Here is a 558017-nt window from a genome sequence, read left to right on the forward strand (position 1 = left end):
TTTTTTGAGACAAGGTCTCGCTCTGTCACCCAGGCTGGAGGATAGCGTTGCAATCACGGCTCACTACAGCCTCAACCTCCTGGGCTCAAGCAATCCTCCTGCCTCAGCCTCTCGAGTAGCTGGGACCACCTGGCTAATTTTTCAGTTTTTATAGAGATGTGGGTCTCACCATGTTGACCAGGCTGGTTTTGAACTCCTGGGTTTAGGCAATCCTGCCACCTTGGCCTCCCAAAGTACTGGATTTACCGTGTGAGCCACCATGCTTGGCTGCCTCAACCTCTTATACCACTTCCGTTTTTTTTCCAGAGCACTAAGGCAAAAACGTTGTTCTATAGAGGGAGTGTGCTGGGAAGTTCAGGTGAGCTGTTTCTTGCTAGTTTCAAGATTTACCACCAGAGGGCAGAAAAACCCAAAGAGACGCTTGGAAGAGGCCCCGGGTCCACTTCCTGGAGACCGAATCCTGGGATGCAGACAGCTGAAGGGCGTACCCTCCCGTTGCCCAGTGAGACGGCTGACTCGGCTGACGGGAGCCAGTCTTTCTGTTTTTCAGATGCTGGTTAGAAGGCAGTGAGTAAACTGAAGGAATTCTGAACTGGGTGCTTGAAAATGTGAGTTCTAGTTCCTGCCCCTCAGTTTCCTGACTTGAGCAAGTTACTTCACATTTCTCAGCTCCCAATATCGGCAAGAATGGAGCTGATAATCCCTGCCCCAGGCCCTTAGCCCTAAATTCAGAAGGAGACCGAGTAATGTGTTCAGAATCTGGTGTTTGAGTGACCTGGGTTTAAACCCAACCCCAACTATAAACTAGTTCTATAACCTTGGTCAAGTGGATTCACTTTTTTTTTTTTTTTTTAAGACTGTCTTACTCTGTCGCCCAGGCTGGAGTACAGTGGCGTGATCTCAGCTCACTGCAACATCTGCCTCCTGGGCTCAAGTGATCCTCTCACCGTAGCCTCCCAAGTAGTTGGGACTACAGGCACATGCTACCACGCCCAGCTAATTTTTGTATTTTTGGTAGGGACAGGGTTTCACTGTTTTGCCCAGGCTGATTTCGTACCCTCAAGTGATTCTTCCCCCCTCGGCCTCCCAAAGTGCTGGGATTACAGGTATGAGCCACCACACCCAGCCTGCAGAGCTACATTTTCCCTTTTTGTTAAATGGGAATTCTAACACATCTTTTGCATATTTGTAAGTTGTAAATGAGATAATGTCTATTAAGTACTTAGCACAGTTGCTGGCACGTAATAATTGTTCAATATATGTTTATTATTCACATAGCAATTTAAGAAATTTAGCTCACTTATTAAGTGATTACTTTTTTTTTCTGTCTGTCTGTCTTTTTTTTTTTTTTTTTTTTTTTTGAGATGCAGTCTTGCTCTGTTGCCCAGGCTGGAGTGCAGTGGCGCAATCTCAGCTCACTGCAAGCTCCGCCTCCCGGGTTCATGCCATTCTCCTGCCTCAGCCTCCCGAGTAGCTGGGACTACAGGCACCCAACCATGCCTGGCTAATTTTTTGTATTTTTAGTAGAGACGGGGTTTCACCATGTTAGCCAGGATGGCAAGTGCTTACTTAAAGGGCTTACTTAATGGATTTCTGGGACTGGGGTTCTGCTGGCAATTCCTTTTGTAGCTTTTAGCAAGATTCCTTCCCTTTTCTGAGCCCCAGTTTATCCAATAGAAAAATAAGGGGTTACCATCAATCAATGAGTGGATAAATAAACTATTATATATGTGTGCATACACACACACACACACACATATATATATATATAATGGAATACTACTCGGCCATAAAAAAAGGAATGAATTAATGGCATTCACAGCAACCTGGATGGGATTGGAGACACTTAGTCTAAGCGAAGTAACTCAGCAGTGGAAAACTAAACATCATATGTTCTCACTCATAAGTGGGAGTTAAGCTATGAGGATGCAAAGGCATAAAAATGACACAATGGACGTTGGGGACTCAAGGGGAAAGGATAGGAAGGGGGTGAGGGATAAAAGACTACAAATTGGGTTCAGTGTATACTTCTCGGGCAATGGGTGCACCAAAATCTCACAAGTCGCCACTAAAGAACTTACTCATGTAACCAAATACCACCTGTTCCCTAAAAACATATGGAAATAAAAAAATTTAAAAAAAAAGAAAGAAAGAAAGAAGGAAAAAGGGCCGGGTGCGGTGGCTCACACCCGTAATCCCAGCATTTTGGGAGGCCAAGGTGGGTGGATCACGAGGTCAAGAGATCGAGACCATCCTGGCCGACATGGTGAAACCCCATCTCTACTAAAAGTACAAAAATTAGCTGCGCATGGTGGCGTGTGCCTGTAGTCCCCGCTATTTGGGAGGCTGAGGCAGGAGAATCACTTGAACCCGGGAGGCAGAGGTTGCAGTGAGCCGAGATTGCGCCATTGCATTCCAGCCTGATGACAGACCCAGACTCGTTTCAAAGAAGAAAAAGAACGGGTTAGATTAGACTGGATACTCATAGGAACCCTTCCAGCTCTGACATTCCAGGATGCTTCTCTTCCTCTCCTTTCTCCCTCCCAGTCTTCTACTTACTCATCCATTATTCATTCCTTCAACAATTATTAACTGAATATCTACTATAATCCAGATGCAGGAAATAAAACAGACCCACATCAAAACAGGTGTAATCAATGGAAGCCAGTCCTTTGGAAGCGTATTTGTTCAAAGCCTTTATCGTCTTCTCCAGCAATCAATCCTTGCAGGTTATTTTGTGTTTGGAACAGGAAAAAATGGTGCCAAGAGTTTATTTCCATGTATCTCTGTGTGACCACGTACACACAGGAGCACACACACACGTTTATATATAACATTTGCAGCAGTGTTGCCATGGGAACCATTTTTTGGTGTCGCTGGGCATAAGGGATGCCTGCAAGTGGAGAAGCTTTTATGGAACACCCCCTGCATGCACTTTTGTGTGGCATGAAATCCCGCTGGGAGAGTTGCCCCAAGAGCCTTGGTTGGCCCTTTTGATCATCGCTGCCTATTTTTCTCATTGATCTTGTCAAATATGAGTGAATTTGACCGAGGGAGCTGAATGTCAAACTTGGTGACTGGCAGAGCAAGATCCTCTGGGACATTTGCCAACACGGTGGTGTGGATAAGTCAGCTTGGGCTTTTTGTCTTGTGAAACCCTTGATTTGGGGATGTTTAAAGGTTTGGAGAAGACTTGGATGGAAAGACAAAAGCAGTCAGGGGGTATATTTTCAGAAACGACAGCTGCAGCAGCCGCTTTTGAACTTGGTAGGCAGTGCCAGAGCGGGGAGGGGGCAGAATGGCAGCAGGAGAGTGAGGAAGGGAGTCACTGTCCCCCAAGCATCTCCTCTGGACCTGGCCCCATTCTGAGTGCTTTGCATATGTTATTTCCTCTAATCCTCAAATCAGCTCTGTAAGATAGACATTGTTGTTCTTAGCAGGAAACTGGAATATGGAGAGGAAAAGGAACCCATCCAGGAAGCTGCAAAGCTCAGATTCCTGCCCAGGTTGGGCTGGACTCCAGAGCCTGGGCTTTGCCCACTATTCAGTGTCACTGGCATACACTCAGTTTGGTCATCCTCATAGCCGCCCATGGCTGGATCTGCTACAGTGACTTTGGTTTGTCTGCAGCTCGGTTTTCCTTTACTTCTAGGCCAGAAATAGGGTAAGGGGTCAGGGAATGGCAGTCCAGAGATTCAAGTCCTGACAAACCAAAGTCACTGTAGCAGATCCAGCCATGGGCGGCTATGAGGATGACCAAACTGAGTGTATGCCAGGATTACATTCACCTTAATACAGGAGCTGGCTCAAGTCTTGGTTTTGTGAGGGCTTATTGCACACAAGGCACTTTCTCACTTACTCATTACAAAGTCTTATGAGATCGATGCTATCATTATTGTTACTATAATGCAGATAAAGAGACTGAAGGCTGGGCATGGTGGCTCACGCCTGTAATCCCAGCACTTTGGGAGGCCGAGGCAGGCAGATCACGAGGTCAGGAGATCGAGACCATCCTGGCTAACACGGTGAAACCCTGTCTCTACTAAAAATACAAAAAAAATTAGCCGGGCATGGTGGCTGGCGCCTGTAGTCCCAGCTACTCGGGAGGCTGAGCAGGAGAATGGCGTGAACCCAGGAGGCAGAGCTTGCAGTGAGCCAAGATTGCACCACTTCACTCCAGCCTGGGCAACAGAACAAGACTCCGTCTCAAAAAAAAAAAAGAGAGAGACTGAAGAAGGCCAGGTATGGTGGCTCACACTTGTAATCCCAGCACTTTGGGAGGCTCAGGCGGGAGGATCACTTGAGCCCAGAAATTCAAGATCAGCCTGGGCAACATGATGAAACTCCTGTCTCTACCAACAATACAAAAATTAGCCAGGCATGGTGGCACGTGCCTATAGTTCCAGCTATTCAGGAGCCTAAGTGGGAGGATCACCTGAGCTCAGGAGGTCAAGGCTGCAGTGAGCTGTGATCAGGCCATTGCATTCCAGCCTGGGCAACAGAATGAGACCCTTTCAAAAAAAACAAAAAAAAGACTGAAGTAGAGAGAGATTAAATGTCTTGCTCAAGGTCACACAGCTAGTGAGCTGAGATTTGAACCCAAGCAAACTGGCTCAAGAGCCTGAGCTCCTAAACACTGTGCCTTTCTGGCCATGAGTTAGAGCTGGGTGTGAGTTAGAGCTGGGCATAGTTCTACGACTGAGACACATGGAATTTTCTCTCCCTAAAGATCGTCAGGAAAGATGAGGAAGACTTTGTGAACGCTGAAAATCTGATACAGGTCTCAGTTAATTTAGAAAGTTTATTTTGCCAAGGTTGAGGATGCACACCCCTGACATAGCCTCAGGAGGTCCTGATGACATGTGCCCAAGGTGGTCGGGGCAAAGCTGGGTTTCATACATTTTAGGGAGACATGAGACATCAATCAATATGTGTAAGATGCACATTGGTGATGCAGGATAAGTGGAAGTGAGGAGGGGGCTTCCAGGTCATAGGTAGATATGAGACAAATGGTTGCATTCTTTTGAGTTTCTGATTAGCCTCTCCAAAGGAGGCAACCAGATATGCATCTATCTCAGTGAGCAGAGGGGTGACTTTGAATAGAATGGGAGGTAGGTTTCCCCTAAGCAGTTCTCAGCTTGATTTTTCCCTTTAGCTTAGTGATTTTGGGGCCCCAAGATTTATTCTCCTTTCACAACTGGAAGGGAGAATAAAGGAGATCCTCTCCTCTCCTCTCCTCTCCCCTTCCCTCCCCTCCCCTCCCCTCTCCTCTCTTCTCCTTTCCTTTCCTTTCCCTTCCCCTTCCCTTCCCTTCCCCTTCCTTCCCCCCTCCCTCCCTCCTTCCTTCTTCCTTCCTTCCTTCCTTCATCTCTCTCTCTCTCTCTCTTTTTTGCTCTTTTTTTTTGAGTCCTGCTCTGTTGCCCAGGCTGGAGTGCAATGGAACTATACTTATTTCTTGACCACCTCTTATGTGTCCAGTGTTATGCTAGATCTTTCTACCTCGCACCTTTGCTGGAACACTGGAACTACTATAATCCCCTTCATAGAAATGAGAGAAATCAAGGCTTCCAGGGTGGCTTAACTAAGGTCTCAGAACTGGGATTGGAGCCAAGGTCTATTGTTTTGTAAAACCTACGCCACAGATGTAGAATAGTCCTGGGCCCTTCTTCTCCCACATTTCTCAGTTATGATGCCAAAGAGAGGGGCTCAGGTGCTCTCCTAAGAGCAGGGAAGGCCACTCCAGAAACTCTTGTACAGGAGAGAACTCCAGCCTCCCCAGGTGTTCCCCACACCTGCCAGAGTAGGGTTATACCCAATACATCAATCAGCATCCATCCCTCCACTGTTCATGGAGCACCTCTTGTGTGCCAGGAACTGTGTTGGACATACAGCAATGAAGATGAAGGTCACAGTCCCTGTCGTTGGAGCTTACTCTCTAGCAGGGAACAGTCATGATACAAGTAATTATAAGCCTGAGAAGTGAAGGGAGCTCCGGGCTGATAACAGATATGGGCGTTTTCCATGTATTTAAGGGTGTGAGGGCCCTTTCCAACCCTTTGGGTTGAGAAGTTCGAAAATGTTAACTTAGTGTTCTTGGCCAAAGCTGAAAGCCAGCCATGCTATGGCATGAAATGAAAGAGGTTCCTATTTTCTTGATGTTCAAAGAGCAAGTTTTGATAGTCTCCCCAAGCCATTTCCGGCTTCATAGAGGATATAAATAAGCTAATGTTTATTGAATACTTCCTATGTGCCAGGTACTAGGCTACATAAACTTTTTATTAATATAGTGCGATAGAATCACAAGAAAATAATGTCTCAGCACAGAAGTAGCAGGGGGAGGGGGGGCGATTAAGTCTGTCTAGCTGGGAGAAGGGAACCTAGGAAAGTTTATCTCAGATGCCACCTGAATAGGTTTTGTTTCGTTTTGCTTTTTTGAGATGGAGTCTCTATCTCCCAGGCTGAGGTGCAGTGGTGCAATCTCAGCTCACTGCAACCTCTGCCTCTTGGGTTCAAGTGATTCTCCTGCCTCAGCCTCTTAAGTCACTGGGATTACAGGCTCCCGCCACCACACCCAGCTAATTTTTTTGTATTTTTAGTGAGACGGGGTTTCACCATGTTGGCCAGGCTGGTTTAGAACTCCTGACCTTGGGTGATCCACCCACATTGGTCTCCCAAAGTGCTGGGATTATAGGCGTGAGCCACTGCACCTGGCCTTAAGCTGGGTTTTATTTATTTATTTATTTATTTATTTATTTATTTATTTTTGAGACGGAGTCTCGCCCTGTCGCCCAGGCTGGAGTGCAGTGGCTGGATCTCAGCTCACTGCAAGCTCCGCCTCCTGGGTTCACGCCATTCTCCTGCCTCAGCCTCCCAAGTAGCTGGGACTACAGGCACCCGCCACCTCGCCTGGCTAGTTTTTTTGTATTTTTTAGTAGAGACGGGGTTTCACTGTGTTAGCCAGGATGGTCTCGATCTCCTGACCTCGTGATCTGCCCGTCTTGGCCTCCCAAAGTGCTGGGATTACAGGCTTGAGCCACTGCGCCCGGCCTTAAGCTGGGTTTTAAAAGATAAATTGGAGCTTCTAGGCAAGCCAGAAGCAGGAGATATGCTAGGTGGAGGGAACAGCAAATGGAAAGACTCAGAGACATGAAAATCCATGGCTGTTCAGGGTGCATGTCAGTGAGAGAGGGCTGGGAACTGAGGCTGCAGAGATTGGCAAGAGCCAGAAGTGATGGAGCAGTAGGTGCCCAGCTGAGGGACCTGGACTCTACCCAATACCCAGATACCCTGCATGAAAGATGAGAACCAAGCATCTTCTTCATCTTCTCTATTCAAGTAGAAGAAAAGGCATGCAATGAAGGTGGAAAAAACAAGGAGAGAAAGATTGCCAAATTTGGGAAACCGAAACATGTTCATCTGCAGAATTAATTCTAAATCACTGCTATTTTCACTCTCCTGCTGGTGGGAAAAGGCATAGCATAGCAACGCTTCAGTCTCTTTCTAGGTGTCGGGAGTCTGGGCAGGCCAGGTCAGGCTGGCAGGCTGACTCCCACAGAGACCACTGGAGCCAGCCTGGTGCTTGACACCAGCTGTGGGCATCTGGAAATCCACCTTCCTCTTCTAGTCATTAGATAGGAGGTAAATCAGTGTCCAAGGTTTTCCCAAGGCAGCAAGCTTGGCAGGATATTTAAATGGCATCAGGTTCAACCAGGGCCAGGGGAAGGCTGCGCCACCCAGGGTAGAAGGATGTGGTTTCCAGATTCAAGATGAGAAGTGCGGGTGAGTGGGTGAAGCCCCTTGGCTTAGAGACTGCTGGAGGCATGTTAGGCATGTATTAGAGACCTTCACTGAGCCAGGTTTGGTGGAGGTGTATGTCGATTCAGCAACGGGGTAGCTTAGTGGATTTGGCGTATGTGAGGGTTGTGCTAATAAGGCCTGGCATTAGCAAGGTCTAAGGCTACCTCGACCCCAGGTCCAGCGGCTTCCTCCTGAACATATTGGGTGATTAGCCAGAGGAAAAAACGAAGCCCCTGCCATGGCTCACCTCCTACATGCAGGCATTATTCATACACAGAGCCTGATTAAATGAGTTAAGGCATGTCAAGAGCTTTGCCTAATACTTGGCATATAATGAGTGCTCGGTCAATGTTAGTTGTTGTTTTTATCGGACAGACACACTAGTGGTTGATTTTAGCTTGCTAGCCTACAGCACTCACAATAACCCTTGGAAGTAGAAATTAATAGTTTTTAACATTTTTTGTGTGTTTGTTGAGACAGGGTCTCACTCTGTCACCTAGGCTGGCTGGAGTGCAATGGGGTAACCAGAGCTCACTGCAGCCTTGATCTCTCAGGCTCAAGCAATCCTCCCACCTCAGTTTCCTGAGTAGCTGGGACTACAGGTGCACACCACAATGCCTGGCTAATTCTTAAAATTTTTAGTAAAGATGAGTCCAGGCTAGTCTCGAACTTCCGAGCTCAAGTGATCTTCCTACCCCGGCCTCCCAAAGTGCTGGGATTAGAGGTGTGAGCCACTGTGCCTGGCCAAAATTTGTTTTTTTGCAATTTAGTGAACTGAGGCACAGTGCCTCAAGGACACACAGATAAAAGTGGCAGAGCTGGAAAGAACTTCTACAACTAACAATAACAACAACAAAATAAACAACCTGATTAAAAAATGGGCAAAGAGGCCAGGTGCAGTGGCTCACACCTGTAATCCCAGCACTTTGGGAGGCTGAGGCGGTCAGATCACTTGAGGTCAGGAGTTTGTGACCAGCCTGGCCAACATAGTGAAACCCCCATCTCTATTAAAAATACAAAAATTAACTAGGCATGGTGGCAGATGCCTGTAATCCCAGCTACTTGGGAGGCTGAGAATTGCTTGAACTTGGGAGGCGGAGGTTGCAGTGAGCCAAGATTGCGCCACTGCACTCCATTCTGGGCAACAGAGAGAGAGAGTCTGTTCTCAAAAAAAAAAAAAAAAAAAAAGGCCGGGCGCGGTGGCTCACGCCTGTAATCCCAGCACTTTGGGAGGCCGAGGCGGGCGGATCACAAGGTCAGGAGATCGAGACCACGGTGAAACCCCGTCTCTACTAAAAATACAAAAAATTAGCCGGGCGCGGTTGTGGGCGCCTGTAGTCCCAGCTACTCGGGAGGCTGAGGCAGGAGAATGGCGTGAACCCGGGAGGCGGAGCTTGCAGTGAGCCGAGATCGCGCCACTGCACTCCAGCCTGGGCGACAGAGCGAGACTCCGTCTCAAAAAAAAAAAAAAAAAAAAAAAAAAAAAGGCAAAGAACTTGAATGGTCATTAAAAACACAAAAAAGATGCTCAACATCACCAATGATTAGGAAAAGCAAATCAAAACCACAAAGAGCCGGGCGCGGTGGCTCAAGCCTGTAATCCCAGCACTTTGGGAGGCCGAGATGGGCGGATCACGAGGTCGGGAGATCGAGACCATCCTGGCTAACACGGTGAAACCCCGTCTCTACTAAAAAAATACAAAAAACTAGCCGGGCGAGGTGGTGGGCGCCTGTAGTCCCAGCTACTCAGGAGGCTGAGGCAGGAGAATGGCGTGAACCCGGGAGGCGGAGCTTGCAGTGAGCTGAGATCCGGCCACTGCACTCCAGCCTGGGCGACAGAGCGAGACTCCGTCTCAAAAAAAAAAAAAAAAAAAAAAAACCACAAAGAGATATCACTTCACAACCATTCAGATGGCTATTATATGTTTATATATTTATATATAATAAATATTTTTATATATTTATATATATTAATTTATATATTAAATATATATATTTATATATTTATATATTTTTATATATATATAAAAATAAATTAAATGGAGTTTCTCCATTTTGGTCAGGCTGGTCTTAAACTCCCTACCTCAGATGATCCACCCGGCTCAGCCTCCCTAAGTGCTGGGATTACAGGTGTGAGCCACCATGCCCAGCCTATTATATATTAATATTATATATTATAACCATTCGGATGGCTCATGCCTGTAGTCCTAGCACTTTGGGAGGCCAAGGCGGGTAGATCACTTGAGGCCAGTAGTTTGAGACCAGCCTGGACAACATGGTGAAACCCCATCTCTACTAAAAATATAAAAATTAGCCAGGCATGGTGGCACGTGCCTATAATCCCAGTTACTCAAGAGGCTAAGGCAGGAGAATTGCTTGAACCCGACAGGCGGAGGTTGCAGTGAGCTGAGATTGCAGCATTGTACTCCAGCCTGAGGGACAAGAGCAAAACTCCGTCTCAAAAGAACAAAAAAAGTAAAAGAAAACACAAAACAAACAGAAAATAACAAGTGTTGGTGAGGATATGGAGAAATCTGAACCCTTGTGTGTTGCCGGTAGAGATGATGTAAGATGGTATAGCTGCTATGGAGAACAGTATGGTGGTTCCTCAGAAGGTTAAATATAGAATTACCATATGATCCAGCAATCCCATTTCTAGGCATATACCCCAAAGAATTGAAAGCAGGAATCCAAACAGATATATGTACACCCAAATTCATAGCAGCATTATTCGCAATAGCCAAAAGGTGGAAACAACTCAAATCTCCCCAGTGTTTGAATGGATAAACAAAATGTGGTATATCCACGCCATGGAATATTATTCAGCCCTAAAAAGAAATATATATATATATATATATAAAGATACAGGAATTAGCTGGGCATGGTGGTGGGCGCTTGTGATCCCAGCTGCTTGGGAGGCTGAGGCAGGAGAATCACTTGAACCTGGGAGGTGGATGTTGCAGTGAGCTAAGATCGCGCCATTGCACTCCAGCCTGGGCAACAAGAGTGAAACTCTGTGTCAAAAAATAAATTAATAAATAAAATAAAAGAGACAGGGTCTTGCTCTGTTGCCCAGGCTGGAGTGTAGTTGTGCTGTCAGTTCACTACAGCTTTGAACTCCTGGGATCAAGCGATCCTCCTGCCTCAGTTCCCTAAGTAGCTGGGCTTATAGGTGGGAGCCACTGTGCCCGGTGACTGTGACTTTTTTTTCTTTTCCTGGGTTGAGATACGGTCTTGCGCCGTTACCCAGGCTGAATTGCAGTGGCACAATTGCGGCTCACGGCTGGGCTCAAGTAGCTGGGACTACAGGAATGTACCCCACACACAGATAATTTTTTTTTTTTTTTAGAAGTGGGATCTTGCTATGTTGCCTAGGCTGGTCTTGAACTCCTGGGCTTAAGCCATCCTCACACCTTGGCCTCCCAAAGCATTAGGATTACAGGTGTGAGCTACAGAATACCGACCAGGTTGATCCTACTTTTTTTTTTTTGAGACAGGGTCCCGTTCTGTCACCCAGGCTGGAGTACACGGGCACAATCGTGGCTCACTGCAGCCTTGACTTTCTGGGCTCCAGTGATTCTCCTACCTCAGTCTCCCGAGTAGCTGGGACCACAGGGGCGCACCACCACTGCCTGGCTAATTTTTGTACTTTTGGTAGAGACAGGGTTTTGCCATGTTGCCCATGCTGGTCTCAAACTCCTGAGTTCAAGTGATCCACCCACCTTGGCCTCCCAAAGTGTTAGGATTACAGATGTGAGCCACTGTGCTCAGTAGGATCCTACTTCCAGATGAGAGGATAGGATCACATCGTGAGAGACACCTTAGAGAGGAGTTCAGTCCTGGCTCTGCTGTTCATTTACTTGAGAAAATCCTTTTCCAGCTCTGTGCTCTATGCCTAAACCAGGAGCCCGGGAAAGGTAGTCCTTAAGGGTGTTTCCAGCCCAACCAGACTCTGTAATATTTGTTAAAAATTGTGCTAAAACACACATAGTAACACTTACCATCTTAAACATTCTATGACAATACTTTTTGCTCTCTTTTGCATCCTAGTGAACCTGAACTATCTGAGGCCACACTGGCTGCAGGCGCTGTGGTCAACGCTAGGAATTGCTGACAGCTGTAAGAAATCACACATGCTGGCCGGGCGCGGTGGCTCAAGCCTGTAATCCCAGCACTTTGGGAGGCCGAGACGGGCGGATCACGAGGTCAGGAGATCGAGACCATCCTGGCGAACACGGTGAAACCCCGTCTCTACTAAAAAATACAAAAAACTAGCCGGGCGCGGTGGCGGGCGCCTGTAGTCCCAACTACTCGGGAGGCTGAGGCAGGAGAATGGCGTGAACCCGGGAGGCGGAGCTTGCAGTGAGCTGAGATCCGGCCACTGCACTCCAGCCTGGGCGGCAGAGCGAGACTCCATCTCAAAAAAAAAAAAAAAAAAAAAAAAAAAGAAATCACACATGCTGTGGGCAATAGGACAGCTTAGCCCCAGAAGTGAGAGTTGATGTTAAATCAAAGAGGCTGAAACTTCGCCCTGAGGGGAATAGGGAAGGAAGTAAGGGTTGCTGAGCTGCCCACTGTGCCCTAGGCCCTGTTGACAGTCTCTGCAGACAAGTTCCTTTACTTCTTGTTCTCGTCTGTTAGAGGCTGACTTATTTTCATTTGGTAAATGGTCCAGAGAAGTCAGGAAACTTACTTAGGGTGGTATAGCTTAGTCTATCAGGTTAGAATCCAGATCTGTCTTAAAGTCGTAAAAGGAACCACGACCCTCACACACCACCACATATCCCTGGGCCCTAATGCATTTGGAAGGGCCAGCTGGCTCAGCTCTATGTGGATGAGCATTTGTGGCCCATCATGAGCATATTTGCATGCACGGGGAATGGAGCTAATCATTACTTTTCCAATTGGAGTTTCTTCCTCCATGTCTATTTCAGGTGGGAGCCCCACAGTCTCTTCTTCCTTTATATTTATTTTTTAGAGACAGGGTCTTATCTTGTAGCCCAGGCTGGAATGTAGTGGCACAACCGTAGCTTACTGCAGCCTTGAACTCCTGAGCTCAACAGATCCTCCTGCCTCAGACTCCCAAATAGCTTGGATTATGGGCATGTACCACCATGTTTGGCTAATTATTTATTTTATTATTTACTTATTTTTGAGACAGGGTCTCATTCTGTTGCTCAGGCTGGAGTGCAGTGATGCCATCATAGCTCACTGCAGCCTCAAACTCCTAGGCTCAAGTGATCCTCCTGCCTCAGCCTTCCGAATAGATGGGACTACAGACACGTGGCATCACACTCAGTTAGTTCGTAAACTTTTTTTGTAGAGATAGCAACTCACTGGTTTCAAGCGATCCTACTGCCAAGCCTCCCAAAGCATTGAGATTACAGGTGTGGGCCACAGTGCCCAGCTTCCTCCCCGCCACCTCCTTTTTTTCTCCTCTTCCTCCTCCTTTTTCTTCTCGTCCTTCATCTTCTTTGTTTTCTCCTCCTCCTCTTCCTCCTTTTCCTTCTCCTCCTTCCTTTTTTTTTTTTTTTTTTTTTTTTTTGAGACGGAGTCTCGCTCTGTCACCAGGCTGGAGTGCAGTGGCACGATCTCAGCTCACTGCAAGCTCCGCCTCCCAGGTTCAAGCGATTCTCCTGCCTCAGCCTCCTGAGAAGCTGGGACTACAGGTAAGCGCCACCACACCCAGCTAATTTTTGTATTTTTAGTAGAGACGGGGTTTCACCTTGTTGGCCAGGATGGTCTCAATCTCTTGACCTCATGATCCACCCACCTAGGCCTCCCAAAGTGCTGGGATTACAGGCGTGAGTCACCACACCTAGCTGTCCTTCCTTTTTAACCCCTTTGGCCTCCCATCTCTATGCCTTAATTACCTTGGGTCTAGATCTATTCTCAGCACGCCTTGGTGGACGTTTGCGTATTTCTGTGCAAAGTATCTAATGATACTCAAGTCTCTTTGGGCTAATACAAATGCCTTCTCTTGGCATAACATGGCTTACTTTTTTTTTTTTTTTTTTTTTTTTGGAGACGGAGTCTCACTCTGTCGCCCAGGCTGGAATGCAGTGGCCGGATCTCAGCTCACTGCCGGGTTTACGCCATTCTCCTGCCTCAGCCTCCCGAGTAGCTGGGACTACAGGCGCCCGCCACCTCGCCCGGCTAGTTTTATGTATTTTTTTAGTAGAGACGGGGTTTCACCGGGTTAGCCAGGATGGTCTCGATCTCCTGACCTCGTGATCTGCCCGTCTCGGCCTCCCGAAGTGCTGGGATTACAGGCTTGAGCCACCGCGCCCCGCCAACATGGCTTACTTTTAAAGGCCAGTCCCTCCAGGAGGAAAATGAAAGGGTCAGAAAACTCCAGCTTGCCACAACATTTTGGAATTTTTTTTTTTTTTTTTTTTTTTTTTTTTTGCGGGGGGTGGTGGGCGGGTGATGAACTTTACCCTTAGGGACTGGAAAATTTAGATTACCAAGCCACTTTCTTCAAAAAGACTTTGTCGGCCGGGCGCGGTGGCTCAAGCCTGTAATCCCAGCACTTTGGGAGGCCGAGACGGGCGGATCACGAGGTCGGGAGATCGAGACCATCCTGGCTAACACGGTGAAACCCCGTCTCTACTAAAAAAATACAAAAAACTAGCCGGGCGAGGTGGTGGGCGCCTGTAGTCCCAGCTACTCGGGAGGCTGAGGCAGGAGAATGGCGTGAATCCGGGAGGCGGAGCTTGCAGTGAGCTGAGATCCGGCCACTGCACTCCAGCCTGGGCGACAGAGCGAGACTCCGTCTCAAAAAAAAAAAAAAAAAAAAAGACTTTGTCGCCAGGACACAGCAAACCAAGTCTCATGGACTTAATTAAGAACTACTGAGTAGTCCCCCTGGGGCCAATCCTCAGCTCACTGAGGGAAAGAGAGCCATGATCCCACATGGTAACAAGCAATGCACCATCACCCAGCTATGAGGAAATGTACAAGTTTACAAGCTGAGTCTTCATCTGTCATCTAGCTCTTTGGGAATGTAGGTCTTTGACAGAGGCTGCAGTGGGCTCTGGGAACAGTGGATGGCTGGTCAAAGACACAGTGTCCCTCTCATGGGCTAGCAGTGCCTGCTCTAGGATACTCTTGCTTTTCTCTCTCCCTGTGCAGTGAGACTCAGTCTGGGCTCTTGTGTTACTCAAAATTTCTCCAGGGTAACACCAAATCTTTAGGCAATTCATGATTATTCAGTCATTCAGCAAATTTCACATCCTATTTATTGAGTGCTAGATGTCAGAGATATTTTAATTAACTAAGTAATCTCCGGCCGGGCATGGTGGCTCATGCCTGTAATCCTAGCACTTTGGGAGGCCGAGGCGGGCAGATCCCCTGAGGTTGGGAGTTCGAGACCAGCCTGACCAACATGGAGAAACCCTGTCTCTACTAAAAATACAAAATTAGCTGGGTGTGGTGGCGTATGCCTGTAATCCCAGCTACTCGGGAGGCTGAGAAAGAAGGATCGCTTGAACCTGGGAGGCAGAGGTTGTGGTGAGCCAGAGATTGTGCCACTGCACTCTAGCCTGGGCAACAAGAGTGAAACTCCGTCTCAAAAAAAAAAAAAAAAAAAAAAAAAAAGGGCCAAGTAATCTCCCTGCATAAATGAAAAAAAAAATAGCTAAAACGTATCCAAGAATTACTATTAGCCAGGGACTGAGCTAAGTGTTTTGCATTTGTTTTATTTATTAATTAATTTATTGAGATGGAGTCTAGCTCTGTTGCCCAGGCTGGAGTGCAGTGGGGCAATCTTGGTTCACTGCAACCTCCGCTTCCTGGGTTCAAGTGATTCTCTTGCCTCAGCCTCCAAAGTAGCTGGGATTACTGGCGCCGCCACCACGCCCAGCTAACTTTTTTTATTTTTAGTACAGATGGGGTTTCACTGAGTTGGCCAGGCCGGTCTCAAATTCCTGACCTCGTGATCTGCCTGCCTCAGCCTCCCAAAGTGCTAGGATTACAAGCATGAGCCATTGCGCCTGGCCACTTTTATTATTTATTATTTATTATTTTTTTGAGATGGAGTTTTGCTCTTGTTGCCCAGGCTGGAGTGCAATGGTGCAATCTTGGCTCACCGCAACTGCCACCTCCCAGGTTCAAGTGATTCTCCTGCCTTAGCCTTCCCAAGTAGCTGGGATTATAGGCATGCACCAACAAGCCCGGCTAATTTTGTATTTTTAGTAGAGATGGGGTTTCTCTCTGGGTCAGGCTGGTCTCGAACTCCTGACCTCAGGTGATCCACCCACCTCAGCCTCCCAAAGTGCTGGGATTACAGGCGTGAGCCACTGCGCCTGGCCTATTTTATTTTTTATGATAACTCTAGGAGGTAGAACCTCTTTATTTTACAGATGAGAAAACCAAGGCTTGGAGAAATTAAGTGTGTTCTCCAAGATCATTCAGCTAATCAATGGTAGGGCAGAGAATCAAACTCAGGTCATTTGCTTCCAGTGGCTGCACTCGTGGAGAGTGCCCTGAGAGTTTTAAGCATCCACTGCCAAGAGGATCTAGAGGAAGGGTCCCTAGTTCAGCTTGGGGAGTGAAAAAAGGCTGCCTTGAGGAGGTGATGCTTGAGCCAAACCTTCAATCAGGAATTAGCCAATTGGCTAAGGGGAGTGAGGATGTTTTAGGGATACAGGGAGTAGCAGCAGGCTGCACATGCGCCCCAGCGCAAGGAGAATGGTTTCGTTTCCAATAGACCAAGGTGGCTGCCGCTCTGAATTTGAGGTAGTGCGGGGCAGATTGGAAGCAGAGCCCAGACTCTGAAAGACCTTCGATTTAGATTGGATCCTGAAGGTGATGGTCACAGGAAAGTTAACAAAACTAGCTTTTCTTGTTGACAGTACCTCTGGCCATAGTGGGTAGGTTGCTATGTTGAAGGCAACATGGCAAATCAGACCTAGAGTCAGATGCCTTGGGTTTGAATCCCTGTACATTTACTTAGAAGTTACGAGAATTTTCACATCTTTGAATCTCAGTTTTTAAATTTGTAGAAGCAGGGAGTGGTGGTTCACACCTGTAATTCCAGCACTTTGGGAGGCCGAAGTGGGCAGATTACTGGGGCCCAGGAGTTTGAGACCAGCCTGGATTACACGGTGAGACCCCTGCCTCTATTAAAAAAAAAAAAAAGAAAAGAAAAATTAGCCAGGCATGGTGGTGCGAACCTGTAGTCCCGACTACTCAGGAGGCTGAGGTGGGAGAATAATCTGAGCCCGGGGAAGTCGAGGCTGCACTGAACTGTGATTGTGCCACTGCACTCCAGCCTGATACCCTATCTCAAAAATAAATAAATAGGCCAGGCATGGTGGCTCACACCTGTAATCCCAGCACTGTGGGAGGCTGAGGTGGGCGGATCACTTGAGGTCAGGAGTTTGAGACCAGCCTGGCCAACATGGTGAAACCCTATTTCTACTAAAAATACAAAAAATTAGCTGGGCATGGTGATGCACACCTGTAATCCCAGCTACTCAGGAGGCTGAGGCGGGAGAATCGCTGGAACCCAGGAGGTGGAAGTTGCAGTGAGCTGGGATCGCGCCACTGCACTCCAGCCTGGGAGACGACGAGACTCCGTCTCAAAACGACTCTCTCTCTATATATGCCACTTGTTATATAGATATATTAGCTGCTGTATGCAAGTGAGGAGGTCTTGACTTGAGCAGGGCCACTCTTTTGGACGAAAGAACAGAGCTCTACCTTTTTGACTTTGTTCCCAAACGTTCTCGATTGCCTGCGGCCAGAATCTTATCAGGGACTTTTACATTATTTTGCCCAAGGTCTGTCCGTTTTAAAACAGATAATGTTCATAAAGTGCTTAGCTAAGACTGGCACACAGTAATCGTCTGATGCTTGCAGCTATTATTAAGTTAGAAAATGAAACTAAGCTCAGAAAAGAATAACAATTAGGCAATTATCAGCCTGTTATCACTCTAGTGTAAATGAGAAGTCAAATCCTTTCCTGGGAACAGGTTTTGATTGGGATAAGGATGCCTGAGATTTCAGAAAATGAAAGGAGAATCTGGGGAACTGAAGGACCACTAGGAAATTCTTCCTGGAGCCAATCATGCCTGGAGAGGAGCAAAAAATTCCATCCTAAATAATCAGGTGTTACAAATCCAGACAGTTTAAGATGCCACAGTATGAAGTAGCTGCTGTCTTTCAGTCTGGAGACGGGGGATGAGGCATCCTTTTCAATGTCAGAAACTATGGAGTCCTAGCTAGAAAGACGCCGTAGGGGGTTGTGGTATCACTCTCTTTCAGATGCTCTTTTTTTTTTTTTTTTTTTTTTTTGAGACGGAGTCTTGCTCTGTCGCCCAGGCTGGAGTGCAGTGGCCGGATCTCAGCTCACTGCAAGCTCCACCTCCCGGGTTTACGCCATTCTCCTGCCTCAGCCTCCTGAGTAGCTGGGACTACAGGCGCCCGCCACCTCGCCCGGCTAGTTTTTTGTATTTTTTAGTAGAGATGGGGTTTCACCGTGTTAGCCAGGATGGTCTCGATCTCCTGACCTCGTGATCCACCCGTCTCGGCCTCCCAAAGTGCTGGGATTACAGGCTTGAGCCACCGCGCCCGGCCTCAGATGCTCTTTTATCCCAGCAAGAGCATTTGGGGCTCCCAGGGATTGTCACAAATTAAGCATCCACTATGTGTAGAGCTTTATATGAATTAAAAACAACAACAGGCCAGGTGCAGTGGCTCACGCCTGTAATCCCAGCACTTTGGGAGGCTGAGGCAGGTGGATCACCTGAGGTTGGGAGTTTGAGACCAGCCTGGCCAACATGGAGAAACCCCGTCTCTACTAAAAATACAAAATTAGCCAGGTGTGGTGCGTGCCTGTAATCCCAGCTACTAGGGAGGCTGAGGCAGAAGAATCGCTTGAACATGGGAGGTGGAGGTTTCGGTGAGCAGAGATTGTGCCATCGCACTCCAGCCTGGGCAACAAGAGCGAAACTCCGTCTCAAAAAACAACAACAGGCCGGGCGCGGTGGCTCAAGCCTGTAATCCCAGCACTTTGGGAGGCCGAGACGGGCGGATCACAAGGTCAGAAGATTGAGACCATCCTGGCTAACATGGTGAAACCTCGTCTCTACTAAAAATACAAAAAACTAGCCGGGCGAGGTGGCGGACGCCTGTAGTCCCAGCTACTCGGGAGGCTGAGGCAGGAGAATGGCGTAAACCCGGGAGGCGGAGCTTGCAGTGAGCTGAGATCCGGCCACTGCACTCCAGCCTGGGCGACAGAGCGAGACTCCGTCTCAAAAAAAAAAAACAAAACAAACAAAACAACAACAACAACAACAACGAAAAAGGAAGGCAGTGTGTGAAGCAGGATAGCAGCAGGAGTCAGAACTAGATGCTAATCTTGGCTCTGCAAACCACACTGTCCATGCAACCTCGGGAAAGTCTTTTGTGCGTTTTGAGCCTCAATTTTCTCAGCTTTTCTGTTGTTGGATGGTATTGAGCCTCCCCAGTCTCAGTTTATTCATTTGTAAAATGGATACTACCTATTTCACAGGACTGCTTGAGATAACGAAGGGTACAGCGCTTAGTGCCATGTCTGATAACTATTATATTAAAACTTGATTGCCCCATGATGCCTGCCATTGTTTTTTCTTCTTTTCTTTTCTTTTTTTTTTTTTTTTTGAGACGGAGCCTCACTCTGTTGCCCAGGCTGGAGTGCAATGGCACTCTCTCGGCTCACTGCAACCTCCGCCTTCTGGGTTCAAGTGATTCTCCTGCCTCAGCCTCCGGAGTAGCTGGTGCCTGCCACCACGCCTGGCTAATTTTTGTATTTTTAGTAGAGACGAGGTTTCACCATGTTAGCAAGGCTGGTCTTGAACTCCTGACCACAAGTGATCCACCGGCCTAGGCCTCCCAAAGTCCTGGGATTACAGGCGTGAGCCACCGCGCCCGAACGATGCCTGCCATTCTTTCCCACTCAGTGCTACTGTGCTTAGGACAAGGCCGCTGCTAAGGAGTGGAGTGTGCGGGGTTGCGGGGAGGGATCTTGGCAGGTCTAGCTGGGAAGAAAATCCGTATCAACAAATGTCACCCAGCGTAGGACACTGGGGAGCTGATCAAAAGGCGCTCCAGTCCTGGGGAAGGCCTAGGTTTGAATCTATCCACAGACCTCAGTTAAGGCTGCTGATTAGATATGGCGGCTCAGATCATGTCCCCAGCCAACATGGGAGGCGGCAAGGTTCATCCAGATGAAGGTGGCATTTAGATTTAGGCTCTGTCCTTTCCCAATAAGATGACCTTGGGCCAGTCACGTTTCCTCTGTGTCCTCGGGAAATGGTGCTCCTCATTCACCTCTCAGAGCGTCTGAAGAGGAAGTGTCGACACAATGGGTGTGAAATGCGTGGGTTACGGGCCGGCGGGTAGCATTGGTTATGCGAAGTCCCCGCGGGGGGTCCTTATCCAACGGGTTCCATTCCGGTTAAGCGGTTCCTTACCCAGGAACCGGGGTTTCTCGCCTCGCCGCTGCCTCTCCGCCTCTGCGGGCAGGGCTCAGCGAACAGCCGACTCCGGGGCCATTACCATTGTTCTTCGAGGCTGGGCCGCAGGGAGGACTCCCGCAAGCCAGACCTCGCCTTTGGTCTCTCCCTCCGCCCCGCGCCCGCGCCGCTGTAAACCGGAGAAGCCCCTCTCGCCGATCTTTGCCGAGGAAGCGAGTTAGCCCCTGAGCGCTCCCGAACGGCGGCCGAGGACGCACCCGAGCGTCTCCGAAGAATCCCGACCCCTCGCAGTCTCCGGAAAGAGCCGAAGAGGCTTCCCACCGTCGGCCTCCCGAGTCATTCCGAAAAAGCCCGAAGTTTTCCGAGCGGCCGTCCTGCCGGACTGCTGGAGGCGGCCACAGCGCCATGTTGGATGCTCTGCTCGTTGAGTGAAGAAAATCCGCCGGCATCGCCTAAGCCCCGCTACCGAGAAGGGCGCCGCTTCCCCCGGGGAGGGGGATAAAGATCCCCCGCCGCCGGCCCATGAGGATATTGCCGTGAAAGGTCCGGTCTCTCCGCCTCCTGCCCCCGCCGGGTCCGGCCCCCCCCCTGGGGTCGCGTTGTCACGGAGACCGGCAGCCGGTGGTGCTGGCCCGCGGGGCGGCTGCTGCTGCCGGCGGCGGCGGCGGCGGAGGCGGCGGCGGCGGCGGCGTCGGGCGTGTGTGACCGGCCCCGGCCCCCTCCTCCTCCTCCTCCCAGGCTCCCCCCAGCCCCCCGCTCCCGCCGCCTCCCCGGGTCTGCCCCCATCCCGCCCCCCCGCTGCCCCCGGCCCCTGTACCCCGCCGCGCCCGGTCCCGCTCTGGGGGGGTTGGTGGCTTCGCTTTGCCATGAGTTTACCGCAGAAACCGGCTCTGAAATCAGGCACAGCGACTGCAGCAGGAACCGGACCCGGCACCGGAGCGGCGGCGGCGGCGGCAGCAGCGGTACCGCCTCCTCACCCGGCGGCGGCGGCAGCGGCGGCAGCGGCGGCGGCGGCAGCGGCGGCGGCGGCGGCGGCCCCCCCTCCTCACCCGAACATCAGGGCCCTCCAGACCCAGGCGCCCCAACAGTATCCTTTTCACCTTCCTGTCGGCCCTTCGGTTCTCGTCATCGCAGCCCAGGGGACCCTCCTGTCGGCCGCCACAGCCCAGCCTGGAAAGGGGCAGCGGCTCAAGCCCCTGCATCGGGCTTGGCCGGAGCTTTTGGGGTGCCCCGGCAGCCGCACTGCGGGGGGACCCCGAGACCCTCAGCAATACTGTGAAAGCTAGCTCCACTTGGCCATGCTTCTGCAGCCCCTTTTAGAGCTTGGGGACCCTTCTCCCCTAAGGTGCCTTCCCCCTCTTTATTGGGCAGAATTTGCTTGGTGTCTGAGACCAACCCTGCAGGGAGGGCTTTTCTCTGGTGGTTGTGAGGATTACACCCTTCTACTCACCTCCCCTCGGCTCCCCCTACAGCGGGACACGATGGGCTTCCCTAATTATTATTAGTACATAATAAACTTTATCGGTAAATTTCTTGTTTGAAACTAATCAGCTCGTTTCCGAGGTAAGTTGGATTTTCAGTCTAAGGTGAAAATGTACAGAAAGCAGTTCCTCTGGATAGTTTTTTTTAGTAATGGGAGAGTTGTGATGTGGTTTGTGGTAGATCGAGATCTAAGGAGGAAATGTGACGCCGGACGCTTCCCTGTCTTTGACCTTTTTAAAGGAAGAGGAAGTTCACTGACATTACCCATCACTCACAAAAGTCTCACTTCTTGGAAGATTTGCGTTAGGCTGAATATTTTTAATGGGCTTTGATTTACTCTTCATAGGCCTGATGATGTCTAGAGAGTTACCAGGGCTTCTGGAGGAAAGTCTAGTATTGAATGTTTCTAATTTCATGTTATTTGCTCGATTGTAGAATTTTGGACAGCTTTGATTGAAAAGACTTGGTGATGGGGTATTTTAGTCAAAAACTAACCGGTGAAGGTAAAACGTTGAATTTATGAATTCCACGGAGATTTAGAAAGGTATTGCGTACCTGAGAATAACATTTCATCATGCATCACCTCCTCCCTGCACCCACTGTATTTGTGTAAATCAATAATGATTGGATGTTAGATGTGTTGTTGTATTTGTGTCATCGTGTATTTGACTTTTAGAGATTGTAGGATGTTTGAGCAAGTAAGAAGCTAACTGCTGTGAGGTCCCCAGATTATTTCACAGTCTGTAGTTTGATTCTTGTCTGTATAGATTACTTTGAGAAGGGAAAGCAGTCTCCCTTCTAGAGTCATTTCAGGTCATTGTTTTCTGCCAAGTGTCATTTTCTCTGTTCTTTAAATCTAGTTCATGTTTTTCAATCCAGGCACCATGGTGCAGTGTAAAGATAAATTCCTTTCCAGTGTGACGTGTGTACTGATTTCATAATGTTTTTATCCTGCGTGATTGTGTTCAATTAGGAATTGTTCAGCGATGAGAAGGTGTAGTGATAACTTAGCGTTGCTTGTGGAAAACCTGGTTAGTTTTGGTCAGTGTCTCCGGGGTTGGGGAAGGTTGGCTGGTTTGCCGACTTCAAGGCAGAGTTCAGTGTTGGATCTCTTAAACCTGTCTTTGCGTACTACTTTGTGAGTTTAAATTCCTTTCTAATTTCATGTTTTGCCTTGATTGCCTATACTTGGTTAGGACTTTTAAGTTTCTGAATTGTGCCACTAAGTAAATTACTCATTACCTGCATCTTTGAGTTGTTTTGGTAATTAAACAGAAATGAAAGGAAACCCATAGTGGGTGTCCTTGATGTACAGAGTAGTAAGGACCGCAGTCCTGAATGTGACACTGCTTGGTGAATTTGGTGGCTTTTTAGGACACAAAGAGCTGTGTTTCAAGTATGCTTTTTCTCAGTGCATTTCATCGAAGAACTTATAAAAGCTCTGAGTTGGTTGCAACATTCAAGTAGTTAAAAACTGAAACTTAATTTTCTTTTGAATAAAAAGCAGCTGTTAAAGAGATAAATTTAAGTGTAATTTCCAGTGTAAATAATTTTAAACCAATTTTAGTTGAATGGAATACTTACTTTTATGTGGCTTTAAGTTTTTACTTTGCCTCATGCCATTGAAGCTAAAATTAATCTTCCTCTTGACGTGTTTCACAGCTCTTATTATTTTCTGTTTGCTTTTACACACTGAAAGGTTACAATTGCTAAAAATAGAACATTTTATTGTATGAACAGTAAATGAAGTATAGGTTATAGATTTCATCAGAACATACCAGTGGTGAAGTGTTATCAACTGGTAATGGGGTATTGATTAAAAAAGGATTGAAATAGAGCAGTTCTGCTTTTCTATCCCGAGGGAGTATGGGCATTTGTATTTGACGCAAGTGGTCACTGTTCAATAAGTTGATAACATTTAAGCATCTTGGCAGGAGTGCATAGCTGGAGTTGCACTTTTCATGGCTTGAATAGATTTCCAGACCCTCAAAGTATGTGAGTATAGTTGTGTTTGCATTGAATTAATAAGTTCAGACAGTTTTATTTATTCATTTTTTGAGACAGAGTCTCGCTGTGTCGCCCAGGCTGGAGTGCAGTGGTGTGATCTCGGCTCACTGCAACCTATGCCTGCTGGGTTCAAGGGATTCTCATGCCTCAGCCTCCTGAGTAGCTGGGATTACAGCTGTGTGCCACCACGTCCAGGAAATTTTTTGTAGGGTGTGATCAGCGTCCCAAACTGCTGGAGTTACAGGCGTGAGCCACTGCACCTGGCCAGACGGTATTTTAAATTTGTAAAAATACTAGAAAGATTTGCATGGCACTATGTCCTTCATTTATACTTAGTGTTCAAGTGACAAATCAGAAATGAGGAGAAGTGTTAACATTAACGGATTTGAATGTAAACTGAAACGCTTAAAAGTAGGAATCAGTATTGCATGGCAGGGCCCATAAGGCCATTTCAAGTAGTGGCCTTTGGCTTAAAAGCAGCAGATGTTGGGGGCCTGGCAGAGGGCAGGCCAGGATGGCAGAGGCTGGAAAAAGAAAAACTCTGATATGAAAAGTGCTAAAGGAATGGCGAAATAGGCTTAGGGTTTTCATAACATAATCCAGCATGAAGTTTATAGGTTATGAAATTAGCTCTTTAAAATATTTGCCTTGAGATACGCTCACCCTCACTTTCCCGTATGAGGTTCCAAGAGGCTCTGTGGAGAATCTTAACAGTGATTCTTAACCTTTTCTGGGTAACAAACAACTTTGACATTTTGATGAAAGCTATAGGGACCCTTTCCACAGAAAACTGTGCATACACAGAAACTGTTGCTTACATTTTTTTGGGGGGGCAGTTCTTGGCCCCCCTCTTAAAAGCCTAGCCCTTTAGATTGAAATTGCTCACCCTTCAGATAATTCAAGATAAATGAGTTTGAATTTAGGTATCCAAGTAGTTCTGACTTAAAAAGTACAACTTTGCAGTCTGTTATGAATACACAATGTTCTCTCTATATGGAAAGACTTCAGGGTGTAATTTCTCTCAGGGTTGCTGACACTTCTGGGGAGTCTAGTTACTGTTTTGGGGCAGCCAGTATAGTTAAGAAAATCAAGCGGTGGGTTCTTACTAGGAGCTAAATTTGGGAAAGACCTGCATCAGCCGGAAAATACCTCATGTTCTTAGCTAGTTTGTCATACATATATGACATATATATTAAAAACCACTATTCCTGTAATATTTTGGTATTAGAGTTTTCCTTTTTAATTTCTGTATTGATATTCAGTTTTATCTTACAGGCTGAAGCCAATAACATTTTCTGTCTTCTTTTTTGCCTGTCTACCAAAGCTAAATCTGAATAATTAATAATAGTATTTATTTATTGAGTTCCTACTATCCTGGGAGCCAGACATGCATGATTTTATTTAATTCCCAGGAGAACTTTAATAAGGTAGTCGGTATTGTCCGTATTTTATAGGTGAGGAAACTGAAGTGCAGAGAAGTAATGTTTCCAGGGTTCTCCTAGTAAGTGGTGGTCTGTGATTCAGACTGGTATGACTGACTCCAAAGCCCATGAATGCCTTTTTTACTATGCTTGGCTGTTTCTCCCCAAGCCTGTATGTGGGAATGGGAGGAAGAATACTCTCCTCTATTTGAGAGCCAGGGGAAGGTCCGTATACAGAAATGAGGTTCTGTGGAGTAATCTAGAACACAGTGATACTGTACTTTGTTTTAATTAGTTAATAGTCACATACTGCTAGACAATTAGGTTATCTTTAACTTATTGAGCCTTAAGACATAGGCCTTTGGTTCAGTGCATGTTCCTGCTTGTTCAGAAGTTAGCAAGGCCTCAAGCAGAATACCGTTATAATTAGCAATTAGAATTGTGTAGCTCATTTAGTGGCCAGCAGTCTTTCTGCTCCTAAGCCCTACCATCAAGAAAACGTCATATATTGAGTACAGATCCTCCTATAGGAGGACAGAGGGCAACAGATACAAGATGGAGATAAGGAAGAAAGTTACTCAGATGCCTGAGTTCCAGCTCAGCTGCTGCTACTTCCTGTCCTAGGTTTATGGGTTTCAGAGGGAAGTATTTTCTGTACCTGATCTTAGCTAGAAAGTCAAGAAGTGATCAAAGTGAAGTATTTTCTATCAAACCATGAGAGTTTAAACCAACTTAGGACTGATGCGTTGATTTTCCATATTGGGGTTTCTGAAAACCTTTTTGATTTTTTATTATTATTATTATTTTTGAGACAAGAGTCTTGCTCTGTCACCCAGGCCAGAGTGCAGTGGTACGATCTCAGCTGACTGCAACCTCCATCTCCCGGGTTCAAGTGATTGTCCTTCCTCAGCCTCCTGAGTAGCTGGGATTACGAGTGTGTACCACCATGCCTGGCTAATTTTTGTGTTTTTAGTAGAGACTGGGTTTCACCATGTTGACCAGGCTGGTCTTGAACTCCTGGCTTCAGGTAATCCGCCTGCCTCAGCCTCCCAAAGTGCTAGGATTACAGGCATTGAGCCACTGCACCCGGCCCTGATCCGGTGAAACCCGGTCTCTACTAAAAATACAAAAATTAGCCTGGTGTGGTGGCGCCTGCCTGTAATTTCAGCTACTTGGAAGGCCGAGGCAGGAGAATCGCTTGAACCCAGCAGGCAGAGGTTGCAGTGAGCCAAGATTGCACCACTGTGCTCCAGCCTGGGTTACAGAGTGAGACTCCGCCTCAAAAAAACAAAACAAAACAAAACAAAACGAAATCAAAGGTCTTCTAGAAAATGTTTGAAAACCACATCTTTTTTTTTTTTTTTTGAGACCGAGTCTCGCTTTGTTGCCAGGCTGGGGTATAGTGGCACGATCTTGGCTCACTGCAACCTCCGCCTCCTGGGTTCAAACAATTCCCCTACCTCAGCCTCCTGAGTAGCTGGGACTACAGGTGTGTGCCACCATGCCTGGCTAATTTTTTGTATTTTAGGAGAGACGGGGTTTCACCGTGTTAGCCAGGATGGTCTCTCTCTATCTCCTGACCTCGTGATCCGCCTGCCTCGGCCTCCCAAAGTGCTGGATTACAGGTGTGAGCCACTGCGCCCGGCCGAGAACCACGTCTTAAATCAATGGAGAGGATTCCTGTAATCCCGACACTTTGGGAGGCCGAGGTGGGCAGATCATGAGGTCAGGAGATCGAGACCATCCTGGCTAACACGGTGAAACCCCATCTCTACTAAAAATACAAAAAATTTGCAGGGCATGGTGGCAGGTGCCTGTAGTGCCAGCTACTTGGGAGGCTGAGGCAGGAGAATGGCGTGAACCTGGGAGGCGGAGCTTGCAGTGAGCCAAGATTGCGCTACTGCACTCTGGCCTGGGTGACGGTGAGACTCTGTCTCAAAAAAAAGCAACAACAACAAAATAAATAAATGGAGAGCGTTGCCACATTTTGCCATTTATATTCAGGCTTCAATAGGTGTGGCAAGTTTATGAATTCATTAATTCAGCACCCACTGTGTGCTGCTACACTAAGTGCTAGATGTAGGATTGAAGAGCTAAGGTAGAAATATTTGCCCTCAAAGAACTTTGTCCTTTTGGGTAGAGGTGTGTAAACAAAACGTCATGAGGCAAGTACAGTGATAATTCTGCTGTGAGGGTAGTCTGGGGAAGGAGGAGTTAAGACTTTCTAAAAGAAGTTGACATCTCGGCCGGGCGCGGTGGCTCAAGCCTGTAATCCCAGCACTTTGGGAGGCCGAGACGGGCGGATCACTAGGTCAGGAGATCGAGACCATCCTGGCGAACACGGTGAAACCCCGTCTCTACTAAAAAAATACAAAAAACTAGCCGGGCGAGGCTGAGGCAGGAGAATGGCGTAAACCCGGGGGGCGGAGCTTGCAGTGAGCTGAGATCTGGCCACTGCACTCCAGCCCGGGCGACAGAGCCAGGCTCCGTCTCAAAAAAAAAAAAAAAAAAAAAAGAAGTTGACATCTCAGCTAAATTAGAAGAATGAATAAGAACCCAGGTTTACATAGCTTTCTCTTCTGCCGGCCTACTTTTCCCAATTCTGTTGCTGCTGCGTAGAGTTTTAACAAATGGATTTCAGTCACGTTTCAGGCCTTTTTTTTTTTTTTCCCTGAGACGGAGTCTCGCTCTGTCGCCCAGGCTGGAGTGCAGTGGCCGGATCTCAGCTTACTGCAAGCTCTGCCTCCTGGGTTTACACCATTCTCTTGCCTCAGCCTCCCGAGTAGCTGGGACTACAGGCGCCTGCCACCTTGCCGAGCTAGTTTTTTGTATTTTTTTTTTAGTAGAGATGGGGTTTCACCGGGTTAACCAGGATGGTCTCGATCTCCTGACCTCGTGATCCGCCTGTTTTGGCCTCCTGGAGTGCTGTCATTACAGGCTTGAGCCACCGCGCCCGGCTGCTTTTTTTTTTTTTTTTTTTTTTTTTTGCTAGAGGAGATACCAGAAAAAGTGACAAACATGAGCTAAAAATTCAAAGTATTTTCTGTATCATAATCTGAGGAATTAGTGTATGAAAAGGAGCTACATATCTGATCTGATCTGTGGTTGGTCTGTTCCTGGTCTCCTTCCCACTGCATCTTATAATATCCTTGCCCTTTTGATACTAGACTTTGGCTTAGAAACAGTACTTGCTAGCCTTAAAATAGATTTACCTTGGTGTATTGAGAAGTGCACCTGATTTGGAGGCAAAAAAACCTGGATTTGAGTTTGGCTCTTTCATTGTAATAGATATCTTATCTTGGACTAACCATGCAACTGCTCCAGGCATTGGTTATCCCTTCTCTGAAATGTAGGGGCTAGACTCATTTATTCAGTGACCTTCTTGAATTATAATTGCTTATGATTGTCCTTTGAGATTTGTGTTATTCTTGCAAGTAGAGGGGAGGGATTTACAGAAACCAGTTAATGGTTTCTTTGTCTGATGGTAAGTGACATGTTTTTGTGGTGGCTTATTGATATTAGAAGATACTAACATGGGGCAGAGGCAAAGCGGTTTGCTCATATAAGCTGCTTCTGGTTTTAGGCTTGTTAATGTTAGATTCACCCAAAGAGATTGAAGCTCTCTGTAACTTTAGTGGTGAAGACTGTATAGTTAGTTGTGAGATAGTGTGAGACCATAAAATAAGGTTGCCATGGTCATTTGCTGGCTTGTTCTGGGTAATGATACAGTTAGTTCATTATGAGATACGAGGGAAAGTAAGTTCTGGAATAAACTCTTGTGGTACTGTGGTAAGACACAATCTATTTTTGCCTAAGGAATAATACTTTGAGCTAATATAATAGGAAACTAACTAGTTCCTGATTTTTAGCCACACATATGACTTTAAGCAATGGATAAACTGCAGCTGAGACTTACACAGATGAAATATTGCAGGCTCCCAAACGACTTCTGAATTCTCGAATGGCTTCCAGTTCTCTGGCTTGCTGCCAACCAAAAGGAATTTTTCAATCTCCTGTAGCTCAGCTGAAATTTGAGATAGTTAAACTATTTTAAGTGCATTTGAAATTTGTTGGTTTTTATGACTTACTTTTTTTTTTTTTTTTTAGGATTTTGCTCTGTCACCCAGGCTGGAGTGTCATCTTGGCTCACTGCAACCTCTGCTTCCTGGGTTCAAGTGATTCTCATGCCTCAGCCTCCCAAATAGCTGGGATTACAGGTGTGTACCACCACACCTAGCTAATTTTTGTAGTTTTAGTAGAGATGGATTTCGCCATGTTGGCCAGGCTGCTCTTGAACTCCTGACTTCAAGTGATCCATCTGCCTTGACCTCCCAAAGTTCTGGAATTACAGGTGTTAGCCGCTGTGCCCAGCCATGATCTTCATTAACTAGTAATTGTTTTGTACTTTTTTTTTTTGAGACAGAGTCTCTGTTGTCTAGGCTGGAGTGCAGTGGCTCAGTCTCGGCTCACTGCATCCTCTGCTCCTGGGCTCAAATGATTCTCTTCCCTTAGCTTCCTGAGTAGCTGGGATTATAGGTGCGTGCCATCATACCCATCTAATTTTTGTATTTTGGGTACAGGTGGGGTTTCACCATGTTGGCTAGGCTGTTCTCGAACTCCCGACCTCAAGTGATCTGCCCATGTCAGCCTCCCAAAGTGCTGGGATTACAGGCGTGAGCCCCGCACCCGGCCTGTTTTGTACTTTGTTGAACCCGCTGTGTGCTGCCTGACTCTTAGAAGACATTGAATTTTGTTAATAGAATGTAAACTCTATGAAGGCAGAGATTTTTGTTTGTTTTGTTCACTGTGGAATTGCTAGCATCTAGAATAGTGCTTGACAGAGAGTAGGCAGTCTGTAAATTTATTTATTTATTTTTGAGATGGAGTTTCACTCTTGTCGCCCAGGCTGGAGTGCAGTGGCACAATCTCAGCTCCCTTCAACCTCCACCTCCAGGGTTCAAGTGATTCTCCTGCTTCAGCCTCTAGAGTAGCTGGGACTACGCACCACCTCTGGCTGATTTTTGTATTTTTAGTAGAGATGAGGTTTCACCCTTTTGGTCAAGATGTTCTCAATCTCCTCATCTTGTGATCCGCTCGCCTTGGCCTCCCAAAGTGCTGGGATTACAGGTGTGAGCCACAGCGCCTGGCCTGTAAATATTTATTAAGTGAAATGTTAAGTGCGTTGGACTTTGGGAATCAATTTGAAGATTAGTTTTAGGATTAATATAGATGGCATCACAACTCACTCACGGCATTCAGAGCTGCCCTCAAATTATTTTGCACTGATGTATAATTGAATTGAAAATAATTCTATAATTTTCTTTCAGATAGAATAGCATTGACCCAGTTTACAAAGCCATCTGAAGTGTCTGAGTTGTATTTGAAGTACATATAGATACTGAGGATTAGGGTTGGTATGAAGGCCAAAGAGGAACAACATCTGTAGTTAAATATTATTGTTAAAAAGTTATGATTATAAGAACAACATATAATTAAATGAGAATTTAGGAAAAATATAGAAAAGAGAAGTAAAAAATAGTAAAAAATCACTCATAATCTTATTAGTAGAGAAAACCACTTTTTTTTTTTTTTTTGAGACGAGTCTCACTCTTGTTGCCCAGGCTGGAGTGCAGTGGCGCAATCTCGGCTCACTGCAAGCTCCACCTCCCGGGTTCACGCCATTCTCCTGCCTCAGCCTCCTGAGTAGCTGGGACTACAGGCGCCCACCACCACGCCTGGCTAATTTTGTTTTGTATTTTTAGTAGAGACGGGGTTTCACTGTATTAGCCAGGATGGTCTTGATCTCCTGACCTCGTGATCCGCCTGCCTCAGCCTCCCAAAGTGCTGGGATTACAGGTGTGAGCCACCATGCCCGGCCTTTTTTTTTTTTTTTTTTTTTGTGGGGGGACAGAGTCTTGCCCTGTTGCCCAGGCTGAAGTGCAGTGGCACAATCTTGGGTCACTGCAACCTCTGCCTCCCAGCTTCAAGCAGTTCTGCCTCAGCCTCCAGAGTAGCTGGGATTACAGGTGCGTGCCATTATATGCGGCTAATTTTTGTATTTTGGGTAGAGGTGGGGTTTCACTATGTTGGCCAGGCCGGTCTCGAACTCCTGACTTCAGGTGATCTGCCCACCTTGGCCTCCCAAGGTGCTGGGATTACAGGTGTGAGCCACCGTGCCTTGCCACTCTTTTTAAGAGACAGGGTGGTCATGTCTCACTACAGCCTTGACCTCCTGGGCTCAAGGAATCCTCCCACCTCAGCCTCCCAAGGAGTGGGGACCGGACCACAGGTGTGTGCCACCACGCCCAGCTAATTTTTTTGTAGAGATGGGGTTTTGCCATGTTACCCAGACTGGTCTCAAACTCCTGGGCTCAAGCCACTTGCTCACCTTGGCCTCCCAAAGTGCTGGGATTATAGGCATGTGTACCACTTTTAACATTTTGGTGTATTTCTTTCCTGATTTTTTTTTTTCTGTGGATTTTGATATTCGTGGACATACATTTTTGTAACAAAGTCAGATTATGTACATAGTTTTGTATCTTGCTTAATTTGCTACCTAAGTGTCTGCCATGAAAAGTACTTTTTTTGGCCAGGTATGGTGGCTCATGCTTGTAATCCCAGTACTTTGGGAGGCTGGAGCAGGATGATCACTTGAGTTTAGGAGTTTGAGACCAGCCTGGGCAACACAGTGAGACCCCATCTCTACTAAAAATTAAAAAATAGTTTGCCAGGAGTGGCAGTGCATGCCTGTAGTCCCCACTACTCAGGAGGCTGAGGCTGGAGGATTGCTTGAGCCCGGGAGGTCAAGGCTGTAGTGAGACCTGATTTTGTGCCATTGCACACCAGCCTGGGTGAAAGGGCAAGACTCCAAAAAAAATAAAAAGAGGTACCTTTTTTTTTTTTTTTTTTTAAATTGAGACAGAGTCTCACTCTGTCACCCAGGCTGAAGTGCAGTGGCACAATCTCAGCTCACTGCAAACTCTGTCTCCCGGGTCAAGCAGTTCTGCCTCAGCCTCCCGAGTAGCTGGGATTACAGGTGTCCTCCACCACGACCGGCTAATTTTTTGTATTTTTAGTAGAGACGGGGTTTCACCGTGTTGGCCAGGCTGGTCTCAAACTCCTGACCTCAAGTGATCTGCCCACCTCGGCCTCCCAAAGTGTTGGGATTACAGGCGTGAGCCACCGCGTCCACCCAAGAGATACTTCTTGAATAGTTTTATTCTATATCTACTTGGAATGTAAGTTAACTTTTTGTTTCTTTGGAATGTTTTTCTTGGGAATATTTTTTCACCTTTGGCTTTTAGCTTAGAAGTTATGACTGCACATTACAAAGGGGAGTGTTCAAACCTTTATCAATAAGTCAAACATCTTTTGAGTTGTTGTTCCTGTAATGTTTTGCGTTATTTACAAGAGTAAAACTCTGTGTAACATCACAATTTTTTTCCCATACAATTATTTACATTTCTTTATTATCCCTTTATGTTCATCTTTATATGTTCAAGTATTCTAAGTTTTTAAAAAAGTCCTAATTTTTTTTTTTTTGTGATGGAGTCTCACTCTGTTGCCCAGGCTGGATTGCAGTGTTGCTGTCTTGGCTCATTGCATCCTCCACCTCCTGGGTTCAAGCAATTCCCCTGCCTCAGGCTCCTCAGTAGCTGGGATTATAGGCACCTGGCACCACCCCTGGTTAATTTTTGTATTTTTAGTAGAGGCAGGGTTTTGCCATATTGGCCTGGCTGGTCTTGAACTCCTGACCTTGGCCTTCCAAAGTACTGGGATTATAGGCATGAGCCACCGTACCTAGCCTGTTTATGTATTGACCAGGCTGGTCTCGAACTCCTGACCTCAGGTGATCCACCCACCTCAGCTTCCCAAAGTGCTGGGATTACAGGCGTGAGCCATCGTGTCCAGCCTTTAGTTGGTTTTCAGGAAGTGTTAGTATCATAAGGAGTGATTGAAGGAAGGAGGAAAAGACCACAGGGATTCATGTGGGATAAGGGAAAGAGGATTGAAATGTGGAAACAAACAGAATTTTGGAATAAGGAGAGCGAATTAAGTGGAAATAGAAAATGAATACAGCCAGTTTTAAACCAGAATACTATTTTTACATTGAGAATGGAAAGGACCGAACCTTGAAGGGACATAAGAAAGGGTAAATGAGATGATTCCTGACCTTTTTTCTGGGTCCTAGTAATTACTATATAAGAAGTAGAACTTGGTCGGATAACTTCACCAGGTGCGGTGGCTCATGGCCTGTAATCCCAGCACTTCAGGAGCCCAAGGTGGGTGGATTGCTTGAGTTCAGGAGTTTGAGACCATCCTGGATGACATGACAAAACCCTGTCTTTAAAAAAATACAAAAATTAGCCAGGTGGAGTTGCAGGTGCCTGTAGTCCCAGCTACTTGGGAGGCTAAGGTGGAAGGATTGCTTGAGCCTAGGAGGTTGAGGCTGCAGTGAGCCATGATTGCACTGCTGCCTTCCAGCCTGGGTGACAGAGTGAGACCCTGTCTCCAAAACCCCCCCAAAACAAAAAAAAACCCTTATTTCATTTATTTATTTATTTGTTTATTTATTTATTTTTGAGACAATCTCGCTCTGTCGCCCAAGCTGGAGTACAGTGGTGCGATCTCCATCTCAGCTCACTGCAACTTTTGCATCCCAGGTTCAAGCGATTCTCATGCCTCAGCCTCCCGAGTAGCTGGGATTACAGGTGCATACCACCACATTGGGCCAATTTTTGTATTTTTAGTAGAGATGGGGTTTCACCATAATTGGCCAGGCTGGCTTCAGACTCCTTACCTTAAGTGACCTGCCTGTCTCAGCTTCCCAAAGTGCTGGGATTACAGGCATGAGCCACTGTGCCCAGCTTATTCATTTTTTTGGATGGGGTCTGGCTGTGTCTCTCAGACTGGAGTGCAGTGGCACAATTATGGCTCACTGTAGCTTTGACCTGCTGGGCTCAAGCAGTCCTCCTGCCTCAGCCTCTTGTGTACCTGGGACCACAGATACACTCCGCTATGCCTGGCTAATTTTTGAGTTTTTTTTTTAGAGATCTCAGTTTGTTCCCCAGGCTGATCTCAAACTCCTGGGCTCAAGGGATCCTCTCGCTTTGGTCTACCAAAGTGCCGGGATTACAGGTATGAGCAATTGAGCCTGGCATGGAAATATGAATTTTTAAAAGGAAAAAAAAAAGAGTTTAAGACTATAGTCGGGGTTTGGATAGGCAGAGGAGGGTGGATTATGATGAGTGGGTGATCAATATGAACAAAAGATTTGGGCTTGAAGCAAGTGTAATGTATGCTGTCTTCTAAGGATTTGGATCTGTGTGCTTGGAATGGAGGATTCTCATGGTAGAATATTCAAGATAATGGATTCAGATTCTAGAGCATTTTGAATAAGAGGAAGTTAGACTTCAGCTGTGTGAAACCATTACTTTCTTTAAAAACAGCTTTATTGAGATGTAGTCCACATGTCATACAAGTCACCCATTTAGATTGTATAATTCAGTGGTTTTGAGTATATTCAAAACTAGTTGAGAATTGTACAACTACCATCACAATTTTAGGATATTTTTGTCACTCCCCAGAGGAATCTGTTTGACTCCCCGTTTTCCCCCAATTCTCCCTGCCCTGGGCAAGTCCAAGTCTATTTTTTACTTCTATATATCTGCCTATTTTGAACTTTTTACGTAAGTGGACGAATGTTTTTTTTTTTTTTGTGATTTGTTTCTCTCAGCATAATGTTTTCAGGGTTCATCTGTGTTGTAACCATGTATTAGTACTTCATTTTTAAAATTGTTGAATAATATTCCATGTACCATGGACGTTTGGGTTTTTTCAACTTCTTGGCCTTTGGATAATTAATAGCCAAAAAGTTGGATAAAATTTCTGGCTCTGAATGATGTTGCTGTGAACATTCATGGACGTTTTTATATAGATGTTATGTTGCAATTTCTGTTGAGTATATACGTTGGGGTATAGTTGCTGGGTTATATGAGGTAACTCCATGTTTAACATCTGGAGGAACTGCCAAAATGTTTTCCAAAGTGGTTGCACCATTTTATGTTCCTGTCAACAGTGTATGAGGATTTCAGTTTTTCTGTATCCTTGCCAACACCTGTCATTATCTGTCTTTTTGATTATAGGCCATCCTACTGGGTGTAAAGTGGTATCTCATTGTGGTTTTGATCTGCATTTCCCTGATGGCTGATGGAGTTGAGCGTGTTTTTGTGTGCATTTGACCATTTGTCAGTTACGGAGAATTATCTATACAGCTCCTTTGCCCAGTTGTTAATTGGGTCATATGTCTTTTTATTGTTGAGTTGTAAAGAGTTCTTTATATATTCTGAATATAAGTTGTTTAACAGATATAGGATTTGCAAGTATTTTCTCTCATTTAGTGGATTATCTTTTCATTTTCTTGAGGTCTCTCTCTGTCACCCAGGCTGGAGTGTAATGGCACAATCAGATCTCACTGCAGCCTCGAACTCCTGAGCTCAAGGAGCCCTTCCACCTAAGCTTACCAAGTAGCTGGGACTAACTGAGTGTGTGCGCCACTACCCCCAGCTACTTTTTGTATTTTTTGTAGAGATGGGATTTCACCATGTTGCCCAGGCTGGTCTCCAACTCCTGGGCTCTAGTGATCTGCCTACCTTGGCCTTCCAAAATGCTGGAATTATAGGTGCAAGCCACCACTCCTGGCTAGTTTTTTATTTTCGGTAGAGACAGAGTCTCACTGTGTTGCCCAGTCGTGTCTCAAACTCCTGAGCTCAAGTGATTCTCCTGCCTTGGCTTCCCAAAGTGTTGGAATTACAGGCATGAGCCACCCCACCTAGCCTGCATGTTAAGGTTATATAATCCATTAAGTGCTTGAAATTTAGTGAGGTGTGCTATTTATAAAATAAGGCCTATTGGATAAATGAACTTTGACCATTTCTGTCCTTTTTTATGCCCAGAAAACAAGTGTTGCCTGCTTTTGTCATTAAGATAAATTACTATTAAGCAGCAATAGTTTTGTAAAACAAAGTATAAGCATTTGACTATTTTGCTGTCCTGTGAATAATTGAAATTGTGTGTTACAAATTCTTAGGTTTTTGGATTTTGCATAGGGTTAGTTCTGTCAGGTTAAAATTGGTTGTTGATTGATATGAGGTTATACTCTCAGGCTATTCTAATGTATATGTTATTATAAAGAAACAAAATTGGGGCGGGGCACGGTGGCTCACACCTGTAATCCCAGCACTTTGGGAGGCTGAGGTGGGCGGATTACCTGAGGTCAGGAGTTCAAGACCAGCCTGGCCAATATGGAGAAACCCTGACTCTACTAAAAAAATACAAAAATTAGCCGGTTGTGGTGGCACATGCCTGTAATCCCAGCTACTTGGGAGGCTGAGGCAGGAGAATCTCTTGAGCCCGGGAGGCAGAGGTAGGCTACGATGAGCTGAGATCATGTCACTGTTCTCCAGCCTGGGCTACAGAGCCAGACCCTGTCTCAAAAAAAACCAAACAAACAAAAAACAAAATTGGGAAATACTGCTTAATCTCTTGTCTAGCGGGATTCTTTTTGCTATTTAGGAAAAGACCACATTAAAGAAGAGGTTATTTTGTTACCTTTAGGTGTAATAAAAAGTTTGTTTTGGGTAAAGACTTTCCACAAAAAAACTCTTCAATTACTTGAAATTGGGAAGTGGGAATGAGTGGAGTTGCTGATTTTGTAAGATTATATCTGCTTTAGGTTTTAAATTATTATGCATGTCTCTAGCTTAGCTCTTACTCAATATTCAAAGGAAGTAGGTCTTAATTAGTCCATGTATAATTTTAATGGCATCAAGTACCTAATTAATATTGTTGAATCTTTGAGGCTAATGTAGTCAGCTGATACTCCCAGTATTACATTGTTGATCTTTTTCAGAAATATTAGAATTTGGAAGTGGTCCAACTTCCTGGAATAAATGCTGTTTCAAAAGCAGACTACAGAGCACTTGACCTTAGCTTTTTACCTTTTATATTGTGTGACTGAGTGAGTGTATTTAAATGTGGTACATTTTAGGTAAGGCAATGAAAGCTGAATGCGGCTCTAGAATGTCACTGATTTCATTCTTGATCTTCATTAGAAAAATCATAGTTAGGCCGGGCGCGGTGGCTCACGCCTGTAATCCCAGCACTTTGGGAGGCTGAGACGGGTGGATCACGAGGTCAGGAGATCGAGACCATCCTGGCTAACACGGTGAAACTCCGTCTCTACTAAAAAATACAAAAAAACTAGCCGGGCGCGGTGGTGGGCGCCTGTAGTCCCAGCTACTCGGGAGGCTGAGGCAAGAGAATGGCGTGAACCCGGGAGGCGGAGCTTGCAGTGAGCTGAGATCCGGCCACTGCACTCCAGCCTGGGCAACAGGGCGAGTCTCCGTCTCAAAAAAAAAAAAAAAAAAAAAAAGAAAAATCATAGTTAAAGGATCCAAATATAAGTATGCATTAGCTTATTTTTCCTTTACACATAATAGACACTTAGTAAATTTAAAAAGAAATGTCTTTGAAGGGTACCACCAAAAACCAATGATTTTTCTAAGCTGGAAAGGAGTTTGGGGATTTTTCTGGTTCAACTTTCTGCCCCCTCTCCTGCCTTTGTTCCAGAGGCTGAGGGGAGGTGAGGGAAACTTGCCTAACCATAAAGTTCATGCCATTGCAAGGTTATTTGAGGTCTTTAACAACACTGACCAGTGACCTACTAATAGATCCTGTTTCTCCTGTAATGGTCTTGGTTTGGATAGTAATTTATATGGATACCCCTACCTGGTAACCATTACATGGCTTAGACAATTAGGAATCAATCTTCCTCCCTCCCTCCCTCCCTCCCTCCCTTCCTCCCTCCCTCCCTCCCTCCCTTCCTCCCTCCCTTCCTCCCTTCCTTCCTTTTCTGTCTTTCTCTCTCTCTCTTTCTTTGTGTCTGTCTATTTATTGGAGATGGAGTCTCGCTCTGTCCCCCAGGCTGGAGTGCAATGGTACCATCTTGGCTCACTGCAACGTCTGCCTCCCAGGTTCAAGCGATTCTCCTGCCTCAGCCTACAGAGTAGCTGGCATTATAGGTGTGTGCCACTACACCCAGCTAAGTTTTGTATTTTCATTAAAGACAAGGTTTCTCCATGTTGGCCAGGCTGGTCTCGAACTCCTCAAGTGAACCTGCCTCGGCCTCCCAAAGTGCTGGGATTACAGGCATAAGCTACTGTGTCCCGCCTTTTTTTTTGTTTCCGTGGTGACTTGCTCAGTTGCCCAGGCTGGAGTGCCATGGTGTGATCTCAGCTCACTGCGACCTCCTCCTCCTGGGTTCAAACGTTTCTCCTGCCTCAGCCTCCAGAGTAACTGGGATTATAGGTACCTGCCACCACACCCGGCTAATTTGTATTTTTAGTAGAGACAAGGTTTCTCCATGTTGGCCAGGCTGATCTCGAACTCCTGACCTCTGGTGATCCGCCTGCTTTGGATTAGTTTAGATATCATTAATTTATTATAAAAGACTTGAAAATTATTTACATGATGAATGATTTTAGAACTTTAGTGGAATGGGCAGCTTCACATTGATGCCATTTCAGTAGTGATTTATTTCAGTTTACATACTTTCCAAGAGTATCACCATCTCTAAATGAATAATCCTTGTCACCTAGAGCTGCTTTGGCACCTCTAAATTCTGGAAGAACTTTATCTCCACCTTTTTTTTTTTTTTTTTTGAGACGGAGTTTTGCTCTTGTTGCCCAGGCTGGAGTACAGTGGCGTGATCTCGGCTCACCGCACCCTCTGCCTCCCGGGTTCAAGCAATTCTCCTGCCTCAGCCTCCTGAGTAGCTGGGATTACAGGCACTCGCCACCATGGCTAATTTTTGTATTTTTAGTAGAGTCGGGGTTTCACCATGTTGATTAGGAAGGTCTTGAACTCCTGACCTCAGGTGATCCACCTGCCTTGGCCTCCCAAAATGCTGGGATTACACTGGCACATGAGCCACCATGCCCGGCCTATCTCCAACTTTTACATTGACTGGTTGAATCTCTCTCTATCCTTTCGTTCAGAGCCTGATCCAGCAGCTACTGCTGTTGCTTGCCATACTTTTCTTTGAGATTTTTCTGAAAGAATTATGCTTCCTTTGGTTACGATTTCAGTGGCACTTGTTTTTCTTTTTTTTGAGATGAAATTCTGCTCTTGTTGCCCAGGCTGGAGTGCAATGGTGCGATCTTGGCTCACTGCAACTTCCGCCTCCCGGGTTCAAGCGATTCTCAAGCCTCACCCTCCTAAGTAGCTGCGATTACAAGCATGCGCCACTATGCCCTGCTAATTTTGTATTTTTAGTAGAGGTGGGGTTTTGTCATGTTGGCCAGGCTGGTCTTAAACTCCTGACCTCAGGTGATGCACCCGCCTCAGCCTCCCAAAGTGCTGGGATTATAGGCATGAGCCACCAGGCCTGGCCGGCACTTGTTTTTCAACCAATGCTCAAAGAGGAAGAAACTTATTTTTTGAGACAGAGTCTCTCTCTCTTGTCCAAGCTGGAGTGCAGTGGCGCGATCTGTGCTCACTGCAGCCTCTGCCTCCCGGGTTCAAGTGATTCTGCTGCCTCAGCCTCCTAAGTAGCTGAGATTACAGGCGTGTACTATTGCTTCCGGCTAATTTTTGTATTTTCAGTAGAGATGGGGTTTCACCATGTTGGTCAGGCTGGTCACGAACTCCCGACCTCAAGTGATCCGCCCACCTTTGCCTCCCAAAGTGTTGGGATTACAGACCTAAGAAACTTTCTAAATGCTTTTCCTGCCATGACTCCCAGCACTACAGGTCCTGCTCTGCTCTCATACTGTGCTGGAAGGAGAGACCCCGATGTCCTTTTTCTGTTTCAGGATTCTAATTGCATTTTGTTATTTCTCTTTATTCTCTTACGGTTTGTAACTATTTCTGTGACTTTCCTTATGTTTTGTGACTTTGACACTTTTGAAGATTACTGATCCATTGTTTATAGGGTATGCCTCAGTTTGGATTTGTTTGATGTTTTCTCATGAATGGGGTGAGGTTATGCATTCCTTCTCATTGTCCCATATCAGGAGATTCGTGATGTCAGTACGATGATGCTTACCTTGATTACTTGGTTAAGTTGGGGTCTTGAGAGTCTTTCTATTGTGGAGTTATTTTCTTTCCTTTTGTTGTTCATAAGTATCTTGTGGGAGATACTTGATGAGTTTGCAAACAATGTTAAAGTCTTCTCAAACTTTGGTTCTCAATTTTAGCAACTGGTGGAGCTTGTCTGCAAAATTTATTGCTTTTGTGGTTGCCTAACTGTGACTTTCTATTTCACTCTCTCCTTCTACATTTATTGATTGTAATTCTATGAGGAAGAGCTTTCTTTCCTTCATTTGTTTATTTATTATTCATATCACTATGGACTCGTGGGTATGTATTTTATTTTATGGGTTAAAATCTAGTAACTGTCATTGTTTTGTTACTCAGATTGTTCTAGCTTTGGCCATCAGGAATTCCTTTAGGTTGATTTCTGTGTTCTTTCAAGAAGCCATCATCTTTTTTTTGTTTGAGTTGGAGTTTTGCTCTTGTTGCCCAAGCTGGAGTGCAATAGCGCAATCTCGGCTCACTGCAACCTCTGCCTCCCAGGTTCAAGCGATTCTCCTGCCTTAGCCTCCTGAGTAGCTGGGATTACAGGTGTGCGTCAGTACTCCCGGCTGATTTTTTTTTTTTTAAATTTTTATTTTTAGTAGAGACGGGGTTTCTCCGTGTTGGCCAGGCTGGTCTCGAACTCCTGACCTCAGGTGACCTGCCCACCTCAGCCTCCCAAAGTGCTGGGATTACAGGCGTTGAGCCAATTCGCCTGGCCTTTTTTTTTTTTTTTCTTTTTTTTTTTTAAAATGAGACAGGGTGTTGCTGTGTTCCCCAGGCTGGAGTGAAGTGGCTTGATCACGGCTCGCTGTGACCTCAACTTCCCTGGCCCAAGAGATCTCCCACCTCAGCCTCCCGAGTACCTGGGACTATAGGCATGATGGGCGTGCACCACCATACGTGGCTAAATTTTTTTTTTTAGAGGAGTCTTGTTCTGTCGCCCAGGCTGGAGTGCAATGGCATGATCTCGGCTCACTGCAACCTCCACGTCGCGGGTTCAAGCAATTCTCCTGCCTCAGCTTCCAGAGTACCTAGGATTACAGGCACCTGCCATCATGCCTGGCTAACTTTTTGTATTTTTGTAGAGTTGGAGTTTCACCATGTTGCTCAGGGGTTTCACCATGTGAGCCACCGTGCCTGGCACGTGGATAATTTTTCAATTTTTTGTAGAGATGGTCTTACTGTGTTGCCCAGGCTGGTCTCAAACTCCCAACCTCAGTTGATCTTCCGGCCTTGGCCTCCCAAAGTGCTAGGATTACAGGCATGAGCCACCATACCTGGCTTTTTTTTTTTTTCTTTTAAATAATCTATTTTTAATGTATCAGCTGCCATTGGAGCCATAGTACCAAAGTGTGATCAGAAAATTAAGCTTTTTCTTGCATGCTATTTTTTTTTTTTTTGAGACGGAATCTCACTCTGTGTCAGACTGGAGTGCAGTGGCACGATCTTGGCTCACTGCAGCCTCCACCTCCCAGGTTCAAGTGATTCTTCTGCCTCAGCCTCCCAAGCAGCTGGGATTACAAGTGTGTACCACCACGCCTGGCTGGGTTTTTTTGTGTTTTTAGTAGAGACAGGGTTTTGCCGTGTTGGCCAGTCTTGTCTCGAACTCCTGACGTCAGGTGATCTGCCCGCCTCGGCCTCCCATAGTGCTGGGATTGCAGGCATGAGCCACTGTGCTGGCCTTTTTTTTTTTTTTTTTTTTTAAACCCTTGCTCTGTCACCCAGGCTGAAGCGAAGTGGTTTGATCATAGCTCACTGCAATCTCGAACTCCTGGACTCAAGGGATCCTCCCATTTTAGCCTCCTAAGTATCTGGGACTACAGGCACACACCACTGTGCCCAGCTAATTTTTAAAATTTTTGGAGAGATAGGGATAGGGGTCTCACTTTGTTGTCTAGTCTGATCGGAAACTCCTGGGCTTAAGCAATCCTCCTGCTTCGGCCTCCCAAAGTGGTGGGATTATAGGCCTGAGCCACTGTACTCAGCCCTTGTTTTTTTATTTTTAAGCTTTGCCAACATCTGAGTTTCCCAACAATCGTGTTCTTAATTCACGTTAATACGTTATTAGAGTTAAAAAGGATTCCTTCTTATATTGCAGATAAAAGAAGGAAGTGTGTAGAAGATTTTTTCTTTTTTTTTTTTTTGCGCCTCAAATTTGAAAGGCCTTCTATCTATAGATTGTACTAGGACCTGCAGATCCAATGTCTTTACTCCTCATAGGTAACAATTTGATTTAGTGAGAAAATATAGGTATTTCTGTTTTTGAGTTTTGTTAACAGCAAATTGTTTAGATGGGATTAAAGGCCCCAAATGTACTCTAGTTATCTTTGTGGAACCCATGGATGAACACCGAGAGAGAGAGAGAGAGAGAGTGTGAGTGTGTGTGTGTGTGTGTGTGTGTATGTATGTACGTGTGTATACTCAAACCATTGGACTCAAACTCAGATGATTCTACTGCCTCAGCTTCTTGAGTAGGTGGGATTACAAGTGTGTGCCACTGTGCCTGGTTTATGTTGTGTTTTAGTGGTGTTAAATCTTGAGTATCAGGTCAGAGTGATTGTTTTAGTTGGAGGAGCTAAGTTGAAATAAATATTTGGTCATCATAAGTTACAGTTCATAAGCACTTTAAAAATAATCGCTTTTCTTCAATTAACTATATATTGGCTTGGCGTGGTAGCTTATGCCTGTAATTCTAACACTTTCGGAGGCCAAGGTGGGTGGATTGCTTGAGCTCAGGAGTTTGAAACCTGCCTGGGCAACATGGCAAAACCTCATCTCTACCAAAAATACAAAAGTTAGCTGGGCGTGGTGGTATGCGCCTCTCGTCCCAGCCACTTGGGAGGCTGAGGTGGGTGGATCGCTTGAGTCCAAGAGGTAGAGAGGCTGCAGTGAGTGGAGATCGTACTGCTGCACTCCAGCCTGGGTGACAGAGTGAGACCTTGCCCCCCCAAAAAAAAAAAAAAAAAAAAAAAAAGCTATGTATTTATCAAATAGAGTCCAGGCACAGAAAGGAAGTTTTCTTATGCTTTCAGTGCTTTCAGTGACATTGAAGGCTTTGGTCAGTTCTTAAGGGCACCAGTGTGAAATTAGTTGACGATAAGGACAATTGTGAGAAACCTCCAGTTGGTCAAATAGCCTTTGGAAACTTACTGCTCGTTATTCTTTCTGATTTTCTTGGAATATTTTTTTTTTTTTTTTTTTTTTGAGACAGAGTCTCGCTCTGTCGCCTGGGCTGGAGTGCAGTGGCCGGATCTCAGCTCACTGCAAGCTCCGCCTCCCGGGTTTACGCCATTCTCCTGCCTCAGCCTCCCGAATAGCTGGGACTACAGGCGCCCGCCACCTCGCCCGGCTAGTTTTTTGCATTTTTTTTAGTAGAGACGGGGTTTCACCGTGTTAGCCAGGATGGTCTCGATCTCCTGACCTCGTGATCCGCCCGCCTCAGCCTCCCAGAGTGCTGGGATTACAGGCTTGAGCCACCGCGCCCGGCCTTTCTTGGAATATTTTGAGAGAAAAGTCATTATTCCCTTTTATTCCAGAATCATGTTAATGAGGTAGCTTAACTGCTATTCAGCTGAGGGCTTAACTGAGTATAAAAGGACAACTGGTAATGGTAAACTGAAGGAAAGACTAGTAGAATCTTGAGAAAGAATAAGAAAAAAGAGAAGAGAAATGTTATTGTTTTGATATTACAGATTAAGCTAACCACAGTACCTGATTCTTAGCAGGTGCACAATACTTATTTAATCAATAATTAATGGAGCAAATATTTATTAACTAACATTGTATGTCTGTGCTGTCTATTGAAGAATATACAAAAGAAACCTGAGGCTGGGTGTGATGGCTCACACTTGTAATCCCAGCACTTTGCGAGGGTAGACAGAAGGAGCACTTGAGCCTAGGAGTAGGAAGACCAACCTGGGCAACATAGGTAGATGCTGTCTCCACCAAAAAAAAAAAAAAAAAAAATTTAGCCACGTGTAGTGGTGAGTCTCAGCTGTGTGGGAAGGGCTAAAGCAGGAGGGTTGCTCTAACCCGGGAGGTTGAAGCTGCAGTGAGTCATGATCATACCACTGCACTCCAGCCTGGGTAAGAAAGAGAGCAAGATCTTCTCTTTAAAAAAAGAAAAAAAGAATATACAGTACTCTCAAATGGAGGTAGGAGATCAGAAAGTCAGTGAGGACTAGAGGAATAGGAAGTAGTATTTGGGCTGACTTGAAGTTGAGGGGAAGGACATCTACAGTTGAGGGAAATGGTATGGGCAGAGTTGTCAGTGGTTAGGAAATGGTGTATGGTGTTATTTGGGGTAGTCTGAAGACCCACTGGGCTAAAATAGAAAGCAGTGAATGTGCATCTGACAATTTTGGAGACCCTTTGGATATCTAACTGTATAATTTTTTTTTTTTTTTTTTTTTTTTGAGACGGAGTCTCGCTGTGTCTCCCAGGCTGGAGTGCAGTGGCGTGATCTCGGCTCACTGCAAGCTCCGCCTCCCGGGTTCACGCCATTCTCCCGCCTCAGCCTCCCAAGTAGCTGAGACTACAGGCGCCCGCCACCACGCCCGGCTAGTTTTTTGTATTTTTAGTAGAGACGGGGTTTCACCATGTTAGCCAGGATAGTCTCGATCTCCTGACCTCGTGATCCACCCGCCTCGTCCTCCCAAAGTGCTGGGATTACAGGCTTGAGCCACCGCGCCCGGCCCTAACTGTATAATTTATCGTTTATTTATTTTTTTTGAGACAGGGTCTTGCTTTGTTGCCTAGGCTGGAGTGCAGTGGTTTGATCATGACTCACTGCAGCCTCAACCTCCCAGACTCATGCAATACTTCTGCCTCAACCTCCCAAATAGTAGGGACGACAGGTGGTCCCAGGTTGATATTTTGTAGAGACGAGGTTTCACTATGTTGCCTAGCCTGGTCTTGAACTCCTGGGCTCAAGCGATCCTCTGGCTCCGGCCTCCCAAAGTGCTGGGATTACAGAGGTGAGCCCCTGCGCCCAGCCTAATTTTTCCAAGGTTTTCCAAGGTTTTGCTGAGGTACATCCTGTCTAGAGGGAAATGGAAAGGAAAGGGTGATCGTATCATGAAAGCTATCATAAAGGAAGAAAAATAGGGATTTGAATATCTTTGATGAAAGAAGAGTTAAAATTGACTCCAGGGTTTTGAGACTAGAAAATGATGCTGTTCAGTGATGTAGTAAGAAAGATGTAGGATTTAATTGTATACATTGTTTTGAGATAGTGGTCAGATAAATTCAGTTTAGGACATGTTGGATTTGAAATGAATGAAATGTCCAATTCATTTTACAAACAAATGGAGATAACTGAAGATGTTTGGAAATGGGGAGATGGAAGTCAGATGAGCAGAAATGGTTGGAAAAACAAATCTGTGAAAATATAAGCATAATGGAGAGAGAGGGAAGAGAAAAGCATAGATTATTAGTAGTCTATGCAGTGTCTGGTTACTTGAGGAGGATGAGGAAGCTTACAGAAAAGAGGAAGAAACTGCTGAGAGGAAAGAGGAGGATCAAGGCAGCACAACCTTTAAACTATCCAGAATAGATTCCCACTGAGTTTTGTTTATGTAATTGGAGGAAGTGACATTTAATCCTTGACAGCTAGTTTTTGATTGAAGACTCTTGAGTTTTTTTTTTGTTTTGTTTTTTTTTTTTTTTTTGAGTCGGAATCTCGCTCTGTCGCCCAGGATGGAGTGCAGTGGCAGTCTCGGCTCACTGCAACCTCTGCCTCCCAGGCTCACGCCACTTTCCTGCCTCAGCCTCCCGAGTAGCTGCAGGCACCTGCCACCATGCCCGGCCAATTCTGTGCATTTTTTTTTTTTTTTAGTAGAGATGGGGTTTTACCATGTTAACCATCATGGTCTCGATCTCCTGACCTTGTGATCTGCCTGCCTCAGCCTCCCAAAGTGCTGGGATTAGAGGCGTGAGGCACCGCGCCCAGTCTTTTTTTTTTTTTTGGAGACAGAGTTTCGCTCTTGTTGCCCAGGCCGGAGTGCAATGGCACGATCTCAGCTCACTGCAGCCTCTGCCCTCTGGGTTCAAGTGATTCTCCCATCTCAGCCTCCTGAGTAGCTGGGACTACAGGCATGCGCCACCACGCCCAGCTGATTTTTGTATTTTTAGTAGAGTTGGGGTTTCACCATGTTGGCCAGGCTAGTCTTGAATTCCTGACCTCAAGTGATCCGCCTGCCTCAGCCTCTCAAAGTGCTGGGATTACAGGCATGAGCACCTGGCTTTTTGCGTGTTTCTCCTACAAGTCTAAAATTAGTTCTTTAGGGCTTTGGTTTGGAGAGTTACGTTTAAGTTTATACTTTTGCTTATTTCCTATAATCACATTTTAGAAATAAAAAAACATTTCAAAATATTTATTTATTTTTTTGAGATGGAGTCTCATTCTTTCACCCAGGGTGGAAAGTGGCGCTGTCATAGTTCACTGCAAACTCCTGGGCTCAAGCTATTCTTCAGCATTAGCCTTCCAAGTGACTGAGATTAGAGGTGTGAGGCACCGCAACTGGCTAAAACATCAAAAAGATGGAAACCACTTGCTATCTCCCTAATAGGCTGCTATTGGGGTTCTGGGCAGTAGTTATTGTGAAATCATTAATTTGAAACTGGAGTTTTCAATAAAAGATTTTCATATGCTAATCAGGAATTAGGCAGAGCATGATAAACTCCGTTACTATCCTTAGTTGATAAATTTTAAGCAGAAGAAAAGGAACTGTTTGAGTTAGCTTGTCTTGGCCTCATTATTGTGGATTTTCTGTTTTTTTTTTTTTTTTTTTTTTTTGTGAAAGAGTCTTGCACTGTTGCCCAGGCTGGAGTGCAGTGGCGCAATCTCGGCTTACTGCAACCTCTGCCTCCTGGGTTCCAGCGATTCTCCTGCCTCAGCCTCCTGAGTAGCTGGGACTATAGGCGCATGCCACTGCCAGCTAATTTTTGTGTTTTTAGTAGAGGTGGGGTTTCACAATGTTGGCCAGGATGGTCTCGATCTCTTGACCTCATGATCCGCCCGCCTCAGCCTCCCAAAGTGCTGGGATTATAGGTGTGAACCACTGGCGCCTGGCCGATGTGTAATTTCTTAGACTTTTTGATATAGTGAAAATAGCTTGTGGACGATGTGTTTGTGGGCCTAAGGCATCTTGCCCACGTGTGGGGAACTCCTTTGTTAGCCCAGTATTTGAACCATTGGGAGCTGGTGATTTGGCAAGCTGTTTTGTATGGAGTGTTGAACAAAGCAGAGTTGGGATACTTTCTGCCTAGATTCTAAAGAGAAGCCTGTGTTCTCGTTGTGTATTCTGACTTGATCGTTCGGTAGATATTTGTTTGGTAGATGTTAGAGCACTGAAAGTGTGTCCTGGGCTAAGCACTGGGGAATTAGAAATAAGACATAACCTTTGCGTTCAAGAAACTTACAGTCCTAGCCTGGGCAACATAGCCAGGCCCTGTCTCAAAAAAAAAAAAAAAAAATTTAGGCTGACATAGTAACGCCTGTGCCACTGTAGTTACAGTTACGAGAGGCTAAAATGGGAGGATGGCTTGAGGCCAGGAGTTTGAGGCTGCTGTGAGCTATGATTGCGCCACTGTACTCCAGCTTTGGTGACCGAGTGAGACCCTATCTCTTAAAAAAAAAAAAAAAAAATTGAAGAAACTTAAAGTCCTTATTCAGGAGACAGATATGTAAGAAGGTAAAGAGAAATCAGTAAGCAGAGGGCCTGTGAGAGCTCTGAGGAGGACCACTTAGCGGGTGAGTGGGAAAAGATTGAGAGAAATGAGGGAATTCAAAGGCTTCTTGGAGAAGGGTACTCCTCTAAACTGAAACTGGAAGGATGAACAAACCATACGAAGGAGAGCAGTGGGATAAAGAGAATTCCAGCCAGGAATCAGTGCATGCAGAGACTCAAGACAGTGAAAAATGACTTACCTCTTATTGGTAGAGCAAGGATTTGAAGGGTAGTGGACAGATAATCAGAGGCCACAGGAAGGGCCTTATAAACCATGCTAAAAAGCTTGAAGATCACTCAGATGACAGTGAGAAGCTGTACTGAGAAGCTGACAGTGAGAAGCCGTCAGAGCTGTAGGCTAGGGAATGACTGGCCAATTTGTGTTTTAGAAGGACCCTTCTGGAAGCATGTTAGGAGGGAGGGTTGGGTTATATGTTTGTAGTGAGTAATTCAAATCCAAGATTGATGTGTGAATTAAGTTTTTTACTTAGGACTTTTAAATAGATTTTATATACTTTTCATAAGGATGACTTTTCAGATTACCTTTTTTTCTTCAGTTTTTCAAATAGGTATAAAAAAGCTTGTATCTAGGTAAATTCCCATGATTGTTATCCAGTCTGCATTTAATATATACATGTATGTATACATATATATATATATTTTTTTGGAAACGAGGTCTTGCTCTATTGTCTAAACTAGGGTGCAGTGGTGTGGTCATAGCTCACTGCAGCCGTGACCTCCTGGGCTTGAGAGATCTTGTTACCTAAGCCTCCTGAGTAGCTGAGACCACAGATGTGTACCACCACACTTGGCTCATTTTTTTTTTTTTTTTTTTTTGCTGGGCAGAGTGGCTCACGCCTGTAATCCCAGCACTTGGGGAGGCCAAGGCTGGTGGATCACCTGAGGTCAGGCGTTCGAGACCAGCCTGACCAATATGGTGAAACCTCACCTCTACTAAAAATACAAAAAGTTAGCCAGTCATGGTGGTGTGCACCTGTAGTCCCAACCACTTGGGAGGCTGTGACAGAAAAATTGCGTGAACCCGGAAGGCGGAGGTTGCAGTGAGCCGAGATTGCGCCACTGCACTCCAGCGTGGGCGACAGAGCAAGACAGAGATAGGGGTCCCCTTATGTTGCCCAGGCTATTCTCAAACTCTTGGGCTGAAGTAATCCTCCCACCAGGGCCTCCAAAAGTGTTAGGATTATAGGTGTGTGCCACTGTGCCTGGCCTACATATTTTATTTTAGTTTTTGAGATGGAGTTTCACTCTGTTGCCAAGGCTGGAGTGCAGTGGCGTGATCTTGGGTCACTGTAGCCCCCGCCTCCCAGGTTCAAGCGATTCTCCTGTCTCAGCCTCCCGAGTAGCTGGGATTACAGGCATCTGCCACCAAGCCTAGGTAAGTTCTGTATTTTTAGTAGAGATGGGGTGTCTCTGTGTTGGCCAGGCTGGTCTCGAACTCCTGACCTCGAGTAATCTGCCCGCCTCAGCCTCCCAAAGTTCTGGGATTACAGGTGTGAGCGACTGCGCCCCGCTGGCCTATATATTTAAAAAATATATTTCTGTTTTCAGTTTCAGCCTTTGTTTATGGTTAGTGAGTGGTTAGTAGCAGGTTTGTAGTAGATTGTTTATAAGTGAGTAAAATTGAGGCGTGTTGTTTTAATACTCAAATAATGAGACAATAGTGAAAGTACCTGCTCATCAAAAGGTAGGACATCTTTTATCATAGTGCTAAAGAGATACATAGATGGAGATATACATAGACGTATAGATACATAGCATATATCCGCATCTCCTTATTAATAGTTCAGCTAGAATTTGAAATGTTAGGTTAAATTGGCTGCCTTTGAATGAAAAAGGAACATCTATTTGTGTTCAGGGTGTAATGCTCAGATGAACCATTGGATATGAAACCAGAAAGCAGTTAGGAGGTGTTTTTCAGTTTAGTCCTTCACTGGAAACCAAAACTTTGAAAATTATATTTGGAGGGGAGGCTACTTATGACAGAATTCTTAAAGATGAACTACTTTTGACTCAGAAGTGAAACTGAGTTGAAAATATTCAAAACCAAAACAATAGATACTTTCATAGAATGTTGCAGGTTGTTTTGCCTTTCTGGCTCTCACAAAAAAGGTTAGTGATTGATATTGTATCTGCATATTTTCTATTCCTTTCTCTGTACTTTAGTTAATAGCATTTTGTGATTAAAAAAAATAATGCCCTTGACTTACTTTTTTTTGTTGTTATTGAAAGCAGTTTTTCCTGTGTCTGAGCATGTATAACATTAGTGGTTTACGTAGAGAGTTTGTTTATTGCAACCGGAGGCACATTCCTAGGCAAGAATGGTTTTTTAATGTTCAGTTATCCTATTTCCAGTAGGACATCTTCAGAAATGAGCAAATTCCGTTAAACCAATAACCCTGATTTTGGCGGATAAGCGCTTATATAATTCTGCTTTGAGAAAAGAGATTGTTCATTCTACTTTAGGAACTACTAGCTAAGTCTGGTGCTTCTTAACCCTTAACTAAGAAAAATGAGGCTTGCTGACAATGGGTAGTTTTTACTGGCCTGTGAAACCCAACAGCGTGTTCAGCAATGTAAACCACAGCAGCTGTCTTTTGCTGGCTTCACTGTTGTTTGAAGTATAATGAAACTGCTTCTTGGCTAGGCTCGGTGGCTCACGCCTATAATCCCAACACTTTGGGAGGCCAAGGTGGGAGGATCACCTGAAGTCAGGAGTTCAAGACCAGCCTGGCCAACATGGTGAAATCCAGTCTCTACTAAAAACAGAAAAATTAGTGCGGTGTGGTGGTGCATGCCTGTAATCCCAGCTACTCAGGAGGCTGAGGCAGGAGAATCACTTGAACCTGGGAGGTGGAGGTTGCCCTGAGCCGAAATTGTGCCATTCATTGCACTGCAGCCTGGATTACAAGAGCAAGACTCCGTCTCAAAAAAAAAAAAAAAAAAAAAAAAAAAAAGCTGCTTCTCACAAATGGCTACACCTGCTGCCTCATCTTCCAGCCCCTAAATAACTGTAGTATCCAGCATTATTGAATGCTGGGACTTGAGAATAAAGAGAACCAGAATCTTCTTTTTTTTTTTTTTCATGTCATAAGTTTATTGACAAACATACCTAGTATGCCATGAGTTAGAGTTTGATCCATTTCCAGAGGCTGTATCTCTTAAAATGCTCTTCATATCTGTTAAATGGACGAGCTGAAACATCCTTATGATTTAAGCAGTTGGTGTTGTACTATAAGGAAGGGTGCAGCAAATGCAGATCCAAAGTACAAGCACATCTTAACTAGTAACGCCCACTTGTTTTCCACTGAAAATGGCGAATACTTCCCAGGACCCTCCTCATAGTGGCTCCTATGGACCACAGAGGTTGTGAACTTCCGGATGCTGTGGCCCAACATAGCGCTGCTGGAAGCTCTGCGAAAAGCGCAGAGACGGGGGACCGATGAAATGGCGGCACCTCATCAAGACCTTGTTTTCACGACCTTGTTCCCCCGTGCTCGAGAACCAGAATCTTAGAATGTGAGAGTTAGAATGTATTATGGAAATCTTTAACTCACCTCCTTCTCAAATGGCCTCAGCTATTAAAAAGAAATGTTACTGTGGTAGCTGTCATAGTAGGTAGTTAAAAGAATGATAGTGCTATTCAGAATGCCATTAGAATCTTCTAGATGAGTGAAGACGTTTGTCTGTCTAGGAGTCTTTGAGATGTAGTATCTTTTAGCCGCCTTTCAAAAATAACACATTCTGAAAGTGACTGAAAGCTACTAGGGGCAGCACACATCCGGGCCTGCTATACACTTCAGGAGGACTGTGGGAAGAAGTAAAAATGAAGAGTGACCATTGTCCCTCAACATTTTCTAATCTAATTAGAAAATAGATTTGAGAAAGGAGGGAACTTTGGAGCATTTAGGAATCAATTTGTGATTATTTAAAAATTATTTTGGAGACAGCATATTTCTTTGTTTCCCAGGCTGGAGTGCAGTGGCTATTCACAGGTACAGTCATAGCTCCCTGCAGCCTCGAACTCCTGGCCTCAAGCCATCCTTCTGCCTCGGCATCTTGAGTTGCTAGGATGACAGAGTGTGTACATCGTGCTTGGCTTGAATGGATCTTTTACCTATGTATGATTTTGTAACATCATGCATTGGTTATTTGGAAGATTATAGGATTATGCATCAGTTATTTTGAAGGTAATTGTTCATTAAGTTATGTAAAATTTCCAAATGTTGATATATTTTTTATATGGCATAAAATCATGTTATTAATAGCTGATATCACTATGATCTTATAAGGAGAGTATTTTGGGAAGCTCTCTGGGTCATGGTAGTAGATACCAGCTTACTGTGACTTGTAACGGCTGGAAAGGTAATTGAAGTTGCATTAGGAAACAGTCTGGGAGTGGAAGGGAAATGGATTTTACTTTTATAAAAAAGTTTTATGTTGAAGGCCCTGTAGGGGGCATTTTATTTTTCTGGTTGCTTTTTTTTAGTGTTAGCAAGTTTGATTCCATCTAAGGAGTACGTAACCAAAGGTAGTTGGCCTTTTCAAATCTGTGAACCCAAAGATTTAAAAAAAAATTTATTTGCTTTTATTTTATTATTTTATAGAGACAGGGTCTCGCTCTGTTGCCCAGGCCGGAGTACAGTGGCATCATCTTGGCTCATTGCAGCACCGACTTTCCAGACTCAAACTATCCTTCTGCCTCAGCCTCCAGAGTAGCTGGGACTGTAGGCATGTGCCACCATGCTCAGCTAACTCTTGAATTTTTTTGTAGAGATGGGATTTCACCATGTAGCTCAGGCTGTTCTCAGACTCCTAAGTTCAAGCAATTCACCTGCCTTGGCCTCCCAAAGTCTTAGGATTATAGGCTTGAGCCACCGTGCCTGGCCCGAAGAAATGTCTGTGATGGAATGTATAGTGTACTTCTGAGCTTGCCTGCTTTTTTTAGGTGCTTGGTTCCCTGTCAGTTATAAATCTGGGAGTCTTTAGAACTTCTTCTGAGCCTTTTAATCCCTCCATTCTCCAATCTAAAGCTAGACCTCATAATTGTCTGATTAGAGTCCTGGATCAGTCTTACCTCATGGAATTGGTTTCAGTTTTTCCCTAGGCTTAGTTACTATCTTCTTTTGTTTGAATTTAAGTCTGTTTTACTAAACTAGTATCTAGAGTGAGATAGGGACTAGGATGAATCTCTTTCCAAGTGGAGTGGGTGATGTAGTTTGATCTAGGAGTTTGTTTCTTGTGGCCCTAGGTGATGTAACAGAAACTGGACTGTTGTATTATATTTTGTTAGTATTCTAAGAGATTTTTTTTAACATACATTCAAGGGTTACCTTGAAATTAGCCCTGCTTTTTTTTTATTTAATACAATTTGCTTTTATAGAATTATACTTTGAAAGTTGGTATTCAAATAAAGTCCTGATCTCATGTCATCTTTCATGATAGTAAACCTTTTGAAACATGCTAAAGGCTTAGTAATATGACGTTGGGCAAATTACAGGCTATATAGGCATTGAAATACTATATAACCATTAAAAATGTTACAGAAACATTTACTGATATAAAAAAGTGCACATTTTCTCTGTGGAAGTTAGTTAAAAATAGCATGTATATTCAAATTTTATTTAAATACATTAGGAAAAGGTGCTTGATTATACAGCAGTGTTCATGTGGTTACTGGTTGCTGGTGAGATTAGGTCATTTGATTTCTTTCTGCAATAAGTAATATTTTGTTTAACCATGTTATTGATTGATTGATTGATTGATTGATGGAGTCTCACTGTGTTGCCCAGGCTGGAGTGCAGTGGTATGATTCTGGCTCACTGCAACCTCCGCCTCCCGAGTTCAAACAATTCTCATACCTCAGCCTCCCAAGTATCTGGGATTACAGGCGTGTGCCACCATGCCCAGCTAATTTTGTATTTTTAGTAGAGATGGGATTTCACCATATTAGCCAGGCTGATCTTGAACTCCCGACCTCAGGTGATCCACCCGCCTCGACCTCCCAAAGTGCTGGGATTACAGGTCTGAGCCACCGCACCCGGCCAGTTATTTTTATAATTAGCAAATTAAAGCTACTTCTATTTTGGAAAATCAAAACAAGTTAAAATTTGACTCTCCGTGAACTCTCATTCAGCAAAGATTAAATTACATTATTTTAAGACAGTGAAGAGGAATTTAAAATGCATTTAGATTTTCAACAGAAATCAAGGGAGTTTTTGTTGTTGTTGTTAACTATTAGTTGAGTAGAAGCTAAACTCGTTAAGCGTTGTGTTCCCCATTCTGATTAATGTTGGTTTTACCATAGAATCAGTATAGTGCCGATCTCACATTTTGATGAATTAGGTTTCCTCAAATTTTTCATGATGCTATGAAAAACGGTTTAAAGTGCTTAAGTATAGGCATCTTTTTTTTTTTTTTAAACCTTATTTTAAATGACATGGCATATTATTGCAACATTTTTTATGATGCCTGCTTCATTGTTATTTTTGTTAAAGAGTTTCCATTTTAAAAGTCCTTTGCCATCTTGTCCTTACTGTCCTGGCTTTCATCTGGGACTGCAGCAGGGCTGAGCCAAAAATGGCTGCTGCAGCAGCAGGGGCGGGCATAGTATAGGACTTGGCTTCTGTGGTTCCTGTGAAGACGCAGGAAGAGAAGCTTGGGGAGAATGCCTTGACTTGGGATTCTCTTAATGGTTGTGGCCACAAGAATTGGGCTTTTCTTGTGGAAGAATTTCCATACTGTAGATTCTGCTGTTTGGAGGGAATGACACTGAGTATTGGGATTTACAGCATTAGTGGGGGACCCACCCATTCTCTGCAGTAGAAGAAATCTTAGCTGATGCTGTCATTCACTGAGCAGGATTGGCTGTTTTCAGAAAGCAGCAAGGCTTACCTGTCTGTGTCAGTTGATGACAGATACATGTCCAGAATGATGGTGATTTCTAGCTTGGTGGGTGAATGTACTTAAATGCAAATTATCTCTCAGGGATGGAGTGGGTGGCATATAGTAGAGGATTAAAAAGGTCTTCCCTTTCGTGCAGCTCGTGTGAGGATTACTGTTCCATATAAAAAATCTGCTTGGTATGTTAAGGTGAGAGATGGGGAGTGGTTTGAGTAGAGAATTAAAGTTGCTGTATGTGCTCTTTGGGCCACTCTCCAAGAGGAAATACACTGCCATTTGGATGGGGTGAGTTTGTGCCTGAGTTCCAGTCCTTTCTGCCTGTGACTAGAGATAGGCATGATGTAAAAACACCAGGATCTGCTGCTTAGCAACCAGTAAAATACCGTGTATCTAGATAGGCAGTAACACAGTACTTCATTCATTTCTCTTTCAGTGTGATGAAGAGAAAAGGCTTTTTTGCTTAAGAAACAGAAAAACCCCCATTCTCTAGGAAAGCCATATGTAATCATTGTGGAAAATACAGGAAAAAAAAAGAAGTTTACTCATAACTCTAACTCATTGATGTATTTTGATAAATTTCGTTGAAGGAATTTTTTGTTTATATATTATACATATTTTTGTACATATTTATGTACACATGGGTTGGCATATATGTGTTTATATGTATACACACATTTGCGTAGCTGCAAATCATACTGTAAATGTAACTTTATTATTTTTCCTATTTTAACATACTGATATATTAACATTTGTTTCTTTCTTTTTTCTAGAGATAGAGTCTCTGTCGCTTAGGCTGGAGTACAGTGGCATGATCATAGCTCACTCTAACCTCCAACTCCTGGGCTCAAGCTGTCCTCCTGCCTCAGCTTACTCAGTCGCTGGGATTGCAGGCATGAGCCACCTTAACTGGCCAGTATAGTCACATTTCAGTAAACATTTTGAAGGCATCTTTAATGGCTTTATAATATTAGATACATGACCGTGCCACAATTTACTGAAAACACATTCCTTACTGCTGGATTTTTGTTTTTTTTTTCTTTTTTTGACATGAGGATCTTGCTGTGTTTCCTAGGCTGACTTTGAACTCCTGACTATCCTCCCACCTCAGCCTCTCAAGTTGCAGGGATTACAGACATGCACCATTTACTCGATTTTTAAGTTAACAGTTTGCTATTGAAAGGAGTGCTGAGACCAGGCAGGGTGGCTCATGCCTGTAATAACCAGTTTGGGAGGCCAAGGTAGGCAGATTGCTTTAGGCCTAGGAGTTCAAGACCAACCTGGGCAACATAGCAAGACCTTGTATCTATGAAATTAGAAAAAAATTAGTGAGGCCTAATGGAGTGTGCCTGTAGCCGTGGCTACTTGGGATGTTGAGCTGGGAGGATTGCTTGAGCTCAGGAGTTTGAGGCTGCAGTGAGTTATGATTGTGCTATTGCACACTCCAGCTTGGGTGACAGAGTGAGACTCTTCTCTTAAAAAGAAAAGAAAAAAAGGAATGCTGGAAACCATCTTTGTGCATAATGCTTTTCAGTATTTTAGATACTTCCTTAGTAAAAGTAAAAATTACTGAGTCAACAGGTGTGAACACTAGGAAAATTGATCTATATTACCAGATACGAATTTTCACTTTACCTGCAGTGTACCCTAGTGCCTGTTACATTTTTAAAATTGTTTTTATTGATACATAATACATGTACATATTTTCAGGTTCTGCTCTTTTTATCAGCATTAAATATTGCAGTCTTTCAGTTTTTGTTTGTTAGGTGAAAATGATAGACGATTTTAGTTTGCATTTCTTTCATTACTTGTAAGGTTTATTTTTTCTCCCTTGTTTACTAGGTTTATTTATTTATTTTTTTTGAGACGGAGTCTCACTCTTTCGCCCAGGCTGGAGTGCAGTGGCTGGATGTCCGCTCACTGCAAGCTCTGCCTCCTGGGTTCACGCCATTCTCCTGCCTCAGCCTCCTGAGTAGCTGGGACTACAGGCGCCTACACCACGCCAGGCTAATTTTGTTTTTGTATTTTTAGTAGAGACGGGGTTTCACTGTGTTGGCCAGGATGGTCTCGATCTCCTGACCTCGTGATCCGCCTGCCTCAGCCTCCCAAAGTGCTGGGATTACAGGCGTGAGCCACTACGCCCGGCCATTTATTTCCTGTTTTGGAAATTATTTGTTCATATCCTAGGCTCATGTATTTTTTGAGATTTTGGTTTAGGTTCAAAATTTAGCAAAGGCTGGGCGCGGTGACTCATGCCTGTAATCCCAGCACTTTGGGAGGCCGAGGAGGGCGGATCATGAGGTCAGGAGTTTGAGACCAGCCTGGCCAACATTAGTGAAACCCCGTCTCTACTAAAAATACCAAAAATTAGTCAGGTGTGATGGCAGGCACCTGTAATCCCAGCTACTCAGGAGGCTGAGGCAGGAGAATTGCTTGAACCCGGGAGGCAGAGGTTGCTGTGTGCTGAGATTGCGCCATTGCACTCCAGCCTGGGCGACAGTGTGAGACTCTGTCTCAGGAAAAAAAAAAAAAAAGAAAAAAAAAACTTAGTAAAATAATGCATGTGTTTTATAAATAATACAAATTATATAGATTTATTTATTTATTTATTTTTTGAGACAGAGTCTTGCTCTGTCGCCAGGCTGGAGTGTAGTAGCACGATCTCAGCTCACTGCAGCCTCCGCCTCCCGGGTTCAAGAGATTCTCCTGCCTCAGCCTCCTGAATAACTGGGATTACAGGTGCCTGCCACCATGCCTGGCTAATTTTTTGTATTTTTAGTAGAGACGGTGTTTCACTATGTTGGCCAGGCTGGTCTCGAACTCCTGACTTCGTGATCCACCCGCCTCGGCCTCCCGAAGTGCTGGAGGATTACAGGTGTGAGCCACTGCACCTGGCCAATTATATAGATATATACCTTCATATGATGTATTTTAAAATGGGAAAAACTCTTTTCACTTATACTTTCATGATTAAAGGTTATCACAGTTGACAGTTTGGTGTGTCTGTTCTTACCTTTTTATATGCATTTACATATAAGGAGAAGAAGAGGGAGAGAGAGAAAAGCAGAGGTTTTAGAGGATGGACTGGAGCTGGGCTTTGGTTTGTGTCCTGACTGCTGGAAATGTGAAGTATCACCTTGGTGGATTTGGAGTCCCAGCTCTCTTGATTTAGTGCTGTGTGTCTTGGGAAAGCGATTTCACCTGTTTGTGCCCTAGTATCCTTATATTTACAGAGAGTGGTAGTTATAGACTCTGGTGTCTTGAGTTCTGAGGATTAAATGAGTTAATACATTTAGAATGCTTAGAATAGTACCTGAGAACCAGTGTTATATAGTAAAATAGGTATAGTAGTTGCTGTTAATATTATTATTGTATTACATTACTGTGTAAAAGGAATGTAAGTAGGATTATACTGCCCATGCTTAGTGTCTCCTTATTTATGTATCATATAAATCTTTGCCATGTCAATACATACAGACCATTGTGTAGTCTAGTTGTACTATTATTTTTTTCCTATTTGTGGATATTAATGTAGTTTTTAATGGATATTTTGGTATTAAAGTTGTAGTGCATATCCTTGTACATATATATCTTTGTGTATATGTATTTTAGTAGAATGGAGTCCTGTAAATAGAATTGCTGAATTGAAAAGTATGTAAATAAAAGAGCAACAACTTGACAGTCACTTTTTCAATACTAAGAACTTTTCTTTCTGCTGCTTTTTTGGGGGCTAGCAATTGTACCTTATTTTATGACTTTAAACAATTTTTTTGAGAAGAGTCTTGCTCTGTTGCCCAGGCTGGAGTGCAGTGGCATGATCATGGCTCACTACAGCCTTGACCTCACTGGCCAAAGTGATCCTCCCACCTCAGCCCCCCAGATAATTAGGACCATAGGTGTACGCAGCCATGCTCAGCTAATTTTGTTTATCTTTTGTAGAAATGAGGTCTCACAACGTTGAACAGGCTCGTCTTGGACCCCTGGGTTCAAGCAGTCTTCCCTCCTTGGCCTCCCATGTTTTATGACTATTAATCACGAGTCTTTTCAAATATACTAATTTGAAATTTAATAAACCTTTTCCTATACTGTGCACCATCTCTCTCCTCTGGGAGATCTCCTCTTTGTTCTTTACTTTGTTAATGTATGGTAATTAGTAGTTTCTATTCATAGTTATGAATGAAGGATGAGGTCTTCCAATAATTTTTTTTTGGTTGTCTGTAGGGAATTCAAATAATTTTTTAAAATGAATATATTATTTAAAAAAGTGGAAATACCTATGTTAATTCATGGTACGTTTGTATTATGGTCAGTTTTTTATGTCTGCATACTATTTATGTTTTGTGGAGTGGAGTTTCTTATACAGAATATTTTCCAAATATATTTTAGTTGTGATTTTGGACCTATATCATCTCCTCAAAAAAATAGATACTGTGAGGTGGAAATCCTGAAATTTCTTCCTTTTTTTTTTTGAGATGCATTCTCGCTTTTGCCCAGGCTGGAGTGCAGTGGCATGATCTCTGCTCACTGCAACCTCTGCCTCCTGGGCTCAAGCGATTCTCCTGCCCCACCCTCCAGAGTAGCTGGATTACAGGCACCCGCCACCACGCCTGGCTGATTTTTGTATTTTTAATAGAAATGGGTTTTTGCCATGTTGGCCAGGCTGGTCTAGAACTCCTGACCTCAGGTGATCTGCCTGAGACTGATCTGCCTCAGCCTCCCAAAGCGCTGGGGTTATAAGCGGGAGCCACTGCACCCCACCCAAATCCTGAAATTTCTGAAATAACTGTATCTTTAGGTAACTTACTAGCTTTTGAAGAGTTCAAGTTTGCCTTTTATTACAATTATTGCATTGATAGTAGTAGTATTTTATAGACTTTCTTGTGTGAAATGAAAAGCTCCTTGTGACTATTAATTTTTCTTATTCCAGTTATTGAATTACTGTTGTCACCATCTAATATGTAATTTTATTTATTTATTTTTGAGATGGAGTTTTGTTCTTGTTGCCCAGGCTGGAGTGCAATGGCGTGATCTTGGCTTGCTGCAACCTCCGCCTCCCAGGTTCAAGCAATCCTCCTGCCTCAGCTTCCCTAGTAGCTGGGATTGCAGGTGCCCACCACCATGCCTGGCTGCTTTTTTTTGTAATTTTAGTAGAGACTGGCCATGTTGCCAGGCTGGTCTCGAACTCCTGACCTCAGGTTATCCACCCGCTTTGGCCTCCCAGAGTGCTGGGATTACAGGTGTGAGCCACCGTGCCTGGCCAATTTTAATATTTTTTAAATATAAAATTGCCTCTCTGATTTGCATATTGTTTGTTATTGAAATTAACTGTTAATAACCATATGTTTGCCCTTCATTTACTTTACTTTATAAAAGTTCTTGAGACAGGGTCTTGCTCTATTGCCCAGGCGGGAATTCAGTGGTGCAGCCGTGGCTCATCTCAGCTTCAGCCTCCTGGGTTCAAGTGATTTTCCTGCCTCAGCCTCCTGATTAGCTAGGACTACAGGTGCACACCATTGTGCCTGGCTAATTAAAAAAATTTTTTCTATAGAGACTGGGTCTCACTATGTTGCTCAGACTGGTCTGCGATTCCTAGGCTCAAGTAATCCTCCAACCTCTACTCCTGAATTTTTTTTAGTTTTGGAGACAGATTCTCACTGTGTTGCCCAGGCTGGAGTGCAGTGGCACTATCTTGGCTCACTACAGCCTCGAACTCCTGGGCTCTGTTGATCCACCTGCCTCAGCTTTCTATGTAGCTAGAACTGCAGTCCTGTGCCCACTACAATCAGCTAATTTAAAAAAAAATTAAAAATATTTTTGGTAGTGATGAGGTCTTGCTGTGTTGCCCAGACTGGTCTCAAACATTTGGCCTCAAGTGATCCTCCTGTGGTGGCCTCCCAAAGCACTGGGATTGCAGATATGAGCCACCACACCCAGCCCATTTACTGTAATTTTTAACCTGTGAGAATTTTGTGATATTGGCTAGATTTTGTCGTAGAGATTTGTATGGTACCAAATTTTATTCCTAATATACTGGATAACTAAATGGTTTTGGTGAAACTTTACCATTCACACTTGAATATTTATGTTTTCCTTAAGGGAAATCACAATGTATATAAGTTTTTAATTTTGTTTCAAGTGAATTCCATAGCTGGGTGTGGTGGCTCAAACCTGTAATCCCACTGAGTCGGGGGCAGTGTGGAAGTATCCTTTGAGGCTACGTGTTTGAGACCAGCCTGGGAACCACAGTGAGACCCTGACACTTAAAAAAAAAAAAAAAAAAAGGCATCAAATAAACTGGACACTTTAAGAGATATATTGGTCAGGATCATTGGGTTTAGAAGATAGAGCAAAACCTGAGAGTTAAACCCTAGGATTTTTTTTTTTTTTTTTAAAGCTCTGGTTCTACTTGAAGTAGTCATGTGATCTTTGGCACTTCTCTTAATGTAACATCTTGGAACTTGGTTTCCTTGTCTATATCAGAGAGTTGATGATACCTTACAAGTTGTTCTGAGGATTACATGAGCCTTCTATGCAAAATACCAAATACATTGATAGAGATATGGTTGGTACTCAAGAAATAATGGCATAATTTTTTTTTTCTTGCTATGTAGGCTGGTCTCTTTAACTCCTGGGCTCAAGCAATCCTCCCACCTTGGCTTCCCAAAGTGCTAGAATTACAGGCATGAGCCACCATGCCTGGCCAGGAAACAATGCTATTATTATTCTAGCCAGCATAAAACAAAACTCATTTCCTGGAGAATTAGACTATTTAACAAGGCACACGCTTATCAGTACGTGCTTTACCTCTTCTAGTGTTCTGCTGTGTTGATATTAGTGACCAAGATCTGCATAGTTTGAAAACCCTCTGTTTCAAGGATTAGAAGGTAGAAACCTTATGAGAAAGAAATCTGGCCTGGTAAAATGCATCTTCATGGGCTTTTTGAAAGATGGGACTCATTCTTTGTCTTTTAATGGTTTATTTATTATAATCTATTGAAATTTACTTTATGACCTGAGACAAAGCCATTTTACTATTTAGGCGCAGTTTAACATGGTTAAACCTGTCTATTACTCAGAGTGTACCAAGGTGCTTTTATTTCTCAAGAGTTCTGTTGTATTTCATCCGTAAAAATGATTGAAGCAGGGTCAGGAACCAGTGGCTCATGCCTGTAAGTCTAGCACTTTGGGAGGCCAAGGTGGGAGGATTGCTTGAGACCAGCCTAGGCAACATAGCGAGACCCCCATCTCTGCCAAAAAAAAAAAAAAAGAAAAAAAAAGAAAAGATGGGTGTGGTGGTGTCCTCCTGTAGTGTTTATAGTCCTGGCTACTCAGGAAGCTGAGGTGGGAGGTTCCCTCAAGGGGATCCCTCAAGATTGAGGCTAGAGTAAGTTATGATTGTGCCAGCGCACTTTAGCCTGCACAGCAGTGAGACTCTGTTTCCAAAATAAATAAATAAATAGATTGAAGCAGATAACTGTTATTGTTATGGGAGAGATGTTATCTCCCAAAGATTACCCATAGATACTTGGAATTAATTTTTGGAGCTCTATTTTGACTATCAGAGCTCTCTTAAAACATGAAATTGCTTGCAGCAAAAAAATGGAAGCCGGGGGGTGGGGGGGGGGGAACATGAAATTGCTTCATTTTGTTATTTGCTTTCTTAAAAATATTTTGGATCTGGCATAGTGTCTCATGCATATGAACCTTGAGGCCAGGAGTTCGAAACAGGCCACAGCAACTTAGGGAGACCTCATTTCTTTTATAAATAAATTTTTTCTTTTTTTGGAGACAGTCATGCTCTGTCACCCAGGCTGGAGCGCGGTGGCATGATCTTGGCTCATGGCAGCCTCCGCCTCCTGGGTTCAAGTGATTCTGGTGCCTCAACCTCCTGAGTGGCTGGGACTACAGGCACGTACCACCACACCCAGCTAATTTAAAAAATATTTTTAGTAGAGATGGGGTTTTGCCATGTTGGCCAGCCTGGTCCTAAACTCCTGGCCTCAAGTGATTTGCCCGCCTCGGCCTCCCAAAGTGTATAAATAAAAAATTTTCAAAAATATTTTGTATGTTTAATAATTGTTTGTTATAATGAAATTTATTTTGTGCTAAAGAAGAAATACATGTATCTTACTGTATATTATAGACATACATTAGTAAATGGAATTCCCTGTAGTTTCACACCTCCTTGGTTAACTGTTTGAAGTCTTTCTCCAGACTTTCTATGCCTATTACAACATTTTAAATTTTAACTAAAAAATGTTGTATACTGTTTTGTAGTATTCTTTCTTAGTTATACTGTTTTATAGTTTTCTTTTTCTTTTTCTTTTCTCTCTCTTTCTATCTCTCTCTCTCTCTCTCTCTCTCTTTCTCCTTCTTCCTTTCCTTTGCTTTCCTCTCTTTGTCTCTCTTTCCCCCCTCCCCTTTTCTCCCCTCCCTTCCCCTTTTCTCCCCTCCCCTTCCCTCCTTTATTTTTTTCATTTCTTTCTTGACGAATTCTTACTCTGTCGCCCAGGCTTGAGTGCAGTGGCGCGATATTGACTCACTGCAATCTCCGCTTCCTGGGTTCAAGTTATTCTCCTGCCTCAACCTGCCTTAACCTCCCTAGTAGCTGGGATTACAGGCGCCTGCTACCACACCTGACTAATTTTTGTATTTTTAGTAGAGACAGGGTTTTATCATGTTGGTCAGGCTGGTCTCGAACTCCTAACTTCAAGTGATCTGCCTGTCTCGGTCTCCCATAGTACTGGGATTACAGGCATGAGCCACCACACCCAGCCTACTTTTCCTTTTTAGTGTAATTTCTATAGTAACAGTTTTATGTTTCAGTAATAGATATCTATTTCCATTTTTTGGAAATGACTAGAATTACGGATGCTGCTTAATTTATTTTTATTCAATTCTTGCTAATCTACTTGGGTTATTTCTGTTTTTCTTATGTTATGAACCATGCTGCACTTAACCTTTTTATACAACTTCTTTTACTTGAATGGATATTTTTTGGGATAAATTATAGAAGTAGATCAAAATGTATGAAGGGAAGTATGTCAGAGTATGAAGTAGGTAAAAAGGTTGTGGAAATTAAGTGTTAGCTATTATGAGTTTTAGATGGTTTGGTTCCTGGTTCCATTTATATCTTTATTGTTTTTCTTTTTTGTTTGTATTTACTTTGTATTATTTTGCTTTGTAGCATGTATTCTAGTTAGCCACTTAATAAAATGTAATTTTGGGGGAGCTAGGGTCTCACTCTGTCACTTAGGCTGGAGTGCGGTTATACGATCTCAACTCACTGCAACTTCCACCTCCCAGGCTCAACCAATTCTCCCACCTCAGCCTCCTGAATAGCTGGGACCGCAGGCACATGCCACCACACTGGCTAATTTTTGTATTTTTGTATTTTTTTTTTTTTTTTTTTTGTAGAGTGGGGGTTTCATCATGTTGCCCAGGCTGGTCTCAGACTCCTGGGCTCAAGCAATACACCCACCTCGACCTCCCAAAATACTGGGATTACAGGCGTGAGCCATTATGCCTGACCATTAGCCACTTTTAGAATCCTAATATATGTTTTTTTCCCTGAGACGACGTCTAACTGAGTTGCCTAGGCTGGCCTTAAATGCCCGGACTCTGTGTTCCTCCCACCTCAGACTCCTGAGTAGCTTTATGTTTCAGTAATACATATCTATCTCAATTTTTTGGAAATGACTGAGATTACAGGCACATGGCACTGTGCCAGGCTAAATTCTCTTTGTAACAAAATTAGGGAACTATTATTATCTTGAGTCCTTGGGTGGCACTGATTAGCATTTTTTTTTTTTTTTTTTTTTTAGAGACAGGGTCTTGCTCTGTTGCCCAGGCTGGATGGAGCACAGTGGCACAGTCACAGCTCACTGCATCCTCGATTTCCCAGACTCAAGCGATTCTTCTACCTCAACCTCTCTGGTAGCTGGGACTACAGGCCCACACCACCACGACTGACTAAGTTATAAAAATTTTTGGTAGAGTCAGGGTCTCACTACGTTGTGCAGGCTAGTCTTGAACTCCTAGGTTCAAACTGTCTTCCTGCCTTGGCTTCCCAAAGTGTTGGGATTACAGGCATGAGCCACTGTGCCTGGCCTAATTAAAAAATTTAAAAAACCTTTTTCTGTTCCCTGTACCATTTCTCTCCTACAGGGTGGAATCTGCTTTTTGTCTTTGTTTCTTCACTTTCTTAATGTAAAATAGAAAACATACTGTAGTATTATAATCACTAAGTAAGCAGGATCTTGTTTTTTTTCTCTTGGTAGGAAGAAAAACACAAAGTTCTTTTGAAATAAAAATCTTTTTCCACACTTTTTTTTTCATACGTAGAACTACACACACACACACACAGAAAGAAAACAATATTTTTCTCAATTAGAAATGGTAATGTTCAATTCAAACACACATGCTGTCTCACAGCTTTTCTTCTTCTTTCAGTGTGTTGTAGATTGTTCTGTAACATGACACAGAAAGAGAAACAGTTTGGTGAGTAGTTAAGAACCCCAGTTGGAGTTGGTTGACACCTCTTCATTTATGTAGTATGACCTTGGGCAGACTGCATTGCTGCTATGCACTGGGGTTTTCTGTTTTGAAATACGGGAATTATAATTGTTCCTAGGATTTTTTTGAGGGTTAACATTGACTTGTGAAGTTCTTAGAACAGTTGGTTCAAGATATTTAGCTGAATAAATGTAAACTGTAATGTAATGATTATAACTTTCTCATTTAAAAAATATATATGTTATGGATTTATCACATTCATTAAGTCATTCTCAAATTGATGTGCAGAAAACTTTATTTTAGAACACCTTATTTTTCCCTTAGATGCTTTCAAAGTGATAGTTGGTTTTTATTTTAGTAACTGGTAACAAGTCTTATTTTGCTCTTAATTCCTTGAGTGAAGAACTTAATTGAAGCTTCAGAGCATTTATAAAATAGGGAAGTAATTAATTGCTTTTCATTCCTAACCCTGGATATGTCTGCATTTCTCAGGTTCTATTTTGTATAGTTTTTACAATATAGTCTTGTTTTCAAATAGTAGTCTTCCTATCAGCCATTGCTGAAAACTGCTTACTTTAATTTTATCTTTTTATAACCTGCATAAGTAATTTTGCCAAGGCCAGGTGTGGTGGCTCAGGCCTGTAATCCTAGCACTTTGGGTGGCCAAGACAGGCGGATCAAATGAGGCCAGTTCAAGACCAGTCTGGGCATATGGTGAAACCCTGTCTCTAATAAAAATACAGAAACTAGCCATGCGTGGTGGTGCATTCCTGTAGTCCCAGCTATTTAGGGGGCTGAGGCAGGAGGCTCACTTGAACCCAGGAGGTTGAGGTTGTTGTGAGCCGAGATCGTGCTACTGCACTCCAGCCTGGGCAATAGAACAAGACTCTGTCTCAAAAAAAAAAAAAAAAAAAAAAAAATTGCCCATGCTACTGGGACCTTCAATTTCAGTGAAAGGAAGAACATTTTATTGTTCCTATGCTGTTGTTTCTGTAGGTTATTCCCTTCTTTGCTATTGGAAAATCAGTTTCGTAATGATTTTGTTACTGTGTTGGTTATCCACAAATGTCTAGAGAATATTTTCCTGAGAAAGACACATTATGACATACTCTTATAGAGAGAAGACAGACTGAGCTAAATCTGGAGAATGTTTTTAAGAATGTAAGAAATGTTTGCTAACTTTTTAAATCACTGAGCAAAGTTCGTTAATATTTTCATTAGACTTGGGTGACCCAAGTAAGGAATCCTTTACATTTTTTTCTAATGGAAGAAAATACTATCTTAATTAGGATGATTCTAGGGATGTGGTAAGGCTAGGATAGTTGTACTCAGTGCTGGCTGTTGGAGTCAGTTTTGTAGTTTAAATTATATAAACCAGGGTGGGTCTGTAGTCCTAGCTACTCGGGAGGCTGAAGCAGGAGTTTGGCTTGAGGCCAGGTGTTCAGGGCTATCTTTTGCGATGATCGTGGCTGTGAAGAGCCACTGCATTCTATGTTGGCAACATAGTGAAACCCATCTTAAAAAAAAATTAAACAGACCTGAATCAGATTTTGCAGCTTGAGTTTTAGATATACCATTTAGTTAAGACCCCTGGCTTAGAGAATTAGGATGCTCAGTAGTGAGTTCATTTAGGTCTTATATGTAATATAAAGGATATTAAATTGGTATTTGCCTTGTTATTTGCACAATATCTTTTTCGAAAGCTTTGAGTTACCAGTATGATGCTGATTGTTGGATTTAGAGCCTATCGTTTCTTAAGCTTTTTTTTGTTTTTTTCTGAGACAGGGTCTCACTCTGTCACCCAGACTGGAGTGCAGTGGTGAGATTGTAGCTTACTGCTGCCTCAAACTCCTGGCCTCGAGCAATTCTCCTGCCTCAGCCACCCAATGTTCTGGGATTACGGGTGTGAACCACCACACCCAGCCTTCTTGTGAAGATTTTTGGCTTGTCATGATCCAGAAATAAGTTGATTATTTCTCAGTGGATATATTCTTTTAGTTTCTTTTCTAGAGTAATAGTATAAACAGGGTTTGGTGTATGAGTAGAGGAAGATGTTTTTTCCCTTTGAAGTGGATTTGTTTTGGGACCTGATAAAGTGCAAACCAAGCATGTTGTACTTGACACCTTCTTAGAACTTGGAATATTTCATTACCAGTTATCTAATTGGTCAAAGTTAGAAACTAAGCTGGGCACAGTGGCTCATGCCTGTAATCCCAGCATTTTGGGAGGCCAAGGCAGGATGATTGCTTGAGCTCAGGAGTTTGAGACCAGCTTGGGCAACAAAGTGAGAGCAAGTCTCTACAACAAATTAAAAAAAAAAACATTAGCCTGATGTGGTGGTGCACACCTAAAGCCCTAGCTACTCAGGAGGCTGAGGTATGAGGATTGCTTGAGCCCAGGAGGTCAAGGCTGTTGTGAGTTGTGATCACACCACTGCACTCTAGCCTGGATGGCAGGGTGAGACCTTGTCTGAAAAAACAAAGCAGAAAAAACCCAAATTAATGGGCAATGATAGTATTTAGCTCTTTTTTCACATTAGGAAGTGAGTTTTTTTTTAAATTTTTTTGAAATAGTCTTACTCTGTTGCCCAGGCTGGAGTACAGTAGTGCGATCTTGGCTCACTGCAACCTGTGCCTCCCAGGTTCAAGCGATTCTTCTGCCACAGCCACCCGAGTAGCTGTGATTACAGGCGTGTTGCCATCATGCCTGGCTATATTTTTAGTAGAGACGGGGTTTGGCCATGTTGGCCAGGCTGACCTTGAACTCCTGACCTGAAGTGATCTGCCTGCTCAGCCTCCCAGAGTGCTGGGATTACAGGTGTGAGCCACTGCGCCCCACCGGACATCTTGATATTAAGATCATTCATATTTCCTTTGGTTTGGTCTGTGCCGAACCTTCTCAGCCATGTACAACCTCCTTGGTTTGGGGAAGGAGGGCTTAGGAATTCTCTCTTTTTTGTTTGGAGTGAACTTGAGGATTTTTTACTCTTGCTCTGTTCCACGTTTTTTTCAGGTCACTCTTGAGGAACTTGGGTCATTGTGATTCATGTACCTATTTTGAGTTATTTTTCATGACTTCTTTCTAGACAGTGAAGAGCCAGAGCTCTGACTTTTAGCTTCAGGGGACTGATTCTATAAATATGGATGGACAGGTAATTTAAATGGATTGCATTAATACAGTTAATGGTGTTTCCAGGATGTTTTGAAATTTTCCCCTCTGTGTTTCCTATGAAAAGAGCTTAGGTTTGATGTTGTGGTCTGACTTTGATGAACTGTGTTAACTGGGCTATTTCTAGTGTAATTAATGCAAAACGAGGAGGAACAGTTTTACTCCATATTGGTTAATTCAGAAAAGTAGAGTTGTGGTTTTAATTTGTTGAGTTAATGAGTGTCATTGTCAAACCATAAACGTGCCCAAGGTAATTAGGATTCTGAGAGCGTAGGTCTTTTCTTTGTTTGCTTTTTAAAAAGATAACATTTAGATTTAGTTATGGATTACTTTAGCTAGTTATTTTTGAAGTTTCAATCTGGGATTCACATTTAACTATCTTTTTTTTTTGGAGACAGGGTCTTCTGTTGCTTAGACTGGAGTGCAGTGGCGCCATTGTAGCTCACTGCAGCCTTGACCACCAGGCTCAAGTGATCCTCCCACTTCAGCTTCCTGAGTAGCTGGGAGTACAAGTGTACACCGCCATGCCTGGCTATTATTGTTATTATTATTTTTTAATTTTGTAGAGATAAGGTCTTACTATGTTGCTCAGGCTGGTCTCAAACTCCAAGGCTCAAGTGATCCTCCTGCCTCTGACTCCCAAAGTGTTGGAATTACAGGCATGAGATGAGCCACCATGCTTAGTCAACTGTACTTTGTTGAATACTTCTGAGGTGCATTATGTATACAGTTTAATTTTTTTCATAGATGATGGTGTCCAGTACATAATGTGAGACCAGGTGCAGTGTCTAATGCCTGTAATGCCAGCACTTTGGAGGCTGAGGCGGGATCTCTTGAAGCCAGAGTTTGAGACCAGCCTGAGCAATGTAGGGAGACCTTGTCTCTACAAAAATTAAAATAAGTTATCCAGGTGTGGTGGTGCACACCTGTAGCCCCAGGTAGTCAGCAGGCTGAGGCAGGAGGATCACTTTAGCCCAGGAGTTCAAAGTTAAAGTGAACTATGATTGTGCCACTGCAATCTAGCTTGAGCAACAGAGTGAGACCTAGTCTCCAAAAAAAAAAAAAAAAAAAAAAGGAAAAACAAAAGTAATGTCACATGAACCACCCATGTAATTTTAGATTTTAGATTTTCTAGTAGCTACATTAAAAAGTAAAAAGAAACAGGAAAAATCAATTTTAATATTTAACTCAATATATAAAAATATTAAGACATGATCATATAAAAAATTGTTAGTGAGATACTGTATTTTACATTCTTTGTACTAACCCTTTGCACTTCAGTGTATGTTTTACACTTACAGTAATAGCACACCTTGTCTTGAACCAGCCAGATTTCAAGAGTTCAATAGCTCAGCATTCCTGGAGGCTACCTATTGAACAGTGCAGTTCTGTAATATATTAAAGCGTAAATACTGTTTTCTGGCTGCTTTCAGAAAGGATCAGAACTAGCAGATTTGAAGTGCAAGGGAAAGGATGAAGAGGCAGAGGTGTATGACGGGCAATACCTATCAGTATTGTGATGATTCCTACCATTCCCTTCCTGGGTTAGTTACTCTACTAACAGCTATGGGCAACTTTTTACAGGCATTTGGGTACTGTATTGTGATGTTATTATTTATCAGGTTTTCCCATTAAACAGTGTAGTTAAGGCAAGGGAGTATTTTTTTTTATTTTTTATTTTTGATACGGAATCTCACTTTGTTACCCAGGGTGGAGTGCAATAGTGTGATCTCGACTCACTGCAACCTCTGCTTCCCAGGTTCAAGCAATTCTCCTGCCTCAGCCTCCTGAGTAGCTGGGATTACAGGCATCCACCACCAGGCCTGGCTAATTTTCATATTTTTAGTAGAGATGGGATTTCACCATGTTGGTCAGGTTGGTCTCGAACCATGATCCACCTGCCTCGGCCTCCCAAAGTGCTGGGATTACAGGCATGAGCCACCATGCCCAACCTGTTGTTTTCTTTTTCTTTTTCTTTGACAAGGGAGTATGTTCTTTGTTTCTGTTTTCATAAGGGTCTGTCTATGCTAGGAATAAAGTAGGTGCTATATTTATTATTAGAAGTCTTTCTAGTGAGAACAGGGAGCTCTGGCATGATTGATTATATGCTTGGGACCTGGGTGTGTTACATCATCCATATTAGTTATACATGAATTCATTCCCAGGCTTATTCTACAAATTGGGAGTCAGGGAAAATATATACACCATCAGGAGTAAGACCACATATGAGGACCGTAGTGTTATTAAATACCGACACATGGTCTCATATGTTTGCATCTTTATAGGTTAGCTTTTGCCAGGAGTAATAACTAACTTTTGATGAAAATATTCTATGTGGACTATTCATTTTTTACCTTGTTGAATTTTCTTTCTTTTTATTTTAATTTTTGAGACAGGGTTTCGCTCTTGTTGCCCAGGCTGGAGTTCAATGCCGCGATCTCTGTTCACTGCAACCTTCACCTCCCATGTTCAAGCGATTCTCCTGCCTCAGCCTCTCCCAAGTAGCTAGCATCACAGGCATGCGCCATCACACCCAGCTAATTTTGTATTTTTAGTAGAGATGGGGTTTCACCATGTTGGCCAGGCCCTTCTTGAATTCCTGACCTCAGGTGATCCACCTGCCTTGGCCTCCCAAAGTGCTGGGATTACAAGCGTGAACCACCACGCCTGGCCTACCCTGTTTAATTTTCACAGTCCTGCTGTGACTATGCAGGTGGTGTTCACCTCGTTGTATAGATGATGAAAATGGGTTTTACTATCTTCTGTTACAAAAGGCATTTGCATCTCATGAACGGAATTTGTAAATTTAGTGTATGTGGTGGGACGTATATCTTAGAATCTATAATAGTAACATGATGATGATGTTTTATGTGAAATTTATGTTTGTATTTAGGCAGATATAAAGTGGCACATCTGGTTTGAAAACCTAAAACAATTGTATTTTAAAATATTGCATATGTGTTTGAGATTGGTAGCTGTAAGAGAATAAAACAAACAAACAAACAAAACAGTGCATAGTATTATATAAAAATACACTATAATATAGCAAAGCAATGCATTCATCAGCTGGCTTCACAAACAAATATAACTAAAGTCCCTTGCATGTACCCTCCACGATCACTTGCTTCTCTCTTTCACCAGAGATAACTGGTATCCTGAATTTGGGATTCATTAGCCCAATGTATTTCTGTTATTTTTATTTTTGTTTTTTTTTTTTTTTGAGATGGAGTCTCATTCTGTCGTCCAGGCTGGAGTGCAGTGGTGCGGTCTCAGCTCACTGTGACTTCTGCCTCCCGGGCTCAAGTGATTCTCATGAATCAGCGTCCCGAGTAGCTGGGACTGCAGGTGTGCACCACCATGCCTGGCTAATTTTTGTATTTTTAGTAGAGATGGGAGTTTCACCATGTTGGCTAGGTTGGTCTCACACTCCTTACCTCATGTGATCCTCCCGCCTCAGCCCTCCAAAGTGTTGGGATTACAGGTGTGAGCCACCGCACCTGGCCAGCCCAATGTGTTTCTATATTTACTATATATGTATATCTGAGTTTTCTAGGTGTCTATTTTTATTTCAGCTTAAGAAGAAATCAGAATTATTGAATCTCAATTGACATGTTTGTATTTTTTCAGCCTGTAAGGTATTTTCTGAACTTAGTTCCAACATTGTATTTCTGGAGAGTTATTAAGTCATATTATGACTGAGATACAGGAATGTAAAGTTTGAAAGAGCTAATCTTAGTATTAATACCCAATATTTTGAGCTGTTAAGATTTTAATCTTATAAAGGGCAGGAATGGCCGGGCGCGGTGGCTCAAGCTTGTAATCCCAGCACTTTGGGAGGCCGAGACGGGCGGATCACGAGGTCAGGAGATCGAGACCATCCTGGCTAACACGGTGAAACCCCGTCTCTACTAAAAAAAAAAATATAAAAAACTAGCCAGGCGAGGTGACGGGCACCTGTAGTCCCAGCTACTCGGGAGGCTGAGGCAGGAGAATGGCATAAACCCGGGAGGCGGAGCTTGCAGTGAGCTGAGATCCGGCCACTGCACTCTAGCCTGGGCGACAGAGCGAGACTCCGTCTCAAAAAAAAAAAAAAAAAAAAGCGGGGGGGAGCAGGAATAAGACCATTTAAAATTATTTTGTTCAGTGAAGTAAAATTCTAATACGAGATTTATTAAATATGGTCTGTTTTACTGTATTTAGGCGTAAGCATAGAAGCAGCAAGTGACATTGAAATCCATGGTGTAAATCTTGTAAATCTTGGCAGTAAGTACAGTTCAATGACTGAGAACAGTGTGATGATGGTGACCTTTAAGCATCTGAATTCTGATGATACTTATCTATAAATGAGAATGACAGTACTTAGATTATTAGGATAATGGGGAGGACTAGAGTATATAAAGTGCCCTGAATCATCCTGGGTGCTCTCTTAGTATGCCACATATTTTTCAAACCTTAGTATTTGTGGCCTTTGAATTTACACAGTTGCTGTTATTAGCTTCATTTGTTAAGAGATAGTGTCTATGAGTGGAATATTACAGCTAGAAGCTACTCCTTTTAGATTTTCAACACTCTGGAAGGTAGGACTATGTTTCCTTCTTGATTGTTGCATCTTCACCCTCCTGTAGGGAGCCAGTGGTACTCCAAACCAATAGCCTAGACAACAGTCATTAAGAAAGAAGGCTTAGGCTGGGTGTGGTGGCTCACACCTGTAATCCCAGCACTTTGGGAGGCCGAGGTGGGCAGACCATGAGGTCAGGAGTTTGAGACCAGCCTGGCCAATATGGTGAAACCCCGTCTCTACTACAAAAATACAAAAATTAGCCGGGTGTGGTGGCGGGCGCCTGTAGTCCCAGCTACTGGGGAGGCTGAGGCAGGAGAATGGCATGAACGCAGGAGGCGGAGCTTGCAGTGAGCTGAGATCGTGCCGTTGCGCTCCAGCCTGGGTGACACAGCGAGACTCCGTCTCAAAAAACAAAAAAAAGAAAGAAGGCTTTGGAAGGCTTTGTGCTTGACCCCAGCCCTGTCTGTGAAGTGTAATCTTATTTAAATCTGGTACATTGTCATTTTTGTTTAATAGGATATTTTTCCATTTGAAACAAATTTAGTAAATATTCATAATGAAAAATTTGGGGCTGGGCGTGATGGCTCACACCTATAATCCCAGCACTTGGGGAGGCTGAGGTGGGTGGATTGCTTGAGCCCAGGAGTTCAAGACCAGCCTGGGCAACATGGTGAAATCCCCTTCTCTACTAAAAATACAAAAATTAGCTGGGCTTGGTGGTGTGCACCTGTAATTTTAGATACTCAGGAGACTGAGGTAGAGAATCTCTTGAACCTGGGAGGTGGAGGTTGCAGTGCGCCGAGATCACGCCACTGTACTCCAGCCTAGGTGACAGAGCGAGACCCCATCTCCAAAAAATAAAAAAAATAAAAAATAAAAAAAAAGGAAAATTTGAAAGTTTTCCTTTGAAAGCTGGGCATGGTAGCTCATGCCTGTACTTCTAGCATTTTGGGAGGCTGAGATGAGAGGATTGCTTGAGCCCAGGAGTTTGACGCTAGCCTACACAACATAATGAGACCCCATCTTTACAAAAAAACACAAAATATGCTTGGTGTGGTGGCTTATGCCTGTGGTCCTAGCAGTAATACTTGGGAGGCTGAGGTGGGAGGATCAGTTGAGCCCAAGAAATCCAGGCTCTGGTAAGCACCACTGCACTTTAGCCTGGGTGACAGAGCAAGACTCTGTTTCAAAAACAAAAGCTATGAAGAGACAAACCCTAATTTCACTATTCAGAAAGAACCTTTTTTTTTAATTCAGCATTTTTTTCCTAGGCTTATTTAATTTTCTTTTGGTTGCTTTAACTAAAGCAACACAGTGCTCCTCCAGAGCCTTCCAAGCTATAGATGGGACAAGCAATATCAGAATTAACAGGGAGGATTTCTTTAGATGGTGTTTAGAAAAGCTAAACTTACATTGAATGTTAAGGAAAATGTTTGAGTCTCCCAGTTTTTAAACCTCATTTGAAGGACAAATATCACTTTGACTGTGTTTATTAAGTTTTGAGTAAAAATATCTAACAATATATTTACTTTGGTATGGAGAACATTATTTATATTAATGATACTGATCTTTATATTGCCTTCATTTTTGAAAAATATTTTTCCTGATATAAAATTCTGTGTTGACAAGTTTTTTTCTTTTTTTGATTATTAAAAAAAATGTTTTTTTTGAGACAGTGTCTCACTGTTTCCCAGGCTGGAGTGCAGTAGTACAATCATGGCTTACTATAGCCTTGACCTCCTAGGCTCAGATGATCCTCCCACCTCAGCCTCCCAAGTAGCTTGGACTACAGGTGCACATGACCACGCCTGGCAACGTTTTCAATTTCTTGTAGATTCCATGTTGCCCAGGCTGGTCTCAAACTCCTTGGCTCAAGCTGTCCTCCAGCCTCAGCTGCCAAAAGTGCTGGAATTACCAAGCTCGGCCACACTCTTTTAAAGTAGTGCAAATGTCATTGTTTTCTGACTTGTATTGCTTCTCACAAAGTCTGCTGTAATTCTTATCTGTTTACTTAAGTATATGTGTAATTTTTTGTTTTCTTCTTCTTGCTGCCTTCATGCTGTTTGACTTTGATGTTTCTAGGCTTGTGTGTTTGTTGGTTTGTTTTATATTTATCCTGCTTAGGATTTCTCTAAACTTCTTGGATCTGTGGTTTGGGATTTTAAATTTTTTTCTGGAAAATTCTAGCTCATTATCTCAAGTATTTCCTTTGTTTTAGTCTCTTTTTTCTTCTGTGAATCCAGTTATATGTATATTATACCATTTGATACTTTCCCACATTAGTGGAACCTCTTTTTCTTTTTTTTTTTTTGAGACGGAGTCTCGCTCTGTCACCCAGGCTGGAGTGCAGTGGCGGGATCTCAGCTCACTGCAAGCTCCACCTCCCAGGTTCACGCTATTCTCCGGCCTCAGCCTCCCGAGTAGCTGGGACTACAGTTGCCCGCTACCACGCCCGGCTAGTTTTTTGTATTTTTTTTAGTAGAGATGGGGTTTCACCGTGTTAGCCAGGATGGTCTCGATCTCCTGACCTCGTGATCCACCCTCCTCAGCCTCCTAAAGTGCTGGGATTACAGGCTTGAGCCACCATGCCCGGCCTCTTTTTCTTTTTCTTTTCCTCCCTATGTTGTAATTTGGGTAATTCCTATTGATGCATCTTCATGTATCTTTAAGTTAATTGACTTTTTTTTTTTTTTTTGAGACAGAATCTCACTATGTCGCCCAGGCTGGAGTGCGGTGGCATGATTTTGGCTCACTGCAATCTCCATCTCCTGGGTTCAAGTGATTCTCGTGCCACAGCCTCTTGAGTAGCTGGGATTACAGGCGTGCACTGCCATGCCTGGCTAATTTTTGTATTTTTAGTAGAGATGGGGTTTTGCCATGTTGACCAGCCTGGTCTTAAACTCCTGATCTCAGGTGATTCACCCACCTTGACCTCCCAAAGTGCCGGGATTATAGGCGTGAGCCACCGTGCCCGGCCCAAGTTCATTGATTCTTTCATCAGTTGGGCCCAGTCTGCTGACATGGTATTTTTTATTTCTAGCACTTGCATTTAGCTTTTGAAATTATTTTCCATCTAAAAATAATTTTTCTTCCTGAAATTACCCATCTGTTCATGTATGTTTTCTCCTTTTTCGCTTTGTCCTTTAATATATACTAATCATAATTACAGAGAAATCCCTTTCTTCATTTTTCTAGCTTCTGTGTCATCTCTGAATCTTGTTGCATTAATTACTTTTTCCTCTTCATTACAGGTGGTTTTTTTTCTATATGTGGGTCTCCTAAGTTTTGATTAAGCGTTGAACATTGTATAGAACAGTAGAGACTGAGATAAGTAACATTTATGTTTGGAAATGGGCATGCCTCTTCTTCCTTCAGGCCTTTAGCGTAAGGTATTGGGTGCTTAGTTGAGCTAGCTAGCTCATGCCTGTAATCCCAGCATTTTGGGAGGCCAAGGCGGGTGGATCACTTGAGGTTAGGTGTTCGAGACCACCCTGGCCAACAGGGTGTCTTTTCCTGCCACCCACTTCCCTTTTTATTTTAACCTTAATGCCAGTAAATTTTAAGACAAATTTTTGGCCCAAATGCTCTGATCTATTAATACTTTTTTTTTTTTTTTTTTTTTTTTTGAGACAGTCTTGCTCTGTTGCCAGGCTGGAATGCAGTGGTGTGATCTTGGCTCACTGTAACCTTCACCTCCTGGGTTCAAGCGATTCTTGTGTCTCAGCCTCCTGAGTAGCTGGGACTACAGGTGCGTGTCACCACAGCCAGCTAATTTTTTGTATTTTTAGTAGAGACAGGATTTTGCCGTGTTGGCCAGTCTGGTGTTGAACTCCTGGCCTCAAGTGATCTGCTCACCTCAGCCTCCCAAAGTGCTTGGATTACAGGCATGAGCCACTGCACCTGGCCTCTGATTTACTTTAGTTTAGGTATCGAAGGCATCACTTCTTTCTTTTTTGGATGAACCGTTTTTTCCACAGTGTTATGTCTTGTGTTATTTAAGCCTACCACTGTCTCAGAGTCATGTGGACTAGGGCCGATTAAGAAAATTGGAGATCCTTTCGCGACTAGGTAGATGTCTTACAACTTTTAAATATTTTGATAATTTACCATTAAGAGAGGATGGCAATGATAATGAAGACACAAGACGAAAAGGTTGGCCATCAAGTTGTATAGCAGTTTTCCAGAGGCTTTTACTTTTTATTGGGGTTGGATTATATTGCCCTTTCGTTCATGTTGCAACCATGTAATTTTGCCTCAGTACATGATTTTAACTTGTCTCTAGCTTCTGTAGACATCATGATTCCTGTCTTGCTTGAATCTGAATCTGTATAGCTTGAAAAAACATTATTACTAGTATAAGTGCAATTACACATCATCCATATGTGTAATACAAACTGGCAAGACTAAGACCCCAGCTGATATGTTAAATGCATTGGAAAGGAGTTTTTCACACATTTAAATTGTGTTTTCTTACATGAAAGTGCTCAATATTATTGGTTTGGGCTATAATAATTGAATCACAGTTGAACTTGAATTCACCCAAACTGAAAAACATCTCGTTTGACCTGTTCTGTATCAGTGTGCTAACTGCTGAAGATATTAAAACATTAGGTGTGTGAAAGCATATTAAATAAGGAGATGTTTATTTAAAAAACATGAAGTTTGAATTTGCAGCTAATTTTCCAGTTTATGACATGCAGAAAAAGTAATTCTTTTCTCTCACCTTGTAATTTATAAAAATCAACAGAAAAATAAGTTACATGGCTTGAATTAGTCATTTAGGTTTTTGGTTTTCCAATATATGGGAGGATAGAAATTATTTGACTTCTTGCTTCTGTTTACATGATTTTGCTGTTGGTAATTGCAATTTATTCTTTGGTATAAAGGAGTTTTCATATTTTGAAAATTGTCCATCTAAGGATAAGCATGGTATGAATGTAATGTTGTAGAAATACTATATTGAGAGCTCATCTAAACTATTTCAAATTCAAATGTGTCGTTGTTTAAGCAGAGTTCTCTCTAGTCCTAACCCAGGAAGTCGAGACTGTAGAGAGTCATGATCATGCCACTGCACTCCAGCCTGGGTGACAGAGCGAGACCTTGTCTCAAAAAACACCCCAAAAACCATTTTACAGGTTAGGAAACTAAACTTGTTGGTCTGACTTAAGTTTATGCTTCACACTTAGGAAGCTAGTAAAAAGTAAAAAGGAAGGTAAAGTTCATACTCGTGCTCTTATACTGAGATGCGTATTAAGTAATGTGAGTTGAGATTCATATTCAGTGCCATAGTCTTTTTTTTAACCCCATCATCAACTGGGATATGCATATTTAAAACTGGTATCTTTGATCTATTAGGACATATTTACTGAAGACTGTATGTATTTGTATAATAGTACTTTTTTTTTTTTTTTTTTTTTTTTGAGATGGAGTCTCACTCTGTTGTCCAGGCTGTAATGATCTCAGCTCGCTGCAGCCATTGCCTCCTGGGTTCAAGTTATTCTCCTGCCTCCTGCTTGAGTAGCTGGGATTATAGGCATGAACCACCATGCCCGACTAAGTTTTGTATTTTTAGTAGAGACGAGGTTTCACCACATTAGCCAGGCTGGTCAGGCTTCCAAAGTGCTGGGATTACTGGCGTGAGCCACCATGCCTGGACATAGATTTTTATTTGTTGATTTTTTTTCGTCAGGACATGGAGTGCTATTGCTAGTTTATGATTTGACCTAGTTTTGCTTACAAAGGAGTGATTACTCAATTGGAACAGACTTAATGATGTATAATTGAGAGGAAATGGAAGAAAAGAAGATGGACTGGATTGATAAATTGTAAGTTTATAGATTATGTAACTTGTCAAAAGTGACAGCATCATTTATCAAGTATGTTTTAATTTTCTGCATAGTATGAAAATAAATGCTAAAAACGATCTTTGCAGATGGAATATTAGGCCACATTCTTAAGAATTTGGTATATTTATTTTCTGTTTTATAACTTTTACCAGCAGTCTTCATCATATGTTTTCATAATTGTGAATAAGACCCATATTTTAGAAATTTTCTTATACCTCTAGAGCTGACATTTTAGATAATTTTAGAACAATCACAATGATTAATTTTAGAAAATTTTTAAGAGCCGTTAAATCGATAAAAGTGTATGTGTAAAGATGCATAAGAAACTCGATAGTGGTTACTTTTGGAAGAAAAAGATTGGATGATGGAAGATACTTTCTACCTTACATCCTTGTATCCTAGTCCTTTCTCTTTTATAGCCTCTGTACTATATAAATGTTTTTCTTTAACAGTAATTCAGTGATACTTAAAAAAAGTTAGAGTTAATAGCACAGGCCATTTGCAGATCTACAGGTTATGGTTATATCTATAGTTTCTTTGTCCTTTTTCAAATTACATAATATTTACTTTTTGTTTGCCAAATAAAGTTAACTTATATTCTTTGCATATCTTTTTCCTTTTATTCTCACTGAAGTACCATTTTCTTTCACTAGTCAGCATGATTTCCAGAAAATATAGTGGCCCTTTGGGACTACATTATTCATTTGCAAATCATGACCCAGGAAAGGTTGCAAACTGTACATGAATTTGGCATTTTATTCTCTATAGTCATTTTATAAAGGAAATTTAGCTATGTTACCTTCAATAGATTACTTTATTTCTCAAGTCTTTTTTTTTTTTCTTTTCTTTTCTTTTTTTTTTTTTTTTTTTTTTTGAGACGGAGTCTCTCACTCTGTCACCCAGGATGGAGTGCAGTGGCCGGATCTCGGCTCACTGCAAGCTCCGCCTCCCAGGTTTACACGATTTTCCTGCCCTCAGCCTCCCCAGTAGCTGGGACTACAGGAGCCCACCACCTCGCCCGGCTAGTCTTTTTATTTTTTATTTTTTAGTAGAGACAGGGTTTCACCATGTTAGCCAGGATGGTCTCGATCTCCTGACCTCGTAATCCACCCGTCTCGGCCTCCCAAACTGCTGGGATTACAGGCTTGAGTCACCGTGCCCGGCATTTTTTTTCCTTTTTATTTAGTCAGACTTTAATTTCATAAGATTATCTCCCAGGACTCTTTCAAATCTCATTCTGTAAGCATTTCATACCCATTTCAACTCAAAAGATGGCATTCAGTAGTTCTGTTTTTTTTTTTTTTTTTTTTTGAGACAGAGTCTCGCTGTGTCTCCCAGGCTGGAGTGCAGTGGCCAGATCTCAGTTTACTGCAAGCTCCGCCTCCCGGGTTCACGCCATTCTCCTGCCTCAGCCTCCCAAGTAGCTGGGACTATAGGCACCCGCCACCACGCCCAGCTAATTTTTTGTATTTTTAGTAGAGACGGGGTTTCACCGTGTTAGCCAGGATGGTCTCGATCTCCTGACCTCGTGATCCACCCTCCTCAGCCTCCTAAAGTGCTGAGATTACAGGCGTGAGCCACCACGCCCGGCCTAGTAGTTCTTAAAGTAGTGTTACAAACAAAATTTCTTGAACTAGATGGACTTCAGAATAATCTGTAATTATTAAAATGCATTTTTTTGCAATCTAATTTGTCTTACAAGCGAATTCTAATGTAGCTTTTCATAAAGTCAGCCATATACTACTTAAAATCTTAGTCATAGAGTTGGATTTTTAAAAGAAAATTTCCAGAAATGAAGATATATTAACTTCATATATATGTATTTTTTAAAGAAAATAAACATTTCTTCTCTCTTTTTTTTTTTTTTTTTTAATAGAGGTTGGTTCTCAGTATGTTGCCTCGGCTGGAGTGTGGTGGCTATTCATTGGTATGATTCTGATGCACCTATAGCGGGGAGTATAGGCATGTGCCACTGTGCCCAGCTCTCAGCATTTCTATTTCTTTGTTTTATTTTGAGACGTAGTCTTGCTCTGTCACGCAGGCTGGAGTGCGGTGGTGCGATCTTGCCTCACTGTAACCGTTGCCTCCCAAATACGAGTGATTCTCCTTCCTCAGCCTCCCAAGTAGCTGGGATTACAGGCACCTGCCACCACACCCAGATGATTTTTGTATTTTTAGTAGAGACGGGGTTGTACCATGTTGGCCAGGCTGGTCTTGAACTCCTGACCTTAGTGATCTGCCCGCCTCCGCCTCCGCCTCCCAAAGTCTTGGGATTACAGGTGTGAGCCACTGCGCCGGGCCCAACATTTCTATATCTAATCTTAATACTAGAGAATGAGTCTTTTTTTCTTTGTTTAGAACCTGAAAGGAAGTGATGTCTTAGGCTACCTGTAGCTTCGCAGATAATTACACGGTGGGTTATCAACCAAAGCTAATTAAACTATGACAGTTTCTTTCATTAATTGCATTTTAGTTGGTTCAGTTATGGCAATGAGGAAAATAGTTATGATCCACACCCTGAGGGTTTATTGTGTTCAAAGTGTTGTATACTGAAATATGGAGATGTCTGGTTATGAATGTGTATTACTTGTTCATATGTGAAGTACTTAATGAGACAGTGAACTGTTAACTTCATAGAGAACTGCATTTGGTTATGCGGCCTTTGAAAAATGGACAAAATCATGAAATTTCTTAATAACTTTGCTAATGTCTTCTCAAATAGAAGGAGTGGGATTATCTTTGCTGGAGTCCAAATTGTAAGCCAAAAGACTGTGTCCTCTGTGGATTTCTCAGTGAACTAGTTTGCAGGGGCCAATGTGAAATAAAAATGCAATTCCTGGAATTTGGTTTAAGAGTAAAGTGAAATGTGGTATAAGTAGGGTACACAAGTCCTTTTTTTGGCTGGTCTGTGTTGAACAAAGACCTAGTAGCTGCATGCTTGGAAAACTTTCCTGTGTTCGTGCAGTCTTCGTCCTTATTGTAGCCAGGCAGCTGAGGAGATATCCCCTAAAGAGGCAGAACTCCCCATCCTCCCTGTTCTCCTGCTTTAAATTTTTTTTTTTTTTACACTATATACTGGGACAGTGAAAGGCCTTCCATTGACCAGAAAGACAAAGAGTGCTTTCATACTCAGGGTTTAGCCATACCCAGTGTACAGGGCTTTTGTTAGGGCTTGCACTAGTCGTTTCTCTCTTACCTCCCTCAGTCTTATTATTCATACTTTGCAGCAGCAACTATATCGTTTTGAAAATTTTACTTCCTAATTTAAAAATAAATAGTTGCAACAGAAAAATTCAGTTTTTTATAATGAACAATGCAAAGCAAAGCTTTTCTTGTGTTTATTTGGATAAAGAAGGTACACTGTTATAGCTGAGTGCCACACTGCAGCATTTGGTTTTGTTGGAATTACTGTGTCATTTAAAAAGTACAGTCAAAATAAATATTATTTTTTTGTGTGTGACTGTATCTCATCTAACTCATTGTTGGTGCTTGATACTCATTCATGAAATACAAGAATCTTTTACCAGTGCCAGGTGATTTTGAAATTACTTCATATTTTTATGTTTTATTAGATAAGATGAAGAGGAGAGTTTAGACAATTATGTGGATAATTTAAAAATGCCTTTAGCCTCAGTCCAGATTGACATATCTCCTTAAGATAAACCTTGTAGTATTGTCTTTGTCTTTCACCTTTCTTGTATAGAAGTACACCATTAAGATGAAATAAAAAAGTTATTATTTAATAGATGTTACATTTGGATAGGTAGGCTTTATCAGATAGAGCCGGACTATATTTTACAATTTTATTTCCAATTTGCAATACCCAAGAATTCTCTTTCATTTTTTTATGCAAGTGATTAATCTTTTAATGAAATGTTTAATGCATATGGAAAATTATAAAAATAATCCAACAGATGCTTGTGTGCCTGCCACCTAGCTTTGTTGTACTTGCATGTGTTTTTTTTTTGAGAAGGAGTCTCGCTCTGTCGCCCAGGCTGAAGTACGGTGGTGGGATCTTGGCTCACTGCAACCTCCGCCTCCTGGGTTCAAGCGATTCTCCTGCCTCAGCCTCCTGAGTAGCTGGGATTATAGGCGTCCGCCACCACGCCCAGCTAATTTTTGTATTTTTGGTAGAGACAGGGTTTCACTTTGTTTGTCAGGTTGGTCTCGAACTCCTGACCTCGTGATCCGCCCCCCTGAGCCTCCCAAAGTGCTGGGATTACAGGCGTGAGCCACTTGTATTTGGATTTTTAAACGAGATTTTGGAGGATTTTGTTGATCCTAATATCTGAATCTGTGTCTTATTTATGATTATTTTATTTTCTCATTTGTCTCAAATTTCCCTCCTAGACAAGTCATTTGTTAAGATAAACCTAGTGAGTGCTCTTGATTACCCTTGATGTTACATGGTTTCTGGTTGGAAAGTATCAAATAGAACTTTCAAAATTATGTTTAACAATCTCAATATTAAACAAGCTGATACACTAAATTTTTAGATACTAAAGCTTGGTTGTCACATATTCGAAGAAGGGAATATAATGTATTACACATAGTGAAAATTTATGTGTATATAAATTTTACTGTTATATATTATATAGACTGTTGTACAAATACAGGGTTGAAGTCTGAGAGAAATTTTCTGTTATTCTGTCATTAATTCAGCTGCTATTAAAGTATTGTACCTCATTTTGACCTTTATTATTAGATGATTGCTCTTAGAGGTCGTAATAGTAGCAGTGGTTTGTGGTATGCCTACAATATACAAGGCACTGGGTATCCTTTAAATTGTCTGGGCACAGTGGCTCACACCTGTAATTGTAGCACTTTGGGAGGCTGAGGCAAGAGGATTGGTTAAGGCCAGGAGTTCTAGACCAACCTGGGTAACATGATGAGACTCCTGTCTCTGCAAAAACAAAAACAAAAACAAAAAAATGAATTAGCTGGGCATGGTGGGTCCCTACCTGTATATTCCTAGATACCTGGGAGACTGAGGCAGGAGGACTGTTTGAGCCCAGGAGTTCACGGGTGCAGTAAGCTATGATCATGCCATTGCATTCTGCCTGGGCAGCAGAGTGGGACCCTGTTTCTTTAAAAACAACAACAACAACAAATTATTCTAATGAATCATCTTATTTAACTCTATATCAGCTCTCTGAAGTAGTACATGTTTTTTTTTTTTTCTCCCTTCATTTTGCAGGTGAAGAAACAATCTTACAGGCACATCTCACTTTATTTCACCTCAGTCTGTTGCACTTCACATTACTTTTTTGTTTGTTGGTTTCCTAACAAATTTAAGGTTTGTGGCAGCTGAATGAAGCAAAGCTTTCGGCATCATTTTTAATAGCATGTGCCCACTTCGTGTCTCTTTATAATTATTTTTAGTGATCTTTGATCTTACTATTATAATTGTTTTGAGGTGCCATGCTCATGTAATATGGCAAATGTAATAAAAAATACTGTGTGCTGATTGTTCCACTGAAAGGCCATTCCCCTCTCTCCCCATGGGCCTTGCTCTTTTCTGAGATATGACAATATTGAAATTAGGCCAGTAACCCTGCGGTGTCCTCTAAGGGTCATGTGAAAGGAAGAGTTACATGTCTCACTTTAAATCAATAGCTAGAAATGATTCAGCTTTGCAAGGAAGGTGTTAGCCAAGTTGTGAATGCAAAGGAAGAGTTCTTGAAGGAAATTAAAAGTGCTGCTCCAGTGAACACATAAGATTATAGTAAGATTTTTTTTTTGCCCTTATTTTGTATACATTTTCACCAATTGTGAAAATGTAAACTGTAATTGTAAATAAAGAAACATGTTTTTTTTCCCGTAGAGATGGGATCTCACCATGTTGCCCAGGTTGGTCTAGAACTCCTGGACTTAAGTGGTCCTCTTGCCTCAGCCTCTCAAAATGCTAGGATTACAGGCGTAAGCAAAGTGACTTGCACAATTGATTTGTTGCTGGCACCTTAGCACAAATCAAGGTAGTGGTACCAAACCATGCTAATAGTAACGATTGGGTTTTTCCCCAACATGCACACTCAAACAAACAAACAAAACAGCAGTTTTACTTTTCATTTAATATCTTTGATGAAACAGCAAAAAAATTTTTTTTATTAATTCTTGGCCTTTGAATATACATCTTCTTAATATTCTGTGTGATAAAATGGGAAGTACACATACAGCAGTTCTGTTGCATAATTGTCCAATAGTGGTCTTAATGAATAACACTTGTGTGAGTGAGTGGCAAGCCCAAATAGCGGCTTCTTTCAGGCATCACCATTTTGAAATGATAAACTGGTTATTTCTGCTTGGATATTTTCCAGACAAATTATCAAAAATAGATGATTGTGCTTGTGATTTCAAGGAAAACTGTTGCCAATGGTAAAATTACAGCTTTGAAGGGCCAGGCACGGTGGCTCATGCCTGTAATCCCAGTACTCTGGGAGGCCAAGGTGGGTGGATCACGAGGTGAGGAGATCGAGACTATCCTGGCGAACATGGTGAAACCCTGTCTCTACTAAAAATACAAAGAGTAGCTGGGCATGGTGGCACGCACCTGTAGTCCCAGCTACTCGTGAGACTGAGGCAGGAGAATGGCTTGAACCCGGGAGGTGGAGGTTTCAGTGAGCCAAGATCACGCCACTGCACTCCAGCCTGGCGAGAGAGTGAGACTCCGTCTCAAGAAAAACAAAACAAAACAAAACAAAACAAAATTACAGCTTTCAAGTGAAAATTAGAATTTTAGACACTTGAATCCACCGCCATGAACTTGACAACTTTCCAATACTTAATAGACTTTTCTGATGATATCAGTAGAGATATGAACAGATAAAGTTAAAAAAAAATTGAGGCAGGATGTCACTGTGTCACTCTGGCTGGAGTGTAGTGGTGCAATCATGGCTCACTACAGCCTCAACCTCCTGGACTCAGGTATTCTTCCCACTTCAGCCTCCCAAATAGCTGGGAATACAGGCATGTGCCACCACATCCAGCTAATTTTTTGTAATTTTTGAAGAGATTGGGTTTTGCCATGTTGCCCAGGATAGTCTCAAACTCTTGGTTCAAGGGATCCTCCCGCCTCAGCCTCTCAAAGTACTGGGATTCCAAGTCATGAGCCACTTTCCCTGGCCCAGATAAGATTTTTGATACTGTACAATGAAATGTGTCAAGGAAGTCCTGTATAACAGTGCACCAATATTTTCCGGGTGACCAATGCATGATGTTACAAAATCATGGACAGGTGAAAGATACATTTAAAATTCAGTATTGACCAGTTGATTTTAGTGTAACAGCATATGAAAAGTTCATTCATTTGGTTTTAGATTAGAACTTAATCTAATTTAGATTAGCACCTAAGTCTTAAAAACTATCACTCATTGAATTTTGGTGTAATGAAAAAAAAATGCCCAGTATTTAGGAAACAGTATTAAAATACTCATCCTTTTTTTCTGGTGTGAGACCAGGTTTTTTCCACAGACTTCAAAATAACATGTAACAGATTAAATGCAGAAGCACATCTAAGAATTCATTCTTCTGTCTGAATCCATTTGATAGAATTAAAAAGAAAATCATTCAGCCTAAGAAAGCTTATTAAAAAAAAAAGAAAATAATTCAGCTGGTCTACCATTAAACCAGACATGAAAGTGATTTGCAAAAAATGTACAGTGCGGCTGGGCGCGGTAGCTCAAGCCTGTAATCCCAGCACTTTGAGAGGTCGAGACGGGCGGATCACGAGGTCAGGAGATCGAGACCATCCTGGCTAACACGGTGAAACCCTGTCTCTACTAAAAAATACAAAAAACCAGCCGGGTGAGGTGGCGGGCACCTGTAGTCCCAGCTACTCGGGAGGCTGAGGCAGGAGAATGGCGTCAACCCGGGAGGCGGAGCTTGCAGTGAGCTGAGATCCGGCTACTGCACTCCAGCCCGGGCGACAGAGCGAGACTCCGTCTCAAAAAAAAAAAAAAAAAAAAAAAAAAAAAAAAGTACAGTGCTACTCTTCTCCCTTCATTAAAAAAAAATTACATGACTCTTTTTTTTGATACAGGGTCTCACTTTGTCAGCCGGGCTGGAGTACAGTGGCTCAATCAGCTCACTGCAGCTTCGACTCCTGGGCTCAAGCCATTCTCCTACCTCAGCCTCCTTAGTAGCTGAGACTACAGGTGCACGCCACCATGCTCAGCTTATATGGCTATCCTTAAAAATTAAAAAAACATTACTTAGGCCAGGCCAAGGAGGGAAGATTACTTGAGCCTGGGACGCGGAGATTGCAATGAGCCAAGATTGTACCATTGCACTCCACCCTGGGTGACAGAGCGAGACTCTGTCTCAAAACAAGCATTACTTACGATAACATATAGTTGGCTTATTATTATCCTAGAATAAGTTAATATTTAATTTTTTTTTAGTTTTAACTTCTAATTTGGCAAATATAGGTGGAAGTAACCTGTTTAAGCAAAAGCTGTTTATGTTGCTTGATAATTTTTAGATGTAAAGGGATTCTAAGACCATAAAGTTTAGATACACTGAATTAGGCCACTCCCAACAATTAAAGCTGTTGTTGCTTAGACTTGATTATTTTAATGAGGCAGTTAAATAAAGAGAGGAATAAACTTTTTCTTTTGTAACTTATTTAGTTGCTGTAATTATTAGGGATTATATCAAGCATATCACATACATTATTTAATTTTCACTGCAACTATATGAAGTGTAAGGGCTATTAATCTTGCTGTTTACATATAGGAAAATTGGGGCTCAGAAAATAATGTGTCTCCACCACAAGTAGTAAGTGGTGGAGTCAGAATATGAATTAGGAACTTGACACCAGAGTTCACGTTTGTAATCACATAACGTGTTTGCCATAATGGCCTGCTTTTATTTTAGATTTAATGTCATTGTTAGCAAATGTATCTAAGATGACATCTACTTAAAATATTACCATAATTCTGTGAGACATCTGCTATCATTTATGAGGAAACTGAGGTTCGGGGAGATGAAGTGACTTTCCCATTTTAGAAAGTACAGGGATCAAGATTCAAAGTAAGATCATCTTTTTTCTTTTTTTTTATTTTTGAGACTGAGTCTCTTGCTGTCCCCTAGGCTGGAGAGCAGTGGCGCCATCTTGGCTCACTGCAACCTGCACCTCCAGGTTTCAAGCGATTCTCCTGCCTCAGCCTCCTGAGTAGCTGGGACTAACGGCATGCACCACCACGCCCGACTAATTTTTATTTTTGGGACAGAGTTTCACTCTTGTTGCCCAGGCTGGAGTGCAATGGCGCGATCTTGGCTCACCACAACCTCTTCCTTTTGGGTTCAAACGATTCTCCTCCCTCAGCCTCCTGAGTAGCTGGGATTATAGGCATGCGCCATCACGCCCAGCTAATTTTGTATTTTTAGAAGAGACGGGGTTTCTCTATGTTGGTCAGGCTGGTCTCTAACTCCCGACCTTAGGTGATCCACCTGCCTTGGCCTCCCAAAGTGCTGGGATTACAGGCGTGAGCCACCGTGCCCAGCCAGTAAGACCTTATTTTTTCTGCAAGTGAACACTTTTCATTTTATCTGCTGTCTCCCAAGTAACATGAGTGGATGGGGAAAAATGGAGGAGTCAGCACTTACTTTTCTACCCATTTTTTCCCCTGCCCCTTTTTCTGCATGCGTTGGGTATCTCCCCTGAACATGGGTCATTTGAGTGGTTGTTACCTCTCTTAGCTGACTGATCTGTGATGACTGTAGCTGGATAGGCTGGCTAGAAGAGAGGCAGGATTTCGATTTAGTACTTTGATTTGATGTTTGAGGCAATGTTTATACTCTTGTGGGAGATGCTGGTTTGGCGCTGGTGGCATGTCGTTTTTTTCCAGTCTTCACATAAGAAAATGATCCTTTTGGTCATTCAGACCAAGACTTGTTAATAATCCCTGCCTTCAAATCTTTTACCAGTATAGAAAAAGGGCAGGTAGCTTTGGGTTCAAATCAGCTTTGGAACTAATTTGCTTCTGTGGATTCTTCAACCATTCATCCTTCAGAAAGCGTATGTGTTCTAAAAATTAGCTAGGCGTGGTGGCGGGTGCCTGTAATCTTAACACTTTGGGAGGCTGAGGTGACTGGATCATCTGAGGTTAGGAGTTCGAGATCAGCCTGACCAACATGGAAAATCCTGTCTGTACTAAAAATACAAAAATTAGCTGGGCGTGGTGGTGCGTGCCTATAATCCCAGCTGCTTGGGAGGCTGAGGCAGGAGAATTCCTTGAAGCCGGGAGGCAGAGGTTGCAGTGAGTTTGAGATCATGCCATTGCACTCCAGCCTGGGAGACAAGAGCAAGACTGTGTCAAAAAAAAAAAAAAAAAGTCTGTGTTCTAGTTGGAGAAAAGATGTTAACATAAGAAATAACATCATTTACTGAACACCTGTTATGTACTACGTTTTTTATAAGGATTATTTCATTTAATCCCTACAACATTCTTTGTACAGCATTTCATTATTTCATGTTTCTTTTTACAAATAAATAGATAACTGAGGCTAAGTGAAAGGAAGCCCATGTGATCTTTCTTTAAATTCTTTTAGAGACAGTGTCTTGGTCTGTCACCCAGGCTGGAATGCAGTGTCACCATCATAGGTCACTACAGCCTCAAACCCCCAGGCTCAAGTGATTGATTCTCTTGCCTCACCCTTCTGACTAGTTAGGACTACAAGTGCATATCACTATGCCCAGCTAAATTTTGTATTTTTGGTAGAGATGAGGTTTTGCCATGTTGGCCAGTCTGGTCTGGAACTCCTGACCTCAAATGATCCACCTGCCTCGACCTCCCCAAGTGCTGGGATTCCAGGCGTGAGCCACCCTGCCTGGCAGAGACTGGCATTTTGATTAATTAATTAATTTATTTTGAGACGGAGTCTTGCTCTGTCGCTCAGACAGGAGTGTAGTGGCGTGATCTCGGCTCACTGCAACCTGCGCCTCCTGGGTTCAAACAATTCTCCTGCCTCAGCCTACAGAGTAGCTGGGATTACAGGTGTGCGCCACCATGCCCAGCTAATTTTTTTGTATTTTTAGTAGAGACAAGGTTTCGCCATATTGACCAGGGTGGTCTCGAACTCCTGACCTTGTGATCCACCTGCCTAGGCCTCCCAAAGTGCTGGGATTACAGGGGTGAGCAACCATACCCTGCAGGGACTGGTAGTTTTTATTTAGGGAAGGTTTCATGGTGTGGAGTATAAAAATAGGTTTAGTTGGAGGGATCCCATGTATGGTGGTAATTGAATCACAGGGTCTGTACTTGGAGGTAAAAAATAACATTTGATGTTCATTGATGACTATAATGTTCATGAAGATTGGTCTGATAATATTGTGCTGTATGAATTTAAGTGGAAGAGATTCCAGTCAGGAAAGTCCAAGCAGCTACTGCAGATAGAGAGGCTACAAGAGAAGAAATAAATATCTGAGTTGTAGTGGTGGCCATGGGCTTGGGAAATGGAAGATGAGGGTGGCTTTTAGAAAAATTTTACAAGAGGTATAGAGAGGAAATTGAATGAATTTGAGGGCTAAAATTGTATACTAGCAATTAGCTTGCATATTAGTTAATAATTGGACTGTTGTATTAGGTAATTTTAAGAACTATACAATTGATAAACCAACCGTATGTTAACATTTTTTATTTTAGAAAATAGTCATATATATTTTTTTAATTTAGGGAAAAATGGTATTGTTTTACAGTGTTTGCAAACCTCATTAATATCTTGTGTAATAGAAGACTGGCTGAATTCTTACATGTAGCACAAAGACCAATTTTACCCAGTAGGATTTTTTTTCTTGAATTTTAAAAAAATGTAGTATAGCTCATTAATGTATTATATAACATTTTGGCTTTTGGATAGAATCATTATATTATATTGATCTCTGCAGAGATTGGTAAGAATGTGACTGATTTGGCCTTGGAACAAAGTTGGACACTGAGTAATGGGAGAGTGGTTGGGATATTTTATACACAGTGGTGTGCTGGTGTGAGGGATGGTTAATTATGAAGCTGCATAGGGTCAAAATTACTTTTGAAAACCTTTTTAAAGTGGTCATATCAGATACACTGTACTGTGTTTCAGTATGTCCAGCACAGTCAGTTTTTCTTTCAGTTTATATTTCCTCCCTGTCTGAGCACAGGATAATTCACTGTTACTTAGAGGTCAGATTGTATAGCAAATTATGTGCTTGACATTAGAATCACACTTAGGATCTTGAGAACTAAAGAAATTAGTTGGTTTAGATCTAAGTCTCATGCGGACTCTGGAGCTCCTTGAGTGGAATGACAGGAGTCAGCACTGTTCACATTTCTCTGCATCTCTCTTCTCCTCTACCTTTCCCATGGCATGGTTGAGTTTGTTCAAGTGTAGGAATTGTGCAGGATTGATGGGACTCTTATCTATACAAATACATAATCCATACACATGCATGTTGTATTTTATGTATGTATATATATAATCAGAAACTAGACGACCCTATTAATTTCTGTGGCTTCAATTCTAAAAGGAATGTTTCTTTAAATGTTATAGAAACAGGAGTTAAATTTGAATTAAAAATAATTTGTTACATTTGCATAGCCTCACTATCTTGAACCTACTTCCTCCTGCCAAGTAAGTTGAGCAGTAACTATTACGGTATCAATGATATCATTTAACTATTATATCAGTGTACACACGTTACACTTTTTTTTTTTTTTGAGATGGAGTCTTGCTCTGTCGCCCAGGTTGGAGTGCAGTGGCACGATTTCGGCTCGCTGCAAGCTCTGTCTTCTGGGTTCACACCTTTCTCCTGCTTCAGCCTCCTGAGCAGCTGGGACTACAGGCGCCCGTCACCACGCTCGGCTAATTTTTTGTATTTTTAGTAGAGACTGTGCTAGCCAGGATGGTCTCGATCTCCTGACCTTGTGATCTGCCCACTTCAGCCTCCCAAAGTGCTGGGATTACAGGCGTGAGCCACTGCGCCCAGCCAATTTAGTGATTTTTAAATCACATATTAAAAACATAGTATTTGTAGGTTTTTGGTAGACAATGAAAAAGTCAAACATGACAAAAGAGTGTATACTTTGAAAAGTAAATCTCCTAATATTCAATTCCCTAACTCCCTTTCTTAGGGCAGCCACTGTTGTCATTTTATTTTCTTTTTTTTTTGAGACAGTGTCTTGCTCTGTTGCCTAGGCTGGAGTGCAGTGGAGTGATCTTGGCTCACTATAACCTCTGCCTCCCGGGTTCAAGCGATTCTCGTTTCTCAGCCTCCTGAGTTCCTGGGATTACAGGCTTGTGCCACCACATCTTGCTAATTTTTGTATCTTTAGTAGAGATGAGGTTTTGCCTTGTTGGTCAGGCTGGTCTTAAACTCCTGGCCTCAAGTGATCCTCCTGCCTCGGCCTCCCAAAGTGCTGGGATTACAGGCATGAGTCACTGCACCAGGCCTGTTGTCAGTTTCTTATGTGCTCTTTCAGAGGTGTTTTGTGCATATGCATGCATAGAGTAAAGCTTTTAAACATTTAACATTCGCAGAGCCGTCAAATATATTAAATATTTCTAGGTACCAAGCAATTGTAGAAAATTTTCCCAGTCCTTAAAAAAAACAGTAGTAAATTTTAATGGAGAACCAGGTTATAGATTTTAATCCTGATTTTATGGTTTCTATCCTGTGTAACCTAGGGCAAGCTGAATTTCAACTTTTGCCTTTATATAATTAACATTTATTAGGCTTATAATGTATTTAGAATTCTATGCAACTTTAGTGGTTTCTTTTTAATAGAGAAACCATATGTAATTTTGTTATAGGCAGTAGATCTTGAGAATCTAGATTGCCTACTTAAGCATTTTCACAAGATTTTTATGTTCAATTAGCAAAACTAGAAAGTATACAGCATCCTATTGGACTCAGTTATCAGCTTAGAGGGAAGCCTCTACCTTAGCCTAACTTGAACATGTAATGGTCTGAATGGGATATTTACAGTGAAAAATGACCAGAATGGGATACTGAGAGGGAGACGTGAATCAGTGGGGTAGAAGAGGAGCAGCGTTCTTGATTAAATGTTCACATTCTGGTGGCATTGTTTTATTTGAAGCATTATATAATTTTAGAATTTTTATATACCTATCAATGCTTGAATATTTTATATACCAAAGTATATTAGAACTGATGATAAGTTTCTTCTTATTAAAATATCAGTTGATTGGCTGGGCACAGTGACTCATGCCTGTAATCCCAGCACTTTCGGAGGCTGAGGTGGGTGGATCATCTGGGGTCAGGAGTTCGAGACCAGCCTCGGCAACATGGTGAAACCTCGTCTCTACTAAAAATACAAAAATTAGCCAGGCATGGTGGCGGACGCCTGCAATCCCAGCTACTCAGGAGGCTTAGGTAGAATTCTTGAACCCAGGAGGGGGAGGTTGCTGTGAGCCAAGATCATGCCGTTTGCACTCCAGCCTGGGCGACGAGCAAAACTCTGCCTCTAAATAAATAAATAAATAAATAAATAAAATATCACTTGATCTTTTTTTTTTTTTTTTTTGAGACGGAGTCTCACTCTGTCGCCCAGGCTGGAGTGCAGTGGCCGGATCTCAGCTCACTGCAAGCTCCGCCTCCCGGGTTCACGCCATTCTCCTGCCTCAGCCTCCCGAGTAGCTGGGACTACAGGCGCCCGCCACCTCGCCCGGCTAGTTTTTTGTACTTTTTAGTAGAGACGGGGTTTCACCGTGTTAGCCAGGATGGTCTCGATCTCCCGACCTCGTGATCCGCCCGTCTCGGCCTCCCAAAGTGCTGGGATTACAGGCTTGAGCCACCACGCCCGGCCTTTTTTGTTTTGTTTTAAGATGGAGTCTCGCTCTGTTACCCAGTCTGGAGTGCAGTGATGCAATATCGGCTCACTGCAACCTCCGCTTCCTGGGATCAAGCTATTCTCCTGCCTCAGCCTCCCGAGTAGCTAGGACTACAGGCACGTGCCACCACGCCTGGCTAATTTTTTTGTATTTCTATTTTTTTTTTTTTTTTTTTTTTTTTTTTGAGACGGAGTCTCGCTCTGTCGCCCAGGCTGGAGTGCAGTGGCCAGATCTCAGCTCACTGCAAGCTCCGCCTCCCGGGTTCCCGCCATTCTCCTGCCTCAGCCTCCCGAGTAGCTGGGACCACAGGCGCCGCCACCTCGCCCGGCTAATTTTTTGTGTTTTTAGTAGAGACGGGGTTTCGCCGTGTTAGCCAGGATGGTCTCGATCTCCTGACCTCGTGATCCACCCGTCTCGGCCTCCCAAAGTGCTGGGATTACAGGCTTGAGCCACTGCGCCCGGCCAATAAAAAATAAAAAATAATGTATTTCTAATAGAGACAGGATTTTACCATGTTGGCCAGGCAGGTCTCGAACTCCTAACTTCAGGCTAACCGCTCGCCTCTGCCTCCCGAAGTGCTGGGATTACAGGCATGAGCCACTGCGCTCAGCCCTTTTTCTAAATATTTATGTTTCTGATTTTTACCACTCACATTTATTTTAAAGTCACTTTATAAATTGGCTATCTTTGAGAAATGGCATTTGATTATTCAAAACTTTTTTTTTTGGTAGACTCTTAAATTTGGACTTATGATACTGGATAAGTAGTGATTACATTGTGCTGAAATTTATGGAAGAAAGTCACTTTGAGTATACCCCTTCTACATAAGAACATAGAATGTGCTGAAAGGCTTTCTATTTGAGAATATTTTTATTATAACATGCTTTCCTTTAGGCATTTTATTTTAAATGAAATGCTGCTGAATGCTATAAGAAAGAAAACATCTTTGTGGGAATTCGGTCTAGAATGAGAAAGTAAAATATTGCCTGTAGAATTTTTATACCTCAGAAAAACCAAATAAAGTAACATTGACTTCACGTGGGTATCCATCTTAAGAAATTATATTTAGAGTTTTGATAGTTTGTAGGATGTTTTTTCTCAGTAAGGGCATTTTAATTGAATTTAGGAAGTAAATTATAAATGATGTAAAAGTTTGTATTCTTCTTGTTCATGTTATAACCAAAAGCTAAAGATAATGTAGTTCACTTTTGTGCTTAGTGGTCAGACATTTTATTTTGTTTATTCATTGCTGCTCACTAGAGGGCCTGCTGTCTTAAGCAGCTCTGAGTGGGGTGAGACTGGCTTATAGAATGGTTTTCAACTCTTACTGGTTGTGAATTTACAAATACAGGTAGTGATGAAAAGTGTTTCCAGTGTACTTTGATATTGTTAAGAATGATGACTCCAGGATGAAGGAAGAGAATTATATTTTCTGAGTGGTGGTAGCTAATATTTTATGTTGCTGTTGATATTCATCAGATCATTCTTCTTTAACGGGAAAAATAGACTTAATTAAAAAGTGTAAGTGGAGGCCTTTGGAGAAAAGTCTTGCTAATAAAAGGAGTAATGATTTTTTTCATAATTTTCCTTGATAGCTGGCATGGTGAGAACAAGTATATTCAATAAACTAGATATTTGGAATGTGACAACTGGGTGATTAATTTGGCTAATGATACTAGTCGTTTAGATGTAAGTCATTTAGATGTAAGTAAGAAAAGCAGTTTTCTCTCTGACCCTTCTGTGAAAACTACTTTGAGCAGAGAACTGTTATTATTCTGTAGTATTCCCACCTTGGGAATAGCTGTTAAATCAGAATTAACAGCTTTCATGGCAGAGAGACATTCTTTCAGGAAGTGAATAAATGCACATAAAAGTTCACCATGCAAAGTAGCAAAAGTGGATCAATATCTTTCAGGATTTTGTCAAATGTGTAGCAGATTGCATTCTTTTTAGCTTCTGTTTTGTATGTCATGATATGTGTATATATCTGTCTATCTCACATGCTCCCAAGGACCTACTTTTCCTTATAATATATTTTATTGTAGCTTTTCTAAGCTCTAAAGAATGAAGTTAGGAGATCTGTTGGTGTTCTTAGATAATTAGGAATCTGGGAGAGATGTCTTAAAGGCGGTGTCACCTGGATAGTCTGCAGAAAGGAAAACTCATGATCTTTATGGAAGAGTTATTTATAATAATGAAGTATTGCTTATGTGCTAAGCCCATCCTAAGCCTTATTTTGCTAATTCTTTCCAGCAGTCTCACAGAGTATTGATGAGGAAACTGAAGTTTGGAGAGATCACATCATTTTCCCAAGATAATCTAACTGGCAAACAAATCTAGGATTCAAATTTTCGTTTTTTCCAGCTTCAAAGTCCATGCTGTCATAGAGTGCTACTTGTTTGTTAGTACTCAGGAATGTGCAACACATTCTAAAAGCAACAGAAATTGTTCATTTTGTCCTGAAATGTATCTTGTGTTTACATTCAGTGACGGATTAACTTTATAGCCCATGTAATTAAATTTTCATTATCTTATTTAACAAGAGCCTGAAAGTTCCTTTTCTGAACGTATTTTCTTGAAAGATAAATTATCTAAGATTAGTTCAAAGTACAGTCTTAGGTGAACTACTTGTATGTGTGTTTTATGTTCTTCATAGTTTAACAGAGAAAGTCAAGTGTTTTAGCATAGATTGGATGCAGACATTAAGGAGGAAACAAAAGCGTGTATTAGTTGCAATGGTTGAATAATACAGTATTTTGAAAAAATTACTCTGGGTCTGGGCGCAGTGACTCACGCCTATAATCCTAGCACTTTGGGAGGCTGAGGTGGGTGGATGACTTGAGGTCAGGAGTTTGAAACCAGCCTGGCCAACATGGTGAAACCCTGTCTTTACTAAAAATCCAAAAAAAAAAAAGGCTAGGCGTGGTGGCTCATGCCTGTTATCCCAGCACTTTGGGAGGCTGAGGTGGGTGGATCACCTGAGGTCAGGAGTTTGAGACCAGTCTGACCAATATGGTGAAACTTCATCTCTACTGAAAATACAAAAATTAGGCCAGGCGTGGTGGCTCATGCCTGTAATCCTTGCACTTTGGGAGGCCAAGGTGGGCGAATTGCCTGAGCTCAGGAGTTCAAGACCAGACTGGGCAACATGGTGAAACCCCGTCTCTACTGAAATACAAAAAATTAGCTGGGCGTGGCGGTATGCTCCTGTAATCCCAGCTACTCAGGAGGCTGAGACAGGAGAATCACTTTAACCTGGAGGGTGGAGGTTGCAGTGAGCTGCGATTACGCCACTGTACTCCAGCCTGGGTGACAGAGCAGGACCCCGTCTCAAAAAAAAAAAAAGAAAAAGAAAAAGAAAAAGTTGCTCTGAAACCTGTGCTGAATTACAGCATTTAGGTGTTGAAATAAGGGCTCCCTGTAGAATATTGGTTAGATTTGAATATGAATTTACTTGCCTTGTCATCAAATTATCCTTCTGAGAAATTAAAAAAATATAGAAATTATCCTTATGATTGTGCACCTTTATATTTCACTTTACTTTAAAGTTTCTACTTTAAAATTTGTTGGTCGGGCATGGTGGCTCATGCCTATAATCCTAGCAGTTTGAGAGGCTGAGACAGGTGGATCACTTGAGGTCAGGAGTTTGAGACCAGCCTGGCCAACATGGTGCAAAGTTTCCATCTCTACCCAAAATACAAAATTTAGCTGGGTGTGGTGGCATGCACCTGTAATCCCAGCTACTTGGGTGGCTGCAGGAGAATCGCTTGAACCTAGAAGGGGGATGTTGCGGTGAGCCGAGATCATGCCACTGCACTGCAGCCTGGATGTCGGAGTGAGATGCTATCTCAAAAAAATAAAAATAAAAAATTTATTTATTTATTTATTTATTTTTTATGAAGTGTATTTTTTTTCTGTTGAAATGGGCCATACACTTCATTTCAGTGTTGTGTTAGTCCTCAAAAATTGGTATTAATTCCTAGAGGAACTGCAACATTCAAATACTTCTTCTGTTCCTTGCATTAAAAATTGGGAATTACGCAAATGATACTGCGGCCACCAGGAAACTATGAACCAAATTAATGGCCCAAGTTTTGCAATATTGTGGGAATTTATAGACTGCTAGTCTATGTCTTATTATTTACTTTCATTTAAATATTCTTCTTCTTGTTGTTTCTTTTATACTTATTTTAATTTTATAGAGACGAAGTCTTGCAATGTTGCCCGGGCTCGTCTGGAACTCCTGGGCTTAAGTGATCCTTCTGCTTCAGTCTTCCAAAGTGTTAGGATTACAGCATGAGCCACCATGTCTAGTCCCATTTAAATATTCTATTATATATGTTTTTTGTAAGCTATCTCAGATCCATTGTGGAATAAAGCAAGACATAAAATAGGGGAAAAATAAACATCATGACCAGGGCTGAAACAAAGTAAGGGTATAAAACCCTTGTAGTTTTTTCCTTGAGACAGTCTTGCTCAGTTGCCCAGGCTGGAGTGCGGTGCTATGATCTCAGCTCATTGCAACCTCTGTCTCCCAGGTTCAAGCGATTCTTGTGCATCAGCCTACCGAGCAGCTGAGATTACAGACGGGCACCACCATGCCCAGTTAATTTTTGTATTTTTAGTAGAGATGGCGTTTCTTCATGTTTGCCAAACTGGTCTCAAACTCCTTGCCTCATGTGATCCACCCGCCTTGGCCTCCCAAAATGCTGGGATTACAGGCATTGAGCCACCACACCTGGCCCCTTGTAGGTTTTTTCTTTTCTTTTTTTTTTTTGAGACGGAGTCTTACTCTGTCGCCCAGTCTGAAGTGTATTGGCGCGATCTCAGCTCACTGCGACCTCCATCTCCCGGGTTGAAGTGATTCTCCTGCCTCAGCCTCACGAGTAGCTGGGATTACAGGCGTGTGCCACCACACTCAGCTAATTTTTGTATTTTAGTAGAGACGGGGTTTTGCCATGTTGGCCAGGCTGGTCTCGAACACCTGACCTCAGGTAATCTGCACGCCTTGGCCTCCCAAAGTGTTGGGATTACAGGCGTCAGCCACCACACCTGGCCCCTTGTAGTTTTAGAAGATAAAACATTTATTTCTTTAACATCTTTTTGCATTTATATTAGTACTTTTATATTTAAGCCTTCATATTCAGAAATTAATAATGAAATGAAATACGTTACTAAACTTTAAAACAGTGTCCTACACTGGAAGGATGTAATACAGTAAAATTGACAACCCGTTTTGTCAACATTCCCCTCCTTTCTCCATTGTCTAATAATCTAATGATGAGTGAAAAGACAATAGTAGAAGTGGTAACATAGGGAATTGATTTCTGAATAATAGGGTTGATTGTACATCTATTTTATATACCTAGCTTATTTTAGACCTTCCTCATGGATATTACTTAAGAGATGGTTTCTTAGCAAGTGGTCAGATTTTCTTTGTTTATTCTTTCAAAGATTGTATTTTTTCTTTGTTTGAGACAGGGCCTTGCTATGTGCAGTGGTTGGAGTGCCCAGGCTGGAATGTAGTGGTGTGATCTCAACACTGCGTCCTCTGCCTCCCAGTCTTAAGCGATCCTCCCACTTCAATATTCCGAGTAGCTGGGACTGCAGGAGTGTGCCACTGTGCCTGGCTAATTTTTTTATTATTTGTAGAGATGAGTTCTCCTTGTGTTGCCCAGGCTGGCCTTAAATTCCTGGGCTCGAGCAGTCCTCCTGCCTTGGCCTCCCAAAGTTCTGGGATTGCAGGCATGAGCCAATCTGGCCAAAAAAGAATTGTAACTTGTGTGACCTGGGCATGGTGGCGCGTGTCTGTAGTCCCAGCTACTCAGGAGGCTGAAGCAGGAGAATTGCTTGAGTCGGGGCAGTTGAGGCTGCAGTGAGCCATGATTGTACCACTTCACTCCAGCCTGGGTGACAGCATGAGATCCTGTTTCAAACAAGAAGAAAAACAAACCAAATAACTTGTATGAATAGCTGTAATGCTCACACTAATAGTATCACTTGTTTCATTAATAAAACTTTATACATTTGACAAACCTATTAAGATTGTAGCTATCTTATGGAGACCCCTGCTCTGGAACCTCAGAACTCATCTCTTAGCCAATAAAACTTGTGACTGTAAATGCTAAGCCATTTTTAAAAATTGGATAGTTTGCAGGTCGGGCGCAGTGGCTCATTCCTGTAATCCCAGCACTTTGGGAATCTGAGGCAGGCAGATCACTTGAGGTCAGGAGTTTGAGACCAGCCTGGCCAACATGTCCAGTCTCTACTAAAAATACAAAAAAATTAGCCGGACATGGTGGTACACACCTGTAGTCCCAGTTATTAAGGAGGCAGAGGCAGGAGAATTGCTTGAATTAGGAGGCAGAGGTTGCAGCGAGCCAAGATGGTGCCATTGCATTCCAGTCTGGGCAACAGAGTAAGACTCCATCTCAATAAGTAAATAAAATAATAAATTGGATAGTTTTCTTTTTTTTTTTTTTTTTTGAGACAGTCTCGCTCTGTCGCCCAGGCTGGAGTGCAGTGGCCGGATCTCAGCTCACTGCAAGCTCCGCCTCCCAGGTTTACGCCATTCTCCTGCCTCAGCCTCCCAAGTAGCTGGGACTGCAGGTGCCCGTCACCTCGCCCGGCTAGTTTTTTGTATTTTTTAGTAGAGACGGGGTTTCACGGGGTTAGCCAGGATGGTCTCAATCTCCTGACCTCGTGATCCGCCCGTCTCGGCCTCCCAAAGTGCTGGGATTACAGGCTTGAGCCACCGCGCCCGGCCAAAAAAAAATTGGATAGTTTTCTAAATAACCACCATGATAGTAACATTTATTGAACTTTCGTATCTGCCAGACACTGTTAGATACTCTGAATGTATTATTTCAGTTCCAAGAGAGAGTTTGCATTTTCCCATACTTTTTTTTGTTTTGAATGCTGAAAAAAATTTTAGCAATATGTTGTATAGAGTACAGTAGCCCATGTGGTGTGAAACTTGATTCTCTGGTTTCCTGTAGGGCTGGTAGGTAAGTTGCCCTTGTCCTGATGTGTCAACAATAGAATGTAAAGTGTGAAGAGTATTTTGAATACAATAGTTCCTTCTGTGAATGGTGGTGTCCTAACATCTGTTTGTTTTCCTCCGACCTCAGTTGCCACTTCTCTGCAAGTTGCTTTACTAATTCCTCCTTTGTCTTATTGTCAGGTCCTTTACCTCTTCCTTTTTTTAAAAAAAAATTTTTTATTTTGGCATTAAATGCCATTTTTATGTTCATTACTTTCAAATTTGTATCTTTGGATCAGAGTTTTAGCCTGAATTGCATATTCATATATTCACTTTGTGTATTTACATCTCCTCCTGGATTTTTCATAGGCATTTCAGAATTTATATGCTCAAAATAGAACTTTTGATTTCCTTTATACTTCTATTTCAACCTGTTCCTTTCCAGTTTTGGCAACTAGTACTGCTGTCTGCTTAACTACTCAAGATAAACTATCTGTAAACTATTCTTGATTATTCCTTTCCTTCATGCCTCTTATGCAATAGCTAATCCCCTTGGTTTTACTATTTAAACTACTCCTTTTCTCCTCATTCATTTCTGTTTTCCTACTGTCTTCTAGGCCACTACCTTTTATTTGGACAACTGCTATAATCTCCCAACTTCTTTTCTTTCCTCTCCTACCCTTCTCCGGTTTTTTTTTTTTTTTTTATAAACAATGAATGGTCTTTAACAGTACTATTATGGATCTCCTCTGTTTAAATTCTCCCATTGTCGCCTGTTAATCTTAAAAGAATTCATATTGCTTACCAGGCCCTACAAGCCTCTCAGTGATGTAGCTCCGGCTTAAATTTCCAAACTCTAATTACTACTCTCTGCATAGCTCCCTTGATCCTTAACAAAAAAAAAAAAAAAAAAAGAGAGACAGGGTTTTGCTGTCATTCAGGCTGGAGTGCAGTGGCACATTCATAGCTTACTGTAACCTTGAACTCCTTGGCTCAAGCGACCCTCCTGCCTCAGCTTCCTGAGTAGCTAGGACTACAGGCACATGCCACCATGCCCACGTAATTTTTTATTTGTATTTTTGTAGGGATGAGTTCTTGCCAAGTTGCCCAGGCTGGCCTCGAACTCCTGGCTTCAACTGATCCTCCTACCATGACCTTCCAAAGTGCTGGGATTATAGGAGTGAGTCTCTGTGCCCGACCACTCTTATCCTTGATCACAGCCCTTTTCCACATAAAACCTGTACGCCAGATGCCTACCTTCCTGGAATGCTCTTTCCCTTTCTCTTCATAGGATGGGCTTATTTGTATTATTCAGATTTCAATTCAGAAATTACTTCTACTTTATCTGGAATACTATTGCCTTCCTCTCATGTCATTTAACAAAATTTTCTTCATACCATTTTCACTATTTTTTATGTATTTTATTTAATCTTATAAAAACATTTTAGGTTCAGGGGTATATATGCAGGTTTGTTTATATAGGTAAATTGCATGTCATGGTGGGGGTTTGGTGTACAGATTTTTTTTTTTTTTTAAAGACAGAGTTTCTCCCGTTGCCCAGGCTGGAGTGCAATGGTGCAATCTCCGCTCACTGCAACCTCGGCCTCCTGGGTTCAAGTGATTCTCCTGCCTCAGCCTCCTGAGTAGCTGGGATGACAGGCTTGCGCCACCACCTTTGGCTAATTTTTGTATTTTTTTTTTTTTTTTTTTTAGTAGGGATGGGGTTTCACCATGTTGGCCAGGCTGGTCTCGAACTCCTGACCTCAGATGATCCACCTGCCTTGGCCTCCCAAAGTGCTGGGATTACAGGTGTGAGCCAACGCGCCTGGCCTGTACACATTATTTTATCACCCAGGTAATAAGCATAGTACTTGGATAGGTAGTTTTTCGATCCTCACTCTCCATTCACACTTCACCCTCAGGTAGGCCCTGGTGTCTGTTGTTCCCTTCTTTGTGTTAATGTGTACTCAAATTTTAGCTCCCACTTGTGAGAACATGCAGTATTTGGTTTTCCGTTCCTTCATTAGTTGTCTTAGGATGACTTCCAGCTCCATCCGTGTTCCTGCAAGGGACATGATCTCATTTTTTTTTAATGGGCATATAGTATTTCATGGTGTATATACTACATTTTCTTTAGTCTACCACTGAAGGGCATTTAGGTTGGTTGTATGTCTTTGCTGTTGTGAGTAGTGCTATGACAAACATACCTGTGCATGTGTCTTTATAGTAGAACGATTTATATTCCTTTGGGTATATACCCAATAATGGGATTACTGGGTCAAATGGTTTAAGTTCTTTGAGAAATTGCTAAACTGCTTTCCACAATGACTGAAGTAATTTACATTTCCACAGTAGCAGTATGTAAGTATTCCCTTTGCTCCACAACCTAGTCAGCCTCTGTTAGTTTTTGACTTTTTAGTAATGGCCATCGTGACTGGTGTAAGGTAGTATCTCATTGTGGTTTTGATTTGCATTTCTTTAATGATAGTTATGTGGAGCATTTTTTCGTATGCTTGTTGGCTATGTATATGTCTTCTTTAGAAAAGTGTTCATGTTCTTTGCCCACTTTATAATTTTTACTATTTTAATTTTCTCGTTTGTTTACTGACTTATAGTCTGTTTGCTCCCAATAGAATGTAAGTGCCACAAGTTGTTTGGTTTACTATTTTGTAGCTACTAATAAAATATTTGTTGAGGATGGTTGAATGAAGAAGGATGTTACTAGTGCTTTCAAGAAGACTTTTTTTTTTTTTTTTTTTTTTTTGAGACGGAGTCTCGCTCTGTCGCCCAGGCTGGAGTGCAGTGGCGTGATCTCGGCTCACTGCAAACTCTGCCTCCTGGGTTCACGCCATTCTCCTGCCTCAACCTCCTGAGTAGCTGGGACTACAGGTGCCTGCCACCAAGCCCGGCTCATGCTTTGTATTTTTTTATTTTTAGTAGAGACGGAGTTTCACTGTGTTAGCCAGGATGATCTCGATCTCCTAACCTCGTGATCCGCCCGCCTTGGCCTCCCAATAGTGCTGGGATTACAGGCGTGAGCCACCAAGAAGGCTTAAGCATTTGTCTTTCTAGTACCACTTTCCTGGTCATGATCATATCATATTACTTCTAGTTTGAGGGCCAGGAAGGGGAATTAACAGATTGAATATCATGTACCAGGCATTGTGCAGAGTATTTCATGTAGTGATTTAGTTAATACTCAGAGCAATTTATGACTGTTTTTACTATCACCATTTTATAATTGAGGAGCTAATGCTTCGAGATTAACTATGATTGCACAGTTTACTAAGGGATAAAGTTAGAAATGGAACCCAAGATTGTCTGACTCCAAAACACCTGCAGCATGAAATGGTAAGGAATTCTGTGGACAAAGTGCTATACGAACACAGAATTTTGGTCACTTAAAAAAGCAGAGATGGATCTTTTCTTTTTCTTTTTTTTTTTTTCCTGAGACAGAGTCTTGCTCTGTCACCCAGGTTGGAGTGCAGTGGCGTGATCTTGGCTCACTGCAACCGCTGCCTCCCAGGTTTAAGCAATTCTCGTGCCTCAGCCTCCCAAGTAGCTGGGACTACAGACGCACATCACCACACCTGGCTGATTTTTTTATTTTTTGTAGAGATGAGGTTTCACCATGTTAGCCAGACTGGTCTCGAACTCCTGGCCTCAGATGATCCATCCACCTTGGTCTCCCAAAGTTCTGGGATTGCAGGCATGAGCCAGCGTGCCTGGCCTGGATCTTGTTTCTTCATTCATTTTTCCTCTTTCATTCTTCCACTGCTGTAAGTTTATCCTCATAGTCACCATTTACCCATTCATCTCCAGATAAAATAAATCACACTCAATATTCTCTAGGGCATTATTTATAATTTATATATATATATATATTTTACAGTTCTCTTAAAACAGGATTTATAAAAGTTAAGTGATACGGGGTAGGGAGGATTTAGCATTCCTTTTTGGTTGCCTCCTTGCCTCCTTGCTGTGTAAATAGTGAACTTTTGGTGTAGGGGACTGGGTAGATAGTCAAGAGTATGGAAGAGGGACAGGGAAAGTGAATAGAAAGTGATATAGGAGTAGAGTTTAGCTGACCATATGAACTGGGTTGCTGGACTGCAATTTTCAGTCTGTTATTATAGTACATTAAATCAAACAAATCACACCAATGCCTATCTTAAAAGCATTAAGGAGCTTTAGTGAGACATTGTGCTACGAGGAGATCCATGTGTTTTTACAAATATTATCAATTAAAAAAATACATCCAAATATTTCCCCTTTATTATAGTAACTTTGTCAGAATTAAAGCATATTTGGTTTCAATATAAATTTTTAGTACTAGTGAAGGTGGTTGAATAGGAAAGAGAATTGAAATGGAATGTATTTGTGATCCTGTTCCTTTTACTATGGATGGATACATCATTTTTTTCTCTTGACATCTGTTATTTTAATTTTTAAGTAATTACTTGAGGTTATAGAATAAAATTACTTAAGAATTTACTGCCATTATTACTGAATTAACATTTCAGTGGACTATTGGCATATCAGAAATTGCTTTAATTATTGATGACTACGAAGAATATCTGGAGAGGAGGAAAATTAGGAGGATGGGGTGGAAGAGATGCCAAGAGTCAAGGCGGTGGGAGGGTGTCAATTAATAAATAAATTGCTCTAATTATTAAGAACCTAGTCCTGAGTTTAAGTCATGTATACTCTGTTTCAAATAATACCATCAAATTTTTATTAATGATGATTTTAAGAATGTCTCTTTAGCACTGTCCATTTATTAACATAGCACTATAAGTATATCATGGATTAATTTAATTAATGTTTGGTAACTTACAGTTTTTGTTATCAAATGTATTATATAACCATAGCATTTATAATCTGAACTGTTTTATTAGGTAAAAATCAGGGTTTGCAATCTGTGGCCCACTGGCTGGCTACCTGTTTTTATAAATAATTTTTGTATTTTTAGTGGAGACAGGGTTTCACCATAATGGCCAGGCTGGTCTCAAACTCCTAATCTCAGGTGATCACCCCGCCTTGGCCTCCCAAAATGGTGGGATTACAAGCATGAGCCACCATGCCCAGTCAGAAATACCTCCATTTTTAAAACTATTTCCTTTTTGGTGTTTTCTTTTTTCCTCAGATAGCTTACCATATAAAACTAGCAACATTCTTTAGTTGCATTCTAGGCCTGAGAATTCACAGCATCTTAATTGGGCTTTGGCACGTATTTCATAAATCTTCTCAAGCTTATTCCATTTTTAATTTGTAATTTATGATTTCATTTATAAGTTTTTTGTATATAACTTATAACTTTAGCAGATGGCCAGTCTCTCAAGTGTGATGAAAAGAAAGTTTTTTTTTTGTTACCGGTTATACTCTGAAGGTCTGGATGTACTTTATTGTAGCTCCCTGCTTGTGTGTGCAGAATACAAGTTATTTGATTCCAGAAAGTATTTATGATACGTTCTTGGACAATATAATGATTTAATAAATACAATAATAACATAAAGGTGAAATTTGTAGCTGTTTCATCAGTTTCACTCACAGTGGTATTGATTACATTGATTTAAAGTTGGAGGAATGTCTGTTGGAATGAGTCCCTCCCTGCCTCCCTCCCTCTGTTTCTTCCTTCCTTGCTCTGTTTTTTTGAGACCCTGTTGCCCAGGCTAGAGTGTAGTGGTGCGATCTTGGCTTACAGCAACCTCTGCCTCCCGGGTTCGAGCGATTCTACCACCTCCGCCTCCCGAGTAGCTTGGAATTACTAGTGTCCACCACCACGCCTGGCTAACTTTTGTATTTTTTGGCAGACACAGAGTTTTGCCATGTTGGCCAGGCTGGTCTCGAACTCCTGACCTCAAGTGATCCGCCCGCCTCAGCCTCCCAAAGTGCTGAGTTTACTGATGTGAGCCACCGTGCCCGGCCCTATTGCATATTTTATCCTGCAGTGATTTAAATTAAGATGAAATTCTTGACCAGGCACGGTGGCTCATGCCTGTAATCCCAGCACTTTGGGAGGATGTTTTTCTCTGATAATTAACCATGATTTTTCACTTCATGAAGTTATTTTTACCGTTAAACTTTGATCTCTTTTATCTGAAAATAACGTTGACTTATTTCTAGGCACCGTAACTAAATCTCTCCTTAGGTATGTTGACAGTCTTCATCCACTGATTTAGTACAAGTGTGCTTTGACTTGGGTTTATTGGCTGTGGAGAAGGATCTTTTCTTGATATTAGTGAAGAGAGAATTTTGTTAGGAGTAGTGTCAAAAAGCAGGTTGGGCGGGTTTCCATCTTGTGAGGTCATTAAGCAAGATTTCAGGAGTGTGGATACTAGATTGCTTTTTTCCTGTCCTTGAAAAAGGACGTAGTTTGTCGCACAAGCCCAGCTGTTTTCCTGTGTGGTGCCTGTTTATTCCTGTTGCATAACAATTCTCTTTGTTTGTGTAGGTTCGCAGGATGAGCCATACTCCTTTTTTTTTTTTTTTTTTTTTTTTAATTTGTAAGAGATGGGATCTCCCTGGAGAGCAGCTTGGGATAATCATAGTGCATTTCAGCCTTGAACTTCATGGACTCAAGGAGTCCTCCTGCCTCAGACTCCTGAGTAGTTGGGACTATAGGCATGTGAAACTGTGCTTGGCAAGCCATACTTTTTAAAAGTCTGTTGAACCAGATCATGAAGATGAAACATTTTGAGTTTATGACTTCTTTCTGCAATATTCTGGATTCTGGGGTGAGAGTGGTAGAACAGATAAGATGCTTGTCTCACCATGGAGTTCTAATATTTGTAAATTACATGCAATAATATTTACTTTTTTTGGTAACAGCATTATTGAGATATAATTCACACACCATAAAATTCACCCAATTAAAATGTAAAAATATACAGTTAACTGTATTAAATTATACTTAATATCCAGAGTTGTGCATCCATCACCACAGTTTGAGAATGTTGTTTATCTCAAAAGGAAACCCAGGATCTTTTAGCAGTCACCCTCCTTCCTCCCACCTCTCCCTTCAGCTTAGGCAACCACTAACCTACTTTCTATCTCTATGGATTTACCTATTCTGGACATTTCATAGAAGCAGAATCCCACGATATTACAGTCTTTGGTGATTGGCTTCTTTCACTTACCATATGTTTTCAAGGTTTATCCGTAATATACATGTATCAGCACTTTCTTTTTATTGCCAGATAAAATCCCATTGTATTGATATGCCACAATTTGTCCATCTAACAGTTGATGGACATTTATCCCCACTTTTTTGCTATTATATATAATGCTGATGTGAACATTCATGTACCAGTTTTACATGGACATGCTTTTTATTTTTCTGTTGAATACGTGCCTAAGAGTGAAATTACTGAACCCTATGGTGACTCTATTGCTTAACCTTTTGAGGAACTGACTATTCATTTATTTTAGATACATAGTTTATAAGTTCTGAAAAATGAATGGTTTTTGTAACCTACTACATAGAAGACACAGAAAACTTCCATTTACCCTGTTACATTCCTTTGACAAAGTCCGTTTGTGGATAAACTCTGCCTCCAACCTCTAGCCCCTGGCAAGCACTGATCTGTTTTCCATTTCTACAGTTTTGTGTTAAGTAGAATATTACATAAATGGACTTACAGTCTTTTGGAGTCTAGCTTCTCCACCACTTGCACTCCCTCAGGGACAGGGTCTCAGTCTGTTGCCCAGGCAGGAGTGCAGTGAGTCTAGGTTCTTTTACTTAAAATGATTAGCATTTGAGATCCATTCATGTCTTTGTGTCTATTAATAGTTAATTCCTTTTAAATGCCTACTAGTAATCAATTATATGGATGTGCCATAGTTTGTATATTGGCCAGAAGATATTTGACTAATTTCCAGTTTTTTTGAACATTATGAATGAAACTACTACAAGCATTTGTGTTCAGGGTTTTGTGTGAATTTAAGTTGTCATTTATCTTGGGTAAATACCTACGGGTGGGATTGCTGAGTCATATGGTTAGTGTATGTTTAACTTTCATAAGAAACTGCCAAACTGCTTTCCAAAGTGACTATACCATTTTGCACTCTACCAACAATGTGTGAGACTTCCAAATTGCTCCTCATCCTTGTCAGCACTTAATGGTGTTTCATTAAGGAAATAAAGATCCTTTTGTGTCTTTATTTGCGACGTGTATATTTTCTTTGATTAGGTGTCATTCATTTAAGACTTTTCCCTATTTGAGGCCAGGCACTGTGGGTCATGCCTATAATCCTAGCACTTTGGAAGGCTAAGGCCAGGAGCATTGCTTGAACTCAGGAGTTTAGGACCAGCTTGGGCAACAGCGCGAGACTTCATCTTTACAAAAAATGAAAAAATTAGCTGGGCATGGTGGCACATACCAGTTACAGGTTGAGCTGGGAGGATTGCTTAAGCTGTAGTGAGCCATGATCCTGCAACTGCACTCCAGCGTGGGGCGACAGAGCAAGACCCTGTCTCTCAAAACAGCAACCACAGCAAACTTTTGTCCATTTGAAAAATATTAGGTTGTTTGTTGTCTTGTTATTGAGTGTTTAGTTTCTTTCTTCTTTCTTTCTTTCTTTCTTTTTTTTTTTGGAGACAGTGCCTCACTCTGGTTGCCCAGGCTGGAGTACAGTGGCTCTATCCCAGCTCACTGCAATCTCCACCTCCTGGGCTCAGGTGATTCTCCCACCTCAACTTCCCAAGTTGTAGGGATTACAGGCTCCGACATGCCTGCCTAGTTTTTTGTTTTTTTAGTAGAGATGCGGTTTTGCCATCTTGCCCAGGCTAGTCCTGAACTCCTGGGTTCAAGCAGTTCACCCACCACAGCCTCCCAAAGTGTTGGGATTACCAGCATGAGCCACTGTGCCCAGCCTAGTTTCTTCATGTATTTTCGATACAAATCCTTTATCTTATTTACGTAAGTTTTACAAGTATTTACCACAGTCTGTATCTTGTCCCTTTGTTCTTATAACAATGTCTTTCACAGTGGAAATGTTTTTAGTTTTGATGATGTTCAGTTTATCAATTTTCTTCTTTTTAAAAAATATTTTGAGGCCGGGCGCAGTGGCTCAAGCCTGTAATCCCAGCACTTTGGGAGGCCGAGACAGGCGGATCACGAGGTCAGGAGATCGAGACCATCCTGGCTAACATGGTGAAACCCCCGTCTCTACTAAAAAAATACAAAATAAACTAGCCGGGCGAGGTGGCAGGTACCTGTAGTCCCAGCTACTCCGGAGGCTGAGGCAGGAGAATGGCGTGAACCCGGGAGGCGGAACTTGCCGGAGTGAGCCGAGATCCAGCCATTGCACTCCAGCCTGGGTGACAGAGCGAGACTCCGCCCCCCCAAAACAAACAAACAAACAAAAAAATAAATAAAAAATATTTTGTAGAGACAAGGCTTTGCTTGCTATGTTGCCCAAGCTGGTCTCAAACTCCTGGACTCAAGTGATCCTCCCACCTCGTCCTCCCAAAGTGCTTGGATTACAGGCATGAGCCACTGTGCCTGGTCCTATCAATTTTTTTTTTTTTAAATAGATCATGCTTTTGATGTATTATCTAGGAACTCTTGGCCTAATCCAAGATAACAGTTGTTTCCTCTTACTGTTTCTTCTAAAAGATTCATAGTTTTCTGTTTTACACTAGATGCACACATTTTGAATTAATTTTTGTACAAAGGGTGCGGTATTGGTAAAGAGCGTCATTGTTTTGCATATGGTTTTTCAGTTGTTCCAGCACCATTTGTTGAAAAGACTATTTCTCTACTTAATTGCCTTTGCACCTTTGTGAAAAATCGATTCACCACATTTGTGTGGGCCTTCTTAAGGGTTTTACATTCTGTTTATTGATTTGTTTGCATGTCCTTTTGCCAGTACCACACTATCTTGGTTTTCAAGTGTTAATTTTAAGGTTTGGATGTTTATCTAAAGCCCCCTTCCTTTTGGTTTTTCAAAGTTAAAAACTTCAGTTTCATATCATAAAAAACAGCCATTTTATTTTACCTGAGGTAACATATAGCAATACCTCAAATTCATGAGTTTTTCCTTTCTTCCTATCTGAATTGAGAACCACGGTTTGGAATACTGAGGTAGAGGATATGTGAAGTTGAGGATGATGTGGATGACTGCTTGTCCTTTTTCCTAGGGATACATACTGAAAGTGGTTGCATTGCGTACAAGTCTGATCGTTAGCTGCATCATCTTAGCACAAAGCACCTTTTTCGATGAAAAGAGTCTCACTTCTTTTACTCCAGGAAGGAAATACAAAATCGGAAAGATTGTGTATCCTTGATAGAATCTGCACGCTATTTGTACAGAATAGTAAAGCCAAACTTAGAAGAATCTCCTCTGCCTATTCCATAGTCATGGTTCTTTTATCTATTTATTTTAAAAGTTTGTTTTTTATTGTGGTAAAATATACATAACACAGTATTTACCATTTTAATCATTTTTCAGTGTACAGTTCTGTCGCATTAAGTAAATTCACATCGTGCAGCCATTACCACCATTCATGTTCAAGATTAACCATGTTTTTTTTTTTTTTTTTTTTTTTTTTTTTTTTGAGACGGAGTCTCGCTTTGTCGCCCAGACTGGAGTGCAGTGGCCGGATCTCGGCTCACTGCAAGCTCCGCCTCCCGGGTTTACGCCATTCTCCTGCCTCAGCCTCCTGAGTAGCTGGGACTACAGGCACCCGTCACCTCGCCCCGCTAGTTTTTTTGTATTTTTAGTAGAAACAGGGTTTCACCATGTTAGCCAGGATGGTCTCAATCTCCTGACCTCGTGATCCGCCCGTCTCGGCCTCCCAAAGTGCTGGGATTACAGGCTTGAGCCACCGTGCCTGGCCAATCATGATTATTTTTTAACGTAAGTTCCATCACTGAAAGTTTTAGCACATTAAAGTTACATTCACTTTTTGAAATTACATATTAACAGTGCTCTAGCATTTCAGGTCAATGACAAGGCCTTAACATTTTTGTAAATCTTATAGTTACACCTATAAAAACTTTCAGCCAGTAGTATAACTTCCAGCAAACTTTGATTTTTATCATATGCGAGTAGCATTCAGTTATTCTTTAAAATATAGCTTTTTAAAGTCTGCCAAATGTATGTAGCTCACCTATTATTATCCACATCTATGTCCAGAGAAATTTGGTGAATCAGCATGTTTTATTTTGATTATTATCAAGGCCATTTGAGTGGTTCAGATGTAGGTCCAACTGGAATTGTTAACTTCAACTTGTTTTTGTTACTGATACTTCTTCAAGGTGGGCAATTAAAAAATTGTATAAATTTGTGGGGGACAAGTGTAATTTTGTTCAATGGATATATTGCTGTAGTGGTGAAGTCAGGGTTTTCAATGTGCCCATCACCTGAAAAACGTATGTTGTACCCATTAAGTAATTTCTCATCAACCCCCTACTCCCTTGTGAGTCTTTGTTTTCTGACATTCCACACTCTACCTCCATGTGTATACATTATTTAAATCTCATTAGTAAATGAGAACATGTATTTGTCTTTCTGAGTTGTTTCACATAAGATAATGGCTTCCAGTTCCATCTACGTTGCTGCAAAAGACATGACTTCAGTTTTTATGGTTGAATAGTATTCCGTTGTGTCTATATACCACGTCTTTTTTATGCAGTCATCTTCTGATGGACACTTAGGTTGATTCCATATTTTTCCTATTGTGCAAGGTGGGCATTTTTGAGGAGGGAGGCTTACTTTGTTGCCTTCTGCCTTTGCTTTGTCATATGGATTGATTGTATTTGAATCTGAATTGGGCATTAGAAAACACTGTTAAAGCATATTAGTCTGTTGTAGAACTAAAAATGTGAGGGCATTTGAAACTTGTGAGTGTATCACTCATTTTTGCATGTGTATATCATTTTGTCTCACAGAAAATGTGTATTTTTATCTTGTGTAGAAATAACAGTGTAGTCAGCAGCCATTGTTGCATAGGCTGTGGCAATATTGTTTTGGTTTTTTGTTTGTATGTTTCTAAACTTATACACCGGATATGTTTCTGGGTAAACTTAAATATGACTGGTAGGAAATCAGTTAGCAATATGTGCTGACTTGTGTCTGAGTTCATAGAAAATCAGAGCCAGAACAAGGGGTTTTCTGGCTAAGCTCTTTGAGACTAATGTTTCTGAATTTGTTAAAAATCTAATATAGGTCAGGTGTGGTGGCTCGTGCCTGTAATCCCAGAAATTTGGGAGGCCAAGGCGAGAGGATTACTTGAACCCAGGATTTTGAGACTAGCCTGGGCAACATAGGGAGACACCACCTCTACCAAAAAATTTAAAGATTAGCTGAGCATGATGGTGCACACCTGTAGGCCCAGCTACTCTGGAGACTGAGAAGATCACTTGAGCTCAGGAGGTTGAGGCTGCAGTCAACTGTGATCAGACCACTATACTCCAAAAACAAAACAAAATCTAATGTAATGGTTTCTAGTTGTGTACATTCAGAGATACGAATTGCAAAGATTCAATGATAAAGATAGTATAGTCTTGCAGTTCTAAAATCCCAAGAGCTTGGAAAACTGTTCTTTTTCTTGCATTGGTAAATTTCTGGACAGAAGGGTAGAAGTTTGAATATTCATATATTTTGCTGTAGAGATATTAATGTGTTTGATTAAGGGTGCTGCCTAGATTCTGCTAGGGGTGTTAGGTAGTATACATAAGCACTGTGTTTGCGCTCTAGTAGTGGAAAAATTCTTGATTTCCAATAGGGTTTTTGGACCTGAATTAACAGCCAGCATTAAGTAGAGTTGAAACAGAGTTTAAAATTGGTTAGTTTTATTTCCTTAGATCTCAATGGTAAAAGGTAAGGAGAGTAAAGAAAGAATTGCCCAGGTGAATGTTTGGGCTCGAGGGATCCTGCCATCACAGCTTTCTTAGTGGCTGGAACTACAGGTATGCACCACTGTGCCAGGCTCTTTTTAAAAATAGGTTATTTTTTCTTTTGTAGGGGCTATTTACAAAAAGATCCTGGCTTTTTTTTTTTTTTTTTTAAATATATATTTATAGAGACAGGGTCTCTTGTGGGCTGGGCTGGAGCTGGTTTGTTTAAATTGGATTTTTTTAATTTTTGAAAAACATATTCGTGTGGTTCAGAAGTAATATTAAAAGACTGTAGCTATGGTCAGCTGTGGTGACTCGTGTCTGTAATCCTAGCACTTTGGGAGGCTGAGGTGGGCGGATTGCCTGAGCTCAGGAGTTCGAGACCAGCCTGGGCACCATGGCAAAGCCCCGTCTCTACTAAAAATACAAAAAATTAGCCAGCTGTGGTAGTGCATGCCTGTAGTCTCAGCTACTTGGGAGACTGAGTCACAGGAGGCTGAGTCATGAGAATCGCTTGAACCTGGAAGGCAGAGGTTGCAGTGAGCTGAGATTGTGCCACTGAACTCCAGCCTGGGTGACAGAGCTAGACTCTGTCTCAAAAAATAAAAAACTAAAAAAAGAAGACTATAGCTATTTCCAGAGTAACTGTATTTTAAAAAGTACATCTTTTGAGAAATTATGTTCGGCATCTTTGTGAAATAGTGTATAGTTTAGTAATTCTGCCATTATTTTATGTATTATAGAAGTTAACTTCCTTTTTTATTGTCAGAACTATGTAGAAATAAGAAGTAAAGAAAGCATAAATTGACATCGACATATTTGCCTAAATAATAAATAATATAGAAAAAGACCCTTTGCATTATTTTTTTATCTCCTGATACTAGTTGCTTATTTTACCTGTAAATCAGTATTTATTTGATGACATTGGTATCCTTGATCTTCCTTTCAATGAGGAAATGATAACCTGAGTCTTTCACTTTAAGAATATTGCTTATGCTGAACATTAGGGCAGTAGTTTTTCTTGTAGTGGAGTGGGGCAAGGTTTAGGAATGTTCAGCTGGGAATTATAAATGACTTTAGTATTTTGTTAGACTGAAAAACAATTTCTGTTTATTTTCACTTCTTGTTTTTACTTTGTGAAAATGCACCTTTTAAGGAGGTACTGACTATAAACAACTCCAGTGCCAGATATGATTGCCATTGATCAAGAGGGTTTATTTTGAAGAGAGTTCATCCTTCATGAAGTTTCATAAACATTTGTTCTTTAAAATGTATTGGAGCTCTCTTTTCTGCATAAGTGGGAAACATATCATTAATACATATCATGTAACCTCCTCATGGATTCTTGGACTTCTCTGATGAAATTTAGTCTCTGCAAGTGTATTTGCCTAGTTGGTATTTGTTGTAACATGTATGTAGTGAGTACTTTAATAATCAGAGTCTGTTGTGCTTCAGTAATCTTTAACCATCAAATTGTATTTATTTATGAAATTTGCCTTGTATTATTCTACTAGAAAAAGAAAGTGGAGAATTTGAAATTTTTTACATTTATATTTCTACTTAGAGTCTTAATTCAGTATTGCATACCATCTGTATAATCTTACTAATAGTTTTGCTTGTATTTCCTAATGATATAAATTACAGCAATTTGAAATACAGAAATATCAAGTGGATGTACTACTGTATTTCAGTCATGGATTTAAAAAAATCAGCATGTTCTGGATTATTGTATGTGCATGTTACACTGCTCAATTATTGAATTAGAATTTTAAGTAGCACTATGAAAAGCTGTTTGGCCTGTATCTTGAGCTCAGAGAGAAAGAAACATCCAGTGATTTATGCTTGGAGATACAGAGTTTGGTGAGAACTGGTAATAAGCACGATGGCAGGCAGAATTAGGAAGGAAGTATGTGGTAGTGTACAAAGTTTTACGGGGGTCATTTCTTTGAATTCAAATTCTGTGGAAAATTTCTGGCAGTTCCTGTCTCATACTGATTTATTTAGGCTTTTTTTTTGGTAGAGAGGTGTGCTAATTGCAACTGGTTAAACTCCTGTGCTCAAGTGATCCTACCACCTCAGCCTCCCGAGTAGCTGAGACTACAGGTGCTGGCAGCCACACTCGGCTAATTTAGTAGAGACGAGGTCTTGCTGTGTTGCCCAGGCTTGTCTCGAACTCTTGCAAGGGGTTTAAGTAATTCTCTCAATTTGACCTCCAAAAGTGTTGGGATTATAGGCTTGAGCCACTGCACCCAGCCAGTTATTTTTAGTAGAAAATAAAGGTGGCAGAATCTCATCATGGGCCTCAAGTTTGGACACTTACTGTATAGTTGTGTTTGTTTTGAGATTCCATGGAATGTTTATCATGGGAAGGCTTTTGAAGAGATTGATATAGTCATTTTAGGATGTTTGAAGTATTTTATTTTTTAGTTTTGGTGGAGAAGTATATAACTTACTAATTGGGTGAAAGTGCTTAGGTCGTTGGTGGAAATTTGTGGTGGCAGTTGTCTCTTAACTATTAAGCATCCATTTTTGAATTCTCTTATCCTTAACTCGCTCTTCTAGAATTCCTAGAGGACCTGTGCAACAGCCTCTTGAGGATCGAATCTTCACTCCCACTGTCTCAGCAGTCTACAGCACGGTGAGTGTCTGCAGCTTGTCAAATTGTGTGTGTGCTTTTGTGTGTGAATCCTTGGTATTAATTATAGGCAGTGTTTGATTGATACATGACAAATTTTCGGCAAAAAGTTCAATAAAATTCTGAATAGAATGAGATGTATGTAATAGGATAAGGTGAATAGGCTCTTTCCCCATCATCTTAATCTAAGAAATGGAGTGAAACAAATACTATGTTAAGATAGAGAGACTTGCCGGGTGCGGTGGCTCACGCCTGTAATCCCAGCACTTTGGGAGGCTGAGACGGGCGGATCACGAGGTCAGGAGATCGAGACCATCCTGGCTAACACGGTGAAACCCTGTCTCTACTAAAAATACAAAAAATTAGCCGGGCATGGTGGCGGGCGCCTGTAGTCCCAGCTACTCGGGAGGTGGAGCTTGCAGTGAGCCGAGATCGTGCCACTGCGCTCCAAACTGGGCAACAAAGCGAGACTCCGTCTCAAAAAAAAACAAAAAAACAAACAAAACAAAACAACAACAACAAAAAGATAGACTTATTTTTCCTTTCTGTAAATATTAACCTCTGGCCTTATAATTATTATTATTATTATTATTAATTTTTTTTTTTTTTTTTTTTTTTGAGACGGAGTCTTGCTCTGTCCCCCAGGCTGGAGTGCAATGGCGCGATCTCCGCTCACTGCAAGCTCCGCCTCCCGGGATCCCGCCATTCTCCTGCCTCAGCCTCCTGAGTAGCTGGGACTACAGGCGCCCGCCATCTCGCCCGGCTAATTTTTTTGTATTTTTAGTAGAGACGGGGTTTCACCGTGTTAGCCAGGATGGTCTCGATCTCCTGACCTTGTGATCCGCCCACCTCGGCCTCCCAAAGTGCTGGGATTACAGGCGTGAGCCACCGCGCCCGGCTATTATTATTATTATTTTTATTATTTTCGAGATGGAGTTTCACTGTGTCACCCAGGCTGGAGTGCAGTGGTATGATCTTGGCTTATTGCAACCTCCGCCTCCTGGGTTCAAGCGATTCTCCCTCCTCAGCCTCCCAGTAACTGGGACTACAGGCACGTGCCACCACACCGGGCTAATTCTTGTATTTTTAGTACAGGTGGGGTTTCACCATGGTGGCCAGGCTGGTCTCAAACTCCTGACCTCAGGTGATCTGCCCACCTTGGCCTCCTAACGTGCTGGGATTACAGGCAGCTTTGTATTCTTTTTGCACTCTGAGTTTTATTTTCTTTCTGGATTTTTTTTCTTAAAAATTTCACCAGTTTTATGTTTTCTAAACTTTAAATTTTTAAAATTTTACTTTTTATTCTCCTTGATTATGTATTTTCAAAATGCTGAAAGTTTAGAAGAGTGAACACTTTTTTTAAAAATTTGAGATGGAGATTTGCTCTTGTTGCCCAGGCTGGAATGTAATGGTGCGATCTCGGCTCACTGCAACCTCTGCCTTCCCAGTTCAAGCGATTCATCTGCCTCAGCCTCCGAAGTAGCTGGGATTATAGGCATGCGCCACCACGCCTTGCTAATTTTGTACTTTTAGTAGAGACAGAGTTTCACCATGTTGGTTAGGCTGGTCTTGAACTCCTGACCTCAAGTGATCCACCGCCTCAGCCCCTCAAAGTGCTGGAATTATAGGTGTGAGCCACTGTGCCCGGCTGTGAACACCGTTTTTAACAGAAGGAAATTTAATTTTTTTTTCATTTTTAAGAGATCAGGTCTCACTCTGTCACCCAGGCTGGAGTGCAGTGGCATGATTATGGATTACTGCGCCTTGAACTCCTGGCCTCAAGTTATCCTCCTGCCTCAGCCTCCCAAGTAATTGGGACTACAGTCACATTGCTCTGTGCATGCTAATTAAAATAATTTTTTGGCTGGGCAAGATGGCTCACGCCTGTAATCCCAGCACTTTGGGAGGCCAAGGTGGGTGGATCACGAGGTCAGGAGAGCGAGACCATCTGGCTAACACAGTGAAACCCCGTCTCTACTAAAAATACAAAAAATTAGCTGGGCGTGGTGGCGAGCGCCTGTAGTCCCAGCTACTTCGGAGGCTGAGGCAGGAGAATGGCGTGAACCCAGCAGGCGGAGCTTGCAGTGAGCCGAGATTGCGCCACTGCACTCCAGCCTGGGCAACACAGCGAGACTCCGTCTCAAAAAAAAAAAAAAAATTATATTTTGGCAGAGGCAGGGTCTTACGATGTTGCTCAGGCTGGTCAGACTCCCAAACTCAAGCAGTCCGCCTGCCTCCACCTCCCAAAGTGCTGGGATTATAGACATGAGCCATTATGCCCAGCCCCTTTAATTTTTTATATTAGATGATTCAAATTCATAAATGAAGGGAAAATAATTATTTTGAGGATTCTTACTTGGTTGAGCAGGCTGGTTTCAGGTTCCTGGGCTCAAGTGATCCATCCACCTTGGCCTCCCAAAGTGCTGGGATTACAGGCGTGAGCCACCATGCCTAGCCATATGAAAGAAAATTTAAAAGTTAGAGGATGAAGGTAACAATATTAGAAGTAAGTTTTAGGTGTTTTACAGCGAGCCTAAGATAATTTAGGGGAATTAGGGAGTGAAACCTATCTTTTAAATATTTCGACTCAACATACCATTAGATAGAATGCCTTAAAAGGACTCACAGTCTACTGAGGGAGATAAGAAAATAAATAATTCTAATATAAAGTGATATGATAGAGAAGTGATTCATATGGTTTTGGGTTATGAATCACTTTTAGAATCTGAAAATAGTTTTAATGTTCTCTCTTTCAAGAGGAACATATATTCAGTGTTTACATATAATTTCAGAATTTCCCAGATGTCCATCAGGCCATTTCTTTTTTTTGAGATGGAATCTCACTCTGTCGCCCAGGCTAGAGTGCAGGGGCTTGATCTCGGCTCACTACAGCCTCCGCCTCCTGGTTCAAGTGATTCTCCTGCCTCAGCCTTCCGAGTAGCTGGGATTACAGGTGCGCATCACCACACCTGGCTAATTTTTGTATTTTTAGTAAAGATGGGGTTTCACCATATTGGCCAGGCTGGTCTCAAACTCCTGACCTCCAGTGATCCACCCACCTCGGCCTCCCAGTGTTCTGGGATTACAGGTGTGAGACCCTGCGCTCCACCTCATCAGGCCATTTCTAAGCTCCAGATTAAGAACCTTTGACTGGTGACAGGAACATGTTAATTGCATGCGAAAGGAAGAGGTGACTGCATTCAGAAAGTGACACTTAAAGCAGAAGATGCAAGACTTCTGTAGGTAGAGAAGGGAAGGCAAAGCCTTCTAGGAAGTGAAGATTCAGACGCGTGGTTAACAGAGTGGCCAGTAGTCAGTTCACTGTGACATAATATTAAGTGAAATAAAGAGTATGTAGGTTGGTTGGGGGGTGGGGGTTTAAGCTGACCTTTGTATATTTGCAAATTAACTAAGCATGGTGGCATTTACCTGTGGTCCCAGGTACTTTAGAGGCTGAGGCAAGGGGATCACTTGAGGCCAGGAGTTCAAGGCTGCAGTGAGCTTTGATCAAACCTCTATGCTCCAGCCTGGGTGACAGAGTGAGACCCTCAACAAAAAAAAGAGTATCATGCAGGTAATGGATAGGATGATAGTTTTTCTTGGTTTGTCTGAAACAAGGCTCAGTAACACCTATTGTAGATCAATTTATTATTTCTGCAGCCCTATTCACTCTTAGAATTGACCCAGTTTCTATTATAAATTATCTGGTCACCCTAATCATTAGGAATCTTCAATTCATTGAAAAATAACATTTTGAATAACACATTGAAAAATAACCTTTGGGCCCAGGGTGGTGGCTTACTCCTGTAATCCTGGGGGTTTGGGAGGCCAAGGCGAGTGGATCACAAGGTCAGGAGATCGAGACCATTCTGGCCAACATAGTGAAACCTCGTCTCTACTATTAATACAAAAATTAGCCGGGTGTGGTGGTGTGAACCTGTAGTCCCAGCTACTCGGGAGACTGAGGCAGGAGAATAGGTTAAATCTGGGAGGCAGAGGTTACAGTGAGCCAAGATCGTGCCACTGCACTCCAGCCTGGCGCCAGAGCGAGACTGTGTCTCAAAAGAAAAGAAAAGAAAAGAAAAGAAAAATAACCTTTGGCTGATTGTGCTGTCTCCTACCTGTAATCCCAGCAGTAGGGGAGGCCAAGGCGGGAGGATTGCTTGAACCCAGTAGTTTGATACCAGCCTGTGCAACATAATGAGACCCCATCTCAACAAAAAATAAAAAAATCTAGCCAGTCATGGTGATGTGAGCCTGTAATTTTAGGTAGTTGGGAGACTGAGGCAGGAGAATCACTTGAGCCCAGGAGGTCGAGGCTGCAGTGTGATATCTGATTGTGCCTCTGCGTTCCAGTCTGGGCAGTACAGCAAGACCCTGTGTCTTAAGAAAAAAAAGAAAACTTAAAATATTTTTTTTCTGGCACAACCTTCCTCTAGGTCTTAGTTTTTTATGGTTTTTTAAAAAAGTACTATGCAAAAGAACAGCATCATTGTCAGAATCCCTCTTAAAATACGATGTTTTCTAATTACCTAAGTGTACTTTCACCATTTAAATATTATTTTTAAACTAAGATAAGTGAAAGAAAATGAAAACTTGTAGTAATCCTGAGTGATTTATAGAGACAAATACTATAACCATTTTTGGGGTATAGTTTAGTTTGTCTTTCTTGTCTGTTTTGTAGGCCCTATGCTTTATCTTGTCACTTTATCTCATATCAGCTTTTCGTATGCCATTCCTTAGATAACAGTTCTTAAATAATAAGTGGTTATATATTGTTTATTATAGAATTTAATCACTCAGCATTGAATACTTAAGCTTAAGCTTTTACTGTGTGTCATGCAGTGGTCTAGGTGTTCAGGATATGGTAATGGAGCAACACAGACCCTCAGCCCTCATGGATATTACATCTTTATGGTATAAGAAGACAGCAAACAAATATATATATACAGTTTCCTATTGGGTTGTAATAAGTAGCTTGATGAGAATAAAGCAGGATACTGGTCATTCTACCTTAACTAATTATCTCAGGGAAAGTCTCTCTGAAAAGGTGGCAATTAAGCTGAAAGTGAAGATTTCTAGGGAAAAAAAGCATTTGTGGTAGAAGGAACAGCAGTGCAGACGCCCAGAGATAGTAGTGAGCTCAATGTAGTCTTAGAAATGGAAGAAAGCCAGTGTGGCTGGAATGGAGAGAGGGTGGATTTGAGACATCAGATTATGTGGACTGGTTTGGTTTGGCTCTGTGTCCTTACTCAAATCTCATGTGGAATTGTAATCCCCAACATGTCCGGAGGGACCTGGTGGGAGGTGATTGGATCATGGGGGCGGATTTTCCCCGTGCTGTTCTTGTGATAGTGAATGAGTTCTCCTGAGATCTGATGGTTTAAAGGTGCGGCGCTTCCCCCCTTGCTTTCTCTCTCTCTCTCCTGCCACCATGTAAGACATGCCTTGCTTCCTCTTCATTTTCCACCATTATTGTAAGTTTCTTGGGGCCTCCCCAGCCATGTGGAACTGTGAGTCAGTTAAACCTCTTTTTTTTTTCCTTTTTCTTTTTTCTTAATAAATTACGCAGTCTCAGGTAGTTCTCTGTAGTAGTGTGAGAATGGACTAATACATGGACATTACAGACCATAGTAAAGATTTTGGATTTTAATCTAGATATACTAGAAAGGCAGTGGAGGATTCAGAGCAGTAGATGTGAATTTACTTTTAGAAGGTCAATGTGGCTGCTGTATGGAGAATAGACTGTGTGATGTGGACATGTGGTGGTGATTGAAGTGGGAGTAAGGAGAAGTAAAGTCAGTAGAGTATGTTGATGTCTTGGATGTGGGATGTGAGAGAAAAGAGTAAAGGTGGTGTCATAGATCTTGGTTTGGACAACTCAGTAGTCCTGTTTGTGGAGATGAATACTGAATGAGGAACAAGTATTTTGTTGAAAAAACCTTAGTTATAAAACCTCATAAATGAGGACATATAATTCTGTACATTTATTACTTTGGAGAATAGATCATCAAAATCCTGTGAGCAACAGCACACTGCCTCTCATGTAGTTTACATGAAATATTTGAATCTAAGCTTTTGAATGTGTTTTTTGAGTTTGATCTAATTTGATTTTTACTATTTAAAACTACTGTCATATTTGTAGTCCTTTGATCAGTTTTAAAAAATCGAGACCAGGCATGGTGGCTCACACCTGTAATCCCAGCACTTTGGGAGGCTGAGGTGGGTGGATCACTTGAGCTCAGGAGTTTGAGACCAGTCTGGGCAACATGATGAAACCCCGTCTCTATTAGAAAAAAAAAAAAAAGTGTGTGTGTGGCTGAGTGTGGTGGCTGACACATGTAATCCTAGCACTTTGGCATGCCAAGGTGGGAGGACTGCTCGAGCCCGGGAACTTGAGACCAGCCTGGGAGACAGAATGAAACCATCATCTGCAAAAAAAAAAAAGAAAAAAAAAAAGAAAAAAAAAATGTTTGTGTATATATTATATTTTATGCCTATTCTGGAAGAAAGGATTTTAGGGAGCTAGAAGTTACCTTAAAGTATGATAGTCTTTACTTTTTTTTAATTTATTTATTTGACAGAGTCTCACTCTGTCGCCCAGGTCAGAGTGTACTGCCATAATTACAGCTCATCGAAGCCTTGAACTCCTGAGTTCAAATGAACCTCCCATCTCAGCTTCCTAAATAGCTGAGTAACTAGGATTGGAGGCACAAGCCACCGTACCCAGCTAATGTTTTATACTTTTTAACAGAGGCAGAGCCTTGCTGTGTTGCCCTGGCTGGTCTCAAACTCCTGGCTTCAATTGATCCTCTCGCCTCAGCCACTCAAGTGCTGGGATTATGGTGTGAGCTGCTTCATCCTGCTGGTTTCCCCTTTTTTGTTGTTGTTTTTTGTTTGTTTTTAGGTGGAACCTTACTCTGTCACCCAGGCTAGAGTGCAGTGATGCATTCTTGGTTCACTGAAACCTCCATCTCTGGGGTTCAAGTGATTCTCCTGCCTCATCCTCCTGAGTAGCTGGTACTGCAGGCATGTGCCACCACACCCGACAGATTTTTGTATTTTTTAGTAAAGAAGGAGTTTCACCGTGTTGGCCGGGCTGGTCTTGAACTCCTGACGTCGAGTGATTCACCCGCCTTGGCCTCCCAATATGCTGGGATTATGTCATGAAGTAAAAGTTAACCCCCAGTTCACCTCCTACTGCCTTAGCATGTGGTGTCCATATGTCACTTTCATTGAATTGGTTAAATTCCTTGAAAGGCTTGAAAGACTCCTGGCCAGTCTCAAAATTACACAAAGATTGTGCTTTTTTGTATCTGGTATGCAGGTTTTATACACTGATGTCCGCCATTTTACGTAATAGGGATTTGCTGATAATCAAAGAAGCATTAAAAGTTGGACTTGGCCGGGCATGGTGGCTCACACCTGTCATCCCAGTACTTTGGGAGGCCAAGGTGGTGGGAGGATTGCTTGAGGTCAGGAGTTTGAGACCAGCCTGGGCAACATGGTGAGACCCTGTCTCTGTAGTTTTAAAAAATTAAGAAAAAAAAATTTGGGACTGTGCGTGGTTGGCTCACTCCTGTAGTCCCAGCAGTTTGAGAGGCTGAGGTGGGTAGATCACTTGAGGTCAGGAGTTTGAGACCAGCTTGGCCAACATGGTGAAACCCTGCCTCTACTAAAAATACAAAAAATTGGCTGGGCATGGTGGTGTGAGCCGGTAGTCCCAGCTACTTGGGAGGCTGAGGTGTGAGAATTGCTTGAACGCGGGAGTCAGAGGTGGTGGTGAACTGAGATTGCACTACTGCACTCCAGCTTGGGTGATAGAGCAAGACTCTGTTTCCAAAAAAAAAAAAAATTGGAGTCATCTTCTGGAATGTGTTCATGTTACATTTAGTCTAGTTATTTTGTATTTATTTTAACCTGCTTTATGCAAGTTTGCCCTGGGTACATTTATCAGGGATGAGAGGGAAGCTTATGTCATTATTCCTTATTAGCCATAACTGAGTGATTGATCATATGAACAAAAAAAGAATCAAGCACATATATATATGTATGTGTGTATGTATATGTATATATGTGTATATGTATATATATTTTGAGACGGAGTCTTGCTCTGTCGCCCAGGCTGGAGTGCAGTGGCGCCATCTCGGCTTACTGCAACTTCTGCCTCCCAGGTTCAAGTGATTCTCCTGCCTCAGCCTCCCGAGTAGCTGGGACTACAGGCACGCACCACCCATACCCAGCTAATTTTTTGTATTTTTAATACAGACGGGGTTTCACCATGTTAGCCAGGATGGTCTTGATCTCCTGACTTTGTGATCCACCCACCTCAGCCTCTCAAAGTGCTGGGATTACAGGCGTGAGCCACCACACCTGGCCCAAGCACATAGTTTTAAAAGGTCTAGTAAGAGCTACATATGTTAAATGGGGGAGGGAAAATGTCAAAACTACAGAAACATAGATTAATTTGAAATATTAATTAGTAACTTTCTTATATTGGCCTGCCTCTGCAGTATAAACTGTGGACTTTTACTATGTTGTATAATTTTGTCATATATATTTTGCTTAGAGAAATTAGATTTTATGACTGTCAGGCTAGTATTTTTAATATAATTGCAGAGATGAATTTAGTAATAGAATAATGACATTTCTAAAAGAAGGAGACATTTATATTCTGTGCAATTGGAAGGGTTATCTTAATAACTGCTTATGAAAAATTCCTGACTGGGCATGGTGGCTCATGCCTGTAATCCCAGCATTTTGGGAGGCCAAGGCGGACAGATCACGAAGTTAGGAGCTTGAAATCAGCCTGACCAACATGGTGAAACCCTGTCTCTACTAAAAATACAAAAATTAGTCAGGCAAGGTGGCTCACGCCTGTAATCCCAGCTACTCAGGAGACTGAGGCAGGAGAATCGCTTGAACCTGGGAGGCGGAGGTTGCAGTGAGCTGAGATGGCGCCATTGCACTGGAGCCTGGGCAACAGAGCAAGACTCTGTCCCTCGCCAAAAATAAATAAATAAATAAATTTGTGTAAATTATTTAAAGTACTTCTTAATAAAGGTTTTTATTTTTTTAATTTTTTTGAGACAGGGTCCTCCCTCTTGCACAGGCTGGAGTACGGTGGCGTAATTTTAGCTGACTATGGATAATTCCTCTTCAATACCATAAAATTTGTTTTCTTCTTTCTCTCGCTCTCTTTTTATTTTTTTTTTGGTTGAGACAGGGACTCTCTCTGTTGCCTAGGGTGGAGTGCAGTCGCACGATCATGGCTCACTGCAGCCTTAAACTCCTGGGCTCAAGCGATCCCTCCTCCCCTAGCTTTCCAAGTAGTTAGGACTACAGGCATGCATCACCATGCCTGACTAATTTTTCTTTCCTTTTTTTTTTTTTTTTGAGACGGAGTCTTACTCTGTCACCGAGGCTGGAGTCCAATGGTGGTACCGTGTTGGCTCACTGCAACCTTCGTCTCCTGGGTTCAAGGAATTCTCCTGCCTCAGCCTCCCGAGTAGCTGGGATTACAGGCACCCACTACCATGCCTGGCTAGTTTTTATATTTTCAGTAGTGATGGGGTTTCACCATGTTGGCCAGGCTGGTCTCGAGCTCCTGATCTCAGGTGATCCACCCTCCTCGGCCTCCCAAAGTTCTGGGATTACAGGTGTGAGCCACCGCACCCGGCCCGTACCTGGCTAATTTTTAAAATTTTTGTAGAGATGAGATCTTGCTGTGTTGCCCAGGCTGGTCTCTAATGTCGGGGCTCAAGCAGTTCTCCCACCTCAGCCTTCTAAAGTGCTGGGATTACAGGCATGAGCCACCATGCCCAGCTATGCCATAAAATTTCATGATTTTTTTTTTTTTCTTTTGAGATAGGGTCTTACTGTGTCATCCAGGCTGGAGTGCAGTAGCTCAGTCATGGCGCACTGTAGCCTCAACTTCTTAGGCTCAAGAGATCCTCTTGCCTCAGCCTCCCAAGTAGCCAGGACTACAGATGCACATCATGGCTCCTGCTAATTAAAAAACATTTTTTTCTTTTCTGTAGAGACAGGGTCTCACTATGTTGCCCAGGCTGGTCTTGAACTCCTGACTCAAGCAGTGTTTCTGCCTCAGCCTTCTAAAGTGTTGGGATTATAGGTGTGAGCCACTGCTCCTGGCCTCATGATACATTTAGCCATTTTATACTTTAAAAAATCTTGATTCTTTTACCCTAAAGCTTTGTTTAATTAGAGAACCATGCTTTTATTTCTTTTGCCAGGTCACTGTTGAGTATTTGCCAGGTCACTGTTGAGTAGGCTAGGATTTCAATGGAGATACCTCGCCAGAGACAAAATTTAGCTTGGGTTGATCCATATTCTTTAGGCAGTGGTGTCCAGCCACGTGTAAATCTGTTTGATTGTCTTATCATCTAGCACAGATGGCAAATACATCAGTTAAACTAAAGATTTATTTATAACTTTTTTTAGAAGAAGCATGTATTTATCTTTATATCTCTGCTTTTAAAAATTGATACTTAGTAATTATTTGTGGGATACATGTGCTATTTTATTTATTTATTTGATACGGAGTCTCACTGCGTTGCCCAGGTTGGAGTGTAATGGCATGATCTCAGCTTACTGCAGCCTCCGCCTCCCAGGTTCAAGCTATTCTCCTGCCTCAGCCTCCATAGCTGGGACTATAGGTATGCGCCACCACACCTGGCGAATTTTTGTATTTTTAGTAGAGACGGAGTTTCATCATATTGGCCAGGCTGGTCTTGAACTCCTGACCTCAAGTGATCCACCTGCTTTGGCCTCCCAAAGTGTTGGGATTACAGGCATGAACCACTGTGCCCAGCCACGTGTCATTTTGATGCATGCAAGTAATGTGTGGTGGTCAAATCAGGGTAATTAGGATATTCATCACCTCAAGTATTTTATCTTTTGTGTTAGAAACATTTGAAATCTTCTAGCTATTTTGAAATATACAATAAACGAGTGTTAACTATAGTTGCCTTACTCTGCTAACACTAGAACTTATTCCTTTTATCTAACTGTATGTTTGTACTCATTAACCAACCAGTCTTCATATCTCATCACCTTTCCATGCTTCTCAGTCTCCGGTAACCATCATTCTACTCTGTACCTACATGAGATGAAGTTTTTGTAACTCCTACGTAGGAGTGAAGACATGGTATTTTTCTTTCTTGGCTTGGCTTATTTCACTTAACATCATTACCTCCTGTTCCATCTCTGTTGTTGCAAATGGATGTGGTTGACTGATATTTCATTGTGTATATGTGACACATTTTTATTATCCATTAATCTGTTGATGTATACTTACATTGATCCACATCTTGGCTATCGTGAATAGTGCTGCAGTAAACATGGGTGGCAGCTCTCTCTTTGCACTGAATTCATTGATAAATAAATGAATGCTATAAATTCTAAATGCTATAGAATTCACTTATAATTTTAATGCACTGATTTCCTTTCTTTCGGATATATACCCAGCAGTGGGATTGGCTGGATCATATGGTAGCTCTATTTTAGTTTTTTCATGAACCTTTATACTGTTCTCCATAGTGGCCATACTAACATATTCCCAGCAGCGGTGCGAGCATTCTCCTTTCTCTACTTTGTCGGCAGTGTCTTTTTTTTTTTTTTTTTTTTTTTTGAGATGGAGTTTTCTCTGTTGTTGCCCTGGCTGGAGTGCAATGATGTGATCTCGGCTCACCACAACTTCTGCCTCCTGATTTCAAGTGATTCTCCTGCCTCAGCCTCCTGAGTAGCTGGGATTACAGGCATGTGCCACCACTGCCGGCTCATTTTGTGTTTTTCATAGAGATGGGGTTTCTCCATGTTGGTCAGGCTGGTCTCGAATTCCCGACCTCATGTGATCTGCCCACCTTGGCTTCCCAAAGTGCTGGGATTACAGGCGTGAGCCACCATGCCCGGCCCTTTTTTTTAGTATTTTTAATAATAGCCACTTTATTGGGAGGGAGATGATAGCTCATTGTGTTTCCCTGATGATCGGTGATATTGAGCACTTTTCATATACTTGTCAGCCATTTGTATGTCTTCTTTTGAGAAATGTCTGTTTAGATCATTTGCCCCTTTTTTTCTTCTAGGCAGGGCCTTGCTGTGTCGCCCAGGCTGGAGGACAGTGGTGCGATGCTCCTGCCTCAGCTTCCTGAGTAGTTGGGACTACAGGCATGCTGCCTCCACACCAGGCCAATTTATTTATTTTTGTAGCTGTGGGGTCACACTGTATTGCCTAGGATGGTCTTGAATGCCTGGGATCAAGCAGTCCTCCTATCTTGACCTCCTAGAGTGTTGGGATTACAGATGTGAGCCACTGTGCCTGGCTCTGCCTGCCCATTTTTAAATTGGATTTTTTTTTCTTCTTTTCTTTTTGCTATTGAGTTGTGTTTCTTATATAGTTTAGCTATTAATCAGTTGTCAAATGGATAGTTTGCATGTATTTTCTCCCATTCTGTAGGTCGTCTCTTCACTCTGTTGACTGTTTCCTTAAATGTGTAGAAATTTTTTAATTGGATGTAATCCCATTTCTCTATTTTTGCTTTTGTTTTCTCTTCCTAGATTTTACCCAAAAGAAATAACTTTTTTCAGACCAATGTTCTGAAGCATTTCCCTGGTGTTGTCTTGTATTCGTTTCATGGTTTCAGATCTTAACATTTAAAAATTTAATCCATTTTGGTTTGATTTTGGTATATGGTTAGAGATAGGAGTCTAGTTTCATTTCTCTGCATGTAGATATCCAGTTTTCCCAGCACTGTTGGTTGAGGAGACTGTCCTTCCTCCTGTGTATATTCTTGACACCTTTAAAAAGATGAATTGGCTGTAAATAAATGGATTTATTTCTTTATTCTCTGTTGTCTTCCATTGGTCTGTGTTTTTAGTCCAGTACCATGCTGTTTTGGTTACTGTAGCTGTGCAGTATAGTTTGAAGTTAGGTAGTATGATGTCTCTAGTTTTTTTCATTTTTTATTTTTATTTTTTGAGACGGAGTCTTGCTCTCTCTCCCAGGCTGGAGAGCAATGGCCAGATCTTGGCTTTTTTGCCTTTCTGCTCTTTTGCTTTTGCTTTTCTTTCTGCTTTTTTGATGTAGGTGTTTATTGCAATAAACTTTCCTCTTACTGCTGCTTTTGCTGTGTCCCATTTTGTTTTTCTACTGTCATTTATTTCAGGAAATTTTAAAATTTTCTTCTTAATTTCTTCATTGATCCATTGTTCCTTCAGGAGGATGTTGCTTAATTTCCATGTATTTGTACAGATCTATTTCCAAAGATCTTTTTGTTACTGATTTCTAGTTTCATTGTATATCGGTCAGAAAAGATACTTGGTATGATTTTATTTCTTTTAAATTTGCTGAGACTTGTTTTGTGGCCTAAGTGGTCTATTTTGGAGAATCCGTGTGCTGATGAAGAGAATATGCCTTCTGAAGCTGTTGGATGAAATGTTCTATAATGTCTGTTAGGTGTATTTCGTTTAAAATGCAGTTTAAATCCAATGTTTGGTTATTGATTTTCTTTCTTTTTTTTTTTTTTTTTTTTTTTTTTTTTTTGAGACGGAGTCTCACGCTGTTGCCCAGGCTGGAGTGCAGTGGCGCGCTCTCGGCTCACTGCACGCTCCGCCTCCCGGGTTCCCGCCATTCTCCTGCCTCAGCCTCCTGAGTAGCTGGGACTACAGGCGCCCGCCACCGCGCCCGGCTAATTTTTTGTATTTTTAGTAGAGACGGGGTTTCACTGTGGTCTCGATCTCCTGACCTTGTGATCCGCCCGCCTCGGCCTCCCAAAGTGCTGGGATTACAGGCTTGAGCCACCGCGCCCGGCCTATTGATTTTCTTTCTAGATCATCTGTCCAATGCTGAGAGTGGGATATTTAAGTTGAATAATAGTTCAAGTCCCCAACTATTATTTTATTGTAGTCTATCTCACCCTTTAGATCAAATAGTACTCGCTATATATGTCTGGGTACTCTTTTGTTGCGTGCATATGTATTTATAATTGTTATATTTTCTTGCTGAATTGATCCATTTATCATCATATGGTGTACCTTTTCTGTCTTTTTTACAGTTTTTGACTTAAAACCTGTTTTATCTGATATAAGCATAGCTACTCCCGCTTACTTTTGGTTTGTGTTTGTGATGAATAACTTTTTTTATCTCTTCACTTTTAGTCTATGTGTGTCTTTTTTGTGTGTGTGTGACTTGGAGTCTCACTCTGTTGCCCAGGCTGAAGTACAATGGCACAATCTCGGCTCACTGCAACCTCTGCCTCCTGGGTTCCAGTGATTCTCCTGCCTCAACCTCCCAAGTAGCTGGGATTACCGTCACCCACCACCATACCTGGCTAATTTTTGGATTTTTAGTAGAGATGGGGTTTCACCATGTTGGCCAGCCTGGTCTCAAACTCCTGGCCTCAGGTGATCTGCCCACCTTGGCCTTCGAAAGTGCTAGGATTACAGACATGAGCCACCATGCCTGCCCTGTGTGTGTCTTTATGGGGAATTTTGTATAGGCAACATATAGTCATGTAATGTTTTTTAATCCAGCCAGTCTGTATTTTTTAATTGGGAAATTTAATTCATTTACATTCATGGTTATTATTGACAGATAAGTACTAATTCCTATCATTTTGTTAATTGTCTTCTTGTTGTTTTGTATATCCTTTGTTCCTTTTTTCCCTCTCCTTATTACTGTGGTTTGTTGGTTTTGTGTAGTGATAAGATTTTACTCTTTTTTCTTTCTTGTTTGTGTATCTGATCTATCAGTGAGTTTTATACTTTTCCATGTTTTCATGATTGTGATTATCATCTTTTCACTTATGGTAACCACCCCTGGCGAATACTTTACTTTTTGTAGAGGTAGGGTCTTGCAGTGTTTCCCAGACTGGTCTCAAACTCCTGGGCTCAAGCGCTCCTCTCACCTTGGCCTCTCCAAGTCCTGGGATTAAAGGCATGAGCCAGTGTACCTGGATTAGTTTTCTTTTTTAATGTAACATTTTTTAGGAAAATATTTTTCCAAGTTACTACACAGCAGTTATAATCTTCCTAATTCTGTAGGAACATAATAATTAGGAATTTTTAAAGAACTTTCTTCTTAGCTGTTTAATCTTTTTTTCCTGTTTAATGCATTTGAATTATTTGGTATGGGAAAGTAATGAAATTTTCTTGATTGTTAAGACAAAAAGGATTTGGTTGTAAGAAGATTTATATATATAAATTATTATTATTAGTTTTTTCCAGTAGCATTTATGAGTGATAACTGACCATAGTTAGAAATCTAGATTTTTGTATTTGATAAATTTAAATAAAAGATGAAAACCATGTTTAGATATTTTCATAATGTTAGGCATTGTTATAATATTTAGCTTAGAATTTGCCAATCATTTGGAAATACCTAGGTCAGCTGTTCTCAACTGGAGGTGAGTTTACCCCCAGGTATATTTAGTTATGTGTGGAAATGTTTTTGACTGCCACAGCTGGTGAGGGTTGAGGAGATGGACAGAGGATGCTGCTGTCATTTAGTGGGTAGAGGCCAAGTAAGTATCTAAACATCCAAGTGCACATAACAATCTCATGATAAAGAATTATTCTGGCCCTAATGTCAGTAGTGTCACTGTTGAGAAACTTGAACCTAGATTTTCTCAAATGTTAGGCAAAATTATTAAGATTAGTTAATATTACTAATATTTATTAATCTAGCCAGTATTTGTTCAATACTATCTATGTTACTATACTAGATGGTGGTAAAAAAAATATGAAAGTAAAAAATAATGGAAATTGTAGTAAGTGTTTAGAAATAGAGAAACAGTATTTAAAATTGATAATTCCTGTTAAGATATGAGAGAAGGTGGAAGGATCATTTGAACCTCAGAGTTCGAGGCTGCAGTGAGCCATTATCACACCACTGCACTCCAGCCTGGACAACAAAGTGAAAACCTGATTCCATTAAAAATTAAAAATATCTCTTCCAGGAATGTTGTCTACAGGCACTCAGAATGATCCAGCATGTGACAATACCATCGTAGGCTTCCCTACAGTATAGCCTCTAACAAAACTAGGCTGTCATGAGCCCTTGGTAATAGAATTGTTGACCTTTATACCAAGAAGATTGGGAAAGAACTGAAATCTGCATGTGACGTGTGTCCAGGGAGACTTCGAGGGGTCCATGCTGTGAGGCTTACAGTTCTTATGAGAAGATGGCATTTTAGGTGACATCTTTCAGCTCTTCATGGATGAGGAGGAAGAGCATGAACCTTCCAAATAGATATTGCAGAGCTCCAAGGCTTTAAGGTGGGAGCCTCCTGATGATTGGAGGCTCAGAACCATGCTGTCTAGTAGAACATTTCCTTTTGAGCACTTGAAATGTGGGCAATGCAATTGAGGACCTGAATTTTAAGTTTTATTTAATTTTCATTAATTTAAATGTGAATAGCTGCATGTGGTTCCTACTAAATTTGAAAATGCCCTTCTAGAGGCCGACAGAATCTAGGTCATGTAATTTTATAAGGTTTTGATTAGGTATTTGGGTTTTATCTGATGTATAGAAGGAGCTATTGAAGAGTTTCTACTAAGGGAATGACATAACATTTAAATCATGAAAATACTCATTTATTACCAGATGAATTGGAGTTTATAGGTTACATGGGGAGCAGAATGTTAAGAGCAGCTAAGTGGCTCTGGAATCTGACCAAATGAATTCAGATCCTGGTGTTTCCACATAGCAGCTGTGTGTCTCATTGGGCAAGTTTCTTGCACCCAGTTTCCTTCCTCATGAGTAAAATGGAGATAATAGTAGTGCTGATCTACGAAGGTCCTTATGAAGGTTAAATGGGACAAATCCATTTAAACCTCCTAGAGCTTGATACACAGTCATCACTCAGATATGTACTAGCAGCTGCTGCTACCATCAGTACTCTATTCTTACAACTAGGATGAAGAAACTATTCATACCATTTATTTGATACAAAATCTGAACAAGCTTAATGTGGTGTTAGATAAAACGCTTATGATTTTCATTTCAATAGTGTTGCTTTTTTATTTTTTAAAAATATTAAAAGTCGGGCATGGTGTCTCACGCCTGTAATTCTAGCACTTTGGGAGGCGGAGGCGGGCGGATCATGAGGTCGGGAGATCGAGACCATCCTGGCTAACACGGTGAAATCCCATCTCTACTAAAATACAAAAAATTAGCCAGGCGAGGTGGCAGGCACCTGTAGTCCCAGCTACAATGGAGGCTGAGGCAGGAGAATGGCGTGAACCCGGGAGGCGGAGCTTGCAGTGAACCGAGATGGCACCACTGCACTCCAGCCTGGGCGACAGTGAGACTCCGTTTCAAAAAAAAAAAAAAAAAAAAAATTAAATGTTTTTTCTGTATAGACATGGGGTCTATGTTGCCTACATTGGCCTCAAACTCCTGGGCTCAAGCAATCCTTCTACCTCGGCCTCCCAAAGTGTTGGGATTACTGGCATGAGCCATTGCACCCAGCCAGTAGTGTTGCTTTTCAAACTTTAGTATTTATTATCAATACTTATTATATGTTTGTCATATTGGAATGTCCAACTTTATTACCTTAGAAAAGTAAACTCCTTTAATAAACTACTAGATATACATGATACAAAACTTAGGAAGTTAAGGGATAAAAGACTTGTGGTATAATTATCCATGTGTTAAATATATTTTCTCTTTTGACTTAACTGTTGCCATATTATTAGACCCATTGTTTTATTTTTAATAATTCCATACCAAATTGTTTGTAGAAATAATATAATTTTAATAGTGTTGCCCAGCTGTAGTTGTAGATTATTGTCACTTTATGTTTAAAAGCTATTTCTTTCTCTCTGTCTTTGACTTATTTGGGAAGTAGCTGTACGTGCTTTTCTTTTTCTTTTCCTCTTTTTTTTTTGAGGCGGAGCCTCGCTGTGTCACCTCGGCTGGAGTGCAGTGGCGCAATCTTGACTCCCTGTAACCTCTTCCTCCTGGGTTCAAGCGATTCTCCTGCCTCAGCCTCCTGAGTAGCTGGGATTACAGGCGTGCACCACCATGCCCGGCTAATTTTTGTATTTTCGGTAGAGACAGGGTGTCAACATGTTGGTCAGGCTGGTCTTGAACTCCTGAGCTCATGATCCTCCTGCCTTGGCCTCCCAAAGTGCTGGGATTACAGGCTTGAGCCACCATGCCCGGCCTTGTAAGTGCTTTTCAAATGCCAGTTTTGACAGATGGTAGTAGTGGATACAGTTTTTATCTGTGATGCCTTCTGTGGAGTGCCAGAACTGCACTAGAGGATTACATGGAGTAGATGTGTTTCTCTTTGTTTTTTTGGAGACAGGTTCTCACCCTGTTGTCCAGGCTGGAGCATGGTGGCACAATTATAGTTCACTGTAATTAACTTGGAACTCCTGGGCTCAAGCAATCTTCCTGCCTCAGCCTCCCAAGTAGCTGGGACTATAGGTGCATACGGTCATGCCCGGCTAATTTTGTTTTGTTTCATTTTCTGTGGTGACAGGATCTCACTGTGTTGCCCAGGCTGGTCTAAAACTCCTGGCCTCAGACGATCCTCCTGCCTTAGCCTTCCAAGGTTCTGAGATTACAGACATGAGCCATGCCACCTAGCTATCATGTTTCTTATATTAGATCAATCATTTATTTTGGCTACTAAATCAAGCTAATGTGAATTTTTAATTTATTCTTTATATCTGATATGAATTGCATTAACCAATAGTGAAAATCAGTCATTTGCACTGAAGAACCTATTGTATGCAAGGTATGGTGGGTGGTAGTGGTTGTACCTACTCTCAAGATATGGAATGAAATAGAATAAAATGAAGTTACTAGACAGCAATAAATATCAATTAGTCCACTTTCAAGTTCTTTGGAAGTTTCTGTTTACACTTATAAAAATATTCAGTCTATTATCACTAGTTACTTAAGAATTATTATTGTGCTGTCAAGAATGTTTATGGAATATCAGTTTACCTTTGATATTCTAAAACTGCCCTCTCTCAAGGTTTTGGGCGGTTCCAATTTATATTAATTGCCATTTCTGAAACTTAGCAAAAAGAAGGTAGTTTTTTTGTTTGTTTGTTTGTTTGTTGTTGTTGTTGTTGTTGTTTTTTGAGGCAGAGTCTCGCTCTCTTGCCCAGGCTGGAGTGCAGTGGCCGGATCTCAGCTCACTGCAAGCTCCGCCTCCCGGGTTTACGCCATTCTCCTGCCTCAGCCTCCCAAGAAGCTGGGACTACAGGCGCCCACCACCTCGCCCAGCTAGTTTTTTGTATTTTTTAGTAGAGACGGAGTTTCATTGTGTTAGCCAGGATGGTCTCAATCTCCTGACCTCGTGATCCGCCCGTCTCGGCCTCCCAAAGTGCTGGGATTACAGGCTTGAGCCACCATGCCCGGCTGGTAGTTTGTTTTTTATTTTATGTTTGCACATACATGTTTGGCTCTTAAAATGTTAGTAGGTTATATAGTTCTTTTCATTAAGGGGTTTTAAAAAAATTAGTAGTTAAAAAGAAAGTAGTTACTACTTAATTTAGAACAAGAATGAAGCAGGTATGTTTATTGACTTGGAAAGATCTCTAATGTTTTGATAAGTGGAAAGGAAAATGTCATTGGATATTTATTATTATATTGTTGCAATTATTTTTATACATTTGTAAATGTATAGAAACGTTTGTAATAATGTGCTTCAGAGTATTAATCATTTTGCCATAGGGAATGGAGTGGGATTTGAAGGGTGAAGTGGGCACTACTTTTTCTTTTTTTGAACAAAAATCATGTTTATACATTATTTTAGCAATTACAGAAAGTGAGCATCAAGCTCTTTTTTTTTTCTCACAATCTTAGTTGCCACTGCCTGATACGCAAATTGGTAATAATTCTATCCTGATTCAATCACTAGATGCAAATGGTTTTCCACAGTGGCCTTAAAAATTTCCCAGATTATTGAAAAATCAGATTGTATTAGTTGTGACTTGCAGTTTTCCTTTGTGGTCTGAAATTTATTTTTCCAAAATTTTAATATAGGACAGTTAGCTGAGTTCAGGTCTTGCATTACTTTGAAAGATCATCTTTGACTGAATTCTATTATGATTTATAAGATACCCACGATTGAGTATATTTCGTTTCCCTATTCTTCCTGTGCTCTTTTACTTAAAAAAAAAAAAAATCTCATTCTTACCCATGATTAACTCATCCTCTTTTCTTTCGACAAACTTCACAGTCAGCGTCATCAAATATTTGTGAAATCCAGATGCTGCTGCTGCACCCCCACCCTCCCCCGGTAAAAATTCCTACGAATTAGACTCAGTCTTTTTTCTGTTTTGCCTTTCTTTCTAAATAGAGAACAGCTTTTCCTGTTGTGACAGTCTAAAAAGTGTTTGAAGTTACTTTTCTGTGTTGTCCTAAGTGTAAAATAACTGAAAGATCCTCTGGCCTCTTGGAGCTTGCTTTTCCAGGGGCCTAAACATTGGAGATGTTGCAGAACTTTTAAGAATATTGAGATAAACTTAATTTAGAAAACAAATATTGAATGAGAGCCATATGCAAGGTTTTGTGCCTGGTAATGTGAGAAAGCAGTGGTGGACACTATGATCCTTGTCTTTAAGAGTGCTCATTTTACACTGTTTTAAGTACATATGGGAATGTGAGGAAGAGACAATGATTATGTAAATGAGAACAAAAATATGTAAATAAGTAGTAACACTTACTGGTGTAGTTTTCCTGGATTCTCATTAAGCAAAAGTACTTGGAGGAGTGAAGCAGGGTTATAATAGAGAAAGATGGTATCTAGATGAACTCTTAAGAAGCCATGAAATGTAGATGGGCAGCAAATTTGGACTGCATCTTACAAGATACTGGAATGAGTGTACACACATCAGTTAAAGCCTTTGAGGTGGAGGATAAGGTTACAGCTACACAGTGTAATGAGCCATGAAATAGGTATGAAAATTGACCAAACCCAGGCAGAGGAGTTAACTGGTAAAAAACTTGATAGAATAGTTTATACAGGTTGAGCATCCCTAATCAAAACATTCAAAATCTGGTATGTGCTAAAACCTGAGACTTTTTGTGTACCAGCATTATTCTCAAAGGAAATGCTCAATGGAGCAGTTCAGATTTTGGATTTTCAGATTGGGGATGCTGAACTGGTAAATATAATGCAGGTGTTCCAAAATCTAAAATCTGAAACATTTCTGGTTCCAAATTTTTCAGATAGGGATACTCACCTGTAGAATATTTTCTTTATTACTATAAGTAACACTTACTTGTAGCAATTACTTTTCTAAGCATTTTAAGTATTTTTTTTTTTTTGGGGGGGGGATGGAGTCTCGCTCTGTCGCCCAGGCTGGAGTGCAGTGGCGCGATCTCCGCTCACTGCAAGCTCCGCCACCTCCTGGGTTCATGCCATTCTCCTGCCTCAGCTTCCCTAGAAGCTGGGACTACAGGCGCCCGCCACCATGCCCGGCTAATTTTTTTATGTTTTTAGTAGAGACGGGGTTTCACTGTGTTCGCCAGGATGGTCTTGATCTCCTGACCTCGTGATCCGCCCGCCTCGGCCTCCCAAAGTGCTGGGATTACAGGCGTAAGCCGCCGTGCCCGGCCGCATTTTAAGTATTAACTCAACCCTTATGACAACTGTATGAGGTAGGTATAATTACATTCCCCATTGTTAGTTGGCAAATAGACACAGAGGTGACGTATCCTGCCCAAAGTTATCCAGGTAGTGTGTGGTAGAGGTTAGATTTGAACTTTGGTGGATCTTTAACATTTATTGAGTGATTACAGTGTCCCAGACACTGTGCTAAATGCTTTACATTCATGATGTTTAATACTTATGACAACCCTTATTTACAAAAAAGGAAAATGGGACTTGGAAACATGTAATTTGAATACAGGTGTGTTTGAGTCTATAAGTTCATGTGAAGTATTCTGTTTTACTGTGTGGGAACCCCCCCCCCGTTTTTTTTTTTTAAAAGACAAGAGTCTCACAATGTCACCCAGACTAGAGTGCAGTGGTACGATCTTGGCTCACTGCAACCTCCGCCTCATAGGTTCAAGCAATACTTTTGCCTCAGCCACCTGAGTAGCTGGGATTACAGGTGCCTCATGCCCAGCTAATTTTTTGTATTTTTAGTAGAGACAAGGTTTCACCATCTTGACCAGGCTGGTCTTGAACTCCTGACCTCAGGTGATACACCCACCTTGGCCTCCGAAAGTGCTGGGATTATAGGCATGAGCCACTGTGCCTGGCCCCTTCTTTTTGTTAAGATCACAAATAAGGTCAAAAGCAATACTCAATTTTGGGGGGATTAGGACCCTTTTGAAAATCTGATGAAAGTTATGGATCTACTTTGCATAACAATAAACATACAAACATAGGGGTTTTCTTTTTTTATTTTATTATTATTATTTTTTTTGAGAGATGGAGTCTCCCTCTGTCGCCGAGGCTGGAGTGCAGTGATGTGAGCCAGTGTGTGTGGCCTCTTTTTATTTTTTAACTGCAGTTTTGAGAGAGTTCAATAACTCTCACTGATAAGATTCCTTATTCTAGTTTAGACAGATTTTCTCCTTGCAGGGGTGCTGTGTTGCACGTTGACCCTGATTCCTAGGATTTGGAAATAGCTCACCTTCGACTTTATAGTGTATTAAATGGATAGGTATCTTATTAAGATTTTATTTACCCTTCTATTTTGAATTATTTTCTTAAAAAGCATTTTTACTTGTGGTACTTAATTATGTTCTGGTTATTAACAATTTTATGTCTTTTTCTACCCATCATGGTATCTGCTTGCTGATTAATGATATTTATCAAAGTTAGGATTCCTTGTTGTTAATATTTAATATGAATTTGCTCATTAAATGTTAAATCAGATACCTTGTTAAAATATTATTTAGTAAAAGCTGGACATGGTGGCTCATGCCTGTAATCCTAGCACTTTGGGAGGCTGTGGTGGGCACATCACCTGAGGTTGGGAGTTCGAGACCAGCCTGGTCTCTACTAAAAATACAAAAATTAGCCAGGTGTAGTGGTGGGCGCCTGTAATCCCAGCTGTTCGGGAGGCTAAGGCGGGGGAATCCCTTAAACCCCAGAAGCAGAGGTTGCAGTGAGCCAAGATCATGCCATTGCAATCCAGTCTAGGTGACAAGAATGAAACTCTATCTCAAAAAAAAAAAAGAAAAAGAAAAATTAATATATATTTATTTGATTACTTTTCTTCAAAATTAACCTTAAAGATACAAAGGTGTGTTCTGTTGTTAAATGCCAGTTATAAATGTCTTTTGAATTTCTGGGATAAGAAAACAGTAGAAATAATAATAAAGTTCTTTAATGTTTGAAAACTATGAAAATGTGTTTCTTTGAAGTGTGGGGTGTTCCCTTCACAGCATTTTACAAAGTATATGTACTGTTTTTAAAAATAAAACAACTGATATGGAGCACATTTAACTGAAATGAGTCATAGGAAATTAGATTTTAATAACTAGTTGTGTGGTAAATGGAGTTTAATTATTTTAAGGAAAAAGAAACAAAGACCATTAGTATCTCCAGGCATGGATTTATTATTGCCATGAAGTTGTTGGCATGAATAGAAAGATCAGTTTTTACTGTAAACTTTGATAGGCACTGGAGCATTTAACTTCAACTTTATACAATTCCGTTTTTATCTTTTAAAAGCACGTCTGGCTGTCAGGGGAATTCTGTAGGCAAGAAATTGTGAAGGGTTAGAAACTGTTCTTTGTGCATTTAAACTGTCATTCTGTGGTTGCTTAAGTGCCATATAGAATGCAGAATGCTAGATTAGAAAGGTGTTTAGTTTCTTTAGCTGTTACAAATCCCAAATAACTTTTGACTATGTTAATTTCTTATGGCTGTAACATTTCTTTCTTCCTTTTTTTTTTTTTGAGACAGCGTCTTGCTCTGCCGCCCAGGCTGGAGTGCAGTGGTGCGATCTTGGCTCACTGCAACCTCTGCCTCCCGGGTTCATGACATTCTCCTGCCTCAGCCTCCTGACTAGCTGGGACTATAGGTGCTCACCACCACGCCCGGCTAGTTTTTTGTATTCTTTAGTAGAGACAGGGTTTCACTGTGTTAGCCAGGATGGTCTCCATCTCCTAACCTCGTAATCCACCCGCCTCGGCTTCCCAAAGTGCTGGGATTACAGGCGTGAGCCACCGTGCCCGGCTGGCTATAACATTTCTGTGTTAATTTTTTACATATCTAATGTAAAATCAGTGGTATATTGTTATTCTTTGTTCACTAATCATTTGTTTAGTAACTATTTTTTTTTAATGTTTTTATATTTTTTACCTTTTTTTCATTTTTTACCTCCAGGAGTGGACTGAGTCTGATGAGGCTGCAGGACCTGGCCCCTCATGCTTCCCCGTCCCCCAATAACTTTTTTAAAAATTAAGAAAAATCAATTAGGATGAGGTGTCAAGTATTTAGTTATTTGTTATTATTAATTTTCTTTTGAGACAGAGTCTCACTCTGTTGCCCAGTGGTATGATCATGGCTCACTGCAGCCTTGACCTCCTGGGGTCAGTTGGCAGTCTCCCACTTCAGCCTCTTGAGTAGCCACAGCCTCTGGCTAATTTTTGTACTTTTATTAGAGACAGGGTTTTGCCATGTTTCCTAGGCTGGTCAAGTATTTATTTTAAACTTGCTTAAAGGATTAGACTTTGAAAGACCAATTTAGAGCTTGTTCTCTTGATAAAGACATTTATAGAAAAGAAAAGGAAAGAGGTACAGTCATGCATTCCGTAATGACATTTAGGTCAGTGACAGAGTGTGACAGTGGTGCCACAAGATTTCTACCATATTTTTACTGTGCCTTTTCTATATTTATGTATACAAATACCTACTGTTGTGTTACAATTACCTACAGTTTTCAGTACAGTAACATGTGCAGGTTTGTAGCCTAGGAGCAATAGGCTGTACCACATAACCTAGGTAGGTGGTAGGCTGTACCATCTAGGTTTATGTAAGTACCCTCTGTTTGCACAGCATCTAAATCACATAATAATGTGTTTCTCAGAGTGTAGGCCTGTTGTTTAACCACACATGACAGTATAATATTGAAATCTATGACTAAAGATTGTTTGGCTGCATTGGGTGGGAAGCTTTCTGGAGGACAACTCATTAACGTCTGTGAAAATTGGTCAAGTATTAGGAGTCCCAATTATTTTTTAAAAGAAGCTAAGAAATGTTATAAAATAAGTTTAACCCAGGTCATGTTTAGGGGCAGATTTTTTTTTTCTCATTGTTATTATTTGTTGGGTTAGGTTCTGTGGGAGAAAAAACAATGGAAAAGAGGGTTCTCTTTATATTCTTACATTTTGGCTGGAAAGACAAAATGTACTCAGAAGTTGGTGAGTAGCTAAAAGAATTAGAGGAAAGAAATTGTTCAACACTTTGTTGGAAGTGAAGAAAATAAAAATCAAATAGTAACACTGAACAAAAGCAAGGTCCTGTAATTTAGACAAAGCAGATACTGTATCATTGAGCCAAAGTTCTTATGCTTCCCTGGCAAGGGTTTTTCCCCCCAGACCATAGCCTGTTCCTCTTTTTTAGAGTATCTGCTTGCAAGCATTGTGCACAGTAGATACACTGCTCCCTGCCCTCAAGGTACTTACAACCTAGTGGGAAAGCTGAAAGTGAAGTCTAGTTTAAGTGCAGTGAGATAAATGCTTATAGAAGGACAGGCAGAGAATGTCTTGCTATTCTTATAAGTGTGGAGCAGCAGTGTGAAACCCAGTTAGGGAGACAGGGTTTTAAGAAATTTTTCTCATGGGAGGTGAGATTTGGGCTGAATTTCTTTCTTTCTTTTTTTTTTTGAGACGGGAGTCTCGCTCTGTCGCCCAGGCTGGGGTGCAGTGGCCGGATCTCAGCTCACTGCAGGCTCCGCCTCCCGGGTTTACGCCATTCTCCTGCCTCAGCCTCCCGCCTCAGCCTCCCGAGTAGCTGGGACTACAGGCGCCCACCACCTCGCCCGGCTAGTTTTTTTGTATTTTTTAGTAGAGACGGGGTTTCACCATGTTAGCCAGGATGGTCGCGATCTCCTGACCTCATGATCCGCCCATCTCGGCCTCCCAAAGTGCTGGGATTACAGGCTTGAGCCACCGCGCCCGGCCCTGGGCTGAATTTCTAAGGATAAGTGGAAAGTATGCAGAAGAAAAAGATTTATATGTTTAGGAGATTGGAGGAATACTAGGGAACTAAGAAAAGGTATCAGAATATTGGTTGAGTTTCGATGCCCACCTAAGATTATTAGAAGGATGGAATAACAAACAAGTAAACTTATAGCCTCAGGTTGGAATGTTGGTAGCAGCTGAAAATCATAGCTAACTGCATGATAGCAAATGTAGATGCAGAAAAGTATACAGACTGGTTTAGAGTTTTATTGACACTTCATGAAGTATATTTGTGCATAAAACTTGGTGTTCATAATGATGAATTTATGTGGCCAAGAAAAAAGTTTGGATTACATTCAATGTGGACAATGCTAAAGATTTCCATTTAAAACAGTTACATGAGGAAAATAAGTTTTGTAAAGAGATTAATTCCTAGCATTCTGGAAAATCTAGTAGTGTAGTCAGTTCTTCCCTCAAGGATTTCAAGAAATTGAGGTTTTACCATTAACCTAGTATAAGATGTTCCTTAGGTGCAATGTGAATGCAGGGTAAAGGAGAGAGCAGGATGAGTCTGTTAAGTCAAGAAAGTGGTTTTTACCTTTTTTGGGGGAAGAAAGCACATTTTAGGGATAAAAAATGTTTATAAATGACAGTGTTCCATCATACCCAGCAATAATATAGTATAGCCATATATATGTCCAGTAATCTGTCTTTTGCTAATTTGTGTTGTAATTCAGCAGATTAAAAAAAGAAAAGCAGGCATATCATGCAGGTGCTGTGAATGTTAGTGCAAACTTGCCATTATTGTGTTTAGGTCAGTGGTTGTTAACTGGTGTGTTTGTTAACCATACGTTTATGGGTCTCACCCCTGGAGTTACTGAATCAGCAGGTCTTGGTGAGACCTGTGAATTTGTTTTCAGAAAGTTTCTAGGTGATGCTTATGCCTCTGGTCTAGGGACCACACTTTGCAAACCACAGCTTTAGGGTTATTGTAACACCCTCACTCCCATTTGTATAAATGAAAATCAAGCAGGAATCATTTCACCCCAAAAACTGTTCTACACTTACTGGCTTAATATTAGGATTTTAAACCAACAGTTTAAATATTGGTAAATAATTAAACACAAAGAGCTACCACTTTAGAACACTTTTTATATACTGGGCGTTATGATAAATATTGTCTTAATGTGTTGAATAAATCAGCGTGATAAGACCTTACTTTTCACTTTTACAGAAGAGGAAACTAAATTTAAGTAATTTGCTTATATAGTTTCTGTGTAGTAGAGCCAGAATTCAAACTTAGGTCTCTGACACCGAAACCCATGCTCATTTTTTTCTTTTTTCTTCCCCCTGCTGCCACCACGGTTTTTTTTTTTTGTTTTTTAAGATAGGGTTTCAGTCTGTCTCCCAGGCTGGAGTGCAGTAGCATGATCATAGCTTGCTGCAACTTCTGGGCTTAATCCTCCCATCCCAGCCTCCCTAGAGCTAGGACTACAAGTGCACACCACCATGCCTAATTTTTTTTTTTTTTTTGGTAGAAACAACTGTGCTCTTTTATTGATGCTGTTTAGCCTACTTGGATACCTTGAATCTGTTTACCTTCTGCTTATGTTCCTTCTTTCAAGTTTGTGTTTGGAAAGTAGTAATTCATGACTCAGCTGCAAAAGGGGGGCACATATGTCTCACATCTTATATGATTTGGGATCTGTGTCAGAGGAACTTAATATTGTGGTTTTGATAATATAATTGAATGTGTGCTTATTTATAGTTGAATACTAAAATCTGAGATTTGTTAATACCTTGGAATTAAAATAGAATTCACTTACCTTGGGTCAGTTAAATAACTAGTTGATTAGCAACTGACTAAAGATCAACAGGGAAATAGTAAAGCATTAGTTTTAAAAAATTAAGTTGTAAGTTGGTAAATGACTAATTCCATTGCAGTCACTGAATGTATATTAGTAATCTCCAGACTCACATACAACCTTGTCCTGGTGGAAAACTCTGACTGTGGGTTTTGAACATAAGAAAGAGAATGTGAGTGTCTGTTAAAAGCTATCACTCCTCAGAAGATCAGTTGTCACGTGTTCCTGCTTCTGACCACAGGGACAGCAGTTGGTCTCTAATATATGTATATTCCTTGAAAAAGTAAGGAGTTAATTTTTTGTGCTTATGTAGATTTTATTAATTTTATGTGTAGTTCTACTAAATGATTGGATTTAGTAGAACAGATAAACCTTACCACCCTTTTTTTTTTTTTTTTTTTTTTAATTCAAGACAGTCATTCCTAACTGATCAAGGTTTAGCTGTTGAACTGGGAAAGGACCTTGGAATTGTAATACAGTTCTCCAGGATTCTATTAGCAGTGAAAGAAATAAAAATCTTTTTACTATCTTGGCTTCCTCCCTTTAGGCTGTAAACCAGCCCTGGCTACCTGATGTCTTCATGAGTTGATATTCTAAATAATTTTACCCTCAAATAGCCATATAATAGTAAGATTTGGTTGAGTTAGTAACAGAGAAAATATTTATACTTAAACGTCTGAGTATCCACTGGTCTGCAAGCACTGTCATAAGTATTCATTAAGTCTTATTCCTGTCCACAAGGATTGCAAGTATGCAAACAGATGATAAGAATCAGTGATCACTCACTGATTGTGTCCTTGCAGTCTCTGGGTGACTGCAGGGCACAAAGGATAGCATGAACCTTGCCATCCTCAACTACATCATTGGCTTAAGCAGGATTTTATAAGACAGTCTGGATACCTCACTGCCAAGTTCCAGATAGCAGATTTTGCTCACCGTAAAATTAATGTGTCTGCTAGAAAAATTGAAACACAGAGAAAAGTATGACAGGAGACTGGGCACAGTGGCTCACGCCTATAATCCCAGCACTTTGGGAGGCTGAGGCAAGCGAATCACTTGAGGTAAGGAGTTGCAGACCAGCCTGGCCAAGGTGGCAAAACCCCATCTCTAATAAAAATACCAAAAAAAAAAAAAAAATTAGCTGGGTGTGATGGCATGTGCCTGTAATCCCAGCTACTTGGGAGGCTGAGGCAGGAGAATTGCTTGAACCTGGGAGGCAGAGGTTGCAGTGAGCCGAGGTTGCACCACTGCACTCTAGTGTGGGCAACAGAGTGAGACTCCTTCACCCGCAACCGCTCGCCCCCCCGCCCCTGCAAAATGAAAAGTATGACAGGAAAAACATGATCCATGATGTTGTTAACAAAAGACTCATACCACCCATTTTAACAGGATCCTTCAAGTTGTTTTGCTGTGCACTTAAAAAAAAAAGTTATCAGTGCACCACAAATTTCTGTCCTGCTTTCTTTACTTAAAATTATACCATAAGCAACTTCCCATTTTTAAAACATTTTTCTAAATATATATTGTAAGAATGTGTTTACTTGTTCTCTAATGAGTTAGTATTTTTTACTCTTACAGTGTTCAGACAACTGTCACATAGTTTCTTGGCATCTATTAATTTTCTATATTTTTTAATGCTCTCTCAACAGAATCAATGTTTTTTTCAAAATACTGCCTCTAACTTTTGATCTGAACTGAACCCTTGTTGTTCTCAAGGTGTAAGTAAGATGCCACTAAACCCTTCCAGATTCTTCTCAGACCTGGTTACTTTATTTTTCAGCAGTACTTTAAATATATCCTATTAGCCGGGCGTTGTAGCATGTGCCTGTAGTCCCAGCTACTCAGGAGGCTGAGGTGAGAGGATTGATTGAGCTTGGGAAGTGGAGGCTCCAGTGAGTTGTGATTGTGCCACTGCATTCTAGCTTGGGTGACAAAGTGAGACCCTGCCTCAAAAAAATAAAACTAAAAAAATAAATTTTCTATGGTATTTATCACATAATTCATTTATGATGACAGAGTAGGTGAAATTAGGAATCATATCAAATTGGTTTGGATTGCTGTATGGTATCCTTCCTATCCTTTATATTCTGTCCCAGCATCAGCAGACCCATTATTTAAAAAAATATGTATCAGCTGGGCGTGGTGGCTCATGCCTGTAATCCTAGCACTTTGGGAGGCCGAGGTGGGCGGATCATCTGAGGTCGGTAGTTCAAGACCAGCTTGGCTAACATGGTGAAACCCTGTTTCTATTAAAAATACAAAAAATTAGCCAGGCGTGGTGGCGTGCGCCTGTAATCCCAGCTACTTGGGAGGCTGAGGCAGGAGAAACGCTTGAACCCGGGAGGCAGAGGTTGCAGTGAGCCAAGATTGCACCATTGCATTCATTCCAGTTTGGGCAATAAGAGTAGAACTCCATCTCAAAATAGTATCAATATCTATATCTATATCTATAGCTATATCTATATCTATAGATATATCTACTGCTTGCGTCTTCTCTGTGGTGCTAGGTCCATATCCATCCTGAGACTACTGACATTGGTTTGATTGTTCCTTAGTCACCTTTTGCCTGTATTTTGAAATTTTGAGATTCTGACTTTGATTTAATTTTAGTTTAGGATATTACTGATTTATTCTCTGATGATCATGTTTTTTTTCTTTTAGAATTACAAGCAGAGGCTAGGAATAGTGGCTCATGCCTGTAATCCCAGCACTTTGGGAGGCTGAGGTGGGAGGATCGCTTGAACCCAGGAGTTTGAAGCCAGCCTGGGCAACATAGTGAGGCCCTGTTTCTCCAAAAAATACAACAAATTAGCCCAGTGTAGTGGCACACACATGTAGTTTTAACTACTTGGGAGGCTGAAACGGGAGGATTGCTTGAGCCCTGGAGTTTGAGGTTGCAGTGGGCTGTGATTGCATCCCTTCACTGTGCTTCAGCCTGAGTGACAGAGCAAGACCCTGCGTCAGAAACAAACAAACAAAAAGCAAGCAGAAAGACCGGGCGCAGTGACTCACGCCTGTAATCTCAGCACTTTTGGAAGTCTAAGGCAGGTGGATCACTTGAGGTCAGGTGTTTGAGACCAGCCTAGCCAACATGATGAAACCAGACTATTAAAAATACAAAAATTAGCCAGGCATGGTGGCATGTGCCTGTAGTCTCGGCTACTTGGGAGACTGAGGCAGGAGAATTGCTTGAACCCGGGAGGTGGAGGTTGCAGTGAGCCAAGATTGCACCACTATACTTCAGCCTGGGTGACAGAGTGAGTCGCTGTCTCCAAAAAAACAAAAACAAAAAACCCTAAAAAACTAAGCAGAGAAATAAACCGTACTGATTACATAATGAGAGTAAGCACAACCTTGAGTATGTAACAATTGACATTGACAAAATTGATCCAGAAATAAATTTTAGCTTTGCCTTTTGCTGTCTTCCTCTCATACGTTTCCGACGTTTTCATCTGAAATTTGCTGGTTTTGATAATTAGCTTAGATGCTATGTGGAATGTTGGTATTGAACCTACCTCTAGATTTACTTGCTTGGCCCTGACTGCTCTCCTGAGCTTAGATTCATATAGTCAACACACTATTTATTATTTCCATTTGAGTCTCTGATAGGCATCTAAAACTACTTGTGATTATCCTTTTCCCTTTGTCTATTCTGCCTCTAATCCTGTCTCACAGTAATACAGGTTGAACATCCCGATCCAAAAATATACAGTGCTTCACAGTCTGAATGTTTTGGAGTGCCAACATGATGGCTCAAGGAAAATGATCATTAGAGCATTTGGATTTTGGATTTTCGGATTAGGGCTGCTGAAGTGGTACAGTGCATACATTCAACAATTAAAAAAAACAACTGAAATACTTCTGGTACCAGGCATTTTGGATTAGGAGTACTTTCCCTTCTTCCCACCTAATCTTTCAAGCCATAAACTTAAAATCCATCCCTGATATTCATAATCTATCACTTTCAAGTACACTATATAATTTATTTAAGTATTATGGCTGTTAGTATTTCAGCTAGACTGTAAACTCCAGGAATGCAGGGATTTTAGTCTCTCTTACTCACTGATGTATTCCATGCACCCAGTACAACGCTTGGTATAAAGTTCTCAGTAAATATATGTTAAACGAATGAATCAATCAATCAGTCTACATTCCTTTCTGTCCCACCTGCTCAAACAAATTATCTTGTTATTACCATGTTCTAAGCCACCATCAGTTGTGGCCGAGATGATTGCAATAGCTTTTTTTTTTTTTCCCCCTTAAGAGACACGATCTCGCTATGTTGACCAGGCTACAATGCAGTGGCTTTTCACAGGCATGATCATGGTGCCTTACAGCCCCGAGCTGTTGGGCCTCTTGCCTTACACTCCTAAGTTGCTGGGACTACAGATGTGAGCCACTGCGGCCTGGCATGATAGCTTTTAACTAATCTCTCTGCTTCTATTCTTGTACTCTTCAGTTCTTATTCTTACAGAGCAACCAAAATGATCTTTGGAAAACATTGGATCTTTTCACACTCCTACTTAAAACTTCCTGTAGGTTCCCAATCATGTTAGAATAAAACCCTAAGTCCTTACCATGCCAACAAGGACTTAAATGTTTGGTGTTTTAAGCTGTTAAGTTTATGAGTTGTCTCTTGATTAATTCAGATAACTAATAAATTACCTAGCCACATCAGCCTACTATATTCACTGGCCCCCCTCTTTCTTCAGAGGAGGGAATTATTCAGGGTGTGTACACCAAGTATAGGAATACTGAGAGCCATCTTAGATTTGAATCCACCCTGGCTGGATGCGGTGATGCACGCCTGTAATTTCAGCACTTTGGAGGGCCAAGGCGGGTGGACTCCTTGAGCCCGTAAGTTTAAGACCAGCCTGGGCAACATGGCGAAATCTTGTCTCTACAAAAAATAAAAAATTAGCTGGGAGTGGTAGTGCACGCCTGTATTCCCAGCTACTCAGGAGGCTGAGTTGGGAGGATCACTTGATCCTGGGAGGTAGTTGGAACCTGCAGTGAGCCGAGATCGGGCCACTATACACCTGCCTAGGCGATACAGACCGTCTCAATAAAAATAGTTTGCCCTGTGGTCCTCAAGGATTCACATATGGTCCACTTTCGCTAACCTTTAATACCTAGACATTTTTGGAAGTGTTTCTTTCTTATTTATTTTTTCGTTTGTTAGCATTGTTACTGACCCTCCAACTTTGAAATGTTCTTTGAAATAGAACATTTTCCTGTTTCTGTTGGACAGTTAGTAAATAAGAAAAGCAACCCTCAGAATTAAACCCAGTGCTGACAAAGTCCATAGTAGAACATATATGGTGTGTGTTTGCTTGAGTTTTTAAGTATTACTCAAATCATATAAAATTACCTTTTCTTTTTTAAGGTTAAAATATACTTGAATATCTGTAAATCTGGAATTTCATGTAATTCAACTTATTAAGTATAGGTAAGAGTAGAGCAAGGAGGAATACCATTTTCTATTTCTTTCTCTTTTTTTCTTGGTGGTTGTGGATTGGCAGTGATATTAACAGAATTCAAATAGTGTCAGGTATAAGTAAAACTTCCATCCTAGTATCCACTGTAGTGCTCCTTTTAGTTGAGCAGACCAGCTTTTATTTAGTTCTCAATATCTATAGATTTTGGAAAATAAATGATCTGAAGGAAGAACTAGGATGATACAAAATATTAATGAAGGGAAAGACTTCACTTATCTATTCTGCTGCTTGAGGAGCATAAACTATAGAAATTACCCAGGTAAGAAAAGCTTTGGGATCTTTCCGAACTACCCAGAATGGGACTTGGTTATTTCTGTGTATGAGTTGCAGCTGCTGAAATGTTTTTAGGTGACCTCGCTAAATAAACTTTATCTTGGGATTTATAAAATAAGGGACGTCACACACATAAACCGTGTGCCTTTTACCTTTATATGAATCATTTGTTGCTGAAAATTTAATTTACTTGATAGGAATCCTGGAGTTTCCTGTTATTCTTTTAGAAACTGATTAACTACTATACTTTTAAAAGCAGTATGTTTTTATTCATATTATATAAAATATATACAATAAAAACATAGTGCTTTCTGCGTGTGTTATATTTAACAATATATCTGTATTCAGTCAATGCCTATTTGTGTAGAATCCAGTCACAAGTCTATATCTGAGTATTTATAGAAAGTTTGGCCAGGTGTAGTGGCTCATACCTGTGATCCTGGCACCTTGGGAAGCGGAGGTAGGAAGATCACTTGAGTTTCAGAGTTTGAGACCTGTCCGGACAACACAGTGAGAACTTGTCTCTACAAAACACACACACACACACACACACACATTACTGAGCCATCCGGACAACACAATGAGAACTTGTCTCTACAAAACACACACACACACACACACACGTATTACTGAGCCATCCGGACAACACAATGAGAACTTGTCTCTACAAAACACACACACACACATTACTGAGCCATGGTGGCATGTGCCTGTAGTCCCAGATACTCTGTAGCCTGAGGTGGGTGGATCACTGGGAGATGGAGGCTGGAGTGAGCTGTGATCACACCAGTGCACCCCAGCCTGGGCAACACAATGAGACCCCATCACCTAAAAAAAAATTAAAAAGCAAGTTTATATTTGATGATGATCATGACATACCCCTAGAGCCATGTTCATACTCTGGCTGCCTGTGTATTTAATATACCAATATATGGTTTATTTGGCATGTAGTGTGTATGGGAAATCAGGACAATTTCATGCAGAAAGCCTTATTTTTGGTTACTCTTGAAAATTTTGAAGAAGTAGCATTGCTTATCTGGAATTCCTGCATGCCAGTATCTCAGTATCTGCTGCCCCCTGGGTAGTGGCCATTCTCTACCGTTTTTCATAGTCCCTAATCTCTGTTGTTTACATCTGGCCAGTTTTTTTCCCCATTTTGTTTCCTTCAGGGGGTATTTCCCTTGCTCTGGAGTCATAAGGATGATCATATTAAGGAAACTTTGTTTTCCATATTTTATTTGTTATTTGAACATTGTGGTTTATGTATGATAGCTCTTAATTGGGCAGAATATAATCAAATCTGATAAATTAGTGCTAGATAAATACATTTTATACCTAATGACTAATCTTAACTTGCACGATCTTTATGGTCTACTTTAAATTTTTGTAAAACTCTGTGAAGTTAATATTGGTCACCAACCACCAAATGTCGTTAATTTTATAGGAGATTATTTTTTGGTGGAAATCTTGAATGAAAAATCACTAGCTACCTGAAGTTTCCACTGAGTCAAAATTTTAGAGCTTTTCTTTCTTCCAGCAGTATTTCTTTTTAAATTTTCTTTCTACTATGCAGAGTAACAGTGTAATACCAGTGTAAGTGATATTTTATCACAGGTGTTAGTAGTTCACTTGTTTTTGTCTTTAATCTTGTTTTTGAGGTAGGTGGTATGGAAGAGGATTAAAATACACATTCATAAAAGTACATAAAACTTAAAGGTAGAGTTTAACAAATAATTTTAAAGCAAAAAAAATGTTTCAAACCAATTTTTAAAAAAATTACATGACGTGTCATAATTTCCTCTCTCCCCAGAAATAATACTATCTGCCTTTTAAAAGTCATTTTCCTGCTTCTCTTTATAGTGTTGCTAAACATGTATATACCTCTATTGACTAATATGGTCCAGTTTTGCTGGTTTTGGGTATTTGGATAAATGGAGTCATACTTTATATATTGTTCTTAATCTTTTACTCAGTACCATTTATGAGGGTCATCTAAATTGTGTTATGCTAGTTTTTTATTCTGTTTCTGTATAGGAAAATTTTCTGTGTATGAAAATTTCATTATTGATCAATTCTATTAATGAACACTTGGGTTGTTTCCAGTTTTTGGTTATTAAAACAATACAACTATAAACATTTTTGTTCTTGTACCCTGGGGCACGTTTTCATTGTTTTTTCCCAGAAGTATATCTGGGAGTGGAATGGCTGGGTCATAGGGCATGACTGTTTCCAAGCTTACCAGCTAATGCCAAATGGCTTCCCAAAGTGGTTGTACCAGTTTACATTTCTACCAGAAAGAGAATGAAAATTTTGTAAGCCCCACATTGTTACCAATGCAAAAATATAATATCTATAAGAAACAAAAACGTTTCTTGGGCATATTTTCTTTTAAACACAATAAGCAGTACACACAAACATATATTGCACTACAAGAAATGGTTGATGTATTTTGCTTAGGATTAGTATTATAGAAAAGACAACAATCTGTTTAGCTTTGGAGGTAGTTAAGTAGTTGCTGTTATCAGCTGTTCTACACCTCTGCTCCCTCCCAGCCTTCATAGTTGAGAAGGTAGCAATTTCTTTCAAATAATGGGAAAATGTACGTTGTTTTCTTTGCATAATAACTTCTTGCTACTACCTTTAAAGGAGATGGATTTCAACAGTATGACCTGAAATTGAACAGTTTAGCAAGAGAGAAGCACCCTTAGCTAGATAGTATAAGATTCGTTAATCATTAATTTAGGAATATTTTGCAAGAGGTATTTAAATTTTAGTCTAAATTTGATTTTTATCTATGGCAATTTTATTAGCCTTTGTGGCATTTCTTTGGGATAAGATTGTGCTAACTATTTCTGTTCTGTATAATTTCTAGTTAAAGATGGTATACCTTTTTTCCCTGGCAGAGACATTAAGCCCCGTAACAAATACACTAAAAGCAAATATGGAATGCCTAATGCAGTGTGACATATGTAATAGAGGATCTTATTTGAATTGAATACAGCACAGTGAAGCTGAGAGATTTTTATTATATGTAACAGCCTGTTTCTAGAAAGAATTTATTAGAAATTCTAGTTCTTCTATTATTTTGATGCAGACTTATTTTCTTTGACCTGCTTTTATTAGTAGACATCCCTCAATTTAGGAGGAAGTGCCCTTTTAGAATATCTGATACCAAAGGATTACTAGTTAGGCAGAACTATTTAGAGTTGCAAAGGATGCATACCATAGGCATATACCCATGAAAGTTGTTTTTCATCGGTGTTTCCTTTAAGGAAGCTTTTTATGTAGCAAGAGCATACTACTTTTGGCTTTGGCACAATGCTTTTTCTCCTTCTCTCAAACATTTGTGTTTTATGGGGCAATATAATAGTTTTCTGACAAACCAGTGGATACTAATTTTATTTGTAATGATTTAATTTGTTCTTTCAGTATTCTTTAGTATATGCCAGTACCTCTTTATAGTTCTGTAGGAAACATAGCTTACAATCTTTACAACTCTGCAGTGTACGGGTTTATATTTTGTATGTATTTAGTTCAGTTATGTTACTTCATTTTCCCATTAGTTGGTATTTCTACCTGTTTTTGCCATCATGTGAAATGCTGCTGGATATATCTTTAAGTTCCTAATTTTTGAGGTGAGATTTTCTTTAGGGTATGTACTCTAAAGTGAAATAATTTTGGAGTGATTGTTTTGAAGCATTTACTTGGTGACACATTGTTCTATAATCCTGGGAAGATAGTAACCGATTCACAGTATCTTATCTGTGTCCTGCTTCCTTAGATCCCTGCCAATAATGGGGCAAAGATTTGTTTTTAACTTACTTTTGTTAGTTTAGTTGATAAACATATAATGTATTTTAATATTTTTTATCAATAGTATTTAAAAACTTTACTATGATTTATTGTCATGGGCAAATTTGATATTTAATTTTTATCAGAATAAATCTGAAAACTGGTCTAAGATTTTATATAGTTAACTTCTTTGCTCTCTTTTTATTTTTACTTTATTTCACTGTACAGAATTTTTCCCATGTTAAAAATGTGTATTCATATTGAGGTTTTACTTTAGCAAAATATCAAAATAATTAATTCTAAAACATGGGAAATAATATAAATTCATAAGCTTTGTTGGTAAGAAATTTACTTATAAGAACTCTTCATTTCTGATTATTAATTTTCTAAAGTAGATGTTTACATAGCAGTCCAACTTTTCTCCTTTGAAAAATTTCCTTGGTGAGATTTATATACGCTGTTACATTTCATGGTAAACTTTATGCCCTTATAAAGGTAATAGTCACTCAAAATTGGAAACAAAATTTTCCCAAGAAAAAAGATTCCCAAGAAAATCATAATCAAAGTTATTTACAAAACAGGGATGAAACTAGTTACAATTATTTGTAGCATCATTTATGTGTCTTTTAACTCGTAAGCTTTTAGTTCTAGTTAGTTCTGTGTGAGTCCATTTGATTTCAGTATTGGGATCGGGTAGCTGATCCTGAAGATGTTTCTGTCTGTTTAGAGAGTTGTAAGTGATTTGAAGGTTAGAGTACCAGGGACTAGATTTTCTTCAGACCTTTTGACTGAGTGAATTCCAGGCCATTTTCCTTTTTCCCTGGGCAGAGTTTTTAACTTTATGATAAAATTCAGAAGACCTATGAACTGAAAGTAGAGAATATGTCTAATGATGAATTTTAACATTTCTTTGTATTATGACTATAGACAACAATTGCTGTTAGTTATTATATTTAATGCACCAATAAAGAACGTATATTACTATGTCAGGAATTTGTTTTAATATTTTTATACCTGTATTTCAATATAGATCACTTGTTGTCATAATCCTATATATTTTATGCATTTAATAATATGATTCTGAGAAGTCTGTATTTTATTCTAGATTGGCAAAGGGTTCATGTTCCTCTCAAATTTAAGAACTATTGCTTAAGGAGAATGGCTTCTTTGATTTTAGCAGAGTACAGAACTGTCCATAATTCATGAAAGTTTGCAAAACCATCAGTGTTAGTCTGGATTAGACTATGAGAGGGAAGAGCTGGCTAGGATTGATTGGTAGACACTTCCACTAGGGGTCTGAGTAAAGTGGTTTCATATCTGTCATGGGCTGATGAGCAATTTACTGCCTGCAAAAAATGGAGAAAATAAAATTTTTGGTTACATAAAAACATGCTGATTTTTTTCAGTTGTATAAATTTATGATTATTGTATTATATTAGAAAATGTAAATGAGAAAATAAAGAAATACCTGCAATGCTTTCTGTTATGATTTTGGTGTGTTTCCTTACAGATCTTTAAAAATATTATATATACATGTTTTTAGATGTGTATGTGTATATTATATACCTACATAAACAAATATGTGTATAGAAACATTCCTATACATGTGTATGTATACACATGTTTGGATGTCCTTTTTAAAAAATTTTTTGTATTTAAAGAGATAGGGTCTTCCTCTGTCACCCAGGTTATAGGACAGTGGTGTGATCATAGCTCACTGTAATCCTTGAACTCCTGGGCCCAAGCAGTCCTTTTGCCTCAGCCTTCCAAGTAGCTGTGTCTACAGGTGGATGCCACCATGCCTAGCTAATGAAAAAAAATATTTTTTAAAAATAGAGATGAAGTCTTGCTGTGTTGCACAGGCTGGTCTGAAACTTCTGTTCTTAAGCAGTCTTCTTGTGTTGGCCTCCCAAAGTGCTGGGATTACAGGAATCAGCCACAGCACCTGGCTAGATATACGTTTTTAAAGACAAAAATGAGATTATGTCGTATAAGTAACTTACCATTTTTGGAGTTTAGATTTATTGAGATGTAATTTTGTAAGATTCACCCTTTTTAGTGTATACGTCCATAAGTCTTGACAAGCACGGAGACATTCAGTTCTCACTATAAGCATGATACAGACAGTTCTGTCACCCTCAAAACTCTCCTTATTCCTCTTCTGTAGTCATCTCCTTCCTCTTTCAACCATTTATTTCTTTTCTGTTCCTTTTACAAAATGGTATCATACAGTTTGTAGTTTCAAGTATTGTTTCTTTCCTGTAGCATGTGTTTTCAAGATTTTTGCTTTTGAGATCATGCTTCAAGAATCTTTGATCAAATTGATGAGAATATTCATGTATATATTTTTTAAGAAATCTATTTTTTTCAGTTTTGAAAAATTTAAGTGTTTGTTCAGTCAGGTGCTTATTTTAGTGTAAGTTGTGAGGCAGGAAATCCAATTAAAAATCAGATAGTTCAGCTGTATTTATTAAGATTGATTTACTAATATAATGCTCTTACTAAATATTGATTTCCTCACAGGTAACACAAGTAGCAAGACAGCCGGGAACCCCTACCCCATCCCCTTATTCAGCACATGAAATAAACAAGGGGCATCCAAATCTTGCGGCAACGCCCCCGGGACATGCATCGTCCCCTGGACTCTCTCAAGTAAGATAAACCTTTTTTTTTAAAAATAAGAAATGTCCTTGTAAAAGCATAATTTTTGTTTTTCTAAAGAGACTCCTAAGCAGTAACATAAAACATTACTTGTAATTTCTAGTTTGTCTTTGGCATCTTTTCAGACTTAACCGTTCATAAAGATGGCTACTAACAAATTTCACACATTTCATTCTGGAGTCATTAAAAATTAACTGTCAGTGATATTTAGTTTTCATTTTTGTTGTTTAAGAAATTAGAGTTTAATTCTAAAGTTTACTTAAAACCCCCCCACAAAGCACTGATTTGCTTTTCGATGCTTAATCTGCTACTGTCTCCACCCCTTTCGGGTGAAGCATTGATGGTTATTTTCTACTTATGTGAAAACTTGGTGTCTTCCCCTCTTGAGTAGCATCAGTGGGATTTTTTGTTTGTTGGTTTGGTTGTTTTCTGAGTCGATTATTGTAATTTGATAGGCTTAAGTTTTTGTTGAACTGTTAAAAGAATTGTGAACCCCTTAGTGTATTTCTACTTAATGGGAACAACAGACATTCAGACACTGTTTAAAGATGTTCCTATGTGTTCCTTGCACTTAAGCTGTTTGCCAAGATACATTGTTTAGCTTGCACCGACCTACTGTTGCAAGCTTGTTTGGATTTCCTTGTGGTTAAGAGTTGGCTTAACAGTCCCTTAGGGAATGTGGAGTGAGTCAAGCCAATAACCTTGACCTGTGTGAGATTATCAGTATTTACATGTAAGAGCTACTCTTTTGATAATGAAAATCGTTTTTATAACATTATTTGTGATTTTAGCCTCCATATTTCAGACCTTTTAGAGCTTGAATAATAGGAGAGATCAGGAATTGCTAAAAATAATGCTAAAGATGGTGATTATAAGTTAGGGGCTGATTTTATTTTTTATTCTTCATTTTTTTTAGAGACAATTTTTATTCCTTCTTTGTTATTTTTTTAGAGACAGGTTCTTGCCCTGTGGCCCAGGCTGGAGTACAGTGGTGGCGTGATCACAGCTCACTGTAACCTCTAACTCTTGGACTCAAGTGATCTTCTTGCCTCAGTTTCCCAGTTAGCTGAGACTACAGGCTCATGCCACCATGCCCGGCTAATTTTTTTTTTTTTTTGGTTAAAGTTTTTTAGAGATAGAGTCTTGCTATGTTGCTCAGATTGGCCTCGAACTCCTGGCCATGTTCTGATTAATTACATTTTAGACTACAGAATGTCTGGAAAAGGAATGTACAGTTTGCCAAACCATGACTGAAATAGCCCTGTTAATGAATATATAAATAAGTTTGTCAAGAACTTAGTGCTATGCCTAAACTTGGTCTAAATTATTCCTATATAATTTTGAGTTTTAAACATTGAAAACAAAACAAAATGAGCTCCTGTTTGTTTAAATGAGGTTCTTGTATTGGGTTTCTTAGACTGAACACAGCCTCGCAACTTACTGTTAAGGTATATTAATCTGAGTCTAATCAGGAGAGAAAAACTGTGCACTCTCAAGAACATAAGAATAGCAGATACAAAGAGCAAATGCTTACCTTAGGGCTGAGTAGAGGCTCAGATAGGGAGCCTTTCTCTTCAGGGCTGAGCCAAAGGCTGTGGTAGAAAAGCCACTGTGTTACTGTTCAGAACTTGCTGAAACTCTTTGTTCTGGAACTTGCTGGAAATTTGCCCTATGAAGTATTGGGGAAAGCTTGCTTCTCCAGCACCAATCTCTTATAGCCAAGAGCTAATGCAGTGCACGCTGGCTAAAAGGCTCCTTACAGCATGTCTATTTCCCACAGACAATTCAAAGCATTAGATCTACTGGATCAAAAGTCCCAAGTGGTAGAGCAGCTTGCACTGCCCATCCCTAATTTGCTGTTGAACCTTCATATATTGTGTTCCTTACTCAAAATTGGTAACTTCCTAGGTCACTCTGTAATTGGTTAAGGTGGCACATTCAGATGTAGTGTATATGTTGCCTCTAAAATCCAAAAGAGGCCTACCAAACCTACCTCTTATTTTTTGTGGTAGTTTTAGGTGAGAGACTGCTACCACTACCCTGGGCTAAGATCTTGACCTTGTTGGAGAGGGCATGGTGTGGCTTTCTGAATGGCAGTGGTGCCATTTCAGTGGAACTTACTGAAAATCCACCCTCAGAACTTGTCAGAATTCTGCCCTCTAGGATGCCGAGGGAAAGCTGTTCGCAGGGAGATTTCTTAGAAAAGACCCTGTGCTGCGTATCTTCCTGAGGGAATACCAGGAGTAGCTCTTGGCTGCTGGGTACTGTTGCTTGCTGTGCACTGAAGCAGAAATCTTGCTCTGATGAAGCTATGCCCATGAGGGAAGCCGGTCACTAGAGAAGCCATCTTTTGGAGAAGCTATCTGGGCTTCTCCAGGAACCAGGAACCAGGGAGCAAAACCCTTTCCTCCTACATATCTCTAGGACCTTCTACTGAGAAAATTTAATGTTGTGTCAGCCGAAATATTAAAATATTTATAGAGCTCAGATCCATTTTCTCATTACAGGCAAACAGGGTGAATTTTGATATGAAAGCCAAGCAGTTGATAACTGGCATGTAAGGGAAATAGCTTAGTTTTCCATTTGAAATTCTTACTGTTTCAAGTTGTGATTTGACCCAAGCAGTTGACCCAAAGGACTTAAGTTTTCTGAAAGATAGGCTGCTCACAAATGCATAGTTTGTGTTTGAAAAGATGGTCTCCCAGCATCTCACTTGTTGAACCTCTCAAGTGCTGTTCTATATGCCATTTTATCAGGTGCCTTTAGAAACCAGAGTACATGAATACCAGGGAGAATGGCCACCAAATACTGTGTTGCATTCTTTTGTGGTCTGTTTTGCCACCATTTTGCCTAAATCTGATGAATGAACCCAGTAAATCACACCTGGTTCACTGCCCTTTTTTCCCCTCCATCCTTTCAGACCGAGGGAAGCTTCTATGGATTCATCTGTCTCCTAGCAATATGTTAACATTTGTTGATATGGTGAGGAAGTTTTTCTAAACTAGCATACCTAGAAAAATGAAGAGTTCTGTGGGAAACTCAAGTTTTTTTTTAGGTTTAACAGTTGAAACAGTTTGCAGGGGCTGATGCAAAGCTTCCCTTCTGCCCTCTGAGGGTTTGCTGAAATGACTGACGATAGACAGATTTATCAATGTGCATGGATACATAAGAGTCCTGCACATAGGAAACACAAAGAAGGGAGAGATGGTTGAGGCTCGAGTACCCTCTTCATAGGGGAGAGGGAAGCAGGGTGGGGAATGGGCTGTAGGGAATTTTAGAGGGGAAGTAAATGATTTTTAGGTGAAATGAATGAGTCCAAATTACAATAGTCTGAGACAAAGTTCCTCTGAGCTCCTGGGGAGGTGGCAGGAAGGTGAGGAATGAGACTTCAGTGTGAACAAAGGTTGTCTTACTATGAATGTTAAATCTCCTGGAGAATCTCTGAAGAGTTACCCTCAGAAGTAAAATGAAAAGTCTCTCTTGATGTGGTGATAGCTTTAGTCTCTTCTCTCTTCCATGATTAATCTTTTCTGATTATTTGATGAGCTTCCATGGGAGGGTGGTCTTAAGACAATTGTGTTTCTTTTGGAAAGACGTTTTCTTAGTCATATCTCTGTGCCCCACCAAGTTCATGGGTGGTAGTAGAAAGAAGAGCCTTCAGAATAGAGGGGAAAGGATTATAGGCTTGAAGTCAAACCATAGGTTCTAGGGCTGGCTTTGTTACTTTCTGGTTATATGATATTGGGTAAATTATTTAATATCTCTGGAACTTCGTTTCTTCATCTGTTATATAGGGGGAAATTAGAATTCTACTGCCCTGTAAGAGTGTTGTTATGATTATGTAAATTGCTGCCTCAGAACAGGATTTCCTGAATTTAGTAAGTTGCATTTATTATTTGTATGCCTGCCAGACATGGTTCCCCTCAAGATTTATATATATATGTGTGTGTATATATATATGTGCATGTGTGTTTGTGCATGTATCCTTGCCTGCTAATTCTTTTATTTGGCTACCTGTCAAGATTTAGTGTGAAACTTAGAAGCTATCTCCAAGAGTTTGAAATGTCTTCCATGTCTTTGCCTATTCTGATGTTCAGATAACAGTTGGATTGGTTATTTTCTGTTGGCGGTGATTTGTTTTATTCTTCTATACAAAACAGGTTCGGTCAACTGAGGATACGATCAAAGAAACCATTCTTTAGCTACATGTCCTTTTTGATGTGTCAGTCTCCCCTTCTTCTGTAAATTAAATATTTTTGTCCAAAGTAACTACCTATGTCTGTGACTCAACGTTTGACACTCAGTGAATCTGCTAAGGTCTAAGTGAAAGAAGCTAAGCCGAAGAAAAGTGAATTTCATAGTTTTGAAACATGAAAGAGGGAAAATGTAGAATATTGTTTCCAACCTCCTCAGCAATCTCGTTACCTGCTTCTTTCTCTTTGTTAAGACAGGATTTTACACATAAACAGGTACTTCACCTCACCTGTCTATGTGCCAAGTTTTAAGGCTTAATGTGCATTTCCTTTTTTTACATGAGTTGTAGTTCTTTCTAACTTTGTCCTCTTTGGAGATTTTGTTTAATTAGTCAAAGACTTAGACTATGACATTTCAGACAGTGGTAAATTGGTGAGACAGAGTCTTTATAGGCATAGATTCTTATCAGTTCCCCAGAAATGGCAATACTTTTGAACAATCTTGAAACCCAGCATGTCTGTACTCTGGAAAGAGTAAATAGTGTGGAATTTAAAGGTATCCTTTGGTGGCAGATTGCAAAGTAAATCTCCCTGGAGAAGTACACTCTCTAGGGAGTCAGGAGAAAAGACTCTCTAATTGAGAGTTCCAACCCTCCTAACACTGTTTTATAATTTAACCTATAGAAGTTCCTATTAATGCCCAGTTTTCTTCTTTGTGCATGAGCAGCTTTTGTTAGATGAGATCAGAATTTTCTTTAAGACCTCCCTGGGTTTTGGACACTAACTTGAAAGTAGCCATTTGTTGTTATGGAAAATTACAAAACTATTTTAGATTTAAAATTACCCAAACTTTGCCTTGTTTCATTCTTTTTTTTTTTTGAAGAGAAGTTTATTTGAATTATTTAAAATTACTTCTCAAGATAAGCAAAAACAAAAGAGACTCCTACTTATTGCTTAATTGGTGACGTACATTTGCTTTAACTTAGTTAATTTTCACAAAGTAGCCATTACAAAAAGACCAAACTGGCGCTGATTAACCAGGATCAAAATCTAGGTCTTTTCTTTTTTCTCTTGGCATCGTTGTCTAGATTTCCAGGCTTTTGGAGCTATATTCACAGAAATTAAATGAGAAGACATGCTCAAAATGATGCCAAAGAAGTGAGGTAATAGGTGTTATCTGCCTGCTGTTTCTGGATTTCATTTGGCTCTCTGTTTTTTTCTGGGAGAGGAACTCCTTCTATAGCATATAATATATAGTAACTGAGATGGTGATGGCGTATGACCCACTGGCTAGATTCTTTATTGTCTCTGGAAATACTAAGCAGAGTTCTTCACTGAGGAGTATTGCTTGATCGTGATGCTTATTGTTACACCACAGTTTTCATCATTAGTGAAGGATGCGTTTCAAATGATGAATGGTCCCAACAACCATTTTTGCTTTATCCAGCTTCCAGGAATCTTGTTTTATTTACTAAGGAGAATTTCTCTGTGTTGTCTCATAATTGTTCATTGACTGCTCCAGCCTTTGTAAGCTGTTTTTTTCTTTATTTTTTTATTTTTTATTTTTAGAGACAGGGCCTCACTCTGTCACCCAAGCTGGAATGCAGTAGTGTGATCATAGCTCACTGCAGCCTTGACCCCCTGGACTCAAGCAGTTCTTCAGGTAGCTGGGACTGTATGCGAGCTCCATGGTGACTGACTCATTTTTTAATTTTTTGCAGAGATGGGACTTGCTTTGTTGCCAAGGCAGGTTTTGTTTCTAAATCTTGGTCTCATACAGTCCTCCAGCCTCAGCCTCACAAGGAAATGGGTTTATAGGCTTGAGCCATGGTGCCCTTCTGAGACCCTGTCTCTACAAAAAATGTAAAAAATACTAGCCAGGTGTGATGGCACACAATCGTAGTCCCAGCTGCTTGGGAGGCTGAGGTGAGAGGATTGCTGGAGACTGGGATGTTGAGGCTGCAGTGAGCTGGGATTACACCATTAAACTCCAGCCTGGGTGGCAGAGTGAGACCCTGTCTCAAAGGAAACACAAACAAACAAACAAAACGAATGAAGCTGAATAGCGATTTTTCCTTACTGCATATGCTTTTTTTTTTTTGTTACCTTTTGTGAAGAATATAAATTCTGAGTTTGATGCATCTTTGTTAACCATGATAAAGTAGAGGAAGCTGTGAAAGTTTGCTTTAAGAAAACATCACATTTCATTGTTGAAATAGATGAGTATTGATTTAATTTAAAAAAACAAAATTTATAGTTTTTACACTCCTCAAGGCCCCCACTTTGAAACACATCATATCCGTCTAAGGCAGTATTTGAGGTGAGCTTACCAGGATTCTTTAGCATATCACAAATATAAATATGAATATTTTATAGGCCTTTATAACTTACTTTTAAATTAATGACATTTGCAAAGGCATGTTATTTGTAAAGTGTTTAATGACAATATTTGTTGACACTTTTAACAAAAAGTAGGTTTTTAAGAACTTACACATATTATCAACTTAGAAAAACCAAATGGAAGATTTGTCACCAAGGGGACCAACTCAGTGCAGTCAGTACTGCAGGTGTCCAGACCCACACCAAGTCCCCATGTACCATGAATACAACTTGTAAAGAATCATGGTAGGCTTTTCTAGTTGTTGACATTTATTTTAATGTGATACTTGATTAGAAGAGTGTTCAGCTCTTTTGGTCATTTTTTGTTTTTATTTAAAAAATTAGTTGCAACCATATTTATAAAGCGACCTTGATCAAATTTTTTTCTAATAGGTGTTTCCTCTCCCTTCCTTCCTTCCTTCCTTCCTTCCTTCCTTCCTTCCTTCCTTCCTTCCTTCCTTCCTTCTTTTTCTTTCTTTCTTTTTCTTTCTCTCTTTCCATCCTTTCTTCTTTTTTTTTTTGGCCAAGGTTTCACTCTGCCACCCAAATTGGAGTGCAGTGGTGTGTTTTCTGTTCACTGCAGTCTCCACCTCCCAGGCTCAAGCAATCCTCTTGTCTTAGCCTCCTGAGTAGCTGGGACTAGCTGACTTTTTGTATTTTTTTGTAGGAACTGGGTTTCCCCAAGTTGCGCAGGCTGGTCTCGAAGTCCTGAGTTCAAGCAACCTGCCTGCCTTGGCCTCCCAGAGTGCTGGGATTACAGGTGTGAGCCACCGTGCCTGGCCTAGGTGTTTAATCTTTTATGCAGTCCTGTAACTTACCTTGAAATGTGCCTAAAGCAGCTTTTATGTGTTTGATTATACTTCTCTTTGTATTGCCTGTAGCCAAAAAAAAAATTCCATTTATTTTCTTTTGACATTTCTGTGGTTAGTTTTTAAATGTTGCTGCAAGAGATTAAGTACAATTATTTTTCAGACTTCTCACCCTAAGTTTTACATTCTGTTTGGCAAATTCACATGGCTGGAACCCACATTTTAGAATATCTGAGTATTAATTCAGCACTATTACAGAAAGCTAAGGAATTTTGTAAGAACCAAACTGATTGTGATTTTGTAAGCATTTCTTTTCTTCTGTTTTATGTAGGCTCAGTCTTTTGTTGATGATGTTCATTTTCACTTAAATCCTGTCAGAGAAAAAAGGTTTAGGATTTTGTCTTTTACATTTGAACAGCTGTTTCTTTTGGATGCATCCTGGGAGACTCTTGTTTGTTTCTCTGGCTACCTCTCATTTGTTTTAAGAAGTCATGAAAAACTCTGTCAGCATTTTTCTTGCCAGTTTACCTCTTGGGAATATCAGACTTCATTTATTTCCCATAGATTTAGGGGAGAAACTCACTTTAGTGCCACTAATTTATTTTTTATCTGGTTGTGACATTCAGATTTTTAGATTTTTATGGTTCTGAAAATTGCTAATTCAGTTCAGCTACGGAGATTAGTATGTGTCAGTAAATTTAAGGATGAGAAGTAGAACAGGTAAGTTTTAAGAATAATGAAGAAATTGTGCAGTTTGACTCTTCAATTTAAAGTGCTTGTGATAGTTCCTGCAAAAATGTATACGTGATTCAGAGAGTGTTGTGGGGGAAGTGAGCAGACAGAACTCTGAGGGAAAGCTCAGCAGAGAGGTTAAGTACCATAGTAGACATAATACTGTCTTGAGTTTAGTCAGATAAATGGATATATATGTCTGTTCAGATTTATTGTAGTGGACGGGAGCATGCTGATTGCTGGGAGAGAAATGAGAGGACAAGCTTAATTCAGGACTGTTTTTATAAGGGATCAAATGAAAAAAATTACTTAAAAGTCACAAACTATGAAGTGTAGTATACAAAAGCTAGCTATCTTTATAGAACTAAGAACTGTGAATTTCAGTGACTCAGCAATCAATGAAAAGCCAGCAACACACACAATCAACTTGTAGATGATGGTCATTTTAAATTTTCTCAATGAATAGTAACGAGAGGTTAACTTAGTTATATTTAAAGCAAATAGAATCAATTAAGTATAAAGAATGAATATTATAAATTGATATTTAGAATGACTATTAGAAAATAAAAATGTTGGGCTGGATGAGGTGGCTCATGCTTGTAATCCCAGCACTTTGGGAGGCTGAGGTGGGCAGTTCGCTTGAGCTCAGGAGTTTGAGACCAGCCTGGGCAACACAGGGAAACCCCAACTCTACAAAAAGTAGCCGGGTATGGCGGCGTGGGCCTCTAGTCTCATCTGATTGGGAGGCTAAAGTGGGAGCCTCACCTGAGCCCAGGAGGTCAAGGCTGCAGTGAGCCATGCTTGTGCTACTTGCACTCCAGCCTTGGCGGCAGAGTGAGACCCTGTCTCCAAAAAAAAAAAAAGTGTTACTTACTAAACCAATAAACTTTTTTCCTTAGTCCATGCATTTATTTACTGTTTCTTTTTTTTTTTTTTCTCTGATGTCTAGTCATGCTTATAATTAGGTAACACGAAGGGCTAAGTCTGATTTCCAAATTTTTCATCAGTTGATGGACCCTTTTCTCTGTGAAGAATAATGAACTCTCAAACTATCTGAATTCTGTCTCCCTTGTGTGTGTGTGTGTGTGTGTGTGTGTGTGTGTTCTCTGAAGTATTTTGTTTCGTAGAAAACCCCTAAGTAGGTGACATATCAAAGAAACCATGTTGCCAACATTTTATTATACTTTTCATGTAAAACATATTTCCATTTCTCTTCACTGCCAGTGTTACTCCAGTTTCAAGTACTATACTATATTATTCAAAATTTTGTTTATTATCCACATCTTATTACTCTTGATCATCTTGAAAATTGCCCATCTTCTTTTATAGTTCAGTTTCAAATTTTCACATGCCTGTTTAGTGCAGCTGTCAAAGTCTTATAGTAAGAAATAAATTAAACTATTTCAAATGGAGAGGATTTTTAATATGTGAATACTGGTTGAATGATTAATAAGGGGCATGCTGAGGCTGGGCATTGTGGCTCACACCTGTAATCCTAGCACTTTGGGAGCCTGAGGTGGAAGCATAGCTTGAGCCCAGGAGTTCGAGATGAGCCTGGGCAACATAGTGAGACTTGGTCTCTACAAAAAATAAAAATAAAAAGGATGCAGAGGTAATCTAGAGATTAATAACTGCAGAAAGCAGCTGACATCCCTGAGAGAAAGTCAGGAAAGGGTAAATACAATGTAAATGTGATAAGACATCTGGACTGTGAAACATATTCATAACTGTTAAAACTTAGTCGAATTAAATTTAAAGGAGTTTAATTGAGCAGTGAACGATTGGTGCAGGCAGCCCCCAGAATCACAGCAAATTCAGAGAGACTCCAGGGGTACCTTTTGGTCAGAACAAATTTATAGACCAAAAAAAGGGGAAAGTGTTGTAAAAAAAATATCAGAAGTGAGGTACAGAAACAGCTGAATTGGTTATGGGGTTACGTTTGCCTTGTTTGAACACTCAGCAGTCTATGATTGGTTGAAATATGGCTGCTGGGATTGGCCAAGACTTATCTGTTGTTACAGCTGCATACTCTTAAGTTAGGTTTTCAGTCTTGTCTGCCTTTTAAGCTGAGTTAGGGTTCATCCACCGGGACTCAGATGTAGAAATACGGAGTCCTTCTCAGGCCATATTTAGTTCGCTTTAACATAACTGTAATAATAACACAGTTAAATTATCTCAATTCAGTGGTGACTCAAATTGGTCAAAAACCGAAATCTAGGAATATGCATTTAAACTTGACACAGAAAGATTAAAAACATTCCTCAAGACTGCCTTCCCACACCTTCAGATACCAGCCATACATCCGGACCTCTGGAACTTTCGACTGACTGGCTTCAAGTTGGGGATCTCGTGATCCCCTCTTTGGGTTTGATAAATTTGCTGGAGCAGCTCACAGATCTCAAGAAAACATGTTTTCTTGTTTATTATAAAGGATAACACAAAGGATACAGTTGAAGAGATGCCTAGGGTGAGGTATGGGGGAAGGGGCACAGAGCTTCTCTGCCCTTCCTTGGTGCACCACCCTCCAGCAACTTCCGTGTGTTCAGCTACCTAGAAGCTCACTTAACCGTGTCCTAGGTTTTTTGGAGACCTCATTATATGCATAATTGGTTAAACTATTGACCATTGGTGATCAGCTTGACCTTTAGCCCGTCTCCTTCCCCTGAGGTTGGGGGTTGGATTGAAAGTCCTAACCCTCTAATCATGCCCTTGTAATGATCAACTCTAGCTATCAGTCAACATTAGCATACAAAAAGACAGACTTTGGAGATTCTAAGGTTTTTAGAAGTTGTATGACAGGAATCAGGATGAAGACCAAATATGTATTTCCTAATATCACCGTGGTGTTATCAGAAACTTTACGTGCTGAGAGGCGAGGAGAGAGAGTGTATTTGTAAAATATTTGCATGTCGCTAACGATTATTGATATAGAACGTCTTTTAAAGTGCTTACTGGCCATTTGTCTATTTTTGGAGAAATGTCTATTGAAAGCCCTTTGCCCCTTTTTTAATTGGGTTGCTTGTTTTGTTGTTGAGTTGTAGGAGTTCTTTATATGTTCTGGATATCAATTCCTTATCAGATGTGCGATTTACATATATTTTATCCTATCCTGTCAGGTGCCTTTTCACTTTGTTGATAGTGTTCTTTACAGAAAGTTTTTAATTTTTGGTTATTTTTTGAGACAGGTCTCATTCTGTACACCAGTCTGGAGTTCAGGGGCATGGACACAACTCACTGTAGCTTCCGTCTCTGGGATACAAGGGATCCCCCAACTTATCCTCCCAAGTATCTGGGACGACAGGCATGTGCCACCATGCCTCGCTCACAACTTTTTAATTTTGATGAAGTCTAGTTTATCTTTTGTTGTCTGTGCTTTTGGTGTCATAGCTAAGAAAACATTGCCAAATTTGATGTTCTGAAAGTTTCCCCCTATGTTCCTTTGTTGGAATTATATACTTTTAGCTCTTACATTTAGATCTGTGATTCATTTTAAAGATTTTATTTTTCTGTGTTCTCTCAGAATGGAACTATGATTCAATTGATCTAATTTTTATGTATGGTTTAAGATAAAGGCCTGGCTTCATTTTTTTGGCATGTGGCTATCCAGTTTTTCTAGCACCATTAGTTGAAAAGACTATCCTTTACCCATTTAATAGTCTTGGCACCTTTGTCAAAAATCATTTGACCATATATGTGAAGGTTTATTTCCGGGCTCTTTTCTTTTCATCGCTCTATATGTCTGTCTGTATGCCAGTACCATACTGACTTGATTGTTGTAGCTTTGTAGTAAGTTTTAAAATCCAGGTGTGAGACCTCTAGGTTTGTCCTCCTTTTTTGAGATTGTTTTGGCTGTTTGGGGACCCTTAAGATTCCATATGAATTTTAGAATGGGCTTTTCTATTTTCCTAAAATTTGTTTTTGGGATTTTTATAGGATTCTGTGTATTCTTTTTAAAAAATGTGTGTATCATAATGGACACAACATTCTTTTTCTAAGTAGGTGAAGAAAGCATCATTTCTTGAGAGTGGAATTAAGATATAGTATTCACCCTAATAAAGAACTTAAACATAACTTTTATAGATACTCCCAAGAACTGGGAATGTTCTAGTTAATGATTCATTTCATAGGTACTTAAAAATCTAATTTGCAGTCCTAGATTTAAGAGAAACAGAGAGAGAGAGAGAAGAAGAAAAGAAAGAAATTAGTGGAGTAGGAGGTGGTCTGAATTAGGGTTATATCAGGACCTAGAGTGAAGATTGTGTCTAGTGATCTAGTGTGACAAATGAATGAGAACTCTGGCTAGGGATGTTTTAGCTGAGATTTAGAAGAAGAAACTGACAGGAAACCAGAGACTATGTAAAGGTGGGGAAATGAGGGGAAGAAATTAGTAGAGATAATCGTGGTGGCTATCAGTAGTAGGTCCAGAGAGGGTCCTAAATAGCAGCCATTGAAGTGGGAAGTGGAGAGCCAGCATTGCAGACATTATAGAATACCTTTGTTGGGCATTCATTGAACCAACAGCATCTCTCTCTCAGTACACTGGTGCATTTAGCCCACAGTGTTGGGGGAACTGGTCCTGGGATTGGAGAGAAAACTGGGTTGTCATGCTGTATAGGTAAAAGCTAAGCTCTGAATAGTATAGTTGCTTTTGAGAGAACACAGGCAGCCTGTGATCAAGCCATCCTGTTATGTGAGTCCACTATTGTCTTGTGAAGGGCAGAAAGCCATAGCATTTCAATGTTGAACTAATTATAAAGAGTGCAGAAATGGTGATGATTTCATCACAGTGTTTCCCTGCTCCATGTAATACCACTGCTCAGAAATGAGAAAGGGTTGGATCAGTGCTTTTCATTTCTGCCTTCCCACTTAGAATCACCTGATGCCTGGGTCCCCTTCTCCAGAGATTCTTATTTAATTGCTTGGGATGAGCCTAGGTAATGCTAATGTGCACCCAGCATTGAGATACAGCTGTGGAACAGTGCCTTTTCCTCCCTCTAATCCCACAGCCGATTAGGAACAGTGCCTTTTGATACATATTGCCCAAATTTTACTTTATAGGCTTTGTTTACTGGGGATGGTTTTCACTGAAAGGAGCAAGATGCCCTCATTTTCAGACCTTATACAAGCAAAGTGAATTGGGCTGGTCTTAATTTAGGGAAAATAGCTCTGGTGATTGAGAAGCCACTTCTGTTTAGTAGCTAAAACAGCCTGTTACAGCTTTTTACAGATAATATCCTTTACATTGTGGTCTGTACTCAGAAAGTTTTTACAGTATTGATTTTATATACCAATTTATTTTGGTGATAGAACCAAATTATACCCTGACAGGTACTATGTAATTGACTCTTCTGATTCACCCAGAATAAGAGTGGGTGCTTTTTGCTTCCATACAATCAGATACTCCTAGATTTATAGTATAGTGTTTTCAAACTTTTAAAAGCAGCAAAACTCTTTTCCACCATATGACTAGCAGTGCCTGATCCATAGTAAGCCCCTAAATAATTGATGAATGAAAACTAGCTCTAAATGAAATTTTCCAGAAGTGTCACTTTTTGGCTGTTTGCAGTGTGGATGCTTTATTTGGCTAAAAAAAATTTTTTTTTTTTCTTTTTCCAACCGGTGCTGTTAATTTTGTACAATTCAGTAAAAGTTTACCAGTACATGCTTAACTTTAAAAGAGCCAAATATTGTGTTTTACACCCTTAGAGACCTTATTCTGTGAGGGTCTGGGAATCTTATTATTCCAACTGTTCTGTCATTGTGAATCAAATAATTAAGACTGAGTTCCTAAGCTGGAAAAGTCTTTTGTCAGGATGCCATGACAGATTTAGGTCTTTTAAACCAGTTCAGTACTATACTGAATAGAGAATTGCTTACTTTTTCTGAGTAGGTGATCTCATTGTTTAGTATGAATATTTCCAGAATATAACTCATAAATAAGCTTTTATTTTATTTTATTTTTTTAGAGGTGGAGTCTTATTGTGTCTCCAGACTGGAGTGCAGTGACACAGTCTTGACTCACTGTAACCTTCACCTCCTGGGCTCAAGTCATCCTCCCACCTCAGCCTCTCAAGTAGCTGAGACTATAGGTGCATGCTACCGCACCTGGCTACTTTTTGTATTTTTTTGTAGAGAAGGGGTTTTGCCATCTTGCCCAGGCTGGCCTTGAACTCCTGAGCTCAAGTGATCCACCTGCACAGGCTCCCAAAGTGTTGGGATTACAGGTGTGAGCCACTGCACCCAGCCCACAAATAAGCATTTATATAGAGACATGGTATGGTGGCTAGGTACAAAGAAATACCATCTCTGTGTAACTGATTTTAAATATTAAGGTGTTTAAAGAACGGTAATGAGAGACTATGATTCATCCTCTTTTTTTTTGTACTAACATTATAAAGGTATCTTTGGGGTGTCAGTTTTCTGGCCAGAAACCTCTGTGGCCAGTGGCGCTTTTGCCTGAGTTCTTGTCCTACATCCAGGAAGAATGAGGTATGCAGACAAGTGGAGGGTGTGCAAGACGAAGAAGAGCTTTTCTGAGTGTTAGAACAGCTCAGAGGAGACCTGCAGTGGGCAGTTCCTCTCTGTAGGCAGGTTGTCCTGTTGAGTGTTCAGCTCTCGGCAGAGAGGAGGCCCTAGAGTGGGTGGCTCCTCTCTTCAGGCAGATTGTCCCATTATCTCTGCAGTTCTCAGCAGAGAGGAGGCCTGCAGTGGGTGGCTCCTCTCTGCCTCTGGTCGTCCTGATGTCTGTTGCTCTCAGCCAGAGAGGAGGCACTGGAGCAGGTGGCTTCTCTCTGTAGGCAGGTCATTCCAGTGTCTGCAGCTCTCAGCAGAGAGGAGGCCCTAGAGAGGGTAGCTCCTCTCTGCAGCTGGTCGTCTTGATGTCTCTACTTCCTCTGCCTTGCTCAGGTTGAGCCTGGAGCTTTTATGGGCCTTAGTGGGGAGGTAGTACATGTCAGTTGGTCAATGGGCAGCCCAGAAAAGGCACTACAAGTCCCCACTCTGGTCCATGGGATGAGTAGCCCACCCCTAACCTTCACAACCTCCCTGGCAAAAGGTGGGGCCTCACTGAGGACTCATCCCTTCTGGCCCAGGAGCGCATTTGCCTCCCACCACTGCCTATGGCCCCCAGGTCACTTGCGCCAAGGGATGCCCACAGGCTATCGCTGAACTGCCCCCGGCCCTATCTTGGCCACCCTCCTGCAGTCTTGGACCAAGCTGGAAGGGGCCCAGCGGGTCAGTGCTGCCCTGAGCTTGTGCATACCCGACTGGGCTGCAACAGTGTCGGGGCTTGGCCCCAATCCCACTTGGAGATAGGAGCAGATGTTGGGAGTGGGGAGAGGCCAAGCAGCAGGAGCAGACACCCCTGAGCCTGTGGTCACAGGGGCTCTCCCGGGCCCCTGAGAGCATCAAGAGACCTGGGCCCACAGCCATAACCTGAGTGACTGGAGCTGTGCCTGGGGAGCTCCTGCCCTGCCAACTCAGGAGGGGCGGGTCTCCTGCCTGTCCCTGGCTGCAGAGTGCACAGCCCTAGCTGTGCTCCTTCTCTGTGTCTTCCCATAGCAGCGGCAGGTGGCATGGTGGCCCTGGCCAGCCCTGCACAAACAAACCTGATGCTCCCGGGGTGGTTCCGCAAGTCCTGGCTGCACCTTCGGCTCCCAGGACACGGCCAAAAGTGAGGTCGAGGCTGTAGCAGCCCCCAGGCCTGGAAGTGGGTCCTACCCAGCTGTGCGAGGGTGGGGGTGGCACAGTTGACTTCCTTGGGGACATGAGCACAGAGGACCTACTGCCATCACTGCTGCTCCTGCTGCCCTGTCCTCCTCCTTGCAGCCTGGGGTGGGGCTCCAGGCCCTCACTGGGCCCAGACTGGCATCCAGGGCAGGGGTGATGTGGCTACAAGATCCCCCTGCAGCGCCAGGACTCCCCCTTGCCTGGCTCACAGCTCTGCCAGGGTGGCACCTCTGGGAGCAGATCCTGGGCCCGGGCCTGGCCATCAGGAGTGCCAGGCTCAGTAGACACCCCAACATGGGGCAGATCCTGGGGACATAACCTCAGGTGGCCCCAATCTGAGCCTCTTGCTGAAGTGCAGAAACCTGGTGCCATCCCAGGGCCACAGGCCCTATGTACCATTCACCTCAGTGTCCATACCTGAGGACCCACAACCTGCGCCTGCACCCCACCTCTACCAGTGCTATGTTAGCAGCCACTTTGGATGGCCCACCACTGCCATCACTAAGATAGTATTTCAGTTTACAGAGTATTATGTGAAATTGGTTTACTTGGCAAAATTGTCTCATACTATAGTCCTGTTTTATAGTGATAAATATTTTTAGAGTTTGGTTGATAGGATGGCGTGACAAATACAGCTGTTGAATGGGTGATGAATAATATTGAAGTGTACTTCAATTTGTGTAGAGTAATGCTCATTAAATATATTTTTGAGGTAACAGAGTAAGAATAATTGGATGGTCGTAATGAAGAGTAAAACACATACTGTGACTTAAATGAATGTTTGAGTTGCTTAAAACATTCATTAAAAATTTTCCAAAAGCCACAATTAAGTAAGAGCAATATTTGTGGTAGATAACATTTAAAATACAGCCTTTTTGATTTTCAAGTACCAATGTCCCTGGTGTTGAAAAGAGATCCCATTCAGAAATAAATAATCTCTCTACTGGAGCTCTTCTTGAAGAGGCCTCAAGTACAGCCCCACTGTTGAACTGTGATAGATTCCCAGAAAAAAATTTTCTTTTTATCTTTCAGACAGTCTCCCTCTGTCATCCAGGCTGGAGTGTGTTGTCATAATCACAGTTCTTGAATTCAGCCTCCCTCACCTCAGCCTCCCAAGTAGTTAGTACTACAGGCACATACCAGCACACCCAGCTAATTTGTAAAAATTTTTTTATAGAGGCAGGGTCTCACATGTGTTGCCCAGGCTGGTCTTGAACTCACCTTAGGCTATCCTCCCTCCTTGGCCTCCTAAAGCGCTGTGATTGCAGGCATAAGCCATCATGCATGGCCTTTTTTTCTTACTGATCTAACTAAAAAGATTGATCATATAGCATTCCCCATGTTCTCTTCACCACAACCTTCAAACTATAAACTGTGGAAAAGAATTTTCAATTTGCTATAGTATAAAGGCTGCATTACAGAAAGTGAAGTATGATTTCAAAAACAGAGACATGGCTGTGAATCACAGTTCTATCACTTACTAATTGTGAGATCTTTCATAAATTGAACCTTATTCCAAGTGGAAGTCCTGCCATTTGTTCAATAGAAATAATAATGCCTGTATCATAGGATGCTAAGTAAGTGTTCCTTGCATGTCTTTTGTTGCAGTAGCATTGGCGTATTTACCTTTTTTAAATTTAATTTTTAAGTTCAAAATTCTAGAGAATGAATTCTTTATCTGCTCTGCTGTTAGGTTTTAATATCGTGTTTCTGGAACTTTTTCTTAACTCTTTCATATCAGTTTATGATACTTTAATCATCATTACTGAAAATCAGATGTTACTAATAGGGATTTATACCATGAAATATTATTTCCTAATATTATTAAAAGATTTCATTAGTTTGACTCTTACCATATTTATTATGTATGATTTATTTTTCCTGCATTGTTGTTTAAGAAATAAAAACAACAAAAACTTATATGTCAGGTAAAACTGATATATAGACTTGTTTAGAAATCTCAGGATAACCACTCAGAAAGTCATGGCAATTACCTTGATGTCATCTTGAAACATAGTGAGGTTACTGTGTAAAGTTTTCCAGAAATCATTCAGCAGTGTTAACTGTTAAGCAAATATTAGAGCACATGAAAAGGAAAACCTCTGACTTAGTAGGCATATCTGTTACTAGTTTGAGAAGCAGTCTGTCAGTGTATTATGATGGATTTGGGGGAAAGTTCAAGTGCTGAAATAGTTCATAAGGAAAATAATTCATTACTGGTTTAATGTTCCCAGCTTTTATTTTGTGAGGTGGATTATGGCCTCTTGATCATTATTCTCTACCATATTTTCACTCCCTTTTTTTACTTCTTTTTTTTTTTTAAAGCTATTTGTTCGTAAACTCTAGAATTGTAGGCAGAAGAAATTGCATGTGACATCTGATCCGTTGGTGTTGCTTTTTGTTAGTAACTCTTCATAAATAGAATTCAAGATGAAAACATTTGAAGAACATACCTGAAATAATGGTTTGGCCTCTCTGAAAAGTCTGGTTTTGCCCAGTCTTATTGTAAATCAGTATAAGACTTATTTTTTTTTAAAGGCTGAAACATTGTTTCCTAAATCAAACAAAACAAGAATTTTTCTTCTTCAAGGTAGGAATGAGGAAGAAGATGAAGAGAGAATGTACTATCTCTTGGCTAGATTAATTGTATTTGTTTACATTGAAGTTTGATTCACATTTATCCCAAGTCATCCATTAGAGCCATGCTGAGAATTAGATAGACTTTGATTTGTAATGTACATATTTTTAATTTATTAGATGAGCGGTATCATGAGGAACAGTTCTGCCAAAGATTAACTAAAAATTACTATTTTCCGTTTTTCATGCCTGTCCTTTTGCTGGATTTAATGAGAATAAAAAATTATAAGAGATCAGCTTGTCTGCAGGGAAACAGCTTGTCTACTATAATTTCCTGTGTTAATGGATATAGTAGAAAAAGTTGGAAATGACTTAAAAAGATAAAGAAGTCTATATAGATTTGTTTTGGTTAATAGGATTTATGTGTTTTGATTTCTCTTTAAACCTATTTTTAAAGCTATTTTATTGAATACGTTTTCTTCCTCTCCATCTGAAGACAACAAATAGCAAGATTCTTTTAGAGGTCTATTCTTCATACAACTGTTTGGATGCCTGGTATTCGTAGAGTACATACTGTGCATTAGACGTAAATGGATTTATTTGGGAAAGGCCACCACACAAAGTTATTATTTTCCTTATGAACTACCACTTGTATATTTAAGCCATTTGTTTTTTGAGAAGAATATCTAAAGTTTATGTGACTATGTATTCTAAATTTCAGAAGAATTAGGAGCTTAGTCCTAGAATCAATAAATTCTCCTTCTGCTATTTATTAGTTATCTGGATATACTTTTTATTTTATAGGTTGCTTGTAGAGTATCTCTCTGCTAACATCCTGTTACTGGACTTTTTGGCAAGTCCCTTTTGTTGTCATATTTTTTCCTTACACCCTTTCTTTGAACTCTTCCTTCATATCCTTACTCTGTGGAAATTTATACTACTTTCCGTAGAAATCCTTCCACTTCAACATTGTTAGTGTTCTTACATTCTTTATATCTTGGAAGGCTGGCTCAGCATTCTCCTGGCCCTTCACTGCTTTCTCTAGGTTGTTTGCCTGCAACCTTTGTGCCGAAAATGCATAAACAGCGCTTTTTTTTTTTTTTTTTTGGCCATAATTCCTCATTTTCATGGACCCATTTTCTCTTTGTTTGAGAATTTTAGTATCTGGCTCATAATTTACTTTTCTGTTTTGCTTTCTGCCATCCACAAGGATGACTTGTAACATTTGTGTTGTCCTGTCCAACCATTGCCTGTGGGCTCCTGGATCGACCCTGTTTTTGTTTGTTTGTTTGTTTTTTTGAGACAGTCTTACTCTGTTGTACAGGCTGGAATGCAGTGGTGTGATCTTGGTTCACTCCAGCCTATGCCTCCTGGGTTCAAGTGATTCTCCTGCCTCAGCCACCCAAATAGCTGGGATTACAGGCATGTGCCATCTTGCCTGGCTAATTTTTGTATTTTTAGTAGAGATGGAGTTTCATCATGTTGGCCAGGCTGGTCTTGAACTCCTGACCCCAAGTGATCCACCCACTTTGGCCTCCCAAATTGCTGGGATTACAGGCATGAGCCACCACACCTGGCTGATCCTCTTTTCCTTCCCTTCTTTACCTCCCCATAGCAACTGTATATAGACACATATTCAGCAATCTATATGGACACAGTTTAGATCTGCACTTTGCAATGTGGTAGCTATTAGAGCCACTGTGGCTTTTGAGCACTTGAAACATAGTTTCTGCTAATTGAGATGTTCTATAAAGTGTAAAACACAAAATTAATTTCCCCAGTTTTAAGTTTTTCTAATCTGGAGACCTAGAAAATTTTAAATTACTTGTGTGGTTTGTATTGTATTTTTTATATTTTTGTTAAGAGCACAGGCCTGGACCTGGTCTTTCCTGATGTATTAGTCCGTTTTCAGGCTGCTGGTAAAGATATACTTGACACTGGGCAATTTACAAAAGAAAGAGGTTTATTGGACTTAGGCTCTGGAGGACTTAGGACTCCCACATGTCTGGGGAGGCCTCATAATCATGGCAGAAGGCAAGGGAGAGCAAGTCACATCTTACGTGGATGGCAGCAGGCAAAAAGAGAGCTTGTGTAGGGCAAGTCCCATTTCTAAAACCATCAGATCACGTGACACCCGTTCACTATCACTAGAACAGCACAGGAAAAGACCTGCCTCCATAATTCAGTCATCTCTCACTGGGTCCTTCCCATAACATGTGGGAATTATGGGAGCTAGAAGATGAGATGTGGGTGGAGACACAGCCAAACCATATCAGCTGAGAAGTGCTCTCACCTTTGAATTCTTGAAGTCTAAAATTTCTCTGACCAACCCAGTGGCTCACACCTGTAGTTCCAGCACTTTGGGAGGTTGAGGCAGATGATCACTTGAAGCGAGAAGTTTCAGGCCAGCAAAGTTTCTGGGCAGCAAAGCAAGACCCTGCCTCTACAAAAATTTTAAAAAATTAGTTGGGCATGTTGTTTTACCCCTGTAGTCTCAGCTACTTGGGAGGCTGAGGTGGGAGGATCCCCAGGAGTTCATGGCTCACTGCAGCCATGATCGTGCCACTGAGCTCCAGCCTGGCAACAAAGTGAGACCCTGTCTCAAAAATAAAAAATAAAATAAAAAATAAGTAACATTTTTCTGACCATAGTCTTTGTTCCTTTTTCCTATCCCATGCCAGTCTTATTGTACCTATTTCATAGCCTACAAGCTTTTAATTCTTTAATCCATTTCTTTTCTCAAGATGGCAGCCCCTTTCTGCCTTCACTTTCTCTTATTTATCCTTGATCCTATCACTAACTACTATAACTTTATTTTTATAAAACCACTAGTTCTCTTTGTTTAAAATAAAAATCAAATTGTTTATTTTGTAGTGATGAGGTCTTGCTATGTTGTGCAGGCTTATCTCAAACTCCTGGCCTCAAGTGGTCCTTCTGCCTTGGCCTCCCAAAGTGCTAGGATTACAGGTGTGAGCCACTGCACCTGGCCCACTAGTTTCTTCCCCTCCCCGCCACCCACTCAATTTCTCTCTCTTCCCAGTTCTTATCCCTGGATCTAACTCAGCAGATCTTTTCCTCTGTTCTGGCTCCCAGGATGGATAGCTCTGCTTTGGAAATTGAATTACCTGTGTTGGTGGAGTCTAATTAAAACTTTATGATTGGGGCCAGGCAGGGTGGCTCATGCCTGTAATCCCAGCACTTTGGGAGGCTGAGGCAGTCGGATCACATGAGGCCAGGAGTTCAAGACCAGCCTAGCCAACATGGTGAAACCTTGTCTCTACTAAAAAATACAAAACATTAGCTGGGTGTGGTTGTGTGCACCTGTAGTTTGAGCTACTCGAGAGGCAGAGGCATGAGAATCGCTTGGACCCGGGAGGCGGAGGTTGCAGTGAGCCTTGATCATGACCCTGTACTCCAGAGTGAGACTCTGTTTGGACCAGGCGCGTTGGCTCAAGCCAGTAATTCAGCACTTTGGGAAGCTGAGGCTGGAGACTCACTTGATGCATCCGGGAGTGAGAGGTTATGGTGGGCTGTGTTCATGAACTCCAGATTGGGCAACAGAGCAATACTTTATCTCAAACAAAAAATTAATGATTTATTAATACAGCTGGTCTAAACTCTACTTAGGTGTAACATAGCTACAACTTAGCTGCTTGATAATCTTTTTAGTAATCACGAATTTACTCTCAGTCATATCCTGCACTGTGCTTACTTCAGTATTAGGTTGGTCACCAACAACTAGACAGGCCATGCACTGTATAGCTTGTGAAGTTATACTTGTGAAGTTACGTATCATGAGTAGCTCTGCTTCACCTTGTTTACTTCTGTTGCTTACTCTTTGTTGAAACACCTGTGTTTTACAATTTATTATGACATGTTTAAGCTTATAAAAGTATATTATGATGTGTTTGGTTTGAAAAGATAATCATAACACAACCAACCACCACTCACCTTAAATTGATTATCAATATCTTTGAAGCCACTCTGTATTCCTCCTTTATCCCAGCCCCCTCTTTCTCCCTAGGGGTAACAATTTTCTTGAGTTTTGTGTAAATAGATATTTGTCTTATAATTTCACTGGTGTCTGCATTTTGAGGTTTACATTTTCAATTAGCCATCATGTGTGACCTTGGGCAACTTACTTTATTATCTCTGAACCTTTCTCATTTTTCCCCCAATTTAAAAAATTATGTTAAAATGCAAATAGCACAAAGTTTAAAATCTTAACCCCATTTTTAAATATACATTTTAAGTATACATTGATAATATGCAGTCATCACCATGATCCATCTTGATAACTCTTTTCTTTCATCTTGTAAAACTGAAAGTCTATATGCATTAAACGGTAACTTCCCGGGCGCGGTGGCTCAAGCCTGTAATCCCAGCACTTTGGGAGGCCGAGACGGGCGGATCACAAGGTCAGGAGATCGAGACCATCCTGGCTAACACGGTGAAACCCCGTCTCTACTAAAATACAAAAAAAATTAGCCGGGCGTGGTGGCGGGTGCCTGTAGTCCCAGCTACTTGGGAGGCTGAGGCAGGAGAATGGTGTGAACCCGGGAGGTGGAGCTTGCAGTGAGCTGAGATCCGGCCACTGCACTGCAGCCTAGGTGACAGAGCGAGACTCCATCTCAAAAAAAAAAAAAAAAAAAAAACCATTAACTTCCCTTTGACCCCTCCCTTCGAACCCTGGCAACAGCCATTCTCCTGTCTGTCTGTGGCTTTGGCTAGTCTTTAACTACATCATATAACTGTTATCATACAATAGTTGTTTGTGACTGGCTTATTTCACTTAGCATGTTGTCCTCAAGTTCCATCCATTTTGTAGGATATGTCAGAATTTCCCTTCTTTTTAAGGCTAATGTTTCACTTTATGTATTGTACCGTGTTCTGCTTATCTATTCATTTGCTGATGAACACTTGGTTGGCTTTCATGTTTTACCTATTACGAATAATACTGATGTGAATGTGGATGTACAAACAACTCTCTTAAGACCTTGTTTTCATTTATTTAGAGTGGATACTTGGAAGTGGAATTGCAGAACTGTATGGTTATTCCTATTTTTTGTGAAAGTACCATACTGTTTTCCACAATGGCTGTACCTATTTTACATTCCTACCAACAGTGTATAAGAGTTCCACATTCTCCACATCCTTTACAACACTTATTATTATTATTATTATTTTTGAGATGGAGTCTTGCTCTGTTGCCCAAGTTAAAGTGCAGTGGTGTGGTCTCGGCTCACTGCAACCTCCACCTCCTGGGTGCAAGCTATTCTCCTGCCTCAGCCTGCCAAGTATCTGGGACTACAGGCCCATGCCACCATGCCCGGCTAATTTTTTGTATTTTTAGTAGACACAGGCTTTTACTGGGTTAGCCAGGATGGTCTCAAACTCCTGACCTCGTGATCTGCCCACCTTGGCCTACCAAAGTCTGGGATTACAGGCATGAGGCACTGCACCGGACATGGTTGCACATGCCTGTATTGCCAGCTACTTGGGAGGCTGAGGCAGGAGAATCTCTTGAACCCGGGAGGTGGAGGTTGCAATGAGCTGAGATCATGCCACTGCACTCCAGCCTGGGATACAGAGCGAGACTCCATCTCAAAAAAAAAAAAAATTTGTGTGTGTGTACACATATATATACTAGCCATCTTGGTGTGAGGAGGCGATATATCTCAATGTAGTATTGATTTGTATTTCCTTAGGATTAGCATCTTTTCATGGGCTGGTTGGCCATTTGTATATCTCTTTTTAATAGAAGTGTCTATTCATGTCCTTTGCCCATTTCTGAATCTGATTGTTTCCTTTTTTTTTTTGTGATTGAGTTTTAGGAGTTCTATATATTCAGGATATTAACTTTTTTTTTTTTTTTGAGACAGTGTCTCCCTCTGTCACGCAGGCTGGAGTGCAGTAGTGCGATCTCAGCTCACTGCAACCTCTGCCTCCTGGGTTTAAACGATTCTCATGCCTCAGCCACCTGAGTAGCTGGGATTACCACACCCGGCTCATTTTTGTATTTTTAGTAGAGACAGGGTTTTGCCATGTTGGTCAGGCTGGTCTCGAACTCCTGGCCTCAAGTGATTTCCCCACCTTGGCCTCCCGAAGTGCTGGGATTACAGACATGGGCCACTGTGCCGAGCCCAAGATATTGACTTTTTAACAGATGTACAGTTTACAAATATTTTCTCTTCTTTTGTCGGTTGCCTCTTTACTCTCTTGGTGTAGTATCTTTTGATGCACAAGAATTTTAAATTGTTAATATGCCCAAGTTGTCTACCTTTTTTTTTTTTTTTTTTTTTTTGCTTCTGCCTTTGGTATTGTATCTAAGAAGTCATTGCCAAATCCAGTGTTTCAGAGCATTTGCTGTGTGATTTCTTCTCAGATTTTTTTACTTTTAGCTCTTACATTTTGGTCTTAATCTATTTTGACTTAATTTTTGTATTTGGTGTTAGGTGAGGGTCTAACTTCATCCTTTTGCGTATGTATATGAAATTTCTCCCAGAACCATTTGTTGAAAATGTCCTTTCCCTATTGAATGGTTTTGGTACCCTTTTCAAAAATCATTTGAAATGTGTGTGTGGGATTATTTCTGGGCCATTTTTTCCCATTTCTAATTACTTTTGGCTTATTTTTACACCAGTACTGCACTTTTCATTTTTGCAGATTTGTAATTATGAAATCTGGAATTTTGAGACTTACAGCTTTTTTCTTTTCAACTATTGTTTTGGCTATTCAGACTCCCTTGAGAATACCTATTAATATCAGGATGGGGAGAGTTTCTGTTTTTGTGGAACACACCATTGGGATTTTGATAGAGATTGCGTTGAATCTGTAAATCACTTTGGGTTGTATTGGAATATTAACAATATTAAATCTTCCAGTTCATGAACAGGGGGTAATTTTCTGTTATTGGGTTTTTAGGTTATCTCATCCACTCTCATGGCAAGGACTGTTGATTATGTTTGCTGATTCCTAGTTCATTCTGGGTTGATTCTGCTCTCTTCATGCCTAATTACTCTGTGGACTTTTGTACCTAGAGGTCTCTTTGACATTAAAACTCTCCATAATATAAATGAATTCATCACTTCTTTATTCAAAGCAGAGAAAATAACTATTGCAAAAGCCTTAAGAGAAAATAAAGTTGGTATATTTGAGAGAAATAAATAAGGCCAATATGGCTGGACAGTAATGGTATGTGAAGTGAAGTCAATGATAGCCTGGGACCCAATCATTTTGGGCTCTATAAGCATTCTTCGCCACCTAAACCTCAAACCTTGGAGAAGCAACTTTCTTCCTCTTATGTTTAGGTGCTCAGAAAGTCCTGCTGTTTCCATATATGAACTAACTCCCAAATCTGCCTTTTTTTTTTTTTTTTTTTTTTTTTTTTGGTCTGGATCCACTGCTGTTATCAGGCCCTTATCACTATGTACCTGGGCTGTTGGAATAGATCCCTGTCTGGTGTCTTGACACAAGTATCTTCACTAAGAGTTCATATTGTTGTAATGGCTCTCTTTATTAAACAAATTGGATGATATTGCTGCCCTGTTCAACATCTCCTAGGATTACCTTCATGGTAAAGTCCTTACTTGACCTGTCTTTTTAGTCTGGCCCTAATCTAATCCTCTGATGTCACCTCCTCTCACTCTACCTCATGCACTTCTGTTCTTTGCCGTTGCTGACGTGTTTATGGTTCAGCAGACATGCCCTAGTTTTTCAGGTCTTTGTGCTTCTGTTTAAAATATCCTTTGTTTTGCCTACACATGATCTCCTCCACTTTTTATGGCTGACTGCAAACTCACCATCTATTACTGTTGATCTGCCACCTTTGGAGGCTCCCTGGAAATCTTCTCCCAGGAAGAATTAATCACATTCTGCTTTGTACTTCTTGATATATTATTCACACGCCTTATGCCACTTTCTATGTCATTTTTACAGTTATTAGGTAAATTGTAAATCCCTGTGCATAGGAATCGTGTCTTCTTTCAACTTGATTTCCATGACTTAGAATTGCTACTGCAAACAAAAAAGAAAAACTCACAAACTTGTTAGATTGCTACATCTGAAGTCAACTATGGTTTACAAGTTTCTTTCATTCTAATGTGAGTAAAAGTTTTTGTGTGCCTAAATGTTTTTCACTGAGGGTACTACTAATTAGCATCCCCAAAGGAAAGAAAACTGAAAGTGATTTTGCTTTAAAGCTTGTTATTCATAGTAAAAGAACATTTGCCATATAATTCAGGGAAGCTTTAGAGAGAAAACATAGGGGATCTGTTGGCCGTGTCAAAAAAGTACAAGCTACATGGCCAGTGATGTGATGCTGTAATACTTCCACCTATAGGTGAACTGGAGAGGCTTGTTTTTTTTCCAAATAGACCTGGCCTAATTGTGATGATGCGTGCCAACCTAATTAACCTCCTAATGTTATTTGTCTTTATTTTTGTACTGTCAGGAACTTGGTGTGTGGGTTGGGAATAATAGAACATAATAGAATGTTAGAACATAATAAAACTATGTGATGTCTAAATTGAGCTTTAACACAAACTGGTTGGTGTTATTGAGGGAAAGTTTTCAGGAAAGTATAATTTACTAGTGGGAATAGGAAAAGCCTGATGTTGTGGTGAGGTAGAAATTTCCACCGAGTTACTGGGAACAGGAAGTAAAGGGCTAATGGTGGGTGACTCAGCTATTTTCTGAACCTGTCTCATATGATTCAGTGTGCATGATGTCTGTTTATTCTTGACAGAGTAAGTACTATGGGAGTCACATTACACAGCAGACATAATGTTTATTTAACCAACTCAGTGATGACCTAAAAATAACTTGTGGGGTTTTTGTACTACATTTAGCATAATCAGATAGAAAAATCATAATGGACACCCATCATTGAGAGCTTTCCCTTATAAATAACTGAATATATAGTCAGCCAGTACTATTTCATTTCTTACATTGTTAAGGTGAAATCTTTAGTATTTAACTGAAAGGTAGCGAAAGAAGATAGCCTTTAAATTATCCATAAAATAATTCTGTACCATTTTATACTCTGGACAGATAAGCGTTTTCGATGCAGCAGCGCCATCGTTGAGGTATTTTTGTGCCAAAATTTTCGTATAGGAACTTTTTTGTGAGGCTGTAGCAAATGTTGTTTTGAAATGGAAATTTACTGTATTTGCTGGATTTTATGTTAATATTAAATTATAGTAGCAGTAGTTTTACTTTGATTTTCTTGATTTACTCATCTTGTACTGAAGGTTTGTGTCTACCATATACTGTAATTGAGTCTTAAAATATGTCAGAGCCGGGCACGGTGGTTCATGGCTGTAATCCCAGCACTTTGGGCAGCTGAGGTAAGTGGATCACCTGAGTTCAGGAGTTCCAGACCAGCCTGCCCAACATGGTGAAACCCCATTTCTGCTAAAAATACAAAAATTAGCCAGGTGTCGTGCCACGTGCCTGTGTCCCAGCTGCTTGGAAGGCTGAGGTAGGAGAATCGCTTGAACCCAGGAGGCGGAGGTTGCAGTGGGCCGAGATTGTGCCACTGCACTCCAGCCTGGGTGACAGAGCGAGACTCTATCTCCAAATAAAGAAAAAAGAAAGAGAGAATCTTAAGTATGTCAGAGTGTGGTTATTATTATGCTGTATACCTATTACACGCTTGGCTTTGAAGGAGAGAGCACTTGGAAGCCTGAGCTTACATAATAATCATAATCTGCTCATTTGTCTGAGAAATTGTGAGTTGTTATGGTTTATTCTTTTTGACATTTGAGTATTCTTGCTCTCAGAGGTGCAGGATATGTAGCATATAAACTTTAGTCAGAGATTATTTCAAAAGGGAAAGGGAAGCTAGAGTCACTAAGAAGAAATAGGCTGGGCGCAGTGGCTCATAACTATAATCCCAGCACTTTGAGAGGCTGAGGTGGGCAGATCACTTGAGGCCAGGAGTTCGAGACTAGCCTGGCCAACGTGGCAGAACACTGTGTCTACTAAAAATGCAAACATTAACTGAGGGTGGTGGTGCCCACCTATAGTCCCAGGTACTCGGGAGGCTGAAGTATGAGGATGGCTTGAACCTGAGAGGTGAAGGTTGCAGTGAACCAAGATCTCACCACTGCATTCCAGCCTGGCTGATAGAGGGAGACTGTCTCAAAAAAAAAATAAATAAATGAAAAATAAAAATAAAATAAAATAAATAAATAAGAAATAAATGCCAGCATTCTGTTTACAATAATACGTAGTGTAGTGGGAATGTGTGATCAATCTAATAGTCAATAGAACTACCCAGTGGTTGATGCTATATATAAAGTAGGAAATACGTACCTTTTTTATAATTGATTTAAAAAGTTTCTGCATTAAGCTTGCGCACTGTTTTATTTCACTCCATGTTTCAATAAAAATCACAGGACTTGTTTTTTATTTACAATATTATACTGTTGTTTGAATATTTAATGGGATTTCTGTTTTAAAATGTTTTAGTTGGTATAGTTATTAGATATTTTGTATTAACCTAGAATGGAAAATTAAAGTACATATCTTCTGATTCACTGCATGTAAATAGGACCTGACTTGGACACCATTTGAAATGTATTTTCCAGTAATCGCGCTGGCTATACATGGTCCCATACCTGCCCTTATCTCAACAGATGAATGGTATTCTTCTTTATTTATTCATTTATTCATTTATTTATTTATTTTTGAGACAGGATCTCACTCTGTTGCCCAGGCTGGAGCGCAGTCACATGATCTTGGCTCACTGCAACCTTCTCCTCCTAGGATGAAGCAGTCCTTCCACCTCACCCTCGCCAGTAGTTTGCACCACAGGCATGCACCACCATGCCTGGGTAATTTTTAAATTTTTTTTGTAGGGATGGTGTCTCGCTGTGTTACCTAGGCTGGTCTTAACTTCTAAGCTCAAGCAATCCTCTCACCTCGGCCTCCCAAAGTGCTAGGATTACAGATGTGATCACTGTGCCTTGGCCCCACAAATTGGTCATTTCTGATGGTTGCCTGGGCCTCAAAGCCTGAGTTCAGCATAGTGTTTTGGCACACTGCAAAGAATAAGTAAGAAAATGTTTTTAAGTGGACGCAACTATTCCACATGGGATGATGTTAGATTTTAAGAAGGAAAAAGTGGTTCCTCATTTCCTGTCAGATTGGCAGTTGCAATAGAAGCAGAACCCTCATTGACCTGAAGAGCCAATGTTTTCCTGTAGTAGAGGAATTATTTTCTTGTTTTATTTAATTATTTGTAGTATTTCTTGATTATATTCATGGGGGCTTTTTTTTTTTTTTTTGAGACGGAGTCTTGCTTTGTCGCCAGGCTGGAGTGCAGTGGCGTAGTCTCGGCTCACTGCAAGCTCTGCCTCCTGGGTTCAAGCGATTCTTCTGCCTCAGTCTCCCGAGTTTTTGGGACTACGGGCACGTGCCACCACGCCCAGCTAATTTTTTGTATTTTTAGTAGAGACGGGGTTTCACCATGATGGCCAGGATGGTCTCAATCTCTTGACCTCGTGATCCTCCTGCCTTGGCCTGCCATGGCATTTTGTTTTTAAATAACTTCTCTTGCTCTATGAGATGAGAAAAAATAGGTACTCTGTTTGGGCCTTTCTTACTTTCCCTCGATAATAAAATATAAAAATTTTTATTTTTTATTCACTGAAACATAAAAAAGGCATCATGTTTTGTGCAGACTGTTAAATGTTGATTTTAACATCTGTGTTGGATGGTTTTATATAGCTGTCTACCATATATGAGTTTCATGTGGAATATACTGCCATATCATGTTTTCATTGTTTAGACAGCTCTACTTTGTCAAGTATTCTTTACAATTCAACAAGAAACAAGCAAGCATTTACAAATACATGTGCAAATATGTATTCATCTGACAACCAATTAGTGAAATTGAGTCAGTGCTCTTGAAACAAACTTGTTTGATATCAGGCTTTTGTGCTATAGTAATATTGTTGTTTTGACTACTTTCAAAATGTTTTTATCTGGATGTGGTGACTCGTGCCTCTAGTCCCAGCTACTTGGGAGGCTGAAGCAGGGGAAAATCACTTAAACCCAGGAGTTCTAGGCTGCAGTGAGCTATGATTGTGCCACTGTACTCCACTCTGGGCAACAGAGTGAGACCTGTTCTCTTAAAAAAATTTTTTTTTCAATTGTGATAAAATACACATAAAATTTACCATCTTTCTGAGATCATTTGCTATAAAGGAATACCTAAATCTGGATTATTTGAAATAAAAAAGCTTTATTAGGCTTATGGTTCTGTAGGCTATACAAGAAGCATGTTGCCAGACCAACACCTGCTAAAAATAAGGGCCTCAGGAAGCTTCTACTCATGGCAAAAGATGAGGGGGAGGTGTGTTCAGAAATCACATGATGAGAATGAGGTGACAGGCTCTTCTTAATAACCAGTTCTTTTTTTTTTTTTGAGACGGAGTCTCGCTCTGCCGCCCAGGCTGGAGTGCAGTGGCCGGATCTCAGCTCACTGCAAGCTCCGCCTCCCGGGTTCACGCCATTTTCCTGCCTCAGCCTCCCGAGTAGCTGGGACTACAGGCGCCCGCCACCTCGCCCGGCTAGTTTTTTGTATTTTTTAGTAGAGACAGGGTTTCACCGTGTTAGCCAGGATGGTCTCGATCTCCTGACCTCGTGATCCGCCCGTCTCGGCCTCCCAAAGTGCTGGGATTACAGGCTTGAGCCACCGCGCCCGGCCAATAACCAGTTCTTAAGGGAACTCAGTGAGAACTCACTCCAACAAGGATGGCAGCAACTCATTCATGAGAGAGCAACTCCCTTGATCCAAACACTTCCCATTAGACTCCAGCTCCAACATTGGGGGTCATATTTCAATATGAGATTTGGAGGGGTCAGTATTCAACCATAGTACTACCTTAACCTTTTATCTATTTTATTTATTTATTATTTATTTTTTTGAGAAGGAGTCTAGCTCTCTTGCCCAGGCTGGAGTGCAGTGGCGTGATCTCTGCTCACTGCAACCTTCTCCTGCCTCAACCTCCCAAGTAGCTGGGATTACAGGTGCCCACCACCACGCCCAGCCAATTTTTGTATTTTTGGTAGAGACTGTGTTGGCCAGGCTGGTCTCGAACTCCTGACCTCATGATCCGCCCGCGTCGGCCTCCCAAAGTGCTAGGATTACAAGCGTGAGCCACCCTGCCCAGCCCACCTTAATCATTTTTAAGTTTATAGTTCCGTGGTATTAAGAACATTTACATTTGGCTGGGCACTTTGGCCCATACCTGTAATCCCAGCACTTTGGGATGTCAATACAGGGGCATTGATTGAGCCCAGGAATTTGAGACCAGTCTGGGTGACAGCAAGAACCTGTCTCTATAAAAGATTTTTTAAAAAAAATTACTGGGCGTGGTGGCACATACCTGTAGTCACAATTACTTGGGAGGCAGAGGTGGGAGGATCGCTTGAGCCTGGGAGATCAAGGCTGTGGTGAGCTATGATTATGCCACTGCACTCCATCCTGGGAAACAGAGTGAGACCTTGTCTCAGGGAAAAAAAAATATGTAACTATCAACACTGTATATCTTCTATACCTCTTTTCATCTTGCAAAACTGAAACTTTTTGTCCATTAAAGACAGATCTAGTGTTCCTTATCCAGAATGCTTGGGACCAGAAGAGTTTTGGATTTCAGATTTTTTTGAATTTTGGAGTTATGTTATTTACAGGTTCAGCATTTCTAGTATGAAAATCTCAAGTGCTCCAATGAGGTTTTAAAATTTTTTTGTTTCATGCCAGCTCTCACAAATTTACAGATTTTGGAGCATTTGGATTAAGGATACTAAACTTCTAACTCCCCATTATCTCCTCTCCCCATCCCTTGCTAACGACAATTTTATTTTCTTTCTCTGTGATTTGCCATAGTGTAGGTACCTCGTAGAAGTGAAATCAAACAGTATTTGTTTTCTTGTGACTGGCTTATTTCACTTAGAATAATATCCTGAAAGCTCATCCATGTTGTAATGTGTGAGAATTTGCTGCTTTTTAAAGGATGAATAATACTTTTTTGTATGTGTTTGCCACATTTTGCTTGTCCATTCATCTGTCAGTGAACACTTGGGTTGCCCCCACCTTTTTAGCTATTGTGAATAATGCTGATATGAACATGGGTGTGGAAATATCTTCTTTTATTATTTATTTATTTATTTATTTATTTTTAAATGAGACAGAGCCTCACTCTGTCACCCAGGCTGGAGTGCAGTGGCGTGATCTCGGCTCACTGCAACCTCTGCCTCCTGGGTTCAAGTAATTCTCCTGTTTTAGGTCCCCGAGTAGCTAGGACTACAGGCGCACACCACCACGCCTGGCTAATTTTTATATTTTTTAGTGGAGATGGAGTTTTACCACGTTGGTCACACTGGTCTTGAACTCCTGACCACCCGTCTTGGTCTCCCAAAGTGCTAGGATTACAGGCATGAGCCACTGTGCCCGGCCTTTTATTGTTTTTTTTAAGACAGGGTCTCATACTGTCACCCAGGCTGGAGTGCAGTGATGCGATCATGGCCTTGACCTTCTGGGCTCAGGTGATTTTCCCACTTCAGCCTCTGGGGTAGCTGAGACTACAGGAGTACATCACCACACCCAACTAATTATTTATTTTTGGTAGAGTTGAGTATCACAATGTTAACCAAGTTGGTCTCCAATTCCTGGGCTCAAGTAATCCTTCCACCTCAGCCTCCCAAAGTGTTGGCATTACAGGTATGAGCCACCACACCTGGCCACAAATATCTTTTTTAAGAGTCTGCCTAATTTCTTCCCTTACTGCCTTTTGTTGTGCTTAGTTGAGTTTTTGTAGTGACACATTTTGATTTTCTTTTTGTTTCATTTTATGTGTAGTCTACAGAATTTGTTTGGGATGATTATCAGAGGGATTTCATGTAAAATCATGAAGTTATGAATATGTATTTTAAGGTGATAACAATTTAACATCAGTTGGCTACAAAAACTGTACTTCTTTGCACCTCAGGCCCCTCCAACTTTGTCCCCTCCAACTTTGTTGCTGATATCACAAATCACATCTTTATATATTGTGTATGCCCTTAGATTTTTATGCTTTTGTCTAAAATCCTGTAAAAGAATAAAAACTAGACTTACGAACCAAAATTTTAATAATAGAGGCTTATATATTTGCCCGTGTATTTATCTTTGCTGGAGAACTTTATGTTTTCATATGGTTTTCAGTTACTGTCTAGTTCCTTTCTTCTCAATTTGAAGAATCTTTTGTCATTTCTTATAGGGCATGTCTTATGGTAATGAACTTTCTCAGCTTATTAATTTCATTAATTTGAAATTTGGGAATGTCTTAATTCTTCCCTCATTTTTGAGTGAAGGTTTTGTTGGATATAGAATTCTCATGTGATAAGGTGGTTGTTGTTTTTTTTCCCTTCCTTTCAGCATGTTGAATAATGTCATTCTACTACCTTCTGGTCTACAAGTTTCTGCTGATAATCTTATTGAAGATCCCTTGCTTGTCATGATTCGGTTTTATCTTGCTGCTCTCAATAGTCTAAGGTTAATAGTGTTTTACCTTAAAGAAGAAAAATTTGTATAGACAGGGTCTTGCTATGTTCCCCAGGCTGTTCTTGATCTCCTGTCTTGATCCCTCCAAAGTGATGCAATTATAAGCATGAACCACTGTACCTAGGCTGTCTTTTACTTTTCAGATTTTGAATGTGTGTTTCCATGTGGGTCTGTTTGATTTTTTTCCTACATGGGGTTCATTGAGTTCTTGCTATCATATATCCATGTCTTCAAATGTGGAAAGTTTTCTCCCATTTTTTCTGAAATAATCCTGTTCCTTTTCGTCTCTCTTCTTCTGTAATGTGAATATTGATTTGCTTGATGGTGTCCCATAAGTCCCTTAGGTTCTGTTACCTTTTCTTTATGCTTTCTAATTTTTGCTTCTCAGACTGGATAATTTCAAATAACTTTCCTTTAAGTTCACTAATTCTTTGTTCTGTTATTAGAGCCTGCTTTTGTACTCTTCTAGTGAATTTTTCAATTCAGTTATTTTTTCAGCTCCAGAATTTGTTTCTTTTCTTCTTCCCCTTCCTCCCCCACCCTTTTTTAAAACTATTTGATATTCTCTATTTATATATCTTTTTTTAAATTTCATTTAGGTCTGTCCTCCCTCCCATCCTCTTTCTTTAGCTTATTGAGTGTATTTAGGACAGTTTAAAAGTCTTTGTCTAGAGGCCGGGCATGGTGGCTCATGCCTGAAATCCCAGCACTTTGGGAGACCGAGGCAGGCAGATCACTTGAGGTCAGGAGTTCGAGACCAGCCTGGCCAACATGGCAAAACTCCGTCTCTACTAAAAGTACTAAAATTAGCCAGGTGTGGTAGTGTGCGTCTGTTATCCTAGCTACTAGGGAGACTGAGGCAGGAGAATTGCTTGAACCCAGGGGACAGAGGTTGCAGTGAACCAACATTGTGCCACTGCACTCCAGCCAGGATGACAGTGTGAGACTCCATACCAAAAAAAAAAGTGTTTGTCTGGAGCTGGAGGCCATTATACTAAGAGAACTAACACAGGAACTGAAAACCAAATACTGCATGTTGTCACTTACAAGTGGGAGCTAAACTTGAGTACACATGGATGCAAAGAAAGGAACAACAGACCTTGGGGCCTATTTGAGGATGGAGGGTGGGAGGAGTGTAAGAATCAAAAAATTGCCTACCAACTACTGTGCTTATTACCTGAGTGACAAAATGTCTACACACAACCCCTGTGATACACAATTTACCTATTTAACAAACCTGCACCTGCACTCCTGAACCTATAACAGTTAAAAAGAAATAAAAACAAAATACCCCAGGAACTTGTCTTTAACTTTTGAACTGGGCCAGACAGCCACAATCACAACATCCTTGAAAACAACTGAATTTTGTCAGTGCTGCAATTCCTGATTAGCAACAACCAATAAACCATGGACACACGTACTATGCCAGTGCCTCCACCAGTGATAATTCTTTCAGAACAACAACTTGTTTTTGTTTGTGTTTTTTTTTTTATTTTGAGATGGAGTCTCGCTTTGTCACCCAGGCTGGAGTGCAGTGGCATGACCTTGACTCACTGCAACCTCCACCTCCCAGGTTCAAGCAATTCTCTTGCCTCAGCTCCCAAGTAGCTGGGATTACAGGCACCCACCACCATGCCCAGCTAATTTTTATATTTGTAGTAGAGACAGGGTTTCACCATGTTGGCCAGGCTGGTCTCGAACTCCTGATCTCAGGTGATCAGCCCGCCTCAACCTCCCAAAGTGCTGAGATTACAGGCATGAGCTACTGTGCCCACCCGATTTCTATACTTTATGATATTTGTTGAAAGTTGAGCACTTAAATAGCCAGCTCTTCTAATCTTTGTGGACTGATTCCATGATGGGTAACATCAGGAGTATCAGCCTGGTGTGAAGGCTTGAGGTCCTGTAGACCTTTTCTGTGTGTGTGTATTCACTGGACCTATGTGAACACTTTTCCCCAGATCCCTGGGATGTATCAGTGCATTTAGGTGCCTTGATGTAAGAGTGGCATCTTAGATGTTCTGTCGTGTTCCTCTGCCATTTGTCTTTTGTCCCCCTAGCACTGGCAGGTCGGCAGCATCTCTGTAGCTCTCAACTCAGCCACTCTTCCCATCTGAACTTTGCATAAGGTGAAACAGAAATCAGTCCCATGAGCAGCCCCCAGACAAGCCAGAATGATGCAAACAAGTTCCACTCTTTTCCTTCTGTCATGATGGAGCTTCTTAGAATTAGTTGGGTTCCTCCCACCTTGACATCAATGAGGAGGGATTGGAGCAAGGGTGACCTCTAAATATGCATACATATATACATTAAAAAATTTTTTTTCCTTGACTGCCTTAACAAATTATTGTTCTTTATTTTAATATTTTAAATTTTTTTCTATGTTGTTTTGAGTGTGGCTTTTTCTTGATTGGGCATACTCAGTTGGCTGCTGCAGATTCTTAACTGCTTGAGAGAGTTTGTGTCTGGTTGAAATTATTACACAAATGAGTTGGCAGCTTCTTTCACCCTGTGACCCCTTCCCAAATTCTGCTGGCTTCCTTCCCTGAGGGCCCCTGTGAGGTATAGTCAGGGATAGCTTTCCTGGACTCTAGCTGGAGAATGTGAGTGCCTGCAAAGCTCTTCCTGCTACTGCTTCTACTTTCATATCCCACACTAAATCTGCTTCAGTTCTAGGTAAAGTTAAATCCTTCTGTAATCTGGATTTTCATTTTTTTTCAGTGGGAATGTGTGTTCTGAGGCAGGTTTTCCTACTGTTACACTTGGGGAACTCACGATTTCTCACCTGTCCTGTGGAATTTGCAGCGGTGTGCTACTTCTTTCAGAGGATCTGTGGATTCTTTCTGTTTTCCCGATATGTTCCTGTGGGTGGTTCTTGGAGCAAAAGTCTATGGTGTGAATCTCCACGTTCTTCTCTTCATCCAAGTGGGAGCTGCACGTTAATCCTGTCTCCCTGCTTTTTGTTGTTCTGGATGGGGAGCTTGGTCGTTCAGTCACAAAACTTTATTCTTTGTGAATCCTAGTGGCTTCTGTTCTCCAGTTCTCCAGGTTCTTAACTGGTTTCTTGAGTTTTTACAAAGGTACTTTGGTCAGTATGTTGTTCACTTGGTGTTTTCATGGGGTGATGTGGACCTGGATCATCGTAGTCTGTTGTCTTTCTGATGTCTTGTGTTTTTGAAGCAGATATACATGTTTTTGAAGCAAAAAGTGTCCTGCTTTATGAAACAATAGAATTTTTGCTGTTTCTCTTAATTCAAGCATTTTATTGCAGTGGGATTTGAAATGTGCACTAATTATACAGATTTGGGGAGAAAAGTTCTCATGAGGTTGCAGGTGCCTCTAAGCATTGTGAATGGGAAATCATTTTAGGGTCACAATAAAATAATGTGCCATACCTGTGGAAATACGGGATGGTAAAGGACTGTCCTGAAACCCTCAGGAATGAGAATGTTGGATTTTTTTTTTTAAGACAAAAACTTAAGGATAGATAATGTAAATGTTTAATAATTAAATAGCAAGAGGTAAAGGAGGAAAACTTATAGTTCTAATATCAGTATAGGCCAGTGTTCTCAAACTTTTATACTTCAGTATCCCTTTATACTCTTAAATAGAACTCTTTGGGGTTCTCAATACTATATGCATTATATCTACTAATAAAAATGTCTGCACATACCCATGTGTATAAGCATAGTTTAATCATTCTTTCAAGTAAAATGGCATTGCATGAAAAAGTGGCTAGTTCAGTTTGTGACTCTAAAGGTGGTACAGGTGCTTTTTCTTAGTACTACTAATTTACCTCAGAACTGTTTTATGTCTTCTCACTTGATCAACACGGTATACTAAAAAGGTGTGCTAAAGTTTATTAGTATATTGTTTTATTTATATAACTTATTTAAATAACCAAATTATAGAGATGGAGGATAATATATTTGTGGTTGTCAAGGGAGAGGAGTGAGGCAGGAAGGAAGATGTTTGTGGCTATTAATAGGTAGGGTAATACCACAGATCCTTGTCAAGAAATTTTTTGTATTTTGACTGTAATTGTGGTTATATGAATTTATACATGTAACAAAATTGCATAGAACTAAATATACACACAGATGTGTATGCATGCATCTGTAGTAAAACTCAGGAAATCTGAATAAGGTTGGTGGATTGTATCGATGCGGTTTTTCTGGCTGTTGTACTGTACTGTAGTTAGATATTACCATTAGGGAAACTAGATGAAGAGTATATGGGATCTCTGTTTTATTTCTCAAATTCCATGTAAGTCTATAATTATTTCAACTTAAAAAGTGATACATTCTGTTAAAGAAGTGACATTCTTTTGTCAATTATCTGTAGAATAGAAAAATTTAAAAGTTAAATAAAGTGACATTCTTAAGTACTGGCTCTTTTTTTTCCTTTAATTTTTTTTTAAAGTTTAATTTGTCATGAAGGCTTAGGGATGAAGAATACAATGACTATCATTGCCTTGATTTTCACTAAGTATATATAAGATTTACTTAGTGAAATCTCAGATTTCCTGAGTATATATGTAAGATTTACTAGTAGCTACATCCACCTTGCTTTTCTGTCATTGTTGAAAATATCAGCACAGGCCTGTAACATCTTAGTATTTATATTATGAAAATATTTCACCTCCCACACCTGCTTTAGTAGCATTACAGAGATGCCTAGGACACTGTGGACCACACTTTGATAATCAGTAGCTTACTGCTTTAGTCTTTATTAGCTGAGGAAAACAAGTGCTATGCTTAAGACTGCGTAGGAAATTCAGTGATAGGTCTCTGCCACTGTCTCCAGTGTCTTATATTGTGATCTTGTTCGTTGGATATTGTTGTACTTCTATAAAAGTAGAGTCGCAGAAGTGATATAAAATATAGAACTCGTAAAAGCAAAACATGGAAATTAACAGTTTTCTATACCTGTGCCGTGCAGTATGTTAGCCATGGGCTATATATATGGATATTTACATTCTAAGTGATTAAAATGTATATAAATACAATTTAAATGGAAATCAGTGGTTATAGAGTTTGTTTTTTGCAAGATGAAAAGGTTCTAGAGATCTGTTGTATTATGTGCATATAGTTTTTAACAGTACTGTATATTTAGTGGTTAAGATAGTAAATTTTGTTACATGTTTTCTTCTCTTTTCTTTTTTTGTTTTGAGGCAGAGTCTCCCGCTGTCACCCAGGCTGGAGTGCAGTGGCACCATCTTGGCTTACTGCAACCTTCGCCTCCTGGGTTCAAGTGGTTCTTCTGCCTCAGCCTCCTGAGTAGCTGGGACTACAGGCGTGAGCCACAATGCCCGGCTAATTTTTGTATATTGGCCAGGTTCTCGAACTCCTAGACCTTGTGGTCCGACTGCCTTGGCCTCCCAGAGTGCTGGGATTACAGGCATGAGCCACCGCGCCAGGCCTTGTTACATGTTTTCTACCACAAAATTTAAATTGAGTAAAATGCATTTAAATAAAAATTTATTTTTTCAGTTTCATCAGTCATATTTCAAGTGTTCAGTAGCCACATGAGGCTAATAGCTACTATTTTAGAGAGAGTAAATATGGAACATTTATAATTATCACAGAAAGTTCTATTTGCATTGGTTGTGTTGTGTAGCGCTTAAGAAGACAATTTTTGGCTGGGTGGGGTGGCTCACGCCTGTAATCCCAGCGCTTTGGGAGGCCAAGGCAGGCGGTTCACAAGGTCAGGAGTTTGAGACCAGCCTGGCCAATATGGTAAAACCCTGTCTCTACTAAAAGTACAAAAATTAGCCAGACGTGGTGGCATGCACCTATAGTCCCAGCTACTTGGGAGGCTGAGGCAGAAGAATTGCTTGAACCTGGGAGGCAGAGGTTGCAGTGAGCTGAGATCGCACCATTGCATTCCAGCCTGGGCGACAGAGCGAGACTCCGTCTCAAAAAAAAAAAAAAGAAGAAGAGGAAGAGAACAATTCTTAAGAGGTTGAAGGTACTTGGTCTAGACTTTAAGGTGCTATTTTTGTTACTCTGGCCAGATTTAAGTGTCAAACATTTGTTAGGTGGAAGAGTTTCTCTCTCTTAATTTGTACCCTATAATATCTACTAATGAGAATCAACGGCGCTGGATGTGGTGGCTCACGCCTATAATCCCAACACTTAGAGAGGCTGAGGCAGGAGGATTGTTTGAAGCCAGGAATTCAAGACCAGACTGGGCAACATTGGCAAGACCCTATCTCCACGAAAAATTTAAAAATTAGGCATTGTGTTATGTGCCTGTAGTCTTAGCACTTGGAGGCTGAGGCAGGAAGATTGCTTGAGCCCAGGAGGCTGAGGCTGCAGTGAGCTGTGTTGGTAGCACTGTACTTTAGTCTAGGTGACAGAACGAGACCGTGTCTCCAAGGATAAAAGAAGAAAAATGAATAAACACACTTATATATGCAAAAAGAGAAAGAAGTTTATAAAGAGAAATTTTAAAGCAGAATTAAGAACTTGTATGAATTAATAGGAATAGCCTATTTTTAAAACTTATTGGTATAGCTATGTAGTCTTATTCAGATTTTAAGTCTTTACCAACTCTAAGATGATAGAGATAGATTTCCATCTAGCCCCTTTACAATTTCAAATTTTTCATTCCAACATTGTAATCAATCTAGAATTTCTTTTGGTATAATGAGTTGAGGATGGTTAACCATCTTTCTTCTAAATGATTATTTAGTTTTCTCAACACAATTTATTAATTTTGGTATTTTTCTACTAATTTGAAATGTTTCTAATACCTTCTGCATATATGTGGGTTTATTTCAACATTCTCTGTATTACTCATTCCATATCATTAAATGTTCTTCTGTATCTTTTTTAATGACTGCAAAGGATTATACACTGTGGCTGAGTAAGTGCTTCTTACATCTATATTTCTTTATTGATTTAGTAATAAACTTCTTAAAGATTAAAAATAAGTATCCTGGGCACAGTGGCTCACGCCCATGATCCCAGCATTTTGGGAGGCTGAGCCAGGTGGATCACCTTAGGTCAGGAGTTTGGGACCAGCCTGACCAACATGGTGAAACCCCGTCTCTACTAAAAATACAAAAAATTAGCTGGGCGAGGTGGCGGGCGCCTGTAATCCCAGCTACTCGGGAGGCTGAGGCAGGAGAAGTGCTTGGACCCAGGAGGGGGAGGTTGCAGTGAGCTGAGATTACGCCATTGTACTCTAGCCTGGGTGACAGAGTGAGACTCCATCTCAAAGAAAAAAAAAAAAAGATTAAAATAAGTGAAACAATCATCTGTCTTAGGCCTTATTTACGCACATAGCCTACAGCACAGTGTTTCCTTTGTGCTAGATTTCTGCTAATGCTGTTGATTTAATTTTTATTATCAAAAATTATTTAGAGCTCTATAAAACAGCAGACTTCCTACTGGATATTCTGGTTTGCTTTGTTTTTTGTTTGTTTGTTCGAGACAGGTTCTCACTCTGTTGCCCAGGGTGAAGTACAGTGGCACAATTATAGCTCACTGCAGCCTCAACCTCCTGGGGTCAAGCGATCCTCTGACCTTGGCCTCCCAAAGTGGGATTACAGGCATGAGCCACTGCACCCAGCTTGCTTGGCATGTTTGTATTTCATGCAAGAGAAGCTGGAGGAGGACAGAGGTTTTCTTTATTAAATTTTTATTATAAAATAATCCTGCTGATCATTGGATATAATATAGAAGCATATGAAATAAAACCTATAAGTTGTATCCTGTACACTCTTTATAACTGTCTCTGAAGTAGTCAGTTTAAAATTTGCTACATATTTCTCTAAGACGTTTATCTTCCTTGGTTGATATATGTACTATGTGCATATGTTTAGTTTTTAAAGTTAAGACAGAGTCTTTTTATACTTAAAAATTCTACAATTTGCTTTTGTCACTTGATATTATTATGGACATCTTTCCATGGTGTATGTTAACTTTATTCATTTTAAAGATTATTCTATATTCTCTCAGTGACTAAGTACATAATCTCACCTTTTTTATATGTAGACATTTAGAATATTTCCAGTTTTTTTGTTTTTGAGTATTTTTTTTTCTTTTAGGAAGGGCCCATTGTGAATATATTCACAGAGTGAGTTCCCTGAAGTGGAATCATAGAATCAAAAGGATAAGCATATTTAAAATGTACTCAGTATTACCTTATAGATTTTTTTTTTTTTTTGAGATGAAGTTTTGCTTTTATCATCTAGGTTGGATTGCAGTGGTACGATCTTGTTTCACTGTAACCTCTGCCTCCCGAGTTCAAGCGATTGTCCTGTCTCAGCCTCCCAAGTAGCTGGGATTACAGGTGCCCACCACCATGCCCAGCTAATTTTTGTATTTTTAGTAGAGACAGAGTGAAACTGTTGGCCAGGCTGGTCTTGAGCTCCTGACCTCAGGTGATCTGCCTGTCTCTACCTCCCAAAGTGCTGGGATTACAGGCATGAGCCACCACACCTGGCCCTTTATAGCTCTTTGAAAAGTTGGCAGCTTAGTTTTTTAGTCAGATTTATGTTTGTTCACATACAGCGTGTACAATACTGAGTTTAATCTTTATGGCAGAATTTAGTTTAGGTGATGGCAGAATCTTAAAACGAGAAATGGCATGTCATCTCTGACTTTATATAAAGTACTTATAATAGTACCTGAAACCTAGTAAAAGCTAAACAAATGTTTTATGTTATAATTATTTTTGTTAGCTTAAGTCCATTGTACTGTATTGTGAAAATAGGAAATGTAGATTTATTTTTTCGCATGTCTGTGGTTTGAAAACCATCACGTCTGGAGTCTTGTTATACTTGATATGCTGTGTTAGTTTGTTTTGTCTTATAATGGAATTCACCATTTCTACCTGTGGTTGACTGTCCAAATCACTGCTTTTAACATCATCATTAGGGATTTAAGGGTTATATATACACCATAAGGACTGTTGTAATTGGCTTTTCAGTAACATTATTAATTTACATCGTTTGCTGGGTTTGCTGTCACTATTGCGTTCTTATCTCCCCCCAATATAAAAAGTATTAAAAAAGGTTTATTGAAACATAAAATTAATAATGGAAATGAGAACAGATGTCTGTAACTCATCAACTTGGACAGTATACTGGATTGCAGTGTAAATTCTGTGTGTTCATCCATATGTCCTTGGAGAAGTAAATCTTTGTGATGACTTTGAAATTACTTGAAAAGGGAAAGTACAAACAGAAGCTCTGATTATTATTGAAATGATTATTCATTGATCTGTCCCTAGTTTTCTATGCATTTGATGTGAAACATGGTCAAAGTATGTTCCCACTGAAACTTTTACATTATTTTTCAACAAAGCATGGTAGTAAATTAAGGAAATTATTCTAGAATAAATCATTAAATGAAGAGAAGAGATAAAAGAGTAGAGGCATCTTTTACAGTTGCACTGCTTACAGCAATGGTAGGTAACAAGTCATACCATTCCTAAGAAGTTTCTAAAGGCATCCACAGAGAATGGAAAAATGCTCTGAACGATCATTGAATGATCTATCAGCAAAATTTCTTTGTCATGTGCCTCTGTTAAGCATTGCATATTGCTAATGGTATAATGGCATACATTGTGACAGAACAATTACTTCTGTATGTGGCTGCATTAGAGATTGTGCTCTCCATTTTATGAAACTACTTGTGTACAGAGTCTGAATTAGCTCTTGGCATATGTACAAAGTAAATATGAGAAGAAGTACTTGATTATTATTTTTTTAGTCTTTTTTAGAGTAGAAAGCCTAAGACAAAAGAAAATAATTTTTTGTTTTTTTAGTAATCATTTTCAGAGCAAGGATATAATCTGGAAAAAGGCGCATTGGGAACATTGTTGACAGAGCCCCAGCCATATGTGTGATCAGGGAGGGTGTTCTTTCTGAACAGAAGAACTTTATCTTTGACTGCCAATTCACATATTGCATTTTCAGTTGGCTGTATGTTGCCTTATTTGGCTTGAGTGTTGAAAATATTGTTAAAATTTTGACTGAAGTCAAATAAGGTTGTCATGTATATTTTTAGCATGTTCAATGAAATACTATGGATTCCCTTTCTATTTCAATAGTACAACAACTATGAGAGAACAAAGTGTTCCTCTAATTGAAGTGTAGAAAGAGGCAACATTTCTTTATGTTTTTGTAAGTGATATATTTCAATGTTATATTTAATATCTTGACATTTAGAAATTCCTGCTTCAGAATACCTTCAAATTAAATTAGTGTCAAAATATATCCTAAGATCAAAGAGCCTCATTACTGAGAAATGACCTTATGAATACTTGATTTTTTTTTTAATTTAATGAAGAATGAAATTGGTGCTCTCTTTTAAAACTATATCCAAATTCTCTAATAGAAGTTGAAGAAATACTTTCCCTATCTCAGTGGAGCCAGAATTAATAAGAAATTCATTCCTCATGTTTGTTTAAGTTAAAATAGTCAAACTTGCAGCCTTTCAGATTTTGAATGTGATACATACACATAAATGTTGTGTCTGAAACAGTGCTGTAAATAATCGTTGATAAGAAAACTTTGAATAAGTTTTAGGTAGTGTTTGACCCATTTATTAATTATTTGATAGACATGAGATACTTTGCTGCCATATTTTTAGGTTAGTGGCTAGATTTAGTAGAACTAGAGTAGGAAAGGAAATCAATCTGATGTTGAACCTTAGTGTCAGCTACAGAGATGGCTATATTAAGGTTACCATGTTGAAAGATTGCCAGACAGCCTGTGTGTCTAATATGAAGCCATTAATTTTGTTTTGTATGACTCATAAAGAAAAAGAAAAAGAAATTTTGTTTTGTTTTGTTATTTGGAAGGTATGATGAATCCTGTCAAATATTTCCTTTAAAATTGGTGATCCGGCTAAACATTAAATGGTCAACAGATGCTAATACTTTCCAGATATATTATTTACTTTGTTTTCTTAGGTAAGATACTTCAGTTTTTCAGTCCTTGGTTTCCTCATTCATAGCTGTGGGATAGTGGTAAATAAAGGTGCTTTGGGAATATTTTACTTTATCTCATTTAATCTTCACAAACTGCCTTGAGAGGTATGTGTGTTGTTCCTGTTTACATTCATGGGAAAGATAAATGAGTTGCCCAAACTAACAACGGTATTCAGTAGCAATTGTTAGGATTTCAGTCCAAGTCTTGTGAGTATATGTCCATTGTTCTTGGTGGCATTTCATTTTACATACGTTACAAGCATTTTTTAAAAAAAATATTGAATAGCACACAGTTTAATAGTAACAATTGGGCCGGGCGCGGTGGCTCCAGCCTGTAATCCCAGCACTTTGGGAGGCCGAGACGGGCGGATCACGAGGTCAGGAGATCGAGACCATCCTGGCTAACACGGTGAAACCCCGTCTCTACTAAAAAATGCAAAAAAACTAGCCGGGCGTGGTGGCGGGCGCCTGTAGTCCCAGCTACTCAGGAGGCTGAGGCAGGAGAATGGCGTAAACCCGGGAGGCGGAGCTTGCAGTGAGCCGAGATCGGACCACTGCACTCCAGCCTAGGTGACAGAGTGAGACTCCATCTCAAAAAAAAAAAAAAAAAAAAGTAACAATTGGCATGGATTTGCAATGAAAAGCTTATGTTTTTATTTTCAGAAAATATATGGTAAATTAGCCGTGTGTATTACATTATCACTTATTCTAAGGTTTTGTATAAGGTTCTTATTGGTTATTGATTTTTATGGGATCATTTAAAAGGATTAAGGTATGTAAGTCTTGGCAAGATTACAGCAATATGTAACCGTTAACTGTGTAGACTCTAATTGTGGCTCTGAGGTGTCTTCTTCAAGGAAAGCACACCATAGCAAAAGCAAGTGTTCTCATCCATGTTTGATATTGTTTGTGGTTTGGGCTATCCATTTCAGAACTAGATGAATTCACAGTAGGTCCTCTTTGCATTGATAATTTCAAATAATTGTACCTAGTGTTTCCTTCATCTTTTTGTGCTGCCACAATTGTGTATATGAATGTTCTGGTTGATGCTCTCAGGAGCGTCAACAATGCTGAATAGAGAGGTAACCACCAGATTCTTACTAGGTCATGCTTTCCTTCTAACCATGATGATGAGGCATGATAAGGCAATTTACATTGGCAAATTTGAAATCATTGATGATCAGAGAGCAGGGAAAAATTGTTGGGAACCTCACAGGCAGGTTAAATAAGTGTGGAGTGATCAGCCTGAGATATGATGTGCAACTCAAAGATCTAGAAAAAAATGGCAGAATAATCTGCTCTCATCCTGTCGGTTTTGTTTCATTGCACTGACAACCTTACCTGGCATCAGAGACCTTGAAGAGGCAAGGTGAAACACACAGGAGGGAAAGTTCTGGGATGCTTTTTCTAGCAACATAATACATACTTGTAAATAAAATGCCTTAATGCACAAAAAAAGAAAAATGATTACACCTAGATTTTGGGTTGGTGATGTCCTTTTATCAGGAGATTTATGGTAACTTAAAAAGTGTTGCACTAGCTGGTAAGGAAGCTCTTGCCTGTAGTTCCAGCTGCTGAAGAGGATGAGGCGAGAGGATCTCTTGAGCCCAGGAGTTCAAGACCAGCCTGGGCAAATACCAAGACTCTGTCTCTTAAAAAAAATTAAAAAGTTGTTCGGGCGCTTTGGGAAGCCAAGGCAGGAGTATTTCTTGAGGCCTGGAGTTTGAGCCCAGCCTTGGCAACAAAGTGAGACCCTGTCTCTGCAAAAAGAAAAAAGAAAGAAATAAAAAAAATTAGTCCAGCACAGTACTGTGTGCCTGTAGTCCCAGCTACTCCAGAGGCTGAGGTGGGAGGATCCACTTAAAACCATGAGTTTGAGGCTGCACCAAGCCATGATTGCGCCATTGCACTGTAGCCCAGGTGACAGAGTGAGACCCCAGTTCATTAATTAAAGGAAAAAAAAAAAAAGGAACTGCACTTGATTTTGAGTTACTGGATATTGTGATAAAGTTAAATTGTTAAAAAGTAGAACTGTAAACCACATTAATAACCACTTCTATAAACTTTTATAAAACATCTTGAACTTGAATTGCCATGCCATCTTTTTTCAAAATATTATGTTGTTCTTGCCATTCTTTGACAGACGCCTTATCCCTCTGGACAGAATGCAGGTCCAACCACGCTGGTATACCCTCAAGCCCCTCAGACAATGAATTCACAACCTCAAACCCGTTCTCCGGTAAGTAAGCAGAAGCTTGTAGCAAATTACATTCTCTACCTGTGTTTGTGTGTGTAGTGGCTTGGGTTTCTTTGCCAAATATTTTTACTGGATTTTGGAAGTTTCTTCCAAAGATGATTTATTATTACGACTACTACTATTATTTGTTAGTTTGTATTTTCAGACCTTACCTGTAGCAATAATTAAATTTATTGAGAAAAAGAAGAGGTGGAGCTTTTAACCCCCCACCCCCTTTTAATACTTTTCTATAGCATGATTTTTAAGTCTGGTTGCATTCAAGTTTACTTTATTTTAGCTTATAATTTTTGTTAGTTGTACTGTTCAAAATTCAGGTAAGAGTAAAGTACAATGATTTTAGGAGTAAATTGAATTTCACTAATTAAATTCTCAAATCCCAGTGGTTTGAGGAAGCAGGACTTTTCAATCAGTGTTATTAGGTCTGTTCTCACCATTTGACGGTGTGGGTATGTGCATGACATATACCAGTGAGTGTATTCATTTATTCAAATGGTAAATAAATTGTGATACAAATGTAAATGCTATCATCCTCTTTTTTCATCCTTTACATGAATTGCAGTAAGTACTGCCAAGACTGAGAATTTACACAAGGTTCATCCTTTGTTTCACAAAAGTATACAGTGGCTTCAGCTCTCCATTCCTTAGAACATCGTTTCCTGCCCTGCATGATTAACTTTGGCTAGAAGGTGCTTCTGTAACATCTCACATTGTTTATCTCACATCCCTCTTTGTACCTCAGCTCTGTGTATTCTTCAGAATACAGGGATTTCTTTTTGTTCTCTGCCCCTGCTTTTTTGCCTGGAGTGCAGGAATACCTCATTGCATTAGCTCCTATTCATTTCGTTTTATGCATGAATTTATAATTGTTTAAATGTACCAAAGACTTACTCAGAGAACTAGGAGAGCATAGTCTGCACCAAAATGTAATCTCTTTCTTATCCTTTTTCTATTTTCCTTTTCCCTTTTGCCCTGTTCTCCAACAGCTGTTCTTAGATCCTGGTTCTCCCCAGTGGGTGGAGGAACCATTCTAAAGAGGTGGGACTTTGGTCCTAGTTGCCTGTTTGCTTGTCTCTTTTTTTGCTGAAATAGTCAATAAGATGTCTGATACAGGTTTTGTTATGAGAGTGGTTCAGGGATGTGTACACTTGACTACTTGGGTCTGAGATCTCACCAGATCAATTTAGGTAGGCCCTGGTTCTAATAATTAAACATGGAACATTATGGTAAGCTCCTATTGCAAAGAATTCTTTGGCCCTCTTTCTCTATGCCCCCACCCCTCTTTTCTGATTATCAAAAAAGAAAATAAATTAAATTTACATGGTTAGAACTGGCGCAGAACCTGACTGAAGAGCTGCATCTCTAAACCAGTTTTTTTGACAGCCCAGCAGAACAGTGCCAATACATTGCACAGACAACTGGAAGAGGAGGAAGGTTTTGGAACAGACTCCCGTTTACAGGTCCTTGGCTGGAAGAGGCTGGATAAAATACTGCATTGTAAGCAATATAACAAACTGTACTTCTTGCAGGCAGTGGTGCCTCTGGCACTTAATATTTTTGACCACATCCATTTATTGGCTGATGAACAGAAATGCATTGATCGCTTCCTCTCTGAAAGTTCAACCTAGCATGGCAGTTTCTGCCAGGCATAGTGGGGAAAAGAATAACAAATTGGGTGGGTGTTCTCTATTGGGAATTAGGAAGAATTTGGGGGTTTAGATTTTTCTTTATTTTAAACTTGAAGTGAGATATCCCTTTCAGATAAATTTGAATTTAAAAGATAAATATCAAGGCTTCTTTTTACTCCCTTTCAATTTTATAATTGAATATTAAGGAGGAAATTGTCTGTAGTTGTCAGCCATTTTTCTGTGGTCATAAACTCTTCAGATACTATTCTCTATACAGTTTTTGCCATCTGCTCTGCTAGTGACCATTACCCACCCCATTACTAAAAACCACACACATAACATTCCATTACATACCCTAAAACAAGTGCAAGACTAGCAGACTCCAGCCTACTCTTGCTTCTTGTTTTAGGTTTGATTTTCTTTATTTTGTTATGGGTTTTTTGTTGTTGTTGCCGTTGTGTTTTTTGTTTTGTTTTGTTTTGTTTTTTTTTGGCACTGGGAGGGTGAAGTTGGGGTCTGAAATTTGGCACGATTGCGTTTTCTGTTTACATCCCAAGTTGTCATAGTCTAGTCTCATCCATCTCATAGCTGTCCCAACTGGTGAGGAGAGGTAAGCTGTTACATTAAGGAAGGGCCTCTTCCTGTGGCTTTGTAGAGCAGCTAAAGCTTACTCCATTCTATTTCTGCATTAATAGGCCATTGGCAATTGCACAGTTTTAGGCTTTTCTGTTCTTCCCTGGACAGCTGCCTTTGCAATCCAACTGGCTTCAAATGGCCTCCCTCCCTCCTTCAGGTTATCTTTGTGCCTGTCTTTCTACTTGATGCTTAGAATCTTAGTTAAATTCATAATATGGAAAGAAAATCTTTTTTAAAAGTAATAAAAACACTGATAAGCTATCTGTTCCATTTTCTCGTTTTACCGGAACTTTTAAACAGTGTTAGTTGTTGTTGTTGTTGTTGTTGTTTTTAATAGCCTGTCTAAAGTAGTGAAGCTATTAAATACTTAATTTGGAGAGGGAGACAGTTTGGCTTTTGTAATAACTCTAACCATTGGTTATTTTTATAATTTGTGGTATTGTGTCAAAATTATATCAGTGTTATGTTGGCCATGCTCAGTTACCAACTGTGCATAGAAGGGGTGAGTAAGTGGGTGGGTGGCATTAACATTGGATGCAAGTTCACAGAAGGCCGCTTTCCTTTATATCTACAGTCCTCACCATCTTAAAGACCCTTCTTTAACAAAAAGGAAAGAAAAAAGAAAGAAAAATTTCTATTTTTAACATGAGCCAGCAGCGACTACAGTTTGTTCTGTTGCTTACAGCTACCCATAGGATTAAGACTATTGTCATTTCAAATGAAAAACTCAATAGCCAATGGTGACTAGTGCAAAATAGACTAGGGTACTTTCCTAGGGCACTTTCTACTAACTTAAGTTGGGATTTTCTTTCTTGCTTTTGTTTTTATATATGTGTAATTTTATAAGATACTCTTCTTGTTCATAGAAAGTTCTCTTTTGACTGGAACATTCAAACTGTACAAAGTTTTAGCTTTTATTTTAGAGCCTTGAAAATGGGACATTTTCTGTGGAACAGTGATAAGACAGGTACTGCCATACTCAGGTTAATTTTGTAACATGGCCCCTCTCTTCCAGTTTCTTCAAAAGTGTCAGGAAGAAACATTTCATACTCCACTCCCGACTTTCATACCACATGCCTGGTATTGCCTATTCTTGTCCATAGTAGAAGTATGATGTTTTCTTCTCCTAATTGGAAAACTGAAAATGTAAGACCTCAGTTTCTTTGAAGAGAAAATTTTCTGCAAGAACTGTAGCTGCCAATTATCATCATTCTGAAAAGCTGTATTATATTGATTAGCCAAATATGATGGCTGACCTAACATAACCCAACCTTATAGGTCATTAATGTACTTTTCATTACTTGAACAACAGGTGACATTTTAGCTTCTGAGGTGAATTCTTGACAGAGATGTTTTCAGCTGTCTCCTACATTGTGGCCACGTGTTCTACTGTAATTGGTTGAAATTTTAAAATCTGAACTAATGGTAGTTGGGGAACTAATTCCAAATGTTTTGCAAATCAGTATTGCACATAACTGAAATGCTGAGCCTGAGAGATTGTTTCTTAATCGCCAGTCTAATTCATCTGTAGTGTTAAGCTGACAGAAGGAAGTCTCTATAGAGGAAATAAGACAGCCAAAGACATATATTTTAGCTCCTAAATATATTAGATAAAAACCCTGTATATGGTTTACATTAAACACTGCTTTCTAAATATTTTCTTTTACTATTGAAGAGGATGGTTAACATTACAATAGCTAATGTATTAGTATCCAGAATATGGCTCTACATACCCCAATATTTTTGTCTGTTCCTTTCAGTTAAAATGTATTCAAACCCAAATTTGGCCGGGTGAATTATTTGATCCTAGAGGTTTAGCAGTTAAAATTCACATAGGTGAAAAAACTTTTTCTTTTATTCTAAGTTAGTGGAAGGGTTGGAATATATATTAGCCACTTTCAAGTACTCAGTGAGTTAGCTGAGGAATTACATTTCTTTGTGCTTTATTCTTAGATGACAATAGGTACATATACACAGTGCTTTGCTGTTGTCTATAGTAATTAAGAGATTTGACTTATTTACTCTTTTTTCTTCTCAAGCCTATAAGAATACCACTTGGATTAATCATGTTAGAGACTGATGTTCTTTACTAGCTGTTTGCCTTGACATGCCTTGTATTAAACTATACTAGTTAACTGCATTTAAACTTAAGAGTGTGTGTGTGTGTGTGTGTGTGCGCGTGTAAAGTCATAAAAAATTTTTTCTTTAACTCTTAAGAAATTAAGATATTGAAACTTCCATTTCATGGATAAGATATCCCATTTAACTTAAGAAAATTTGCAATTAATCCTTTTACATTTTTTACTTCCTGCTGGACTTTGTAATTATCTCCTGGTTAGGTCTTGTAATGTAAAAACTTTCTCATTTCCTCCAGCTGTATCAGTTACATACAGCATACTTGATTTTCACGTTTGTCTTAATATAACCACTTAATTTTTCAAACTTTCTTTTGCCTTATTTTAGGGTTGTTGTTTTTCAAAAAAAATAGTCCTATTAGAGAGTACCTTACATGCCTAACAGCATAGCCTGTTTCTCTCCCAGCTGATAAATGGCAAACTATTCTGATAGTGGTGTTAACCTGTTGAATCTTAGTACCTGTCTGTCACTGTCCTGCAGCAAAGCTTTGACTGTTTTGTGTGTTGTTTTTTATTTCCCCGCTGTGGGTTTTTTTCTTTTGGCATATTGTGTGAAATTTTGGTTTTTGTTGTGGTGTTTCTGACTCTTTGTGCCTTTCCTTTTGTGTTTGTTTTCCCTCCTTTTCTCAGTTTGCAGCGGGGCCTCGACCTCCCCATCATCAGGTACTGTACCCTTGCCCCTTCACTATCACCCTTAACTAATAGGTGGGGGCTTTAGTAGCTGCTGACTCTTAGAATGCTGCCATCCCATAGAACTACTCAAATTACTCATTTCAAGAGTAGCTTTTATCTGATCTAATTCAACTTTCTTTGTCCTTCATTAATCTCACTGCATTTTGTTATTAACAAATCCGTTTGCCTCTGTTTATGGCACATTTAAAAAATGCTACATTCTTTTTTCTTGCCAAACAAAGATTGTTTTTAAATTTTACAATTTTGAAAAATTGAGATATTAAGTGTTTATAGATTTTGTGGATATTTGTAGTAAGTTAAATTTAACTGAATGAAGCAGGCAGCATTCTATGGGTTTTCTGTTAACATTCTGATATAACCTGTATTGATGTGTATAAAATAGCATTAGTATTTCTAAAACTACTTAAACTCAGTTACTAACTTAGATCTAGTAATAAATTGATTAAAAATAGTGTACATCCATTTGCTGGATAGAATTTTTTTTATACTTAGGACACAGAGAAAATAGATACCTTAATTAATTTAAATAACTTTATCCTATTGGTTTTCTAAATGAAATAATTGTATAAACCAAAATTTCAAAAGTATGTATGTGAACACTGTCATTTAGTAGGAATCTGTTTAGAGGTGGCAAGACAGAAGGACTTTCAGGGTTCTCCCTCCAACCCCCAATAGCTTTTTATGGGGTATTCTGAAACATTTTCTTCTGCTGAAAGAGCTTCGGTTTAGAGTCTGTTCATATTACAAGCTTTACTATTTAACCAGCTGGTTAGGCAAATCTTTTTCTGCATCTTTGTTTCCTCATATGTAAAATGGAGTTAATATCTCTGCCATAGAAATAGTGTAAGCATTTGGCACAAAACAAGCAGTCAGTAAGTGGTAGCTGTCTTTAATATGATTGTTATGGAACAAAGTATGGTTGGATAAAGTAAATACTACCAGTATTTGCCTGTGTTATCATATTTAGAATTCTTATTACTGAGTTAGTGGATATTGTTTAGTTGAAGGCTTCCATTGTCTTGAGTGATTTAATACCTGACTCTTTTTCTCAAAATGTAGTCCTTCCAATCTGGAGACTGTAAGGGCAAAGCAAATCTGAGTTATTAAAGGTACTTTGCAGGAGGATGGCTACATGAGGTGGATGGCTATTGTTTGGGTTTCATAATGAAATAAAACCTTGGGGTATTTTTTTTTTTTAAATTCAGAGATAGTGTTGTAAAGTATTAATACTTTAAGATGGACTTTGCCATCAACTAGACCTAGGTTTGATTCTTCCATATTATAACCGAGGGTTCTTGGATAAATCATTTACTGCTCTCCACCTTAGTTTTCTCACCTGTAAAATGGAGACAATAATACCATGTTGAAACTATTATGGGCCGGGCACAGTGGCTCACGCCTGTAATCCCAGCACTTTGGGAGGCCGAGGCGGGTGGATCACGAGGTCAGGAGATTGAGACCATCCTTGCTAACACGGTGAAACCCCCTCTCCACTAAAAATACAAAACATTAGCCGGGCGTGGTGGCGAGCGCCTGTAGTCCCAGCTACTCAGGAGGCTGAGGCAGGAGAATGGCATGAACCCGGGAGGCGGAGCTTGCAGTGAGCTGAGACTGCGCCACTGCACTCTAGCCTGGGTGACAGAGTGAGACTCCATCTCAAAAAAGGAAACTATTATGAAAAGTAAATGAGATAATGAAAATAAAATGATTATCAGGGTGTTTGGCACATAGTAACTAGGACATATGATTAATATTATGACTACTAATAATAAAAATACTAGTTTCTTGTGTAAAAGAGTGTTTATAATTTTATTTAAAAATTTAGTCCAGGGCCATAGAGGCATGGCTTAAATTTTAATCCAGGGACAAGGCAAATACTCCTAAAAGAGAGAGACATTGGGGATCTTTGCTCAAGAAGCAGAGTGAAAAGAAACTATTAGTGAAATAACTGCAAAGGAATTAGGGCGAAAATGTTTTCTGAGCTCCTTTATGTAAGGCACCTGTTAATTTCTTTGTTCACATGCTTGTGTTTTTCAAACCTTGGTTTATTTCATAAGTCATTTCAGATAGCTTAAGGTAAACTGTAAGTAGAAGGAATTAACATTACCATTGGCCACAGTTATTTTGTTGGATTTTCTACTCTGTAGATTGATGGAATGATGAGTGAATTTTGAAACAAAAGCAATATTGCTTAATAGGCCAGGTATGGTTGCTCACGCCTGTAATCCCAACGCCTTGGGAGGCTGAGGTGGGTGAATCACTTGAGGTCAGGAGTTCAAGACCAGCCTGGCCAACATGGTGAAACCCCATCTGTACTAAAAATGCAAAAATTAGCCGGGCATGGTGGCAGGCACCTGTAATCCCAGTTACTTGGGAGGCTGAGGCAGGAGATCACTTGAACCTGGGACGCGGAGGTTGCAGTGAGCCAAGATCATACCTGCACTCCAGCCTGGGCGACAGAGCGAGACTCCATCTCAAAACACAAAAACAAACAAACAAAAAAGATCCAGATTACTAAATAGCCTGGACATTTCTTATTAAGACTAGTAACTCTTTTAAAGACTGTTGATCAAAAAATTTAGGTTCTTAATGAAAATAGCACAAACTTTAAGGTTGTGTTTCTGCTACTTGTGTTCGATAATAGTGGTTCTAAAATTAGGATACTGTATTTAAGCATTTGTAATGAGCCTTGGGAAATTCTGTTTTCTAAGAAAACTTTTTTATGAGCTTTAAAGTTATGTGGTACATTTTGTCTTTCTTTAATTCCAACAATTGGGGAAAATGTTCAGAAATCTCTGTGAGAAAAGATTGATTTCAGCCCACATTTTCGTGTGCAGTATGACTCAGTAAAGAGCAGATTAGTCGTTTAGCTGTATGATAATTCTCATGAATTTATGGCTAGTTTTGATTATTTTAAAAATAGAAGTATAGGCCAGATACGGTATTTGATGCCTGCAATCCCAGCACTTTGGGAGGCTGAGGCAGGTGGATCACTTGAGCCCAGGAGTTAAGAGATCAGCCTCAGTAACATGGTGATACCTCATCTCTACAAAACAAAAATATAAATACAGAAATTAGTTGGGCGTGGTGGTGCATGCCTGTAGTCCCAGCTACTCTGGGAGGCTGAGGTAGGAGAATCATCTGAGCCCACGTGGTCAAGGTTGCAGTGAGGTGTGATTGTGCCACTGTACTCTAGCCTGGGTGAAAGAGTGAGACCTTGTCTCAAAAGAAAAAAAAAATTATAAATGTTTATTATATTATTTATTTATTACCAAGGAAAATAATTATTGTTTAACAATAGTTCTTGGAGGTGAGTTCCTAAGATGCAGCATAAACCCAGAGGAATGATTTTTAATTCAGAAAATTCAGGTAGCCGGCACTTTTTTCCTTTGTTATCCTTCTTTTTCTTGAACACCAGTTAAATTCTTTTCATCATATCACAGAGAATTGAATAAGGGTGTCTGTACCCTTGCCTCAGGCAGCAACAGTAATTACCTTGAATAGAGGAGGAGAAAGACATGGGGTTGAAAGTGGCATAGCTGAGCAGAGCTAACTGAACCGGCATTATGTATGGTATAGCATCCACAGGAGATGTGGGGTCAGTTTAGTTTGTTTCACTACGGAATAGGTGTTGGCATGTGGGTGGGATAAGCAGTTATCAAAACTGCCCTATATAATACAATTAATTTAGTATCCTTTGGGCTCTAAATGCCAGTAGAATTTCCCTAGTGACAATTAGAAAACAAAGCAAAACAAAAACACCACTGTACATTTCCATGGAAGTGACAGCATTTCCCATTTGAGAATCGCTTACTGAATCTGTATTTCACAGTATCTTCTCTTCAGATCTAAAGTCAGGTAGCACCTAAACCCTGAAAGATTTACAGAGGAGTTGCTCATAATACAAAACAAGACATAGAGACTTGCATAATGAAATGCAAGCTATTGGAGGAAACAAACATTGAGTGGTATACAGAGAATATGCTTTTAAAGGGAAAACCCTCATGTTCTGGGATATTTTGGATTTGACATGCTTAAGACTTAAAGTGGAATTGAAGGCACAAATGGTTTTTTCGTCTGTGGTAGTTGGCTTTGGCCAGTGAATAGATTTCTTTTTTGTCCTTTATTGCATTATTCATCAGTGGCTACCTTTCTGATCATTTTACATGCTTTCATGCTTTGATCTCAGTTTATTTTTTGAAGGAATTTGTTGTTGGATGATGTTTTTAATGATTATTGTTTCTAAACTCCAATAGCAAATATAATAATTTTTTGTTGATGCTTAGTAAAAATTGCAAAGTATGTTCTATAGCTGTTGCAAAAAACTATGTAATTATTTAGGTAGGCTTTTTGGAATTAATTGCTTGTGAAAAGAAAACATCACCCAGTTTAGTAATCTAGAATTTAAATATTTTTTCTGTGTAAGATAGAGTTAACCTGAATTCAAGTAAACAAAAATAAACAAGATTTTAAATGGTAAATGTTTTCTTTGTTCTTAATGAAATCAAGAAACTGCTTTGAGTGTATTTTTTGGAACTTCTTTTATTTAGAAGGTCTTGTAACTCTGTTTGGAGGGCTAGAGCTCTTTTTGAGTCCACACAAATCAAATGCACCATACTGCAGTTAGGATTATTTCAGCCCCATCGCCTTCCTAATATTACTATTAGTTTTTGTATTTTGTGGAGATTCTTCAGATTATTGAGGATGTGCTATTCTTTTGGCATTTTATAAACTGAAGAGCTTTTAGAATTACAGTTTTCTTCAAAGATAAAACGAGAAATGCTAAGTCATTTTATATGCAAAACACTCTTGGCTTTAGAAATATGTCAACTATTTTTGTACTGATGCTTGAAAATCCCAAGGTAATTAGAAACTGAAAGAACAGAAAGTACACACAGAATTATAGCAAGTCACTTGGTATAATTTGGATTCTGGCTTGTGTTGTTTACTTTAAGTATTTGGTCATTAAAATCTGTGTAGTTCTGGTTTAAAGTTACTTAGGTTCCTGTCCTTATTTTACTTTTGGGTTTCACAATAGAGATTAAGTGTTGGTCATATACTATGACTAAGTAGTCTTTTCATTATGGGAAAGATCAGGGAAATGGTATTTTAAAGTGTTCATAGGACAAAACACTGTAGTTTTTTGATACATGATTTTAGTTCACATACTTTTCACAAATGCTGAAAAATATGCTGTATTCAAAGCAGTAGGATTTAGCATAAACAAATAATGAGCTTCATAAAACCAGCATATGCTAGCAGCAGCAGCAGGAGGAGGAGTATGTGCCATCAAGAAATGTCTTACTTGGTGCAAGCATTGAAATTGTGCATGTTTTCCTGTTGTGGTTTGGTTCTTTTTGTGAAAAAAGAAACTTTTGAAAAGAACAGCTGATTTATGTAGATTTCTTTTTCATTGTGATCCCTAAAGGTTTCTTTACTGAAAGTTTGTGGTGTTATATTCCTAGACGAGATATATTTGTTTTACTATAGGCAATTTATTAGGTTTGGAAAGTAAAATAAATGAAGGCTTGGGCTTGCCTCTGGGACCAGACCTGGTGCAACAGAATTAAATTGATATGAATAACAAGCCATCTCAAGCATCTATACAACCTTAAACCTCTTAAATTATGATCTTATGAACTATTTGTTTTTTGGAGCTTGATACAAGTGAGGGGTGGCTTTAAAACTGGTATCTCATTCACAAGGAGTTGTATAGTAGCAGCATAAATAGTGAAGAAAATATATATTGGGAGTCAGTAAAACTGGGATTCAGTTTCAGCTTCACTGCAAATTATCTTTGGGTGTCAGGTTTCTCATCTTCAAAATGGGAAAAATATGCTCATAAATGATGTAAGATTGAGATGATTTATAATAACTGCACGTATTTCCTATGGGTGTTGTGAGGATAAAGTACCTGCCTATCACAGTGTCTGAAATGTAGTAAGTCCTTGGTGTCAGTTTCCTTTAGCAGTGAGACCGCCTGCCTTTCCCCCTTTTCCCCAGCTATTTTTTAGCATGAATGAAGTATTTTATAATGATGCTCATTTCCAAGACTCTCCCTTATGATCTGACAGAACACCTTCTGTTCCTGACATAAACCTCTAGGGTAGCACTGTGTAATAGAGTTTCTATGATGATGAAAATGTTCTGTACTTGTGCTTTTCACTGCTGTAGCTGTACTAGCTATACATGGCTATTGAGCACTTTAAATGTGGCTAATGCAGCTAAATAACTGAATTTTTTTTTTTTTTTTTTTTTTTTTTTGGGAGACAGAGTCTCACTCTGTCACCTAGGCTGGAGTGCAGTGGCAGGATCTCAGCTCTCTACAACCTCCACCTCCCAGGTTCAAGTGATTTTTGTGCCTTGGCCACCTGAGTAGCTGGAAATACAGGTGTGAGCTACCACACCCTACTAATTTTTGTATTTTTTGTAGAGGCAGGATTTTGCCATGTTGGCCAGGCTGGTCTTGAGCTCCTGACCTCAAGCGATCCACCTACCTTAGCCTCCCAAAGTGCTGGGATTAAAGGCGTGAGCCACCGTGCTTGACCCAGAACTGAATTTTTGATATAAGTAGTCAAGTATGACTTGTGGCTACTGTATTGAACAACTTAGCTCTAGGGCTTACATATCCCGATTCTTAGTGAAACCTAAATTATATAATATTGACCACATGCAGGGAAATATAGAAAAAATTTGGAATGGAATAATCTCCGTTATAAATTATCATGGATCAACAGATTATCAAATTGACACCTGAGTCAAATTCCATTATGTGGACTCTTTAAAGCTTGTCCCTTTATAACTTGCCAGCAAATCATATCACTGTTCTTCAAGAGTACTTTAGACTTTTAAAAGATACTCACCAAGGAAATTCCTAATTGCAGATGTTAGTTTTTAATCTTCTAGTAGGCTAAACTGTATACTGCATAACACTAGAGATTTCAGAAGCATATTTTTTATTGCTTTGCAAGTTAGTAAATATAGGCATGCCTCGGAGATATTGCTGACTTGTTTTCAGACCACGACAATCAAGCAAATACTGCAATAAAGTAAGTCACATGAATTTTTTGGTTTCCCAGTGTATGTATGTTATGTTTCCACTATGCTCTAGTCTGCTAACTGAACAGTAGAATTATGTGTAAGAAAATGATGTACATATAGTAATTAAATACTTTCTCTTTTTTTGAGACAGAGTCTTGCTCAGTTGCCCAGGCTGGAGTACAGTGGTATGATCTCAGCTCATTGCAGCCTCTGCCTCCCGGGTTCAAGCAATTCTGCCTCAGCCTCCCAAGTAGCTGGGATTACAGGCGCGTGCTGCTATGCTGGCTAATTTTTGTATTTCTGGTAGAGACAGGGTTTCACCATGTTGGCCAGGCTGGTCTTGAACTCCTGACCTCATGATCTGCCCACCTTGGCCTCCTAAAGTGCTAGGATTACAGGTGTGTGCCGCCGCGCCTGGCCGGTAATTAAATACTTTCTGGCTAAAAAATGCTAATGATTATCTGAGTCTTCAGTGAGTTGTAATCTTTTTGCTGGTGAAGCATCTTCAGTGTAGGTGGGTGCTGACTGATCAGGATAGTGGTTGCTGAGGATTGAGGTGGCTGTGGCAATTTCTTGATATAAGACAAAGTTTGCCACATTGATGGACTCTTCTTTTTTTTTTTTTTTTTTAATTTATTTGTTTTTGAGATGGAGTCTTGCTGTGTCACCCAGGCTGGAGTGCAGTGGCATAATCTCTGCTCACTGCAACCTCCACCTCCTGCGTTCAAGTGATTCTCCTGCATCAGCCCCCTGAGTAGCTGGGACTATAGGCACATGCCACCATATCTGGCTAATTTTTTGTGTTTTTAGTAGAGCTGAGGTTTCACCCTATTGGCTGGACTGCTCTCAAACTCCTGACCGCAAGTGATCTGCCCACATTGGCCTCCCAAAGTGCTGGGATTACAGGCATGAGCTACTGCACCCAGCCAATGGACTCTTATTTTCTTGAAAGATTTCTCTGCAGCATGTGATGCTGTTTAACAGCATTTTACGCAGAGTAGAACTTATTTTATCATTGGAGTCAATCTCAAACTCTGCTGCTGCTTTATCAACTAGGTTTATGTAATATTCTAAATCTTTTATTGTCCTTTCAACAGTGTTCACAGCTCCTTACCAGGAGTAGATTCCATCTCAGGAAATCACTTTTTTTTTGCTCCTCCATATGAAACCAGTCCTCATTTGTTCAAATTTTATCATGAGATTGTCATGATAAAGTCAGTCACATCTTCGGGCTCTACTTTTTTTTTTCTTTTTTTTTTTTTGAGATGGCGTTTCACTCTCGTTGTCTAGGCTGCAGTGCAGTGGCGCCTTCTCGGCTCACTGCAACCTCCGCCTCCCAGGTTCAAGTGATTCTCCTGGCTCACCCTCCCAAGTAGCTGGGATTACAGACATTCGCCACCATGCCCAGCTAATTTTTTGCATTTTTAGTAGAGATGGGGTTTCACCATATTGGGCAGGCTGGTCTCGAACTCCTGACCTCAGGTGATCCACCCGCCTCGACTTCCCGAAGTGTTGGGATTACAGGCGTGAGCCACTGCTCCCGGCCCAGGTGCTACTTCTAATTCTAGTTCTCTTGCTATTTCCACTATATCAGCACTTACTTCTTCCACTGAAGTCTTGAATACTTCGTAGTCATCCATGAGTATTGGAATCAGCTTCTTCCAAATGCTTGTTAATGTTGATATTTTGGCCTTCTCCCATGAATCACAAATGTTTTTTCCCTTCCCTTCCCTTCCCTTCCCTTCCCTTCCCTTCCCTTCCCTTCCCTGCCCTGCCCTGCCCTGCCCTGCCCTGCCCTGCCCTGCCCTACCCTACCCTACCCTACCCTACGTCAGCCTCCTAAGTAGCTGGGACTCCAGTCGTACACTACTGCATCCAGGAATGTTATTAATGGCATCAGCAATGGTGAATCCTTTCCAGGAAGTTTTTAATGTAGTTTGCCCAGAACCATCAGAGAAATCAGTATGTATGGCAGCTGTAGCCTTACAAAATATACTTCTTAAATAATAAGACTTGAAAATCAAAACAAATCCTTGATCCATAGGCTGCAGAGTAGATGTGTTAGCAGGCATGAAAGCAACATTTATCTCTGTATACATCTCCCTCAGAGCTCTTGGGTGACTAGGTGTTTTCCCAGCAAGCAGTAATATTTTGAAAGGAATCTAAGCTCTCTACAATGGCCTTAAAATAGCCAGTAACCCATGCTGCCAACAGATGTGGTATCATTCTGGCTTTGTTGTTTTATTTATAGGGCATAGTCTGAGTAGATTTAGCATATTTCTTAAGGGCCCTAGGATTTTCCAGATAGTAAATAAGTACTGGCTTCAAATTAAAGTCACCAACTATATTAGCACCTAAAAGTCGAGTCAGCCTGTTGAAGCTTTGAAGCTTTGATGCTAGGCATTGACTTCTCACTAGCTATGAAAGTCCTAGTTAGAGAGAAGTCAATGCATGACATCTTGTTTCAATAGATGGCTGTTTCATCTACACTTAAAATCATGTGTAGGCACTTTCATCAGTTATCTTGGCTGGATCTTCTGGATAACTTGAAGCAGTTTCTCCATAAGCACTTGCTGCTTCACCTTGCACTTTTATGTTATGGAGACAGCTGCTTTCATTAAACCTCCTGAGCTAAGCTTTGCTATTCAAACTTTTCTTCTGTGGCTTTCTTACTTCTCAGCCTTCATAGAATTGAAATGAGAGTTAGGAGCTTGCTTTGGATTACATTTTGGCTTAAGGGAATGTTGTGGCTGGTTTGATCTTCTGTCCAAACTGCTCTCACTTTCTCCATAACAGCAATAAGGCTGTTTTGCTTTCTTATCATTTGTGTGTTCACTGGAGAGTAGCACTTTAAATTTCCTCCAAGAACTTATTCTTTGCATTTACAACTTGGCTTTTGAAGTAGCTTTCAGCCTATTTCAGCTTTTAACATGCTTTCCTCACTAAGTTTAGTCATTTATAGTTTTTATTTAAAGTGAGAAATGTGGCACAAGACCACATAGAGACCACTGTTCAGTTATTAATTTTGATATAATGGCCTAACTTCAATATTATTGTGTCTGCTGAATAGGAAGGTCTAAGGAGAGGAGAAAGATAGGAGTGGCAGGGGACAACAGACGTAGGTGGAGCAGTTAGAACACACACGACTGTCTTAAGTTTACTATCTTCTATGGGTGCAGTTCATGGTGCTCCCAGTTACAGTGATAACATAAAAGGTCAGTGATCACACATCACCATAACAGATACAATAGTAATTTAAAAACTTGAAATATTGCAGAGAATTTCTGTTATATAATTTATTAGGTGTTTTTGTCTTTTTGTGCTTTTACTGAGCAAAGTCATGAAAAATGATATTTCATAATTACCAGCATGTTCAAACACCATTTGTTAGACATTTTTGATGAGGAAGCTTTGGGTAGTGATATGAATTATTGCATCTTTAGAAGGATTTTTCGAGAGGAAACATTTTTTCTTCTGGCTTCTAGAGTGTTTCTGGGAAAGTAAGCAATTATTAAGTATACTAAATTCAGCCTCTGTTTTAAAAGTATCCTATCTTGTTGGATCTGCCCAAAATACTACCTCAAATGAGAGTTTTCACCTTCCTCTGCCATCCTCCTGGCATGTTAATAATAAATCCTTGAAAGATGAAAGAATTAAAACAGATTGAAATGAAGTTTAGGAGGTGAATTTTATGTTGTGCATGCATGGCTCTCTTTTCTCTGCCTAGCTCTTTGCAGCATTTTTATCAGTTACTTGGATAAGTGACATTTATGTCAGGTTTTCTAATGATTATGTAGTTTGACATTGTCATGCAATTGGTACAATCTGAAACGATGGGTTGTTTAGCCAGATAAATTTTCAAAGTTACCAACTACAAAATCCTCTATATGAGCTTCAAAACACAATTGTAAGAGTACACACTGAAGTGAAGAACATGGCTTATTTAGCCAGGTTATGTATAAAGAGGATTTAAATGCATTAGATGAGTGTCAGTACCAATCAGTAGTAAAATATGATTGACAAAAGTGCTCCTGTGGTTCTTGGTTTCATTAATGGAATTGGAGCTGGCAGGAATTAGAGAGGTATATTGCCCTTTCACTCAGGAACAAATTTTTTTTAGTGAGTGCCAAGTACATTCTGGGCAGACCCCACCTTGTTACCTTTGTGTTGGAACAAGATTGAAAGAAAAGATCAAGCTGGTTTGGGAATTAGAAATCTTGGTTGGAGGGACAGGATGCTAGGAGAGGGTTATGATTGGCTTGAAACAAAAAATAGTGGTGTGAAAATTGGCAGTAATGGCCCAGGCACGGTGGCTCATGCCTTTATAATCCCAGCACTTTGGGAGGCCAAGGTGGATGAAAATTGGCAGTAATGGCAATGTTCACATGACTTAGTGGTCTGTCACTTACGGGGAAGGATTAGACTTCTTTGTGGTTTTAGGAAGGGACATGAGACAAGTGGATAGGTGATATAGGGAGAAAAATTGGGGGTCAGTAGAAGGAAGAGTTTTACAGTGTTAGAACTCCATTTAATTTTGAAAAGAATTTGTATCTTAAGTTGCTAAAGTTTCATATCCCCAGTGGTATATTGTAAAAGATATTCAGACTTTAAGTGGATGGTGAGACTAAATGGCTCCTTCCATTCAGGAGAGTTTGACTCTTAATGATTGTTCATCATTCAGCTGAGAAGGAAAGAAATTTGAAGGATTGCAAGCAGTTTGGAAAAGCCCGTTTATATATTCCTTTTAATAACCTGTGGTTTATTGCTATGCTTGCCCAACTGAGAATCTGAATTTCTTGCATTACTATTAAATTTAATTATGCATTTGTAATTGAATGGTTCAGGAGGAGTACAAAAAGGAGATTCTTTTTTTTTTTTTTTTTTGCATTTCTAGTTACTACGGCTTTTCTAGAACCTCTCCTGGTGCGCGCGTGTGTGTGTGTGTGTAAGTGATCCTGTACTTTTACATGGAAAACACAAGCTCCAGATGGACTGTTGTTCTAAAAAGTATTAATGCAGTGAAGTTGAGCAAAAGTAAGTCTGTAACATGGTATGCCAAGGATATGCTTTTAGCACATGAACAAGTTGCAGTCACTTTTTGGGAGATAGAGAATTAGAGTTGTGTAGGTAGAAGAAATTTGTTTTCTTGAATGATAAGCATGTATTTTGTGAAGTAACTTGATGGAAAATTTTTCTTACTAGGAATCAGTTATGGTTGAGGGACATGCCACCCATTAGTGTAGTTGGATAAAGGTCCTGCCACATCCCTTCAGCATTTGTAAAGAAAAGATTTCTGCTGGTTTGTTTAAAAATATGGGGGTATTCCATTTCATGAGAGGTAGTATGTGTAACAGTTAAAAGTACATGTCTATAACCTGACTGTGTTTTAGTTACAGATGGTGGGGGGCTTTCAGCGAGTTATTTAATCTCCCTGTTCCTCAGTTTTTACGTGTATCTTACGACCTGTTAATAATAGTACTTGCCTTCAAGGTCATTTGTGAGCATGAGTTAATATATATATGTTGACCGGGCACGGTAGCTCACACCTGCAATCCCAGCACTTTGGGAGGCCAAGGCGGGCAGATCACGAGGTCAGGAGATCGAGACCATCTTGGCTAACACGGTGAAACCCTGTCTGTACTAAAAAGACAAAAATTTAGCTGGGCGTGGTGGCGGGCGCCTGTAGTCCCAGCTACTCAAGAGGTTGAGGCAGGAGAATCACTTGAACCCGGGAGGTGGAGGTTGCAGTGAGCCGAGATCATGCCACTGCACTTCAGCCTGGCGACAGAGCAAGATTCTGTCTCAAAAAAAAAAAAAGTATGTATATATATGTGTGTGTGTGTGTGTGTGTGTGTGTGTATGTGTGTATATATATGTAAAATGCTTAGGTTGGTGCTTTATAAATACATTTCTCTTTAGCTTCAAATCTGAATTCTTAGTGTATAAAAATTAGTATATTGGCCGGGCACAGTGGCTCATGCTTGTAATCCCAGCACTTTGTTGGAGGCCAGGGTGGGTGGATCAGAAGGTCAGGTATTCCAGACCAGCCTAGCCAATATGGTAAAACCCCGTCTGTACTAAAAATACAAAAATTAGCCAGGCATGGTGGCAGGTGCCTATAGTCCCAGCTAGTCAGGAGGCTGAGGCAGGAGAATCGCTTGAACCCAGGATGTGGAGGTTGCAGTGAGCCAAGATCATACCCCTGCACTCCAGTCTAGGCGGCAGAGTAAGACTCCATCTCCAAAAAACAAACAAACAAAACAAAAAACAAAAAATTATTATATCAATATAACCACATATTTAATGGCTTTTTGGTTCAGCTATGTATTAATATTAGGAATATCGTTAGAAACACTTTTTACTTGAAAGTCACTGAGGAAAATAGTTTCATACTGTTCAGAAACCTTGAATAAGATGTAACCTCAGTTATTCTGGACAGGCTGGTTAAAAGTTTCATCAGAACAGCTGGAAAATAGGGTAAGAAAAGATTTCACATACAGACTGTTAAAATTTTTGGGAAACATTGCCCGTATCTATTTTTCTTACTCTGCATAAGTTAATGGATTAGTTTTCTTTCTCCTCTCCTTACCAACCCCATAACACCCTATTTATTCAGGCAACATAGAGTATTTTAACATTATTTCATGATAATGTTACCATAATAGATGATCACCTGTGTTCATTTGATATGCCCTTTATCTTGGCTGGGCTGCCCTCTACAGTTGATTTCAAAGGATCTTTCAGTATGAAGATTTTACCCTCTGCCTGTGTTATTTAGTAATGCCCAATAAGTTGAACAGATAATGAGTGTTCTCTGCTTGAGGCTTGTATCATTTTTGTGGCTCCTGATATTAGCTACATTATAAAAATACTTAAGTTTGTTCCTGAGATGGTGTTTACAGATCACATGCATTGATGCATAATAGATTCTCTCTGCTTGGTAATTAGGAGAAATGCAGTCCAGTATTGGGAGGTTTACTGCTTTATTGTTCCTGCCAACAAAAAAAAAATGTTGTCACCAAAACTGTGTCAGTGGAGATAACTAGAAGATGGTTCCTGTAGTTGTAGTGCAGCCCAGGTTCCTATGTTACCAACTTTGCCTCCTGTGCTTTCTTTTCATCTCCATCACCTACTCTCTGTGGCCTGCCCCTTTGGTTTCCCCCATTTATTCCATTCTCCTGCTATACTTTTCTGGCTGTTGTTTTTCTGTGACTTAATTTCTTTAGGGCCTTCTTTGCCCTGGGATATGAAGGCTGAATGGGGATGAGCCTTGGACACTAGATCCCAGTTCTTCCTTTTGAGCACAAGATGAAGTTACTTATACCATCTCTGGGTAGCTTGATGCCTAAGAGTAGGACAGAATAGACCAGAGTGGGCCCAAAGGTCGAAGCTTGGCTTTATTTGGACTGATAGCAACAAATATTTTTCTGCTTTATTTATTTTGGTGCAAGACCATATTATAAGATTGTTATTATAGTTCTCCATTTTAGAGCTATAAGTGCCCTCTTATGTACCTGATTAGTTAAAAAGAGCGAGCAAGTCTCTGTCATGAAGAGTCTAATATATATTGAAAAGTTTATTTCTTAGGACTTTTACAAAAATAACAAATGACACAGATGGCGAGTAGATCATAGAGATGCTAGACAATGCCAGATCATGAAATGGGTGCTAATGAGATCCAAGAGTAGGAACCAGTAATCACACAACTATACTTGTGCCACCAAGCAGACATTTCCTTGCACACTGCTGTAACTTGTGGCTGTTAATAATAGTCGAGGATTTTTGCCACTGGATTTCAGTTAAATGTGACTTGATTCTTTGATTCTATGTGTGATTAAATTCTCAAGTGAAGAACTGTCATTTTGATTTTCTAGTCTTCTTTCTTCTCCTATTATTACTAAATAGAAAGATACTTTTGTTGAGCTGCATGCTATGTCCTGTCCCTTTCAACTGATCTGTAAGCTTTTCCATTGGCTTTCTTTCTGTTTCCTGCTGCTTTCTTGCTTCATATTTGAAGGGAGGATTCAGACCTATCCAGGTAACAAACTACTGGTTCTGCATGGCCTCTTTATAACTCAGTCTGCTTACTATTATTACATTGAGATTGATTGCTAATGAATGGATACATTCACATTGGAAATTTACTATTGGTATATTGTTTCAAGGCTTTTAAGCCTGCAGTGAAAATTATAAATAACTACAGATACTGGTTGCCATTTTTAGAAATTTGAACTCTACTCATTCTAGTCCATTCTTAGGCCTATCTAGATTGTCCACTTTTATTATAAACTATTCTAGAAGGCTCAGTTTAGTATAGGATTGTGCCACCTTTTGGAGAGGAAAAAAACTGCTTAGTTCAGCATGTGACAACCCTACAGATGGTTTAATTTAGCTTGACCCTGATGGACTGGGTAAATATTTTATGATCAAAGAGATTCCTTCTTGTTCTAAGTATTTTATAAATTACTTGAGCAGCCGTCTTTTAGGAGACTACTTTTAATTTTTAATGAGTTGGTAATGAACCAACTCTTTATCAGAGTCAGTTCTTTTATATAATAGAGAAATATCAGCTACCCCTTTTGTTATACTTTATTATACATGTATGTGTATATATATACAGTATGTGTATATACATATATGTATGCATCTATACATATGTATATATACAGTCAGGTCGAAACTATCCTACTGTTTTCAAATATGTGATAATACTGATAAGAGCTCGCCCTTGTATGGTATATTTTTGGAAATCCAGCAATAGGTAATTTATTCTTTTTATGCATATTGTATTTGTAATTCAAGTTGACCAGATTTTTATTAGTGAAGAAAAGGAGACAGTAAAATTTATATATTCCCCTTTGTAAAAAAAAAAAGAAAAAAAAGAAAGAAAAAAAAATTTTTTTTTTCTCCCCTTCCCAGTTTTTCCAGAGGCCTCAAATACAGCCTCCTAGAGCTACCATCCCGAACAGCAGTCCATCCATTCGTCCTGGTGCACAGACACCCACTGCAGTGTACCAGGCTAATCAGCACATCATGATGGTTAACCATCTGCCCATGCCGTACCCAGTGCCCCAGGGGCCTCAGTACTGTATTCCACAGGTAAAGTATCTTTGAGGCCTAGGTGGTCCAGCAGTAGAGTGGGAATTAACCCAGATTCTCATCAGAGGGAGCTGGGAGGATGAATTATGGCATTAGTTTTTGGTGACATGTGAACTGTTTTGTTGGTTACAAATTAGCCCTTTTGTGATTTTTTCATTATGCTGTGTGAAGATATTTCTACATCTGTTTACTTAAATTTTTTTAAAATGACAGAGAAATTGTTTTTATCTACTTGCTTTCTCCCTTCCACTCACCACAACCAACTGCTCTAAAATGGGCTCAGTGATTATGCTGTTCCTGAAATCCTTTAATGTCATTGAAAAATTATCAGCCTGAGATTATTTTACAGTGAGCTGATGTCTGCCTGTGTGCTGATATGTTGTATGGCTTTACTAAGCTGCACCTTTCTCTTCATTCTCATTGTATCTTGATGGCAAGCAAGCATTTTGAATGTGGTTGACCCAATGGCTTTACCTCATTTAAATGATTCTCTTACACAGAGAACTTTACTTTCTGTAGTAAGCTACTTTCTTCTTATTATTATTTTATTATGGTTTTTGGCCCCAGAGACCGTATTATTTATATGTTCATACTTTCTCTTTTCTAGTACCGTCATAGTGGCCCTCCTTATGTTGGGCCCCCACAACAATATCCAGTTCAACCACCGGGGCCAGGTCCTTTTTATCCTGGACCAGGACCTGGGGACTTCCCCAATGCTTATGGTAAGTAGGAAAAGTCAAGACATTTCTGCCAGCTTTTTGTGTTTATTTGATTTTGTTGCTTGGTGGGTCAGTTTATACAATGAGGTTTAGTGGTAAGAAGGATTTTTAAATAACATGCTGCTAACAGTTCTTTCTTGAAAGCTACTTTTTTTTTTCCCCTCCCCAGAAATGGGAGTCTCATTATGTTAGGCTGGTCTTCAACTCCTGGGTTCAAGCAGTCATCCTGCCTTAGCTTCCCAAGTAGCTGGAGCTACAGGCACATGCCAGTCTGCCCAGCTTTAAAAGTAGTTTCTTGGCTGGGCGCGGTGGCTCATGCCTGTAATTCCAGTACTTTGGGGAGGCCAAGGTGGGCGAGGAGATTGAGACCATCCTGGCTAACACGGTGAAACCCCGTCTCTACTAAAAATACAAAAAATTAGCCGGGCGTGGCGGCAGGCACCTGTAGTCCCAGCTACTCGGGAGGCTGAGGCAGGAGAATGGCTTGAACCCAGGAGGCGGAGCTTGCAGTGAGCTGAGATCGCGCCACTGCACTCCAGCCTGGGTGGCAGAGCGAGACTCCGTCTCAAAAAAAAAAAAAAAAAAAAGAAAAGGTACTTTTTAGATGGTGGCTTACAAGAAAAGTATTATAGAAATATATTTAGTTAATGACATCTTCTTTACAAGCTGATGATTCTACTGGAAAGAATCATGTTTCAGAGTTCTGACATCTTCTACCAGTTCACTGTTACCTAGATTTTTACTGGAGTTTTGCCAATGGCATGAATATACCTTATCTTCCTTTCACAATTTCTTTTTCTCCAAATATTTCCCACTACTTTCCACCTTAAAGATTTTGTTAATGTATTTCGTTTTTTTTTTTTTTTTTTTTTTTGAGACGGAGTCTCGCTCTGTCACCCAGGCTGGAGTGCGGTGGCCGGATCTCTGCTCACTGCAAGCTCCGCCTCCCGGGTTTACGCCATTCTCCTGGCTCAGCCTCCCGAGTAGCTGGGACTACAGGTGCCCGCCACCTCGCCCGGCTAGTTTTTTGTACTTTTTAGTAGAGATGGGGTTTCACCGTGTTAGCCAGGATGGTCTCGATCTCCTGACCTCGTGATCCGCCCGTCTCGGCCTCCCAAAGTGCTGGGATTACAGGCTTGAGCCACCGCGCCCGGCCTTGTTAATGTATTTCTTACTAGAATGCAATTTCCATGAAAGTAGAGATTTTTGTTTTGTTCACTGCTATATCCCCAGCCCCTAGAACAGTGTGACTGGCAGGCACATGGAGAATATACATGCCATAACTGAATATAACTCAGTGAACCTGTGGTTCTCTGCAAAATTGTGGTAAGATCTATGGCATGGGGGAGGTTTTGGGTATTAGTTCTAATGAAAATGCCTTGAAAAATTAAAAGTGTTTTTTATTTAGAGAGAGCTGGGTTGCCAAGATTATATTTGGCATATGTGCCAATGCTGAACTAAAAATGATAAAAATTACTTACTTCATTTAACAAATTTTTACTGCGTATTACATTTCTTTTATTCCATGGAAGGTGAATAATAAGGGATAAAATTAGTAGATAGTAGAAAAATTAAGTTTTGAGGTTCAGTAAGTATTGATCTGTTATATTACCAACAAAGCAAAAACGTATTAAATAATCTTAATGTAACATGGTAACTTATCCATTAACCAGTTTCCTAAAATTGGGATTGTCTCAGTTAAGATTACAGCAGAATTGATTTGATTCAAGTAGTCCAAGAAGGTTTTTCTTGAGTTTTGAGGTGAAATAGGCAAAGCAACCAAATGTTCCACGGCTTTACTTCTTTTAGAGAAGGGAAAAGCTTTCTGTTACCTTGGTTGATAATTGTCTTGGGAAACTGCTATTTCAAAGTGATATGCAGTAGTCTTCACTTATCCTCAGGGAATGCATTCCAAGACCTCCAATGGATGTCTGAAATCTGAGAGAGTATGCTATATATACCATGGTTTTTTTTTGTTTTGTTTTGTTTTTAATCTGATAAAAGGGCTGCTAAGTGACTAATTGGCATATAGCATATACAGCATGGATACACTGGATAAAGGGATGATTCACATCCCTGGTGACATGAAGCAGGACAGTGCAAGATTTTATCATGCTATTCAGAATGGCTTGCAATTTAAATCTTATGAATTGTTAATTTCTGGAATCTTTTGTTTTAATATTTTCAGACCATGATTGACTGCAGGTAACTGAAAGTGCAGATAAGGGATTAATACTGCATTTTATATAACCTTACTAAATGGCTCAAATATGTTTATTTAACTCAGCTTTATTAAGTTGTATCATGACTATGAAATTTGATATTTTCAGAACAGTAATGTGTTACATATATGTGAGTTTAAAAGTTACACTATATATGTATATATCACCCAATTTTCGACCACATATTGCAAGTGCTGTTGAATATTCCTTGTGTAATCCTTGGGCTTACCTTTGTCACCATTTTTATGTAATTTTAGTGCCTTTATTCTAGGTCCTTATTCTGAAAACTTAAATCCAAGTAATAATTTTTAAGAGTAACAATGGGCCGGGCGCGGTGGCTCACGCCTGTAATCCCAGCACTTTGGGAGGCCAAGGCGGGCGAATCACAAGGTCAGGAGATCGAGACCACAGTGAAACCCCGTCTCTACTAAAAATACAAAAAATTAGCCAGGTGCGGTGGCAGGCGCCTGTAGTCCCAGCTACTCAGGAGGCTGAGGCAGGAGAATGACGTGAACCCAGGAGGTGGAGGTTGCAGTGAGTCGCCACTGCACTCCAGCCTGGGTGACAGAGCGAGACTCCGTCTCAAAAAAAAAAAAAAAACGGATTGTTACTGTCTACAAGTTTTTAATAGAAAATGGATTATTATTCAGCATAAACATGCTAAAATGGACAGTATCTCCCTTTAATTTCTGTGTTGCAAAGGGAATACAATTAGTCTTCTAATTTACAAAATCATTTTTAAAGATGTCTTACTGAATTGTAACCTGCTTTTTACTTAGCGATTATGCAAATCACTTTACTCAGAAAATGTCATCATTAAATTTCCTGCTGTAAGTCTGTGCCAGCCCTCTTTATTGCTGTTAATACTATTGTATAATATGTATAGAGACAGTAATGATGAGTTTACTGGTAGGGACATAATGTGCAGATTTGAATATACAGTATTATAACATTTTGGCTTTATTTCTATTAGATATATACCATTTTTATTCATTTTTATGAAAAAGCAGTATATTGAGGTATAATTGTATCTCAGATATTATTGATGTCTGTTCCCTTTCATAGATATGCTTTCTTCCCCAGTAAATTCTCGTGCAGATCCAGTAGACATCAAGTGGTCAGTTTATCATGTAGATTAAAATATTAGTTTCTCTAGTTTTCTTAATATTAGAAAAACAATTTTAAAATATTTCATTATGAAAGGAAGTAAATTAATGATAAAAATTTACATAGGCTGGGCATAGTGGCTCACGCCTGTAATCCCAGCACTTTGGGAGGCCAAGGTAGGTGGATCACGAGGTCAGGAGTTTGAGATCAGCCTGGGCAACATGGTGAAACCCTGTCTCTACTTAAAATACAAAAATTAGCTGGTTGTGGTGGCGGACACCTGTAGTCCCAGCTACTTGGGAGGCCGAGGCAGAAGAATTGCTTGAACCCAGGAAGCGGAGGTTGCAGTGAGCGGAGATCATGCCACTGCACTTCAGCCTGGGTGACAGAGTGAGACTCTGTCTAAAAAAAAAAAAAAAATTAAATAATATAGAGTGCATAAAGTTGAAATAGCCAGTTTCTCTCCCTTCCTACCCTTTAAGGAAATAACATTTAACAGTTTGATATGTATTTTTTTATTTATATTTAACAAGTTTGTTAAACTAAAATCGACACAGAATATTAATAGTAGTCTAAATAATAGAACTTCCTGCTTATTTTTTTCCTCTCATACTATATTCATAGGCATCTTTCTATTTCATTATCTATAGAACTTCTCTCATTTCTTTTAAAAGCTACATAATATTCTCTTTTTGGAATGAATCATAATTTATGATACATAATTTTTTGTACTTTAGTAGAGATGGTGTTTCACCATGTACCAAGGCTGGTCTCGAACTCCTGAGCTCAGGCATTTCGCCTGCCTTGGCTTCCCAAAGTGCTAGGATTACAGGCATGAGCCACTGTGCCTGGCCATGTTTATTATTGTTTCTGTGGAAAATTCAAGGTTTTCAACTTTTCTTAGAAGACAGGCAGTGTGCTAATTACTTTGTGGAATACAGGTATTAAGATACTCTTCCTGCCATTCATTTTCTTATAGTAAGTCTGTTACATATTGTGCTTAGGTTCAAACAATGAGAAGAAATCTAAATATTGACTGCCCCATTGGTTTCACATCATAGACAAGTAAAATGAATTAAAAGTAGAGTAAAATAAAGTAGAAGACACACATGACTATTAAATTTATAATTTTGCCAAGAAGACCTTTAAAGAAAACTGCCATTTACTGCCAGTATCATTTCACATTTTAACAACAAAAGTGTAGGACTGAAATAATCAAATAGGAGCAGTCCTTTATACAAATTTTAAGTTGTTAAACCTCTGTGTGTTTGTATTTCATGATTGTTACTGTATTAATTTTGCAATATGTCATTGACACTTTTTATATATACTGAGGTTTGGGAAACTGATTTAGAACTGAGATCAGTAAACTTTTTTTTCAGTAAAGGGCTAGACAGTAATAATTCAGGTTTTGCAGGCTGTGTGGTCTCTGTTGCAGCTGTTCAGCTGTGCCACTGTGATGTAAAATCAGCCATAGACAGTTGATAAACTACTGTACGTGGGTATCTTCCAATAAAACTTTATTTAAAAAAATAAATAATGGTGGGCTTGATTTGGCTCTTAGACTGTAGTTGACAGATCCTTGATATAGGCAAATGTACTTCATTCCATGCATAAGAAATCTGAGGTCCAGAGATGTTAATTAACTTACCTAATTAATAAATGATATGCAAAAATGACTCACATTCCTAGTAGAATAAAAATGTTTTTAAATGTTTCTGACTAGCTTATTATAAATATTATATATTTATAATAATATACTATTATTTGGTAGGGCAGATTTTCTACTCTGCTAGAGTTCACAGTTAAGAAGACTTAATGCTTTGCTCATTGCATTTAATCCCACTATATTGAGATTATGTTGTTCTGCCATATTTATTAGATTAATGTGATATAGCAGGCTCTTCCGCAATCATGTTGGCTCAAAAATGTTTCATGAGAAGAATCTAGGTTTTTTTTTGTTTGTTTGTTTTTTAAGAGATCACTTTTTGGATCTTATCTCACTTACCTCAAAAAATATGGTGAAGTGAGCAGATTGTGTTGCTTGCCTGGCAGCATTTAAAACCAATTTTTGGGGTTTGTTTTCTGATTTAATTTCTGAGTCAATGACATAATAAAGTAGCACATAATTGCTAATTTAAGCTGTGCTTTGAGAATAGTTTACTCATTGTTAGAGGATGACTGAGTTTTTTTTTTTTTTTTGGTCTTTTTACATCGAACTTACTGAAACCATAGTCATGCCCTCTGCTTAGATCTTTTCCAAATCCGATTCAGCAAACCTGATTGATACCTACAGAATTCTGATACCGCAAATCATAGTGCTTCCAACAACTTTACACTTGAAAAGTGTTATGGTGGTAGTGGGGATGTTGATGGTGATAATGAAAGTGGGCCAACCTTATTTGACTGTTTGCTTAGTACCAAGGATTTTACCTGTGTTAACTACCCTCATACATATTTTTTTCCTTCTTGTTACAGTGAATCAATTATCCATCTTCCTGTGGAAAGCCAATCTTGTATGCGTGTGCTGGATCCCGTCCTAGACCCATTTAAGGCTATTACTCTAGCAATTCTTTCTTTCCCACCTTGACAATTTTCCCCACTTCCTCTGCTGTATTAGTGTCGTCTGTATATAGGCACACTGTTTCATTGAAACATTAAGGAAAGTTTTTTTTGATTCCATATTTTTGTCCAGCTATAGCTCTATTTTTCTGCTTTTCTTTTATAGCAAAAATTTTTAAGGAAAATATTTATACTCATGGTGTTCATTTTCTGTCTTCTCTTTCACTATTGAACCCACTCAAATCAGGCTTCACACTCTTCACTTCTCTGCCCAAACAACTTTTGTCAAGGTCACTGGTGATTTGTACTTTGAAAAATCTTACTTGACTTCTTCAGCACCATTTGATGTGGTTAAGCACAGCCCTCATTCTTTTTTTTTTTTTTTTTTTGAGATGGAGTCTTGCTGTGTTACCTGGGCTGGAGTGCAGTGGCCGGATCTCAGCTCACTGCAAGCTCCGCCTCCCGGGTTTACGCCATTCTCCTGCCTCAGCCTCCCAAGTAGCTGGGACTACAGGCGCCCGCCACCTCGCCCGGCTAGTTTTTTGTATTTTTTAGTAGAGACGGGGTTTCACCGTGTTAGCCAGGATGGTCTCGATCTCCTGACCTCGTGATCCGCCCGTCTCGGCCTCCCAAAGTGCTGGGATTACATGCTTGAGCCACCGCGCCCGGCCGCACAGCCCTCATTCTTGAATAGTTTTCTGGATTTCAGCCACTACCTTGGTTTTCATCTCTTTGGCTGGAGTTTTCCCAATTTCTGTGACCTCTAACAGACGTGGAATGCCTTAGGATTTAACCATTGGGCTTCTTTTCTATCTGTATTCATTTCCTGAGTTACCTAGTCGTGTTTAAATGTTGTTTATATTCTGTCAATTCCAAAATGGTTAACTGTAACTCATACCTATCCTCTGACTCCAGATTTGTGTCACTTTCTAACCACTTGATCTGTATTTGAAGATCTGATAAGCACCCGAAACTTGCCCTGTCTAAAATTGAACTCTTGATTTTTCTGCCCCAAATTCTATTACTTCAGTTTTCCTCATCTTAGTAAGTAGTACCTCTGTTCTTTCACTTGCTCAGGCATAAAACTGAAAGAGTTTTCCTTGAGTCTTCTTTCTCTCACACCAGTATCCAATTCATCAGCATATCTATAGGCTCTACCTTCAAACCGTCCAGTATTTGACTCCTTCTCCACACCTCTACTCCAAACACTTTGGCTTGATAATAATTATAATAGTCTTAAGTTCTGAAAGTTAAAAACAGCTCATTGGGAGTACAAAGAGTGGGGGAAGAAGATAATTTCAGGCAGATGGGCAGTATAGTCAAAGTCGAAGAGTTTGTTTTACTCAAAGGATAGGAGTTAGGAGTACGTTATAGCTAGAACAAAGATGTGGATTCGAGAATGATAGAAAATGTAGTTTGGAACCTGGATTCTAAGTATCTGGACTTCATCTTTAGGCCATACGTTCTCAGCCTTTTTTCCACCCCAGCATTAGGAAATTTGCTAATCCTTTATGTACCTCCGTATGGCAGTAATTCCCCATGAGTAAGGAGAAGAATTAGATCACCCCTACTTTCCAAGATAATCAGATATATTCCCTTCTGTCCCTGTCAAAACCCATAAACAGACATACACATACACCCTTGTGTGAGAGTCATGGTTGCATTTGGTAAGCCTCAGAATAATATTTTTTAAAAGCAACACTATAGCATGATCCATGTTTTAGAAAGATAACTGTGGTGTGAATCTGTAGGAACCGGGTATTTAGTGGTTTTCATATTGGATGTTTGTGAATGTTTGAAGACATTATATATTTTGGAAATAATTTCTTGACCACTTCAGTAACTGGAGGAGAGCTAATGGAAAAAGATGATGAAGAATGCTGAGTGTTTTTGTTTTTACCCTTTTAAAGGGATTGTACAGAGACACAGTGTCATTGATAGTTCTGTAGTGTTTGACAAAATACCTGAATGCCTATTTAATCTTTTTCTAACTTCTTAGGAACGCCTTTTTACCCAAGTCAGCCAGTGTATCAGTCCGCACCTATCATAGTGCCTACGCAGCAACAGCCGCCTCCAGCCAAGAGAGAGAAAAAAACTGTAAGAGATGTTTATTACTTTTTCTTATTTTAAATCTAAAATCTATTTACTTATCAGATAAGTTTACTTAGTCATTATTCATTTCAATTCACAAATTACTGTGCCTTTTAAAATTTATTTTTATTTGTTTATTATTCCCTTATATTCACACCACTTGACCTGGAGGATTTGTATGGGCATGTAATTAGAAGTTGTTTATACCAGTGGCATAATATCATCTTTAATTATTCACTGAGCTAGGTATGCCACATGACAACATGTGCTCCACCTTTAGAACTGGGAGGGTTTAGTGGGCTAAGGTTTTACTCTGTGAGGAATTTAAGCTCAGTTCTCACATCTAGACTCTTCTTTAATACCAGTCTTTTTTTTTTTTTTTTTTTGAGACTCAGTCTCACTCTAGCCCAAGCTGGAGTGCAGTGGTGGGATCTCAGCTCAACTGCACCCTCTGCTTCCGAGGCTCAAGCGATTCTCATGCCTCAGCCTCCCGAGTAGTTGGGACTACAGGCACAAGCCACCAGGCCTGGCTAATTTTTTGTATTTTAGTAGAGGTGGAGTTTTGCCATGTTGCCCAGGGTGATCTCAAACTCCTAAGTTCAGGCAGTCTGCCCACCGTGGGCCCCCAAAGTGCTGGGATTATAGGCGTGAGCCACCGTGCCTGGCCAACACCAGTCTTAATCAGTTCTCCATTCAAGTATGAATTGACAGAAGAAAAAAACAGCACAAGAGAAAAAGAACTGAGATATTAAGGATAGCAAGAAAAGTCTTTCCTGTGAAATAGATATCTTTTAAGAAACAAAAAACAGAGTTTAGAAAATATATTCTAATTGGTTTTTATAATTTATAGGGGCTTTGTCTGTGTCTAATGAGGCAGGCCCAAGAGAATTGGAGTGTAGTAATATAAAAGTCAAATGGCAGAAAAATTGTAGAAGAGTGGCTTGCAATTTCTTACCCAACAGAACACACAAAATGGGTGATCTTTATATTCAAGAGAGACTCTCACATTCACAGATAGGTGGGGTGACTTATAGCAATACTCTTGAATTACTCTAACTTAATAAAAATTAATGAGGTTCAGGCCAGGACAGTGGCTCACACCTGTAACCCTAGCACTTTGGAGGCCAAGATGGGTAGATCACTTGAGGAAACGAGTTCGAGAGCAGCCTGGCCAACATGGAGAAAACCCATCTTTACTAAAAATACAAAAATTAGCCGGGTGTGGAGGCTCGCGCCTGTAATTCCAGCTACTCAGGAGGCTGAGGCACGAGAATCACTTGAAACTGGGAGGGAGAGGTTGCAGTGAGATCAGGCCCCTGCACTCCAGCCTGGGCGACAGTGTGAAACTGTATCTCAAGTAAACAAACAAGAAAATAATAATGAGGTTCAAGACTTTGGTTTAAAACTTGTTTTTATTATTAGAAACAAATTACTTGTGCATATATCATAATGAACAGCACATGACAATGTATCATGACACTACAGTCAGGAAACTATATGCTTTGGTAATGTTGAATCAGCATGATAGAAGTTGGACTTGAAGAACACTCTCAGAATGCAGAAAAATGAACAGAAGAAATAATGAAACTGGAAGACGGTAGTTACAGATGTTTCTAAAGAAGAAAGTAGAATAAATGAATTAAAGCTATACTTAAAAGTGTATTAGAAATAATTTTCCATACCCGAACAATAGCTGGCATTAGAAGTCTTAATTGAAGGACTCCCCTAAAAGCTTCCAGATCCAGGTAGTTTCATTAGTGAATTCCTTAAAATTCTCAAGAAGTGTGGACTGCCTTGATTAAGGTATGGTGGTAATGAACAACAGTGGTCCTTTATATCTTAGCATTCTCCCAGAATACAATGCCTAGACGCAGACACTTATCTCCTTTACAGCACCAACTCCACTGATATCTGTAAGCATAGGGTAGCGTTTAAAAAAATTAAAATAAGACCATACACACTTCTGTGCTTATTGCATTTTTTCACCTACCAGCACATCTTAATGATTATTCTGTGTCAGTTCAGTTCATGTAGATCTGCCTCATTCTTTTTTTTTTTTTTTTTTTTTGAGACAAAGTCTTGCTCTTGTCCTCCAGACTGGAGTGCAGTGGTGCCATCTCAGCTCACTGCAACCTCCGCCTCCCGTGTTCAAGCTATTCTCCTGCCTCAGCCTCCTGAGTAGCTGGGATTATAGGTGCCTACCACTGCACCTGGCTAATTTTTGTATTTTTAGTAGAGACGGAGTTTCACCATGTTGGCCAGGCTGGTCTCAAACTCTTGACCTCAGGTCATCCGCCCACCTCGGCCTCCCAAAGTGGTGGGATTACAGGCGTGAGCCCGGCCAGATCTGCCTCATTCTTTTTACTGACTGTTAAGTGTTTAATTCTAAGGACCTAAGATAATTTTTATTTTTTTGAAACAGAGTCTTGCCCTATTGCCCAGGCTGGAGTGCAGTGGCGCAATCTTGGCTTACTGCAACCTCCGCCTCTCGGGTTCAAGTGATTCTCTCGCCTCAGCCTCCTGAGTAGCTGAGACTACAGGCATGTGTCACCATGCCTGGCTAATTTTTTGTATTTTTAGTAGAGACAGGGTTTCACCGTGTTAGCCAGGATGGTCTCGATCCCCTGACCTTGTGATCCGCCCGCCTCAGCCTCCTCAAGTGCTGGGATTACAGGTGTGAACCACCGCGCCTGGCTGACGTAAGATAATTTTTGAGCTATTCTGTTCTCGATCAACCTTTTTCCAGTCTTTGCTGGAAAAGGCATGATTGCAGTCAGCATTATTACATAGTATATAAGGTTGTTTTCAGGATAAATTATTCCTCACTCGTAGGGTATTTATATTTTTTATTTTGGTAAAGAACTTCAGAGAATCATTTACAGCATTTAAAACTTTATTCTAGGCCAGGTGCTGTGGTTCACGCCTGTAATCCTAGCATGGGAGGCTGAGGCACAAAAATCGCTTGAACCTGGGTGGCGGAGATTGCAGTGAGCTGACTTCGCGCCACTGCACTCCAGCCTGGGTGACAGAGCGAGACTGTCTCAAAAAAAAAAAAAAAAAAAAAGAACTTTTATCTATGCAGTAACTTTCATATATTAAAAGTATTTTATGAAACTTATATGGTAAATAAAATCAGTCCAACAGGTTCTTACAAAACAAGTATAAATATTAATAGTTTGCCTTTTTGACCTAGAAATCCAGCCAATTAGGTTTCATTTTAGCTTGTTATTCTAATTAGTTCATGTCAGAGCTAATGGCCTACATTTATATGATGGATCTGTGATTGAAATAAAGTCAAAAGTGGTGATTATCACCTTTGATATTTGACAGGTTTCCCAATTTGCACCTTTAACTCACTCATATGCCTGTAAATTTGCTACTAAGACACTCATCTGTACATATGCCATTTTATTTAACCTTATAGATAAGAATTCGGGATCCAAACCAGGGAGGTAAAGACATAACAGAGGAGATTATGTCTGGAGGTGGCAGCAGAAATCCTACTCCACCCATAGGAAGACCCACGTCCACACCTACTCCTCCTCAGGTAAGACATAGTGAGTTGTAATGGATGGCACTATTTGTTCACTAACCTCTACTGAATTCTTCTTTCTTCTATAGCCACTTTCTGTACTTTTCATTTCCATCAGTTGTCTCGCAGCCTCGAATATCTAAATGGTATTTAAACAGACATGTTTTTTCTCTTTGCAAATTATAATATTTTTAAATTTTTATTGTTAATATATTTATGTATTGTTTTCACAATCAGAGCACAGGTGAGGTGCTACCACTCTTCTTAATGAACTATTGCATGATACCAAAAGGAGCTGTATTCTTGTGAAAATCTCATCATTAAATGAGTATTTCACATTTCACATGGAACCTTAGGATTTAAGTGCTGCACACTTTGTTAATGCAAACATTAAGGTTGAGAATTTAACATTTTACCAAACAGTGTTGCTTGAGATGATTGCCTGTGTTATTGAGAGCATATTAGGATGTATAACAGGTGTACTTCTTACATTTTAGAACTACATAAATGAGCTTCTTGAGTGGAGAGTGTCTTCTTTAATTACAGTCATCTCTTGTTATCCTCAGGGGATTTGTTCAAAGAAGCCCCCTCCCCAGTACCAAAATTCGTGGTTGTTCAAGTTCATTATGTAAAATGGCATAGTATTTGCATATAAACAGTGCACATCCTCCCATATACTCAAATAATCTCTAAATTACTTATAATATCTAATACAGTATAAGTGGTTGTCATACTATATTATTTTTAAATTTCTATTATGTTTTTATTAAAAAATGTTTTTTTCCTTTTTATCCACAGTTGGTTGAATATGTGAATGTGGAACTTATTAATAAATTGTCAGTTAGGCACCTTTTTCTTCCTGGTGAAGAATGTGGTTATCATAATCTCCTAAGATTTTACTTTCTTGTTTTTAGAAATCAAGATATTGTAGAAGGAACTGGAGTTTAGTAAACTATAATAGAGATTAGAATTCTGCAAATCTGACAAGATTTGTATTTCAAGGCTGGGCAGCGCGTGTGTCTCACGCCTGTAATCCTGTAATCCCACCACTTTGGGAGGCTGAGGTGGGTCAGATCATCCGAGGTCTGGAGTTCAAGACCAGCCTGGCCAACATGGTGAAACCCTATCTGTACTAAAAATTACAAAAATTAGCTGGGCATGGTGGCATGTGCCTATAATCTCAGCTACTCAGGAAACTGAGGCAGGAGAATTGCTTGAACCCAGGAGGCGGAGGCCGTGGTGAGCCAAGATTGTGCCACTGTACTCCCCAGCCTGGGCAATAGAGAGAGACTTCGTCTTTTAAAAAAAAAAAATTGTATTTCATTCCTATGTCACTTTAAATTTTGATAAATGATTTAGAGACACATGGTTTTCACATCTTAAAAATTGTCTAAAGTGAAGCCAATTGCAGGTACAGTGGTGCATGCCGATAGTCCCAGCTATTTGGGAGGCTTAGCAGGAGGATTCCTTGATTCCAGCTTGGGCAACATAGGAAGATCCTGTCCCTTTAAAAAAAATGGTCTAAAGTGAAATCCTCGTGTCTAGAAACAGATAAAAAGAAAGCTATTAAGGAGTAGGGGGCTGCTCTCTCTCTCCTGTTTTATGCTTGGATGGTAAAGGGGTTCCTTGGAGCCCAGTTTACAAACAAGTGATACAGATGATCGTATATAAAGCATTTCAGAATGATAGACTACTGACTTAATTTTAGTAGTACAGACAAAAATAAAAAGTTCATAAAAATGTTCTTAAATACCAAAGTCACAAACAGCTGAGTTTAGAGCCCCTTGGAAATCTATGAATTTGAGAAAGCCTTAAATTTAGTACTTTGTTGTAACGATGTGTTTTCTCTTGGAAATGATGGTATCTAGCTGACATTTATCTCAGTCTTTCATTATCCAGATGAGTATATATGTGCATCTGGACATGTGAGTTGTAAGTTCATGTTAATAATTCTTCATCTTTCCTCATTATTCCCCTAGGAACATTCCAATTTTGGAATGATTAAGAAGGTCTTATATTTAGTCTCTTCCCTGGAAGTAAGCATGGGATAAGCAAAATTTCCAAATTGAAGTAATCTATATATGTGTTCTGTTAGGTGGGAATACACTATAGCAAAACTTTGGGATTAGTTGATCAGTGCAGTCAAATTTTAGTCTGTATTTTCAAACATTAAAATGTTACTACTGTCAAGCCAGATAAAGGATAGACAATCCTTTGTTGATTTCTGTTTAAATTCTCAATCTGGACATATATGTGTCTTTTTGAACTTAAATGCCCTCTGGGATGTGATTGGTTTCCTTTAACCTTCCAAGCTTGGTTCCCACCCTCTTCTGGTATCCCTCTGTGTTTAGCTACAGAAATCTTTTTGCTCTTTGTCTTTCCCCAGAGACTGTGGTTCTGAATATGAGTGTATATTTCTCTGTAATCATAAAGAACATTGAATCTACACTTTGAGCAGATGAAGGCCATCAGTCAATAGTTGTAATGTTGGTAGTTCTTTTTGAGAAGTGTAACATCAGTTATAACGCATAAGTTTATTAGGTGACTTGTATTTAAATCCAAATGCATGAAATTCATAGAATGAACGAATAGCTTTTTAGCAGAGACATGTGTACTAGAGATATTTCATTTTCCTCTTAAGAAAAACAGCAGCACAATCATGATGATGGCAACTGACATTTGACCTCATTTTCTGGAACGTCATAGAAAGTGGTACACAGAGGGCTGGATGCAGCGGCTCACGCCTGTAATCCTAGCACTTTGGGAGGCCGAGGTAGGCAGATCACTTGAGGTCAGAAGTTTGAAACCATGCTAGCCAACATGGTGAAACCCTATCTCTTCTAAAAATACAAAAAAGCTAGCCAGGCGTGATGGCAGGCACCTGTAATCCCAGCTACTCAGGAGGCTGAGGCAGGAGAATCGCTTGAACCTGGGAGGCAGAGGTTGCAGTGAGCCGAGATAGTGCCACTGCACTCCAGCCTGGACAACAGAGAGAGACTCTGTCTCAAAAAAAAAAAAAAAAAATGTTGACCCAGTGTTTTAGAAGAAGCTACAAATCTTTAGTTATGTGTAAAAAAGCTGCAAGTTATAAATATTGGCAACTAATTTCATTAACAAAGTAGCACTCTGCCAGTCAAAGAAAACTCACTAGATTTAACTTCAGTTTTACTAGTTTTCAATTTTGACATCAATCTAGATAAATACAGAATCATGTCTGGTTAGAAGACTACAGATGAGACAGCCATCTGTGTAAGAATTTAGGATTAAACAGTAAATACTGTAGTACTGGACTTAGAGTACCTGCTTTGAGTTAGATATAATCGCTTATGCTGTGGATAGCCAAGCCTTTCCCTATCACCGAGGGAAGTCCCAGTCTCTGTAAAGGGAAACAGAAGACCCGTTACTAAGACCTGACTGGTGCAGAGGTGACCAAGTGGGGCAGAATTGTAGCACAGATATCAGAAACTCATTAATGGTGGTGGTACATGTAAAATAGAACAGGGAGGAGGTTTAAAACTTTGACTTGGAATCAGACATACTGGGTTTCAACTCTCGGTTCCACTGCTTAGCTTTGTAACTTTAGCCCAATTACTTTATCCCAGGGCATTACCTTCTACATTTAAAAAGTAAAACCTATCAAACAGAGAGGATTAAATGAGACAAAATGTTTAAAAATTGTTTAAGTTCACTGTGTGGTGCACAATGAGTATTCAGCAAATATCTGTTATTAGTATTGCAATTATTTCAGGAGGCACAGAGAATGACTGGAAGAATGTGGGAAGGCTTTACCGCAGAGACGCCATTTGATCTAACTTTCATGGGTATTCACAAAATGAAAGGGAAAGGGGTATTTAGACAGAGGAACAGCATGTGCAAAAATGGGAAATTAGATGAAGGGAGGCTATTATTATATTTCAGGTGAGAAATTAGTTGAAGGAGAGGAAACCAGTTGGAGAGATGTTTAGCAATTAATTATTAACTAGATAAGGACTCTAAAAAGGATGACCATATAATTTACCATCTAAATTGGGGCAATTGTGGAAATGAGTGGCAATGCTATTGTTAATGCCAGCACAGCAGGCATAATCAGTACGGCACATGTAAATGGGGATGTAAGTTTTCTCTAGATGTAAGGGAGAGAGAGAGTCAGGGATGCCTCTTCATGTTTAAAAATACCTCTTTTGTGGTGAAACGTAATATTGAGTATACATGGGGAAGTTTAAAGAGGGGGATAATGAGTTTGATTTTGGCAAGCAGTCAAGCCATTGTGATTTTTATCTAATTTGGTCTTGAGGTCTCTCTGTCAAGAATGGCCATAAACCAGGATGGCCACTCTCTAAGAGAGCCCTGACCAGGTAAAAGTTACATTTGGGTGTGTTTGTCAGATAAGACATAATGAGGAAGTGAAACCAAAATGCATGAAACAGAAAAAAATTTACTACTTCCTAATCCCAGAGAGGTTTACAGTGGTGATGGGAGACTGATAGGGGAGCTCTGAAGACATCAGGGAACTCAGGTGGAGAGAGAGAGAAGGAAGACTTGTGGGACTGACTGTCCCTTTATTAAGGTCCATGTCCTCCGTTAGGCTTCCTCACTGGAGTTATGGATTTGCTAGTTTGAAGAAAACACTCTCCAAGGGTGAACTTATTTACATGAGTCTGGTGTTAACCATTAGGTTGTATCATGGTCAGCAGCTATGAGATGTGTTGTGTTCTGGATCAGTGAGATGAGGAACAAACGGCCTCTTTCACAAGCAAGTACACAGGAAGGAAACATTTGAACTAGGCCAAAGGAGAAAGGGTACAACTGGGTTTCAAAAACATATGCCAGACCTAAAAGTGGATGCTGAGGGAGCAATTATATTTCATTTGTGACACAAGCTATGAGCTAATTGAGGGAAACTGCATTGGGTTTCTGTGAGGAGAATGGAGAAGAGAAACAAATTTTTGCTGCTGCTGTTTTTACCCTAATAAGAAGTATACAGAATTTCAAACTGTTCTTCATAAGTCTTAAAATTTTCTGTGGGCTAACTAGTAGAGATATTCTCACATATTTAGGAAATATGCATACGTGTATATACATGTTCCCATACAGAGAATCACAGTGCATAGATGGAGGTGCATGACTGGTATCATGGAGCACTAGAACACTTGCTGCTGGTTTTCACTCTGTTACTTAGATTTATAACCTTGGGTCAGAACGTTAAGTTCTTAAAACCCCTATTTTTTCATCTGTAAAATGAGGAATTGTACGAAAGAGTCTGAGAGTTCCCTTTTAGTTCTTACCTATTAAAGTGGGAAAGAAGGAAGAATTTTGTTACTCGCTCAGTATCATATATCTCAGCTCTTCATGATGACAATAATGCATAAGGAATATCCCTGTATTTAGAAATAAGCTAGCTATTATGCCTGATAGTCTTCGTGGAAACCCTGTAGGGTAAAAATAAATACATGATGCCATGTCAAAATTGTCTACTTCCGAAGGGGATGAGTGGTGGATCAAAAATCACTTTTTTTTTTTTTTATTTAAGATGGAGTCTCACTCACTTTGTCACCTGGGTTAGAGTGCAAGTGCAGTGGCACAATCTCGACTCACTGCAACCTCGGCCTCTTAAGTAGCTGGAATTACAGGCACGTGCCACCATGCTGGCTCATTTTTGTATTTTTAGTAGAGACAGGGTTTCATCATGTTGACCCAGACTGGTCTCGAATGCCTGATCTCAAGTGATCTGCTCGCCTCAGCCTCCCAAAGCTCTGAGATTACAGGCATGAGCCACCATGCCCGGCCGAAGATCACTTAATTTTAAAAAATGAATTATGTACCTTTCTTCTTGATATACTCTTTTCCCCCCCGCTTCTAGAATTATTCTTGTAATGAAACACAGTTGTAACATGGGAGAGAGTCCTATGCTATGGGGCTTTGGGGTAGGAAATTATGGATTGATAGCATATCTTAGGCAAGATACAATTTCTCCTACCATTTGGGAAAATTAGTAAAGTCAGCAGGTTATTCAGTCTTTTGTTGAGCTGCTTATGAAGTTGATACCTGCAAACCTTAAATTCCATGACCATTTATTAATTACAATTGACCCTTGAACAAAATGGGTTCATTCATATGATAATTTTTTTCAGTAAATATATTGGAAAATGTTTTGGACATTGTGATAACTTGAAAACTCCCAGATGACATACTGCCTAAAATTATCAAAAAAAGAAAAATTTAGATATGTCATGGATGCATAAAATATATGTAGTCTATGTTTTCATTTAGTGCCATAAAATATATGCAAATCTATTATAAAAGTTAAAGTTTATCAAAACTTAGGTACACAAATACAGACCATATATGATGCCATTCGCAATTGAGAGAAGTGTCAACAGACATAAATACGCAATCTGGACATGGTGGTGCACGCCTGTAATCCCAGCACTTTGGGAAGTCGAGGTGGGAGGGTTGCTTCAGCCCAGGAGTATGAGACCAGCCTGGGCAACATAGCAAGACCATGTCTCTCAAAAAATAAATGAATAAATAAAAGAGGCAATATTACATCCTAACTTCATAAAATTAACTGTAGTACATACTGTACTAATGTAATTTTATAGCCACCTCCTGTTGCTATTTTAGTGAGCTCAAGTGTTGAGAGTATCTGCTTAAAATATCCTGTGACACTAATCATCTCCAGATGAGCAGTTCACTCTCTTGTAAATTGTGCCTCATAGTAAAAAGTGATCTCTCTTTGTTCTTGCATATTTTTTCATCGTGTTTAGTGCATTGCCATAAACCTTGAATAACACCATGGGACCTATACAGAGTGCCACCAGTGATGCTGGCAGTACTTCCAAGAAGCAGAGAAAAGTGCTAACTTTACAAGAAAAAGTTGAATTGCTTGGTATCTACCATAGATCGAAGTCTGCTGCTGTGGTTGACCATTTTAGACAGATGATTTATTTTATAAACAGATGATGTAAACTTATGGTATTGATGAATACAGTATAGTGTTGTAAATGTATTTTATCTTCCTAATGGTTTTCTTAAACACATTTTCTTCTAGCTTACATTATTGTAAGAATATAGTATATAATAAAACATACATACATACTGAGAAAAAATATGTTTTATCGGTAAGGCTTTCAGTCAACAGTAGGCTGTTACTAGTTAAGTTTTTGGGGAGTCAAAAGTTATACACAGATTTTTAACTGTGTGGGGTCAGTTCCTCTAGCTCCTGAATTGTTCAAGGGCCAACTGTAGTTCATTCCATGGTTTAGCAGTAATAGTTTCCTAGAATTGGGTCTATAGCTTTGGTTATGATATTCATGTTATAAGTTGATATGTGCAGTAAGTAGTTACATTCCTGCATGAAAAATTTGAAGGTGATACCTAGTATATTGTAAACAAACCCAATCTTTCAAAATTTCATTTTGTCATCTCAGTCATAGGCACTGATAAATTAATGGCATTCTGTACCTTAAAGCATACGGGTGTGGTTTTGTTTTAGTGGTGACTACGATAAAAATAGTGGTTACTAAATTAAATTATATTGTTCTTTATCTTTAATGAAATAACTTATCATTAGTAACCTCCCTTGACTTAAAAATGGTGCTTTTCAATAATATGTAAAGCCTTGTAGACTTTAAATAGGTATCTAAACTGGGGTGGGTTCTCTCAAAAGTTTTTAAATGGGACATTTGAAAAGTGTCCTATTCTGTTCATCATGATGAACAGAGATCCTTGCTTTGTTATGATGTTTCATAGTTTAAAATGAATTTGTATACAATATATGGTTTGATAGAGGAAATAAGACCTAATGTTTGGTAGATCAGTAGGGTGACTATAGTTTATAATAATCCGTTGTACAGTTTGAAATAGCTAGAAGAGAAGAATTCAAATGCTCCTACCATAAAGAAAAGACAAATATTTATCTTCAAATTATATAAGTACATTAAATTTTTACGTGTACACTAAAGCTGTGTACATCTGTTATGCAGTAATAAAAATTATTATTTTTTTGAGATGGAGTACTTGCCCTGTCACCAGGCTGGAGTGCAGTTGTGCGATCTTGGCTCACTGCAACCTCTGTCTCCCTGGTTCAAGTGTTCTCCTGCCTCAGCCTCCTGAGTAGGGGGGATACAGGCATGCGCCACCATGCCCAGCTAATTTTTATATTTTTAGTAGAGACGGGATTTCACCATGTTGGCCGGGATGGTCTCACTCTCCTGACCTCGTGATCCACCCGCCTCGGCCTCCCAAAGTGCTGGGATTACAGGCGTGAGCCACCACACCCGGCCAATAAAAACTATTTTGAAAGAATTTGCACACAGACCATCAAAGGTTCCTACTTAGATTTGTAGAGCAAGGTTGTTTATTTCATCAGGTCTGTCTCCAACATGGTTTTTAAAAAATGTGTTATTTTTAAATACATCTGAGATTCTCCAGCTTCAATGCCTGTAGGAATTTCCTAAAGCAAGCAAGAAAAGAATATTTGATTTACAGCTATTTTGAAATACTTAACCTTCTTTGAGAAGCCAGTGGAGCAAGTATGTTTTAAGTTGCTTGGGTATCCCAATAAAAATAAGCCTATGGGACACATTAGTAAAATTAAATTTCGTGTTTTTCTTTTGACCTGTTTTCTCGTAATTCTTCATCAATTTATGTGAATGCTTTTGCTTTTATAGTGATTTAATTTTACCTTGAATGCTGTAAACCAGAATCCTAATTATAAAGAAAGTGTGACTTAGATTTTTGTGTGTGTGACAGTTCCTGTTCCTACTGCCTACATTGGACATTGAGCAACGGTATTAGAACTTGTAGCCATCCGACAACTATGATAGTTGTAAGTGATCACAAAAAGTTCTGTGAAAGATCACAAGAAACTATCAGGCTTAGTCTTTTATTTAAAATATATTTTCAAACTTAAAATAACTTTATACAAATGATAGGTCTTCATTGGAAAAGAGTAGTAAAGAAGGAAATCTTAATCCTAACTCTTGTTAGCAAGAATTAACCATTGTTAACTTTTGTTAGAATATCTTTTCAGATATCTTTTAGTGCATGTGCGTATATACATATACATCTCTGTGTGTGTGTGTGTGTGTGTGTGTGTGTATATATATGTTTTTATAATTAGAGACAGAGTCTCACTCTGTTGCCCAGGCTGGAGTGCAGTGGCATGATCATAGCTCAAACATATAATTTAATACTTATGGAAGCCGTTTTATAAACTAGCATTTTTTTCAGTGATCACATAGAAATGTTTATGTTTGATTATATTAAAATGTCTATATGACATGCCTTTGTTTTAATGTACCATAGTTTATTTACATGACGGGTATTCATATTGTTTCTTGTTTGTCACTATATTAACAATGCTATGATGAACAACTTTGTTTGCTTATTTTTGGGTTACTGTGTTGTCATTTTCTACCTTCCAGAAATGTACCAGCTAATCTCTTACCCAGCAGTGTAAGAGAATACTCTTTTCCCTATATAATTGCTTATCTGACAGAATAAAAAACAAGATCTTGTTTAATTTTTGTGTATTCTTATGAAGTTAAGAAGTTTTTGATGTTCACCAGTTATTTGTGGGTATATGAATTATGTGTTGTACACATGTCTTTTGAGTGATGATTTTTGTCTGATAGATTTATAAGAGTGATTTACATGTTAAATAAATCCTTTGACAGATGTTGAAATGTTTTTCTTGTTTGATGATTGTGTTTTAGCTTTGTTAATCATGCCTTCTGTTATATGGAATTGTTAAATTTTCTGTTTTATTTATTGTTTTTGAGACGGGGTCTTGTCTGTTGCCCTGGCTAGAGTGCTGTGACACAGTCACAGCTCACTGCAACCTTGACATCCTGGGCTCAAACAATCCTCCCACCTCCTGCCTCAGCCTTCTGAGTAACTGGGACTACATGCACATGCCACCACGCCTGGCTAATGCTTTTTATTTTCAGTAAAGATAAGGTCTCGCTGTGTTGCCCAGGCTGGTCTCAAACTCCTGAATTCAAGCGATAATCCTGCCTCAGCCTCCCATATTTCTGCTACGAGCCACTGCACCAGCTGAATTTTTTTTCTTTTTCTTTTTTGAGACAGAGTCTCTGCCGCCCAGGCTGGAGTTCAGTGGCACGATCTTGGCTCACTGCAACCTCCGTCTCCTGGATTCAAGCAGTTCGCCTGTCTCAGCCTTCTGAGTAGCTGGGATTACAGGTGCCTGCCACCATGCCCGGCTAATTTTTGTATTTTTAGTAGAGACAGGGTTTTGGCATGTTGGCCAGGCTGGTCTTGAACTCCTGACCTCAGTTGATCTGCCCACTTCAGCCTCACAAAGTGCTGGGATTACAGGCATGAGCCACCGTGCCCAGCCAGAATTTATTTTTGATATGTACACTTATATATCAAAATGCACTTAGGTTAGTTCCACATCTTTGCAATTGTGAATTGTACTGCTGTAAACGTATGTTTGCAAATCTCTTTTTCATATAATGACTTCGTTTCCTTTGTGTAGATACCCAGTAGTAGGGTTGCTGGATCAAATGGTAGATCTACTTTTAGCTCTTTAAGGAATCTTTGTACTGTTTTCCATAGAGGTTATGCATTCTTACCAGTTTTACATTCCCACCAGCAGTGTATAAGCATTCCCTTTTCCCCACATCCACACCAGCATCTATTGTTTTTTGACTTTTTAATAATGGCCATTCTTGCAGCAGTAAGATGGTATTGCTTTGTGGTTTTAATTTGCATTTCCATGATCATTAGTGATGTTAAGCATTCTTTCATATTGTTTGTAGGCCAATTTATGTATCTTCTTTTGAGAAATGTCTATTCATGTCCTTTGCCCACTTTTTGATGGGATTATTATTATTATTATTGTTGATTTGTTTGAGTTCCTTGTAGATTTCTGGATGCCAGTCCATCAGATGTGTAGTTTGCATCTCTGTGGGTTGTCTTTTTACTCTATTGTTTCTTTAGCTGTGCAGGTTTTTAGTTTAATTAGGTTCCATTTATTTATTTGTGTTTTTGTTGCATTTGCTTTGGGGTCTTAGTCATGAATAATTTGCCTGGGCTGATGTCTAGAAGAGTTTTTGCAATGTTATCTTCTAGAATTTTTCCAGTTTCAGGTCTTATATTTAAGTCTTTGATCTATCTTGAGTTGATTTTTGTATAAGGTGAGAAATAGGGATCCAGTTTCAGTCTTTTACATGAGGTTTGCCAGTTTTTCCAGCACTATTTGTTAAATAGGGTGTCTATTCCCCAGTTTATGTTTTTGTATGCTTTGTTGAAGATCAGTTGGCTGTACTTTATTGGCTTTATTTCTGGGTTCTTTATTCTGTTCCATTAGTTTATGTGCCTACTTTTATACCAGTACCATGTTGTTTTGTTTACTGTAACCTTGTATAATTTGAAGTAATGTGATGCTCACAGATTTCTCCTTTTTGCCTAGGATTGCTTTGGCTACTTGGGCCCTTTTTTGGTTCCTTATGAATTTTAGGATTGTTTTTTCTGATTCTGTGAAACATGTTGGTATTTTGATGAGAATTACATTGAATCTGTAGATCGCTTTTAGTATAGTATGGCCATTTTCACAACATTGATTCTTCCAGTCTATGATTATGGGATGCATTTCCATTTGTTTATGTCATCTGTGATTTCTTTCAGTAATGTTTTGTATTTCTCCTTGTAGAGATCTTTCACCTCCTTGGTTAAGTATATTCCTAGGCATTTCATTTTATTTGTGCAGCTGTCATGAAAGGTATTGAATTCTTGATTTAATTCTCAGCTTGGTCGTTGTTGGTGTATAGCAGTGCTGCTGATTTGTGTCCATTGATTTTGTAACCTGAGACTTTACTGAACTCCTTTATCAAATTTAGGAGTCTTTTGAAGGAGTCTCTAGGGTTTTCTTTTTTTTTTTTTTTTGAGGTGGAGTCTCGCTTTGTCGCCCAGGCTGGATCTCAGCTCACTGCAAGCTCCGCCTCCCGGGTTCACACCATTCTCCTGCCTCAGCCTCTGAGTAGCTGGGACTACAGGCGCACACCACCACACCCAATTAATTTTTTGTATTTTTAGTAGAGACGGGATTTCACCGTGTTAGCCAGGATGGTCTCGATCTCCTGACCTCGTGATCCACCCACCTCGGCCTCCCAAAGTGCTGGGATTACAGGCGTGAACCACCGTGCCTGGCAGGGTTTTCTAGGTATACAATTATATCATCTGCCAACAGCGATAGTTTGACTTCCTCTTTTCCAATTTGGGTGCCCTTTATTTCTTTCTCTTACTTAATTGCTCTAGCTGGAACATCCAAAACTATGTTGAATAGAGGTGGTGAAAGTAGGTATCCCTGTCTTGTTCCTGTTGTCAGGGAGAATACTTTCAACTTTTTCTCATTCAGTGTGATATTGACTGTGGGTCTATCATATATGGATTTTACTATTTTGAGGTAAGTCCCTTTTATGCCCACTTAGTTGAGGATTTTATCATAAATGGATGCTGGATTTTGTTGAATGCTTTTTCAGCATCTATTGAGATGGTCATATGGTTTTTGTTTATAATTCTTTTTATGTGATGTATCACATTTATTGACTTACATATGTTAAACCATCCCTGCATCCTTGAAATAAAACCCACTTGATCATGATAAATTATCTTTTTGATGTGCTGTTGCATTTGGTTAGCTAGTATTTTGTTGACAGTTTTTACATCTGTGTTCATCATGGAAAATTGTCTGTAGTTTTTGTTTTTTTGTGTGTTCTTTCCTGGCTTAGGTATCAGGGTGATACTGGCTTCATAGAGTGATTTAGGGAGGATTCTCTCTTTCCCAATCACTTGGAATAGTTTCAGTAGGATTGGTATCAATTCTTCTTTGAATGTCTGGTAGAATATAGCCATGAATCCATCTGGTCCCAGGCTTTTTTTGTGTGTTGCAAATTTAAAAATCTGATTCAATCTTGCTGCTTGTCATTGGTCTGTTCAGGGTTTCGCTTTCCTCCTGATTTAATGTAGGAGTGTGGTATGTTTCCAGGAATTTATCCATTTCCTTTAGGTTTTATAGTTTGTATGCATAAAGTTGTTCATAGTAGTCTCAAGTGATCTTTTTTATTTCTCTGGTGTCTGTTGTAGTGTCTCCAGTTCCATTTCTAATTGAGCTTATTTGGATCTTCTCTCTTTTCTTGGTTAATCTAGTGAATGGGCTATCTATTTTTTCAAAGAACCAATGTTTTATTTCATTGATCTTTTGTAATGCTTTTTTTGTTTGAATTTTATTTAGTTTTGCTGCAATTTTTATTTTTCTTTTTTTTTTTTTGAGACAGAGTCTTGTTTAGTTTGTGCTTGTGCTTGTTTTTCTAATTCCTTGAGGTACACACACATTAGGTTGTCAGTTTGTGCTCTTTCAGACTTTTTGATGTAGGCATTTAGTGCTGCAAACTTTGCTCTTGGCACTTCTTTTGCTGTACTCCAGAGGTTTTGATAATTTGTGTCATTATCATTTGATTCAGATAATTTTTCCATCTTGATTTCATTATTAACCCAGATATCATTTAGAAACAGATTATTTAATTTCCATGTATTTGTATAGTTTTGAGGGTTCCTTTTGCCTCCAAGAACTTTAAAAATCATTTTTCTTAAGCCATCAAGCTTTTATTTTGAGTGTCTGGGTTTCCTCTCATCATTTCTGACCTTGGCAACCTTTCATTGCTTTCAAGGAGTCCATATTCATAGAATTTTTGAAGTGTATATGGGGATTATGGGAACTACAAGATGAGATTTGAGTGGGGACACAGTCAAACCATATTAGTATAGGATTAATTAGTATAGAAAGAACTGATCTATGTGGCTGATGACTGTTGTAGTCCTTATATCCTATAATTCCTGCCTTAGAGTTCAGTGGAATTATTGTTACTATTATATTATTGCTATGGTCATTATTTATTTTTTTATTGCCTTTGTATGAAAGGAGGTGCTTGTTATGGCATGTCATATATTATTATATTATGAGAACACTTCAGAACTTCAGGTTAGATACCTAATTTTTGACTTGATCTCTGTACTCAGGTATTTCACAAGCACTTCAACCTCAAAACTGGAGTTCATGGTTTTCCTCTAACCAAACCTATGATTTCCAAACCTTATGTCTCCTCCAGTGTTCCCTTTCTCAGACTGGCCCCTATCTCAGAAACCAGAAACCTAATGTTTTTCTTTTTACCCCTCTGTCCTCATAGATCCCCTGTCTACCATGTCTCATCAGTTACCTAATCAAGTAAAATTCAGTCACTGCCCCCCATTATTACCACCAAAATTATTGCCCTTGGACTACTGAAGTTACTTTGAAAACTGTTTTCTTATGACTGCTGATTCCTTGCTCTAGTTCATTCTCCATGCAGTGGTCAGAATTATCTTTATAAAATATCAGCCAGGTGTGATGGCTCATGCCTGTAATCTCCACATTTTAGGAGGCTGAGGCAGGAGGATTACTTGAGCCCAGGAGTTCAAGACCAGCCCAGGCAAAATACTGGGACCCCCAACTCTACAAAAAATAGAAAAAAAATCGCTGGGCATGTTGGTACACACCTGTGGTCCTAGCTGCTTTAGGAGGCTGAGGTGAGAGGAACACTTGAACTCAAGAGGTCGAGGCTGCAGTGAGCTGTGATTGCGCCACTGCACTCCAGCCAGGGTGACAGAGTGAGATTCTGTCTCAAAAAAAAAAAAAAAGAAAAAGAAAAAATACCTACAAAATAAAACACAAATCTGATTATATCACATTGCTGCTTAAAACCTGGCCCTGGCTTCCCATTGCTATGGGGATAAAGACCAAAACCCTTGGTCTGGCCTGTAAGGCCCATCTGCCTGGCTCCTGCCTGCCTCATTTCACACCAGATTCCTCTGTTTTTTCTGCATCCCTCTTACCTTTTACATAAGGTAGGTGATCACGGAATACTTTTCCTTTTAGAGCTTTCATACATGTGTTCTCTCTGCATGAGATGCGTCTACCTGCCCTTCTTCCTACATGCCAACATTCACATTGATTATTTGAAACTCAGCCTGAATGTTGCTTACTCAGAATATCTTCCTCACACACATCACAGTCAGAACCCCAGATTATGGGTCATCTTTGTACTCTTACTTCCCCAGTAAAGCATTTGTACTTATGGTAATTAAATGATTAATTTTGTGGTTTATGCCATATGTTTCCTTTGTTAGAATGTAAGCTCCATGAACCCAGGAATTTTGTCTTAGCCTTGAGTGGGTTCATAGTGTTTTGTGCAAGTTAAACATCAGGAGGAAATACGCATATATTGACACACACATTTCTAATGAGAGAATGGGAGAAATTCCTCCTTAAGAAAGAAGCATGTTTTGGTACTTTTTCCTGGCATTGTTAAATATACTATTGTTTTGCTGCTGCTTTTTTTTTGAGACGGAGTCTCACTCTGTTGCCTAGGCTGGAGTGCAGTGGCACGATCTCGGCTCACTGCATCCTCCGTCCCCTGAGTTCAAACAATTCTTCTGCCTCAGCCTCCCGAGTAGCTGGGATTATAAGTGCCTGCCACCGCGTCCAGCTAATTTTTGTATTTTTAGTAGAGACGGGGTTTCACTGTCTTGGCCAGACTGGTCTTGAAATCTTAACCTCGTGATCCACCCACCTCAGCCTCCCAAAGTGCTGGGATTACAGGCATGAGCCACCGTGCCTGGCCTTTGTTTTGTTTCTTAACCTTCATGGTGTTTCTCAGTGGAGGCTATACTTGTTCATCCACATATTTTATATATGTTAAATACATGAGGTATTTATACAGGATGATGATGATGATGATTATTATTATTATTATTTTGAGACGGAGTCTTGCTCTGTCACCCAGGCTGGAGTGCAGTGGCCGGATCTCAGCTCACTGCAAGCTCCGCCTCCCGGGTTTACGCCATTCTCCTGCCTCAGCCTCCCGAGTAGCTGGGACTACAGGCACCCGCCACCTCGCCCGGCTAGTTTTTTGTATTTTTTAGTAGAGACGGGGTTTCACCGTGTTAGCCAGGATGGTCTCGATCTCCTGACCTCGTGATCCACCCGTCTCGGCCTCCCAAAGTGCTGGGATTACAGGCTTGAGCCACCGCGCCCGGCCTATACAGGATTATTTTAAAGTCATTGAATGGTATTCTTATGATAACAGTAAATCAACTTTTTGCTTATATTTATGTAACTATTTGAAGTCTCTGGCTTTCTCTAAATCAATTATAATAGAGCTCAGCGAATATTATCTGTAGTGGGCCAGATAGTAAATATTTTAGGCTTTGCAACCATATTGTCTCTTTTAGCACTCTTCAATTCTGCCATTGTGGCACAAAAGCAGTTATAGATAATATATAAATGGATGGGTGTGTCTCTTCCAATAACATGTTATTTATGGGCACCAAAATTTGAATTTTGTATAATTTTCATGTGTCAAGAAATACTGTTTATCTCTCGCTTCCCCCGCCAACATTTGAAATTGTAGAAACTTACCTTGTGGGCAGTATAAAATCAGGTATATGGCCCCAGGGGCATAGTTGTTGACCCTTGTCTATAACCACCTCTGTAAGTATTCTATCATTTATGTGATTAAAATAGAAGACAAAATAAGGTGACCCCCTTTCTGGGCAAAACAATGTCCCTTTGTAAAGAAAAATGGGCCGGGCGCAGTGGTTCAAGCCTGTAATTCCAGCACTTTGGGAGGCTGAGAAGGGCGGATCACGAGGTCAGGAGATCGAGACCATCCTGGCTAACACGTTGAAACCCCGTCTCTACTAAAAATACCAAAAACTAGCTGAGTGACCTGGCGAGCGCCTGCTGTCCCAGCTACTCGGGAGGCTGAGGCAGGAGAATGGCGTAAACCCGGGAGACGGAACTTGTAGTGAGCTGAGATCCGGCCACTGCACTCCAGCCTGGGCGGCAGAGCGAGACTCCGTCTCAAAAAAAAAAAAAAAGGAAAAATGAATTTTAAATTGTGGAAAGAAATATTTAAGAACAATTTTAGATTCTGTTGCCCGTTTACTTACTAGGTAAACATTATGTTTTTAAAAAACGAATTCCTCCAGTATGTGGGCCTAAGCTTACCATGATCTCTTGAGGTCAGTACTTTACATTTAGTATATAAATCTTTGAGTAGATTCTAAAGGAGAATTTATAAAGAATTTTTCTCAAACACTATCAGGAATCGACTATCTTACCCTCCCTTAAACTCTTTTCATTCCAGTTTATAAGAGAAACATTTTGGCCGGGCGCGGTGGCTCAAGCCTGTAATCCCAGCACTTTGGGAGGCCGAGACAGGCGGATCACGAGGTCAGGAGATCGAGACCATCCTGGCTAACACGGTGAAAACCCATCTCTACTAAAAAATACAAAAAACTAGCCGGGCGTGGTGGCGAGCGCCTGTAGTCCCAGCTACTCGGGAGGCTGAGGCAGGAGAATGGCGTGAACCTGGGAGGTGGAGCTTGCAGTGAGCTGAGATCCGGCCACTGCACTCCAGCCTGGGCGACAGAGCGAGACTCCATCTCAAAATCAAAAAAAAAAAGAGAAACATTTTATTTTTTTCCTTGTACCAATCAGAACCTTGATTTTGAAAAATTTGATGGGGGATTTTACCATTTACATAAATTATAAGCTGTTGCAAAGAGTTGCTAAATGACCCTGACCTTTTAACTCTGACTTCCTTAGCATCTTTATTGAGTTGTTTTATATTTTGATAGCAATTGCCTTTCCAGAATGATTTTATAAGTTTTCATTCCCACCAATAGTGAATGTGACTAAAATACAGTGGCTTTGAAATTCCTTAAATATATTCTTAACCATCTAGCTTAGTTTCTTTATATGTATCAAAATGCACACAGCATTGGATGTGATGTTTTATGTCACAGTACTTGGTATGTTTCCTGATTATTCTGACTTATTGATTAGTAAAATAGTTCATGATTATTTGAGCTTTGGGAAGATAAGAAACTCCTTTGTAATAGACGGGGTTTGTTTGTTTGTTTGTTTGTTTGTTTGTTTGGAGACGGAGCCTTGCTCTTGTCACCTTGACGCAATCTTGGCTCACTGCAACCTCCAACTCCCGGGTTCAAGCAATTCTCCTGCCTCAGCCTCCCGAGTAGCTGGAATTACAGGCACCTGCCACCACTCCCAGCTAATTTTTGTATTTTTGGTAGAGACGGGGTTTCATCATGTTGGCCAGGCTGGTCTCGAACTCCTGACCTCAGGTGATCTGCCTGCCTTGGCCTCCCAGAGTGCTGGGATTACAGGCATGAGCCACAGTGCCTGCCCTGGTTGAATTACTTCTTTAGGAGAGAAGAGATGAAATTAGTGGTTAAAATACAATTTGAGAAGATTATCCTAAATTAAAACTAATTCTGAACAAGATTAAAGTATTGAATTCTGGCCGGGCACAGTGGCTTATGCCTGTATTCCCAGCACTTTGGGATGCCAAGGCAGGCGGATCATGTGGTCAGGAGATAAAGACCACCCTGGCCAACATGGTGAAGTCCCGTCTCTACTAAAATACAAAAAACTAGTTGGGTGTGGTGGCACACACCTGTAGCCCCAGCTACTCAGGAGGCTGAGGCAAGGAAATCACTTGAACCTGGGAGGCTGAGGTTTCAGTGAGCCAAGGTTGTGTCACTGCTCTCCTGCCTGGTGACAGAGCAAGACTCTGTCTCAAAAAAAAAAAAAAAAAAAAAAAGTATTGAATTACATGTTAATATGTTATGATTTTATTAGTACTGCTGGAGGCTTATAAAATGATGAAGTTGAAGGAGACTGTAGGATCTTTAGTTCTACATTTCACTGCTGTGAAAACTGAGAAGTACTTTCCGAGCATTTTATGGATATATACTTGTGTACTGGATACTTGGATTTCAAATTGTAACTTAAACATATTATCTCATTCCTTTCTTAAGACTCTTTATACATAGATTCTTTTTAGGACTTTGTTAATTTTAAAATGTCCATCTTTTATATGATTGAAGGTATTTTAGATGGAAAAATCATTGACTCTAGTAGCCTTTTACTGTCTTAAACATCTTACTTTTTCTGTGAATGTCATTTTGTGACCTACTTTTAGCACTTAACCTGCCCCCCCCCCTTTTTTATTTGGTTATTAATTTCCCAGGCGATTGGAGTAGTTAATATTTTTTTCCTTTCAGGTAAATGATACAACTTACAAATCTTTCTTTCCTGAGAAATGTGGATAACTGCTTAATGAATGCTAAATAACATGGAGTGTTTCCTTTGTTCCAGATCTGTTTTCAACCTGTAGAACTGAAAAATCGGTATTTTTATTTTTAGCTATGAACCTTTCTATTGAATTTCAGTAGTGCATTTTTTTTCCCACTGAAACTACGGATCCAGAGTAATTACGGCAGTGCTATTTTCTTTATTTGTCCCTGTGAAAACAGTAACTCTCCATTTTTTTATATAGAAATATAATTTTAGTAGTCTTCATTTAGAAGTAATTGTGGAATATGAACATTTTCACGGTCTAATGAATAGGTGAAAGGATAGCATTTTCACTATTTCTGTCTATTATTCCATACAGTCCTTATATACTCAAATATAAATTTCATGTTGTACATTCTGAAAAGCATTGTTACTTAAATGATATCTATCATCCTAAATTGTATGTGTCCAATTCATTTTATATTCCCATTTTAAGTGACACCGACTTGAAAATATTTTTTATGAACTCTCACTTTTTAAGTGTCTCTATTTGCCCACACTTACCTACATCTTAATCTCCCCATCCCTATTCCTCAGAAGAAAAAGAAAAATAGAATTGTATAGGAGCTCTACTTTGATAGCACTGATATAATTCATTGTAGGATATTATAGATACCAAAAATATTGACCTTAGATCTCCGAGGAGAGACACTGCTTTGTTTTGTTGCTTGTGTAACCCTCAAATCCTGAATGAATACCTGCCTGGAATGTGATGTAGAATGAGTGTTCATGTCCTCTCTTGTGTAATTCTGTTCCTCTAAGTTGAGCAATAGCTGTGATTTTTCTCAACCTACCCTGCTTGGATTTTGATGGTCATTTTTCATTCTAATACAATGCCTGAGTGAAAATGAGAGTTTCCTCATATCTCTGAAAAACCCGGTATTTTACTCAAGATTTCTGATTCTGAAAATACCATACTTGACCCAGAACCTATAGACATTTTATGGTGAAATTGCTTTATTATATACTTTCAAAGTATTTCACCTGTATGATTACATGGATGAGTAGCAGGAATCATTTTTCAGTATTGTTTTCTTGAATCTGTTACTGGTTTTCAGTCTCATTACATTTTCTGTTTGTACTGGTTTGCTAGATAATTTATACATGAAGTTGACCAAATCAATTTTGGTCTTTGGGAGAGTGTTAAATTCCCTCTCAGATGTGACATCTATTGTTAGGTTGACAAGTCGGCTTGTCCTTAGAAGGAATACTGGGAAATAAATTGTACTAATGATTGTTGTGCTGTCTTCTCTTGCTGTGGTTAATAGTAATCATTTCTTTTCCTTCCCCTTTTTCTGCTGCCTCTTTCTTTATCTTCCCTGTCTTCCCATGTACTTTTGAATTTATTAAATTGGACTATATATTTTTTCCTTGCTTTCCTTTTTTAATTTTGTGATCTCCCGTGCTCTACTGTCTTCCCTACTCGCTTGGGTTCCATGTTGCTAGTTTTTATGTTCGCACGCTCATTATCACCCTTTTTTGTACTTCAAATCCCAGCAGCTGCCCAGCCAGGTCCCTGAGCACAGCCCTGTGGTTTATGGGACTGTGGAGAGCGCTCATCTTGCTGCCAGCACCCCTGTCACTGCAGCTAGCGACCAGAAGCAAGGTTTGTGTATGACTGTTTTCCTCCCTCTTATCTTCAGTCTCTTTTTTATTAATTTCATTGCCCTCAGCATTCAGGAGTAAGAGTACAGCATCCGAGGATTATTTAGACACCCACCTTTAAACAAAGCTTTGAGGCAGAAAATTAAAGTATTCTGCCTCTAGGAAACTAAAGTAGGGATAATTGGTAAAATTTTTTCATACATTTGTTTAATCTCTCACTGTTAGTATCTGTATATAGGTAAAAGGTTAGCTGCCTTAAACCGCCCTTTAAAACAAGGTGAGAGGTGGAGGGAGAAATCATAGCATATGTTACTTTACAAGAACAATACAGTTTAGCTTATATATTCAGCATGTCCCTAGGTATCTTGCTATTTAAAAAAAAAAAAAAAAGATAAAGCGTTTCTTCTTACAAGACTGGGCTTCTATAGCCACAGTTGGAGATGGATCCAAGTTCAACTCCCGGCTCCATCATGCACTAGTTATTTGATCTATTGAGCCACTGACCTTGTGTGTCTCGGTTTCTTCACTTGTAGAATGGAATAAAGACCTACATGCCTGACAGGATTACTGTGGGAACGTGCCTATCACATGAAAAATGCTTAGTAAATTATAGCCATTAATGCTATATTAAGGAATAGTACACTAAGGTCTCTGCTCCTATTGAACTTGAACATGAAGGTGCCAAATGTTTGTTGAAATAAATACTGTGCCTTTGGGAGTATAATAGAAAATGTAAGGGAAATCTCATACCAGGAAGTGGGATATCATAGTCTTTCTTTCCTGCCTAGTTGGATTTTAACTTGACCTTTGCTAAAATTGAGAGATAATTCTAAACACAGTTCGAGGAAGCAAGTAACTTTGACCTTGCTTTATGTTTCAGATTTCTAAAAATGATTGGATATCATATATGGAAGCCATTTACCTTCTAATTTTCTTGAATTATTCATTCCTCCAAACCATTTGTTTATTCTATAGCTCTATGGTTAGTATATAGATTTTCTAAAACTTATTGTCTTTTTTTTTTTTTTTGAGACAGAGTCTTGCTCTGTTGCCCAGGCTGGAGTGCAGTGGTGCAGTCTTAACTCACTGCAACCTCCTCCTCCTGGGCTCAACCTATTCTCCTGCCTCAGCCTCCCGAGTAGCTGGAATTACAAGCATGCACCACCATGCACAGCTAATTTTTGTATTTTTAGTAGAGACGGGGTTTCACCATGTTGGCCAGGCTGGTCTTGAATTCCTGACCTCAAGTGATCCGCCTGCCTCAGCCTCCCAAAGTGCTGGGATTACAGGCCTGAGACACCATGCCCATACTAAAAATTATCCTTCAAAAAATATTTAGGAGTGGCCCATAAAATCGACATATTTAATATTAAAGGTTTTTGGGTAGACTGCAGGTTAATCACATTTATAAACTTTCTGGAAGATGTATTTCTAATGTATGATTTCAATGATTTTTACATGAAACAAAGATTATCACGTGTTTTTAATATAGAAATTTCATTTTCCCCCTGAGTATTGAGAAGCCTGATATTCTTGAACAGACAGGTACTATATTGTATTTGTTATGTAAGATAGTTTTAAACCAAAAGATAGTCAGTGATCCTAATCTGGCATGCTTCAAAAAATTACACTGTCAAGAACTTCTTTCAGCAACATTTTGAGTTAAAAGAGAACTCCTGCATGCTTCAAGCGAATTTTTTAAATAGTAAAACCATTTACCTTGCAAAATTACAGGTTGTAGAGACCAAATGTGGAAGTCCCCTCGCTACCTTCAGTGACAAAGTAGTTTTGAGTCAAAGTTCAGAATGTTTTTAATCTTAGTGGATAATAATTCTCAGAGTATTTCCCTTCAAAACTTGATTGCGCTTTTGCAAATGTGTAATCCTTTTACTGGTTAGAATTATGCTAAGCATATTGAATACTTCCCATGCAAAGAGGCCTTAAAATTTATCCTCTGTGCAGACTTTCTCTGTAGCTGTGCCAGGATTTTTAAAAAGTTTATCACATACTTTGATGATGATAGTTCTGTCCTTCCTGAAGACAGTATTATTGCATTTGCCATTATTTTGTGAAAAATAATGTTAAAATTTTTAGATTATGAGATCCCTGCATTTTGTCATATTTAGGCCCAGATTTCCAGACAAGGAATGCAGACTTTATTTCCTCTCAGGTTTTTGTTTTTGTTTTGCTTAGTGGAAATTTGAATAACAACATCAACATATCAAACTGGTGCATAATATAGGCTTAATTGGAAAGTATTCAGGTTACCTTGATGAAAAGAAAAACTTGTAGTATTTTAAGTGCATTTCAGAGGTTATAAGTAACTCTCTGGGATTACTATTATCTTCCTTTTAGTACCACCTATTCACCAGAAAACTAACTCTCTTTCTCTGTTTCTCTCTCTTTCCCTTTCTCTCTCCCTTTCACTCTCTCTCTCTTTTTTTCTTTCTCCCTCCCTTCCTTCCCACCCTCCCTCCCTCCCTCCCTCCCTCCCTCCCTCCCTCCTTCCTTCCTTCCTTCCTTCCTTCCTTCCCTCCTTCCCTTCTCTCGCTTTTTTCTTTTTTCTTTTCTTTTCTCTTTTCTTCTTTCTTTTCTTTTCTTTCTTTCTTTCTTTCTTTCTTTCTGTCTGTCTTTCTTTCTTTCTTTCTTTCTTTCTTTCCCTCTTTCTTTCTTTCCTTCTCTTTCACTTGCTCTCTCACTCTCTTGTTCTTTCTTTCATCTCTCTCTCTCTTTCTTTTTTCTTTCTTGACTGGTCAAACAGTAGCTTTTCTGATTTCATCTATTAGCCTGCCGATATCTAAAATATTACTGTTTTCAGAGTTTTTTTTTTTAATTAAATTTATGTAACGTTAGAAAGGGCTTACTAGTTTTTCAGAGAAAATGTTTTTTTTTTTTTTTTCTTTACACTGAGGATTTTTTTTTCTTTTTTCTTCTATTTTGAGACAGGGTTTCGTTCTGTCACCCAGGATGGAGTGCAGTGACATGATCATGGCTCACTGCAGCCTCCACCTCCCAGGCTCAAGCAGTCCTCTCACTTCAGCCTCCTGAGTAGCTGGAACTACAGGCGTGAACCACCACGCCCAGCTAGTTTTTGTATTTGTAGAGGCGAGATTTTTCCATGTTGTGTAGGCTGGTCTCAAACACCTAAGCTCAAGTGACCTGTCTGCTATGGCCTCCCAAGGTGCTGGGATTACAGATGGGAGCCACCTCGGCCAGCCAAGGAGTTTTTCAAAATTTCCTTCTTAAATATAGATTCCTTTTGAAATTAGCATATAAAAGCTGACTTTTTTCAAAGATTGTTATATTACTCCCAGAATCTCTACATTTTGTAGTCAGATTGTTTTTTTCTTTCTCAATAGAAATGTCATTACTGAGAGTTTGTACTCAGTTACAGAATCTCCTGTTAACTCTAAAGTCTCCCTCCTGCTTGATTGACTTAAGTACTTCTGTTTCCATAAGCCTCCCCTTTCCTCCACAAAGTTGGAAGAATGTGGGCTTTGAAATCATTCTCAGGCTTGAGCACTTGCTACTTACATGACCTTGGGCCTATGACTGATCTCTAAAACCCTCAGTTTCCTTATCTGTAAAACAGGCAAATAATTTCTACCCCAATGGTGGTTGTGAGAATTAAAAGGGACAATGTATGTATGGTATTTGACCCAGTTCCTGGCACATAGTAAGTGCTTAACAAATGTTAGCTGCCATTATTAAGCTTCTGGTTTACAGAGTTTTTGACATGAAACAGCTAGAACATTTACACGAAGGCCAAGGTTCCAGACAAATCTACCATTTTACCTTTGTTTGACACCTGATGAAGACATAGAGAATACTTCACATTGGTTTGTAGAGAGAACAACTGTTGAATTAATTAAAATTTTTGCTTGGTATTGATAGTACACAGCTGAAATGATTGCTGTTTACTGATGAGAAAGAAAATTAAATGCATTGTATTGAGGATATGATATGGATAATTAAATGAGTTAGTTGGTGCCTTAGTCTTAATCTTAGTGCCTGTTGAAAGCACCTAGTGTGTTCAGTGAATGGTATTCTGTTTGTAATTCAACCATCCATAGCAGTGTTGTTCATTTGGGACTCTGTTGGCATTTAGACCTATTTTTGTCAAGTGAGACTGTACCTCAAATTGCAGGATGCTCAGTATTCCTCTCTCTGCCTATTAAATGACAATAGCATTTCAGTCATTGAGAGGCTTGTGACAACCAAAAGACACCCTTGTCTTGGTCATTGATTCCACCACCATATGAGAATGAAAGGGAGCAATTTTATTCTTCTTAAAATTTGACACTCCTTATGGAAACTACAGATAAGCAAAATGAGAAAGTATGTGTCTGATTACTCAGAGCCATTATTAATAAACTGATTTTCCCCTATGCACATATGTTAGTACTAAGTATTTTTTTAAGTTACCAAATTGGGTTCTACATACAGTTTTGTACCCTGCTTAAAAAAAAATAAAATAAACGTTCTTGCCAGATGCGGTGGCTCATGCCTATAATCTAAGCACTTTGGGAGGACGAGGCAGGAGGATTGCTTGAGCTCAAGAGTTCAAGACCAGCTGAGTAATATAGCAAGACCCCGTCTCTACAAAAAATAAAAATATTAGCCAGGTATGGTGGCTCGTACGTGTGGTCTCAGATACTTGGGAGGCTGAGGTAGGAGGATTGCTTGAGACTGGAGGTTGCAGTGAGCTGAGATCACACCACTGCACTCCAGCCTAGGCGACAGAGCAAGACTGTCTCGAAACAGAACAAAACATATATTTTATTACAAAAAACTTTCCATATCATTAAATACTCTTTTAAAAACCTATTTTAAATATTGCATAGTATGCCATTATATGCCCAGACCATCATTTCTTTAATAAAATCTCTATTGTTGAACATTTAATTGATTTCCTTTTTTCTTGTATTATAATATAAATAGTGTTGCCTTAAATATTCTAGACATCTGTCTTTGCTACCCCTTTCATGATTATTAGAAAAATTCTTAAAGTTGGAATTCCTACAAATTCTTAAAGATGGCCAAACTCTTTATAGTAGAAGTCTTTAGAGGGATAAAGTAAGTGTTTTGTTTTGTTTTTTTAATTTAGCTCTACTGTGTTTTCAGCTTTCTGTATGAAAGCTTTAATTAGTGGGTTAAAGGACTTTTATTTTAGAATGAAGAACTCATAATTTTTTTGTTTTGTTTTGTTTGAGATAGAGTCTCCCTCTACTGTATCACCCAGACTGAAGTACAGGGGTGCGATGACAGCTCACTGCAGCCTCAACCTCACGGGCTCAGGTGGTCCTCTTACCTTGGCCTCCTGCGTACCTGGGACCGTGAATACACACCACCATGCCCAGCTTGTAGAAATGAGGTCTTGTAGTTTGAGACCTCCTGGGCTCAAGTGATCTTCCCCCTTGGCCTCCCAAAGTGCTGGGATTTACAGGCATGAGCTCACCGTGCCTGGCCTAATTTTTTCAATACTAGATTTTTCTGAAGAGTGTATAGAAGTTTATCAGTTGTAGGTCTACTTTTGTTTGATTTTTTACTATCAGAAATTGTTTCCCAACATTAATAATTGAATTGACATACTCTTATTAGATATTTAATGTGAGAATCAATCTCTCTCTTCTCTCTCTCTCTCCCCCTCTCCCTCCCTCCCCCTCCTTTCCCCTCCCTCCCCCTCCCTCCCCCTCCCTCCCTTTCCCTCCCTCCCTCTCTCTCCCCCTCCCCGTTTCCCTCTCCCTCTCTCCCACTCCCACTCTCCCCTTCTCCCCACTTTTCCTTTCCCTTTTTCATTTTGAGACAACATCTTGCTCTATTGCCCAGGTTGGAGTGCAGTGGCATGATCACAGCTTGCTGCAGCCTCATCCTCCTGGGCTCAAACGATCCTTCCATCTTGGCCTCCCGAGTAGCTGGGTCTACAGGTCTGCGCCACCTCACCTGGCTAATCTTTTTATTTTTTGTAGACACAAGGTCTCACTATGTTGCCGAGGCTTATTGCAAATTCCTAGGCTCAAGAGATCCTCCCGTCTCAGCCTCCTAAAGTACTAAGATTACAGACATGAGCCATCACACCCTGCCCTGTTTTGAAATTTACTGCATCTAGGTTTCAGTCAGTGGTCATAAAGGGTGTTATTCTGATAAGCTTTCACAGTAGCATTATGTAATCTGGGTGACTTATTTAGCAGTTACTGCAGTGAGCTGGAAATTATTTTCATCAAAGATATTTTGATAAATACATGTTTGTATTTATGTATTATGTATGGCGTGTTCCATCTAGAATGAACACACACATGAGCGTGTGCACACACACGCGCGCACAAAATAAACACATGTTTTCCAGAAATACTTTTGTCTGTTGCCCTGTCAACTTAGTCTGAGGGATTTGGCAATGAGAGCCTATTGATTCTATCTCATCACTACAGTAACTAAGAAAAGTCCAATTTTAGAAGCACCAGCTTCTGTGCCTATAAATAAAAGTATATTTTAAGGCTAATAACTGTCATTACAGTGAATGAATTAATAATATCTTAATGATAGTATTTACTACCTATTTATCTGACAAACAATGCATATTTGCTTTCACATAATTGCAGTTTATTGTAAAGACTCACTTTCATTGATGCATAAAAAAATTCTGTTGGAGAAAGTAAAGTCTCATTTTAGGTTGTCTTTTAGTAGTGCTTGAAACTTTTATTGTCATTTGATAAACATACTCATGAGTATATGTTTTTCCATGGAGCCTATTTATTGTGCTAAGGAAGCACAAGGCTGGAAGCCAGTGTAAATCTCCTTTGGTTTCCTCCACTCAGGGATGAATCACATATCAATTTACCTGGAATTTATTAATAAAAATGTGGAAATTATTGTTAATTATCGTTCCTTGTATTTTTCTGGTACCCTCATTATGATGACCAGTTTCTTCTCTCTCTCTGTCTCCTTCTCTCTATATATACACAGATGCATTTTTGTATATCAAACTATTTCATACTATGAAATACTAGTACTTTCATACTATATATAGTTTTCTTTTTCATTGGATTTATTTGTGTATTAACTTTGTTTTCGCCTTAATTGTTTTACATGTCAAGACACAAGATAAATTTTGTTATTTTTATTTTGTCTAGAGAGGGGGTCTCGTTCGGTCACCCAGGCTGGAGTGCAGTGATGCATTCGTAGCTCACTGCAACCTCAATCTCCTGGGCTCAAGTGATCCTCCCACCTCAGCCTTTTGAGTAGTTGGGATTACAGGCGTGTGCCACCAAGCCCAGCAATTTCCATTTTTATACCTTACATTATTTCTGGTTATATACTTCTGTTGAGAATTGAAGGGTAAATTAATTTATAAACTGATTTTTATCAGTTACTGAGAATAGTTTGATTTCACTGATAATAAATTTCATTACATAAAATGTGATGCTTTGCCTTGAATTTTTATACAAGTAATGCTTTTTAAAATAAAAATTACCTCCCCAAACATGAAAATATATAGAATAAAAAATAACATCAGTCCCTTTATAATATTTAATTTTTAATTGTTTGCCCTTGTACTGTTCTGCCACTATAATATATCCCTGGAAAAAAATTTTTTTAGGGAACAAGAGATGGTAGAAATTAAGGTTTTCCTACCTTAAAGAAAAGCCTCACTCCGAAACCAAGAATGGTTTAGCCTCAGTTTTGATGAACTTTTCAGTTGTGTTCTTGATATAATTATTTGGTGAATAGATTCCTTCTCTTACTCCAAAATAGACTTTATGTATTGGTTACCAAATAAGTAGTAGGTTTAAGTAAAAAAAAAAGAAAGAAAGAAAAGAGACAATGTTTTTGGCACACCACAATAAGTCTAATATATTAGTCTCTATTCTGCTGCCTGTAATTTAGGGTAAGAGATTGAAAGAATTGGCCCAAGGCAATATATAGTCTCTGATCCAAGAATTATTCTTAAAACTTATTTTTTTCTTCCCCAGAGGAGAAGCCAAAACCAGATCCAGTGTTAAAGTCTCCTTCCCCAGTCCTTAGGCTAGTCCTCAGTGGAGAGAAGAAAGAACAAGAAGGCCAGACATCTGAAACTACTGCAATAGTATCCATAGCAGAGCTTCCTCTGCCTCCATCACCTACCACTGTTTCTTCTATTGCTCGAAGTACAATTGCTTCCCCCACCTCTTCTGCTCTCAGTAGCCAACCACTATTCACCACTGCTATAGATGACAGATGTGAACTCTCATCCTCAAGAGAAGACACAGTTCCTGTACCCAGCCTCACATCTTGCACAGAAACATCAGACCCTTTACCAACAAATGAAAATGATGGTGATATATGCAAGAAACCATGTAGTGTAGCACCTAATGATATTCCACTGATTTCTAGTACTACCCTAATTAATGAAATAAATGGAGTTAGTGAAAAATTACCAGCCACGGAGAGCACTGTGGAAATAGTAAAACAGGAAGTATTGCCATTGACTCTTGAATTGGAGATTCTCGAAAATCCCCCAGAAGAAATGAAACTGGAGTGTATCCCAACTCCCATCACCCCTTCCACAGTTCCTTCCTTTCCTCCAACTCCTCCAACTCCTCCAACTTCTCCTCCTCCCACTCCAGTGATTGTTCCTGCTGCCGCCACTACTGTTAGTTCTCCGAGTGCTGCCATCACAGTCCAGAGAGTCCTAGAGGAGGACGAGAGTATAAGAACTTGCCTTAGTGAAGATGCAAAAGAGATTCAAAACAAAATAGAGGTAGAAGAAGATGGGCAAACAGAAGAGATTTTGGATTCTCAAAACTTAAATTCAAGAAGGAGCCCTGTCCCAGGTAAGCCATTCTGCCATTAATCTCATGCTTGCTGAACATGAAGAATAGGCAGTGTTTGAGTTATTTTTTAATTGGCTACTTTCCTTGACTTCCAGAAACATCGAATGAATGCTGAAATTCCTAGTCTGGTTTCTTCAGTGGTGTGTTTGTGTTTTAGTACAACCTGCAAAAGAGTTACTCCATTGTCTAAAAATGCAAATGAGAATTTCCAAATATACAAAATGCCTCCAAGGTATATGTCATGAAACATGTTGGGTTTTATTGTTGTTGTTGTTGCTTCATTCATATGAATCAGTTTCTCAATGCTTAACTTTGCTGCTTTGGGGCTAGAAAACAGTCAAAACCAGGATGATCTATAGTCCCTAAAACTGTCTTCCCAGAATTTTAAAACCCAGTCAGTCCTAAACTTAAAGGAACTCCTCTATGCATGACTTCTTTTTAAATCTTGGATGTAGGATGATAGCAATCAGAACATCAAAGGTTTATAACTATTTTTGAAAATATAATGCTCTTGTTGATTCACTTGCAGGTAAGCTTAATGTTCTCTCACTTTGCCTTTTGAAACTGTTTTATTTTTTGTGTACAGTTTTACCTGGTCAGTAATATCCTTGGAGTATTATAGTCTTCCCAGTTCAAATTATTTGTTTTTAAAGTAGCATCACCTAGGACCTTAGGAACTAACCATTGGGTTATTGTAAGTTTAATCAAAAGTTATCTGAGGCTTATCAGCTATTCTCAGTTAGCCCTTAGGAATATTGAAGTTTTGGCTTTGAACAATTCAGCACAGCCTATCTTCTTCAACATTGTCCTTTGCTATATAATTTCCTTTCTCTATGCCTATCAGATTAAGTAATGCATATGTAAATTGGGCTTTTTGATAAATGAGTGCTCCTCCAGCAGTTGATTCTTAACATGCAGTGAGTAGGTTTTGGTCACCAACGTCCTCAGTATTTTGTCTATTTTGAGGTGTGTAATAAGGAAATTTGACAAACCCAAAAACTGATCCCTACTTTTTAGATGTGGCTTTTCTACCCAGCTTTGTTCTTGAGACAATTTCCTCATCAGTGTCTGTAAGAGGTGTCTAGCCTCTTGGAATTATAGAACATCTTGTAGAACACCATGAGCCAGAGCAGAAAAGAAAACAATGCAGGGCAATTGGAACAGTGAGAAATTTGTCATAAGTCTTTGTAAATTACCTGTTTCTTCAACTGTCTGTCTTCCATTGATATCAGTATTCATAGTGCCATCACAAACAGTGGACCTTCTTCCTTGGTGGAGAGATGACCTTAGACCTTGTTTGGTCAGTTAGAAAAATAACCTTGGGGCCCGGCGTAGCAGATCACGCCTGTAATCCCTGCACTTTGGGAGGCCAAGGTGGGTGGATTGCCTGAGCTCAGGAGTTCGAGACCAGTCTGGGCAACACGGTGAAACCCCGTCTCCACTGAAATACAAAAAAAAAGCCAGACGTGGCGGTGTGGGCCTGTATTCCCAGCTACTTGGGAGGCTGAGGCAGGAGAATTGCTTGAATCTGGGAGGCAGAGGTTGCAGTGAGCCAAGATCGTGCCACCGCACTCCAGCCTGGGCAACAGATGGAGACTCCGTCTCAAAAAAAAAAAAAGAAAACAATCTTGGTTTTGGTGTGGCTATAGGTCAATGCCCTCCAAAGAACACCTGTTTGTTGGAGAACAGCAATTTGTTTGACACTTCATTGTTCATTTTCATTTGCAGTGATATGATAGTTACAAAAATGAGAGAAACTAATGAACAAAAAAGTTTTTAAAATGTAAAAACAAAAACAAAACAATCATAGGAAATATAAGTTGAAGATACAAACCGTACCTCAGAATTGAAGTAAGTGTAAAGTGAAAAAGACCATGCATCAAAATCGTACTTCACTCATTTCTGACATTTATGCTTTTTTAAAAATCAGTTTGCCACTTAGATGGCCTGATATTGCAAGACAGTGCCCAGGGATGGATGGGCAAACAGACTTTTGGTTTAAATAATGTTCATACCATGGTACATTTGTTTGAAATGCAGATCCTCTCAATATTAGTATTGTGATCACCAGCACCTTAATCAAAGAGTATAGATTCTTCAGTGGTAATCCAGAGAGCACTTAGAAAAGAAAGAACTGTTGTTTTCATGACTCGGAGTGACATAGAGGTTTGTGATGTTGGGAGGTAAAGTTTCTTGGCATTTTTCTAGTCTCATGATTTTTTAACCTATATGTTTAAGGGAACTACAAGTTTTATAATTTCCTTTTACATCTTAATTGTCTTAATAGTCTTCGAAATCCAACAGTAAATGAGCTTTAAGAACCCCTGCAACTCTAGCTTTTTTTTTTTTTTAACCTTTTTTTTTTTTTTTTTAAGATGGAGTCTCGCTCTGTCACCCAGGCTGGAGTGCAGTGGCGCCATCTCAGCTCACTGCAGCCTCCAGCTTCCAGGTTCAAGCAGTTGTGCCTCAGCTTCCTGAGTAGCTGGGATTACAGGCGTGCACCACCATGCCTGGCTAATTTTTGTATTTTTAGTAGAGATGGGGGTTTCACCATGTTGGTCAGGCTGGTCTTGAACTACTGACCTTGTGATCAGCCCGCCTCAGCCTCCCAAAGTGCTGGGACTACAGGCATGAACCACCGCGCCCGGCCAGCAGTTTTTAAATTATAAAGCCTCAGAAGCATTTCTGACCCATTCATTTCTGTCTCAATATTTTTTAATGGTTTTGTCACAGAAGTTAACAATGAAAATTAAAATTACCTCCAGTCTTTAAGTATATCCACCTGACGTGGTCATATGCTTAATGACTGCAATTTATTTGTACTTATTCACTTAATATTCACTTATTACACCTTGTTTACTTTGAGAAGTTAATAAATCATAACAGCTGTTTACTTTGAGAAGTTAATAAATCATGACAGCCGTTTACTTTGAGAAGTTAATAAATCATAACACCACAACAGTCTGGTTTGCATATGAGTCTTTTGGTGGTGACTTTTGAGAATAGTTTTTACTTGTCTCTGCTTGAGGATGAAACACCTCAAAGCTGACTTCGGAAACCTGATACATAAATAACATTTATATCAGTTGGTATATAGTTGGTTAAAGCAGGAAAGTCATAACATAAGGGATATGGTATCTTTTAGTTCTGCTGCAAAACATTTTCTTGTAACTATTCTAGATCATATTTCTGAATGAATAAAAATGCATCAGTTGAGGCCAGGCGTGGTGACTCACGCTTGTAATCCCAGCACTTTGGGAGGCCAAGGAGGGTAGATCACCTGAGGTCAGGAGTTCAGGACCAGCCTGGCCAAAATGGTGAAACCCCATCTCTACTGAAAATACAAAAATTACCCCGGTGTGCTGGTGTGCTTATAACCAGCTACTCTGGCGGCTGAGGTGGGACAATTGCTTGAACTTGGGAGACGGAAGCTGCAGTGATCTGAGATTGCACCACTTCACTCCAGCCTAGGCAACTGAGCAAGACCCCGTCTAAAAAAAAAAAAAAAAAGCATCAGTTGTTTTCGGACTGAAGAACAAGCTCTGTAAAATTAGAATTTGGTGTGTATATATCTTCAGTGTACTCTAAAAAGCCTCAGCTATTGGCCACACTTTTAATATCTCCGTCACTTCAATAATTAAATGCATAAAACTAGATACTACTTGGATGATTTATTAAAGTCTTGGGAATTTTTATTGTTTATTCTGTATATCTGGTGGGGGGAAAAAGGAGTGTTTTGAACTTGTGGGAAAGCATTCCCCATTAATCATCTAGGAGTTCGTTTTCTGCAATTTTAGCAATGTATATGATGTATAGTATGTAACATTAACTTTCCCACTTTTTAAAAGAATCATGACTTTTTTATTTTATTATTTTTATCTGTATCAGATATAAAACCATTATTTAAATTTTCTTAGGCAGAGGGAGATTTCTAATTTTTCTGGTTTTTTTTTTTTTTTTTTTTGGCTCTTGCTCATAGTACATTTTTAATGTATATTTTGTAAGTTTGTTTTATGAACTTACCCAGATAAATTTTCCTGGATGTAGATTGATGGCAACTTATTCTAAAACAGATTTGTGTTTACTTTATCTGCTACATGTCTCAGGGAAAGCATTTGCTGGAACTAAATCTAGGTTTAATGTTTGTTGGAACTAAATCTGGGTTTAATGTCCTAGAGGTACAATTCTATCCCAAAGTCTAAGGACAGCCATACCCTATGGCATGGATACGAATTTTCAGGTAACAGCAATCTTCTCTCCATCCAGTTGAAACAGCATGCTTTCTCATCATCACTGTGTTGGTTCAGTGGTTTATTCCCTCTCTCTTTTTTAAGCTATATTTTCACTGAGCATGTCACCCATTTAGGAGTCTCAGAGCTTTATGTGAGTATCTCAGTTCCAAGTTCCCACTTTTCAGGGATCCAAGATCTCTCTTTTCTTATAGGTGTTAAAGATACAAATTCCTTGGTTATAGAGACTGGCACACCCTCCTGTACCCCTAGGAATGTAAGGATGACATCATCCACTGACCTGTAGTTTACCTTATATTCTCGTAAGCGCAGCTAAGGATGTAGGAGGGTTTCCAGATTCTATAGGACATAAGATGGTAAGTTTATTTCTCAAATGGAGATACAACTGTATGTTTTGGTAATGTTAACAAAATACTGATCTGTGTAGCCAATCAAGTTGCCGCTTTCTCTTTTAGTTGAGACTTACTGAACTGTAAAGGGAACATACTTCAGTGCAATGAAAATATTTTAATAACAACACTTGCTTTATTCTCAACTGTGAGAGTATTCAGAATACTTTCAAAGAAATAAACATAGCAAACATAAAACCAGAGATATAAAAGTCTTATCAGTTTTTCTAGATTAAACTAAAAATGACTAATCTTTTAAATAATAAAATTTATTCTAATCTTTGCTCTACTTACATATTCTAAAACATATTTGAAATATCTCTGGAAGATTTAGTTGCTGGGGCCAAAAGTAGATCGCCAATGGTTTGAGTGTCCCATTGGCCTAAACACTATACTACTGTGCATCCTTATAATTTAGCTTCTACAGAAACGTGTTCTGGAAACATGGGAACAGGACTCTTTACACATTTCTGGTTCTTTGTCATCTACCAAAACCAGCAGAGTGATCCTTAAAGCAAGGACCCTTGGCTTCGGTTTTCAGAGGCTTGAGTCTGAGTGATCCTTAGGGATAAATAAAGGTTTTCTCCACCTTGTTGGTAAACTATTTCCAACAAAGCTGCCTAAAAAGTATGTTTCTGCCATCCCATTCCTATTTTCTTGTTGCCCTCCCCAGTAAACTCTTAGGCATTCCTTGGAAAATACTGATGCTGGTTAAATTCTTTTATATACTGCAGAATGAGCCCAGACACCTGTTAGTCGAGCCTCCTAGCAAGTCCCTTACGTAGTTCCTCCTTGCCTTTTTATGTGGGATAGATCTCCCCGTTTTTTACAGTAGTTCATGTCTTTCAACATGAGCCCTAAAGTCTCAGTAGTTGGATATTAACTAAGTTCTACATCTTCCTGAGTAGATATACTTTGTTCAAAATGTAACTCCCTTTCCCCTACACTTAGTAACTAATCCTCCTCCACCACAAAGGACTATTGTACTGACCTGCTTCCAGAGAGGGTAATTCAGCCAGCCTAGAGGTGTGCTCCCTCAGTCTAAAGAAAACCTCTTCAGGAAAACCTAGTTTTACTGTAAGTTTTCCCTTTCTCTAATATCCATCATTACCTTGCACACAGTTGCCTCATTGCCTTTGAAAGGATAACTTTCCATGTTCCTAACACAAGGAAATGATAAACACTTGAGGTGATGGATACCCCAATAACCCTGATTTGGTCATTACACATTATGTGCTTTTATCAAAATATCACATGTACCCCACAAATATGTATGACTATTATGTATCCTTACAAATTTAGAATTAAAAAATAAAAGCACAAGTATGCCAAAATAAGGAAGATAAGTTTAGTAAGACTTTATTAAGAAAAAAGATAATTTTCCCTACTCGTGCATAAAAATGCCCAAAATACATTTCCTTCAATATATTTTTGTCATTTTCTATTACTGTATTAAAATACTTGGTAATTTAGTCGCAATCATAATAAAAATTATTGTATATTTTTCTGTTTCCAAAGGCCTTCCCGGGCATTTCAAGCATTATTCTTGTGATTTGAACAGTTATTCCTGGGATATAGTTATTTCTGTTTTGCTGGTGACAAAAATAAGCCTCAGAATGGTAAATCAGCTTTCTCAGGCTCACAGGAGAATTACCACCCCTTCCTTTACGTCATGTTTCTATTAATCTTTCAGAGATGGTGTGTCAATACAAAGTTACCTTAGGATTTGACAGTTATACTTTATGCTTGTGACCTAGGTTCAAAGTGAAACGTGAAAGCCCACCTGTTTCAGCCACAGTAGTTACTGAAGGCCCACTATGTGTCAGTCATTGTTCCATGCACTTGAGATTTATGAATGAGTAATACAAAGATCCCTGCCCTAGTGATGTATTAGTTTTAAGTGCTTTAAAAATAATAAAACAGGGTGAGGAATGCCAAGGGGCAACAGGTTGTAGTATTTAAGTAATATGATCACAGTCATAGGCCTCAGTAGGAGGTAAGATTTGAGCAAAGAGGAGGAGGATTATTTGAGCTACCCTCTACAAAATTTGTGATTTTCCTGTTTTTCCTTTTGAAAAACATACCTATGAAAACCCTTGAATGAGTACTATAACTTCTACTTTGTCTATTAAACTCCAGTAGGCAGAGCACTCCTGGAGAAGATCACACCACTGTTAAGTGCTGTGAGTGCAACTACAAATTCCCACTGTCCATCCCAACCATTATTTTTATGATTTTTCTGTTGAAAATCCTGTACTCTGCCCAGCGCTATTCACCTGCCGCACATGACCTTGTCTCCTTCTTCATTGAGAACATTGAAGACACTGGGTATGCCTTTTTTTTTAACTTTCTGCCCCCTTACACACCTGGCTATATTGAAACCTTCATCAAGCTCTCTTAGCTGTCTCTTACAGTCTCGTATATATTCGCTGCCTGTCTACCACCTTCTTGTTGTCTGTAAACATGCTGATGTATCTTTCTTGCCAGAGACACTCTCTGAGTCCCACATATCCATTTAGCTGCCACTTAAATGGTATCATTTTCTTCTGTCCCAAACTGTTGAAGAATAGTCTACCATTTCTTCTACTATTCTTTTCACTGTTCAACTAACATATAGTTTGATTTATGCTCCTAATATGCTAGTTGAATCTTCCTCAGCAGGGTCATCAGTAGACATAAGTTTATCTTCCTAGTCTTTTTGCCTCATTTTACCACTATTGGTCTCTCTCTCTCTCTCTCTCTCTCTCTCTCTCTTTTAAGTTAGGTTGAGTGTCATTTATATGCAGTAAAATTCACCCTTGTTAGCTAGCATTCATTTCTGTGAGTTTTGACTAGCACAGAAAGCCATGTAATCACAACAGTCAAAATATAAAACAGTTCCATCAGCTGGGTGTAGTGGCTCATGCCTGTAATCCCCACATTTTGGGAGGCCAAAGTAGGATTTCCAAATTTTTATCTCTGTCCCAACTCCTCCTCTAAACTTCAATCTTAAATTTCCAATTATCTGACAAATATCTCCACTTGGAAATCTCAAAGTATCTCAAATTCAGTGTATCCAATACTAAACCAGTCCCCTAGTCTTCTAAGCCTATTCTTTCATCTCACGTTATAGCACTGGCTTTAATTAAACTAAAACCCTGAAGCCACTATTGACGAATCTCCCTTTTGAATCCCCTTTTCTCCCATCCAGTCATTTCACAAGGTACCCTGTTTTGGTTTTGGTTTTGTTTTGTTTTTTCCCAAGATGGAGTCTCGTTCTGTTGCCCAGGCTGGAGTGCAGTGGTGCGATCTCAGCTCACTGCAACCTTCCACCTCCCAGGTTCAAAGGATTCTCCTCCCTCAGCCCCAAGTAGCTGGAATTACAGGTGCGCACCACCATGCCCGGCTAATTTTTGTATTTTTAGTACAGATGGGGTTTCACCATGTTGTTCAGGCTGATCTCAAACTCCTGACCTTGTGATTTGCCCGCCTCGGCCTCCCAAAGTGCTGGGATTACAGGTGTGAGCCACCACTCCCAGCTGATGGACCTGTTTTATAATCCGGCTCTGTTTTATACATCAGAACTGTTTTATACACCGGCTCCCAGCTGGTGCCCTGGTTTTATCTAATGTATTTGTGGCATTTGTTCCCTCTTCTCTCTTTCCTTCTTCCCCAGCCTTATCCCTGCTTATCCCTTATGTGTGGATGCTTGTCATTTCCTTGGCCCCAGTTTTGCCCCCACTTGAAATTGTTCTCCACCAAGTGGCCAAAATCATCTTTTCAAAATACAGGTCTAGCTTTGTCACTCCTCTTTCACGTCTTTTTAAGCCCTTCAGGATGCTGTGAAAGATTGGGGGAAATATCCTGCGAGATAAACTCTAAGCTTCTCAAGTTTTACCACAAGGTCTTCTGGTATCCATGTCCTCTCATTCCTCTGCATTGTCAGCTACAGTAATCCACCAGTGTTCTAGAAGCCTGGAGATTATTTCAAAGGTGCCATATAGTAGGAGTCTTCTGAGTATACAGGCATACCTCATTTTATTGCACTTCTCTTTATTGTGCTTTCACTGATACTGTTTTTTTACAAATTGAAGGTTTGTGGCAACTCTGTGTTGAGCAAACCTGTTAATGCCGTTTTCCAACAGCATGTGCTCACTTCCTGTCTCTGTCACATTTTGGTAATTCTCACAGTATTTCAGACCTTTCATTATTATATGTGTTATAGTGATCTGTGATCACTGATCTTTGATGTTAGTATTATAAATGTTTTAGGGCACCAATTACCATGTAAGATGGCAGACTTGATCGAGAAGTATGTATGTTCTGACTGCTCCACCAACCGGCAGTTTTTCCATCTCTCTCCCTCTCCTTGGGCCTTCTTCTTTCCTGAGATACAACAATATTGAAATTAGGGTATTAATTAACCCGGCAGTGACTTCTAAGTGTTCAAGTGAAAGGAAGAGTCATATGTCTCCCACTTGAAATTAAAAGCTAGAAATGATTAAGCTTAGTGAGGAACATATATGAATAGCTGAGATAGACTGAAAGCTAGGCCCCTTGAGACAGTCAAGTTGTGAATGCAAAGGAAAAGTTCTTGAAGGAAGTTTAAAGTGCTACTCCAGTGATCACACAAATGATACAAAAGCAAAACAGCCTTTTTGCTGACATGGAGAAAGTTTCAGTGGTCTGGATAGATAAAACCAGCCACAACATTCCCTTAAGTCAAAGCCTCATCCAAAACAGTGCACTAAGTCTCTTCAATTCTCCAAAGACTGGGTGAGGTGAGGAAGCTGCAGAAGAAAAGCTTGAAGCTAGCAGAGCTTAGCTCATGAGATTGAGAAAAGATGTCATCATAACGTAAAAGTGCAAGGTGGAAGCAGCAAGTGGTGATTAGAGGAGCCACGGGAAGTTTTCCAGATGATCTAGCTAAGATAATTGATGATATTGGCCACACTAAATTACACATTCTCAATATTTGTTGAAAATCAGTGGATACTGATATTGTAGATGAAACTGCCTTATGTTAGAAGAAGATACCATTTACCTACTTTCTTTTTTAAGACGGAGTCTCTCTCTATCGCCAGGCTGGAGTGCAGTGGCGCCATCTTGGCTCACTGCAACCTCCACCTCCCAGGTTCAAGCGATTCTCCTGCCTCAGCCTCCTGAGTAGCTGGGACTACAGGTGTGCACTACCACACCCAGCTAATTTTTGTATTTTTAGTAGAGACAGGGTTTCACCTTGTTGGCCAGAATGCTCTCAATCTCTTGACCTCATTATCTGCCCACCTTGGCCTCCCAAAGTGCTGGGATTACAGGCGTCAGCCACTATGCCCGGCCCCATCCAGCACTTTTACGGTGAAAGAGGAGAAGAGGAGAAGTCAACAGCTGGCATTAAAGCTACAAAAGACAGGCTGACTTGTTAAAGAGGAGAAGAGGAGAAGTCAACAGCTGGCGTTAAAGCTGCAAAAGACAGGCTGACTTGTTAGGGGCTTATGCAGCCAGTGACTTCAATTTTAAGCCAGTGCTCATTTACCATATGGGAAGTCCTAAGGCCCTTAAGAATTCTGCTAAATCTATTCTTCCTGTGCTCTATAAATGGAGCCACAAAGCCTATATGATGACACATCTGTTTGCAGCGTGGCTTACTGACTCTTTACAAGCCTGCCTGCTGAGTATTTCTGCACATTGGCAACACACCTAGTAACCTGAGATCAAGGAGTAATTTTGACTTTCAAGCCTTATTATTTAATAAGTACATTTTGTATGGCTGTAGGTGCCATAGATAGTGATTCCTGTGATGGATCTGGGCAAACTAAATTAAAAACCTCCTGGAAATCTGATTTGTTTGTGGCATGTGTTCCCTCCTCTTCATTTCCTTCTTCTGCCTTAGTTAGCCCTCACTTGTGTGTGGATGCTTGTCATTTCCCTACCTCCGGTTTTGCCCCTACTTCAAATTTGTTCTCCACCAAATAGCCAAAATAATTTCAGCATTCTAGATGCCATTAAAAACATCTGTGGGTGCAGTGCAGCATGCCTATAGTCCCAGCTACTCAAGAGGCTAAGGTGGGATGATTGTTTGAGCTAAGAACTTCAAAGTTAGGCTGCACAAAAAAGGAGATACCTCAGCAAAATTCCTGTCTCTTAAAAAAAAAAAAAAAATTGTGATTCATGGGATGAGGAGGTTAATATATCAACATTAATAAGCATTTGGAAGAAGTTGATTGTAACCTTCATGGATAATTTTGAGGAGCTCAAAACTTCAGTAGAAGAAGTGATGGAAGTAGCAAGATAACTAGAATTAGAAGTGGAGCCTGGCTAGGCATGGTGCCATGCATCTGTAATCTCAGCATTTGGGAGGCTGAGGCAGGAGGATTGCTTGAGGCCAGGAGCTTGAGACTAGCCTGGGCAACATAGTGAGACCCCAACTCTAAGAAAACAAAAACATAGAACTAAAGCCTGAAAATGTGACTCAGTTACTGCAATCCCATAATAAAACTTGAATGGATAAGCAGTTGCTTCTTAATGGGTAAGCAAAGAAAATGGTTTCTTGAGTTGGAATCTGTTCTTGGTGAGGATACTGTGAACATTGTAGGCATGACAACAAAAGATTTAGAATATTACATAAACTTAGTTGATAAAACAGTGGAAGGATATGAGAGGAAGGGGTAAAATGCTATCAAATAGTATCACATGATACAGAGGAATCATTCATGAAAGGAGCAGTCAAGTGTTGCAGCAAACTTCATTGTTGTCTTATTGTAAGAAATTGCCACAGCTGCTCTCATGCCTCAGCAACCACTATCCTGATGAGGCAGCAGCCATCATCATCAAGGTAAGACCCTCCACCAACAAAAAGATTACATCTTGCTGAGGGCTGAGATGATCATTAGTATTTTTTAGCAATAAAGTATTATTTAATTCAGGTATATGCATTATTTTTAGACATAATGCTATTGCACATTTAATAAACTACAGTTTAGTAGAAACATAGCTTTTATACACACTGGGAAACCAAAAATGTGTGACTTGCTTTATTGCAATGTTAACTTCATTGCTATGGTCTGGAAACAAACCCACAATATCTTCGAAGTATGCCTATACCTATGTAGGCATAGGATCTGAATGTAATTTTTCATGTATTAAACACTGGCAGTAAAATTTAGTAGTAAGATCAAAGCAACAGAATCAAACACTCCTGAGTCTTACCCTTTTTCCTTGTCTGTCTCTGTGACCTTGCATGAGTTTCCTAACCTCTTTGAGTCTGTTTCTCATCTAGAAAATGAAGATAATAATAGTATTTACCTTATAGAATTGTAGTAAAGATAAAATGTGATGTATGTAAAGTACTTAGCACAACATCTGACACATATTAAGCACTCTGAATATTAAATAATATTGATACTTCTATTTTCAGCTTGTATTAAGAGCCCAAATGTTCCCTTTGAACTCTACTAATACACAGAAGAGTTGGATATCATGATCTTTGCCCTGAGGAATTTATCTTCCAAAGAAAGGAAGCTCAAGAAGTTGAATACCTTCTGAAACGTTTTTAATAAAATCTGGGACATGAGATGGTGGAAAATCCCTTAGGATAGGCCGTTCGCATGTATAATGTTGACTAAAAGTTTTTGTATCCATTATGTCATTTATCTTCACAGTAGACACATCTCAAGGTGACCTCTGCTGTGATTGGTAAAGGAGAAGGCCTGCTTAGAACAGTGAAGGAAAATCTGCAATTGAGTTGAGGATGGTAATACCATCATTAACTTCCTGCTTTGGCAGGAGTGGAAAATTAGGAAGAAAGACAGAGAAAATTCAGAAGAATGGGGGAAAAAATGAATAGGGCAGTCATAAAGTGGTAACAACCCAAATCAGTTTATCAACTGATGTATGAATAAACAAAATGTGATATATACATACCATGGAATATTGGACCATGATAAAGAATGAAATTCACATGGTATACGATGGATGAACCTTAAAAACATTATGCTAAGTGAAAAAAGTCACAAAAGACCACATTTTATATGATTCCATTTGTATGAAATGTCTGAAATAGGCAAATCCATAGAAGCAGAAAATAAATTAGTGCTCGCCAGGGTTGGGGAGAGAAGAAGGTGGGGAGGCAGTACTAATGCATACCAAGCTTCTTTCTGGGGTGATGAAAATATTCTAAAGTTAGATAGCAGTAATGGTCACACAACTATGGATATACCACAAACCATTAAATTATATAGCTTTAAAAAGTTAATTTTATGATACGTAAATTACATGTCAACAAATACTGTATAAAGAAAAAGAGGGGCCTGGTGTGGTGGCTCACATCTGTAATCCCAGCACTTTGGGAGGCTGAGGTGGGCCGATCACGAGGTCAGGAGATGGAGACCATCCTGGCCAACATGGTGAAACCCATCTCTACTAAAAATACAAAAAATTAGCCAGGCGTGGTGGTGCATGCCTGTAGTCCCAGCTACTCAGGAGGCTGAGGCAGGAGAATCTTTCGAACCTGGAAGGTGGAGGTTGCAGTGAGCCAGGATCACATCACTGCACTCCAGCCTGGACAACAGAGTGAGACTCTGTCTCACAAAAAAGAAAACTGAGTATGATATGGTGGTGCCACCAGAATCTATATAAGGATTTGCTTAGGGAAGTTATAGCTTAAAAATTGAGGAATTAAATTTCAACCAGAACACCACAACTGACGGTATCAGAGATACAGGAGTATTTGTGTATAGCCAAAAATTATTTCCTCTTTTGACACATGCTATTGTTGTATAAATTTATTTATTTACTTATATAGTATATAAATAAAAACTGTATTGTTTTTATTCTGTTTTATTACTTTACTGCTAGTTACATTTTACCTCAGTTTGAGAGAGTGTTCTCATCTTGGTATTGAATGTTCCACCTGTAGAGTTCAAGACCAGCCTGGGCAACATACAGAGACCTCTCGTCCCTATAAAAAAAAAGTAAAAAATTAGCCAAGCATGGCGGTGTGTGCCTGTAGTCCCAGCTACTCTGGAGAATGAGGTGGGAGGATTGCTTGAGCCTTTGAGATTGAGGCTGCACTGAGCCGTGTTCACACTACTGCACTCCAGCCTGGGCGACAGAGTAAGATCTTGTCAAAAAAACAAAAACAAAAACAAAAGCCTGTAGCAATCATTCTAGAGGCATTGCTTGATGTCACAAATAGGAAATACCCAGTTGGGCCCGGAAAGCAGAGCGGTTCCCTGTGATCAGAACTTAAGGTAGTGATTCTGCTTTTTCTTTGTTTGTAACTTGGTCTCTTATGTTTTTGGCCCAATTCAGCCACCCTCTGTAAGTCTTCCTTCAACTCTTCTACCTGAGACCCTTCTGTATCTGTCTCTTCTTTCCACCTGTCAAACCATTCATTTATTCACCCATCTGTTCAATCCCCATTTTTTTTCACTCCATTTCACAGACTGTCGTTGTCTTACACCTCAGCTATTACAACTCTGCTTTCAGACTTCTCTGGAAAAGTGTTTAAAGTGCACATTTTCCGGAAAATTCTTTCAGAGAAAATATTGCTGCTGGATGCCAGGTATCTCTCTAAGACCTGTAGAAATAGTCGTTTCGAGGATACAAGATCCAGGCTCCCAGATGAGCCTTGAAACTCTATCGTTATTTCATCCTAACTTTGCTTTAATATTATTTTTTAATCTTTTTGCCAATCTCCCACACCTATTTGATGAGTGTTAATTCCTGCATTGTTTCCTTGATGCTGTCTTCAACCTAGACCACATTAAGGAAACTGCTCAATTCAGTTAGCTGGGTGTGGTGCCAGTTACCTGTAATCCCAGCTACTAAGGAGGCTAAGGCAGGAGAATTGCTTGAACCCAGGAGGCGGAGGTTGCAGTGCCAAGATTGCGCCACTGCACTCCAGCCTGGGCAACAGAGTGAGACTCCACCTCAAGGGAAAAAAAAATGTTTGTTTTTTTTTCAATTTTTCAGTATGACTCTATTCACAAGGTTTTCTCTTCTGATAATTCCTTGAACCCTTAAACATATAAATATAATTATGTCAATTTAAAATACTCATAGTACTTTATGCATATTGATATGTATACATTTTACCTCTCCAACTTCTTTTACATCTCCAGAATTAGTAAAGCTTTTATTTTTCTAATCCCCTGAGAGCTTTTATTAAATGTTTATTTACTCATTTCAGCAAATGTATAAATTTGTGTTGATATTTTTGTTGGGTTTTTGTTTTGTCTTGTTTTTTAGAATATCTGATAGTAACAAAGCAGGTATATTTAAAATCACCACCCTGGGAAGAAAAATTTGTAGGTTTTTTCTTCTTTTCTTTTCTTTTCTTTTCTTTGAGACAGGGTCTTGCTCTGTCACCCAGGCTAGAGTGCAGTGGCATAAACATGGCTCACTGCGGAGTTGACCTCCTGGTCTCAAGCAATCTTCCCACCTCAGCCACCCGAGTAGCTGGAACTACAGGTGCATGCCACCACACCAAGCTAACTTTTTGTAGAGACATAGTCTTGCCATATTGCCCAGCTGGTCTTGAACTCCTGGCCTCCAGCAGTCCTCCTGCCTTGGCCTTCCAAAGTGCTGGGGTTACAGGCATGAGCTACCATGCCTGGCCTGTTGATTTTAATAATAGTAGCTATCACTGATTAAATGCTTGCTATTTATCAGACACTGTGGTAAATTCTTTAACCCTCACGACAACTCTATTATCCTTACTTTACAGAAGAGGTGAATGAGGCATGGAGGAGATGATACTTGCTGAAGGTTATATAGTTAATAATTGGTGGAATCAGAATTCAAATTTCAACTCTACAATTTATACTCATAGCCACATTTTTGTAATACTGCCTCTCAAATTAAGCTACATATCCTGTAAACAAATCTTAGACTTCAGCATTCAAAAGTTAAAATCATTTAAAATAGTTCTTACTAAAGTAAGATATTTTTATATGAAAGATGAATATAATATTTACATAAAGCTACAGCTGGATGACAGGTAGTTGATAACAAGGGATACAAAGTCAAATGCGCTCACCCTGAGTAATTATTAGTAAGGGATAGCAAAAAGCACAGAATGTATCCTTCCCAGTTCATTAGTTAATACCTCTCTCCAAATTTCTGCCAATTCCAGAATTCGTGCATGTAACCTAGCCATCACCTTAATACAAGTGCAGTGTTTAAGAAATAAAAGTAGGCTGGCTACCGTGGCTCACAGTATAATCCCAGCACTTTGCAAGGCTGAGGTGAGAAGATCACTTGAGGCCCAGAGTTCGTGACCAGCCTGGGCAACACAGAGACCCTTTCTCTACAAAAAGTTTAAAAATTAACCAGGCACGGTGGCGTATGCCTGTAGTTGGAGGTACTCAGGAATCTGGGACAGAAAGATTACTTGAGCCTAGGAGTTGGAGGTTGCAGTGAGCTATGATGGTGTCACCGCACTCCAACTTGGGCAGCATAGCAACACCCTGTTGCTAAAATGTATAGAAATAAAAGTCGAAGTCATTATTTATGTGATAGCGTTCAGTATTCAATGAGATGATCAATAACATCCAAAAACTATTAGGGCCTTTGTAACATAATACCATCGTTAATAGTTCTCTTTCATTCAACAGGTATTTATTGAGTCCCAGACTGTCATAATTTATTTTAGTTTTTAACATAATTCAAATAAGATTTGAGTGACATTTGAAATATTTAAATCCGTATACCTGATCATGTAGGGAAAACCTCCCTTTGACATCGTATTATACATTGATGTTCCATAAATTATATCAATCATGAATAACCCCTAAAACATGGCTTTTCTGTGTATCTTACAAATGAGTTTTGCTCTCATTTTAAAGCCATACCACGGTGTAAAACAGTACTTACAGTATAAATAAAGGAGAAACCTGTATGTACATTCACATGTATAATGCACACATATATGTGCTTGCATATACACCAACATTTTCTGAGGATAAGTAGGAAATACTTAATAATTTTCTCTGGGGAGAGAGACCTAGGAGCAAGATGGGAAAGAGAAGACTTTTTCAGTTTTTCCTCGTTTGTTGTGAAATTTTTTTGTTCATATGAATTACTTTTGTCATAATTGAAGCCAGAAGCAAGTTTAATTATAAATTTTGCAGTTATATGTGTCTTAGGTCTCATTCAAATAATAATTTTCGGTTGAGTGAGGTGGTTCACGCCTGTAATCCCAGCACTTTGGGAGGCCAAGGTGGGCGGATGGATCACCTGAGGTCAGGAGTCGAGACCAGCCTGGCCAACATGGTGAAACCCCATCTCTATTGAAAATATAGAAGTTAGCCAAGTGTAGTGGTGCATGTAGTCGCAGCTACGCCAGAGACTGAGGCAGGAGAATTGCTTGAACCAAGGAGGCTGAGGTAGCAGTGAGCCGAGATTATGTCACTGCATGCACTCCAGCCTAGGTGACAAGAGTGAGACTCCATCTCAGAAACAAAAACAAAAACAATTCTCTCATGATGATTTATCTGATACATGTGAAACATAGATTGTCAAATTTCAAAAGGTACCTACCAGTCTGTTTTGAATGATTTCTAATATTCTTCAAGATTTGCAATGCCTCACTTCTTATTAATATCAATTATTATTCTTCAGTAATGTGAATGCAGAGAATGGAAATATTTCTTAAGAATTTATTTTTTGTGTTAATTTCTGATACCACTTGTATCATTATGTTTTCATTAGAGCCCAGAAAAATTCCAGTTTTTTGGAGATAAGATTTAGTAGTATTCAATTCAACAAACATATCAGCAGATAAAGTTGGAATAAATAGACGCTGGTAGTTCTTTCTTTAAATTTCAATAACAGACTCTAGATCTTCTCTAAAATGTTATGTTAAAATGAGTTATAAATTAGAATACCCTTTTGACTGCCTATTCTCCATATTTTGGGACACATTAGAGAAGAATATTCAAACCGGGAACTGTCATGGAAAACCAAGAAATACGAATGACTTAACCATAAGTTTTTATGATGTGCCAAAAGAGATGTTATAAATCCATGCTTCACTATTTTTGGTACAAAATCCAGAATTAAATTGGTTAATAGATTGATTTCATTTGTTCTGGCAATGCTAATTTATACCTACCATGTGACAGGCCCTTTTCTGACCTCTAGCACCACAGAGATGAATGAGGCAAAGTCCCTTTCCACTGAGAACCTGATAATTTTATAGAGAGACAGATATATAAATATTGGGATGGGTAAGGTAAAGAGAGAAGGGAGTAAGTGATGGTCCCTGTTAGAGTGTATTTTTTATTACTCATAATAGCTCCCACATATTAAGGTTAGAGCAAATTTCTCTGCGCTTTGCAGTCTGGTAATGTAGATTCACTGATGGTCAGATGGAAAGTATATATATTTTTTTCCATCTAGGTTTACATATTCGAGGCAGTCAGCTGTAGCATTTTATTTGGAGACGAAAAGTGTTGAGTAGATGGAACGATAACTATGTGTGTTATAGTCTCTTTCCTAATTAAATTACATATTTGTGCTGTAGTGATTGACTTTTTTGCATCTGTACTAGGTTTACCTTGAATTAAATTGCAGGCGTTTTTGATGATGGTAGAAGTGGTTCAAAAGTGTCTTATTGAAATGCAAAAGTGCCTAAGGCTGCAAACAGAGCAGTAAAAACAGAGGCCTCAAAAATACGCCAGTGGTCTCACTGGAGTCATCTTTGTTCTCAGTGTCGACAATTGCTTAATGGACTGTCCTCCACTGAACTTTTTGGAACAAACCTTCTACTTAGTGTCACTTTGCCATTTTATTTTTCTAATGACATACTGTGCTGTTGGGACAGTAAACTGCACATCCTATTCTGCTACAAAAGCAAAAGACAACTTTAACCAAGATAATAATGAAGCTGGAACTCAGGCGAGAAAGTGCAGGATAAGGCAGACTTGAGAGGCAGGGTATTGAGTTGGGAAGGATTTGGAAGTTAGATCTGTGTCTCAGTTCTAGCTCCAACCTTTACTCTCTGTAAAGGGGAAACTTACATCTCTCTGTTCTTCAGTTTCCTCATCTCTGAAATGGGAATACTGTAATACTACCTACTTAATACAAAGAGATTTAACCAGTATTGTTGTTCTAGAGAGACATTAATCGTGAGTTTAATTTTGATTGCAGGTCATTTATTCATTAACAGATTTGCCAGGCATTGTATTGGTTGCTGGGTAGATTGAAGAGACCAATAAAATACAATCCTTATCCTCAAAGAACTCAAACCCTAATAATTATTCTTAGCTTGTATCCAAGTCTTTGATTGTGTAGAGTAGCAAGGGTATACACTAAGTGGCTTGGTAAAAATGTTAAAAATGCAGAGCAGTAAATGGGCCTGATGTTGACCAAAAGGTAAAAGCCAAATTTCTAACTTTGCTATGTGTCAGAAACCAGAGAAGCACATGTTCTTAAAGAGGTAGACCTTCAAGGCTGGGCATGGTGGCTCACGCCTGTAATCCCAGCACTTTGGGAGGCCAAGGTGGGCAGATCACCTGAGGTTGGGAGTTTGAGACCAGCCCGACCAACATGGAGAAACCCTATTTCTACTAAAAATACAAAATCAACCGGGCGTGGTGGCGCATGCCTGTAATCCCAGCTACCCGGGAGGCAGAGGTTGTGGTGAGCCGAGATCATGCCATTGCACTCCAGCCTGGGCAACAAGAGCAAAACTCCGTTTTTTTTAAAAAAAAAAGGTAGACCTTGAAGCTAGTAGTAGATTCATTCCCATGCAAGTGAATTTACATCAGAATTTTTGGATATAAGTGGTACTTTGATAAGTATTTGAGATATCAAAAAACTAGAGTTCAGTCAAGTGAAATTGATATTTGAAATAAGATAGAGGTCTTCAGATTCTAAGAAGTATGTTCGATATGGAAATAGGAAAAGCAGGACTTAGAGACTGATACGAATATAGGCCTAAAAGAACTTTTCAAAAAGAGTTTGTATCAGACAATACCAATCCCAAATGCTGCAAAAATATTTGAGTGTAATGGTGAATTGAAAGGATGTTGAATTTTTGATAATTTTGTCATTTACTACTCTGAGAGAAATTCCATCACCTAAGTAGATATAAGCACCAAAGATTTGAAGAAAGAATAGTGAAATCAAGAAAATAAAGATACAGGAATGTCCATGGCAGGGCAGAAGCCTGGGGATGTCAAAATACACACTGGACCTGCTGAAGCATGATGAGAAAAGCAGAAGCAGATGCACATTTTCTTCTATTTTCCATGCCACTTTGGGACAGAGCCCAAACATTGGCTAAGCTGGAGCTTTTAGACTGCATACTTTAGTAAGCATTATCTCCTCACCTGGCAATATCAGAAGCTGGAGTATAATGACAAAAAATTGAATTCAACAGTATTCTTCCAGTTTAGCATATATGGCTATGGAATCACCAGCTCATATCTTGGTATAATTTGATAGTGTGGTATCTAGTCCCTGGTACAGATGTCTCACATTGCAATCCTGTGACATCATCCATGACCTTAAAATCATGGTTTGGAATCCAACAGCTGTTCTCTCGGAATGGTCAAGGACTGAGGTCAATTTATATAATGAGGCACACTGTTAGTTAAGCTGATAACAGCACTTCAACACTGCCTTCAGATTAATGGTTTCTATTGAGCCACTTCTTTTCTCTGCCTAACCTTGCATCAATAGCATAATTACCTTAGTTACTTTAGTTTTATAATATCTTAATATTACAAGCCCACTACCTTTCAATTCTACGTCAAAATTGTGTTGGCTTTTCTTGGCTTTTGCTTTTTCATTTACAAATAACAACATATGGAATTGTTCTCTGCACAAAATAGGTATTTGGTCAATGGAAAAATTAGATTTTTTTCCATTATGAATATGGTATATTTAGGGTTTCATATGCATTAAGAATTATACATGGTTACATCACATAATTCATTCTTAGCATTTTCAAATACACCCAAGTATAATTTACACATAATTTTTATAAACACTTCTATTATATAAAATAATTATTCCTGTTCACATGAGTTATGTTGTTTGGAGGAGCAACAGAGAGGCACACTGTTACTAAAATATATTTTAGCAGAAAAGGTTTTGAAAATAATATTGAGACTTTAGCTTTCTCTATATATGGATGGTTCCTGCATTTACTATCAGGAAACCTGGACCACTGCCATTCTGAAACAGTATTTCTAGAGAGTGACCAAAGAGAGTTGGTGTAAAAATCCCAAAGGCCTAGGACTGAAGTTAATAGGGAAAAAAAACCCAAGCTCTCGGTGGAAGTTTTGGTCAGAATAGGAGATGAAACAGAGTACAGTGAGAATCAGGTAGCTTCTGATCAGTAAGAAAGTCTACCATATATGTTACTGGAATTTTTAAGCCTCTTTCTCTTAGAATTCTCTCAGTTCCTATTACATGGTAGATTAATTGAAGAAAGTTATTCCGACTTCCTGTTCTTGGCAGTAGGAATCACCTTTCTTGCTTAAAAGCAGAGAACAAGCCTAATATATTCTACTATTCTATTCTCTCTTCTATCCAATCACCAGTCATAATGTGATGATAATTTTCAGTTTTAATTGTTGCCCTTTCTACTTACTTTTCTGCCATAATGATCACTTATTAATAGGCTATCTCATATCTTTACTAATAAAAGATAAGAATGTGAATAAAATATATTAAATCAAAGTTTGCTTGAAAATTTACAGGAATTTGTCTACTTGAAATATGTGACTTAAAACAAATTGCCTATTTTAAAAACTTAGTTAAATGTCACCATTTATAAATTTTATTTGTATAATAAAGTAATTTATCTCGACCGGGCACAGTGACTCACGCCTGTAAACCCAGCACTTTGGGAGGTCGAGGCCGGCTGATCACCTGAGATTGGGAGTTTGAGACCAGCCTGACCAAAATGGAGAAATCTCATCTCTACTAAAAATACAAAATTAGCTGGGTGTGGTGGTGTGTGCCTGTAATCCCAGCTACTTGGGAGGCTGAGGCAAGAGAATTGCTTGAACCCAGGAGGTGGAGGTTGCAGTGAGCCAAGATTGCGCCATTCCACTCCAGCCTGGACAACAAGACCAAAACTCCGTCTTACTATATATATATATATATATATATATATATATATATATATATATATATATCCAGAGGGCTAACTAAAGTCATCACAAGAGAAAATAACATTCTGACTTCGGTGTCTTTAGAAGGATAGCCTACATCCTTACAATAGGAAATAACATTCTGATTTTCTTCTCTATAAAAGGGTCTTTAAAAAATATTATTGCTTCGTGATTCTCAAAATTCATAGCTAGAGTAAAATAGTAGCTTACTGCTGAGGAGAAGTATGCCAGATCATAGGCTTTGTAGACGCTGTGTCTCCCTTCTAATTTACTTTGTGATATGTATTAAAGGCAAGAGAAAAAAGACTTTCCCTTGCCTTAATTTCAGATTAGTTAAAATGGATTTTTTTTATTATTATTTTTTCTTTTGGTATTGTTTTCAAAGTCAGCATATACTGGTTAGAGAAAATTCAATATAAAGTGATGATAATTTTTAAAAAATGGGGTCAGGCTTGATGGCTTACACCTGTAATCCCAGCACTATGGGAGGTCAAGTTGGGTGGATTGCTTGAGCCCAGGAGTTCAAAGACCAGCCTGAACAATATAACGAAATCCTGTCTCTATAAAAAATACAAAAATTAACGAGGTGTGGTGGCATGCACCTGTACTTCAGCTACGTGGGAGGCTGAGGTGGGAGGATCACCTGAACCAGGGGGGTTGAAGCTGCAGTGAGCCATGATTGAGCCACTGTTCTTCAGCCTGGGCGACAAAGTGAGACCCTGTCTAAAAGAAAAGAATAAATAAATGTTGGGTTTTGTCTTGGCAGAAAGGAAATCAAAAGACCATATGTATAAGGTTAACCTATCTGTAGGAAAATACCTGTGGGTTAAAAAGAAAACAAAGTATCTAATGGAAGATTAGATAAAGGATGAAAATAGGAAATTCACAGAAAAGAAAGAGCAAATAACCAAAAACAAAAAAAGGAAAAAATGCTTAACCTCATTAGTGAGTGTAGAAATAGCACGTTTAAGCTATTAGTTTGCCAAATATAAAGTACTTGTGAGAATAGAGAAAATCCAAGACACATTTCTTTGTGAGAGGAGTATGAGTAACCTTTGTGGAACTAAATCTGACAATATCTGTATTTGGAAATAACTAGTATAGGCTGGGTGCAGTGGCTCACACCTATAATTTCAGCTACTCAGGAGGCTGAGGCAGAGGATTACTTGAGCCCAGAAGTTCAAGAGCAGCCTGGGCAACATAGTGAGAAACTGCCTTTTTTTTTTTTTTTTTTTTTTTTAATAAAAGGTACTAGTGGGATATATTTAAAAGTTTTCGTGGTGAGAAAAATAGCAAAAACGTAAGATTTTTCAAAAGAAATGTTGCATACTGGTGTTTGCATAATGACTAGACGCTAGGAGGGATTTTCTTAAGTGAAAATAAAGCATGTTGAAGAACAACTCATATAGTTATGACCCCATTAAACTTGTGGCTAGGTGCTGTGGCTCATGCCTGTAATTCCAGCACTTTGGGAGGCTAAGACGGAAGGATTGCTTGTGCCCAGGAGTTCAAGACCAACCTAGGCAACATAGGGAGACCCGTCTCTACAAAAAAATAAAAATTAGCAAAGTGCTCGCGTGTGACTGTGGTCCCAGCTACTCAAGAGGCCGAAGCAGGAGAACTGCTTGAACCTGGTAATTCAAGAGTATAGAGAGCCGTGACTGCACCAGTGCACTCCAGCCTGAGCCACAGAGAGAAACCCTGTCTAAAAAATAAAATAAATAATAAAATAAACTTGTATATGGGGTTGTGATTATTTGTATGAGCCATGATGGTGTAGAAGACTATACATCAGATACAAAGTGCTGAGGCAAGGTTCACCTCAGGCAAGTAGAAATGGCTAGTCGGGAGAGAGGGATATTACCTTTGTTTCAATGGACACATTTGTCATTAAAAACAAAAAGTAAACGATAAAAGCAACAAATGAGGAGGAAGAAAAAAACCCCTTGGAATCCCACTACTTAGATGTACAGATTATATATTTACCTTTGTAAATGGAAAAATAACTGTATATATAATTTTAAAGCCTTGTAAAAACAGTATGTCATAGAAATGTTTTTATGCCAGTAAACATACATTATCATATTTTGATAAGTGTGTAATAGATGCATGGATATGCTAATGTTTTGGGTACTTCAGAAACCACCCAGGACACTTTAATATTTCTATCGAGGTATAGTTGACATAAGGTTAATGTACACAAAATATTTGATCACTTTTAACAGTAACATACTCTGTATAAATGGTAACTATAATCATATTTATCACCCAAAATTTTTTTATGCCTGTTTTGTAAATCCCTCCCTCCTGCACTACTAGCCTCATTTCATCGCCAGGCAAGCACAAGTTTTTTGTCACTACAGATTAGTTTGCATTTTAGAAATCTTACGTAAATGAAAGCATGAACTCTTTTTTGTCTGGCTTCTTTCTGAGATAGAGTCTCACTCTGTCACCTAGGTTGGAGTGCAGTAGCACGATCACAGCCCACTGCAGCCTTGACCCCCCAGGTTCAATGCATCCTCCTGCCTCAGCCTCCCAAGTAGCTGGGGCAACAGGCGTGCACTACAATGTCTGGCTAATTTTTTGTTTTTTGTTTGTAGAGACAGTTTCACCATGTTGCCCAGGCTGATCTCAAACTCTGAGCTTAAGCAATCCACCTGCCTCGGCCTCCCAAAGTGATGAGGTTAAAGGCATGAGCCACCATGCCCAGCCTGACTGGCTTCTTTCATTCAGCATGTTTATATATGTTTTTTTGTTTTGTTTTTTGTTTTGTTTTGTTCTGTTTTGTTTGAGACAGAATCTCACTCTGTCACCCAGGCTGGAGTGCAGTGGTGCGATCTCGGCTCACTGCAAGCTCCGCCTCCCAGGTTCACGCCATTCTCCTGCCTCAGCCTCCCGAGTAGCTGGGACTACAGGCGCCCGCCACCTCGCCCGGCTAATTTTTTGTATTTTTAGTAGAGACGGGATTTCACCATGTTGGCCAGGATGGTCTTGAGCTCCTGACATCGTGATCCACCCGCCTCGGCCTCCCAAAGTGCTGGGATTACAGGCGTGAGCCACCGTGCCCGGCCTATATGTTGTATTTTTAAAGAAATGCCGAGTATGGATTTGCCACAATTTGTCTGTTAACCTATTGATAGACATTTTGGCTGTTTCCAGTTTGGGGCTATTACAAATAATGTTGCTGTGAGCACCTAGGTACAAGTCTTTGTATGGACATAAGCTGTCATTTTTCTTGGGTAAATATGTATAGCTGAAATGGCTGGGTTATATATAGCTGTATATTAATTTTTAAGAACTTGTAAGTCATTTTCGAAAGTACATTTGCCATTTTATATTCCCACCAGTAATGTCTGAAAATTTCAGGCTATCTTGTTTCTGCTAAATCTCCTTTGTACCACTTCTATAAGTATGTTGTGCATACATATTGAGAGTCGACTGAATGGATTCTCTGTTTTTTTCTATTTATCCGGTTGTCTTTATGCTCATACCACACAGTCGTGATAGAGAAGCTTTGTAATAAGTCTTAAAATCCGAGTATTAAGCCCTCTAATTTCATTCTTCTTTTTTAAAGTTGTTTTGGCCATTCTAGGTCCTTTGTTTTTCTAGATTCATTTTATAATCAGGTTTTCTATATTTTTTCCTGCAAAAAAAAGGCAGTTGAAATTTGATTTGCATTGACACTGTAGACAGAATTGACATCTTGCAATATTGAGTATTCTGACCCATGAACATGGTCATGGTATTTTTTGTTTGTTTGTTTTTTTGAGACAGAGTCTCGCTCTTATCGCTCAAGCTGGAGTGCAATGGGATGATCTCAGCTCACTGCAGCCTCTGCCTCCCGGGATCACGCCATTCTCCTGCCTCTCCCAAGTAGCTGAGACTACAGGCGCCCGCCACCACACCCAGCTAATTTTTTGTATTTTTAGTAGAGATGGGGTTTCACCGTGTTAGCCAGGATGGTCTCGATCTCCTGACCTCGTGATCTGACTGCCTCGGCCTCCCAAAGGCATATTTTAAAGTATTCTTTAATTCTCTCAATAATTGGAGTTTCTAGCGTATAGGTTTTTTGTATCTTTTGTCAAATTTATATCTTTAGATGCTCTTGTACGTGGTATTTTTTATTTCAATTTTTGTTACTAGTATATGGAAATACAATATATGATAGATTTTTGTATATCAGTTTCATGTCTTGCAACCTCGCTAAGTACACTTGCTAGTCTTGTTAGCTTTTTCATGGCGATCCCTTTGGATTTTTTTATATGGATAATCTTATTTGAACGAAGACAAAGTTAATTCATTTCCATCTGGATGCACGCTTTATTTCTTTTTCTTGACTTACTGCACTAGCTGGGACCTTCAATACAATGTTGAATAGAAGTGGTAAAAGTAAACATTTTCTCAGGGAGAAATCATTCAATCTTTTACCATTAAGTATGATGTTAACTGTCAGTTTTTTATTATCTAGATGAGGAACTTCTTTTTTATTCCTAGACTGCTGAGAAATTATTTTAGTCAAGAATATAGATTGGATTTTATCAGTTGCTTTTCCTGCATTTGTTAGTAAATCATATGGTTTTCTTTTTTGCTTATTAATTGCTTATTTGAAAATATGTGATATTTGAATATTAAACCAACCTGCTTTCCTGGGATAAAATTTGGCCATCACATTTTTTTCTTTTTCTGTATTGTTGAATTTTACTTGCTGAAATTTTATTTAGTGTTTTTTTTGGGGGGGTGGGGCGTTTGTGTTTAAATTTATAAGGGATGTTCACCTTTAGTTTTTTGGTGATTGTCATGTTTGGGTATCTTGGTAACGACGCAGACTTCAAATGATGAGTTAATGAGTTTTCTCCTTCAGTATTCTGAGAAAGTTGGTGTAAAATTGATATTGTTTCTTCCTCAAGTATTTGCAAAGAATACAAACAGTCTCTAACAGATAAAAAAGACAAGGGAATAGATTCTTCCACAGAGCCTCCAGAGGAGTCACAGACCTGATGATACCTTGATTTTTGGCCCTGTGACACCATGAAAAAAATATGACCCATAATGAGGAGAAAGCAAATCAGTTGAAACTCATTACTGACATACTTAGAATTAGCAGAAAAATCATTAAAGGGTTATTAGATACGGTTGCTATAACTGTATTTCACATATTCAAGCGATAAGGAATCGACATAACTGGAAAACCCAGAATTGGTAGAACCAGTAAACAGAAAACTAGTAAGGACCTAGGAGATTGAATAGCACAGTCAACCAACTTGATTTAATTGACTAACCATTCGAACAGTAGATACACATTCTTTTCAAATACAAATTGAACACTTACCGAGATAGACCATATTGTGTTTCCAAAACCGAGGCTTAATAACTTTAAAAGGATTCAAGTTGGAAATCAATGAGAAAAATATCTCTGGAAAATCCCCCATATGTTTAGAAACTAGCACACTTTTAAATAACGCAGAGGTCAAAGAAGAAATCAGAAATGAAATTATAAAATATTTTGAACCGAGGGAAAATGAAAACCCACCCAACATATCAAATTTTGTGGGTGTTTCTTATGTTCATTTTCTATTGCTGTTGTAACAAATCACCACAAACACAGTGGCTTAAAACAATACATATTATCTTACAGTTTTGGATGTCAGAAGTCCAAAATGGGTTTCATTTGGGCCAAAAATCAAGGTATCATCAGGTCTGTGACTCCTCTGGAGGCTCTGTGGAAGAATCTATTCCCTTGTCTTTTTTATCTGTTAGAGACTGCTTACGTTCTTTGGCTGTGACCCCTTCCTCCATCTTCAAAGCCAACAGCATAGCATCTTCAAATCTCTTTCTCTGTTTCTCCTACCTCCCTCTTGCTTGTAACGAGCCTTTCGATTACATTGGATCCACTGGGTTAATCCAGGATAATAGTCTCTTCATCACAAGATCCTTTAATATCACATTTGTAAAGTCAGTTTTGCCAGGTAAGGTTACGTATTCACAAGGTTAAAAGCATTAAGTCATTGGCATCTTTGGTTTGGTCCATTGTTCTGCCTACCACACTGCTAAAGCAGTACACAGATGGAAATTTACATCACTTAACCGCAATTATTAGAAACGAAAAAAAAGACCAGGCACGGTGGCTCACACCTGTAATCCCAGCACTTTGGGAGGCCGAGGCAGGCGGATCATGAGGTCAGGAGATCGAGACCATCCTGGCTAACACAGTGAAACCCCATCTCTACTAAAAATACAAAAAAATTAGCCAGGCATGGTGGCATGCGCCTGTAGTCCCAGCTGCTGGGGAAGCTGAGGCAGGAGAATGGCGTGAACCCGGGAGGCGGAGCGTACAGTGAGCCGAGATGGCGCCACTGCACTCCAACCTGGGTGACAGAGCAAGACTCTGTCAAAAAAAAAAAAAAAAAATCTAATTATTGACCTCAGCTTTCACCTTAAGAAATTATTAAAAGAAGAACAAACCCAGAAAAAGTAAAAGAAAGGAAATAATACAGATAGGAAATAAATTAAACAGATAACAAGAAAACAGTAGGGAAAAAATTTATAAAACCAAAAAGTGGTTATTGAGGATATAAATAAAATTACTAAACCTGGATTTGACTTTTACTTTGATATTTAACGTTAAAGCTAGAAGTAAAAACATTTAAATTGTGTTATAGATACCTGGCTTCGTTGTTTTTAGAGACAGGTTCTTGCTATGTCACACAGGCTAGGGTACAGTAATACGATCATATAACCTTCAACCCTTGGGCTCAAGCGGTCCTCCTGCCTCAGCCTCCTAAGTAGCTAGGACTATAGACACATGCCACCACACCTAGCTAATTTAAAAATTTTTTTCATAAGAGATGGTATCTCACTGTGTTGCTCAGGCTAATTTTGGAACTCCTGGCCTCAAGCAGTTCACCCACCTTGTCCTCCCCAAGCGAAATGGCTGTGTTTGATAGAATTTAAGTCTATTTTCCTCATTTTATTATACTGTTTTGTTTCCGTTGCTAGGACCTCACCAAACCAAGTCATGTAATTCAAGCTCTTTGTGAAGCAGTGATAGAGCAGAGAGATTTTGTCATACAATGGGAAGCCTAATTACCAAGTCAACATACATTTCATATAACAACCTCTGAGAAAATGCCTGAAAAACACTAGACCTAACTCTCAAGTTTTTCTTTTGGTTGACATCTCTCAGTGACCCATCATTCTTACATATTTCATCGCCATTGTTACTCTTTTCAGGTCATTACATCTTCATTGTAAAATTTATCCTTCTCTCACCTGGGTTTCTTCTTCGTGCCACCTTAGTTTCTTAGATGAATCATCACATTTTCCTAGATTTCCATGAAGATCTGTGAAAGGAAAAAAGGTGGTGATTTGGCACAGAATATGATTCACAGCCTATGGGTACTCTAGAGGGAAAAAGTTCTTGCATATTGTGTAATCAGAATGATTTAGTACCAACCTGTAGATCTCAAAACTTGGAAAAAAGTAAAAATTGTCAAAATATATCAAGAATGGATGAGAAGGGATTAAAACCAGGTGACAAGGATAGGAACTCTCACTGAAAGTTCCATTATTAGAACATTCTCCTCTGTTTATGCGCAACTCTGTGACAATGCACTGGGACTGTTCCCTGAGCATTAGTGAAGTGTCTATCCTTGGAAAGTCTTCATAGTGTCAATTTTGTGTCACTTCAATCTAAGAGACCCAGACTCTGGACACGTAAATTTCAAATCTTGGAACTAGGGAGTTTATGTTATATTCCAAAAGCATGTGGAGCTAGAAGGGAGACTTTTTTGTAATTCAGTCTCTTACCTGGCCATTATGTGGTCACAAGATCTTCAGCTAATGTGCACAGTTCAGGCCAACCCAGAAAATTATCTCCACAAATGCAGAAAATAAAACAGCCTTATTAATTTTTTTAAAATTATATCTTGAGACCAAGTCTCACTCTTTCACCCAAGCTAGAGCGCAGTGGTGTGATCACAGCTCACTGTAGCCTCAATCTCCCGGGCTCGGGCAATCCTCTTGCCTCAGCCTCCGGAGTAGCTTGTACCACAGGTGCACAACACTATACCTGGCTAATTTTTAAAAATTAGCCACCATGCTGGGCTAATTTTTTGTATTTTGTAGAGATGAGGTCTCCCTATGTTGCCCAGGCTGGTCTTGAACTCCTAGACAATGCTCCCATCTTGACCTCATGGTGGCATGAGCCACCATACTTGGCCTTATTTTTTTAGAGACAGAGTCTCACTCTGTCACCAAGGCTGGAGTGCAGTATATTTTATTTTTATAAGAGACAGAGTCTAGCTATCTATATCTATATTTATATTTATATAAGGGGTAGAGGAAGCATTTGCAATTAACTACAAGTGTTCTTTAGCTTAAGATCTAAGAAAAGGGAGAGAGAGGAAAATAAAGATCTCTTTTCTTTATTATACCAAGGAAATAGAAAAAAATGTTAAACTCTTGCAACTTACTTGGATGACTACCTGATTAATAAATTAGTAAAGAGAAGCAATATTAAGTTTACCTAAAAATTGCTGTCAGATTTATATTGTGGCATAGCTAATAGTAGGATAGGATACCCTGGGATTAGAGATTTACCTGTCTTACGTAGTTAGCGCTTTTACATTCTTTTGGTTTTTTTTTTTTTTTTTCTTTGAGGCAAGGTCTCACTCTGTTACCCAGGCTAGAGTACAGTGGCACGATCATGGCTCACTGTACCTCCAACTCCTGGGCTCAAGTGATCCTCCTACTTTAGCCTCCTGAGAAGCCGGAATGACAATCATGTACCCCGTGCCTGGCTAATTTTTTAATTTTTTGTAGAGGTCTCACTTAGGCTGGTCTTGATCTCCTGACCTCAAACAGTCTTCCCTCCTCAACCTCCTAGAGTGCTGGGATTACAGGTGTGAGCCACCGCTCTCAACCTCTTTTACATTCTTTTAACTTCTGTGGAATGATGCTGTTTTTGGTTTTTCGTTTTTTGGGGTATAAAATGAGTACTGTCTATGAACTCCATGAGTTCTCCAGATCAAAATCATACACAAAATTGTACTGTGCCCAGTAAAATTAGCTGTTTTTAAAATGTGTTCCAATAGTATTTTTATAAAGAGCAATCTGTCCTAAAATCTATAACAAGACTAAAGTGGGTTAGTCATACAGGATAAAACAGGATTTGAAATAGTGAATGAAAATTAACTTTAAAAGTTTTACTTTTTTATTTCTTCCAATTTTAAATTATCATTACAAGCATTGAAGAACAAAGAGAAACCACTTATTATTCAAGTATGTAGCCTGCATGTTAGCATTAAACTTTTCTTTGTTTCCTCCCAGTTTTTACATAAATATTTTACATGGTTATAAATGAAGTGTAGGTATAATTTTATATTTTTTTACCCTTTTCTGTTTTTTAACCTTACCCTACTCTCTAAAAATCCCATTTAATTTCATTAGCCTGAATCCAAATCCTTGCTACTAGAAGTGGCTCATAAAGATCTGTGCTGTGATTTGACTCTTGACAGTAGATGTGAAACTTGACCAGTTTAATTTTATCCTTATGTGGATTTTCTGAAGACTAATCATGAAGGTATTTTTTTTTTCTTTTTGTTTTTTTTTTGAGTGGGAGTCTCACACTGTCACCCGGGCTGGAGTGCAATGGCATAATTTTGGCTCACTGAAACCTCCACCTCCCAGGTTCAAGCGATTTTCCTGCCTCAGCCTCCCAAGTAGCTGGGATTACGGGGGCCTGCCACCACACCCGGCTAATGTTTTGTATTTTTAGTAGAGACAGGGTTTCACTATGTTGTCCTGGCTGGTCTTGAACTCCTGACCTTGTGATCTGCCCACCTTGGCCTCCCAAAGTGCTGGGATTCTAGACGTGAGCCACCATGCCAGGCCAAGTAGGTTTTTTTAGTTCCTGTTTACTTTTGAATAAAATGTCTTAATTTTTAGAATCATGTACATTTAGCTCTTTTATAGTTCTTCACTGCCTATTTATCTTTTTAGAATCTTTTTTAATTTTAGTCGTCTCCCTCTTAGTTGATTGCTTTCAAATTATCCTACTACATAGGAGTAATTATGAGCTTTTAGCTGCTTAATCACAATTTAGCAGATTGGGCTGAGTGTGGCAGTGGCTCACTCCTGTAATCCCAGCGCTTTGGGAGCCAAGACGGGAGGATCACTTGAGCCCAGGAGTTCAAGACCAGCCTGGGCAACATGGTAAGAGATGATGTCTACAAAAAGTTTAAAAAATTAGCTGGGCATGGTTGCATGTACCTGCGGTCCCAGCTACTGGGGAGGCTGAGGTGGGAGAATCACTGGGGCCCAGGAGTTTGAAGCTACAGTGAGCCAAGTTCATGCCACTGTGCTCCAGCCTGGACAACAAAGGAAGACCATGTCTCAAAAAAAAAAAAAAAATTAGCAGATTGAATATATAAGAATTTTAACAGTTAATTTGTGTTAGGACAGTCCCAAAGACCAAAACTGTAAAGGTTAAATTCTTGTTTGAAGTTTAGTGGGGGAAAAAACAAAAACCAGTATAAAACTAAATAGACATGTGCCTATAATAATGCTTTTTAAATCTCGGAAAGAAAATAACCCAGGTTTACAATGTCTCAAAGATAACACGTAGGTGGTTTTTTTTTTTTCAGCTTTACTTTATAAGCGTTCTTCAATGGGTGTACTTTTTTGTGATTAGAATAAATAATCTAGACAAAGGGAGATTATGCCAGTGATAGCAGTAACGTTTGTCATTCTTATACTTACTGTGTAACATTTCTGAGTCAGGATTTTAGACTAAAAACCATGACTTAACTATTAGCAGTTTCTTTAAGAGCTGGTATTTCTGCAAAGAAAAAGAAAGACTGCATGTTCTAGATCATGTGTTTACACAGAATAGTTCCTCAGAATGTATTATATTCCTGTCTCATAACTACTCTTGATTCTGCTATTCCGGTAAGACCTACAATTTTACATAAAAGTTTTTCTCCATAATCTTTTTTTTTTTTTTTTGAGATGGAGTCTTGCTCGATCGCCCAGGCTGAAATGCAGTGGTGTGATCTCTGCTCACTGCAACCTCCACCTCCAGGTTCAAGCGATTCTCCTGCCTCAGCCTCCCGAGTAGCTGGGATTACAGGCACATGCCACCATGCCCAGCTAATTTTTGTATTTTTTAGTAGAGACAGGGTTTCACCATGTTGGCCAGGCTGGTCTTGAACTCTTGACTTCACGTGATCTGCCTGCCTTGGCCTCCCAAAGTGCTGGGATTACAGGCGTGAGCCGCTGCACCCGGCCTCCATATTCTAACTACCTCAGACTTCAGGGAAAACTATTTTTAAAAACACGTGTGGGTTATATAAAAACCAGTAAGTTTATGAAACTTTTACATTCACCCTTGCCCTCCATCTCCAAGTCCAGTGTTTATCTCTTAGGTTGTACAGGGATAGTTGTTAGCTCTTAATTTGCAGGAGTAACAATTTGACTCCAGTCAAGCGCATATAAAAAGTAAATGAAAAACTAAGAGACACTTCCATTTATGGGGATGACTTGTGATACATCTTACAGAACCAGAAAAATGTTACTATAATGTGCATTCTTTTTGAAATCTTAAGACATCTTAACACATCAAAAATTGTTTCCCTCCAATTAGCTGTAGGAACAGTAAACTGTAGCACAGTTTTAAAACTTCCGTAGAGAGAAGACAAAGAATCTCCCTAAAACCCAATGATTAAACGTGTCTGTTGCTCTAATAATTTTCTGAATTTGTCCATTAGACATTTTACAAAATAGCTCTGAAGAAAAACATTTTGTTCCAGTATCACAAAAATTTGCAAAAATCTTGAAATTAAATGTGTCTGTAAGACTTTAGTTCTTAGGTGAGGGAGTCCAGGTAATCATGAATCCTATGCAGAGACTGTCGCTTGTCCTGTCATGCTTTAATACAAGACAAGGCGGAAACAATCTACGTCTTTGCCTTGGGAAGGTCAATAATATTGCCTTTGCCTAGAACTGCTATTATTTGTTCAGTCAACAAATTCGAGTGCCCTCCCTGTGCAATGAACTAGAAAGTAAAGAACAAATCTGAGACAATAGCTTAAATTTAATTCCCCCATTCTAGTTTAATCAGTGTTAATTATCATGTAAATCTATGTCACTCTCTTTCTCTCTTCTCTCTCCCTTTTTCTTCCTGACTGCTTCCCTTCTACTCCCTTTTCTCCCCCTTCATTCCTCACCACACCCAAATTTTACTGCACCTTTCTATTAGTAATTGTAGGAGAGGGGATATATATGCCCCAACCTCACTGGGCATTAGGGGGTGTGTGTGTGTGTGTGTGTGTGTGTGTGTGTGTGCACCTTTCTATTAGTAATTGTAGGAGAGGGGATATATATGCCCCAACCTCACTGGGCATTAGGGTGTGTGTGTGTGTGTGTGTGTGTGTGTGTGTGTGTGTGTGTGCACCTTTCTATTAGTAATTGTAGGAGAGGGGATATATATGCCCCAACCTCACTGGGCATTAGGGTGTGTGTGTGTGTGTGTGTGTATCTGTTCAGGTTTTTTGAAGGACTAAGTGTCTCCTAAAGAATACTGTGCTCTTTCTGTCCCTCTTTTTCTGAATTATTGTTTTAAATCAAGACTTTAAATAGCCATCTAAACAAGATGAGTAACAGTTCTCACTGGCTCGGCAGCTGTTTTTTTTCCAAGTATGTTAAATGTGTTATATTACTCAAGGAAGAAATATTTTGTTTCATGTTTTGGGGTTGAGTATATTTGATATATTTGTGGAAAGAAAAGTTTATCTTTGTTTTTTGTTGTTTAGAGGAAGTTCCTTTTGAGCTTATATTTGAGGCCCAAAAATCCTCCAAAAAATGTTCTTCCTCTTTTCCATGAATGAGATTTAGAGCTAAATTCATACAAATGCAAAACAAAATAATATTACAGATTCTCTGAACTCTCTAACTCCTAAAAAGATTCAGGAAGCAGAGTTGAAAATCACAAGAATTTTGGAGGAAGCGCATTAAACAGACTGGTTATATCAAATCAGAAGATCCACAAAAAATGCAAAGAGACAACTACAGAATATACGTATTCAGTAGAAGGCTGTGAGACAATAGCAAATTTAAACCCACCCATGGTTTCCATCCTTTGAAAAAATTTACCTTGAGTAGGATACAAAGCAAGAATATATCAGCTTGTCTATTAGTGTTTCCTTAATGGTTCCTGAGGGGAAGAAAAAAGAATAATTGGTGTGAGGTGTATAACGAAGATATGCAGAGTACTTTTTAAGATGGTACAGTAATTTTGAGGAAAAATATTAAATGTCTCCTTTTTCTTGTTCCCCCAAAAAGTGTGTGTGCACATTTTACTGTCGTACCGAAAAAGAGACTGTCCCAGAGTCTCAGTGAATTATCTTATATTTCTGTAGCGAATCAGATTAGATGATACCCTTTAGCTTTGTGTTTATTTGCTTTTGGTAATGTTCCCTATTAAGTGGCCTTTCTTTAACTCTTCTCCCTGTTCATCCTCCTATAGTACCTCACTCCTGTCTATTGATTCATAAGTTGCCCTCTGTAGAAGCAGTTTAATATTATCAGCTTACTATCTGATCGTTAAAATCTTTCACTTATACACCCATGATTCTGTGGAATTTGTAAGCCAGATGAATTTTTAAAAATCCTTTGTAAACTTAATCCTTTAATCTAGAATTTCTGAAACGATGGAATAGTTCAGTAAAAATTATCTATTTTCTTAGTTTTCACTCTAGCAATATGAAAGGCTAGGCAAACAGTATTGATCTGAGATGAAAACAGAATGTTTTAGAAATGCTGCCTATCTAATAAAACCTTAATTGAAGTATCCTTTTGTTGTCTAGAAAACTTAAAAATAACAGAATCCTGAGCGTTTTATGTTTTATTGCTTGAAGTAACTTTAGATATCTAGTCTCACTCTTACACTTTATAGCTGAATAATGTAGGGGCCTGAGACCTGTGACTTGCTTAAGTTTTTTTTTTTTTTTTTTTTTTTTGAGACGGAGTCTCACTCTGTAGCCCAGGCTGGAGTGCAGTGGCCGGATCTCAGCTCACTGCAAGCTCCGCCTCCCGGGTTCACGCCATTCTCCGGCCTCAGCCTCCCAAGTAGCTGGGACTACAGGCGCCCGCCACCTCGCCCGGCTAGTTTTTTGTATTTCTTAGTAGAGACGGGGTTTCACCGTGTTAGCCAGGATGGTCTCGATCTCCTGACCTCGTGATCCACCCGTCTCGGCCTCCCAAAGTGCTGGGATTACAGGCTTGAGCCACCGCGCCCGGCCTAACTTGCTTAAGTTTACATAGTTGATTAATAGAAGTAGACCCAAGTCTAGAATTGGATCACAAGTCCGTTTTCTTATGTGCATACTCATCACATGTTGAATTACATGCTGGGGTATTTCTAACCATGAAGTGGGAAGAACGCAGGCCACTGGTTAGAAAGCTATGAGTTTGTACCCACAGCACTTGACGTTGCAATCTCTGGGCTACTACAGAGTTGTTCACTTTATCAGCCAACTATTTATTTGGTGTAGGTGAAGTTCTCTTTTATCCTGCTGAATGTGAATATAGGTATCACTTAGACCTAATATTTCTCAGAATGACTTTGCAGTGGCAAGTAATGGGCCTGATCTTGTATTTCAGCTCAAATAGCTATAACTGTACCAAAGACATGGAAGAAACCAAAAGATCGGACCCGAACCACTGAAGAGATGTTAGAGGCAGAATTGGAGGTAAGCAAATCTCTTAAGTTCATATTGAGAGCAGTGGTGCCATTTCATAGACAGGTGTGTGTTTATACCTATTTCTTGAAATAGTTTTTTAAGCAAAACTTAATATATCAAGCTCAGAGACCAATTGTTTTAAGTCCATTTTATATTAGAATTTTAAAAAGATTTTTAGTAGCATGTTTGATTTCATTGAATTCTTGTTTTTCTTTCAAAATACCTCTTTTAAAATAACAAACTTGGCCAGGCACAGTGGCTCACAGCTGTAATCCCAGCACTTTGTGAGGTGAAGGCAGGATGATCACCTGAACCCAGGAGTTTGAGACCAGCCTGGGCAATATAGGGAGACCCTGACTGTACAAAAATGTTTTTAAAAAATTAGCTAGACATGGTGGTGCATACCTGTGGTCCCAGCTACTTGGGAGGCTCAGGTGGGAGGATTGCTTGAGCCCTGGAGGTTGAGGCTGCAGTGAGATGTGATCATGCCACTGCACTCCAGCCTGGGCAACAGAGCTGAACATTATCTCAAATAAATAAATAAAATGACAATTTTTGGTTAACTCTTCTCTTCCCCCAACTAGAAATTTTCTTTGTATTAACTTGATAGAAAGATAATCTGGTAAACAAAAATGGAGAGTTTTTAAAAATGCCATTAGTAATGGTGGTAGAATTAATCTAGTACATTATAAAGAAATTCATTTTGAATCTGTCATCTGTTAACTGCGTCCCAGAAACATAACTTTTCTTCATGTGGTTTGTCTGTCTTAAAATAAGGCATGCCAGATTTTGCTTTAGATTAAAACATACCAAGTCCAAGAGATGAATGTGAGGAAGAAACAAGGGCAAATCAGTCCTAAGGATTACTGTAACAATTTCCTTGTCTGTAATCTCAACATCCTTAGCATTATGTATTGAAGCTTATAAATGAAGAGCAATATAAATCTGTATGTAGCTTTTTCCCTTTTTTGACTATTCTTTTAGCTACTTTTTAAAAATAATTTTACTCAAGGTTTAACATGATAATATTAAAATGTAAAAATTTTCTTAAGATAACTTTGAGCGTGTTTAATTCATTCGGCTTTTCTAGCAAGTTATAATTCTTACCTTCTTTGGGCATCTAACAGTACCCCTTGGTTACTTTCCCTGTGCTGTCATTGCTGTTACATGATGCTGTGTTGATGTCACTGTTAGTCTCATAGCAACCACTAAAATGTTGATGGGTGTGATTTCATTGTGGTTATTAGGGTGTAAAAACTGGCAGTAAGATATAGAGGTGCACTCCTTTTGCAGCTGAACAAGGAAATGTTGCTCCTACAGAGAATAAAATACCTTCCAGAGGCATGGGGATCACATACAATCCTGATTTCGTTTTAGATTCAGCTGTTTTTTTGTTATTTTTCTTATCTTATACTTCATGTTGGATTTCTAAGCATTATTGAATATTAGATAGGCCGCTCCTCCCATGCCTTCAAATATTCATCCTAATCTTCAGCTTGAGGTTCAGCAAACTTTTTGTGTAAAGGTCCAGATAGTAAATATTTTATGCTGTTACAATTCCTCAGATCTGCCACTGTAGCTTAAAAGCAGCCATCAACAATGTGTAAATGAAAGAAGCATGGTTGTATCTTCACAAAACTTTATTGATAGACCTTGAAATCTGAATTTGTATGCCAGGAAATATTTTTCCAGATTTTTTCAGATATTACAAATATAAAAATCATCCTTACCTTGTATGCTGTGCAAAAGCAGGTGGTGAGCCAGAATTGGCCCTTGGGCCGGAGTTGGCTATAAAGCTTCTTTAGCTTGTTACTCTTCAAACACAAGAACTGTTTTGACTTATTTTGAACCAATCACTTTTTCTTAACTTTATACTTTAAGACAAGGCTGAGCGCAGGGGCTCATGCCTGTAATTCTAGCACTTTTGTAGGCTGAGGCAGGAGGATCACTTGAGGCCAGGATTTCGAGACCAGCCTGGCCAACATGACAAAACCCCATCTCTACTAAAAATAAAAAAAATTATCTGGCCATGGTGGTGCTCACCTGTAATCCCAGCTACTCAGGAGGCTGAGACAGGAGAACCACTTGAACCTGGAAGGCGGAGGTTGCAATGAGCCAAGATTGTGCCAGTGCACTCCAGCCTGGGCAACAGAGCGAGACTGTCTCAAAAAAATAAAGTAACCTAAAAAATTTTTAAAAACTAAAGCAAGACAAAAAAATATTTGTTTTTTTTATACACTGACTTCTTTCAGAAATTCTTTTTTCTGTCTTTCCTAAAACTGAGCTTTCGTTGGCATAGTGTAGTAAATACTGGATGCCATTGTGTTCATTTCCACTAATCAAGCTCCCCCTTTCTTAGATTTATTTTCTCAGCTTTTAAACTAGTTTGTTTCTGGTATCAGCTTATTTGGGTTACATATTAGGTTGTTGCATTATTAAAGATATTTATCAAAATTATAGCTTAGAGGTTGGGCGCGGTGGCTCACGCCTGTAATCCCAGCACTTTGGGAGGCTGAGGTGGGCAGATCACGAGGTCAGGAGTTTGAGACCAGTCTGACCAACATGGTGAAACCCTGTCTCTACTAAAAATACAGAAATTAGCCAGGCATGGTAGTGCATGCCTGTAATGCCAGCTACTCTGGAGGCTGGAGGCAGGAGAATCGCTTGAACCTGGGAGGTGGAGATTGCAGTGGGCCAAGATCGCACCACTGACTCCAGCCTGGATGACAGAGCGAGATTCCGTCTCAAAAAAAAAAAAAAAAAAAAAAAAAAAAAAAAATTATAGCCTAGAAAAGTAAGGATGAAGGATGATTTCATGTTAAAATTGCTGGGCAAAGTATCTTAAAATAAATTTTAAAATTTTAGAGCATTTCATCAATTATTATATGCATAGTTGCCAGTCTGATTTTCTAGCACTTTTAAAAAACTCATTGCATTAAGCATAGAGTTCTGTCAAGTGAATTCTTAACAGGTTCCTATAAAAGGTTTACCTTTGGCTGTCCAGCCAGTGAAGTGATCTTTTTCTTAAATCTGGTTTTCTGCGTAAACAATTTAGGAACTGTTAGATGCTTACAGACTAGTTGACTAGGATTTTATCCTGCTAAAAACAAAACAAAACAAAGAACCCATAATATTTAATTAAGCTATTTTTGTTATTCTCTTCAAATACCCCTCATAGTAATACACCTGAGATAATTCAGTGATTCCGTGTTCTCTGAATTATGGTTTGTTATTCATAAAACTTGTTTCTTTATACTTCCTTTTCCAGTTAGAAATTAAATTTCTGAGTAATGTAGCCTCCGTTTCTGTGTGATAGACGGTTGTTGATTGTAGATACAGAGAAGAGGATGCGCTGTATTCTCTAAAAAAAACTTTTTCACATTTTATAAGATCTGAAATAAGAATTCTGTATCATTGTATAATTTGGTTAGGTTGCTCTTTAATAAGTTAAATACCATTAACATACTCATATCCCAGATTTATTAAATGTCTTCTTGATGACCTGTACTTAATTATGAGATGGTATTATAAGATTATTATAATTAGACTATACTAGAGTCTAAAATTTTTAAAAATGAGGCTGCTGATTCATGATTCAAATTTGGTAGATCTGGTTTTTTCAATGTTTAAATGATACCAACTTTCTGCCATGCTTTATAAAATAAATTGTTTCCAAACTTATTTTTTTGGAATTTTATGTCTGTCTGTCTTTTGAGGATTTTTATGTACTATCTTTTTCCATGGATTAGTCGGGGGAATGGGGGTGGGGTGGGGTTTGTGCATATTTGCATGAACTTTTTATTTCCATTATTAGAAACAGAGTCTAAAAACTGTTTCTATTAATAACATTAAACAATTTATTGGCTTTTCAACCATGATCTGTTATATGGCAAAATAAAATTTGCTAGTATTATATCTGTTTTAATACTATCTAACAAAGAAGTATTTGTCACTCAAAAATTGTTTTAAATGTAATTTCATAGATTATTTGGGGTGAACTACTTTCTGCTATATATGACACTACTTTACACTATCCTCTGCTGAACCAGCTCCAATTCTTGGCTCTTCTCCTCGTGTGAATTTATCAATTAGAACACCTCTGAGTACTTGTTTCAGAGGATTGTTTTCAGAGTGCTTACCCTTCATGAAAAAGGAGTTCGTGGAGAACTTTGCCTCAAGGAGTTTTGAAGATTCATGAGGCCTTTACAAAACCATTTTTGTTTGATATCTGACACTAAGATGGTCAAAAATAATCTAAGGAATAACTTCAGTTCTTTTTTGCCTTCTGAAAATAGGTGTGATATTCCAGATCCCAGATTTCTCTCTCTTTTTTTTTTTTTTTTTGGCTATACAAGATTTTTCTATATGGTCACAGCCTCAGAGAAGTCTAAGAACAAATAACAAAATAGATTTTAACTAGCAAGTGGCCTTTTTGTAAAATGAGATATGATCAGCTTTGTAAAACTTAGATGCTTTGAGCACTTCTCCAGACCCTCAATTCCACAGCCAGAGGACAGTATAAAAAATACCCTCCAGTGTTTCTTTTTATATTTGTGGAGCTTTCATGGCAAGGGTAGTGTAGTGCTCGTTTTAGATTTCTGACTAGGACTCTTTCATGTTCGTAAAGTTCCATGGATTAACAGTTCTTTCCATTCTAACCTTTGGTACATTTGGATATTATTAGTCTCATGTTAAAGCATTTCAGCAGCCATTTGAATTGTCTTCCTTTTCCTAGGTGCTGAAATGAGAAAAGTATTTTTTTAAAACTCACCATTCTAATACAACATGCTGAACACAGACATTCTTATCTTGAGTGACATGTTTTCCTTTGCTGTTTGAAGGGGGTTGATGTATGTTTTTGTGTATATTTACACCCATGAAAAAAATGTAACCTCTTTGTTCATTTATTATTTAGCCTAAAGCCGAAGAGGAACTTTCAGTTGACAAAGTACTTGAATCTGAACAAGATAAAATGAGCCAGGGGTTTCATCCTGAAAGAGACCCCTCTGACCTAAAAAAAGTGAAAGCTGTGGAAGAAAATGGAGAAGAGGCTGAGCCAGTACGTAATGGTGCTGAGAGTGTTTCTGAGGGTGAAGGAATAGATGCTAATTCAGGTTCCACCGATAGTTCTGGTGATGGGCTCACGTTTCCATTTAAACCAGGTAAGTTTATACCTGCCTTCCTATTTACCTCTTTTCCCTCTACTGCAACCTTAGAGAAATGTTGCCTTTTGATAGAGAGATACTGGATGGAAGAAAGAGGTTTATCACAATATAATATTTACAGGACAGATCATCAAGCCTAAGTTAGTGACTAGCAAATCCAGAGAGTTCTGTATTGATGGAAATGATACCCGACACTGGTATTCCCCTTTTACTGGCAATGGAAGAGCATCTGGCAGAGGGAATCAGTTCCAGGCTAGTGGGTGCAGTTTGATTTTAAAAATTATTCTATTTGTTTTAATTGAAAGGGATATAGAGATATTACCACATTCCTTGAGATGGCGTTAGTCATCTTTCATAAGACTCGAACTCTGTTGACAGAAATCACTCTGTAGAACTGAACTCTGAAACAAGATATTGAGTACCTGCAATATGGGAGGTCCCCTGCGGTAAATCTGTATGATAAACAAGTAAATAAGGAATATATTTGATAAACATATGGTAAACAAATACAAACCCTGGAGGATTTATCTTAAGACACCATCAAATGGATTAAACCTGTGACGTAATACTATATGAACCGTGACTGACTTTGAGATATATGGAGAGATTTGGTGTGGATCTGTGAGGAAAGATGGTTCCTTTGATAGAAAGTTTGGGCTGGGTATGGTGGCTTACGCCTGTAATCCCAGCACTTAGGGAGGCCAAGGCGGGCGGATCACCTGAGATCAGGAGTTCGAGACCAGCCTGACCAACAAGGAGAAATCCCGTCTCTACTAAAAATACAAAATTAGCTGGGCATGGTGGCACATGCCTATAATTTCAGCTACTTGGGAAGCTGAGGTAGGAGAACCGCTTGAACCCAGGAGGCAGAGCTTGCAGTGAGCCGAGATTGTACCATTGCACTCCAGCCTGAGCAACAAGAGCGAAACTCCATCTCAAAAAAAAAAAAAAAAAAAGTTTGGAGTAAGTGAAAAGTTTTCCTTAGTCTGCCACATCTAGACTAAGTTTTGCAGGAGGTAGGGTTCAAATGTAAAATACCAGACCTCAAAGATAACCTAGATAGGTGTTTTTCAAACCGTTGGGTTTAATACTATTTAATAGATTGTGAAATTTATAGGTCACAACCAACATTTTAAAAAAGGATAATATAATGAAAAAATGTCTGTCTATTACATGTAGTGAGAATAAGTATCAGTTTGGAAACTTAGTAGTTATGTATGCGTGTATGATTCTCCTGGGTCATGAGGTCATTTTATGTCTTACTGTGAGTTGTAGTCAGAGATGTTTGAAAACCAATGACTATTACTTATCACTTTATTTTATATTATTTTTAAATTCTTTTATTTATTTTTTATTTTTTACAGAGGGAGGGTCTCTCTATGTTGGCCAGGCTGCTTTCAAACTCCTATGCTCAAGCACTCCTCCTGCCTCAGCCTCCCAAAGTGCTCCCACGCCCAGCCCTTACCACTTTGATATACTGATCTTTCACTACCAGTAAACTCCTGTTAATGGGCTTTATGAAATTGTAAATTTATGCTATTGTAAAAGTTTTTTTAAAAAACCCTAGGACTGAGTGTACTGAATTGCTTTTGTCAACTTAGGCTTGTATACTGTGTTCAAAAATAAAGAAAAAGATCTAGGCTTGTACCAGGTCACAGAGTACTTGTAGCCATCGCCAGTGTGTCTTAAGAAAATGGAAGCACTATTGCTATTTTTAGACTATGTAAATTATATTTTTATATTATTTTATTTTGTTTTAACATTTTGTATATTGCATAATTTATGTTAGTTATATTTCATATTATATTTTAATTCTTTTCATCCATCAGTTTTACAATATAGGCCCTGACTATAATTGACCAACTACCTTTTGCTCTTGTAGTATTTAACAGCAGTAATTGAAAAAAGACAGTAGAAATTGGAACAAAAATAGTTTGAAATTTAGATCCCAATAAGCTGTCTACTTTTTAATAAATATAATAGGTAATAAAGATATGGTGGAAAACATCTGGAATATTCTCAAAGACCATCAGTGGGTCTATAACCTACACATTAGGAACCTCTAATATAAAGAGGATCCAATCTGCTATCAGGAAGTAATCTGGAGTCTGATTTTGATGAGTTTTATTAATTAAAATAAGAAAACTGTGATTTTTTTTTTAGATGAAATTACAGGCAAGGAAGAAAACTTAGTATCTAACTGCTTAGACATTTCATTATCTTAAATAAGTTGTTTCTGTGTTTTGTGTCCTTTTGCTTTTTTTTTTCTCTAAAATAACATTTCCAAGTGAACAACCAAACTATCCGTTTTCATTGAAGCCAAGGGTTTTATCAGGTTTCTTATTTCTTAGTTATTTAAGGGCTTGGTAGTTTATTTAGTGAAGATTATTATATGTCCCTGGCCAAAGGTTGGTTAGTGTGTATGTGAAATGATTCCTACGTGCTTTAGATTATTTTACTACTCAAAGGTATTTAGAAGGGATGAAAGAACAAGTGATGGTTTAAAATCTTCACATATTTCCTGACTGTATTTCATTGTTCCCTTCTATTTTGTGTTTGTTCATGAAGAGATAAATACTGGAAAGTGTTTTGTACTCTGAGGGGATGTAAGTCACGCATCATTTAATGACGGTGATTTGTTCTGAGAAATGCATCATTAGGCAGTTTCTTCCTTGTGCAAACAAAAGAGTATTTACACAAACCTAGATGTTCTAGCCTACTACACAACTAGGCTGTATAGTATAGCCTGCTGCTCTTAGACTGCAAACTTGTACAGCATGTTACTATACTGAATAGTAGGCAGTTGTAACATAATGGTAAGTATTTGTATATCTAAATATAACTAAACATAGATAAGGTATAGTAAAAATACTATATAAAAGTTTTAAAATGTTACACTGTATAGGGCACTTACCATGAATGGAGATTGCAGGACTTGAAGTTGTTCTGGGTGAGTGGTGAGTGAATGTAAAGACCTAGGTCATTACTGTACGCTGGTGTAGATTTTAAAAACATTAGGGCACACTACATTTATTTTAAAATTTGTACTTTCTCTAATAATGAATTTATTCTTAGCTTACTGTAACCTTTTTACTTGATAAACTTTTAAAATTTTTTAACTTTTTTACTTTTGTAATAATGTTTAGCTTAAAACACACTGTACAGCTATGCAAAAATATTTCTTTCTTTTTTCTTTTTCTTTTTCTTTTTTTTTGAGATGGAATCTCCTACTCTGTTACCCAGGCTGGAGTGCAGTGGTGCAATCATAGCTCACTGCAGCCTCAGCCGCCTGGACTTGAGTGATCTTCCCACCTCAGCCACCTGATAGCTGGGACTGCAGTTGCACGTCACCACGCCCAGCTAATTTAAAAAGATTTTTTTTCCTAGAGATTAGGTCTTACTACATTGCCCAGGCTAGTCTCAAACTCTTGGCCCCCAAAGTACTGGGATTATAGGTGTGAACCACCATCCCTGGCCTTGTTTCTTTATGTCCTTATTCTATAGGCTTTTTTCTATTTTTAAAATTATTTATCTTTTTACTTAAGAATTTTTGTTAAAAACTAAGACACAAACACACACATTAGCCTAGGCCTATACACGGTCAAGATCATCAACATCACTGTCTTCTACCTCCAGATCTTGTCCCACTGGAAGGTCTTCTGGGGCGATAATATTCATAGAGCTGTCATCTTCTATGATAACGGTGCCTTCCTCTGGAATATTTCCTGAAGGACTTGCCTGAGGCTGTTTTACAGTTAACTTTTTTTTTAATAAGTAGAAGGAATATACTCTAGTGATTAAAAAGTATAGTGTAGTAGGTACGTAAGCCAGTAACATAGTTATTTCTTATTACTATGAAGTATTATGTGTTACACTTGATTGTATGTGCTATACTTTTAAGTGACTGGCAGCACAGTAGGTTTGTTTACACTACCATTAACACATACATGTGAATAATGCATTGTGCTGCCATATTAGGATAGTTACAGTGTCATTAGGCAATAGGAACCTTTCAGCTTCATTATAGCCTTATGGGACCACCGTTGTATATGCAGTTTGCTGTTGATGGAAATGTTGTTTTGCAGTGCATGACATATATAATATAATGCCCTATAAACAGTTGTCTGCCTGTATTCCTCTTTCTAGAATCCTGGAAGCCTACTGATACTGAAGGTAAGAAGCAGTATGACAGGGAGTTTCTGCTGGACTTCCAGTTCATGCCAGCCTGTATACAAAAACCAGAGGGCCTGCCTCCTATCAGTGATGTGGTTCTTGACAAGGTAAGCTGCATACTCAGAGAAAACTAGTTCTTTTTGGTGGGAACTGATTTTAACTATAAGTGCAAATATGTGAAGTATCAGCAGTTTTTAGTAATTGTTAGACCAAATGATATAAAAATATCGAATGTTTAAGAATTTGTTTCCCTAAACACTGTTGGATTTGGAGTTCCTTATAGGTTACAGTCATTTTGGGATTTGGCCCATATTGGACTAGTGTTTTTTTAATGTTTATTAATTGATTTATCTGCTTATTATGGCTGTTTTTTGGTGATATAAAAATTTTGTGTTTGTTGGGGGAAACATACGGCTAAATTGATACAGGGGTCTTTCCTCATTGTTCTAAAAGTTCATTATGGAATTCTATCGGCATTGAGGACAGGTCAGAAATCTAGGAAGGTATTTGGCAGATCAAACATAAGTGAGAGTCAACATGATTCAAATAATATGTATCTCAAAATTTCCCTGATAGATACCTCCAGTGATTGAATTCCCCAATCTTGTGCAAACAGGCATCCTTCCTCTTTGCATCTGATCTTAATGGTGCACACAGCAAATTAGTACAGTCAATATTTGTTTACTAAATTAAAAGGAGTAAAGTCAGATCTACTAAAGTAATTTCATGGAAATCAAAGATAAACCAGAGCTGATGACTAAGCTTGAAGTATTCTTGTTTTGTAGAGGAACAAAAATGTAAAATGTAGAGATTAACTATCTTATGGAATCATATCTACCTCTTAACTGATTTATGCCTAGTGTTTCATTATTGGAATGCTAAGCTTGTGGGAGTTACTTGTATCCTACTGCTCAAGGTCATAACCAAGATCTGATTTTTCACGCAAAAAAATTTGCAGCCTCCGGCATAAATGGGGTAATAAAGATGTCCAGGAGCTGCTTATCCAGAACTCATTTATATTATTTTACTTTCTTATAGCAATAGGTCTTCTTACTTCTATTGGTGGTATCTAAGTCTTCTCTCCTAGATAGTTATGTGAGGACAGCTGAATGATTGATTAATGGTGCTAATTTGAGGCTACTTCAGTACCTCAGAAGTCAAGTGTTATATCCACCAAATTAGATTATCCTCTTAGAAAATATTCCTGCCTGTCCTGCTGCCTTATCTGTTTATGACTTTGGACACTTAATTAGTTGACTTCTCACTGGTCTGCTTAACTTTGTGTCGTCCATAGTCACATTACATGCTTATTCAAAGTCAGATATCTCAGATTAACAAGGCAGACAGTGAAATTTTAAATGAATCATCACCCATGAAATATATCTCCTTTAATACTTATTGTCCACTCATAATACATTCTTTACTAACCATAAGTCTACAGCATCAAAACTAAAATGAGCAGTAGCAGGATTCCTATAGGCAAGTGCTCTATGTCCTGGTGAATATTTTTTTTTTATTTCTAAAATTTGACACTAGCGTAGAGGATCTCAAAATGTCTTGTGCCTTTCAGTTGGTCCTCAGTATCTAGTGAGCCAATCTACTGATTATGTATAGCCCCTACTTGGAAATTTAAGGCCTAAATCATTCTCAGGGTGTCGGAAAACCATTGTTTTAGCCTAATGGCTCTAAGGATAGCCCAGGAGAACCTGCCATGGATGAGGTTGGGCTTCTGCTGGTTCCGAAGCTGATGCTTACCCTGTGCTTACCGTTTAAGCTGATGTAACCTTTCAGTCAAATTTTTTGTTATCTTTTGTGGCAGGGAATGCTCTGGAACATGTATTAAGCTTTCTTTTGCTTCTTCATGCAGATCAACCAACCCAAATTGCCAATGCGAACTCTGGATCCTCGGATTTTGCCTCGAGGACCAGACTTTACACCAGCCTTTGCTGATTTTGGAAGGCAGACACCTGGTGGAAGAGGCGTGCCTGTAAGTGCAAGTTCCCTACAACTCACTTAGTTAGACACTGGCACAGACTCCATGAAATCCTACCTCACGGCAAGACAGCAGCTTTTGTTCGTTGATTCTAGTCAAGAAGAAGAAGAGGCAAAGACTATCCTTTCCATACTCATATTAAAGCAAATAAAGAATACACTTGAGTTGTTTTTACTTGACAGAAGCTAGTCTGCATTAATTTGGTCTTGATTTTTTTTTCCCCCATTTTTTCAATTGAGGTGACCTGCAAATAGGTTTAAAAATAGTGCCAACCATGGCCGGGGATGGTGGCTCAGGCCTGTAATGCTAGCACTTTGTGGGGTCAAGGCAGGAGGATCACCTGAGGTCAGGAGTTCAGAACCAGCCTGGCAACTAAGAGAGACCCTGTCTCTACCACAACAAAAAAAAAAAGAAAAGAAAAGAAATAAAATAGGCCAGGCATGCTGGCGCATGCTTATAGTCCTAGTCCTGGCTACTCGGGAGACTGAGGTGGGAGGATTACTTGACCCCAGGAGGTCCAGAGCCATGATCATGCAACTGTACTCCAGTCTGGCTGACAAAACAAGAACAGGAGGTCCAGGCTGCAGTGAGCCATGATCATGCCACTGCACTCCAGTCTGGGCAACAAAGCAAGACCCTGTCTCTGAAAAAAAATATAGAGAGAGAGCGCCAGTCTTGATAAGATTCCTGTTTTGTTTTGAGGTGTCCTGATATACTGGAGATCTCTGATGACATTCAGCTAATGATCATGTCTTGTGTTTGTTTCTACAGATTTGCAAAGTGCAGAGCAGGCATGGATTGCCAATTCTGGAACAGAGCAAAGCCCCAACTTGCCCTCCGCTGGCGATGTCACACCCACCCGTGAAGAGCCTGCCTCTAGGGGTGCGCTGAACGCTTTGTTTTTTGTAATAATAGTCTCTGGTGTTACAATATTTTCTGTTACACTCTTTTTATTTACTATTGATTGTTAAGTCAAAATTTGAACAAATGACAAGTACAAAAGAGTACAGTATCGGTAAACTGCAGATTGCTGTTACACCTCCAGTGGCAGGCTCTTCAGCGGTGGAAGTGGCATCACCAGTGGAGTTATGCTGGGGCACTGCACTGTGCAAGATTCGGCAGACTCTGCCTACTCCATGCTTTGTAGAATTCAGAAAGCATGGGGAAAGTTGCCAACGATGTTGAATACCTCTTTTCCCCAAGTTAGAATGGCATAGAGAGCAATAAATCTAACATTCTGGAGGAGCTTGGGGTTTGATGTACATTTGCAGATCACCCTGTTACTTCATTTTATGTAAGGTGACGCTTTTTGTTTCTCCATCACCTTTTTATTTCTGAAATGGCAACTTTTGAAACCTGCTTTGAATTAAGACTACATTGTCTGACAACAAATGTCACTTTGTAGATATTTAAATTATTTGATTATTTTCCTGCAACCAAACAGTGATAGAATATACTTGAATGCCTACAGTGTGTTGTAGACTTTGTAAAAACTACTGAAAACCACCTGAATTTGAAGCATACTGTTTATTGAGTCATTACCATCACCATTTTAGAGACCTGTGTATGTGAGATACTCTGTTTCTCACACATTTATCTATTTTCAGGAAATACTAAATTAAAATTTTTTTAAATCTTGAGTTACCTCACCAGCACGTCTTAGAAAGCAGCTTTCTAGAAACCATTTTATACCTTTTTTTCAATATTATTTCCTTTTTTAATGTTGAATTTTTATTTGTATTATTGTTCGTTTTGGTTTTGGTTTATCTTTGTTTTGCCAAATATTTGAAATAATGTTGATGCTGTTTTGAATATTCTGTGGATAACAGCATCTGTGGTTATTATCATATTGCCCAATTTTGTTGATAGGTGGCTCACAAAATGTATAAATCCTCTTCCAATGTATATTGTCACTTTTCACTACCAGCTTGCTAGTCATTGTTTGCTAATAACTAGTTACAACAAAAAGGAAATATTGTGAGTTTAGAGTAAGTGACGTCTCTTTAAAATTATTGAAAATAGAAAATAATTTTTAAAAGTAACTTTATCACAGTGTATACCACTCCTCTGTATACCTACATATGTGAGATTAGTGAGTTATTCTGGTACATTCAAAGTAATGTGACTAGAAGTGAGACATTATCTAGAATTTGTAGTAGCTCCAAAAATATCAACTTTAATTATTTAATTTACTTTTATTAAGCAGTTTTGTTCTATGTCAGAAGCTAGTTTTTAAGTGAAATTTTGATTTCTCAGGATAATGTTGATATGTTAAGCCTTAAGGCAAGTTATTCTTCCAGCCTGTCTCCTAGATAACAGACATTCTCCACTTAATGTGCCCAGCTTACCTTGGTATATTGATATAGATACAGATGGGAATGTCACAGGACATAAATATCAACATATAAAGAAACAAAAATGGCCAGGCACAGTGGCTCATGCCTGTAATCCCAGCACTTTGGGAGGCCAAAGCGGGTAGATCGCTTGAGTCCAGGAGTTCAAGACCAGCCTGGGCAACATGGTGAAATCCTGTCCCTACAAAAAATACAAAAATTTGCCGGGCATGACGGCACACACCTGTAGTACCAGGTACTTGAGAGACTGAGGTGGGAGGATTGCCTGAGCCTGGGAAGCAGAAGTTGGAGACAGAGGCTGCAGTGAGCCAAGATCGCACCACTGCACTCCAGCCTGGGCAACAGAGCGGGGCTCTGTCTCAAAAAAACAGTAACAAAAATAATGCTGTTTGGAAAAAAGCAACAGCCCTACTCCCCTACTCTTTGCAGTTTCTGATTCCATACTTCAAATAACTTTTTCTAGTTCTCCAAATTATCTTATAATTAATTATCACCTAATAATATTAAAATCTATGTGGTATGCCCCATTATTATCTTAATTAGCCATGACTTCTAATACAAACTTTTCTGCAACAGGCTAGGTACGGTGGCTCACGCCTGTAATCTCAGCACTTTGGGAGGCTGAGGTGGGCAGATCACATGATGCCAGGAGTTCGAGCCCAGCCTGGCCAACATGGCGAAGCCCTGTGTCTACTAAAAATACAAAAATACAAAATTACAAAAATATAAAAATTAAAAAAAAATACAAAAAAAAAAAAAAAAAAACAAACAAAAATTAGCCTGGGATTACATGTCTGTAATCCCAACTACGCAGAAGGCTGAGGCACAAGAATTGCTTGAACCCAGGAGACAGAGGCTGTAGTGAGCCAAGATCATGCCACTGCACTCCAGCCTGGGTGACAGAGCAAGACTGTCTAAAAAAAAAAAAAAAAACCACAAAAACTGCTGCTGCAACAGACTTACTATAAAATATTTTTAATGCATGCTAATGATTTTAAAATGTCATATGCAGCTACGTAGTTTTCAAACCTAAGTGTCCTTCTCTGGATAGTAAAGTGCTTATCTGTTAGAAATTACCACGAAATAGCATGTCTTTAGTTATTTTTAAAATAAAATTATGGGCGGGGCGACGGTGGTTCACGCCTGTAATCCCAGCACTTTGGGAGGCTGAGGCAGGTGGATCACGAGGCCAGGAGATCGAGACCATCCTGGCTAACACGGTGAAACCCCATCTCCACTAAAAATACGAAAAATTAGCCGGGCGTGGTGGTGGACGCCTGTAGTCCCAGCTACTCGGGAAGCTGAGGCAGGAGAATGGCGTGAACCTGGGAGGTGGAGCTTGCAGTGAGCCAAGATCGTGCCACTGCACTCCCTCCAAGATCGTGACAGAGCAAGACTCCATCCCAAAAAATAAAAAATTTTAAAAAATAAAATAAAATTACTCATCAGTTGTCTTTGTAGTCTTTTTGTGGACATCACAGAAAGCACTCCAAAAAATATATCTTAAGAGGAGCATTGGACCTAGACAAGTAATTTGCCATTTATAGTTATTTTAACTAACTTTTGAGATAAACTGATCAATCATATTTTCTTTGATTATCCAGGTAAGCAGTGGAATTTAAGGTTACAGTCGCCGAATAAGATAGGAATGATGTATATTAAATTGCAAAACAGAGATGGGTATAATTTCTTAATACCTTTTTGAAAACTGACAGTGGGTAAAAAATTCAAACTTTAATATCGCCTGAAAAAAGAAAATGGCTCACTAATCAACCCCAGATTTTGACATTTTTAGTTTTGACATTGTGGACCTTGAGTACATTATATCTTAAAGTTCCTTAAAGTACCGTCTTTCAAAGAAAGAAACCAGGTGTCATTTATTTTTGTGTAGCCCATAACTTTTAGCACAGGATCCTAGATTTTTTGTGTGTTTAGTATATAAATCATTCATCATCTGTTGCTACTTCTGAAGGATACCAAAAATTTGATTATCTGTATTGTTTTTCACACACAAAAAGGGACGTGAAATGTTTACGTTTATATATCACTTTTTTTTGTTTTTGTTTTTGTTTTTGTTTTTGAGACAGAGTCTCGCTCTATCACCCAGGCTGGAGTGCAGTGTCGCGATCTCGGCTCACTGCAAACTCTGCCTCCTGGATTCACGCCATTCTCCTGTCTCAGCCTCCTGAGTAGCTGGGACTACAGGCGCCCACCACTACGCCCGGCTAATTTTTTGTATTTTTAGTAGAGACAGGGTTTCATCGTGTTAGCCAGGATGGTCTTGATCTCCTGACCTCATGATCCGCCTGCCTCGGCCTCCCAAAGTGCTGGGATTACAGGCGTGAGCCACCGCGCCCGGCCTATATATCACTTTTTTAAAAGTTCCTTTTGATCCTTTGGTATTGACGATAACATAGTTTTTAGGGTCCTTTTACATGGTGTATATCCTATAATCACATTTTTAGGTAGGGCTGGCATTGTATACGTGAAAAACCTTAACAAAACTAAGAGACTTTCCTACAGTAACTTTGCTCATACATAGCAGATTTGTACTCTCTAGAGTCTGATTCTTTTGTCTCCTAAGTTCACTACACCACAGTTTTCCAGGCATTGCTATTCCAAACAGTGAATTCATTCTCAGAGTGTAAATATGGGCGCATTAGAGATTGATTAATTGAACATACTAAGATTTTGTAAGTATAGTAGATGTATTAAGGACTCAAAATACCTAGATAAATATTTGAGAACAGTGTCTTTATCTTAGTTATAACCAGAGATACAATTATAATTTTAAAATTTTTCATGGGTGTTTTCACCTGGGTTTTAATTTTAACTATTTTGTCTTGGACTAACAATTTATCAGTTAGCTTTTCAAAGCTTTTTTTCCTTTGAAGCATTATTGTTACTTTCTCACATCTCTGTGTTGCTCATTTGAGACTCACACATATTTGTCTTGGAGCAGGTAAAGAGGTGTGGAATAAATCGTATTGCCATTTTCCAGATTCAAATCTCAAGGCATATTTATTTATTGGTGTTTGCAGTAGGGTTTGGAAATGGGCATTTTCTGACTTTGTCTCCTAATGTGCATCTATGGCTCTTACTTGATTTTGACATAATTTCCTTTCATTACATCCAGAAACATTTGTTCTTGGCAATGTTTATGTACAAATGCATGGATTAAATTAAATATCTTGTGATATAATTGTTTACCTGAGGTTTAGCCAACCATTTAATAAGTTATTAATCTACATAAGTCAACAGTAGAATATAACTTGAATTATAAAAATCAGGCATTACTTGATTGCTACTTTTTTTTTTTTTTTTTTTTTTTTTTGAGACAGAGTCTTGCTCTGTCGCCGAGGTTGGACTGCAGTGGCCAGATCTCAGCTCACTGCAAGCTCCGCCTCCCAGGTTTATGCCATTCTCCTGCCTCAGCCTCCCGAGTAGCTGAGACTACAGGCGCCCGCCACCACACCCGGCTAGTTTTTTGTAGTTTTTAGTAGAGACGGGGTTTCACCATGTTAGCCAGGATGGTCTCGATCTCCTGACCTCGTGATCCACCCGTCTTGGCCTCCCAAAGTGCTGGGATTACAGGCTTGAGCCACTGCGCCCGACTGATTGCTACATTTTTCTAACAGAATTGTTTTGTCTGGGCTACTATATTAAAGTTTCAGTTACAATTTATGTTCTTATAGTAGTACTGTCTGGTTTAACAACTGTTCCCTGTTGGCATTTTTCCAATCTGATGATCTTTATTTCCTTTCAGTTATACCATGTGTCTCATACCTCTGGGTTTATCTGACCTGTTTTTTTTTGTGTGTGTGTGTTTTGTTTTTGATGTTTATCAAATAGTCTGAGATATCATCAGTACTGTATCCTTAGCTGGGTGCATTTGACAAGACTGGTGTGAAATTTTGCAGAAACTCTAACTTTTGATCCTGATGCATTCTTGATAACTACCATTTCTAATTGGGGCAGATGGTGAAGCATAAAGGAATAATTCTGAGAATGATTGATGTGTAAAGGTGTTTGAGCTTAGCAGCTTAGGCCCCAGACTGTGTATCTCCTAGAAACTGCCTTTTTATATAATAAATGACATTAAAGTCTGTACTTCTTTCTCTGAAGTGTTTTATGAATTCAAAAGGGCAGCATTGGGGCCTTAAGTGAGAAATGATTCTCATCTATGTGTGCTTTGTATGAAGTTTTTATTCTCTCTTGAAATCTAATGGCTAGCCCTTCAGTACAACTCAGAAAGAAAAAAAAAATCTGATGGCAATATTTGCTCAGCACTAAAAGAATGATATATCAGAAAAAGTAAAGGTTGTCAACATGCAGCAGGTCTGCTTGAAGGTAGCAGAGCTTAGTGTCAACCCAAATGTTTAACCTTGAAAAATTATTTCCAAGCATTTAAGATAGTAATTGTTATGAATGTTTTGATACACAAAATGCAACTTTTAACTTACTCTGTTATCTCTACTTAGTGTGCTGGCATAAAATGGCAACATACTTTGGTTTTAACACAAGAGTATAGTGGGAATCCAGCAGGAACAGAGCTGACAAATAAAAGGAAGACATTTTTTTTTCAGGGAGTAATTTAGTTTGACTCTCATCGATGATATATAATGAGTTTATTTTAGTATTTCTGACCCAACATATCAAGTGGAATATTTTATGATCTACAGTAAGGCTTAGTGTTGATGTTATATTTGCATTTTACCCTGGGATTGTAGAAACGCAATTTTAGCAGATTTGTAACTGGGATGATAACTACCTTTGAATTTTTGTAATTATTGAAGTGACCAGTCCACAGTTATGCAACTAATAAAAGATAAAGCTTCAGTTAGAAGTAGTCTTTCTCATTAGAAGTGACAGCTTTGTCAAACATCTTGTTCAAAAAGGCCTCTTGTTCAAAAATTGTAGTGGTGGAGAATATTACATTGATGGTCTTCTGAGGTTGTTTTTTTACCCCGCAAAAAGATTACATCCAGCTTGAGTGTCTAGCATTGCTTGGTGTGGTCATCAGGCTTGACTTGAACAGCACAGCAAAGACAATAAATTGTAAGTACTCTGAATAGCTGTAATATTCTTGTCCTAGTTGTTGAATGTTGGACCACGAAGATCTCAACCTGGCCAAAGAAGAGAACCAAGAAAGATTATCACAGTTTCTGTAAAAGAAGATGTACACCTAAAAAAGGCAGAAAATGCCTGGAAGCCCAGCCAAAAACGAGACAGCCAAGCCGATGATCCCGAAAACATTAAAACCCAGGTGAGAACAAAAGCATATCCTGACATTGTTTTGAAATTATGTTGATTTTCTTCAAACTTATTTTGCTTTGCTAATGTTTGTAGAGATAATCAGTTTAAGACTTTTTATAATGCTTTCCTATTAAAAGAATTATTCTAAAAGCCATTATGGATGCCAGACAACCTACTGTTTTCTCTTGAAATTGCTTTTTGTGTGTTTTTTCAGAATAGTTTCCAGGTCTAGAGGTTTCATGTGTCATAGACTTATGTAATTCAGGCTTAAGTTAATATTTGCTTTTCTTTAAAATACATTTTTAGATTCTCAGTGATTGAGTCTCTTTATCCTATTTATCCTAATTATTACATTGCTTTATGTTCTTTGTCAGGCCTTCATTGCCAATAAGCTAGAATTTAGAAACTCATCTTGTTTTGAAGGCTTTTGGAATAAAATTTAATTCTTTGAATCTTTTTATGCATATCCTGCCCTCAGAATTATGAGGATAAATTGAATGGATTTATTTTATTGACACAAAATTAATTTTTATGTGTCAGATTATATAAAGCCTTTATTCATCTTTTGCTTTATACACAATGTCAATTCCTATCCCCAGGTTACCTCTGCGACTTCAGATGTTTTTGCTTCTAGGCACCAAAACTGGAGTCTCTTAAAATTCACACTTGTACCAGAGCTAAGCATCACAGATCACCTACTAACTTTTGAGCATCTTGATTCCTTATATATCTTTTCTCTCACCATGAACAGTTAAGTGTAGCAGTTCAAAGTTCCAGGTCTGGAGGCAGAATCCTGACTCTGTTAGGCAGGTTCTTAATCTCAACTATAAAATGAAGTTACAAACATTGAGTGCCTCATAGGGCCAGTGTTAAGATTGAATGAAATAATATAAACCATTTGGCATGGTTCCTGGAGCTTGGTTAAGTGCTCAGTATGATGATGTCCCTGAGAGCGGAGATGGGCCTTAGATATCGTTCTGATTCAGTTCCATCACGTAACCTCAGAGAACAGGGGATCCCCAACCCCTAGTACCAGTCGGTGGCCTGTTGGTAACTGGGCCACACAGCAGGAGGTGAGTGGTGGCAAAAGAGCATTACCACCTGAGCTCCACCTCCTGTCAGATCAGTGGCAGCCCTAGATTCTCATAGGAGTGAACTGTACATGCAAGCGATCTAGGCTGCACGCTCCTTATGAGAATCTAACTAATACCTGATGATCTGAGGTAGAATAATTTTATCCCAAAAACCACGTTCCTCTTCCCCAACCCTGGTCTGTGGAAAAATTGCCTTCCACAAAACCAGTTCCTAGTGCCAAAAGGTTGGGGACCACTGTTTGAGAGAGTAAATTCTCAGTAAATAATTGTTCAGTAAATAAGCGAACCCACAGAGTAGTTAATACAAAACAGAGATGAAGATGAAGCAATCCGTCAACTAGCCGTGCTGTCAAACTGTAATTGGCGGCTTGCTTTTGTTTATCTCTGTAGTGATTATCCCCAAACATTTGCCACAGGGTTCCTAAGGACATCCTTCTTCACATTGCTGAGATCAAGTCCCTACATTTCTCTCCATTTCAACATATCTCAACCTTTTTTGGAGGGAAAAAAAAAAAAGAAAAAAAAAAAGCCTTCTTTGTCCCTCTCTCCAATCTCCCTGAGAAATGCTTAATGATAATGGGCCTAAATGGCCTGTATGAAGATAGTTAAAACTTCCTACTGGATCTTCATAATTGACAATGAAGATGTATTTAAGGCACTTGGATTAGTGCCTTACTTTATTAAATTCTTACTGTACCTATAATGAGGAAATAGATGTTACCCTTTTTTTTCATATGAGGAAACTAAAGCTTCAAAAGTTGTCAAGCGTCATAAAAGAATAGTCCAGTTGTTATAACTTGTAATCTGCTTGTTTATAACAGAGTTCTCTCCATTATTAAGTCTTATTTCAGAAACAATAATTATCTTGATATGAGGTAGCATTAATTAATAGGTTTTCTTTAGTAAGTAGATAAAAGAAATCCAATGGAGAATTATTAAAATTCCTTTACAGAGCCAGTACAACCTTCTTTTTCTTGACACTTTCTTTTAAATATGGACTTGATTTGTTGCCTTCCCTTATGTTCCTACTACTATATTAAATCATTTAAATCAGCATTATGAACGACCACTGTCGATGACCTTATTCTCATCTTCTTGAAGCATTTCTAGGAAATCATTGCCTCAGGACATGTCTGGGCTTCTACCCCTAGGATTCCCTGCATTCTCTTTCTTCTTTCTCCTCTGTTAACAACATTTCTACTGAGGCTGCCTGAGTCATCTACCTGAAACACTGATTTTTGTCTTTCCATTCGAGCTTTTTAACCTAGCGTTCAATATGTCACTTTCACTCACAACCAGAGAAGGCTAGTCTTCTGATATTTCCAGCGTGTTCTCTCAATTAGCAGGCTAGAAAATCCTCATTAACAATTCCTTCCTAAAGTGTTTTCTCTTTCATCAAATATCTCCTTTATTTTTTTTTCTTCCCTTTAGCCAGCTCTTTCTATCCTTTATTATCTGGCCCAATTATCATTTCCTTCTTTTTTTTTTTTCTTTTCTTTTAAGATGGAGTCTCTCTCGCTCTGTCGCCCAGCCTGGAGTGCAGTGGTGCGATCCTGGCTCATTGCAGCCTCTGCCTCCTGGGTTCAAGCGATTCTCCTGCCTCAGCCTCCCAAGCAGTTGGTATTACAGGCATGTGCCTCCACGCCTGGCTAACTTTTTGTATTTTTAGTGGAGACCGGGTTTCACCATGTTAGCCAGGATGGTCTCTATCACCTGAACTGGTGATCTGCCCACCTCAGCCTCCAAACGTGTGGGATTACAGGCGTGAGCCACCACCCCCGGCCCTCATTTCCTTCTAAAGGCATTCCTCGACTAATCCAGTGCCTCTGACCTCATGTACCTAAACTATTCCCCTTTCTGGTCTCTAATCAACCCTAGTACTTGCTTTATCACTTCGTTTTTAAATGTATTGTCCCTGCAACTAGATTTTGATTCTGTGGAAGGCAATAACTGCTTTGTGCTTCATTTGTACCTAACACAAAATTTAGTGGACATCAACTAGATATTTAGTTACAGTGAAAAGATTTTTTTTTTTTTTTTTTTTGAGACAGGGTTTCACTCTGTCACCAGGGCTGAAGTGCAGTGGCACTATCACAGCTCACTGCAGCCTTGATCTGCTGGGCTCAAGCGATCCTCCCTCCTCAGCCTCTCAAGTATCTGGGACTGCAGGCATGTGCCACAATGCCTGGCTAATTTTTTTGTAGACACCAGGTCTCATTCTGTTGCCGAGGCTGGTCATGAGCTACCATCTCAGGCTTTTTTTTTTTTTTTTTTTTTTTGAAAGAGGGTCTTAATCTGTTGCCCAGGCTGGAGTGCAGTAGCACGATGGTGTCTCGCTGAAGCTTCAACCTCCTAGGCTCCCACCTCAGCCTCCCAAGTAGCTGAGACTATAGGCATGGACCACCATACCTGGCTAATTTGTTACAATTTATTTTTTATTTTTTATTTTTTTTTGAGACGGAGTCTCGCTGCATCGCCCAGGCTAGAGTACAGTGATGCGATCTCAGCTCACTGCAACCTCCGCCTCCTGGGTTCAAACGATTCTCCGACCTCACCCTCCCAAGTAGCTGGGACTACAGGCATACCCCACCACACCCAGCTAATTTTTTTGTATTTTTTGTAGAGACAGGGTTTCACATGTTGACCAGCCTAGTCTGGAACTCCTGACCTCAAGTGATCCGCCTTCCTTCGCCTCCCAAAGTGCTGGGATTACAGGTGTGAGCCATTGCGCCTGGCCTAAAAATTTTTTAGAGGCAGTGTTGCCCAAACTGGTCTTGAACTCTTGGCCTCCTGCAATCCTCCTGCCTTGGCCTCCCAAAGTGTTGAGATTACAGGCATGAACTCCTGTAGCTTAGCTAATAAATGATTTTGTGTGTGTGTGTGTGTGTGTGTGTGTGTGTGTGTATGTAATTTTTTTTTTGGAGACAGAGTCTCCCTTTGTTACCCATGCTGGAGTGCAGAGGCATGATCTCAGCTCACTGAAGCCTTGAACTCCCAGGCTCAAGCAATCCTCCTGCCTCAGCCCCACAACTAGAACTACGGGTGCTTACTACACATCCAGCTGATTTTTGTATTTTTTGTAGCAATGGGGTTTCGCCTGTTGCCCAGGCTGGTGTCGAAACTCCTGAGCTCAAGCAATCTGCCTTCCAAAGAGCTGGGATTATAGGCATGAGCCACTGCACCCAGCCTCTTTTCATTCTTTCAGCAGTGTCTTTCACAGAGCAGTTGTTTTTATTTTTATTTTTATTTATTTATTTATTTATTTATTTATTTTTTGAGACATAGCCCCACTTTGTTGCCCAGACTGGAGTGCAGTGGCACAATCACAGCTCACTGTAACCTCAGCCTCCCCTGGCTCAGGCAGTCCTCCCACCTAAACCTCCCAAGTAGCTGGGACTACAGGTGCGTGCCACCGTACTCAGCTAATTTTTGTATTTTTTGTAGGGACAGGGTTTCGCCATGTTGCCCAGGCTGGTCTCAAACTCCTGGGCTCGAACAGTCCACCCACCCCAGCCTCTTAAAATACTGGGATTATAGGCATGAGCCACTGTACCCAGCTGGTTTCTAATTTTGATAATACTGAATTAACCTTTTCATTCATGATTGTGCTTTTGCTGTCATATCTAAGAAATATTTGCATAAACCCAAGAAAACAACGTTTTTCTACTGTGTTGTCTTCTAGAAGTTTATAGTTTTAGGTTTCACAGTTAGTTTTGTGATCTAATTTTTGTTGAGTTTTGTACAAGGTACAAGATAATAGGTCAGGGTTCTTTTTCTCCCCTTTCTTGTGGATGTCCAGCTGTTACAGCACCATTTGTTGAAAAGATTATCCTTTCTCCATTGAAATGTTTTGGCATCTTTGTTAAAAATCAGTTCATCATATATGTGTGCATCTATTTCTAGACTCTACATTCTTCATCAAGCTATGTCTGTCCTCTGGCCAACACTACTCTGTCTTTATATAGAAAGTTTTGAAATCTGGTTGTGTGAATTCAATTCTCCAACTTCTTTTTTTTCTTCAAAATTGTTTAGGCTCTTCTAGGGTTTTTTTTTTTGTGTGTGTGTGTGTGTGTGTGTGTGTGTGTGTGTGTGTGTGTATCTTTTCATATAAATTGTAGAATCAGCTCCTTGTTTTCTACCCGAAACAAAAAACAAAAGGCCCTATTAGGATTTGGATTATGATATATCTGTAGATCACTTTGGAGAAAACTGACATCTTGACAATAATGAATCTTTTAATACATGAACATGATATATATCTTCATTTATTTAAGCCCTCTTCGATTTCCTTCAGTGATTTATAGTTTTTGTATTTTTTTCCATCTTTCTTTTTTTTTTTTTTTTGAGACAGAGTCTCTCTCTGTTGCCCAAGCTGCAGTACAGAGATGCAATCTCAGTTCACTGCAGCCGCCTCCCAGGTTCAAGTACTTCTTGTGCCTCAGCCTCCAGAGTAGCTGGGATTAGAGGCATGCATTACCATATCCAGCTAATTTTTCTGTTTTTAGTAGAGATGGCGTTTTGCCGTGTTGGCCAGGCTGGTCTTGAACCTCTGGCCTCAACTGATCCACCAACCTCAGTCTCCCAAGTTGGGATTAAAGGTGTGAGCCACCACTGCTGACCTTTTGTTAGTTTTTTGGCTAAACATTTTATAGATTTTGGTGCTGCTGTAAATGGTACTTTAAAAAAATAATTTCTGGTTATTTATTGGTAATATATAGAAAAGTAGTTGATGTTTGCATTTTGACATTGTATCCTACAATTGCTAGACTGACTTATTCTGGTCTTTTTGTAGATTCCTTATGATTGTCTATGTAGACAATTTTATCTTCTCTGCATAGAGTTTTATTTCTTCCTTTACAATCTACATACCTTTTATTGCTTTTTCTTTGCTTTATTGCATTGATTAGGACCTCTGTTATGATGTTGAATGGGAATGGTGAGAAGAAACATTTTTTGCATTATTCTCAATCTTAGGGGCAAAAATCATTTTGCCTTTCACCATTAAGTGGAGTTGTATATCTCCTTTTACTAGTCTAGGAAGATCTTCAATTCCTTTTTTTTTTTTTAAATAGAGATTTTATAACATTATTTTAAAAGACTCCTGCCTAGTATTTCATACCATTATTTATATTATACCATAATTTAGACAAATTTCTATTTTTTTACATCAAAGTTATTTTCTGTAATGGGTTATTATGATGGAAATTAGTGTGGCTAAAATATTTTTACGTATCGCTAAATATAAATATATTTCTAAAAGTATAATTACTGGTTCAAAGGTTACATACACAATCTTAAAGCTTTTGATACACATTGTCAAATTGCCCTTAGAAATGTTAACAGATAATGCTCCCACCAGCTAAGTGTGTATATACCTATTTCTAGAATTCTCCTCAGTAGTGAAAAGAAGGTAATTTCTATTTGTTAAAATAGATTAATTATTTCTATAACTAGTTCACAGTCCTTGTTAATAATTTGAGAAGTTGAACTTATACATTATTTTAAAAATTAATCATTACAGAAAGTACCATATTGTCACAGTTACTCTAAGTTACTCTAATGCTATTCTTTTTTGTGGCCCTTCTAGGAGCTTTTTAGAAAAGTTCGAAGTATCTTAAATAAATTGACACCACAGATGTTCAATCAACTGATGAAGCAAGTGTCAGGACTTACTGTTGATACAGAGGAGCGGCTGAAAGGAGTTATTGACCTGGTCTTTGAGAAGGCTATTGATGAACCCAGTTTCTCTGTGGCTTACGCAAACATGTGTCGATGTTTAGTAACGGTAAGAAGAGAGGAAGGAGTAAAACCAGAAATCTTCAAGAGGTATATTCTCCCCTCACTACACATTCTTCCCAGAAGTGTTATTGGGGCAACATAAAGGGGAGAATATATTTTTAGTATTTATTGATATATCCTCATTATATAAAGACAATCTTGCTTTATTAAAACGTATACTCCCCTCTGTAGGGGATATGAAGTCTGTACTGAAATGGACATGAGATGGGCCCATTCAACATAAGAAAGATTGAGTCAGGTTTGAATTAGTAATGTAAAATTATTGTCATAGGCAACAAATTTTTCCTGTGTGTCTCTTATGGAAAGCAAGCAAATGCATGCTTTCACATTTAATTAAGTTTGAAATTTAAAAACACGTTGATTCTAATTCTAATCTCTGTGAAAATGAAAGGATAGTTGTTCTGTAGTCAAAAAGATTTCAAAGCTGATAATTTCATGTCATAGAAACTGTTAGATTTCTCTCTGTTTACATTGTCTGAAGCCATTTAATCTCCACAGCCTGTCAAATCTAGGGCAAGACAGAGAGGGAGACCAAAGAGCTTCTGATTAGTGTTCATTGTCCTCTATCCCACGATCATAAACTGCCATGTATCATCTGTGTTTTCTCTTCCTGTTGTTACCAAGGTACTTGTGTCAGAAATGTCTGTCCTTTAACATTTGGATTTTTTCTTAATTATTACAACTCGTTGTCGTGCCTTGCTGCTTAGAAACAAGCTATGAAAATGCAAAATTCTCTCATTCTACCAATAGTTTTGACTACCTATGTCAAAGGTAGGTAAGTCTTTTGGGGTTTGGAAAAGTCACATCTTCTGTCTTAAAGGAACTCAAAATCCATTTTGAAAATAAGTATTTCCAAGAAAAAAAATACTTAAAAGGTATTGTGTGATGTAGCAGTATCTTAATACCTGAATGGATGGTTAGACTGAAAAATAAGTTGGAAGAAAAAAAAAACAGTATGTTGGTGGGAGAGCCACAAAACTTTTACAAAGCAAATAGAGTTTGAGTTGGACCTGAGATAATGGGGAATACACATTTGGAGAAGAAAGAACATATTCTAAGCAGGCTCAATTCTGAAGCAGTAAGTGTGGCTTTGGAGTCACAGCTCTAGGTTTAACATTTAAACTTTAAAATGAAATTCCAGGCTGGGCACGGTGGCTTTATGCCTGTAATCTCAGCACTTTGGGAGGCTGAGGCAGGCTGAGGTCAGGAGTTTGAGACCAGCCTGGGCAATATGGCGAAACTTTGTCTCTACTAAAAATACAAAAATTAGTTGGGTGTGGTAACATAAATTAGCCGGGCATGATAGCATGCGCCTGTAATCCCAGCTACTTGGGAGGCTGAGGCAGGAGAATCACTTGAACTCAGGAGGGAGGCTGAGGTTGCTATGAGCAGAGACTGCACCACTACATTCCAGCCTGGGTGATAAGAGTGAGACTCTGTCTCAAAATAAAATAAAATTAAGATAAGATAAAATAGTTCCTACTCTGCCGCTTCCTAACTTTATGACCTTAGAATAGTTACCAATGTCTTTAAGCCCCTGTTTTTAATCCATAAAATGAGATTAATTCATACCATTTACAATATTATAAGGATAAAATTAATTTTAAAAAAATGAGATTACAAAATTTCTAGCTCAGTGTTTGTCCTGTAGTTAACCCTAAATAAACTGAAACTATACTGGACCTTTTAGGTCCAATTTGTGAAGGTTTTGAATGTTCGCTATAGAATGAGGATGATTATTATTATAATAAAAATAATCTATTCAGCACCTACTAAGTTGAAATATGGGTAGAGGCTTTATGTATACATATTATTTTTAATGGTTATTCTAACTCTGAAAGGTCAGCCCCACTTTCTTGAACCAAAAACTGAGCTTAAAAAGGAAAAATAACTTGCTCGGGGTGATATAAGTAGTAAGTGGCATTGCTAGAATCCAAATCAGGGATTATTTAACTCAATCACTTGCCATAGTGTCTCCTGATGTGCCATAGTTCTATGGAAGCAAACTAATTTTCCATTTCTGGGCGCTCATTTTCATTGTGGTAGCCATGGCATCCTGTGGTCACTCATTAAAATTAGGACTGGATCCCAGATCCTCTGGATCACACTTCAGTGCCCTTTCCCAGTTTTGAATTTTATCAGATAGGCAGTTAAGTGGTGTTCAGGCAGTTTAGTGGAGGAGTGATATGGATGAAAATGGCTTTTGAAATGATCTGGCAATAAGTACAAATTGGATTGGAATAGGAAGAAATTATAGACAAGCCACCCACTTATGAGACTTTTGAAAACTTTATTGGATTGTTTATTTATTTTGCTTGAGACAAGGTCTTTTGCTCTGTTGCCCAGGCTGGAGTCCAGTATTGTGATCATAGCTCACTGAAGCTTCAAACTCCTGGGCTCAAGCAATCCTCCTGCTTGACTGTAGGCACACAGCACCACCAGGTCTGGCTATTTTTTTTATTTTTAGTAGAGATGAGGTCTCACTATTTGCCCAGATTGGTCTCAAAAACTCCTAGGCTCAAGTGCTCCTCCCGCCTTGGCCTCCCAAAGTGCAGGGATTACAGGCAGGAGCCATCTCCTGGCCTCCTGGATTATTTTAAATTATAAGATAACAACCTATTTGAACAAGTCAAATGGTATAGTTAATACAGTTATTACTGTCTGCTTGCAGCCCCAAGCAGTTAATCTTCCTTCCCTATCAGATAGTCACTGTGAATGGTTTTGATGTAATCATCTACAGTTTTCTTCATATTTATAAAATCATATGAAAATATGAGTGTATGTATAAAGAGGTATTTTTTTGGTTTTGCTTTAATTGAATTATATAAATTATTTTCAGTTTGCCTTTTTGTTTTTTTAACTTAATAAATGTTTTGGGCAGCCCTCTAGGTCATTACAGATATATTTTACTCATACTTTTATACAAATTGCATAATATTTCATAATATGCATATACCGTAACTTATTCAACCATCTCTTTCTCTCTCTCTCTCTCCCCCCTCCCTCCCTCTGCTGCCTCTACCTCTCTCTCTCTGTCTCTCGTGTTCTTTTATCCTTGTATTCTGGAGTTTGCCTCCCTCCCTCCCTTCCTTTTTTTTTTTTTTTTTTTTCCCACACAAGATCTCGCTCTGTATCCCAGGCTGGAGTACAGTGGCGTGATCACAGCTCCTGCAACTTCAAATTCCCGGGTCCAAGCAATCCTCCCATCTCTGCCTCCCAAGTAGCTGGAACTACAGGCACATGCTCAGCTAATTTTTGTATTTTTTTATAAATGTAGTGTTTCAGGGTTTCGACATGTTGTAGGCTGATCTGGAACTCCTGAGCTCAAGTGATCCGCTTGCCTCAGCCTCCCAAAGTGTTGGGACCATAGATGTGAGCCACCATGCCTGGCCTCTTTCTTCTTTTCCTTCCCCTTCCCTTTCCTTTTTGTCTTGTTCTGTCACCCAGGCTAGAGTGCAGTGGCAGGATCTGGACTTCCTGCCTTCTCAACCTTCTGAGCTCACATGATCCTCCCACCTCAGCCTCCTGAGTAGCTAGTACCATAAACACGAACCACCGTGTCCAGTTAATCTTTAATTTTTTAATAGAGACAGAATCTCAATATGTTGCCCAGACTGGTCTTAAACTCCTGGGCTCAAGCAATCCTCCTGCGTCCTTACCAAAGTGCTGGGATTATAAGCGTTAGCCACTGCACCTGACTTTTATCTCTTTCATGTATGTTTTTAATCTTTGAAACTTTTTTGTTGAAATATGACTAATATATGTGCTTTCTGGGTTGAAATTCTTCATTTGTTGCATTTGCCAAATTTAATGATGTAAATGCTGTCCTCAGGACTATTTGTAATCTACTGACAGTTTGACAAGACTCACAAAATTACTGTTAAACAGTTGTCTGTCATAAACCAATATGAACCAGCTTCAACACACCAATGCAACATGCTTACAGAAGGGTATACAGATCATTACTGTACAGCTCAATGTATATCAGCAACACCTTAGACCCTATTCAATACTCTTTACTCTTTTCTAAAGGCAGCTAGGACCAGGTGCGGTGGCTTGCACCTGTAATGTCAACACTTTGGAAAGCTGAGGCAGGAGGATTGCTTGAGCCCAGGAGTTTGAGGCCAGACTGAGCAACATGAGACTCTGTCTCTACAAATAAAAAATTGAAAAATTAGCCAGGCATGATGGCACGCACCTGTAATCCCAGCTACTAGGGAGGCTCCGATGTGAGGATCCCTTGAGCTCAGGAGGTCAAGACTGCAGTGGACCATGATAGTACCATGGTACTTACTCTAGCCTGGTGACAGAGTGAGTGAGACTCAGTCTCAGGGAAAGCAAAAAAGGTAACCACTGTCCTGACTTCTAACACCATAGTTGATTACTTTTGAGGGATTGAGAGACTGAAATAAAATAGTAACAGTGAGCATAGAATCATAGGATCCTACTACACACATCAAACATTATAGGATTATTAAATATCTAAATTTGAAAAGGTAACCTTTTATAAGAAAATCGAGGAGGCTATTTTCATGAACTTTGAGTAGGGAAAGATGTCTTTAGCAAGATTCAAAACATGAAGGATAAAGGTGTAAGATTTGACTGTTAAAATTTATAATCTTTGGTGCGGCAAAAGATACTGTAAATAAATACAAAGATAAAACTACAACCTAGGAGTATGTTTGGAGTGCATTAACTGACAGAATATTAGAATCCAGAATTAAGGAGGAAAAAGAAGCAAATCAGTAAGGAAAAAAACAGCCCAATAAAAATATGGGTAGTTCATAGAAATGAAAATCCATTGGTTGATAAACTTTAGAAAAGATAATCAATGGCAGCACTTCTCAAAATAAGACATTTACGCAGCTAACAGACATATGAAAAAAAGCTCAGCATCACTGATCATCGGAGAAATGCAAATCAAAACCACAATGAGATACCATCTCATGCCAGTCAGAATGGTGATTATTAAAAAGGAAACAATAGATGCTAGCAAGGCTGTGGAGAAACAGGAATGCTTTTACACTGTTGGTGGGAGTGTAAATTAGTTCAACAGTATGATGATTCCTCAAGGATCTAGAACCAGAAATACCATTTGACCCAACAATCCCATTACTAGGTGTTTAACCAAAGGAATATAAATCATTCTACTATAAAGACACATGCATGCGTGTGTTTTTGCAGCACTATTTACAATAGCAGAGACATGGAACCAACTCAAATGCCCATCAATGATAGACTGGATAAAGAAAATGTGGTACATGTACACCATGAAATACTATGCAGCCAGAAAAAGGAATGAGATCATGTCCTTTTCAGGGACATGGATGAATCTGGAAGCCATCATCCTCCACAAAGTAACACAGGAACAGAAAACCAAGCACTACATCTTCTCACTCATAAGTGGGAGTTTCACGTTGAGAACACATGGATACAGAGAGGAGAACAACACACACCAGGGCCTGTTAGGGGTGGGAGTTGAGGGGAGGGAACTTAGAGGACGGGTCAGTAGGTGCAGCAAACCACCATGGCACATGTATACCTATGTAACAAACCTGTACAACCTGCACATGTATCTCGTTTTTTTGTGTTTTTTTTAAGGGAAAAAAAAAGACATTCAATGTTATTCATTATTAGGGAAGTGATAAACTAAGAAAAGATAAACTATAGTTCTATAAAATTCATCCCCACTAGATTTTTTTTAAAAATCCCATTTTAAATGCTTTTAAAGATGAATACAACCATTTATGAGGGCAATTGGGCAATAATGTTAAAGATGTTCATGTACTATGCAATAACACCAAATTGCTACATTTACCAGAGATTTACATACATGTGAAGCAACAAGAACTCTCGCATACTGGTCATGGTAATGTGAATTGCAACAGCCACTTTGGAAATTGTTTAGCATTATATACTAAAGCTGAAGTTTTTCTGCCAAAACTAGCATTTTAATTCTTAGGTATATACACAACCAATAAACATACATATCTCATATGCTAGGAAATATATACAAAAATGTTGTAGCATTTTTTTATACAGAAAAAAAAACATGAATAAATGCCTGTTAATAGTAGAATGGATAAATTGTAGCATGTTTATACAAGGACAGTGAATCTGAAGTACAACTACATGGACATGGATTCTCACAAGAGTAAGTTTGAGTAAAAGAAGGCAGACCCAAAAAGATACTATATGATTTATTTATTTAATGTTCAAAAATGAAACAAAAACTAACTTGGGTGTTTGGGGATACCTGTCTGTAGTGTTAGGGGTTGCATGTTTTCTTTGTAAAACAAAAGCAAGAAAGTTATTATAAAAGTCTAAAAGGCTTTTGTATAACTTTGGAGACAGAGAGGGGGTTGTGGATGTGCTTTGGAAGGTAATTTAAGAGGAGCTTCTGAGAAGCTTTCAGTGTTCTGTATCTTGACCTGGTACCATACCTGGTGGTGTTTATGGAGTTTGCTTTTTCATAATTAATTGAGCTGAATCTTAAAAAGTTTTCAAAACAAAAATAAGCAATAGAGTGAAAAGCTTAAAAGCCACTACCGGCTTTTAAGTTTTACTGTAATATTTAGTTTCTTAAAATCTGAAAAAGTGGCCAGCTATGGTGGCTCATGCCTATAATCCTAGTTTGGGAGGCTGAGGTGGAAGGATCACGTGAGCCTAGGAGCTGGAGACCAACCTGGGCAACATAGTGAGACCTTGTCACTACAAAAAAATAGAAAAAAATTAGGCAGGTGCTGAGGTGGGAGGATCACTTGAGCCCAAGAGGTCAAGGCTGCGGTGAGCTATGATTGGGCCACTGCACTCCAGCCTGGGTGAGCAGAGTGAGACCCTGTCTCAAAAAAATAAAATAAAATAAAGTAAAAAAGCTGAGTGTGGTGGCATGCACCTGTAGTCCCAGCTACTCCAAAGACTGAGGCAAGAGGATCACTTGAGCCCAGGAGTTTAAGGGTGCAGTGAGCTGTGATGGCACTATTGCACTCTAGCCTGGGTGACAGAGCAAGACCCTGTCTCTAATATTTGTGTATACACACAGACACACAGTCACTGATTTTTTTTTTTTTTAAGTAAAAGATCTAAAACAAGTATGGCAAAATGTTAAGATTTGACACATTTGGGCAATGGATACCTGAGTGTGTGCTATTTTATTTTGTACTGTTAGAAAAGAAATGAATTAGTTGGGCATGGTGGCGCATGCCTGTCACCCCAGCTACTTGGGAGGCTGAGGCACAAGAATCACTTGAACCCAGGAGGTGGAGGTTGCAGTAAACCAAGATTGCACCACTGCACTCCAGGCTGGGTGACAGAGCAAGACCCTGTCTCAAAAAAAAAAAAGAAAAGAAATGGAGTCTACTGAATTGCTTTTTCAAGATGACATGTCCACGGACCAGTGTTGCCCAAAAGTGAAATGCCCAAAATTGAGCTGTTAGTATATGTTTCAACAATGCAGGCGTAAGCAGATTTATTTCCTTCAAGCCCCTGTTTACTATGCTAAGGTTTCTTGTGAAATCAGACAGGAAAGATCTACTGTATACATCATTTTGCAAACCTCTAGACCACAGGCATTTAGAAAAATTTCCTTAAGGTAATTATTAGCTTGAAAAATAATACCTACCAACAGAATCAAAGAAACTGAAGACAGTGAATAAAAATTTAAACTAGTATCTGGGAGTCTGGTCTCAACCAGGGACATTCCCTCCCACCCCCACCTCAGGACATTTGGCAGTGTCTGGAGGCCTTCTTGGTTATTCGTATGGCATCTTAGTGGGTATGGGATGAGGATGCTGCTAAGCTTTCTATAGTGTGCAGGAGAGCCCTCCACAAGAAATAATTATCCTACCCCAAATGTCAGTAGTGTTGAGGTTTAAAAACCCTGGCCTAGACTGTTGAGATTGTAAGATTTAGGAGAATATGTGTTCTCATTGTTTAGAGCAGTTGTTAAGCCATTTTTCTCTTTCCATGTCATTCACATTGATTGCACACCTCCATTTAAAACCTCTTTTGTAACTTTGCAGTGATTAGGTGAATCCTAGAGTATAAAATTATTTTGTTTGTTAATTTTTTCATGAAGTCTTAAAGGGTAGGCCTTTAGGAAAGATTCCTTTAGATTTATAGAGGAAATTGATGTAATGGATTCAGCTTTCCCTCGTTGCTCTGTAATACCGTATACACACACATATGTACATATCCATCCATATATGCAGCTGCCCGTGTCCACCAAGCTCTACTAAGAGGGAATCATAAGAGATGGTCAGCTGCGCCTCTGGAGTATTTTGCTGCTTCTGCTAGTTGAACTAGAAATGACTGAAGAGGTCTGTGAGACTTCCTTCATGAATAATAAAGCATTTAACTAGAATTTAGCACTTCTTTTAGGAGGAGGACATCTGAATTAAGTGGCAGATGGAAAAGAGTGGACAAGAAAAATGTTGTTCTGTATCTAAATCTGTACTTAAGTACAATTTTAAATTGCTCTGCTTTTGTCTTAATTATAATTGAAATGAGAATCCTCATCTCAGAAGCCCGCTAGAATATAAACTCCACGAGAAGGGACTTTTTCTGTTTTGTTCACTGCTGAATTCCCAATGCCTAGAATGATTCTTGGCAGGTAATAGTTGTGAATGAGTAGGTAAATGCCTGAATGAAAGAATAACCAACTTGAAAGAGTTTCTTTTATGCCCTGAGACTGTAGTTTTGTTACATTTTATCTGTGCTATGGGAGACATGCCTACTTCAGCTACAAAGAATGGCACTGAAGGCAGATTTTTAAGCATTCTGTGTACTGTTATTCCAGGTACAGAGCTTGTAGTATTGCCACTTTAAGTGTTTAAAAGCAAAACATGAGGAGAATGACGGGACCGAGAATAGGAAGAGACACTGAGAGAAAAAGAGAGGCAGTTAAATCTCATAAAAAATAAAGCCTGGAATTGCAGACATGACAAGTCGGCCGCGGGCAACAGCGAGTGGCCGGTCAACTGGAGAAGGAGGGACTTGTAACTGTCCTGATGGAAGATTTTATAATGTGTTGAAGAAAAAAATGATCAGAGATGACTTATACTTTCATAACTGACCACTCCCTTTTGAATCATGTGCTTATCCTAAAACTATACCTCTTCAGGTATATCTAACAGAGATCCATTTTGATAGATGTGTTCATAGTATGCAGAGTATTATGTACAGTTTTGGCAGGTTAAATTGCCTAAGATCATAATATAACCACTGATAGAAAATAGTATATCACCATGGGCCTGAGAGTTATGTTGGTTTATTAAACAATGTTTTAAAATTGCTGTATTGCTATTTACTTCACATTTAAGAGCAAACCGTCCTTGGCCAGGAGTAGTGGCACATGCCTATAATCCCAGCTACTCAAGAGACAGGTGGGAGGATCACTTGAGCCCCAGAGTTTGAGACCAGCCTTGGAAACATAGGGAGACACTGTCTCCAAAAAAAAAAATTTTTTAAGAGTAAACTATCCTCTAGAAACCGGAGTTTTAGAGCTAGCACAGAGGTGTCACTTGCTTACATTATACTATTCATTACAAATACTTTACTTCATACTAGCACATGATTTGGGGGCAAAATTACTACTGGGCCATGGATTACCATTAACATCTTTATGTTCTGAGACAGCACTGAAAATCCTGAACATGCTAAGCCAAGGCCAGGACTTATTCCATTTTCATTTCTGTTTGATTACCATAATTACCGCACTGCTGAGAGCCCTTGATGATTCTCTATAATTTGATCCTTTTGGGGATAAGCATGTCCACCCTCAATACTAACAAATATGTCAGCAGTATAGGCCCCGTTGCTTGAAGAAAATTACTACCTGATGCTGATAACATTCATATCTAAGATTGCTGAGTGACCTGTGTGTGAATGGCTGTCATTACACTGATGCCACATTGTTTGTTTACTACTGTGTAAAAATAAAAAGGTAGGTGCTTTCTAGTGAATTCAGCTTATCAAGCAGCCTTACTAAAACATTCTCACCGACTCCCTTGCTCCCTGAGAAAAAGAAATCCGTCCCAGACAACCCATTTAAACCCACACATTTTAGTGTTGATCGTGGACTAAGTGAAAATTGTAGTTGTCTAAATAGATCCTTTTCTCACTGTCACATACTACCTTTCATTCTTGCTATTATCCATGATCATATTTGCATGCATCTGCCTTGTCCACTGTTGTGTCTCTGAAAAATAGTTTGAAGCCCTCTTACTATAATTGTATTAGGAGGTGTAGGAGGTGGGTGGGGGGCGGTAACTAGGTTTAGTTGAGGTCATGAGGGTGGAGCCCACACAATGGGATTGGTGCCCTTAGAAGAGGAAACACCTGAGCTGTTTCTCTCCCTGTCATGTAAGGATACAGTGAGAAGTCAGCCGTTTAAGAGCCAGGAAGAGGGTCCTCACCAAGAACTTAATCTGCCGGTACCTTGATTTTGAACTTCTCAGCTTTCACAACTGTGAGAAATAAACTTCCATTGTTTAAGCCACCCTGTCTATGGTATTTTGTTATAGCAGCCCAAGCAGATTAAGATATCCACTCTTCATGTTCTGTTCCAACTAACCAATCTCAGTGGGTCTCCTGACCACCCAGTGTCCAGCAGACAAGTTCTCACTTACAGCCCTATCAAATTTACCATCTCCTAAGGACAAAAAAAGAAAGAAAGAAAATCACCATGAATCACTATTCTCAGAGGATATGTTCTCACTGGCCCCTTTCCATATTTCTACAGCCCTGTCAACCATCCCCAGAGGATATTAAGGTCACATTCCAAAACAAGTCTTCAAGGAGCTGTGTAGCTAGGTATTCATTCATTCAGAGATACATTTTTGTAAATCTGTAGTCATTCTGCTTGTTATTCAGTTTTAATACTTCCATGTGAATATATCTGAAAAGTTTATGCATGATTACATGTTCTTTATGCCCCTATTCATGTGAAATTCCTCTTGACCATCATTTTGGGATAGCAGACTTTTGTTTCTCTTGCATTTTGTGATTTCCTCTTTATTGCTTAGTGAGCTAACTTTGCTTTATCCTTTCTTTGATAGCTATGTTATTACGATATAGGTTACTCTTAATGTTTAATCATAGGCCTGTCAAATGGAGCTTCAAGTGTTAAATATAGCTATACTAGTTGTTTATTGGGCCCTTACTGTGTGTCAGCCACTATTTGTTTCCTTAGATACCTCATTTGATCCTCCCAATAACACCTCCTAAGAGATAGATATAATACCTTACTCCATTTTTGAAATAGAGGTTTGGTGAAACTGAGTAATTTGGCCAAAGTCACATGGCAGAGCTGGGATTGTGACTATGTCCAGAGCTCCCTTTTCAACAGCTGTTTTATCATGTTCCTTAATCTATAATCATTTTGGAATATCTCATTCTGCAGGTGTAAGGACTGAGGTTCGATGAGGTAGCTTGCTCAAATTCACGTAGTAGATTAAATGAAAGAGCTGGGATTCAGTTTTTGATTTTGTGACTCAGATTCCAGCACTCTTTCGATTTCAGTTACAGCTTACTTTTCTGTGGCTTATTAAAGTGCTTCTATGCTGAATGCTCAAGCTGCCCTCTCAGTTGGACATAGAGACTGTGCCTCCCTTGTTTTAGATGATGAAACTGAAACTTGGATTAAAAGAATTGCCTTTGTTTACATAGCAAGTAAGCAAAACTTTTGATCCTTACCCAGCTCTTTTAAAATAGTCTTCCCTACACTTCTCACCATATGGCAGTGCTTAGATTTTCATGTTGTTTGTTGTCCTCATTTCTCCCAGTTTCTACACAGTAAATCTGTAATGTAGGAAACATCTCTTTAGAGATGATAGATTGTGGGCTGGACTATTATTTTCTTATCAGTCAGTTATGCACTTAATGTCAATACTGATGATGGAGGTAAATATGCCAAGATGCTGGCTAGGATTTTGTGGCTGGTTTAACTTATGTTCCTATAAAGCAGTAAATTGGATATAACTGCTGATTTTTAGAACCTTTAGTTCTAAAATTTAATGTCATGTTGGTGCTCTATTGTATGCCACCCTGCTTTTGAATATACTTCTTGGTTCTCTTTTGTATTTCTTAGTCCATTATTGTGTATTCTGGGTCTTATATAAGAGAAGGTAGAATCAACTTTTGGCTTTTGCTTTGGAAAACTCTTGCTTTCATGTAGCATTTCTTTTCTTGAAGGCTGACTTGTGTGACTTTAGAGTAGGCCTGACTGTGAAATGATCTATAGTTGCTTGCATTTATGTAGCCTAAATTTGGAGTTAAGGATACAGTAGCCTTTTCTTTGGTTGTCTAAAAATTATCTGAAGATGTTCCCCTCTTCCTAAGATAGTTTCCTACCGAAAGGAAATATGCAATGTAACACGTGGTTGAGTATAACTGGACCTGTTAAATGATCTTTCATACATGATAGGGAATACATTGGAGAGTGTGCCATCAGTTCTAGTACAGATATTCTATAGCATCATCATCCTCAGTTCTCAGTAAGTTTTTCTAGCCATCCAGCCTTGATCAGCAGCTGACCAAGTTCATTCTGGTTGATAACATTAATTATTTCATGAGTATGAATGCAGTGTACCCTATTTTCACAAAGATCTTCCATTATACATAGGGCAAAGACCATGCATACATTCCAGAACTTTGGAAGCCGCTTTGTGATCCCAGAAAAACTGTTGTATCATATAATGAAATAGCTGTTCAAAATGGTGCTCAGAGGGATGTCATCTGTACATTAGAATATTTTAGTAGAATCCCCGCTGCAGTCTACTGTCTTTATATTCTAAGTATGTTCATAAGAATGTCTCTGTGTTTGGTTACAAGTAACCTTGAGCTATTACAACTATTAGAAAACAATTATTGTTGGATTTGGATGGAAACCTTGTAAGGGTGTTGCTTCCAAACTTTTGGAGAACTAGTATATTCTCATGGCACATAAGCAATAAGCAATAAACATACTGTATTTATAGTCAAGGTAAGTACTAACATTATAACATTCCCCAATGGAAAGATATATCAAAAATCCCCCAGTATTCCAACTTCTGCATAAATGCAATAAGGATCTCATCTACAACAGTTTTGTGATAGCCAGCAAATTCTCCCTTGTCCTATGTCATTTCTGTGTGTCCTATTAAACCAAAATACTTACTACAATGGTACTTCTTAAAAAAAGAAGTAATAACTCTACACAGTTTTTTTTTTTTTTTTTTTAAGTAAGGTCTAGATAAGTTCAGGGTTATAGTTGCAATGATATGACAAGGATTTCCATGTCAGCTAGAAGCATGGCTAAAAAAAAAGTACATTTATATGAGAGGAATGTCTGTCTTTTCTAAATAAAATTTAAAACATATTACTGTTGAATCATGAAATGCCTGAAGCTATATTGTTTGCCTCTTATAGAATGCTTGCCTGTGGTTCAGTCAGCATATTTCATACAATAAAGCAAACAAATATTTGTAATGTCTTTAAATAATCTTGTTGCTTTTCTTTATTTTCCTGTCTGGATGTAGCTGAAAGTACCCATGGCAGACAAGCCTGGTAACACAGTGAATTTCCGGAAGCTGCTACTGAACCGTTGCCAGAAGGAGTTTGAAAAAGATAAAGCAGATGATGATGTCTTTGAGAAGAAGCAGAAAGAACTTGAGGCTGCCAGTGCTGTAAGTATTTTCATAGAAAGACAGTGCTTGTACACTTTGAGCACTGTAAAGTAGAAATTTCAGGAAGCTGGATACAGCATCTCCCTGCTACCTTAAGAGGGACCTATTGCCTTTTTCATGTTGAAACAACATATTAATGTTTAGGGGAATGCTTTGTTCCTTTTAGTGTCTAATATAGGGGACAGCTCAATTTTCCATGCCAGCGATTCAATCTAAGCCTGAGTGAGGTCACTGAATTCCAAAAATCTGAAATGGATGGGTATAGTTCAGTTTTCTGAGGAGTAGATTCACACTTGCTATTAGATTCTCCGAGGCATCTGACCCCTAGAAAGAGTAAAGACCATGAATCTCAGTGTTTATTGTGCAGTACAGCTTTCATCATCAAGATGCTATTATTCCTCCTTATACAACAGCCAGAGGAGAGGACCAGGCTTCATGATGAACTGGAAGAAGCCAAGGACAAAGCCCGGCGGAGATCCATTGGCAACATCAAGTTTATTGGAGAACTCTTTAAACTCAAAATGCTGACTGAAGCCATCATGCACGACTGTGTGGTGAAGCTGCTAAAGAACCATGATGAAGAATCCCTGGAGTGCCTGTGTCGCCTGCTCACCACCATTGGCAAAGACTTGGACTTTGAAAAAGCAAAGGTAAAAATCTAGAAGCTCAGAAACCTTCACAAAGGCTCCTTGTCAGTTGCAAAAGAACTTAGACTGCAAACAAAATAGTTCTGTCTTGTCCCAAAGGTCTAGGCTGTTTATTTTTCTTCTTTTGCCCGTCTCATTGTCAGTGTTCAACCATCGTGCTCCTTACATTTCCATTAGAGTCAGAGGTGAGGAGGGTCCCAAATTGTGTAAAAGCCAGTTTGTAGATTCTTCAGATTATTTGTCTCATATTCTTTTTTCTTCTTCTGTAACCATTTGACAATTTGGGAACAGAAATACGAAAAGGAAAACTACTATGGCCTAAGGGTAATACAGAAATGAAGACCCAGCAGTAGCTTCTAAAGTTTATACTCTAATTGATGACACAGCTATCTAACCATAATATAAGAAATCATTAAAAATACTATAATAATATGTGCTGTTTAAGGTTATAGAAATTAGAAATGTTTCAAAGAAATAATGTCAGAAATGCTCCATAACATCTAATTCAGCTAGGATTATGCTTAGCTGTGACAGAAAACCCAGTGGTTTATACAGGATTGAGGTTTATTTCTTATTTATGTAAACAAAGTTCAGAGTAAGTCCTTTCAGCTTAACATTCTGTGACTCCTAAAGTGTAACCCTTGTCCTAATCACTCTCACCAGAGAAGGTAGGAAAAGGGGCAAAAGACACAACCACCTCTCTGTGTGTGTGTGTGTCTCTCTCTCTCTCACTTTTTTTTTTTTAAGTAACAGGGTCGGCCGGGCACGGTGGCTCACGCTTGTAATCCCAGCACTTTGGGAGGCTGAGGCGGGCAAATCCTGAGGTCGGGAGTTCGTGACCAGCCTGACCAACATAGAGAAACCCCGTCTCTACTAAAAATACAAAATTAGCCAGGCGTGGTGGCACATGCCTGTAATCCCAGCTCCTCGGGAGGCTGAGACAGGAGAATTGCTTGAACCTGGGAGGTGGAGGTTGCAGTGAGCCATCGCACTCCAGCCTGGACAACAGGAGCGAAACTCCCTCTCAAAAAAAAAAAGAAAAAAAAAGTAACAGGGTCTTGCCCTGTCATCCAATTTTTTTTCTTTTTGTTTTACTTTTTGTAGAGATGAGGGGTCTCACTTAGTTGCCCAGGCTGGTCTTAAACTCCTGGCTTCAAGCAATCCTCTTGCCTTGGCCTCCCTAATTGCTAGGATTACAGGTATGAGTCACTATGCCTAGCCCATTGGGTCTCTTTAGGAAGGCCATAGGAAGCTATAGCATAACATTTCCATTTATATTAGTGCCTATAATTAATCACATGACCAAAGCCAGCTGCCAGGAGCCTAGAAAAATGTAGTCTTTATTTTAGGTGGTCATATGAACAACTAAAAATTCTACCACATGGCCAGGCAGAGTGACTCATACCTACAATCCTAATACTTTGGGAGGCTGAGGCAGAAGGATTGCTTGAGCTCAGCAGTTTGAGACCAGCCTGGGTAACATAGTGAGATTTCATATCTCAAAAAAATCATACACACAGAAAAATTTAGCTAAGTGTAGTGGCATATGCCTGTGGTCCCAGCTACTTGGGAAGCTGAGGCAGAAGGATGACTTAAGCCCAGAAGACTGAGGCTGCAGTGAGCCATAATTGACCCACTGCACTCGCAACTGGGTGACAGAACAAGACTCTGTCTGAAAAAAATAAAAATAAAAATTGTACCACATTATATTTTCGCTATAAATTGATATTCCTAGACCATTTTAAAAACTACATGGGCTGGACGCAGTGACTAATGCCTGAAATTCCAGCACTTTGAGAGACCAAGGCTGGAGGATCACTTGAGCCCAGGAGTTCAAGACCAGCCTGAGCAACATAATGAGACCCCATCTCTACAAAAACTTAAAAGATTAGCCAGGCATGGTGGCATGTTCCTGTAGTCCCAGCTACTCTAGAGGCTGAGGTGGGATCGGTTGAGCCTGAGAGGTCTAAGCTGCAGTGAGCTGTGATTGTGCCACTGCACTCCATCCTGGGCAACAGAGTGAGACCCCATCTCTAAGAAAATAAATAGATAACTACATAAATAAATAACTGTAACATGGGAAAATTACATTTAAGTTTCTCAGACAGGAGTACTAATGATTTTGTCTCTTGCAGCCACGTATGGACCAGTACTTTAATCAGATGGAGAAAATTGTGAAAGAAAGAAAAACCTCATCTAGGATTCGGTTCATGCTTCAAGATGTAATAGACCTAAGGCTGGTGAGTGGGGAAAAAAAAATAATAATAAGCTTACTGGTCCAGTGTCTTTAAAGAAATTGGACTGGGGAAGGATGTCCTGTTGTTTACATGTGTAAAGTCAGTGCTTTTGCTTCAGGACTTTCAGAACTTGAATTGGCAAACTTTCAGTGGGAGAGTTCTGAGGAAGGACAGAAGTCCTATTGCCAGTTACGTGCTTCTTCTCCTTATTCCGATTATCAAACCATATTTTGTTTTTGCTTTGTTTTTCTTTTTGTTTGTTTGTTTTGTTTTCCTTGAGACAGAGTCTCACTCTGTCGCCCAGGCTGGAGTGCAATGGCTCAGTTTCAGCTCACTGCAACCTCCGCCTCCCAGGTTCAGGTGATTCTACTGCCTCAGCCTCCCAAGTAGCTGGGATTACCAGCACATGTCCCCACACCTGGGCAATTTTTGTAATTTTAGTAGAGATGGGGTTTCACGCTGTTGGCCAGGCTGGTCTGGAACTCCTGACCTCAAGCCTCCCAAAGTGCTGGGATTACAGGAGTGAGCCACTGTGCCCAGCCACTTGCAATTTTGTAATCAGCCATTCTGAATTCAAACTCCATTCAAATTTAAATTCAATTAAATTTAGTCTTTGTATGCTAAATAATCAGCAAGTCTCATCTCCACAGTAAATACATTTAACTCTCTGAGCCTTACATTTTTGATCTCTAAAATGAGGATGTTGCCTGCCTTGTAGATTTGTTGTAAAGAGTCAATGGAATAATTATGTAAGGTGCCCAGCTCAGATATTGGTGTTTTCTTCTCTTTCGTTTTTCCTGTGACCCTGCTATTCTGCTGCTGTTTTTGTTTCGTTTTGTTTTGTTTTTTCTCATTTCTCTTACCAGGTGCTGTTTTTGTTACTACTACTTTTCTCTTTTTTAAGTTTAACTCCTACAGGGAGTTACTCTTTTGTAAGTTTCACTCCGACAGGGAATATACTACATCACTAGAGAAAGTGAACAAAGCCCTACCTCTTATTTCTCCTCCACCCAGGCCAGATAGCATTAATGATGATTCTTTATCTTGCTGAGACTAGATGTGATCTTACGATCCTTCATATTACGAAAGCCACCACTAGCTGATCAGAATTTGCATTCTGATTTAAACCTGTTTCCCATTCTTGCCTCTAGCTAATATAAATAAATATAAAAAATGTCTCCACCCATGTTATCAGCCACTTCTACTTATATCAGATTTTGGGACTGTTGCTAGGGAGAGAAGGGAGAAGTATAATTACAAAGTGACAACTTATTTTGTCCTTAATACAGGGGATAACCAAAGGGCAGAGTGGTGTGGACCTTTGTGTAGAATATCAGAATCATGATATTGGAGAAAGAAAAGCAGGAGTCATCCTTGACTTAGAACCCCTGTGGAGTTGGTATGATCTGAGTAGTAATCCCACAGATTAAGGCAAGGCCAAGAAATCCTCGTCATTTTTACTTTTCTCTCCTCCTTTCAAATGTACAAAATACTGATACAGATAAAATCTGTCTAGTCCACAGAGAAATATATGCCATGCTTAAAAATGTAATAATAAATTTGGGCCATCTTTCACCCTGTTCTTTGTATGCATTGGCTATTGGAATATGTAGTATACAATTGGTCAGGTTTGATTGAGAAGATTTTAATTCTTTAGCTCTGATCCTAAACTGCTCATAGTGTCATCTATAAGATACATGAGAAACTACCATAATACAGCTTTTGTAGGTATTTCGTACTTTTCCAGTAGTAAAAATTACAAATTTTTAAATTTTAAAAAATTTTCAGTTATCTGGCAGATAACCTTATTTTCTACTTTTGTAGTGCAATTGGGTATCTCGAAGAGCAGATCAAGGGCCTAAAACTATCGAACAGATTCACAAAGAAGCTAAAATAGAAGAACAAGAAGAGCAAAGGAAGGTCCAGCAGCTCATGACCAAAGAGAAGAGAAGACCAGGTGAGGCCGGAATCCACCAGGGTTTAGAGAACTTGGAAGTTTCACGAATACATATTAAGAATTATCTATTTTTAGGTGTAAAATGAGATCAGAAAGAATAGCCCAAAGAATAGAGTGGTGATTGTTAGGTGAAGCAGTTTCACCTGAAGAGTAAAGTTATTGAGTAAAAGTTGAGAATGCAGGAACAAAACATGATTCCTTTCACTACTTAAATGCCAGTAAGCAGTAAGACTTTATTGAGCAACTTCTGTATACTCAGAACTGGTGAGACTAGAAAAAGAAGTGGAAAATGTAGTTACTTCCCTCTCAGTGTACAGTTTATCTGGTAAGGTAAAACTTTTGACAAGCAAAAGAGGAACATTTGTTAAGCAAATGGAAGATAGTATCAATTATGAAATGTATTCTCCATTAAGTGTTAAAATTTAGAGGAAAAGAAGAGAGAAAGCTGAAAGAAAACTTTATTTAAGAAAGGGGGCCGAGTGCGGTGGCTCACGCCTGTAATCCCAGCACTTTGGGAGGCCGAGGCGGGTGGATCACAAGGTCAGGAGATCGAGACCATCCTGGCTAACACAGTGAAACCCCGTCTCTATTAAAAATACAAAAAAATTAGCCGGGCATAGTGGCGGGTGCCTGTAGTCCCAGCTACTCGGGAGGCTGAGGCAGGAGAATGGCATGAACGCGGGAGGCGGAGCTTGCAGTGAGCCGAGATTGCGCCACTGCACTCCAGCCTGGGCGGCAGAGCGAGACTTCATCTCCAAAAAAAAAAGAAAGGGGCACTTTGTAGCAGGCTGGGCACGGTGGCTCATGCCTGTAATCCCAGCACTTTGGGAGCCTGAGGTGGGTGGATCATTTGTGGTCAGGAGTTTGAGACCAGCCTGACCAACATGGTGAAACCTCATCTCTACTAAAAAATTTGCTGGACATAGTGATGTGTGCCTGTAGTCCCAGCTACTCAGGAGTCTGAGGCAGGAGAATCACTTGAACCCAGGAGTTGGAGGTTGCAGTGAGCCGCAATTGCACCACTGCACTCCAGCCTGGGGAACAGAGTGAGGCTACATCTCAAAAAAATTAACAAATAAATAAAAAGAAAGAGACATGCAAAATAAGTGAAAGATGAAATAGAAGGCATTTTAAACCTGAGACAATAGTCCATTTACTAAGTTTAGGAACACTGGAAAAGAAAACCTTTTTCAGAGGGCAATGATAATTTTCTGGCTGATAGTAAATACTTTGTAACCATTAGTTATTGTCACAGACACAGTAGAGCTTATAGTGAAATTGTTAGGAGAGATGAATTCTGCAGAGAAGAAAATTTTACTTTTAAGTTTCTCGAGATACCACACTTACCTTCCTCACTCTGGTACCTAGTGCAGTGCCTTTTGGGTAATATCTTTTATTTATCACTGAACCAGATTGAGAGGGAAAAGGAGTAGATATCAAAGCCTAATTCATGGAGGATATTCACATATGACTAAAGGAAGAAAAGAACTCTTGGAAAAGTGACAGATAAGAGCAAGTGGAAAGAAAGGACTAAGATACAAGTGTCATAGAAACAAGGAAGAAGCAAGTCTGTTTATGATCAGTAATATCAGATAGCACAGAGAAAATCACGAAGTATGTTAGGACCAGAAAAGCTTTTGGATAGACAGGTGATCTTTCAATTTATTAATTCATTCAGCAAGTATTTATTGTCTGTCACTTAAAAAGGCACACAAAGTCTTTTCCATCATGTGGCTTACATCTTATGGTAGAGGGGAGAGAGGAGACAATAAATAATAAATACTTAAAGAAAATATATCATTTGTCAAATAAATTTGTAGAAAAAGAAAGGAGAAGGGACTAGGGAGTGCAAATCTTGGCAAGTAGGGTGCAGTTTTAAATAGGAAAATTGGGGAAACTATAAAAGTTGGTATTGTTTGAGCAAAGACCTGAAGCAAGTGAGGGTGTTAAATCATGTGGAAATATGGGTAAAGATACTTAGGCAAAGGGAGTAGTAAGTACAAAGACCCTGAAGCAGCATTTTCAAGGAACAGCAAGGGGGCCAGTGCAGCTGAACCTAAGAAGGGCCTGATGTGGAGAGTGGTAGAAGATGGGGACTGAGAGGCAACAGGAGCCAGATTATTTAGAGGCCATTTGTAAGGAATCTTCTCTTTTTCTCTGAATGAGATAGAAAGGTATCAGAAGTGTTTTGAACAAAAAAGTGCAGAATCTTGTACTTCACTAGAATCACACTGGCTGCCATGATGAGCACAGCTGAAGGTAGAAGCAGGAAGGCCAAAACAGGTCTCTACAGTAATCTAGGAAAGGGGTGTTGGTGGCTTAAACAAAACTGCTAATGTTGTTAGTAGATTCTGAATATATTGTGTAGGTTTAACTCACCAGGTTTACTGACAAAAATTGGATGTGAAGTGTGAAAGAGGAGTCAAGGTTTTCCACTTGAGCAGCTGAAATGTTGGAGAAGCAGGCTTGGGAAATAATCAAAGCATACTTCTATCATTTGACCCCATTAAATACAATATACTTTAGAATAAATAATTTCCATCTGACTTCTCCCAAAGTGTTCTAGTCATTAATTCTGTGAATACTGGATTTGGCCCTGCCTTCTCCAGCACCAGATATTCATTTGTGTCAGTTGTTTGTTTGTAGGTCGGTAATGTTTCATGGGTGAGCCAAAATAAGCCGTGCTTCTGCATGTATTTTCCTGCTGTGGGATTAAAGATACTGTCATCAATGCTTTAACAGCTTCTGTTGTCTTTCTTCTTGGTTTTGATGAAAATATTGCTCACTCTTTCAGTGTCCAACTGACTTGAGACAGATGAGAGACTGACACTCTGTTGTCCTTGCAGGTGTCCAGAGAGTGGATGAAGGTGGGTGGAACACTGTACAAGGGGCCAAGAACAGTCGGGTACTGGACCCCTCAAAATTCCTAAAAATCACTAAGGTGAGTCTGACATTTAAAGTACAATTTACACTCTCCTTTGATGCCTTTGATATTAAACACACACACACACACACACACAAAATTTACAATAGTTGCAAAACATGAGTCTCAAAAGTACTTATTTATGTAAAACAGCAATATTGCAAATCCGTGGGGTGGTTATTTTTTAATGCATTTTTCTTCAAGTTGCTATTGATCAATGTATTCTACATACTCATTTCTGCTTCTATAAGGGTTTACTAAAGAGGGAAAGACTAGGTTACTTCGTAGATATAAGATGCTTAATATAGGAGAGGTAATAAAGATATTTTAGAAGCCTAAGTCAATTGCAGGCTTTTACACAATGTATCCATAGCTCTGGGGAAAAAAGCAGTCACCTGTTTAAACCTTACCGTGAAAGATTTGCCTTATCCAAGGCCTAAAGGAAACCACAGAGGGCCTACTAGAAATCATTCTGTAATAAGGATTTAATAGACTCTGCTTTCCTCTCTTTTGAGAGTCTGTGGGCAGTAAGAGGAAAAAACTCTCTAGCAGATATTTTCAGCAGTAAAAGTTGATCATGTAAGTAGAATGAAGAACTTTGGAGAATGTAGAGAAAGCAGTATTAAATATGATAAGAGTGGAAACTTCCAAAGTCCAGTGGGTTTTCCAATTTGCAAGTCTAGTTTCATCCTTATACTTTCCATAGTTCTGAAAATTGGCACTCTGCTAGCAAAATACTGAAGACAATCAAAACTAATGTGAAAATACTACATGAAAGAAGATAACTGACAAGAAGTATTAAGAAAAATCTTTAAGAAAATTGGAATAGGCCGGGCACGGTGGCTCAAGCCTGTAATCCCAGCACTTTGGGAGGCCGAGACGGGCGGATCACGAGGTCAGGAGATCGAGACCATCCTGGCTAACACGGTGAAACCCCGTCTCTACTAAAAAATACAAAAAACTAGCCGGGCGAGGTGGCGGGTGCCTGTAGTCCCAGCTACTCGGGAGGCTGAGGCAGGAGAATGGCATAAACCTGGGAGGCGGAGCTTGCAGCGAGCTGAGATCCAGCCACTGCACTTCAGCCTGGGCTACAGAGCGAGACTCCATCTCAAAAAAAAAAAAAAAAAGAAAAGAAAATTGGAATAAAATGGGCTATGTCATTTGCATCTCACAGTTTTGTCGAAGCTTTGCTTCATGATAGAAAATTCTCCCTCTGGATCTCTCTTAATAATGTAGTTAGCTAGGATCCTTTTCTCCAAGATTCTGGTACTTTCTTCTAGTTGTTTATATCTCAGAGCAAGAATTCCATTGCTGAATACAGTTTGAGTCTTACCATCTCCATTTCCATCTAGAGACAGTTTTAACCAAAAGTTTATGTTTAAAGAAATCCTCCAGCATTTTGAAAAATGTGTCAGTATTTAATAACAACATTTGTATTTTTAAATATTATGTTTTCCGTGCTTGGATACTATAAAAACAATGCTGGTATCAAATCTCCAACATTACTACTTTAATATTTTTAAGTATGTAAATTGTTAATAAACTTTGTGTATTCAGATAGTTATACTGGAGAATACTATACATGAGTATCCTAGAACAAAACCATTAAACATATTTATTGTTAATTGGGAGAGGTTTGTGTGAAAGCACATTATATAGCATAGCAACATATTATGAGCTGTCAGAACATAGAAATATCTTTTTTACAAAGAGCTACATTACAGCTTTTATGTTATATTTATTTTATAATAATATAATGCATACAGCGTAATTTTATTTCACTTGTAGTAAAGGTGTGCTTGGAAGATTAAACATGAGATATCAGGCACCTTCCTACGCTCCCTGCCTAACATTCAAATGTCTTCTTATTCTTTGTTGAATACTCACATCCCACTGCCTATCTCTAGCCCCAACATGAAATTGTTGTGTCTGTTGATCTGTGTTCTGACAGTCATGTAAAGATACTAATGAATTAATTTTGTGGTATTTGTATTTTTTCTTTTTAAAATTAATGGGTAGTGTACAAGAAGAATGATTAGAAACTGCTTATTACAGTTAGCAAATTCATAAACCATCTTAAATAGGAGGACCTGGATGCATTCTCTAGACCAAACAGTATTTTATAGAAACTGGAGTCCAAGGAAGTGCTTCAGGGGCCACATGGATCCCAGTTTAATGAGAACAACTCCAATTTCTGTTTCTATTAAATTGGCATTCCGAACAAATTTTTTGTTGCTATAATTGGTTCTACTTCACTGAAGAAGAAAAAAAATAAAAGAAAAACTATTCTTCTAGAATATTTCCTATAACTGACTTGTGGTCTCTTATGTTACAGCCTACAATTGATGAAAAAATTCAGCTGGTACCTAAAGCACAGCTAGGCAGCTGGGGAAAAGGCAGCAGTGGTGGAGCAAAGGCAAGCGAGACTGGTAAGTGTGCAGTGTCCCTCCTCAAACCTGGCTGTGACTTGTTAGCATTCGCCTCACAGCACATTCCCATAGTCATCGAATGATGGTTTTAGGGAAAGATATGTAGACTAATCATGCCTAAAATTTTATTGGTAGCCCTTTCCTTTCAACATAGATCCTTTCTCAGGATCCTTAAATAATTTTAAGCATTAAAAAAAAAAATTTCAGTTCATTCATTTAGGCTAATTAAGACCTTTGTTTATTGATTTATTTTTATTTTATTTATTTATTTTTTTGAGATTGGATCCTGCTGTGTCACCCAGGCTGGAGTGTAGTGTCATGATCACAGCTCACCACAGCCTCAACCTCCTAGGTTCAAGCAATCTTCCTGCCTCAGTCTCCTGAGTAGCTGGGACTACCGGCACACGCCATCACACCTGACTGGTTTTTTTTTTTTTTTTTTTTTGTAGAGATGGAGTCTCACTGTGTTGTCTAGGCTAGTCTTGCACTCCTGGGCTCCAGTGATCCTCCCACCTTGGCCTCCTGAGTGCTGGGATTACAGTTATGAGCCACACTCAGCCACTAAGACCTTAATTTTTTAGGTTCCTTTTTGTAGTTGTTGACAAATTTAATATAGCTAGAGAAACTACTGGGACCTCAAATTAAAAGGGAAACTCATTATGTTGAGGAAAGAATCTTAATATGCAGGTGCATTTACTGTAATTTTAGGGAGTTATAAAAGAATAAAGAAATATTGTTCAAAATCTTTTTTGAAAATCAGATTTTGAGAGATTTGACCTGAAGTCCAAAGATGTTTGGATCATCAGAAACACATCCTATTAACTGAGGAAGCCCAATGGAAAGAACAAAAAAATTCAGTGTTAACCTACTTCCCATATGTCCCTTCTACTAAGTAATTTCAGCCTTTTTTCTTTAAATTTTAAAAAATGTCATTATTCAGTAAAACCCACATGCTTATTTGTACACACATGAGATTGAAGCATTTGTGTTGGTTAGCTTTGTTAAAGTTTTATTCTGTTTTTGCTTGCCTTCTTCCTCTATTTGCCACTCCCACCCGTTTACTATGTTCTTAAAGGAACGAATGGTTGTAATAAATGAAGACTTCTAAACTCTGTTACATGCAAATTCCTTCTAACACTTTGCTTCTCAGAATATGGTAGAGGGACCAGGAGATTGGCATCACCTAAGCTTGTTAGGAATGCCTGGTCTCAGGCCTCACCCAGGGATGCAGATGACTGATTATTTGCATTTTAGTCATGTGATTTGTATTTTTTTCTAAATCCTTGACATGTGTAGATGCCTTACGGTCAAGTGCTTCCAGTTTAAACAGATTCTCTGCCCTGCAACTTCCAGCACCCTCAGGGTCCACGCCATCCACGCCTGTAGAGTTTGATTCCCGAAGGACCATAACTAGGTGAGAACCCTGCTTTTTATGTCTACCCAAGGCCAGCCTGCTTGCCAGTATGTGTGGCAAGATGGGAGCAAGGATTCTGATAGTAATCCTTATAGATGCATTCCTTTTATTCCTAAAGTTGATTTCCTTCTTTAATCTTCACACACACTATAATTTCTAAGATAGGAACATAATTGGGTGGTGGATTTGGGATGGGATGGGAGGGAAGGGATTCTTTTTTTTTTTCTTTTTTTGAGATGGGGTCTTGTACTGTCGCCCAGGCTGGAGTGCAGTGGCATGATTTTGGCTCACTGCAAGCTCCACCTCCTGGGTTCACGCCATTCTCCTGCCTCAGCCTCCCGAGTAGCTGGGACTTCAGGCACCGGCCACCACGCCCAGCTAATTTTTTGTACTTTCAGTAGAGACGGGGTTTCACCGTGTTAGCCGGGATGATCTTGATCATCTCCTGACCTTGTGATCTGCCCTCCTCGGCCTCCCAAAGTGCTGGGATTACAGGCGTGAGCCACTGTGCCTGGCTGGGAGGGAAGGGATTCTTAAGAAAACTAGGCCCACCCAAACAGCGCTGGAGGCATGTCTAGGGGCTCCCCAAGCTAATCCTCCAGATACTCTAGAAGCATCTAGCATTCTCAACTATGGGAATTAAAGAACGTGACAATCCACCCATACATTTCTCTGTCACAGTGTTCTTCACATTATATTTGAGGTTTTCCTTCATTTTTTTTGCTAGTCTCCATATTTCACTATCTTTCTACTTTTGCTTTTATAGGATTGTTACAGTCAAGTATTCTGTTGGCTGGTTTACATACCATGAATGGGGACCCTGTAGTGCAGTCACAAAAAACATTTTTTACATAAGCACTTTCAGAACTGAAGTTTCTTTAAGCTCTAAAATTTTTTTTTAATTATTATTTTTTAGAGATGGCATCTTGCTATGTTGCCCAGGCTGGCATTGAACTCGTGGTCTCAGGCAATCCTCCCATCAGGCTTTTTATTATTATTATTGTAATAAGTTTGATTAGGTAGACTTTGCAAACTGTGTTACTTAATCCCTTGACTTCTTCTGAAACGAAGTATACTTAGCACAAGTCAGCTTTTCATGATGATTCAGATTGTCGTTGAGTATCACTTGTGGCGCTTTGCTCTCATAAATGTCCCCTAATGGTTCTACTTCCTAAGCACTTGTGTATGTTCTTTCACAATAGTTAGACCATTATCCTGCCTGAGTCTCTCCTTTTCCCTTTTAATTTGCTGCTTCTGGTCTACCATGGGCCAACAAACTGTTTGCCCAGCTGGTTAAAATTGTCTAAAAGAAGACGAAATCAGGAAATATGGAGAGTCTCTCTTAAAAGGAATAAAATATATGGCGTTAGCTAATCTAAGACAGCTTTTACTTGATTCTCAAATATTTTCCATATGTTTTAAGTTTCTAAATAAAAAGGTACCATTGTATAATTTCTCAGATAGTGATACCATGTTCTTATAATATTTGTTTCCCTTTCATTTATGTAACTCATACTTTCATCATTGTCTTCTTTTTCCTGAAAGATTTTTAAAAACTAAAATAAGAAATTGCCAAAATTAAGGCCAGGCATGGTGGCTCACGCCTGTAATCCCAGCAGTTTGGGAGGCCAAGGTGGGCAGATCACCTGAGGTCGGGAGTTCGAGACCAGTCTGACCACCATGGAGAAACCCTGTCTCTACTAAAAATACAGAATTAGCCAGGCATGGTGGTGCATGCCTGTAATCCCAGCTACTCAGGAGGCTGAGGCAAGAGAATCACTTGAACCCGGGAGGCGGAGGTTGTAGTAAGCTGAGATCACTCCATTGCACTCCAGCCTGGGCAACAAGAGTAAAACTCCATCTCAAAAAAGAAAAGAAAAAGAAATTACCAAAATTATCACTGACTTTTTTTTGAGACAGAGTCTCACCATCGCCCAGGCTAGAGTGTGGTGGTGCAATCTTGGCTCACTGCAACTTCCTCCTCACAGTTTCAGGCAATTCTCGTACCTCAGCCTCCCAAGTAGCTGGGATTACAAGCACCCGGCACCAAATCTGGCTAATTTTTGTAATTTTAGTAGAGACACGGTTTCACCATGTTAACCAGGCTGGTCTTGAACTCCTGACCTCAAGTGATCTGCCCTGCTTGGCCTCCCAAAGTGCTGGGATTACAGGTGTGAGCCACCATGCTTGGCCACCACTGACATTTTAAAGTATTAAGTAGTATCGCTTCAGAGAAAAAAGTTAAAACATCTTAATAAATATTCCCTTTAAAGTACTCTTTTACTTGTTTGTTGAATAAGCAGACTTTGAAATATAGTTGGTGCCTCACACATCTAATGTTATCTGTGAAAAATTATTCTGCATACTTTCAGGAAGTCTTAGTGTTATTTTATAATTTGAATATGTAGGGGACATGGGCTTGTCTTTCCTTTGAAAAGTGTTGTTTTGTCTTTTAAGTCGTGGAAGTATGGGCAGGGAGAAGAATGATAAGCCCCTTCCATCTGCAACAGCTCGGCCAAATACTTTCATGAGGGGTGGCAGCAGTAAAGACCTGCTAGACAATCAGTCTCAAGAAGAGCAGCGGAGAGAGATGCTGGAGACCGTGAAGCAGCTCACAGGGGCTGTGGATGTGGAGAGGAACAACACTGAGGCCGAGCGAAATAAAACAAGGGAGTCAGGTGAGAGACTTGGCTTAAACAGATGCAGATTCTGATTTGGGTTTTAAATTTGGAAGGAAAAATAAAAAGGAGACTGCCTGAGTAGATTTTAGAATCAACATATAATAGCAACACATACCAGCATCTGAAGAGTGAAAGGGCACTTCATAGTTTTATAACTGTTCTCATTCCCTAGGTATGCCTTAGCTCGACAGTTTGTAAATTTTCTCCATTCTTTATTAAATGTTATGGTGAGGAGGTCCTCCTGCTGTATTTTAAGCAATCTGAATTTCTTACAAGTCCCTGTAGCATCCCACACTTTACGTTGCTGTTAGATTGTGTATGCTGTGTAGAGCCCCTCAAATGTGTGAAAATTCTCATTATTAAGCCACTGCAAGACAAACCAAAGAGAAGGTATTAGGTTATCTTTAGTCGCCTTCATCTTCCTTGGTAACCTGTTGTTTTTTGTATGCATTTAGCATGTATATACTTAGAGGACTTGCTCAGATAATGCTCTAAAACTTGCTTCATGTATTTAACCTGTGTTTCAGTTTCCTTATCTGTTAAATGGGGATAAGTTGTACCTACCTTTTCAGGATATTATGAAAATTAAATAAGAAGTTAATACATGTAAATACTTAGAACATTACCCGATAAATACAGGGTTTTCTTTTTTTTTTTTTTTTTTTTTTTTTTTTTTTTTTTTGAGACGGAGTCTCGCTGTGTCGCCCGGGCTGGAGTGCAGTGGCCGGATCTCAGCTCACTGCAAGCTCCGCCTCCCGGGTTTACGCCATTCTCCTGCCTCAGCCTCCCGAGTAGCTGGGACTACAGGCGCCCGCCATCTCGCCCGGCTAGTTTTTTGTATTTTTTAGTAGAGACGGGGTTTCACCGTGTTAGCCAGGATGGTCTCGATCTCCTGACCTCGTGATCCACCCGTCTCGGCCTCCCAAAGTGCTGGGATTACAGGCTTGAGCCACCGCGCCCGGCCAGGGTTTTCAAAAAGTATTAAATGTTGTGATAACGAATATAGCAATGGAAAACAGTTTAAATTGAAGATTATTTTCAGCCTCTTTTAAATATTTATCATGAAGTAATTCCAGTTGTTTTTAATATTTATATAGCTTTCTAATTTGTTTCACTATTTAAATTGTTTCTCTTAACTGTAGTCCCTAAATGGATCTCAGAGACAAATTAAAGTGTCTTCTCCCAATTGGTGTAACTTTAGATAATACAGCTTTAGGGACGTGTGACTTTTTTAAATCTGTGGTAGATACTTTTGAAATATAACAAGATAGGATATTAAAATATCTTGTGTGTAGTGAATAATGTAGCACAGCTGCTCTATGTGTTTTTATCATCTGATTCATTTGTACATTTACCAGATGCACAGCAAGTGTGAGGCACTTGATCCCTGTTCTCGGCCTTCAGTCTGCTGAGTCAGAAAGACCTTTTTTAGTAATTCCACAAAAGACACAAACTGAGAAAGGTGCTATGAAGAAAGGAATTTAGTTCTAAGAGAATACTTAGAACTATCTGGTACCAAGGAGCTATGTAGAATTAGGGCAAGGGGAGGTTTCCTTCATCTGAAGGACCCATGGGAATGAAGCAGGTTTGTAGACAGGGATGGGTGTGAAGCAGAGGAAAAGAGCACTCCAGACAGGATTACTATGAGCAAAGCTGTAGTAGGAATAGCCACGATTTGTTCAAGCAGCAGTGTGGCTCAGGCTTAGTAGCAAGCAGGGCCCTGACCTGTGCAGGATTGTGAAGACCTCGTGAACTCTTCATCTTCGAAGCAATGGGGAACGATCATAATACAGAAAGGAACAAAAAAGCTTTAAATAGGAAAGTTTACCATGTTCCTAAATCTTGTTCATTGTTATTGTAGATTATAAAGTTAGTTAGTGCAAATCTATTCTAAAACAAAAGGTTTCTGTATTCTGTTTAAATGTCTTGTATCTATTGTCTTGTAGCTATTAAATGCCTTTACTGTAAAAATAATGTAAAGTACATAATATTGTCAACCATAATCTCACTATTTTAATAGTAATTTTTATTATTTTTACTTTTTTTTTGGGGGGGGGCCTCTCTAATAGCAAAACCAGAAATTTCAGCAGTGTCAGCTCCTGACAAGGCTGCATTATCAGAAGAGGAAATGGAGAGGAAGTCCAAATCTATCATTGATGAATTTCTACACATTAATGATTTTAAGGTAAATGAGATTAAAAAAAAAAAAAAAAAAAACAAAGTCCTTTGACAGTATATAATACTTGGTTCTGGTCTAAATCAGGTGTCATTATGAACTGATAATACTTAGGTTGAGTAATCCAAGTCCTACACAATTCAGTTTGCTTAACGCTGATGCATTTCTGCCAAGTACTCTCTTTTAATTGGATGCTATAATTTACAACATAGAGTGGTGGGCAGAGAGAATGAGTACCCCACTAAAGGAAAACCAAATTGACTTCGATATTAAGGAGCAAAAACAACACATTATCATTATGAAGCATTTCTGGCACCCTGGATATAGCTGTCATGGTCTTTTTTATTTCTTTGAGACAGAGTCTTGCTCTGTTGCCCAGGCTGGAGTGCAGTGGCACAATCTCGGCTCACTGCAACCTCCACCTCCCAAGTTCAAGCAATTCTCCTACCTCACTCTCCCAAGTAGCTGGGACTACAGGTGCCTGTAACCATGCCCAGCTAATTTTTGTATTTTTAGAAGAGGCGGGGTTTCACCATTTTGGCCAGGCTGGTCTTGAACGCCTGACCTCAAATGATCCACCCACCTCGGGCTCTTAAAGTGCTGGGATTACAGGCCTGAGCCACCACACGTCCCATGCTCATGGATAGGAAGAATCACTATCATAAAAATGGCTATACTGCCCAAAGCAATTTATAGATTCGGTGCTATTCCCATTAAACTACCTTTGACATTCTACACAAAACTAGAAAAACCTATTTAAAAATTCATATGGAACCAAAAAAAGGAGCCCAAATAGCCAAGACAGTCGTAAGCAAAAAGAACAAACTGGAGGCATCACACTGCCCTGCTTCAAACCATGTATGTGTGTATGTGTGTGTGTGTGTGTGTGTGTGTGTGTGTGTGTGTGTATATATATATTTTTTTTTTGAGTCAAATTCTTACACTGTTGCCCAGGCTGGAGTGCAGTGGCACGATCTCGGCTCACTACAAGCTCTGTCTCCTGGGTTCACGCCATTCTCCTGCCTCAGCCTCCCAAGTAGCTGGGACTACAGGCACCTGCCACCACGCCTGGCTAATTTTTTGTACTTTTAGTAGAGACGGGGTTTCAGCGTGTTAGTCAGGATGGTCTTGATCTCCTGACCTCGTGATCCGCCCTCCTTGGCCTCCCAAAGTTCTGGAATTACAGGCATGAGCTACTGCACTGAACCTACTTCAAATTATATTACAGGGCTACAGTAACCAAAACAACGTGGTATGGTACAACAACAGACACACAGACCAGTGGAACAGAATAGAGAACCCAGAAATAAGACTACACACCTTCAATTATCTTCAACAAACCTGACAAAAACAAGCAATGGGGAAAGGATTCCCATTTTAATAAATGGTGTTGGGATACCTGGCTGGTCATATGCGGAAAATTGAAATTGGATCCTTTCCTTATACCATATACAAAAATCAACTAGAGATGGATTAAAATGTAAAACTCAAAACTGTGAAGAAGAAAACTTACACAATACCATTCAGGACATAGGCACAGGCAAAGATTTCATGATGAAGATGCCAAAAGCAATTGCAATGAAAACAAAAATTTACAAATGGGATCTAATCAAATGACAGAGCTTCTGCACAGCAAAAGAAACTATCAATCAACAGAATAAACAGACAACTTACAGAATAGGAGAAACTGTTTGCAATGTATACATCAGACAAAGGTGGTTTTTTGTTGTCGTTTTTTCTTTTGCTCTCTTTTTTTTTTTATGGAGACAGAGTTTTGCTCTTGTCACCCACGCTGGAGTGCCGTGGTGCAATCTCAGCTCACTGCAACCTCCACCTCCCGGGTTCAAGCAATTCTCCTACCTCAGCCTCCCGAGTAACTGGGATTACAGGCACCCACCACCACCCCCAGCTAATTTTTTTGTATTTTTAGTAGAGATGGGGTTTCGCCATGTTGACCAGGCTGGTCTCAAACTCCTAACCTCAGGTGATCCGCCTCCCAAAGTACTGGGATTACAGGCATAAGCCACTGCACCTGGCCCCCAACAAAGGTCTTATGTGCAGCATCTATGAGGAGCTTAAACAAATTTACAAGAAATAAAAAAAACACACTAAAAAGTAGACAGAGGACATGAACAGACAGTATTCAGAGGAAGACATACATGTGGCCAACAATCACAAGAAAAAAAAGCTCAACATCACTGATTATTAGAGAAATGCAAATCAAAACCACAATGACATACCATCTGATACCAGTTAGAATGGCTCTTATTAAAAAATCAAAAAATAATAGATGTTGGCAAGGTTGTGGAGAAAAAGGAACACTTTTATACTGTTGTAGTGTAAATTAGTTCAATCATTGTGGAAGACAGTGTGGCTACTTCTGAGAGACCTAGAGACAGAAATAACATTTGACCCAGCAATCCCATTACTGGGTATATACCCAAAGGAATATAAATTGTTCTCTTATAAAGACACATGCACACGTGTGTTCATTGTAGCGCTGTTCACAATAGCAAAAACATGCAATCAACCTAAATGCCCATCAACAATAGACTGGATAAAGAAAATGTGGTACATAGACGCCGTGAAATATTATACAGCCATACAGAGACCAAGATCATGTCCTTTGCAGGGACATGGATTTTGCTGGAGACCATTATCCTTAGCAAACTAATGCAGGAACAGAAAAGCAAATACCTGATGTTCTCACTTGTAAGTGGAAACTAAATGATGAGAACACATGGACACGTAGAGGGGAACAATGCACACTGGGGCCTACTGGAGGACAGAAGGTGGAAGGAGAGAGAGAGGATCAGGAAAAATAACTAGTGGATACTAGGCTTAGTATCTGGGTGATGAAATAATCCCTACAGCAAACCCCCATGACACACATTTACCTATGTAGCAAACCTGTACATCCTGCACATGTACCCCTGAACTTTTTAAAGTTTAAAAAATGTGTATCATGATATAGCTAATTGACCCTTTATGCAAACACAGTGAATGAATTCCCATTAGAAAACATTTAATCACTTCCGTGTAGTGAGGATTGATATTTATTTATTTATTTTATTTATTTATTTATTTTTTGGAGACAGAGTCTTGCCCTGTTGCCCAGGCTGGAGTGCTGTGGGGCGATTGCAGCTCACTGCAAGCTCTGCCTCCCAGTTCCAAGCAATTCTCCTGCCTCAGCCTCCCGAGTGGCTGGGATTACAGGCGCGTGCCACTATACACGGCTAATTTTTGTATTTTTGGTACACACAGGGTTTCGCCTTCTTGACCAGCCTGGTCTCGAACTGCTGACCTCAAATGATCTGCCCACCTTGGCCTCCGAAAGTGCTGAGATTACAGGTGTGAGCCACCACGCCCAGCTTGAGGATTGAATATTTGCATTCATTTACAGGTCCTTTGGAAAAGGCGTAGCAATGATGTTGATTGGCTTAAAGTAAGGTTAAAAAACCCACAAGGGGCCAGGTACGGTGGCTCACCCCTGTAATCCCAGCACTTTCGGAGGCTAAGGCTAGCGGATTACTTGAGCCCAGGAATTTAAGACCAGCCTGGGCAAGATATCCATCTCCACAAAAAAAAATTTTTTAATTAGCTGGGCATGGTGGCACACCTGTGGTCCTAGCTACTGGGGAGGCTGAGGCAAGAGGATTGCCGGAGCCTGGGAACTTGAAGCAGTGGTGAGCTATAATCATGCCACTACACTCTAGCCTGGGTAACTAAGTGAGACCTTATATTGTTTAAAAAAAAAAAAAAAAAGGCCGGGTGCGGTGGCTTACACCTGTAATCCCAGCACTTTGGGATACCGAGGCGGGCGGATCAGGAGGTCAGGAAATCGAGACCATCCTGGCGAACACGGTGAAACCCCGTCTCTACTAAAAATACAAAAAAATTAGCGGGGCGTCGTGGCGGGCGCCTGTAGTCCCAGCTTCTAGGGACGCTAAGGCAGGAGAATGGTGTGAACCCGGGAGGCGGTGGAGCTTGCAGTGAGGGGAGATCGCGCCACTGCACTCCAGCCTGGGCGACAGAGCAAGACTCCGTCTCAAAAAAAAAAAAAAAGTGAAAGACCCACAAGGATGAAGAGACCAGGGAATAGACAGAAGCGACATTCTGGAAGTTGGAATAAGAAGGATGAGTGGTAATGTATTTAACAAACTAAGACTGTGTGTGAGGTACAGATGTGGCCAGAAACAAAAGGGAATTAGTTGGTTAAAAGCATATATAAGAAATCTTTTACAGCCGGGCGCGGTGGCTCACGCCTATAATCCCAGCATTTTGGGAGGCTGAGGCAGGCGATTACCTGAGGTCAGGAGTTTGAAACCTGCCTGACCAACATGGGGAAACATCGTCTCTACTAAAAATACAAAATTAGCCAGGCTTGGTGGTGCGTGCCTGTAATCCCAGCTACTTGGGAGACTGAGGCAGGAGAATCTCTTGAACCTGGGAGGCAGAGGTTTCAGTGAGCCAAGATTGCATCATTGTACTCCAGCCTGGGCAACAAGAGTGAAACTCTGTCTCAAAAGAAAAAAGAAACCATTTTACATGATAATTGTCTTGAATGTTTCAAAAATGGCAATGTCATGAAAAGACAAAAAAGAGAAAGGACCGTTCTAGATTAAAGGAATATGAACAACATCATAACATGTAAAGTTGGATTCTCAGCTGGACTCAGCAACAATAAAAAGCTGTGTTAGACCTTTAGAGACAGTTGTGGAAATTTGAATATGTATTATATATCAAATATTTTTATTGACATCATTAATAGTAAATTTGGACATTCAGAAAGAAAGAAAACAATTGATGAATCTAAATCAAAGTGAAGATATGTAGTTGTATATTGTATGACTTTAATTTTTCTGTAGGCTTGAAATTTTGTTAGATAAAAAGTTAATAAAAAGAGGGAGGTATTAAATAAAGGAGCAAGGAGGAAAAAGCATCAGTGGTGAGACACCTAGATGAGCTTCCTCCCTTCTGCATCAGGTCACCACCCTTCCTACCTACATCCTCCCCCTTGGAAGAGCTACTTTGCTTCAAAGGTTGAACCAACAGATTTTGAATTCAGGGCACCAGACTAATTTCCAGTAGCTGAGAGCAGAGAGGTACACTGCTTTATTGGTGTATCAGCAACTCTGGCTGACCGGCTTTCACCCTTCAGACCAAAGATATTGACTTGGCTGGATTACTCTATAGTAAACACCAGTTAACAAGCACAAATTAAGAAGCATACCACAAAAACTTACTAAAAGAATTTTAATGCTTAACCTAACTATATCACTTCAATTTAATTTTCATATGAAGACTTTTTTCATTGAAGATTGAGCAAATATTAACCTACATAGACACAGTAATCTCTGTTGACACATTAAGGCTTTTGAATCACGACATTAAATATCTATTTCATAATATACTATTTTCAATTTTTTAAATAAATGATCATAAAATAAGTAAATATTATGTAGAAAAATACATTTGACTCTGGCCCTTTGAGTGATGTTTAATAAAATTGTTAAACTAAACATGTTAACTTTGTAAAGATGCATCATTTTTTAAAAAATTTTTATTTATAAAAACGGTTCTCTGGTAAAAACTGGAAAACCTACTAGACAAATTTGAAAAGAGCTATAATGCTCTTTTTTTGTATGACTTTTAATATTGCCCATATCAGCCTGCAATTTACTGAGCTATAGAGTATGTTAAACAAATAGAAACTTAAATATGGAAACTGTCCTGTTCATGGAGCTTTCTCCTGATTCTAAGTAAAAGATTTTAAAGTTATCTTAACATTCTGGTAACACTATCCAGATTTTGGAGTAAGCCTTTCTTTGCTGTTGGAACAGGAAGCCGTGCAGTGTGTGGAAGAGCTGAATGCCCAGGGCCTGCTACATGTTTTTGTGAGAGTGGGAGTGGAGTCCACCCTGGAAAGGAGCCAGATCACCAGGGATCACATGGGCCAACTACTCTATCAGCTGGTACAATCAGAAAAACTCAGCAAACAGGACTTTTTCAAAGGGTCGGTATCCTCTTCAAGAGTGGTATTCAGTTACTAGGCTCTTGGGTATCAGTTAATTTTTAAAGTACTTACCTCTTTAAGTATTTAGTTTTTTCCATAAATGAAAGTTGTATCCACTGTAATGTGTTGATATGATGCAATTAATATATTGATATATGTTGGTTGATGTGATGGCATTTTATAGATTGTGCTAGGGCATAAAGGTTATCTTTTGGTTTTCTGAATATTATTGTTAGATCTCTATCATGATGTAAGTAAGGTAGCAGAGACCCCTTAGGCTCAGGGAAACTCTGAGGCCTTTAGCAGCCCATTTACATGTGATCCCCAAATGTTCTTTGAGGAAAAAACCTTTTCTTTGTGAGAACAATTCTGAAAAATTGTCTTAAATTTAAAAACCTTATTCTTCCAATAAACCATGGTTATTGTGGGTAGGAAGCACTTGTCTGCCCACTCTAGCCTCATGGAGAAGGATATGTAACTCCATGTTCTTAATGATTTAGTCTGTTTCAGTTTGGTTTCATTATGATTCTTGTCAATGGACGGTTTGATGAGGTCTGCCTGTCATTGGTGGTGAATCCTCATTTGATCAGGTTCTGGTATATTTGTGATATACCATCATCACAAGTGCATAGATCAGGTTCCTTTTGGTTCAACCACAAAATTTTACCCAGGCATAGGTTGTATAACCAATGTTTAAAGTGAAAATTGCATTGGTAAAAAATTTTGTTTTAGGAGCCATGTTGTATCAAATATAAACACAGAGTCACACCCGGCACTGACAGATGCCCACTCTCTAAGGGAATAGCAACTAGGATCTCCTAAGGTCTGGACATTGGATATGCATCTGCCATCTCGTCCTCACTTGGACATATGCTTATTGAGTCAAATGGCAGTAAGAATTCTGCACTACTTGTAATTTTCCTTTCTTTTTTTTTGCCAAGCTTATATTCTCATAAATTAAATGCACATATGATTAAATGCCACTGTATATTTTTCTGTATTCATTTCACATATAGCCATCCTTTTAGAATAAGGTAACCATTAAATGTCATTATTGTCCGGGTGCAGTGGCTCACACCTGTAATCCCAGCACTTCGGGAGGCTGCAGTGGGTGGATCACTTGAGATCAGGAGTCTGAAACCAGCCATGGCCAACATGGCCAACATCTACTAAAAATACAAAAATTAGCCCAATGTAGTGGCATGAACCTGCAATCCCAGCTACTTGTGAGGCTGAGGCATAAGAATCGCTTGAACCCGGGAGGCGGAGGTTGCAGTGAGCGAAGATTGCACCACTGCACTCTGCCTGGCTTAGTCTCAAAAAAACAAAAAAGTCATTGTTGAATTTATTCATTTGATTTTGTAGACAATGATAACATTGTCTTCTAGGTCCTTGAAAATTTATACTTGCCCCTAGGATCATTAAAAAGTTTTCTTGCCAAGCGTGGTGACTCACACCTGTAATCCCAGTATTTTGGGAGGCTGAGGCGGGCAGATCACAAGGTCAGGAGTTCAAGACCAGCCTGACCAACATGGTGAAACCCCGTCTCTACTAAAACTATGAAAATTAGGCTGGGCACCGTGGCTCACACCTGTAATCCTAGCACTTTGGTAGGCCGAGGCGGGTGGATCACGAGGTCAGGAGTTCAAGACCAGCCTGACCAACATGGTGAAACCCTGTCTCTACTAAAACTATGAAAATTAGGCTGGGCACCGTGGCTCACACCTGTAATCCTAGCACTTTGGTAGGCCGAGGCGGGTGGATCACGAGGTCAGGAGATCGAAATCATCCTGGCTAACATGGTGAAACCGTGTCTCTACTAAAAATACAAAAAATTAGCCAGGCATGGTGGCACGAATCCCAGCTACCCAGAGACTGAAGCAAGAGAATCGCTTGAACTAGGGAGGCAGAGGTTGCAGTGAGCTGAAATTGTGCCACTGCACTCCATTCTGGGCGACAAAGTGAGACTCCCTCTCAAAAAAAAAAAAGTTTTCTTTCAGGCTGGGCATGGTGACTCACACCTGTAATCCTAGCACTTTGGAAGGCTGAGGCAGAAAGATCGCTTGAGCCCAGGAGTTTGAGACCAGCCTGTGCAACATGGTGAAACTCCATTTATACTAAAAATACAAAAATTAGCTGGGCATGGTGGTGTGCACCTATAGTCCCAGCTACTTGGGAGGCTGAGGCAGAAGGATTGCACCTGGGAGGTCCAGGCTGCAGTGAGCCATGATCACACCACTGCACGCCAGCCTAGGTAACAGAATGAGACCTTGTATGGAAAAAAAAAAAAGTTTTCTTTCAGCAATAAGCTAGATTGCTCTGAATTCAGTGAATGACTAGATTAAGTCCATTTGAACCAGTTAGTAAGAAATTTTGGCAAAAGTTGCTGTGGTTATTGGTTTTTAAGGCCAGGATGGTTTCCCAGTTTTAAAAGAGAAGCTTCCAATTCAGTCCAGTAACTAGCCAGTGCAAATGGTAAGAGCAAATGAAGGTATGTACACCCTCAAAATCAGATTGAATATGGTCCCCCCAGCAGACTTGAAACTATAATTTCCTAGAAATAATACTGTTGGAGTGACAAGGATATCCATTTATAAATAGTTACTTATTACCCAGGTATTATGATATATTCCTCAGAAAATTCCGGAAATGATAATGGTAAATTATTGTTTACTATTTTCTGTCTCTTCAAACTATATTCAGAAGTTGATTCATATCTATAAAGATCCCCGGAAGCATAGTCTACCATTATTGGCTATAATTGAACTTGTGAGATACTAACTTAGTCTCTAGGATATCTCAGACATTTGCATTTCTCCCTTTGTGGGATTCCCTGAAGAAAGAATATCATAACCAGACATGGTGGCTACACTTTTGTTGTTGGTAGTAGAATTGCTGTTGCTGGCAATAACTACCACACTACTACCTTTTATTTAGACATAAAATGAGGTTAACGCTTCTGTGTCTCAGCAATTACTTCATGTTTCACCATACCTGCTTCCTTCTGCAACTAGAGGCAGTGCAGTGTCTCCAGGCCTAACTTTTGATGCTTAAACCTAACCAGTCTTGGACCTTAGACCAAGACATGTAAAAGTTGTACTATTTTATTCTGAATGGAGAGGCCTGACAATTTAGTGCCCACCTTTTTCTAAGAGGGAAATGGTAGGGATTGCTTCATGTCAGTGTCCGCCAGGAGCCATCTTGCAAGTAGATGAGAATTTCACAATCCCTTCTAAAACCTGAGTTATAAATGGTTCATACTGTCTAGGGGGACCATTTATTGGAGCCATGAAGATACCCTGTCTTTTGCTTCTATTTCTTAACCTACAAAGATAGTGTTGTCCTTCCATAGTATTGTGGAAGAGCCTCTGAGATCAGCTGGTTTGGGTGCTGCTACTGCTTAGATGTCAACTTCTGAACAGTTGGGGAAGCAGTTTCTGCCTAGCTTGCCAAGCCAGTGATAACCCTGGGAAGGTTAGAAAGCAGAAAGGCAGCCAGGTGCGGTGGCTCACGCCTGTAATCCCAGCACTTTGGGAGTCCGAAGCAGGCGGATCACGAGGTCAGGAGATTGAGACCATCCTGGCCAACATGGTGAAACCCCATCTCTACTGAAAATACAAAAATTAGCTAGGCATGGTGGTACATGCCTATAATCCCAGCTACTCGGGAGGCTGAGGCAGGAGAATTGTGTGAACCAGGGAGTCGGAGGTTGCAGTGAGCCGAGATTGCACCAGTGCACTCCATCCTGGCAACAGAGTGAGACTCCATCTCCAAAAAAAAAAAAAAAAAAGGCAGAAAGCCTCCAGGTATACTGATCCCTGGTGAGCTAGTTACTAATCTGCCATTTCTCCCTATGGTTCTCTTTAGAGTATGCACTGCTGCAAAGTAGTAAAATAGACAAAAATTTCAAATAGGCTTTATGAATATAGCTTTTAGGGCCTTTGGAATTTTCCTTACAAGATGTTACGTCAACTGTGAGCATAATAGTTGCTGTGTGTAAAACATACCTCCACAAAGATAACATCAAGCCATTCTCCTGAGATTTTCAGGACTTGAATCTAAATACTTTATGACACAAGTTAGGTCGGTAGGTAGATAGGTAGAAGCATTATTGTATAGGTACATGCACTTCAAACTGTGTTGATAGTCTTTTTATATCATGATTTCAGAAAACTTTTTAAAAACTGTCTAATAAATATAGTTGAGTGCAGTTTGCTGTTAGTCACAGAATTGGAATGACTTTGAAAGTGTAATAAACAAATGAAGACCAAGGTTGTAAAAATTAGAGTGGACAATAGACACAAAATATGTACCCTAGAGGAAGATTGATACATTAATATTTCATTTTGGGAGATGTTTGTTAGAGAGGAAATTCTTATCTCTTCCTTGACTACTTTTCTGGAACTTTTATGACTGCTTGCAGCAATTCTACATTGGTAAAAGACCCTACATAGGCTGGACATGGTGACTCGCACCTGTAATCTTCAGCTACCAGGGAGGCTAAGGTGGGAGGATGGCTTGAGGCCAGGAGTTCAAGACGACCAGTCTGGGCAACATAGCAAGACCCCATCTCTAAAAAAAAAGTAACAAAAAAAGTAGCTGTGCATGGTGGCACATGCCAATAATTACAGCTACTTGGGAGGCTGAGGCAGGAAGATTGCTTGAGCCCAGGAGTTCAAGGCTGTAATGAACTATGAGAACATCACTGCACCCCAGCCTGGGCAACAGAGTGAGATCCTATCTTTAAAAACAAAAAAACACTTTGGGAGGCCATAGTGGGCAAGTTGCTTGAGCCTAGGAGTTTCAGACTAGCCTGGGCAACATGGTGAAACCCCATCCCTACCAAAAAATACCAAAACTATCTGGGCATGCTGGTGGGTGCCTATAGCTGCAGCTACTCAAGAAGCTGAGGTGGGAGGATTGCCATACTGACCTTGTAAAATGACTTGGAAAGTATTTAAGTATTTTCTCCACTTCGATTTCTTGGAAGAGTTTGAGAAGAATTTGTTCTTCTTCAAGTGTTTGGTAGAATTCAGCAGTGAAGCCATCTAGTCCTGGGCCTTTTTTTTTTTTTTTTTCCCTTTCTGAGATAGGGTCTTGCTCTGTCACCCGGGTTGGAGTGCAGTGGCTTCATCGTAGCTCACTGCAACCTCAACCTCCTGGGCTCAAGTGATCCTCCCACCTCAGCCTCTCAAGTAGCTGGAACAGTAGGTGCATGCCACTATGCTCAGCTCATTTTTTATTTTTTTTAGAGATGGTGTCTCACTATGTTGCCCAGGCTGGTCTTGCACTCCTAGACTCAAATGATCCTTCCACCTTGGCCTCTCAAAGTGCTGGGATTATAGGTTGAAGGCAGTGCACCTGGCCATAATTCAGTCTTGATTTGTTGTATGTATCTGTGAGTTTATCTGTTTTTTTCTAGATTATCCATATTATTGTTCATAGTAGTTTCTTAACGATCCTTTGTATTTCTGTGGTATCAGTTGTAATATCTCCTCTTTCATTCCTTATTTTGAGTCTTCTCTCTTTTCTCCTAGTCTAGATAAGGGTTTCTTGATTTTCTTCATTATTCCAAAAAAAAAAAAAAACTCCGAGTATCATTGATTTTTTTTTTCTTTCATTTTTTAAGTGTCTATTTCATTTATTTCTGTTTGCATGTTTGTTATTTCCTTCCCTGTGCTAACTTTGGGCTTAGTTTGTTCTTCTATTTCCTTGATGTGTAATGGTATATTGTTTGAGATCTTTTTTCTTTTTTGATATGCATACTCATTTTTCCCTCTTAAGAGTACTTTTGCTGCATTCTATAAGTTTTGGTATGTTGTGTTTCCATTTTCATTTGTCTCAAGGTATTTTTAAAAATTCCTTTGTAATTTTTTCTGTGACCTATTGGTTGTTTAGGAGAATGTTGTTTGACATTCACGTTTGGATATTTTCCAAGATTTCCCCTGTTACTGATTTCAAGTTTTATTGCATTGTGATCCAAAAAGATATTTGATATGATTTCAGTCCTCTTAAATTTGTTAAATCTTGTTTTGTGGTCTAACATATGCTCTATTGGGGAGAATGTTTTATTTGCACTTTAGAAGAATATGTATTCTGCTGCTGTTTAATGGAATGTTCTGTATATTTTTATTTGGTTTAAAGTATAATTCAAGGCCAATGTTTCCTTACTGATTTTCTGTCTAGATGAGTTGTTCATTGTTTAAAGAAGGGTGTTGAGGTCCCCTACTCTTGCTGTACTGTAGTCTATCTTTCCCTTCAGATAATTAATTGCCTTATGTTTTTCGGTACTCCGATGTGAGATGCATATGTATTTATAACTGTGATATCCTCTTAGTAAATTGATTCCTTTATCATTACATAATGACCTTTGTCTCTTACAGTTTTTTACTTAATGTCCTTTTTGTCTTGTGTAAGTATAGCTACCCTTGCCCTCTTTTGGTTTCTGTTTTCATGAAATATCTTTTTTCTTCTCTCCTTTTCAGTCTGTTAATGTCCTTACTAGTAAAATGAGTCTCTTACAGACAGCATATGGTTGGATCTCATTTTTCATTTATTTATTTTTTAAGTTTTGAGAGAGAGTCACACTCTCTCACCAAGGCTGGAGTGTAGTGGCGCAATCAAGGCTCACTGCAACCTCTTCTTTCTGGGCTCAAGCAATCCTCCTGGGTAGCTGAGACCATAGCCATGTATCAAGATGCCTGGCTAATTTTTTTTATTTTTTTATAGAGACAGAGTCTCCCTACATTGCCCAGGATGGTCTCCAACAACTAGGCTCAAGTGATCCTCCTGCCTTGGCCCCTTCAAGTGTTGGGATTATAGGCATGAGCCATTGCACCTGGCCAGATCTTATTTTTTAATCTATTTAGCCACTCCGTCTTTTGATTGGAAAATTTAATCCATTTACATTTGATATAATTATTTATAGATAAGGACTTGCCACTGCCATTTTGTAATTTGTTTTCTGGTTATTTTGACAATACCACTTTCAATTGTGGTAGCATTATTTTGCTTTTTTAAAAGATTTCTTATCGGAACTTTACTGCATTAAAATTTTAAAATATTTTTCTTTTAATCGTGTATCCCTTTCTACATTTAAAATTTTAGACAAAAACCCAGTATATAAAATGAAGTGGAGCTTTTGTAATTGAAATGGGTGGAGGGATATCTGCAGTCTCATCTATGTAGACCCTACCAAAGTTCAGTCCAATGGCTGTGGTTTTTTCCCTGCAGCCAAAGAACAGCCTGACAGTCCAATGACTGTGATGGTCACTACATGCCAAGAGGCAAGGGTATGATGTAGCTCTGTTTCATTTTTTCAGCTTTTAGAAAATACGTGTGGTACAAAGCATTATTATAGGCTATGTAGTAGTGCAAAGACATAAAAACAGTTATTACCTAGGTGCTTCCGCACACTTAGGATTTTTCTTTTAGAATCATGCAACAAGATTTAGGAACTGTAAACCTGAAAAAACAATAAGCTCCTTACAGGCTTGTTCTCTGGAAATCCTATGTTCAGCTAAAAAAGGTTTTTGTTAGCAGTATAGATTTGACCACTGATTGTATTCTGCAGACTGTCCCATGATGAACTGACTGATCAAGGAGTAAAAAACCAAGGCAAGAATATGGGTATATTTTATTTGTAATGAGGTAAAATATATGAGATAAAAATAGCAGCAGATATACTGCTGAAAGACCAGCATGGCTACAGTTGTCTCTTGGGCCCATTGAACAGCTTCATTTATGCTGCTAGCCCATGGAGCAGGAGTTGGCAGGGTCAGGTGGTTAACCTAGAAATCCTGGAGTCCAGCTAGATTATATTCCATCAGGAGTACATTAACTGAACCCAAAGTATGCACATAATGAGAGAACCTGCAATTATTTGACATCTATTTGCCATAGCACAGACACTGTCCTCGGCGTCAAATAATTGCAAGCTGTGAGGTCAGAAAGTTGGAATTAAGGATTCATGAAGCCCGGAGTTAGGTAATATGGCTGAGCTGCAAACTGTTTTGAAATGGCAGCTTCAGAATGGTGACCCTGCCCACGGTAGTAGCTGTTTTTAAGTGAAAAGCTTTACTGACATGTAGGCCTCTGAAAAAAGGGTGGTGTACTTTGGCGAGAACCTGGAACTGCAGTGGAAAAGCACACATTTTACAATTGTAGAGATCTGAAAGGGCATGCATACAATTACCACCTGCTCTTAGCCCTTCAATTCATTCCTCCCTTTCCTTATGACTTGCAGTTATGTGTATGTCTCCTGTAGTTAAATTCATTTGCTTTTGTACTTTTTAATATATTGTATATGGAAATAATTAACAACATCTTGAGTTGTTTGTTTCTACTTCCAAGTGAATAGCTGTGATTTTTAGCCTACGTAAGACTGCTGGTATTTTATATTTGATTTTCCTAAGTTTTACATTTAATTCCCATTTGCTTGACATTGAGAAATAGTTATAATTCATAGGACAAAAGTCTGAAACCATTAGCTTTTCTGTAGAAATAGAACAGTTTGTAACATGTAATAATGATGGTAATGTTAGTAATGTTGTCAGACTCTTTTATATCCATCCAGTTTTTTTACCCATTGTAAGGTTCCTCAAGGACACAGATTTTTGCCTTTTCTTTCTTTCTTTTTTTTTTTTTGAGACGGAGTCTCGCTCTGTCACCCAGGCTGCAGTGCAGTGGCCGGATCTCAGCTCACTGCAAGCTCCGCCTCCCGGGTTCACGCCATTCTCCTGCCTCAGCCTCCCGAGTAGCTGGGACTACAGGCACCCGCCACCTCGCCCGGCTAGTTTTTTGTATTTTTTAGTAGAGACGGGGTTTCACCGTGTTAGCCAGGATGGTCTCGATCTCCTGACCTCGTGATCCACCCGTCTCGGCCTCCCAAAGTGCTGGGATTACAGGCTTGAGCCACCGCGCCCGGCTTTTTGCCTTTTCTTTGTGTCAGATCTTTGTTACAGTAAGTGTTTAGTCAGTGCTTTTGATTGACTCAGAGGACGTGATATTCAACTGTGGTGAATTCTTTATAGTACGGGATTAAATGGATAGTTTTTCCCCTAGAACTTCACAGGACTGTCCTCTTTTTCATCATTTAAGGCTTTCAAATGTCACCTTTATATGGAGGTGTTTTTTGACCTCCTTCTGGTACCATAGTTCATGTTCTTCAGAGTATTAGCTCTATCTGCAAGTATGCTTTTGTCTGTTCTAGTCTTTTTCCCCACGCTGACATAATCTCTTTGAGAATGGTAATGTGTTAACCAGTTACTTTGTGGCTAGACTGTACCTAACATAGCAGGTGATTAATATGTATTTGTTGATTGATTTTTTTATCTTTTTATTTAATCTTAACTTTTGAATTACATTTGCATGTTATTTTTACCCCCATTCCTTTTCAGTTTTTCAGAAACTTTGGAATTGGCAGATGACATGGCCATTGATATTCCCCATATTTGGTTGTACCTTGCTGAACTGGTGACCCCCATGTTAAAAGAAGGCGGAATCTCCATGAGAGAACTTACCACGTAAGTTATACTTGTTTCTCTTGATAGATGTCAGGTAGAACTGACACATAACTCACCTGCTAGCTCTCTAGCATAGTACTATCCCATGGTTGCTTTTGGAGACTCCTGAATGCAGCCTGTGACTCTTAAAGACTTCTGATTTCAGTGTAAAAATGTTACATTATGCTAGGTCTACACCTGAGATATGTTGGGGATATGATAGCCCTGTGGTCTGTTGAGGGTAGTTGTGATAATAGATTGGCTCCAGAATCGTGTAACTGGAAGATGACTGCTTCTAGAAGCTTAATGTTAATCTGGCTTTTGTGTCTATCATTGCACTAGTGCTGTAAGTAGTTATATTTTCCCACTGTAGCTTGTCAGACTGCGGTACCCCATAGTACATGCTCATGATTATAATAAAAGAAACAGATCTCAAGTATTCCTAAGTTTGGATATGAGTGGGGAATGGATGCTACATTATATAGACCAGTGGTTCCCAAACTCTGTTCTTTGAAACACTAGCGTTTCCGCAAAAGTTGTTTATATAGTCAAACTTTGCACACTGCCATGTCCCTTTTCTTTGAGATTAACAAAACATATTTAGCATATTAAAGTTTATGAGAGTCCTATAATAAAGCAATAAATAAAAAGTAGTTAGCTTTGTTTAATTCAGCATTGCATCACTTAAAGTATAGATATCCTATGGAACACAGTTTGAGAAATACTGATTTAGACTATTAAAAAATTGGCCCCTTCTCTGTTTCATCCATAATTTCATCTATAAAGAAAAGCTTCCTTTCTTAAAAATACTTTATATACGGCCAGGCACGGTGGCTCACGCCTGTAATCCCAGCACTTTGGGAGGCCAAGGCAGGCGGATCACAAGGTCAGGAGATCAAAACAATCCTGGCCAACGTGGTGAAACCCCATCTCTACTAAAATGCAAAAATTAGCTGGGTGTGGTGTTGCGTGCTTTTAATCCCAGCTACTCAGGAGGCTGAGGCAGGAGAATCGCTTGAACCAGGGAATTGGAGATTGCGGTGAGCCGCGATTGCGCCAGTGCACTCCAACCTGGCGACAGAGCAAGACTCTGCCTCAAAAAAAAAAAAAAAAAAAAAAAAAAAACTTTATGAAAGCATCACAACTCCCTGTTACCTAAGATGCTTCTTGTTTTAGCTTGAAGCAGACCTTATATAAACAAACAGATTACCGAGTCTGAGCTTTGTGTTGCTTCTATCACTGAAGTGGTTAAAGAAAAAGGTAAAAACCAAGAACTCGCATGTTCCTTTTCAGGAACTTCTCCTGAAAATGACTTAGAGCATGTCCTGGAGCTTTGGCTTGCCCAGTATTGTTTAGGTTGCACAGTGTCTGGCTTTTTGTCACACATTGTTTGCCTCTTGTTCTAGAAGAAAGGATTTCTTCAGAGGTACTTATTCACTGCTCCTGTCTTTTACAGAGAATTTAGCAAACCTTTACTTCCTGTTGGAAGAGCTGGGGTCTTGCTTTCTGAAATATTGCACCTACTATGCAAACAAATGGTGAGTGTTAAACTGAGTGTCAGCCTCAACAGCATTATTAGGAAGGGCAGTGCAGTGATCTTGATCTTGGGTTATCTGTGAATAGCTTAGGTCTCAGGGTGCAAGAAATTCTATTTCCTTTTATTCTTTGAAAAAAGAGTGAGGTCTCTGCTTCAACCCAGTTTCTTTCTGAGGTGCATTTGTCCTTCTGTTTACTAATATCGTGGGGAAGACTTATCAAATCTCGACTAGATTTGGTATAATTCTAAAGAATCTCAAGACGTGTTATTTGTGGTTGGTGATTTTTTCTTCCCTTGAAACAAAATGGGTATATCATTTATATGTTTTAATAGATTTCAACGAAAAGCTCCATAGAGCTGGAGGCTGTCAGTCTATAAAGTCTGTGGCAGGCTGTCAGTCTATAAAGTGGGAACAGATAAATCTAAACCAATAATTTCAAAAGAGTGTGAAAGTGCTCTGTTAAAGTCTAAGAGGTTTGGGGAAGTGTCGTGGCATCACAAAGGGAATTAAATGTCTAGGATGAGAGGGACGAGAGATGTCAAAACAAAATAGAACTCAGAAATGAAGATTCTGGAGTGATTTCTGACTTACACCTGACCCAAAGATATTGGATGATAGATTTTAACGTTTAAAGCCAGTGTTTCATTCCTCCCTCTGATACAGAAGTCCTTCTGTATCCCATTTGTGTGGTAGTTATTCATAAAGAGATGCACTAAATATCCTGGTCTCTAGTTCTGTTGATTATTTGTTAATACTACTCTTTGCTTAATGGCACTAAAATTTTTACTGAACCCTAGTTTTTATGTCCAAAATTTCTTCCTCTCTGACCTACTTGACTTTAGTCCTTATTTAAAACTCACATTCTGGCCAGGCATGGTGGTTCATGCCTGTTATCCCTGCACTTTGGGAGGCCGAGGTGGGCAGATCACGAGGTTAAGAGATCGAGACCATCCTGGCCAACATGGTGAAACCCTGTCTCTACTAAAAATACAAAAATTAGCCGGGCGTGGTGGCATGCACCTGTAATCCCAGCTACTCAGGAGGCGGAGGCAGGAGAATCACTTGAACCCGGGAGGCGGAGGTTGCAGTTAGCCAAGATCATGCCACTGCACTCCAGCCTGGCAACAGAGCAAGACTCCATCTCAAAAAAAAAACAAGAACAAAAACTCACATTCTGGCCGGCACAGTGGCTCATGCCTGTAATCCCAGCACCTTGGGAGGCCGAGGCGGGTGGATCACTTGAGGTCAGGAGTTGGAGACCAGCCTGGCCAACATGGCGAAATCCCATCTCTACTAAAAATACAAAAATTAGCCAGATGTGGTGGCAGGCACCTGTAATCCCAGCTGCTTGGGAGGCTGAGGCAGGAGAATCACTTGAATCTGGGAGGTGGAGGTTGGAGTGAGCTGAGATCGTGCCACTGCGTTTCAACCTGAGCTACAGAAAGAGACTCTGTCTCAAAAATTAATAATAATAACTAAAAATAAAACTCACATTCTTACTTTTATGTGTAGAAACAGCACAACCCTACTTCTAAATAAAACTAAATTCTCATAGAGTATAAGCTTTGGAGCTAGATTCCTGGGTTCAAATTCTGGTTCCACCATATTTTCAGCTGTGCCTTGGACAAGTTACTCTATGAAGTAATTAATATATGCCTCTCAGGTGACAGCCACAGCCTCAGACCTGGCACTTTCCTTTTCACTGTGACTTTCTCCAGCTAGAGGACTTGCACCTCTTCACGTTTTTCTACCTGACAACAGCTCTTCTTTATTGTCTCTCTTGGGCTCAACCTTGTGCTTCTTGCCCTTGAAACACTTCTCATTCCTGGTTCAGGAACAACAGCTGCCTTAAGCCTCCTTGTATCAGGCAGCATCGCTGTGATCTATTACAAAGAGGGATTCTAGTGAGGCTTCTCGAATGGCTTTAATAGCAGATACATACAGAGCTATCTACGAAAAGACACAGTGTGGAATTTATAAACTCTATGTATTGGACTTTTTTTGATGTTTATATTTATAAACCCCAAATAACCAGCTTGTAGCTCCCCAGATTAGTCACCTCATAAATAAAGTATTTAACCTTAAGCAGCTGTACTTCAATTATTCACCATTATATTTATATGCATTCAGACATAGTTTGAAAGTCACAGGTCTTAAGAGATTAACTTTTTATCAGCGAGGAAAAGTTTGTTTTTGAGACGGGTCTTGCTGTGTGTGTTGCCTGGTCTAGACGCACACTCCTGGGTGAAAGCTATCTTCCCACCTCAGCCTCCCAAGTAGCTAGGACTACAGGTGTACACCACCATGCCCCACTGGAAAAGTTTTGATTTTTTAGCTTTTTGGGTTTTGCACTCTTTGACTTCAGGCAAATCTTTTTTTTTTTTTTCTATTTCTTCTTCCACTGTGAAAGTAAATGGATTGAATTTATCTCTATTTTAGAGCCATAAGAAAGTGGGAGCCTTATGGAGGGAGGCTGACCTCAGCTGGAAGGACTTTTTACCAGAAGGAGAAGATGTACATAATTTTCTTTTGGAGCAGGTAAGAACAAGGCTTACCTTTTGCTGTTTGATAGTTGATCTGTTTCATAGAGGAAATGAAGGTAATTGCCTTCGTATTCCAGTCATTAAAATTACATCAAAATAGGAATTTTGGTAAAGATGTCATTTTAAGTTCATGCTTTTTTTTTTTTTTTTTTTTTTTTTTTTTGAGACGCAGTCTTGCTCTGCCGCCCAGGCTGGAGTGCAGTGGCCGGATCTCAGCTCACTGCAGGCTCCGCCTCCCAGGTTCACGCAATTCTCCTGCCTCAGCCTCCCCAGTAGCTGGGACTACAGGCACCCGCCACCTCGCCCGGCTAGTTTTTTGTATTTTTTAGTAGAGACGGGGTTTCACCGTGTCAGCCAGGATGGTCTCGATCTCCTGACCTCGTGATCCGCCCGCCTCGGCCTCCCAAAGTGCTGGGATTACAGGCTTGAGCCACCGCGCCCGGCCAAGTTCATGCTTTTAAAGCCACTCTGCAACTGTGTGGTCATCAGATGATTGATGTTTAAAAGAAGAAAATGTAAAAGACTTAGCAACCTGTAGAAAAACAAGCTCCAGGAAGCAGAAATGAAGTTGACAAGTAAAGCAGGGTGACAGAGCCAAAGCTGTCTCCTGATTTCTGGGTCTGATGGCAGGCAGAAGCAGCCAGAAGTTATTCTGTGGGGAATGGAGACTTGTTATTATAAGGTGGAAGATTAGAGACAAGCTTATAACTTGAAACTGCACAGGTAAATAAGTGCAAGGAAGTAGACACAGTCTTATACTCAGGGTATAAGACCCAGGCTATAAGTCTTATACCCTTATACTTAGCTATCCCGCCTACTGACTTGGTAACTAAATCCAGAAATCTACAAAACAGAAGACCCCATGGTCAGTATAATCTGGTCCTACAGGAGGATTTGTAGGCTGTTAGATTGAGGTAACCATAAAACAAATTAGATCAAGAAAAGTAACAGAAAGAAAACAAAACTCTCTCAAAACGTTACTGAAAATCGAAATCTTAAAACTCATGAGGAAAACTAAAGCTAAGACAGCCAACAAAATCAGGAATAAGGAGAAGAAAAAATCACCGTAGATAAAAAGAGAACAAGAATGCAATCTGAAAATGACTTTAAAATAAGTATATTGTTCTGGATAAAGACATTATATTAGGTTGCTATGCACATTAGCTTTCTTTTTGGTTGTAGTCTAGAACACTGAAGAACTTTCTTGCCACAGCAATAAGAACCTGCGTGAAGCATAACTTCTGATGTGTTGCTGGACTCAGAAGAGGTGGAAGTAATTTCCTTCAAAGGGACAAAAAGAATTAATGAGGGGGAAAAGCCAGAGATGAAACCTGAACTATGAATAGTAATTACATGTGAAAGGCATCTTGCCCAAAGGACACATAGCCCAATGGGAAGATACTATTACAAATGATGTCAGATGTCATGGAAAAAGTTGACTTAGTCCCAGTTCAGTATTACCTTGGCTCCCAGAAGAAGCAAATCAAAATGCTCTTTGGAGAAACATCCTCAACTTAGGTCCCCTTATTTTCTACAAATACAAGTTATCTAAATATATGAGTTGACACTGGTGTTCATTTAGCATACAATTAAAGAAGTAAAGATAAAAGTAAACAGACAATAAGTAGTAGATTTAGATCCCATGGACTTGAGGTAATGGAATTATCATTCAGAATATAAAACAATACCATATTAAAGAGAAGAAATCACAAAAATGAGCAAACAAGAGACTAGTCAAAATGGTTAAAGAGATTTGGAAAAAAAAAAAAAAAAAGGTTGGGTGCAGTGGCTCATGCCTATAATCCTAGCACTTTGGGAGGCTGAGGCAAGAGAATCTCTTGAAGCCAGGAGTTGGAGATCAGCCTGGACAACATAGTGAGACCTGTCTCTACTAAAAAAAAATTAGCGGGGCCTGGCGCAGTGGCTCACGCCTATAATCCCAGCACTTTGGGAGGCCGAGACAGGCGGATCATGAGGTCAGGAGATCGAGACCATCCTGGCTAACACGGTGAAAACCCGTCTCTACTAAAATACAGAAAAAAAAAATTAGCCGGGCGTGGTGATGGGTGCCTGTAGTCCAGCTACTCAGGAGGCTGAGGCAGGAGAATGGCATGAACCCGGGAGGCGGAGCTTGCAGTGAGCCGAGATCACTCCACTGCACTCCAGCCTGGACGACAGAGCGAGACTCCGTCTCAAAAAAAAAAAAAAATATTAGCTGGGTGTATTGGTGCACCTGTAGTCCTAAGCTACTCAAGAGACTGAGGCAGAAGGATCACTAGAACCTGTGAGTTTAAGGCTGCAGTGAGATATGATCACACCACTGCACTCCAACCTGAGAGACAAAGCGAGAGCCTGTCAAAAAAAAACAAAACAAAAAACAAATAAACAAAAGCCACACACACACACACACACACCCCAAAATCTGTAGGTAGCTATCTAAGATATGTTGATACGTTAGGAGATTTGGAGGAAAGAATGAGAGACCATCTAAACTATCTTAATTGGAGTCCCAGAAGGAAAATTAGCCTGAATGGAGAAGAGGCAATATTTGAAGAGACAGTGGCTGAGACTTCTAGAAGTGATAAAATATACAAATCTATAATGAAAGTCCATATATGCCATACAGGATAATTATATTTTAGTGAAACTGCATAATACCAAAGACAAATGAAAGATTTTAAAGAAACTGGAAAGAAGAAGCACATTACCTATCTGCCTCCCCCTCAAAAAAAAAATACACAAAAAAATAGACTTTGCAATAGGAACCATGAAAGCCAGAAGATGGTAGAATAATCTCACAGTGCTGAGAAACGAACAGTAAATTTAGAATTGCCTGTGCAGCTAATCTAACCTTTAAGAATTAGGGCAATGCACACTAAGAAACTTAACAACATACTTCTAAATACACATGGGTCAAAGAAGCAATGAAAAAGGATAGTAAAAAACATTTTTAACTGAATGAAAACGAAAACACAACATGTCATTGATATTTAGAAAAGAAGAAAGGTCAATAACCTCAGCTTCAGCCTTAAGAAATTAGAAAAATAAGGCCGGACACAACGGCTCATGCCTATAATCCCAACACTTTGGGAGGCCAAGGCAGGAGGATTGCTTGAGCCCAGGACCTTGAGAGACCAGCCCAGGCAACACAGCAAGACCCTACAACCAAAAAAAAAAAAACAGAAACAAAAGAAAGAAAGACATTAGAACAATAAGAGCAAATGAAGCTCCAAGTAAATAGAATAAAGGAAATAATAAACATTTTATCAGAAATCAATGAAATAGAAGACTTTTTAGAGAAAAACCAGTGAAATCAAAAGCTGGTTCTCCGGGAGGCGGAAGTTACAGTGAGCTGAGATTGCGCCATTGCACTCCAGCCTGGACAAAAGGGCGAGACTCCGTCTCGGAAAGAAAAAAAAAGCCTGTACTTTGAGAAGATAAAAGTGATACCTCTAGCAAGATTGATCAGGAAAAAAAGTTTAAAAAGAAGGTACAGGCCGGGCGCGGTGGCTCAAGCCTGTAATCCCAGCACTTTGGGAGGCCGAGACGGGTGGATCACGAGGTCAGGAGATCGAGACCATCCTGGCTAACACGGTGAAACCCCGTCTCTACTAAAAATACAAAACATTAGCCGGGCGAGGTGGCGGGCGCCTGTAGTTCCAGCTACTCGGGAGGCTGAGGCAGGAGAATGGCGTGAACCCGGGAGGCGGAGCTTGCAGTGAGCTGAGATCCGGCCACTGCACTCCAGCCTGGGCGGCAGAGCCAGACTCTGTCTCAAAAAAAAAAAAAAAAAAAAAAAAAAAGAAGGTACATATTGCTGATATCTGGAATGAAAGCGGTAACATCAACACAGATTCTGTACATAAAAGTGGGTGAGGAAATTTTATGAATAATCTTTATGTCAATAAATACATCAGCCAGGCATGGTGGCTCATGCCTGTAATTCCAGCACTTTGAGAGGCCAAGGCTCAAATTGCTTGAGCCTAGGAGTTCAAGACCAACCTGGGCAACATGGTAAAATCCCATCTCTACAAAAAGTACAAAAATAAGCCAGGCATGGTGGTACATGCCTGTAATCATAGCTACTCAAGAGGCTGAGGTGGGAGGATTGATTGAGCCTGGGAGGTCAAGGCTACAGTGAGCTGTAATCCTGTCACTACACTCCAGCCTAGATAGCAGAGTGAGACCCTGTCTTCAAAAAGAAGTAACTCTAGTTGAATACATCGATGTAGTTGAACTAGTTGAAATGAACACATTTTTCTTTCTTTTTTTTTTTTTTTTTTTTTTGAGACAGAGTTTTGCTCTTGTTGCCCAGGCTGGAGTGCAATGGCATGATCTTGGCTCACCATAACCTCAGGAGAACATAAGTGATTCTCCTGCTTCAGCCTCCCAAGTAGCTGGGATTACAGGCATGTGCCACCACGCCTGGCTAATTTTGTATTTTTTGTAGAGATGGGGTTTCTCCATGTTGGTCAGGCTAGTGTCGAACTCCTGACCTCAGGTGATCCGCCTGCCTCGGCTTCCCAAAGTGCTGGGATTACAAGGGTGAGCTGCTGCGCTCAGCCACAAATTTCTTAAAAGATACAGACTACTAGAGCTGTCTCAAGAGATGGATAACCTGCATATCTATTAAAGAAATTGAATTCATAGTTAAAAGTATTCCCACAAAACAAGTCCAGGCTTAAATGGTTTCACTGGTAAACTCTACCAAACATTCAAAGCGGAAATAATACCCATTTAACAAAAGAGTTGTACAACTATTCAGAATATTGAAGAGGAGCAGGTACTTCTATAAGGCCAGCATTAGTCTGATACCAAAACCAAAGACATTTCAAAAATCTGTAGAGCAATATAATCTCATGAACATTGAGAAATTGAACAATGAGATCACTTAGACTCTGGAGGGGGAACATCACACACTGGGGCCTATTATGGGGAGGGGGAGGGGAGAGATGGCACAGGGAGTTATACGTGATATTTACATCTACAATGTAATTTGCATTTACATTTACAATGACGAGTTGATGGGTGCTGACGAGTTGGTGGATGCAGCACACCAACACGGCACAGGTATACATATGTAACAAACCTGCACGTTGTGCACATGTACCCTAGAACTTAAAGTATAATAAAAAAAATTGAGAAAAAATTCCCAATACAATTTTAGAAAATCAAATCCAACAATATATAATAAGAGTAACACATTATAATAAGGTAGGATTGGCTGGGCATGGTGGCTCACGCCTGTAATCCCAGCACTTTGGGAGGCCGAGGTGGGCAGATCACGAGGTCAGGAGTTCGAGACCAGCCTGGCCAACATGGTGAAACCCTGTCTCTACTAAAAATACAAAAATTAGCCGGGTGTGATAGCACGTGCCTGTAATCCCAGCTACTCGGGAGGCTAAGGCAGGAGAATTGCTTGAACCCAGGAGGCAGAGGTTGCAGTGAGCCAAGATCACATTACTGCACTCCAGCTCTGGGTGACAGAGGAAGACTCTGTATCAGGAAAAAAAAAAAAAAATAATAATAATAATAATAATAACGATGTAAGGTTTATCCCAGAAATGTAAGGTGGGTTTAATATTTGAAAATTGATGTATACATAATAGGGAAGATGGTGAAGTATACATAATAGGGAAGATGGTGAAGTATACATAATAGGGAAGTATACGTAATAGGGAAGGTGGTGAAGCTCCAGGATTCAGTCCCTCCACTGACACAACTATTGAACTGGCAAGATCTGTTAAAGCCAACTGTTTTGGAACTGTGGAGTCTGGTTAAATACATGCATTATCAACACCAGGGAAATGCATGATGAAAAGAGTCTGATAAATTTCAGTGAATTTAGGAATTTTGCATAGAACCTACCAGCACCCAGCCCTGTGGCAGACCGCTAGGAAATTGGCATCACACCATTTCTGGTGCAGCTTGCTGGTGCCAGGTTGAATAATAAGGACTTCATTTTCCAAGGATTGGCGTTGTGTCTTTTAATCTGCCTGGCAGTTGACTGAGAGGCCAGTGCTGGGGCTGGCTGTTATTTCAATCCTTTCCAACTAAAGTAGCTTTTAGGGCTGTAACTATCAAAGTATTTAAGCAGTAGTGTTATGGGATCTCTGGGGTGTTGATTTTTTTGGCCAGAAACCTCTGTGACCATGGCACCTTTGCCTGAGTTCTCGTCCTGTGTCCAGGAAGAATGAGGTATGCAAACAAGTGAAGGGTGAAGAGGAGTTTTAGTGTTAGAACAGCTCAGAGGAGTGGGTAGCGGATCACGAGGTCAGGAGTTCGAGACCAGCCTGGCCAACATGGTGAAACCTCGTCTCTAATAAAAATACAAAAATTAGCTGGGTGTGGTAGCACACGCCTGTGATCCCACGTGCCTGTAATCTGCCATCACGGCTCTGGAGAGGATAGCTCCTCTCCACAGGCAGGTCATTTGGACATTTCTGCACGTCTCTGAGGCTCTCAGTGGAGAGGGTAGCTCCTCTCTGCTGGCAGGTCATCTCTGTAGCTCTCAGCAGAGAAGGCATTCTTCTCTGCAGCTGGTCCTCCCATCATCTCTCTGCCCTCTTTGTCCTCTGGCCATCTTCTGCCCTGCTCTGGCTAAGCCCAGGGCTTTTATACCTCAGAGGGGAGGAAATGCATGGCGACTGGTCCATAGGCAGCCATGGTTGGGCCTGGAAGAGGCACCATGATGCCCCACTCCAGTCTGCTGGACTGGCACCCCAGCCTTTAGTTCCTCCCTGGCCTGAGGGTGGGGCCTTACTGGGGACCCTGCCCCCTTCTACCCGGGACTCTGTCTGCCTCCTGCTGCCATTCATGGCCCTGGGGCTTGGTCCCAACCCCACTCCAAGATCAGAGAGCAGACACCCCTGAGCCTGCAGGGACAGGGGGTCCTTCCTGGGGCACCTGAGAGTGCAGACTGCGGAGATGCCCAGGTTCCTGCATGCCTGGGAGGCAGCCACAGCTGCACCCCAGAGCTCCCACCCCACCAACTCAGAAGAGGCAGGGCTCTCCCTTGTCCCGTCTCCTGCCTGCTTTGTGGAACGGGAGGCGCAGGTCTGCAGCCGCGGGTCAGGCAGCTGTGACAGCACCCAGGAGGGGAGATCCTGCCTGTTCCCTGATCCCCCAAGAGCACAGAGAGGCTCGGATCCATAGCTGCAGTTTGGGTGACTCTAGGAGGGCAGGGCTTCTGCCTGTTCCATAGAGCAGGAGGCCTGGGTCTACAGCTGTGGTTTGGGTGGCTGCAGTAGCACACGCAGCTCCCATCCCAACTCAGAAGGGACAGGGCTCCCACCAGCTCCATGCAGTGTACAGCACCAGCTGCGCCTCCCTCCTGCAGCCAGCGTAATGGCAGCAGCCACTGCCATCAATAGTATCTCTCTCTCTCTCTCTGTCTCTCTCTCTTTCTCTTATCTCTCTCCTCTCCTCTCCCCTCTCTCCTCTTTCCTCCTCCTCCACTCCCTCTCCCTGACTCCTCTTTTTCCTTAAATTTAACTTTTATTTTAAGGTCGGGGTACATTTGCAGGTTTGTTATATAGGTAAACTTGTGTCAAGAGGGTTTGTTGTACAGATTATTTTGTCATCCAGGTATTAAGCCTAGTACCTATTATTTTCCCTGATCTTCTCCCTCCTCCCAACCTCTGCCCTCTGATAGGTTCGTGTGTGTTGTTCCACTCTATGTGTCCATGTGTTGTCACCATTTAGCTCCCACCTATGAGTGAGAACACGCAGTATTTGATTTTTTGTTCCTGCATTAGTTGGCTAAGGATCACTTGGCCTGGGAGGTCAAGGCTACGGTGAGCCATGGTAGTGCCACTGCACTGTAACCTGGGCAAAAGAGCAAGACCCTGTCTAAATAAATAAATAAATATGAGACTTCAGTTTAAAAGAAAAAAAAAGCAATCAGAGGTCAAGGCTGCAGTGAGCTGTGCTAGTGCCATTGCACTGTAACCTGGGTGAAAGAGGAAGACTGTGTCTAAATAAATAAATATTTTTTTTCTTTCAGTTTAAAAGAAAAAAAGGCAAAATAATATATACATAATAAAATGAATATATAAAAGTGTTTAGAGTATAGTTTGAAAAATGAGGTTGAAAAAAACTTGGCCTGTATCTTGACTTAAAGATAAAGCTTAAAGAGCTTATGGCCTTAATGTTGTGGTTTTTTGCATATATTGGAGCATCATGGATTGGATATGTAGTTAACCAATACTGAATCAGAAAAACTGTTTGTAATATTGAGCCACGTTTCTAAAACCTTATGGAACTGGGTGCAGTGGTACACACTGTAGTCTCAGCTGCTCGGGAGGCTGAGGCAGGAGGATCTTTGAGTCCCAGAGTTCAAGTCCAACCTAGCAACATGAGACCTCAAGTCAAAAATAAATAAATAATAAAACCTTATTGGGAAGTATCATTTAGAGATGCTACATAAGTGGTAGAAATGGAACAATCAGATGACAGAATTCAAGACAGTGGTTTTCACTTTGTGGATTGGGGATAGGGTACAGGACTATACCAGAGTATTCAAGGGTATTAGAGAAAACCTAATGTGAGTAATCCTTAGTATATTCATCTTTATGGTTTTTGTGTAAAGAAGCCACATGAAGCAAGGCATACGTACATACCTCATTTCTTTAGTCCCTTGAAAATTATGAATAATTTTGATTATAGATTTTTTTTTTCTTTTTGAGACAGGATCTCACCCTACTGCCAGGCTGCAATGCAGTGACAGCTCACTGCAGCCTCAACCTCCCATGCTCAAGCAATCCTCCCATCTCAGCCTCCTGAATAGCTGGGACAACACGCCACAACACCTGGCTAATTTTGGTATTTGTTTTGGTAGAGACGGGGTTTTGCCATGTTGCCCAGGCTGGTCTCAAACTCCTGGACTCATACACTTCTCCTGCCTTGGCCTCCCAAAGTGCTGGAATTAATGGCATGAGCCACTGCATCCAGACTGATTATAGATTTTTTAAAACTATGTATCTACGTGCTAAACAATTACAGCATCATTTCTCACACCTATATTCAAAATGGCCATAACTTAACAAAGCCAAAACTATCGAGTTTTGATACCAATACTAATATTAAACTATAGGTTTAATATTAACCTAATATTAACCTATCGAGTTTGCTGAGTACCAATACTAATGTTAAACCATAGGTTGCAGAAAGGGAGTGAAACTTTACCCTTTTCTAGGGCTCCTATCCTGCCTTAAAGAGCTATGTTGCAGCTAAGGGGAAGATTGAAGCTCAAGATTATTTGCATGTAACCATAGCCTAGAGATAATTATAGGGGGTTTATTTCCTTCCTTTTTAAGATACACAGTATGAGAAGTTGGAAAAATATTCAGAAGGATAGTGGACTACAGTCTTTCAAAACTATAATACAAACAGGTTGGGCGTGGTGAGTCGTGCCTGTAATCCCAGTACTTTGGGAGGCCAAGGAGGGCGGATTGCTTGAGCTCAGGAGCTCAAGACCAGCCTGGGCAACATGGCGAGACCCCTTCTCTACTAAAAATACAAAAAAATAGCCAACTGTGGTAGTGCAGGTCTGGAGTCCCAGCTATTCAGGAGGCTGAGGTGGGAGGATTGCTTGAGCCCGTGATGTGGAAGTTGCAGTGAGCCAAACTCCAGCCTGGGTGACAGAGCAAGACCCTGTCTCAAAAAAGAAACAACTACAAACATAAAATAGCCTCTGCTGATCATTCTGATTCCGTGTAAAATAGAAGACATAACCTATGACTTTGTTCTTCTCTCAGGATGATAATAACATAGAATTATATTAATATATTAATATGTTCCTCCTTTTATGTTTCAGAAGTTGGACTTCATAGAGTCTGACAGTCCCTGTTCCTCTGAAGCACTTTCAAAGAAAGAATTGTCTGCCGAAGAGCTGTATAAGCGACTCGAGAAACTCATTATTGAGGACAAAGCGAATGATGAACAGATCTTTGATTGGGTAGAGGTATAAAGACTATGTCACCTTCCCTGATATCTCTAAGGAAAGATTCTTGTGGGATCCCCTTAATTCGCTTACCTATCTGTTCACTTCATGAGTTTTTAACCTTAATGATTAGTTTTTAAATGCTTTTGTTTTGCCATCCTTAGAAAAGAGTAATATTTTTCTCACCACTTAAAGGGGTTAAGTAATGCTTGAGATTAACTTTAATTCACATTAAAATTCAGATGAAAAAGCAGTATTGGCACATGTAAAAATAGTTACATGCTTCTGAGTAAGCAGTCATTAAAATACACTGCAGTTGTGGTGTCATTCTTTCATAGATTGAGTAGATTATCTTAATATGGATTATTTATTGGTGAATAAAATATGTTTTTAAGTGGTTGTACTTCCAAATGTACAAGTACTTAACACTGTATAATTGAACGAGTAGCGGATAGGCCGTGGGGAGGACCCTGAAAAGTAAATACTCTTAATTCAAATATTTGCATATAGAACTGGCAATAGCCAAATTATTTTTCAATGAATTGGATATTTAATTTTAGCAAGAATGTGCAAAAATGTGACTCATGTGGTCCGGACGTGATGGCTCATGCCTGTAATCCCAGCACTTTGAGAGGCCAAGGTGGGCAGATCACAAGGTCAGGAGTTTGAGACTAGCCTGGCCAACATAGTGTAACGTCTGTACTAAAAGTACTAAAAAATTAGCTGGGCGTGGTGGCAGGCGCCTGTAGTCCCAGCTACTCGGGAGGCTGAGGCAGGAGAATCGCTTGAACCTGGGAGGCAGAGGTTGCAGTGAGCTGAGATCGCACCACTGCACTCCAGCCTGCGTGACAGTGTGAGACTCTGTCTCAAAAAACAAAAAAAAGTGACTCATCTGTTGTTCTTAGTGCCAGATTGGTCCTGATTTTCAGGAGGATAATTTGTCTGGTGTGCAAGGATATCTTTTTTTGTTTTTCGGTCTTTTTTGAGATGGAGTTTTGCTCTTATCGCCCAGTCTGGAGTACAGTGGTGCAATTTTGGCTCACTGCAGCCTCCACCTCCCAGGTTCAAATGATTCTCCTGCCTCAACCTCTGCCTGCCACCATGCCTGGCTGATTTTTGTGTTTTTAGTAGAGACACGGTTTCATCATATTGGCCAGGCTGGTCTCGAACTCCTGACCTCAGGTGATCCGTCCTCTTCAGCCTCCCAAAGCGCTGGAATTACAGGCATGAGCCACTGCAATGGGCCTGTTTTTTGTTTTCTTGAGACTAGGTCTTGCTCTGTCACCCATGCTGTAGTACAGTGGTGCAGTCATAGCTTACTGCAGCCTCAAACTCTTGGGATCAAGCAGTCCTCCCACCTTAGTCTCCCAGGTAGCTGGGAACAGAGGCACAGGCATGTGCCACAATACCAGGGTTTTTTGTTTTGTTTTGTTTTGCTTTTGTAGAGATAGGGTCTCACTATATTGCCCAGACTGGTCTCAACTCCTAGCCTCAAGTGATCCTCCTGTCTCGGCCTCCCAAAGTGTTGGGATTACAGGCGTGATCCTCTGTGCCTGGCTAAGCAAGGTTATCTTTAATTGTTTTATTTCTTTTTGACTTCAGGCTAATCTAGACGAAAGCCAGATGAGTTCACCTACATTCCTTAGAGCTTTAATGACTGCTGTTTGTAAAGCAGCTATTATAGGTAAGTAACATTTCTGAAGGCAGCTCGTAACATCTGAAATCCCCATTATGTCAACTACTAAGCATACAGTTTGATGTTACATTGTTTTCAAAACTTGACCTATGTAGCTCACTTTTCTGTGCACTGTCCTTTCTGTCTGTGATGCCTGGTTGTCTCAAGCATGGAGACAAATAGCTCTTCCGCCTACAGAGAACCCAGATCTAACCAGCTACCACATGCCTTGCATGCTCCTTGGGTTGTTTTTTACTACATTGTGTGTAGCTTTTTCTTTATCTTTTCACCTCTAACATTCAGGGCTGCCGCCTCCTTCCAATCATGAATTACAATGAATGGGTTGAATATTCTTAATCTAATTATCAGTATAGGGTTATTCTCATCAAAAAAGTCATTTTATATAAGTACATATATGAAGAAAAAAATACCAACAGTTTGTCCTGTTCTTCATTGACTTTATTTTATATGATAAGACACTTTTACTGGTTTATGAATTATTAATATTGATAGGATTAGGATCAGTAGAAATCCTAAATATTCCAAGCTGTATACAATATTTAACATTATTCAATGAAGACATGTCTTTAGTTTCAGATAGAAATTCATACTTCTGTCACTGGAGTGAGAAAAAAAATTCATCAGCACAAAAGATGTCTCAGAATTTCAAGTCTGTCTGTATTATTTTTGAAGACAGCTTCCTGCCACTTAATATAGCTTCAGAATTGTAATTTAAGATTTACAATGACTTTATTTTCAGTGTTCTTTAATGAGATAAATAACAAAGCTAAGTAGAAAGTCTTCATGAAATTTTTAAAAATCATTTTCAGTATCCATAGAACCATCATAAGACTTTCATGTTTTAAAATTCGAGTTGGGAAGTCCAAAAGCTGTTGGTTTTTGTTTTCTTGAGATGGTGGGGGTCACTATGTTGCCCAGGCTGGACCAGAACTCCTGGGCTTAAGGGATCCTATCGCCTTAGCCTCTTGAGTAGCTGGAATTACAGGCATGAGCCATGAGGCCCAGCACAAAGTCTGCTTTTGAAAACAAAATTGTGTCTTAGTGATAACTTACAGATAATATAAGCCCTTATGTGTCTTCACACTGAGGATGCTTTTCATTTCTCAGCCCCTTTTTATCATTCCTTTCCCTCAAAAGGCCTGGCTTAGGTATGCTATCTGCCACTGCCACAGTTAATTTTTATCCTAGTAATAACAAAATGGTTCCAATTATTTTACCCTTCTGAAAAGATTTGTATTAAGTGTCACTTTAATTTCCTTTTCTAATGTTGCTTTTTTTATGTTGCTTTTTTTAAGTACTCACTTGAAATTCCTACTCTATGTTTCACTTATTTTTGATTGACAAATTATGATTGTATATGTTTATGGGGTACAATGTGATGTTTTGATATATGTGTCCAATGTGGAATGAATGAATCAAATTAATTAACATATCTATCACCTCACTTACCTTTTTTTATGGTAAGACATTTGATTAATTTTGCTTTTGTAGTTTGTCATAAAACCACTGTCACCGTTTCATTATAATTAAAGATAATTGGGTATGCTACCCCGAGGGAAACCAGCATTCAAAATACATCCCCCTCCATGTTTTTTATTATTTGTGAGAGAATGTCTCATTAATAATTTCAGAGCATTTTGGATTTCAAAATATTTGCCTTAGACCTTCTTGCCTCCTCTTCTCTTGTAGAGCCATATGGGTCCTTTGTACTCAGAAAATTGAAAATGAGCCAAGTGCAGTGGCTCATGCCTGTAATCCTACCATTTTGGGAGGCCAAGGCAGAAGGATTGCTTGAGCCCAGGAGTTCAAGACCAACTTGGGCAATATAGTGAGACCTTGTCTCTATTATTTAAAAAACTAAAAATTAAGAAGAAGAAGAAAGAGGCCAGGAGTGGTGGCTCATGCCTGTAATCCAAGCAGTTTGGGAGGCTGAGGCAGGTGGATCGCCTGAGGTCAGGAGTTCGAGACAAGCCTGACCAACATTGTGAAGCCCCATCTCTGCTAAAAATACACAAAAAGATCAGTCAGGCGTGGTGGCAAGCACCTGTAGTCCCAGCAACTTGGGAGGCTGAGACAGGATAATCGCTTGAACCTGGGAGACAGAGGTTGCAGTGAGCTGAGATCATGCCACTGCACTCCAGCCTGGGCGATAGAGCGAGACTCTGTCTCACAAAAAAAAAAGAAAAAAGAAAGAAAGAAAATTAAAGATAATTCTATGTTAACTCCTTAAATGTAATTCCTAGTTCTTCTATCATCTTTAGCCGACTCTTCTACCTTCAGAGTGGACACTGCTGTTATCAAGCAGAGAGTGCCGATCTTACTCAAGTACCTAGACTCAGATACAGAGAAGGAACTGCAAGCACTTTATGCACTACAAGCATCGATAGTAAAACTCGATCAACCTGCCAGTAAGTTTATCTCATGTTACAGTTAATCCAACCAATGAGTGAGATTTATCCAAGCCAGGACTTAGAGATGATTTAGGGTTTGAACATTGGACAATAAAAGAATCACTAATAACAAAAACTCATATAACTAACTTTAATAAATCTGAATTTGGCCGGGTGCAGTAGCTCGCGCCTGTAATCCCAGCACTTTGGGAGGCCACGGCGGGCAGCTCACTTGAGGTCAAGAGTTCAAGACCAGCCTGGCCATCATGGTGAAAACCCGTCCCTACTAAAAATACAGAAATTGGCCAGGCACAGTGGCTCACGACTGTAATCCCAGCACTTTGGAAGGCCAAGGCGGATGGATCATGAGGTCAGGAGATCGAGACCATCCTAGCTAACACAGTGAAACCCCGTCTCCACTAAAAATACAAAACATTAGCCGGGTGTGGTGGCACGCGTCTGTAATGCCAGCTACTTGGTAGGCTGAAGCAGGAGAACCGCTTGAACACAGGAGGCGGAGGTTACAGTGATCCAAGATCACGCCACTGCACTCCAGCCTGGCGACAGAGTGAGACTGTCTCAAAAAAAAAAAAAAAAAAAAATACAAAAATGGGCTAGGTGGCGTGTGCCTGTAGTCCCAGCTACTCGGGAAGCTGAGGCAAGAGAATCACTTGAACCTGGGAGGCGGAGTTTGCAGTGAGCCAAGATTGTGCCACTGCACTCCAGCCTGGGCAACAGAGCAAGACTCCATCCAAAAAAAAAAGAATTTGTTATATGCTTGTATGAAAAGATCACAACAAGAAAACTATTTAGATTAGGTTATTTCATCCCCATTCCAGGGCAGGCCTAACAAAACTTTCTACAATGATGGAAGTATATTCATACCATTGAGTATGGTAACCATGAGCCACATGTGGCAGTTCTATACTTAAATGTGTCTGTTGTGACTTAGGAACTGAATTATTGACTTTAAATTTAAATAGCCATGTTTGGCTAGTAGCTTCCATATTGGACATCACAGGTCTAGGGCATGAAGATGGTTAATGATGTTGAGGATGATACTCTAGAATCTTTAGACACCCAACAAAGACCCTAAGTATAGTTTATTTACCATGGTATATTTACTAAGGAGTTTCAGAATCGTTTTTAGTTAAGTGTTATGATTAATTCTTGGCTAATGAAACAAAGTAACCTGTACACTTAAGTCTTAGTGATACTCAGTGTTAACTAGTGATTTTTATTACATCTTGAAAATTCAGTTGGAATTTGTTAAAGTGGGCAGTACATAGCTATGAGAGAGAGCACTCAAGTAGTTCTTTGGTACTTCCTTAGTTTTGCTTTTGTAAAATTCCTTCTTCCCTAGTCCTGCTGAATCACTCTGGGAGATAAAGGAAAAGATCAAAGCAAATTATCCTTATAGTATAATTGAAGAGTCAATCTACCGTGAATCAGATAATTTGATAATATTAGCTTGACTAATATAATTACAAAGATAAATCTTTTAAAAAAGGCTGAGGCATGTGGATCACCTGAGATCAGGAGTTTGAGACCAGCCTGGCCAATATGGTGAAACCCCGTCTCTACTTAAAATACAAAAATTAGCTGACCGTGGTGGCGGGTGCCTGTAATCCCAGGTACTTGGGAGGCTGAGGCAGGAAAGTTGCTTAAACCCACAAGGTGGAGGTTGCAGTGAGCCAAGATCACACCACTGCACTCCAACCTGGGGACAGAACAAGATTGTCTCTCAAAAAAAAAAAAAAAAAAAGGAAAAAGAAAGGAAGTTCAAATTGAACAAAATAATAGGAATAAAAAATAATTTAGACTGCTTCAATATTTTTTTCCTCTCCTTTGAACAAGTTGTTGGGCTGTTTATACTGTCAAGAGCAAGTATGGTGAATTGTCATTATTGCTTTTTTCTGGGGGAATTAATGCACATTTATTCAGTCATTCATTATTTTGAAATACATTCTTTTCCTCATAACTACAGTGTCCCAAAGCTTATAGTTTATTTTCACCTCCTTGCAGATTTGCTGCGAATGTTTTTTGATTGCCTGTATGATGAGGAGGTGATCTCCGAGGATGCCTTCTACAAATGGGAGAGCAGCAAGGACCCTGCAGAGCAGAATGGGAAGGGCGTGGCCCTGAAATCTGTCACGGCATTCTTCACGTGGCTGCGGGAAGCAGAAGAGGAGTCTGAGGATAACTAAAACTTCAAATACACAAAAGGAAACAAACAATTTAAGTATTTTTTTAAAAAGTTTCACGTCTTCGCCAATCACAGTGCAGCAAGGCCAATTCTCGCAGAAACCCCCACGTGTGCACGAGTGGGAGAGGGGAAAGAGAAAAAAAGGTGATCATGGAGGAAAAAGGTACTGGAAAAAAGTAAACTTCAAACCTTAGGGCGGGAGCACTAAAACCAAAATACATGTATTATTTATAGAAAATATTTTCTGTTTTAATCTTTTCTTTTTAAACAAGGACTAAAAAAAATGTTTAGCAAAAAAAAAAAAAAAAGTTGAGAACTTTTAATTTATTTTAAGGACTGCAAATGCCAGTGTAATTTTTTAATTTGCAGTTTCTGTAAACAACTTGTATAATAGAAAAGCAGAGAAATAAATTTCCCTCCCCTTCAAGATGCACCTCATGTTTGTTTTAAGGTATAGCATTTAGTCCAGATTTGAGAAAGTTTGGGGTGAACAAGGTAAGAAAGATTTTTTTTTTTGGCATCAAATCTTTCTGCCTGCCTCTCAGCTTGCTTCAGAAAACTTAAAAAATCACAATAGTAATCAAAACATACATAACATTGAAACAGAAGGAAATGCTGTGGACCACAGAACTCCAAGAATTGTTTAAAAAAAAAAAAGTGCTACCCTGAGAAAAGTACTCTTAATATTCTGGAAATCTTTAGAGCAACTTTAAGGCTTGTAAATACATAGAACAAATATTTAAAAAAACAAAAAGAAATTGACTCAATACTATTTCTTTTCACTTTGAAAATATAAAGAACAAAATAAAGACAAACATTGCAAGTTTAAAAAAAAGTAAAGTGACTTCTCCTTTGGACAGCTGCTGCATGTGTGCCCATTCCTGGGGGTGCTGTCTGGCTATTTATTGTCTAATTCAAATCACTCCTGAGGTGAGAGAGAGAAAACGAGAGAGATTGAGAGTGTGTGTGTGTGCGTGTGTGCGCATGTATGTGCATGCACATGTATGTATGTATATGTCTCTACTCACTGAAAAGGCAAGCTACTTTGTGGGTAAGGAGGGCACTCGTGCTTGGGTGGGAATGCCCCACTGGGAGTCCAGTTAAACTTATTTCCAACACTAACTAGAAATGCATTCAGGACAGTAAACCTCAGGGCAGTCCTTTAGATAACTAAGTTTTCCACTGTATGTATCAGGACTCAGGATAATAATTCACTTGGAGACTGCCACTACCACTGATTTTAAAATCTTCCATCAATTGCCTGCAATGCTTAAGAAACCCAAAGATGTCCTCTAAAGAATGAATAAAACCAAAAGCTATGTTATGCTTTTACAAAAGTGGGGGTGGGATTTTTATAAAAGTGGGGGTGGGGTTTAAATCAAACCAATACCATGTATGAAAATCACATTGTCTGCCAACTCCAACCTCATTCAAGGCATTCTGGTGAGTATAAAGCTAACTGTGGGCCTCTGCTTTGGCCTCTGCTTCTCCTACAGATATTGGAGTGCTGTGCTTTCTAATTTTCCCACCCTTTCATGAAGTCGCAGTCTCTACAGATGGTTTTCCATTTCAGTTGTTTGTGGGCCATCAGTGTATTTGTGAAGAAAGCCAGACTACTCCCAGATAAATAGTCTTTGTCTTTTGTATCTGGATAATAAGAGATTTCTGCTGGCTTCCATCTCTGAAGAAATATCCACATTAAGAGACTTGGCAAGACTTGTGAAACACAAGAACAAAATTTTCTATAGCAATAAAATGTTTTTCTGAAGTGTAGCTGAACACAAGACAAGATCCCACTACATAAGCCCACAGAGGCCATTTTTCAGTGGTGTAATGCTGTGTGCCAGTGGTCCCCAATGCGCAACCTAGATCCCTCGCATATGCAGTTCACAATGGGGTTCGCGCTCCTGTGAGAGTCTAATGTCGCCGTTGATGTGACAGGAGGCAGAGCTCAGGCGGAAATGCTTGCTCACACACCACTCACCGGCTGTGCAGCCCAGTTTCTAACAGGTCTCGGACCAGTACGTGCAGTTGGCCCGGGGGTTGGGGACCCCTGCTGTATGCTGCTTTTGTTTTGTTTTGTTATGAGACAGGGTCTTGCTGAGTAAACAAACTCCAGAATCAAAGTGCAGAGGATTATGATCAAGGAATCTTTTCTGAGTGATAGAAGTTTTTAGAAGGTATTGGCAGCACTCACAGGGGTTGAGGGAGGGGGAGTTTGGGGGAATACAGGGTGGTAACTGCCTCTTCAGAATCAGTAGCTGTTTTTTGCAGGGGTCTGACCAGGGAGGGATTTCAGGTAGTAGAGATGGCCTAGTTGCCAGTATTTTACATATTAACAAGTGTAAGGAATGGAGGAGAGAGAAAAATATTTTTGAAAGAACAATTAAAGGGTTGAAAAATATCTTAAGACATAAACATCTGTAGTACAATGACAGAAACAATGTTTGAAATCTCACCTATAACATGAAGTGTGCTGAAGAGACTACAAAGTAAGCTTTGAGTATCTTGTTGCTGTGGACACGGAATGTGTGCTAGGATTGGAAGTTACCTAATGACAAAATATGAGCAAAGTAAGATAATAGACCCCTACTAATATCAACTGAATTGCTAAACATTGTCAAGATTATTACCCTGTCTAGTCTTTTTACTGGAAAACAGGGTTTGGCAATTCTTGTTTTAATATAATAGGTGACAATGCCAACATTGATATGCCAGCACTCCCTCAAGCTGTAGCAAAAGGCCTCCCAAAATGCTGGGATACAGGCGTGAGCCACCGCACCTGACCCGATGCCTCTTTTAGTGCATTTATTAGGGTGCTTATACCTATTTTCTAACCAGTTAACTTATGGCTATTCAGTAAATGAACATTTTGTCATTTCTAACAAAGGAAAATGATACTAATTTTCAAAATGAACTTATTTTGGGCTCTTGCCTAGGCCAATAAGCCAGCCCATAAATGCATCATGAACTTGTTTTGTTCAACCAATATATAGCTCAACTTCTACTGTGCACTAAGTGGAGATAGGATAACAGTGACCAAAGTAGTCTCTGCTTTCATGGATCTCATATTCTTCATGAAAACAGAAAGCTAAAGGTTATTAACATGCTGCATCAGCATCATATCCCACTAAGAAGTATCTGCTCCTTATTACTCTGGCAGATCTTTGTTAGTATTTTTTTCTTTATATTTCAAAATTCATTCTAGGCTGTTTGCAACAATTAAATCCAAAGAGAGCTTTAAAACCACTCTCCAAACAAGTTTTAGGAGTTTTTGACGTACTATCTTTTTGTTTCAAATGGCTCCTTTTTTTTTTTTTTTTTTTTTTTAGTAGAGACGGGGTTTCACCGTGTTAGCCAGGATGGTCTCGATCTCCTGACCTCGTGATCCGCCCGTCTCGGCCTCCCAAAGTGCTGGGATTACAGGCTTGAGCCACCGCGCCCAGCCAAATGGCTCCTTTTAAGTTAATAGAATTCTAAGTTGGTGGGGGGAAGATCCTAGGCTACTATATCTGATTCTGTTTTCATCACTCAAGTTTTATTCTTTAAAAAAAAAAGTAGAGGAATATAGTTTTTCAATTTCAACTATGTCATTAGCATCTACTTCTATATTCTCCATTTTGTAGGGAGTAACATTTTACGTTACTTTTTGTTTGCTTTTTCTTTTCTTGAGATAGAGTCTTGATCTGTCGCCCAGACAGGAGTGCAGTGGTATGATCTTGGCTCACTGCAGCCTCTGCCTCCCGTGTTCAAGTGATTCTCCTGCCTCAGCCTCCCGAGTAGCTGGGATTACAGGCTCAGGCCAGGTAGGGAGAGAGATGCTGCATGCCCACTGGCATAAAATATCACATATGTCCCTCAAAAAGAAAAATGATAATCTGTTAGTTTGGGGACTTAAAAAAACAACCTGACATCACTGTGTATTACCAAATCATGAGATGATTTATACATTAAGCTACAGAGAATCATATGCCAAATGTTATTCAGTTAAAGTTTTATTTTGAAATAATTTTAGACTCACAGAAAAGTTGCAGATTTTACAGAAAGTTCCATATACCCCTCACCCAGTTCCCTTTATAATAACATCTTATATTACCATGGGACATTTGTCAAAACTAAGAAACCAGCTCTGGTATGTTCCTTGTAACTAAACCTAAGACTATTTAGATTTTCACCTATGTCCCTTTTCTGGTCCAAGATGCAATCCAGTATACTACATTGCATCTAAGTAATCATCTCCTTAGTGTCCTCTGAACTTTGACAGTTTTTTGGTCTTTTTCATGACCTTGACAATTTTGAGGAGTAATAATGGGACATTTTGTAGAATGTCTGTCAATTTGTATTTGTCTGGTGTTTTTCTCATGATTAAAGTGGGGTTATGTATTTTAGATAAAAATAACTGTATATTTTAATCCCAGCTCTTTGGGAAACCAAGGCAGGAGGATTACTTGAAGCTAGGAGTTTGAGACCAGCCTGGGCAATATAGGGAGACCACCCCCATCTCTACAAAAATACTTAAAAGTTAGCCAGGCATGGTGATGCACACCCGTAGTCCCAGCTGCTCGGGAAGCTAAGGCAGGAGAATCACTTGAGCCCAGGAGCTCAAGGCTGCAGTGAGCTATGATCATGCCACGGCATTTCAGCTTGGGTAGTAGAATGAGACCCTGTCTCTAAAAAATAGAAACACAAATACCATATAAATGAAGCTCTCTTCTCATCTATCAGCAGGTACAAGATACTCACTTAACTTTACTTAGTTAAGTTGGTGTTTGCCAGGTTTCTCCACTCTATAGTTAACTTTTCTTTCCCCCCTTTCTTACTCTAGTCTGTTTGAAAGCCAGTCACTAAATCCAGCCCACACTTGGGAAGAGAGGTGGGAGTAGGAGAGAATTAAGCTTCACTTCCTTTCTAGAGTGGGAAGCGTCTACTTACATGATTTGGAATTTTCCCACAAGGAAGATGTCTCTCTTCTCCATTTGTTTATTTAGTCACTCATATGTATTTATATGTATGTATAAAGGTACACGCGTGGCTATGTATCTGTCAGTATGGGCTTGTGTATATTTCACACTTTGAATTATAACCCAATAGTACATGGTTTTATTGTTCAGATTGTTCCAGCTTTAGCCATTAGGGGCTCTTTCAAGTTGGCTTGTGTGTCCCTTGACATTCCCTGATAGTTTTGTTTTTTAGAGCATGTACTTTCTGACATCACATGATGCCACAGACATACCTTATATTTTCCCTGCCTCAGTCCTAGAATCAGCCATTTCTACAAGAATCCCTGGTTTCTTTTAGGAGAATAGGATTTAGAAACCAAGATTTTACTCACTGGGTTTGCATGTTGCTATTGGGGCATCTCAGCCTGTTGGTCTGCCAACATTTTAAACTTCATTTTCTTGCCAGGTGAGTAAGCTGCTTTCACATGGAGCACTATGACCTTTAGAAAACATAGTTCTGGGCTGGGCACGGTAGCTCACCTCTGTAATCCCAGTACTTTGGGAGGCCATGATGGGTGGATCACGAGGTAAGTAGATCGAGACCATCCTGGCCAACATGCTGAAACACCGTCTCTGCTAAAAATACAAAAGTTAACTGTGTGTGGTGACACATGCCTGTAATCCCAGCTAGTTGGGAGGCTGAGGCAGGAGAATCATTTGAACCAAGGAGTCGAAGGTTTCAGTGAGCCAAGATCGCGCCACAGCACTCCAACCTGATGACAGTGAGACTCTGTCTCAAAAAAAAAAAAAGAAAACATAGTTCTGGTGTGTGTGTGTGTGTGTGTGTGTGTGTGTGTATGTATTACTCTGGGCCGAACGCAGTGGCTCACGCCTGTAATCCTAGCACTTTGGGAGGCCAGGGTGGGTAGATCACATGTCAGGAGTTTGAGACCAGCCTGTCCAACATGGTGAAACCCCATCTCTACTAAAAACATACAAAATTAGCCGGGTGTGGTGGCGGGCACCTGTAGTCCCAGATACTTGGGAGGCTGACGTAGGAGAACTGCTTGACTCCGGGAGGCAGAGGTTGCAGTGAGCCAAGATCCTGCCATTGCACTCCAGCTTGGGTAACAGAGCAAGACTCTGTCTAAAAAATAATAATAATAAGATAAAATACTTTGGTACCCAAAAGACTCAAGCCTATAGATACCTCATTCATTTTCTGCTCATCTTACAGGAGAAGAAAATAGAGGGCCAGCCACTGGGGCTCATACCTGTAATCCCAGCACTTTTGGGAGGCCATGGTGGGCAGATCACTTGAGGCCAGGAGTTCAAAACCAGCCTGGCCAACATGGCAAGACTCTGTCTCTACTAAAAAAATACAAAAATTAGCTGGGCGTGGTGGCACATGCCTGTAATTCCAGCTACCCAGAAGGTTGAGGCACAAGACTTGAACCTGGGAGGCGGAGGTTGCAGTGAACCAAGATAGGGCCACTGCACTCCAGCCTGGGTGACAGAGTGAGACTCTGTCTCAAATAAATATTGAACTGTTTCTTTCCCCATTCTCATGATTTGTTTTAATTTCCCTTAGTAACATTTAGAGTCTACTAAGGTGCGAATACAGAGCAGTGTTAAAACGTTAACTCGGTTAAATAATAATGGAAATTGTGAAATAATGAAAAGTTAACTGATGATAAAAGCACTGCATGTCAAAACTTGAGATAAACGTAAAGTAAGCCCAAGAGTTTGAGGTTACAGTGAGCTTTGATTGTGCCACTGCACTCCAGCCTGGGTGACAAGAGTTGAGACCCTGTCTCTTAAAGCAAAAAAAGCTGAGTAATACTTTTAGGTAAATGTAAAACCTTTAAATACATCTATTTAGAAACCATACAAGTTTAAAGTAGATGAGTTAGGGTATCAGAAGAACCAACGGGGGGTGGGGAGATGCCACCTAAGTGAATATCAAGAGTTCACTCTTCTTTCTGTAGGAAGAAGTTGTGTGCTGTAGTGGAAGGAGGTATAGACTAGAATTGGGAGATCTGTGGTCTAATGCTAACACTGCTGTTCACTGAATATTTGACCACCCGCTTGGTATGGGCCTTCCTGTCTTCTCTAGAAAGGGTTCACTCTTGCCAACCATATGAGCACCTCCAGAATCACCTTAAATACTGCCTACCAAGCTTAAAAAAGATACAAGGTTTTGGTAATAATAGGATATTACCAGCTTTTCAATGAAATAAAAATATCAAGAATTTCTGAAATTTCAAATCCCCATGAGTTGAACTTGTACTATCACTATTCCTTTTCAATCCTTCTGTCATATTTACCTCTTGTTGGTAAATACATGTCCTCTGACCTGAAGTCCTAGGAAACGATCTTGGCCAAATTCCAAAAAGCCACCCTGCCATAGCTGCTTCCTACAGTGTGGAATAAATAGTGCTCGCCATCGGCTGCATGTTAGAAGTACCTGGAAAACTTTCAAAAATACCAATCCTGGAGCCCCACCTCAGACCATTATTTCAGAATCTCTGGGGACGAGACCTGGGCATCTCTTTCTCTTTTTTTTTTTCTTTAAATTCCCTAGGTGATCATAATATGACCCAGGGTTGAGACGACATTGGAATGGTGAAAATAACCTGATTCAGCTAACAATATAGAGAATGATTTCTATTTTCAGGTATTTCAGAAATATATTTTAACTGCAATGTGTTGGACAAACAAATGGACTTACATATGGCACATATTTTGAAAATACAGTGTTAAGAGAGCATATAATGGGGACCCTGTATGCACTAGGGGATTAGGGAATGCTGCCCTTAGGAGGAGAATTTTAAACAAAAATCTGGAGAATCAAATAGTTAAGGGGGTCTGTTCAAGTAGAGGAGATCTTGTGTGCAAAGTCCATGGTTGGGTGACGCATGGTGTATTTGAGAATGAAGAAAGGGTGACAGTATGGCAACAGTTCATTCTCACATGCAAAAGTCGAATCTGAACGTGCCCAGTGACAAATTAATCCAGACAAACTTTTTCTGGACAAATAGAGGGAAAGAACCTTTTTTTTTTTTCTTTTTGATACAGAGTCTCACTCTATCACCCAGGCTGGAGTGCAATGGCACAATCTCAGCTCACTGCAACCTCCACCTCCCAGGTTCAAGTGATTCTCCTGCCTCAGCCTTCCAAGTAACTGGGACTACAGGCATGCACCACCACGCCTGGCTAATTTTTGTATTTTTAGTAGAGACGGGGTTTCACCATTTGACCAGGCTAGTCTTGAACTCCTAACCTCAGGTGATCCACCCGCCTTGGCCTCCCAACGTGCTGGGATTACAGGCATGAGCTACCGCGCCCGGTCATGGAAAGAACTTTTGAAAGTTGCCCTAAACTTTCACTTAGCAGAATTCACTGGAGATGAACTTTAGTTGGTTTTTTAATAGTTACTCGGCAAAAGGAATAACAATGCTTTCAGCCTTTTCCAGTTCACAGTTAGCCACACAGCATGTTGGAATAACTGTAGTCTCTTTGGAGTAATCAGTTATATCTAACCTCATGGTGAGTGAAAGTATGGGCCTCGGACTAGCAGCATCAGCATCACCTGCGAGCTTATTAGAATGCAAATTCACAGGCCCCAGCCTACTAAAACAGAATCTGAAGAGATGGAAGGATCCCAAGAAATTGCTATTAAGCTCTTCAGATGATTCTTAGGCACACTGAAGTTTAAGAACCACTGCCTAGGAGTATTTCACATCTCTGCCAGAGTATAATCCTCTTCAAAAAGCTAACACAAAACAAGTTATATGCTGCTTTGAGAACCTTTAGGCTTGTACTTTCGCATCTACAATACAGAAACCCTTCCTGTAGCACAGTATCAGTGAAATGATACATGTTAAAACTAATTTCTGTAGTAAACGAATAGTAAATTAATTTCCTAGGCAATGCAGGATGGCATCTAATTGGTCTTCATACTAGGCTTCTGACATGTAAGGTGGTACTGCTTCCTTTTACCAGGTAGGGAACTGAGTACCACAGAAGTCATGTACCTAGCAAGTGTCAGAAGCAGGACTGGCACTTGTTTTCTCGGAGGCACTATTGTCCAAAAAATAACTCTCACCACCAAGAGCTTTCTTTTGGGGAAATGATATAGTGGATATAGTTTGGATTGTTGGCATTGGAAAAATAGGGGCATTAGTATAGCCCTGCCGGGGTTGCTGAAACCTCGGTTTCCTCTTATGTATGTATGTATGTATGTATGTATTTTTGAGACGGGGTCGGTCTCTGTTGCCCAGGCTGGAGCTTAGTGCTGTGATCTCAGCTCATTGCAACCTCTGTCTCCTGGGCTCAAGGGAGCCTCCAGAGTAGCTGGGACTGTGGCTAATTTTTGTATTTTTTGTAGAGATGGGTTTTCACCATGTTGCCCAGGCTGGTCTCGAACACCTGAGCTCAAGTCATCAACCCACCTTAGCCTCCCAATGTGCTGGGGTTGCAGGCATGAGTTACTGCACCTGGCCAGTTGCCTCATCTATAAAACAAAAGTAACATTATCCACTTCGTGGGGTTGTCTTGAGGAATTAAAGGAGATCGGCTAAAGTGCCCAGCATTCTGCCTGAAATACCTAGGGCCCTACCGGCCTGTGTCCAGTGTTCTTTTTCTGCCACACTCTACTACCTTAGTCATAATCAGTTAGATACAGTTAGGCTACACCATCTTCAGAACTGTAGGAGATTATGGTTTACCTATCCACATTTCTTTTTTATTTTTTATTTTTCTTTTGAGACGGAGTCTCACTGTCACCCAGGCTGGAGTGCAGTGGCACGATCTCGGCTGAATGCAACCTCCGCCTCCACAGTTAAAGCGATTCTCCTGCCTCAGCCTCCCAAGCAGCTGGGACTACAAGCATGCACCACCACGCCTGGCTAATTTTTTTGTATTTTCAGTAGAGATGGGATTTCATCATATTTGCCAGGCTGGTCTCGAACTCCTGACCTCAGGTGATCTGCCTGCCTCAGCCTCCCAAAGTGCTGGGATTACAGGCGTGAGCCACCATGCCCGGCCCACATTTCTATTGATCAAATTTTTAAATTTGTTTTACTTTCCCTAGAAAATACTGTGAAGTCTTAACTGTCTATCCCTACGGCTAACAGACTTGGGAATAGAGGCTTTTAGCTCCCACTTTTCCGGGGATTCAGTAGAACATTGCAAAATCCTGGGGTTTTTTTGTTTTTGTTTTTTAACACAAGGATCAATGCTTAGTGTCCCTTTCAAGTTGTTTATTGCCCTACCTAGAAAGAAAATGACTATTTTCCTACAAAATCATAATGAACTCCCAAAAATACCAGGTAGTTACAAATGCATGTTCTGTCACATCCAGCTCTGGCTTTGTTCCTAATTTAGGGGATGCCAACTACTTTGGGCAAAGAGAGAGCTATATCAAACAAGCCTGCTGGCTGCTTAGAATACATTCCAGGCTGGGCGCGGTGGCTCATGCCTATAATCCTAGCACTTTGAGAGGCCAAGGCAGACAGATCATGAGGTCAGGAGATCAAGACCATCCTGGCTAACACGGTGAAACCCTGTCTCTACTAAAAATACAAAAAATTAGCCAGGCACGGTGGTACGCAACTGTAGTCCCAGCTACTCGGGAGGCTGAGGCAGGAGAACTGCTTGAACCTGGGAGGTGGAGGTTGCAGTGAGCTGAGATCACACCACTGCACTCCAGCCTGGGCGACAGAGTGAGACTCCATCAAATAAATAAATAATAAATAAATAAATACATAAATAAATAAATAAATAAATTCTGGCTTTTTCTTATTAAGTGTCATAGACTTAACCAGCAGAGTGTAAAAAAGACACAAAGATTAGGATAAATTTGAATATAATCGTGGGGTTTTTTTCTTGCTCAAAATGTTTTTATCTTTTGCGAAGAGCAGGAATATCACCAATGAAATGTCAGTTTTTAAAGCTGAACAACCCTGGGTCTTGATATATATGGTTCTTAAGAATTATGCTACTAATTCCAAAGTTTGGATGGTTGAAACTTTTACAGCCTTGTGCAAGTATATTAAGAAAACTCAGAGCCAGCAGGGTGCGCTGGCTAACGCCAGTAATCCCAACACTTTGGGAGACTGAGGTAGGCGGATCACGAGGTTAAGAGATCAAGACCATCCTGGCCAATGTGGTGAAACCCCGTCTCTACTAAAAGTACAAAAATTAGCTGGGCGTGGTGGCATGCGCCTATAGTCCCAGCTACTCAAGAGGCTGAGGCAGGAGAATCCCTTGAACCCGGGAGGCAGAGGTTGCAGTGAGCCGAGATCTCGCCACTGCATTCCAGCCTGGCGAGAGAGCGAGACTCGTCTCAAAAAAAACGAAACAAAACAAAACGCAGAGCCAGTATGTATTGGTTTTTTGAAAGTTTGCATTTTCTCATCACCATGCAGTTGCGTTTTGATTTATAAAATGAAATGATCCTTTTCATCACCATCTTTTTGAAACTCTTCATCTATTTTTTTAAATAAATGGATCCAATTTCATGATTCTAATTTTTAAAATTCCATCTTATTCCCAACCACAGATTTTGACTCATGTTTTCCTTTAATTTACTGGGGGTTTTTTGTTGTTGTTTTTGTGTCTTTTGGTTTGTTTTTTGTTTTTTGAGACAGAGTCTTGCTCTGTCGCCCAGGCTGGAGTGCAGTGGCGCAATCTCGGCTCACTGCAAACTCCGCTTCCCGGGTTCACGCCATTCTCCTGCCTCAGCCTCCTGAGTAGCTGGGACTACAGGCGCCCGCCACCGCGCCCGGCTCATTATTTATTTTTATTTTTATTTTTTAGTAGAGACGGGGCTTCACCGTGTTAGCCAGGATGGTCTCAATCTCCTGACCTCATGATCTGCCTGCCTCGGCGTCCCAAAGTGCTGGGATTACAGGCATGAGCCACCACGTCTGGCCTGTTTTTTTGCTTCTTTGAAACAGAGTCTTGCTCTGTCATCCAGGCTGGAGTGTAGTGGCATGATCTCTGCTCACTGCAACCTCCGCCTCCCAGGTTCAAGCGACTATCCTGCCTCGGCCTCCCGAGTAGCCGGGACTACAGGCATGCAGCACCATTCCTAATTTTTTATTTATTTATTTTGGAGATGGAGTCTCCCTCTGTCACCCAGGCTGGAGTGTGGTGGCATGACCTTGGCTCACTGCAACTTCCGCCTCCTGGTTCAGGAGGCTAATTTTTAAATTTTTAGTAGAGATGGGGTTTCACCATGTTGGCCAGGCTGGTCTTGGACTCTTGACCTCAGGCGATCCGCCCACCTCGGCCTCCCAAAGTGCTGGGATTACAGGTGTGAGCCACTGAGCCCGGCGGATTTCTGTATTCTTAGTAGAGACGGGGTTTCAACATGTTGGCCAGTCTGGTCCCCAACTCCTAACATCAGGTGATCCACCCACCTCGACCTCCCAAAGTGCTATGATTACAGGCGTCAGCCACCGCGCCCAGCCCAAATTACTGGGTTTTATTGAAAAGAAAAATATTCCCTTTACACTTAAACTTTCTCAGACTACTCCATATCTACAAAACAAATGTCCTAGGGTAGCCAACTTGGTTTGCTGGGACTTTTCTGGTTTAAAAACGGAAAGTCTGGCTGGTCGTGGTGGCTCACGGATGTAATCCCAGCACTTTGGGAGGCCAAGGCAGGTGGATCACAAGGTCAGGAGTTCAGGACCAGCCTGGCCAACATGGTGAAACCCTGTCTCTACTGAAAATGCAAAAATTAGCCAGGCACGATGGCGCGTGCCTCTAGTCCCAGGTAGGAGGCTGAGGCAGGAGAATTGCTTGAACCCAGGAGGCGGAGGTTGCAGTGAGCCAAGATCATGCCAGTGCACTCCAGCCTGGGTGACAGGGCAAGACTCCATCTCAAGGAAAAAAAACAAAAAACAAAAACTGAAAGTCCAACCCCCACCCCTACAAACTCCCCACCCTACCCTCAATGGATAAACTGGGACAGTTGGTCACCCTGGATGTCACTGAGCTGACACTAATTTCTGGCCACCCTCAGAGGCCTGGTTGCCCTGCAAAGAAGGAAATCCTCCTGCAAAGATTTGCCTGTAAAGCCACAAAGCAGGAGTAAAAGGGGAGGAACAGTGCTGTTAGTACATTTACTTCACATGACACTGTCAAAACAAAACTGGATATATTCTGCTTTTAGTACATCTGGCAAGTAGTGTGTCTTCAGGCTGAAAAGCAGCTGGTTTGCCTCTGGCATTGAAAGCAGGAAAAGACCTATCAACACAAATCCCAGAACCTGACATGAATACAGGCTTGGAAGCAAGTTCCCTGAAGTTTCCCTGAAGATGGCGGGACTAAGTACTTTACTCACCTTGGTTTTAGATTCTATCCCTATGGAAAGACTCTTGTAATAACATTCTCAAATGTTTCTGTTCCCTTGCATGCTGAATTGTAACTCTACTCAGTATGTCAGATGCTACAAACTCAAGGATAACTGTTATTTCAAACCTTTATCCTCAAAATGATAGGAAACGTTTGGCACACTTTTCAGACTCCCTCAGGTAAGAGCTGTAGGTAGAAATGTTGACTCCCACTGAACGCTGGGCGGAGGCTGCTGACATCTATAGGATAGAGTTTCTCTAACTGTGAATGGCAGAATTAACTTTTAAAAATGCAGTCGGCATTTTACAAAATAGAACATACAAATACACCTTAAGGTAAATGTTATTTAGTAAAACATTTTGGCTTTTATATACAGTAGTACCCCCGTATTCGTGATTTCACTTTTCGAGGTTTCAGGGACCCCACAGTCAAAATTCTTTGGCAGAGACCTAGAGTTTCACCACGTTGCCCAGGCTGGTCTTGACTCCTAGGCTCAAGCAGTCTGCCAGCCTCAGCTTCCCAAAGTGCTGGGATTACAGGCATGAGCCACCACGCCTGACCACAGTTCAAAAATGTTTTCAGAGAACCACATCCACATAACTTTTTTAACAGTACATTGTTATAATTGTTGTTAATCTTAACTGCACCTAATTTATAAATGAAACTTTCTTACATGTATTTAGGTATAGGAAAAAACACAGTGTGCATAAGATTTTGTACTATCCATAGTTTCAGGCATCAACTGGGGTTCTTGGAAGGTATCCCCCATGGGCAAGAGGCGATTACTGATTCACGATCCTTTATCCAAAACTGTTGGGACAACATGTGTTTCAGAATTCTTCAGTTTAAGAAAATGTTTCAAAGTTGGATGACTGCTAGGCTAAGTGGAGTTCAAACTATTGTCACCAGTGAATAAAGAAAAGTGCAGCAATGGCAAGGGAGGTTCCAAGGGTGTTCCTGCCTTTAAACCAACATCTTGACCCTCAAGTAACACTACAAACAGTAAGAGAAAATCACTGGGAGTGGGAGAATCACATTAAATGTTTTTATCAGCCTCCATTTCTTGTTAAGCAGCATACATTGTTCCTTCTCTTACCATCCCTTTCCATGCTGCAGCTAAGTTAGGGGCTGTTTCCAGTCCTTCTGGCTGGAAACCACAAAAGTCCAGTAACCTTCAACCCTGCCAAGACCATACATTCTAATGAGATCCAAGCCCTGGCCTGTTTTTTTTTGTTGTTGTTACTTCTGTGTGAAATTGCAATCCCTCAGACATGACTCATGGAAAGAATAAAGATCAGCTGGGCTAGGAACAGAACCCTCCTCTTCCCACCAGCCAATCAAGAATTATTCTTCAAGTGTTGGCCAGGCACAGTGGCTCACAGCTGTAATTGCAGCCAATTACAGCTAGGAATATAGCAGGCCAAGACTGGAGGGTCACTGGAGCCCAGTTCCAGACTAGCCTGCGCAATATAGTGAGACTATACAAAATAAAAAAAAAATTTAACTGGGCATGGTGGTGGGTGCCTGTAATCCCAACTACTCAGGAGGCTGAGGCAGGAGGATTACCTGAGCCCAGGAATTCGATGCTGTGATTGTGCTACTGCACTCCTGTCTGGGCGACAGAACAAGACCCTGTCTCCATAATAAATGTTTTAAAATTATTTGACTGTTAACAGCTCTTCTAGAATTTGTTTTCTGATTTTTACCAGAAAACCCCCATGGGGGGAATAATTCTTCAAACCTCTCCTTGTTAACACAAGGTGGAATGTAAGTAAAATAGGTAGATATGTCTTCTGATGCTCAGCCCAGTGACTGTGATGTCATAGCTCTGGTCTGGAATATTCCTAGAATCTGAATCTGCAGTTGCTTTGTCTGGGCACAGTGGCTCATGCCTGTAATCCCCGCATTTTAGGAGGCCAGGCAGGTGGATCACCTGAGGTGAAGAGTTCAAGACCAGCCTGGCCAACATGGTGAAACCTCATCTCTACTAAAAATACAAAAATTAGCCAGGCGTGGTGGTGCGCGCCTGTAATCCCAGCTACTTGGAAGGTTGAGGCATAAGAATCACTTGAACCCAGGAGGTGGAGGTTGCAGTGAGCCGAGATCCCGCCAGTGCACTCCAGCCTGGGCGACAGAGCGAGACTGTCTCAAAAATACATGCATGCATACATACATAAATACATACATAAAATAAATTTGAGGAACAGGAAGAAAACAAAAACAAAAAGCAACCAATCTATTACCTTCACAACAGGCTGTGAAGTCTGCAAAGCTAGTCTCATGCTAAAGTTTCAACAGGGACTTGGCTTCTGAAAAAGTGGGTGTTGAAAATTAGAGATGATACAGTTAGATTGTGAGGACTTCTTAACACTTGCACTCCTAGTTCACAAACTACTATGTTTCTTCATCTTTCTGGGACTCCCTAGGCAAGGACTCCCTGAGAATGGATAGCCTTGGGCAGAACTGTGAAGTCATCACAGATGGCCCCTCATTTACTCCTTTCTCTCCCCAGAAGTTCCTACCCTAGTCAGACCTCCAGGGTTCTTATCTTCTGATCCATCCGGAAGGAGGTTTAAAGTAGGAATTCTCAATTATCACTTGAAAAGTGCTATAGAAGAATGGCTGGGAGAGGTGGTGTGCCTATAATTACAGCTGCTTGGGAGACTGAGGCAGGAGAACTGCTTGAGCCCAGGAGTTTGAGTCCAGTCTGGGCAGCATAGCAAGACCCCATCTCTAAAACAATTTTTTTAGGTGCTGTAGAAGAAAGTGAAGATTAAACCAAAGGAATGAATCTCTGAGTGGTAGAACTTCAGGGACTTTGATGAGTGTGAGAGGTCTCTGAGTGAGAGGGTCTTCCCAGTGCCTGGAAGCTCAGTCTTCGATGGCAGCCTTCTATAATACACCCCGTAAGAACTGACCTGCTCTTCTAAACTTTTCAAGGTGGGTCTTTCCACCAATGCAGTTTGTTTACGTTTAAGTAAATGGTACAAAAATCATCATGTAATTGTTGGCTGGGTGCAGTGGCTCACACCTGTAATCCCAGCACTTTGGGAGGCTGAGGCAGGTGGATCACCTGCGGTCAGGAGTTCAAGGCCAGCTTGGCCAACATGGTGAAATCCCGTCGCTACTAAAAATACAAAAATTAGCCAGTCATGGTGGTGCACGTCTGTAATCCCAGCTACTTGGAAGGCTGAGGCGTAAGAATCACTTGAACCCAGGAGGTGGAGGTTGCAGTGAGCCAAGATCCCGCCAGTGCACTCCAGCCTGGGTGAGAGAGAGAGACTCCATCTCAAAACAAAACAACACCTGTTACATAACACACTTCAATGATCTGTGACTAGTATAGCTTAAAGAAAGCCAAGTGAAATAAACTATAAAACTATACGCCTATGGAATCTTTTGATTCAGAGGCAGGTACATACAAAAATCAAAACTGGCCAGATATTAAATATTACATTGAGCAAAGGTAAAGTGCTTTAATAGACATCTATAATAAAAATTTCAGATGCCTAAGTAGAAAACATTCAGCTTCAGTCTTCAGTAAGTGGTACCCTCAATGCCTGCCTCTGTGTGTGTGTGTGTGCGTGGCGCGCGCCGCACTCTTGTGGAAAAAATTTGTTTCAGGACTTTTCCTTCTTTGGTGTTCATGTCGTGAACAACAAAGTAAGATTGATTTTTTGTTGTTGTTGTTGTTTCTGAGACAGAGTCTTGCTCTGTCGCCCAGGCTGGAGTGCAACAGCACGATCTCTGCTCACTGCAGCCTCCGCCTCCCAGGCTCAAGGGATTCTCCCCCCTCAGCCTCCTGAGTAGCTGGGATTACAGGCCCCCACCATCATGCCCGGCTAATTTTTGTATTTTTGTAGAGACAGTGTTTCATCATGTTGGCCAGGATGGCCTGAACTCCTGACCTCAGGTGATTCGCCTGCCTCTGCCTCCCAAAGTGCTGGGATTACAGGTGTGAGCTACTATGCCCAGCCTTGATTTTTTTTTTTTTTTTTAGACAGAGACTCGCTCTGTTGGACAGGCTGGAGTGCAGTGGCGCAATCTTGGCTCACTGCAACCTCTGCCTCCTGGGTTCAAGGGGTTCTCCTGCCTCAGCCTCCCGAGTGGCTGGGATTGCAGGCACGTGCCACACGCCCAGCTAATTTTTGTATTTTTAGTAGGGACAGAGTTTCACCATGTTGGCCAGGCTGGTCTCGAACTCCTGACCTAGGCCTCCCAAAGTGCTGGGATTACAGGCATGAGCCACGACACTCCAGCTTGATTGATTTTTGGAACACTTTATTGCCCACGGTGAAGTGCAGTGTCACCACCACGGCTCACTACAGCCTCAACCATTTGTGCTTAAGTGATCCTCCCATCTCAGCCTCCCATGTAGGTGACCACAGGTGTGTGTCACCACACCCAGCTAATTTTTTTATATATATATACGGAGTCTCGCTCGGTCACCCAGGCTGGAGTGCAGTGGTGCGATCTCGGCTCACTGCAACCTCCTTCTCCTGAGTTCAAGTGATTCTCCTTCCTCAGCCTCCTGTGAGTAGCTGGGACTACAGGCTCGTGCCACCATGCCCGGCTAATTTTTTGTATTTTCAGTAGATACAGGCTTTCACCGTGTTAGTCAGGATGGTCTGGATCTCCTGACCTCATGATCTGCCTGCCTCGGCCTCCCCAAGTGCTGGGATTACAGGCTTGAGCCACCGTTCCCGGCCTAATATTTTTATCATGTATAGAAATGGGGTTTCTCCATGTTGCTCCAGGGTGGTCTTAAACTTCCTGGGCTAAAAAGATCCTCCTTTTGGGAACCTAAACCCCCCAAAGTGCTGGGATTACAGGCATGAGCCACCGTGCCTAACCAAGATGTTTTTGAGACAGGGTCTTGCTCTATCAGGCTGGAGCGCAGTGGTGATCATAGCTCACTGTGGCCTCAAACTTCTGGGCTTCAGCCATCCTCCTGCCTCAGCCTCCCAAGTAGCTGGGACTAAAAGCCTTTGCCACCATTCCTGCCTTATTTATTTATTTAGAGATGGGGTCTAATTATGTTGCCCTGGCTGGCCTCGAACTCCTGGCCCCAAGCCTCATGCAATCCTCCCACCTAGGCCTCCCAAAGTGCAGGGATTACAGGCATAAACCACCAGTCTAGGCCTAAGTTTATTTTATTTTATTTTTTTTAGCAAAAATATGTGGAGGAGGAAACATCTCCCAGTTTGCTCTCTTCCGAGTCTGCTTCTTACATGAGATGGGGTTAAATACATTTTAGTGTAAAAGCAGAATGGTAGGATGTTTTAAATGTACGAATACATAAAAATGGAACAGAGTCTTTGAAAAGGGAGACAACAGAAACGTTAACAACAAAGGGAGTGAGCAGAATGAAGAATGCCATAAAAAGACCAAAACCCCTTCTGAACAGCTGGAATATCACACCAGAGTACTAAACACTGGTAATGCCATCAGGATATGATTATTCATCATGATTATTCACTCACCTCGTAAAACATTTTTTATGGTGGCTGTGAAATTTGAACCGATAGAGTGGGGTGGCTGTGGCAGGGAAAGCTGGTGACACGAATCATGCTAATGGCAAGGCCAGGTGAGTGCTTAAATGATGTCGTCTTTATAAACCTTGGCACATACGTTTGGGTACTGTAAGCTTGGGGCAATTCTACTGGTATTTCCCTACATTTATTACCCAGTCCCTCCCCTGTCCCCCAACAGCTGCAACTTTAAAAACAATCTTTCCAAACTAGCTTTGAAGAGCTGCACTTTTCCTTCGTATGTACGTTGCTTAAGTACGCTGATAGCAACGTAATATGACAATTCAAAGGGAATCCCGTCTTCTAATCTCAGGGTTTTCTTCTGGGGAACTCCCCCTGCATGTGCGGATTAGGGAGCTCGGAAAGCCCGTTTCAACTTTTCAGTTCCGACTCCCGAGTCACTACTCTGCCCTGTACTGTCTGGAGACTTAACGGGAGCTAATGCGAGGCAGTGAATTCTCCGCTCTCTAGTTTTCCAATTCTTCTACGGTCTTCAAAAACGGTTGTCTGCTCTTGAGCAGCGCCTAAACTGAGAAGCGGAAAAGGCGAGACCCGCTAAAGGCGGACGGGTGGCCGAAGCGGAAACCCAGTTAAGAGCAGGGACTGCCCTGGAGAGCATAGAAAGCCAAGGTTGCGGGGGAAAGCAGCGCCCCTCCGAGGAAACCGACACCGCCCCGCCACGCCAAGCCAAGCCAATGGGTGCCACCAAGCAGCGCCGGGAACGCGCGCCGACGCCCCGCGCTCCGCCGGCGTCCGCCCGTCCCCGCGCGCCCCCTCGTACCCCACGCGCGGGGGGCGGGGCCGGCGGGGGCGCGCGCGGGGCCGCGGGCAGGGGGGCGGGGCGGCAGAGCTCGGCGGCTGGGACTGGAGGACAGCGGCGGCGGAGGCGACTAGCGGCGGCGGGAGCGGCGCCGAGAGGCCGTGCGGGACGCGGGCGCCAGGACCGGCCGAACGCAGAGGTAACGCAGGACGGAACAGGCGGCCGGGGAGTGGGCGCGGGCTCGCTGAGCCCCGAAGGCGAGTGGCGGAGGCCGCTCGCCCGGGGCGCCGACGCCGCTCCCTGAGAGGAGGGGGCGGGGCGCCCGGGTCCCCGGAGGTGGCGCCTTTTGTCTGCCTGCCCCGACCGCTCCGCCCCCCTCCCTTCCCCTCCCCTGCGACCTAGCCCCCTGCCCTTCTGGCGGACTCCTCCTCAGGGGCCCTCCGGCGCGCGCGCTCCCGCCCTTGTTTTGTTTGGACTTGGGGGAGGAGGGGGAGCTCTTCCCTGGCCGTGCGACCCTGCGTCCCAGCGCGCCTGCGTCGGCGTCCTCCGCCTGCCCCGATTGGCTGAGGGCTGCGCATGCTCCGAGGCCCGCCGCGGTCCAGCGTCCGCCCGCACCCTCCCCTCACCCCACTCTCTCAGCGGTTTTCGGAGCCGGTTCGAAAGATGCCGGCGGCGGTGACTGGCTGCGGCGGGCCCGCCCCCCGGGTTCTCCGCCCCCGCCGCCGCCATTACGGAGCTCCCAGTGGTGAGTGTGCGGAGCGCTGAGGCTCGCGTTCCGCCGCTGCTTCCGTCGCCGGGGCAGGCGCCGCGGTGTCCCTGCCGAGCGTGAGCCCCGAACTGTCACCGCGCCGAGCCCCAGCCTCATCCGTCGGTGTCCGCGGTCCGAGCTTTCTCCGCCTCGCTGGCGGCCCGCGCTCTCCCCCGCCGTGCGCGTTCGCCGCTGTGGCCTGTAGCTGCCTCGCCTCGCCGCTTTGTCTCCGCTGCTCTTGCCGTCCTTCCCGCGGCCCTCTGCGGGCGGGGCTGTTGGCTGTCGCTTTGCTGCTCCGCGACGGCGGTCTTGAGTCTTGCTCCCCCGGTGGGAAACATAGAACTGGTTACTGGCCACCTTAGGCGGTGGGGTTTGAATGGGAGCAGTGCCTCGGTAGGTCGTCAGAAAGTTACAGTCGCCCATCTGAGCGTTTGTAAGAGATGGAGGCAGGAGTGGTGAGGTGAGAGCCCCAGATCTGAGGGTTGGTACTGAATTGACAGCTGTGATCGGGGACAGCCACTTAACCTTTTTGAGAAAGAATTCTCTCCCGTACGGAGACCGAACCGGGTGAACTGTGCTGCCGCCTCCGCGTGCACGTTCTCTGTGTTATTGCGCTTCCTGACTTTGCATTGCATCGAAAGTGAGAATCCAATTCGAAATAACGTCTAAAAATCGCCTGCGGCTTTTTGAGCACGCTGTCTTGTCTTAAGAGTGAAATTAGACGTGACTAGTCATTTTTGAAAGATGCTTTAATTTTGTTTAACCTGGCATAGGCAAAAAACTTACTAGCTTTTAAATTTTTCATTGCTCTTCTCAAAAGTTTAGTGTAATTTGTTTCAAAATAGAAGTAACATTTTAAAATTTGCTGGGTTGGTTGGTTGGTTTTGGCTTTGTTTTTAAGCTTACTTGGAAGATGGTAGGGCTGAAAGTTAGTGGAGAAAGTATGCTGAACTCTCCATATCCAGATGAAAGTTTCAACTCCTTACCCAGTTAGATTGTGATTTTGTTGAGATGAGACACTCTAGTGTCCTTAGCATCTATGCCAGAGACAGACACCGAGTATATGCTTGCTTACATAACTTAAATTTGAAAATGAAAAACAAATGGTGCCAGCAATCAAATTACAGGCATTCTTTTTGTGACATGACTCGTTAAATCTGAGTATAATGAATGACTTTAGATTGGGAACAATGTGAGGTGTTCAGTGCATTACTAATAACATGTATTACATATATTTTATGGTAAAATGTGAAATTATAGTACTTTCCCTAAAATGCATATTATCAAGGGTATCAGTAAACTGAAATACGGTGTTAAACTCCTCGCTTTTCTGCGCCTTTCTCTTAATGTAGAGGGAATAAATTAAAACTGAAATTTTGGCTTTTTATTTCTACAATCCTTTTTTTTCTTGCTTGCATTCAAATAATTTAAAGCCAGGCATGGTGGCTCACACCTGTAATCCTAACATTTTGGGAGGCCAAAGAGGAGGATCTCGAGTCCAGGAGTTGGAGACCAGCTTGGGCAACATAGGGAGACCCTGTCTCTACAGAAAATAGAAAAACTGTCGGGTTGTCGTGGCGCATACCTGTAGTCCCAGCTACTCAGGTGGCTGAGGTGGGAGGAGATCACTTGAGCTCAGGAGGTCGAGGCTACAGTGATCCCTGGTCATGTCACTGCACTCCAGCCTGAGACCCTGTCTCAACCGATTTAATTTAAGTATTTCCCTTGACAAAAAACAAATCTTTGTAGTTGTTCAAACACTAACTTTAAACAAACTGATGCTTATAAGAGGACCATGTAAACCACAGGTAAACTCAGACTGGTTTTGGCACACGTAAGAACCAAGATGAAAAACATGAATAGGTCGGACGCGGTGGCTCTCGCCTGTAGTCCCAACACTTTGGGAGGCCGAGGCGGGTGGATCACGAGGTCAGGAGATCGAGACCATCCTGGCTAACACGGTGAAACCCCGTCTCTACTAAAAATAGCCGGGCGTGGTGGCGGACCCAGACGCCTGTACTCCCAGCTACTCAGGAGGCTGAGGCAGGAGAATGGTGTGAACCGGGAGGCGGGGTTTGTAGTGAGCCAAGATCGCGCCACTGCACTCCAGCCTGGGCAACAGAGTGAGACTCCGTCTCAAAAAAAAAAAAAAAAAAAAGAAAAACACAAATAAGTTTCATTTGTTCATCCTTTAGTTTAACAAATATTAATTGAGCATCTATTCTGTGCCTGGTATGTTCTCAGGCATCAGGTATGCAGCAAGTGAATCAGATCAGATCCCTGCCAGGAACAAGTGTGGCAGCCTAAAAATCTGATCATTCACAAATGCAATAGTAAAAAGTTTAGTTAATAGGTACACTGGGTCAAATGCGGTGGCTTACACCTGTAACCCCAACATGTTGAGAGGCCGAGGCAGGTGGATCGCTTGAGCCCAGGAGTTTGTGATCAGCCTGGACAACATGGCAAAACCCTGTCTATACAAAAAAGAGAAAAATTATCTAGGCATGGCGATGCATGCCTGTAGTCCCAGCTACTAGCGAGACTAAGCTGGGAGAATTGCTTGAGCCTGGGAGGTTGAGACTGCAGTGAGCTGTGATACTGCAACGTGGGCATCAGAGTGAGACCCTGTCTCAAAACAAACAAAAAAAACATAGGTACAGTGATGTTAGCAGTGTGAATTAACCTTGCATATACTTAGCTCTGTAATGAACAGTGAATTTATTAAATAGCCAATTAACCCAACTATTCTAAAGCAAGTACTACAGGTTGAAGCTTTGAAGTTATGTGACTTTGACTTTTATTAAGGAAATGCAGAGCTGAGGCTAACATCTTTTTTTTTTTTTTTTTTTTTTTTTAGACGGAGTCTCACTCTGTCACCCGGGCTGGAGTGCAGTGGCGTAATCTCAGCTTTTTGCAACTTCCGCCTCCCGAGTTCAAGTGATTCTCCTGCCTCAGCCTCGCGTAGTAGCTGGGACTAACCCAATATTCTAAAGAAAGTACTACAGATTGAAGCTTCAAAGTTCTACAACTTTTACTAAGGAAATGCGGAGATGAGGCTAACATCTCTATTTTGTTGAGATGGAGTGTTGCTCTGTCACCCAGGCTGGAGTGCAGTGGCATGATCTCAGCTCACTGCAACCTCCTCCAGGTTCAAGTGATTCTCCTCCCTCAGCCTCCGGAGTAGCTGGGACTACAGGCGTGCGCCACTGCAACTGGCTAACTTTTGTATTTTTAGTAGAGATGGGGTTTCACGGCCGGGCGCGGTGGCTCAAGCCTGTAATCCCAGCACTTTGGGAGGCTGAGACGGGCGGATCACGAGGTCAGGAGATCGAGACCATCCTGGCGAACACAGTGAAACCCCGTCTCTACTAAAAAATACAAAAAACTAGCTGGGCGAGGTGGCTGGCGCCTGTAGTCCCAGCTACTCGGGAGGCTGAGGCAGGAGAATGGCGTAAACCTGGGAGGCGGAGCTTGCAGTGAGCTGAGATCCGGCCACTGCACTCCAGCCCGGGCGACAGAGCGAGACTCCGTCTTAAAAAAAAAAAAAAAAATGGGGTTTCACCATGTTGGCCAGGCTGATTTCGAACTCCTGACCTCAGGTGACCCCTGTCTCAGCCTACCAAAGTGCTGGGATTACAGGCATGAGCCACTGTACCTGGCCCTATCATCTCTTAATATTTGTCCCAAATAACTGGGTTTTAAGTGTTCTTCAGACATAATGAATATAGTATTAAGTACTACATTTTTGAACCTCCGCCTCCCAGGTTCAAGTGATTCTTCTTCCTCAGCCTCCTGAGTAGCTGGGACTACAGGCGCACACCACCACGCCTGGCTAATTTTTGTATTTTTAGTAGAGACGGGGTTTCACCATACTGGCCAGGCTGGTCTTGAACTCCTGACCTTGTGATCCATCAGCCTCGGCCTCCCAAAGTGCTGGGATTACAGGCATGAGCCACCATGCCTGGCCCTTGTGTGTGTGTGTGTGTGTGTGTGTGTGTGTGTGTTTAATAATTATTATTATTATTATTACTATTATTTTGAGGCAGGCTCTGCTCTGTCAGCTAGGCTTGGAATGCAGTGGCTGGATCTCAGGTCACTGCATCCTAAACCTTCTGGGCTCAAGCAATCCTCCCAATCTCAGCTTCCCAAGTAGCTGGGACTGTAGGCACATGCCACCATTCCCATTTGTAATTTATTTTTTAGACACAAGGTCTGTATTGCCCAGGCTGGTCTTGAACTCCTGGGCTGGAGTGATCCTCCTACCTTAGCCTCCCAAAGTGCTGGGGTTACAGGTGTGAGCCACCACACCTGGCCTGTTTTTAAATTTTAATTTGTTTACTTTTGGTAAAGACCAAGTCTAATGTTGCCCAGGATAGTTTTGAATTTCTAGCCTCAAGGGATCCTCCCACCTCTGCCTCCTAAAGTGCTGGAGTTGCAGGCATGAGCTACTGTGCCAAATGGGAAAATACTTTTTTAAAGATTCCTATGAACGGATACTCCTGAAGGTTGTTGACTTCACTGTAGCATTTTCAGCCTAGCTAGTGTTATCGTGGATTAAGAAAGATGAATTCATTAGCAATATAACTTTACTAAGGATAATCTGATTGTGATACTCTGTTATTTCCGTATCATGTTTGCATGTAAAAATACCAGCAGATCTGCGTAAGGCTTTTTATGATTAAGAAAAACAGGCCGGGCGTGGTGGCTCACCCCTGCAATCCCAGCACTTTGGGAGGCTGAGGTGGGCAGATCATCTGAGGTCAGGAGTTCAAGACCAGCCTGACCAGCATGGTGAAACCCCATCTCTACTAAAAACACAAAATTAGCTGGGCATGGTGGCGCATGCCTGTAATCCCAGCTACTCAGGAAGGTGAGGCAGGAGAATCGCTTGAACCAAGGAGGCAGTGGTTGCAGTGAGCAGAGATCGTGCCACAGCACTCTAGCCTGGGCAACAGAGCAAGACTCCGTCTCAAAAAAAGGAAAAAAAATTTTAATATTAATGGATATTCTAGTTCACTATGTATGAGTGTGTTACACTGCACTGAATTCTTTCAGCTGACTGAAAGATTTGCTTGCAGCTGACTGACAGTTGACAAGTCTGGTATTGCTCTTGGTGTTCCTGTAAAGATATTTTCCCTGTAAATGTGAATGCATCCTCTGTGTTTCAGTTTTCTGGATTTATCCTAGTTATTGTAGGTTGGGACTGTTACTTGCCAAGTTGAAAGCTCTTAAATTCTTAGACAAGGTTAGAGCTTAATGTAGAAGTTGAATGACTGTCATTCCCCCACTCATTGTTAATAGTTCATTAGCACAGAGATCTAAACACTTAAGTGGTCTTTTTTTAATAGAGGAATTTTTGTATAAAATGTCATTGAGTCTTAGATGAGATTTTTGGGGAAGAGGGGGTGTTAGTGATCAGGTAAACTTGGGTGACTGCATGGGTTTTTGATCTTTGAATATTTAATTATATTCTTCTGTACTAGTTTTCCTTACATTAAAAATATGACAGTCTTAGAAGCATACGTTTATTCTCCTAAGTGATGGTCTAAATTTGCTTCTGTGGGTCTGGAAGTTACTAGAATGTTGGGTTATTCAGCAGTATTTTTGCCCTTGTGTTTTCCCTTAACAGAGAAAAATAAAAGTACTTTTCTAATAGAGATAGAGTTTAAGATTACAGTTAATTTTCCTACCCTTTTGAGAACAGTGACAACAAAAGCCTTCTCTTTGTAAACTGATCTTTGACTAACATTTCACTGACTGTTCCTCAGTCTCTCTATTCTGTCCTCCTCAGTTCCTGATGGTGGCAGGAGGGGATGGGACTAGGTTCCATATGAGCTGCCTTGCCCTTGTCTTTGTTCATGCGGAAGGTGCAACAGCTGCTGTGGCTTATGCATTCGTCTTAGTTGCTGCTTTATGTAGTCTATATTTTAGTAGTTTTATCTTTCTGAGTAACCAAATCATCTGTCACTTAACTATACATTTTATAGTTATATTTTTTCCCTTTGGATGTGTATTAAATTTAGAAGTTTTAGTTTAGTTTTGTTTCTGTTAATCTTCACACCAGGTCTTTTCTGTGCTTTAGGTTGATTCTTCACCACACTGAAACCATTAGGAAAAATCCTTGTGGTTAACAGCAGAGGCTTCAGAGTGTAACCTGTACTCGGGCCTAGAAATTATTTAAAATGGCGACTGATACGTCTCAAGGTGAACTCGTCCATCCTAAGGCACTCCCACTTATAGTAGGAGCTCAGCTGATCCACGCGGACAAGTTAGGTGAGGTAGGGGCTGACACATTCTTGAAGCTCACTCTTGGATCAATCCCTGACTTCAGGCCCTGCTGGGTCCTCCTTCTTGGTACATGCTCCTTCCCTTACTTTGGGGAGTCTAGGTTGTGAATTTGAAACAAAATCAGATTCTTTTCATCTTCCCTTTCCCCTCAAATTCCTCAGAAAACCTCCAACCTTCTAAATTTATAGCAAATCAACTATAATTATGTGTTTCCATTTGAAATTCAAGCTAAAATAACATACTTTTAAAAAGTGTATCTTAAAAATCATATTTCACTTCAAAAAAACTTGTTAAAAGTAATTTGCATCAGATCCTGGAGTCGACTTGAAGAATTCTCCTACATCTTCTGACACCCAGTTAGGCCCTTTGAGAAAGAGATAAAACAATTTTTTAATGCATGTTTGATTATGGCCATCTCTTTTCTTAGAAGGTAGAAGATAGCACCATGCCGATTCGTCGAACTGTGAATTCTACCCGGGAAACTCCTCCCAAAAGCAAGCTTGCTGAAGGGGAGGAAGAAAAGCCAGGTAAAGTAAAATGGTGACACAACTTAAAACATCAAAAGTTATGCTGCAGTTTGGAGTGTCCCATAAATTCCTTTGAACTTAATTATTCTTTTTTTCATGGCTAAGTGTTTTGGGGAAACATTTGGAGAGAGAATCAGTAGCTATTGGTATGTCATTGCCAGACCATGAGGGCAAAGTAAGATTTCATCTTCTCTGTAAAGATTTTTGGAAGGTGAAAATGATATGTTGGAATTAAAAACAGAAAAATGGTTGGGGATGACAGGAATGGCCAAAGAGTAGCATTCTGGACATAAAGTGTCATGGGGATGAATGCAGTGTGGGAGAATGGAAAACGTTGGCCTTTAGGATAGACGTGGAAAGTTCATCCAGAAATCATCTGGAGGCCTTAAGAGAAGCAAATGGTGATCTGTTGATCTGTAACAGGTATCGGTAGAGAAAAGTCAGTGGTGGGAGCATAACAAATGGAAAGAAATATAAACCCATCAGTATGGAGTGCTGGTGCTCCTTTATGGCGTCTATAACCATCTCTTCTCCTTTTCCCGTCTTTATTTTTCTTCTCATGATCTTTTTGTTTTTTTTCTTTGTCTTTTCCCTTTTTGCCTTTTTCTCTTGCCTTTTATCTCAAGTTTTTCAGGGATGAGCACACTGTGCTGCCTCTGTTGTGGCTGTTAGAATCAATTATTTGCTGACTAGCATGTATTAGGAATAGAGGGCCGGGCACAGTGGCTCACGCCTGTAATCCCAGCACTTTGGGAGGCCAAGGCGGGTAGATAACCTGAGGTCAGGAGTTCGAGACCAGCCTGGCCATCATGGTGAAACCCCGTCTCTACTAAAATTACAGACATTATCTGGGCATGGTGGTGCATGCCTGTAATCCCTGCTACTCAGGAGGCTGAGGCACAAGAATTGCTTGAGCCCAGGAGGCAGAGATTGCAGTGAGCTGAGATCACGCCATTGTATTCCAGCGTGGGCAACAGGGGAAACTGTCTCCAAAAAAAAAAAAAAGGAATAGAAAATACGTGCATCCTTGTTTCCTGTATCCCTTGGTGCATCAGGACAGACATCAATAATGAGTCAATATACTCTTTTTTCTGGCTGAGCCTGGATTTTTTTCTCTAAATCCTTCGATGAATGCTGTAAGCAATTTGGGCACCCTAGCCTAAGGCAGTTAAGAAACATGAGAATCCGAATATTTGAAAAAGTAAATGGGTGCTGGTGAGTTGAAGATAGGTTATCTTGTCCAGCAGTGGGATAAGCTGCTTGGTGGTCCATCTTAATCCATGTTTAACAGCCAGCTGAAGCCACTAAATCACTAATAACATCAGTTTTCAGAATATGTGCCAGAGGGTTCAGAGGTAAAGTATTAGAAAAGTCAACCAAGAGTTTATGAAGAAACAGTGTCACTTCACAAGTTGTATGTTTGTTTAATCTTCTCTCTATCCCATTTTGTACATAGTATTTTGTACATAGAAATTAGACTTCACTCATTTTAAATTTTATAAACTCTACATTTTACCCAGAAACAGACAGTAGTTCAGTGAGTTGGAAACAGTCATATACAAACTACATATTCAGTATCCGTTGAGTGACTGAACTTTAAGCCATAACTCTTGAGCAGTTACTCTTGAGAAGAGAAAATAATGTAAAATTAAATTTATAAGTCTTATTGCAGTAAAACCCGTGAATGATTCTTAGCTTTTCATCTTTTTTAGAATAAGACAAAGTATAAATAAACATGACTAACTAATAGTAAATTCTTGCCCATGCAGCAATTTAGGTCAAGTTGTTGGTGTGAGGGGCAGTACAAGATATATCATGATGAAAAATACATTTTATTTTGGAAAACCTAAATGCAGTTACTATCTTTATCCCCAGATACCATTGTTACAGTGAAGTTCTGTCCATAATACTTTGTGATCCTAAGCATATGGAAAACAATTTTAGAAGCAGAGAAGGCCAAAGGAGGATGGAAATCACTCGCTTAGTATAAGTGTTAGAATTGTACTTATGCGATTTGGTTTTAAGAAAGAAGTGGCATTTTAAAATTCTCTTTATGTGTAGGCCACAAAGAAGTCCTTGTCATTATTGCAATAAGTAGTTCACATAATTTAAATGATCAAATTCTTCAATCATATACTTTGGTTTGAAGTATATGCTTGCCACTGGAGTCTTTTTTTTTTTTTTTTTTTGAGATGGAGTCTCGCTCTGTCGCCCATGCTGGAGTGCAGTGGCGCGAACTCGGCTCACTGCAAGCTCCGCCTCCCGGGTTCATGCCATTCTCTTGCCTCAGCCTCCTGAGTAGCTGGGACTACAGGCGCGTGCCACAGCGCCCGGCTAATTTTTTGTATTTTTTTTTTTTTTTTTTTTTTGAGACGGAGTCTCGCTCTGTCGCCCAGGCTGGAGTGCAGCGGCCGCATCTCAGCTCACTGCAAGCTCCGCCTCCCGGGTCTATGCCATTCTCCTGCCTCAGCCTCCCGAGTAGCTGGGACTACAGGCGCCCGCCACCTCACCCGGCTGGTTTTTTGTATTTTTTAGTAGAGACGGGGTTTCACCGTATTTAGCCAGGCTGGTCTCGATCTCCTGACCTTGTGATCCGCCCGTCTCGGCCTCCCAAAGTGCTGGGATTACAGGCTTGAGCCACCGCGCCCGGCCATTTTTTGTATTTTTAGTAGAGACGGGATTTCACCGTGGTCTCAATCTCCTGACCTTGTGATCCGCCCGCCTCGGCCTCCCTGGAGTCCTTTTTCTTTTGTGTGTGTGTGATTGTTTGTTTGTTTTTTGTTGTTGTTGTTGTTGTTGTTGTTTGGAGTTCTCTGAAGTCCCTGCATAACCAGTGCCTGGGGTTCTGTGTTTTATAGTAGCTGCTCAGAGACATGCTGTGAAGGAAAGGCACAAATAACAGCAGACCTCCATGTTCCCCTCTCATATTTCTACTCTTGCTTCAGTCATCCTCTTGGAGAATACATGAGTTTTTTATTACTTATTCTCTGAGATTTGACTGTTGAATTAAAAAATGGCTAATTTCTTAATTATAAGTCTCATGAATATTGCAAAGTAGAATAATTAAATCATTTGGGATGAAATGAGTTTTCCTTTCTGTGTAATTTCCTGGTCTATCTATTTTTCTAATAATAGATAACCACCTGACCAGGCAACTTGAGTGACATAAAGAATGTAAGAAAACTGCATTAGCGGTCATTTGTTTTCATTCTAGAATTCATTTGTTAATTGGAGACTTCGGCTGGTCCGTTTAATAAGATAAACTTTTACCCTTTTATTGACTCAGATTGGAATACATCTGCTTATGCAATTCTGCTCACCTGATTTTTTAGAACCAGACATAAGTTCAGAGGAATCTGTCTCCACTGTAGAAGAACAAGAGAATGAAACTCCACCTGCTACTTCGAGTGAGGCAGAGCAGCCAAAGGGGGAACCTGAGAATGAAGAGAAAGAAGAAAATAAGTCTTCTGAGGAAACCAAAAAGGAGTAAGGAGTTATGTCTTCTTGCTATTTGTATTTGAAGAAGGTGTAAAAGGACTTTAGATCAGATTATTTTAAAGTGTTATAACATTGGCTTATGCTAGGTATTTGCTATTTGGATTTAATTTTTAGAATTACCATTTGAAATAGGTTTATTATATAGTTGTATGACCTGTTAGAATATGCTGTAGTTAGCAGAACACAATGGTTTGAATGATCCAAAAGTCTTTGTCATTGACTTTGGAATATGTTTTTGAGCTTGTAATTTATTGTGGGAGTATCTGATATTTTAAGCATTGGCAAGACTTCAATAAGAAATGAAACATAATTATAAAAATCTGACCTAGAAGACACTTCACTATTTTATTCCTACCTCTGTGCCAGGAGTGGGTTGCTTTTGTGTGCTTATGTTAGAAGGCGTTAGTCTGTATCAAGCTATTGGTTAGTGTGACCTAAAAGTCTATATATGTTTGATGAAGTATTCAGTTGGAGAATTGACTTTGAGAATCTGAAAGTAAAATTTGCTGTTGATATGTATCTATATAAGGTGATGGCAGTTACTTTTTAATTTTTAATTTTTTTTTTTTTTTTTGCAGGAGAGCTGGTAGTATTCATTCTACTCTTTTCATAATTGGTCAAACAGTTAGAAATTACTTTTAAATAGAGTCATGCATTGCTTAACAATGAGTATGCATTCTGAGAGATGCATCTTTAGGCGATTTCATCATTGTGCCAACATCATAAAGCGTACTTATACAAACCTACATGGTACAGCCTACTACATAACTAGGCTTTATGGGATAGTCTGTTGCTCCTAGGCTGCAAACCTGTACAGCATGCTACTGTACTAAATACTGTAGGCAGTTATAACACAGTGGTAAGTATTTGTGTATTTAAACATAGAAAAGGTACAGTAAAAATATGATATAAAAGATTTTAAAAAAGGTATACCTTTGTAGGACACCTGCCATGAATTGACCTTAAAAGATTGGAAGTTGTTTGGGTGAGTGAGTGTAAGTGAATGCAAAGGCCTAGGACATTACTGTGTGCAACTGTAGACTCTGTAAATACTGTATGCTTAGGCTACACTAAATTTATAAGCTTTTTTCTATTTTTAAAAGTTTTTATTTTTTAAAACTTTACTAAAAACAAAGACAAAAGCCAGACTCAGTGGTGTACACCTGTAGCCTTAGCTACCTTAGCTACTTAGGAAGCTGAGGTAGGGGGATTGCTTGAGTCCTGAAATTTGAGTCTAGATTGGGCAACATTGGGAGACCTTATATCTATTAAAAAAACAAAAGTAAGACACACACACACCTTAACCTAGGCCTGCACAGGGTCAGGGTCATCAGTATCACTGTCTTCCACCTCCACATCTTCCACTGGAAGGCCTTCAGGGGCAGCAACACACATGGACCTGTCATTTCCTATGATAACAATGCTGTCTTTTGGAATACCTTCTGAAGGACCTGCTTGAGGCTGTTTTACAGTTAACGTTTTTTTTTAAGGTAGAAAGCATATATACTCTAATGATAAAAAGTAGAGTATACTAAACACATAAACTAGTAACATAGCTGTTTATTATCAAGTATTATGTATAATGGTAATGTGCTTTTTTTTTTTGGGGGGGAGACAGAGTCTCGCTCTGTCACCCAGGCTAGAGTGCAGTGGCGCGATCTCGGCTCATTGCAACCTCCACCTCCCAGGTTCACACGATTCTCCTGCCTCAATCTCTCGAGCAGCTGGGACTACAGGCGTGCGCCACCATACCCAGCTAATTTTTGTATTTTTAGGAGAGACGGGGGTTTCACCATGTTGGCCAGAATGGTCTCAATCTCTTGGCCTTGTGATCTGCCCACCTTGGCCTCCCAAAGTGCTGGGATTACAGGCATGAGCCAGTGTGCTGTATTTTTATGTGACTGGCAGCACAGTAGGTTTGTTTACACCAATGTCTCCACAAACAAGTGAGTAACTTGTTGCGCTGTGATATTACCACCACTATCATGTTAACCAGGTAATAGGAGGTTTTCAGTTCCATTATAATCTTATGGGACGACCATCGTATATGTGGTCTGTTGACCAAAATATTGTTATGCAGCACATAACCATAAAAGAATAACTTAGTAATAACTCTACCTTCTAGCTGTAATATTCAGGGTATTCTTTATCTGAGTTTCATAAGTATAGCTAAGGTCTGTGGAATTTATAGCGACTATCGTGTGTGTGTGTGTGTTTAATAGAGATGGTATCTCACTATGTTGGCTAGGTTGGGCTTGAACTCCTGGCCTCAAGCAGTCCTCCAACCTTAGCCTCCCAAATTGCTGGGATTACAGGCATGAGCCACTGCACCCAGCCTATCCTCTGTTGTTAAATGTTCTAATTCATCTATTAGGTGCACAGAGCACTATTATATACTCAGAATAAAATTTATATAATTCTTTAAATTTTACAAAATTGCTTTGATAAACATACTCTTATAATTCTTGCAACACCTTGGGAAGTAGTTGGTTTTATATTACTATTTTATAGCTTAGGAGAAAGACTCACATCATATACTGAGATCATATAGCTAGCTAGTAAATGTTTGAGTGAAAATGCAGACAAAGGTTTTCTGACTTAAGAGCTTGAGTTTTTCCACTATACCATATTGCATCTGTTGTAGTTGCTAACTAATATGCATTTTAAAATTCTCTTTTATGTACTGAGCCCTTATACCAGTGCTAATTTATGTGACTCCTCTCTTCTGCACCTAAGAGAAAAATACCTTTTTAATTCATTTATGGTACCCAGTTTTTAAAGAAAGACTTGTTTTGTAAAATTTTGCTTATGGTACATATCACCTTAGCCTGTGAATAAATTAAAGCATTAATTTTTATCCCTCCCTGGTCTTTTCCTCCTTCTGACTTTATACGTCTTTCTAGAGAGTTTATTTTCTATAATAACAATTCTTTGTTTTAAAGTGAGAAAGATCAGTCTAAAGAAAAGGAGAAGAAAGTGAAAAAAACAATTCCTTCCTGGGCTACCCTTTCTGCCAGCCAGCTAGCCAGGGCCCAGAAACAAACACCGATGGCTTCTTCCCCACGTCCCAAGATGGATGCAATCTTAACTGAGGCCATTAAGGCAAGTTTTTATTTCAAGCAATTCATCCTAGATTTATTATGTTCATTTTTTTTCTTATTTGAAAATGGCATATTTCTGTCTAGACATAAATCTTGCTCTGCTTCCTAAAGGAGTTTTAAAGAGAGGAAAGTCATTATGAGTTCATGTTTTTCTAATATAATCAGATTTGGTGAACACTTAATTTTTTTAAAAAATATACATTTGCTATAGCAAATATTTTTAACTTTAGAATTTTTAAATTCAGCTTATCGATTAAGTACAGTTTTTATTTGAAGGCTGAAAATGTTAATTCATTGAACGAAGATTTAAGGACTACTTTCCCTCTGTCGGGCGCCCCTGCTAGTGGTATAAAATTAACTAAGGCTAGCAAAGTCCTTGCCCTTATTAATCTAATTGTGACTCAGTAACTGAAAAATACTGAGAATTTTTGTTTAAAAAATATCTCTAGGTTCATTTGTAAAGCTAAGTGTCTGATCTTGGTAGTAGATATCTTTCACACCTGAACCCTGTTATAAACACTGCTTTATCACCTAGACATTCCAAAATGCTTACAAAAATTGTCCTCCCTACATAGATTTATGATTTGCTATAATCCATTGACTTTCGTTAGATGTGGTTTTTCTATTTTAATTTTTAAAGGTTATCTTCTAATCTGACATTGCCTTTATTGTGTAAGTCTTTTCATTTAATTTTGCCTTGTTTAGTTCATATGATCAGATGATAAGAGGAGTTCAAACAGACCCATCTTTCAGGGACCCTGTTGTTAGGATCTGAGGCAGGATTGGGGAGACAGGGATACAGATGATTTTTAACCAGAAAAGGGGGGATGTGTATAAAAAGGAGCAGCCTGGTTGTCATTCTTAGAATGCGAGAAGATAGCACTAACATATAAACTGGAAAACGGGTTTGCCTTCAGACTTGTCCCTTTACTCCTTCAAGACTTCTTATGCTCTCGTCTCATTAAGAAAACTATTGGTCTAGATCACCTCACTGTAGTGAAATCTCTGTTCTTTGTATAGCCTTTCTTCAAGGATTTCACTTGACCACTCAGCCTGGGTTTGAAGGAGCAGCATCATAGTGAGGATGGAAAAAGGACTAAAACTTTAGAATAGTGAAATAAAAAATTAAAACGATATCAATTTGGCTTAAAGAATGGTTTGAATATAACTGTGCATATTTATGCAGATGATTGATTTTATTTTATTTTATTTATTTATTTTTTTTTTTTTTTTTTTTTTGAGACGGAGTCTCGCTCTGCCGCCCAGGCTGGAGTGCAGTGGCCGGATCTCAGCTCACTGCAAGCTCCGCCTCCCGGGTTCACGCCATTCTCCTGCCTCAGCCTCCTGAGTAGCTGGGACTACAGGCGCCCGCCACCGCGCCCGGCTAGTTTTTTGTATTTTTTAGTAGAGACGGGGTTTCACCGTGTTAGCCAGGATGGTCTCGATCTCCTGACCTCGTGATCCGCCCATCTCGGCCTCCCAAAGTGCTGGGATTACAGGCTTGAGCCACCGCGCCCGGCCTAATGATTGATTTTATATAGATAATGTGTATTCCATGCAATATGACAAATTATTGCAGACCATGGATACCATTTTCTGTATCAAACAGGAATCATGATACCTACTGCCATCTCACTGTCAGATTGGTGGAGCAAAAGATTATTTGTTTCAGCATTAGTGTTCTTTTCTGCTTGATTTTATTTGCTTTGTGTTTTCTTGAAAGATCAGGAGTAAACCTCAGTAGGTCATTAATAGTTCAGAGACATAGACTTGAATTACATGACTCATATTAATACAGCTTGTTTCATGTTGTACAATCTTTTCTGGACCATGTACCTGTGAGTTATTTTTCTTTGTTGTCAAAGTGTATAAAAACATTCAATGAAGTTCTTATTCAGTGAGAATGAATAAGTGCTACATTCATTTAATAGACACCGTGGCAGTACAAAATTGATGGACTGGCCCATTAGATAAATGACAGATGCTACTTCTGTGTGCTTCAAAATTTAAAGCATTTGATTTCAAGTCAGTGACCAGTTGGAAAACAAAACTTTAAGCATTTGAGAAAATTAAGTATTTGCTGCCTTTGTGACATAATGAGCTACTTCATTCTTCCAGGTGCATTAGTCAAATGGAGTATAAGTAAAATAGGATGGAAATAGAAGAGGGCACATTAAATTCAAATAGAACACCTTCACTGTTAACCAAAATTCTCCTTCAGGACTTTGCCATGTGTAAACCCAGTTTTATGCCATTTGTTTAGATTATCTTTGATTCTTCTCTCTGCTGACATTCATACAGAGCCTTCAGGAAAATGTCCTGGCATGCTCATTCCTTAAGCTCATGCCTTAAAATGGGCCAGATCTGTGATCCTATAAGTGATAGGTTTGTTCTACTTTTCTCATTTTGATGCCAAAGATCCATCTTCTAGGTATAGAATGGAATTAAAATGGAAAGAGGTTCTTCATTATGCATAGAATGTTGTTCATGTTCAGTATGATCTTTTAGGCTGTTTTGAACAATTTAAAATTGTAGTAGAAATATTTAGTAATTCTGTTATTTCTCTACAGCCATTATGAACTGAAGTCTTCTGAAGTTCATTCTTCCCTACCATTTTTGTCATCCATTATCAAGTTCACTTCCAAAATAATTTATTTTGAAAATATATGTCAGGCTCTGTATCTAATAAAAAAAAACTGGTTTAATGTATATGGTTTGATAAATCTTTTCTAGGCATGCTTCCAGAAGAGTGGTGCATCAGTGGTTGCTATTCGAAAATACATCATCCATAAGTATCCTTCTCTGGAGCTGGAGAGAAGGGGTTATCTCCTTAAACAAGCACTGAAAAGAGAATTAAATAGAGGCGTCATCAAACAGGTATTACACAATTATTAGTAGTAAGATCATTTCACTGTGTATTAGCTTTAAGTCTACAGTTAGTAACGTTTAGGCTTTTTGTGTCTTTTTTGTTAAAAAATAAGTTGCATAATGATGAAATTCCTTAAGTTTAACCTAGTTGAATTATCTGAGGCTAGGTTTCAAAAACGTTGGTGCCATTTAAATAGTGTAACTTTTTTCTAGTTTGTTTTGTTCTTAATTAGATTTTTCTTTGGGGGCTGCTTGTGCTTGAAATCATGTAGCACTGAACATGAGAAAGGTAAGGAATCCTACTACTGAAACAGCAAAAATGAGACTAGGCATGGTGGCTTACACCTGTAGTCCCAGCACTTTGGGAGGCTGAGTTGGGAGGATCACTTGAGCCCAGGAGTTCAAGACCAGCCTGGGCAACATAGCAAGACCCCTTCTCTAGAAAAAATACAAAATTAGCAGGATTTGGTGGCATGTGCCACTAGTCCCAGCTACTCTGAAGGTAGAGGCGGGAGGACCACTTGAGCCTGGGAGGTTGAGGCTATCGTGAGCTATGATCTCACCATTCCAGCCTCGGTGAGAGTGAGACCCTGTCTGAAAAAAAAAGGAATAACAAAAATGATAATTGCCCTTGTCTTAGGTTTGTTTCCATTCAAGCCTAACTTACATGATAGACTTGTTAGTATTAATTTTTAGCTTCATAAATATGCTCACTTTAACTGATTAGTATCTAAACCATTAAAGCCTATTAGGAGTATCAGAGAAGCCTGAGTGAAATGTGACTAGTACTAGAACCAATGTTGATTTCAGGCATAAGTCTACTTTACCTTGCATAGTGCATGGAGGCTTAGAACCATAGAAATCTAAAGCTAGAATAAACTTTATAATGTGTTACCCTCTTAAGAGGTCCAGAGTGATGAAATAACTACTAACGTCTTAATTTTAAAAACCTAGTTCACCACATTCCTAGAGTCTGGTTACGCTTTTTCTAGACCCACTGCCTGTTTGATCAGAATAGAATTCTGTGCCACTCAGGCATTTAAACTCTGCTTAGGGACTTTGAACTAGTACTTAATTTCACAGATATGTCTTGTCTCCTATGTGCCAGTTGCCTGAAGGTCTGTTACTGAATAAAACAGATTGCTGCTGTGTGGAGCTGAGAGTCTAGCTTTCTCAAAATGTAAAACTGATATTTAAATGGCCTTTAAAATTATCACTGATGCCCAGGCGCAGTGGCTCTTGCCTGTAAGCTGAGGTGGGAGGGTTGCTTCAGGCCAGGAGTTTGAGACCATCCTGGGCAACATAGCAAGGTGAGACCCTGTCTCTACAAAAAAAATTATTTCTGTATTCTATTTTACTTTTTGAGACAGAATCTCACTCTGGCTCAGGCTGGAGTGCAGAGGTGCAGTCTTGGCTTACTGCACTCTCTACCTGCTGGACTCCAACAGTCCTCCCACCTCAGCCTCCTGAGTACCTGGGACTATAGGTGTGCACCACCACACCCAGATAATTTCTGTATTCTTTGTAGAGACAAGGTTTTGCCATGTTGCCCAGGCTGGTCTCAAGCTCCTGGGCCCAAGTGATTCACCCACCTCAGTCTCCCAAAGTGCTGGGATTATAGACGTGAGCCACTATGCCCAGCTTTTACAAAAAATTTGAAAATCAGCCAAATGTAGGGGTGCATGCCTGTACTCCCAACTCAAGAGGCTGAGGCAGGAGGATTGCTTGAGTCTGCAGTGAGCTATGATTGTGCCAGTGCACTCCAGCATGGGTGACAGAGTAAGACCCTGTCTCTAAAATAAAACAGAATGATCATTGACTAAAAGGTCTTAACCTAGTTAATATGATTATCAGAGCCAAGGACCTGTTGTGTAACATAGTATATGTCAGCAAAGCTTATGTGATGGCTTCATGTTTTAGTTTATGACCTGCTGTAGCCTACGTAGCCTGACCACCTTTGGTTGATGCCTAAACAACTCTTAGTAGGCTAAAAGCATTCCAGCTTGATTGCTCATTGATAGCAGTGTAGGTAAAACTAAGCTGTGGAAGACTTTAATTATTGTGAATCAACTTTTTTTTTTGAGATGGAGTCTTGCTCTGTTACACAGTGGCACAGTCTCAGCTCACTGCACCCTCTGCCTCCCATGTTCAAGCAATTCTCCTGCCTTAGCCTCCTGAGTAGCTGGGTTTACAGGCACCCGCCACCACACCCAACTAATTTTTGTATTTTTAGTGGAGACAGGATTTCACCAAATTGGCCAGGCTGGTCTCAAACTCTTGACCTCAAGTGATCTGTCCACCTCGGCCTCCCAAAGTGCTGGGATTATAGGAATGAACCACCATGTCTGGCCTATTGCGAATCAACTTTAAAATTTTATGAAAGTGCTTTGTGAACTGGAAATATGTGGTAAAACTTAGCATTGTGTGCAGTGGCTAAAAAATTGTTTTTTTTTTTGAGATGGAGTCTCACTCTGTCACCCAGGCTATAGTGCACTGGTGTGATCTCAGCTCACTGCAAGCTCCGCCTCCCGGGTTCACACTATTCTCCTGCCTCAGCCTCCTGAGTAGCTGGGACTACAGGTGCCCGCCACCACATCCGGCTAATTTTTTGTATTTTTAGTAGAGATGGGGTTTCACTTTGTTAGCCAGGATGGTCTGGTTCTCCTGACCTCGTGATCCACCCACCTTGGCCTCCCAAAGTGCTGGGATTACAGGCATGAGCCACTGTGCCCAGCCAAAATATTGTTAGATAACCCTTCCCATAAGGAATAATGTATCGTTGGTAAACTATGGGAAGTTATGTGGCCTGAGACTAATTAGGGTGTAAACTTTTTCCAAGGAGCTTTTAAGATAGTGAGGGCTTTTCTTATTTTCCCTAAGAGATTATGTCCCTTCTTTCTGTGGGATATTTTTATTTTGCTTTTTTATTTCGTTTTGAAAGTTTTTAATAGACGGTTTAACCTAGTATCACAGTAGCATTCTTCTCAAAATTTTGTAGATGAGAAAACAAAAAGCTCAGAGGGTTAACTGGGTTGTACAATATTACTCAACATCAGCTAGATGGTACGTAAAGGACCTTTCATCTGAAGTCTTTTGACTTTTCATTGACTGTTTTTTTTTTCTCTGAAGAAGTAAACACCACTTTACATTAGCTCTTGCATTACCATGCCCTGTAATTTCCTTAGCCTAATGTAAAGTTATGAATACTAGAATAACAAAAATTAATTTACTTTAGGTTAAAGGAAAAGGTGCTTCTGGAAGTTTTGTTGTGGTTCAGAAATCAAGAAAAACACCTCAGAAATCCAGAAACAGAAAGGTAAGACAATGTATACCACAGTTTGAGTGCTGTGGAGCTGTTATTGCTACCAAAAACAGCAACATTCATTGAGTCTTTGCTGTGTGCCTGGCAGTATGCAAAGTTCAGCCTTTGTGCTAAAGTCTAGGGAAGTTACAAATAATTTGTTCATCTAGTGAGTAGAATAGCCAGGATGCAGATCCAAGCAGTCCAACCTGGTTAAGTCTATGCTCTTAAGTGCCTTACATTAAATTATGGGCAGCTGTATGAATTATACTGCTTTTTGTTTTGAGATGGAGTCTTGCTCTGTTGCCCATGCTAGAGTGCAGTGGCGTGATCTCAGCTAGCTGCAGCCTCCACCTCCTGGGTTCAAGCAATTCTCCTGCCTCAGCTTCCTGAGTAGCTGGGATTATAGGCACTCACCACAATGCCCGGCTAATTGTTTTGTATTTTTTAGTAGAGATGGAGTTTCACCATGTTGGCCAGGCTGGTCTTGAACTCCTGACCTCAAGTGATCTGCCCACCTCGGCCTCCCAAAGTGCTGAGATTACAGGGTGAGCCACCGCGCCCGGCTGAATTATACTGCTTTTTGTGAAGTATCTTTTAAACTAGAGAAGATACAGGCGTTTTTTTGTTTTTGTTTTTTTTAAGATAGAGTCTTGCTCTATTGCCCGGGCTGGAGTGCAGTGGCACGATCTTGGCTTATTGCAACCTCCGCCTCCAGGATTTAAGCGATTCTCCTGCCTCAGCCTCCCCAGTAGCTGGGACTACTACAGGCATGTGCCACCATGCCCAGCTAATGTTTGTATTTGTAGTAGAGACAGAGTTTCACTACGTTGGCCAGGCTGGCCTCCAACTCCTGACCTCAGGTGATCTGCCTGCCTCGGCCTCCCGGCATGCTGGGATTATAGACGTGAGCCACTGTGCCCGGCCTAAAAGTACATTTTTACTGAATACTAGACCCCAAAACTACCCAGATCCAATTTTTCTTCCGGTTTTTGTAAATACTAATATTCTTCTCCCCAACACGTATCATTTGTGTAAGGTATTTCTGCAGTAATAAAGTGAAATGTCTTGTACTCATTTATATCAGAAATTGAAATAATGTTTTTCTAAACTTTTTTTTTTTTTTATGACTGAAGCTTTTTATCCTTTTTTCATAGAGTTTTCAAACACTTTCAAAATGAACTTTATGCATTACTTTCTGGTGCTGCACTTCATAAATTAGGACCTTTAAAGTCTACACTCCTTTTTACTTTTATGTGTTTTTTTTTTGTTTTTTGAGATGGAGTTTTGCTCTTGTTGCTCAGGCTGGAGTGCGATGGCGCAATCTCAGCTCTCTGCAACCTCCGCCTCCCGGGTTCAAGTGATTTTCCTGCCTCAGCCTCCCGAGTAAATGAGATTGCAGGTGCATGCCACCAGTCCTGGCTAATTGTGTATTTTTATTAGAGACAGGGTTTTACCACGTTGGTCAGGCTGGTCTCGAACTTGTGACCTCAGGTGATCAGCCCACCTCAGCACCCCAAAGTGCTGGGATTACAGGCATGAGCCACCACGCCCGGCTGTTTTCTTGTTTTGTTGTTGTTTTTTTTTTTGAGACGGAGTCTCACTTGTCACCCAGGCTGGAATGTGGTGGCTCTGTCTTGCATCACTGCAATCTCCACCTCCTGAGTTCAAGCAATTGTTGTACCTCAGCCTCCCGAGTAGCTGGGATTACAGGCTACCACGCCTGGCTAATTTTTATATTTTTAGTAGAGGGGGGGTTACACCATGTTGGCCAGGCTGGTCTTGAACTCCTGACCTCAAGTGATCTGCCCACCTTGGCCTCCCAAAGTGCTGGGATTACAGGTATGAGCCACCACACCCAGCTTTTATATGTATTTTTAATGCTCTCAGTTGAAAATTTTATATCAAAGAAGTTGCCACAAAATTGACAAATTTGATCATCAACTGAGGAAAGCCTTTGAGTTGTATGTAGAAGCATTTACATTCTATAATGATCATAATTTTTGATAATTACTTTTCAGAATAGAAGTTCTGCAGTGGATCCAGAACCACAAGTAAAATTGGAGGATGTCCTCCCACTGGCCTTTACTCGCCTTTGTGAACCTAAAGAAGCTTCCTACAGTCTCATCAGGAAATACGTGTCTCAGTATTATCCTAAGCTTAGAGTGGACATCAGGTATGAGCCATTGGCCTGGCCTTTAAAACATGATGTGTTACTTCCTTTAGCTGCCTTTTCATGGGAAAGGAGATAGATTAAATACTGAGGAAGGATTACTTTTAGCTAAGAATAAACCTTTTTTGTTGGTCTTATTTTTTTTGCCCCATTATGTGTTTCTCTTCATATCTCCATGTGTAGTTTTTTTTTTTGTTTGTTTGTTTGGAGACAGGTTTGCTCTTGTCATCCAGGCTGGAGTGCAGTGGCACCGTCTCGGCTCACTGCAGCCTCTGCCTCCCAGATTCAAGGGATTCTCCTGCCTCCGCCTTCTGGGTTCAAGCGATTCTCCTGCCTCTGCCTCCCACGTAGCTGGGACTACAGGCGCCCACCACCATACCCAGCTAATTTTTGTATTTTTAGTAGAGTCAAGGTTTCATCATGTCGGCGAGGCTGGTCTCGAACTTTTGAACTCAAGTGATCCACCCGCCTCGGCCTCCCAGAGTGCTAGGATTACAGGTGTGAGCCACTGTGGCCGGCCTTTTATTTTATTTTATTTTTGAGATGAAGTCTCACTCTTGTCCAGGCTAGAGCGCAGTAGCACAACCTCAGCTCACTGCAACCTCTACCTCCCGGGTTCAAGCGATTCTCCTGCCACAGCCTCCCGAGTAGCTGGGATTACAGGCACCGATTACTATTCTTGGCCTACTTTTGTTTTTTTTGTGTGTGTGTATGTGTTTTGTTTTGTTTTTTTCCAAACCCAAATTGTATGTTTCTTTGTAAGAGCCTGGTAGAGTAACTCTTTTAATATTGTTAGCTGTTAAGATATTTAATATTGAACTCTGTGTCTTCTCAGGTTTAAAAGAAAAAAAAAAAAAAAACTAGGCCGGGTGTGGTGGTAGACACCTGCAATCCCAGCTACTCAGGAGACTGAGGCAGGAGAATTGCTTGAACCCAGGAGGTGGAGTTTGCAGTGAGCCGAGATTGCACCATTGTACTCCAGCCTGGGCCCAAGAGTGAAACTCTGTCTCAAAAAAAAAAAAAAAAAAAAAAAACACATAAAAGTAAAAAGGAGTGTAGATTTTAAAGGTCCTAATTTATTCTTAGCCTTTAATAACTAAAGAATGAAGTACAGCACCAGAAAGAAATGCATAAAGTTCATTTTGAAAGTGTTTGAAAAGTCTATGAAAAAAGGATAAAAAGCTTCAGAGTTGTAAGAAAAAAAAAAGTGTAGAAAATACTATTTCAATTTCTGATATAAATGAGTACAAGACATTTCATTTTATTGTAGAAATACTTTACACAAATGAAATCGTATGTGTTGGGGAGAAGAATGTTAGTATTTACAAAAACAGGAAGAAAAATTGCATCTGAGTATAGTTTTTGAGTCTGGTATTGGGTTAAAATGTACTTTTAGGCTGGGCACAGTGGCTCACGCTTATAATCCTAGCACTCCAGCCTGGGTGACAGAGTGAGACTCTGTCTCAGAAAACATTATAGATGTATGATATATACATACATACATGTATATCATATATATATTTCATGAGAATTCAGGCTTCAGTAACACCTTTACACAGCAATAGCAGAATGTTTTCATCATTTAAACGTGGCTTAAAGTTCTGAGATAATTTTGTTAGTAATTCATATGTAAAATTTGCCACTTAACGTCTTGACAGATCATTTAGATTGTCCCATTTGCTCAGTTGTAGATTCATGCAGATATATCAATTTGTTTAAATTTGTAATTCGCAGACTCTGAGAGTGTTTGTGTGAGATGACTTCTAGAAAATTATGTTTAATCCAGATTTCTGTCTACAGAAGACTACTATATTGAGTGCACAATGTCCTGATACAGTTTAGTACCAGTATTTACTTGCATTACTAAGGCATACATTTAGAATTGCTGAGGTTTCAGTCCAGAAGCCACATTTTCAGAAAATCAGTAGTGGTCATCAGAGTGCCAAATTAAAGAGCTAGTGAAATAGTGCAAAAGAAAAGGGAATCGCCGGGCGCGGTGGCTCAAGCCTGTAATCCCAGCACTTTGGGAGGCCGAGACGGGCGGATCACGAGATCAGGAGATCGAGACCATCCTGGCTAACCCCGTGAAACCCCGTCTCTACTAAAAAATACAAAAAATTAGCCGGGCGAGGTGGCGGGCACCTGTAGTCCCAGCTGCTGGGGAGGCTGAGGCAGGAGAATGGCGTAAACCCGGGAGGCGGAGCTTGCAGTGAGCTGAGATCCGGCCACTGCACTCCAGCCTGGGCGACAGAGCGAGACTCTGTCTCAAAAAAAAAAAAAAAAAAAAAAAAAGGAATCATTGAAGCAGAAAGTTCTAAATTAATGAATTAATGTGCTGATGTTTTCATGCTTCTTACATGCTGAGTGTAGTGGTAGTAGGCAGACACAATTATGGATCAAAAATGCATTGTATGATGCATTTAAAGATGGAAACATTTCACTGTTCTTTAATAAAGAATAAAGTTTATTTGGCTCATAGTAACTGCAGGCTGTACAAGAAGCATAGTGCAGCCATCTGCTTCTAGTGAGGGCTTCAGGAAACTTATAATCATGGTGGAAGGAGGAGCTATCATATCACATGGCAAGAAAGGGAGCAAGAGAGGAGGGAAAGGTGCCACACTCTTAACCAGATCTCACACTCTTAAAACAACCAGTTGTTTTAAACAACCCGCTCATTACGACCAGGAAGACACGAAGCCATTCATGAGGGATCCATCCCTGTAACTCAAACACCTCCCACTAGGCCCCACCTGCAACACTGGGTCTCACATTTCACTTTTATCTCCCTTGTGTGACCCCAAATTATCTGAGAGAGGTCTCAGTCAATTTAGAAAGTTTATTTTGCCAAGGTTAAGGTTGTGCCCGTGACACAGCATCAGGAGGTCCTGAAAACTTGTGCCCAAGGTGGTCTGGGCACAGCTTGGTTTTACACTTAGGGAGATGTGAGACAGTAATAATGTAAGGTGTACATTGGTTTATTCTGGAAAGGTGGGACAACTCAAATCAGGGAGGGGGCTTCCAGGTTATAGGTAAATAAAAGACAGTTTCATTCTTTTTGAGTTTCTGATTACCTTTTCAAAGGAGACAGATATGCATTTATCTAGGTGAGTAGATGAATGACTTGGAGTTCTGTCCTTTGTCTGCAAGGATTTTCCTTTGTGGACAAATTGTGAGGGAAGTACGTAGCTTTTTTATCTTAGTGGCTATCTTTTTTTTTTTAGGAATAGAATGGGAGGCAAATTTGCCCTAAGCAGTTCCCAGCTTGACTTTTCCCTTTGGTTCCTGATTTGGGGATCCCAAGCCTTATTTTCCTTTCACACCCTTTACTCTCTGCCTTTTGGTGAGTGGAGACCATATCCTCCCCATTTTTTTTTCTTGTGGTTCTACTCTACTTACGTAAGGTGGTGTGTTGCTACCAGTGTGCCTTTGCTCCACTTCTTTTGAAACATATTGTCATGACCTTATGCTGAAACAAAATTTACCTGATAATAGATGGGTTGTCAACCCAAAGGTGCTAATGAGCCTGAAGACCTTTTCTCATGGCCTTTTTAATGGTAATTTTTTCCATTGAAACTTTTTTCTTTTACGTGAAGCCATATTGATTTTCTCTAATTCTTGATTATAATGGAGTCCTGTCATATACACATTTAACTTGAAAATTCAGCCATTCTTGCTTGGCCAAACAAAAGAGGAAGAAAAATACAGTTTCACCAAAATGTAAGTTGTCTGTACTTGGTATCTCCAATGTCTTCCCTTCCACTTTCCCCACTTTAGTCAGACTTTACCCCACCACTTTACCTGAATATTTTCTCAGTCTCACTTTGCAGATTTCAGTGGTCAATTCATAGTCCTTACCAACTGCCCTCTCAATGGCATTTGACACAGTTGATGACTCCTACCTGCTTGAAACATTTTCTTTACTTGCCTTCCAGGACACCACACCTTTGTACCCCTCCTTTCTCAATCTTCTAAGGATTTCTGCTTTACCTCTTAATATAAAGGTGCCCCCAGGGTTATACCTTAAGCCTCTCATCTTTTATGTCCACATTTGCTTGGTGATTCCTTTCACTTGCAAAGCTTTAAATACCAGCTATAAACTATTAATTCACAAATTTATGAATCTAGCCCGTACCTCCCTTGTAACTTCAGATTCATGTATATGGATGCCTGTTCAACATCACCACTTGGATGTCTGATTTAAATGTTGAAAACTGAACTCTTGATCCCCACTCTGCTCCCGCTCCCCCCCAAAATCCCTGCATTTCCCACGTTATCTTCATTTTAGTTCATGACAATATTATCTTTCCACTTGCTGAAACCAAAAACCCTGGCTTTGTGCTGGACTCTTCTCTTTGTTACACACCTTTCTCTAATCTATAAGCAATTATTTTGCTCTGTCTTTAAAATATATCAGTAAACAGGCTGGGTGCTGTGGCTCATGCCTGTAAATCCCAGCACTTTGGGAGGCAGGTGGATCACATGAGGTCAGGAGTTCGAGACCAACCAGGCCAACATGGTGAAACCCTCTCTCTACTAAAAATACAAAAAAATTAGCCAGGCATGGTGGCATGCGCCTGTAGTTCCAGCTACTCAGGAGGCCAAGGCAAGAGAATCACTTAAACCTGGGAGGCAGAGTCTGCAGTGAGCCAAGATCACGCCACTGCATTCCAGCCTGGGCGACAGTGAGCCTCCATCTCAAAATAAAATATAAAATAAAATAAAAAAATAAAATAGTAAACATACTACTTACTCATCACCTGCACCACTACCATTCTCTTCCAGGCCACCATCATCTCTCACCTGTATTAGAGCAATAACTTCCTAACTGCTTTTTTCATGCTCCCTTTCAGTATGTTCTTACCATCATAGTGAGAGTGAGACTTTTTGAAAAATGTAAGTTCTGTCACTTTTTAAAATTTATTTATTTATTTATTTATTTGAGAAGGAATCTTGTTCTGTTTCCCTGGCTGGAATGCAGTGGTGTGATCTCGGCTCACTGCAACCTCCACCCACTGGGTTCAAGTGACTCTCCTGTCTCAGCCTCCCGAGTAGCTGGGATTACAGGCTGTGCCACCATACCCGGGTAATTTCTGTATTTTTAGTAGATTGGGAGTTTCACCATGTTGGCCAGGCTGGTCTCAAATTCCTGGCCTCCAGTGATCTGCCCGCCTTGGCCTCCCAGAGGATTACAGACGTGAGCCACTGCGCCCAGCCTGTCACTTTTTTTTTGTTTTTTTTTCAAGCTGGGGTCTTGCTCTGTTGCCCAGACTGGAGTATAGTGGCAAGATTGCGACTCGTGGCAACCTCAAACTCCTAGGCTCAAACAATCCTCCCACTGCAGCCTCCCAAGTAGCTGGGACTGCAGGAATGTGTCACCACATGCAGCTAATAGTTTTTAAGTTTTTTATAGAAACAATCTCCCTACATTGCCCAGACTGGTCTTTAACTCCTGGCCTCAAGTGATCCTCCTGCTTTGGCCACCCAGGTGTTGGAATTACAGGTGTGAACCACTGTGCCCAGTGTCATGTTGCCTTTCTACTCAAACATTCATGTCTTCCCAACCCCCTCACAGGTAAAAAATCAGTCTTTAGGGTTGGGTGTGGTGGCCCACACCTGTAATCCCAGCACTTTGGGAGTCTGAGGTGGGTGGATCACGAGGTCAGGAGTTCGAGACCATCCTGGCCAACATGGTGAAACCTCATCTCTACTAAGCATACAAAAATTAGCCGGGCGTGGTGGCACATGCCTGTAATCCCAGCTACTCAGGAGGCTGAGGCAGGAGAATTGCTTGAACCCGGGAGGCAGAGGTTGCAGGGTTGCAGTGAGCCAAGATTGCGCCACTGCACTCCAGCCTGGGCGACAGAGCAAGACTCCGTCTCGGCGGGGAAACAAACACAAACAAACAAAAAAATCAATCTTTAAAAGTGCCTTTAAATACAAGGCACTACATTCCCTTGTATCTCTGACCTAAACTACTACTCTTCACTCCCTCACTGGTCTCACAGCCTTTCTGTTGCATTCCCTTTAACTGAATGGCTTTTTCCCCATAAGCCACTTTGCCAGTTCCTTTACTTCCTTAAGTTTTTAGTCTAATATCATCACCAAAGATCTGCCTTGACTATTTTTATTATTGTTGTTACTTTGGCATATAAACAAGAGAAATGTATTTCTCACAGTTGTGCAGACTCGAAGTCTGAGATCAGGGTGCCAGCATGGCTGAGTTCTGTGAGGGCCTCTTCTGGGTTGCAGATTGTCGTCTTCTCATTGTATCTTCATATGACAGAAGGAGCCCTTAATACTTTCTTAAATGTTTTATCTTGGAAATTTTCAAACATGTACAAAGAAACATAGAGAACATTAACCATCATACTTAATTCGTTCTTTTTGTTGTTGTTGTTGTTGTTGTTGAGATGGAGTTTTGCTCGTTTCCCAGGCTGGAGTGCAGTGAGTGGCATGATCTTGGCTCACCGCAACCTCCACCTCCCGAGTTCAAGCGATTCTCCTGCCTCATCAACCTTCCAAGTAGCTGGGATTATAGGCATGCGCCACCACACCCAGCTAATTTTGTATTTTTTGGTACAGATGGGGTTTCTCCATGTTGGTCAGCCTGGTGTCGAACTCCCGACCTCAGGTGATCTGCCTGCCTCAGCCTCCCAAAGTGCTGGGATTCCAGGCATGAGCCACCTCACCCGGCCACTTAAATCATTCTTAACAAAATTAATAATTTATTATTATCTAGTACCCAGTCCGTGTTCAGGTGTCCCTAGTTGTCTCCAGAATGATATTTTACAGTTATTTTTACGAACATGGCCCACACGTTGTATTTGGTTGATAATGACCAACCAAAACCTCTCTGCCGGTCAGGTGCTGCGGTTCACATATGTAATCCCTGCACTTTGGGAGGCCGAAGCAGGAGGATCGCTTGAACCTACAAGTTCAAGACTAGGCTGGGCAACATAGTGGAACCCCCTCTGTACAAAAAAATTACAAAAATTAGCTGGTGTAGTGTCATGTGCCTATAGTACCAACTACTCGGGAGGCTGAGGCGGCAGAAGGGTTACTTGAGCCTGGGAGATCGAGGCTGCAGTGAGCCGTGATCATACCACTGCACTCCAGCCTGAGTGACACAGTGAGATCCTCTCTCAAAAAAAAAAAAAAAAAAAGGGGGCCGAGTGTGGTGGCTCACGCCTGTAATCCCAGCTCTTTGGGAGGCCGAGGCGGGCGGATCATGAGGTCAGGAGATCGAGACAATCCTGGCTAACATGGTGAAACCCCGTCTATTAAAAATACAAAAAATTAGCTGGGCGTGGTGGCAGGCACCGGTAGTCCCAGCTACTTGGGAGGCTGAGGCAGGAGAATCACTTCAACCTGGGGGGCGGAGGTTGCAGTGAGCCAAGATCGCACTGCTGCACTCCAGCCTGGGCGATGAGCAAGACTCCATCTCAAAAAAAAGAAAAAACAAAAATGTTTAACTCATAGGGTTTGAGTTTCTTAGTCTGTGCTAAGCACTTAGAATAGTCCTTGGCACCTAGTAAATGTTCAACTAATATTATTCTTATTAGTCTCAGTACCAACTTCTCATAGTATGACCATCACACCATGCTAAACAGGATTCTAATATTTAAAGACATCATGTTTTTTGTTTTGTTTTGTTTTTTATTTTATTTTTTTTGAGACAGAGTCTTGCTCCGCTGTCCAGGCTGGATTGCAATGGCGTAGTCTCAACTCACCGCAACCTCCGCCTCCTGGGTTCAAATGATTCTCCTGCTTCAGCCTCCTGAGTAGCTGGGACTACAGTTGCCTGACACCACACCCGGCTAATTTTTTTGTATTTTTGGTGGAGCAACGGTTTCGCTGTGTTGGCCAGGCTGGTCTCAAACTCCTGACGTCGTGATCCGCCAGCCTTGGCCTCCCAGAGTGTTGGGATTACAAGCATGAGCCACCATGCCCGGCCAAGACATTGGTTTTTTATATAACATGCAAGTTGCCTTCTTAATTTGGTAATAGTGATTTTTTTGCAACCTAGAAGAAGAACTGGACATATTGGGTACATAGAGACACTGAGTTGGCCTTGAAGAAGGTGTCTTTCGAAATTTTCTAGGTCTGTCATATGGCGTTAGAAGTCAAATGTTAAAATCTAATCTTCAGCCAGGCGTGGTGCCTCATGCCTGTAATCCCAGCATTTTGGGAGGCCTTAGTGAGAGGATTGCTCGAGGCCAGGAGTTGAAGACCAGCCTGGGAAACATAGTGAGACTCCACCTCTACCAAAACAGCAACAACAACAACAACAAAACAATTTAGCCAAGCATAGTGGCACACACTTATACACCCAGCTAGTCCCAGCTACTTGGGAGCCCAAGGCAGGTGGATTGTGTGAGCCTAGGAGATTGAGGCTGCAGCTCGCCATGGTTTGCCACTGCACTGCATCTTGGGCAACAGAGCGAGACCCTGTATCCAAAAAAAAAAAAAATCCTCATGTAAGATGTAACTCATACTCTGTTTTTGGCTTTTCTCTATTTACATCAAAAAGTGAGCACAGCCCAAGATGCAGTATTATACCCTATACTTTTCTCTAAACATACTAATGTATTTGGAGACCTCTTAGATTCTTAATTTTCAACTCTTAGTTATTTCAAGAGTTCTCTTGATTTTCTTAATTTCATGTATGCATTTCTGACAGGCCAGTGTTCACAGTTGGCCTCAGAGAATTCCAGAGTTGAATGAGACTTTTAAGATATCCATCCCTTGCTTGATTACTCAGTTTGATCATGGTTGTGGTCCAATGGCAGCCAGTGGTGGGTGGGTTTTTGGAGTGTCTTGGCAATTTAGAAATTGGTTCTATATGGTATGAGATTCTGTATGTATAAATAATGACTTAGCTTCTTTACTTGAAAGAAAAGAGTACCTCTTATTAAGGATGTCAGCAATTTGTTACTACTTTTTTTCATTTTAACAAAGCTAATACATATACTAGTAATCAGAGGCTGGGCATGGTGGCTCCCGCCTGTAATCCCAGCACTTTCGGAGACCAAATTGGGCAGATCACCTGAGGTCAAGAGTTCGAGACCAGCCTGACCAACATGGATAAACCCCGTCTCTACTAAAAATACAAAATTAGCTGGGCGTGGTGGCGCATGCCTGTTATCCCCCAGCTACTCGAGAGGCTGAGGCAGGAGAATTGCTGAACCCGGGAAGTGGAGGTTGCAGTGAGCCAAGATTGTGCCATTGCACTCCAGCCTGGGCAACAAGAGTAAAGCTCCATCTCAAAAAAAATAATGATGATAATAATAGTAATCAGAACTCTAGATCTGGGAATAACCCTGTATCTATTTCTTTACTTTTTTTTTTTTTTATTAATGTATTTATCACTGTTTTTTTGTTTGTTTGTTTTTCTTTGCAGGCCTCAGCTGTTGAAGAACGCTCTGCAGAGAGCAGTAGAGAGAGGCCAGTTAGAACAGATAACTGGCAAAGGTGCTTCAGGGACATTCCAGGTTAGAAATCAGAGGCCTGGTTGTGGAGAAGTGCTTTTTAAAGTTTTTGGTTTCAGGACCTCCTTCCTTATACTGTAAAAATTTATTGAGGAACCTCAAATAATTTTTGTTTATGTGGGTTGTATCTGTCAACATTTACTATGTTAGAAACTAACACTGAGGTCTGGGTGTGGTGGCTCACACCTGTAATCCCAGTACTTTGGGAGGCTGAGGCGGGTGGATCACCTGCGGTTGGGAGTTCGAGACCAGCCTGGTGAAACCCCGTTGTCTCTACTAAAAATGTAAAAATGAGCTGGGCGTGGTGGCACGTGCCTGTAGTCCCAGCTACTTGGGAGGCTGAGACAGGAGAATCACTTGAATGCGGGAGGTGGAGGTTGCATTGAGCTGAGATCGCACCACTGTGCTCTAGCCTAGGTGACAGAGTGAGATTCCATCTCAAAAAAAAAAAAAAAAGAAAACTGAGGAAAAATTTAAATATTTATTGATTTACTTTAAAATAATAGTAGAAAACCCATTACATGTTTACATAAATTACATATTTTTTAGTGAAAAATAACTGTCCTCCCCCTTCACCTCCCAGCCCTTTTTTTGAGACAGCGTTTCGCTCTGTTTCCCAGGCTGGAGTGCAGTGGCACAATCGCAGCTCACTGTAGCCTCTATCTCCCAGGTCAAGCGATCCTCCAGCGCCAGCCTCCCAAAGTGCTGGGATTGTATCTGTCTCCCCCAATTTTTTTTTTAATGAGAAGTCGTCAGGCACTGTTTACATTTTTGCAAATGTCTTTAACGTCTAGCATAACAGAAGACAGCTAGTATCTGTTCCAGTTTATTTCGGGTTACTTATTTGAAGAAAATCTAACCTCACACAGAAATACAGTTAGAAAATGATGGAATATTTTAAGATAACTTTCAGATAGTTGTAGAAATTATTATTTCATACTACACCAAAACTCAATAAATTGTTATTTTTTAGCAGCTTTATTGAGGTCGATTTACATACCATATACAATTTAATTTATATAATTACAGTTTATAACCCAGTGATTTTTAGTAACTTTATAGAGTTGTACAACTGTTACAGTCCAATTTTCGGACATTTCTGTCACCCAGAAAAGATCCCTTGTAACCATTTGCAGTCACTCCCTATTCCAAAAGCAACCTCAGGCAACCTCTAGTCTGTTCTCTGTCTGCACATGTGCATTTTCTTCATGTTTCATGTGTATAGAATCATGTACTATGTGATCTTCTGTGTCTGGCTTCTTTTACCTTGATGTTTTTGAGTTTTATCCACATTGCAGCATGTACCAGTACTTTCATTCTTTTTTATTGTCCAATAGTATTTCATTCTATGGATGTCACATTTTGTTTATCTATTCATGAGATGATGGTGGACATTTGGATTATTTCTACTTTTCAGCTAATTATGAATAATACTGCCTATGAACATTTATGTTCAAGTCTTTGTGTGGATATGTTTTCAGGACTTGCTGGGCCATATGGTAAATTTATGTTCTAAGAAACTGGCAGTGTTTATAAGGACTCAAGTCATTTTGTTTTGTTTTGTTTTGTTTTGTTTTGTTTTGTTTTGTTTTGAGATAGGGTCTCACTCTGTCACCTAGGCTAGAGTGCAGTGGTGTGATCTCAGCTCACTGCAACCTCCACCTCCCTGGCTCAATTGATCCTCCCATCTTAGCCTCCCTAGTATATGGGATTATGGGACACCACCATGCCTGATTAATTTTTCTGTGTTTTATAGAAATAGGGTTTCGCCGTGTTGCCGAGGCTGCTCTTGAACTTCTGGGTTCAGTGAAGTAGTCTGCCTGCCTCAGCTTCCCGAGGTGTTGGAATTACAGGTGTGACCCACCTGACCAGGGCTCAATTTTCTCCATATCCTCTTCAACATTTGTTACTCTTTTTTATTATAGCCATACTAGTGGATATAGGGTATCTCATTGTAGTTTTGATTGGCATTTCCCTAATAGTTACTGATGTTGAGCATCTCTTGTGCTTAAGGCCATTTGTTTATTTTCTGTAGTGAAACGTGTATTCAGATCTTTTGCCCATTTTTAAAATGGAGTTATTCGCTATAAGAATTCATTACTCTAGATATAAAGTCCCATCAAGTTTTTTCTCCTGTGACTTTCTCAGTAGTATCTTTTGAAGTGTTTAATATTTGATGAAGTCCTATTTATCATTTTTAAAAATTGCTTTTGCAGTTTTATGGTTATCTAAGAAACATTGCCTAACTAAATTTACTCCTATGTTTTGGAGTTTTATAGTTTTGACTTTTAAATTTAGGTCTGTGATCTATATTGTTTTGTTTATAGTGTGAGGTAAGGATATAATTTATCTTTTTGCATGTGGGTATCTGATCATCCTAGCACCTTTTATTGAAAAGACTGTCCCTTCCCTATTGAATTGCCTTGGCATCTTATGAAAATCAATTGACCATAAATACAAGGGTTTATTTCTGGATTCTGAGTTCTCTTTTGTTGTTCTATATGTGTATCCTTCATGCCAGTACTCCACTGTCTTATTGGCTGTAGCTTTATAGTGAATTTTGAAATTTGGAATTATAAGCCCTCTAACTTTTTCAGGAATGTTTTGACTATGCTGGGTCCTGTACAGTTCCATACAAATTGTCCATTTCTGCCAAAAAACAAACAGCTGGAGTTTTAGTAGGAATTGCATTGAACCTATAGATCAATTTGGGGAGACTCACTATCTTTACAATGTTGAATTTTCCAATCCATGACACAGAAGGTCTCTTTATTTAATTTCTCTCAGTAGTCTTTTGTAGTTTTCAGTGTACGAGTCTTGAATTTTTTTTGTTAAATTTATTGCCAAGTATTTTATTCTTTTTCCATGCCGTCATGAGTGGTGGAAGTGTTTTCTAATTTTCGTTTTCAGGTTGTTAGTGCTAACCTATAGAAGTACAATTGATTTGTCCATTGCTCTTGTGTCCTTCACCCTTGCTAAACTCATCAGTTGTAGTAGTTTCTTTGTGAATTCCATACAGTTTTCTATATACAGGATCCGTTATCTGCAAATAAAGAGCATTTTACTTCTTCCTTTCCAGTCTGGATGTCTTTTACTTCTTCTGATTGCCTGATTGCTCTAGATTAACCTCCATTACAGTGTTGAATAGAAGTAGTAACAGCAGACATCTTTGCCTTGTTCCACATCCTGGAGAGAAAACATTCAGTCTTTCACAAGTTAGCTGTAGGTTTTTCATAGATGCCTATTGTCAGGTTGAGCAAGTTCCCTTCTATGCTACTAGTTTCCTGGGAGTTTTTTTTTTTATCATGAATGGCTGTTGGATTTGTCAAGTGCTTTTTCAGTGTCTGTTGAGATGATTGTGTGGTTTGTGTCCTTTGTTCATATGGTCTGTTAACATTATTTGTTTTGTGGTAAATTCTTTAAAGTTTAGTTGCCATGTGGAACCTGAAACCATAATCAGTGAATTTCTTGGACTATGTTACCTTAAAATTTATTGAACTTTGAATAGATATTTTAATCCAACATAATTTTGTAGCACAATACATTGGTCATTTGAAAAACAGTAGCTCGCAGTTATGTAGATTTTCCAAATGTTGGCATTTCATTATATACGATAACAAAAATCACAGTCATTGGTATCGGCCACTGATCTTACAAGAACAGTATTTAAGTATTGGGAAAATAACAAACTCACAGTGATAGATACAAGTTTTTCAGAATTTAAATTTTCTCTTGAAAGTTTGAATTTTATCATTGGCAACAAATACTATTGTTTTTTGACATGGCCGGCTCTTAGTTCATTTTCAAGATACGGTCTACCTCATAACCAGTAGGTTAGCTGTCAGTTATTTTTTCAAGTAAAGTATTCCAGGGTGGGCGCGGTGGCTCACACCTGTAATCCCAGCACTTTGGGAGGCTGAGGCCGGCGAATCACGAGGTCAGGAGATCGAGACCATCCTGGCTAACACGGTGAAACCCAGTCTCTAGTAAAAATACAAAAAATTAGCTGGGCATGGTGGCACACACCTGCAATCCCAGCTACTTGGGAGGCTGAGGCAGGAGAATCGCTTGAACCCGGGAGGCGGAGGTTGCAGTGAGCCGAGATCACACCACTGTACTGCCTCCAGCCTGGGTGACAGAATGAGACTCCGTCTCAAAAAAAAAAAGTGTTCGAAGAAAAGTGCAGCTAATCCAGCTCATAACTCTTAACAATTACACAAGTGCTTTTCCTGGATACCATCATGTCTGCATATGTAGCAGATACGGATTATGTGTTCTTCCTGTTTCATCACATAAAATATTCTAAAGACACATATTCAGAAGTTGAGATAATTTTTAGAACTTTATCAAGGGCATTCTAAGTGAATTGGTGCTCTTTTTTAAAACCATAAGTACATAGCAGTAAAGAAGACAATAACCACATTTTTGTGCCTCTGCCTTTATCTGTGGTAAGCTGACAGCAGTTTTACTCACCATTGCTTCTGCACCATCAGTGCAAATGTCAAAATAGCGAAAAGGCCAGGTGTGGTGACTCACACCTGTAATCCTAGCACTTTGGGATGCCCAGGCGGGCGGTTTACTTGGTCAGGAGTTTGAGGCCAGCCTGGCCAACATGGTGAAACCCCGTCTCTACTAAGAATACAAAAATTAGCCAGGTGTGGTGGCGGGTGCCTGTAGTCCCAGCTACTCTGGAGAAAGATGCAGGAGAAGCTCTTGAATTCGAGAGGCGGAGGTTGCAGTGAGCCCAGACCACGCCATTGCACAACAGAGTGAAACTCTGTCTCAAAAAAAAAAAAAGACAGTGAAAAAGCAAATCACATTTTAACTTTTTGTTTGTTTTTTGAGATGGAGTCTTGCTGCAATGAGTACAGTGGCTTGATCTCGGCTCACTGCAACCTCCACCTCTGAGGTTCAAGCGATTCTCCTGCCCCAGCCTCCCAAGTAGGTGGGATTACAGGCATGTACCACCACACCCGGCTAATTTTTGTATTTTTGGTAGAGACAGGGTTTCACCATGTTGGCCAGGCTGGTCTTGAGCTCCTGACCTCAGGTGATCCACCCGTCTCAGCCTCCTAAAGTGCTGGGGTTACAGGCATGAGCCACCACATCTGGCCTATCTTAGTTTTATTATACGAATAGTTTTGATTTTGCAGATCCTCTGAAAGGGTCTCAGGAACCCAGACGGTTGTAACCAGACCATTCTTTAAGAACCACTAACCAGTTTTGTAGAGCATTTCTGGTTTTCTCCTTTTCCCTTTTTGCGTATTATTGCTAACCTTTGTTCCCACACCTTTCATTTTCAAAGTATGCTGTGTAATTTTCTTTTGTATGATACTCTTCTTTTTTTTTTTTTTTTTTTTTTTTTAGTTTATTTATTTATTTATTTTTAGAGACAGAGTCTTGCTCTGTCACTCAAACTGGAGTATAGTGATGTAATCATAGCTCACTGTAGCCTCAACTTCCTGGGCTTAAGCCATCCTCCCGCCTCAGCCTTTCATGTAGGTAGGACTACAGGCACACCACCATTCATAGCTAGTTTTTTAATTTTTAGTAGACAGAAGGTCTTGCCATGTTGCCCAGTTTGGTTTTGAACTCTTGGCCTCAAGCAGTCCTCCCCCATTAGCCTCCCAAAGTACTGGGATTACTGTGCTCCCTGATACCCTCAATATTTATCAAAATTTTTCATTGCTATTTTCCTCATAGGATTAAAAGGGCTATTTATTATTTTTTATAACTACAGCTGACCCTTGAACAACATAGGGGTTAAAGGTGTAGATCCCCCATGCATTAAAAAAATTTCATACATAACTTTAGATTCCCAGCAAACTTGACTCTTAATAGCCTACTGTTGACCGGAAGCCTTACAGTTAATACACATTTTGTGTGTTGTATGTATGATATAATGTACTCTTACAATAAAGCTAGAGAAAAGAAAATATTATTGAGAAAATCATAAGAAAGAGGAAATATGGCCAGCCACGGTGGCTCACACCTGTAATCCCAGCACTTCGGGAGGCCGAGGCAGGCGGATCTCCTAAGGTCTGGAGTTCAGGACCAGCCTGGCCAACATGGTAAAACCATGTCTCTACTAAAAATAAAAAAATGAGCCAAGCCTGGTGGTGGATACCTGTAATCCCAGCTACTTGGGAAGTTGAGGCAGGAGAATTGCTTGAACCCAGGAGACAGAGGTTGCAGTGAGCCGAGACCACGCCATTGCAATCCAGCCTGGACGACAGAGCAAGACTCCATCTCAAAAAAAAAAAAAAAAAGAAAAGAATATATTTACTCTTCATTAAGTGGAAGTGGATGATCGTAAATGTCTTTATCCTTGTCATCTTCGAGTTAAGTAGGCTGAGGAGGACAAGGAGGTATTGGTCTTGCTGTCTTGGGGTGGCAGGCAGAGGCAGAAGAAAATCCACATATAAGTGGACCAGCACAGATAAAACTGTGTTGTGTTCAAGGGTCAGATGTACTTCATTTTTCAGATTCAGAAAAGTGAAATATTCTCAAATAAAATAATGTTTATTTATTTATTTTTAGACAGAATCTTGCTCTGTCGCCGAGGCTGGAGTTCACTGGCATGATTTCGGCACACTGCAACCTCCGCCTCTTGGGTTCAAGTGATTCTCCTGCCCCAGCCTCCCAAGTAGCTGGGACCACAGGCACTTGCCACCAAACCTGGCTGCTATTATTTATTTATTTATTTATTTTTGTATTTTTAGTAGAAACAGGTTTTCGCCGTGTTGGCCAGGCTGGTCTCGAACTCCTGGCCTTAAGTGATCTGCCTGCCTGTTCCTCCCAAAGTGCTGGGACTATAGGTGTGAGCACCCAGCCAAAAGAATCTTAATTTTTAGGGACCTAACTGGTTAACCTGCTTATTGGGGTACAGTTGTCGGTATCTTTGGGTTAGGTTGGCTATCATTTTAGGGTGGATGGAGGGTAGATGGAAGAAGAAAATATCCATAGGAGGGTTGGGACTTCTCAGTTAGATTGAATACCTGTTGAATGGGAAGAGAAAGTCCCTAAGCTGACAATTTATTGTAAAACATATCTGTGCTAATAATGCAGGAACTCCGACCCACCTGGTGCAGAGGAGTCTTGTCTTGACCTGCTTTGGGAGAGTGTTGTCTTGATGCTTTTCTCTTCCTCCTTGGAAAACAGCTGAAGAAATCAGGGGAGAAACCCCTGCTTGGTGGAAGCCTGATGGAATATGCAATCTTGTCTGCTATTGCTGCCATGAATGAGCCGAAGACCTGCTCTACCACTGCTCTGAAGAAATACGTCCTAGAGAATCACCCAGGAACCAATTCTAACTATCAAAGTAAGACTCAGTTGTATATATTGAACTGGGATTAGGAGAATTTTCTTTTGAAAAAACTATAGAAGTCCAGGTGCTGTGACTCATGCCTGTAATCCCAGCACTTTGGGAGGCTGAGGTGGGCGGATCACGAGGTAGGGAGTTCGAGACCAGTCTGGCCAACATAGTGAAACTCCATCTCTACTTAAAATACAAAAAAATTAGCAGGGTGTGGTAGTTGTGCGCCTGTAGTCCCAGCTACTCGGGAGGCTGAGGCAGGAGAAACGCATGAACCCAGGAAGCAGAGGTTGCAGTGAGCTGAGATCACACCATTGCATTCCAGTCTGGGCGACAGTTGCAAGACTGTGTCTCAAAACAAAAAAAAAAAAAAGAAGAAAAAAACATAGAGATCATGCTATTAATGTCAAAGTATTAACTACTGACTGTGAAAACCAAGAGGGAACAGCCTTACAAATTTAATATTTACAAAAAGAAAAACAAATAATCAAAACTGAATTCTTAATTTAAAGCATATCCTTGTAAGAAGTCGATTTTACTTTACTGTAAATTTTATTTTTTTAACTGATTTTATTTTTCTGATTTTTATTGTAATTCAGATAAATCTCTGGGTTCAAAACAACTCTAAATTATAGTATATTTTTTCCTACTTCTGGATGTTCACCAAAAACATCTAATTTTACTTTGAAACAAAGCCAGGATTTTAGAATACTTACTACTTACATTAGTTCTTACTAACCTAAGCCCCACAACAGAAAATACTTTATTTCAGTAAAGTATATTTACTCTAGGAGGTGGTGATTTGAGATGAGACACCCTGCCTTATCAGCATTATCATGTATGGATTGGTGAGACTGGGTGACTTCTCAATGAACTATTAGACACAATGTTGTAGGGTGAGGGATATGGAAATTAAGTAACAGAAGAAGGCAATCCAGAATATATTATTGTAAATTAAAAGGTAATTTTGAAGTCTTTTTTTTTATTTAGACGGAGTCTCACTCTGTTGCCCAGGCTGGGGAGCGTAGTGGTGCGATCTCTGCTCACTGCATATTTCGCCTCTCCTGGGTTCACGCCATTCTCCTGCCTCCACCTCCTGAGAAGCTGGGACTACAAGCATCTTTAACACACCCAGCTAATTTTTTTTTGTTTGTTTTTGTTTTGTTTCTGTTTTTTTTGGTAGAGTCAGGGTTTCACCGTGTTAGCCAGGATGATCTCGATCTCCTCACCTCATGATCTGCGCCACCTCGGCCTCCCAAAGTGCTAGGATTACAGGCATGAGCCACCACGCCCGGCCTATTTCATGATTTTCTGTTTGCCAAATGTTTTAAGAGAAGATGAATTTGGTTAACAAGCCTTTCAGTTTCATTGATATTTGCAGCTGTTTTTTGGATACTGGATCACCATAAAATATATTTTGGATGTGTCTCTGTAAGGAAGATGAGAATGAAGGACTTCAGGAACCATGATACTGTTTTGTTACTGTTTACTGACTTATGAATAATTCGTTCTGTTCCTCTTTATAAGATATTCTCCTAGATGATTATCAATACCTATAGGTAGATGTTTAAATGAATGGAAATAATTAAATATTTAATTTTAGGTCTGCTGTTTATGTGCTACCTTAGAGCAAGTCACTTAACTACTTTGAGCTCAAGTCACTTAACCACTCTGGAGTTTTTTCTTTTCTATGAAATAAGGTATTTGACTCAATGGTCTCTAATGTCTCTTTTCATTATAACTCTTGCCAGGTATGGTGGCTCATACCTGGAGTCCCAGCTGTTTGGGAGGCCAAGGTGGGAGTATTGCTTGAGCCCAGGAGTTTGAGACCAGCCTGGGCAACGTAGTGAGACTTTGTCTCTATATTTTGCAAAATTTTTAAATATATATATGTATGTATGTATATAATTTAACTCTTGCCAAACTTATAGGCATTAAATAAATGTTTAATGAATTAAATACCTTTGAACACATAGGATTCGCTTAGTGTTTGTCAATTACTATATGTGACAGGATATTAAATTGATGGGCATCTGTTTGTGGTTGAGGGGTTGAGGAAATTATCTGAATAACTAGATAACTTTCATTTCTGAATTTTTTTGTTTAGTGCATTTGCTGAAAAAAACCCTGCAGAAATGCGAAAAGAATGGGTGGATGGAACAGATCTCTGGGAAAGGGTTCAGTGGCACCTTCCAGCTCTGTTTTCCCTATTATCCCAGGTGAGCACTTAGCCTATAATAGATCACTGTAAATTTATAATCTGATTCTAAGTTACACATTTAGTTTAATTTATTTTACCCTCATTACTGTTTTAGTGAACTGGAAATACAGTCATCCTTTGTTATGTGTGGGGCATTGGTTACAGAACTGCCTGCATACCCAAATGCACATGTATTCAGCCCTGTGGAATCCATGTATCTGAAAAGTCTGTCCTCCTTGTATGCAGGCTTTGCATCCTGCGAATGTTATATTTCTGATCTGTGTCTGGTTGGAAAAAAAGTCCACGTATAAAGTGGACTCATGCGTTTCAAACCTGTGTTGTTCAAAGGTCAACTGTATTTGAAAATAAAGATGACTTAAGGCAGTATTATTTTGGAGTAAAAGGTTTTTGTTTAAAAATAGGGATTTTAGCCAGGCATCAGATTATTTGAGATCCTTGGATGGTCACTTTGATATTCATTCCTCCTTTATCAAGTAAATGATAATGACAGATTCTTAGAGGATTATGAATGAGTTTTTGTTTTTGTTTTTTGAGACAGGGTCTCACTCTGTCGCCCAGGCTGGAGTAGTGGTATAATCTCAGCTCACTGCAACCTCCGCCTCCTGAGCTCAAGTGATCCTCCCACCTCAGTCTCCCACGTAGCTGAGACTACAGATGTGTGCCACCACACCCGGCTAATTTTTGTGTTTTTTGTAGAGATGGGGTCTCGCCATGTTATCCAGGCTGGCCTTGATCTCCTGGGCTCAAGCAGTCCTCCCGCCTCAGCCTCCCAAAGTGATGGGATTGTATGTATAAGTTTTAATTGTCCAATACCAAGTGGGGAGAACATTGACTGTTTCCAAGAATCTTAACTCTGCCTTCATACTGTAGAGACAGGGACACTTTTACTTGAAAATTTGTCTCTTGCAAATACCTTATTTATTCTTTGAAACAAAAAAATGTATTGAGCACCTCCTGTGGTCCAAGCATTGTTTCATGCACCGGTGTTAAAGCCTTTTGATTTCCAGTAAAGTTCATAACATATACCACTAAGACCCTGTTTTAGCAAGACTATTGTGTAACTTTCTTATATTTTTCTGTACAAACATAAGTTACTTGGCTGAATACATATTATATGAATTTTTCAAACATTAAATTAAATTCCCAAAGTCACACATACAAAATGTTACATTCTGCCAGGTGTAGTGGGATGCACTTGTAGTCCTAGCTACTTGGGAAGGTGAGGTGGGAGGATCCCTTGAGCCTAGGAATTTGATTCCAGCCTGAGCAACATAGCAAGACCCTGTGTCTGAAAAAAACAAGAAACACACACACATATATGTATGTATATATGTTATTTAAGGACATGTTAATCAAAGGAATCAAGGTTTATACCACCAAGGACAAAAAAGAGTTTAGGAGATCCTTGCTGAATTTCTGTAAAGCTTTGAAGAGATTTAGGCCTTTGAGGTCTTCTGTTAAGACTTGGAGGTCTTTTGCCAGTATTTATTATGAGGCTGAAGTGTGTATTCCATGCAGACCGTTCATTGCTGTGTACTCATTGGCTAATACAGTGCCAGACACATATTAGGGGTTTAAGTAGTTGTTTACTAAATAAATGATTATGGGTTAATTTTATTAAATAGTGGGTATAGAATTAGGCATGGTACAGGATTTTTATAGATTTGGCATAACTTTATATGTATGTTCAAAATACGGTAAATTGTAACCTGATACATGTAACCTAACTTGACATTTTTGGGAAGGGTGGGAAGAAGTGGGAAATGTCCAGGTAAGAGCATCTAGGTTCACATTATTTTTCTTGTCTTATATGGGACTTGTGTTTTAATCTAATTTTCCCCCCATAGCCCAGGAGTTCTATTTCCGAAGAAAGAGCCAGACGATTCTAGAGATGAGGATGAGGATGAAGATGAGTCATCAGAAGAAGACTCTGAGGATGAAGAGCCGCCACCTAAGAGAAGGTGAAAACCCCTTGTGGGGAGGACACTAAATACCTCAGAGCTGAAAAATAGTACTATAGGAGGGGCTGAAGCTAAAAAGTGTTTCAGAAACTCAGGACCCCTCTCAAGTTCTTTATATAAATTTGGATTGATCTTCTCTCTTGAAAATCAAGGGCTCAGGCCGGGCGCGGTGGCTCAAGCCTGTAATCCCAGCACTTTGGGAGGCCGAGACGGGCAGATCACGAGGTCAGGAGATCGAGACCATCCTGGCTAACACGGTGAAACCCCATCTCTACTAAAAATACAAGAAAATTAGCTGGGCGAGGTGGCGGGCGCCTGTAGTCCCAGCTACTCGGGAGGCTGAGGCAGGAGAATGGCGTGAACCCGGGGAGGCGGAGCTTGCAGTGAGCCGAGATCGCGCCACTGCACTCCAGCCTGGGGCACAGAGCAAGACTCCGTCTCAAAAAAAAAAAAAAAAAAAAAAGAAAATCAAGGGCTCCAAACTTTTAGGGCAAGGCTGTGTGTATCCCCAGTTTAGTTATTCAAAGAAAAATAATTCCACATTTCCCTAGGAAAAACGTCATGAAATTATGTCTAGACTTCATGAATTGGTTGAATTTTATTTTAGTAAAATCTCTAGTAAAAAAATTGTCACATTCCTATTCTTAACATAAGTGACCGTTTCATATGCCATTTCTCTCTCTCTCTCTCTTTTTTTTTTTTTTTTTTTTGAGACAGAGTCTCGCTCTGTCGCCCAGGCTGGAGTGCAGTGGCCGGATCTCAGCTCACTGCAAGCTCCGCCTCCCGGGTTTACGCCATTCTCCTGCCTCAGCCTCCAGAGTAGCCGGGACTACAGGCGCCCGCCACCTCGCCCAGCTAGTTTTTTGTATTTTTTAGTAGAGACTGGGTTTCACCGTGTTAGCCAGGATGGTCTCGATCTCCTGACCTCGTGATCCACCCGTCTCGGCCTCCCAGAGTGCTGGGTTTACAGGCGTGAGCCACCGTGCCCGGCCTGCCATTTCTCTTTAGAAAGCTTCTGGTTGTCCCAAGAAAACAGATTTCTTAAGAAGTGATGGTCTTTGCTCTTTGGTTCTCACAGGTTGCAGAAGAAAACCCCAGCCAAGTCCCCAGGGAAGGCCACGTCTGTGAAGCAGAGAGGGTCCAAACCTACACCTAAAGTCTCAGCTGCCCAGCGGGGGAAAGCTAGGCCCTTGCCCAAGAAAGCCCCTCCTAAGGCCAAAACTCCTGCCAAGAAAGCCAGACCCTCACCCACAGTCATCAAGAAACCTAGTGGTGGCTCCTCAAAGAAGCCTGCAACCAGTGCAAGAAAGGAAGTAAAATTGCCGGGCAAGGGTAAATCCACCATGAAGAAGTCTTTCAGAGTGAAAAAGTAAATTTTATAGGAAAAAAGGGTATCATGATGAAATTCAAAATCTTATTTTCTAAGGTCAGTGTGCATTTGTTTAGTTTTGATGCTTTTCAAATTACATTATTTTCCTCCCCTATGAACATTGTGGGGAGGGACTATAAATAAACCAGTGTAGGCATTTGCTAGCTTTAGGTGCTTTTCTTGGTGCCTGCCCTTTTCCTTGTTCATTTTAATTTCTGCAATAATCCTGGACTTTCCTCAACTATGTAATCTATACTTGTCCTTTTTTGCCCCCTCCCCCAACCCCTATTGTTTTTATGGTCAGCTTTGCCTTTTTTTTCCCTTCCAATTTTATCTGAACAGTTGCAACGATTTTTATATTTGTAGAAAGCATCAAGAATGGTATGTCAGTCAGGTCCTGGAAGTAAAATGGAGGTGAAATATAGCACTGACTGAATTGTAAAGCCTCCTGCCTGGAAACTTCAGTGATAGCTGTAATAATTAATCTTATTTATAAAAGCCACTCCACTAACCTTTTCTCTCCAACTATAAACACAGAGACAGCTTTGGGAATAAGCCAAAAACAGTGTGATCTCATTAGATTTTGAAGATACATGACTTCTTTGGGTTAGTTTTCATATTGATCAATTTCCATGTATTTTTCACTGGCCCAAAGTATTGCATTCCCTTAACAGCAAGCACAAGTTCTCTATATCACTTGTTTTTGTTGTTGTTGTTGTTGTTATTGTTATTTTGAGACAGAGTCTTGCTCACGTGCCCTGGAGTGCAGTGGCACAATCTTGGCTCACTGCAACCTCCGCCTCCTGGGTTCAAGCAATTCTCCTGCTTCAGCCTGCCAAGTAGCTGGGATTACAGGTGTGCACCACCACGCCTGCCTGGCAATTTATTTGTATTTTTAGTAGAAATGGGGTTTCACCGTGTTGGTCAGGCTGGTCTCGAACTCCTGACCTCAGGTGATCCACCTCCCAAAGTGCTGGGATTACAGGAGTGAGCCACCATGCCCGGCCTATCCCACTTGGTTTTTGACTGAAGGGGAAGTACAGAAATATGTTGATTTGTGATTTCTGGTGTCACCTGTGTTACCAAAAACCAAAACAAATTTTTTTTTTTTTTTTTTTTGAGACAGAGTCTCGCTCTGTCACCCAGGCTGGAATGCAGTGGCATGATTTTGGCTTACTGCAACCTCCGCCTCTCAGATTCAAGCAATTCTCCTGCCTCAGCCTCCCGAATTGGGACTACAGGCGCGTGCCACCACGCCCAGCTAATTTTTTGTATTTTTAGTAGAGATGGGGTTTTACCATGTTAGCCAGGATGGTCTCGATCACCTGACCTCATGATCTGCCCACCTCAGCCTCCCACAATCCTGGGATTACAGATGTGAGCCACTGTTCCCAGCCCAAATCTTCTTGATCATACGTTTAAATATATTTTTTAATATTGGGAGCATGAGTTGTCACTTCTTGTTTGCCTTTTTTATAAGGCAATATTGGAGAGTTACATCATTGCTAATGTAGAAATGTTAAGTGGAAAAATACACAGTTTGGTAAAATAGATTCCACATTTATTTGTGGGTTTTTTCCCCTCCTTTCTTTCCACAGCACTTTTGATATCAAGCAAGTGGCTTCCTTTTTGAGATATTAAAAAAAAAAAAGGAAGAAAAGTAAATGAAGCCCAACTACCTAACCCTTTCTTATTTGTATTTGTTTTAGTATTGTGAAGTTGTGTTAAATAGTACTAGCTAGAAATACCAATTTCTGGTTATCATTTCTCTTCCCTGTGGCACTTGACATTTTAATTGTCTTAAACTTTTTGAAGTACATCTTCTGGCCCCTTAAGTACTGCCAGAGGCAAAAGATGTTTGTTTCTTACTCATTCCACTTTTGTCTCCTGGGATCCCTTCTGTAGCCTAAAGTATGGCTGGGAAATGGACTTGAGAAGATTGGCTTGAATTAGATCATGATCATGTGTGATCCCATCATGAGTTCATTGGAATTTGTGTTGCATGTAAGGCAATCTTTCCTGTTGTAAATCTTCCTTTTTTTATGTACATATATTTTGAAAAATATGAATAAACATGAAATTTTAAAAGCTGCTGAACCGTAGCTTATATTTAAAGGTTTTGAGTATAGTATGTCTTCAGAAGTATATAAGTGCTAAGTGTCACCCTCACTTCAAGTCTTTTCTACTCCTTGAAATGAACACCATCATTTTCCTTTTTAAATACAAGCTCCAGTTCATGTGCTTTGGAATTCTTAGAGAGGGTAAATGATGTTTCCAGATACATTGAATGCTAATTACTTAGTGAATCAAAGGTTTAAAAAATCATTTTGTGTTTTATTAAGGACTGCTTTCAAGATCATAGAGTACAATCTTTCATGTTCAATAAATGTTCAATGTTCAGATAAGTCCTTGGACTAGAAAAAATTAACAGTACTGCAGAAGATAACAGATAAACCCTAGATATCAAATTCTAGAAAGAAATTGTAGTAATTTCTCTTGTGCTCTCTAGCAAGTAATGATTCTTAATAGTATGGATGTTAGGTACCTGTGCTCAGAATTCTATACTCTTCTGGAATCAAAAGTTGGGAGATTTTGGTTGGTTTCTTTGCTTTACGATACTGCTTTTTAAAAGACTGAGTAATCACCTGGTGGCTGTATTGCACACCAGGCACTTAAGCACAGGCTGAGAAGTTTAGAACATTTAAAGTTTCTTCCAACTCTAACATTCTGTTAACTATAAGGACAGTTTGTTTCAACATATGTAAAGGGAAAAAACAGGAGGGTCATTGCACTCTTCCACGAACATCCACAGCTGTCAAAGACATACACCTTACTTACATTGAGATAAAAGAATGTTTGATTTTTCCCTTCCAGGCATTCCAAAGGAGCAGAACACGTTTATAGTTTTTATTTCTCTGTTCAGAAAGGGGAACAACAAACCCCAGAGGTAATCCCAGAAATCTCTAGCATGGATCAATAGCTTCAGTACTCTGTTGGTGGCTTAGTGACCTCATTTAGAGTGTTTCATACACTCTGAAACTACCTACAAGCTACCTTTGATAAATGAGTCTCAGAAAGTGCTGGGAGAGAGATTGTTGGCTTTTTTTTTTTTTTGAGACGCGTCTCGCTTTGTCGCCCGGGCTGGAGTGCAGTGGCGTGATCTCGGCTCACTGCAAGCTCCGCCTCCTGGGTTCACACCATTCTCCTGCCTCAGCCTCCGAGTAGCTGGGACTACAGGCACCTGCTACCACGCCCGGCTAATTTTTGTATTTTTAGTAGAGACGGGGTTTCACCGTGTTAACCAGGATGGTCTCCATCTCCTGACCTCGTGATCTGCCCGCCTCGGCCTCCCAAAGTGCTGCGATTACAGGCGTGAGCCACCACGCCCGGCCAATTGTTGGCTTCTTAACCTACAAAATGAGGAAGAAAAGACACCATTGCTGCGAAATGTGGAGACCTTTCCTTAGCACTGACACAAGCATTCATTGCAGATGGATTCTGATTAACCATCCACATGGACTTAATTAAAGGCAACCTGATCCTGTATGAATCTTAGGAAACAGGTGTATGTTTTAATCATGTCTTTTGGGTATAATTAACAGGAAAATGACATGACAACAAAACTAAACAATATGCTAATATCTTTTGACATTTGTTTTTTCTTCATTCCTGTTTTTCCAGATTTTGTTAGCCCTTGTCAAGGTTTGCTAACCAATTCTTAATACTTACTTTAAAGAGCCTATGAAATTATTCTGTCAGGCTGTGATCCTCTTGCCATCTTGATATGTCATGAGAACGAAGCTCACCACCCATATTCATTAAATACTGCATTTAACTAAGAGAAACTAAAAATTTAGGATTATAGTTAAGGTCTCCTATTTTTGGAACCTGATTAATTTATCTTTCTTTGGATTAAGCAAAAATTCTAATTTTAGCTATGAAAGAAGAGAAATTCTATTCTTAATTGGAAAAGACCATTAAACTGTTTCCCCAGAGGTTCTGGTTGACATTACTCTCTAGCATGTAGATTTTGCTTTTGCATTTTCATGGTGGAACAGATGGTCACTCACTTCTGCAGAGCCAAAGCCAAGGAACCAGAACTGTTGAAGCTCTTGGCTTAGGAACCACTTGACAAAGATTTGTTTAGAAGCCATTACAGATGGCTAAACAGTACCCCTATTCAGCTACATTATTTTCTTTTTTAAAGAAATTAATCTCTATCATCTTTATAGCTGTATTCTTTTACTTATTTTTTTGAAATGGAGTTTGCTGTGTCACTAAGGCTGCAGTGCAGTGGTATGATCTTGGCTCACTGCGGCTTTGAACTTCTGTGCTCAAGCAGTTCTCCCCATCTCAGCCTCCCAAGTAGCTGGGACTACAGGCAAGCTAAGAAATGCCTGGCTAATTTGTCTTTTCTAGAGACAGGGCCTCATTATTTTGCCCAGGCTGGTCTTGAACTCCTGGCCTCACACGGTCTTCCCACCTGGGCTTTCCAAAGTGCCAGAATTACACGTGTGAGTCACCATACCTGGCCCTATTCTTTCTTCTGTTCTTTTCCACAAGATTGCTAATTTCAGTGGCTTTTTTCCTGTTGGAAAAACTTTCTACCTTTGATGATTTAATTTTATCAACTTTTTGACTGTTTTAACTGTTCTTAATTCTGTCTTGTCAACCACTGGTATGGCAAAGGAGGCCTCAACAGGCTGAAGCAATTTTCCTCAAAAATTACAACTCTTTTTTTTCTCCTGATATTGTATATAATGTATAATTAACACTGTTCACTATCAAATCTTTGCTTGGCAAAACAGAACTCTGTGGTGCCTAGAGTATGTCTCATAAAGTATAGTCTGGCTTATTAATGTAACTAGTAATAGTCATAACACCTAACACTAGCTGAGCTTCTTCCACATCAGGCTCTGTTCAGATATTATTTTTATTTTATTTTTGAGATAGAGTCTCGCCCTTTCACCCAGGCTGGAGTGAAGTGGTGGGGTCTTGGCTCACTGCAGCCCCTGCCTCCCTGGTTCAAGCAATCCTCCCGCCTCAGCCTCCTGAGTAGCTGGGACTACAGGCATGTGCCACCACACCCAGCAAATTTTTGTATTTTTAGTAGAGATGGCGTTTCACCAGGTTGGCCAGGCTGATTACGAATTCCTGACCTCAGTTGATCCTCCTGCCTTGGCCTCACAAAGTGTTGGAATTACAGGTATGAGCCACTGCGCCCAGCCAAGCACATGTTTAAGAGAGCAGAGGGCTTGGAAATGAAATTATTGTCAACTTTGCCAATAGTCAAGTCAGTGTGGCTGTTAATTTTGATAACTGTCAAAATTAGACCTTGGATTACTGGAGGATACTATCTTGGCTACACTTTGGGGGTTTTTTGTTTGTTCATTTTTATGTCACAAGTTACTAAGCAATCCCTTAAGTCTTTTTTTAGGACACTCCAGGTATTTGGTCATTCTCATATCCTGGTTGTGGGACACTCTGGTTTCCTCGCGGTGTACTCATTGTAGGAAAATTCATCCTGTGAATTCGTCCAGTTTGCAGGACGCTGATACTCGTGAGAGCTTTTCCCCACCAGGAGCCACAGCTTCTATCAGAACTTTATGTTGCTAAATGAGCAGCTTGCTTTTATAAACTGTGAACTTATGTTCCAGGAAGTAAGAAAAATTCCAGAATGGGGATTTTCTCAGAAAACTGAATTTTTTGGACATGGGATCTGCTTAGTAATCATGACCTGGAATGTTAGAAATCCTTGCTCTTTTATTTATGATTCTGAAAGAAACCTTAGTCATTCAGTCTCTCCTATCTTTGTGTGCTTTGTCTAATACCAACAAATAAATACTCTTTTTCCTAATTCCCTGAGTTTCACATCCTGCTCATCCATTCTACTGTTTTGAGAACTTTTGCTCTGATGAATTCATTCTGTCAGACCTAAATTCCTTGTTACCTGTTTGTGTAACTCAAACTTGCTGATATAGTCTATAGAATAATAAATGTTCTTCTGTTGCAAATTGAGATTGACTCCCGGTCAGAGTATACCGTTCAGTCCAGTGTCCTAACATCTATGGCTGTGGTCCTGCACAGTGGTCCTTGAAGACTGTGTCACTTACCAGATGTATGACCCTGGCCACCACTTAATCTCCCTGAGCCTTGATTTCCTCATCTTTAAATTGATGGGCTTCACGTTCACAATCCTTGTTTTTTTAGAGTAATACCTAGAAGCAATGTGAGAGTCTTCAATTCCAAAGAGATACTGAACTATGTTCACTACGCTACAGTTAGTAATGCATTTAGTATCTTAGGAAAGACTTTTTAAAAATGAGAGCCAAAACATCCAATTTCACAAAAGTTCTGTTTTGTTTAAACTACATTGTAGTTTCTTATTGCTACATGCTTTAAATCACATTATCTCAAATTCTCACAGATATATTTTCAAAGATATATGAAATTATCCTCAATTTTCAGAAGCAAATAAATTTAGTTGATTTCCCCCAAATTCAGGATGTGTAATAAGTGAAGGAGTTAGATTGAAGCCAGGCTTGACCACTCATCCTCCTTCGGTGCCTCCTTTAGTGGTTTTGTACACTGATAGTTCAAGCAGCAAACTCTTGACAGCAAGAACGAGAGGGTCATGCCATAAAATTAATGGGCATTGGTTAGCGTATTTTTTTTTTGATTCGCAGATTTTTAAATCAGATTATTAAACTGTTAGAAGCTTACTTGGTAAAAGATGAACAAGAATGAAGTATATACAGCCTCGAGTTTCAAAAGCCAGGGAGCAGGGAAGAGAAGCCAGGTGAGCAAGAGATGTGAGTTCCTTCTGAGCTGTGGCCACCAGATGCCTAGCTGCCACCGGGGTCAAACCTGGTGCCTCATTTGGCTCACTTGTCCGTGTAGATGAAGAACAGAGCTGCAGAGAAAACTGAAACTACTTGATGTGCAATCTTTATTTCTTAAAATCTCCATTAAAGAATACCAGCTTAAGTCTTTCAGCATAGGCATTATTTTAATACTGGTTAATACCTGCCTTACTTTACTTTCTGGAATGCATTTCAAGACCTCCTGTTTTGTCTGTGGTAACAAACTTTGTAAAAAGCATTTCTGGGAAGGAGCCATCTTTTTCCAGACCTGTGCTTTTCAGTTGGGAAGGTACTAGAAACCATTCCTCGTTTCTCTGCCTCTCAAATGGGATAAGCGTAGGAACAAAAGAAATATGGTGCCTCTTTCTGGGGCATCAGTTTTATTCAAAGATACTGCAGAGTATACTGCTTCATGGTAATATTGACACAAATGGAAGGTAGTATGGAGCCCACAAGAGTTGGTAAGATGAAACGAGATTTCCCAGAAACAAAGCAGCAGGAGTGCTTCAGGTAGGCTCTGCTGTCTGATCCCCAAGACATGTACGTTCACTCACTCTCCGTGGAAAACACGAGAAGCAGTGCCTGGGACCCTCCGAGAGTGTACAGCTACCTGTAGTCTGTGTCCACTTTGGAACCAGGACTAGCAGTTCTACCTTGGGCAAGTCACTTAACCTTCTGATTCTCTGGAAAAGTGAGTTGAACTCAAATCATTTGTTGCAGCCCCTCCAGCTCTGACATTTCTCTGTATAACCTCCACACTTTCTGCCAACCAGAAGAATATACAGGGAAGAAGAGCCAAGCAATACTGTGTTGTGGCCCATTTCCTGATGGATAAGGAGCCTTATGTTTCTTAGAGATGGGGGTCTCACTGTGTTACCTAGGCTAGACTCAAACTCCTGGCTCAAGCGATTCTCCTGCCTCAGCCTCCCAAGTAGCTGGGGTAGGCATGTGCCACCATGCCTGGCCAGTAATCTTATTTTAATCACTGTATTAGTTTTCTAGGGGGGACCATAACAAAGTACCACAGACAGGTTTAAACAAAAATGTATTAATATTTTCTCCAGTTCTGAAGGCTAGAGGTCCAACATCAAGGAGTCAGCAAGGTTGGTTTCTCCTGAGGCCCCTGAGGGAAGGATCTGTTCTAGGCCTTTCTCCTTGGCTTATAAATGGCTGTCTTTTCCCTGTGTATTTATGTCACCTCACCTCTGTACTTGTCTGTGTCCAAATTTCTTCTTCCTATAAGGACATCAGTGTTACCGGATTAGGACCCACACTAATGAACTCTTAATTTATCCCCTTAAAGACCCCATCTCCCAATATGACTCTGAGGTACTGGAGATTAGGACTTCAACATAAGAATTTAGGGAGGACAGTTCATGACATTGTCTCCGAATTTCTTTTTTTTTTTTTTTTTGTTAATTTTTGGAAACGGGATCTTGCTCTGCCACCCACGCTGGTGTGCAGTGGCATGATCATAGCTTACTGCAGCCTCAAACTCCTGGGCTCAAGCGATCCTTCCACCTCTGCCTTCCAAATAGCTGGGACTATAAGTGTGTGTCACCACACCCAGCTAATTTTTAACTTTTTTTTTTTTATTATTTTGGTAGGATCTTGCTCTGTTGCCCGGGCTGGTTTGGAACTCCTGGCCTCAGGTGATCCTCCCATCTCAGCCTCCCAAAACATTGAGATTACAACAAGTATGAGCCACTGTGCCTGGCTCGGAATTTTTTTTTTTTTTTTTTTTTTTTTTTTTGAGACGGAGTTTCACTCTTGTTGCCCACTCTGGAGTGCAATGGCGTGATCTCGGCTCACTGCAATCTCCACCTCCTGGGTTCAAGTGATTCTTCTGCCTCAGCCTCCTGAGTAGCTGAGATTACAGGCACGCGCCACCACGCCCGGCGAATTTTGTATTTTTAGTAGAGACAGGGTTTCTCCATGTTGGTCAGGCTGATCTTGGAACTCCCGACCTCAGGTGATCTGCCCGCTTCGGCCTCCCAAACTGCTGGGATTACAGGTGTGAGCCACAGCACCTGGCCGGAATATTTTTTAAACTCAATGTTCTAGGTCGCTTATTTTTGGGGGACAGTGTTGGTAAATAGCAGGGACGGCCGCCAGGACACATCTGAGAGAACAGAATGATAGTGTTCAAAGGTGAAAGTAACTCAACATGTGAAGGTGTTGGAGACTTGAGATGGAGTGTGCACTGTTCAAAGTGGATGTGGATGACCTGTTACTGTGCTAAGCCTGTTGGGAGTTCACCATCTTGGCTCTGGTTTTCAGTCCTGTTGTTGGAGAACAGCTTCTCAGTGATGTGGTGTTACTTCCCACACATTCGTCAGCTGCCCACTCCAGCACTAGATTCTGGGATTTTAGAGAAGGGAAGATTGATAGCAAGCTCACACATGTGTGGTTTAGTCATTGTCATTGACGCATCAGGAAATACCATGACATGGCATGTGCACCAACATGTTCAGCAGTCATGACTCCCACCCCCACCCCAGCTTGCCTTTTTGTCGTCCTTCCCTGCTTAATACGGGTCCTTTGGGCTTCCTGCACACGTGAGTCATTAATCCAGTGGTTGAAGTTTTACACCTGGTGGCTCCCAAGAGCTTGTGTTGTCATGAATGTGAGATCACAGACATTTGGCAGATGACGCAGTGATGGCCGTTTTATGCTGCAATCCTGAGCGGAACCCAGGAAATGGCTGACACCCACTGAAGTTTGTTACATTTCATGTAAACCTTTCAGTTTGTACATCAAATGTACCTTTAGCGAGGCTGCATCTGTGGTACAAGTTTGGTGTTTCTGCGCTTTTAGGAGAGGCAGGAGAATTGCTTTTAGGACCAACTGAATTTGGTAACCTGGGGAAATAACTCAGATAAGCAGTTACATTATTTCTATGCATAAATTAAAACGAAGGCCGGGCACGGTGGCTCATGCCTATAATCCCAGCCCTTTGGGAGGCTGAGGCAGGTGGGTCACTTGAGGTCAGGAGTTCAAGACCAGCCTGGGCCGTCTCTACCAAAAATGTGAAAATTAGCCAGGCGTGGTGGTGTGCACATGTAATAGGCTACTTGGGAGGCAGAGGCAGGAGAATTGCTTCAACCTGGGAGGCGGAGGTTGCAATGAGCAGAGATTGCACCCTAGTACTCCAGCCTGGGTGACACAGCGAGACTCCATCTCAAAAGTCTCACTCTGTTGCCCAGGCTCCATGGAGTGCAGTGCGGCTCACTGCAAGCTCTGCCTCCCGGGTTTCAAGCCATTCTCCTGCCTCAACCTCCTGAGTAGCTGGGACTACAGGCACCTGCCACCACGCCCAGCTAATTTTTTTGTATTTTTTAATAGAGACAGGGTTTCACCGTGTTAGCCAGGATGGTCTCGATCTCCTGACTTCGTGATCCACCTGCCTCAGCCTCCCAAAGTGCTGGGATTACAGGCGTGAGACACCGCGCCCAGCCAAAAAAAAATTTTTTTAAGTAAAAATAGAAAACTTCAAATATATAAATGCATTTGGTTTTGAAACCTTGTATTTCTGAGTCAGACTGAAGACCAACAAAAAGAAGGCCCTTCTTGTTAGTAGAAGTCAGTAGTCAATGTCGCAGACTTTGAACATACTTATCTTTCTAGATTTTCTTTTTCTTTTCTTTTCTTTTTTTTTTTTTTTTTTCCTGAGACGGAGTCTTGCTCTTGTTGCCCAGGCTGGAGTGCAGTGACATGATCCCAGCTCACTGCAACCTCCACCTCCTGGGTTTAAGCAATTCTCCTGCCTCAGCCTCTCAAGTAGCTGGGATTACAGGCCCACACCACCATGCCCAGCTAATTTTTGTATGTTTAGTAGAGATGGGGTTTCACCTTGTTGGCCAGGCTAGTCTCCAACTCCTGACCTCAGGTGATCTACGTGCCTTGGCCTCCCAAATGCTGAGATTACAGGTGTGAGCCACCGCACCCGGCCTCTAGATCTGGTTTTTGTAGCACTTTGTATGTTTTATTGTAAATCTCTGTGTTCCTGGGATCTAGCACAGTGCCTGCCACTCAAATATTGACCCTCTGTTTCCTTCTGAGAAAGATTTAGAAAGCGGGATTCTCCCTCTGGTTTTGACTGTTTCATCATCTGAATTTAAACTTTTGTCATTTTGACCTGAAACAAATTCCTGCCACTATTTTTTAAATTGCATGTATCAGAATGAATTGTATGCATCAGAAAACTTGTTAGAGTTAGTATTTAACGGAGCTGTGCCTCCTGTTGCTCTCTCTGAATATTCTCAAAACGGGGACTGGGGAGCTAGTAATTGTCCAGTCCTCTATTTAAAATTTATGCGTTTTTCTCCCTCCTGCCCCACTCAAGAAAGCTAGGAATTAACCCTTTATTCTTTGTGAACTCCGAGTTTAATAAGCTGGATTTGCAGAGAATAGGAGCGACTTGTAAACCATCTTGGTCCCTCTTGTCACTGGACTCGAGGCTGGCAGATGGCTGTGGTGAAGTGTTGCCCAGAGCACTTGACATTTAGAAGTCAGAGAACCCTTGCTTCAGCCCTGGGCAATATAGTGAGACCTCGTCTCTACTAAAAAACAAACAAAAACATTAGCTGGGCGTGGTGGCATGCACCCGTAGTCCCAGCTGCTCGCTGCTCGGTGGCTGAGGCAGGAGGATCGCTTGAACCTGAGAGATGGAGGAGTGAGCAGTGATCGTGATCGCGCCACTGCACTCCAGCCTGCGCGAGAGAGTCAGACCCTGCCTTAAACTTCACCTTGCTGTACTGTCACATACAAAAGAAAATCAAGAATAAAAGTAAAGTCTAATGTCAGCTAATATTTACTGGGTGCCTCACTTCCTGTGGATCAGGCACTGTGCTACGCACTTTGCTCGTTTGAATGCTCACGTGGCTGTGAGTCAGGCGTTAGTAACGCTCCTTTCCATCCGAGGCGCTCACAGATGAAAGTGATAAAGGCGTTTGCCCAAGGCCTCACGTTCGTAAGAGGAAGCGCCCAGATTTGGGGCCACGCCTCATTGCTGCCTCTGGGTTCCCAGATCCCCTGAGGAGGAATGGCCAGCATGGCCTCTTGGCGCAAACCCGCCTCCTCTGGAACTCCAGGGACCCTCAGTCCCTCTGCGCTGTTCCCGCCTGTCAGGGTGCCCCGCTCCCGGGCTGCAGTCTTTGCGCCCCCACTGGCCCTGAGCCCCTGTGTCCTGATTTCTCTGTGGTGTGGTGCATGGGCAGGTTCCGGGGGGGTTTCTGCAGATGTCACGTTTGATACACAGCAGCCTTGGCTCGTCGCCCGGTCTCCTGGGACGTTAGCGCTCCCGGTCCCAGTGCCGTGGCTGCAGCTGCTCGCCCCATTCCCCACCTAAAGGGCCCGAAGGACGGGGCCATGGCCCGTGTGCGGTGAGCAACGTTCCTTCCCAGACTTCTCGGTGCTGGGCCCCGGGCTAGGCAGGATCGGTCAGTTCCCTGCTGAGAACGTCCGGGCGGGAAGAAAGTGAGGAGGAGGAGGATGCGCAACGACCGTCCACTCACAAAGGCCGGGCCCGAACCACCCCTCCCTGAGCGCCTCCACCGAGCCGGGCTCGGTCCTACACAATGGGGACGGAGACACTCCGGTCCAGTGTCACTTGTCCTCGAGTAAGAGGAGAGGGATGACAGGCGAGCAAGGGAGTCACAAGGGCTCTGCAGAGAGTGAAGCGTGAGTGGTGGTCATGGAAGGCTTCCCGGAGGAGGCGGTGCGGTAGCCGCAGCTCGGAAGACGCGGAGGAGCCAGCCAGGAGGGGAGGGGCAAAGGCTCTCCAGGAGGAGGGACCCGTGAGTGAAGCGTGGGGGATTCAGCGCCCCCAGCCCGGGAGGAGGTGCCTTCGGAGCTCGGGGCCAGCCTCTACCGCCCTTTCAGGCGCAGCGCCGGGCGTGGGCGGTGCCAGGGCCCCTCGCGGCCGCTGATTGGGCGGCGCGGCGGAGAGGAGCGGCTCCGAGGGCGCCGATTGGTGAGTGAGGCGGCTCGCCGCCGCCAGGTGATCTGGGGGTCGGTTCCCGCGGCCACGTGTGGGGGCGCGGGGACCGGCGCAGGGACGGGGGCGGGGGCGGCGGAGGGCGGGCACCCGAGCGCCGGGCGGCGGCGGCGGAAGACGCGGCGGTCGCGGGCCGGAGCGGCGGGGACCTGACTCGAGAGGTGGTGAGTGAGTGCCGGGAGCCGGGCCGGGGCGGGGGGCTTGGTACGCGGACGCGGGCGCGGGAGGGTCTCGGGAGTGAGGGGCGCCCGTCACTCGCTCGGTCGTCTTCTGCCCTCCCTGCCACCGTAAGCCTCCTCCGTGCCCTGGAGCAGAGCCCAGCCCGCTCCTGGGTCCAGGGACTCTGCTGGGGCCCCTGGCCGTCCCCCGCAGCGCCCCGAGCGAGGTAGCGCAGCGGGACCGGCGGCCCACTCTGGAGCAATTCGCACCCCCGCGCCCGCCCCCCAGGGGCCTCGGCGCACCCACCCCTGGAACAGCACTTCCCGCTCCCGTGTCGCCTGTTTCGAGAGGCCGTGAAGCAGCACCCCCAGCACACGCACGCACCTCGCCTTCTCCTCACCCCGCTGTTCTCTTCTCATTACTTTAGCCCCATGCCGCCTCCACCACCCCCTGCTGGGTGCCCCTAGAGGGCGGGGACCTTCGTCCACTGGCGGCGGGGCCTGACACACAGTCAGCCTCGGAAACATTCCAAGAAGGACCAGAGCTACGAGCACCCCAACAGGTAGTGCTGGGGGATTCCCACCCTACAGCTGAGGACCTGGAGGCTGAGAGCTTAAGTGACTTGCCCAAGGTCACGCCAGCCAACCACGTTAGACCCCACAATCCAGGTTCTTGACCCCTGGCTGGGTGGCCTTGGGTTTCCCGACCCTGTGGCCCAGGACAGGTGGACGCTTGTTGGGGCAGTGGGAGTAGACCCTCCGGCCAGAAGGCAGCACCTAGTTCCCAAGCCGGCGGCTTCCTTGCCTCGCCTCCTCCTGGACTGGCGGGGACCCCCACCAAACTCCAGCAGTGGACACCCTGCTTATCTGTGGGAGGGGAGTCCTAGCAGAAAGGCACCGCCATGGCCTCAGGAAACAGCACGAGACATGGATTTGCTTCCCTGCTCTCCCACTTAAGCTGTGTGACCATGGCCAAGTGACTTCACTCCTCTGAGCCACCCTTTGCTGACCCAGGGTCTGCAGGCTGGTGGTCTCCCCAACTCAGCTATGGTGCAGTGCCCCAGAGGGCTTCTGCGCCTGGCCCACGAGGCAGGTCAGCCCATCCAGTCTCCTGCCTCTGAGCAGGGCCACCTGGAAAACCTGAGGACAGCCCCAGCCTCATTCCAAGTGTGTCCCCTTCGGAAGGTGCCGGCCCAGCCAGACTGCAGTGGAAAGCCTGGGAAAAGCAGATCTGCCCCCAGAGAGACAAGTGGGTGTTTTGTGCCTGGAATGGGTAAGGTCTGTTTCCAGGCTTAGAGTGAGTCCCGTGCCCTCCCTGGTCCCCCGGGAGCCCCCCGCCCCAACTCCACGCCTGGGCTGAACGCACTGTGCTCCTCAGGCTTAGGAAGGAGGGAGGAACTTCCAGTTTCCACGGAGGCTAAGGACCAGGGAGATGGGGAAAGGATCAGGTGATGGTGGGTGGGGTGGGGCCCCTAAGAGGGCCAGTGGTTGGCCTCCGCATCCCCACAGCCGGGACACTGGGGATGCCGAAAGCTGCAGCTTTGGGTGTGGAGGGAGGGGCTACAGCAGCCCTGGACACAGCTATGTGCGCGTGTGAGTGTGAGATGCCCACGCGGCTCCTCCCCATCTCACGCTTGGTGCCTGAGGGGCTGGGTCCGCCAGGACAGGATGGGAAACGTACCCTTCCCTCTCCTCCCCACAGCTCTCCTTTCTCTCCTTTGCTTTGTCTTTCTCGCCCTTCTCTGTTCCTGCCTCTGTCCCCGGCCACCCCCTAATCCTCTGTACCTTCCCTCTCCTTTTCTCCGCGTTTTGCGTTTCGTTGTCTTTGCCTCCTCCCTCCCCACTGCCTGCCATCCTGGCCTATCCTGGCCCCAGGATGTGACTATGAAGTTGAAAGGTGGCTTCACTGGAAGCCCCCCCGCCCTGCCACCTCCTTACCTGGAAATGATGTCACATGGCTTTAGTGCGGGTTGCACATCTAACTTTGCTTTATTTAAACATGAAAGGTATGACATGAAAATGATCAGGGTACAATAGCCCAGAAAAGCAGGAGGGCAGCCAGGATAGGAGGGGGCGCCAGGAAGACTCAAGGGGACGGTACAGGTGCAGCGTTTTTTTTCTGGCTCCTGGCTGCTCACTGAAAGTGGATCGGTGCAGGCACCTCCACACTGGCCTGAGCCTGGGGTTAAAGGTCATGGGCGGGCAGAAACAGGGTCCCTTCCTGGGCTCTTGGTGCTAACAGAGTCAGTTCCAAAGCACCCCAGCCCTCCTCCTTGAGCTAGAGCACACCCCAGACCCGTCCTTGCTGCCCAGGGCTCTGTTGGATACCTGCTCTCTGTGGCGGGAATCCGAGCCCCCAGGCAGGACTCCCCAGCCTGGCCCTCCCACCCTGGGTGGGCGCCTGTCGGGGTGGCCAAGGACAAGGAGGGAAGCGGAAGTGGTCAGACCCCGCTGTCCTCCCAAGCTCCCTCCTGAGCAGCAGGCTTTGTTGAGCTTTGGATGCAAGCCTGGCTGATGTCGGGCTGGGCGCCTGCTCCTCCATTCTTGTCCCCATCTACTTCTCACATGATCCCAGGTTTGCAAATGAGGAAGGGGATGCTCAGAGGGTTGAGGCAGCTGGCCCAAAGTCACACAGGATTTGGACCCAGGACTCTGATCCCAAGTCAGTGATGACAAGCAGGCTGGTGAGAGAAGCCAGCCAGGATGGGACACAGAGGTGGCTTTCCCATTGGTCCCAGCAGAGACTGAGGGACCTGAGTCCTGGGGGACCTCGCCAGAGGCATTCAGCCGTTCTTTCTTGGAACCATGGGGCTATGATGTGTTAATTCCACATTAAATGAGCACCAGCTGTGTCCTGGGCTCCCATGGGAAATAGTGTGCTCCCTGCCCTTGAGGACAATCGCCTAAGGGGGGTCCACTCCTCTTCCACGACTGGATGTGGGAGAGGGGTCCCAGGAAAGACCAGAGCCTGGCTGGGCTGAGCAGTTGGAGGGGGTGGTCCTCAGCCCCCAGGGCAGTTGCCCTCCTTCCCCACATCCCGTCTGCGTCAGTGCACTGTCTGGCTGAGTTCTGGTTTTCGTGATCTGCAAGGGACTGGGGGGTTCAGGAAGGGGCTGGGGTCCGTTTGGGCTGAGTGAGGCATGGTCACCTGCAGCAGGTCCCTGGCCTCATCAGCTCTGGCCATCCAGCTTATAGCCAGCCACCTTCATGAATTACAGAGCTCCTGCCCTAGAACCTGCTATAGCTCCCACTGCCCACAGGGTGGGGTCTGAATTCCTGAGCCTGGCATCTAAGGCTGATCCCAAACTGGATCCAACCTGCTGTTCTGGTCTTGCTGAGGTCGGCCTGCGGGCCCCCGCTGCCTGCCTGCCTTTGTGTCTTTGCAGTCTCTGTTTCTGCTGCTGTCACTGCCTTTCTCTTTGATGGCGCCCTCTCAGGTGGCCCTCCCTTCCCTCGGGCACTTTGTGAAAGCTGGTTACAGGTCTATCCCTTGACTTCCACCCCCTGGGGGAGGCCCCAGCCCAGAGCACCACAATCCTCAGAGCTTGCTGAGTGAATGAGTGAGTGACCCTGGGCATGTACCGCCACACCCTTCAGATCTTGACCCAAACCTCCCCTCCTCAGTGAGGGCTTCCCAGCAACAATCAGCCTAGCCTCTAAGCTGACGTTTCCCATTCTCCTCCTCGCTCCATCCGCATCTCACGTGTGATCTACCTTACTATTTAGTTCAATGTCTTTCCCCCCAGCAACAATGGAAGCTCCTTGAGGGCAGTCAGAGATGTCATCATTTTCTTCGGGGCTGGCTCCCCAGTGCCCAGGGCATTGCCCAGCATTGCTGCACACATAGCAGCTGCTTAGGAAGCCAGTGAATGAATGGCCTGTGGGGGGCACTCTGTGGCTTGCCTGCCTCGAAAGCAGCCCTTCCCCCTCTGCCCTTTGCAGCCTCCCCTCCTGTGGAGCTGGAAGCCAGGCACCCCGGGGGCCATGCAGAAGGCGGGGGCTGGAGGCCGCAGGGCCTCTGACTGTGGGCTGGCCCCTCACCGGCCCAGGTGCATCACCAAGTTTGCCCAGGTGGGTGGGGACGCCCTGTCCAGGTGTGCTCTGGTGGGTGGCCCTCAGGTAGCAGGTGCTGGTGGTTGGGAAGTGCTATGGGTCTAGGACCTACTTCTACCTCTCTCTTCCCTGACTTGGGCTGGGGAGTGTGTGTGTGTCCTGATGAGGGACTGGGACTTCGGAGAGCTTCAGTGACCTGACCAAGGTCACCTGCCAGGAAAGCAGCAGAGCCTGGGCTCCGAGAATCGAGCTCTGTCTGTCCACAGCCTGCCTGGCAGAGCAGATGTGTGTTTGGGGGGAATTTGGAGGATGGGGTTAGGAGCCACGGACCTGACTCCCTGACTTACTCCCTTCGCCCCACCACCGAGCAGTACGTGGGCTCCTTCCCTGTGGACGACCTGGACACCCAGGAGAGCGTGTGGCTGGTGCAGCAGCAGCTGTGGGCGCTGAAGGTGGGTGGCCTGGGAGGGCACTTCCCTAGTGAAAGTCACAGCCTTGAAGACCAGATAACCCCCGAGACCAGATCCACCCTCCCCACAGTTAGAGAGGGGTGGGACACAGGCAGTGTTTGTGGTGGGCTGGTCAGGACACACACCCAGGCCCCAGAGGCCCCATCCCTTATGCCCTGGGCTACTGCGACCTGGGCCCCACAGCTGGAAGCCACAGATGGAGATGTGGGTGACAGTCATAGCCTGGCCAGCGGTGGCCGTAGCTAGGGGTCGTCTGCCAGGAGCCATCCACACTTCCCCAGCGCCAGGGGGTTCCACCAGCCAGGGCCCCACCCCGTGCCAGGGGTGGTGGAGTGGGCTAACCAGCCTTTGGTGGATGGTACTGAGGCTGGGCAGGCCAAGGCAGGGTCTGGGAGGTGATGCCTGGCCCCACTACTATTTTCCACCCAGGACTGTCCCCGACGCCGAGCCGTCATCCTGAAATTGAACCTTCAGGGTCTCAAGATCTACAGCGGGGAGGGTGAGGTAGGAACCCCTGTGGGTGCAGGTGAGGACTGGATGGGTACAGGTGTCTCCAGCCTCAGGATGCGCTCTCCACCTAGGTCCTGGCCTCAGCTCAGCCCCCTTGCTTCCCCTGGGGTCCCCCTGGCGCACCAGCCTACCTGCTCTGGGCCTGTGGACTTGCACCAAGGGCCTCCTCCCAGGGCTGGCTCGGGCAACAGCTTCCCACCCCTGGGCCTCCAGAATCCCTCCGGGGCCCCCTCCCCGCCTGAGCATCAGGAACATCCAGCCTACTGAGGCTTTCGCAGCTTCCCTGCCCCGCCCTGGCTGGTGGGCCATGGGCAGCTTCACCCAGGTGCGGTAGGGCTGCTCCTGGCCACTGCTCCTCCCTGCCCTGCTGCCGGCTCGTCCTCCTGCTGAGCCAGCGTGGGGCGGGCACTAACTGCGCGCCAGACTGTACCTCACAGCTGCGGGCATCAGTCACCTACCACTGAGGCACACCTGGTGTCTCCAGAGCTGGGCATTGCGGGGCCCTGGGGTCAGGTCCTGTGCCACTCACATGAGGTCCCACTGACCCCCAGCAACAGCCCCGTTGAGAGGTGCTGGTATCTCCCTACCTGACGCGTCACCACAGGCGCTCAGAGGACTGCCCTCGCCTGCCCGAGTCACACAAATGAGTGGCAGAGCCAGGATTCACACCCCAGTCACCTGCCTCCAGGGGCCAGGCGTGTCACCCCAGTGCCTGCCGTCACTCCCGTTCTCTGGGCCCCCGCCAGGCCGAGCATCACATGGGGGTGGCGATCTTGAGCCCCAGGGCCCATGTGAAGGATGAGGGCTTGAGACTGGGCGGGACGGAAGGAAAGAGGGTTTCTTCACCCCTGCAGGCTGGCGAGCAGGGGTGGGGCTGCCTGGTGGGTCTGATGGGGGCCTCATGCTGCTGCCTCGCCAGGTGCTTTTGATGGCGCATGCCCTGAGGCGCATCCTCTACTCCACCTGGTGCCCTGCTGACTGCCAGTTTGCCTTCGTGGCTCGAAACCCACGGAGCCCAGCCAGCAAACTCTTCTGCCACCTCTTTGTGGGCAGCCAGCCAGGAGAGGTATCTGGGGCTCGAGGCAGGGGACCACCATGGAGGCCGGAGGGACTGTGTGCCGGGCATCAGGGCGGGTTCCTTGAGGGCTTTGTCAGGGCAGCCTGATCCCCCTCCAGGCATGCACACCTCGCCTCTTTCCGTGGCTCTTCCCACTGAGGACACCACAAAGCAAGTCAGTGGCCTCAGCATTCCCTAGGGCCCAGGGGCGGGAACCTGGCCACGCGCTTGGAGAATGGAGAGTCACACCACTAGGGCTTCGCTCATGCCATTCTGTCTGGCACCCCCCTCCCCTTCTCATCCTGGCACATTCCACTCACTCTTCAGGGCTCAGCCCACATGTCTGAACCCCGCCTTGACTCCTCTGGAGGGCCCCTCTCTCTGGGGTCCTGCGACATGAACTGCACGCTACCATCGTCTGCCCTAATTACAGGCACTTGAGTTCTTTGAGAGCAGAGTCTGGGTCCAGGTCTTGAGACAGTGCTTGGCCCAGAGCAGTCGGGGTGGGCAGGTGGATCAGAAAGTCAAAGCCAGCCTGACTGTCGTGAACAACAGAGCCTCAGCAGCGAGGCGTTTGGCAGACAGGCTCTGAGTTTGGTTCTGGCCAGCAACCATTTGCTGTCATCTTGTCTATCCAGGCCCTGTGCTGGATACTAGGGTGACAGGTGGCTGAGTCATGGTCCTTGATCTGATGCTCACGGGTCTGACACGTTGAGTCTGGATGGTGTGTGTGGCGGGTGGGATGCGCTGCTCCCAACAAGCACTGGGCCTGTGCTGGGAATTTCCTGTGCTCCATTTCACTGACTCAAAGGGGCACAGGGAGGTGGGGATGAGGAAACCGAGGCACAGAGAGGTGCCATGCTCTACCCAGGGTCCCACAGCCGCTCCTACGTGACAGAGCCAGGATTGGAACTCAAGTTCTGACTTCAGGGCCTGGGCTTTTGGCCCTTCCTGGAAGGGGGTGCTGATGTGGCGTGCAGGGTTGGGGTGGTAAGCCTGGGGGCAGGAGTGCGTGAGCTCATGCTTCCATTCTCTGCTCCATGCGTGATACCTGGACCACAGAAGGTCCTCACTGTTTGTTAAATAAATAAAGGAAGCTGAGGCCGGGTGCGGTGGCTCAAGCCTGTAATCCCAGCACTTTGGGAGGCCGAGACGGGCGGATCATGAGGTCAGGAGATCGAGACCATCCTGGTTAACATGGTGAAACCCCGTCTCTACTAAAACATACAAAAAACTGGCCGGGCGCGGTGGCTCAAGCCTGTAATCCCAGCACTTTGGGAGGCCGAGGCGGGTGGATCACGAGGTCAGATCGAGACTATCCTGGCTAACATGGTGAAACCCCGTCTCTACTAAAAATACAAAAAACTAGCCGGGCGTGGTGGCGGGCGCCTGTAGTCTCAGCTACTTGGGAGGCTGAGGCGGGAGAATGGCGTGAACCCAGGAGGCGGAGCTTGCAGTGAGCCGAGATCACGCCACTGCACTCTAGCCTGGGAGACACAGCGAGACTCCGTCTCAAAAAAAAAAAAAAAAATACAAAAAACTAGCCGGGCGAGGTGGCGGATGCCTGTAGTCCCAGCTACTCGGGAGGCTGAGGCAGGAGAATGGCGTGAACCCGGGAGGCGGAGCTTGCAGTGAGCTGAGATCCGGCCACTGCACTCCAGCCTGGGCTACAGAGCGAGACTCCGTCTCAAAAAAAAATAAAAAATAAAAAATAAAGGAAGCTGGTAGGGGAGCCTGCATGGTGGTGAGGTTTTGAAGGGTAAGTAGGAGCTTTCCCAGGAAGAATGGGAAGCGCCTCCGAAGCCAAGGGGCTGCATGCACCCATGGTGAGTGGGCTGAGGCCCAGGGAGACGGAGATCTCCTCCAACTGAGCCCACCTCTCTCCCTCCCTCCCAGGTCCAGATCCTGCACCTGCTCCTATGCCGCTCTTTCCAGCTGGCTTACCTCTTGCAGCACCCTGAGGAGCGGGCACTGCCAGAGCCCTGCCCAGGACCCACAGGGGTGGTGCCCCTAAAGTCACTGTCCAGCTCTGGGGGCCCCCCTGGGGGCCTGGTGCGGGAGCCCTTCGGCTGTGATCAACTCTCTCAGAACGTCCATGCATTGGTCTCCTTCCGGCGGCTGCCAGCAGAGGGGCTGGTGGGCAGTGGGGTACGCAGCACCCCAGCCAAGGAGTGGGCAGTGGACAAGGGAACTGGGTATAGGTTTGGGGGGCATGTCGGGGGCAGGGGCTTCACTTGGCCTGACATGGCTGGACCTGAGTCTGCCTGCCTGTGGGCCCCTCTTGGTGCCCTAGAAGGAGCTGCCAGAGTCGGAAGGCCGCGCCCGCCATGCCCGCCTGGGGAATCCCTACTGCTCGCCCACGCTGGTGCGCAAGAAGGCCATTCGCAGCAAGGTGATCCGCTCGGGGGCCTACCGCGGCTGCACCTATGAGACCCAGCTGCAGCTGTCGGCTCGGGAGGCCTGTGAGTAGTGGGAACATGCCTGCCCTGTGTGTACCTGGGACACGTGCCTGTGCGCTCCTGGACCAGCCAGAGATGGGCGTGAGTGCCCATTCCTGCAAGGCTGTGGCCACACCTCCAAGTGATGCCTGTGCATTGTGTGTGTTTGCCTGCATCCGGGTCTATGCACAGGGGACTGCGTACAGCTGCATATGGACCAAAACTGGCGGGTGGAAGACCTGTGTGCGGATGTGTCTGCTGAGCAGGGCAGAGAGGTGATGGGTGATGAGGCCTGCAGCCGTAGGGAATGGGAGGGCCTGGCCACTCTCCTTCTGACTCCTGGATGGTCTCCACAGTTCCTACCGCATGGGAGGCATGGCCCCGGGGTCCTGGTGGCCACTCGTGCCTGGTGGAGAGCGAGGGCAGCCTGACGGAGAACATCTGGGCCTTCGCTGGCATCTCCAGGTAGGAAAGGCCTGGCCTGGCCCGATGCCCAGTCCCTTGGAGTGGGCAGAGAAATACGGGTTTCCCAGGCCCCTGAGGCACACACTCCTGTGCACGGGCAGAGCGCTGCCAACCTCGGTGACCTCAGGCCTGGGACTTCACCACCCTGGGCCTCCATTTTCTCTAATGTAAAATGGGGTTAATGAAAGGAGCTTCATCTTAAGGCTGTGGAGAGGGTCAAATGAGGTAATTTGGGTAGAGCCCTCAGCACTTGGCCTGCACAGGGCGAGGCCCCTAAGCATCAGCTCTTTAAGCCTCTTTCCTGAGAAAGTCTTGACGTTGCCAACAATTACAGACCTTGGAGAAACCTTCTAAGCTTCTAAAAACTTCTTTCTGTTGAGCCTGACTCTGAGTCAGGCCCCATGTTGGGTTTTTGCTGTTTTTTGTTTTGTTTTGTTTTTAAATTTCACTTTAGAGACAGGGTCTCATTCCGTCACCCAGGCTGAAGTGCAGTAGCGTGGTCATGGCTCACTGCAGCCTTGAACTCCCGGGCTCACGGGATCCTCCTGCCTGGGCCTCCCAAAGTGCTGGGATTACAGGCATAAGCCACCAAGCCCAGGCAATGCACTGTGTGTTTAAGGGCATTTAATCCACAGGCTGCCTTGATGCTGCTGGGGTTGTCATGACCATTGCCCAGGAGAGCAGTCCAGCCTTTACCCTCTCCCCTCTGTGCCCCTAGGCCCTGTGCCCTGGCCCTGTTGCGGAGAGACGTGCTTGGGGCTTTCCTGCTGTGGCCTGAGCCGGGTGCCAGCGGCCAGTGGTGTCTGTCCGTGCACACGCAGTGCGGCGTGGTGCCCCACCAGGTCTTCCGGAATCACCTGGGCCGCTACTGCCTGGAGGTAAGAGTGCAGCGGCCAGAGGGGCCTGGCCCCCCCCTCCATCCCTGGTCCTTGGTGCCCTCCCGTTTCTAACTGCTGAGGTCCTGAATGCGCCTCACCGCCATCCCTGTCTCCCATTGGCTCTCCCTGGTGTCGCTCCTCGTCCAATTCCATCCTGCCTCTATTGTCCTGCTCTTTCCTCATTGGCCCTGCAGGCCTCGCCCCACAGCTGGCCCACTTGGCCCCACCTCTGCTGGCTCCACTCTGTTCTGACCTGAAGGCTCTTGGAGGGGAAGGGAGGTGCCTGGTCACTGAGGGCCCTTCTGTCCGGAGGGGGCTTCGAAGGGTACCTCTAATAAGAGTCTTGAGCTGGAGTCACGTGTAACATTTCTACAGGAATCCTGGCTTTCCCACACCCTAGCCCAAATTAGCAGAGGAGGAAACTGACTCAGAGAGAGCAGGGGCTTGCCTGAGCTCAACAACCTCTGAGTCTCCAGTGTGATGTCTTGTCCTGCCCCCCAGTTTCTAGGGATGGGAGGGGTTTTTCACATGTGTGCCCTTACTTCCAAGCTAAACATCTCAGTCCTACCCAGGCTGGGAAGAGAGAGAGGGAATGGTGCTTGGCTTTGCCACGATAGCACATGTGAAGTCTCTGGGCTTCGTCCCCTGCTCTCTAAAATGGGCAGGTTCCTGTGGGAGGAGGTGGCTGGTGCCTGGCGTGAGCCCTGGGGAAGGGGACTGGAGCTGAAGCCCCTTCCTCCCCTAGCACCTGCCGGCAGAGTTCCCCAGCCTGGAGGCTCTGGTGGAGAACCACGCGGTTACTGAACGCAGCCTCTTCTGTCCCCTCGACATGGGCCGCCTGAACCCCACCTACGAGGAGCAGGACTGTGGGCCCCCGGGCAGGCCGCCCCGGACTCTCCGGCCCCTCAGCCATGCCAAGTCTGAGGCAGAGCTGCAGGGCCTGGGCTAAGAGGTAGGGCCCGGGTCCCACAGGCCCCGCCTCATCCCGGCTCCTGGGCCCCGGCAGTGTCTCTGCCCTTCCTGCACGCCTCTGGTCGCCAGTTCCATCCAGTCACCCTGCCCTTGGAGCAGTCTTCCATCACCTCACTGTCCGTGGGAGGGGAGCCCTGAGGTTGGGTATCGCCAGTGGCTTCTCACAGAACATGTGGGCTGCTGAGATTCCAGGAGGGCAGGTGGAGTTGCAGGTTTTGGGTAACCCATTGGGTGGCTTTGGATGACCCGCTGGGTGGCTTCGGATGCTTTGGGACTTCTGGGCTTCCACTTTACTCCTGGGACAGGAGCTTCTTCACCGCGGACTCGCGGCCCTCTCGTAAGGAGGCCAGGACTTGGGGCCCTGACTGGGAGTCTCCAGAAAGCTCATGAGAGGGGTTTGGGGAGGCAGGAGTGAGTTTGCACTCTGGGCAAAGACCTGGAGTGAGCCACTGTGTCTGTGGGAGCAGAGATGACTCTGTGGAGCTGGTGGGCAGGAGGCTGGGGATGAACCCATCTGGGCTGACAGAGCAGGGCTGTTTCTCACATGTATCTGAGAGCGAAGGAGGGGTGGGAAGGTGCAGAGAGGGCAGGAGGGACAGAGAGCTGTGCCCAGCGCTCACGCACGGGTGGACTCCTGTTGCAGAAAGGGATGCACACCAGCAGATAGGGCCAAGAATCTCCATGCTGTCTCCACTCAAAACCTCAGGGCTGTGACTCCCACTTTCTCCGAAGGGATGCACAGCTCACCCCTTCTCCCTAGGAATCACCAGGGCACCCCCACCCTCAGCTCATCTCCTTTAGCCATTTGATAGGGAGGGGCCAGCAGTGAGCTGCAGGCTTAGAGGGGTGACCAGGGCCCTCCCCAACTCGACCGCATGTGGTTTGGTGGCTGCCTTGGGAGGGAGGCTGTCCGATGCTGACATTCCCCTTAGCATGGCGCTGACCGTGGCTGTCAGGGGCCACCTTGCCTCACCAGGCCAGCCCCACTGGGAATGGGGTCAGTCACAGCAGAACCGTCGAAAGGTGGACCTGATGTGGGCCCTGCCAGGGGCGCTTGGCCTCAGCGGGCCGTGGGAGACCCAGGGAAGCGACTCTAGTGTGAGGCAGTGGTCCTGCCAGGGACCGACAAACCCAGCTAGCCCTCTTTGTAAGCAAACTTGACAAACATGAATCTACCGAACTCAGTTACAGAACAAGTTCATTTTGCATGAACTTCTCTTATTGAAGCAGAAGCCGCGTCATGAGCCTGGGGGCTGCCCTCTCCCCATCTGGGAGTGGGACAGAACTGTTCAGTGCCTTGAAAGTCACAGATTTCTGACTCCTGGAAGGAAGTGGACAGCCCCGCCAGAGCAGAAAGAAGGGAGGCAAACTTGGGGAGTGAGAAGCCAGCCTCCCAGAGGCCCAGGCCTCGTGTTCCCCACCTCCAACCCTCCAGCGAGGACAGGGGCTTGGCTTGGGACCTTGTAACTTCCTTGCAAGTGAAGTGAGCTATCCCGTCACAAAAGATAGAAGGAACTGCCCTTTGGGACTTCTTTATGTTGAGTGTGAGTGGGAAGCTGGGACTCTGCTTTACAGCCATCTGTGCTGGAGCCATCCCCTTCCTGGACCAACCACTGGTCTCTATGGGAGGCCCCAGCCTCACATTTCCCTGGCAAGGAGAGAGAGGTTTAGCGATGTCCTGGGCCCAGGATTATAGCCCAGAGATGGGCAGTTAAGGAGACCTGGTCATTGGTCCAGACTTGGGCCAAGGCTCTCCTCTGTGAGGGATGGGTTTTACTGGTGAATTACCTGTGTGGAGAAGCTATCAGGGCCATGTTTAGCACACTGAAGGGACCAGTCTCCACCAAGCACTTTAACATCCCTCCAGCCAGCATTGATTGATCTCATGTTACAAAGAGGGCAAGGTTTTTGGCCCCTGTTTGCAGACTCCATGTCTTAATCAGAGACCACAGTTTTCTCTTTGTTCCAATCAGCGCCACCTCGGTAGCCCCGCTTTCCTTGCTGTATGGATTTGAAACAAAATAAAATGTGTTGCTTCAGATGATCTGCTACAGACTTTTCTTTCCTTCGAAAGGTGAGGTTTTTGTCCAGTTTCCCTATTTCGTTTTTGCCAAACATACCTTCAGCTGGTGCTGAATGGTGAACCAGAGGTCCTGTCCTCAAGGGCTCAGAAGGAATTGCTCAGGGAGACTCAATCAAATTACGTTCCTCTTCTGCTGTAACTTTCAGTGGATATGTCTATAGGAAAAAGACTCAAGTCCTTCTGCACTGGCAACCCGGGCTTGCTTTCTGCTTCTGCAATGTGCCACAGGACCTCCACACAGCCCAGACCGGCATCCTCCACCTCCTCCCTTCCCTTCACCTTGTTAACCACGCAGCCATCATATTTCAGCTCCAGTCAACCTCAAGATGCCTGCCCTATGCCCTGGGCTGAGTGAGGTTCCTTTTTTGTATGTTCCATGGGCTGGGTGCAGTGGTTCGTGCCTGTAATCCCAGCACTTTGGGAGGCCGAGGTGAGAGGATTGTTTGAGCCCAGAAATTGGAGACCAACCTGGGTAACAAAACTTAGCCACTCGGGAGGCTGAGGTAGGAGGATCGCTTGGGACCGTGAGGTTGAGGCAGCAGCAAGCTATGATTGCACTCCAGCCTGGGTGATAGGGCAAGACCCTGTCTCAAAAAAAATACGTTGCATGGAACTGATTATTCAGTTTTTAATTACATTTTCATTTAAGGGATTTTGTTTGTGGGATTTTGTTGCCTGTGTCTGTCTCTCCAGCTAGATCATGGGCCAGGAGGGTTGTCTCCCCAGTATCTGTCACGGTGCCTGACACGGAGCTGACACTCAGTGTTGCAGTGCAAGGAAGAGCCCAGAGGTGTGACAGAGGTGCTCTTCTGGCTGGGGAACTTGCGCTGAGCCAGGAGGGATAGGCCAGGCAGCCTTCCATCCAAAAGATTTGGTTTTGTTTTTGTTTTGTTTTTTTTTTTGAGATGGAACTTTGCTCTTTTTGCCCAGGCTGGAGTGCAATGGTGCAATCTCAACTCACTGCAACTGCAACCTCTGCCCCCCGTGTTCAAGTGATTCTCCCGCCTTAGCTTCCTGAGTAGCTGGGATTACAGGTGCCCACCACCAGAGATGGGGGTTTCACCATGTTAGCCAGGCTGGTCTCGAACTCCTGATGTCAGGTGATCCACCCGCCTTGGCCTCCAAAAGCGCTGGGATTACAGACGTGAGCCACCGCGCCCGGCCCAAAAGACTTGGCTTCTAAAGTGTTTGTTTTACAATCGCGGGTCTTAGAAATAACAAGGGTGGCATGAGAGGAAGCTGTCCAGGGGCTGTGGGTTGTGGGCAGCCTTCCCCTGAGCCAGTACGGGGACGTGGATAAGGGGCAACAGGTCCTTGCCGCTGTTCTCAGTTAGGTCCCTGGCCCGTGCCTAAGGCCTGGGATCTATCTAGGCCGGGAGTCCTAGTCTTAACCGCAGCCTCGGCAAGCTGCGCAACGTCTCTGAACTGGGGCTGTGCGGATTCGAGAAGACAGCAGATGCGAAAGGAGCCCAGCCAGGACTGGTGCTTCCCGCAAGTGGCCACGCGTGGCTGCCCGGGGATTACTCGGGCGAAGCTGGCGGGCCAGGCCAGGCGTTCCCGGGGCCCCTCCTGTGACGCCACGGGCGTTGCCCAGCAACCGCGAACGCCGAGGCGGTGAGCGTGCCGGCGGGCGGCTGGGGAGGCTCCGGGCTGAGGTCCTGCGGCGGCGCCTGCAGCGCGGATCCCCCACGTCCCCGCTCGGGCCGGGCCTCCGAAACGGGCGAGCCCGGGCGCGGGAGGAGGCGGCGGCCCCGGCTCGGGTCTTGCGACTCCCCGCTCCCCTGGGGGCGCCCCCCAAGGGGTCCCCGCCCCCCGCCGCGGCCCCGCCCCTGCCGCAAGGCCCCGCCCCCCGTGGCTGGCGCTGGCCCCGCCCCTTGGCCCGGGCTGCTGGGGGTCCCCGGCGGGGCGGGGGTCGGCTCCGGTCCCGGTGGTCCTGGGCGCGGCGCTATGGCTTCCGAAGCGGTGAAGGTTGTCGTGCGCTGCCGCCCCATGAACCAGCGGGAGCGGGAGCTGCGCTGCCAGCCGGTGGTGACTGTGGACTGCGCGCGTGGCCAGTGCTGCATCCAGAACCCGGGCGCCGCGGACGAGCCGCCCAAGCAGTTCACCTTCGACGGCGCCTACCACGTGGACCACGTCACCGAGCAGATCTACAACGAGATCGCCTACCCGCTGGTGGAGGTGAGGGCGCGGGACAGGCCGCCCTCCAGGCCGCAGGGCATGGGGCCGCCCCGAGGGTACCCAGGGGGCGGCACTGCCCCCCAGCCAGGCGGAAAGGCCCTCGAGGGGCGCAGGCAGACGGGAACAGGTAGGTCCGGAGGCTTTTGTCTAGGCGGGACACAACCAGAGCCTGCCTCTAGTGTCGCCTCCAGGTCTGCACTGTCCCCAGCGCCTCCGCCTCCCGGGTTCAAGCGATTCTCATGCCTCAGCCTCCCAAGTAGCTGGGATTACAGGTGCTTGCCACCACGCCCGTCTAATTTTTGTGTTTTTAGTAGAGATGGGGTTTCACCATGTTGGCCAGGCTGTTCTCGAACTCCTGACCTCAAGTGATCCTCCCGCCAAGTGCTGGGATCACAGGCATGAGTCACTGGATCTGGCAAAATGGTGACTTTTCATCTTCCCTCACTGGCAAGTCGGGGCACACCCAGCCCTGTTTTGGTTACAGCATGGGTCTTTGCAGTGGAACCGGGCATAGATGCCTTGTGGGCCCTTGGGGCCTCAGAGCAGTTCTCTGGGATGATCTGCCCACACAGGATCCACCCCAAGCCCACACTAAGGTCTAGAATTTGCAAACTCATGAGCTCTGCAAGGACAGGAACAGGAACTGTGTCTACCTGGTTCACCACTTTGTCCCTAGGCTAAGCATAGTCCCTGTCGAATGAATAGAAACAGCCATGAAGGAAGAATGACTTTGGGAACGGCACCGGGTTTGCCTCCTCTCTTCCTTCTAGGCCTCATCTTCCACCCTTCCCCCAGTACCTCCTGCTCTTCACACCTCACCTGTGTGGCTTTACTCAAGCTGTCCCCTCAGCCTGGAATGCCTTCCTCTTCCTGTCACCTGCCCAATTCTCCCTGTCTTTGCCGCCTGGAAAGCTGTGCTTTGTTCTTCCTGCTCTATCCTGTTTTCACTTCTTTGTACTCCCCATCCCTGCTGGCTGCCTGGACTCTTGTCGCTGTGCTCCCGCCCCATAGCCCGCCACGAGAATCACCTGGACGTGTCCAGCTCCCTCCATTGCAAGCGGACATTGGGCGATCACCTGTGTATGGCGGTGCTTCCTGTGCCAATGCATGAAAGAATCCCCATATGCACGCTGCAGGAGCCTCGCAGGTGCTATTCTTACTCTTTAAGATGTTGATCCTTTTTTTTGTTTTTTTTTTGTTTTTTTTTTTTGTTTTTGAGATGGAATCTCACTCTGTCACCCAGGCTGGAGTGCAGTGGCGCGATCTCGGCTCACTGCAAGCTCCGCCTCCCGGGTTTACGCCATTCTCCTGCCTCAGCCTCCCGAGTAGCTGGGACTACAGGCACCCGCCACCATGCCCGGCTAATTTTTTGTATTTTTTTAGTAGAGATGGGGTTTCACCGTGTTAGCTAGGATGGTCTCTTTCTCCTGACCTGGTGATCCGTCCGCCTCGGCCTCCCAAAGTGTTGGAATTACAGGCGTGAGCCACCGCGCCCGGCCGATCTTTTTTTGTTTGTTTGTTTGGATGGAGTGTCACTCTGTCCCCCGGGCTGGAGTGCAGTGGCACGATCTCAGCTCACTGCAATCTCCCTGGTTCAATAAATTATCCTGCCTCAGCCTCCTGAGTAGCTGGGACTGCAGGAGCTCACCACCACACCCAGCTAATTTTTCATATTTTTAGTAGAGACAGGGTTTCACCGTGTTGCCCAGGCTGGTCTCGAACTCCTGACCTCAGGTAATCTGCCAGCCTCAGCCTTCCAAAGTGCTAGGATTACAAGCGTGAGCCACCCCACCTGGCCTAAGGTGTTATTCTTATCATCTTATCAATGTGCCTCAGTAAGGCCAGCCCAAGGGCACACAGTAAAGGTGGAGATGGATGTGAGCCCTCAGCGCAGGCTCTTCCCCACCCACACACTGGGACAGCTTCCACCCCACCAGACAGTCAGCTCCTTGAGGACAGAGCCGGGCCTTGTTTATCTCCACACTCCAGTGCCATTGTTGGGTGGGGGGACCAGGAAGGGCCCTGAGTCTGTGAGTTAGGGAGCCCTGTCCCGAGCCCTGCTGTGCCTGGTCCGCTGATCACGGGGTCCTGGCTTCCTCCCACTCAGGGCGTCACTGAGGGCTACAATGGCACCATCTTTGCCTACGGCCAGACAGGCAGCGGGAAGTCCTTCACCATGCAGGGCCTGCCGGATCCACCCTCCCAGAGAGGCATCATCCCCAGGGCCTTCGAGCACGTGTTCGAGAGCGTCCAGGTACGGGCTTCGTGGAGGGAAGGGGCAGCGCCAGAGCTGCAGCTGGGCCCCAGAGCACTTCTGACAGGTGGCAGGGACACAGGAAGTGTTCGGAGTCCGGCCTGACCCCGTGCAGGTGAGCAGGGAAGGCTCCAGGTTCTGAAAAGGTGGTGGGAAAAAAACGTAAAACAGAGAAAATTCTGTCCGTGCTTTTCTCGCGTCATTTTTGGCTTCTAACCCTTAGTGGAGCGTTTCCTGTGGATCTGCTGACCCTGTGCACTGGGCCAGGAAGTGGTTGTAACAATCACAGCTTCCCTCTTATTGAGCAATTGTTATGGACCAAGTCGTATGTGAAGCCCTTGGCATCCTTATCTCACTGAATCTCCAGCCTGACCCAGGAGGTAGCTGATAGCCCCATTTTTGAGATAGGGAGGTTGAGACTCTGAGCCTTTATGGGCCAGGTTGAGACTGGACTCTGAATTCATCCCAGCATCCAGGCTGCAGGTGAGAATTACCTGGCGACCATTTGTGGCAGTGCATGGGGAATGGCGGATGGGGACGACCCTGGTCAGCTGCAGAACCCACTGTGCCGCTCCCAGGACTCATCATGGTAGCCAGAGCAATATGTAGGGCCTCGGAGAGCTGCCAGGGACCAGCCCAGAGCCAGTGCTTGGCCCAGGCCTTCCCTGTGGCCTCAGATTTTTGTTGGATTGTTGTTGTTTTTTGAGACAGAGTCTTGCTCTGTCACTCAGGCTGGAGTATAATGGCATGATCTTGGCTCACTGTAACCTCTGCCTCCCAGATTCAAGCAATTCTCCTGCCTTAGTCTCCCAAGTAGCTGAGATTACAGGCGCCCATCACCACATCCAGCTTATTTTTGTACTTTTAGTAGAGATGGGGTTTCGCCATGTTGGCCAGGTTGGGTCTTGAACTCCGGACCTCAAGTGATTCGCCAGCCTTGGCCTCCCAAAGTGTTGGGATTACAGGCGTGAGCCACCACGCCCAGCCAGGGTTTTTGTTTTTGTTTTTGAGATGGAGTCTTGCTCTTTTGCTCAGGCTGGAGTGCAATGGAACAATCTTGGCTCACTGCAGCCTCTGCCTCCCTGGTTCAAGCAATTCTCCTGCCTCAGCCTCCTAAGTAGCTGGGATTACAGGCGTCTGCTACCACGCCTGGCTAATTTTTGTATTTTTAATAGAGATGAGGTTTCGTCATGTTGGTCAGGCTGGTCTTGAACTCCTGACCTCAGGTGATCCACCCACGTAGGCCTCCGAAAGCACTGGGATTACAGGCGTGAGCAGCGCCCGGCCCTGTTTTTTTGTTTGTTTGTTTGTGTGTTTTTTTACCCTGAATAACGGGGAGGCCTCTGTTTCCTTTCCCATGAGGACTGTAGACAGAGCATTAGACAGCAATATGAAGATGATACAACTCAAAGAGGCCTGGGCACCCACCAAGCTGGAGACGAGGAGAGAGCTTGCCAGGAGGGCTGACAGGGCGGGTTGGGTTGGAGACTCCTCTTGCCCCGACGTTCCTTCTCCTCCCATGATGTCCTGGTGGCAGAGGGCCCAGGGCCCAGGGCCAAGCCTGGCAGCAGGTGGACTTGGAGCTCTGATGTCTGGGTTCTTTCTGTGTACTCCCTGCAGTGTGCAGAGAACACCAAGTTCCTGGTCCGGGCCTCCTACCTGGAGATCTACAATGAAGACGTGCGGGACCTCCTGGGGACTGACACCAAGCAGAAGCTGGAGGTGGGCACAGACCCAGTGTGGGCAGGTGGGGCTGGTAGGGGGGAGGTTGGCATTGGTGCTGCTCCCTCAGAAATATGGGAAAGTGTCCTGAGGGTGCCGGCACTGGGACACTGAAGTCGGGACTTTTTTTTTTTTTTTAAATAAAAAAATTTTTTTAGGCAGGGCGTGGTATCTCTTGCCCATAATCCTAACACTTTGGGAGGCCGAGGTGGGCGGATCATTTGAGGTCAGGAGTTCGAGACCAGCCTGGACAACATGGTGAAAACCCATCTCTACTAAAAATACAAACCTAGCCGGGCGTGGTGGTGCATGTCCGTAGTTCCAGCTACTGGGGAGGCTGAGGCAGGAGAATCACTTGAACCCAGGAGGTAGGGGTTGCAGTGAGCTGAGATTGTGCCACTGCACTCCAGCCTGGGCAACGCAGCGAGACCATTTGGAGACAGAGTCTCGCTGCGTTGCCCAGGCTGGCCTCGAACTCCTGGCCTTGAGCCTTCTACCTCAGCGCCCCCAGTAGCTAGGACTGCAGGCATGTATCACCACATGCACCCAGCCACTTGGTGTTTTTTATGCGGGAGCCTCCAGCCTCCCACCTAGAGTTTTTCTACCGCGTTCTCTCTCCTAGTGCAGCTTAATCATAGCTCAGCCCCCAGACAGGGAATCAAAGACAGGAGGCAGCACAGGGTGTTGTTTCCACATGTCAGTCCCAGAAGGCCAGCCTGTGGGGTTAGGGCACTCTGGCCCCCTGCAAACCTTCTGCTAACCTGCACTGGAGCAGCAGGGAACCCTCCTCCCCCTCCTCACTACCCTGGACCCTAGAAAGGCCTCAGTTAGCCGGGCTTAGAGGGGCCAAAGGCTGGCAGCTACGCACACTTGTTGCAGCTGAGCCATGGGCCTCAGGCCTATTGAACCAGCTGCCTTGGGGGCTGCAGTGACAGATGCGCTCTCTGAAACACACTCCGGGGGCCACCGGGCTTTAGACACACTCCCTCGAGGAGGATGTGCAGATGGCTCTAATGTAAACCTCCTGGCAGTCCAGGAGGAGGCACCGTTCTAATCCCTTATAACAACAGATGAGGAAACTGAGGCTCCATGTGCCTAAGTAAGACCAGCCCAAGGACGCACCGTCGATAAAGAGTGGCGATGGGATTTGAATCCGGGAACTCCACAGCACACACTGTTAACCCGTGTTTAACAGAGGCCCAATCGTGGTTATAATCAGAGGTTATTACATCACTTAAGGCCAGCAAGAGGTTTGGGGAAGCAGAGTTCTGTGCCCTCCCCCTAGCCACTGTAAACTACCATCCCAGAACCCAGCCCTGTACTGTCTGATCTGGTGAGGTCTGAGGGGGCCTCTCCAGCGGGTTCTCCCCACCCATGTCCCGGCAAAGTGTCAAGGGCTCCCCTCCCCGTGGCAACGATGGACACGTTCCTGCCATGCTCCCCTCTCTCATCCTTGCCGCATCCCAGCTGGTTGCCATGGTGACCCGGCTCTGGCCTCCGCAGCAGAGATGAGCAGTTACCAAGGAGCCTGGTGCGCAGCTGGGGGCTGTCACTCAGCGCCTCCCCAGGCGTCGGGGGTGGAGTGAGGTTGGGAGTGCGGTGGGGGGAGGACCCCTGAGGCCATCATAAGTTTGGGAGCAGGGAGCCTTCCTGGGCTGGAAAATCTCATGGCAGGAGACCTCTTGGGTGAGGGGTTGTCTCCTCGGGTTGCTCAGGCCCGAGATGGCGACTCATCCTTTTTGTAACTGACCCCTGCTGAGTACTCACAGAACTTTTTTTTAGATCTGTTCTCTTCCTAATCCTCATAATAATCTTGTAGAAATAGGAGTTATCATCCCCATTTTACGGAAGAGAAAATTGAGACCTAGAGAGGCAAATTAACCTCCCCAACCAGCAAGTCACAGAACGGGGTGCCCTCTGGCCACACGCAGCTCCGTCCTCTGAGCTCCCTCCTCACAGCTGCCACCTGGGCCAAGACCTGCCTTCTGTCATCTCAAGCTTCAGCCACTGCAGGATGCTCCGGCCTGTGTCTGTGCCCTATCCCTGGAGCCTTCCATCGGCTGTGACCCCACTAACAGCTGTGACCTTCACCTTCTCCTTTCTGGGTGTCAGTTACTCATCTATTCCATGAAGCCCAGTCCCTTGGTGGGGCTTGGCTGTTTTTTCACGCTTCAGCAGATAGGACCACCCCTGACCCCCACCCACGCCCCTCCCACAGCTGGGGCCTGAGCCCACCTGGGACCCCCCTAAAGCTGCTGGGAGCAAAGCCGCTGAGCCTCCTGTGGCTCTGACCCGCAGGACCACTTGCCAGACTAATGCCTTTTGTCCTCATTCATTCTGCTCTTGTGCCAGAGTGGTTTTTTTTCCTCTCACACTTGGAAAATACTGCATTTCACAGCTCTGGGTCTGCAACAAAATGACTTTGCTGCCTGGAAAACCAGCAGGGAGCCAGCAGATAAATTAACTTACTGCTGCCATCGCCCTGAGGGCTGGGGGCCTCCGGGCTGTGAGCCTGTGGGGTTCTGGGCAGCCAGTGGCCTCACCTGTGATCTGAGGGTTTGGGGATATTCCTGCTGTTCTAGAGCCACGGCGGAGGGGATATGAGCCCTAGCAACAGGGCGAAAGGAGACAGCACTCGGGGCTCATGGGTGGCGACAGACACAGCCCCTGGGATCTGAAGCTCCCTGACGGAAAACCGCTTTTGCAATCGTAGCACTAACAACAACAGCACAGACAGTGGCTGGCATCTATGGGGCACTTAGGTGCTGGCACCATGCTAAGCACTGTATGTGCCTTATTTTACGGATTCCTCCCCATATCCCTGTGAGATAGCTGTCTCATGCCCATTTCACAGATGTGGAAACTGAGGCTTAGGTTATCACTGGCTGAAGGTCCCCCAGCAAGTAGGAGGCAGGGGTAGGTCTGAGGCTGGCTGAGCCTGGAACGCACGCCTCCCTGTGACAGGTGTGTGAGGTGCCAGCCTGCACTGCAGGAGGGCGAGGGCGGTCCGCATGGGGCCCTTCTCTCTGGTTCCTTGACCATCCCTGGTCCTAACCTTTGGAGGCTGGAGGTTCCACCCCTGACCTGTTTCTCCTCCCTCAGCTGAAGGAGCACCCAGAGAAGGGCGTGTACGTGAAGGGGCTGTCCATGCACACGGTGCACAGCGTGGCCCAGTGTGAGCACATCATGGAGACCGGCTGGAAGAACCGCTCAGTCGGCTACACGCTGATGAACAAGGATTCCTCACGCTCCCACTCCATCTTCACTATCAGCATCGAGATGTCTGCTGTGGGTATGCGAGCTGCTGCGGGCGGGGGTGGCGGGGGGACAGATGACCCAGCCACACTTCCACTCCCACTAGCCAAGGCGTGCCACCTCTCGGGGTCGCAAGAGCCCCTGGAAAGTGGGAAGAGATGCTCTAACAGCCTGGAGGGAAACCCAAGAAGATCCTTGGGATGCTGGGACCGTGTTCCCAGGATAAACAGCAGCAACGACAGTAACGCTGGGAGCCAACATTGAGCACTTACTGTGTGCCAGACAATTTTTATTTATTTTCTTGTTTTTTGAGACAAGGTCTTACTCTGTCACCCAGGCTGGAGTGCAGTGGTGATCTCGGCTCACTGCAACCTCTGCCTCCCAGGCTCGGGTGATCCTCCCACCTCAGCCTCCTGAGCAGCTGGAACTACAGGTAAACCACCACGCCTGGCTAATTTTTTGTAGAGATAGGGTCTTGCTATGTTGCCCAGGTTGGTCTTGAACTCCTGAGCTCAAGCAATCCTCCCGCCTTGGCCTCCCAACGTGCTAGGATTACAGGTGTGAGCCACTGCGCCCAGCCAATATGCCAGGTAATGTGTGTGTATTGTGTCACTTACTCCTACAGCACTCCCATGAGGTGGATACTGAATCATCCCCATTTTACAGATGAAGAAATCGAGGTCACACAACTAGGAACTAGCGTCAGAGCCCAGCTTCTATCCCGGGGTCTTCCTCTGGAGTGTGTGTCACTCCAACCCTGTGGATTCTCCTCTCTCTAACATTCTCTACTCCTCAGTCATCTCATTATTGTTTTTTTCTGGAAGAGCTGCTGAGAAAGCGAAGAGGAAGGAAAGAAACCCATGTTTATTTGGGGGCCCCATTGGTCATCTACAGTGCCAAACTCTTTATACCTTTCATTCCATTTAGAGACAGGCACTAGAATCCTCATTTTATAGATGAGGAAACAGAGGCTCTGAGAAGGAAAGTGATTTGCTTGTTCAAGGTCTTACTGCCACTAACTGGTGGAGCTGGGATTTGAACCCGGGTCTCCCTGATGTCTGGGTTTTCCCATGAATACTGCAGCTGCCTCCAAGTTGTGGTCCATCATGACTAGAACTCCAAAGAGCAATGGGGCAGGAGGTGGCCTCAGCCCAACTGGGAACATAATTCTGGAGAGATCCCTGACCCAGCGATCAGGGTCAGGAATTAGCTGGGTGTGATGGTGCATGCCTATAGTCCCAGCTACTTGGGAGGCTGAGGTGAGAGGACTGGTTGAGCCTGGGAGACCGAGGTTGCAGTGATCTGAGATCACACCACTGCACTACCCAGGGTCAAGGCCTGGGTAGATGGAGCCTCCCAGACATATTGCCCAGCCGGTGTGGTGACCTGGCCTTGGGCCAAGCCCCAGTGCTTGCTTGGGTATGAGGCCATGAGTCCCAGTGTCCTGGGGGTGCTGATATGGGGAAGGCTGGGACCAGCGTGGTCACAGCCTCGATGCTGCAGCTTGGGGAGGCACAGAGACCAGGGCAACTGAGAACAGATCAGGAGAGAGGAGGGGGGAGCGGGTTTGGGGGGCACCTTTTGGTCTTTGCAGGAAGGTTTGAAGGATGAGGCAGGCTGGTTGCACATTCACCTTATAAAATAATGTGAGCTCAGTGATGATGGTAAGAAAGTAGGGAATGGTAGGGAACAGTTACTCATAGTTCTGACACCTAAACACCACTAACATTTAAGCATTATATTAATATATAATAATTATTTATATTTATAATATAATTCTTTATATTGTTTATTTATATATAAATATACAATATATATACACACACATATATACACATTGGTTTTTTTTTTGTTTGTTTGTTTGTTTGTTTTTGAGACAGCTCTGTTGCCCAGGCTGGAGTGCAGTGGTGTAATCTCAGATCACTGCAACTTTGGTCTCCCAGGCTCAACCAATCCTCCCACCTTAGCCTCCCAAGTAGCTTGGAACTACAGGCATGCACCAGCACACCCAGCTAATTTTTATGTTTTGTAGCAACAGGATCTCGCCATGTTGCCCAGGCTGGTCTCGAGCTCCTGGACTCAAGCAATCCACCTCAGCCTCCCAAACTGCTGGGATTACAGGCATGAGCCACTGCGCCCAGCCCGTATTTTCTTTTGATCCTTTTTTTCCTATGAATGTTTTAAACACAGCTGAAATCTTATGCCATGGTTTCCCCTGGTTTCATCTCCCTTGCCATCACTAAGCATTTCTGCATGTTACTGTCACCGTGTCTTCATGACCATGTGTGGTGGCCTGGCTCATGCCCTTTTCCAACTGGTCCTTGATCAGTGGTTTCCAGTTTCCCAGTGCTGGAAGTCATGCCATGATGGACATCTGTGTGCACAAAGCTTTTTCTCCTCTGAGAGTCATTTCCTCAGACTCGGTTCCCTGGAAGGGAGTTCCTGGAGCAAAGATAACACACGTGGTTAAGGCTCCTGTTCCGTTCTGCAAAGAGCTTCCCAAAGGGACAGCACCAGGTTCCTTCCTGTCCTTTTTTTAGAGACAGGGTCTCACTCTGCCACTCAGGCTGGAGTGCAGTGGTGCAATCATAGCTCACTGTAGCCTTGAACTTCTGGGCTCAAGCATTTCTCCCATCTCAGCCTCCTGAGTAGCTGGGACCACAGGCACACGACACTACACACCCAGCTGTTTTTGGTGTGGTTTTTTTTGTTTTCTTTTCTTTTCTTTTCTTTTTTTCTGAGACAGGGTTTTATTTTGTTGCCCAGGCTAGAATGCAGTGGCATGATCACAGCTCACTGCAACCTTAACCTCCTAGGCTCACGTGATCATCCTACCTCAGCCTCTGAAATAGCTGAGACCACAGGCATGCACCACCACACGTGGCTAATTTTTTTTTTTTTTTTTTTTTGAGACAGAGTCTTACTCTGTTGCCCAGGCTGGAGTGCAATGGTGCAATCTTGGCTCACTGCAAACTCCGCCTCCCAGGTTCACGCCATTTTCCTGCATCAGCCTCCCGAGTAGTGGGGACTACAGGCGCCCGCCACCATGCCTGGCTAATTTTTTGTATTTTTAGTGAAGACGGGTTTCACTGTGTTAGCCAGGATGGTCTCGATCTTCTGACCTCATGATCCACCCACCTCAGCCTCCCAAAGTGCTGGGATTACAGGCGTGAGCCACCACGCCCCGCCCCAGCTAATTTTTTTTTTTTTTTTGGTAAAGAAGGGGTTTCACCATGTTGCCCAAGCTGGTCTCGAACTCCTGGGATCAAGCAATCCACCCATCTCCCAAAATTCTGGGATTACAGATGTGAGCTGCTGCCCCTGGCCTGTTGTTGTTGTTTTTGAGACAGAGTCTTGCTCTGTCGCCCAGGCTGAAGTGCAGTGTCACAATCTCAGCTCACTGCAACCTTCACCTCCCAGGTTCAAGCAATTCTTGTGCCTCAGCCTCCCGAGTAGCTGGGATTACAGGCATGTGCCACCATGCCTGGCTAATTTTTGTATTTTTAGTAGATACAAGGTTTCACCATGTTGGCCAGGTTGGTCTTGAACTCCTGACCTCAGGTGATCCACCTGCCTTGGCCTCCCAAAGTGCTGAGATTACAGGCGTGAGCCACTACACCCAGCCTGTTGTTGTTTTTTAATAGCCTAAAGAACTGGCTGGCGGCCGGGCGCGGTGGCTCAAGCCTGTAATCCCAGCACTTTGGGAGGCCGAGACGGGCGGATCACGAGGTCAGGAGATCGAGACCATCTTGGCTAACACAGTGAAATCCCATCTCTACTAAAAAAAAATACAAAAAACTAGCCGGGCGAGGTGGCGGGCGCCTGTAGTCCCAGCTACTCGGGAGGCTGAGGCAGGAGAATGGCGTGAACCCGGGAGACGGAGCTTGCAGTGAGCCGAGATCCGGCCACTGCACTCCAGCCTGGGCGACAGAGCGAGACTCCGTCTCCAGAAAAAAAAAAAAAAAAAAAAAAAAAGGAACCGGCTGGCTACGAATGCGCTGTTTACTTCTCCAGACCACCAACCTGTCAACTAAAGAAAAATCAACAAGGCTGGGCACAGTGGCTCATGCCTGTAATCCCAGCACTTTGGGAGGCCAAGGCAGGAGGATCACTTGAGGCCAGGAGTTTGAGACCAGCCTGGGCAACATAGGGACACCCAATCGCTAGAAAGAAAGAAATTAGCCAGGTGATGTACGCCTTCAGGCCCAGGTACTCGGGAGACTGAAGCAGGAGGATTGCTTGAGCCTGGGAGTTCGAGGCTGTATTGAGCTAGGATTGCACCACTGCACTCCAGTCTGGGCAACAGAGTGAGATCCTGTCCCAAAGGCAAAAAAAAAAAAAAAAAAAAAAAAGGCCGGGCGCAGTGGCTCAAGCCTGTAATCCCAGCGCTTTGGGAGGCCGAGACGGGCGGATCACGAGGTCAGGAGATCGAGACCATCCTGGCGAACACAGTGAAACCCCGTCTCTACTAAAAACTACAAAAAAAACTAGCCGGGCGAGGTGGCAGGCGCCTGTAGTCCCAGCTACTCGGGAGGCTGAGGCAGGAGAATGGGGTAAACCCAGGAGGCGGAGCTTGCTGTGAGCTGAGATCCGGCCACTGCACTCCAGCCTGGGTGACAGAGCAAGACTCCGTCTCAAAAAAAAAAAAAAAAAAGAGACATCCTACTGAGGATAATAGACTGGGGCCTACGGCCCAGAGCGGCTCTGTCAGTATTTCAGGTCACAGTTTATATACAGGTGGTGAAGGCAGCACCTGCAGAATCGCATCTGACTTGCTCAGAATCACATCAAGGTTTGGGTGCAAGAGCACATCCGGTGATAGATTCCAGAGGCTTCCTCACAAACCCCGGCAGATATTATCTCATGTGTAGGAAGAGGCATGGCCTAGGGTCTGTCTTTAAGTGAGGTGGTGATTCAGCCAGAGACATGGGGAACTGTAGACTCCATTCTGTTTTGTCTTCAAAGCATATCTGCGGAGCTCTGCACAGCTCTGCACGTTGGCACAGAGGCAGCGGCTTTGCGAGCTGATTATGCTGGCAAGTGGAAAAGAGCAAACGTGGCTTCTAACATCTGCCACTTTGTCTCACAAACCCTAATGGGGTCTCATTTTGTTGATGTGGGGAATTGAGAATCTGGGAGATAGGTGGCTCTGCTACTGCCACACAGCAAGGAGACGACAGGACTGGGTTGGGAACCGGGTCCGGGAGTCTCCAAAGCAGATGTTTTCTGTGTTGAATGACATAACTCCCTGGCAATCCAGCCACACCCCTGCCCTTCTCCACCTTTGACCTTGCAGGAAGCCTTCGGGAGCTGCTGTGGCAGCCAGAGGCCCTGTTGCACTCAGAATGGTCTCTAACTCCAGCCCCTGCTCCTGGAGACAGCCTGCCCTGGGTTCTGATGGTGGCTATAGTGTTTAGCAGCTGTGTGACCTTGGGCAAGTTCCATGCCCTCTCTGAGCCTCAGTCTACCCATCTGTAAGATGAGCCTAATCATAGCACCTGCTTCCTGGGGCTCCTGTGTAGCTGAGGGGAAACCCTCGGTGGGCAGGCATTGAGCACCCAGTGCCTGGCACTGATTGCCCTCGATACATAGGGCTCACCCGAGGCCCTCGCCCCTCTGCCTGGTCTGTCTGCAGATGAGCGGGGCAAGGACCACCTCCGGGCGGGCAAGCTGAACCTGGTGGACCTGGCGGGCAGCGAGCGGCAGTCCAAGACCGGGGCCACGGGCGAGCGGCTCAAGGAGGCCACCAAGATCAACCTGTCGCTGTCGGCGCTGGGCAACGTCATCTCGGCACTGGTGGACGGGCGCTGTAAGCACATCCCCTACCGTGACTCGAAGCTGACGCGGCTGCTGCAGGACTCACTGGGCGGCAACACCAAGACGCTGATGGTGGCCTGCCTGTCGCCTGCGGACAACAACTACGATGAGACACTCAGCACACTGCGCTACGCCAACCGGGCCAAGAACATCAGGAACAAGCCGCGCATCAATGAGGACCCCAAGGATGCGCTGCTTCGCGAGTACCAGGAGGAGATCAAGAAGCTCAAGGCCATCCTGACACAGCAGATGAGCCCCAGCAGCCTGTCAGGTGGGACCACGTTGGGGTAGTGGCAGGAGGGCCAGGTCCCCAGGAGAAAACTTCCTCCCCTCTGTTTTCTCGCCTCCAACTTCCCATCTAAAAGACAGTGGGAGCAGCATCCTCCCGCCCCTCAGCCCCATGTGAGCGCTGGGCCCTGGTTGGAGACGGCCCAGATGGTATCTGCTTGTCAGTGCCCTGGGAGGAGGGCAGTCTCTCTGGCCTGTCCCATCTGATGCAGGCTGTCGCCCACTCCCCACCTCTGATCTGCTCATCCATTATCCCCACCCCACCCCCACCCCCCCGTCTGCTGCTGTCCGTGGCATTGTCGCAATACGTGTTCGCTGCTCAACGGCTGGCAACTCGCTCCCCACAGCCGCATCTGCTCTTCACGGGCACCTCGTCATAGCAGCTTGTGCGCCACGGCATTTGCCTGTCACCTGGCAGGTGGAAATCCACACCTGGAGCATTGGCCTGAAGGGGCTTTGGAACTGAAGGAGTCTTAAGATTTTTTTTTATCTCAGAAGCTCTTAGGGAAGAGAACACAAAAAAGCTAGTGTCTATCTGTCCATTCATCCCCCTCCCACCCACCTTCCTCTCCATCTGTTCATTCTACACACACCCATTCACCTACCCACTCATCCACCCATCTGCCCATCCTCCCATTTACCCATTCATCCACCCACCTTTTTGTCCACCTACCCACCTTCCTACTCACCCCATTATTTATCCATCTGCACAGTCACCCATCCACCCATCCACTCACCCACCTATACATCTATCCATCCATCCATCCATCCATTGATCCTTCCATCCTTCCATCTACCCATTCCTCCCTCCATTCCATCAATCAATTTCTTCCTTCCATCCATCCATCTACACAGCCACCCACCCACCCTTCCATTCATCCATCAATGCATTCACTGACCCTTCCTTCCTTTCTTCCATCCATTCATCTGTCATCCATCCATGCATCCATTCATCCATTGATCCTTCCTTCCATCCATTTGTCCATGCATCCATCCATTCATCAATCTTCCTTTCATCCACTCATCTATTCATCCAGAGATCCTTTCTTCCTTCCATCCTTCCATCTCCCATCCATCTATCCATCCATCCATCCATCTATCCATCCATCCATCCATCTATCCATCCATCCATCCATCTATCCATCCATCTATCCATCCATCCATCCATCTATCCATCCATCCATCCATCTATCCATCCATCCATCCATCTATCCATCCATCTATCCATCCATCCATCCATCTATCCATCCATCCATCTATCCATCCATCCATCCATCTATCCATCCATCCATCCATCTATCCATCCATCCATCCATCTATCCATCCATCCATCCATCCATCCATCCATCCATCCATCCATCTATCCATCCATCCATCCATCTATCCATCCATCCATCTATCCATCCATCCATCCATCTATCCATCCATCCATCCATCTATCCATCCATCCATCCATCCATCTATCCATCCATCCATCCATCTATCCATCCATCCATCCATCTATCCATCCATCCATCCATCTATCCATCCATCTATCCATCCATCCATCCATCTATCCATCCATCCATCCATCTATCCATCCATCCATCCATCTATCCATCCATCCATCTATCCATCCATCCATCCATCTATCCATCCATCCATCCATCTATCCATCCATCCATCCATCTATCCATCCATCTATCCATCCATCCATCCATCTATCCATCCATCCATCCATCTATCCATCCATCCATCCATCTATCCATCCATCCATCCATCTATCCATCCATCCATCCATCTATCCATCCATCCATCCATCTATCCATCTCCAGCCTTCCTTCTGTGTACCCACCTATCCATCTTCCATTCATTTTATCTACCCATCCATTCACCCATTCTAATCACCCACCCCATCCACCCTATCATCCATATATCCACCCATTCATTCACTCCATCCTATCATCCATTCTTTTATCTATTTTTCCACTCACCTGCCCATCCATCCATTCAAGATTCCCTGAGCTGCTCCTCTGTGTGTGGACCCGTGCTGGGTACTGGATACACAGAGATGAATCAGAGGCAGGCTGTGCCTTGTGGGGCACCTAATCTCCTGAGGAAGAAGGACACTCCAGCAGGCCATCACATGCAATGAGATACACTCTAGGGCAGACAGCTGTACAGGGCAGAAAGGAGTGCGTGGTCAGCCAGGTCTATCTGTGGTGGGATAATGTCGGTGAGGGAAGGCTTCCCGGAGGAGGCAGTAATTGAGCAAAGTCTTGGAAGAGGAGAAATTTCCCTGTTAGGATAAGAGTGTCCAGTGTGTGCAGAGATGCGCAAAACTCTAAGGTGCGTTTGGGGAACTACAAAGCCCTCTGCCGGCTGCCTTGGGTGATGGGAGGCGGTCAGGCAGGACTGGGGTGGAGAGGGCCTTGAACACCATTGCAAGGCATTCCACCTCAGCCATCTGCCTTCCTCCTCTTTCCCTACTCCTCACCCCAACCCTACTCACCCGCAAGATTGGTAAGGGGGAAGACAAGAATGGTGAGGGTACCAGGAGGGAGTGGGGGAGGCTGGGCCTGCGGCCCCCGCACCCAGCAGCTGACACCTGTGCAGCCTTCCATTGGTGACAGAGGCAGCCCCCAGGGTAGAGGCTGTTAGCACCCCCTCTCCCTGGATGAGGAGCAAGGAGCCCAGCCAGCAGAGTGACTGGGGTGGTGCTGGGTGGATAGCTGAGAGCTGAGCAGTTATCACCCGCTCACCTCCCAGCTCCGCAGACAAGCAACTCAGCCACTGAGAACCTCAGTCTCTTCATCTGTAAAAGGGACATCATAATGATACCCGCTTTGTGTGTGCTGTGAGGCAACTGGGAAAATTACCTGAGATCATGCATGTGTGGGCTCAGCACGAGGCCTGGCACAGTGGGCTCCAGAGACAATGTGTGCTGCCTTCACTTTGGAGCTGGGCCTTGAGACCAGGGGTGCCTGACCCAAAGCTCCCTGTGTTTTCCCCGCCCAGGACTCACTTTAGACATTTCCCCCTCAGCCCTGGTTCTCCCTCTAGCATATCCCTCATTTTCCCTTACAACAAAACTTGAAACATCCATCTACTTTTACCGGTTCCAGTTTCTCTCCCTCCGCTCTCTCTTGCCCTTACCCAGACAGGCCCTGTCCTGGCCCACTGATGCTGTCCTTGTCATCTATGGCCTCCTGTTGTGGAGCGCAGTGACTGTCCTGGGGCAGGCCTCACCTTGCCACCTCAGCACCAGTTGGCTCAGCAGACCCCCTCCCTTCATGAGACCTTTGCTTCCTACATGCCTCTGCCCTCGGTCCCCTCCTGCCTCCCCACCCACCTCTCCTCAGTTCCCAGGGGCGAGTCCTTCCTGCTCCCTGGCCTCCTAACCCTGGGCTGTCCTGGGCTGGACCTCTGCTGTCCTCTCTCTGCACTCGCTGCTAAGGTGGCTTCGCCTGGGTCCCTGGTGTTATCACCACCTCTGCGCTCCCGACTTCCCCACATGCAACCCACAGCCTGGCCATGCAATTTGTGGTCGTGTCTCTTTTTTTTTTTTTTTTTTGAGACGGAGTCTTGCTCTGTTGCCCAGGCTGTAGTGCAGTGGCGCGATCTCGGCTCACTGCAACCTCTGCCTCCTTGGTTCAGGTGATTCTCCTGCCTCAGCCTCCCAAGTAGCTGGTACTACAGGCACACGCCACCATGCCCAGCTAATTTTTTGTATTTTTAATAGAGATGGGGTTTCACTGTGTTAGCCAGGATGGTCTTGATCAGGACCTCGTGATTCGCCCACCTCGGCCTCCCAAAGTGCTGAGATTACAGGCACGAGCCACCTTGCCTGGCCTCGTGTCTTAATTTATAAACGTGACTGGGTGACAGCACAGAGAGGTCAGCGCCACTGAAAGGGAAGTTCACTGTGACTCACAGTGCTCCTGGAAACCTGGGGTCGGGCACACCCACAGGCCACGGGGAAGCACCAGCATTGGTCTGGAGGGAGAAGGGAGTGGGGCCCTGGCCACAGCCTTTACTGGGCTTCCTGTGGGAAAAGCATGGCAGGGCCTGGAAGGCAGGTTGGGACCAGCTGATATGAATAATTCTGGTAGGTTTTTGGGTCGAGGGGCTGTTCCTTATTGTCTATGCCTGGCCCTGGGTCTGTTCAGGGCAGGGGGAATCTTGGCCTGGTGTGAGAGTTATATACAGCAGGTGGCTTGGGGTGTGGACTCGGGCTCGGCTGGTTTATATACCAAAGATGGACTCACTGACTCGTGGTTTACGGTTTCTAGGAATTATCTAGCCCTGAAGGGCAGTCTAATCCTGCCCAGCAAGTCCTTCAAGATAACAGAACATCATGCAATGTAGAAAACAAGTAAAACATACTATCCATGTCCTCTGAATTCCGGACTTGAATCTGCAGCTGTGTAATAAGCATTTCAAACCCAACATGTCCCACTGTCAACTCGATGGGCCCCCAAATCTGCTAGGCGTGCTTCCCCCCCACAGCTGATGGCGGCAACTCAGGTGTTCAAACCAGGCACCTTGGGGTCACCCCTGGCTTCTCACTTTCTCTCAAATCCACATCTAGTTGGTCAGCAGCTCCTGCCACCTCCACCTTCAAAACTGGCCACAGCCTGGCCGGGTGCAGTGGCTCATGCCTATAATCCTAGTACTTTGGGAGGCTGAGGTGGGCAGATCACTGGAGGTCAGGAGTTTGAGACCAGCCTGGCCAACATGGTGAAGCCTCGTCTCTACTAAAACAGAAAATATTAGCCGGACGTGGTGGTGTGCACCTGTAGTCCCAGCTACTCAGGAGTCTGAGGCAGGAGTATCACTTGAACCTGGGAGAGGGAGGTTGCAGTGAGCCAAAATTATACCACTGCATCTAGCCTAGGCGACAGAGCAAAGACCCCGTCTCAAAAAAAAAAAAAAAGAAAAGGAAAGAAAAAGAAAACACTGGCTACAGCCTGTTCACTGCTGCCCTCCAGCCTGAGTTTCTGCACCACCCCCCACGGGTCTCCTAGCGCCTGCTCTGGTTCCCCTCAGTGCACTGTCCGCGCAGCAGCCAGGGAGAGCCTGTTCAAATGCAAGGCCTGTGACTGCCCTGTGCACACCTGCCCCGTTCAGTCCAGAGTCACAGCCAAAGCCCTCACCCGGCCCTCCACAGCTCTCACAATCTGGCATTATCCCTCTTGGACTTCTCTGCCTGTCCTGCCCATCACTCCCTCCCCTCCAGCCACACTGGCCTCCTGGCTGGGCCAGGAACAGTGCAGGCTCACAACTGCCTCAGGACCCTCGCACTCACCACTCCCGCCCTCTAGCAAGCTCCTCCTGTGCCTGCCTCTCCTCGCTGCTTCCTTCATGCCTTGACTAAAAGACCTTCAATAAATAAGCTGTTTATTTATTTATTTATTTATTTATTTATTTTTGTAGACAGAGTCTCGCTCTTTCGCACAGGCTGGAGTGCAATAGCGCCATCTCAGCTCACTGCAACCTCCGCCCTCCCGGTTCAAGCAATTCTCCTGTCTCAGCCTCCTGAGTAGCTGGGATTACAGGCTCCCGCCACCATGCCCGGCTAATTTTTGTATTTTTGGTAGAGACGGGGTTTTACTATGTTGGCTGGGCTTGTCTTGAACTCCTGACTTCAAGTGATCCGCCGCCTCAGCCTCCCAAAGTACTGGGGTTACAGACGTGAGACACTGTGCCCGGCCTAACACACTATTTAAATGGCAACTTGGGCCAGGCAAGGCAGCTCACACTTTAATCCCAGAAATTTGGGAGGCCGAGACGAGAAGATTGGTTGATCCCAGGAGTTTGAGACCAGTCTGGACAGCATGGTGAGACCCCATCTTTACAAAAAAATAAAATAAGATTAGCTGGGCATGGTGGTGTGTGCCTGTAGTCCCAGCTACTCGGGAGGCTTAGGTGGGAGGATCATTTGAGCCCAGGAATTTGAGGCTTCAGTGAGTTATAATCCCAACACTGCACTCTGGCTTGGGTGGCAGAGCAAGACCCTGTCTCAATAAATATATAAGTAAATAAATTGCAACCCTTCTAACTGCTTCTAACTCCCAAGCACCCTCCCTACTTGCTTTTTCTTCTCAGTACACATCACCTTGTAACGTGTTACCCATTTTGCTTATTAATTTTGATGGGAGGTAGTCAGGCAGGGCTCGAGTGGAGAGGGCCTTGAACACCACCACGAGGCATTTCACCTTGTCCATCTGCCTTTTGCCTCTTTTTCCCAGTGGAAAACTCAGCGTGGGTGTGGAGTTTTGTCTTTGTTCACTGCCGCATCCTCAGCGTCTAGAACATCGAGGTGCTCCATAAATATTTGTTGGGTGACTAACAGCCTTTTACATGGAGATGTGTTTGAAATAAGCTCAATACTTTAAAGTCTTTTTGAATGACCATGAGGTCGTCTTTTTACAGATTTCCGTGTAATTCCTGCATACCATCTGCCCCTTGTCCTGGCTGCTAATTTCTGTTTCTCCTCCAGCCTTGCTGTCCAGGCAGGTGCCCCCAGACCCTGTGCAGCTGGAGGAGAAGCTGTTGCCCCCACCTGTGATCCAGCATGACATGGAGGCCGAGAAGCAGCTGATCCGGGAGGTGAGATCCAAGTGGGTGGGAACATGGAGAAGGGGCAGGCAGGTGTGGCCCAGCAAGAAGGGCAGAGCTGCCGCTGGGTCCAATGCGGTATCACCGTACCTTCACCTTGGGGTTGGTCCTGAGAAAGTTGAGGCTCAAAGAGATGCCAGGACTTGCCCAACGTCACACAGCAAAGAGTCTGAGCCAGGATTTGAACTTGAGTTCTTGACTCCAGACTGCAGTCAGTACTGCCTCAGGGCCTGCATGGTGAGAATAGAGGGGTGCAGGGGCGTCTCCAGGGGCGTGTTCTCCCCCTCGGTTTTGAAGGAAGGGGTAGCTGTGCATTGATGGAAGCAGAAAAGGCATGCCTGGCTGTGGAAATGGCCTGTGCAGGGGCGAGGCAGTCAGGGTGCGGAGGAGTCTGTCCCGCAGCAGCCGTGAACAAGCCAGGGTCTTAGAGCCAGGCAGCCCGTTTGACCAGCAGGTATGTGGTGTTAGCCTCCTGGAAAAAGCTGTCACCTGGGGCGCCTGGGTCCTCTCATGTGAGTGCCTCCCAACATCCCTGGGAAGCAGCGGGTGAGATGATGCCCCTGATTTCCGAAGGCAGAGCTGATCCCCAGAGCAGGACTTCCACAGCCAGGCGTGGTGGGGCCTCCCCACTCCTGCCTTTGGCTCCATCCCTGACTCCAGGCTCTGTTGGTTTCCAGAGAATCCCGCCTAAATGCTGCATCCTGAGACCTGAGTGTGCGGTGGAGTTTGACATGTGGCAGTCCCTTTATTCATTTATTTATTTACTTATTTATTTTTGAGACAGCATCTTGTTGTCACCCAGGCTGGAGTGCAGTGGTGCGATCTCAACTCATGCAGCTGCAAACTCCCTGGCTCAGGTGCTCCTCCCACCTCAGCTTCCCAAGTAGCCTGGACCACAGGTGCATGTCATTACGCTTGGCTAATTTTTAAATTTTTTTGTAGAGATGGGGTCTCTATGTTTCCTAGGCTGGTCTTGAACTCCTGGGCTCAAGCGATCCTCCCACCTCAGCCTCCCGAAGTGTTGGGTTTACAGGCATGAGCCACTGCGCCGGGCCTGATGGTCCCTTTAGATCCCTGGCTTTTCCTGATTTGGAACCCGATGCCACGCAGGACGAGCTATCCAGGGGCTGGGCCTGGATGTGTCCGCTGCTGGACCCCTGCCACTCAACTACGACCTCCCATTCGGGTCCGCCCTCAGGCCTCGGAAGCCCCTGTTGGGCTGTGGGGACCTGGGGCCCAGCCTCTGGGGCAGATAGGAGGACTTTGGGGGTCTCAGTCCTGTGGGCCAGAGGCCTGGGAGAAATCCAGGCCTTGGGTGCTGTACGTGACGGGCGGGGCCTGTGCTGTTTGGGGAGAGGCTCGATGGTGCCCCCAGCGGACGCCGTCCGCCCCTGCTGGCTCTGGGAGCTCTGCGGCGGGCACTGCCTTTCTCCCTCCACTGCCGTTTCCAGCCCGGGTGTCAGGTCCCTTCCTGTAGCCGTGGGGAGGCTCCCAGGGAGGCTTTAGCAAGGAGGGGCCCTGGGGGATGGCTGAGCTCAGATAAGCCCACAGAAACCAGAGAAGCCAGCCTGCTGGAGTTCGGAGTGGGCATGGAGTCGCACAGGGGGGCTCGGAGGCTGGGAGTCACATATGGAGTCGCAGCCCGGGGGGCTTTGGTCACAGATGGAGGGGGTGGGGCGGGCTGTGCAGGATGGGGACGGAGGCTTCCTTCCCGGGAAGCCCGATGGGGCCGGCGGCCCCGCTCTCCGGTAAGTAGGGCACTGCCTCCCCCTGGTGGTCACCAGGGAGAAGCGACGCCGTTCCTGGCAGGCCCCCGGAGAGCCACGGATGGGGGTGCCTTCTGCCCTGGGGATGGGGTCGCCTGCCTCCTCCTCGTGGGGCGTCCCAGTGGACACTGCGTCAGAGTGCTGCTGCCTGACGCCACCGCCACCAGGATTCCAAGAAACCGTGAGGTTTCTTCTGTGAGCCATGCTTGGAGGAAGCGTTGAAGATGTGTGTGCCCCCCGCACCTCTGCTATCCCTGCTTCCTTCCTCCCTCCCATTTGTTCTTTTCCTCAACTCTCATATTTATTGAGCTCCTGCTATGCTCCTGGGACCATGTTTCGCTTTCTATTCCAGAACCATTCAGGAAAAGGGAGGAGGCCCCTCTGTGTAGGGAAGGGCACGGGCCGGGAGCCGGGTTTCGGTCCCCAGTCTGAACCAGGGGTTTGGACCGGAAGATTCCTGGGGTCCCTCCAGCTTTCACTTTCTGCAGGTCCATCCTTATAGGCTCTGTGACCTTGGGCAGGTTGTTGGAGCTCTCTGAGCCTCTGTCTCATCTGCAGAACAGGCATCATAGCGCCTTTCCTGCTGCTGCTTAGGGATGTAAGAGGATGAAATGAAGGGCCGTCTTCTCCTTGGCGGGCTGTGTATCATGTACCAAGCAAGAGTTGGGGGTCAGCTCCGCCATTCAGACCTTAACAGGCATATTGTGAGCGCTTGCTGAGTGCTGGACACTCTAGCCAGAGGGAGATGTGGGGCCAAGGAAGGGTTTTTCATGCTTTAAATGTGGGAAGTAAGAGAGCATGTCTTGTAGACTGTCGGGAATTATCCAGCACAGAGGGAGAAGTCGAGGTACAGGAAGGAGGGGGCGGATCGCAAGCACAAGGTCCTGGAGCTGTGCGGCGTGGGATGAGAGGAGGTGGAGCTTCCGGGTAGACCTGCAGGTGGACGGGAAGGTGAGGGAGTCCTGTGCCTCCCTGTTCTCTGTGATTCACCAGGCAACGAATGTGGGAGGAGAGGAGGGTTGGGAAGACAGAGCGAAAGGGTGGGACTGGGGCTGTGGGCTCAGCCATGTAGAAGCCCACCTGCCTGAGATTCGGGTCCCGTGTTTAAAAGTGAGAATGGGGTTGGGCGCAGTGGCTCATGCCTGTAATCCCAGCATTTTGGTATGCCGAAGGGGGCTGATTGCTTGAGGTCAGGAGTTCAAGACCAGCCGGGCCAACATGGCGAAACCCCGTCTCTACTAAAAATACAAAAATTAGCTGGGCGTGATGGCATGTGCCTGTGATCCCAGTTACTTGGGTGGCTGAGGCAGGAGAACTGGTTGAACCCGGGAGGCGGAGGTTGCAGTGAGCCGAGATGGCGCCACTGCACTCCAGCCTGGGCGACAGAGTGAGACTCTGACTCAAAAAAAAATTAAAAATTAAAAAAAAAAGGAGACTGGTGGTGCTGTGCACATGCATATGTTGTGTCCGTGTGTGCGTGTGTGCATGTATGCGTGCATGCGTGTGCATGTATGTGTGCATGTGTGCCTGCATGTGTATGTGTGTGAATGTGTGTGTGCATGTGTGCCTATGGGGTGCATGTGTGTGTGCGCATGTGTGCCTGCGGGTACATGTGTGCCTGCATGTGCATGTGTGTGCCTGCATGTGTGTGCGTGAGTATGTGTATGTTTCCATCCGTGTATTGCTAAGGTGAGGCCTGGGTTTAACCAGGGTCAGGGCTGTGCTGGGAGAAAACAATAGAGGGGCTGGGTGAGGGAGTCAGGGATGTTTACTGACTCGAGCCATGGGTCCTGGGATGACTCGAGCCATGGGTCCTGGTGAGGAGGGCAGCGAGAGCAGGGAGCAGTGGAGGAGAGGGCTGCAGGGCTCTGAAGAGCTGCCTGGTCATGGAACCTCCCTGGGCCTCAGTAACACTGTGGGTATTGCTTTGAGGTTCAAGTGTATCTAAAAATGTACTGAAGAATGCACGATTACATCTGAATTATTCTCTGTCCCCTTCTCTCCCTCCCTAAGAGCCTAAATCAGTGCTATCCATGCCAGTTTGTATTTGCCAAAGGGATCTGGAGATGTGGGAGTATGACGTGGTGCTTGCCCACCCCATCCCTGTCCTTGTCCCCTCTCTCTGGCTTACTACAGTGGCAGGCGCGTCTGTCAGCAGTGGCTCCAGAAGACAAAGGGTCCCAGACTATCTTTAATTCATAAATGCCCTGCCCTTCTCTTGGGACGTGTGTGTCAGAGGCCTGAATATGTTGCATGCCCATAACCTGCAGTTCTGCCATTTACTGGCTCCACAGGTGTTTCTTGAATCCCTCTTCTGGCAGGCTCCGAGGTTACAAGACAGGATGGTCCTTCCAGCCTGGCCAAGATGGTGAAACCCTGTCTCTACCAAAAATGTAAAAAATTAGCTGGGTGTGGTGGTGCACACCTGTAGTCCCAGCTACTCAGGAGGCTGAGGCAGGAGAATTGCTTGAACCTGGGAGGTGGAGGTTACAGTGAGCTGAGATCACACCACTGCACTCCAGCCTGGGCAACAGAGCGAGACTCCGTCTCACAACAACAACAAAAAAGGACAGGATGGTCCTTGCTCTCTGGAGGGTGCCTTCTGGTAGGGGAGACCAACAATAAACTGTAATCAAATACGTAGAGATGATCATGGAGGAAGCAATGAGTCAGGCAGAAGTAGCAGCTCCTGTGGTTACTAGGAAGCTGGAGAGACAGAAGAGACACAAGGAAGGAAAAGAAGCAACTGGCGGCCCTTGCCCTGGTGTCAGAAGACAGCAGCTGTGGAGGGCTGTGAGGAAGGGGGCGCTGCTGAGACAGCTCACACACTGTTCACACCCATTCACACACCACACACCCATTCACACCCATCCACCCACCATTCACCCAGTCACACCCGTTCACACCCATTCACACACCACACACCCATTCACACCCATCCACCCACCATTCACCCAGTCACACCCGTTCACACCTGTTCACACCCATTCACACCCTTCCCCGGGCAAGTGTGTCCTGCCCTTGGCTATCTCCCAGGAGTCCTCATCCTGGGGTAGTGAAATGATTGAAAACCCCATCTCTACCAAAAACACAAAAATGAGCCAGGCATGGTGGGGTGAGCATGTAATAGGCTACTTGGGAGGCAGAGGCAGGAGAAGCACTTGAACCTGGGAGGCAGAGGTTGCAGTGAGCTGAAATTGAGCCACTGCACTCCAGCCCAGGTGACAGAGTGAGACTCTGTCTCAGGAAAAAAAAAAAAAAAAAAAAGCAATAGAGGAAGGGACAGAGAGCAGTGCAGGAGGGCTTCTGAGAGTATGGTCAGGGAAGGCCTCTCTGAGGGGTGTTACTAAGCTGAGGCCTGGGAAGGTGCTTGCCAGGGAGCAGGGCACAGGCCTTGGGGCAGGGAGGAAGTGGGTTTGTCTAGGAGGCCCCAAATGTGCATCATAGCCGTTGAGGGGTAGGCAGGGCCAAATCACTTGGGACTCAGATCAAGTTGGGGAGCTTAGATTTCATCCATGAACATGGGATTCCATTAGCAGATCCTAAGCAGGGGAGACACCTGCATGGACACCATGGCTGTGTCAGAGGTTGGGGCCAGAGTGAGAACAGAGGTGAGGACCAGGTGGCTGTTTGGATGAGAGCTGGCAGTGATAGCAAAGATGGAGAGAAGTGGGTGAATAAAAATATATTTTGTCATTGATGGATTGAGGACCATTGGGCAGAAAGGTATTTGCCAACATGGAAAGGTGTTCTTGATATATTGCTGTGTGGATAAAATAGATTGCAAACAAACGCACATATTATTAATCTGTTAAAAATGCACTGAGCAGCCTGGGCATAGTGGCTCACGCCTGTATTCCCAGCACATTGGGAGGCTGAGGCTGGCGGATCACCTGAGGTCAGGAGTTCAAGACCAACCTGGCCAACATGGTGAAACCCCGTCTCTACTGAAAAAAAAAAAAAAAATTAACCGGACTTGGTGGTGGACACCTGTAATCCCAGCTACTTGGGAGGCTGCGGCAGGAGAATCGCCTGAACCTGGGGGGTGGAGGTTGCAGTGAACTGAGATTGTGCCATTGCACTCCAACCTGGGCAACAAGAGTGAAACTCCATCTCAAAAAACAAACAAACAAAAAGAAGCACTGAGAGGCTGGGTGTGGTGGCTCATGCCTGTAATCCCAACACTTTGGGAGGCCAGGGTGGGAGGATAACTTGAGTCCAGGAGTTTGAGAACAAGCTGGGCAACATAGTGAGACCCCTACTCTAGAAATTTTTTATTTATTTTTATTTTTGAGACAGAGTCTCACTCTGTCACCCAGGCTGGAGAGCAGTGGCATGATCTTGGCTCACTGTGACCCCCACTTCCCAGGTTCAAGCAGTCTCATGCCTCTGCTTCCCCAGTAACTGAGATTACAGGCACGCCACCATGCTTGGCTAATTTTTGTACTTTTAGTAGAGACGGGGTTTCGCCATGTTGGCCAGGCTGGTCTTGAACCCTGGCCTCAAGCGATCTGCCTCGGTTTCCCAAAGTGTTGGAGTTACAGGCGTGAGCCACTGCACCTGCCCCACAAAAATTTTTTTTTTAATTAGCTGATGGTGGCATGCCTATAGTCCCAGCTATTCAGGAGGCTGAGGCAGGAGGATCACTTGAGTCTGGGAGTTTGAGGCTGGAATGAGCCATGATTATGCCATTGCACTCCATCCTGGGGGACAGAGTGAGACCCTGTCTCAAAAACAAAAGAAAACAAAAAAGCATTGAGAACAGTTTAGAAAGGTCTTCACTAGCAAGTAATTATCACAGTGTTGTACAATTGGATTCTCTTGGCTTACTTATATGTTCTGTATTGTTTGAATAGCAACAAAGGAATACCTAAAGCTGGGTTTCAAAACGATGATAAAATGCTGCCTGCCCTCTGGTCCCCCCTCCCCACCAGGAGTATGAAGAGCGCCTGGCCCGGCTGAAAGCCGACTATAAGGCTGAGCAGGAGTCTCGGGCCAGGCTGGAGGAAGATATCACTGCCATGCGCAACTCATATGATGTCAGGCTGTCCACACTGGAGGAGAACCTGCGGAAGGAGACAGGTGGGCACCCCTTGCCTCTCCAGGCTGTCTCGAGGGAAGGTGGCCTCCTTTCTGCCTCACTGCAGTAACTGCATCACAGAGCATTTTCTACACCCCAGGCTCAGGTCTGTTTTATCCTCACAATGGTCCGGTAAAGGTAGGTACGACAGTTATGCTCACTATATAGATGAGGAAACTGAGGCACAGAGAGGGTAAGTAAGTTGCCCATCCATGGTCACACAGCTGGTAAAGGAGAGCCAGGATTTGAACCCAGGCAGTCTGGCCCCAGAGCCAGTGTTCTCACCCACAGCACTGCACTGGGATGGCTTAGCCACGGGCTGGGCTCCAGCTCGAGGCTGACTGTGAGCTGTGAAGTACACCCTTTCTGTAAAGGCAAGCCCCTGCCCCGAATTTCTGTGTTTTCCATTTTCTCCTCTTACTTTTGAGCCTCTCTGTTACCAAAGCAAACACATCCCATAATAAGGATTTAATCCGTAGCCACAAGTTTTTACCTATCTGGAAGTTTTTGTCTTTTTAAAAAAAAAAAAAAATTTGTTTTGAGATGGAGTCTTGCTCTGTCGCCCAGGCTGGAGTGCAGTGGCATGATCTTGGCTCACTGCAACCTCTACATCCCGGGTTTAAGCAATTGTCATGCCTCAGTCTCCTGAGTAGCTGGAATTACAGGTGCACACTACCACACCCGGCTAATTTTTGTGTTTTCAGTAGAGATGGGGTTTCGTCATGTTGGCCAGGCTAGTCTCGAACTCCAGGGCTCAAGCGGTCCACGTGCCTTGGCCTCCCAAAGTGGGATTACAGGCGTGAGCCACTGCACTTGGCCTTTAGTTTTTGTCTTCTTTTTGCCGCCCTAGGATGTTCTGCTGTACCAGTGTCAGTCAAACACGCATGCTGCCTGGAGGTTCAGACTTCCTAGCACTCATGAATAGAGTAGAATCCAGGCCTGGAATGATGATGATACTGATCGCACCGTCGGTACCATTTGTTGCACATTACCACATGTCGGGTAATTTACCTGCTTTACCTGTACCTTCTCACTGAGCCTCTCTTTCCCCAGTCCAGCGAGGTAGGACTCCCTGAATCTTCCCCTAACCACGTGGAAACCAAGTCTGAGAGAGATCCAGGCCATTTAGCTGGGGAGTGGATCCCATATTTCAGCAAAGGGAAATATCAAGACCCGCTTACAGGGGTCTGGGACACAGCGATGAAGAAATGAGTGGGAGGTATGAGAGGCGCCGGGAGCCCCCTGAGCCGGAGCACTAAGGGGTCCATGTGAATGCAGCCCTGTCTCCACTGCAAGGGAGACGCGCTCCTGGAGGAGACCCAGGGGAAGAGGAGGGAGCCGATTCTAGCATGTTCTGCCCTTTGGAGTGTTCCCTGCAGTCCAGATTGAATATGAGGCCTCCAGCTGCTCTTTGTCTGGCTCTGACATTCATCCACAGCATTCATTTAGCTCTCGCGGATCTAGCATATCCAGTGGACAAGAGCCCTGGGCCGGGCACTCCAGTGGGGGCTCCTAGGGCACCTGGGCATGAAATCTGCTGAACTCCCAGCCTTGGAAGGCAACAAGGCCCCAGGAAGCCTGCCAGTGTGTGAAGAGTGGTCCCGAGGCAGGGCGTGCCGTAAGAGCCCAACACTTAGTGGCTGTGGAGGTCAGAAAATGGAGAAATCACAGTGTTGGTCAGGGAAGGCTTCCTGGAAGAGGTGGAAGGCAGTAGGTTTGGGTTCTGATAAGAGCAGAGATGGGAAGGCAGGCAGGCTGTAGCCAGCCTCTGGAGGGCCTAGGAGGCTCTGACTCTCAAGCTGGTCTTTTAGAAACAGTGGGCTTGGGCCAGGTGTGGTGGCTCACACCTGTAATCCCAGCACTTTGGGAGGCTGAGGCGGGAGGATCACAAGGTCAGGAGATTGGACCATCCTGGCTTACACGGTGAAACCCCATCTCTACTAAAACTACAAAAAAATTAGCCAGGTGTGATGGCGGGTGCCCGTAGTCCCAGCTACTGGGGAGGCTGAGGCAGGAGAATGGCGTGAACCTGGAAGGCAGAGCTTGCAGTGAGCTGAGATTGCCCCACTGCACTCCAGCCTGGGCGACAGAGCGAGACTCCGTCTCCAAAAAAAAAAAAAAGGAAAAGAAACACTGGGCTTGGGGCCACCTTCTGCAGAAGGATCTCTCATTCTGACCCTTTAAAAACCTGAAGGATGGCCGGGGACGGTGGCTCAAGCCTGTAATCCCAGCACTTTGGGAGGCCGAGACGGGCGGATCACGATGTCAGGAGATCGAGACCATCCTGGCTAACACGGTGAAACCCCGTCTCTACTAAAAAATACAAAAAAAAACCTAGCCAGGCGAGGTGGCGGGCACCTGTAGTCCCAGCTACTCGGGAGGCTGAGGCAGGAGAATGGCGTAAACCCAGGAGGCGGAGCTTGCAGCGAGCTGAGATCTGGCCACTGCACTCCAGCCTGGGCGACAGACCGAGACTCCCTCTCAAAAAAAAAAAAAAAAAAACCTGAAGGAATTTCTCCATTTTGCAGAGGCTGTCTTGCAGGCGGAAGTCCTCTACAAGGCTGAGGTCATGTCCAGGGCCGAGTTTGCCACCAGCTCTGAGTACCCGCCTGCTTTCCAGTATGAGACAGTGGTGAAACCCGAGGTCTTCTCCACGACTGACACTCTGCCCAGTGATGATGTCTCCAAGACTGAGGTTTCCTCCAGGTTTGCGGAGCTGCCCAATGTGGAACCCTCCAAGTCTGGGATTTCTGTGGGCTCCAGTGAGTCATCCTCACTCGAAGAAACCTCTGTGTCTGAGGCTTTCCCTGGGCCCGAGGAGCCCTCCAACGTGGAGGTCTCCATGCCCACTGTGGAGTCCAGGAGCAGATACTTCCTGGATGAGTGTGTCGGGCAGGAGGCCACTGGGCACCAGCTGGGGGAACAGAACTACCTCCCGGAAGAGGAGCCGCAGGAGGTGCCCCTGCAGGGGTTACTAGGCCTGCGGGACCCGTTTGCCGAGGTGGAAGCCAAGCTGGCCAGACTCTCCTCCACCGTGGCCAGGACAGACGCACCCCAGGCAGACATCCCCAAGGTCCCCGTGCAGGTAGCTGATGTCATGCCTGGTGCCATGCAAACGCTGAGCAGGCAGAGCTTGCCCAGGGTCTGGAGCTCACTGTCCACACACTGTTCACACACACGGCCTCTGCTGCTCAGGCCGTGGCTCCACTGTGTCCGCTGTGGCTCTGGCACTGGTAGCTGGTTCAGGGGCACTGGTGTCCAGGGGTTGGGAAAGGAGAAGATCTGTCTCATGCTCTGTAATTCAATAAGAAAGTTGGGGTCGAGGTGCAAGGTTATGCCAGGTGGGCACCTGTTCTGCAGATGGAGTGACAGCTGTACAGGGCGTTTGCCCAGTTGCCACGGTTACAGTGAGTGTCCAGGCCTGACGGAGCCTTGGGCAACCCTCACTGGCTCGTGAGCTCTGTAGTGAGCTGGGTGGGGGGTCTGTGGGAATCCAGCCACCTTTCAGTGACCGTGAGGCTTCTGGGACACTGCTCTTCCTCTGTCCGGCCCCCTGACCAACATCTTCTCCCTTTTCAACAACCCTCTCGTTTTAAAAAAATGTTCCTCTTGGCCAGGCACATTGGCTCACTCCTGTAATCCCAGAACTTTGGGAGACCGAGGTGGGTGGATCGCCTGAGGCCAGGAGTTCAAGACCAGCCTGGCCAACATGGTGAAACCCCATTTCTACTAAAACTATAAAAATTAGCCAGGTGTGGTGGCGTGCACCTGTAATCCCAGCTACTCAGGAAGCTGAGGTAGGAGGATCACTTGAACCTGGGAGATGGAGATTGCAGTGAGTCAAGATCGCACCACTGTGCTCCAGCCTGGGTGACAGAGTGAGACTCCATCTCAAAGAAAAAAAGAGTCCTATTTTCTTCTCTTTTTGTTCTCTGCTTTCCTTTCCTTTCCTGTGTGTGTCTGTGTTTGTGTGTGTGTGTCTGTGTGTGTGTGTATTTAGAGAGACAGATCTCAGGTCTACCACTTCCTTGGTGTGTGACCTTTCTGAGCTCGGTTTCCTCATCTGTAAAACGAGGATGCTTCAGAGGAGTGGATACAGGCAACACTCCTGGTACACAGCAGGAGCCCACCACACGCCCTGACCCGCAGCCCTTGTCCCATTTCCTCTCTTCTCTGTTCTCTCCCTCATCTCTTCCCCCACTTTGTGCTCCTTCTCTCAGGAGTGACAGGCAGGGGAGGGTAGCGGGTGGTAGGAGGCCTTGGGGAGTTGAAGTGAAGCCAGGGGTAAGGGAGCAGAGGATGGTTCTGGCCCAAATCAGCCTTTTTCCTCCCCCATCCCCTCTCTCCTCCCAGGCCCCCGTGCTGACAGACCTGCTGGAGCCCAGGGATGCCAGACCCGAAGCCGAGGCGGCTGATGACTTCCCGCCCAGGCCTGTGAGTACCTCCCTGGGTCTCCGTGTTGGGGACGGGGTTCTCTTCAACTTCCTGGGAAACTCCAGCTTGTCTTCTCCCTCCCTGCGCCTCAGTTTCCTCATGCATGAGCTGAGAACAACAACCCCCGCCTTCCCCGGGCTTGTGGCCCATGGCCCGTGACCAGGCAGTATGCAGTGGGAGGAACCATCATCTTCTTATGGAGTGAAAGAGGCCTGTTGTTCTAGATGGTGGCTTTCAAACCTTCCTCAGCCTTGGTGCCCTTTGTGTAAAGCAGTTGAGGCCCAGTGTATGTAAAGGACAAGGGCTGCAGGTCGGGGCTGGTAGCCCCTAAGACACCATCAGGGAACCCAGTTTGAACACCCCAGGAGAGCGAGAGGAGGCTTTAAATCTCCCCACATTTATAGAGAAGACAATCTAGACTCAAGGGTGGGCTGGGCACAGGTCTGCAGCAGACTCTCAGCGGGGCGTAGATGGAGCGGCCAGGGCAGCCCTGGCTAGGAAGTGACTCTGAGATGGGACCCAGGTGTGAAGGAGGGACGGGGGGAAGCAGCAAGCAGAGGGGACAGCAAGTGCCAAGGTCCTATGGCTGGAAAGACCTTGACTTTCTGAGCGATGGAAAAGGAGGCCAGGGTGGTGGGGGAGGCCGTGGAGGTAGGGAGCCGGCGGAGAGGAAAGTGGACTTTGCTGCTAACGCGACGGGAAGTCACGCGGGGCTCATCGGAACGGGATGTGATCAGTTTCTATTTTAAGATGGCCCTGGCTGCCTGTGGAGACTGGATTGTGGGAGGTGAGAGAGGAAGCTGGGAGCTTTCCTCCCAGCGTGGGGGTGTCAGTGGGAATAGCGGCAGTAAGAACTCAACAGGGCGTGTTTTTGTGTCACTGGGGTCCCTGAGCTGGAGGTGATCTGTCGGGGCTGCAGCAGGCGGAATGGCCCGGTCTGGGACTGAGCCTCCTGGGAGACATCGGGCGTGGGGGAGGGGGTGGCCTTCCCACCTCCACCTGGGTTTCTCTTCACACTCAGGAGGTAGATCTGGCCTCCGAAGTGGCCTTGGAGGTGGTGCCGACGGCAGAGCCTGGCGTGTGGTTGGAGACTGAGGCCCCAGTGTCCGTGGTGGCTCAGCCTCAGTCCCTGCCGGCCACAGCCAGTGTGAGGAGGGACAGTGTGGGCATGGAGGTGGCAGTGCTGACCGATGACCCGCTGCCCGTCGTGGACCAGCAGCAGGTGCTGGCCCGGTAAGCAGCAGAGCATGGGGCCGGTGGGACCCCACGGTGGGGTAGGAAGGGGCTGCGTTCCAGGATGGAGGCGGGGGCGCCATAGCTTCCTCCCAGCTCTCCCTTCTAACGTGGCAGGGTGGCCCTGATTCGTCTCCAGGCACAGTGGGGACTGGGCGGGCAGGGCTCTGCTCTGGAAGCTACACAGGCTGCCACCAGCATCCCTTGTCAGGCCTGCTGGCCTTTAGGTTTCAGGAATCCCAGGGCAGAGTATCACAGGCTTTTCTCCCATCCCAGCCAAGCCCCCAGCCCCCTGGCCTCCAGTGCCCTCCCTGATGTGATACCCACTCACCCACAGGACAAGTCATCCCCAGGCACTCTCTGAGACCGCCTGGGGAGCTGGCCTTTCCTCACTTGCCGTGTGGCTTTGTTAGGTTGCTTAACTTTTCTGAGCCTCAGTTCTCACTTCTGTTAATGATGTCAGCCCGACCTCCATGCCACAGTCATCCAGGGGTTCAATGGGGGAGACCCAGTCCCAGAGGCCACAGTTCAAACACTAACTGAATGACTCTTGAGTGCTGGGCACAGGACGCAAGAATGAGCAAGCTGCTGCCCCAGTCCCAAGGGCCCACAGGCCAGGGTGGGGGACAGGCAGAGCCAAGAGGGTCCTGTTCTCTAGCAGTTCCTAGCCTGCCTCCTCCACTAGCTCTGCCACCTCGGGCCAACTTGAAACCTCTCTGTGCCTTCGCTGCCCGTCTTCAGAATGGGCGATATCAATAGTCTCAGTGTGAGAAGCTTGTGGTGAGGGTCAAAACGAGGCATTGCCTGCAACGTGGCAGCCCCACGCTGGGCACGCAGTAAACACTTTGCACGTGTCCTGGCTATTTTCGCAGTGTGCTATGGAGGGAAGGCTGAGGGGGGGTGCGCTTCACAGAAGGGGAGACACCTGAATAAGCTTTGCTGCAGGGGTGGCATCCTAGAGAAAGGGCACAGCACTTGCAAAGGTGGGACCCGGCCTGGGCATTTGGAGACGTGCAAGCAATGAGTGAAAGCTGGAGTGAACAGGGGAGGGGTGCAGGGGGGCTGGAGGGAGGACCCTGTGTACCCTCCTTGGGTGCTTGGCTCGACCCACAGCAGGATTTGTTTTTTCTTTTTCTTTTTCTTTCTTTCTTTTTTTTTTTTTTTTTTTGAGACGGAGGCTTGCTCTGTCGCCCAGGCTGACTGGAGTGCAGTGGCGTGATCTCAGCTCACTGCAACCTCTGCCTCCTGGGTTCAAGCCATTCTCATGCCTCAGTCTCCCAAGTAGCTGGGATTACAGGTGTGCACCACCACGCCTGGCTAATTTTTATATCGTTAGTAGAAATGGGGTTTAACCATGTTGGCTAGGCTGGTCTCAAACTCCTGACCTCAAGTGATTCACCTGCCCAGGCCTCCCAAAGTGCTGGGATTACAGGCGTGAGCCACTGCACCCAGCCCCACAGCAGGATTTTAAACAGAGCAGTGACATGGACATGGTTCCCTTTTGCACCGGCTGCCATGGAGCCTGAAGTGGTTAGAGCCTGGCTGCTCGGGTTGCAAAGTTCCATTTTTTTCCTGAGCATGATCCTCTCCTCCTTTTGTGAATCCTTATCAAGCCTCTGGGCTACTCACTCCCTTTGGAAAGAGGCAGGGTTTGAAAAATTTTTGTGTTGCTTCATTAGACAGTGGGAGGTGGCAATTCCCGTAAGCTTTTCTCTATAGTTATTTAAAATTTGTATCTTTTTTTTTTTGGCATTGGTGCATTTTTATTGATTTTTTAAAATTTATTTTATTTTATTTTATTTTTTGGTAGAGATGGAGTCTCTCCATGTTGCCCAGGCTGGTCTCAAGCTCCCGGGCTCAAGCAGCCTACCTGCCTCAGCCTCCCCAAGTGTTGGGATTATAGGCGTGAGCCACTGCACCCGGCCTAAAGTTTGTACGTTTAAAGGACAAAACTCTAACCATTTTTGAGCATGTTGGATATAATAGTCTTAACAATGTATTGTACGTGTCCCTCCCTGATTAAATATTGTGCATTGAGTGCATTGAACATTTTTCACAACCCAGGGTTCTTCTCATCATGCCAGTGGCCTCAGACACAGAACGCACCTGCTCAGCTGCAGGGAGCACCAGCGTGGGAAGTCCGCGGCTCAGGGGTGGGTTAGCTGAGCCCACAGGAAGATTCCCGCCCTGACCCACCACTGTGGTCGAGTGCACAGGCAGGGAGTTGGGCAGGAGTCCTGGTTGTGACCCTGAGCAAGCAGCGTCCTGTCGCTGAGCCTCGGTTTCCCTCCCTGTGAAGTGGGGTTGTTGGAAGGATTTGGTGGGCTCACGCGTAGCCTGGAGCCTGCCGGATGGCACGTGCTCGGTGATGAGCAGATATTTTCTTGTTTGCTTTTTCCTCTGCAGTCTGCAGCTGTTGGAGCAGCAGGTGGTGGGTGGCGAGCAGGCCAAGAACAAGGACCTGAAGGAGAAGCACAAGCGGCGTAAGCGCTACGCAGACGAGCGCAGGAAGCAGCTGGTGGCTGCCCTGCAGAACTCGGATGAGGACAGCGGGGACTGGGTGCTGCTCAATGTCTATGACTCCATCCAGGAGGAAGTCCGGGCCAAGAGCAAGCTGCTGGAGAAGATGCAGAGGAAGGTGAGGCCCAGGTGCAGCCCCCCATGCCCAGCTGTCCAGAGATGGGTGAGACCCCCATCCAGGCATCCCTACACCTTGTGGGAAGCCAGGCAGCCCTCTACTCTTTACACAGCAGGCATGCATGCATTTATTATTTATTTTCAGAGACAGGGCCTCTCTGTGTCGCCCAGGCTGGAGTGCAGTGGTACAGTCAGCTCACTGCAGCCTCCACCTCCCAGAATCGAGCCATCTTCCCTGTCTCAGTCCCCCGAGTAGCTGAGACTACAGGTGTGCACCACCACACCTGGCTACTTTATGAAATTTTTTGGACAGGCAGGGTCTCACCATATTGCCCAGGCTGGAAAGCACTTATTAAGTGCCTGCAGTGTGGCACACCCTGTTCTGATGCTGGCAGGCAGAGCAGTCACAGGGACAGATGTGTCCCTGTCACTGTGGAGCTTGTCTCCCAGTGTGTGTGTTGTGTGTGTGTGCATGCATGCGGATATGTTGTGTGTGTGTACATGCATGTGTGTATGTGTTGTGTGTGTGCACGTGTGGGTGTGTGTGTGTAAGAAATAACACAGCAGAGAAATAAGAGAATATCGAGGAGTGGTCAGTACTGTGAAGAGAATACCAGAGCGAGACAACTCCGTCTTTATGTTTTCATTTTTGTAGATGATTAAGTGCACACATTACAAATGCACAACTTGATTCATTTCTTTTTTTGTTTGTTTGTTTGTTTTTTTTTGAGACGGAGTCTCGCTCTGTCGCCCAGGCTGGAGTGCAGTGGCGCGATCTCGGCTCACTGCAAGCTCCGCCTCCCGGGTTCACGCCATTCTCCTGCCTCAGCCTCCCGAGTAGCTGGGACTACAGGCGCCCACAACCGCGCCCGGCTAATTTTTTGTATTTTTAGTAGAGACGGGGTTTCACCGTGGTCTCGATCTCCTGACCTTGTGATCCGCCCGCCTCGGCCTCCCAAAGTGCTGGGATTACAGGCGTGAGCCACCGCGCCCGGCAACTTGATTCATTTCTATAAAGTGCCTTCCACAAAGCATGCCCATGAAACAAGCACCCAGACTGGGAACCTCAGAAGGACCTGGGCTACCACAGGTGGGGGACAGGGACGTTCTCCTGGAGGTAGAGACTTCTGGGAGAACTGAGAGAGAGAGAACCAGCCCTGGGTGGTGTGAGGAGGAGCATTGGGATGGAGCCTGAAGCAGGAGAGAGGTCAGCATGTTCTAGGAGCAGAGAGTGGGCAGATGCAGCTGGAGAAAGGGAGTGAGGCCGGAGTCAGGGAGAGTGCGATTCTGCCCGTGGTGAGGGTTACATGCGCTGCCTTTGGAGCTTTCTCTGTGCTGTCTGGGTTTCCTGATCCTCATGATGGCTCCTTGGCCATCTTCAGGGTCCTCCCCACCCCTCCCCGCCCCCACCACCGTCCTGGCAGCCAAAGGATCTTGCCAAGCATAAAAATTTTTGCCTCTTTGGGCTGGGCACGGTAGCTCTCACCTGTAATCCCAGCACTTTGGGAGGCTGAGACGGGCGGATCACCAGAGGTCAGGAGTTCAAGACCAACCTGGCCAACATGGTGAAACGCCATCTCTACTAAAGAAAAATATAAAAATTAGTCCGGCCTGGTGGCGCACACTGTAATCCCAGCTACTCAGGAGGCTGAGGCAGGAGAATCACTTGACTCTGGGAGGTAGAGATTGCAGTGAGCTGACATCACGCCACAGCACTCCAGCCTGGGTGACAGAGCGACACTCCATCTCAAAAACAAAACAACAAAACAAAACCTTTTTGCCTTTTTAACCTCCTTAGTTTTTTATTTTCTTGGCTTTTTTTTTTTTTTTTTTTTTTGAGACAGTCTCACTCCGTCGCCCAGGCTGGAGTGCAGTGGCGTGATCTCGGCTCACTGCAAGCTCCGCCTCCTGAGTTCACGCTATTCTCCTGCCTCAGCCTCCTGAGTAGCTGGCACTACAGGCACCCGCCACCACGCCTGGCTAATTTTTTGTATTTTTAGTAGAGACGGGGTTTCACCATGTTAGCCAGGATGGTTTCCATCTCCTGACCTCGTGATCTGTCCACCTCGGCCTCCCAAAGTGCTGGGATTACAGGTGTGAGCCACCATGCCTGGCCCTTCTTGGCTATTTTTATGTCTTTTCTTAATGCTCCTTGTTATATTTCCAGTTGAATTCATTCTCACGTAGATATCTTCAATTAGGTCTACATTTCTAATATTTTTTCCTTTCTTTTCATTAATGTCCTATTTCGTATCTTCTTGATTTTTTTATCCCTTTCTAAGTTTTTCGATTTTGGATTAGAAATGTTCATACCGGTGACTGCCTGTTTAAGAACATTTTATTCAAATGTATTCTAATTGGGGTTATTTTTTAGTTTTTAGTTTTAAGAGTCTCACTCTGTCACCCAGGCTGAAGTGCAGTGGCACGAGCATAGCTCACTATAACCTTGAACCCTTGGGCTCAAACAATCCTCCCGCCTCAGCCTCCCAAACTGCTGGGGTAGGTGTGAGCCACTGCATCCGGCCTTGTGTTACATTTTTAATCTGCTGTCTAGGTTCTGTGAGCTTGTGCTTTCGGGGAGAATTTTCTTCACTGAAATGTTTTGATTTTTATTTTCTGTTTCTTCTAGTAGCTTTGGTTAGACACATCTGCTTTTTCCTTCTTTTCTGTTTATTCTGTGATGTCTTGTTTTTTCTGGACGATCAATAACAGCTGAAGGCAGAGATGAATGTTGGGGTGGTATCTTAGGTTTCTTCATTCAATAGCACACTCTTCTCTTTGTATAGTGAAGTGGAGTTTTAAATAGAACTCTAGGCCGAGCACGGTGGCTCATGCCTGTAATCCTAGCACTTTGGGAGGCTGAGGTGGGCGAATTGCTTGAGCCTGGGAGGTGGAGCTTGCAGTGAGTGGAGATCGTGACATTGCACTCCAGCCTGGACAGCAGCATGAAACCCTGTCTCAAATTAATCAATCAATCAATCTCTGATTTGTTTCCTATTACTGTGTTAACAAATTACTATACATTTATTTACTTAATATACACAAACATACCATCTCACAGTTCTGTAGGTCAAAGTCTGGGTACAGTGGGGCTGGCTTCTCTGCTTAGAATTCCACAAGGCTGAAATCAAGGTGTTAGTGGGGCTGGACTTCCTTCAGGAGGTTCTAAGGGAAGAATCCTTGTCCACACTCATTTCAGGTGTTGGCAGAATTTAGTTCGATGAGGTGGTTTGCAGCACTGAAGTTCTCATCTTTTTGCTGACTGTCGGCCACTCTTGGCTTCTAGACACTGCCTGCACTCCTGGGCTCCTGGACCCCTGCAAAGACAGCCAGGGTGGGGAGCAGTCCCTCTCACGTGTGGAATCTCTCTGACTCCACTCCTGCCTCATCTTTCAGAAACATCTTTTCTACCACATCGCTCCTGCCTGCCTCTCTGCCTTCCTCTGTTGCTTTTATTTTTATTTTTATTTTGAGATAGGGTCTCACTCTGTTGCCCAGGCTGGAGTGCAGTGGCACAATCATGGCTCACTGCAGCCTTGACCTCCTGGGCTCAAGAAATCCTCCTGCCTCAGCCTCCTGAGTAGCTGGGACTACAGGTACGCACCACCACGCCTGGTTAATTTTTTTTTTTTAATTATTTTTTGTAGAGAAGGGGTCTTGCTATGTTACCTAGGCTGGTCTCAAACTCCTGGGGGTCTTGCTATGTTACCTTGGCTGTCCCAGGCTCAAACAATTCTCTTGCCTCAGCCTCCCAAGTAGCTGGGACCGCAGGCGCATGCCACTGCACCCAGCTAATTGTTCTGTAGAGAAGGGGTTTTGCCACGTTGCCCAGGCTGGTCTCGAACTCCTAAGCTCAAATGATCTGCCCGCCTCAGCCTCCCAAAGTGCCAGGATTACAGGCATCAGCCACCGAACCCGGCTGCAAAGCCTTTTTTTTTTTTTTTTTGTCAAGGAAGATACCATATTCACAGGCACAAAAATAGGGGGTAGAAATCTTGGGGGTGAAAGGAAAGCTTGTTTTTTTTGGTGGTTTTTGTCTTTTGTGGTTTTCTCTTGTTTCTGCAGGACTTTCAGTTTCCACATCAAGGGTGCTTCCCACTTCTTTTTTTTTTTTTTGAGACGGAGTCTCGCTCTGTCGCCCAGGCTGGAGTGCAGTGGCCGGATCTTGGCTCACTGCAAGCTCCGCCTCCCGGGTTTACGCCATTCTCCTGCCTCAGCCTCCCAAGTAGCTGGGACTACAGGCACCCACCACCTCGCCCGGCTAGTTTTTTATATTTTTTAGCAGAGACGGGGTTTCACCGTGTTAGCCAGGATGGTCTCGATCTCCTGACCTCGTGATCCGCCCGTCTCGGCCTCCCAAAGTGCTGGGATTACAGGCTTGAGCTACCGCGCCCAGCCGGTGCTTCCCACTTCTAAATGCAGCACCTTCTGGAGACTAACTCCTCTGGTCCTGCACATATACTGGTCTCTTCCATCAGTTTCTCATTTTCAGGTTTCAGATCTGTTTTTAGGATTTTCTTGCTCCTTGTGTAGGGACTGCATCCTGCCTTCCATCACCTCGTTCCTCCTCGCCCCATGCTGTCCTGGGTGCTCTCTGCTTACCTCCCCATGGGGTGGCTCAGGGGCTGTCTGCTGGACTTGAGGGTTTATCTCCGTACTTCCATGTAATTCAAAGCTTCCAGTGTTCTCTGTCTTCAGGTCATGCTGTAAACTGGTTAAGGGTGGTTTTATTTTTCTCTCCTGGTTCTTCTGTATGTTTTTTTGGAGATCTTATGGGAGAGATTCAGACTTAGATGGATCTTTTCATCCTAAGGCACCTAGAGAGCTGGGATTTTTTTTTGTTTTTTTTTTGTTTGTTTGTTTGTTTGTATAAGGAAATACGTATGTATGTTTGTGTACACACTGACATGGTCTGGCTGTGTCCCCACCCAAACCTCATCTTGATTTATAGCTCCCATAATTCTCATGTGTTGCGGGAGGGACCCGGTGGGAGATAATTGAATCATGGGGTCCGTTTCCCCCATATTGTTTTTGTGGTAGTGAATGAGTCTCATGAGATCTGATGGTTTTAAAAGGGGAAACCCCTTTCACTTGGTTCTGATTTTCCTTTTGCCTGCCACCATGTAAGACGTGCCTTTCACCTTCCACCGTGATTGTGAGGCTGTCCCAGGCATGTGGAACTGTGAGTGCATTAAACTTCTTTTTGTTTATAAATTACCCAGTGTTGGGTATGTCTTTATGAGCTTTGTGAAAACAGACCAATACACACACACAAGCACTCAGGCTTCTAGACACTGCCTGCACTCCTGGGCTCCTGGACCCCTGCAAAGACAGCCAGGGTGGGGAGCAGTCCCTCTCACGCGTGGAATCTCTCTGACTCCACTCCTGCCTCATCTTTCAGAAACATCTTTTCTACCACATCGCTCCTGCCTGCCTCTCTGCCTTCCTCTGTTGCTTTTATTTTTATTTTTCATTTTATTTTGAGATAGGGTCTCACTGTGTTGCCCAGAATGGAGTGCAGTGGCACAATCATAGCTCACTGCAGCTCTTTCTTAGATAAAAGTAGCTCTAGTGCACGCTTTCTGCTACCTAGCTTTCCTCACGTAACAGCATATAATATCCTGAAGGCCACAGCAGTATGGAAAGATACTCCTCATTCTTTTTTGTTTTTGAGATGGAATCTCGCTCTGTTGCCCAAGCTGGAGTGCAGTGGCCCAATCTCAGCTCACTGCAATCTCTGCCTCCTGGGTTCAAGAGATTCTACCACCTCAGCCTCCCGAGTAGCTGGGACTACAGGTGTGCACCACCCATGCCCGGCTAATTTTTCTATATTTTAGTAGAGATGAGGTTTCACCATGTTGGCCAGACTGGTCTTGAACTCCTGATCTCGGGTGATCCACCCACCTCAGCCTCCCAAAGTGCTGGGATTACAGATGTGAGCCACTATGCCTGGCCTCCTCATTCTCTGACAGCTACATAGCTCTCCATTGTGAGTCTGGATCATTGCTTATTGAGTCAGTCCTCTCTTGATAAACACTTGGGGTGTTTCCAATATCTTGTAATAATAAAGGCTGCTGTAGTAAACAGCCTGTGCATATGACTTCTGTATTCTTGGTAGGTTTCTCTAGAATCTATTCCTCGAACTGGGGATGCTGGAACAAAGAGTAATGCAAGTGTGATTTTGCTCGATGTCACTAGATAGGCCAACTTCTCCTCCATAAGGATTGTATTGTTTGGTATTTCCACTAGCATGTATCCATGTGTTTCTCACCAACAGAGTATATTTACAAAAGCCTGGATTTTCTTTTTCTTTTCCCTTTTTTTTTTTTTTTGAGACGGAGTCTCACTCTATCGCCCAGGCTGGAGTGCAGTGGTGCGATCTCGGCTCACTGCAAGCTCCGCCTCCCAGGTTCACGCCATTCTCCTGCCTCAGCCTCCCGAGTAGCTGGGACTACAGGCACCCGCCACCACTCCCAGCTAATTTTTTGTATTTTTAGTAGAGACGGGGTTTCACCATGTTAGCCAGGATGGTCTCGATCTCCTGACCTCGTGATCCGCCCATCTCAGCCTCCCAAAGTGCTGGGATTACAGGCGTGAGCCACCACACCCAGCTCTTTTTCTTTTTTGAGACGAGGTCTCACCCTGTTGCTCGTGCTGGAGTGCAGTGGCACGATCGCAGCTCACTGCAACTTCAGCCTCCTGGGCTCAGGTGATCCTCCTACCTCAGCCTCCCAAATAGCTGGGACTACAGGCGTGCATCACCATGTCTGGATGATTTTTGTGTTTTTTGTAGAGACAGGGTTTCACCATGTTGCCTGGGCTGGTCTCAAACTCCTGGGCTCAAGTGATCCTCCTGCCTTGGCCTCCCAAAGTGCTAGGATTACAGGCGTGGGCCACTGCATCCGGCCCCCAAAACTTGGATTTCTACCACTTTGTTAGGTGAGAAATAATATCTTAGTGTTGATTTTTTGTTGTTTATTTTATTTTATTTTTCTGAGATGGAGTTTCGCTCTTGTTGCCCAGGCTGGAGTGCAATGGTGCAATCTCGGCTCACCGCAACCTTCGCTTCCCAGATTCAAGTGATTCTTCTGCCTCAGCCTCCCAAGTAGCTGGGATTACAGGCATGTGCCACCATGCCTGGCTAATTTTTTTAATTTAATAGAGATAGGGTTTCACCATGTTGGCCAGGCTGGTCTCAAACTCCTGACCTCAGGTGATCTGCCCACCTCGGCCTCCCAAAGTGCTGGGATTACAGGCGTGAGTCACCGTGCCCAGCATCAGTGTAGTTTTAATTTGCATTTTTCTTATTGTGAGCAATGTTGAATACTTTTGCGTATGTTTTGTGGCCATTTGTAGTTTTTCTCCAAACTATTTTTATCTCTTTTGCTCATTTCTCTATTAAGGTGGTTGTTCTTTTTCTTTTCCACATGTAGAAACTCTTTATACACTAGGAATATTAACTCTTGGTCTGTGATATAAATTGTAAATTTTTTTCCAGTTTGTCTTTTGTCTTTTACTGTGCTTTATGATATTTTTGCCATATGAAAATTTTCAATTTTTAGATTTTGTCAAATTGACCAACTATTAAAAAATTATTGCATATTCATTTTCAATCATAGTTGGGAAAATTCCCTCATGTTTTTTCTAGAACTTCTATGGTTTCATCTTTTTTTACATTTAAATCTCTGATCCTTAATCTGTCACAGGGGTGGAGGAAAAAAGTAAATCTCTGATCTAGTTGGAGTTTATCCTGGCACATGTGTGAGGAGCTGATTTGATATTATCTTTTCTTTTTTTCTTTTTCATTTTTTGAGACAGAGTCTCAGGCTGGAGTGCAGTGGCATGATTTCTGCTCACTGCAACCTCCACCTCCTAGGTTCAAGTGATTCTCATGGCTCAGCCTCCTGAGTAGCTGGGATTACAGATGTGCACCACCACGCCCAGCTATTAAAAAAAAAAAAAGTATAAAACTTATATTCCAAAAACAGTGAAAAAAATGTGAAAGCAATTAAGAAAACCAAAATAAATGGAAAGCTATCTCATGTTCATATGAATTGGCAGAGTCGTATTGGTGAGAGGTCAGTACTCCTCAAATTGATCTATAGATTCAAGGCAATCCCTATCAGAGTTCAGAGTTCCCGCTGGTTTCTTTGCAGAAATTGATAAGCTAATCCTAAAGTTCACAATGAAATTCAAGGGACTCAAAATAGCCAAAACAATCTTGAAAAGAACAAAGTCAGGGGAATCACACTTCCTGGTTGCAAAGCTTTGCTACAAAGCTACAGTAATCAAGACAGTGTGGTACTGGCATGAGAACAGACACACAGATCAATGGAATACAATTGAGCATCCAGAAATAAACCCTCATATTTACAGTTATCAATTAATTTTTTTTTTTTTTTGAGATGGAGTGCAGTGGTGCAATCTTGGCTCACTGCAACCTCTGCCTCTCGGGTTCAAGCAATTCTCCTGTCTCAGCTTCCCAAGTAGCTGGGACTACAGGCACATGCCACCACACCTGGCTAATTTTTGTATTTTTTAGTAGAATATTGGTCAGGCTGGTCTCGAACTCCTGACCTCAGGTGATCCACCTGCCTTGGCCTCTCAAAGTGCTGGGATTATAGGACTGAGCCACCACATGCAGCCTGTCAACTGATTTTTGATAAGGATGCCAAGATAATTCAGTGGCAGAAGGACAGTCTTGTCAATAAATGGTGCAGGGACAACTGGATATTCACATGCCAAAGAATAATGTTGGACCCTTACCTCACACCGCATACAAAAATTAACTCAAAATGGATCAAAACCTAAATGTAAGAGCCAAAACTGTAAAACTCTTGGAAGAAAACGTAGGTGTAAATCTTTGTTACCTTGGATTAGGCAGTGGTTTCTCAGGTATGACACCAAAAGCACAAGTCACTTAAAAAAAAAAGAGGGATAAATTGGATGGTGCAGTGGCTCATGCCTATCATCCCCGCACTTTGGGAGGCCAAAGTGGGAGGATCGGTTGAACCCAGGAGTTCAAGACTAGCCTCGATAACATGGGGGAAACCCTGCCTCTACAAAAAATTTAAAAAATATTAGCCAGAATATTTTGCACCTGTAGTCCCAACTACTCGGGAGACTGAGGACTGGGAGAGAGGGAGGACTGGAAGGTCGAGGCTACAGTGAACCAAGATCACACCACTGCACTCCAGCTTGGTGACAGTGAGAATTGTATGGCATATGAATTATATGAATTACATCTCAAGAAAACTGTTATAAAAATTATCGTGCTGGGTGCGGTTGCTCATGCCTGTAATCCCAGGACTTTGAAAGGCTGAGGCAGAAAGACCACTTGAGGCCAGGAACTCCAGACAAGCCTGGGCAACACAGGGAGATCCTGTCGCTGCAATAAATTAAAAAATTAGCAGGGTGTGGTGGCTCACACCTGTAGTCCCAGCTACTTGGGAGGCCGAAGTGGGAGGATTGCTTGAGCCCAGAAGGTCGAGGCCGCAGTGAGCTGAGAAGGTGCCCCTGCACTCCAGCCTGGGCAACAGAGTGAGACCCTGTCTCTAAAAAAAAAAACAACAAACAAAAATTATTGTGCGTGATTCCAGATGTCCAAATATATATAATGATTATTATACCCACTAACACCATGTGCTTACTACCCAGTCTAAGAAATGGAGCAGGGCCGGGCTTGGTGGATCACACCTGTAATCCCAATACTTTGGGAGGCCAAGGCGGGCAGATCACCTGCGGTCAGGAATTTGAGATCAGCCTGGCCAACATGGTGAAGCCCTGTCTCTACTAAAAATACAAAAAAGTGAGCTGAGTGTGGTGACTCAAGCCTGTAGTCCCAGCTACTCGGGTGCTGGGGCATAACAGTCGCTCAAACCCTGGAGGCAGAGGTTGTAGTGAGCTGAGATCTCGCCACTGCACTCCAGCCTGGGTGACAGAGTGAATCTGTCTCAAAAAAAAAAAAAAAGGAGCAGGCTGGGCCACTGTGGCTCATGCATGTAATCCCAGCACTTTAGAAAGCTGAGATGGGAGGACTGCTTGAGTCCAGGAGTTTGAGACCAGCCTGGTCAACAAAGTGAAACCTTGTCTCTATTTAAAGCAAACAAACAAACAAAACAAAAGAAATGGAACATTGTTAATCCAGTTGAAACCCCTGTGCACCAGCCTCTCTGTGGCTGTCCTGCCCACCCGTGTCCTGCCAGCTGTTCTCAAATGGGTATCAGTACATGAATTCAAACATCCTTCTTATTTATTTATTTATTGTGAGACAGAGTCTCACTCTGTTGCCCAGGCTGGAGTGCACTGGTGTGATCACTGCAACCTTCACCTCCCGGGTTCAAGCAATTCTCCTACCTCAGCCTCCCAAACAGCTGGGATTACAGGTGCCCACCACCACACCTGGCTAATTTTTTTGTATTTTTAGTGGAGATGGGATTTCACCATGTTGGCTAGGCTGGTTTCAAACTCCTGACCTCAAATGATCCACCCGCCTCAGCCTTCCAAAGTGCTGGGATTACAGGTGTGAGCCACCGTGCCCAACCTCAAACATCCCTCTTTACTAATCAAACTGTACCTGCTCTTTGAGGAAACAGACTGTGTACCAGGGAGTCCTGGAGCTCAGGGAGAGGGTGGTTATGGCTGGGGCTGGCAGTCACCTGTGCTCAGGAGGGACCAGGGGGACCAGTCTGGCAGACTTGAGGAGACCAAAAGAATCTGGAACCCCTGATCAAATCAAGGTGGGTCTTACTCTTAGGTCCAGTGTTTGTCACACTGTAACAGGGCTGTAGCAGTGGGAGAGTGAGGATTGTCAATTGGAGAGTTTGTGCCTGTTGTCCTCCTTAGAGATGTCACTTGTGCCGTTCTCTGAGATCCTTTAGAACTGTGGTGATGGATGTGGGGCCTTCTAAAAGGTCCCTGAATGAAACGTACACTGGGGGATAGTGACTGAGGGCTGGCTGTTGGAGTTGCTGATCAACTTTTCCCCTGCATTTTGCAGGGCTGGGGGGACACATTAGGAGCTCATTTAAATGCCAGGTGGAGAGGCAGCAGGGTGGTTGGATAGACAGAAGGATTGGTGGGTGTGAGAGAAGGTGGATGGATGGATAGAGGGAAGGATGGCTGGATGGATGGTGAGGATGAGAATGGATGGCTGATCAGGCCAGTGAACAGACGATGTGTGGCTGCTGGCCGGACAGTGAGTGGACAGGGCGGTTAGATGGAACGGGAGGTATCTTTCCCTGCTCACTGCCTGTCATCCTTTGCTTTCAGCTTCGGGCAGCAGAGGTGGAGATCAAAGATCTGCAGTCCGAGTTTCAGCTGGAGAAGATCGATTACTTGGCCACCATCCGCCGGCAGGAGCGTGACTCCATGCTCTTGCAGCAACTCCTGGAGCAGGTGCAGCCCCTGATTCGCAGGGACTGTAACTACAGCAACCTGGAGAAGATTCGGCGTGAGTCCTGCTGGGACGAAGATAATGGCTTCTGGAAGATCCCACAGCCCGTCATCACAAAAACCAGCCTCCCAGTAGGTCAGGAGCTTGGCTGGCCCTTGCCCTCCCCTCCCTCCTTCACGGTTCACCATCCTGCAGACTGGCAGGGAGCGTGGGCCTGTCCTTGCAGGCTGTGGGTGTAGCAGACACGTGGGCCTGGGTATCTAATGCGTCAGGACTCTGAGAAAGTGGTGTGTTTTCACACTGTCTGGAGGCAGACAGATGTGGGTTGGAATTCTGGCAGCACCATTGCCTGTGTGCCCTTTTTGGGACTCGGTGTCCTCATCTGTGAAATGGGGATGAATAACAGCACCTTTCTTAAAGTTGCTGTAAGGCTTGAACTGTGTTAACAGGCCAGGTATGGTGGCTCACGCCTGTAATCCCAGCACTTTGGGAGGCTGAGGCTGGCAGATCGCTTGAGTCCAGGAGTTCGAGATCAGCCTGGCCCACGTGATGAAACCCTGTCTCTAAAAAAAAAATACAAAAATTAGCCAGGCGTGGCAGTGTGTACCTGTAGTCCCACCTACTTGGGGGGCTGGGGCGGGAGGATTGCTTGAGCCTGGGAAGTCAAGGCTGCAGTGAGCCAAGATTGTGCCACTGCATTCCAGCCTGGGTGACAAAGTGAGACCCTGTCTCAAAACAAACAAACCCCCGAAAAACAAAAACCAGAAATGTGTTAATACACATGAAACGCTTAGAGCAGTGCCTGGCACATAGTGAGTGCTTGCTACATGTTATCCTAATCAGCATTGCCACTGGTTCATCCTTACAACAGCCCTAAGAAGGACAGGCCTTCTACCCCTTTCACATAGGAGCACACAATCTCAGACGGTCTAAAGTCACAGTCACAGCAGTGAGTGGGAGGACCATGGATCGAAACCCACAGTGCAGAGTTTCAGGCCTGGTTCAGCTTCCGCTCTTGCTGCTGACCTCACGTGTGACGTTCCGAAGATCACTGTCCCTCTCTGGGCTTCTTTACAAAGAAGGGGTTGGATGAGATGACCTTGAAGGCCTCCTCACCTCTGATGAGTCTCAGAGTAAAGCCAGACATGCTGTGGCTCTTTCTCCAGCCATGGACCTGACTCTGCGCATTTGGGGAGCCCACAGTGCCCCCCAGGAGTCCTCCCTCTTGCTCAGAGTGTTCATCCAGGTCCGACATCTCTGATATTTATAGATGGCATTGACACTATCCCTGCTGAGACCCCAGCCCGCTCCATTTCCCACATGCTCTCGGATGCAGCAGCCTTCCTGTCTGTCCCCACCCTCGCCTGCTGTCTTTCCCGGAAGCCCCTTGGCTGCTATCTTGCCTGGAAGCAGATGAGGGTCTTCTCTGGTGTCTGAGCCCCTCCTGCTGTCTGTTTCTTAAAATTATCCCTTGGCTTGGGCTGGGAAGCGTCCTCCCCTGTTTAAGCCTGAGCCAGGCCTGACCCCCACCTCCACCTGTGCCCTCCTCTGGGCCTTGCACCAGGCAGCAGTGACTTCAGCTTTTGTTTTCTCATAGCAGTTTCAACTGGGCCACAGAACAAACCAGCCCGCAAAACCTCTGCAGCAGACAACGGCGAGCCGAACATGGTGAGGACTCCCTCCCGGTGGGGAGAAGGAGTGGGGTGTCGGGGCTGGGAGGGCTCTGCCCCCAGTGCTGTGGGACAGCGTTACTGCAGAGAGCTGGTCTTCTACTTTCCTCCTGCCTAAGGATTAAAGAAGGGGCCCAGGCTGGATCCTTTTCATGTCCCTCCATTGGCACCTAGACCCTCAACCCCCTCTGGCCCTCATTCAAAGGCACTCGCGGTCATAAATACCAAGGGAAAGTAGTGGTTCCCGGTGGCCCATCTTGCCGGTGAAGGACAGAGGCTTCAGCCTCAAACTCAGAGGACAAGCAGCACATTCTGGTTTCCTGCCGGTAATCCTCAGACCACAAGGGTCCTCAGAGGGTTCATGAAGCAGTAATTGGGATTCCTAAGTCACTTTATTTTCACCTCTCTCGTATTGTCTTTTTTTATTCTTTTTCTAAGCTCAGTGGCAAGACCTATCTCCTATATTTTGCAGTGCAACAGAAATGCATGTTCTTTTTTTTTTTTTTTTGAGACGGAGTCTCGCTGTGTCGCCCAGGCTGGAGTGCAGTGGCCGGATCTCAGCTCACTGCAAGCTCTGCCTCCCGGGTTTTTACGCCATTCTCCTGCCTCAGCCTCCCAAGTAGCCGGGACTACAGGCGCCCGCCACCTCGCCCGGCTAGTTTTTTGTATTTTTTAGTAGAGACGGGGTTTCACCGTGTTAGCCAGGATGGTCTCGAACTCCTGACCTCGTGATCCGCCCGTCTCGGCCTCCCAAAGTGCTGGGATTACAGGCTTGAGCCACCGCGCCCGGCAGAAATGCATGTTCTTAAAGCATGGGTGGTTTTTTTTTTTTTTTTTTTTGAGATGGAGTCTCACTCTGTCACCAGGCTGGAGTGCAGTGGTGCGATCTCGGCTCACTGCAACCTCTGCCTCCCAAGTTCAAGCGTTTCTCCTGCCTCAGCCTCAGCTGGGATGACAGGCACGTGCCACCATGCCCAGCTAATTTTTGTATTTTTAGTAGAGACAGGGTTTCACCATGTTGGCCAGGAGAGTCTTGATCTCTTGACCTCGTGATCCACCCGCCCTCATGATCCACCCGCCTCGGCCTCCCAGAGTTCTGGGATTACAGGTGTGAGCCACCATGCCTGGCCTCCTTTTTATTATTACTATTATTATTATTATTATTATTATTATTTTGAGACAGAGTCTCGCTCTGTCGCCCAGGCTGGAGTGCAGTGAGCTGAGTGCAGTGGCGCGATCTCGGCTCACTGTAAGCTCTGCCTCCCGGGTTCACACCATTCTTCTGCCTCAGCCTCCCAAGTAGCTGGGACTACAGGTGCCTGCCACCACGCCCGGCTAATTTTTTGTATTTTTAGTAGAGATGGGGTTTCACTGTGATAGCCAGGATGGTCTCAATCTCCTGACCTCGTGATCTACCCGCCTCGGCCTCCCAAAGTGCTGGGATTATAGGCGTGAGCCACTGTGCCTGGCCAAGCAGGGTGTTTTCAATGAAACTCTTCAAGTTTGTTAACTTAGCTGGGAGCTACTGTCCCCAGCAGCCACCAGAGGCCCAGACAGAAGGGCACCAGCGGGGAGTCCACCGGTCCCTGGGGGTGGCCTGGTCAGCAGGCACAGCTTCCACGACACAACTCCATGAACAATGATATGAAAGTTGTTATTATTTATAGATCCTCAGGCTAGGCAGGGCCACCAGAGAGGGACCCAGGCAGCTGGACCCCCTGTTGGTGTCCTTGTGTCTGGGCCTCTGGCGGCTGCTGGGGACAGTAACTACCAGCTAAGTTAATAGAAAAACTCAAAGAGTTGTCAACAAACTTTTTGACAGGGGTTTGACAGGGGTCAAAAAGTTTGTTGATAAGTGGTCAACAAACTTTTTCTGTAAAGGACCCGATCATAAATATCTTGGGCTTTGTGAACCATGTGGTCTCTGTCACAACCACTCAACTCTGCCACTGTAGCACAAAAACAGCCACAGGTAATACACAAATGAATGGTGTTCCAATAAAACTTTATTTACAAAAATAGTCTGCAGGCCAGATTCTGCCTTAAGCCATTACAAATATTTCAGAAAACCCACATAGAATATACCTTTACAGTTATGATAAGATCGCTAATGAATTCCAACCAAACATCTCTGGCGGAGCAACTCAGGCTGCAAGGGGCCACTCATGGTGGTCTAGAGCTTGATTGGCAGTTTCATCAAAAGGAAATTTGCTGCCAGGAAAAAAGACATTCTTAATCTGGGACCACAAAGAGGTTATGTCAGAATGCGTTCAGCTCCAAGTGATAGATACCAAAGCAAACAACCATAAGAAAAATAGGGAATTTTTTAGTTCATGTAAGTGGACCAGTTTCAGGCATGGCTGGATCTAGGGGCTGAAACAGTCAGGGTCTGTGTCTGTCTTCACCTTTTTTTTCTTTTTTTCTTTTGAGACAGAGTTTCGCTCTCGTTGCCCAGGCTGGAGTGCAGTGGTGTGATCTCAGCTCACCGCAACCTCTGCCTCCAGGTTCAAGCAATTCTCCTGCCTCAGCCTCCAGAGTAGTTGGGATTACAGGCGTGCACCACAACGTCTCAGCTAATTTTTTTGTATTTTTAGTAGAGACAGGGTTTCTCCATGTTGGTCAGGCTGGTCTTGAACTCCCGACCTCAGGTGATCTGCCCGCCTTGGCCTCCCAAAGTGTTGGGATCACAGCGTAAGCCACCGCTCCTGGCCTATGTCTTCACCTCTTGTTCCTGCTTCCGTTGGTATGCTAGCTGCAGGCTTTCTCCACATGGTTGGAGATCGGGATCACTGCTGGCCATTGGTGATCCAAAAGGGAGAGAGGCCTGGTCTGTTAAAGCAACTGTCCCCAGTCTTTTTGGCACCAGAGACCAGTTTCGTAGAAGACAATTTTTCCACAGATCAGGACAGGGTGGGGGTTGGATAGTTTCGGGATGATTCAAGTGCATTACATTTAATGTGGACTTCATTTCTATTGGTATTAGATTGTAATATATAATGAAATAATTATATAACTCACCATAATGTAGAATCAGTGGGAGCCGTGAGCATGTTTTCCTGCAACTAGACGGTCCCATCTAGGGGTGATGGGAGACAGTGACGGGTCATCAGGCATTAGATTCTCATAAGGAGCGAGCAACCTAGATCCCTCACATGCGCAGTTCACAATAGGGTTTGCACTCCTATGAGAATCTAATGCCACCGCTGATCTGACAGGAGGTGGAGCTCAGGCAATAATTCAAGCGATGGGGAGCAGCTGTAAATATAGATGAAGCTTCACTTGCTCACCTGCCGCTCACTTCCTGCTGTGCAGCCCATGGACTGGTACCAGTCCATGGCCTGGGGGTTGGAGGCCCTTGTCTTAAAGCATCCTTAAACTACAGCTCAGGGAGAGATTCTGATTGGCTCTGCCTGGGTCATGGGCCTACTCTTGGACCAATTACTGTGTTTAGGAAGATGTGGTTCTGTGATTGGTGCAGTCTGGGTCACATGTCCAGCTGTGTAGCAAAGGGGTGGGAGTCAGATGTAGTATAGGGCTCTATGAATGCTCACCCCACTGGGACCATCAAGTGGAAGGAGGACAATTCCCTGAAAAGGGAGGTTTAGACTGAAGAAAACAAGTCCATAATAGTGGTGAAAAATAATAGCTCTTGGTGATAAAAATGCTAGGATTCCAGTTCTAATGGTCACAAATGTACCCGTGAGCTGAGGATAGCATCGCATTGCCTATTCTATGAACATGTCGTGATAGATTTGGGGTTTGTGTATCACCCTGGCCCCTGCTGGAGCCGGCAGGACACCCTGTTTTGAGCTTTGTAAGAGAGAATAAGGCACTTCCCATCTCAAGGAAGGGGAGGCCGGGTGCAGGCTTGGCTGGAGACTCTGACTTCCTGGCCCCGAGCTACCTGGGATCCCACCCACGAGTCCAGGGCCTACGGTGTAGGGTACACCAGAGTGGGCAGTGCCTGCTCCAGCCCTGTGATAACTTGGGGGAGGCTGGGGTGGCCCCCCACTGCCGCAGGATGCCAGAGGCTGCGGAGCCCTGTGCCAGGGGCACAAACAAGGGGGCGTGACCACGGGCATCTGCATCTTGGCAGGAGGAGGACCGCTATAGGCTCATGCTCAGCCGAAGCAACAGTGAAAACATCGCCAGCAACTACTTCCGGTCTAAGCGGGCCAGCCAGATCCTCAGCACCGACGCCAGGAAGAGCCTCAGTGAGTGTCCCTCCCCTGTTCCCACTGTCTCCACACAACTGGGAGAGGCATGAAGGGGATAGTTTTGAAGTCAGACAGACCTGGGTTCAAAAACTGCTTTCCCTCTCGGAGCCTCAGTTTCCTTAGCTACAAAATGTGGGGGGTAACACCAACTTCTCAGGATTAGGTGAGAGGAGGTGAGGAAACGGCCCAGCCCGGGGGCTGGTGCTCAATACAGAGTCTCCTCTTTGCTCCATCCTTGTCTCCCCGGCCCCCGTAGGCACTCAGCACATGGCTCAGGGTCCCGGCTGGGGATGCACGGGTTCAGGTCTCACTAGTTACACACCAGCTTCCTGGTGAGTTACACGCCAGCATTGTGACTTCCTCCAAATGCAGATTGACTTCACTTGTCAAGGGCCACAAATGCAAAATACGCTTTTAAGAATTAAGCATCACTTCATTTATCTGCTTTTAAAACTGAAAGCAAAGCCCGCAGAGCTTCCAATAAAATAGCAATAAAAAGCAAATCTTGGCCAGGTGTGGTGGCTCACGCCTGTAATCCCAGCACGTTGGCAGGCTGAGGCGGGTAGATCACTTGAGGCCAGGAGTTCGAGACAAGCCTGGCCAACATGGTGAAACCCCCTCTCTACTAAAAATACAAAAATTAGCCAGGCGGTAGTGGCGCGTGCCTGTAATCCCAGCTACTTGGGAGGCTGAGGCAGGAGAATCATTTGAGCTTGGGAGGTGGGGGTTGCAGTGATTCGAGATTGTACCACTGCATTCCAGTCTGGACGACAGAGTGAGACCCTGTCTCAAAAAAAAAAAAAAAAAAAAAAATTAGCTAGGTGTGGTGATGTATGCCTGTAATTCCCACTACTCGGGAGGCTGAGGCATGAGAATTGCTTGAACCTGAGAGGTGGAGGTTGCAGTGAGCTGAGACCGTGTGAGCTGAGACTGTGCCAATGCACTCCAGCCTGGGTGACAGAGTGAGACTTTGTCTTTAAAAAAAAAAAAAAAAAAAAGCAAATTTTAGTTCTATATATTGAGGTTATTTAAGAGACAGAACGGGTAGAGTTGAGGAATAAGGTGGTGGGGGGTGGGTGGGGAAATAGGATTGAGTGCCTGGCATTGTGCCTATGTTGCAGATGAGGAAACTAAGGCTCAGAGATGAAGCAGCTTCTCTAAGGTTATAGGAAGCAGTGGAGCTGGGCTTTGAACCCAGGCTTGACTGGCTTGAGATCCCAGGCTGCCTCAGTCTGAGGCTTTAAAACCCCAACTCCCCAGCCCAGCCTCTTTAGATGCAGACATAGTTGCTGGGTCTGAGACCTCAGCCAGAGCAGCCTTGCAGAGCCTGGGGTCCCAGCTGCAGGGCCAGGGCCTCTGGCTGGGCAGGGGGTGGCGGGAGCAGGGTGGGCTAGGCTCTCCATCCTACCCACTTAGGGCATTTTCTCTCCATCCTTGCTCTCTTGGCTTACCAGCACCTCTGCCCCTCTTCCCCACAGCACATCACAACTCGCCACCAGGCCTCAGCTGCCCACTCAGCAACCCTGCCATCCCACCCACCCAGGCCCCTGAAATGCCCCAGCCCCGGCCCTTCCGCCTCGAGTCCCTTGACATCCCTTTCACCAAGGCCAAGCGTAAGAAAAGTAAAAGCAACTTTGGCAGTGAGCCTCTGTGAGCACAGCTGCCTGCCGCTGTCTGCCTTATAGGCATCTAATGACTGCCAGGCCCTCCCAGGGCAGTCCCAGCCAGGCCTCCTCCCACCTGCCACACAGCGCTCCAGGGCCTGAGGGCTCCCTCAGCCCTGGGAAGACACATTCCCTTCCCTGTTCCCCAGAGAGTCCACCTCTGCCCTGGGCAGGAGCCCCTTGGAGGCTGAACAGTCCTCCTTAGAGAGGCCTGCTCCAGCTGTTCGCACCACATCAGTGTTTCCGTCTGCTCACCTGCCACGGAGCGCACACCCATGCCCACCAGTGTTGGTCTTTGCTTCAAAGCCTCAGACCTGCTTCATGGCCTTCACCAGCCCTGATGGAGTGGGCAGCAGCTGCCACGTGGAGGAAGCTCAGTATCAGCCGGGAAGGAACTGTGCCTCTGCCTGACTGGCCCCACTTCCTGAGAACTGCCCTGCCCCGTGGGTGGTACAGGGGTCCCACAGCAAGTCTTCCTGCACTGCCCACCCCTGGCTGGTCTGTGGCCCAGGGAAGGCCACTCCACATCAAGCTGCCCAATAAACTGCTTTTAAGATAAGCTCCCCTTCTCTGGCCCTCTGACTGTGTCACTTGGGGCCCCTCCCTGCCATTGTGGCCTGGCTGTCCCAGGGAAGCTCTTTCTGGAAGAAGGGCTCTTTTGCCTGGGACCTCCTGGGTTTCTGCAGCTCCCTACAATCGTGAGTACATTCTTCTGGGAAGAGCGTCTGAATTTTCATTAGATTCTCGAAGGACCTGTGACCCAAGAAAGCAGACCCCTTGTTGTGGAAAATAGGGCCATGTCTCACTGAGGCCAGAAAAGGGCCCAGCTTTTGACAGTCCTGGGGGCTGTGCTGGGACTGGGTTCCCTGATACAGCCAGAAATGAATCCAGGCCAACCTATTTGTGTCCACATAGGGGGGTACCTCCCCTTGCCCATTCTATCCCAGGCCTCTCCTGTGGGGGGCCCCAAATCTAAGGGAAAAGGCTTGGCCTTTGGCACAGTCCTGGAACCCATTTCACTCTGAGCCTTATCTGTGAAATGGGGATAACGCCCACCTCACAGGGTTCATGTGAAGATTAAATGAGATAGTATGTAAAGCTCCTGGGGCATAGCAGGTGCTCTGTGTTAGTCCTCCGCCTCCCTATTTTGTATCAATTTCCATGGCAGGCCCCACAACACCCAGGCCTGGGCTCACACTCTTGAGAAGCTCACACTCTTGAGAAGCTCGGGTGGGGGTGCTTAGACAGCTACAGAGATGTCCAGCCAGTGGCAGGCGGCAGTGCGTCTTGAGTCAGAACAGGTGACATCAGGTCTTTTTAAAATTATTTTTAGGCCGGGCGTGGTGGCTCACGCCTGTAATCCCAGCACTTTTGGAGGCCAAGGCCGGCGGATCACAAGGTCAAGAGATCGAGACCATCCTGGGCAACATGGTGAAACCCCGTCTCTACTAAAAATACAAAAAATTAGCCGGGTGTGGTGGCGGCACCTGTAGTCCCAGCTACTCGGGAGGCTGAGGCAGGAGAATGGCGGGAAACCGGGAGGAGCTTGCAGTGAGCCAAGATTGCGCCACCACACTCCAGCCTGGGCAACAGAGCTAGACTGTCTCAAAAAAAAAAAAAAAAAAAAAAAATTATTTTCTTTTTTTGAGATGGAGTTTCGCTCTGTCACCCAGGCTGGAGTGCAGTGGCGCCATCTCAGCTCAGTGAAACCTCCGCCTTCCGGGTTCAAGCGATTCTCCTGCCTCAGCCTCATGAGTAGCTGGAATTATAGGCGCCCGTCACCACACCCGACTAATTTTTTTTGTATTTTTAGTAGAGACGGGGTTTCACCATGTTGGCCAGGCTGGTCACGAACTCCTGACCTCAAGTGATCTGCCCGCCTCGGCCTGCCAAAGTGCTGGGATTACAGGTGTGAGCCACTGCACCTGGTCGAGATGAGGTCTTTATGGGGAACAAAGAGTGCCTTTCTGAAGGAAGCAGTGCTGGGTGGGGCTCCCAGAAAGGATGGAGAAGATCCCGGGAGGTTTAAGATGGGGGTGTAAGGAGGGGGCTCCTGGCGGAGGGCGCTGCAAAGCAAAAGGCAGGAGGTGTGGAACTCAGGGGGTTAAAGGCTGGGCCATTCCTGTTGCATGGACGCCCTGAGCAAGGACTGAGGGGGGATGAGGCTGCTGAGATGAGTGTAGGTGGAGACCTGACAGCAAAGAGCCTTGGGGTGTCCCTGTGCTGTGGCCGACTCCTAAACAACAGTTTAACACCGTTGGCTCTGAATTAGAGGTGCGCGGACGTGGTATTGTGTGTCGAGGGTGAAGGGCAGGAGTTAGGGTGAAGGAGCCAGGAGCTCTGCAGAGGCTTACCTTGGGGCGGAGCCAGTGGGAATGGAGAGCAAGCAGAGTCCGTTAAGAAGATGCATGGAGGGAGGTTTTGATTTTTGCCCAATTTTTGGGTTGGTGGACAAGTGTCAGAAAGGAACTGCTACCTTCTGTCTCTACAAGTGCCGTCACCATTGGCCTCAGGATTGTGGTTGGGACGCAGAGGACAGTGGAAGTCTTGCTGCTTGTGGTAGTTTTTACTTAGACCCCTGGTGGGCAAAGGCAGGTCTGACGTGAACCGGGTGGCCTCTGTACTAACCTAGAAGAGGTGGGAGCCACATTATTGAATGGATGTTCAGTCTAGCCTGGCGCTAAGTGCTTCAAAACCTGCCATGTTCCTCCCAAGAGCCCAGAGATGAGTTAATTAAATGGCTGTTCCTAAGGCACACAGATAAGCAGCGAAGCTGGACCTCGTCCTTAGCCCTATTTACAGCCAGGGAAACTGTCCTGGAGAGAAGTGCAATGCCCGGGTAACGGCTAGTGAGAGATGCAGCTTGGAAACAGAACCATCGCTAGGCCAGTCCACTGCCCATCCACAGTCTCCAGCGTGGGCCACCGAGCTGGGCAGGACAGGCCCGTCCATGCCATGGCCCCTGGAGCCGTGAGCCCCAGGAAGCTGGCTCCAAGTGCCCTGGCCCTGATCTTACTCTTCCAACCCCTCTTCCCTAGAGATGGTGGAGGTGGGGCTTAGTTCCTGATCCCGAGCCTTCCCAGGCCCAGTGAAGACCCCGCCAGCGAGAAGGTGGCTCCACAACCTGTCCGGGACGCGACGGTCAAACCCAGGCAGAATCCCTCAAGCTCCAGCGGGCAGCGGGCTCCAGACTAGGGGGCGGGAGGCCGGCCTGGGCGGAGCAAAGGGCGCTCGGCCTCGTTGATTGGCCGCGGCTGCAGAGCTGTCTCTCTAGGATTGAACCTTTTCTTTAGGGAGGCGGGGCCTTGATACACTCTCACCAATAGGGTTCAAGGAATCCGCCTCCCACCAGGACACTTCCGGTTGTGCTCTGCGCTCCTTACCGCCAAAGCTCCGGCTCTGGCGCCTAGCCCCGGCGTATGCCGATCACTTCCGGGTGATGCTCCACGGCCACGAGCCGCGATTGGGCTACCGTAGACGGGGTACTTCCGGTGTCCAGGTGCTGGGTTCTTTGGTAGGAGGAGGAAGATGGAGCCCAGCACCGCGGCCCGGGCTTGGGCCCTCTTTTGGTTGCTGCTGCCCTTGCTTGGCGCGGTTTGCGCCAGCGGACCCCGCACCTTAGTGCTGCTGGACAACCTCAACGTGCGGGAGACTCATTCGCTTTTCTTCCGGAGCCTGAAGGGTGAGAGCGGGGTCTGAGGGAGGAGCGTGTGGGGGCCTGGGGTTGTTACGGCATCGAGGGCATTGAGCACTCTCCTCCCCACTCCCTTTCCTGGAGCAGGCCGCCCGGGTCTGGCCTGCCGCTTGGGGTGCGGGTCCGCGATGTCTGCAGCAGGGGTTTCCCTTCGCGTCCCGTCTTTCTCAACTACCTGTTTTTTCTTGTCTAGACCGGGGCTTTGAGCTCACATTCAAGACCGCTGATGACCCCAGCTTGTCTCTCATAAAGTATGGGGAATTCCTCTATGACAATCTCATCATTTTCTCCCCCTCGGTAGAAGGTAAGGGTTCCGCGTCGCCCCTAGCGCTGGGATTCGAGACCCGGGACTGATGGATTGCTTTCTTCTGGTTCTTGGGCATGTCCTGGGTGATAGGATGGGCGCAGCTACCACGGAGATGAGAAAAAGGCTCATTTCTGACCTGACCCTAGGAGGGGAGATCTTTCTAAAAGACACAGCTAAGGATTGTGGAGTCAAGTGTTGCTGCAGACTATGGAACCCAGGACCCTGCTGCTCTACTGAGAAGGGAGTTTACTCTGTAAAGGGCCTCATAGAAAGATGGAAATCTCCTGGGTTGGGTTTGCCTGGGTGGAAAGAGGAAATGGCCTGTTATTAATATGGATTGCTATAAAGAGGCATTGTGCATTGTGGCAGTTGATCTTAAGAATTCAGATAGATTCATAGTCTCGGGCTGGAAAAAGAGCCTTAGCAATTATCCAGTCTACCCCTCCTCCCATTTGAGGCTGGATAGATAGGTCCAGCAGCCTCGCAGAGAGCTAGTCGTTTAACAGAATGAATATCTTGGCCAGATTATCCAATTTATACTTGAGTATTCCTGTTTTACGAGGCAATCTACTCCACCACTGAACAATTCTGTTAAGAAGTTCTTATATTAAGCAAATATTGTCTCCTGCTTTATTTTGTTCTTAAGCTCCCCAGCACCTTAGAGAATAGATCTAATGCTTATCTTGCTTGGAGGCATAGCCTCCACATAGTCATAGCTTATTCAGTTGTTTCTCCTCCAGGCTGAACATCCCCAGCTCCTTGGCTGTTTCTCTTTTGCCATACTTTTTTGGTGAGCATGTTAGTCATTCTCTTATTTGCTTCAGTTTATCTTTTTCTCAAAAGACTCAAGTTACCCCTGTCTAAGACAGGACTGCCTTCCTCCCTTCAGTTAATGAAGCCTAGGAAGTTCTTCATTGGCGCCTTTTTTTTTTTTTTGAGACAGGGTCTTGCTCTGTCCCCTAGGCTGAGTGCAGTGGTTCGATCATGGCTCACTGCAGCCTCTACCTCCCAGGCTCAAGGGATCCTCCCTCAGACTCTCGAATAACTGGGACATGGCTTGTTTATTCTCTGTAGTTCACGTGAGGTTCGGTTCCACCAAATCCCTCAAGTATTTTTCCTAGGCTTCTGTTACTTACTGTGTCACTCCCAACTCCCTTGCAACGTGTGCTTTTGGAATTGGCTTTTTGGAGGCAAGATTAGTTAGGCGGATATCACCCCCAATTGGTATAAGTTGAAATATTCAGATGACTGGGCAGGTGAATGGAGGCTTCAGTGTAGTAATGGGTGGTTTGCCAAGTTTTTACTGTGTTTGAAACTTTGAAATAGGTACCATACAGTGGACTGGGGGAGATCTTAAGGATAGGGAGTCTGCCCTAGAGGAGTTCTTTCAGTCTGTTTTTGAGGAAATAAAAGTAAAGACCTGAAATGAGTTACCAAACCCTGTGTCAGGATGTAAGATGAAGTGGAAGCACTGTCAGCTTGTATAGGTCCGAAGGAAAGCAGCAGTGAATGAGACTGGTCGGGAGTGGGCTGAGAGAGGATACTGTTGGTGGGAGAAACAGCAGAGAGTGAAAAACAGTGTTTCCCCAACTTTAGTTATTTACACACATCCTTCATGGTTTTTACCATATTACATATCTCCTGTGCTAATAACTACCTAGTATTTTTCTTCAAATTGACCTGCTCAAAAGAAAAAAAAAAGGCTAGGTACGATAGATTATCTCTGTAATCCCATCACTTTGGGAGGCCAAGGCAGAAGGATCGCTTGAGTCGCGGAGTTTGAGACCAGCCTGGGCAACATAGTGACACCTCATCTCTACAAAAAATGAACAAAATTAGCTGGGTGTGGGGCACATGCCTGTAGTCCCAGCTACTGGGGAAGCTGAGGTGGGAGGATTGCTGACCCTTGGTGGTCAAGGCTGCAGTGAGCTGAGATCATGCCAGCTGCACTCCAGCATAAGTGACAGAGCAAGACCCTGTCTCAAAAAAGAAGAAAAAAACAAAACTAAACTAGAATAACATTTTAAAAGGGAACCAATAGTGAGCCCAGAATCACCACTGAAAATGGAAATCCAGTGTCGTCACTTGACGTACATAGAAGGTAACTATAAATAGAATAAAAACAACATCCGTAAGTTCTAGCCAGATACTGCTGCCTGCTGAAGGCTTTGAACCTGAGGTTCCCTCTTGAAAAGAGATTAGCAAGCATTAGAAGTTCTAACAACTAGTATCAAACTAAGACATTCTCTTTGATGGAGAAAGCTTGAAAAGTAAGGAAGGGGAGTAATTTCTGTCCCTGAGATTCAAGGTTATTTAAAACCCGGTTCCCGCATTCCTGTTGCTGCCTTTTCTGCCTCTGGTGGAGTGGGTCCCACACTTTGGAAGGTGCTGCTGCAGGAAATCCTCAGGCGTTCCTTGGGAGAAGGCTGCAGGGTAGGGTTCAGGGTGTAGGGGTTTGGTGTCTGCTCCCAGGGCCCTGCCCTGGTCCCATGACCACTGTCACTGTCATTCTCTCAGGTGTGTGAGTGCTGATCTGGCTTCCCTCTCCATGTTCCAGTGGCTTCTTTGCCCTCTCTGGCATCGGAAGGCTCCCAGGTCACTGGCAGTCATGGCTACAAGGGAAGAAATTTTCAGCGCATCCTCTATACCCAGGAAAAACTGGATCCCTGTTATAGATGGGGAAATGGGTTCAAAAGGATGAAGAGATTTGCCTAGTTTTAACCCCAGGTGGTCTCAATTTCAAAGCCCGTGTTCTCTCTACCTTACAAGAGTTCCTCAACAGGTGCACTCTTGACATTTCAGACTGGATAATTTTTTACAGTGAGGCTGTCCTGTGTACTGTAGGGTGTTTAACAGCACCCTGGGCCTCTGCCTATTAATGCCAGTAGCCACTTTTTCCTGTTATGTGACAGCGAAGAAATGTCTCCAGACGTTGCTCTGAGGGGCAAAATCGCCCAAGATTGCAAACCACTGCACTGCCAATAGGCTGCTTTTGGAATGTCTAAGACTGCCTGGCCTCTCTGAAGGAGAGTGGATAGATGGCTTTTTGATCTGAAGGAGAGTGGATAGATGGCTTTTTGATCTGAAGGAGAGTGGATAGATGGCTTTTTGATCTGAAGGAGAGTGGATAGATGGCTTTTTGAATGTAGCATGAGAGGCAGAGGTAGAGAGTACAGGAGCTTCTGTGTATGCCTGAAGGTCAGGTAAGGCACTTTTATTTTCTGCTGAAGATTACCCCTCAAGAAACAGGGCTCTTCTATTCAGATCTTTACAAAGTTATTTCCACCTGCTACTAGGGGTCTAATGGATACACTTCTCTGTCCAGTCTCAGAAATTGGCATGTCCGTCCTTCCGGTTGCTCAGCCAGACTCCTTGGAGCTTTTCTGAGGCCTCTGTCAAAGCATCAGCAGGCCCTGCGGCTGTGCCCTCAGAAGGCGTGGAAGCCTGCCGCGCCTCCCTCTGTTGCTGCTGCACGGTCAGCTCAGCACTCTTCACTGCCTAGCTTTTCACAGTGGCCTTCTAACCCATCACCACGGCCACGCTCACCCTCGTACCCTAGTCTCTACCCCGCCGCCAGGATCATCCTTCAAAAATAGGAGGGAGATCCTGCCAGGCTCCTGCTCAGAATCCTCCAGCAGCTCCCCACGACAGGGCCCTTGTGTGGGGTGCAGAGCCCTGCGCAGCCCGGGCCCTCACTTCACCCGGCCTTACCTCCTGCTGCTCACTCCTTTCTTTCCAGCTAAGCCACACTGGGCCCCTTGCTGGTGACCGTGCCCACCCGCCTTGGGGACTTTGCACCTGGTGTTCACTATGCTGGGAATCCTCTGACCCCACAGACTGCCTGGCTCACGCTTACATCTTCTCAGATGCCACTTGCAGGTCTTCCCTAAACAGCCTTGGCACAAGAGCTCCCCTCCCACACTGTCCGCTTTGTTTTTCTTCTCGGCTCACAGAATTACTCATTTAATGAATAAATGGATTACTGAGCACTTCCTTCATTACCTTAGGTTGAACATCAGAGTACACTTTGGGGAGACTCTGGAGCCTCAAATAGCCCCACCCAGTGCTAGTTTTAGATGCTTATAGCAGTAGTCACATGACCCAATTAATTGACCAAAAAAGGATAGGATCTCACAGTTACAAATGTTGGAAATTAATGAGCCCTTTTGGTGATCACTTTTTAAAAAGCAGTGTACTGGGTGGCTCTGTTGTGGATGTCATGGATAGAATCTGTAGGATTAATAAGGAAAAATGGATTAATGCCAGACCAGGGAGTACTGGCGTCAAGTGGCGGCATCACCGGCGATGCAGAAGTGCTCTTCCTCAAACCATTTAGACAGAGTGGAATTGACAGGCTCTGGAAACTGACTCCAGTGATCAGCGTCACTAGTGTGAAAGGTGCAGGTGATGAGATGAAATATGGGCAGTACAGCATTTCCAAATGCATACGTACAGCTTACTTGACCAGTGCAATTAGTGGATGTTTGACTGTTTCCTCCAAACCTCCAGAAGTTTCTAAGTCCGAGCCATAATTTTGAGTCTTCACGCTGGAAGGATGGGGCCTTTCCGTTCTGGGATGTGGTGCTCGTAACCTCTCCCTCATTGTGGCCCCCAGAGGGTGCTGCTCTGTGAGTGATCGTGGCTGCTCTGCCTTTCATGTCCCCTCCCTGCCAGTGTCAAGAGGAGCAGGGAGAGGAGATCTCTGGGTCACTGTGTCTGGTGCCTGCTTTCAGATTTTGGAGGCAACATCAATGTGGAGACCATCAGTGCCTTTATTGACGGTGGAGGCAGTGTGCTGGTAGCTGCCAGCTCAGACATTGGTGAGTCCGACCTGGGAGGTTCTGGTGCTTTCCACTTCTCCAGGGCGTTGGAGAGCATTACAAACAGAAGCTGCCAAATTAGCATTCACTGGGTGGGCCTTAGCTGGGGAGTCAGTGAGGGAACTGTTTTATCAGTTCAGATTGTGACTCCTGGGGCAGAATACCACGCTGCTGTCCAGCGGTCCATTTGGGGCTGACAGCCGGACGAAGCTGCAGGGCACTGGGGCTGACTGGCAGAGAGGGAGTCACAATGAAGCCAGGACACTTGGCCCAAGGTCCCCCTGTAAGGGCTCAGCCAGGTGTCTCTTGGGTCTCTGCAGGTGACCCTCTTCGAGAGCTGGGCAGTGAGTGTGGGATCGAGTTTGATGAGGAGAAAACGGCTGTCATTGACCATCACAACTATGACATCTCAGACCTTGGCCAGGTAATCAGGCCTGTCACCCTCCAGGTTTCAGGGACATAAGGCAAAGCTCTGCCTAGCCAAAAACCAAGAGGGCGTGAGGAGGTTCTCCCTGGCTTCAGGAACCTTTTCCTGACCACCCACCTTTCCATCTGCTCTTTGCAGCATACGCTAATCGTGGCTGACACTGAGAACCTGCTGAAGGCCCCAACCATCGTTGGGAAATCATCTCTAAATCCCATCCTCTTTCGAGGTGTTGGGTGAGTGCGCAGGAAGAGACCAGCAGAAACCTAGGGGAATAAGGGGTCACTTAATTTTTTTGGGAAATCAAGCCAAAATTGTGATGCTTTTGGGCTATATAAATGGGATTAATGTATTATATTAAGTCAAGGCCAAGTAGAGTGGCTCACACCTGTAATCCCAGCACTTTGGGAAGGCCTAGGCAGGAGGATCACTTGAGGCCAGGAGTTTGAGACCAGCCTGGGCAACATAGTGAGAGCTCCTCTCTTAACACACACAAAAAAATAGTTGGCTGGGCGCGGTGGCTCATGCCTGTAATCCCAGCACTTTGGGAGGCTGAGGCTCAGATCCCCTGAGTTCAGGAGTTCAAGACTAGCCTGGCTAACATGGTAAAACCCTGTCTCTACTAAAAATACAAAAATTAGCTGGGCATGGTGGTGTGCGCCTGTAATCCCAGCTACTTGGGAGGCTGATGCAAGGGAATGTCTTGGACCCGGGAGGCGGAGGTTGCAGTGAGCCAAGATTGTGCCACTCCACTCCAGCCTGAGTGACAGAGTGAGATCTGTCTTCAAAACAAAACAAAAAGTCAAACTCCATTGTTATAGCAAGACAAGAGCTAAGTGGTTGGCAATTAAGACAAAAGGATTCATTCCTGGGAAGAACTGGCTCTTGGGGATCCCATGTCCTTGGACTCAGTTCCTGGGGCCAGTGCTGGGCTGCTCTCGTCCTGCTACAGGATGGTGGCTGATCCTGATAACCCTTTGGTGTTGGACATCCTGACGGGCTCTTCCACATCTTACTCCTTCTTCCCAGATAAGCCTATCACTCAGGTAAGGGCTTCACAACCTTGAGCCTTCGAAATAAGAATGAAGCAGAACAGCACATTTGGCTGAGGTGGAGGAAGTGACAAGTTGGTGGGGTGGGGCATGAGCAGAAGCGGTGTGGCCTCAGCCTTCCCCTTCAGGTAGGGCCAGGGTCGTTTTGGTCTGGCCTGCTGTCCTCTTGCTCGGGAGGCGCGGCAGCTTTTCCCTTACTTGGAACTGCTTGGGTCACAGCCTTGTTTTGTTCCCAGTATCCACATGCGGTGGGGAAGAACACCCTCCTCATTGCTGGGCTCCAGGCCAGGAACAATGCCCGTGTCATCTTCAGCGGCTCCCTCGACTTCTTCAGCGACTCCTTCTTCAACTCAGCAGTGCAGAAGGCAGCACCTGGCTCCCAGAGGTAGCTGCCAGGAGGCTTAGGGGCCGGGGATCCAGGTGGTGCAGTCTGTGTATATGGGGAGGACTCAGAAGGGGAAGGAGGAGGCTTTTAGCTCAAAGTGTCAGAGGCTGAGTGTTTCAGATGCTGTCAGATTATTTCAGGGCTTTATTGCTATATTGCTGGTATTGGCACTTCCAATTCTTTAAGGTAGTCGTGACATCTAGAGATCCCTAACCTCCCGTTCCTTTTAGAAAATTGTGTATTTGTTGTGCAAATGACACCCAGAGCAATAACACCCAACCACCCGTATCTTTCCGTTTTTTCCTGTGTTCCCTTTAACCATGGGTCCCTAGGTGCCCAAGGCCTATAAGCAGAACTTTGCTAGGGCATTGTCATGGTGGACATGAGCGGTCCTGCCCATCAGGCACCACTGGAAAAAAGGTGGCTCTGGTGCCCAAGCTTCTTCTGTTTCCCTCCTGCAGGTATTCCCAGACAGGCAACTATGAGCTAGCTGTGGCCCTCTCCCGCTGGGTGTTCAAGGAGGAGGGTGTTCTCCGTGTGGGGCCTGTGTCCCATCACCGGGTGGGCGAGACAGCCCCACCCAATGCCTACACTGTCACTGACCTAGTGGTAAGAGATGCTTGGGGTGGGAGGGCCCCAAGGGTTTGCCAAGCTGACTGGGCTCAGCTCAGAAGCACTTATTGAACACTTCTGTGCTGGCCTAAAGGGCATACATAAAGATGAAGAAGTTAATCCTTACACCCGAGCATGCCAGGTTCAATGCAGAGCTTGGCATGAAAACTGATGTCCTAATAGGAGCACTTCTTTTGAAGAGGTATGTGTATTTGCTAAGAGTGGCAGCAGTGGGAGGGGCTTCACTGATTAACTCTGCCCAGAAAGTTGGACTTAATAAGAGAAACGACATTTCGGTTAGGTCATTAGGATGATTTTGTTAGGTGAGAGAAAGCGAATATGGAAGCATGAATGCTTGAAAGTGCCTGGCACATTCCGGGTCAGCAGGGTGGTCTGAGTCCAGACTTTGATGTGCCATGAATACTGTGTGAAGGCATTTGAGCCTTCAGAGAAGAGGCAGAGATGCTGTGTTGGGGGAATTAACCTTGCTGAGGAGAGAGATTGGTTACTGATCAGGGCCAGGTGGCGGGGCATCTGCAGGTCTTCTGAACTCCTGGGCGTTCCTGCCACGTTCGTCGGGTGGGAATTAAGTGCAGCTCTGCCTGCGGGTGGTGGCACGCCTCCAGTCACGGCCAGCCGTGGCTAACCTGGCCTTTTATCTCAGGAGTACAGCATCGTGATCCAGCAGCTCTCAAATGGGAAATGGGTCCCCTTTGATGGCGATGACATTCAGCTGGAGTTTGTCCGCATCGATCCTTTTGTGAGGACCTTCCTGAAGAAGAAAGGTGAGTGTAGTTCCTGCACAAGGATACTGCCAGAAACGGCCCAGGCCTCACTTGCTCCCGAGGCCCAACCAGGAAACGCTCTGGGAAACCCCTCCCGGTTATTCGTGTTGGTTCTTCTGCAGGTGGCAAATACAGCGTTCAGTTCAAGTTGCCTGATGTGTATGGTGTATTCCAGTTTAAAGTGGATTACAACCGGCTAGGCTACACACACCTGTACTCTTCCACTCAGGTAAGCATAGGTGACAGCCCGTTTTCAGCTAGCATGTCCCCTGCCCAGGCTCTGCAGTGGCCAGGTGTTGCTACGTCTGTCCTGCAGGTATCCGTGCGGCCACTCCAGCACACACAGTATGAGCGCTTCATCCCCTCAGCCTACCCCTACTACACCAGCGCCTTCTCCATGATGCTGGGGCTCTTCATCTTCAGCATCGTCTTCTTGCACATGAAGGAGAAGGAGAAGTCTGACTGAGGGGCCAGAGCCCCGGGACTCTGCACAGTGTGGAGACGGGGCGGGGGTTGTTAGGATTGGTGGTTTTATTTTGCTTTGTTTAAAGCCATGGGAGAATGGCACAACTTTACCTCTGCGGGAGATGTAACACTGAGAGCCAACGGGTGGGAGTCGGGATAATTTTTATGTAAGTTTTTCCACTTTGAATTGCTAATTGGCATTTTTCATATGTGCAGTCACTCTCATTTCTAAAATAAAGAGCGACGTCGCCCTCAAATTTCACCTTGCCTCCGTCCTGCTTTGCTAACGGCTGTGGGTGGGGATTGCTGTTTGGTGATGACTAGATACAAAGTCCTAAGTGGCTTCATGAAATTTTGCCTAGGACTGGACTGTCTTTAACTGTGAAATGATGAGTCTTCCTAACATCTCCTCAAAGGATACAAGAAAGTTGCTAGTAGACTGAGGGGTGGGAATCACTGAAATGGAAAATCTAGAATGACAGTGCTGGGGAAGAGAAAACTAGAACAGCTTAGTTGAAGAGAACCTTAACTGCATGTTGACGTTGCTTTATTTAGGCAATAGCTGTGTTCCTAAAAATCATGTATAAAGTTAGACGTGAGATCTCTTCCCCAATGTTGATACCTGCCCACAAAATGTTCTCACCTTCAGAGTGTAAGAATCATTCTTAAAGCCAAATATTCAGTTCAAGGCACATACGTCATCTGCAGTTGTAAATTTGCATTTAATATTTCACAGTTCCTGTAAGAGAGGCTGGTCAGGAGGGAAGCCCTCAAGTGTAAATCCCCACACTTGCTCATCAGTCACTTTCGCTATGTGAGATTAATTCAGTAGCTGGTCCAGAACACACAGCTTGGGAATACAGAGGCCCAGGCCTCACGCAGACGTTTCCCACTCCCGTAACTGAATCTGCTGTCTCGTGCTGACCCATGCTGATAGCTGCCTTCATCCAGGTGGCAAATGCAGACATGCAACGCTGCCTCCTTCAAACGAGTTCCTCATGTTAGGGGCAAAGGTCACAGCCAAACTCTGCCACTGACAGCCAGTGCCTTGGCCTGGAGCCTCTATGTGGATGCAGGCCTCTCCCTCCTCAGTTCGGCTTCATCTACTAGACCAGCTTGGCCATTCACTTTTCAGATGTCTGTGAGCACAGGACTGCAGACTGAACTCTGACTCAAGCTCTTCCATTTGCCAAGCCTGAAGCTTTTTCTGGCTAACCAGCCCTCTCTGCGCCATCTTGTCTCCTGACTCCCACCCTCACCATTCACAGACCATCATGACACAGCGGATACCAAGTTCTTTTAGTAATTCACCAGCTCCATGCAGGGACATCACAGGGCTGCCCTCCATGAGCAGAGAAGGAGGGCTGCCTGGCAGAGCGTTTCACACTCCAGGTTAGCCAGAAAGAGCATCTTCATTTTTGTTTCCACACAACACTTCTCTGTGAGCCTGTTGGCCAACAAAGTGGCAGCCGATTGTTGGAGGAGCCAGCCAACCATCTTATCTAACTTCAGATTCTTCAGGGCTAGAATCTGTTCACCCCAGAGGCTTAGATGAAGCACATTTGCAGCTACTCGGGCAGATAGTCTCTGCAACAGGAAGGGAAGCTAAAGTTAGAACATCTGTTAATGCTGTCTCAACCCAAAGCCTGCTTTGTTAGTGAGGGTCTTCCTTTCTCTGGTCCCAACCCAGTTCTTCCTCTACCCCATCTCCTACTGATGCCCTTCACTCAGGTGACAAATACTGCCTGCCCCTCCCCGTGCTCCAAGCTTTTCCACGTGTACACCTCTGCATGGGGTAGCATGCATTGTTTAAACAGCCTTTCCCCCCGGTGGAAAGCCCAGTGCCTCTTGTGCACAGCTATCTGGTCCCTTGTACCAGGTAAGTTGCCTCCTATCATTTCGTAACTGGTTGCAGCTGTTATTCTAACCATCACTGTGCACCAAGATAGCAGGCTACGTACAGAGAGCGGTTAACAGAGTGGCAGAACAGTGCTGGGACGCAGTTATGGCTCAGCTCTTTGCACTAAGCCTGCCCCTGAGCCAGCTGCCACTCCAATTACGGCTTCAGACGGGTCTGCCTATGCATTCCTTTATATTAATTTCACAACGTCCAGATCTGCTCTCAGGAGATGTTTTCCATCTCTCTCTCTCTGATCAGTTCTCAGCTGTTTCCATGAGCTACATCTCCATTAAATGTTTCTCAAAAATACATCCTTTTCTCTCTGAATAGCTTTTTTTTTTTTTTTTTTTTTTTTTTTTTTTGAGACAGAGTCTTGCACTGTCACCTAGGCCAGAGTGCAGTGGTGTGATCTTGGCTCACTGCAACCTCTGTCTCCCAGGTTCAAGTGATTCTCCTGCTTCAGCCTCCCAAGTAGCTGGAATTACAGGCATGCGCCACGACACCTGGCTAATTTTTGTATTTTTATTACAGATGGGGTTTTACCACATTGACCAGGCTGCTCTGGAACTCCTGGTCCCAAGTGATCCACCCACCTTGGCCTCCCAAAGTGCTGGGATTATAGGCGTGAGCCACCGTGTCTGGCCTCTGAACAACTTTTTAAGCAACTAAAAAGCCACAGGAGTTGAACTGCTGGGATTCTGACTATGATGTGGCTAGCGCTCCTACTCCTATCTACATTAAAATCTGTTTTTTGTTCTCCTGTAACTAGCCTTTACCTTCCTAACACAGAGGATCTGTCACTGTGGCTCTGGCCCAAACCTGACTTTCACTCTGGAACGAGAACAGAGGTTTCCACCCATACCATCCCCTCGAAGCCGGGACAGCCTCACCTTGCTGGCCTCTCGCTGGAGCAGTGCCCTCACCAGCTGTCTCACGTCTGGAGGCACCGACTCGGGCAGTGCAGGTAGCTGAGCCTCCTGGTAGCTGCGGCTCTCAAGGTGGGCCTTGCCCTGGCTGTAGAAGGGATTGACAAGCCCGAAGATTTCATAGGCGATGGCTCCCACTGCCCAGGCATCAGCCTTGCTGTAGTCAATCACTGCCCTGGGGCCAGGACGGGCCGTGGACACCTGTTCAGAAGCAGTGGGTGAGATACCATGCTGCCCGCCTATCTAACCTTTTCATGTCCTACACGTCACCTGATTGACGGGCTAATCTGAACTCTGTCCCAAGGAGCCCGGAGCTTGAGTGAGCTGTGGCTCAGACTCAGAAGGGGTCTGCTTAGACCGCCTGGTTTATGTGACAGGACTCGCACTGCCCTGGAACACGAGGGAAAGTCGGAGGAAAGCGAAGTGGCAGGGAAAGAACTTGTGCCAAATTATGGGTCAGAAAAGATGGAGGTGTTGGGTGATCAGAGGCATCAAGTCTCCTTCTGCACTCTGTGGACGCGTCGGGGAAGGGCTGCCGATGGCGCATAACACGCTCGGGACTCACCTCTGGGGCCATCAGGCAGCCGTTTCCGCCCCGATCCACATACCAGCTGCTGAAGGGCAACTGCAGGCCGATGCTCTCATCAGCCAGGCAGCAGCCAAAATCTGCGATCACCAGCCAGGGGCAGCCGTCTGGGAAGAAGCAAGCAAAGTGACCGATTCTCCTCCCCTCCTTCCCTCCGAGAGGCCCTCCTATGTCCCTACTAAAGCCACCAGCAAGACATGGCTGACGGGCTAATGGCTCGGTGTTGGCCCAGGAGGCCAGCAAGGCCTGAGAGCTGATCGGAAGGGCCTGCTGTGTGAACATGGAAATGCCTCCAGGAAGTATGGGCTGCAAAATCCCCAGGCAAAGGACTGTGTA

General features: G+C 42.4%; 7 protein-coding genes, 3 long non-coding RNA genes and 1 other non-coding gene across 96 annotated transcripts in view; 5 read left to right on the forward strand and 6 right to left on the reverse strand.

The window, feature by feature from the left end:
• Positions 1–20625: 20625 nt before the first annotated feature.
• On the forward strand, positions 20626–395949 carry EIF4G3 (eukaryotic translation initiation factor 4 gamma 3). 50 transcript variants are annotated; one of them, XM_074018065.1, is made up of 39 exons: positions 20626–20801; positions 21159–21345; positions 116263–116338; positions 156415–156543; positions 197375–197393; positions 203614–203709; positions 205108–205221; positions 208754–208786; positions 223875–223895; positions 224777–224956; positions 225564–225678; positions 233566–233663; positions 237082–237204; positions 257915–258023; positions 265993–266832; positions 303238–303326; positions 308233–308479; positions 312629–312762; positions 314523–314642; positions 315420–315530; positions 322098–322268; positions 328940–329137; positions 342669–342815; positions 343229–343465; positions 345598–345702; positions 347524–347656; positions 350503–350597; positions 352915–353008; positions 354305–354422; positions 356880–357100; positions 359173–359288; positions 365123–365295; positions 374694–374819; positions 376255–376336; positions 378776–378874; positions 388697–388843; positions 390425–390506; positions 392780–392926; positions 394934–395949. In XM_074018065.1, exons 6-39 carry the CDS (start codon positions 203680–203682, stop codon positions 395113–395115), a joined length of 5037 nt encoding a protein of 1678 aa, XP_073874166.1. In that variant the 5' UTR covers positions 20626–20801; positions 21159–21345; positions 116263–116338; positions 156415–156543; positions 197375–197393; positions 203614–203679; the 3' UTR covers positions 395116–395949. The 50 variants fall into 50 exon arrangements, with proteins under 50 accessions (XP_073874166.1, XP_073874165.1, XP_065384605.1 ...); XM_074018064.1 differs by lacking the exon at positions 197375–197393; XM_065528533.2 differs by lacking the exons at positions 197375–197393; positions 315420–315530.
• Positions 51261–51553, reverse strand: LOC123570224 (cytochrome c oxidase subunit 7C, mitochondrial-like). Its single transcript, XM_045379071.2, has one exon. It carries the CDS (start codon positions 51450–51452, stop codon positions 51261–51263), a length of 192 nt encoding a protein of 63 aa, XP_045235006.1. The 5' UTR covers positions 51453–51553.
• LOC135967060 (uncharacterized) lies at positions 235051–275837 on the reverse strand. Its single transcript, XR_010580899.2, has 3 exons — positions 275735–275837; positions 237251–237328; positions 235051–235270 (listed from the first exon to the last, which is right to left on the reverse strand). It is a non-coding gene; the product is annotated as an uncharacterized lncRNA (long non-coding RNA).
• On the reverse strand, positions 280298–301791 carry LOC102119407 (uncharacterized). The gene is made up of 3 exons (XR_001487133.3): positions 301729–301791; positions 295849–295919; positions 280298–280406 (listed from the first exon to the last, which is right to left on the reverse strand). It is a non-coding gene; the product is annotated as an uncharacterized lncRNA (long non-coding RNA).
• On the reverse strand, positions 364854–364915 carry LOC123571051 (U7 small nuclear RNA). The gene has a single exon (XR_006695225.2). It is a non-coding gene; the product is annotated as a U7 small nuclear RNA (small nuclear RNA).
• An 18833-nt stretch (positions 395950–414782) lies between the features above and the next one.
• On the forward strand, positions 414783–461660 carry HP1BP3 (heterochromatin protein 1 binding protein 3). 23 transcript variants are annotated; one of them, XR_012425043.1, is made up of 13 exons: positions 414783–414911; positions 421543–421738; positions 422176–422275; positions 425608–425761; positions 428716–428875; positions 431608–431751; positions 434978–435058; positions 437065–437219; positions 446617–446707; positions 453773–454025; positions 456127–456238; positions 458088–458201; positions 459280–461660. XR_012425043.1 is itself a non-coding variant. In XM_045379100.3 (13 exons), the coding sequence occupies exons 2-13, from the start codon at positions 421643–421645 to the stop codon at positions 459572–459574; spliced, it is 1662 nt and encodes a 553-aa protein (XP_045235035.1). In that variant the 5' UTR covers positions 414783–414911; positions 421543–421642; the 3' UTR covers positions 459575–461660. The 23 variants fall into 23 exon arrangements, 17 of the variants coding, with proteins under 17 accessions (XP_045235035.1, XP_065384706.1, XP_073874199.1 ...); XR_012425046.1 differs by having other exon boundaries at positions 421543–421733; XM_045379100.3 differs by having other exon boundaries at positions 453866–454025.
• A 10717-nt stretch (positions 461661–472377) lies between these two features.
• Positions 472378–485471, forward strand: SH2D5 (SH2 domain containing 5). Of its 9 annotated transcripts, none has more exons than XM_074018128.1 (11): positions 472378–472407; positions 473018–473838; positions 476532–476660; positions 477014–477094; positions 477542–477616; positions 478542–478688; positions 480576–480827; positions 480976–481141; positions 481474–481582; positions 482301–482460; positions 483206–485471. In XM_074018128.1, the coding sequence occupies exons 3-11, from the start codon at positions 476574–476576 to the stop codon at positions 483407–483409; spliced, it is 1281 nt and encodes a 426-aa protein (XP_073874229.1). In that variant the 5' UTR covers positions 472378–472407; positions 473018–473838; positions 476532–476573; the 3' UTR covers positions 483410–485471. The 9 variants fall into 9 exon arrangements, with proteins under 9 accessions (XP_073874229.1, XP_065384759.1, XP_073874230.1 ...); XM_065528687.2 differs by having other exon boundaries at positions 473018–473152; positions 480973–481141; XM_045379180.3 differs by having other exon boundaries at positions 472407–472595; positions 473018–473152; positions 480973–481141.
• Positions 485472–487366: 1895 nt separating this feature from the next.
• KIF17 (kinesin family member 17) lies at positions 487367–542281 on the forward strand. Of its 5 annotated transcripts, none has more exons than XM_005544544.4 (15): positions 487367–487693; positions 489801–489947; positions 491568–491669; positions 494772–494961; positions 500560–501012; positions 507511–507620; positions 514330–514477; positions 517004–517560; positions 518829–518909; positions 519931–520142; positions 522549–522780; positions 534051–534309; positions 535772–535842; positions 539941–540058; positions 541540–542281. In XM_005544544.4, exons 1-15 carry the CDS (start codon positions 487463–487465, stop codon positions 541713–541715), a joined length of 3087 nt encoding a protein of 1028 aa, XP_005544601.1. In that variant the 5' UTR covers positions 487367–487462; the 3' UTR covers positions 541716–542281. The 5 variants fall into 5 exon arrangements, 4 of the variants coding, with proteins under 4 accessions (XP_005544601.1, XP_005544602.1, XP_065384735.1 ...); XM_005544545.4 differs by having other exon boundaries at positions 535775–535842; XM_065528663.2 differs by having other exon boundaries at positions 534051–534305.
• LOC123570228 (uncharacterized) lies at positions 537831–544918 on the reverse strand. 3 transcript variants are annotated; one of them, XR_012425048.1, is made up of 4 exons: positions 544850–544918; positions 544080–544353; positions 538863–538920; positions 537831–538055 (listed from the first exon to the last, which is right to left on the reverse strand). It is a non-coding gene; the product is annotated as an uncharacterized lncRNA (long non-coding RNA). The 3 variants fall into 3 exon arrangements; XR_012425047.1 differs by having other exon boundaries at positions 537831–538696; XR_012425049.1 differs by lacking the exon at positions 537831–538055 and adding an exon at positions 538251–538685.
• Positions 544919–545238: 320 nt separating this feature from the next.
• DDOST (dolichyl-diphosphooligosaccharide--protein glycosyltransferase non-catalytic subunit) lies at positions 545239–554531 on the forward strand. The gene is made up of 11 exons (XM_015441471.3): positions 545239–545407; positions 545613–545723; positions 550460–550546; positions 550867–550970; positions 551112–551206; positions 551923–552016; positions 552259–552407; positions 552869–553016; positions 553684–553804; positions 553927–554033; positions 554121–554531. Exons 1-11 carry the CDS (start codon positions 545254–545256, stop codon positions 554268–554270), a joined length of 1320 nt encoding a protein of 439 aa, XP_015296957.1. The 5' UTR covers positions 545239–545253; the 3' UTR covers positions 554271–554531.
• Positions 554532–554972: 441 nt separating this feature from the next.
• PINK1 (PTEN induced kinase 1) overlaps positions 554973–558017 on the reverse strand; it is a 17685-nt gene continuing 14640 nt past the window's right edge. Inside the window, exons 6-8 of the mRNA XM_015452072.3 lie at positions 557661–557788; positions 557060–557296; positions 554973–555856 (exon numbers count right to left, since the gene is read on the reverse strand). Coding sequence (XP_015307558.2) covers positions 555599–555856; positions 557060–557296; positions 557661–557788 — 623 coding nt within the window. The 3' untranslated portion in view covers positions 554973–555598. The remainder of the gene's footprint in view (positions 555857–557059; positions 557297–557660; positions 557789–558017) is intronic.

The sequence above is a fragment of the Macaca fascicularis genome, chromosome 1 (genome assembly GCF_037993035.2).
Source record: "Macaca fascicularis isolate 582-1 chromosome 1, T2T-MFA8v1.1".
NCBI classification, from domain to species: Eukaryota; Metazoa; Chordata; class Mammalia; order Primates; family Cercopithecidae; genus Macaca; species Macaca fascicularis.

What these genes read in the sequence shown, in the direction of transcription:
- EIF4G3 (XM_015441357.4), top strand. Translation starts at nt 21,125, where the DNA reads ATGAGTTTACCGCAGAAACCGGCTCTGAAATCAGGCACAGCGACTGCA. An exon ending in GGACTTCCCCAATGCTTATG is followed by an intron (nt 225,679 to 233,565) that starts GTAAGTAGGAAA and finishes CTAACTTCTTAG; the next exon opens with GAACGCCTTTTTACCCAAGT. An exon ending in ACCTACTATGCAAACAAATG is followed by an intron (nt 376,337 to 378,775) that starts GTGAGTGTTAAA and finishes TCTCTATTTTAG; the next exon opens with AGCCATAAGAAAGTGGGAGC.
- LOC123570224 (XM_045379071.2), bottom strand. Translation starts at nt 51,452, where the DNA reads ATGTTGGGCCACAGCATCCGGAAGTTCACAACCTCTGTGGTCCATAGG.
- HP1BP3 (XM_045379100.3), top strand. Translation starts at nt 421,643, where the DNA reads ATGGCGACTGATACGTCTCAAGGTGAACTCGTCCATCCTAAGGCACTC. An exon ending in AGAAATCCAGAAACAGAAAG is followed by an intron (nt 435,059 to 437,064) that starts GTAAGACAATGT and finishes ATTACTTTTCAG; the next exon opens with AATAGAAGTTCTGCAGTGGA. An exon ending in AACCAATTCTAACTATCAAA is followed by an intron (nt 454,026 to 456,126) that starts GTAAGACTCAGT and finishes TTTTTTGTTTAG; the next exon opens with TGCATTTGCTGAAAAAAACC.
- SH2D5 (XM_065528687.2), top strand. Translation starts at nt 476,574, where the DNA reads ATGCAGAAGGCGGGGGCTGGAGGCCGCAGGGCCTCTGACTGTGGGCTG. An exon ending in GCATCACCAAGTTTGCCCAG is followed by an intron (nt 476,661 to 477,013) that starts GTGGGTGGGGAC and finishes ACCACCGAGCAG; the next exon opens with TACGTGGGCTCCTTCCCTGT. An exon ending in AGGGGCTGGTGGGCAGTGGG is followed by an intron (nt 480,828 to 480,972) that starts GTACGCAGCACC and finishes TTGGTGCCCTAG; the next exon opens with AAGGAGCTGCCAGAGTCGGA.
- KIF17 (XM_065528663.2), top strand. Translation starts at nt 487,463, where the DNA reads ATGGCTTCCGAAGCGGTGAAGGTTGTCGTGCGCTGCCGCCCCATGAAC. An exon ending in ACGTGTTCGAGAGCGTCCAG is followed by an intron (nt 489,948 to 491,567) that starts GTACGGGCTTCG and finishes TACTCCCTGCAG; the next exon opens with TGTGCAGAGAACACCAAGTT. An exon ending in TGGAGAAGATGCAGAGGAAG is followed by an intron (nt 522,781 to 534,050) that starts GTGAGGCCCAGG and finishes CTTTGCTTTCAG; the next exon opens with CTTCGGGCAGCAGAGGTGGA.
- DDOST (XM_015441471.3), top strand. Translation starts at nt 545,254, where the DNA reads ATGGAGCCCAGCACCGCGGCCCGGGCTTGGGCCCTCTTTTGGTTGCTG. An exon ending in ACATCTCAGACCTTGGCCAG is followed by an intron (nt 550,971 to 551,111) that starts GTAATCAGGCCT and finishes TGCTCTTTGCAG; the next exon opens with CATACGCTAATCGTGGCTGA. An exon ending in GCAGCACCTGGCTCCCAGAG is followed by an intron (nt 552,408 to 552,868) that starts GTAGCTGCCAGG and finishes TCCCTCCTGCAG; the next exon opens with GTATTCCCAGACAGGCAACT.